General features: G+C 41.0%; 3 protein-coding genes across 28 annotated transcripts in view; 2 read left to right on the top strand and 1 right to left on the bottom strand.

Annotated features, from left to right (window-relative positions):
- The window catches only part of Mylip (myosin regulatory light chain interacting protein), an 18754-nt gene extending 7413 nt beyond the window's left edge, over positions 1-11341 (top strand). The window contains exons 3-7 of one of the 2 annotated variants that reach the window (XM_020182805.2): positions 4794-4979; positions 6191-6388; positions 6844-7008; positions 8009-8429; positions 9805-11341. In XM_020182805.2, coding sequence (XP_020038394.1) covers positions 4794-4979; positions 6191-6388; positions 6844-7008; positions 8009-8429; positions 9805-9894 — 1060 coding nt within the window. In that variant the 3' untranslated portion in view covers positions 9895-11341. The remainder of the gene's footprint in view (positions 1-4793; positions 4980-6190; positions 6389-6843; positions 7009-8008; positions 8430-9804) is intronic. The other variant, XM_074082844.1, reaches the window with a different exon arrangement.
- A 115749-nt stretch (positions 11342-127090) lies between these two features.
- Positions 127091-171795, top strand: Gmpr (guanosine monophosphate reductase). 3 transcript variants are annotated; one of them, XM_074082872.1, is made up of 10 exons: positions 127095-127351; positions 132849-134022; positions 134506-134625; positions 137166-137249; positions 140997-141170; positions 151520-151601; positions 154009-154115; positions 160087-160129; positions 162824-162983; positions 165729-170796. In XM_074082872.1, the coding sequence occupies exons 3-10, from the start codon at positions 134581-134583 to the stop codon at positions 165907-165909; spliced, it is 876 nt and encodes a 291-aa protein (XP_073938973.1). In that variant the 5' UTR covers positions 127095-127351; positions 132849-134022; positions 134506-134580; the 3' UTR covers positions 165910-170796. The 3 variants fall into 3 exon arrangements, with proteins under 3 accessions (XP_073938972.1, XP_073938973.1, XP_020038396.1); XM_074082871.1 differs by lacking the exons at positions 132849-134022; positions 165729-170796 and adding an exon at positions 171347-171795 and having other exon boundaries at positions 127091-127351; XM_020182807.2 differs by lacking the exon at positions 132849-134022.
- A 2074-nt stretch (positions 171796-173869) lies between these two features.
- Positions 173870-557245, bottom strand: Atxn1 (ataxin 1). 23 transcript variants are annotated; one of them, XM_074082860.1, is made up of 10 exons: positions 556145-556373; positions 548959-549008; positions 548158-548272; positions 526893-535266; positions 462032-462152; positions 408677-408803; positions 351800-351863; positions 315650-315774; positions 188440-190450; positions 173870-176570 (listed from the first exon to the last, which is right to left on the bottom strand). In XM_074082860.1, the coding sequence occupies exons 9-10, from the start codon at positions 190288-190290 to the stop codon at positions 176040-176042; spliced, it is 2382 nt and encodes a 793-aa protein (XP_073938961.1). In that variant the 5' UTR covers positions 190291-190450; positions 315650-315774; positions 351800-351863; positions 408677-408803; positions 462032-462152; positions 526893-535266; positions 548158-548272; positions 548959-549008; positions 556145-556373; the 3' UTR covers positions 173870-176039. The 23 variants fall into 23 exon arrangements, with proteins under 23 accessions (XP_073938961.1, XP_073938955.1, XP_073938948.1 ...); XM_074082854.1 differs by lacking the exon at positions 526893-535266; XM_074082847.1 differs by lacking the exon at positions 548959-549008.
- Between the last annotated feature and the right edge of the window lie 19471 nt (positions 557246-576716).

Raw genomic sequence — 576716 nt, 5'->3', positions numbered from 1 at the left:
TTGGGGGGGAAAGAGGTTGAACCCAGGGCTTTGCACATGCTAGGTAAGCTCTTTACCTGTGAGCTACATCTCCAGCCCAGTTTGTTCCTTTTTATTGCTGGATAGTATTCCATTGTGTGAATGTACTACAGTTTGGTGATCCATAGACCTATTGATGAGCACCTGTTTTCCGTGAATAAATCTGCTCTGAGTGTTCTAGTACAAGTTTTTTTTGTAGACACATGTGCTTTCATTTTTCTTGGGTAACTACCCAAGAATAGAATAGCTGGGTCTTAGAGTAGGCAATTGTTTAATTTCATAGGTAACTGCCAGACCTTTTCCTAAGGCAATTGTGCTGTTCTATACTGCCACAAAGAATGTAGGAGAGTTCATTTCCTCCACATCTCTGCCAGCTTTCTGGTGGTATGTAGTGGTACAGTGTTGTGGTTTTAATTTACATTTCTCTGTGATTAATAATGTTAGTACTTTTTCATGTGCTTTTTGGCCTTCCATATATATTCTTTTGTGGGATATCTATTCAAGTTATTTACTCATCTTGCCTGTTTTTTGAGCTATACAAATTCATTTTGTATCCTAGTTACCAGTCTTTGTGAGATCTAAGTTTTATAAATGTACGTCCTCCTGTGCTTCCTTACTTTCCTGATGCCTTTTGGTGTGTAGGAGTTTTTATTTTGGTGAAGTCTAATTTATCCACTTTTTTCTTTGTGGTTTTTGCTATGTCCTGAGGAACCTTTGCTAATTCCCTCATCATGAAGATGGTCTTACATTTAGTTTTTAGTTTTAGCTCTAACATGTAGGCTTATGATCCATCTTGAACTGATTTTCTGTCTTTCTAGAATGTTAAGATCTAAAACAAAAAAACTCTCATAGCAATTCTGTTTTGATTTGATAGTTTTCAAATAAAACTTGGCAGTCAGAGTTTAGATTAAAATAAACCAACGTGGTTAAGTGACTCCTTGGGCAGGGGCAAGTGAGGCGTGATTACAGTGGGGTTTGACTGAGGTAAGGGACAGGCTGGACATTACTTGCCACGGCCAGGTGTAGGCATGCCTTTCCCAGAGAAATACCCTTCAATTCTTGGTAATGGAGGGTTTTTGAAAATAGCTTCTTAGGCATTTTAAAGATGTTTAGGTTACTTAGGTTTTGAGCAATAATGGTGAATCTGGATGTGATTTTAAAGTTGCCATGAAAAGCTCTTCAAAATGGTAGAACTCTTAATATAAAGAGGGAGGTAATGAACGGCAAGGAATGTCCCAGAAGAGCAGATCAACAACTCCTGACAGGTTTGTAGAAAGCCCTGGGTGGGCTCCAGATGATTGTTCAGAGGACAGTTCTCTGATTACAAGGGGTAAAGGTAAATGATTAACATCATTCCTTAGTACTATAAAAAGGCATTCATTTTAAAAAGAGGAAATTTGAAGTACTTCAAAACAAAAATATATTAAAAATATGTGATTCTTTTTTAAATTAAAAATCACCCTCCGTATATTCAGCTCATGTTTTTAATCTTCCATAATGCTAAATAAGGAATTCATTTATACCCATGATGCCAAGACATGAGTTAGCCAGAATGTTTCCCATTGTACTGCAAAATGGGGTCCATATTTTGAAGGTACCCATTTCCTTTGTAACCAGATAAAATTAAATAAGGAATTTTAAAGTGTAACCCAAAGAAGAGCTAGAAAATGCAGCTTGAGCTATTGTTCATAGGATATATTCAGACATTTGCTTAAAACAAAGAAAATGGCGTTTTCAAAGCCTTTCTGTTTGTGTCCATATTGAGCTAGATATGCCATCCATTTTTGATCTAGTACAAAATAAAGATTCACTGCAAGCACCACTTCTTTGACGACATCTGCTTGTTTTGATATTATTGGTAACCTTTCACCCATTTCATGAAAAAAAAAAGGAGAAGGAGAAGAAGGAGGGGGCAGGAGCCAGCCAGACAGTGACAGGCCAGTAAGTTAGAGGGGGAAATTATAGAAGCCTATTTCAAATGCGCTCATAAATATGTAGACCTCATTGGACTCCTTGTTGAAATGTGGCTCTGAGCTCTGCTGTCCCCCTCTTGGAAAGTGCACAATCAGGGTCTACTAATAGGTCCTCATAGCTGGTGACCTTGGCTGCCACTGCTCCCTTGTGCTGCTGGCTCTCCTGGAGAGCAAACACTTGTCACCCAAGTGACTGGAGGTGTTTTGATAGGATATGTTCCTTGAAATGTTGACTTAAAATGAAAAGGTGACTTTATAGCCTTGAAACTGCAAAAGACAAGAAGGGCCTGTCAGAAAGTTCATGTAAACAGTAAGGAGGAAGATTTTCACACTTACCAGGTAATGTTTGTAGTCTAGCCTACACTGTATGTAGAAAAGACCAGTTGCCCCCTGTTACTCTCAGACTACTGTTAACGTTTGGTTACTGCTTCTTTGATTTTGGCAGTTGTTTCTCCAGAATAAGGACAGAGAGTTTGGAAGAAGGAAATGAATCAGTTTTGAAACTTTTTTTTGGCAGGCTATACTTACTATTTAATAAAGCAGGAAGCAGTTTCTAACTTTATACTAGGAAAATAAGTCAAAAGAGACCTTTACATTAGCAGCAATTAAAGTGGCACATAATTTCTTGAATGTAAGCATAGACTCAGAGTTCAGTTTCCAGAAAACATAACCCTGATTAAATAGCCAGAGGCAGGGTAACAAAATGTTTACTGAATGACCAAAGCCCTCTGGTGGCTAAAGCCATGGGCTTTTAAACAATGTTATATCTGTGTTTAGCTGGTTTAGAACTAGTTATTTTTTGTGGTGATTTCTTTGCCCTAGCAGGGCCCCCTTCTTAGGTTAGTACTATATCAGAAGTACATACTGCTAACCAGCAGATGCTGTGTTTATAAAAACCATGTCTATCCTCTTTCAGTGCTATTATGCATTCTTACTGTGACTTCTTATGGGGACTTTGAATAAGGAAAAAACTGCAGTATTGGGGAGATGAATCATTTCATTATGAGTTTAAATATTTTTCATTACCAAAGGCACAAAAGATTAAATTTGAATCTTCTTGGTTAATGAAGATGAATGGCTCTTGACAATCTGATATTTTAAGACTCTTGAGGTAGCCCCTCCTTGTATCTGTAACTTCGCTTTCTAATGCATCTTTCTCTTACCTGTCTTATGTTATTCTCTACCTGGAATGTCAGACCCAGGTATAGTATATGAGCAACTTATATACTGAGGACTTGAATAAGTACACCATACTTGGTCAAAGTGGGGAACTGAGCTGAGGTGTAGTGTTCAGAGCATTACCAATGGCCATACATATTTATGTATGTATGCATGTATTTATTTTTTTTAACTTTTTTCAATACTAGGGATTGAACTCAAGGTCATGCACTTCTCCTGAGGCAAGCACTCTACCATTTGAGCCACACATCCAGCCTGCATAACTCATCTATTAATGAAAAATAATATTGCCATTTAAGTCCAAGTAATAGGCTACCAGAAGTCATCAAAGGAAGGTTAAAAACTCCACATTTTCCAGAGACAAATTTTATAACCTAGGACAATCCTTCTGTGGAGGTTTAGATGCCCCCTCAGAACTTCAGGTAATATATTGCTTCTCAGCCTTTTGGCTAAGATGAAGTGTAGATTGGAGGCAATATGAACAATATATGAATTTTTCCCAGGAGTTTCTAAGTGTGACATACTTTTTAGTAGATATAGAATATGGTATTATATGCAATTAGGGCAGGCTTAAACAGGATGAAACTAAAGTTTGAATATAAAATAAATCAACTCATATACAACTAACTGATAGAATGAGCAGTTGTACAAAATAAATGCTATACTTCAGGAGTAGATAGTTTATTTGCAATGCAGGCTCAAGGGTATCCGAGTTAGAGACAAGAGGGGGATGGTCATCAAAACATGGTGAGCAGCAAGACCAGATTTCCCAAGGAGAGGAATCCTCCCTTTCCTGGAGCATATGGCTGGATGGCATGTAGGAGATATGACTGGAAAGCTGGAGCCAGATGGTGGAAAAGCCAGGGTCTCATGCTACCATTGTGCTTCCTCAGCAGGCAGTGGGAATTCCTTAAAGGACTTTGAGCAGAGAATGAGTGCTTGCACTAAAGCAAGCAACTTGGAAGGTGGGCTGACAGAGTCTGGAGGAAAGAGGCGCCCTGAGGATGTGTAAACTCTTTGACAGCAGGCCTGAGGAGGCACCAGTCTGAGGAAGGGAACAAATAAGGAAGTAGTTGGAAATAGGACAGAGAGTCAAAGCGTCTGTGGTTTCCATTGGGAAAGAAAGCAGGTTTGGGGAAGAAGTCAATGAGGTTGGTTTTGAATAAGCTGAAATTGAAGTGCTAAAAAACATTGGAGTGGTGGGGTCTATAGCCAAGTAGACATTTGAATATGATTCTTAGAAATTTGGGTGTCATTTGAATAAAGATGAGGTTTAAACATTTCAACATTATAATGAGGGAACTTATAATTACTTTACATTTTGTAACCTGATTGCTACTCAACTTGTCTTTATTGGATGTATTTTGTATGGGTTGCAGTTTCTATTACAGAGAAACTTAGTCTTAGACTTACTTTGTATTATTGCTCATGATTGAAAAAGGGTTCTATAATGGCAACCTTACTGATTGTGACTTTTAAGTGGTCTGTTTTCTTTACTGGAATACAGGGCCCTCTTGCATATGCTAAGCAAGTGCTCCACCAGTGAGCCCCACCCCAGCCCAGTAGGTTCACTTTGATACCCAATTACCCTAAGCCTAACCTCATTCTCACCTTGCTTTGCAGGCATATCTTTTTCTTGCACATCAGGGAGTCCCTTTTGGCAGGCCACCTCCAGTGCTCCCCAGAGCAGGCAGTGGAGCTCAGTGCCCTTCTGGCCCAGACCAAGTTTGGGGACTACAATCAGAACACTGCCAAGTACAACTATGAGGAGCTGTGTGCAAAGGAACTCTCCAGCACCACCTTGAACAGGTGAGGCTGCTGAAGGTTCGTGTGTATGTCCACAACTTGATAAGACTCTCCAGAGGAAGGTGAGCTTCTGTGCATACAGATAATTCAGGAGGCCATTGACCAAGTTAGCCAGCTATTTTCAAGGGATTCAGTTGCCTTGTATTTGAGAAACCTATAAACACAAAACATAGTCCACACAAATAATTGCCTTTATATGAAATGCTATATATAATGTGAATTTCTTAAATCTCTTACCTTTAAAACTACAAATCTCCTACAATGAAAGTTTATCATTTGTTTGTATTTTCTTCATCCCCACAAGAATTAGATCAAGAGGCCTAACATAGGTGTCTTAGTTATCTATTCTAGTATAACAAGTTACCTCAATATTTAGCAATATGTGGGCTGGGAATCTGCCATGACGCTTCACTGAGTCTGCTAGCTCGAGACCTCTCAGGAGGCTGCAGTCAAGCTGCTGGAGTTCAGTCTCATCTGGAAGCATAGTTGAGGGAGGGCTCCACTTCCAGGGTGACTTCTGTGGTTGGCTGGCCCCCTTCCCTTGCCAGCTTCAGTGCTGTTTCATGTGGCAGCTTACTTCCCCTAGCATGAGTGATCCAACTCAGAGCAAGAGATAACAGCCAAGAAGGAAATCAAACCCTTTGGTAACTTAATCTCAAAAGCAAGTCACATTCCATGAGTTGGCCATATTCAATTCATCAGAAGCAAGTCGCTAATCCAGCCCACACTTGAGGGAAGAATGTGCACAAGGAGTGGCTTTTAGTACGTAGGATCATCAAGGACCCCCAAGAGGCTCTCCACCACAGTAGAAAAAGTCATTCCTGCATTTTCCTTGCTTGTAAATGATCTAATCAATCCTTTATAATGCTAGACTATAATGAAGCTTATAAAGTATATGCAAATAAATGCATGAGGAATTCCAACATAAATTTCCTGAATGTATTTTTAGAAATTTCTCATAATTCTTTCATCACCAAGCATCCAGCATTCCCAGAAGTGTTCTCTACTGAATATTTGATAGGCAAGATCTTGAACAGTATCTAAGAAGTATTTTAAAGTAAGTTGCTAAATAAATGAAGCAACATAGTATAGCTTTATGTTGTTATGATCCATAAGTGACCATATCACAGTAATCTACTAGTGATGAGTACATAGATTAATTTTTAAGGATGGTATCTCTCTGTATAACTTTCCACCTTTTTGTTGTCCCACAGCATCATTGCAAAGCATAAGGAGTTGGAGGGGACCAGCCAGGCTTCAGCTGAGTACCAAGTTCTGCAGCTCGTGTCAGCAATGGAAAACTATGGCATAGAATGGCATGCTGTGAGGGACAGTGAAGGGCAGAGACTCCTCATTGGGGTTGGACCTGAAGGAATCTCAATTTGTAAAGATGACTTTACCCCACTCAATAGGTAACTCAAGCTTCAGATATTCTTAAACCTAAGCGTATGTATACATCTGTAGCTGTCATCATGAAAATAGACGATGAACAGGAATTTACTAGGAATAAAGTGTTTCATTGTGGTATTCACATTAATCTTATTCCGGCCTTAATAACCATTTAGTTATTTTTTAAATGCTAACTTAAAGTGTAGTAATATGACAGAATTAGTATTTTTCAAGTAAGTGTTCACTGCATAACAATCTCATTTTTCCCTTCTGTACACTCACATGCACACACAGAATGTGCTCCAACACTTTTCTCTACAGAGGCCCAACCGTTCTTTGGTGTGCGTGTGTAACTTGGAAGATAAGAGTGTCTGGTTTTACTGCCAGGTCCTGGACAAATGGGGAGCCTGCAAAGGCATGTGCATGTTTGATAAATTGCTCCTCTGTGCTTGCTCACTTTTCTCTTCCCGTCTTTCAGGATAGCTTATCCTGTGGTGCAGATGGCCACCCAGTCAGGAAAGAATGTGTACTTGACCATCACCAAGGAGTCTGGGAACAGCATTGTGCTCCTGTTTAAAATGATTAGCACCAGAGCAGCCAGTGGGCTCTATCGAGCAATCACCGAAACGCACGCTTTCTACAGGCATGTACCTCTATGTACCTGATAGATAAGCTCAGTGCCACAACTCTAAGATTGTTAGGTGACAAGCAGACTTCTATAGCTTGTTCTATCATTGTGTCAGTGAATCTTGTAAGAATTTAAGAAATTGGCTGCTTTGGATCATTTGTTTCTGTGGTAGCAGCGGAGTCCTTACCATCCTGTTTCCCCACAGAAAGTGCCCATGCATGAGCCACACCTACATTCTGCTTATCTCTCTCCTTATTTCCCTATACCACCCCTCTGCCAGGATAGCCCCCATGGTTGACCTGTGCTGCTACAGGTTTGCCCTTTCCCAGCAGAAGGATGACACAAGTCATCTTTCCCTTCTGGATGAGATCCCATCCTGTGTCCTTAAGGATTTCTTAAAATATCCATCTCATTCCAGAGGGTATCTTCAAACTGAGCTATGATTAGACTCAAATATTTAGAAAATTAAAGCTAAGAAATATAATTGGTAGGCTATCTTAAAAATTCATTGTGGAGCAGAATGGAAAATTTGCAGACATTTTTAACATAAAAGTCAGGACTTCAAAGAACAATGTCGTTTTTCTTCCACAATTGCTTTGTACTGCTGCTCATAGCCTAGAGGAGGAGCTAGATGTTCTCTGTCTCCTTATTTGCAACTGCTTCCTCACATGTATTTTGGAGACTCTTGTGAAACACAGAGATGGAGTAATTGATCTATCTAGCACATATAAAATGGGAAGAACTTACTCTCAGGCCTGCACACAAGATATTAAATGTCTAGATATTAAAAGCTGGATGTGGTAGCAAATACTAGTAATCCCAGTACTCAGGAGGCTGAAGTAGGAGGATCGCAAGTTCCAGGCCAGCCTGGGCTACATAGTGAGACCCTGTCTCAAAAAAAAAAAAAAAAAAACCCACTGAGAATAGTCTTATTAATAGCTATGTCTAAAGGTCTGAATTTCACAGTTCCCTGGGCTCTTCTATATTATATCAGATGTTTAATCTTTCCTTGCAGGTGTGACACAGTGACCAGTGCTGTCATGATGCAGTATAGTCGTGACTTAAAGGGTCACTTGGCATCTCTGTTTCTGAATGAAAACATTAACCTTGGCAAGAAGTATGTCTTTGATATTAAAAGAACATCAAAGGAGGTGTATGACCATGCTAGGAGAGCGCTCTACAATGCTGGTGTTGTGGACCTCGTTTCAAGAAGTGACCAGAGCCCTCCCAACTCTCCTCTGAAGTCCTCAGAAAGCAGCATGAACTGCAGCAGCTGTGAGGGCCTCAGCTGCCAGCAGACCAGGGCACTGCAGGAGAAGCTACGTAAGCTGAAGGAAGCCATGCTGTGTATGGTGTGCTGCGAGGAGGAGATCAACTCCACCTTCTGCCCTTGTGGCCACACTGTGTGCTGTGAGAGCTGCGCTGCCCAGCTGCAGGTGAGGAGTGTCACCGGCTTAAACCAGGCAGGATTACTGGCCTGTAGTCAGGTAGTTAATGAATGCCTGCTAGGTGTCAGGTATTGGCTGGCTAAGACACAAAGAATGCCCATCTCTACCTGGAAAGGTCTCTGTGTCTGGTAACTTAAAGGGTATTGCTTTTTGGAAACATTTCAGATTTAGCATACTGTTTTCACCAGCAGTTACTCCAAATCATAGAATTTTTGTTCAGGTTCTGGAAATAAGGTTTGGATTTATAAAGTAACACATCTAGTGGATAAACCAAGGGCTGGCATCCAGGCCTGCCTCTTCCATTTCAAGTTGACTCTTGTTTTCTGGCACATAAGAGAAAGGTCTTTATTACTTGCCTAAGATACTTGGGAAAGACTACTTAGATTTTGGAGTTATGGTAAACTCTGTTTCCTATGGGTGAGGTCTTTACTCTGTTTATTTGTGTTTAATCTCCTTTTATTATAGATATCTCCAGGGGCTTCTTGGACTGGCTCTTATTTTCCATCAAGTCAAACTAATTTTAATATTAGTACAAAAAACAAAAGTAACTCATACACAGCATTTCTTTCCTTTCTTATACCTTACACTTCCTCTTACAGTAATTTTTTAATTGACTTCATTTCTCAGAAGTATCTGCTAAATGTCACTATGGGTTTATGTAGAAGTAACTGTGTAAGTGTCACCCAGTCCTTCAAAAGCTGCTGATTTCAGAGCTGCTTTGCAGGCTGGATAATGAGTGCACAGGACACCATGAGTAGGCTCATCATATCATGCTGCTATGATGAGTTGTTTTCCCCCAGAAGCTATTGTGGACTTGCCCATAAATTCTGACCCTTGTGCCTAAGTCTTCCCTTATGGCTGACAAAGGGCATATGTTTGCTGAGAGGCCACCAGGAATGTCAGGATGTTGTCTGGGAGTAGAGGCAGAGCTGAACACCTTGGCCACATGGCCTCTGTCCAGTAACTAACATTAGCCTGAGTCAGTCAGCTGAGCCAAGGCCACAGTCTCTGGAAGGGTCTCCAGCATGACAGCCTCAGGTGTCATGATCTACTGTTGTAGGGGCCACGGCCTGCAGAGAACAAGTGTTTGGTAATGTTCCACTCATTGTTTTTTGTTTAGACTTTAATGGGAAACCTAATTTCCTTCAGTGTATGTCTTTTCATAATATTTGTCTTGAAGCCTTTGAAAAGTATAAACATTCAAACCTGTTACAGAGCAAAGATCTCTACCAACTGAAAGCTTAGAAACCATTGTGGCCACAACTTATCTGGAAAAATGAGTGCCATAGGTACCATTGGTGAAAACCAAGACCCAGGGCCTGCCAAAGTGTTCTAACTAGAGCTGTTGACTTCTCTTTTTCAGTTGTGTCCAGTCTGCCGATCTCGTGTTGAACACGTCCAGCACGTCTATCTGCCAACCCACACCAGTCTTCTCAATCTAACTGTAATCTAATCTGTCCTGCATTTATTGGACATGCCATGTTTCCACGAACTGCACTATTGTAAACTATAAGAATAATAATTTTGTGGAGAATATCTCACTCCCAACATCCATCTGCCATGCAACATTAAAAAAAAAAAACAAAGAAGAACAAGAACACAGCTAATCCTCACTGCAAAAACACATCCATGCATAGAACCAACAACCCCTGGGGACCAGGAAAAGCTCTGGGATATGGACACATTCCTTGGACTTTGGTTTTTTTTTAATGATCAAGTAAAGGAATAGGTAAAATCTTTGTCAGTTAAGTGGCAACGCAGCCAGAAAGTGGGTACTTTTAGGAAATGATGTCGTTTTAGTTCCCTTAATATATCTGAAGTACATTTTCTACCTGCAGCAGATCCTGTAGGAATTTACTTGGTTCTTTTGGGATGGTCATGGAGTGCAAACATCTTTAATAGGAAAATTTTTCTTAAATATTCATTGTTAAACTCTCATTTCTGTTTCTCTGACTTGTTCAAGAATAATTGGAAAGCATGCAGATTTAAAAATCAATTCTGTGACTTTTAAAAGGTTAACAGCACTGTTAGATTTAAACCAGCTGGCGAGGAGAAAGCAGGTAACTCAGCGGGGGTGGGTTTTCCCTTCCTCTTCCCCTGGTCCTGGGCTCCATACCTTTGGATTATAAAATGCTACCAGTTTGGTTAAAAGATTTCTGTGGAGTAGTCAAGCACTCCTTGGTCTTTTGAGCTGGTGGGTGTTTTAGATTATAAGGGGAGAGCATTTTCATGGGAAGGGAAAGCCCAGCTTGTTGAGATATGGAGCCGCCTGGTGCACACAGGACAATCCACTTCTCCCACACACTGACTCCAGCTTCACTCTTGGGTGTTACTTTGCTTGAATGATCAAATCTTTTACAGCCTTATCACAGGTTTCTAGATATTATCTCCTTTTTGTGTGTTTTTTGTTTTGTTTTTTAAGTAAATGCTTAAATATTTTTTTGGTTGCCCCCTCTGTGTCTGTCAGAGGGGCTTTGGTTCTGTTTGTCTCTATATTCTTAAACATGTTTTCCACTCCCACTTGGGCATTTTGGAAACTGGTCAGCTAGTGGGTTTTCTAGGATGTCGGGAAACCTAGATGACCTTCTCGGGTGCAATACTAGCTAAGCTAAAGCTAGGAACCTACACTGTCACTTTACTGAGATTTCTGATGTACTTTTCATATTGCCTTAATGCAGCAGTATGTGTTTATGCATTTGTTTCTTTGCACAGACGTTTTGTCAAATATTAAAAAACTCTACTTTTTTATGGCACATATTAGCATATAAGCCTTTATTCCAAGAGGTATTTATTTTTTCACTTGTAAAAAAATAATGTTTCCACATAAAAAAAAAAAACTCTGCTATATCCTAGAGGACTTCTGTCTTTTATATTCAGGATAATAAAGACTTTAAAGCAAACATGGGTGTTTGTATTGTCAGTTATTGTCGCTTAAGCCAGTTTTATTCAATTAAATGAGCAGTAACATCAAGGTTGATATCTAATTTGGTTCTCCATGAAAAATTTTAACATGTTTAGGGTATTTGCTATAATCATGCACTTCATCCAGTTATTCTCTCATGTATGTTTTTGGGCTGTAGGATTGGAACATAGGTGAAAATAGTGTGATGTATACAAGCAGATGAAAAGTAAAAATTGAGAGAATGATTACAAAGTAAAGTTGCAAGGGAATGGTGAAATTGAAACATAACAATTTAAAAGCCTAACTGCTGCCATGGGGGCGGTGCCTGGTCAGGACAGGTGAGTGTGAGTCTCAGTCCTAGCAGGAGCTATCTCAGGCTACAGTGTCCAGGACTGCCTTCCTGTAGGACTGCTAGTCTACTATACCAGGCCCTAACTTCCCTACAGGTATCAGTGTGCTCATCTGTTTCAGGAGATGCTTTGTGGAAGAGAAAATTTCTACATAACTGATAACTTGCTTTTTTGTTGGTTTTTTGGTGGTACTCAGCACCTTGTACTTTGCAGGCAGGCACTGTAGCAGTTAAGCCACATTCCCACACTCCCAGTCCTTTTTTCTTTAGGTATTTTTTGAATAAGGTCTCACTTTCTGCCTAGTGGTCTGGGCTGAGATCTTCTTATTTACACTTCCCTCATAACTGGATTGACAAGCACACATCACCACACCCAGATTTTTATTGGCCGAGATGGGATCTCATTGGCTTTTTGCCTGTGCTGGCCTCAAATCATGATCCTTCTGATCTTTGCCTCCTGAGTACCTAGTAGCTAGGATTACAGCCACCACACCCAGCTGTAACTGATAACTTTTAAATAAAAGTTTTTAAAAATTGGGAGGTGAACCTATATCTCAGTCAATAGTCTTTCAGTTTCTAGGAATCAACTTATTTATCCATTTGACGTATTTATTAGGCACCAACTAGATTATTATTGAGCCTTGGAATTTTTTTAAATCAGAAAAAAGAACTTTATAATTTTATTATACATAAGGCATGGAAGTATTAGACTCTAGCCCTGGAAATTTAACAGTCAAGACATGAATGATTCAGGATGCCTATATTAGGTACTTAACCTGCAACATATACCATTGTCTCTGTAGAAATTAAATAATATTCTAACTCCTAGAATATTATTCTAGCACTCTAGGGGATCTTAAACATAATAGTCTCAAAATGCTAGGCAGGTTTATGGAAAGATAAATGGATGGATAGGTAGGCAGTTGGGTAGCTGGATGGGTGACAGGTCAACAAATAGATGACATTGTTCAGACCCTGCCAGACCATAGGTTAACATGAGAACCACTGTATTACTTGATGGCATAATAGAACTACAGAGAACATACTGTAGAGCATAGGAGGTAGTGATTATCTCCAAGAGTAAAGGTGCTTCAAAAGAACCTTTGAGCAAAGCTTTGACTTCCTAGTTGGAAAAAGGGAGTGCATGATGCATGCTGAGGCTAGAATGCAGTTTGCTTAGGCCAGGCCAATGCAGTAGTAAGAAATTAGGCTCTGAAGGAGCATATGTCATAGGGTCACAGTGATGGAGAACCTTGAATTCCAGATTTGAACTTGGTACTCCACTGCCTTCAGAACAAGGAACTTTTGGGATAGGAATTCTTTTACAAAGACTTTCTAACACAGAAGAGCAGGAAGAAAACAGACAAAGAGAACTCCATTTTGATTATCTGTTGACATGAAAAGAATGAAATAGAGTCAAAAGATTTCAACATATGTTTCCAGGGCCAGTGAAGTGCCTCAAGCTGTAGAGCACCTTCCAAGCAAGTGTGAGGCCCTGAGTTCAAAACCCCAGTGCCATAAAAAAAAAAGTTTAAAAAATTACAAATTGGTGAAACCACCGTAAGAAGTGGTCTAAGGTAAAAAGGAGAAAAATAGAGGGGATGAACCAATTTGGGTTATAATAATTGGGGACTGTCACAATGAAACACTCTGTATAGCTATCTTAAACAAAAATGTCTTTTTTCAAAAATAGAGAACAGGAAGGCAAAAAGGTCCTGCAGGTGGGGAGGGTATAAGGAAAGGGTATAAGAGGGTGAATGATGTGGAAATATGTACTTATTTATGTATGTAAATGGAAAAATGAGACCTGTTGAAACTTCCAGGAATGGGGGGAAGGGGGCAAAGGAGAACGATGGAGGGGGTGAATTCAACTATGATATAAGAACTTTTGTAAATGTCACTATGTACTTCCAGTACAACAATATTGTAAAAAAAATTGTTTCCAGCTTGAAGTACAGTCTAACAAGTATGAGAACAAGCCATGGGAATAGCAGGTTTGCTTGTTACTAAGCATCTCAAATGCTTAGTTGAAAATCTTGGCAGGAACTTCCAGAGGGTGGGGAAAATGGACAGGTGCATTTGGTGCCCATTGCATTTAATTTATATATGAAGATATGATGATATTAGAAGTCATGTATAGAAGGAGAATTAAAGGGGAAAAGGGGAAAGCTGAAGGTGGATTCCTGAAGTGATTGACATCCAAAGTAGACATGAGACTATGAGGCATTTGAGAAAGAAGACAACAAATAGAATTCAAGAGGTAGAAAAGTGAACCATAAGACAACTTCAGGGGGGTAGATTAGCTACATCAAAGATTGAAGGAATTGAAGAACTGAGAAAGCCACCAAATGTGCACCATTGGGAAGCCCCTGGTCCTGAGAAAGAGTGGGTACATTTTCAGAAGTGAGGGTTACCACAAAGTTGGTACGGAGCTGAGTATGAACATGAGGCAAGAATATGGAAGTGAGAAATGAACAAGATGGAACCATGGAGGAAGCAGGGCCCTGAGGAGTGCTTGGGCTTGTATCTTAAATGAGAGGGCATGAGTTGGCATAGGAGAGGGTGAATAAGAGAGGACTAAATGGAGACCCTGAATTCTTAACTGGAGAGACTAAGTCTCAAGAGGGTGGTCTGCCAATGACACAGTTAACAAGACATGAACAAAAACCTTTCATCTTTTAAGGGTTACAGAGTGAGTAGTGAACCTCATTTTTCTGTGCCTGCTCTGTTTATCCCGTCACACAAAGGGGGCTCAAAGACAGTGCTGGTGAATTCTGGGAGTTGTTGCCTTCACTGCCATTGAACCCTGGGGATCAGATGCCTTCTGGGAGAGCAAACATAGATAAGACATGAATGTTTCCAAGAAAAACTTGAGCTCTGTACAACAGCAGTTTGGGGCAATTTCCAAACACAGGCATTGGGGAAAGTGCGTGGACATGAGACACCTGTGGGAGGTAGACTACAGAATAAACTAGGAAGGCTGCAGGGTGTTTTCCCAATACATTTTTGTTAGCATATATTAATTGTACAAAAGAAAGGATTGCATTGTGACATTTTCATATATTCAAATAATGTGCTTCAATCATCCATGTATACCCTTCCTGGTCCCCTCCTCCCAATCCCCTTCTTCCCAGATAGTTTTCCTTCTACTTCTTCTTTCGTGACTTTTTTTAAAATCTAGATTCCACATATGAGATAAACCATGCAGTATCTTTCTTTCTGATTCTGACTTGTTTCACGTCACATGATCTCCAGTCTTAATACAGTTTTGCCAAGCAATGAGAAGAGATCATAACTGGAATTCAAGCACGATCAAAACTTAAGACAAAATGCAGCCATTGCTGTCTTTCTTATTGCTTGTACATTTAATGCCTTCTCACAGAAAAAAAAAAACATTTGCAAACTACTTTCATTCATATTTGTATGAATGAGTTTATTTTTTCAAAAAACTGCAAGATTTTAAAGCGTTAACCCCATGCCTCTTAAAAACAAAACTACGTCAGGACCATGCAAATTACAGATTTAACACACCTCCCAGCTTGCCAGTTCCTGAAAGAAAACATGAACTTCAAGCAAAAGCTAAACATCTGTTGCCCATAAAGCTTGCAATAGTGCTGAGGGGAAGAAAAAACTTCAAGGGGGAAGCCCTTCTACCAGGGAGCTATTACAGTTGAGAAGAAAGTACCTATGTATGTGTGTGAAACCAAAATACCACTAAGACCAAAAGTAATATACATGTACAGATACTCTTGTAGGAATGAATGCAAGTGATAAATTCTTTAACAGATAAATTCTTTGTCTTAATGCAAGCACCAAATTTGGATGATAGCACATAGGTCAAGAGCAAGAAGTACAAGACAAAGATAGGAAGAAAGCAGAGCCAGTTCATAAAGAGACTTGACTGCTGGGATAGAGTTCAGGTTTGATTTGATGAGTGTATAAAAGCTGTAATAAGGTGCTGTGTTCCTCTTCCCCACCCCCACTGCAATTTTGGTTGGGTTTATTTATTTACAGTAGGTATTTATTCACTTGATTCATTCAGCCTTTCATTCTTACATAGCATTGATGTGTTAATTCAACAAACATTCACTAAACACCTAGAATCTATCAGGATTCTATCTGTTAGGAGGGCAGTGGTTCACAACCAAGGCTATTCCCCTCCCACCCTGCCAAATCATTGAGCAAGTTCTGGAGACATGGGACTGAGGTTTGAACTCAGGGCTTTGTGCTTGCAAGGCAGGTTCTTCACCACTTGAGCCACACCTCATATTCAATTTTGCTCTGGTTATTTTTGGAGATGGGGTCTTGCAAACTATTTGCCCTGGCTGGCCTTGAACCATGATCCTCCCAACCTTAGCGTCCCAAGTAGCTAGGATGACAGTTATGAATCATTGCCACCTGGCTGGAGACACTTTTTTAATTGTCACACTGGAAGTATGGTTGCTACTGGCACTTGGTAAATAGAGGCCAGGGATTTTGCTAAACATCTACAATGCACAAGATAACCCACAACAACAAAGAATTCTCTGGCCTCAAGTGTCATTATTTCTGCCATTCAGAAACCCTGGGCTGGTACTGTTGGAGTGACTGAAGTGGTAGAGCACCTGCCTAACAATTGTGAGGCCGAGTTCAACCTCCTAGTACCACAAAAAACAAAAACAAAAACAAAAAAACCACAACAATAAAAGAAGTCCTCATCTGGAATATGAGATGAAGTCCTTGCTCTCTCTGAAACACCAACTAGAGTTGAGACTGTACACTAATCATTCCAGTGTTAGTTCCACAAATTGAAGAAGGTCCTGAGTGCTATGGAAAGCAGGTGGGCACATGCTATGCTTTGGATAAATTCCCAAAGGCCCATGTGTTAAACACTTAGTTTCCTATTTGAGGTACCATTGGAGCTGATGGGACACTTCTTGGTTGAAGGAAGCTAGGCCACTGGGGGCATGGCCACTGGGGGCATGCCCTTGAAGAGGATATTGGGATCTGGGCCCCTTCATCTCTTTCTTTGCTTCCTGCTTGCCATGAGCTAAGAGGTTTCCTCTACCACAGGTTCCCACCATGATGTTCTGCCTCACCACAGGCCCAAAGCAACAAGGCGAAGTGACCATGACTAAAACCTCAGAAATATGAGCCCAAATAAACCTTTTCCTTTTTAAGTTGATTTACCTCTTGTATTTGTTAGAGCAATAGAAAAAGGATTCCCTTGGGAATAATTTGCCCTAGCGAGGGAAACTGTCCTGTAATTTGCCAGAATTTAAAAGCTCGTCTCCATATTGCTTCACACTAAGAAAACGGTAACAACTTGCCCATTTTTTGCCCTAAATGGCTAGAGCATCTGCCTTTTGAGTTCTTTACATCAGCGCTTCCACTTATTAAAGCTGTCTATTTTTTCAGTTCTAAATCCTAGGAGGATTTTCCACATGAATTTAACATGACTGGGGAAACTTGCTCCAGGGTAAAACTTGGTCGCAAATTATCTGAGATAGGCTTCTTAATAAAAAAAAAGACCCCAAATGAATCACAGCCTTTCAGTAGTGTCAAGTGTGGAGTTACCATTCTTCTTCACCCCAGTGTCATGATTATTCATCATGGAAATGGGCCAGCTTTATAAAACGATTACATGCAACAAATGTCTTTTGTGTTCAAGACTGCTGCTGCTGCAGGCCAGGACAGCATGAGAGAGAGAGAGAGAGAGGGAAAGGAGGGAGAGAGAGAAGCATTGCATCCATTTCTAGGCTTCTTTGTTTTTTGGCAGTACTTGGGTTTGAACTCAGGGCCCTGTGTTTGCTAGACAGGTGCTCTACCTCCTGAGTCACTCTCCCAGCCCTTTTGCTTACTTTTGAGATAGGGTTTTGTGTTTATAACCAAGTTGGCCCAGACCTTGATCCTCCAATTTATGCTTCTCACATAGCTGGGATGACCGGATGCACTACCACACCCAGTTTTTGTTGATTGAGATGGGAGTCGTGTGAAATTTTTGCCAGGGCTGGCTTTAAACCTTGATCCTCCAATCTCTACTTCCTGAGTAGTTAAGATTACAGGCATGAGCCACAGTGCCCGACCATTTCGAAGCTTTTTAAAAGGCCATGCCTATCTGAGGATGATGCTCACAGAAGGTGGGTGAAATAGACACCCCTAGAGTCAGGCAATAGCTTTTGAAACACCACCTGGATTACCTATTAAAGCCAATTCCTTACAAATGTACAACATGTTCTTCTGGACCTTTAGTTATTGAGTTCTACCAAACGCAAGTGGAGCTTGCACAAAGGGGCCCATTATTCCAGAAAAGGAAAGTATTCAAGCAGCATTATAAATCTTTCCTGATATTCTTTCATCTGCTCTGTCTCTCTCTGCAGGAGGACGTGTGAGGCATACCCCTACACTCCTGTCTGTGGAATCATAAGCCTCACTCTTATTCAGAAATTCATCTCTTGGTAGCTGTGGGCAGTTGGTTCCAGGACACTTATATAAAACGTTCTGGTCCCTTCTATAAAATGATGAAATATTTGCAAATAACCTACACATAATCCTCCCATATAATTTACCTCATCTCTATACTATGTAAGTAGTTACTATACTGCATTGCTTTGGGACTAATGACAAGCAAAAAAGGGTCTCTAAAGGGTCAGTTGAGATGCAATTTTTTTTCCAGAAAATTTTCAGTCTATAGTTGGTTGAATTCCAGTTGATTGACTCCATGGATGTGGAACCCCAGGACACTGCACTGGATTCTAAAAGGCTTTTCCCTCTTAATAGCTCTTCAATGCCTCAAAGTTTATTTTCCTTTTAAGAAACCACCCCTCTTCCATCTAGTATTTAACCTCAACTTTCACATAGTCCTTAAAAATCTGTGGCAGGTTCTTCAGCACATAGTTTGCCAGTAATGGGTTCTTTTGGTCCTCAAAACATGCATACGAAGTGGAGAATCCTCTTGACCTCATTCTAGCTGAAAACCCAAGTGAGGCACAGAAGACTGAAGGGAGTTGCTCAAGGTCATGTGGTGGTAAATCTTGATGTTGACTTGGTTGGATTGAAAGGCTCCTAGAAGTTTAGTAAAGCATATGTCTTGGTGTGTCTATGAGGTGTCTATTAGGGTGTTTCCAGAGGCAATTAACTGAGAGGGGGAATACCAGCTTTGAAGGTGAGCAACACTATCCCCTAGGCTGGGAGGTGGCTGGAATAAGAGGAGGAAGACAGAAAGCCTGCTAGTGCAGATATTCTCGCTTTTTCCTGGCAGCTATGAAGTGAGCTGCTCTATTATGCCCTCTCCCATGATACTCTGCCTCACCTCCAATCCAAAGCAAGGAAGCAGCTGACCATGGCTGGTTTCATCTAAAACTGAGTCAGAAATCTTTCCCCCTTTTGAGCTGTTACTCTCAGATGATTGTCACAGGGACAAAACGCTAACACAGTCACAGCACTAGGTGACAGGAGAGCTGAGAATGAGATGGAGGCTGGGGTAACTCCTTCCCCAACCAAGGCTGCTTCTAAAATGACAGCTTACTCATGGCTTAGGATGGTGAAATGAACCATCCTGAAAGAGTAGAATGGTTTTATTTAATTTCTTTAAGGAGTTTGATTAATAGGCCAAGTTCTCTCCACCAGTGCCCTGAAGTTTGAGGGTTGCAACCTCTGAGTGCAGAAATCCTCATTATTTATAAGATTCTTCAGTCTCCCCTTTGAGGCAGTCCAATTCTATCCCAGGAAACAATTTTACAAATTTTTTAAACTATCACGTGTTTTTAGGAAATAAACCTTCAACAGACAGTGAGACGGCCTATAGATAGAGGCAAACGGTATTACATTTCTGGAATTTCCAGCACTGTTTTTGACCGAGAGAACTGTAGGAAATGCTGAAAGATTTCAGTCTTCCCAGGCCTTTGTGCTTTCAAAGTATCACCATTAATTCTCATTGCTTTGTTGACCCTTCTCACCTGGCTTGGAACGTCCATCACGAAGCCCTGAGGACAGACCAAGGATGGTGGGCTGGGGAAGTCTTAGAGCTGGAAGCAGAGAATCAATGTGCACCCTTGTTCTGTGGCAGCTGTGGCATGGATGCTGCTGTGACCAGGACAGCGGACCCCCAAGGGCAGCCCTTGTTCTAGCTGCACACCCACTGGGCTACGGGCCAAAATACGAGCACCAACTCCACAAAGCACTTCTTAAGAGTGGATATTTCACTCAAGACTTTGAGGAATGACAGAGAAAATACTGTGTTCTACAGATGAAGGGACAAAAATATCTAAGGACCCTTATTTGAGGGGTTATCCTGCAGGGATTCATCTCTGTTCATCCCTTTCAGATACCATAAATACCAACAGAAGGACAGGAGAATGAACCTAATGACTGTAGGGAAGGAAAATGTGGTAGAAGAGGAAGAAGAATGGAAAACAGTTTTCTGTGGGTGCAGGTGAAGTAAATCACTAAATTAGCGAAAAGGAAATGAGCAGGAAGTCAATAGTAAAATAAACTCGTGAAATGAAGGCTTTTGCTTCTCCTCTCTTTTGGTTCTATGTTATTCATAAACCACGAGGGTCAACTGCAACACTGAGAGAGTGAAGGTGGTGGAATTTACTCCTTTCCAAAACTTCTCTGATCATCTACCATGCAATCTGTCAAAAGAAAACATGGCTGTGTTTCTCAATGCAAGCCTCAGTGTCACATAGTATAAAAAAGTTAGTCATTGCTATAGTCTTAGGCTGTTTTCTGTTGTTATAACAAAATACTTGAGACCAAGCAATGTAGAGAGAAAAAATTTGACTCCCAGTTCTCCAAGAGCACAGTGCTGACATCTGCTTAGAATCTGGTTAGGGCTTCAGGTGTTGCATTAGACATGGCGAGGGCATCACGTGGTGAGACAGAGCAAGCTGCAAGCTCAGGTCTCTATTGTCCTACAATGTCCTTAATGCTATCATGGAAACTCCACCCTTCTGACCTCATCTGATCCTAATTACTTCCCAAGGGCCCCATCTCCAAACACTATTCACATAGGAATTCAGAGAGTAAGTTTACAACACATGAAGTTTGGGGGACAATTCAACCCCTACAGATCTAGCTGTGGCTCTCAAGTTGCTTAACTACAGCTGTAAAAGGAAGGAGCTGTGAATCTGCCAGAGCCTCAGTTTACCTTCCTTGAATACCAGTGACTTAGGAATGAAGGAATGATCCCGCAGGAATGCAAATGGCTAGGGAAAACAGATGCCGCTTGTTATCCTGAGTGAGCTGAACAGTTAGACAATGTCATCTGCTCCTTAACAAAATCCAAAGACTCTTGTTGCCTCAGAGCCACTAGGTGCCAGCCACAGAGCCAGCACCACCCTGACGTCTCTCTGCACCTCTAGCAGGCATCCAACTCCCAGTATTGCCATCTGCAAATGCACCTGCTCTGCTTTGGGCACAATAAAACACTCTTGCCTTCTTGTTTGCTTCTCTTACAAGGAGGATTCTTAATCTTACTGACTCTCTTCCTAATTAGAGTTAGCAATTAGGGTTGCCCATCAACCTAGTGTTTTCCTGTAAGAGGCCATCCTCCATTATGTCTGCCTGGCATGCAGTGCCACAACTATAATTCACACTTAAAAAAGTAACTCCCCACAGCACAGAGTTTAACCCTTACTCCTCAGTCAAGCCTTCCACCATTACAACAGTATTTAGCAGATGGTAAGTATTCAAACAATGTTTGTTGAATGAATACATGAATGACTCATGGGAGTCTAAAGACCCCAGACTGTCTTTCTATCGTCCCATTACTCTGGAGTGGCTGGCACTCCAGCCACCTTTGCCAAGCACCTTTGCTTGGCAAATTCTCTCTAAATCCATCCGGATTGAAGAGCCAGCTTTAGGGCTGTCTCCATCTCCTCTGCTTTTAATAGATGTGAGTTTAACTGCCAATTACACAGCTGTGGTGCTGTAAACTAGACAGCCATGGTGGAGGATGAGACCCTTACAGGAAAACACTAGGTTATCCCTAATTGCTAAATCTAATTAAGAAGGAAATCAGTTGAATTAGGAATTCTTCATGGAAGAGAACCAGACAAGAAATTACTGAGCACAATTTTTCCTTTCTCGTTCATAGTCGGTTTCCTCGAAGAAGGCATTGAGATGGCAGAACTTCAGCAGGAGCTTTTTGCTGGGCCAAAATCTCTGCTCCCACAGCTACAGAAACCCCAAAGAAAGAAACTGTGGGCTTTGGCCAAGAGGTCTCTTTTTTGGCATATGCTTGGGAGGAAACGGCCACGACACCTCCCCAAGATCCTGAGGATTATCGCAGAGAAAGCTCAGTCTTTGGGCTTGGGTCTTTGCCAGCAGGCTTCCTTTTTACAGGGCTGATCTCCTAATTGAGCAAAAGCACCCGTGCCCCACCGAAGCAAGCGATACAGGGGCGCCCTGCAACTCACCTCTATGGCTGAAGCAGGTGCGGTATTCCATCATTTGGTCTGAACAATAGTCCTTTTCTTACTATTTGCCACTTTTAATGTGTTCATGTATCCCTGAGTGTCTCCTGTTTTTCCTGAGAAGCCCAGCAAATAAGAATTAAAACAGATACATTAATATGACTAGTCATTATGACAGAACTGGCGTATATATCAATAATGCATATCACATATTTAGGAGGAAGAAGGGTGACTTGATAGCTATCAGGCTTCGAGGTAGCAATGTCACTAAACATATGAACGAGAGCAGATGACTTAGGCTCTCCAGACTTTGACTTCCTTGTTTCAAGAAAGGACTAAAGATAGTACTAGTTCACGATTATTTTGTAAAGATTAAGCAAATTAATGATCAGAAAGCACTCAGCAATATGCCTCAAATATAGCAAATACACTATAAGTGCAGAATGAATAAATCAGTAAACTTCCAGGCATGCTCCAAAACCTAGACCCAGACCTGCTACATATCTGAACCAATAGGACTATTCTTATCCCCAAAACAATGGGGTCCTGAGGCTACTGTTCCAGCCGTGCTGGTTGTGCACTGTATAATCCTAAGAGACGCCATCCAAGGTTTGTCTCAAGGAGCTGCATATTGGCTATGACAGTTTTCTGACATGTTACAACAATATTCCAATCAAGGGGAGTCTTTTTCCACATTGCACAAAGGCACTCTACGGGCAAATACTGGCCCTGGACACTAGAGACAGGCTTTGGCGCCAGCTCCCTGGAAGAAAGCAAGCCGGCTTAGATAACTGCTGTTCAGCCACAGTTGGGCTCATTCATGGGACTCTAAACACTGTAGTATTGTTGGATGGGCTGAAAGCAACTCTCTCTGGACAGCCTTTTGGTTTGTAAATGTTAGCTACTGAGTTTGATACTGAGTCCTTCTTATAATCATTGTTCTATTTTATCACATCCTTTGTTGTATTCAAATATGGAGGCCAGGCCTGTCTTCTGAAACAGTTCAACCACCTCATCTACCTGCCACAAGAAAAATCAAAGGCCATCCTGAAGCCTCTGGCCCTCCACACACTCAGCCTCTCTCTCTGGAATAGACATATGTCCTGTATCTGCACAGAGGACCTGTGAGGAGCTGACAGGTGTATTGAATAAGCTGCATGTTTGAGTTTGGCACAGCCCCAAACTGCAGAAGGGAGCAAGTATAGTTATGCCCAGTAAAATTGCATGTTTGATTGGGACAGACTCAGCTGCAGAAGTGGGCAAGATGCAGTACAGCTGTTTTTCCTTTAAGGGATACTGCCTGGCGGATTGTAAGGAGTGAGTCCCACATCCTAGCTCAAATACCGAGGAGGTTTTATGTGAGGGAGTAGGCCCCAAACAATCTTTAATCAAAGACCACAATGTAAAAATGGGCATGCATTCCAGCCCTTCAGCTGCATAGCGTACTCTTGGCCCATCTCCTACCTTGTTCCATGTTTCTAAATTTGCAGTACCTTCTTCAGGAAACCACAGGCAGGTACCCTGTACAAAATCTAAAAACTGCTTGAGTTGCAGCTACTTGACTGCCTCCTCTAATCTTTAGCATAGCTTTTAAAGCCTGTATATAGAGCTCTGGGTACTTAGACTTACCCTGTCCCATGGTTCTGTACTCAACTCACTCTCCACCCCCACCTTACTTGTTTCTCTCATACCTGTGCTTCTTGGAGATTGCCTCAGGCTTCAAGTTCCCCTGTAGTTAGTTTCCTGCCCAGGTGTCACCTCGCACTCAGGTCCCTGTTCGGTGTGCCACCTCTTGGGTCCCTCACGAGCTTGTCCTAGAAACCTAACTGAGGGCTACAGGAGATGTAGAAAAGACAACAGAAAAAACATGCATGAAGCTGGGGCCAGGTAGGCTTGTGTGCTAGGGTAGAGACACACCAGCAGCCCCCACCTCCAGTGCATTTATTATATACAGTGGCAACATGAGGCAGAGAGGCATTCTTGGGGGAGGGGCATGACACTGTGATCCTTGGGAACAGGAGGAACCTGTGACAGCTTCTCTCCAAATGTAAACATTAAAGGAGAAAACAGCTGTACTGCATCTCGCCCACTTCTGCAGCTGAGGCTGTGCCAATCAAACATGCAATTTTACTGGGCATAACTATGCTTGTTCCCTTCTGCAGTTTGGGGCTGTGCCAAACTCAAACATTTAGCTTATTCAATACACCTGTCTGCTCCCCACAAGGACCAGAATGCCCCAGCCTGGCTAGTGAGGGATAGTAGGAAACATGGACAGAATCAAGCAAGGGTGGGAAACCCTGGGGAACCCAACAAACCTTTAGGTTAACCATAGTTCACTGACCACAGGTACGAATTTGACTGACAACTTGAGCAAGGTGTCCTGGGAACCATATATATACTAATAAGGACACTGCAGTCTTGGCTCCAGAGTGGGAGTCTCTCCCCTCTTCTGTTGGTACTGTCTATGCCTACCTATGTCAGACTTGTAGATTGCCTCCTACAAGATTGCATCGGAGGCAAGATTGCATAGAGGTCAGCCTCCTCTGTGTGGGCAAAGGGTAAAAGAACCACCTCTCTCCCCTCGCCATTTGTATCACAATAGTAAATTCATGGTGACTGGTCACAGGCCTATCCACCACTTTCACAATATGTCTTTCCCTATCTTGATTGTAGTGATGTCTACACAGCTCTGAGCATTTGTCAAAGCCCACAGAACTGTATCCCACAAAGAGTGAATATTATTGCGCAGATTTCTTTCTTTCTTTCTTTTTTTAACCATGGTACTGGGGATCAAAGCTAGGGCCTCCAGCTTGCTAGGCAAGTGGTCTACCACTTGAGCTACCTCCCCTGTCCTTATTGTGTATAAACTAGGAGCCAGATGAAGGCAGGGCTGATGGTGTGGCACAGTGGGAGAGCACCTGCCTAGCATTCACAAAGCCTTGAACTCAATCCTCTACACCACGAGGAAAAAAAAGAAAGGAGGGAGGGAAGGAAGGAAGGAAGGAAGGAAGGAAGGAAGGAAGGAAGGAAGGAAGGAAGGAAACAGATACTATTGGTTGCCTGTTCAATATCCACTCCCCCCTTTCTGCTTCTCTCTGCTTCCTTACCAAGAAAACCCTGGTTTTATTCAGGCATCCATTCTATTTGGAGATGGATGTGAATGGATCTCCCAGACTTATGGAAGAGCCATCTTGATTAATCTCAACCTGATTCTTCACATTGCTGATTTATAAAATGGCATTTGATAGCGTTCTTATCAATCTGAAATGTAAGAGTCTGAAAGTCTCCACTCAGGTTCAGTTTTCTCTTTTAAAGGTGGCTTCAGGAAGGAAGGTCCCTCTGCTTTCCTGGCTGTGGGTATTGTGAGGATGTGAAACCTGGGGCAGAGACAACAACCTTGCAAGATGAGGGGAGCTAGTGCAGAATAGACGGGAGGAAAGATCTAGATCATCCTGACAGCAGGGAGTTACTCATCCCATGAAGCCGCCCAACCCGCTGCTACCACCTCCTGATTTACTGCCAGGGAGGTAATATGAATTTTTCCTATTTTTTGCCGTAGCTTCATTTGATTTTCCTATTACCTCCACCCAAAGCATCATAATTAGTACACTGGTCCCATGCTGTTGGAAATGTCAGTCCCCCTCCTGCAGGGTTGTATCCAACAACTAATGCACGGCAGGTGTCTGTTATACCATCGGCTAGATACAGTGTTTGTTTTGTTGTAAAAATTGGTGATTACCAGTAGTTTTTGCTACCTATGGAGCTTTTTGAACTTAATTCAACCAATAAAAAATACTAGACTCTTAAGCCAATGATGCCTTTGATGTAGTGAAAATACTGTGCTCGTTTCTATTTAGACAACTTGTTGAGATGCTATGATAAATTCCCCCTTTTCTCCTCTTTCTAGGGTCTTTCCTGCTGGATGTTGAACATTCAATTTTCAGCTCCTCATGTGTGTAGTTTCTTGCTGAGCCTGGTCTCAGTGGGACTTTCTGGTGATCTAAAGGTTCATCTTTCTTCAGTATTTATCTCCATCTGGAAACTATATTCTTCCTTTCCTTCTTTTCTTGGTCTTATATAAAATAGAGGTTGTCCGGTGAAAGTTAGAATTATTGTTAACAGAACGATCTTCAAGTCTTTTGTTACTTTAAAAATTATTCTGTTCTTTCCTTTGTTGTGTTATTTTCATTTTTTGTGCTTTCCTCTTGATTGCAAGTCTAAGATGTTCCATGTCACTGGGAGTCTCTTTATCCCTACCGAACTCTCTTTCAGATTTGACATTTTTGCCCTCTATTAACTAGGGTTTATGTATCTTCTTATTAATCTATTAGAAAGAGCTCTTCCTGTCCCCCATCCTCCAGTCCTACAATTGTAAGATAAATTCTTGGCCACTGGCTTCTGGCAGGCAATGTGCCAAGTAGGCCAGGCATCACGTAGCCAACATTGACCGGAACTCAGCTCTTCACATTTATCTCCCCCTGAAATGCCTAGCAGAATAATTTGTTAAGTGGATGCTCAATAACTTAAATTGTTTTGAATTAAGTCAAATTGAACTTTTATAGTTACTACCAGGAGAAGAACAAGAAACATGCATGCATTTTGGCTCTTGAGGAGCACATGGAAAAGGACATCAGTTCTATCCCCATCTTGAGATCCCCGAGGCTAGATCTGGCCAACCAAGGACAATCAAAGCTGAATATTTATGATGTGGATTAATTAGTTCTAGACTATAACTTCACCTCTGCTTGCTGGCACTTCTGGTACATTTCATTCTATACTGAAAATATCATTATAAGATATCTGGTACTTATAAACTAATTAGGACTAATTAGTTAATGGATTCTTAACCCTCTTCAACGGGGCAAAATACTGAAGTTGTATAAAGATTCTCAAACTGTTTCTACTTTCTATTATAGTAAACATTTTCTAGAATATTTTCTATTGTAGTAAAATAACATAGAGTTTTCTCAGACCTTATTTTTGTTTCTTTTACTATTAGTCCTAAGTTGTCGCCTATATTGGCAGCCGGATTCCATTTTCTTTGCTCATTCAACAGTCACTTGTTGTCACCTGGGGACCATGCACTGTCCTGAGAGCTCAGGATGTATCAATGAAGAAAACATTGAGAACGCCCATACTCCTGGATGGGGTCCTTCCATTCTTATGTGGAAGACATTGGATGGTGATAGATCCATAAACTCAGGAAGAACATGGTTCTTTTCAGATTAAACAAGGCTGCATAGGACATTGAGGAATCGTTTTAAACTGAAGCCTTATTTTGAACGATGTGCTTTTTATTCTTGGATGTTCTTCGTCCATTTATTTCCCTTCTCTATAATACAAGTATCTTGCAGCAAGAAATAGAAGGACTGTTGTCTAGGGATATGATACTGGGGAAGTCTTTGTATTTCTCTGAGCCTCACTTTCCATCATAGTGAAGTAAGGAGGTTAGAGAATCAATGAGGTGCTTTGAAATTCTGAAATAATACCACTTTGTGTTTCTACAAAATACATGTAAGAAACCCCTCTAGCTACTATTTGACTTTTCCAACAGTTAACATCTTTGTTTTAATATCGAAAATCTGTGGTTGATCCTGTTTTTGATGAGTAGGTCTATTGGAATATGATGTTTTGCAAACTTCTTAAAGAAAAGTTGCTGAAATTGAAATATTCTTATGAAATAGGTGAAAGAATTCAGACTTTCTTATAAAGGACTTATAACCTGGAGACACATCTATTGGGTTGAGATTGTCAACAAATGAAACTGAGGAGGTCTCCAAGGGGTTTCTAATCAAGTCTATTAGATCTTGTGCTTAGGAAAGGCAAGAGAGAAGTACAGATATCAACACTGAAATCTCTGGAGGCAGCTGATCAGGAAAAACAGCCACTAAAATGTTTGTCTATACAAAGGAAAAAGAGGAAACTCTCCTAATAATTACAGACCTTTGCAGCTCATTTTAACTTGTTAGTAGTGTTGTGCACATAAAGATGTCCACCTTACAACACTCAGGGCTGCCTGGTTAAGGGTTGGATCTCATTATCTCCTCGTTAATGATTCACACTTTAAAATGAAATACTCAAATGTAATCCCATCTGCAGGCTTGATGAGAAGTAAAATACTATTTTTATCTAATCTATAAGTAAAAGCAAAAAAATCCTCTTTGGAGAATGGAAGCTTTTCAGGTCTCTATTGTACTTCCTGTCTGTAAATGTGCAAAAGAAACTTTCAGGGGAAAATGTTCCCCAAAGTAGCCTTTTAAATGTTAAACCACTGCACTTTGGAAGCTAAGATAAAGAGCTTTGTATCCCCAGCTATGTCTCTGTTCCTTTTTCCTGAGCTAAATCTCCTGTGTAATGATTTCTTTGTTCTGCAGAGATGTTTCCAGTCACTGCTGCTTGGTCTCAGAATCAAAGCACACTGAGTCAAATTTGGCCTTTGGAAAACAAGCCCGATAATGACTGCCTGTAATTTCACAAATGTTTAGATAATAACTAGTTTTTAATTGAATTGAGTGGAAGCAAAATGTAGCACAACCGTACCCAATCAATGCCTCTCCTAAGTGATGTGTGCCTCCTTTCCTGTAACCTCAGAACCCATCAGCATCAGGTACACAATAGAGGCTTCAAAAAATATTTAGTAGATGAATGAATGAATAAATGAGTGACTGACTGAGTGAATGCCTAAAAAATGTGCTTGATCTGATCCTGAAACAATTTTTTTTGTCTTTAGTAATTCAGCCTTCATCACTATTTTTTGAAGTATATTTCAAAGGCATATTAATATTGAAGAGTAATTAACACAGAGAGCAATCAATACTACGCTTCTTCTAATACTGCTCCTGCTTCCCAAATAAATCCATGGCACATGGCTCTCCAGAGATGGATGGAACAAAGCCAGCAAAGATGAAAGTATCTGATGGTTTTTTGTTTGGTTTGGTTTTCCTAAACTGTCTTAAATTCAGAGAAAGGCTGTATTTTAATGGCTTCAGGGCCACCCTCCAGTCTCAAGGCAAAATCTTTCCCTGCTGACTCCATGCTTGTTTTGGCAAGGCCTGGAACCACAGTTCTACATGCCAGCCCAAAGGGTAAATTACTCTCCTCTCTACCCCACAACTGCCAACCTTATCCCAAAGGCTTCATGCAAATTCTGTCTGTCAAAAATGTGTTAACTATTTGTTTTGCATTTCCTCCACAAACACACTCTTTTGCACAGTCCACCTCTGAGATGCTCTCTGGAGTTAGCCAAACAAATGGGAATTGTTTAAGTAAGCTATCCAAAACCTTCAGCCAACGAAGTGTTGGAATTTGACCCCAAAGAAAGGGGAATGCTGAGGGTGCTGTTTGTAGGTCCAGAGCCCAAGCTGCTGAGCAGCCCAGGGGAGGGGATGCCTTTGCACATACTGAGAGAATTAAAGGAAAGACGTGGGAGGAGGCATCTCTGCCTCCTGCTGATATAAAATTTCCACCTGTAAATCTGTCAGTAACCTCTGTGCCCAGCCACCAGCAGCTCCTACACAGGGTGAATGTGACCTCTCTGTCCTCCCTCACATTTATAAATAAATAAGTAAATAACTAGCTAAATAAATTAGTACATAAGACAGTTTTTATATGATGAAACAATTTTAACCTACAGAAGGCACAGAAAATAATAAGTAGAGCCTGTACACCTGCCACCAGGAGTAAACAGACTTACTCAATTTAGGTCTTCTTTTTCTTTCCTTTTTTTAAGAAATAAAATTTAATGTAGCTAAAGCCCTCCCTCAATTCTGAAATTCTCCTTGTGAGTTCCTTTACAAATTGTTTTGATTTTAATTATGAGCAATTCAAAAGCACACAAAAACTAATAATATAATAAATATCTCTACACTCCTACTAAGATGATACATAGTGCTACCTTAGCTGATTTGTTAAATCTTATACTAAATTACTACATTTTATTGATTGCTAAATTATTGTGGAAACTTTCAGACATGTACAAACAACAGGAAAAATAGTGTAATCAACTCTATGTATCTATTATCCAACTTCAACAATTATCAACTCATGGCAAATCTTGTTTTATCTATAATATAAATAATATCATATTATTTATCTATGCATATTTCACTAGGTATCACTTAAATGTAAGAATTTTAAAAAGCATAACTACAATGTCATTATCATATTTAAATGATGATAATATAATATTAGCCAGTGTCTGGTCAGTGTTCAAATTTCCAAATGTCTTATAGAGGCAGTCTAAAATTAGGGAATGTTGAGGACTTTTTAAGACCATAGGGCCTGGTTCACAGCACCCTCTTCCCCTCCCTGATCCATCTCCTCTGAACCCCAATAGCCCCATTTCAATTGCAAATCCTTTGTTAAACTAGAGTGGAAATTTCCTTTTTTCATGGGTTTGGAGCACCTGAGAATTAACATAGGTGTATGCAAGAGCCTGCCCAGCTCTTGCTGGCCCAAAGGCCATTGGAAATAGGAGGAACACAGATTTTCTCCCCACCTCCAAGCTAAAGACAATATTAGAAGGACCTAAAATAAAATCCTTCCCTTTTCTCATGCATGTGGCACCTCCATTCCACCTGGCAGAGATCTTACTTGTAATCCCTTTCCTACAATAAAGCTCTGTTATTTCCCACACTACACCCACATGTTCTGATCAGATTCTTCCACGCCAGAGTGCAAGGACCAAGATCTTCTGGTTAAAGGCATCATTGCCATCAACATTATTAGAAAAAGAATTTCTTATAGTTTTTGAATTTGAATCAAGATTGAAGTGAGGTCTCTACATTGCTATTGATTACATATGCCTACAGACAAAGATAGTTTTACTTTTTCATTTTCAATAGTCACCCTTCTAATTACTTTTTCTTGACTAATTGTATTGGCTATTACCTCCAGCCCAGTACTAAATAGCAGTGAAGATAATAGGTATCCTTGTGTTCCTCATTTTAATGGAAAGTCTCTAGTGTTATCATGTTAATCAAGATGCTGGCTTTTGAGCTAAAATGTGTGTATATACATATACAAACACGTACACACACACAAACATGTACTACGTAACAACCTTTCAGTCAAGAATGGATCGCATATAAGATGATGGCTATGCCTTATAACCTAAGTATACAGCAGGCTATACCATTGTGTAAGTACACTCTATGATGTTTGCACAATGAAAATATCAACTAAAAACTCATTTCTCAGAATATACCCTTATTGTCAAATGACACATGACTGTATATACAATCTCATATATATGATAATAATAAATCATATAGAGTCAGCCCTCCATATCCATTGGTTCTACATCCATGCATTGAACGAATTACCGATAAAAAACTTCAAGAAAAAATGTCAGTACTGAACATACACAGATTTTTATTCTTGTCATTATTCCCTAAACAATACGGCATAACAACTATTTACAGATCATTTACATTGTATTAGGTATCATAAGTCATTAGAGAGAATTTAAAGCATGCAGGAGGATGCACACAGGTCCTATGCAAATACCACACCATGTTACATAAGGAACTAAGCCATCCTGGAACCAACCCCCTGGGATCAAACAGGGATCCTCCTGATCTGCATATCCCAAGTAGCTAGATTACAGGCATGGGTCACCGTACCCAGCTATACATGTTTTAATATTTTACTTAAGATTTTATTATTTTTATTTTACTATTTTTAGCAATTCTAATCCTTAGCAATACTGCTCTAAAGTTCTCTGTTTGATGCAATCTAGTGACCTTTTTAGTATAGTCCAAATCTCAGCTGAGCTGAAGGATATGAAAATGACCCTGGGAAAAGTGTTAAAGATGAAACTGATTCTTCTAGCAACTAAAATGGAAAATGGAAAAGGGCACAAATGATCTCAGACAAAACAAACCTAGAGCCTCTGTTTGACAAGGAAAGAGAATTTATATACTATTCATGTTTGTGACTAAAATAATCCATTACTAGTGAGTAACGTTTAAATCTCCCTGTTCAGCAACTATAATTAGAGGTGAGCTTTATACACACCTTCCCTTCAGCACCTATTGCCAGTTTTTCCCCAATTTCTAAAAATGTTTCTGCTCTTTAGTGAGGTAAACAGCAAAAGGTACTTGAAGACAAATGCTAAGTGCACAAGACACAGGTCCAGAGCCACTGGGCTTTGAAACAGACAGACAGCCATCTTAGAAGCTAAAATGAGACTTAAAAGGCTTCTTCCCCTAAGCTCAGGACCCCAGTCCAATCATGAGGAAAACATCCACTGAATCTTCATTGACAGATCTTCTACCAAATTCCTGACTGGTACTCCTCAAAACTCTTAAGGTCAACAAAAATGAGCAAAAACTTGAGAAACTGTCACAGTCAAGAGGACACAAAGGAGAGATGACAGCTAATGTAATGTGGGCTCCTGGATGCGTTACTGGAACAGAACAAAGACACTGGGTAAAAACTGAGACAGTGTGATTTCCGTTATAGGCTTTAGTTAATCGTAACGATATTGGCTCATTAATATGACAAGTGTGGCACACAACTGTAAGGTGTTAATAATAAAGGGGGAGGGGTGCAGTGGATGGGGGTTCTGTAGTAACCTTGCAATTTTTCTGTGACTCTAAAACTACTGTAAAAATTAAAGGTTTGTTTTTATGCAAATTTATTATTCAGTCATTATTTATTACTTATTTATTTTGGGGTGCTGGGGATCGAACCCAGGGCCTCACACATTAGGCAAGTGCTCTACCACTAAGCTACATGCCTGGCCCCATAAAAGTTTAGTTTTAAAAAGTTGAGCAATCCTAAAAACAAAAATCACACAGGTACACATTTTGTCCGTAACTTTATTCTTGAATTCCCCAGTCCGTGTTTTTAAAACGTGTCAGTTTGAGAATAGTTTTCTTTTTCATTTAGAAGTATGTTTAGGGCCGGGAGCTCGTGGCTTATGCTTGTAATCCTAGCTACTCAGGAAGTAGATATCAGGAGGATCGAAGTTCGAATCCAGCCCAGGCAAATAGTTCTCTAGACCCTATCTCAAAAAAAAACCCATCACAAAGAAGGGCTTGTGGAGTGTCTCAAGGTGTAGGCCCCGAGTTCAAGTCCCAGAACCGGAAAAAAAAATTTATATTTAGGCTTGTTAGTCTGAAGAAAAGTGGTTAGGTAGAGTGAATGGGAAGTGGTTTGGGAAAAACCAACATGCATAATCAGAGCCTCAGGTGGAATGTACCTCTGAAACGTAAGACAGAAACAAGTTAGGTGTGGTGGTGCATACCTGTAACCCCAGCACTTAGCAGACAAGGCAGGATTGTGAGTTCAAGACCTGCTTGGGGTATGTAGAGAGACGTGTCAAAGAAAGAAACAATACAGTCAAGCTTTGTTACCTACAGGTCATGTGCCTAGGGCAGTGTGGTGACTCCAGGCTGTGACACACTTCTCAGTACCTGTTTATCATTAGCCCTGTTTTCCACCATCTGTACTAAAATCACCTCAGTGCAACATTCCGTTCTGGTCTTTGAGCCCAGTATCTCCCAAGAGACTGGGTTTTTCTGAGTTTTTACTGCCCTGCTATTCTACTTGCCCAGCGTGAAGCTAAATCCCTCTTGGGCCTGTGTAAGCAGCCTGGAGTCATCACTCAGAGAGGTCACTAAGTCTTCTGCAGGATGTCACTCTGGAAAGAGAGAGGTTTCAGAGACACCAAGGGTACATTAGGTGTGCTGAGTCACCTGTGTAGGCAGTGCTTCCTCAGAAAACTTGCAACAAAATCCACCACAGACAAATGATTTCTCCAGGAAGCAAAACTAGCCTGATTTTTGCAACGTACCAAGATACCCAAGGGTTGAAAGACTGGGACCTGACCTAGATGTGGTAAATGGTGGCTATTGAGACAGCTGCTGCGGCCTAGGCATGGCAGGCTGCCGGGTGCTGGCTGAGCATAAGATTCACTTGACATTTTTACCTTGGCTACAGAGTGGCCTTACCATGGTTTAGTTCCCTTTCATTGGCACTCAGATTTCCTTCACTTTCATATTTTCTGTGTGTTGCTTGAAAAAAAAAAAAAAAAGAAGAAGAGAGAGAAAGAAAAAAAAAAAGGGCTGTTTGTGGTTTGATTCTGGCCCAACTCATTAGGTTTGTTGGAAAAAAACACAAAAGGGGGAGTTCTCATTCTGTTTGGGGGATATTTGCCCAATGCTGGCAGGCTACAGGGTAGCACTAGTGTTCAAGAGAATACAACATGATCTAGTTTTCATGATCTAATTTTTTGTTATAGAAGAGTTCAGACTCATAAAAAAGTAGAGAGATTAGTACAATGGAACCCAGCCTCCATAATTACCTCCACATGGCCAATCTCACTGGACACATGCTTCCCTGACCACCCTTCCTCCTGGGTTATTTGGAAGCAAATATATTATATAATTTCCTCCAGAACTATTTTATAGGCATCTTTAAAAGATTAGGTCTCATTAAAAATATAAGTATTTGGTTAACACATCAACCTAGTCAATAGTAATTTCTTAATATGTTTAAATGTCCAGGAAGTGTTCTGCTCCAAAAATATTTTTCTTTGCATTACTTACTTGTTTGTTTTTATTTAAATCTAGGTTCAAATATGGTCCATACATTGCAATTGGTTGATGTGTCTCTTTATAAAGTTTTCTTTTTCTCCCCAATATATGCAGATTCTCTCTCTCTCTCTCTCTCTCTCTCTCTCTCCCCTCCCCACCTTCATGGAATCTTTGGTTTGTTTTATTCTTAATATGAATGTGGTAAAATAAAGACTCCAAAACAGAATTCAAGGACAACAAAGCAGTTGACCATTCTTCCTGGCATTTGAAAAGGTGACTCCCTTCCTCGGACACTGGGAGCTGTTCTACTTTTTTCCCACATAGGTACTGCCAGTACAGCAGGTCACTCCCTGATTTGTTTGGAGGGCAGAAACCACAGCAGCAAATTCCAGAACCCAAGCAAAACTGCCTATTTGTTTTCCAGAGTATGAAATATAAACAGCCAGGCCTTGAGTTTCAAGCAATCAGCATTTGTCTATACAAAGTGTACTCCTGTTTATAGCAGCATCTGGTTCTTCTTAATAACCTATTTTAGCTCACTTACCCTACCCCACCCCCACTTGCCAGCAGGCTAGCCACAAGAAACAAAAAAAAGAGAAGTTGAAATGTTTAATTCATTGCCACATGATTGCATTTAGGTTCCAGCATCTGAACACAAACAACTTGCCACACTGAAATGTTAAAGAATCAACATTGGCACTACAGAACTCACAGCTGTATCCCACCCCCTTTTTTCTCACTTCCTGTCCCAATTTTCCCTGCGTTAGTCAGCTTCATGTTACTATAATGAAATACCTGAGGCAATTAATTTATAAAGAGAAAACATTTTAATTCCCTGTTCTGGAGGTTCCAGTCCAAGACCCATTAGTTTTGGACCTCTGGTTAGGGTAGCACATGTGGCAGGAGTGTGAGCCAAGGAACAGAAAGAGAAGAAGAGGAAGAGATTGTGGTCCCAGGATCTCCTTCAAGGGCATGCTCTTGAAGGCAACATCTAAGGCTCCTCCCACCGGGCCCCATCTCCTAAAGAGTCTACCACCTCTTAATATGTCCCCAAGATCCAAACTATAGCACCCCCAGCCCCAAAATGGGTTCATTAAAAAGCAAAAGGCAGCATTGCTGAGGAGGAAATGCTGAGCTGGCTCCTGCGCTGGGATTTGGTTGAGATTCATGTCCACACTCTGTGACATTGACTTCGTAGAATCTTTTTTGTTGTTTTTTTGAGACAGGCTGGCCTCCAACTTATGATCATCTTGCCTCCACCACTGAAGTATTGGGACTACAGGTATGTACCACTCTACTCAGCCAGAGCATCAGTTTCGATTTGACCCTATTACTTACCAATTATATCCAGCTATTCTGCTAGTCCTGTCAACATTTCTTTAAAATGTCTCAAGTGTTGGGGAACCTGTGCCATCATGCCTGGCTAAAACATCACCTTGCAGAATTAGGGCAGTGGTCCCTAACCCATTGTTGACTTGTTGTTATCAATTTAGCTCTCTAAAATTCATGAGTTTTTTGTTGTTGTTATTGTTGTTGCCTTGTTTGTTTTTTTTTTTTTCTTCCTTCTTAAGTCAGGTCTGGCCACTGAGAGCCCCAGGTGGCAGCAGGGAGGGGAGTGTCACTGAAAACACTTAGGTGAATGGAAATCCTGCCCACTTAGTACAGTCATGGATGGTGTACATATTCTGAAATCTTAAAAAAATTCTACATCTGCCATTTGTAACTTTTTGTTATTGATTGCTTTATTCTGTTTTCAAGACAGCGTCTTGTTATGTAGCCAGGCTGGCCTCAAACTCATGATCCTCCCACCTCATCACAAGATCACAGGTGTACACCTCCACACCCAACTTATGACTTCCTTATTTGGGCAACTTTTTAAAAATATATATTTATTTTAGCTGGTGGAATGGCTCAAGTTTAGAGTGCCTCCTAGCAAGCATGAGGCCCTGAGTTCAAACCCCAGTACCATCAAAGAAAAATAATAAAAAACATAAAGTAAAATATATTTGTTTTAAAATCATATCATATGCCATGATTATGTGGGCAACTTTACCTCTCAAAGCCTCAGGCTTCTCATCCATAATAAGGAAATTTAAAGATGTATTCAAATGATTGTTGTCAGGCTAAAGTGAGAGAACACACCCAGCCTACCGGATATTGACATAATGTTAAATCCCAACCTTCCCTCCCTTCCCCATCCCCAACTGAAAACAGAAGAAATTCTTTAGGAGTCAGTAGGATTATTCTGCCATACTGTTTCTAAGTATGGCAGAGCTGAAATGAAATAATAGGTTTTTATCAGGGGAAAAGGCAGGGGATATAGACCTACAGGTTAGGGTTTATAGGGATTTTTTTTTTCCTTTTTGGCAGTACTGGGGTTTGAACTCAGGGCTTTGCGCTCTACTGCTTGAGCCACTCCTCTAGTCTTTTTGCACTGGTTATTGTAGCCCAAGCCAGCCTGGTCCGTGATGCTCCTATGTTAGGCTTCTCACCACAGCCGGGATAACAGATGTCTGCCAGCACACCCCACTTTCTTTCTCCTTTGAGATGGGAGTCTCACAACCCCCACCTATCTGGAACCCTCCCAAGTAGCTAGAATTATAGGTATGAGCCACCAGCACCCAGTTTAGGGATTTTAAAAATAGAGGATTTGGGGAATTGATGGATGACAAGAAAACACTGGAAATATAAGAACAAAGAGAAAGGTAAACAATGTGAGACATTATGCCTCAAATGACCCCCTGCTCATTTTTGAAATTTTATTTTAAATTGGCAAATAGTGATTGTATATGTTTATGCACTATTCTGACGTATGTATATATTGTGAAATGAGTACATCAAGCTAGTAAGTCTATCACTTCCCGTTACTTATCATGTTTGGTGGTGAGAACATTTAAAATCTATTCTTCTAGCAATTTTGAAATATACAATATACTATTATTTCTTTTCCTTTCTTTTTTTCTTTTTGGTAATGGGTATGGAACTCAGGACCCTGTGCTTTCTAGACAATCCACTCATTATCTACAGTCACCACGCTGTGTGGCAGATCCAGAAATCATACTTCTCCTGTCTAATCTTTAAACTCTTTGGTCAACTTCCCTCTCCCCCACATCCTCCTCTCATAACCCATGTTAGGGGGCTGAGTTCATACTTCATGTCTACCTTTTTGGAGATCTTCAAAACTACAGATGAGTGAAAAAAGGGGAAATAGTCTGGTATTGAATATCATTGCTATTTATCTATCTATCTATCATCTATCTATTTCTGCAGTACCGAGGATTGAACCCAGGGACTCACACTTGTTAGCAGGAGCTCTGCCCCTTTAGCTGTACCCTCAGCTTTTATGACCATGTTTAAGACAATTTTAGACAGAGGTTTTAAAAGCTTTCAGCTAATTTTCCTAGGCCAAGGAATCTTTTATAAGGAAATGGCAATATCAAAATCTTATAGGTTGAGTTAAAATTTCTACATCTGTTTTTCTCTAGGGAAAACATACGTTTATTCATCTGTTCCAAAGAGTACAGCCAACCATCTTTGGGAGAAAGTCTTTCTTTCCTGAGGATATGTGAAGTTGCACCTCTCAAGCAACTTTAGGAAAACAGAATTAACCTAAATTTATTTCCATATAAGTAGAAATATGTTGGATAAAGTTTTACTGAAATGGTTGAAATACACCATTTATGTCATCTCATTAAAGCTGTAGCTGGGTTTTATGAAACCTACATATTAAGCCTGTATCATATTTTCCACAAGAGCAAAATTGAGTACCTCCTAAACATTGAAGAATGTCATTTCCAGGATCCTTCAAACAAACCTGAAATTGAGTCATTGTAAGAAACCAATTTTTTAGCCAAGGAGTCTTGCTTAAAAGAAAGACCATAAGTAACTTGTCCAAGGTCAATAGGTTAGTATGTTATGATTTGGATCTTAAATATTCCCCAAAGGCGCATATGTTGAAGGCTTGCTCCCCAGACCGTGATACTACTGGGAGGTGGTGGAACCTTTAAGAGGTGGGGCCTGGCAGTAGGAAGTTAGATCACTGGGAGCCCCCCCTTAAAGGGGATGTTGGGACCCTGCCCCCTTCCTCTCTGTTTGCTTCCTAGCCACCATGAGGTGAACAGGCCTCCTCTGACACACATTCCCACCACAATATACTGTGCTGCCACGGGCCCAGTGTGGCAGGATCTTAACTCTAGTCTGACAATTCCAAAGTCTGTGACCTTTTTATGGAAGTTATCTGCATGGCTGTAACAACAAACGAAGCAACATACAAGAAAGTGCTCATCCAGGCCTGGTGATGCAGACCTAGAGTCCTAGCATTTGGGAGGTAAAGGCAGGAAGACTGCAAGTTTAAGGCCAGCTGGGCTCATAGCGAGAACCTGTCTTTAAAAAAAGACAGGTCCTTTTTTCCTTTAAAGGAAAAAAAAAATCGCTTAATATATACCAAGTCCCTATGTCTTCCACTTTCCTCTTTAAAACTTATAATGCAGCTCAGCATCTTAGCAACTGGCCCCACCGTAACGTAAGGGCCAGTTGCTCTTAGAGCGTCCTCTAAGAGCAATGACTTCATCAACCTGGCCATTCTATTAGCAATTGTAACTTGCAATGCACACAATTAATTTGGTTACAACTTTTTTTTTTAAGGATAAAGTCGTTGGCCAAGCATGGTGGCTTACACCTGTAATCCCAGTCTACTTGGGAGGTTGAGATCTGGAGGATAGTGGTAGTGGTTTGAGGAAAGCCAAGGCAAGAAGTTAGCAAGACCCCATCGCAACCAAAGTGGGTGTGGTGGCGTGGGCCTGTCATTCTAACTATGCAGGAGGCATAAGAAATAGATCATGGTTCAGGGAGACCCGATCCAAAAAACAACTAAAGCAAAAAGGGCTGAGGGCACAGCTCAAGTGGTAGAGTGCCTGCCTAAAGCACTGCCCTGAATTCACAGCCCAGTATGTGAGAGAGAGAGAGAGAGAGAGAGAGAGAGATGTTGTATAAAATGAATATATAGCATTGTGGTCTGGTTAAATGAACAAATAAGAATGACAGGCAAGGCCTGGTTGTCAAAGTGTAGGGTGTTCAGTGGCTAGGCCCTCTGTCACAAATAGCTAAAAGTTATGACAAATGCTGTTCAGGATTTAGTGATTGAACTATCAAAGTGCGAGGTGACCATGACAAATAATCTGCAGGTCTTCATGTTGTATGTGGGGCTCACGTCTGGGAACTGGTGACCAGGAAGAGGCAGACCTCCTAAAGAACAAGGTTTATTCTGTCTCTTCCTTTCCAGATTCAGGTTCAGGACAAATTGAAACACAAGTGGTTTTGAAATATTTTTGTCACCTAGTTTTTGCAAAACTTGCATTTTGAGCCCAAGGAGTTCTTCCCAAGGGTGTTTTTCCTCTAAAATTTGTTTTCTTTTTAAAGTGTGTTCTATAGAACAATCCATTTGCTTGATCCTTTCACTCATCAAAATTGATGCCTGCTGTTGTGAATAGTGCTGCAATGAACATGGGTGTGCAGGTGCCTTTGGAATAACCTGACTCGCATTCCTTCAGGTTTATCCCTAGGAGTGGGATTGCTGGATCATATGATCATATGGCAGATCTATGTTTAGTTTGTTAAGAAACCTCCATATTGTTTTCCAAAGTGGTTGTCTATACAAGCTATGGAAACAGCCAAGATGTCCCACTACCAACAAATGGATTTTAAAAATGTGATATCTATACACAATGGAATTTTATCCAGCCACAAAGAGGAATGCAATTTTGTCATTTGCAAATAATGGATGGAACTGGAGAACATCATCTTAAGTGAAGTTAGCCAGATTCAGAAAGCCAAAAATCACATGTTCTCCCTCATTTGCGGATTATAGACCTGAAACAAAGGCAGTAATATTACTGGACGTGGGTCACACACTAAGGGGAGAACACACATGGGAGGAATAGGGAGAGGGAAGGAAACTTAAAACTTGAATGTGGTTGATGTGCTCACTGTAGAGGAGTGAATCTTAAACTGGCAGAGGCCACTATGGGAAAGGGACCAGGAAATAGTGAAGACATGTGGTAGAGATGAACCAATGTGATTTGCAATATACAAGTGCATGGAAGCAACGCTAGGAATCTCTCTGTATAGCTATCCCTATCTCAAACTAGCAAAAATGCTATGTCTTTCTTATTATCTCTTATGTCTTCTCTTCAACAAAATCAGAGAACAAGGGGGCGGAACAGGTTCTGCCCGGAAGTGGGGGTGGGTAGGGGGGTGGCCCAAATAATGTATACACATGTAAGTAAATGTAAAAATGATAAAATAAAATCGAGAAAAGAATGCAATCAAAGAAAAACAAATCAAAGAAAAATTGATGCCTGCTTAATGGGACTTACTGACCAAGTGCCTTTCCATTAAAAACAGGATTTTTTTTTCATGTAAATAAATTAAAGCTCAAAGAGGATTGAAATTGGTTTTAAATGTGTTGCCCAAAGCTCAAGTGAGCTCAAAATTAAAATAAGCATCTCTTAGGCTGGAGTGGTAGAATACTTGCCTAGCAAGTACCTCAAAAATAGAATTAAAATAAAATGAGCATTTCCTAAGCCTTATTTCCAATATCGTGTTGGGCTTCAGAGCTCCTTCTTAGGTACAACCCTCCTGTTACTGAGAATCGCAGCGTGGGGGTGGATAGTAATGGCATAAGAAGATAAGTCAACTTCAATTGTTAAGTCAATTAACTATTTAAGATCCTGAAGAGCAATTTGTGAACTAGCTGCTCATGGGTCAAAAAACTACTTGGAACCTTTACCACCACCTAGAGGTCATTAAAGTGTACTATAAAAACAAGAAAAAAAAAAAGTGTGGCTGTCGATTTGCAGGCATTTTATGGGTTTTCCATTACACACCAAACTGACATAATAGTGGATCCTCGGGGAACATAAAACTTAGAAAAGAGGTACTTTCCAACAACCATAATAGGTCAACGAATGGGGAAGACCAGCTGGGAAAACAGGTTGTTCCAAGAATAACCCTAACTTGAGCTAAAACTGTCACTTCTTGTACCAGCAGCTACATTTGGAATATCTAAGCTCCAGAGAGGCAGCTGTCAGTCCCACCATATTGCAGGAGGCAAATAGAAAGGGGTATGTTGGGATCCAAGCTTTTGATGGTTGTAGAACAGTAGGGTTTTTTTTTTTTTAATTGTTGGGCTGGGAGTACCTTGTGGCATTTACAGAAGTTTTACAATATATCAAATATATCATACTTGAATTCCCCCCACCCACACACATCATTCTAGAATAGTAGTTGTGTCATATGTCTGTAGCTGTGACAAAAGACTTGAGAAAGTCAATTTAAAAGGAGAGAATCTTTATTTGGGCTCATGGTTTCCCAGTTTTTGCCCCTGATTGCTTGGCCCTGCTGCTTTGGGGCCTTTGGCAAGGCAGAAAATGAAGGCAGAAGTGTGTGGCAGAGGAGGCTGCCTACCTCATGATAGGCTGGGAAGCAAAGAGAGAGAAAGGAGCTGGGGTCCCAATATCCCCTTCAGGGCACCCCCTATAACCTAACTTCCCATTACTAAGCCCTACCTCTGAAAGGTTCCATTATCTCTGAGTAGCACCACAGGCGGGTGACCAAGCCTTCATCTCATGATCTTTGGGGGACATGAGTGCATCATTTTTTTATATTCTAGATGCTAAACATGTCACTTCTTTAATGTAATTAGGCAAGACCAGATGTGAAACAGAAAGATACAAATTTAATATCTCCCATGCTCTTATCCCCCTAGGAGAATCTTTTTTTTAATGATTACAAAATAAAGTTTAAAAATCTCCCATCTAAGACATTAAAGACAGAAAAAGAATAACGAAGTATCTCTTTTTCTTCAATGTCATTTATAATTAAGACTTGCCTTTCACTCAATATTTCAGTCTCCTTTGTATCTACAAAGCTGCTGATCTTGACTAGGTTACTTGTTGCCCTGAAACTATGTTGGGTCCGCACTGGGTTTGGGTGGCATTCTGCTTCGTGGAACTCAGTTCATTCCTGAGCCAACAGATACCAAGCCGCCCCCACACACAACCAGATCTACTGTCTGGTGAAGGTTTTGAGATTGACCCCTTCCTGTTTTGGGTTTTAGAGCCTGTGGCCAATGGAGAGGGTTGCTGTCTAGTCTGTATGAAATTTCACCAATGCAAAGCTATGTGATAACTGAGTATCAGAGGCCAAATCATAGTGTCACCTCATGGTCTGACCTTGACCAGAAACAACCTGGTGTGAGCAGAGATGTGTGCTCATGGGCTAGTGCCCAGAGTGAGGAAGGGAAAGGCATGCAAAACTGCTTGCCGTGTCTGGTACTGTGCGTGATACAAAAATTGACTACTTGGCATTCAGTGTCATTTGACATTAGTGAGTAAAATTTATTAGTCTGAAAGAAACAGTTTTCCAAGTTTAACAATTTTTTTTTTTGGTCAGGCTGGCATTTGAACTCAGGGCTTCGTGCTTGCAAAGTAGGTGCTCTATCACTTAAGCCACAACTCCAGCCCATTTTCTCTGGTTATTTTGGAGATGGGGGGGGGTCTCATGAACTGTTTGCCTGGGCTGGCTTTGAACCTTGATCTTCCTGATCTCAGCCTCCCAAGTAGCGAGGTTATAGGCATTGCCACCAGTGCTGAGCCAAGTCGAACAATTTCAAAGTGAACTCTGCAGATGGTTTTTATTGTATGTAACAGGTGGGTGGGTGGGGGGGACAAGGAAATGCACTTTTGCCAGAATTGCTCACTTCTTGTCTGGGACTGTGGTGACATCCAAGTCTTCTGTGGTTAGAAGCTCTCTCCTTTTATAGCAATGCCGGAGGCATCGTGGGCTCCAGGGATCTCAGAGTATTTCATTCTCCATGCAAGAAAACTGCCTTATATCCAATGTACTTCTTTGCAACTCAAGGACAACAAAGTTCCATGACACTCTGTTAGTGATGAACTGCCTTGGGGCCCAGGGCACTCCTTCTTTCATTTACAGGGAAATCAGTCACACCTCCTTAGATGAAAGCCACCACAGTCACCCTGGAAAGAATTAGTGTGGTTTAGAAACAAGAGCCAAAAGCAACAGGCAAGTAAGTCTGTGGCATCTCTTTGAAATTAATTAAAACTGCAGTGGGAGAAGTTTGGACATGTTATGTGGTGTGACAAACTCTCTTTCAGTAACATCCAGGATAACAGAAAAAGGGTGGTGTCAAATGGAGAGTGCCACAGGGATTTGCATTGGATGAGAATCGCATTTGGTTGAGTTGGAGTCATGCTAAGGTGAGTGATCTTGAGTCACACTTGGTGGTTCTAAGCCTAGATCAGGATGATAATAGAAAGATCAGTGTTGTGAAAAGATTGATGGAAGACCCATCTCAACTGTGGATAAGCTAAGATGAATCCCAAAAGTCATGACTTAGGCCAAGGGTGGGTGGGAAAAAGGAAAATGTGGGAGCTAGGGATGTAGTTCAGTGGTAGAGCATTTGCTTAGCATTCGTAAGGTTCTGTCTTTAATCTCCAGCACTGAAAAAACAAAACAAACCAAAAACAACAAAGGAAAACCTTGTAGCCTATGGGGGAAGCTAGAAGAGGGAGGAGAGGAGAGAGTTGGGCTCAGAAAACTCACCCTGCTGCCAATTTCAAGACGCCTGCTCTCACTAGAATAACCCCTTTCATCCTTAAAGGCCTGTCCACATGATATGTTTTTCACTTAAAAAAACCTACAACTTAGAATCCACTTAAATTACAATGTGAAAGTGAGGCCCCAGGATTAAAACTTTCAGTGGCTTAGGTTTAGTAAAATGGCTCCATCAGAAACTCCTGAGAAACTGGACTCTTTCTTTTTTTTTTTTTTCCCCCTTTCATTCTTTTTCTTTTCTTGGAGGTTTAGGAATAGGAAGAAGCAGAAATAACTCTTTAAAAGTATATGGGACTTTATGATATGAAGACCTAATATTTCTTTAGAGTTTCAAATGGAGTGCCTGGTCTTCTATGATGATGGTGATTGTTGGTCGTGATGATTACAGCTGATTGTAACCATTTGTTGAGATTGATAGAAATAATATAAAGCCTGGGATTCGTGGGTTCTGTGGTGTAGCAATCTGTAAGGAATTTTTTTTTTATCTGTACTCTTATAGGACTTTAAACTGCACAGATCCTCAGCTATCCCTTTAAAACATGCATTCGGAAGCACTATTGATGTGTGCAGAAACAAAGACATGCATTGTTCAGGGAGGGATCCAGGGGCATCCAGTGTGTCAGTTGACAAGGATGCTGTGTCCTGACTCTTCTCTTGTTATAATCACCACTGAATAAAGTTCTCACCCCATCCTGCCCCTTCCTGTGGTCATCTGTTAGTGAGACCAGGAATTTTAATGATACTAGCTTGGGTCTGGCTAACCTCACATTAGTGAAATGGCCTGGTCACTATATTGCAGCAGTCATGTCCTGGGCAGGGGCCAGTATTGCCTGTGTCTACATGCTTCTCTATCTCCAAAAAGACTGGATCCCTTAGGTTTTTTGTTTTGTTTTGTTTTGTTTTTTGCCATCTTTGCATTTAACTGCTTCCCCTTTTACTTCCCCATCACAGAATCTGAAAAGTTACAAATTCTTTCCATTGGAAGAACTGAGAAAGAACAAGTCCTTGGTTTAGAATTAAATGTTCTCAGCCAGGGGAGACTGGTCCATCTGCCCTGAAGCCTGAGCTCCATCTGCTCTGCTAGTGACTATGACCTGGCAGTCACTGCTGTGGTAGAGCCTTCAAAGGGAAGGATGGTCATTCTGTCCAGCTTGCCATGTTTTTACTGATCTACCAAAATTAAAAACTGAATTGAGTTGGGTTAAAATGCATTGTGTTAAAGTGTTTCTAATGACAGCTGATTTATGCTTGGGTGACAGTTATTCATATGCTCATGTAGCAAAATTCTGTCATCATGAAGCTCATAGTCAAACAAATGTCCTTCAGAAAAGATTTCCAAAGGTACACTGAAGATGGAGAAAGCATCAGGAAACCCAAAGAACATAGAGCCAACCCAAATAGTATGACAAGGTCAGCCTTCACAGTATATCACTGGAATATCACAGTATATTCTAGGACCCCCAATGGATGCCTGAAACCATGAAGAGTACCAAACTCTATATGAACTGCATTTTTTTCCTATATATATGTACCTATGATAAAGGTTAATTTATAAATTAGGACTAATAAGAGATTAATTATATCTATTTAATGATAACTATTAATGATAACTAATAAAATATTCTATTTTATTATTTAAAATAGAAGAATTGTAACAATATACTATAATAATTACTTAAGTTGTTTATTTCCAGAATTTTCCACCTAATATTTTTGAACTGAAGTTGACCACAGATAACTGGAACTTTGAAGAAAGGAAACTGAGGAGACAGGGTTACTACTGTCCATCTAAAATATAACAACTGGAAATTTTTTTTGATTTTGTTTACATAGGCTGATATTTCTGTGCAACCTAAAGGGTTTCAAAATAGGACCCCATCAAAGGAATGGTGGGGAATGTTTAACAATAAGAATGCTTTTGAAAGCAAAGCACATCTTGCAGAGCAGGCTGCTCCTTTTGGTTTGAGGTGGGATCATTTCCAGAGCACAGAGCATCTGAATTCGTAACACAAAACCTCAGGCCCAGCAGTATGTGGACTGTGAGCAGATTTCACTACTCAGACCGGAACATAAACTTGGAAGGAAACAAACAAAGCTCTAGGCCCAACTTCAAGCTTTCCAAGGATGGGCCATTGGTGCCCAAAAGTCTAGGAGGGAAATCGGGGCACACAGTCACAAGCATCTTGCACCATCTCCCTGCAGAGGAATAAGCTGTTCCAGGGGCGTCCACCCACCAGCTCGATTTGGGATCTTTGGCAACATTTACTGAAACCTGGCACCATCCAAAAGCCCAAAGGAACAACTGTTCATTCAGTGAAGATGGCAAAAAGAAAGATGAAACAGGAGACCTGCTTTGACACTGATTTTCTCCAGCAGCTTTTTCCTTGACAGTTGAGACCAGATGCCCTCCTTTTGCTTGGTGAGGTGATGCCCATTTCTGTAGAGCTATTTGCACAGTGTGGAGAAGGTGGAAGGGTATCTGTTAGCATCTTAGGTTAGGATATCTGGAAATTCAAGACCAGAGACAAACGAAGCCCAAAAGATCTTGGGCCTTTAGCTTTTTGGATGGTGGCTCTCTGTCTAGTGTGTAAATAGTTAATATAGCACCTTCCATATAGACTAAAAACGTTCAGATGCAGTGAATAAACAACAAATAGCAGATGAATGCATGAATGTGTTATCAGCCCTCAGGTGGTGTGTCAGGGAAGGTTTTTGTCCATTCTCCTCTTTAAGTTCTGTGGTAACAAATCTAAGTTAAATTTACTTTATCAAAGGCAGAACAGGACCTGCCTGGAACTGAGGGGAGAGGGTGGGGGAGAGGGGCAGCGGGGAGAAATGACCCAAACAATGTATGCACATGTGAATAAATGAATAAAAAAATGTACTTTATCACAAGGCACAAGTGAAATGAGCCCCAAATAGGAGCACAAGTCTAGATCAATCTCAGAGGGAGAAAAGAACCCATTCACTGTTAGATGTAGGTCATAGTTTGGCAACCCAGTTGCCAAGAAATAGAAACCATTTCCTCACCAGACTCCTGTGGTTGAGAACCAAGAGAAAGAAACTGTGTCCCACTGTGCTCAAACAGATCTACACTGCTTTCTCTACAAACAATGTGCCTCTTTTATCCTGATTCCTCCAAACACTTGGAATGTCCTCACATAAAGCCTCTGTCTGTTAAAACCATACTCATCTTCACTGCCCAGCTGAATCAGCCCCACCTCCATGAGGGTTTTCTAGCCTGAAACACTCCTTCATCTGAGCCTTTATGGTGCTTTTATAGCTCAAGGTGCTTAGACAGGTCTTTGCATTGATATTAGTAGTAGGCCTATCTGATCCACCCTACCGATGGACTGTCAGCTCTTGGAGGAAGTACCAGTGTTAATAATACTAAGACACAGGTGCGTGCACACACACATCTGTCTATCTATCTATCTATAGCATATATAAACAATGTATAAATGTATGTGTGTGCATGTTAGCATTAGTAAGACATGGTCACAGTGCAGATACTCCTTGATTTATAATAGGGTTATATCCCAATAAACCTGTAGGTTAAAAATATCAAAATCAAAATCGCATTGAATAGCTGGGTACAGTGGCTCACATCTGTAATTGCAGTTACTCAGGAAGCAGAGATTGGGAGGATTGTAGATTGAGATCAGCCCAGGCAAAAAGTTAAAGAGACCCCTATCTCAAGAAACAAGCTATGTATGGCAATACGCACATGTAATCCCAGCTACATAGGAGGCTGGCCCAGGCAAAACACAAGACACTATCTGAAAAATAACTAATACACAAAAGATCTGGAACCATGGCTCAATTTAGAGTAAAGCAAAAAGTGGTAAGTTGGGGTATGTATATATATATATGCATATACACACACGTACACCTATGTAACTTAGTGTGTACATTAGTTATTATTATTAATTATTGCTACGTGAATCCCCCTTGCCTACTACAGTCTTGGAAACACAATGGATGTCATTAGATATTAGTTCGACATGCTAATCACATGGAAAGACCTTCTATGGAAGAGTCCATTCAACTTTCCTCTGGGAATTTAATTTCTTGGTACTTATATATGTAATCCAGATGTCAGCAGGGTTTCCCTATCCTCACATTTCAGCTACACTTGGCCTAACTCTTGTTCTCAGGCCTGGAATAAGCCAACGTCCTCTCCACAATTCCTACAGACTCTTGCACACACCTGGCTTCCTCTTGCCTCGCTCAGGCTCAGTGCTCCCAGCTGCCTCTGTTTTGCATCACCTTAAACTGCATGCCAAGGTGTTTCCACTCTTTCAACACCAAATTCAACCACAGATAGGTGAGCATCTCTTGACTGATTTGTAGACTTATTTCACCCATCAGCAAAGAGAGCTCTGGCAGGTTCAGGTTCCTCTTCTACTTCCTCCTCCTCTTCCCTCATCATTCTACAATTATAAATAAATCCCCACTCCTTTGCCTTCTACAGGCAACCATTCCCATACCAGCTCACCTGGGGTTCTCATCCACTACTTCAAATGGCTTATTAACTCATTCTTCAGACCCACACAGTGCTTGTGCAAGAATTCTAGAACATGTTTTCTCCATTGATTGCCTGACAATCTGCCATTGTATTGAACTGTGGCATGAGGCATCTGTTGGGGTCTCTGGTGTTCTATATTCCTGGAGCCAGACTTCAATTAGTATTGTTCATTTTAACTTCCCACTTCAGTCCTCCTGGTTTCTAGTTCTTATCTCCTCAACCTAATCTCATTCATATAAGCTTTAATCTGAAGTACATTTATTGAGGACTTACTATGTGTTGTGTACTTGTTTTATAAATACAAATCAGACAGACTTCCTGTATTCAGAGAGCTGGCTGAAACTGAGCCTGACTTGCTTGTTTTCTCAGCTGGTCCAAGGGAACTAGTTGTAGGTGTTGCCTCTTAGGCTTGAGGCAGCTAGCTGTCCTTTGCAATAACCTGAGGTTCAGAAACCAGTGTCCAAATGCCTATGCATTTAGTAAAAAGTTGGTCAAATTGTGACTACAGTTCCCTGGCTTAACAGAAGGAATTAGTGATAAAATTAAGCTTTAGTCTGAGTATGAGACCTAAGGAAGTAGTTGAACTCCAAAATAACTAATAAAAGATAGAGTTAATTTATTCAATCCTTTTTGGAACAGATGAGGATTACTCTGAAAATAGCTTTCCTTTTGTAACTTTTGGAAATACTCTATTAAGAGACCAAAATTTTCTCTTCCTTGAATATAAATACTTTTCTTTAAGTACTCCTGAAGTGTTTGAGGAACACCTAGGGCTAAAACACTATGTACCTTCATTAATTTTCAAAAAAGTAGCCAAATATTGTGAAATGTTTACAATACTTTCAAAACAACATATCCAGATCAAACTTCTGCTCTTACTGATTGAATTGTAGAAAGAAGAAAGCAAGCTGTATTCAAAATAGAGCAGTTTGTTCTGCCATTGTAAAGGAAAGAATGGAAAGGAATTAATAATTATTTGCTGCTGAGTGCTGTGCTAGGCATTTTATATGCTGTCTCATTAATCCTGGGGCAAATCACCTCTAGAATAAATACTGTTGTTCCCAGTTTAGATGAGGGGACTGAGGCAGAGTCAGTTAGACTTCAGAGTCCATAGCTCATTCTCTTTAACAGTGTTGATTTTAAACAGAGGATTTATCTTCCTATAGAGTTGACCTCTGATACTATGAACAGCACCCTCCCTAGCACTCAACTGCAGAATACCAAAGCTGCTTTGTCTACAAATTATTAACCTTTAATCCATAATTTCATAGGCTGTTTTGTTTGTTTGAGGATTATAGTTAAGACACATTCACTTGGAGTTGGAAAATATGTAAGAGGCACTAACTGAAATGGCAAAGAACTATGGACATGGTCGTTTATGGCCTTATTTGGTCTACTCTTATCACATTTTGTGTTAAATAATACTAACAGAACAGCTCATAAAATTTGCCATTTTAAAAGCAAAGAGCTTTTGGAAGTCAAGACCAGTGTTTCTCAAATATTTGTCTGTACATTGCCTCCATCAGAATCACTTGATTCGTGTTAAAATACAGGATCTTCAGACAAGTGTGGTGGCTTATACCTGTAATCCTAGCTACTCAGGAGGCAAAGATCAGGAGGATTGTAGTTTGAAGCCAGTCCTGGGCAAATAGCTTATGAGACCCTATCTCGAAAAAAAAAAAATCATAAAAAAGGGCTGACAGAAGGGCTCAAGTGATAGAGGGCCTGCCTAGCAAGCCTGAGGTCCTGAGTTCAAACTCTAGTACTGCCAAAATAAATAAATAAAAATTTAAAAATATAGGACCCTTCCCTAGGCCTTCTTTAGCAAATGCTTCAAGGCAAGGTGCTGGAAATCTGCATTTTAAAGTCACTACATTGATTCTCAATCAGTGCCTGGTCCTTATGCAAGTCCATCTCCAAATCCGTGGAGAGATTCCCACCAACACATTCCTGATGTCCCAACAGAGGGTCTCCTCTAAGACACAGTGGGAGTAGAGAATTTTAAGCACAGACAAAGCTTGTTTCGTTATGGAATAACACTATTAGCTTGAAAGTCCTTTCTTTTTTTTTTTTTTTTTTGGCAGTACTGAGGTTTGAACTCAGAGTCTCAGGTTTGCTAGGCAGGCACTTTACCACTTGAGCCACTCCACCAGCCCTTGATGTCCTTTCTTAATTTAACTTAAAATGAAACTTGCATTCATTGGCCCCAGCTCTGCTCACAACAGATACATAGAATGCATGGAATGCCTTAGAACAATGACCTTCAAATATTCAAAGACTGTTAATATGTTTCCCCTTAGTTCTTTTCTTCTCTTCCCTTAAAATCATTTCTTTAATCTTTCTGATAGGTAATGAATTCAATTACCTTTCCTTTATCAAAAAGATAGTTCCTAGATGATCAAATTCAAGTGGCCAACAAATATAAAAACTAATAATAAAGAATGAAAATTAAAATGGTGATGTACTATTATCTCACACTCATCAGAATGGCAAAAATTTTAAAAAGCAATAGTATTTCTTTCTGGTAGGAAGAAGAATATATGCCTGGTAAAAATGTACAATTATGCAAACTTTTTGGAAAATGATCTTGCCACATCTGATTAAGTTAAATATATATACACACTTCTCAGCAATTCCACTCCTGAGATTTTATTCCTAAAAGTAAAAAAAACTTGTGTACAAGAAAAATTCCAAGTTTTGCAAGAGTGTGGAATGATCAAAAGTAACATGTAATGCTGTTGGAAGAGGACATTAGTACAATCACATTGAAAATCTGTCTGCTGGTATTTTCTAAATCTGATGATGCAGCAATACCACTCTTGAAATATCCCAGTGGAGATGTGTACAGACGTTCACCAGGAGAAATGTAGGATGTTGACAGTGGTTCCATTCATAGAAGCCTAAAACTGAAAACTATCTGTTATGATTTGAATGTTTGTCCCTTGCAAAACTCACAGAAAAATGTAATTGCCATTGTGACAGTATTCAGAGGTAGGACCTTTAAGAGGTGATTAGGCCATGAAGACTCCACCCTCACGGGTGGGCTTGGTGCTGGTGTAAAAGGGCAAGTTAGGGCCTCTCTCCCTCTCCCTTGGCCTCTCAGCCCTTCTGTCATGTGATGAACAGCATTCCATTCCTCCATGGAATGTCTCCATTTTGGAAATGGAGAACTGGCCCTTAGGAGACACCAACCTACAGCCACCTTCATCTTGGACTTCCATCCTCCTGACCCGTGAGAAATAAATTTCTGTCCTTTCTAAATTGCCCACTGTTAGGTATTCTGTTAGAGCAGCACAAACTGGATCTAGACACTACCCAAACATTCATAAAGAGAAGACGGAATTGTCATGGTCAATTAATAGCATATAGTACAGGACTAAGAAGGAGCACATTATAACTCTAAGCATCAATATGAATGAATTCCACAAAAGAAGTCAGGCACAACAGAGTACAAATGCATAGTTCAATTTACTTACAGCCCCCAAGCACAAAAAACTTATAGAAATCAGTCAGGTAACTGTTAACAGCTGGAAAGGGGTAAGATGAAGGCTTCTGGGTAGCTGTTAGTGTTCTATTTCTTGATCTGAGGGCTAATTATATAGGTATGTTCATTTAAAAAATTCATTGAGCTTTCTTTATACCCCCAATTTGTATTCCAAATCATGTCCCCCAAAGTAGCTACATAAATTGGATCATTAATGCATTATTCTTATAGAAAAACTGTAAGTAAAGCAAGTGCTAGTCAGTAGGAAAATGGCAAATTTATTATTGCAAATAATTATGTGGCCACTAAAATGAATGATTTGTTACTCTACCAAATTTATAGAGACTATTCTATTTGGGGGAAGTGAATAATCAAAACAAGAACAGCTAAGCTTCATAGCAACCTTCTGATGTTGGTGAGGTTATTATTCCCATTTACAGATGAAGTTACAGAGATAAGAAAGATTAATTAATTAAATGGTTTACTGAGCCAGGTGTGGTGGGGCACACCTGTAATCCAGCTACACAGAAGGCAGAGACAGGAATATCTTGAATTCTAGACTAGCCAAGAAAAAGTTAGTGATATTCTACCTTAAAACCAAAATACAAACCAAAAAGGCTAGGAGTAAAATTCAAGTGGTGGAATGCCTGCCTAGCATGCCAGAAGGCCTTGAGTTCAGTCTCTAGTAATGAAAAAAAAAAGATTCACTTGAAGTCACAAAGTTGGTATATGGTAGAATTTAGCATTTCTGGGAGGTATAAATTCTTTTGATTTTAATAGAGAGGCACATAGAGAACTCCTTTTATCAATATCAAGCCATTTATCAGAACTCTTTGGAAATGGTTGCCATATAAGGTGCAAAGTCAGCCCATAATATTACCATGCACTTAGGGTTAAACATCTTTTCACAACACCTTAATAATAGCTAATTATTGGGATACTTGGAAATAATAGCTTATGGTAGAGTGTTTACCATAAGTGAGACAGAGGTCTAAGCCCTCAGCTTACCTTTTCATTAAATTGTCTACACATAGACAATTCTGTTGACCACAACCTTGTTGTAGATAATACCAAATTTCAGACCTCATCTTCTCAGCCAATCCCATTCCAACTTAATGGGAATTGCCTGAGCTCTGCAGTGGGTTGCTCTAGATCTGTTGGTCTAGCCTCTTATCAGCTGTGGGAGCTTGAGCAAATCATTTAACTTCTTTCAGCTTCCATGTCAAATTCTATAACAAGACTTTAATGGAGTTGTGAGGAATAAGTGAGATAAGAATACAGAATTGCAGGTCCTCTGTAAATGTCAATGTCCTTTTGAACAAGGTGTACCCTTCCAGGGTCATATTCCAGTCTCACGAGAGTCCATCATGGTAAGGAAAATATTTGATTTTTTAAACTTGTACAAACAGCTCTGTGGCATGAAGGTGACCATGTTCTGTGATTTAACATTAACAGTATTACCATTTATTGAGTACTATCATGTCCTAGACACTGTGCTATTTCTTGATAGACATTTCCTCCCTCATCCTCCTGGCTTTAAATGGCAGTTGGTATTGCCACTGGCACTCCGAATTCATTCCAACCTCCTTCCAGTGTGATTTTCTCTGTGTTAGAGACTGGAAAACTAAAGCCACATTTCCCAGACTGCCTTGTGTCTGGGCTTCAGTTCTGTCTTGGTTTTCCCAGCCAGATAAAATATGGGAGGTAGGAATGAGATGGAGGCCTTGCTTCTGCTGTCTCCACTGGCCAGTAGCGATAGTGGGGATATTTCTGATCACTGGAATCATCCATAGATGATTCTCCAGTCTCCAGTCCTAAGTGCATAGCATGAAGAGGCAGGGCATGGGCGTCATCCCTTTTACTCATTCTAACTGTGGCAAGCATGGGAGAGAGTAGCAACTTCCTACCATGGTGGTTTCCTGACTGTAGGGTGCCTGAGGCACAAAGGTGATGCTGGTAGGGAGCTATTAAGCTTTCTAACCCTGGAAAAGACAGTTGTTACTGACTTAGAAATAGGTTGGGGCATGACTCAACTGGTAGAGCACCTACCTAGGAAACAATAGGCCCTGAGTTCAAACCCCACCATCACCAAAAAGGTGTCTGCGGAGGGACTTTATCATGTGGCAATGAGTTCATTGGCAAATAATTCTGCTTATATTTTTCATCCCTAGCTCAGATTTCAGATATATAAGATAAATGCGGTTGCTCTCCAACTTGTGATGAGGCTCTGAACTAATAACCCAATCCTAAAATGAAAATAATGCAAGTTGAAAATGCATGTACAACACTTACCCAGTATTACAGCTTAGCCTAGCCTAACTTCAACATGGTCAGAACATGCCGAGCCTACATCTCAGCAGTCATCTAAAACAAATCTGTTTTATATAGTAAGTCAAGCTTAAATCCTATCTTCTGTCTCATTTGTTTATTCAGTCATTCAGTGAGCATTAGCTGAAGATACAATATGCCAGAGTTCTTCAGATAATAAAAAGATGAATAAGGGACTGGGGTGTAGTTCACTGGCAGAATGCTTTGCTTAGCATGTTTGAGGCCCTGGGTTTGATCTACACCACTGAGAAAAAAAAGATGATGACTAAGTTACGTTACTCTTTAGAGACAGTCATATAAACAAACATACTAAATGTAGTGTTCTATAATATGGTTACTCCTAAGTGATAGGGAGGAAAAACAACCAATTCTGCCTGGAAGAATCAGAGAGGAAGTACTTCCAACCTAAACAGGAATCCACTCAGCCACCAAGGAAACTGCATATGTGAAATGCAAGAATGATGTACAAGTATGGTGCTTTCTGCAATATAAGTGTCATTGGAGAGGCCAGGGAGGTATCTGATGGCAAAGAAAACCTGCAGGCTTTCTAGGCTTGAACTTTATCCCATGGATAGGAAGGATATGGAGGAAGTCTCTGCTTAGAAGAATGGCATGATCAGATTTGCCATTTAGAAAGCCAGACATAATAATAAATTAGAGATGAAGAGAAAACAGAAGGGAGAGAGACCAGTTAGGAGGCAAAAAAATGATGTTGCCCCATGGTGGCAGTGGAGGGGGAAGGGGATAGGGAAAAGAAATAAGTTGGAAAAAACTTTAGGAAAGCAGATTCAGATAGTTTGGGAGACTAAGTGGGTAGAGATGGCACTAAAATGAGATAGAAAATTTTAGACAAAAAGAACACATTGGGGTTGAGGGAGGAGGAAAGAAAATGTACTGGGTCTCAGGATTGTTGAATTTAAGTGTCTGGAGATTCTCCTGGGAGGACTGTACCGTGGACAGTTTATAACAGGGCACCTCAACAGGAGAGAATCAAGGCTCATACAACAGTATAAGTTTTTTGATGTTTATCTCACATAGTTAAGTCCAGGCTTAAATAATCCATTCTCTATAGATGGATATTTAATTTGACTTTTGTGTGCCTTTAATGTCATTATCTTTTCCATCTCATCGGTATGTACTCTACCATTGAGCTGTGCACATTCTCAGCCTGGCCTGGGCTTTTGAACTTACTTACAATTCATTAATTTTTTTAAATTTTATTTCAAAATAATTTGAAATGTACAGAAAAATGGAAAGAGCTGTATAAAGAATTCTTCTATTCCCTTTCATTTTGCTATATTTGAGCTCTTGTACACGCAGGCTCTCTCTCTCTCAAAAACTAACACACACATTAATTTTTCCTGAATCATTTAACAATTCTTTGAAGACATTATGCTCTTTACTCTCCAGTGTGTATTTACTGAGTGTGTGTTTTCTAAGTCAGTTACCAAATTCAGAAAATTTAATACTGACAGAATACTTTAATTTACAATCTTACACCAGTTTCATCAATTGTTTTAATAATAGTCTTTAAAGCAATTTTTGGTACATTATTCAGCCCAACAATACAGTGATGTGCTTTAGTGGTTATAGGGGTAAAATGCACTAATTTGAAAATTTTAATTGTCAATATATTAACTTATATTTAATGTAGACTTTAAAGAAAGTTTGTTCAAGTCTCAACCTACCTGTTCATTTCTTTTGAAAGGATTGGTCTAGCCTTGAGAGGACCAGATTTGTGAAGACAAATTTCCTTTCTATTGACTGAAGCATGGAGATGCTATTTCTAGAACACTCACAAACCATAAAGGGAAATATTTGAAATTGTGCCTATTTGTTATACGCTAGTATAAGATGTAAAAAAAGAAGGAAAGCTTATTTCCCATTTCTCTATCAAAATCCTGGATATAGACCCTCTTGTTTCTCAATTAATTGTTGAATTTTGACTGCTGAATGGGTGTTGTTTAACCTGGGCTGACCATTTGGAATTTAAAATTAGCAAAGTAATTATATTTACTGGGCCACTGATTGAAAGGAGACTGCACTCAGCTGATGAAGTCACATGTCGTGAAATGGGTCATGGCAGCAGATGGCCTTCCAAGAAGCAAAAAATAACTTTAGAGTTGGTTGTGCTTTCTCATTGACTTCCTTAATTGAATCCTACCACATGCTAGTGTGAATGCTCAAATCAGGTCAAGGAAATTTTGGATGTCTGGATGAATAATTAAGAATTGTGAATAATATTTTGAATTTAAATCATCATATAGTAAAAACTGAATATAAAACCAATGGTAGGGTCAAATCTTCACCATCATAATTGCCATTTATTAAGTGCTCAGATCATAGGCACTATTCTGGATGTTTTACAGGTATTGACATGTGTAATCATAACTGATAAACCCAACAGTGAGGATTACTATCGACTGTGTTTTACAAATTAGAAAACTGAGACTCAGAGAGCAAACTGACCAAATTCAAAGTAAATGTTTTCACATTTTTTTGTCATATGAAGTATTTAATTGAAGCTTGAGAATTTTTTACCTATATTATGCTCAAAAATATCATATTTAGATTGTGGTTTCTTTAGGTGTGTGTTTTTTTGTTTTATTTTTTGGTGCTAGTGGTGGAACCCAAGACTTCTCACCTATTAAGCACACACTCTGCCCTTGAGCTATACCTCTGCCCCTGGATTGTGGTTTCTAAATTCCAGTCTCCATTAAAAAAAAAGAAAAAAACAGGCCACCTTGGGGAAATGGATAATTCCAGAGCTGGGGCTGGAAATGTACAAGATGAGCCTAGAACATCTTGTCATTAAAACAGTTAGAAATTTATCAAAACTATAGGAATCATGTCAAAAGTCTTTGGGAGCTCTTATTGAGGAAAGAGAAATGAATTTAAGCATTAGTAAGGATGATTTAAAAAATAGATATAAGCTCATGGAATATTTTTATTGAAACACATACAAAATGTTTAAATACATAGGTCATAAGAGTATTCAAACAGCAACACACAGATATTCTTTAGCGTCTAGGGAACCAGTGCACTATTGTGAAAACAGCTAGTAGAAAAACGGAATCAAGCATTTTTCTCTTACTGTTATAGTTTGGTGTGTTCCCTGAAATTCATATGTGAAAACCTAATCACCAAAGTCATATATTAATTGTATTTGATGGTGGGGATCTTGGGAGATGGTTTAGATTACATGAGGTCATGAGGGTGGGGCCCCCAGGATGGCATTAGTGGCTTTATAAGAAGAGAGTGTCCTGAGCTGGCACACTTGCTCTGTGTCACCATGTGATGCCCTCTGCCGTGTTAGGATGCAGTCAAGGCCTTCATCAGATACCAAGCAGATTCTAGGCCCATGCCCTCGGGCTCATCATTCTCTACAAGTAGGAGCCAATCTTCTAGTCTTTATAAAGGATTCAGCTATAGCAACAGAAAGTAGACTAAGATACTTTTTTCTGAGCGAACTATGGTATTCATGACCCATTATGATTAAATATTTAACAAGGGGAAGTTTCTTTCTTTTTTTCTTTCTCCTTTTATTTTATCATTTTAACATTTACTTACATGTGTATACATTGTTTGTGCCACCTCCCTCCTCCCATCCCCAACCCCTCCAACCCCTGGGAAGTTTCTTTTTATAGAAAAAGTAATATTAGAAATATTGTTATTTGAAATATCGCATGAATTAATGTCTCTTGTCAGTGATCAACAATGGCTAATAACATCCAAAAGTGACAGTGTATGGTCTTTTCAGTGGAAATATTCCATATTGCCTATATAATAGTCCTGACCCCCCTCCCCAAAATATCTGTTCAAGTCCCTGTCTCCAACAGGAAATGCAGAAGACAGACCAGCATGATAAGAGATCTTGTGAGGATGCAATCAGAAAAGCTTAGAGCAGAAGAATGTAGGACAAAGGGTACAGTATCTCAAAACAACAATAATGAAAGCAAATATATGAGGAAAAATTTTACATTAAAAGAGATTTAGGGACTTAATATTAAGTAATATGTAAACATTTTTTGATCCCATTTCAAACAAACTTTAAAACGAAACACATTAAAACAAGAATATTTATAACTAATCCAGGAAATAGGAACACTGATGATATGAAGATGTTGAAATTGGAATTTGGGGGCTATGATGATAATATTGCTATTATGATTAAAATGGTCTTTAGAGATACATATTGAAATATTTTCAGAAGAAATTATGTGAGGTCTGACGTTTCTTCAAAATAGGAGTCATTGGGGAAATGGGTGAAGATAGAATAAAGAAGATAATGACCATCATCATCCATCGTTGGTCATAAATAAATTGAGTTCATTACAGTTCTCTACTTTGTCATATATTTGAGCCATAGTGTGTGTTTCTAAGGTGTCATACATCTAAAAAAAGGCAAAATGTAGTAATGACTATATTATAAAATGAAATGTTCTTAAGTACACTCTTTGGGACATTAGTTCTCACGATGGTAACAGAGTCCTTCACATATAGGTTTTGAGATTAAGTTAGAAAATGCTGGATTTAACAGGCTTCCTCCCTACTCCTTGGGTTATAGATGCTAATCTGATTCCTGAGAGGACATAATATGCAAGGCTTCCAGATTTACTGGTTCCCTAGAATCCTTTTTTACATATTTTCTCTCCAAGAATGTATTTTGGTAAATGCTGGTATGATGGGCTGAGCACAATTGAGGAGACCTTAAGATTAGACCCTTGTTCTGGTTTGGTTAACTTTCAGTTGAGTTATCTTAATGCTATATTCCTTGCTACCTTTGCAAGTTAGGAAAAAAGAAATTGAATAGGTCAATAGTTTCTCAACAACTTTAGCTACTGTAATATTGTTCAAACAATTTTTTCCCTGGAGCTCAATATGTAAAATCCAGGCAGGCTGGAAGGTAATTGAAGGAGGAATAAAATACTAGAGCCTTACCCTCTTGGCCTTTGCCATTCTCCCAGCAAAAGGCTCCAAAAGAGTCTCCATAGAGAACAGTTTGAAAAGTCTGAATGGGTTGATGTCTAATATCTCCTGAAGGTTGGGGGAAATTTAGAGAGGGCCAAGCATAGTTGTGCCCAACTGTAATTCTAGCTATGTCAGAGCCAAAGATAGAAGGATACTGTCTGAGGACAGCCCCAAGCAAAAATGCAAACCTTGCTTGAAAAATAATTAAAGCAAAGCAAAACAAAATGGGTTTGGGGTGTGATTTAAGTGGTAGAGCCACTGAGCGTGAGGCCCTGAGTTCAGACTCCAGTACCACCAATAAAAGAAATTCAGTGAAGTTTGAGAAGTTGTTTCTCAGCAATACTTCCAAAAAGTCAAGGGCATCCTCTTGATGCCACAAGTAGATTTCAGAAGTTGAATAATAGAAATGGACTGACCACTGAAGTTCTGGAACAAACACTCAAGCTGGGTCAGGGTTACAATCAGAATGGGAATGCAATGCCCCTGGTTATGTACTGGCAATTATAGGCACAGTCCCACTTCAGGCTATGTAAGGATCTGAAATCCTGGCAGTGCACAAGATTGAAGACAACTTGCTATATAATATGCAAGTTTCTCTACCTTTGAAGGAAAAAGAGGCAAAACTCCACGTGGTGTTTCGGGACTAGAGAGCTGACTGTCTAGGGGTTAACTTTCTAGCAGAGGTGTGAGTTTCATGCTAAATGTGACTTTTCCCTCTCACAAAAAATTCCTCACTGTCAGCCCTTTAAAAATGACAAAAAACAGGTTCTCTGCTTGTTTAATAAACCTTATAAAATGTCACTTAATTATACTTAGAATTAATTCCACCTTTCATTGGTACTTCTGCAGTTCTGTGGGCATGCAATGCATCCACCTCCACATCTCCAGTGTTTGGAAGTTTCTTCTGTGCCTGCGGGAGGGGCAGTAGACATTTCCATCAACATCACAGCCCCCAGTCTGCTTCTCCTCCACAGCAGTGAGATGAAGAATTGACTCAAGTCCAGACTTCTAAGCTGACCCTTGTAATTACAACTCCTACGTCCATTTCAGGTCTAAGATAGTCACCGAGTCTAGAGATGTGCAAAGGACCCAAGTTGCTGTATCAGGAGAAAGGGAAAGTCCCTAATGACAAGAGTCCTTCCCCCATCCCCAATGGCTGTGAATTATGAAGCTCTTGCCCCAAACACTGCTGACACCTCTCCTCCTACGAAAAGAGACCCAGCTGGCCCTGGAACGGTATGGAAGAGAGTAGAAATAACTGAGGCCCTTGTTCATGTGATGGAAGCACTGATATCATCAGGGCTAAACTCACTCAACCACCTGTTGAAACCATTGGGAACACACTTTCTGTCAGTCACAGCCAAAAGCATCCTCTAGAGCTGAATTTGCAAACTATAGTTGGCAAATTGTTCTTGCTACAAAATACTCTTAGTAAGTAGGCAGAGAAACAATGTCCCTGCGTTACGTAGAAGAATGAGGATTTTACATTTTTTGTTCATCTACTATCCTAATTTACATTTCTCTGATTACTTAAGAGGCTGAGTTCTGCCATATGAACCAGCAATACCACTCCTAGGGATATACCTGAAGGAATGTAAGTCAGGTGACAGTAAAGGCACCTGCACACTCATGTTTATTTTATTCACAATAGCTAAGATGCCCCATTACTGATGAATGGATTAAGAAAATGTGGTATTTTATTACATGATGAAATTTTATTTAATGATAAGGAAGAATGAAATTTTGTCATTTGCAGGTAAATGGATGGAACTGGAGAACATCATCTTAAGTGCAGTTAGCCAGGTTCAGAAAGCCAAAAGCTGCATGTTTTCTTTCATATGTGGAATATAGACCCAATACAAATACAAGCAATATTATGAAAAACAGGTCATATAATAGATCATATACAAGAGTGGGAGGGCAAAGGAAGGAAGTTAAGAAGGTGAATATGGTTGAAGAATATAGAATTTTTAAACCTGTTGAAATCACCATAAGAAGGGGATCAAGGCAGAAAGGAGAAAAATAGATATGCGCCAATGGGCTATAATACATTCATACATGGAAATGTCACAACGAAACTCCCTGTATAGCTATCTTAAACAAACAAAAATGTCATTTTTTTCTTTTACAAAATCGGAGAATAGGAGGGTAGAAAAGGTCCTGCCTGGGGGAGGGCTTGGTACCAGTGGGAGGGGAGTGGAGGTGGGTAAAGGGTGTGGGAGGGTGAATATGGTGCAAATACTGTGTGCTCATGTATGTAAATGGAAAAATGGGACCTGTAGAAACTACTCCAGGGATGGAGAGGGGGGATAAAGGAGGATGATGGAGCAGGTGAATTCAAATATGATATATTTGATATATTGTAAGAACTTTTGTAAATGCCACAATGTGCCCCCACCCAGCACAATAAAAAATAAGTATTTCAAAAAAAATAAATAAAGGGGGTGAATTCAACCCCCAATACAACCAAAAAAAAGAGGGCTGAAAATATTTTTTGCTTATTAGTCAGTTGGATTTCCCCTTGGGTGAATTGCTTATATCTTTTATCCAGTTTTTCTGTTGGATAGTTTGTCTTTTTCATATTCTCTTAGTCCATTTTGGGCTCCTAAAAGAAAATCCTTACCCTGAGCGTCTTATAAACAACATGTATTTCTCACAGACCTGTCGGCTGGGAGCCCAAGATCAATGCACCAACACACTCAGTTTCTGATGAAGCTCCACTTCTGCATAGACAGCTGTCTCCTCGCTGTGTTCCCACAGTGGAAGAGGGAAGGGAGCTCTCATCTGCCCCCTTCGTAAGGGCAGCCACAGTCATGAACTGACCACCTTCCAAAAGCCCATCTCCCAATACCATCGTCTTGGGGACTAGGATTTCAATCTAAGAAATTTAGGGAGACAAAACATCCATTTTATAATAGTTATTGGTTTCTCAAAGTTTTGTAATTAGCCTATATTAGTTGTATGGGGTGGGGGTGTTCATTGTGACATGTGTATATGCGCTTCCCACGTGTCTTAATTAGATTCACCCTCTATCATTCTCCCTTATCCCCTCTCACCCCCTCTTAGAACAATTTCAGCAGGTTTTATTATTCAGTTTTTATACACATACACAAATTACACTATTGCTTCTTATTATTGCTTGCATTCATTGAAAAATCTCTTATTTCAAGTATGTTTTGACTTTTACTTTTAGCATTTTGCTATAGAGAAAACTAAATTTTAATGTAGTTGAAGTTGGTCTTTTCATCTATAGTTTACATTTGTTGATGTTAATAACATGTTACATACTTAGAGCATAAAAAGATGTTCTTGTTTTTAATTTTTAAAAATTTTTATTGTCATACTAGGGGTACACTGTGACATTTACAAAAGTGCTTACAATGTATCATAGTTGAATTCATTCCCTTCATCGTTCTCATTTTTAAAATAAAAACAAAGCTTTGCATGTTGACATTTAGGTCTTTATTGCACCTGGAATTCATTTTATGCTTTTTGTTTGTTTGTTTTGGGACTGGGGTTAGAACTCAGGGCTTCATGCTTGCAAAGCAGGCACTCTTTCACTCACACACCTCCAGTCCGTTTTGTTCTGGTTATTTTGGAAAAAGAGTCTCAAGAACCATTTGCCCAGACTGGCCTCCAACCTCAATCCTCCTGATCTCAGCCTCCTAAGTACCTAGGACTATAGACGTGAGCTACCAGTGCTCATTATATTTTATGTTCAATGCTGGGTGAGGCTCAAAGTATTTTCCCATCAATGGCTCTCCTTTCCCCACTGATTTATAATTTCAGTTCTGACAAATACCAATCTCCTACATACAATTGTCTTTGTCTCTAGATATCTATTGTGCTTCATTGAGCTATTTATATATTATCATGTCATTATTACATAGTCCTAATAAAAATAGCCTTATACTGGGGATCCTTACTTAACTTATAAAAATCCTTTGCTCTTCTATATGAGTTGTACTGTCAGTTTGTCTAAACTTCCCCACTGGGATTCTGTCTGATACAGAGATTATTTTTTGGAGAATAACTTTAAGAGAGTCTTCTGATCCATGAGTATGGTATACTTATTTACCTGTTACTTGGGTATTGTTTTATGTTCTTTTATGAAGAAATAAAAAACTAATAGCATTTTATCATCTGTTCTAAAAGATAGCTAAATCAAATTTTATAAGCACATTTAATATCTTACTCTCTTGAAGAGATTACCAATATCAGCACGTCCTTTGTTAGTAGAACAAATATTCTCACTCTCTTTAAAACATATTTTTAAATTTTCTTTTTGCCTTCCACCATAAAAACATTTTCAGGAAAAAAGTCGCTTTTCAAATGTAGTAGATGTTAACCTTTGCTTCAAACCTAATTTCTTCCTTTGCGAAGATTTTTGGTAAAAGACAAAGCCATATTTAAAATTTTTGAATTTATGGGGAATCCATCCAACACAGGTTCTTCAAAAATGTTTTGTAATTTTTCCCCAAAAGTATATTTCTCATCTTTTATCATATGTTTCTTGATTTCTGTTACTATTACAAAAGCTTTTGTTTCTATTATGTTTTTAACTAGATATTGCTAGAGTAGACTAACATAATTCAAATTTGTGTGTCAATTTTGTGTTAAAAAATTCAGATATGTTTATATACACGTTTTCTTGCCCCCCACCCAAAATGGCAAACCTGCCAAGATCACTCATCGGAAAATGGTGTGGCCACTTTGGAAAACTGTCTTAGGTTTCTCAATATATTAAACATAAAGTTACCATTTGACCCAGGATGTGTACTCCTGAATATCCACACAAGAGCTTACTCAAGAATGTTCATGAGAGCATTATTCAAAATAGCCAAAAGAGTGGAAAAGCCCAAATGTTCATCAACTGGTGATGGCTGAATGAATAAAAAGTGCTATCCCAATGCAATGGGGTCTTACTCATAAGTAAAAAGGAGTGAAGTACTATGAGGCCCACTACATGAATTGACCTTTAAAGCACTATACAAAATGGAAAAAAGTCAATTACACACAATGACATATTATATGATTCTGTTTGTGTGAACTTTCTAGGGAAAGAAAATACCTATAGAAACATAAAGGGATGGGGCGACAGCATGATGTTTTCTAGGGAATGATAACATGCTATCACATTGATAGCATTGATTACTGTGATGGATAAATGATTCTGAATATCCCAGAAGTTACTGAATTGTACATTTTCAGTGGGTGAATTGTATGACATGTGAATGACATGTTAATAAAGTCATTTTTATAAGTTTAACTGAAACTTATAGTGATAACTTCTAGTTACAGGAATGACACCAGAAAGTAAACAGGCAAATCTAGACTATAAAATATCCTGCAGGACAACTGACAGGAAAGAAAAGAAAAGGAGATGGCATCTTAAGAAGCATAATAACAAAAATCTGATGTGTGGACTGGCTTGAAGCCTGATTAGAACAAACAAACAGTAAAAAGAATTTTAAAATTTTTATTGGGAAGTTATGCTTATGAAAGAGATTTTTGGGGGAGTGATAATGACATTGGATTTTATTTTTACAAAAACAAACTGTCCTTATTAAAGCATGAAGGTGTATTAAAGAATGCAGGTGTTAGTATGGTGAGATTTGTTTGGAAAATATTATAGCAAATAAAATAAGGGAGTGGGAGGAAATAGATGAAACAAAAGAGAAAAATAAACTTAATTATTGTTGAATCTGTGGTATGAATAGTCTATTCTCTCTTCTTTGTATATGTTTGAAAATTTGGCCCAAAAAATAAAAAGAAAAAAAGTGAATATGAGAAATTAGCTACATATATTTAGTATTTTATCTATTGGGTACATTTTTAAAAACTTCAGTTCTACAATATTTTTACATTCAATTTGATGTATTTATTTCATAAGAGTTATTTAAAGATTTAAAGTGGTTTTAGGGGCTAACCTATGATAGAAATGTGTTTTTCTTTCTCTTAACTGCTTGAGCATGAGCAATCCATGGCTGCTGTGGTGACTTCATGCTGTCAGAAACCATGTTCTACCTGGCTGTTCTACCAGCCTCAATTAACTGCTTCTATCCCATGCTTTCAGAGGGTTTATCCAAGTCTGGGAATCCAGCTTGACATGACTACTGCTATATTGGTCATAACCACCATTTTGCCCACCAGGCAACACTGGCACACATTCCACACACCACGGGACAAAGTTAAGATAGTCACTGGAGGTGTTCTGCGGATCATTCATGCTTGGACTGTTGCCCCTCCCCCCACGACTATTTCTTAACTGACATTGGACATGCTGCTAGTTTTTGAGAAAAGCTAGGTACATTCTGGTTTGTCAAGGGCCACCTTTGTTCAGCTTAGCATACAGATCGTTCATCCTCCTGGAAGTGCAGGGATCCTCCTGTCTTGCTGTTACCCAAGACACACTTCTATCCATAAATTCCCAGTAAATTGCACTTTGTACAATCCCAGATCTGACTGCTTTTTTCTTCAAGCCCATGGCACCTTCCACCTTTGCTAGTCAGTTCTCATGTGCTAGGATCAGAGTTTTCCTAAAGCAAGTATCACCACCATGCCCATATTCCACCCAGAAAAATAAAGGGGGCAGTAGGAAGATGTGCCTTTTATTTTAAGGTTGCTAGGGTTTGTTCCCTCTAAGTCTCATGTTGAAATTTAAACCCTATTATGAAATATAAAGGGGTGAGACCTTTAAGAAGTGATTTGGGTTCTGCTTTAGTGAGTGGATTAATCCATTCATGTAATTAATGAATTAATAGGTTAATGGGTTATCTTGGGAATGGGTGTGCTGTAAAAGTCAGTTTGGTTAGGTCTTTTTCACGTTCCTTGTGGACATATCATGCTTTGTGCCCCTTTCTTGGACTTCTACTAGATAGACATCACCTATTGTGGTCTTTTGACATTGGACCAGAACCATAGGCCAAAATGAAGTCCTTTTCTTTTAATTTACCCAGTCTGTGCTATTGTGTTATTAGCAGTAAGATCATGACCTAGTGGTAGAAAACGTCACCTCTCCTCATATCGTTATCTTGTTATTTCCTTTCTTATACTGGCTTTAGGTGTACCTATTGTTTTTGTAGCCTGTTATGTTCAGTCTTGGTTACTTATTTTCACTTTTTCTTGGTTTTTAATTAAAACATGCCTATTACTTAAATTGCATCCTCAATTGAGAACTCAATTTTCTTTTTTTAAAAACATTTACATTTTATTAGGTATTGTAAGCAATCCAGACAGGATTTAAAGTATATTATGTGTACATAGAATGCAAATACTATGACTTTTTTTTTGAGAGATCATTTGGAGGTTCTAGCAGGGAAGCACCGCTACTCATATAACTTTGATGGAAGAATGGTCCTCCTCTGTTGGGGATGGTCATCCTCCTGGACCAAGTGTGCAGCTCCAGGAGGGATGCATATGGAGCAGTGAGGGAGGAAAGACACACCTGCCTAGCCAGCCAGATCAGCCCAATCAACCCTGGCAATTAATGGAGGGACAGATGTCACAGCCAGATCGCCCTCACATCCCTAAGACCTTTTATTGGCCATAATTGGGATCAAACTCAGGCCCTTGCTTCTGCTAGGCAAGTGCTCCATCACTTGTGAAAACTCAATTTCTTAATATGCAGAATTTTTTTTTTTTTTTTTTTTTTTGTGGTACTGGGGATTGAACTAGGGGCCTTGTGCTTGCTAGGCAGGCACTCTAGAACTTGAGCCACTCTGCCAGCCCTTTTTGCTTTGATTATTTTTGAGGTAGGGCCTCACTTTTATGCCTGGGCTGGCCTGGACTGGGAACTTCATATTTGTGCTTTTGAATGTAGCTGGGATGGCAGGCACACCATTGTGCCCAGCCATTGGTTGGAAGGGGATCTCTCCAACATTTTCCCTGAACTGGCCTGGAACCATGGTCTTTTTGATCTAGGCCTCCTGAGTAGCTAGGATTACTGACTTGAGCTACTGCCCCCAGCCTTAATATGCAGAAATTTTATTTCTTCAAAATTTGCATTATTTTTCAATTTTCCATGAATAATTTTTATTTAAATTAAATTAGTATTTTTCATTTCTATTTTTCTTTTTTATGTCTTCCCACTTTATTTATATTTGCTTGATTTTTTAAAAATACATTTTTCTTATTCTACAGCCTGGATATAACTTTTTATCTGAGTTTGGCAAGCATAGTTGCTTTAGGAATTACTTCAGGGTGTCCAGAATTAATGTATTTTCCGATTGTTAGTTTTGGACCCTAAGTTCTTTTTGTTTGTCATTGTTTTAGTCCTTGGTATGTTGTGGAACATTGGTTTTTAGACTAGTCTTGGGTGGGACATGTTTTTTCCATACCCTTCTCTCTGTGCCCCTCCCTTCACTCCAAAGTCTGAATGGGCCACTCCTACCCTCTGACAAAAGTAGTGATGTCTGGATTTAGGGAGCAGCTCGCCTCAATCTGACTAAGAAGTTGCATCTATGTCCATCCACTTCCATAAATGTGTAGTATTTAATACACTATTCCAGCAAGGTAGCATTTTTTAATATATTTTCTTTCTTGAGTCAGAGAGCCCTAGCTTGATTTCCAGCAGTGAGCCTGTCACCCTCTCAATTTATGTGAGGCACTTTAAGCTCCATTTACCCTCCAGGAGCTGAATCTTCTGTCACCCTTTATGCTTGCATTCCTGCAGTTCTGTGGCCAATGACTTTACTTCCTGATTATTATCTTGGGGGTTGTCATGCTTTTGGTCGGGTCACCAGAGATGTGCATCTCCTATGGATATTTTGATTAAAAAAAATGTCTGACTCTGTGTGTTTGTCCTTACAAAAATCTGTTTCCCCTATTTTTAGGACACAAAACTAGACTACATTTCTAACCTTCTTCGCAATTACATGCAGACATGTGACTGAGTTATGACCAAGGAATTTGTGAACAGAAAGGACACATCCCCCCAAGTTTCCCATATTACGTTGCATGCTTCTTTTTCTCCTGGCCAATGGTTAGAAGTGAAGTACACTGTGATTGTAGGGTATGAGGAACCCCAAAGTGGAAAGAGTCTGGGCCCTTGAATGCCCTGCATGGAGGGCAACCCTTTGGACATCTGGTTAATGTTTACTGAGTGAGAAATAAACTTATTGTATTATTCCACTGAATTTCACAGTTTGTTGCAGCAGTCTGCATTACCTTAACAAATGCACAATGTCTTTCTAGCTTTGGTTTTATTAAGCATATTTCTGAATTTTTGTATACTTACTTTGTATATTGCTGCTATGTGTTTGGAGGAGAAACATTTGATCATACATCTTGAATAATCCCTACGTAACATTGTCTGTCCCTTTTTAGGGAGTATCAGTTACATAAAAATGTGAAATGCTGTTGTCATAGAAAACCTTGCAGTCGCATGTATGTGAACTTCACTCTACCACTACGGCAGCACACCATCCTTGGAGAAAGGCATAACTGTCAGGAGTACTTGATTTATTTGCTTGATGCTTCGGGAAGCATCAAGTAAAAGACTCCTCCACACAAATCTATTGGATTCAAACTGCCTAAGGACATGTTTGTCAAACTCCTTTAATGTATGTTATTGCCTGGTAAGTGGCTAGTTCTATGGTAGCCCCCCCACCACACCACCAGCACACCATGGTACAGTTTGTCTAAATACAGCAGACACTCCCAATGAATATTTAATCAACTCATATTTAACCAAGCCATTCCATAGCAGGAGAGAGCTGCCCTTGTTTTATTAGGAATTTAAAGAGGCCTGAGTCATATTGACCACTCACAGGGTAGTTTCTCTCTTGTGGCTTGAACATATGCCCACTCTTTTTACACACAGTGGCATCTCAAGAGCATACTAAATATGTCAGCCAAGATTTCTGTCGAGAGATGACAGCAGAAGCAAATTCTCCTGCCTGTCAAGTCAGATTTGATCACAGAGAAGCTCCTGCTGGGGTCTTTTGAATTCAGACTCTCTTCCCAGACATCCACTCACATTTGTTCAGAAATGTTGGCAGTACTGCCTTCTTCCAACAGCAGTTTGTGACCATCTCACTCTGAGGTCCTCCCTTCCTTGGGTGCTGCTAAGATTCTAACAGGATAAACTCCTACATATTGCCATCACGGGAGGTTTTACAATCTTCTCTGTATTTTTCTCAATAAATTGCATTTGTTTTTACTTTTTGTCGCCCACAAACTTCCTTTCTTAAATTTTTTTGCAACCCTTTATTGGCTTCAAGGAACTCTAACCAGTTTAGGATGTCTTTAGAGAATCCCTGCTTTTGTGTTTCTATGGATTTTTCTTTTCTTTTCTTTGAGGGGCTGGGGTAATGGTGCTGAGGGTCAAACCCAGGGCCTCCATCATGCCAAACATGCATTCTACCACTGAGCTACACCCCCAACCCCTCACAGGGACTTTTCTGTGAAGGTCCACACATTTTATTTGAGTCTCAAAATTAAATGGGAGCAAAGAAGCTTAAAAAATATTACTATGGTCAAACTAGGTGTCTTTCTTGTTGTTGCTTGTTTGTTTGTTGTTTCCTGCAGCATCCTGGAGATATGGATTTGGAGAAAGCTCTTAGGACCATCATTCTGGTTTAGACCTAGCCTTGACTTTGGCAGCCTTCTGTGAACCGCACTACTAACAATGCTGAATATTTTAACCAAAAGCCTTGAACTTTATAGAAAGGGAGAAAAAAAATCAAAAGCAAGGTTGAAATCTTGAGACTGAGATATAACACCTATTCTGTCTCCATTGCGATGAAAACTCCTCAATTTTGAGTTAAGTGCTCAGGTTAGAGGGAAAGGAGGCAGATGAACTATTTTTAGAAAACAGTTTGAATGATTTAAAAATCCTCATTTCAAGTTCAAAGTATAATCACAATCATTTTGCTATATGCATTGTATAATTAAAATATAAATGGTCACTAATAAAGCAAAGTGAGAGAAGTTAATGAAGAGAGTACACTTCTAAGTAATGTAATTATTCAGGCCTAAGACTTCAGTATAGTGGTACAAAAGAGTTAGCTCTTCCTGTGGAATTTTTATTAAAGGAACTTTTTATTAAGTTGCAGGACACTCCAGCCACTAATTTTATGAGAGCTCAGCCCACTTCCTCTCCCCCCTCCCCCCCAATGCTTAGTTCAATTTTTTCCACAGAATTTTCCATTTCTATGACTCCTTGAAGTCTGGTCTCACCAAATGTTCTCACAACTCTGAATTTTTGCTTCTTCCCTCTGGACATTTGTTACTGACCTGGTTCAAATCATCACTTAAAGTGTTTGATGTAATCCCAGCTACTTGGAAGGTGGAGATGGGAAGGATTGTGATTTTTGGGTCAGCAAAAGTTAGTGAGACCTCCTTCTCAATTAATAGCTGGGCATGATGGCATGAGCCTGTCATCCCAGCTATGTGGTATGAACCCAGGACTGAATTCCAAAGATAATTAAAGCAAAAAGGGATGGGGGAAGGTCTCAAGTGATAGAACACCTGCCTAGCAAGTGCAAGGCCTTGAGTTCAATGTCTGGTACCACCAAAAAGGAAGAAAAAAGGAGGAGGAGGAAGAGGAAGAGGAGGAAGAGGAGGAGAAGGAGGGGCAGGAGGATGGGGAGGGGGAGGAGGAGGAGAAGAAGAGAAAAGAACGTGTTTGATCATTTTTGGTGGCCTAGGAGCTGGATGAAGCTTGCATTCTACAACACAAAGCAGCTGTGGCCTCACCCACTCAGAGCCCAGATGTTTCTGAGGGTTCATTTTCTTGCTTGACTCTGCAACCCACATGCTCACTCTGAGTGCAGCTGGCTCCTCAGTCTTCATGCACGCTTCATGAGCATTACCTTGTAGAGAGCCTTCCTCTGTAAAGCCACTAGGGAGTCCCCATCCTATAGGGACCCAAGTCATCCTGTTTAGAGAACAGAGAAGGAAACCCTTCCTGCAAGTCACAGATTCTATTTTATCCAAGCAGTTTGCTTCCTTTTCCTTGACCAGTTTATGGGAATTATCAGCCTGCAGCAAGGTTATTTTGATTCTCTTCTCATTCCTGCTTGCTACCATTTGGTATCAGCTGAGATTAATATCACTAAAGTCAGGAAACCCTTAAAAAGGAAGGGAGGCCCAGGGCCAGTGAGTCTATGACCTGGATAATCAGCCCTGAATAATGAGGGTCAGATTTGCAGTAAACAACCCCGCCCGCACCCTCTCACTGGGAGCCAGTGGTAAGGCCCGGCCAAAACTCTCTTCCCCGCGGGAGATCCCAGAGTTCCTTCTGCATGCAACTCTCCCTCCCCAACCCTAGCCTGCATGCAAGACTACAAGCAAGCAGTTCCTCTTCAGCTCAGGCATTTCTGTCCTCATGCTGAGCAAATTTTCTCAACTTGAATGGGAACACAACTGATTGGCTCAGGGTTTGCATAAGCTCGCTCCATGTCTCTCCAAGTTTGCTCCAGTTAACAGATTTTTACATCTGCTGGCAAAGGCAGGCAGGGGTGCTTAGAGACAAGGGCATTTGAAATCACATTTTTTGGCTCATTAAAGCCATTTACCCATGTTGCTCCCCGTGTCATTCAACCTATTTTCAAGCCGCTTTCTCAATGGTGCACTTCAGGGAGGTTGGGCATGGATTTTGCTAGGAGCTGGATTGTGTCCACAAGCCTCATCAAGGCTGGTCTATTCTTGGGATCTGGCAACCTTTGAATGGCTCTTCCACCTTTGCAGGCTCCCATACAAAGCCCATTCTGCACAGTTTGCCCATGAACCAAGAGGTTTATTTCGTCTTGTCTCTGAAGTTGTGGGTGCTCCCGTGATATTGCTTCCAGTGTGGGAGTGGGGTCTGTTTCCACCTCACAGCAAACAGCCACCATAAGTATGTGTAAACTCAAAGATCACATTGGATGTCTTCCTAAGCATGGTCTCTTGGAGACAGTCTAGAGACACAGAGTGCTCGAAAGCACCAGAAAATGTGCCTGACTTGGAGTTTTCCTCATTAACTAGAGTACCTTATAGATCTTGTTCTCACCAATCTGAAAAGGAAACAGCTTACTGAATTGGTAGACTGAGAAAGCAGTGATTCTTTCCCCCTTTCCATTTCACCCTGCAGTGAGTGGTGTGGAGAGTAGAAGGTGTTAGGAGGTTGTCCATGACATGACTGCAGTTGTGTGTGTAATGTCCAATGTGTTCCTCTGTGACCTCCTCTGGACCCCTCTCTGGCAGAAAAGATTTCAGGTTCAAAGCTGTTCCCTGTCTCTTTCATTTACCAGTGATTTTTTTTTTCAGTGGGGGTTCTTATATTTTTTGTTTCTTTGTTTGGTTGATTGGTTTAGTTTTGGAGTTGTGTTGTGGTGGTGGTTGCTAATGTTTTGTTTGTGGTGCTGGAGATCAAACCCAGGGCCTTTTGCATGCTGGCTACACACTCTACTACTGAGCTATGCCCTCATCCCCTTACCTGGGAGCACCGTATTAACAGTGTATTAAGCAGGTCCCAGTGCCTAAGAGTGGATTGCTCCATTGAAACAAACCTTGGAAGTGTATTTCCTTTGATTTGTGAATAGTAAGTATTAACTGCCTGTTTAAAAGTGTAAGAGCACCTAGTTCAGTGAGGGCTGATAATAAAATTCAGTTCCTTAAGCAGCTGAGATACAAACTCAGGCCTTATCCAGAATTAAGTCAGAACAAACCAGATTAGAAAAGAAGATAAACTATCTCTATTTTCAGATGATATACTCCTGGACATAAAAAAAAATTCTAAAGAATTCACTCAAAAACTTTTAATACTAATAAATATTTAGCAAGGTTTCAGGATGAAAGATCAATATACAAAACCAATGTTTTTCTATTCAGTAGCAATAAATAAACCAAAAATCAAATTAAGAAAAAATCCATTTATAATAGCACTAAAGAGAAGAACAGATTTAAGAAGAAATTTAACAAAAAGGTGTAAAACCTATATTCTGAAAACCATAAAACATTGCTGGAAGAAATGAAGACCCAAAAGAGTAGAAAGATACCCCATGATCATAACTGAAGACTTAATATTGTTAAAATGACAATGTTCTTTAATTTGACCAGTAGATTCAATTCAATTCCTATCAAAATCCCAAATGACTTCTCTTTAGCAATTGAGAAAATACTCCTAAAATTCCTATCAAAATTCCAGGGGCCAAAAATAACCAAAATAATCCTGAAAAAAATGACAAAATTGGGAGAGTCACACTTCCCAACTTCAACAACTACTACCAAGCTATAGTAATTAAGACAGTGTGGTATTGGCATAAGGATAGATATAAAAAACCAATGACATAAAATTACAAGTCCAGAAATAAATCTTACATTTACAGTCAAATGACTTTCAACAAGACATTCAATGGAGAAAGAATATGTTTTCAACAAATGATGCTGATACAGACACACGCACACACACACATACACATAGACAGCTGGATCCAACCTCACACCATGTGCAAATTAGATGAAGGATCTAAACATAAGAGCTAACACTATAAAACTCTTGGAAGAAAACATAGGTATGAATTTTCATGATGTTGGATTAGGTAATAGTTTCCTATGTATGACAAAAGCATGAACAATTAAAGAAAAAATAAACTAAGCTAATTAAATCTACAAATTTTTTGTCTTTCTAAAACACTATCAAGAAAATGAAAAAATAAGCTGATAAAAGATTTTTTAAAAATAATGTACCTGAAAAGGGCATAAGCCTGGAATATATGAAGAACCATTACAACTCAACACTAAAAATACAAATAACTCAAAAATGAGCAAAAAATGTGAGTAGACATTTTTCCAAGGAAGATATGTGAATGGCAAGAAGCACATGAAAAGATGCTCAAAAATCACTGGTCACCAGGGAATCAAATCAAAACCACAATTAGATACCATTTCACACCCGCTAGGATTTTTTATGTCCACACATAAACTTGTATACCAGTGTTCACAGTGACTGTGTTCATTATAGCCAAAAGATAGGTACAACCCAAATGTCCATCAGGGCACACATGGATCAACACATTATGATATTGCCATACAATGGAATATTTCTTGCAAATAAAAAGAAATGAAATAGTGCTACATACTACAATACAGATGAACTTTGAAAACATTATGCTAAATGAAGGGAGAGCATCATTAAAGATTACATGCTGTGTGATTCCATTTACATGAAATGTCCTGAAGAGGCAAATTTACAGGCACACAAAGTAGATCATTGGTTTCCTAGGCCTGGAAGGCATAGGGCAGGGAGGTGTGGGGCAATGGAGGAGGAGTAGAGAGGGTTCTTTTTGGGGGATTATGAAAATGTTTTAAAATTGATTGTTATGATGATGGGTGCACAATTTTGTGAGTATACTAGAATCCATTGAATTGTACTTTTTTCTTTTGAGAAAGGGTCTTGTTATTTTGCCCAGACTGGCCTCAAATTCCTGGGTTCAAGTAATTCTGATGATCAGCCTCCCATGTAGCTGGGACTACAGGAGTGCACCAGTACATCCAGTTTATATATTTTAAATGGGTATATACTTTTTTATGATATGTGAGTTATTGCTCAATAAAACTATTTTTAGAGCTAAGGATTTAGCTCAATGGTAGAGCATGACTATTCAATGCTTCTGTGCCAGTTCCTTTGTCTTCTAGTTCCAGAAAAGGCATCCAGAAACCTAAGGGACTGGCCAGGGTAGCTGCAGAGAAACTAAAATGGACTCAGAAGTCCAAAGAACTGGGCTGGGACAGTGGCTCATACCTCTACTCTGATACTTGAGAGATGTACTCAGAAGGATTCTGGTTCATAGCTTGCCCAGGCAAAAAGTTTGTGAGACACCATTTCAATCAATAACTGGGTGTGTCATCCCTGCTACATGGGAGTTATAAATAGGAGGACCATGGGCTGAAGTCAGCCAGGGCAAAAAATGGGAGACCCTATCAGAAAAATAACTAAAGCTTAAGTGGTAGAGTATTTGCCTAGCAAACACAAAGTCCTGAGTTCAACTCCTAGTACCAACCAAAAAAAAAAAAAAGAAATAAAAGAAATAAATCTGAAGAGCTGGATTCCTTGGTTGTCAGGAGGGAAAAGGACAAGAACCACTATGGATGGCAGTGATTGTTAACCCCAGATGCCTCCCATGAGAAACGAATGAGTTCGTGTCTTAAAGTGGAATTGAAATGTCCAATGGAAAAGCACCACATCGCAGCTTCTAAATCAGCCAGCTCTTCCAGACTCTTTGAGGACAGGTTCACTTGGCTAATTCTGACCTGCAAGTGTTAGGTTGAACCATAGGAAGATGCCATTTTTGTAGGTCAAAAATGGTCAAATAAACCAGGCATCAGCTTGCTTGCGTCTGTAACCCTAGTTACTTTTGGAGGCAGAGATAGGGAGGACCACAGTTCAAGGACAGCCTGGGTAAGTAGTTAGCAGGATCATCTTAACCAGTGGCTGGGCGTGGTGGCGTGCATCTGTCATTCCAGCTATGTGAGTGGCTGAGATTGGAGAGATCATGGTCACACACACACATACACACACACACACACACACACACACACATGTTCACAGACCCCATCTCAACAGAAAAAAAACTGGGCGAGGTGGTGTGTTCCTATCATCACAGCTACAGCAGGAAGCATAAAATAGGAGGGTGATGGTCCAGGCTGGCCTGAGCAAAAAGGGAGACACTGTCTCAAAAACAATGGTGCAAAAAGGGTTGGAGTCATGGTTCAAGTGGCAGAGCAACTACCCAGCAAGAGTGAAGCCCTGAGCTCAAACCCCAGTACCTCAAAAAAAAAAAAAAAAAGTCAATTATTGGCAATTTCACATGGTTCAATGAAATACATGCTGCTCACCAACGCCAAGGTTACCTGGATCTCACACAATGGCCTCCCTGTATGGGGGCCTCTCGTGTGATGTACATAGCTCAGACTTTTTGGTTTGTGGAAGATTCTGGTACCTCATTTGCATGTCCAAAAGCCTGGCTACTGGTAAACACATCTTCATGTTTATTCCTTGTTCCTAGCCAGAATATCTGCAGCGTTGACAACACAAGCATCGGTCATAGCTTGACCTCTAAAGGATTAGCTCAGCCTGAGAATGTATCCAGTTAGGATTCTTCTGCCAAGGTCCCCTGAGGGGTGATGGGATTTTTAAAGCCAAAAAGGAAATCATACATTATTCACCTTGAGCCTAGTGTCATCAAGGAGACAGCTAAGGACTGTACAGGTAGAGGCAGGGATATATGAGAACTTTTTAGGTCTCACACATCATATATCAAACATATTAAAATGTCCTTTCTTATAAAACCTTGTCTGTTTGTACCAAAGAAAAAAGAAAATGTCAGTTTTATTTATTTACTTACTTACTTTGGCAGTACTGGGATTTGAACTCAAGGCTTTGTGCTTACTAGACAGGTGCTCTACCACTTGAGCAACTCCCTCCACCCAAGGTTGTCTTTTCTTTAAATTTACTTTTTGCGCCAAGAAATTGACAGGATTTTTATCTTTTTGCTTCAAAAATTACTTGGCCATGACTAACACATAGTTTACAATAAACAGTAACTCAGCAATTATCAGGCCTACTTGGGAATCCTTGTAAAGGGAGAAAATTTAACTCAAAAAATTCTTCTTATATTATAGATTTTTAAATATATTTAATAATTAATTCGAATTTTTTTTAAAGACAGATGGTTTTTAATTTTAGTTTACAAGTTTTCACTTTGGCTGGGCACTGGTGCCTCATTCCTGTAATCCTAACTACTTGGGAGGCTGAGATCAGGAGGATCACTGTTTGAGGCCAGCCCAGGCAAATAGTTCTCAAGACGCCATCTCCAAAATAACCAGAGCAGAATGGGCTGGAGGTGTGGCTCAAGTGGTAGAGTGCCTGATTTGCAAGTGTGAAGTCCTGAGTTCAAATTCCAATCCCACCAAAAACAAAAAAAGTTTTCTGTTTTGAATTTAGGGATTGGGGATACAATAAGTTTTTCCAGTCCTGAAAAACTTTTTAGACTCTTCTACAACTTGTGGGCCCAGAGATGCACATAATTTCTCTTGTGTGATACAGAAAGCGCCTGGGTTAGAAGGCCTTGACCTGATGCCACAGTCGGAAGGGGCATAAGACGGGGCTTGCAAAGCATCCCAAGAACTTCTTGCTGCTTCTCTGGGCTGTGTGCACACTGTGTTTTTACCAGGTTCCATGGCAAATACCTCTTACTTGAATATTCTTATTTATCTGTGCCTTGAAAAATCTCCTGGTTTGTAGAAAGAATAATCCTGGCTGAAGTTGACATTTTGGTATTGTTTTGTTTTGTTCTCATGGCACAGACTCACGCGCATTCACATATTAGACAACGAATGCTTGCTAGACCTTACTTCCTGTCTGGTGACCCGGCTCCCCGGAGACCTGCATCTCAAATAAATGTTTCTGTCAGGAGGCTGAGCTCCCAGCTGTGCAAATTGGTCACAGATGTAATTGCATTTGCCCTCTGCCCTGGAAGAAAACATGCCTATGGTGGGGGGTTGAGATGTCTCCAAATGAAAGACATTACTCCTGACTCTGAGTAATAGCCGTGACGCCCAAAATAAACTGCCACAGGGGCACACCACAGTGCTGCCAGATGTACAGGACTGTTGCTACCCAGAATTCAGGCCTGGACGGCCAGTAACCAAAAAGGGACCATTTCATTGGCTGGTCAGGCCTAGTCATAAACCAAGCTTTTCCATTGGCTTTTCCAACTTCCAAACCTGACTGCAGCCACCCTGTAACCCTTCCCCAGTGCCACTCTGCTATAAGCTCCATTGCCAAGAGCCTTGAACAGCAAGCGAGGGCAGCTCCAGGACTATCACAGTGCCTGTACTGCAGCTGCTGGAATCTATTAAAATAAACACAGTAATTTGCTGCTGAGCCCTGCCCAGTACCTCAGGGACTGAACACAGGATTGATTTAATCCAAACAACATTTCAGCAGTGTCTGGCTCAGAAATTCCATCCCAGAGACCTTAGATGAGTCTCTTTGGGCATTTGAAGAGTTGGACAGAGCAAAGCCGTCCAGGGCAGAGAGTTGGGACCAGTCTGAATTTTGCTGGGATAGAATGGAGGAGAAATATTGAATGGCAATCCTTGAAAACACAGCAAAAGAATCTTACAAACAACAATTTCTCCAAGACATCTTTGTAGAGGCCAAAGACAGGACAACTGGACCCTTCATTTAGGAGCTACTGGGTAGCAGACCCCCATGAAAGCAAAGATTGGCTAAATGAAATTTTGAACACAGATCATGGATCTTTCCTAGGTGGGGAGGTTTTGCTCTCATTTGAGAATTACCTGAATAGGGGCTCCAGGCACTGAGATAGACTGAACTTTCTTGTGTCACCTACTGTGAGGGGTCCTGGCTAAGAGAAGAGAATCTGAGGTCAGAGTACCTGATTTGGAAGGCTGTCCTTCCACCTGTTAGCTTTGTGACTTTGAGACTTAACCTCTTGGGGTCTTCAATCTCTTCCATTGCAAATAGGGAAATAAAAGTCCATATGTCATCATGTTACTGGAAAACTACAGAAGATAATCCATAAGAAGGGCTCTGAAGAGAAGCTGGGATAGAGGACAGAGGGAGGGAGAGAAGGGAAGGGAAGGAGGGTGGGGGGAAGGAAAGGGAGGGAAAGGAGGGGAAGACGGGAGGGGGAGAACAAGAATACTTTTGTTGAGTGTTTATGCTTTGTATTAGTGTTCTGCAGAGAAACAGAACAAACAAGACACACACACACACACACACACACACACACACACACAGAGAGAGAGAGAGACTGAGAGAATTTACCATTAGAACTGGTTCAAGTGATTAAGCAGGCAGAGTAGTGCCATGATCTGCCATCTGCAAGCTGGACAACTCAGGAAAGCCAGTAGCATCATCCAGTCTGAGTTCAAAGGCCTGAGAATCAGGAACTCTGACATCAGAGAGCAGAAAATAGATGTTCCAGCTCAAGAAGATTACCCATCCTCTGCCTTTCTGTTTATCTGGGCCCACAATGGATAGGATGACGGCACCCAGCTCAGTGAGGGAGAGCTATACTCAGTCCACCGAATTTTTTAAATGCTAACTAATCTCTTCCAGACATACCCAGAACTAACATTTCACCAGCCATCTGGCATCTCTTAGCCAGTGGAGTTGACATGTGGAAATAACCATTGAGTGCTTACAGTGTCCCAGACACTTTGTAATTGTTACCTGCGTATTTTTATTTAATTCTCACAACACTGCTCGGTGGTAGACATGTTTATGATTCCTATGGTGTATTGGAAGACAAAACAAATTTACAGTATTATATTACTTGGGACACTGTCGCACTGGCAGTGTCAGATTAAACTTCTATCTCTTGGAGTCTGAAACCTCAACTCTAGCATATACTTTCTATCCTTTCTGTCTTAAAATTTGGGGACCCCTTCTCTCAAGGGAAGAGGAACATAGGCCCTAATTACTTAAGGGCATCTATTTGCAGGTCCTCTATCTCTGAGAACATGCCTGAGTCTGAGACTGAGACCATATCTCAGGGGTGGGGGGGCACATCTCATTAACTGATGAATTTCTAGTAAGATTTTACTTTTTTATGTAGTTATCATTTTCAAAGTATATGAAAATATGCAGATTGTTATAATCAATTTTATCATGATAAATTAATAACTAGTTCAACCCAACCCAGATTTATTTTTACCATTCTAATGTGTACATATAGGATCTTTAAGAAAACAAATTAAACTTTTGGGAGACGATCAGTAAAAGTCTCTGAAGTGTAAAATATGTCATTATACTAGGATATAATTCTATGGGAAAGTGGAATTGAAACACATTTTAAAAATATTGGCAATATTTGGGTTTGAACCCAGGACCTCACATTTGCTGTTCTACCACTTGAGCTATACCCCCAGACTTTTAAGGAGAAAAAAGGAAAAAAATCTAAAATATATTCTCATTTTTAAAAGAACTTGGACTTTTAAAATGGTGATGATTAAATATGTAATGTTTCCATTTTATTCTTAAATTTCATTACTCCTTTTTCTAAGACTAGTGAAGAACTGAATCTTTTTTTTATCTGCTTCTGTTTCAAAAGCCAACATTCCTCTGCTTCATAGGTGTTCTGCATTTGAGGTGTAGTGAAATCTTTGCTGTTCACCAGCTGTAATGTTTTAGTTCCTTACAAACAGGGTTTGGGGGAGGGCGTGCAAAAACTAACACTGAAATTTTGAAACAGCAGCAGAGTGAGTAGATTTTATATTTTGTTCATTGTTGGTGGTTTTTAAAAAAAATCCCCCCATGTAATTATTGTGAACACCTTGCTTTGTGGTCAGTATAAACATTTGGGGGTGGGGGGGGCAGGAGGAAAGTAACAATGTTCACATGTCCCTGGCATTTGTTCAGAGCAGTGTGCACCATGTAATGCTCTTTTGTAAGAAATGTTTTATGATTTTTAAGATAAATTTAGTGAACCTAAAAATAAAAAATTTCACTGCTTCTAATACACCAGATATTTGATCTTTTGCAACAACTTAAAAACTATATGGAACTTTTAGATGTCAAGCACACCCAAAGGGATAGAAAGCATGTAGAATTATTATGATGCGTGAGGAAAGGTGTTTGAAAATGACGGTCTCTATATTTCCCACATGCAAGTGCACAGGTGTGTGAGCATGAGTGTGTGGCTGTAAATGTTCCATTGAGATAACAGCTTGCCCTCCCTAATTTTATGGAAAGATAGAGGAAGTAGGGTCTTATTTTCTGGATCTCTTTTTTTCCCAATGGCATGGACTTTTCCTGGTAAGGGACCTTTTAATGAACATCTGAAAAGAAATATTGATAATATAAGCTGCTAACATTTCAGACATGACAGATTTATTAGAGTTCAAAATCAAGATTATCTGACAGCTGGTGATCAGACTTCCAGCAAATGCCCAATGAGTCCTGCATTATAAGGTTTCAGAAGGCACAGATACTCATGGAGCAGTGCAGGTGGGATCATCTGGGACAGTTTATGGGGGGACATGGGGTGGGCATGAATAATGAAGGAGCTCTAGGGATGGCATTTGGAATGAGAAGACAGGATAAGCAAGACTCAGCAAGGTGGTCATGACTGTACCCATGATAGTGAACGGACTGGCTGCCCTGGGTCAAAGGTTACCTGCTGAGAAATGAAGGACTGCACCTGGCCTTGCATGTCACCATTGCAGTGCTGGGGATTAAATGCCAGGCTTCTCCTGTATTTCTATTTCTATATCCTTTAGGACATCAGAAATGGGTGAGCCTACCCCAAATGCTACCTTCCAACCCATTTTACCAACTTCTTCAGTCCCTTCATGGACTTCACACAAGCTTGTGAGTATTCTAAAAAGCACCGACTTGTTCACCTGACAATGGAAAATGATGTTATGATCTGTGAATTATATCTTAACTAAAAGAATTATACTATATTGAAAAACATCCCCATGTAAAACAGAATTAGCCAACAGATTAAAGAACAGAATAATGATTCTGTTTAGATTAAATTTTAATCTTAATGGAGTTTTATTTTATTTGGTAAATAAGTTAATGAAGGCAGTGGGAATACAGAGGCACTCAAAGGAGTGAGATGCTTCTGCAAGAACATGTGCAGTGAAGAAGACAGGTGTCACCATTGGAGGAAGGCAGACTGACAAGGCCTGGGGGAGCAGGCTGGGGAAGGGGGCCTATCTGGGAGCATAATAAATACTGTCTGAATGAGTAAAGTTTCACATTTTTGTATTAGGATAAACAAGAAATTAAAAGCAATTGCTTGCATTAACATTTGAACAAATTTTTACGCTGCTGTGCATGTCAGTGTGGCCAAGTTTAAAGACTAAAATATCTTGTTTGGGATATGAACTTGAAATGAAATGACAAAGAATTCCAGAAACATATGCTGATGTCAGTGTTTCCTGGCACGATTTGAATAAGCGTTTTAAGATGTCTTTAGATTGGAGAAAGCTTTTGTTTCTTTGGGGAATATGTTTTACCCCAGATCAGTAGTCCTCAAACATCTTTACACTCCAGTAATTTGACAGTTCCTATACTTTGTTCTCCTGAAGAAATCACCACCTCACCTCACAACGGGTAAAAACACCTTGGCCTTTTTATGGAAGGGGAGAAATGACTTCATATCAAGAGCTTTCTTGCCCTGTTTCTCCGAGCCCAGCTAAGAGCATGTGGGGTGGGTAGGTACATTGTGAAGATGAACTGGAAATCATGTTTATGGAGCAGTGATCATGATCCCAGCTAAAAGAAAAACGAGACAAAATAAATTTAACAGAGTTTCTTTGAGCAAAAATGACTCACGAGTTGGGCAGCACTCAAAACTAGAAGGGATTCAGAGAGTCCCCACTCTAATTGCATGATCAATTACCTTTATGGGCTGAACATGGAAGCCAAGTTAAATGACTCCAGGGGCTACAGCTAGGCTTTTGCCTTATTTGGGTATTGTTGATGGGTGGTTCCTAGTTATGGAACCAATCAGCTAGTTGATTGTGGCTGAGATTTGGGATTTAGGGAGAGGAAGTCTTTGGTTTCTTTTGTCTTTTGTGTTTGAGATGGGGTCTCACTGTGCTACCCAGGCTGGTCTCTCAACTTCTGGACTCAAGTGATCCTCCCCTTCAGCCCCCAAGTACATGGGACTACAGACCTTGCTACCACACCCAGCTGGTTTGTTTTTTAAAGCCAGTTACAAGAACCTCCAAGCAAAGGTTCTGCTTTGCTTGTATAGCATTTCCAAGTATAGAGAAAACCTCAGGCTAATAGCCTCCTTATTTGCTTTAATATCTGCTAGAAAACCGAAAAAAAAAAAAAAAGCCAAGCAGGAATTTTATACATCGTATAACAGAATTTTCGGAGCTGAAAAGTTCTGAGAGAGGATTAACTTTTCACTTAAAATATAGGAAAGATGGAATTCTTCTGGAAAGTACATTACATTACATTGTCAAAGGACAAAATTACAACAATTTAGTTTAATTATCTTATTTGGCTTTATTTTCCATTCTAAAATTGAGAAAAGCTTCATTCCATAAAATAGAACAACATTCCCATAGGCTGAGGGGAGCAGGCTGGATTTATAGACTGAAAAGCATTTGAAAAAAGCGAGAAACAAAAATCAAATCGGACTGGTCATGTGAAAGTTACTTTAAGGCCACACAGGGAGGGAACACAGGAAAGCACCTGATTGGATGGCATCAGGTTACTTCAGGTCACCTGGTTTGCATGAGGTGTAGGGCCAGGGAACTTCATTGGGTGCCATTTGGATCTGGCCTCGCTGGGACATCCGATTTTTATTTCTAATCCTGGTTTCTTGAAAGATCAGATAAGCAGCTAGTTTCAGATTGGTAACTTTAGCATGGGAATGGGTTTTGGTTTTTAGCGTGGTCTGTGCAGAGCTTAGCTCAACACCATGACCTCCTGTAATTTTGATCCAGAAATATGTAAGATATTAATTTTTACAAAAAGACTCTGATGAGGGACCTTGGGACAAGGAACAACAGGATGGTGAGTTCTTGGGTTTTCTTTTAACCTCATATATCCCAGACTTGGAGCTAAAGAAACACAGCTAGGAAACTTGAACAGGCGGAAAACATTTAGACAACGCTGTACCCAGGCCCTCCCGCCCCTTTTCCTGTGGGGGTGGAGTCAAAGAAGAGCCAATAAGGAGGCAGGAGTTTTGCGTAATAATGAGCCCCGCCCCCTGTGGTGTCCATGGAGACCACACCACGTGGAGAACGCTGACTTCTGCCCCACTCTGCAGTAATACTAGCGACCTGCTTCCAGTTCTCCACTCCCAAGAGGCTGAGAGTCAGAACTTCCACTCCCTCCCGGAAATAAAGAGGCCACCCCACTCCCAACCCTACTGTGGGCAGAGGCCACACGGGGAGTACTAATAAGGCCTTCCAGCCCTTCCCAGCCAGGGTGTATCAACAGGGGTTTCATGGAGAAGCTCAGTGGGACACCCTATGAAGAGGATGAAAAGACAAGCTAGAGATGAGAAAACATCTCAAAGATAGAAAGACATCTCAATTTCCATGTTAAAAAGATTAGAAAAAAAGACAAAAGACATGCACAGACTAAAGAGGTACAGATGGTAAGTAAACACATGAAAATTTGTTCTACGTTATTAGCTATTAGGGAAATGCAAATTAAAACCGCTGCACGCCCAGCAGAATAAGTAAAATAAAAAAGAGACAACAGGAAGCGGTGCCCAGGATGTGGACAAAGTGGATCACTCGTGCATTGCTGTTGAACATGGAAAATGGTGCACTCTGGAAATGGTTCCACTCTGGAAAAATCTGGCGATTTGCTTAAAAACTAAACATGCAGCTATTGTGACCCAGCATTTGTACTCCTGGATATTTATCCCAGAGAAAAGAAAATGTATGTCCACGCAAAACTGTTGATAGTTTTATTTTCAACATCTCACAAAAGCAATTAAGTGTGATAGGATCCTAACAGTCAATGAGCAGTCATTCAATATTAACTCTTTAATAGAACGATGGCAAGATGACCCATGAGTTTACTTAAAAAAAAAAAATCTTCCAGGCTTAAGGAAGAACACAAAAGGTAAGTGTCTCTGGTATGCAAAAGTGTCACCTAAGAGGCCAAGAAAGAAAAGTCTGGTCACCAGATGATCACCCCACTGAAGTGGTCTATGGAATGGATGACACAGATCAGGATGAACTGAGAGGAGATGACCTGAAAATTAGCCATGATGCCCAGAATCACAAATGAGGCATGCCAGAGGCCAAGACTGACGTTTATGTTCTGGAAATGAGAAGAGATGGGAGAAGAGATTGTGACAGGCTGCTAGGATGGGAGATGGGGTGTTTCAAGGTCACTGGGCCACCATGTGACCTTTTCTACAGAGCTCAAAGGTGGTGGCTTATGGTGTGTGAGAGTGTGTGTGTGTGTGTGTAGATCTTGTTCAAGTTTCTAATTAATTATAGCTCCCCTCGTCCCCCCGATGCTTTTTCCAACAGTAGTCATTTCTGCCTGAAGGAAGAAAGCATAACCTATGTTTGCTTCTCTGATGCTTGCTTGATCCTAGCTCAGGTGTTTTCCATGGAGTGGTATCCAGAGAATTGGGAGAGGGCAGGGAGAATGGTTGCTAACATTAAATCCTTTAAAATGTGAGGCTGGAGGCATGGCTCAAGTGGTAGAGCACCTGCCTAGCAAGTACTTAACCCCAGTACTGCCAAAAAAATTCTTTAAAATTTATCATCCTTCTTTTCTTCTCTGCAGTGTTCAGTGGTCACTTTCACCCAGGTTCTTCTATTCCTAGGGATAGATAGATAGACATAGGAATAGATGTAAATATAGATGAGATAGATGATATAGATGTATATATATAAGATATAGATAAGGACATATAGATATACACATAGGTAAACATGGACATAGATATTTTGAACCCAGTGTTTGTCTGCTTTCTCTTCTTACTAGAATCTGAATTTACCTAATAAGGGCCAATCATACACCTGTGATTGAGTTTATCTTATATGTCTGGTTAAATCATATTATTCTGCGTGCTTCCCTTGTAAGTCAGACAATGAAAACAGGGTACTTTGTGATTCTTTAGACATCTGTACACCACTGGCTCAGAACACCTTCATCAATTTCCTCTTAATTGACTGGAATTCATTGAAACCATCCCCATCATCAATATTTGTTAAGGATTGAAGGGAGAGCATTTCAGTAGCGTCATGACAAAATTTTACTAATGTGTGAGCATAACCAAATATGACTCCAACTCAAGTCTGAAGAGCTATAGATTCAAAACCAAGTGTCCAAGTGCCCTCTAGTGGTAGACATGGCACACTACTCCCAGACATCCTTTTTCTAGAACTAAGGGGACCTAAATTGCCAAGATACTGGCCCTTAAGGAAGCCCGGTTATTTGAATTCCATTTTCAGTTTCATCCAGAAATACTGAGGTTCAGACAGGATGCGATGATTTAAGTTAATTAAAAGAGGCTTCTGGCATCCAAGATGGGGAAGAAGCAATGAATACCGAGAGGCTGAGTAAAATGAAATAGCTTCCATTGGATGCTAGGGATAGAATAATCCTCAGCATTTCTTGCTAGTCTGCCCAGAAAAAAATGAGTTCTGGTAGTAGTTTTTCAGCCAGGAGTGACACAACTTGATTGGTTAATGATTTATTGCTTTGTTACACAGTGACCTAGAGCGAGCATCTCTGCTAAGCCACTTCTTCAATTTGGTGACAAGTAACCAGTTATCTCTAGGATAGTTGAAGAAATATTTTTCTCTGAATTCTTTGAAATGTGAGGTTTCATTTTGGATATTCAAGTTAATCTGGGTCAGGTAGCAAGGGGTTGGTACCAGTGGGAGGGGGGAGGTGTCAGAGAAAGGGAGTAGGAGGGTGAATACAAAAAATGTGTACACATGTATGTAAATGCAAAAATGATACCTGTTGAAACCATTCCAGGATTGGGAGGAAGGGGGATGAAGGAGAGTGGTGGAGGGGGTGAATTGATATATTGTAAGAACTTTTATAAATGCCACAATGTAAACCACCCAGCACACACATACACATACACACACAAAGACAATTTTCATTTCTATCCTAAAAACCTGTGTAAGGTATCATTGATCTGGGACTTTTAATATAATAATTAAGTCCTTATATAAGAGGCTGCACAGTATTTTGAAAATACCGCTGCCTGGAAAATGTGGAAATGGGGACTATGTCACTGCCTATGCTACTAACTGGGTGACTTTGGGCAAGTCTTCAAATATCTCTGGAGCCCAGTTTCCCCTTCAATCAATGAAATGATTGGCCTAATAACTAATTAAGCTTTTTCAGCCCTAAAATTCTCTCATTTATAAAACTCACTTTGCAGAGTTACATTTTGAAGTAATATGTGTTTTACTGGCATTGGTTTTGTTTTTGTTTCCTGAGACAAAAACATTCTTAGATTTTTCCCTGGCCTTCCCAAGCCAGGGAACAGGCAGCTGATTGATTTGTGAGCCAAAGCCTGTATACAAAGTGGGATTTATCAGAGAGAGAGGAAAGGCTACAGCTAGAGCAGTGCAGCAGAGCCTGGAAACCAGTGGCTCCCTGCTCAGGTGATGGCTGGGGCTTTTATGGACGTTCTAACTCTGGGTTAAGTGGGTTTTTCTCATTGACTATGGTTTCACGGGATTTCTCAGGTGAACTGGTTTGCACCTTATTTGAGGGGGAAACAATCTTGAGAGCATTTTGCTCATCAGCTCTGTGGCAGATCTATGAGACCCTGTATCTCCTCTTCAGGGTGCAGGAATGCAGGTTTACACCTCCTTCTCAGGATGCAGGAATCACAGTGCTCTCCATGAGGGGATTGGATACTCACCCATCCACCCTTTAGGTCTCCAGACCCAACAAGTATACGAGAGATACCTGCACACCCATGTTTATTGCAGCTCTGTTCACAATAGCTAAACTGTGGAATCCATTAAGGTGCCCAGGAATCCATTAATGGATAAAGAAAATCGCACACACACACACCATGGACTATGACCCATAAAGAAAGATGGAATTCTGTCATTTGCTGGAAATGGATGGAACTGGAGATCATCATGTTGAGTGAGATAAACCAAGTTCAAAAGGCCAAATATCACAAGTTCTCAATCATTTGTGGAACCTAGCCTAAATGCTGCTGCTGCTGCTGATGGGACATGAATGTGAAAGGGGGAATGATCTGAGGGAGGATCAACCAGAGAGGGGGAAAAGGAAAGGCTACTGAGGGGGGAAGAGGACCAAAATACACTACATGTATATGTTTGAAGACAACATAATGAAACCCACCAAACACTGTAGAAGAAAAGGGTGATGGGAAAGGGGGAATGAGAATATAATGGAGTGGTGAACTTGTTCAATGTACCCTGTACCCATGTATGGAATTACCACAATGAAATCCCTCATATTATTAATGTATGCTAATTCAAAATGTTAAAAAGAAAGCTCAAGTTGGTCCTAAAGTTAGGTTTCACTGTGTGAAAATTTTACTATATAAAGTATGTAACTTTCTGTCACTTTGACATATCTGACATAAAGGACTTAAGGGGAACAGATTTTTTAACTCATGGTTTCAGAGGCTTCAGTCCATTGTGGTGGGGAGGGGGTGAGAGAGCAGGGAAGCTCACAGGGCAGCCATGAAGCAGAGAAAAGGGCTACAGGAAGGGGCCAGGGCAGGATATAGCCTCAAGGACACCCAGGAACAAACAACAAAAAAGCAAACAAAAGCCAGGTGACTTCATTGCTAAAGAGAAAGTAAATAAATAGGCATATTTGTAAGTGTTCAAGTTTTTCAAGGAAGGCTGCTTAAAAGACATAATTGTCATTTGATGTGGCTTTTTTTGTTTGTTTTGTTTTGAGAAGTTGAAAGAAGGCAGAGAAATCAACAGAACCTGACTGGAGAACAAAGAGGCAGGAAGAAATGCTACGAATTTTTTTAAAAGAAGAAAGAAAAAGGAAGAAAGGAAGGGAGGGAGGAAAGGAGCTAAGGAGGAAAGCTATGGATAAGGATGCAGCATTTAACTCCTGTGACAAAAGAAGTGAGAAGAAGCAGAGGTAGAGACCAGACCATCAACTGAATGAGAACTAGGAAAAGTGTAACTTAAGGCTTTAAAACTTTTCTGCTTAATGCACCAAACTGCCCTCTCCCGATTCTGGATACTCCAGTCTCCTGCCCGCTCACAGAGCTCTCCTGCCTGCAATCTCGTCTGCCACAAAATTTCAACTCAGGAAAGTTCAGAGACACCCTAAACACCCTTACTTCTCACACAGGCTTCTGCAGATCACAGGAGGACAAAACGCTCAGGCCAGAGCGTTCACCAAGGATGGCAAAGGCTTCTCCCCAGGGAGACAGGAGAGTGGAATTTATGTGAAAGTTCATGTTTCATCCTCAACTAGTATTCGTATTTTTCACAGTACTTGTTTATGCATCTGAGCTTGTTTTCACAAGGTATTTTGTGGCCACCATTTATTAAATGCTATGTGCTAGGAACAGTGATAAAGACTTTCTATTTGATGTTTTTGAAGTAGGCTAGAACATGGCAAAACAGGCCATGGAACTCCTCAGACCTCACGTGGCTCATTCTCAGCACACTTCAGGCTAAACTCCTCACCTTAGCCCTGTGCTATACTTTGCTGTTGTAAATTGTGGGACAAAGCCTTGGGGTGATCCGTCCTCCATCACACCTCAATAGAAACATGAGTATTGATCACACCCTAGCCCAAGTCCCAAATTCCTCCCCACTCTCTGATTACTGGTGTTTAAGAACCAGGTTTTTCCCCCTCCCATAGGGTTTTAAAACACCTGGAAACAGAAAGAGCTCTCTCTCTCTCTCTCTCTCTCTCTCTCTCTCTCTCTCTCTCTCTCTCTCTCTGCTTCTGCCTCACACCTGGTCCACCATGGCCTATTGTAATTTTTCCCCTAATCATAATAAACTTTCATTATCACCCTCACAATGCCTACATATCCTGTCTGGATGCATTCACGTGGGATATAAAGAATTTGGATTTTCTGTTTATCACTGACTACAACATTTCCAGTAGACCTGCATTTTTATGAAGTAAACAAACTCCAAATGGACCTGGAACTTGCCTAAAAACTATATGGGAAGGTATTACAGACTAAATGTGTCCCCCCCAAATTCATGTGTTGAAATCTCAGCTCTGAGAGTGATCATATTTAGAAGGAGTAATTACAATTAATTGAGATCATCAGGATGGGGCCCTGATCCAATACAATTAGTGTCCTTATAATAAGAAACACAAGAGAGCTCATTCCTCTTTCTCTTCACCATGTGGAGCCATCTACAAGCCAAGAAGAGAGCCCTCACCAGGAACCAAATCAGCTGAAGCCTTGATCTCAGACTTACCTGGCCTCCATAACTGTAAGGAACAAACTTATGAAATTTGTGCTCTCATGGATTCAAGTAGTACATTTTACTATAACCGGCTAGACTCTGGGGTACGTGAACTGCTGGGTTATACAAAGACATTCTGAGACAGGCATGGATGGTTTGAAAAGGAATCCATTTCCATCAAAATATTCAACATACATCCAGTCTCTTCTCTGAAACTGACTTGCCTGAGGACATGGGTGATGGAAGGTCAAGTTCCCTTTTTACCCTGACCCTTTCACAAGGTCACAAGTGACCCCACTTCCCAACAGAAGGGCACCTCTCCTGCCTCTCAGTGCTCTTTGAATGATGTATGTACATGGGTGTTAAGACAGGATGATTCTTACCATTAGGTACAAATCTCTTAACAACTTTGGTTTCTAAAGTTTTGCTTTCAAGAAAAATGAAGGGAGCCATACATGGCAGTGCACACTTGTAATCTCAGCACTTGGAAGGCAGAGGCAGGAAGATCATGATTTCAAGGCTATCCTTGGCTATAGAGTGAGTTCAAGGCCAGCATGAACTACATAGTTAGACCCTGTCTAAAAAAAAGAAGAAAAGAAAAATGAACATGGTATGAATATGTAGATTCCTGTTAAGTTAATGACAGTGACTGATCACTTGCTAAATAACTTTTTTTTATATTTATGTGAAGCCATCAGTTTGGACTGAGCTCCAGCACCAAGCCTAACAGACCAAACCAACATGGAGTTACTCATGCTGAAGTTCCACGCCACCAAGCCAAAATGAAGTTGTATATCTGACCTTGTGAGAAATCATAAGAGAGATGATAAACTCGCTGGTTTTGATGCAGGATAAGGAAGTCCCCTCTGTTCTAACCTTAGAAGAAAATAACTTTAGGCTCGTCGAGTGGCTCAAGGGTTAAAACGCCTGCCTAGCATGTGCAAGGCTATGAGGTTAAACCTGAGTGCCACCAAAAAAAGACAAAACAACAACAAAGAAGCCTAAGTTTGAAATGACCTTTGACATATGCCGTCTGTTCCTTATTTCTGCTCTTCTCAGTTCATTGGAAGATTCATTCTGTTTTGTAGAATGAGGTGCTATCCAATTCCAAAATCAAAAGTAAAAGCCAATTAAGATACTCAAACTGAATTTGTTGATCTTTAAATCTAGTGTAAGATTTTTTTCTCCTACTAATTTCATCTTTTGACAGCCTGTTAGAATATGACTCAAAAGTTCAAAGAATTGAATGACATTCTCATCTATTCACGTGACCAAAGTTTCTCATAACTTCTATCTATAAAGACAAACACAGCAATCATAATGAACCACTGCTGAACTCAGTATCATTCTAGCAATAAATAATACTTACTTGCAGATACATGAATTAACAGGAGAATAGGAGAGAAGCCCCATTTGTCTATGTAAAGCTAAACTTGGGCTCCTTCCAGCAATAAAGAAAATGTAGTCAAGATACAGATGATAACGGGAGTGAGAGAGACGCTCCATTTGCAGGGAGGGCTTCTCTTGAATCCCAGTTCTTTCATTTTGGCCGTGTGGACGTTCATACTTTCCCAAATTCCCTCTAAGATGTCACCATTTGGCTTGAAATGAGGTGGAAGTGGAGGAGACATGCATCATTTCAGGCAGAGATCTTAGAGCCAGGGAGCCACTTGACACGCCCCTTTTCATGCCTCAGTGATCATGGGAGGACATGCTGAGAGGAAGCCTCCAAAAACCTGGTCTCAGAGGAGCTGTAGTGAGCTTGTTAAACAGAACAGTAGAAAAAGTGAGAAATACATTAGTGCTGCACCGATCACCTGGGTGTAATCCAGCCCTTGAATACCTGTACTGTCTCAATAAAAGCTGCATCTCAAAGAAATTTTGCTTTGGATGTTTAATAATTATTTATATGCATGATTTACTTAAGTTGTTTTGATTGGTTATGTCTACTAAAAACTATAACTCTAATTCAACCCCAAAGAAAATGTTAACAATTAGATTATTATGGCCATGGGAAATAATAAAACATTAATTTCCACGGACATGACTTTGTGGCACAGAAGCATGATGGAAGATTAGGGAAAGCCTTCTGTTCAGTGCAATCCATTTCATAAAGCCTGAAACAGATCACTTGAGGATAGATTCCTAAGTGGGTATGGAATGGAGAGAGGAGCTCAAGGACAGGAAAGAACAATGCAAAATTCTATCTCTAAAAGTAGAGGATTTTTCACATTTTTAAGTAAGTGATAATAAGTACCAAGGAGGCATGATATTAATTTCCATATGACATGTTCTTTAAATGTTTTAAAAATGTTTTTGCTTGAAATAAGCTAGAATTGGCATCTTTTGCAATTAAACTGATGATTAAAATTTTAGATGTCAATGAAAAACATTCAGGGGAAAACTAGTTGCATAAAATTTTGGAGGGCTATTTGAGTTAAAAAAATTGAAGGTGACAATTCTTATGTTTGTAATGATAAGAAGAGGGCAGGGCTATAGTGCGCCTAGCATGTGTTTAGCAGTCTGAGGCCCTGGGTTCAAATTCTAGTGCACAGAAAAGAGAAAGAAGGAAGGAAGGGAAGGAGGAAGAGAAGGAAGGGAGGGAGGAAGAGAAGGAAGGAGGGAGGGAGGTGAAAGGGAGGGAGGGAGGTGAAAGGGAGGGAAAGAAGGGAGGTGGGGGGAGGGAAGGAAGGAAGAGAGGTGCAAGGGAGGGAAGGAAAGAGGGAAGGGAGGTGAGAAGGAAAGGAGGGAGGGAAGGAAGATGAGGGAGGGAGGGAAGAAGGGAGGAAGGAAGGAAGGGAAGGAAGGAAGGGAGGAAGAGGGAAGGAGGGAGAAAAAGAAAAAGGGCATAAGTTCACCTCGGCACCACGAGTGTTTAGGGTTATAACTCCTTCTGTAGGGGACTGTCGTATCTAGAGGCTTCCAAATGTCCCCTAGAGAAGCCAAACTGTTCCACCCGAGAGCCACTTAAGGTGATAAAGCTACACTGAATATGTTTTTCTTGTCTTCTAGCCACCACTCTTTCCAAAGTCATGAGTTGTCCAGAAAACACCGGCAGAGACTCTGAAATGCTCTCAAGCCTGCTGTATACTAACCTCCAAGCTTCAGAGAAGTGGTCAGAAAATGACGACTTACACCAGGACACACTGACTTCCTTTTCCCTGCTGGGCCCTGGTATGCATGTGAGCTCGTACCTCTGGCATGAACTGAATTCATTTCTGCTGAAGATTGAGAAATGAGGAGTGCTACCAGGGCTTGTCACATGGCTGTCACATGGCTGATGACGTCATGTCAAGCTACACAAACACACACATGTGCAACCAACCACATTCTTCTCAAGAGGAAAAGAAGTGTAGATTTCTTGGAAATCATTCCTTACTGATTCTTAGTGACGTATTTTTAGTTCTTGAAGTGCAATAGGTAGGGGCGAAAAGAGTTTACCAATGGAGGCAAAGAGGCAGATATTAAGGAACTGAGCTAAGGATTGGTGAGCCTAGGAGAAAAGCAGTGGAAGATAGTTGCTTATTTCACACATTTTCATGTAAACCTGCTCCAGCTGAGCAGTGAAGTTTTCATTCAATTATATGGGAACACTGTAGGCTCATTAAATCAGCAGCCGGGCACAGTGACTCACACACCTGTAATCCCAGCTACTTGGGAGGTGGAGATTGGGAGGATTCAAAGCCAGCTTGGGTAAAAAGTTAGTGAGACCCTATCTCAACAAGTGAGCCAGGTATGCTAATTCATACCTCTGATCCCAGCTACCTAAGAGACATGGATACAGAGATCAAGGTCCAAGCCACCCCTGTGCAAAAAAGCACCAGACCTTATCCAGAATAGAACGGAAGGAAAATAGTGTCAGGGGGAGTGGCTCAAGTGGTAGAGCATCTGTGTAACAAGCACAAGGCTCTGAGTTCAAAGCCCAGTACCACTAAATAAATACATAAAATAAATAAAGTCTGCAGAAGCCAGACACTTTGTAGATATTGAGCTGGTTTTTGTCTGACTCAAAGGCTGTTTTTCTGCAGCCTTATGGAACAATTTCAGCCCTGTAAGGAGAAGACAGAAGAACCAAGCTCTTAGCTTTGAAAGTCTGGAGAAACTTATTATTCAGGTGCCCATAAATTATGCAAAAAGCCATATTTGATCCCTCTAATACTGAAAAAATATACTGCCTGGGAGCTCAGGATAATTCTGTGTTTGGTTTCTATTATGCTCTGCTTCCAAAAGAGGCTCCCTCCTCCTTAAAAATTACATTTCAAAAGCTTGCTTTCCCTCTAGTTTCTAGACCAAATGTTGGGAATCTCAAAGGAATAAAAAATAATTCAGTTACCAAGGCCACAGTAGCTGTATGAACAGCTTACCTTTCCCTGATGGTCCCCCAGGTCATCTGGTCAGGGAAGGCAAGAAGCCAGTCCCAGTACCCAGCTGATTGCAGTCGTTAGAACTGAGCAGAAATCAAAGGGCACTGCCACAGGTTCAACGTGACCTTGTGTTGGAAACTTGGTCCCCCAATGCAGCAGCCCTGAGATGTAACTTTGGGTGATGACAGGGTCATGAGGGCTCAAGTCTTGGATTAATTATAATGGGTTACCAGGGAGTGGGTTAGTTGTCACGTGAGTGAGTGTTATAGAAGTCACTTTGGCTCCTGGGAGCCCCCTTGACATGTGATTCTCCACAATATCTTGGGACTCTACAGAAAGTCACCACCACCAGGAATGCTCTCACAGATGTCCATGCTGTGTCCTAGGAATCCCCTGCCTCCAGAACTGTGAGCTAAATAAACCTCTCCCCTTGCTCAGCTCCCTGGCCTGTCTTATTCAGTGATAGCAACAAAAACCAGGTGACTCCAGGTCTCTACAGAGGCCTCTTCTTTATGTCTAACGTGATCAGGGACACGAAAGATCGCTTCAGAATGGGGAGAAACAGGTTCAACCTTAGAGCCCAGCACAGAAGACTGACCTAATGGAATAAACCAGTCCCCTTGCAACTCAGGCAAAAGTTACTACCAAGAGACTTGAAGCACCTTTTGTTGGAAAAGATCTTCAACTATTTCACACAGTTCACCAAACATATGCCAGAAGCTTTGTCATTCTGTTTGCTGTCTTTCCAAGACAGACTTCTCCTTAAAATAGCTCTCTGGTGCTCCTGACAAATCCCAGAGATTCATTCCAGAAGTAGAAACCAAAACAGATTGCTTTTTGTTTGAAGTTTCTTAGAAGTATTGGAGAATGGTGCTATACAAATGAAATGAATCAATGAATAGGAATGAGGTTTTCATCATCGTAAATGCATGGCTAATGAGGATAGAGGCCTGGGGGGGAGGAGGGAACAATTTTTGATTTAGACTCAACTTGTTATAGGAAGTCAAAAAAAAAAAAAAACCACTTGTCACTGGGAAGTTCTCAGGGAGTCTAGCACTTAAAAATCCCAAACAGATACTGTGTATAAAGGTGATTTGATCTACTTTTGATACCTTGTTGCTGTTTTGTTGTTTGGGTTGTATTTTTATATAGCCCGTGTTATTGAACATGCTTCCAGCCCTTTTTGCTCTAATTATTTTGGAGATGAGGTCTCACTTCTTGCCTAGGTGGGCCTGCACTACAATCCTGTGTTAGACTTCTCACCATCATTGGAATGTCAGGTGTGTGCCACTACATCCAGCTTTTCTCCATTGAGATGAGGTCCTGCAAACTTTGTGTCCAGGCTGGCCTCAAACTGTGATCCTTCTGATCTCAGCCTCCCAAGTAACTGGGATTATAGGCACAACTATCTTTGTAACTAGAGGATCCTTTCTACCCAATTCAACAAAAAGTTCTGCTTTTCTTTGGGAGTCTACAGGGACTCTGAAGTCAGGCTAACCTGGCTTGGATAGCTGTTTCCTTTTCACTTCTTCATCTGTCAGGTGGAAATAGAAATAGCCTCTACATCATGGGTTTGTATTGATAATTAAGAGAGACCTTCCCACAGGTGCAGTACAGAAAATCACTCAAGAAAGGGAAAGCATCAGTAGCCATTTTTAGCTAAATGTGACTTTTCTTCAAAATTGTACCTGACAATGACTCAGCTGACCCAGTCACCCACTGATCCATACACTCTATTAAGTGGCCACTGTCAAGCTGTAGTGCCCAGTTAATAATAAGTTGGTCCCTCAGATCCACCTTCCCTTGGAAAAGCAGTAAGAAACACTGAATTTGAAACACCAAGAATGATGTTAAGGTTGTTTGTCATTGTAGACCTGCAAAGACAGTGGGAAACACATACTCCACTTTTTGGCCGACAGTTGGTACACACAGGCCCGGGCTTAATGACAGATTTAGGATTTTTCAGCTTTATGGTGGAAAAGGAGGAAAAAGGTTTCGGAGGTGTCAGTCCATGATCACTTGGCTCCATTGCTCCTGGGCCTGGTATAGCAAACCATTGTTCGCAGCAGGGAGAATGTAGGCAGCAGAGCTGCTCACCTCATGGTGGACAAGAGGCAGAGCGGTGGGGTGAGGGGAGGATAAGGTGGAAAACAAGATGTACCCTTCAAAGGTCACCCCCAGTGACCTACTTCCTCTAAATGGCCACATGTTCCATAGACTCCACGCCTCTCCAAAGGCCATTCATTTATGAATCTGCCAATGGATTAACATTAATTGATTAATTGATAAGATGAGAGCCTTTGTGATCCAATCAGTTCTCAATAGTCTCACCTCTGAACTCTGCTTTGAAGACCAAGGCCTGAATACATGAGATTTCAGGGGACATTTCATATCCAAATCACAATGCATCGATTATATCTGTATAAAAAAATTACAAACTTTTTTGGCAGTGCTGAGATTTGAACTCAGGTCCTCACACTTGCTAGCTAGGCACTCTATTGCTTGAGTCATACCTCCAACCCTAAAAGTTACTTTAAAAAAAAACCCTATCATTCTTTTTTTTTTTTTTTTCTTGTTGGGGGAATGTCCATGAAATTTTATTTTATTTTATTTTTATTTATTTTTTTCTTATTTTTTTCTTTTTTTTCCCTTTTTCTTTTATTATTCATAAGTGCATACAAGGCTTGGGTCATTTCTCCCCCCTGCCCCCACCCCCTCCCTTACCACCCACTCCGCCCCCTCCCTCTCCCCCCACCAATACCCAGCAGAAACTATTTTGCCCTTATTTCTAATTTTGTTGTAGAGAGAGTATAAGCAATAACAGGAAGGGACAAGGGTTTTTGCTGGTTGAGATAAGGATAGCTATACAGGGCATTGACTCACATTGATTTCCTATGCGTGGGTGTTACCTTCTAGGTTAATTCTTTTTGATCTAACCTTTTCTCTAGTTCCTGTTCCCCTTTTCCTATTGGCCTCAGTTGCTTTTAAGGTATCTGCTTTAGTTTCTCTGCGTTAAGGGCAACAAATGCTAGCTAGTTTTTTAGGTGTCTTGCCTATCCTCACCCCTCCCTTGTGTGCTCTCGCTTTTATCATGTGCTCATAGTCTAATCCCATTGTGTGTTTGCCCTTGATCTAATGTGCACATATGAGGGAGAACATACGATTTTTGGTCTTTTGGGCCAGGCTAACCTCACTCGGAATGATGTTCTCCAATGCCATCCATTTACCAGCGAATGATAACATTTCGTTCTTCTTCATGGCTGCATAAAATTCCATTGTGTATAGATACCACATTTTCTTGATCCATTCGTCAGTGGTGGGGCATCTTGGCTGTTTCCATAACTTGGCTATTGTGAATAGTGCCGCAATAAACATGGGTGTGCAGGTGCCTCTGGAGTAACCTGTGTCACAGTCTTTTGGGTATATCCCCAAGAGTGGTATTGCTGGATCAAATGGTAGATCGATGTCTAACTTTTTAAGTAGCCTCCAAATTTTTTTCCAGAGTGGTTGTACTAGTCTACATTCCCACCAACAGTGTAAGAGGGTTCCTTTTTCCCCGCATCCTCACCAACACCTGTTGTTGATGGTGTTGCTGATGATGGCTATTCTAACAGGGGTGAGATGGAATCTTAGTGTGGTTTGAATTTGCATTTCCTTTATTGCTAGAGATGGTGAGCATTTTTTCATGTGTTTTTTGGCCATTTGAATTTCTTCTTTTGAGAAAGTTCTGTTTAGTTCACTTGCCCATTTCTTTATTGGTTCATTAGTTTTGGGAGAATTTAGTTTTTTAAGTTCCCTATATATTCTGGTTATCAGTCCTTTGTCTGATGTATAGTTGGCAAATATTTTCTCCCACTCTGTGGGTGTTCTCTTCAGTTTAGAGACCATTTCTTTTGATGAACAGAAGCTTTTAGCTTTATGAGGTGCCATTTATCTATGCTATCTCTTAGTTGCTGTGCTGCTGGGGTTTCATTGAGAAAGTTCCTACCTATACCTACTAACTCCAGAGTATTTCCTACTCTTTCCTGTATCAACTTAAGAGTTTGGGGTCTGATATTAAGATCCTTGATCCATTTTGAGTTAATCTTGGTAGAGGGTGAAATACATGGATCTAGTTTCAGTTTTTTGCAGACTGCTAACCAGTTTTCCCAGCAGTTTTTGTTGAAGAGGCTGCTATTTCTCCATCGTATATTTTTAGCTCCTTTGTCAAAGACAAGTTGGTTATAGTTGTGTGGCTTCATATCTGGGTCCTCTATTCTGTTCCACTGGTCTTCATGCCTGTTTTTGTGCCAGTACCATGCTGTTTTTATTGTTATTGCTTTGTAATATAGTTTGAAGTCAGGTATTGTGATACCTCCTGCATTGTTCTTTTGACTGAGTATTGCCTTGGCTATTCGTGGCCTCTTGTGTTTCCATATAAATTTCACAGTAGATTTTTCAATCTCTTTAATGAATGTCATTGGAATTTTGATGGGAATTGCATTAAACATGTAGATTACTTTTGGGAGTATCGACATTTTTACTATGTTGATTCTACCAATCCATGAGCATGGGAGATCTCTCCACTTTCTATAGTCTTCCTCAATCTCCCCTACCATTCTTTAAGTTTTCAAATTTGAATTCCTAATTACATTGTTCTATTTTATATATATTATAAATGGTAAATTTTTAACAAAAAATTATATGCTTATTTTAAATGTTAAAACCTTTTTTCCATGCACTCTTCAGGGTACCTTTGTGTGCAGAAAAAAAATGTTCAAATGATATGCCAGTTAGCTTTGTACTACTGTAACAAAATCCCTGAGATAATCAAAAACAAGAAAGGTTTATTTTGGGTCACAGTTTTGGAGGTCAGTCCATGGTTGCTTTGCCCTGTTGATTTGGGGCCTGTGGTGAGGCAGTGCATCTCGGCAAGAAGCAGGGAGTAGAGCCAGCAGCTTACCTCATGGCAGCCAGGAAGCAAAAATGGAAAGGGGGGCAGGTTCCATGATCCCCTTCAGGGTAACTCCCAATGACCAAGAGACCTCCCACAAGGCCCCGCCTCTTACAGTTTCTACCACCTCCCAATGGTGCCATGCTGGGAACTAAGCCTTTAACACGTGGCACTTTAGGAAATCTTTCAGATCCAAACTTTGGCAAACAATTCAATTACTTAAACAATTAAAGACAATTTGTTACAGTTACAAAACAATGTAGAACCTAGCTTTTATTTAAGCTTTCAAATTTAGATTCCTAATTGTAGTTTTCTACTTACAAGTTTAGTGAATTTCAACGTGAAGAAACCTCAAAAGTGTTTAATCTGATTTGTAAATTAAATTCCTCTTAACACATTACACTGTGCTTTTATATTTAATGTGTTAAATACTCAATTTCCTTTTAGTACTTCAATTATCTGGCTAAAATAAAATATTTCCATGTATTTAGATAACTCATAGATCTAATAAATTAGAATTATAAATATGTTGAACCTTACGTTCTCATGAGTGTTCTAATACTGCATGTAAACTTGGTAAGAGTTTAACTCAAAATAACAAATCTAGTTCAATTTTTCTATTCCATCATTTAGAGTTCCCAGGCCAACCTATGGTTCTACCAGGACAAATTCTCTTACACATAACAAATACTTAAAGTACCCAAAATGTACAAATGCCTTAAAATAAAAGTAATATTATGAATTTGATACTCTTGGATATTCCTCTATTTAATTGTAAATACTTCCAGGGCAGAGAAATGCTTCTTGAATAAGGAAATTCTTGCCATCCCATAATTTATCTGGAACACATGCATAGGTAAGTAGCACTTGCCTTTGCAGCTTAATAAAGTTCTTTAAGAACCAGTAGTTAGCTGGGCACCAGTGACTCACACCTGAAATCTTTCTATTGGGAGGCTGAGATCAGGAGGCAAATAGTTTGTGAGACCCCCATCTCCAAAATAATCAGAGCAAAACAGACTAGAGGTGTGGCTCAAGTGGGAGAGCACATGCTTTGCAAGTAGGAAGCCCTTCAAACCCCAGTTCCACTGAAACAAACAAACAGAAAACACAAGAAAAGCAAGGTAGTGGTCAGAACACACATGAATCCTTTTTGCCACACTGAGGGAAGCAATCTTACAGAACTTAATCCTATGTCTAGCTGCTGGGCAGGACTTTTAACTTCAAGTGAAGATCAGAAGTTGTTAGTCAGTTTTCTATCATTGTAAATTCCCTGAGATAATTAACTGACAATGAGAAAACGTTTATTTTGGCTCTCAGTCCATGATCATTTGACCCCATTGCCTTGACCTGTGGCACCTCATGGCTGGGAATGAAAGAGGGAGACAGAAGTGTCTAGGGTTCCACTCACCTCCTCCAGGGCATGGCTTAAAGACCTTCCACTAGGCTTCACCTCTTGAAGTTTCCACCACCTCCCCATGGTGACAAGCTAGGGGACATGTCTTTAACACATGAGTCTTTAGAGCCAAACCACAGCAGAAGACCAGGTTTCTAGCTATGAGGACAATATAGAGATGGCTAGTAGAATAGAATGCTTCTAGGGACAAAATAGATAGGCATCCACAAAGAAAATTACTTACATCCAAAAAGATACTAAGACAGGAGGCAGGAGAGAATGTCAGAGTCAGAGAGAGAGCTCAAGAATGAAAATCACTGTCCAGTTATTGGTTTTCATACTCAGACCCCCCGCCTCCACAATGAAAGGTTTGTCCTCAGGAGAAAGGACCTGGCCACACCAAGGCAAGTGTACAAAGCAGTGAAGTCCTGATCTTCATTCAAAGGAACCTTCAGCCATATACATGGGGAACAGTACTCTGGGAGAGTGGAAAGACCCAATCTTTCTAGGTCTGTTGGGAAGAGGGTCTGATTTGAGACAGAGACAAAGCCCCATCACAGCCCCTGTTGGAGGAGGGGCGAATGGGTTATAGCACACGTTGTGTCCAGGGGTCCTTGGACCATTTCCCCAGTTCCTGGAGGCATTTAATTCAGATAGTGTACAAGTCAACCTGGGCAAGCATTAGAGAAACTAGCATGGGGATAAATACAAAATGAAGGCAAAGTGAGACTCGCATGTGTTAAGGAAAGATTGAACTAAAAGTCTAAAACAGTGATGTGGATTTTAACGGGCTGTTGAGTGGATAGTGTTGTTGGGTCAAATGCACTCCATTTGGGAGAAGGGTAGATAGTGAGTTCAGCAAACAAAATACATGTATATATATATATATATTTTTTTTTTTTTTTTTTTTTTTTTTTTTTTTTGCAGTAGTGGGCTTGACCTCAAGGCCTACACCTTGAGCCACTCCACCAGCCCTGTTTGGTAATGGGTTTTTTTGAGATAGGGTCTCACGAACTATTTGCTGGGGCTTCAAACCTCGATCTTCCTGATCTCTGCCTCCTGAGTAGCTAGGATTACAGGCGTGAGCCACCGGTGCCCTGCTGAAACAATTATGTTTATGTATGCATGCAAAAAATTTAAATAATAAAAACATCTTAATCTTAAATATATACATTTATATAATAGATTGGTTTTTTTTTTTTGAGATAGGATCTCAATGTTAAGCCCAAGCTGGCCTTGAATTTGTAATCCTCCTGCTTCAGTCTCCTGAGTGCTGGGATCACAGGTGTGTACCACCACAACTGGCTCTTAATTATGTAATTTTTAAGAACTAATATTTTTCTGGTCCCAAACTTAAAATTATATAAAAATCCCCACTCCTTTCTTCCAGTTTCTATCCATCCCACCTACACTGGCTTTTATGTGCCCATTTTTATTAGTTTCGTGTTTAGCTTGGTTTCATTTTACTGTGACTGAACTATCATTTGTATGTTAGTAAGACACAATCTATTTAGAGCCATTGTTGTTACTAATCCATATTGGTATTTTTTGAAGGGTTGTTACTGGGGTTTGAATTCAGAGCCTCACATTTACTAGACAGGTGCTCTACCACTTGAGCCACCCTGTGAGATAGGGTCTGGAAAACTATTTGCCTGGGGCTAACCTCAAACTGGAATCTTCCTGATCTCCCAAGTAGGTAGGATTATAGGCATGAGCCCTGAGTTCAAACCCCAGTCCCACCAAAAAAAAAAAAAGGAAAAAGAATCACAGGGGAGAGAGGAGAATGGGAATAAATGATACATAAAAAGATTCAACGTGTGAATAGGGTTTGCAACCAAAGCTTGATGTTCTGAGTCAAGTTACTCTACATTCTGGGAAGAAATGACACTAAATGAAAAGTGTCTCCCATTGTCCAGATCTTTTACATTTTTATCGCTGAGATGGTGATGACTGTCCATGGAGATTTTTAATTATAGTTTAAGAGGCGTGGGTAATGCAGGCATGAAGGGGATTTGTGTGTCTAACAGTATATTTGATGATGACAGACATTAGTTCCGATTTCATCTTAATAAAAACAATTTTATGGTGAGTGCAGTGGCTCATGCCTGTACTCCTAGCTTCTTTGGAGGCTGAGAAAGGGAGGACTGTGGTTCAAAGCCAGCTCAGCAAATAGCTGGAGAGACCCCATCTCCAAAATAACCAGAGCAAAATGAACTGGAGATAGGCTCAAGCGGTAGAACGCCTGGTTTGCAAGTGTGAAGCCTGAGTGAAAACCCCTGTCCCACCAAAAAAAGATTATCTTTTTGAAAAGTTAAAAACTCTGAATTAATGGTGTGACTCTTCCTTCCTTCTTTCCTTCCTTCCTTTCTCTCTCTCTCCTTCCCTCCCTCCCTCCTTCCCTTCCTTTCTTTCATCTTTCTTCTCTCTCTCTCTCTCTCTCTCTCTCTCTCTCTCTCTCTCTCTCTCTCTCGCTCTCTCTCTCTCGCGCGCGCGCGCGCACGGGCGCCTTCTCTTTTTGAGATAGGGTCCTCTAGCCTCCTTCTGAAGCTGGGATTATGGACATACCTATCATGCCCAGCACCCCTTTTCTTTTCAAAGAGACACCTGAACATCTTTTATTTTACTTTGTTCTTAATTTTAATTCTTTAATTGCCTTTCAAATTTACCCTCTAAGTCTGTCAACTTGTGCGTACAATGGCCTCCCTTGACACTTATGTGTGGGAACAGGAGAGGAGGTACTGTGCTAAGTGAAGCCATTCATGGAAATTTTAATAATTGACTTTGTCAGCCAGCTTTCAGTGGTGGATGTTCTCCACATTTCTTGCTGCATAGAGATATTTTTAGTAAACCACCAAAGCCACATTAAAAATATACTCACACATATAATCCCACTTATATGGCATTCTCTTGCCAGGTAGGCCAGGCTGGCCTTGAACTAGCAATCTCCCTGCCTCAGTCTCCATTTCCATGGCATTCCTAAGATGGGTGTGACTGTAGAGAGATAGCAGAGAGTCTTTGTGGGGGTGGAGCAGTTCTGTATCTTGACTGTGATGGTAGCTACATCAATCTATTTATGTAATAAAGTGACAGATTTATACACACAATGTTAATCTCTGGGTTTTGATAATACTCCAGTTATAATAACTGTAACCATTGGGAAGATTTGAGTAAAGCATACACTGGATCCCTCTGTACAATTTTCGCATGATCATGTGAGTCTAAAATTATTACAAAAATTAAGCATGCATATAAATAAAACACACAATAAATGAAGACACTTATGTGACTGATAACGAGAAGACCTGGACATGCTTCCTTGCGTGGTATCATTAAAAGCAAGATGCCGGTGGCTCACGCCTGTAATCCTAGCTACTCAGGAGGCAGAGATCAGGAGGCCTGAGGTTCAAAGCCAGCCCTGGCAAATAGTTTGCAAGACCTTATTTTGAAAAAAACCCATCACAAAAAAAGGGCTGGTGGAGTGGCTCAAGGTGTAGGCCCTGAATTCAAACCCTAGTAATGCAAAAACAAACAAACAAAAAAGAGGTGTAAGACTAAGAAGTGTGGTCAGGGGATAAAGGAGAACGATGGACAAGGCGAATCTAACTAAAATACATTGGAAGCACTTTTGTGAATGTCACCTGTACCCCCAGTACAACAATAATATGCTAATAAAAAAGAGATTAGTAGAGATTAAAGATACATAACCACAACACATAAGCCTTGATTGGGCTCTGAAACAAAAACAGAAAAAACAAAAAACTTAAAAGATACTTGGAGACAATTTGAACCAGAAAATACATTACAGTAGTATTAAATTAATGTTCACTTTCTCAAGTGTGATAAGACTATTTTGGTTAGGCATGGCAATGTGCTTACGTTGGGACGTGTAAGCTGATACAATCAGGAATGAACTATGGTAACGGCTATCATCTATTTTTTAAAGGGTATAATGTGCGTTATGCGTGCGTTCATGTGTGCATGTGTCTGTATGTGTGTTTTCTAGGGATACCATAACAAACTACCACGGGCCTGGACCCTAGTGTTCTAGGATCTGTTCCCCTGAGGCCTCTCTGCATGGCTTGCAGATGGCCGTCTTCTCGCAACCTTGCATGGGCCCACTTTGTGTCTGTGTCCTGATACCCTCTTATAAGGACACCAGTCAGACTGAATTAGACCCTATCTCCAAATGCATTCATATTCTGAGGTACTGGGGAGTTAGGACATCAGCATATGCATTTTGGGGAATGTAAATCAACCCATAATAATATATATTAAAGACAAATAGGACCGGGGCCCTGGATCAAGTAATAGAGAGCCTGTCTAGTATACACAAAGCCCTGAGTTCAAAAGAGATAAATAAAATAAATTGCTAATTGCCAACAGGTAGAAATAGATATAAAGTGTTCTCTGTACAATTGCTTAACTGTTCTATAGCCTTACATTTTTTCAAAATAAAGTAAATAAAGAGGAAGCATGGGCTGGGGGCGTAGTTGAGTGATAAAACCCTTGTGCAAGGCCCTGGGGTTGATCCCCAGCACAAGAAAAAGGAGAAGGGGAAGGGGGAGAAGGAGGAGGAAGAGGAAGAGGTGAAGAAGAAACTTTTTGAAAGGAACTAAGCTTGTCATAAACATTATGACTCAAAAGTATTCTTGGGTGGGGCATGGTGGTTCACTCCTGCAATCCCAGCTATGTGGAATGCAAAGGTAGGAGTATCTCAGCCCTAGCCTGGCTCCAGGCAAAAAACTCAAGAAGCTGAAAAACAAACTAAAGCAAAAAGGGCTGGGGGCATGGCTCTAGCAGTAGAACTCTCAAGTACTAGGCCCTGAGTTCAAATCCCAGTACCTGGCAGGGAGGGGGATAGGAATTCCTCAACTTGCCACAACAATGAGGCAAAATGCTAAGATTTGTTCAAGTAAATAAACCCATGTTTCCTCATAGATCATATGAAATTGCCACTTCCATAGGTCAGGATGGTCAGATAACAGCAATTTCAGTCAGTTTATTAATATTTTACTACTTCTATTAAGTGTGAAATATTCACAATAAAAAGAAAAAGTCAATGGTAAGATATCAAGCAAACTTGAGCAATGGATAATTAAACACACCGTCAGTACAAGGAGAGTGTTCACATCTTTTAACTCCACAAAGCTTTGGCATCACAGAGACTGGGGTGTAGGTTGGGGGCTGGGATGTGTGGAGGGTGTGATTCCCGTTCTCAAGCCTGGAGCAGAAGGGTGGTGAAATTCCAAGTTCTTCAGTGGCCTAGAGTACTTCCTGACTTCCTCTTGCAGATGGAAATCTTAGCAAATCAGGTGATTTGGGAGAGAAAGAAATGCCAAGCAGCCAAAATCATACCTGCTGGGTTCTGGCTTACAGAGTCAGGGTTTAGAGTGTGCAGATGGATTCCCAGCCAATGAGTAGGAACCTGCAATTTGGTAGTAATCCTCCAATCTGGTCATCTTCATTACATGTGGCTTCTGTTTTTGAAAATCTGCCTATTTGTCCACATTTATTTGTAACCCCTCCAAACAAAAATACTGGCTGTAATTTCCCCATGCTTTGTGGACAGGCGAGGAGCAGGGTAAAATTTGAGTTGACTGGGGTGCACATTTCTGGTTGAAAATTGGCTGCCTTGCTCTTATGTTTCAGCTCTCATTCTGTAAGCAAGTGCCCTTTTTATAGTCTATTTAGTGACATTTCTTTTTTCATTTTTGTGCTTTTTTGTTGGTAATGTCTCTGATCAAATGGTCCCAGGCATAGGGCTGAAGTGGGAGCAGTATTCCAAATAAGAACGCTGTGTTATCCCTCAGGAAGGACATACCCTTGCTAGACAAGCTTGGCTCAGACAGGACTTCCTGTGCTGTTGATGAAGTCAATGAAAGGGAACCAACACTATATAAAAATTCATCTGCTTTAGACACAGATGTCTGATTGGTTGATAAAAATGTGGTGAGCAGAGACTTGTAGGAACTTGACCCTGTGTCTCCCACGGGGATGGGTGTGCCATATTTGCTAATTCACATTCACAGTCACTTAATAGAGCTTCCTCCAATGAGAATCAGCTGTAATTGCAAGGAACTGCTTTGACTGACAGACCAGATGCCAACCCTGCATTTTAGTGGCCAACCCCTCCTCACTGGGAAGAGATGCTGGCTGGTGTCCATGCTACTCCTGAGTGGGAGTCATGACAGATGATGCAAGGCAGAGCACAATGATATACTTGTTCCCTGCCACCCAGAACCTAAATTTGGTTTGGTAGGAGGGGTGAAGACTGTGGAGTCAGCAACAGGCCTTCACAGATGCTATTCCTAGCCAGTACTTACGAGTAGAGATGACCCCAGAATAAACCTGGCTCAAAATAGCATTCCAGTTGATCTCTCCATCCCTTAAATTCATAGCTTATAAGGAAAGGAAAAAGAACTACTAGAATAGTAACTTAAAGAAATATTTGGGACTTAGGAGTGTGGCTCAGTGGAAAAGCGCATGCTTAGCATATGCAAAGCCTTGGGTTCAATGCCAAGTGCTGCCCTCCCCCCCAAAAAAAGAAAAGAAATACATAGTAAAATGTGACCTCTGTCTGCTATCTTTTGGTTATCAGATACCTTACAGCAAGTTCCTTTTTGTGAGCTAGTAATTTGTAATTGTTCCCTCCGTATTTTAATTCTTCCATTGCATGTATGTAACAGAGTTCTTAACATTTCATGCCTAGGGAATCTTTGCAGAGTTGAAAGCAAAAGTCCTTCATCTTCTGCTTTGAGTGAGACTGCACAGTTGGGAGAGGTTATGTTGGGTGTTCTAGAGAGGTATGGGTGAGAGGCAGCACTTTACAGAGAAGCCAGGTGAGGTGACAAGGGGAACTGTTCTGGACTCTGAAAAAAAGTGGTTTTGGCAAACCTGTCCACACTCTCCTGCCTCTGCTCTCCCCTATATAGCAATTGCAAAATTGAGCACAGAGACTGTAGGCATAGGGGTCCCGGTCTCAGCAAAGGTTCCTTTGCTCACAGATGGCGAAGATACATCTGAGCCACTGGACTAGAAGGGACCTGTGGCAGAAGACAGTGGGGACACAATGTAGCACATGATTGACATGGACTCAGCTCCCTGTCCTCTGTCACTGCAGGAGCTAGGTACACCTGGTTTGGGGGAAGTCCAACCATGGCTGAAAACAGATCTCTACCCGCCCCCCCATCGTAGGGGCTTAAATGGAACAAAAATTACGTGCAAGAAAGCAAGGAAGGGTGAGTTTCTTGCCATGAAGGCCACACAGAGAGACTTGCTAGATAGAAGGAAAGGAAGGAAGGAGAGAGGGAGGGCAGGGTGGGAGGGAGAGAGAGAGACAGAGAGGGAGATTATGACCTGTTGTATATGGCAATAGTTACTAGCAGATATAATTATTTTAGCCTAAGCATTATTAAATATTTCAAAGTGTTTGACTTTTCTCAAAAGTGCATTTCAGGAGGCTGTGCACAGTGGTGCACACCTGTAAACCGAGCTACACAGGAGGCAAAAGTAGGAGGACTGAGGTCCAAGGCCAGTCCTTGCCAAAATGTGAGACCCTACCTGAAAAATAACTGTAGCATAAAAGGACTGGGGTATAGCTCAAGTGGTTAGAGCGCTTACCTAGCAAGCACAAGGCCCTGAGTTCAAAGTCCAGTATTGCAAAAAAAAAAAAAAAGTGATCTTTAAAGGGGAGAATTGTGGAAAAATCAAGAAAATGCAAGGGTAGCCAGGTACCGCTGGCTCAAGGCTGTAATCCTAGCTACTCAGGAGGCAGTGGTCAGGTTCAAAGCCAGCCCAGGCAAATAGTTTGTGAGACCCTATCTTGAAAAAACCCACAAACAAAAGGGCTTGTGGAGTGGCTCAAGGTGTAGGCCCTGAGTTCAAACCCCAACACTGCTAAATAAATAAATAAATAAATAAATAAATAAATAAATAAATAAAATAGAAGGTAAAGTAATCTGTGAGATAAAATCCATTGTCTATGCTGGAAACAAAATTTAGTTTAGAAGCAGAGGCCGCATTTGCAATACCCAACACCAGATTAAAGGAAAACACTACATGACATATTAATTTATGGGTTCTTTTCTTACCTTCTGCCTTACTTGTGACACAGGAGGCTTTAATAAAAAAAGTTAGATCACCATGTTAGATAATTACACCAGACTGATTTGACTCACTATAAGAATAACAACCTTACTAAGAATACTATTACCTATTTTAGTATTTAGTGTATTTTAAAGGTAGAATCCTTTCCTGAAGGCAGACCTTCTCATCATGGTGTTTAGTCATTGAAATTCAAGCATAATGACATTGAGTTATCTAATTAGATAAATTAAACAAACATAAACACACAAGTTTTCCTGTCCCCAAGACAAACAAATTAAATCAGTACCTACCTTCTCCACACAAATTGGGCAGGGGAAAGTGTTCTTTCCATGTGCTGTTCCTCAGCTTTGTGCATCAGAGGCCAGCTGGCTGTCCCGTCTAAGGACCGACCCTGATTGTAGCTAGGAGACGGCATGCCCCTTGAGGGTGATGGCTAGGCAGGCCAGGCCTCCCAATTCCTAAAAGTGAGCTGGCCTTTCAGATTTTCAATGTGAAAATGTTCTATTTTAAAATATTGGCACCTAGCTCAAAAATGTTAAAAGCATTCTGCCAGTAAACTGAATACATCTGTGGGTTGTCAGGTTGTGGCCTCTGCCATGGCACATACAAGTTGAGTGTCTCTTACCTGAAATGCTTGGGACCAGAAATATTTCAAATTTTGATTTTTTTTTTCAGACTTTGGAACACTTGCATAGACATAATGAGATGTCTTGGGATGGAACACGGCTAAACATGGAATTCACTTATGTTTCTCACATACCTTACACACAGACTGATTAGTATTCGATACAATATTTTTAGTGTGTCTGCATTTTCTGCTACAACCCATCACGTGAGGTCAGGTGTTTTCCACTTCTTAGCATCATGCTGATTGATACTCCCCACCCCCAAACTTCAGATTTTGGAAGATTTCAAATATTTGGATGAAGGATGCTCAACCTGTAACATTACTGACAATCTGGAATATCTGGATGTGCTATGTTTGAGAAGCTTGTATACACATGTGTGATTGTGTCAAAGGGAGGGCTTATAAAAGTAAAGAAATGGAGGAAGGCAGGCAATCAGACACAAATGGCTCTGCTCTTATTATGCCCTACACTCCAGAATATATATTCATCACAGCCCTATTTCTTTTCTTTTTTAAAAAAATGAAGAACAATTTATTAACTTTTTTGGGTGGGGTACTGGGGATTGAACCCAGGGCCTTGAGCTTGCTAGGCAGGCACTCTACCACTTGAGCCACTTCACCAGTCCTTTTTGCTTTAGTCATTTTTTAAATAGGGTCTTACATTTTTGCCCAAGGGCCAGTCTGGACTGCCATCTGCCTTTCTATGTTTCCAAATAGCTAGAATTGCAGAAGTGAACCACCATGCCTAGCTTGTTTGTTGAGATGGAGAACTAACTTTTTGCCTGGACTTGTCTTGACTCCTGATCCTAATCTTTGCCTCCCAAGTTGCTGGAAGTACAGGGGTGAGCCATCATGCCTGGCCCTTTGTATTTTGTTTTTGAGATAGAGTCTCACTTACTTTAACTGGGCTGGCCTAAAACTCGTGATCTTCCTGTCACTGCCGCCTGAGTAGCTGAGATTACAAGAATGTACTGCCACACCTGGCCCCTATTTTTGTTGTTTTATTGTACAAGATAATGGGTGTCATTATGACATTTTCATACATGTGTATAATAGACTTTGATCATATTCACCACCATTACCCTATCTTGTCCCCCCATCCCTGTCCCTTTCCTTTTCCCAAATAGTTCTCCTTCTACTTTCATGTCTTTTTTTTTAAGTCCAGATTATATATTTGAGAGAAAATGTGGTATTTGTCTTTCTGAGTCTAGCTTATTTTGCTAAGCATGATGATGTCCAGCTCCACCTGTTTTCCTTCTTCAAGACTGAATAAAACTCCATTTCTTTATCCATTCATCTGTTGATGGCTACCTAGGCTGATTCCATATCTGAGCTACTGTGAATAGGGCTGCAATAAACATGGATGCATAGAAGTCTCTATTGTATGCTGACTTACTTTCCTTCAGGTATATACCCAAGAGCAGTATGGTGGGATGATATGTTTTTGTTTCATTTTTAGTTTTTTGAGGAACCAGCATACTGATTTCCATAGTGACTGCACTATGTATAAAGGTTCTCCCTCAGCCATTCTGACTGGGGAAGATGGAGTCTCTGTGGCTTTTTGACTTGCATTGGATAAAGAGCTTGGACATTTTTTCATTTGTACTTCTTCTTTTGAGAACTGTGTGTTCAATTCTTTTGCACATTTATTCATTGGATTATTTGTTCTTTTGGTGTTTAAATTTTTTTGAGTTCTTTCTCTATTCTGCATATTAATCCTCTTAGAGGAATAGCTGGTGAAGATTTTCTCTTTCTGTAGGCTTATCTTCACTGTGATAGTTATTTCCTTTGCTTTACTGATGCTCTATTTCTGCTTGGCCATAAACAAAAGCCCCCTGAAAAAACAAATACATAAAATTTACTTGGAATGTTGGGTTGGATGTAACCTGATGCCCGGACCCTGTGGACATGAATCGGTGATCTCCTTTTTCTATCTTCTGCTTCTTCTCCCACCCCAGTGACCTGTCAGTTCTGACACCAATTTCCAAAGCTCTTTGGAAAAAGCCACACCTTCCCAGAGCCATAGGTCAGGAGACTGCACAGGGAGGTTGTCATAGAGGTATGTTACTCTCTACCCAGAATTCTTTCTCATTGAGCAATTACAAAAGCCTTCCGTCAGTACTTACTAAACTAAGTTACCGGCTGGAAAGCAAGAAGACTAACAGTATTGTTGTTCAGCCACCAGAAGGAACGAGGTGCTGATCCATTCACAACACAGATGAGCCTGGAAACATCATGGTAAGTGAAAGAAGCTCATTGCAAAGACAGCAGGTTGTACTATTCCATTTATATGAAATGTCCAGGGCAGGTAAACCATAGAGACAGAAAGTAGATTGGTGGTTGTCTAGGACTGTGGGGTTGGAAAGAAGGGACACAAGTGGAAGAATGGCTTCTAAAGGGGACAAGATTCATGGGAGTGATGACAAGTTCTCAAATTGTGGTGACTGTCACACAACTCTGTGAATAGACTAAAAAAATCACTGAATTGTACACTTTTGACTAGAGAATTGGATAGTACTGAAACCAGAGTTTTGGACCCCAGGCCCAAACTCCTGGGTTTCCACTTGTCAGGTCCAGTCACTGGCCCTTATATGCCAAACAAAGAGACATGGTGAAGGGCAGAGAAAGGAGATTTATTAACAGTTCAGGACACAGCTGTAGGACAAGGCAAAGTAAGCCCATCTTCAGCCACCTTTGGAGTACAGACATGAGCTTTAGTTTTAAATAGACAAAGATTCAGGGAAGAGAGGACAAAAGGTATGTGCATAGTTAAACAATCCTAGTCACAGGTGTGTTCCAGTGGTCCAGTGGGGTCTGGTTGACCATTATCTCAGTCCTTGTTCTTTGAGGGTTTTGGAGAAGTTATTGCTAACATCACTTGAGAAGGGCAATCTGGTTCCCATGACATGATTACTCCTGGTCCAGGGTGCAGCCTCATCATTATAGGTAATTGTCTTCATTTGGGGTGGTCTGTCCTGTAGACACTGTCCTGCTGTTCCTTAGGGGTAATTTTAGTCCCTTGTCATGAAGATGTTATTGATCATTCCTGTCCTTCCTTGATTCTGAGGGATGGCTCAGAGCAAAGGACAACAGGTACAAAATGGAGACAGAGATGTCAAGTTTTCCCATTTTTAGTTAATTCATGGGCTCAAGTAAGGAGTCAGTGCTTTTCAGTAGAGCATCTTAGGCATCTCTTATAATCTGTGAATTATATTTCAATGGAGTTCTTACTACGATAAGTAATACAGACATACATCAACTACAGTCATTTAAGGATTTGAAAAAAAAAATTGTTTAGATACAGGGTCTTGCTACGTAGCCTAGGCTGGTCTCAAACTCTGTATCCTCCTGCCTCAGTCTCCTGAGTGCTGGGATTATATGCATATACTGCCATCCACATTGTGAAAAGAACATTTAAGGAGGTATTATTCTCAGAGGTGAACCCTGCACTTGACTAATTCTAAGAGCGAGGTCTCCTTAGTGCCTGGCTGGCCTCACTTTAGTATGGGTAGAGAGTACTTATTTTAATCCTCCACTCAGATTCAAGTTGAATCAGTCAATGTTAAGCAAGCATCTGCCACAGAATCACCATTAGATTCTGTTTTTTTTTTCCTTTTCCTCCTTTCACTGTTTCCTTCTACAAAGAAAGGAGTGTCCACTTCAATCCAGACCTTAGCTCCAGGAATGAAATAAAACCCTTGATTACAGGAAACTTAGAATCTGATACAGATGGGGGTAAGGAGTAGGTGGATCTCAGGCTTTTTGTGTCATGGACATCCTTGGACCATAGTTCAGATTCTTTTTTAAATTATACATAATAAATACAGTGACAATATAACATTTAAAAAATAAACAGAAAACTTCCTAAAAACTTGGCTGGAACAATAACCTGAGAATGCATAAAATAGAGGCAGAGACTGCAAAGGAAACTCATCATGTTGAAACAGAGGTATCAGAATAATTTATGTGCCTGTTTATGAATGTACTGAATAACAACATCTCACAGCACCTTTAAGAAGTACTATGCTTTTGAATGAGATGAGGGATCACCACAATTGCGGTGAGGTATAAAAATATCTGTGATTTCTATGACGACAAAGTCACAGGTAGTGTTAATCCAACCATGGTCTGTTGTTCACTTTCAGTGTTAAATTTCAATGAGAAGTTAGCAAAAACTTCTCATTCAGGTAACTCTGAAGGTCTGTGAACTGAAAGTTAAAGTCTCCTGGAAGTGTGGATACCATACTACAAGCTGTGACAATGTCCTGGGAGCAGTGCAGCAGGGGGTGACATCAGCCCCTGGTTAGAGAGCTGACCTGCCTCAGTTAAGTCCATGATCTGGGCAAGTTTTCTGAGCTTCAGTTTTTCCTCACCTGTACAGATGAAAACATGATAATGACCTTGTCATAGGGTCACTAGGAGGATGAGCTAAGAAAATGTACAAAACACTTAGCAGTGTACCTGGCACGGAAGAGTTGATGTTCCACAGGGGAGCTGTTTTGGTTCCAGAAATAGCCATCTAAGCATACTGAGGGTTTTTAAGAATTACTACTCAAGCCAGCACTGGTGGCTTAAGTCTATAATCCTAGCTACTCGGGAGGCAGAGATCAGGAGGACTGAGTTTCAAGGCCAGCCTGGCAAAATGAAATCGAGACCTTAGCTCAGAAATACCCAGCATAAAAAAGGATTAGCAGAGGTGGCTCAAGTGCTACAGTGCCTGGCTAGCAAAGTTGAGGCCCTGAGTTCAAAACTTTAATGTAAAAAAAAAAATACTACTCAATTTTAGCAAATTTTAAATTGTTTCTTTGTTTAGGTTATACAGTGTACTTAAAATGTTATTTAGTACGTGAAACAACCACCTTGGAAAGGCTTCTGAAAAACACATGGTGTCATTATCAAACTTAGATACTTTTAAATATTTTAAACTGAATGTATAGATACAATGAAACAGATTTCTTTCTTTCTTTAAAAATATACTGATGGTGTAACTCCTTGCTACTCAATGTGGGTCCTCAGGACCAACTCTTCTGGGCACTTGTCAGAAATGCAAAAGCTTGGGCTCCACCAGACTACTAAAGCAGAATTTGCATTTTCATCAGATTCCTATGGTTCATTATGCATAGTAAAACTGTAAACTCACTGGTAAGGGAACTTTCCGAAGTAATTTATTAACTTTCATAATTACTGCTGGGGCAACTTACATTCTCTTAAGTGTTCTGCATAGACTTCTTTCACCTTATTCTCATATGTTTAAATCACTAGAAGACTGTTCTTAATCCAAAGGGACAAATTTTCTCAAACTTTACAAGTCTATGAAATACCAAGTATGCACAAATTCTTAACTCCATAATATTAAATATTACAATTTTGGGTTATTTCAAATCTTTAATTACCACTCAGTTTTCATTATTTCTGGGTTTTGAGAGATATTTATCTACTAAAAACATTATTTCCTCATAGTGTTAGCCCAGTGTTTAATTCTATCAAATATTCGAAGAACTAATTCCTGTTTAAGCTCTTGCAGAAAACAGCACAAGGAACATTTCCCAACTTATTTTCTGAGATCACTATGACCCTCATGAACACATCAAAAGAAAACTACAGAATCTTGTCCCTCATGAGCTCAGGTAGAAATCTCCTCAACAAAATATTAGTAAACCTGAGGTGGGCGTGGTGGTACATGCCTGTAATCCCAGCTACTTGGCAGAGGCAGAAGGATCACGAGTTTAAGGACAGCCCAGACAAACTTATTTCGTTTTTATTGAAAAACAAATAAAAACAAAAGAGTTGGGGTGTGGCACAAGTGGAAGAGCTCATTTTGCCTAGCAAGCTTGAGGCCCTGGGTTCAATTTCCAGTATTAGAGAAAAGAAGAGAAAGAAAGAGAGAGGGAAGGAGGAAAGGAGGGGAGAAAGAGAGAGAGAGAGAGAGACAGAGAAATTAGCAAGCTGTACCTATCAGTACATAAAAGTATTGTTTACTGTGGCCAAGTGGGGTTTACCCCATGTAATTTTTAGGTTCACCCTACCCTTACATAATAAAACACTAGCAGGTTGGATTATGGAGGTCTCATGGCTTTGTCTGACTAGTTGGTCAAAACCTGGCATGGTGGTACATGTGGTGCAATCCCAGCATTTAGGAGGCAGAGACAGGAAGAGTGCAAATTCATGGCCAGCTTGGACTACATAACAAGACTAAAAAACCAAGGCCTGGGATATAGCTCGGTAGTAGAATGCTTGCCTAGCATACATAAGATTCTGAGTTTAATCCCCAATACTGCAATAAACTAAACAAACAAACAGACAGAAAAAACTTCTGGGGAAAATCATTGTACTGAGAGGAAGTGATTAGTGAAATAAGGAGCAGAAATATGTACGAGGGTCAAAGGAGTCTGTGCTCATCAGCTTCCTATTATTGCAACAAAATACTTGAGGTAATCAGCTTACAATGAGGAAAGGTTTGTTCAGAGTTGAGCTTTCAGTCCGGGGTCAGTTGACCCTCTTGCTTTTGGGCCTCCAGGGAGGCAGTGCACCATGGCGGCAAGCATGGTCGAGGAAGACTCTTGTATCATGATGGCTAGGAAGCAAAGAGGAAAGAGAGGAGGGACTGGGGTCCCAACATGCTCTTTGAGGGCAGGCCCTTAATGACCTACCTCTTCCCACTAGGATCTACCCTCTAATGGTTCTACCGGTTCTGTTGGTGCTATAGATGACACAGCCTTCAACACAGAGGCCTTTGGGGAACACTAGAGATCCAAACTAGAGCAGAGTCTGAGGTATTGTGGGAGAGTCAGGACTCACATTGACTCTGTAAGGACTACGATTTTGCGTCTCAGGAGGTACTTACTGAGGCTAGCTTTAGGAGCCAGATATCTGCTAGGCAGATTAGGGTGGGTCCTTGATGGAGGCGCTGACAGTTGAGATAAGCAAGACATGGGAGACCCTGAGACCTGGGAACTGAGATCAACAGGACATGAGACCACCTTGAGACCTGGAGTTGAGATCAACAGGACATGAGACCACCTTGAGACCTGGAGTTGAGATCAACAGGAGATGGAAAAAGAAAGAAGGGCATATACACGGTGACTTTGTGATGCCCGTCAGCTGATGCAGGCAGGCTTATCAAGAAGGAAAGCAGATGGATCAATGGTGCAGGGACACAGCAGACTTTACTTAAACCCGGAACTAACGATCTTATAAGACCCCTAGACAAAGAGCCTGGTGCTCAGTCTTTCTGAAACTCCTCTTGTATGAGTATTTCTCCTTGCCTTTCCTCTCTGCTGAATAAAACCCTGCTCTTTCAGCTCTCCTGGTTGTTCATGACTTTAATTGTTTGATCGCACAAGACAAAGTTCCCCGCAACCACTACAGCACACCTAAGATCACCGCATCATTTTAGGAGCTCATCTGGGATATGAGGAGGGTGAGTATGTCTGTGACAATGATCTTTCACATTCTGTGTTTTGGGATCATGTGTACCCATGTATTAAGCTCTGTCTAAACTTACCAGGCACCTGATAGCCAGGGCTACGGGTGTTATAGTGCAGGTGTCAGGCTTGCTGGGGTGAGTCTTTCCAATTCCCCTTTATTTCTGATGCAGGGAATGTTGGTCTGACCCGGCCTTAGTCTCCCTTTCCCAAATCTACCTGCTCTTGACAGGGAGCGGGCCTCACCAAGACTACTTCTGGAACTGCAGCTCAGTGTACACTGATGAAGCTGAGCCTGTCTCATATAGCCTATGTATTATAGACATGGAGAGTCATCTTTCTTTTTTTTATGGCACTGGGGTTTGAACTGAGCCTTACACTTGCTCAGCAGGTGCTCTACTACTTAACCACTTCACCAGCCCTTTTTTGTGATGGGTTTTTTCAAGATAGGGTCTTGTGAACTATTTGCCCAGAGCTCACTTTGAACTGTGATCCTCTTGATCTCTGCCTCCTGAGTAGCTAGGATTATAGGTGTGAGCCACCAGCACCTGGCACAGAGACTCATCTTTACTCTTGCTGAGACTTCAGTTTGACCCAAAGCCCTTGGGGGAAAGGCGACCCATTAATCCTTAGAGCAAGAGTCAGACAGTCCTCTTGCCTCTCCTTCAGTCATGAATTCTGTTCCCTTTTGGTTTCACACTCTAGTAGCAGCAGGCCTCTCTCTCTGCCCAACAGAACCTACTTTCTTTCCATTTCTGGCTTCTCAAATACCAAGAACTTCTCTGCAATGATTCACATCCTTAACAGAGTTTTGACCCATAGGCCCCGGGATCATTGTCTTTGCTGTTCCTCCAGGGAAACCCAGACCCTGGGACCTTGAGGGAGGACTCAGAGCCTGGGTCCCCAACTGTTATGACCACAACTTTATCCTCCATTGGGAGACAGGGAAATCAATCTAGAAAATAGCCTTACCTCCCTCTTGAGGCATTTGCTTTTCTGTATTCCCCCGGCCTCAGAAGGATAATTGGAAATAGTCAGGTACCACATTTTCTAACTCTGCCAGGGAGCTCGCTTTTTGGTCCTCTTCCGATGGGGGCACATCCTACCTTTTATCTGCTGGCCTCCTAGTTCCAAGAGTAAGGGAGTATCATGGAACCTGAATGTGACTTTGATGGCAAAAAAGGGACATAGAAAAAGGCTCATGAGGATCATCAGAAAGTCCACCTGGACTGTTGGCTCTTCTTGTCCCACCTTAATCCTTGTCATAATGAGACAAATCTTAGCCCATATAAATAAGACAAGCTCAACATCCCTTATAGAAGTTTTAAGACTGGTGGTGGGCCAAATAGAGGAAGGCCTGACCCACCACAGGAAGTCAGGCAATTTTCCAAGGGAGACCAATCACGGACACTGGCAACTTAGATAAGTGCAGATAAATCTGATATGCCAGCACCCTTTTGTGATTGCACACAAAAGGAAGCATTAAGATGCTGGAGGATGCTCTCCTGGGCTGTGGTTGGAGAAAATAAAAATGGGGATCCCGAAACGTTTTCTCCTTTATCATTTCAGATGGGAAACACCCCTTCCACAATATTGTACTCCCTTGGAATGTATCTTAAATATTGGGCAAATTTTTTTGGCCCTCTTCCTTGGAAGAGCTCCCCAATCACTGAAAAAGAAGAGCCTGATATTTTATTGTACACAAACCTGGCCTGAATATCAACTGGGAGATGGAGAGAAATGGCCTCCAGAGGGAAGTATCAATTACAATCCATACTCCAATCAGGCCTGTTTTGCAGATGCGAGGGCAAATGAGTAGAGGTTCCCTTCATCCAGACATTTTTTGCCTTGCAGGGAAAGCACTAACCCTTGCAAGAGGTGCCAAATTGATCCTGCTTTTATGGCAATGATAAAAGAGTATGGTCCTATGTTTCCTCAAAAGGACTACAATCAGACAAAACCTCTAAAACAGGAAGGTCCATCTGCCACTCCCTCCTATCCCATACCCCTCCCTCATGCCCCTGAGGGAAAGGGACCTGGGAATAGATGGAAGACCCACAGGGTCTTTCATTCCTTCTCTATTCAGGGTCTCAGGGATACAAAGACAGACCTTATATAGTTTCAGAGTACTCTGACAAATACATTGAGGACCTACTGGAAGTAAGTCAGGCCTTTGATCTTACCTGAAAGGATGTCATGCTTCTTTTAAATAGGAGTCTCAGCTCCTCTGAAAGGGATGCAGCATTGCAGGAGGTCACTGCCTTTGTGGATGAAACGTACAACCAGAACGAAAAGAGGGCAAAAGAAGTAGAATGAGTAACAAAATGTACCCACAGGCAGTCAGGCTATCCTTCTAAGCTGACTCAATTTGGAATCCTAATGACCCTACAGGGGCCTGGAGACACAAACATTCTTTGCATTCTGGAGGGCCTGAGATGAACTCAAAGCAAACCCCTAAATTATGCCCAATTTACCTCGATAAAACAAGAACTGGAAGAAACCCCTTCAACATTTCTGAATAGACTTAGAGAAGCCCTTGCCAGATATACTACTACAAGCCCTGACTCCTGGAAGACCAATTAATTTGCAGAGACAAATTCTTATCTCGATCAGTCCCAGACATCTGCAAAAAACTCCAAAAAAATCCTACTGGGTCCTGATAATACCCTCAACAATTTGGTAAAGACCTAAGCCTTCTATAACAGGGATAAGGAACAAGCTTCTGAGAAAGAACACATCAAAAGAAAAAGATGGCAGTCCTAGTGGCCACTCTGAGAGAGGCTAATATAAATGGGCACCTCCTTAGTAGGGAGACCTCTTTCCCTATCCAGTCAAGCCTGCTTTAAATGCATTCAGGAAGGACATATCCAATGAGATACCCAAAGAAAAGAACCCCTAAAGCCCTGTCCATTTGCAGAGACCACTGGAGGTCCAACTGACCCTAGTAACAAAGGTCTCCAGGGTCAAACCCCTCCAGAATGGCTCACCAACAGGATGGAGGGGGCCAGAGGTGTCCTTAATTAGCTCCCATTCTTTGGACTGATATCTCCAAACTGGACTGATATCTCCACATTCTCTCCATTTTTAATGTGGAGGAAATGCCTGTAAATTTCCTCCTTAACACAGGAGCTAGTTATTGGGTCCTTTTCTCAAACTCCCAACAAAGGGGACCTCACAGGAAGTAACTCAAACTTTAATTTTCTAACAAAAAAGGGAAAGAAGGTCTCTAAGGCCAAAGCACATCTCTGTCAAGACTCTGTTAAATACTTAGGATTAATAATAAGTAAAGGGACCCAAAAATTGGGGGGAGGAAAGAATAAAACCCATAACCTCCTTCCTGACTCTTAGAACTCTCAAACAGTTAAGAGGATTTTTAGGAATATAGGGATTTTGTAGGTTGTGGATTCCAGGAAATGAAGAAATGGCTCATCCCTTGTATCAAACAATTAAGGACACTCAAAAATCAGGTACCCATCTCTTAGAATGGGGACTGGAACAACAACTGGCTTTTGACCAACTGAAATGGGCCCTCCTTTAAGCATCTGTCTTAAGCCTTCCCACTGGATGAACTTTTAATCTATATGTCCATGAGAGAAAGGGAGTGGTTTTGGGAGTTGTGACCCAAACTTAAGGGCCTATTCAACAACCTACAGGATACCTGAGTAAAGAATTAGATGTAGTGGCAAAAGGATGGCCAGCTTGCCTTTGGGCCTTCAAGGCAACTGCCCTCCTGATTCCTGAGGCAATCAAACTAACTTTTGGAAAAGACTGATAGTATACACTCCCATAACATGGCAGGACCACTTGCCTCCAAGGAGACTCTCTGGCTCTTGGACAGCTGACTCAGATAGAAGACCTTATCACTCAAAGAACTAGTTATCCAATTACGAACTTGCTCTCCACTAAATCCTGCTACTTTTCTCCCTGAAGAGGGAGGAGATTTAGAACATGATTGTGAACAGGTGGTGCAACAATTTATGCAGCTAGAGAAGATTTAAAGGAAACTCCTCTAGAGAATCCAGACTTAGTCCTCTTCACAGATGGGAGCTCCTTTATGGAGCAGGGAGTCCAAAAAGCAGGCTGTGCAATAGTTACCATTGAGAGGTAACTTCCCCCTGGCAAAAGTGTGAGGCTGACTAACTTATAGCCCTCACTTGGGCACTAGAACTCAACAAAGGAGAGAGGGTCAGTATGTACACTGAAGTCCAAATATGCTTTTCTGGTGCTCCATACACATGCTGTCACCTGAAAGGAAAGACATTTTCTGACATTCACCAGATCCCCCATCAAATATCACAAGGAAATAGGCCAACTCTTATCCTCAGTCTACCTCCTCTCTGAGGTAGCCATCATACATTGTAGGGGTCATCAAAAGGAGACTGATGAGGTGTCTGAGGGAAGTAGATTAGCCAATCTAGAGGCTAAGGCTGCATCCAAAAAGTACCTAACATCCAAGGCAACAGAGGTATCTTTGGTCTGGGATAGTTCTTTGAAGGAAACCAAGCCCCAATACACTCCTGCAGAGAAGGAATGGCTTTCTTTTGAGGATATACCCCCACCCCCATCCTTCTGGATGGCTACTCACTAGAGAAGAAAAATTACTTCTAACACAGGTAAATCAATGGAAAATTATTAAGGCTCTCCACCAAGCTTTTCATTGGGGTGTAGATAAAACATGTCATATGGACCAAAGGTTATTCACAGGCAAAAATCTCTTAGAAATAGTCCAACAAGTGATTAGACATATGAAATATGTCAGAAAAATAATCCCCTTACCAGAAAAAATAGCTCCCCCTGGCATACACTGTAAAGGTGATTACCCTGGGGAGGACTGGCAAATGGACTTTACTCATATTCCCAAATTCCCAAATCTAGGTGCATCCAATATCTTTTGGTCTAGGTAGATACCTTCCTTCACTAACTGGGTTGAAGACTTTCCTTGCAGAACTGAAAAGGCATCAGAAGTAGTAAATGCTTGGTCTCTGAAATAATCCCTAGGATTGAACTTCCAAGGAGCCTGCAAAGGGACAATGGCTCCTCTTTCAAAGCAGCTGTTACCCACAGACTTTCTAAGGCACTGGAATTCAGTACCATTTACACCGTGCCTGGAGATCCCAGTCTCTAGGGAAGGTGGAAAAGGTTAATGACCTTGGGGCCTATCCTGCTCCCAATGCCTTTACTGAGAATTAGAAACACTCCCCAGATATGAAATGTTATAGGGACACCCATTCCTCACAAATGATCTTCTACTTGATCAACAGGATGTGAGATCACCTTGAGACCTGGGAGTTGAGATCAACAGGACATGGAAAAAGAAAGGCATGCACAGTGACTTTGTGATGCCCATCAACTGATGTGGGCATGCCTATCAAGAGATTTCAGAGCAAATAAAATACAACGGCCCAAGCTAAATTCCAACAAACTTTGCAGCTAATATCTGGAGCACGCTCCAGAGAGACAGGTCATCAGCTGTTTAACCTAGGAGACTTAGTACTGGTCAAGTCTTTGCCATCTCTTACTCCTTCTCTAGATCCTACTTGGGATAGACCCAACACTGTGATTCTGCCCTCTCCAACGACTGTAAAGGTGAAGGTGACATGGATAGACCCCTGGATCTGCAACTCTCGAGTTAAGCTGTGGAATGGGGAAGAGGAGAACTCTAAGCACTGAGACACACAGGAAAGGGAGGATCTTGACTCTTACTCTTGTGGACCATTAGAAGACTCAAGCTTCTATTCAGAAGAAACTCCCACTCATTCCCACATCAAGATAAGTAATGGTTGTGGGTTTGTAGTGGTTGTGATTTATATTGGGCCTAGTTTTTGGAATAGAATTATACTGTCCCCTTCTGAGTGGACTGCCACAGAGAAACTGCTTCTCTGCTGCACCTTTTCCTTCACTGTGCTTATACACTGGGGCCTTCTGATTTAAGCCCATTCCACTCTTTTCTCCAAGTAGTGTCAGCCACTTTGATATTTCCAAATCAGCCTATTATAGATGATATTCCCCAACTCCTCGAGTTTATTTCTGATCTTCGGTACCAGGGGCATTTAGTAGGTTCACCCCACCTCAACTCCACCTATACACTGCATCTTGATTATTTTCCGATTGACCAAACACTTCAGTCATGAGACTCTCCCTGTTGATCTTAGTTTTACATCTCATTTCTACCCAGGGAGAGAGGGAAAATTGGTCCTCTAACTCCCTTCTCTACTTCACACAGGCCCTTACTGGGAACCCATCAACTAAGGACTGTTGGATATGCTACCAAAATCCTGAGGCAGGAGATGAAATCCATTGGTTCACTATACAACCTGTTAATTCATCTGTGGCCCGGACCATCCCTCTAAGAGGAAAGTCCTTAAATGCTACAAATCCAATAATCCCTTTAAAAAGATTGCCATGGATTTCCCCACCTCATTTTAAAACTGCCATGTCACAATACCTATGGGCAACCAATATTGACCCTGAATTTAACATTCCCCGGATCCCAAGCTGCACTTTCACGTGGCCGTTATCTTGCCCAAATGTAAGCCAATTTAAAAAATGGTTCCAAAGCAGACCTGCCCCTCATAATCAACTTGTAGGATGGATCCCCTCCAAGACCTCCATTATAGGGGGAAACCTGACAAATCCAGATATCTACCCCTCCAATTTCTCTGAGCCCAGGCTTCTTTGTCTCCCTGAGGGATACCTGTTTGCTGGGATGGAGTACAACTCCTCTGACGGATGGGGGTTGCAATGCCTGCACCCTTTCCGATGTGGGGGAGACTGGACTATCATTCAGCTTATCCCCAAAAATGATACTGTATTCTTCCTTAACAACACAGCCATCCAGCGGCAATACAGTCAACATAAACCATCTCGTTTTGAGCTCATCAGACACCGGAGGGAGCCGATCACCTTAATTGCACTGGGCATCACTACATTGGTGGCCACTTTGGCAGGATTAACATATGGGGTAGTGGTTAATCATATGACTACTGCAAACCTAACTAAGGTAATGGGGAACATAGCAGTGGAGACAGGGTTAAACTTCAAGGATCTGGAAAGATCCCTCAACTCTCTTGCTGAGATGGTCTTGGATCACCGCTTGGCTTTAGATTATATGCTAGCCCAGCAGGGAGGCGTCTGTGCCATAGCCAACACATCCTGCTGTGTATATATCAATAACTCTGGCCAAATAGAACTAAGAACTCAAAACATCTTACTACAAGCTAAATGGCTCCAAACTCGGTCTTCAGAATTTCCGTCAGTGCCCCAAGTATGGGAACAAATCAAACAATGGCTGCCATCGATTAACTGGTTTGTTCCCTTCTTGGGCCCAATATTGGTGGTCATTTTATTTCTTGTATTTGGACCATGTATCCTCAGATTAATCGTAAAATTTGTCTCTTCTCACCTAGAAGCAGTCAAGTTACAAATGGTGAAGGAAATGCAGCCTCTGATGAATAGCTCTGTCCCTCCATGAACATCTATCAAGGACCCCTAGACAGGCCCTCTTCTGAAGGGTTTCCCTGACTGCCACATCCGACGCCCCCAACCAGCAGGAAGCAGATAGGTCGGTCGTCTCCCCTCTCCCTAATGGCAGTTAAGGTTACCTCTTCAGAGGGGGGGTTGAGGCTAGCGTTAGGAGCCAGATGTCTGCTAGGCAGATTAGGGTGGGGTCCTTGATGGAGGCGCTGACAGTTGAGATAAACAAGACATGGGAGACCCTGAGACCTGGGAACTGAGATCAACAGGACATGAGACCACCTTGAGACCTGGGAACTGAGATCAACAGGAGATGGAAAAAGAAAGAAGGGCATATACACAGTGACTTTGTGATGCCCGTCAGCTGATGCAGGCAGGCTTATCAAGAAGGAAAGCAGATGGATCAATGGTGCAGGGACACAGCAGACTTTACTTAAACCCGGAACTAATGATCTTATAAAACCTCTAGACAAAGAGACCCTGGTGCTCAGTCTTTCTGAGATCCCTCCCATATGGGTGTTTCTCCTTGCCTTTCTTCTGTGCTGAATAAAACTGTGCTCTTTCGTTCACCCCATGTTGTCCGTGACTTTCACTCTTCTGTCACACAAGATAAAATTCATGGCAACCACTACAGCTCATCTGAGATCACTAGCATGGAACCTAGGAGAATGAGAAGGAATGGAATGTGTAAATTTTGGACTCTTCCAATAGAAAAGGGATGGGTAAGAAACCAAGAACAGATTCTATTCCAGAGTATGAGAGCAAGGACAACCAAGGAAGCTTTTCCTTTAAGGAAATGTACATGACAATGAATGTGGAGCTCTCACTTCCTTTGTACTTTGAGCAGATGCTTAACAAGGTTAGTTTCTCTTCCCTTCAGGGAGAATAATTTTTAAATAACCATATCATATAGTAATTACATTATACTTTTATTTTGCCTTTAATTGGGAACTCAAGATCACCACCTTGCAGGTAAGTGGAACATCTGGCCAACTTTCAAAGATTTGAAAAAGGATCACAAACATTAGATTGGCAGGACGAATTGTGGTTACTTACTTCTCTGATAACTTTCATTTCCTTCCATGACACTGTGTGAACTTCCTGTAGGGTAAAGATAATAGAACAAGTGAGATGCATTCAGGCCTTCATCATTTGCAGACATTTGTGTTAAAAGGAATATTGAGCTATGTCTTCATGGTCAGTCAATATACAAGTGCATAGAAAAGAGATGGAGGCTGCAGAGAACTGGAAGAAAATGAAAGTGATTCCTGCTTTTGAGTAGTTAGCCATCTTGTCTGAGACTCCAAACAGCTACCATTTCTTGAGCAATTAATATGGAACATACATTGTACACACACACACACACACACATACACACAATGTAATTCTCACAAAAGCCGAGGAGAGGATAGCCTATGCTTTTCCTTCTAATCTATGAGAAAACTGAGTCAGAGAAATCAAGTGACTCCCCCAAGGTCATCCAGCTAGAAAGCTGCCAAACCAGGTTTTCAACCTAGGAAGTGAGAGAGGCCAGGACAAAAAGCAGCTTAATGAAAAGCTGTAGTGAGTTTAAAGGACTGAAAGATTTATATTTAATCTTTCTGTAGCCTTGAGTAAAGTATGTATTTTTGTGTTTATTTCTGTCATGCTGCGGATGGAACCCAGGGCTGGGCCTCAAGCAAATTAGACAAGCACTCTATCAAGTAGATACATCCCCAGCCTGTTATTTCATTTACATAAACCTCATTTTCCTTATCTGCAAAATGGCCCCTTTTTAACTGGGCTGGTCTGAGCGAATGAAACGTGGAGGCCAAGTCTTTAAACGCATGCCCAGTGTTTAGCAGAGTTTCAGTAAGGTCCAAATAAATTACAAAAAACCTCCCGGCACGGGTCATCCTCAGAAAGGTCTGGGGTCCCTAAAATCCCAGGATCTGTGTTGACTATAGACCTTGTCTCTTTTTATAAAAAACAAGCAAACAAAATTCTGAGATCGAAGGGGCATCCAAAAAAATAACCTGAACAATTCCACTAGTGTTAAATAGCTACCAACAACCTATTTTTTTTTAGGGGGGGAATGGAACCCAGGGCCTCCCACCTGCGTGCTGCGAATGAGTTGCAGCCCCAGCCCCAGGGAAACTTCGCCCCAGGTCTGTCCCTGATTGCCAGGCTGACCCCTCACCTCTCTGCTCCTGCCCAGGGTGCTCTCTGGACAGCCGCCAGGAGCCACATCCAGTGCCCAATCCAGGGCCGGGGGCGGGACGTGGCCAGGCCGGGCTGGGGCGGGGCACCCGGCGCGACTGCAGGCAGAGCGCAGCCGGGGGCGCGGGGCGCGCGGGCATAAGAGTGGGGCGTGCGCGCGGAGAAGCACCGGTCCCGGCACAGCAGCCCCGGCACCACGTCACGCACGCGTACCGGCCATCCGTGTAGCTCACAGACATCTCGCACCGCCACCAGCTCCGCAGCAGAAAGGATCCGGCGAGCTTGCCACCCGCACCATGCCCCGCATAGATGCGGACCTCAAGCTCGACTTCAAGGATGTCCTGCTCCGACCTAAGCGGAGCAGCCTCAAGAGCCGAGCTGAGGTGGGGGTTCGGAGGGGGAATGCCTTCCCGATGACGCGGGGGGGGGGGGGGTGGAGGGATGGCACCGGGTCAGTCTGTCTGCTTTTCTGTGTCTGAAGCTGGGGTGCTGCACTCTTCTCCCCTCTCCACCACCTGAGAACCGGGAAGGCAGCGGGTTCCCTGCCAGGATCTGGGCGCAGTGACAAAGGGCCCAGCTCGGGCCTGAAATTCTAAATACGTCCGTCTGGTTGGGTGGGCAAGGGGAAGTTATACTGAACTAGATCACTGGGGAGCAAAGATCAAGTGTCCAGTAGGTTCAGGAAGCATGGGGTAAGGGAGGCACTCGGGAGAAAAAGGAAACAGTGGAGCCAGGTGGAAGCAAGACAAAAACAATTACAGATCCTTGTTGGAGCCGTGTTCCTGCTGAGAGCTGCATTAGCAGTAGAATTTCTTAGCAGCTCTTGACACTACCCCTTCCCACCCCACTTTAAGTTCAGGGGTTACTTTTCGAGTTTAGGTGGCCTGCTTGGAGCGGAGCTTGGGGACCCTTTCCTGGTGGCACTCCTTGGTACCCGCAGTTCCAAGCCTAGCCCTAGAGCTGCTGAAAGTGCTGGGTGCAGATGTTAGGGTGAATTGGGAGCCTGGGGCGCTTTGCTGGTTCTGCATTAATAAAATCAAAGCCTCAGAACAGGTGGAGACAACGGAACTGGAAATAGCCTGGAGTGGGGGAAGGGAGGTCAGACTCTGAAGGAGAAAATAGTTTCCCGGGAGGCAGAGCCCCCTGGAGTAGTTGTGTTCCGGGGACCTTGGCTTTGCCTGGACTGTTAAGTGCAGAGGAGGAAGGGGCTGCCGAAGAAGTAAACAGGAGGAGGCTGAGCCAGCGTTCCCAGCAACTTGTCACCTGCTTCACAAACAAGACCATAAATAAACCCCCTCAGCAAAGAACTCCAGGCCGGTGCCCAGACCTGCCTGCAGTGCCTGGTGCTGCCAGCTGAGGGCTTGTTTGGATCAGGACAGCTTCTTGCAGTTAGCCAATGAGTACAACCAAGTCTTTCTCCAAGCAGCAGCATTGTCTGGCTGGAGCCAGAATAGGACAGGACAGGAAGAGGTGGGGATGGAATGATGGACCCTTGTCACTCTAGATTAGATGTCCCTGCGCTTGTCTTTCATCATGTCCTTTTAGATGCTACAGAGCTGGGCATACTCTTGGAACAAAAAGTTTGAAAGGCAGCCATGAGCTAGAAGTATTAACTGTAGCTAGTGCCTATGGCCAGAATGAATTGTGAGTATTCTCAGTAGACTAACAGTTTGGTGGCCTCAGTATTCCTTAACTCTTTGTTCAAAATTTATTTAGGAGAAACCCGTGTTTTGAAAAAGATGTATGTAATTTCCAAGCCAGAAAACCTCTTGAGAAGGTAAAATAGTGAACAGTTCTGTAAGAGAATGAATTATTCCTTCCCAGGGAACATACAATGTCACCCAACACTTGGTTTTGTAATTTGTGCTGATGTCATTATTAATGTAGTCCTAGCCCATGGTGGTAGCAAGGAGAATCGGTACCCTTGAGGACTTTTTCATATTTTTCAACTTTGAGGAAATTCGCCAGTTAGTGGCTGGATACCAGAGTTAATGGCACTTCTGTTCCAGTCCTTTCTCCCAGTGGTTTCACTTCCTGGGCTGGGAGGCTGCTGCCTGGCTAGTGACCTCACATGATTTGCCTACTTGCCTCAGTGGTGTTGAGGGATTTGGTTTAGCCTCTAATCCCTTCTCAGTGTTTCTTCTGTTTGCTTGTTGATGCCTGGTAGTTCCTGTAGGCAGATACAAACTTTTCATGGCACCGTCAGAAGCTTGGAATGTGTACACCCTGGTACAAGTAATACCTGGATATAAATTCGAAACTAAATAGTTGATGATCACCATTGAACTTAACAGTGGGTGCAGAGAAGCCAGCAGAGCGTACACCAGGAAGCAGAAGCTGGCTGGGAAAGCAGAGGGCTTTTCGCTAGCTTGTTTTTGGCTTTTGGTACACTGAGGTTTGAACTCCAGGTTTTGCCTTTGTTAAACAGGTGTTCTACCCCAGAGCCTGTTTTGGTCTTATTATTTTGGAGATAGGTGCTTCCTTCTCCCCACCCTCAGGCAGGCCTGGACTGGACTGTGATCATTCTGTTTTATGCTTCCTGCTGTAGCTGGGATGACAAGTAGGTAGGATTACAGGTATGAGCCACCAGTGACCAGCTGTAAAGTGGAGTTTTGTGTGTTGACAGCAAGCCTTATCAGTGCAATGGTTTTGCTATGACCCTGGTCCAGTGATGGGTCATCCAGTGGTGAGATGTGATCCCCTGCTCAGAAGTTTAGTACTCCTGCAGAGAATCTTCACAAACATCAATTAAAATAATTGAGGTCAGCTCCCGAGACATAGAGTACAGATAGAGGTGACACTGTGGCCTTAGCATAGGTGCTCCAGGCAGGCAGTCATTTCTTAAGTGTCCAGTATGTGAGATTGAAGTTGCCCAAGGTTATGTGGGGACATTCCGATAATCTTTTCAGAGGAGGTGACATTTGTTGATGGAGGCAAGACCTTTGTCATCTGGTACACAGGGGACCTTGAGTCATTCCTTGACTCCCTGAGCGTTTTCTTCCTTTGGACCCATTCCTGGGCTCTAATGTCGTAAGATTTTTCTTTTTTTTTAAAATGTGTTCATGCAACCCTAACTTTGAGAGTCAGGCATTGAAGAAAATTTACAGGCGAAAATCACCCACTTGTCCAGGATAGGGAAGGCAAAAGCATCATTCATTCTGTGTACAGGTCTGCAGTAATTGTTTCTCCAGTGAGAAGAAGTATTAATCTAGCACCACCATGGGAGAAGGTTGGCCCAGGGGAATGACAGCAGGGCAGGGAGGAAAGACTAGCTGCTGGGAGAAAGGAGACCTGGGTTTTAGTCTAAGCTCTGTCCCTAATTACTTGTATTACCTTTTATTGCCTTTGTTGCTTGGGAATGCTGTAACAGGGTGCCACAAACCAGGTGGCTTAAGCAACAAAATTGTATTGTTTCCTACTCTCTCCTTGTTCTGGTGGCTACCAGTCCCAGTTCAAGATGCCTGTGGGGTTGGTTTTCTTTTCCTTTCCTTTCCTTATGTGTGTGTGTGTGTGTGTGTGTGTGTGTGTGTGCTCGTGAGTGCGCACTTCACACTTGCAAAGCTTGAGTCACACCTTCAGATCATTTTGTTCTGGTGTTTTGAAGATGAAGTCTAGAGAACTATTTACCTGGGCTGACCTTGAACTGCAGTCTTCCCAATCTTAGTCTTCTGAGTAGCAAGGTTATAGGTGTGAGCCATTGGTGCCCAGCTCTCTCCCTTTTTTTTGGTGGTACTTGGATTTGAACTTGGGGCCTTGTGCTTGCTGCTTTACCACTTGAACCAAACCTCCAGCTCTTTTTGCTTTAGTTTGTTTTTCAGATAGGGTCTTGTGCTTTTTGCCCTGACTTGCCTGGGACTGTGATCCTACTACCACCATGACCTCACACACAGGACTTGGAAAGAGATCGTGTTTCAGGCCTCTCCTAGCATCTGTCAGGGTGCTGGCAACCTTTGGTGTTCCTTGGCTTGGAGATGCATCCCCCTATCTCTGACTTCATCCCTACAAGGTGCTCTCCCTCTGTGTCCAAATTTTTTCTATTTTTATAAGAATATCAGTCATATGGGACTAGGGCCCACCCTCAATGACCGCTTCTTCACTAAGTCATCTGTGAGGACCCTAGTTCCAAATAAGGTCACATTCACAGGAACTGGAGGATACAATGTGAGCATTGTTTTGGGGGAGACCTGATTTCAGCCTGTAAGGCCTCTGTAAATGTTGCTCTGTGAAATTACAGGGTCTGACTAGATTTGTCCGTAACCACAAGTCCATCAGAATCACCTAGGGAGACACTCCAAAATACACCTCTTGTCTCCAACACAAAGGTTTTGATTTATGAAGCTTGGAGTGGCCTGAGCATGTTTTCAGAAGTCAGCCTGAAAGGATTCTGCTGTACTCAGAATTAGCCTGGACTGGCTTCTGCTGCCTGTTCCTTCTGGGGAACCTGTGGCTCTCTGGTGATGCATGAGCATTTCAGAGGCTGAGAACCCACAGAGCAACCTCTCCTCATCCAAGGGGCTGGGCTGGGGCCCACTGAGCATTGCTGTGCAAAAGGCTGGGAACCAAAACACAGGATCACTCTGCCTCTGTAGAGAGATGCTAGCTTGTTCCATACTTGTTGAGTCACTAGGACTGCCAAGAGGGAAGGTGTTGTCTCTATCAGACAGGTCAGACAGGCCATGGACAACCTAGGTAAAAAAGAACTGCTCAACTCAGTGCCATCCATAGATGTAGGGAAAGGGACCTGTGTCCTGAGCCCCACTTCTTCCAGATTGCACCCTTACTCCCTGCTGTGGGCTATGCCGTTCCTTATAGGCATGTGCTCCAGGTACTCAGAATGCTGGGCATTCCTTCCCAGATGATTACAACCGATTCCAATTCCTACATGGGCCACTTCTCCAGGTATTTCCTGAGGGCTAGCTGTGCTGCTGGGGTCCATTCCTCTCACCCCAGAATGTGGAAAAGTGGGAGCCGTTTGTGCATGTGGGTGTGCATGGAGCAGCCTGGGGTGTCAGAAGTGTACACGGGGTGGGGAGGGGCTGTCCTGGCTTTCCATGCCACCATGTTCTGGGGCCCTCCTGTTTGTGGATGTCTTTGTTTTTGCTAGGGGAGGAGGAGGAGGAGAGAACACGTTTTTTCTAGCAGGTCGTTAGTTAGCTTGACCCACACATTGAATTGTTTGGAAGTCAGGCAAGTGTGTATTTTTGAGGTCCAAAAATGTTGGGTGATTGGATTGACTTGAAGATGGTGTGTTTGGAGAGCAGCAGAAAGTGCTTTTGAAGCGGGTTTGTTACTATCTGTTCCCTTTCTGATGGGGCTTAGCAGAGTGGGAATTGAGGTGCTGTTGTTGGTGCATTGACCAGCAGTTTAAATGCCAAATTTTGTTCCTGCGAGGCTGAAATATTTAAAGTGTGTATCTCCCAGTGGTCAAGTGGTCTGTTTTGGGGGGGGGGATGTATCTGGGTAGATAATTTCATTTGCCATTTTTAGCGTTAAGTATTGTGAAGAATCTGCTGTACGTCATGGGGTGGGGGGGATACTGGGAATTGAACTCAGGGTCTCATGTGCGCTAAGCATGTATTCCACCTCTGAGCTACACCCTCAGCCCCAAGTATCTGCCTTAAAGAATTAACTGAAGCCTGCCCTTTTCCCTGAGTGCTGGGTTTTGTGTACTGCTGATAGCATTTGGAGTGCCAAGAAAAAGCCATTGTGGTCTCAGCTGGGTGCAGAGTAGGGCAGCTCTCTCTCCAGGCATCTTGGTGGAGTAGAAGAGTAATTTGAGGCCAAGGAATTCTGATGGTTTTAGGCCTATGAGTTCAGAATGAGCAAGCCATTAGCAGCACAGAAGGTTGCAGCTAATAGACTCCTTCCATTATCTTGCAGGATGTCAATAGGACTTGCTTCACTGAGGTAGAACCGAGAATCATCATGAAGGAAATGGAGAAAGGGCTGAGACGCTGCTGCATATGTTCATGTAATTACAGCATCTCATTTCCCCTCGTTGGCTGCTGTTTAAGCCAGCACAGTCATATTTATGACATCATTGAGCCAGGAAGCCTTCTGGACATGGAGCCCTGTGTGCAGAAGCAAGAGAAATGAAAAGGCGAAAGGGTCTGAAGAGGCACTGCAGTGTTCTCTGACTAGATGCAAATTGTAAAGTGCAAGTTGAATTAAACAAAAAAGACTAAAAGGATCCAGATAAATGCTGGGAGAAAGTGATTATTCGGACACTCAGGAAGCCAGGATTCATTAGGTCTAAATGACTTCAGAAGTGTAAGATTCACACCTGTGTTTCTCCTGCTGGTTCACCTCAGACAAGCACTCACCACCTCCATTATCTGTCAGGATCCAACCCAGGAAATGAACAGTGAAATTTGGGAAGCAGGGAGTTGAACGCAGGGCATCCTAGCATGGCTGAGCAGCTAAAGGGGATGTTGAGGCGCGTCAGAGATGGACACCAGCAAGAAGCCACTCCCACCCTAGGGCCATAGTTAGTGGGAGGGGTTGGACTCACACTGGGAAAGCTGGAACCAGTACCATGTAGGTCTGAAGGGAACACGGCTGCTCTGGAGAAACTGCCCAGGCAGAAGGGGCCTGGGTCTGACTTCTCTCATGCTCTGCCCTCCATAGGCTGACCTCAGTCAGAAATAAACTTGAGAAATGGAGCCTATGGCGGGTGGCATCTCTAAGAAGATCAAGCCCAGGACCTGACCTGGGTCATAAAACTCATTCTAATTTTGTGAGTTCTTTGAGAGCACCTAACACAGTGTTTCTGCCGAGCCCACCGTCCTGGCTGAGCTGTTCTGGATTCCTGACAGGTGGCCATCACAAATGCTCTGGAATTGGAGTTATAGTAGAATTGGAGGGCCCTCTCTCCAGCTGCTTGCAAGTCAAAGGAACAAGTGTTTTTATGCGTGAACATATGGTCGCAGTGTACTCCCCCGGCCCTTTGAAAGCTGCTCGTAATTACAAAACAGCTGTGGAGGTTGAACGATGGAGTGATTCATGATCTCCAGCCCACTACAGGGTAAATTTGGAGCGCAGCTCTAGGTGAAAGGTGAGATTGCAAGGATTCTGACAGCACGAGGGTCACTGTTGGCGTGGAAGAGTGGAGCGAACCTTTCCAAAGGGGAATTTCCCCTATTGCTTGGAAGTGAGAACGGGTAACATGGATGTGTGCTCAGGGCCAGCACGAACTAGGCCAGCAATAGAAGTTAGCAGAAGGATTGGAGAAGCTAATGGAAGGGGGGGAGAGAAGGGTTCCAGTTTGGGGTTCTGGCTTTATGGCAGAATATCCAGTGGCTTGCACAGCGTTTGAGAATAATGAGGTACGCTTTGAGCTTTTGAACTTGAACATGACCTGTTACTTGGTTTCCTTAGGAACGGTCCTGTCTTTGCACCTGACCTGAGTCCTCAGACTCCAGGGAGCAAGGGTCAGACCCTTGTCCTTGTGTTCTTCCCACTTGCTGTGCATGCTGGAAATTCTGCACGCCTCACTGAAAAGAACAAGTGCTTATTTTTCTCCCTTTGTGGGCAACAGGTGGATCTGGAGCGCACCTTTACATTTCGCAACTCGAAGCAGACCTACTCAGGGATTCCCATCATTGTTGCCAACATGGACACCGTGGGGACATTTGAGATGGCCGTTGTGATGTCACAGGTGAGACGTGGGCTTTTTATCTCTTTCATCACCTTTGCTGCTCACAGTATGGCCAGGTCATCAGACATGTTGAGTCATTCTTTGCTGTGTGTCTGATTGATGTGAGAGACAGGCCTTTTCTTCCTCCTCCTCAATGAGAGGATGGTGGTGTCTGCACTTGGTGGTTGAGAGCTGCTTGGAGTTCTGTGAAAATGCCTGCGATGGTTTGGGCAGCTAGAGTTTCAGAAAGAAAGATGACCTAATGAATGCCATGTTACAGAAGCGAGACATTGCCTTTAAAATGGAGACAGCAGCTTTATACACATTTGCCACATGGTGACATAGAGAGCATTTGTTCAGCACTGTTGGATGTAATGTGGTTCCTGATTGCTGTCGATCACCATCAGGTAGGCTCCTTTTACAGATGCAGAAACTGAGGCAGAGAGAGGCAGGATAACTTGTTCCAGACAGGAAGGACCCAAACCCAAACAGACCCCAGAATCTAAGGGATTTTCCTCTCAAATGCATAGGTCATAGTACAAGTTTAAGGTTTTTTTTTAGCCAACTACCAACCTAATCACCTATAAGGAAATAGCTAGTATTTCAGCCTTGGGAAAAATAAAAAACATAAGGGTGTGTGTGCGAATGTGACCAAAGGACTTCATATGTGTGTGCAAATGGAATGATGAAACCTGTTAAAATCATTTTAAGAGGGGAGGGGCGGCCAAAAAGAGTAGTAGAGGGGGTGAATTTGATCAAAGTCTATAATCTGCATATATGGAAATATCATAATGAAAACTTCTTGTACAGTTAATAAAAAGAGGAAAAAAAAGGGCACGCTACTTGCAGACAGGACCTTCGTCTTACAGCTGTGTCTGAGGTGCAGCACCTCACATACATCCTGGATATGGATGCCCATGAGGGTTGTGTCTCTGCTTCTGTCACTGACGCCTGCCAAGTGCAAAGATAAATCCAATTAGTTGAAAGAGCTTCTCACTGCTGACAGCAAGTCTCACCGCAGGAGTGCTGGGATTCATTATTAAGCAGTGATTAGAAGGAAAAGATTCTCAAATTATGAGCTCAGAAAATGGAGTTCGGGGGTGATCGTAGTCTCAGCTCTAAGCCCCCACTGAACTTCGGGAGGTTAAAAAATTCCTAAAGGAACATGGTACTTTTCCTTGTTCTGCTGTCATTAGCTTCCACACTAATGAATTATACACTAGCTGCATTGTGGTTTGGGTAAGTGTCCCCAAAGGTCCATGCATTAAAGGCTTGCCCTAGGGGGTTGCTTTTGGGAGGTAGTAGAGCCTTTCAGAGGTGGGGCCTGGTAAGAGGTCTTGGGTTCATGGGAGGCATGCCTTTAAAGGGAATTGTGGGATTCTGGTGTCTTCCTTGCTCTCTTTTGTTCCCTGGCTTGTGATGAGGCGAGTGGTTTTGCTCTGCTACACACTCCTGCCAGTCTGTGCTGCCTAACCTTAGGCTCAAAACAACAGGGGCAATTGATGATGGACTTTAATCTCCAATACTGTGAACCAAAGCAAACCTTTCTTCTTTATAAGTGAATTGTCTCTGGTATTTTGTTATAGTGACAAAAAGCTGACTAACAGTGTAAAAGTGGGGGGGAATCAGGTAGCAATAAATAACTTGGTTAATTCACAGATTAGTCCACAAAAAACCTAGAACTTTTTGCCCTCCCCATTTTCATGGGAGAGTTTCCCCAGCAAAGAGATAGCACACATGGACATAACCCACCATGTGGAGGTCTGTATTCTAGGATCCACAGAGTCAGTGCAAGTTAATAAAGCCATAGAATTTTAGGATGAGACACTGTGGATGGAAATAGGCCCAGACATTTGGGGAAAGGCCTTGTTATAGGGGAAGGAGCCGAGCTCTCTGGTAACAGCTGATTTTGATTCTGGCTTTTGCCTCTTGCTAGACCAGCAATTGCTAAATTTCTTAAGCTCCATTCCTGCCAATGGGCTTCACAATGCCAGTCACAGTTGTTCTGAGAACCAAATGAAATAATGCTCACATAGCACTGATGCAATGGCAGTAAAGACTGGGCCAGGTGTGTACTTAGGGTCCTAAATTATATCATTACCTCTTAGAAAAGAACCACCTGCCTGACAGGCAGAGCTTTTAGCAAGAAGTCTTTAGGTTGTAAATGCAAGAAGAAGCTTCCAGGTGTAAGGCAAGGCCCCTTGGGGTTAGTTAAGTGGAAGTTTGTCTTGGGATGGCCCTCTGGGCAGGGAACCTGCTGCATGGCTTTCCTTTGCATCTTCTGATTCAGGTGTGGGTGGAGTGGCTCTGAAAACCCTCCCAGCCTTCCCTTGCCTCCTGGTCCTGGATGCAGCCTTGTATGGTGGATTAGAATGGAAACACAGTTTGACAACTTCACTGGTTACACCTTTGTCTGTCTTGGGCTCCTGGAAACATATTTAAAGCAAATTAAGCATGAGCGGCAGGAGTTGCACTTGCTTGTGTCTTGTTGGCTTACCACCTGCAGGTGGAGGAGGGCGGGGCTCCCTTGGCCTCTAATGACTGGCTGTTTTGTTTCTCAGCACTCCATGTTCACAGCAGTTCACAAGCATTATACCCTGGACGACTGGAAACGCTTCGCCACAAATCACCCTGAATGCCTGCAGGTATGACTACCGCTGGGTTTGCTAAAGCAAGGGGTACGCGGAGAAAGAAAGCCGAGCTTTCCATGAGTGAATGTTTGCCATGGTGGCATAGGCCTGTAATCCAGCACTCAAGAGGCAGAGGCAGGGGATCACAGTTCTAGGCCAGCCTGGGCTATAGGGCAAGACTCATCTGAAAAAAACAAACGAAATCTAATCATAATAAGTCGTGTTTTAGTTAAATAAATAATACACCTGCTTGGGTGGCTCTCGTCATAAAGACAGGTAGGAAGTGGTGAAATCAGATGTGTAAAATGCGTAAAATAGTACAGTTGCTTTGGAAACCAATCCTGCAGTTCCCTAAAAGGGAAAATTTAAGTTACCATATGCCTAGCAATTCCATTTCTAGCTGTAGATCCACACACACAAAAAAAACAGTTCATGAATGTTCTTAGCAGCATTGTTAAAAAATATAGTTAAAAAATAGAAATGGCAAAATGTCTATCGCTGATGAATAGATAAACAAAGTATGATGCAGCTATGTGATGGAATAGTATGCAGCCATAAAAAGTAATAAAGTACTGACTCATGCTACTACATGGATGAACCTTGAGAATATTTTGCTAAGTAAAAAGGCTAGACATAAAAGGTCAAATATGATTTTGTTGATACAAATTGTCCATAATAGGCAAATCCATAGAGACAGAAGGTGCATTAGTGATTGCCTAGGACAGAGGGGAAGGAGAGAGAGTATCTGATGGTGGTGGCAAAGACGTGTGGGAGTTTCTTTTTGGGAGTCATGAAAATGTTCTTGAGTTGTAATGATTACTCAGCTCTGTGAATGTGCTAAAAACCATTCATGGTGCATTGGGTGAATTACATGGTATGCCAGTAAGGCTGTTCCAAATAAAATAAAGTAGTTGTTTTAAAATGATAACGAAAATTCCTACTGTAGCATGTCTAAATTTCCTTCTTACATATTCAGGAGCCTCTGAGCCACAGCCAGCAGGGAGTTTCTTGGTTGGGGCAGTCCCTTTATGTTAGATCATTTGTGGTTAGAGAATGGCTCAGATCTTAACTGCTTCCACAGCCACACTGGCCATGGTTGCTGAACTAAGCTTTATTTTTAAATTTTTTTCTTTTTTTTTCTTTTATTCATATGTGCATACTATGTTTGGGTCATTTCTCTCCCTTTCCCCGCCCTTCCTTTCCCCTGCCCCCTCCCTCTCCCCCTCACCCCCTCACTACCAGGCAGAAACTATTTTGCCCTTATCTCTAATTTTGTTGAAGAGAGAGTATAAGCAATAACAGGAAGGAACAAGGGTTTTTGCTGGTTGAGATAAGGATAGCTATATAGGGAGTTGACTCACATTAATTTCCTGTGCATGTGTGTTACCTTCTAAGTTAATTCTCGAACTAACCTTTTCTCTATGAACTAAGCTTTAATTAGGTGTGGATCATCACTAGTGAGAAGGCGGTTTTGGAGATGGCTCTGGCTCAATAGGGACTCTTTCATTTTTGCCATATTGCATTCACAGGGATAATACAGCTGTCCCTCAGTATCTTTGGGGACTGGTTCCAGGGATCCTTGGATGCTTAGGACACTTACACATGTGTGCATTCAACCTGTGCACAACCTCCTGTACCCAACCACCTCCTGTACACAATGCATGTTACCAGTACAATGTAAATTATTGTTACACTGTATTGCCTGGGCACTAATGACAAGAAAAATCAGCACAGACGCAGTTTATTACTGAACATTTCTAATCAGTTGGGTCTGTGGATTCGGAGGACTAGCTTTACTTTCTTCCCTTTTCCCTATAAGAAGTTTGGAAACAATCATTTTCTCCTTTTATTGGGGGGTGTTTACCTCCCCCTGATTTTAAGTATGGTTTTGTTGTGGGCTGTGAATAGGAACCTTGGCCTCTATTACTAAGTATGACCATTTGACTTATTCCCCACTCCCCAAAAATAGGCTAATTAGAAAAGGAAAATGTTATAGACTTAGTTGTACTGAGAGAAAGAATCAATCTCTAGTTCCATGTTCCAAACTTTAAGACAAATGGATGGGGAAATTAAAAAGCCAGCAAAACTCTCATGGGGGCTGGGGAGAAGGGGTGCATGGTGCGGGGTCACGAGCAGAACCCTGGCTGAATGCACAGAGGACACTGGAGTAAAAAAATGTATCATGTGGACCGTCTACTCTCGTTGTCGTGCCTGAGCTGTGGCTTCATTGTTGATTTGAGGGAAGAGCAGGATACTAAGAAATGTCCCTCCTCTGTGGCTTAGAGTTTAGGGACAAGAGTTAAAATATAAATATTCTCATGATGGATGAGCTATTGACTGGGCAGGAGGCCATGCCTCAGTTCACTAAGGCACACACTTTCCTAAAGGGCTGACGGCCAGAGAAGGCGCAGGTGCAGGACTCCAGGGCACAGGTGCTGGCGAGGTCAGCAGGAGAGGGCATTAAGGAAGATGTGATGACTTCAGATCTGCACATGTGCTGGTGGTGTTGTGGAAGGTCATGTCAGGGTCATTTGCTCTCACGCACAGGGAGATGTCGCCCCTTCAGCGGGAAAGCAGATGGCAGTTCTTTGTGCTTGTTCATAGTCACGTGTTGTGCTATGAGCAAGGCACACTGCCTGACATGCATAGAAGCCAAAACAATGGCACCCAAAAGTTCTATTGTCTCACCAACCGTCAAGGAGTCCAGGAGCTAGAGCTCAAGTCAGCCTCCTGCATCTGTAGGTAGGGGGAGAATTTTAGGAAGTGATCAAAGAAAAGCTTCTTGTGGATGGGGTGACAGGAAGGGGGTGCATTTCGCTTCAGGGGACTTGCATTACATTCTGCCAGGGTGACTTTGTGCGATGTCATTGATGGGATGACTTGGACTGTTTCTGCTCACATCTGTTCTTGAAAAGCTGGTTCCAAACCCTAAGACTAATTAGGCTTTTCATGGGCAGATGAGGAATTTATGTGTGGTGTCTAGGCCATAGCTTATTTGCAGACCCTCAGTGAGTACCTGCAACAGGGTAGAGCCAAATCCCATAGATGCTGTTTTGTTCCTCTGCATTCATACCTATTATAGAGGTTCATGTATAAATGAGGCATAGTAAGAGATTAACAAGAATAATAAAATAGAACATTCACAATATACTATAATAAAAGTTATTTTAAACTTACCAGTTATTTATTTCTGGAATTTTCCACTGAAGGTTTTCAGGCTGTGGTTGGCCATATCTGAAACAGAATTTTGTACTGGGATTAAGAATAAGAATTTATCAGAAGAGTTTTTAGGTTATGTTCCCTCCTTGTTCCTGCTCCTTAAGTGAGGTGCTGGGGGTGAGGTCACAGCTTTAGCACGAGTTGACTGGGATCTCCTCATTCTTTCTGGAAACTTCCCTATTTTTCCTCCCTGGAGTTTCTGAGCTATGACATACTTGCACAAGCAGCTCTGAGATTCAGAGGTCCACACAGAAAGCTTGGGAAGACAAGTAGAAGCCAAGGGTAAGGATTTGTGAATATCTGAGAATCTTATTGAGGTCCAGAGTTTAGGAGATAGGTGATTGAAGGGCAGAAAAGGTAACAGAATCAAAGTTTGTCATTTAAGGAACGAATGAATCTTTTCCCTCTGCTGTTGGGTGTTTTCTGAGCGGGTCTCCTCAGAGTGTCGCCATTGTATCCCCAGAGTAGGTGCTGGATGGAGGCTGGTCTGTCCCTGAATGCTGCTACTGTTCACGCATGTCCTTCTCGCTCATTTTGGTGCAGCATATGGCCGTGAGTTCGGGCAGCGGGCAGAATGATCTGGAAAAGATGAGCAATGTCCTAGAAGCCGTCCCACAGGTGAAGTTCATTTGCCTCGATGTGGCCAACGGATACTCAGAACATTTTGTGGAATTTGTGAAACTGGTCCGGGCCAGATTTCCTGAGCACACCATCATGGTAGGTATGGTGGAACATTCTCGAGATGGGTCGGTGGGTTGGTTCTTTTCATGGCTTCTGCTGCCTCCTTATTAAAAGACTACTTGAGAAGTGCTAAGAAAAGGACAGGTGGCTGCGATGAAAGATTGGAAAACTAGCTTTCCTAAATAAAAAGTAAAATCCTGATCAACATTATGGGATGTTGGCTCCTTATTTTGCCTAAATATCATCCAATAGTTTTTACTAGGTGAGACCTGGAAAAAAGTCTTTGTCATCCTTTAACCAAGAGTGTAACTTAAACTTGCAAACATGGGACAGTATTTCAGTTAACATATTTATGTCCTCTACTTGCCAGTGGAAAATTCTGCTGTGGAGGTTGAAATCCACAGCGTGAACTTTCCATAAAAGTCACCTGTCGATGGTAGAGTGGTTGGTGTGGTGTTGTACCTAGGACCTTTGTTTCCTGACTTTTCCTTCTTTTTGTTTTCCCAGTTCTTAGCACTCTCACCAGTTAGAATGCGTGTTTGTGAGTTCTGGGAAGGGTAGAGTCACATAAACAGTTGGGCTTTTGGGAAATTGCTGTCATCGTTATGCCTGTCTTTGTTGCTCTTAATCACCACCGTGCTTACTGACTGACCTGGCTGTCTTTGAGGTTTGAACTTTGTTTCTCCTCACATTTCATTACTGTAAGGAAGTTGGAAGGCAGGAATCACAGTCTTGTGCTAAGGCACTTCTGAGGGGTTTTAAGGGTATTTTTATGTTTTTCCAGTACACAGAAAGAAAGGAGTAAGAATTAAGCTGAGCCAGCCAGCTGTGTCAGGGTTAGAAATGGGTAGAAAATGATGAAATTAATTTTACCCCCCAGTGCAGTCTGCCAGCTTCATTAAAAAATAGCAAAAAGCTTTGTTGAATGCTGTGAAATAATAAGGCGTTGTCAGTCACTTTTCCTGGCTGTGACAGTGTACCTGAGAAAAACATCTTGAGGAGGAAACTTTAACACTTCAAAGCTAGTCTGTGGTGTCTGGCTCTGTTGCCATGGGCCTGAGGTGAGGCAGAGCATTGTGGCAAAAGGACATGAAGAAAGGACATTGCTCACCTCGTGGCAGTCAGGGAGGGTCTTAGGGGCGAACCAGGGACAAGACAGACTCTTCAAAGACTTAGTGACCTACCCCATCCAGCAGGGCCCCATCGCCTAGTAACCCATTCAGCTGTCACTCATCAGCCGGTTAACACATTGATGAGGGTAGCACTCCCGTGCTCCAGTCACCTCTAGCTAGCTCCACCAGCTGGGGACCAAGCCTTCAATGCATGAATCCTTTGGACACTTCATATCCAAACCGCAATATGAGGTATCTGTACCCACTTCCTGAGGCAGAGCTCCTAAAACTTCTGTAGATATGGTGCTAGAAAAATCTTTTGTTGTAATAGGTCATCTTTAACTTGGGTTCCTGACACACAGCTCCTAGGACTTCCCCTTTGTTTCTCTTTGTCTGACTCTTCCTCTGGAATAAACCTGCCATGTTTCAGCAGGCTTATGTTATATTCCTTTCTTCTTTACAGTATCTCTCTAAGGACTGGGAACAATTACCCTGCATTTACTACAGATCAGGAATCTTAAACTCTGATTGGCTCTTAGGTTTTAGAGTATGGTGAAGTCAAGTCACATCAACATTGAGCGGCAAAGCTGTGTGTGAAACCAGCTCAAAGCTGGGTGTGGAGACTTGGTACCATGCACCGTCCTTGTTCATCTCCACTGGGCACATGTGGTGACCAGTTCCCTGCCCCCCGATCTTGAAGTGGGGAGGCTGGCCTTTGGGCTTGTGCAGGAGCATAATGGAGTGACTCCTTACCGTGACCCACCTTTGCTCATTCACCTAGCCATGAGGTCCCACCTGGCTCCTCTGCCCCCAGCCCTCTGTGGCACCTTCATCTTGGGGTATGTAAAAGAGGGAACAAAAAGCTGGACTTCCCGAAGAGCAGAAGCCCAGTCCCCGGCTGGGACCTGGTGGTCATAAGCAGCACTTGGTATTAAACAGTGTCTCTGGCTCCGTGCCTGGGATACAGGAAGCACAACAAGTATCTGATGACTAGGAGGTGTCCTTCATTTTTCCTTGCTGAGAGTAGGAGATGAAGGCAGGCTGCTGTTGACCAGTCTGATGTGAAGTAATGGGATCTATGAGGGATTCTGCTCACTCTCCTGTGTGAATTGCTCTGGAGACACAAGGGATTAACAGGCGCGGAGCTGCTCTTTGCATTTTCTGATGTCATGGTATGCAGGTTAGTTATGAAGGCCTCATAATCAGAAAGCACATGGGTTTAGGCCAGCATGGTGGCTCACACCTATAATTCCAGCTACTGGGGAGGCAGAGATCGGGAGGATTGAGGTTTGTGGCTGGTATGGACAAAAGTTGGTAAGACTCCATCTCAACCCTTAAAGCTGGGAGTGGTGGCATACACCAGCAGTCCCAGCTACATGGGAGGCCATAAGTAGGAGGATCCCAGACTGAGGCCTGCCCTGGACAAAAAAATGTGAGACCCTACTGGAAAAAATAAGTGAATCTAAAAGGCTGGTGGCATGACTCAAGTAGTAGAGTGTTTGCCTTGCAAGCCTGAGGTCCTGAGTTCAAACTCAAGTACTGCCAGAAAAACCCAAAACCAATCAACCAAAAAAACACGGTTTAATGAGGTGGCTTAGTAATTCCACTTCATGCCATTAGTAACTTTATAAATTATAAAATATGACAGGCATTCAGAAGAGTGCATGAAATATAGAAGTATAATCCCCAAATTAGCACCCCTTCATACCTATACCCAGGGCTCCCTACTCCCCACTTCAGACAAAGGTTCCTCCTAGCTGGTAATCTTGTCCTTCTTTGTAGGTCTGTGGTTTTGCTGTTTTTATCCTTTGTAAGTGACACTGATCAGCTTTGCCTTTTATAAGTGATCATCCTGTGTATGTTCTGAGCCTGCTTTCGCTTAGTGTTGTGTGTGAGACTTATTGGGCTGTCTGTGGTACAGCATCGGGTGCTTACACCGACCTTCACTCCTGTTTCCCAGGTGCCTGGTTTGCTCTCTCCCCTCTCCAGTTCACAACTAGTTACAGCACTGCTAAAATCACTAACTTAGTGCCCTCGTCTCAGTCCCTTCAGGCTGCTATCAAAATACTGTAAATTGGTATTTATTGCTCACAATTCTTGAGGCTGGAAGTCCGAGGTTAAGGTATAGGCAGATTCTGTGTCTGGTGACATCATTCCTTATAGGTGACTCCTCTCCACTGTGTACATGCTCCCTCAGGTCTCTTTTGTGAAACACAGCACTAATCCTATCCACAGGGCTCCCCCGCTGTGACCTGGTCACCTCACAAAGCTCTTAATAGTGTTGCATGGGGGGAACTGGGTTTCAGGGCATGAAGATTGGGATGCCCCAGCATTCAGACCACAGCACGCCTGAGGTCAGTGGGCTCATGAACTGAGGCACACTGGGGAGTTGATGCTTTCTAACTCCGGCTTTCCTCACCTGTGAAAAAGAGCTTGCTCATACCATGGGCTGTACTGTTATCGTGGGGTTCACATGGGCAAGTTCCCAACACTTGCTTGTCAGTAGTAAGTTCCACCAAGTGCATATACTGGAATCTGAGCCAGAGATGGAGGAGAAAGATTGGGGGCGGGGTAGACTGGGAGGTTGTTTTAAGAAGTGGGAGAAAACACACATCGCTTCTTAAAATGGTGGCTCCCCTGAGGGGGGCTCAGCCCATAGCTACCCCTGTGGAGAACTGAGGCAAGCTGCCTGATATGTAGCCCATAGTGACTGTGAGCCACCCTTGGGGACAAAGACCAGGGGACACTGGGCAGTGTAGGAAGGAGAGAGGCTGGACAGGACAGGAAAAAGATGGCATCAGTGTGGATCTGGGGTCGCTGAGAGGGTGAACAGAGTTCCCCTGCCGCCTGGGCAGCCTCTCCAGCAGCTGCTGGCCGGCCCAGCCAGGGAGGTGTTTCACTGCTCTTGTTGGTTTCCCTGGCAATAAATTGGGATGTTTATTGCTGAGCCATTCTTGACCTGCACTGACCCCTGAAATCCGTGATTCATTCAGAAACCTCCAGTATGCTTATGCCCTGAATTCTCTGTGTTTTTGAAAAGTAATTTCTCTCGTGGGTTTTGGAGGCATGGGGAAGACAAGTTAGCATTTCTCCAGTGTTCTGGAGCTGAAGGATGCAGTGTGAATGCTGAGTGGCCATTACGGTCATTACAAAACCCTGATGGCGCTCTGAACGTTCCTGGCAGAAGCTGGTAATGATTCCGGGCTTGTGCGTCCGGAGCAAGGGCTCAGCTGATCATCTGGTTTTCTTCTTGTCACTCACCTAAGGCAAGCTTTGCCATGGGGGGTGGGGAGCAGGGATTTTTCAAGAACAACTTTGGCAGAAAAGAATCCCTGTACAGGCTGATTGACAAGTGTTACAAGTCCTAATGCCTTTGCCTGGTGGCGTTCAGAGAGGAAAAAATATTGTTCAGGGTACTTTCTAGGTGCTGTGGGAAAAGGCACTGACGTGGACATCTTCTTTCCTTGGTTTTGTTTTTGGTGCTGGGGATGGAACCCAGGGTGTTACACATGCTAAGCACCTGCTCCACCACAGAGCCACACTCCCACATCCCAGAAATGCTTTTTTAATGCCAAATCTTGGCGTAGAGATAATGGCACTCACTTCTTCTGATGTGAACTTTTGTTCATTTTGTTGTTTTTTGAGACAGGGTCTTGCTGTGTAGCACAGGCTGGCCTTGAACTCGTGATCTTCTGTCTTAGTCTTCCAAGTCCAGGCATGCACCATCACACTTGACTTGATATAAAACCTAATCCTAGAAGATTGAGGACTTTCTGAGGCATGTACACCCAGTGACAGGCGGGCCTCGGCATTGGAGCCAGGTGACTTGTTGAGATACGTGATCTTGTCATTATACCAGGCCACAGCCAGCCACATGCCACCAGCTCAAGCTCATTGGGACATGGAGGTCCCTCTTTTAGGTCTGAGTAGAGCTTTTTTTGCTGGCATCTCTGAGCTGGTGCTGATGAGGTAGTTTCGTGAGTCCTGATCTGTTTAGATGGTGCTGCGGGCCCCACCCTGCTCCCCTGTAGCCATGGGCACGGCCTCAGCATTTCCATGTGTGACCTGTGCCCCTTCATCTGCATTCTTTCCCTAGCAGCCATCAGACAAGGTTCAGAGCCACTCATCTGCATCTCTGCCCAGAGCAGTGGACACTTTCATGAGCTATTCTTGCAAGGTCTGTGGGCAGCTTCGCCAATCCAGTGGGCCTCCCTGAAGTTCAAGGGATGTGCTATGGCTTACAGCACTCTTGGACTGAGTTCCTTTTATTTTCTGCTTTCATTCTCTTTCTGGCATTGTAGCTGAAAGCTACCAAGGGCCTCAGAGGCTCAGGTGCTGCTTGCCTCTGAGAGCTGCGTGATAAATTCAGTGTAGTGTGCTATGAAGGGCAGGGGATTGTTGTGATGCTATCTATGGCTGCATAGGCTGAAGGGTGACATTGTCCCTGGGCTCGGGAGAAGGTGCTCGGATTGTTACTGAGTCTCCCTGCATCAGGGGTTGGCAGCCTGTGAGCTGCTTGCTGACCCCTGCCTTTTCCCATTCAATGAAAGGTTTTTTTCTTGGCAGAGGCCTCAGTGAGAGCCAGTAACAAGGCAGTGAATGAATTAACAGTTTGGGGTAATGGTGACTCCCAGAGATGAGTGATGTGACGGCTATACAACCATTACCAGTGTGTTGAACTGTACACTTAAAAATAGTCAAAATGAAATTTTCTGCTTTGTGAATTTAACCACAAATACAAAGAAAATCTTCAAAAGGGGAAAGAAGTCACTGTTAAGTGCAGTTATTAACACTTACAGAATACCATCAAGAGCTGGACACTGTCTAAAGCTTTGATAGAGCTTTCTCTGTAACCCATATAATGACCACAAGAGGATACACCTCGCCCATTTTATAGCAGGATAAACTGAGACTCAGTGTTGAGTGACTTGCTCAAAACCACCCAGAAAAAGGGAACTCCACGTTTGACCCCAGGTTGTTGTGAACTTTATTTGATGGAGATATGGGGAGTCTAAAGGGAAGCTAGAATAATTGGGACAAAATAGCTTTGGGATTTGTTTTTGTTCAGAGATCTTTTGTCTTAATCTGTTGGGTTACTATAACAAGATTGGTTGCTTATAAATATAAGAAGCTTATTTCTTACAGTTCTAGGGGCTGGGAAGTCCAAGATCAAGGCCAGATTCATAGTTGCCTATCCTTCTCTGTGTCCTCACATGGTAGAAGGGGTAGGGCTCTCCGGCCTGTTTTTTTTTTTTTTTTCTTTCAGGAAACTAACTCCATTCATGAAGGCTCTGCCCCGGAACCTAATCACCTCCCGAAGGCCTCACATTATAGTACCATCACCTTGGATGTGAGGATTTGCACACAGGACTTGTGCAGGGCCACAAACACTCAACCATAGTCACCTTGCCACTTTCTGTTTTCCTCAGCTCACAGCCTCTCCTTGACATGGAATAGTTCTGGTTGCCACCTAGAGTGAAGGAGCCTGGACTGGGTCTGGCCTGGCTGGGTGTATTAGCTTTCTGTCACTGTGATGAAATACCTAAGAAAAGCAACCTAAAGAAGGAAAAATTTGTTCTGGTCAAATCTTAGAGGTTTCAGTCCATGATCACTTGACTCCATTGTTCCTGGGCCTGTGCTGAGTGAGGCAGGACATCATGGCAGGGACAGATAGCGAAGAAAAACTGCTTACCTCCAGGTAGCAGAGAGCTAGAGAGGAAGTGGCTGGGGACAAAATACTTCAAGGGTACACCCCCAGTGACCCTCCAACTGGGCACTGCCTTCTAAAGTTTCCATCACCTCTCAGTAGCACACCAATGAATCCATCCATTGATGAGGTTGGAGTCCTCATGGTCTGATGACAACCCTATGGCCCCACCTGTAAACGCTGTACCAAGCCTCCAACACATGAGTTTTCTGGGGACATTTCATATCCAATCCACACTAGGGAAGGTAGAGGCACCTACCTCCACCCGCCTCTTTTAGTGCCTCAGATGAGGGCTCACAGCTTCCATTTTGTCCTGGCTGCCCAGAGAAGAACATGCACGAAAAACCCGATTGTCGTGTTCTCACGGGCCTGTAACCACCCCTGCACCAGATGCTTCATGGAAGATAAAGCAGCCTCCTCTCCTAATCACTCTGCCAGCTTCAACCTGCCCCACCACTTCACCCCTGTGCCCAGAGGCCACCTGGGGTGGGCTGGGGACTTCATGAGAGCCTGACTGTACTCTGTCATTGTCCTTGTTTCTGACTTGGTTTTGTCCTCTGTTCCTTGAACTTGGTCTTGATTTCAAACTTAAGGAGACAACTTTTGGTTCCTGCCAATGCCCCCTCTCCCCAACCCCACACCGGCCCAGTCCTCTGCCTTCTTATGTTGTGGGTCATGCTTGAGACATTTCAGAATTCTACTGGGTTTTTCCACTTGGCATCAGTGACCACATGCTGACCATGGATGCAGGAGCCATGCATGTTGCTGAAGGGGAGGGGAAGATACCCTGGAAGTTCTGGTGCCAGCCTCTCCACGCTTGTGAGAGAGTCATTCTGTCCTTACCCACATAGACCTGGTATGTCCACTGAGAGCTGACTTGAGTTATTTTGTCCAAAAAAGGGCCTTGAAAGTAAAATGGTTTGTAGGCAATACCGGGTTGGAGAAAAAAGAATCCATGGTGAAACTGAAGTGGAGGGTTTATTGTTGCTTCTTCTTAAATTTTGTTGTTGTTGTTTTCAAACAAGTCAACCAGTGAGGAAGAATGTGAACTTTGATCTTGTTTCTCAAGTTCCTGTTAAGTTCTTTCTCAGGTACAGAATTCAGGTGTTTCTTGCACTTCAAAAAACAAACCCAAAGCTGGGCCTTGTGACTTATGCTAGTAATCCCAGCAACTAGGGAGGCCAGCAGGGGAAAAGTTATCAAGATGCTATCTCAGAAACAAAATACAGTAGGTAAGGGAGGGGGCGGGGGAAAGGGGGCAGAAATGACCCAAACATTGTATGCACATACGAATGAAAGGAAAAAAAAAGAAACAAAATAAAGGGGCTGGGGCGTGAGTTATGAGGTTCTAACCTCCTAGCTGCAAAAAAAAAAAAAACCAAAAAATAAATCCAAGCCAAAGACTTCCATGTTTAATTATAGAAGTATGCACTTTGTACTGTAAAATCCAGAAAAGTTTTATTATTATTTTGTCAGTACTGGGGATTGAACTCAAGGCTTTATGGTTGGAAAACAGGTGTTCTACTGCTTGAGCTACACCTTCAGTCCCAGAAAAGTTTTAAAGTTTAAAAAAAAAGTTTAAAAGGAGAAAATTCATTGAAGCCAGATAATCCCTTCAAACAGATAGAACTGGTTAACATTTGGTATATTTATAGCATATTGCAAATAAAATTGAAATCTTGCTATTTTTCCCAACACTACACTGAAAGGAGTCAAAGCATTTCCTGTGTCGTTGAACCACTCTTAAAAACATCACGTGGGGCATGGGAGCAAATCTCAGTGCTAGAGCACGTGTCTAGTACACCTGAGGCTCTAGGTTCCATCCCCAGCAACCTCCCCCCAAAAAAAGTCCCCCAAAACATCACATGGATGGGCCATTGGTTGAACCATTCCTGTTTTGGGGACTGTATTTGCAGTTTTGCACTGTGACAAATGGTACATCTTTGTAGTTAAATCTTTATCCTTATTTGTGAATTCATTGTGAGGGAATTTTAGAATTAATGACTCGAAGGATATGTATATTTTTGCACTTGTATGTGGACAAATTACCTCTAGGAAAACTTGCACTAAAATAGTCATTCCACCAGTGGAGAGCATTTATCTGACATTTTGTTTTTTAGTATTTTGTGTTTACAAGTACAAGTTTATTAAGTGAAAAATAGTCCCACCATTATTATGTATATTGATGTATTAGGAAGCTTGGGCACATACCCTGTTTATATTAGTTACTTTACTTTCTTTTATTGTGTCCTTTGGAAATGATTCTGGGAGGTATTAACATTTTCCTTGTAGATTTATAAGCATTCTTGTTATGTTAAGGTTTGTAACCCTTTGTCATAATTGCACATATTTTTCTCTGCTTGGTTGTTGAGTATATGAGTGTGTGTGTGTTTATGTGTATAATTATTTCATCTTTGTGTAGACAGCTCTGTGTTTTGTTTGCTTTTATGTTATTGTAAGTATTCATGGTTTTCCTCGGAATTTGAGGGGCATAATTTAAACCAACATCTAGTTCTTTTTCTGGGTTATCTATGATTTTCCATTATCAGCTGGTATTTGTATTAAAGTAGCTTTGGACCTACCTCATTACTTTTCCAACAACCTTTTATATTATGTTCAAGTTCAAGTTGCTTTCTCTATATTTTTTGAGAAAAAAAAAAGTCCCTCAGGGAATCAATTCAGTGAAAAGACACTTGAGTTTCAGTGAGAGTAGAATGAGTGGGGATGCATGTTGCAAAATCTGACTTTGCACAGTTGTGAAAACTCAGTCAGGGCATCTTGCCAAGTATGCTGGGTACCAGCTGAAGAATCCACAGGGCGGTGAGTTATAATAAAAAGGGCTATTTTTTGTGCTCCTAGACTCCTGTAGAGAAAGAGCTTGTACTGTTTTCCAACCCAGATGCATCCTTGTGGTTGATTGGTCCTGCCATATCCTGGCTTGTGGGTCTATTCTTAGGACCAAAGCTTTGTGTCGTGAAGCCTGTGGCCCATAAGGCACCACCTGTCCTTGCATACTTAGACGGGAACCCCAGCCCTAGGGCTGGATGTGTGGGTATTTTCTCAACTGTGACATGATCAGAGTTTCCTAATCCTGATTTCTGGAGTTCCCTAGAGATTCTTCAGGACTTTGTAAACTTGGAGGCATCTTATACCCAGCAATAGGGATTTAAATCAGCTGACTGTATTGTGTTGCTTGTTGTCCATATTTGGGGTCCCTAGGAGATGTTGTTTTGGCTATTGCTGAGATGCTAAAAAAACCTATCATATTTCTGTGGTTCTAAAATTATACAGTTCCAGACCTCATGGTATCTGTTCACCCAGACAGCTTTTCCTAAAGTGGTTTCCTGATGTCACATTCCACATTCCTGTTCAGTAGGGAAGGAAGCCAGGGAGAAATGTGGCCCCCAATCCTCAAGCTTAAATTGCCTCAGGAATTTGGCTCCATGTTTTCTTTTGTGCTCTGGTGGCTTCAGGACATGCACATCTTTGTGTTCAGGTGTGAAGTTCCTCCTTCACCTTTGTACCCCAAAAGTTCATGATTATGACCTGTATTTTTTCTGTCTCAGGCAGGAAATGTGGTGACGGGAGAGATGGTTGAAGAACTCATTCTTTCCGGAGCAGATATCATCAAAGTGGGAGTTGGGCCAGGTGAGACTGGCTGGGAGCACAGCAGGGGAGTCTGTGGGAAGACATGGGACCTGAGGCTTATACTTACTGGAGATAGCCAGAAGAGAACACATGAATAACTCAACTATGAGATAGATCTAAACACATTTCTTCTAGAAGCATCCCTGAACCTTCAGACAAAGCTCTTGAGGTGTCATTGAGCTGCTTTCTGATGTCCTCAGGCAGTGTCCAAATGAACTTGGATTTGGTTGGAATATCCTGTTTCAGAATCTTAATGGGGAAGAGGAGAATGCAAATTTTATTAATAATCCACACACCTTGAGGAGGAAGGTGAAGGGTGAAGAATCCACGAATACAGTTAATGGATAAGAATGACTCAAATTCATGTGAATCTTTGAAGGATCCTCAAACATTGCAAATAGGCTTGTGGTTATGAGGCCACATTTGAACTTGACCTGTGGCCTAGGCAGTTATCACCGTTGATCCCTCACCTGATACATACCAGCCCACATCCTCCTCAGGCATTAGGTCCACTAATCATCAGTATCTTGAATGGAGGAATGAGGTGGAGACTTTGTATCCTTAAACCAAGTGCCATTTTTTATTGGGGCTATTTGGTGTTGGCCTTCCCCTTTTACCATGCTGGAAGATCAATTCACTGCCATGGTTTTAAGTTTTGTCCTGTATATTCATTAGTAGCAGACACTAAAACTGGAGACAAAGAAGATGTACCAAAAAGTGTATCTAAAAAGCAACAAAGATTTAAAAAAAAAAAAACAAAAAAACCTTCTCAAACACACTATCAAAAAAAGGAAGTGGACCATTAACCAATGTGAGGAATCTGGGAGAGTGCTGCTGTGCTGCTGGAGGCAGGGGACTCCACTGGGTTGTGACTTAGCCCTGTTACCAGCCTCAGGGGGAATAGGAGGTAAATAAAAAGAACAGTGAAGAACATCCCTGTAGTCTCCTACAATACCCAAGCTTTTAACATACAGGGACGTTTTTAACTCCACTTTTTGAAAGTGATTTTTCAGATTGCCATTCACTTAAGGCAGATAATAACATACTCTGAGCAAGAGGAACAATAACTCTGATCTGCCTTTACACTGCTCCTAGAATACCCTGTAACGGAGACCACACAATGTCCAGAAGGAGCTGAGTGAATGGCAGAGCAGCGGTGACAGGGATGAGGTGACTCATTTGTTCTCCAGTCCATGCGTTCTTTCAGCACTATTTAAAATGCCTTGATCGTGTCCAAGGCATTTTCTCAGCACTGGATAGACAACAAGTGTGAATATCCATGGAGTTACCATCTAGCAGAGCAGAGCAAACACATCCTCAGCATTGCACAAATAATTATTTAAATGCGACTCTTGTGACAAACTCTGTGATGAATAGCTGCCCTGGAGCAGTGCCATTTAAGAAGACTGAAAGTGAGAAAGGGTTGCTGGATGAAGGTAGTTGGTTCAAAGGGGAGTGTTCTGAGAGAGAATATTGTGTACAGGGAATCCCAAGGTGGGAAGAAATGTGCTGTGTGTGTGTGTAGGGGGACTGAAAAGTCACTGATAGGCAGTAGAAAGAGATGAGCAGGTGAGAGAGGAGGGTTGCAGTTGAGCTTCATCTAGCTGATTGAGGTGAATCATGGTGTGTGCTCCCTTGCTGGGGGTTGGGGTAAGATTTGAATGGTGGTGGAGGACACATTATAAGGATGCCTGTGTTCCCCTGGACCTAACTGGGAAAAGATTGCTGCCAAGGCAGGATGGTGTCCAGGTGCTACTGTGAGGACTGAAACACAGGCTGATCTCAGGGTCTCAGCTCTGTGGGGACTTAGTAGGCAGAGTAGGTACAGAGTGGACAGTGAGATCATGAAGGACAAGTGACTGGGTCACATGGGAACAGAGTTGAGTAAGAGTGAGGTATAGAAATCTGGTTGTGCCGGCTCCCTCTTCTCAAGAGCTTACTGTAGGCCAAGCCCTTCTCTCCAGTACCCATTTCATCCTGGCCACAACCCTATGAGGGATTTTGATTTCTGTCTCAGGTGAGGCAGTGAGGCTGGGGGAGGTTAGTAGCTTCATTGAAATCCAAGATGAAACTACAGCGAGTGAGGGAGGCTGGGGAGGATTTGGAGCTGGGCCCTAGAAGTGGAGTGGGGATGCATGAAAGTGAGGGAAGGAGGAAGGAAAGGGAGTTGGAATGAGGGAAGGTTGTTGCTCTAAGGCCATTAGAGGAAGCTGATGCCACAGGGGGAGGCAGTGGGTGAGGGCATGAGGACTGGAAGGCATACATGGCCAGGTATATGGCGCTGTTCTCTGCTCTGGACAGGTTACCCTTTCATTACACAGGGCTATGTGAAGGTGATGGTCCTCATTTTATGTTACATTCTGCTGATACATAACCCTCTTCGGTTTCCACCTCTTCCTTTGCACAGGTTCGGTGTGTACCACCCGCACCAAGACAGGAGTGGGCTACCCCCAGCTGAGCGCTGTGATTGAGTGTGCCGACTCTGCTCATGGTCTCAAGGGCCACATCATCTCTGTGAGTCTCAGCAGGATTAGGGGGAAACCATAGAAAAGTCTGGTGCCCTCACCCTGAGGGGCCTTGCTTCCCACTGCTCTTTCATCCCCTGGGCATCCTGTGGGTTGGAAGGGAGCAAGGCACTGTGATCACAGCAGTGACGTTCAGCAGAGACAGAGGCCCTGCTGCTTCAGAGTCTACAATGAGGGAGGCAGGCACGGGAATCAGTGACAATACTGTAGTAGGTAGAAAGATGGGGACATGCAGCCAGCACTGGGGCACAAGGAGTCCCTTGCTAGGATGTTGTAACAAAGTACCCAGACTGAACACAGATTTAGTGTCTCTCAGTTCTAGAGACTAGAAACCCCAGAACAGGGTGGGCAGGTCCCCACTCCTTCTGAGGGCACAGGAAGGAGCTGGGCTTGGTGCTCTCCCTTCTCCTGCTAGGCCCCTGGCTTATGGCAGCCCAAGTCCCTGTACACATGGTGTTCTCCCTATGCACGTGTGTCTGTGTCCAAAGTCCCCCTTGTTTTTAGGACACTGGTCCTGTCTACTCCAGTATGACCTCATCATAACTAACTATATCAGTAACAACCCTGTTTCCCAAAAAGGTCACATTCTAAGGTACAAGGGGTTAGGATATCAAAGAGAGCTTTATTGTTTGTGTGTGTGTGAGGGCTATAATTCAACCTGCAATAGGCCACATAGCTCAGATTTGGAGTCAGGGGGAGGTTTCTGTGTGTGTGTGTGTGTGTGTGTGTGTGAGAGAGAGAGAGAGAGGGTGGGGGGAGAGAGAGAGAGAGAGAATTTTCCAGTTGAAGGGGAAGAAGGAATTGAAAAGCATGGTGGAAGCAAGAGAGAATGTCGTATTGGAACAACCTGCTATCACTGTGTCACAGGAGTGAGGGACCAGGAGATGAGCTCCAGGGCTTGTGCGGACAAGAACTGAGGGGCCACATAAAGAACTGGGCTTCCTCCTGAATGCACCAGGTTGCTATAGGAGAGATCTAAGGAGGAGACTGCCTAGTGGATGCACTTGTCTTTTTAAGACATTAAACTGGCTGCTTTAGGTTGGATGAGGAAGGCAAACTAAGAAGGGAGCCAGCTTGGAAGGTGTGAGTCAGGCAAGAGGTGACCCTGCCCTCCACCAAGTAGTATGGGCAGCAGGGCTTCAGAGCCACCTACAGACCTGACAGGTGTTTGGGGAAGAATTAATTAAACAAGCCCCTTAGCAATCAAGTAGGTGTCTGGGGCTAGCCCCAGACAAAAAATGCAAGACCTGTCCTCAGAATAACTAAAGTGAAAATAGCTGGGGTATGGCTCAAGTGGTAGAGCACCTGAGTTCAAACCCCAGTACTGCAAAAACAAAACAAAAAACCTAGTGCAAGAAGTTAAGTAATCTTCCCCATGGAATGATTCGTTGACTTTGGTTCAACATGGTAGCTTGTTGAGGCTGATTTCTTGGCCTGCTCTTCAGATTTTATTTTACTCTTTCAAAACCCTCTATGTGCACAGTCTCTCACTGGAGCCTTAGTACAGCATTTGAGCCCTGCAGTCTTTGTTCGGATCATGTGACTCTTAGATAAGGACTGGGATCCAGGTGTTGACTTGCAGGGCAGAGCAGGTTGCTGTGTTCTTCTGTTTCTTCATCCAGTGTTTTCATCTGCCCACATTTTCATTCAAGTATTTATTGAGTGTCTACTATATGCTAGAAGCTAGAATAAATGGTCAACATTGTATTGTTTAATGACAGCATTCTAAGACTCTCCACTTAATACTCTTTTGTTTTGACTTTTGCCCCAGTGAAGAGATAACACTCGCTTACTGAACAACTAGTATGTAAAAGGCTGACATAGAACTGTCTGTGTACATTTGTTAAGTGAGGGTACACCTCTTACAGAAGCCACCAAGCAGTTCCGTGCTTCATTCTGCCAGTGGCTCTCAGAGGCCAGCTGCAGCCCTGACATATGGCTGCATGAGAACCTGCAGAGAAACCTGTATTTATGCACAGATATTCCTGGACTAGTGAGTTAAGAGTCTTTCACAGTTTGGGCCCCAGAATCCTGATGGCATCCATTACCTAGTGCTATTCACCAGCAGAAGTCTGAAATCCAGACCTGTATCATATATATCACCTGGGTGGCCACCATTTCCATCTTTGTGTGTTTTTTAGAAATTTAAAACTTGGGTTGTTTGTAGGGCTACTTGACCAAAGACTGGGGAAGGGTTGGGTAGAGGCTCTGCGTACTCCCTAGGCAACTCTGGTTGAAAGTCCTCTTAGGATGTGCACACAGCATCACCTAATGAGTGACTTAACTCAGCTGCTCCTTCTCTAAGCAGCAGTGGTGGTAGCTAAGAACTTGTTAGAACTTCTTGGGCCTCACCCTAGTTCTGACCTAGGAACTCTGAAGGCAAGGGCTGGGAATCTGTTGTCATAAGCCCTCTGGGTATTTCCCATGTGTCCTCAAGATTGACAAGTATGAATTTATATAGCATAGGCTCGGCCTCACTGGCCAGGTGTTACCTGCCTGTGTCAGTTGGGACAGTGATAGCCCAGCCCTTTGGTGTCCATGCTATAGGAATGTTGCACTTATGAGCCTCCCATTCACTCCAAGGTTCTTATTTTTCCACCAGTGGTGGGAGATTTCTTAGACTGGATGAGGAATTAAATTTGTAGCTAGAACAAGTGAAGTTTCCACACACTCTGGATTTGGACCCTGTACTTCAGCTCCTTTTTTCCCTCCTATTTGTGCAGCTTCAGGTTCAGAGCAGCCATTTCCCATGGGTCACCTTGGCTAATGGAGTTCCTCAAGCAGGTTTCTTCTACCTCTTGCCAATAGATGGAACCTGCAGGAAACCCATCAGATGTTTGGTATCCCACCACTCAGTCCAATTTCCCTCCAGCTGTCTCATTTCACACTGTCGTTACAGAATTAGCACATCTGTGCTGTTGAAGTTCAGAAGGAAGCCCCACAGAATAGGAGGTGTTCAGCAGGTGTTCAAAACTAACGGGCCTGGTTCCACTCATGCTTCTACTTATTCTGGCCCACATGGACTTTGGAGAGAAAGAAGGAGGAAAAATTCAGGGCACTCCCAGTATAGGCAAAGATTGAGGTGTGATCCATCAATTCTGTCTTGTCACAGCATTGTTTAGGAAGACCTAACCAAATTTCATTAAATAATCTTTTTTTGAGGCTTGAAAAATTCCCCCAACAAGATATGCTTGGCCTAGGAAAAGCCAGAAATGCAAATAATGCTTATATTAGTTGAGGACCGTGACAGCCCAGGCTCTCAGAGGCCATGCTATAGGAAGAGGGCACTTAGCCTCCCTGTGTGCTCCAGGTTCTTATTTTTCCTTCAGAGGTGTCAGATTTTTCACTAAGTATTATCAGAATCACTGTCTTAAGATAACCAGTGATTCTCATTTTTCCATTACTGTAGCTGTGCAGTCTTAGGAAAGTCACTCAACCTTTCTGAGTCTCATTTATTTTTCCACACTAACAAAATACCAACTTCAGATTCTTGTGGTGTTTGAATGGAAAAATGGGAGATAAATTCTTAAGTTTCTGGCTCTTAGGAGGCACTTAATTTGGATTCCTTTCTCTGCTTACTCTGTTTGTTTTACCATCCCCTATTTTAGGCATAGACAAGGTTTTATTATTTTTTTAATATTCTTTCCAGTGCTGAGGGTCAAACCCAGGGCCTCCCACATGCTGGGCAAGTGCTCTGCCACTGAGACACATACCCAACCATGTAAGCAAATATTGTTAAGAAGAGGCATGCTGAAAATTCACAGATCAAATTGGTGCTCATGCCATGTTAAGCCTTCTGTATTTAACTATAATGTTAACTGTCTTGAAAAACAACACAAGTATCTATTGCAAGATACTAGCCAAATTACATTTTAAAAACACCCTTCCAGCAGCTGTGACTATTTCTGTGTGAAGGTCAGTGCGAGTCTCAGGCAACAGGAGGGTGTCCTCCTGCTCTGCCTCCCGAGAACAGGACAGGAAGTAAGTATAGTTTCCTCTCCGTGACACATCATGCAGTCACATTAACTGTGGACTTCCTGGCTCATCCTGGGAAGAGCAGGGCTTGTTTTCTTTCAGTCCTAAAACCACAGGGCTTCTGAGTGAGGCCTCATCACTGACCATAGTCATGTGGAAGTTTCGAGAGCCCACTCAAGATACCCTAGCCTAACCACAAGCTACGCACAAGTGAGCAAAAGCGTTTTGAAGTCAGAATGCTAGGGGCCTATTTTAATGGGAGCCGAGTTGAGGTTATGTTTTGAAAAAGAGCTGAAGCACTGGAAAACGAATTGACTAGGCAAGTAAAGGGCACATGGAAGTTGTAGCTTTGAAAGAGAAAATAAGCATGTTGGAGCTTGAAGCAGTAACCAGGTATGTAGGGCCACAAGCCTGTTACTGTCCTCACATGAAGGGTTTGCCTTTGCCCAGATACATTATTTAGAGAGGCTGCCTCTGAAACAGCCAGGCCTCAGTGCCCTGTGGCCCTCTGGAGGTCAGGGGAGCCACATAGGAATAACATACGTGATTGAGCAAATAATTGCAATTAGAAAATGTTGACAAAGAAAAAGAGCATGTCTTTGATGCCTCCTTTTTGATCAGAACTGCAAAGAATTAAGAATCAGGGTTTGAGTTCTGGCTCCTGGAGTGACAGTCCTAATAAGCTGATAGAAAAAGAGCATTGAGTCACAGAGACCTGTGTTCTAGGGCAGGTGCTCTTTGCAAAATGATTTGTCCCAGAGCCGGGGATGGTGGTACAGGCCTATAATCCTAGCATTTGGGAGGCAGAGGCAGGAGGATCATGAGTTTGAGGCCAGCATGGGCTACATAGGAAGTAAAAAAATATGTAAAAATTAAAAAAAAAAATTCATCCCAGTTCTATGTTAGATGCCTCCAACTCCAGAGGTCTAGGCACCTTCCTGCAAATTGTCACCCAACATAACCCAGGTGACCTGTGTTCTCTGTTCCTTTCCAAAATGTGCCTGGTCCCTCCACAGTCAGGTCCTACTTTCTGGGGACAGGTCCTGCCCTCAGAGGCCTTGCTTTTCTCCTGGACTCGTAGTGAGCTTTGGGCTGTGTCACCATACCCTCGTCCTGCCTTTTCCTGTCTTTCCTTGCCCCTTTGCATCCTTGGGGCTATCCCTGGGTGTCTGGGTGCTTCTCCAAAATACTGTTACTCTTCTTTTCCTCCTTGAACTTCAGCATGGCCACACTAGGACTAGCAGGTAGCAGCCTGGGCATCTTGGGTCTCTTGTGTTTGTGAGGAAACATGAACTCTGCATCCTAGAGATCTCAAGTTGTATGACTGGTGTGTAAACATGGCCCCAGAGCAGAGCCGCACTGCTACCCAGGGGTTCAGCTTGTCCTCCGTGCCTTAAACCAGCCCCTGACCAGTGCTGTATGTGGGCAGAGTGGGTGTTGGGTATGGATGTTAGCTTTTTTAAGTAACAAGGTACTGCACACAAAGATAGACACACGGGGTGGCTGCAAAAATAAAGGCACTAACTCCGTATCTTTCTCTCAGCTCTTAGCACCATTCAGCCTTTGTACTAAATAAATCTCGCCTCACCCCAGGCAGGGAACGAAAGGTGACTGGTGAGAATGAGTGGGGATGTGGAATGGCCTGGTGTGTTATGTAAAGGGCTGGCAGAGGATGGGGGCCCAGCCCCTCTGCAGCGCAGCTGCTACTAGCTGCTTCCACCCAGCTCCCCAGGAAAGGGTATCTGAGTTGGAGTGGGGGATGGGCATTAAAGGGTAGGGGGTACCACCCTCTGACCCACAGAGGAAATGGAAGGTCTCCGGGGAGCAAATGAGGTCAGCAAACAAGGGGTTGTTGGCCCAGGTGCTTGGCTGGGAGCAGGACGGTACCAGCAGTTCCCAGTCACTGTATCCCCCTCCAGGGGATGGATAGCATGGTCCAGCCCTGTTTGGTGCTGATATCCTGTTCTTGCTTTTCCTCTTGAAAGGACGGAGGCTGCACGTGTCCAGGAGATGTCGCCAAAGCCTTTGGTAAGGACAAGGTGGGCCCTGGCAGATGGAGGTGGGGAAGGAAAGAGCTCCCTGCAGTTCCTGCTAAACGGAATGAGGAGGGGGACCTGTGGGCAAATGTTTGGCCTGCCAGGAGTTTCTTTTTGGGTTTCATTCCCTATTGGCCGAAGTCCTGGCCTCAGTTCAGTTCTGTTCTGTGTCAGAGCATGCCACATGCCTAGGAGATGAATCTCTGGTGACATCACAGCCTTTTCATTGGTGAAGACAAGGCTCAGAGTGCCTGTGGAAGAAGACAGTGCCAGGTCTGGGTGTAAGTGCCATAGGTGGCTCTTTTAGCTCAACCTGGAGAAATCCCACACAGGAGTTCACTCTGGTTTCTTCTTGGAGGCTGAGGAACTTCCTTCCCTCCAGGGGGCAGCAGTATCCATTGTAATCAGCTAGGTTCACCCCAGCCAGTCCTGGGTTTTTCTTGGGAAAGCCCTAGAAATCCATCATGTCAGCATAGTGGGCAGTAAAACGGAGCTGGCTGCCTGGCTGGAGGTTCCAAACTGTTGTGTGGGGGATGTAGGCACTGGCAGGAGGTAGAAACAAAGGGTCCCATCCATACTTTTCTAATGCCAGCAAAAAAATAGTACGTGTGGCAGAAAACTTTCTTAGGAACTAAAAAAACAAAAAGACAGCAACCCAATAGTGACAGAGGAGAACATGGGGAACATTGGTTCCCCTAGTCTAATCATAGACCTGAGCATAGAAGGGACTCTCTAGATCCTTTCCAGTCCAGTTTGCCTGTTTTATGGTTGAGAATCCTGAGGCCCTGGAGGCGGATGACAAGGTCCCAGGTCTACAGTTATGGGCAGGAGTTCTGCTCTTGTGCTCTGTAATGCTCACCAGCCAAGCATATTTGTATTACTTGTTTTTTTTTTTATTTGAGTGGAATCTACTTAATAGAGATGCAGTTTCCATCTTGAGCTCCTGACACCTTTAGTACACACTCTGCACAGAGTGGGAGCTGAGCTAAAGTGACTGGTCATTAAGAAGGTGCCTTGTAGAGAGCAGTGTCCCCTCAGCTCAGTTTGTCTTGGGCATTTTTCCCTCCTCCATCCGTGCCTTCATATAGCCTTAGTGGAGGGAGAGGGGCCTCGTCAGGGAAAAGGCTGGCCAGGAAAGGATGTAAGTTTTCACAAATGAAAGGCTTTGGAAACCACCTATCTGAAGCGGGTCTGTGTTCTTGAGTTTCTGTTGTAGACACATGGAGTTGTGGTCATCAGGAGGTTTGTTACGATCTATTCCTTTAAAACCATGGCAGGAGGACCAAGGAGTCGGTATTGTCATTAGGAACCCTAGAGGGAAAGTCCATGGAGTTAGGAGTTCATATCTGTGCCTTGGTCCACCTGAGTGCTGGTTGAGGGGCCAGACCTGCAGAGTGTGCCTTTCTGTAAACTGACAGGAAGTACATCCCAGGGTCCTCTTCTGGATAGTTACATGAGTGATGGAAGATATCAAGGCCACCTTTCAGGCTTCCTGTTTTCTCCTACTGAGTTTTGTTCTCTCTTCCTCCTCCATCCTAGTCACTTAGTATGTCTGCACCTTGCTGTTGTCTTGTTCTCTTCTACATGTGAACCCTCAATAGGCCTCAGGAGAAGAGGTTGGAGCAGTTTCTTCCGTAGTCTATTTTCTGTTGCTGTCATAAAATACCCGAGACTAGTAGGGAAGTTTATTTGGGCTATGGTTCAGGAGGCTTGGAAGTTCAGGGACACAGTGCTGGCACCTGCTTAGTTTCTGCATTGCAATATTGTGGAGGGTAGCATATGGTGAGATAGTGAAGTGTGCCCTAGCTTGAGTGTCTTTCTCTGCTATAAAGCCACCAAATGCCATCATGGGAGTGGGGGGGGGGTCCTACCTATGCTGGTGATCTCATCTAATGCAAATGACCTTCTCAAAGCACCATTGCCAAATACCGTCAGCATGTGAAACTGGGGGTTAAGTGTCCAACACATGAACTTTGGAGGGGCACATTTGAACTGCATTGCTTAATATTTAATGAAGAGCTCCTCCTCTGCAGCTTCCCAGGAACAGGTTGAGCAATGGTGACTCTATTTCTTCCATGGCTTCCTGTTACTTTCTTGACAGCTGGTTAGTGAGCATCTGTATTGTGCCATGGCTGTGTAAACAGAGCCTAAGAAGGCAGTTTCAACACCCGCATCTCTGCTGTAGCTCTGGAAATTTCATGTCACTTGGTGACTAGGATGGCACATTGTATGCTCTGGAAACATGATGCTCCTCACAGTGGCTGTGCAGGTAGAGTTTGACGTGTCTTGCATAGGGGTCTTTCTCTTCCTGCCCAGCCTTAGTGTAGAAGTGCAGTGTCTACTGAGGCCTGGTGTGAGGTCTGTGCACAGAGCTGAAGGAAGACCTATAAGGTCAGACCATGTGCTTTCTACATGCATTACATCATGCATTTCTTAATTTTATCTGAATCTAAAGGAGTTAGGCATACATGTTTGGGTGATGTCATAGTTAGTGACTAATTAACCATTAAGCAGTTTCCAGTGTGGTGACCTTCAGTAGGCGCCACTTTTGTTTTTTTCCTGGTGTTTTCAAGAGAAGCTGAGCCTTTCTTGGGCCTAGAGCACAGGGAGGGAGGGAGTATTGGGGAAGGCTTGGGTTTTTCCAGAGTCTATCTTCCCTGAGCTGTGTTCCTGCTCTGTCATGTAGGAGCTGGAGCAGACTTTGTCATGCTGGGAGGAATGTTCTCAGGCCACACAGAATGTGCAGGGGAGGTGATTGAGAGGAATGGACAGAAGCTTAAGCTCTTCTATGGGATGAGCTCCGACACAGCCATGAAGAAACACGCAGGAGGAGTTGCTGAGTACAGGTGAGGCTGCTACATGCTTCTGCCACATTGTACAGGTCTAACTATCACTTCTGTGTGTGTTAAGGTACTCTGGGAAGAGGCTAGAACATGGAACTGGGCCTTGCCTTTTCTCCAGCTAGCCTTTGCTGTGCTTGGGGCCTCTGAAAGCAAGTGCAGAGCAGAAGCGTCTGGAGCCAGGTTGGAAGTGTGACTGTCCTGGAGGGGACACCCTTGTACTTCCAGGGCTGGGTAGGAATATTGCCTTATCCCAGTAGAGCCCTGGCGGAGCTATCCCTGTAACCTCCTATCTGGTCTGAGTTCAGTAAGTACTAGGCTGAAGAATGCGTCACCTGCTGCACAGGAAACAGGTGGTCTACACCTTGACACAGTGGCCAGGCACTTCCTGAAGAATTCTATACTACACCTACAGCTGCTCACCTTGGCCTCTCATTGGCCTGCAGGCTCTGACAATTGACACAAGCAGAATTTTCAGCTGTTTAACTGTGTCACCCACTGTAGATACATTTTTAGAATATAAAATCCCCTGGCCCTTTTCATTTCAACCATCTGCTTCAAGAACCCCATGGTAGAGCAGACTTACTACCTCACCCTGCTTCCTGCCCTTACTTCTTCTTAGAGCCAGCACTGAGGACACGCTCCATGAAGCAGACAGGGTAGACCATCTTCTGTCCTCCAGAGGAAAGGGGCTGTGAAGGAGTTGCCTTTCTCCTGAAAGAACTGACCTCTCATTCTTGTTTTCATGCTTTGTCTCCATGTGGAAACCCCAGCCCTTCCGTGCCAGCACCCTGTATTTTCTTCCTGCCAATCATTCCATAACCAAAGGCTGATTTTGAGGGCACAGCACATAGATACATAATACTAAATTCAGAACCAGCTAGAGGTTCTACTGAAAGTTACAGGTGGGACGGGATGAGGGTGGGGATAGGGTACCTAACTTCTATTCTTCAGTAAACATATTCTAGTAAGGAGGACAAGGTGGCAAGAGGGATGGGGACTGCATCATCAGTCAGAAACGAGAGGAATCTCCCAAGTGACCTCAAAGGGTCCTTTCTCCTCCTGAGTAACCAATAGAGGAGGCTGCACAGTGGGGCAAGGGATTACTGCCTCAGTGGGAACCTGGACTCCCAGCTAAGATGCTTACTGCTTCACCAGCTGCTCTTGCCACTGTCTGAGGACCCACACGTTGGAGGTTCTGTGCCCAATCGAAGTGGAGCCCTGTGGTTGAGCCTCAAGTATGTTTTTTGCCCTCTAACTGTTGCAGCTGTATTGGGTCCCCAGAAAAGCCAGACCAGGTTACAGCTCACACAGATGCCAGGGAGCCAAAAGAAAAACCATCTCGTGGGATTTCAGCAGAGTGAGACATCACAGGAAAGCCATGGTCTAGGAGCATCAAGACTCAGTTCTGGAAGCAGATCTCAATCTTAGACAAGGAGGGAAAGCGCTCTTAGTCCCCAGGTAGCTTGATCCCTGCAGGCTGTATCTGTCCTGTCTCTTTTGGCAGTCTGCAACCCCAGACCATGATCTCATCATGAGAATGATTCCCTACTTTGGCATTTTGTTTAATTGTGGCATCGTTATCATTAACTATTTTGTTCTCATGCTGTCCCTGGGGGATGGATCAGTCTCTTCATTTTACAAACAAGCAGACTTTAGCAATGGATGGCTTGCTAAAGGTGACATCACCAGTTAGCAAAGTGGTAGTGATAAGAATCTGATCATTTTCAACAAACCCTGGGAAGACCACTAAGTATCTGAAGAGAAGAAATGGCAGTAATTGCAGGCACACATGCATGTGTCTGTCTATGGTCACAGAGAGCCGAGGCTGAACCATCCTGTCTATGGCTGTGACTGTGACTGGGCTCCTGAGCTTGTGTTCTATGCCAGCCACTAGGCAGGCCTCCTTCTAATTCATGGCTTAGTAGCTAGAGTTCACCCAAGGGGAGCCTAGCATGTTCAATGAACAAAGTTAATAACACTCTTTTGAAATAGTCTCAGAAATTTTCATTCAGGAATGGTGAGAGGGTGCTTGGTATTCATGCCATAACCACAGCTGAATTTCTAAATACTCTTCTAAAAAGTGAGAGGTGTTGACTGAAGGCTCAATACTAGCAGTTCTTGGTTCTTTTCTGGCTCAATCTTGTTGTCTCCTGCCCCATGCTCTGGGTGATAGGTGTGGTGACTTGTGAGAGCATGGGCAGGAAAGTTGGCAAGTGAGGGTACCCAAGAGAGGCCACCCTGGGTAGACAGGCTGTTGAGTTCAGCCACTGCATCTTATGGTTGTAGCTTCCCATGTTCCCTAGGAGGGCCTGACTTGTCCATTTTGTATCCTTGTCCTGGTTGTTCTGTTTGAAGACACTCAGGAGAGCAAAGCTCTGGGTTTCCTGTTGGTGGAGGTGGCCATGGCAGGAGGTAACCTGCCAGGTCTGTTTTCCCTCAGGGGACTGGTGCAGAGAGAGGTGGGACTGAGTGGAGGCACATACCTGAGAGGTCCCATGTGGAACTACAATTCCAAGTATTACTGACCAAGGCTTCTTTCCATGGTGAGCAGTCAGTAATGAGGCTGGCAGGCATGTGCCCACTTGCAGTGCTGCAGCATAGGATGGGGGAGGAGAGGGGAGGGTGCCTTCTTGTTATCTGTGTGTGGGGAGAGGGCTTCAAAAAAAGAGCTACAGCTGGGAATGATTCTAGCTGGGTTCTTAATGAAAAGCAAACTAGATAAAAAGAGAACTTTCCATTTTCTTCCAGAGCCTCTGAAGGCAAGACTGTGGAAGTGCCTTACAAAGGGGATGTAGAAAACACGATTCTGGATATTCTTGGGGGACTGAGGTCAACCTGCACTTATGTGGGGGCCGCCAAACTCAAAGAGCTCAGCAGGAGGGCAACGTTCATCCGGGTCACCCAACAGCACAACACAGTGTTCAGTTAACTTCAGGGATCCAGTGATGTCCAGCTGGGTGGAAACCCCCTCACACACTGCTTTTCTCATCTCCCTTCTGGCCTGTTCACCAGCCATTGGACTGCTTCCCTGTGGAATGCTGCATCCTTTCTCTGCCACCTGGATGCATTGGGACCCTCCCCAGTGCCTTCTTGAGGCCCAGAAGTGAGGGCTGTGCTGGGGCCAGTGGTTAGAACCAGCTATCCAGAACTCATAGCCTCAATCCTCAAACCAACCCTTTGGTTCTTTCTAAAGCAAAATGGTTTCACTTTAATATAATGCTGTTGTCTTGAGATTTTGTTAGAGTTTGCATTTGCAGGAGCCACGGTGCATAGGGTCACTGGAGTATTTTCTGCCACCTTCTCAGCCGGGTGAGTGGTGCATTTGGCTGTTAGCACACAAGGCACCTGGGGCTGGAAGGGGCTAGAGCCAGTGTAATGCATCTGCTGCTTTTAGCTTTTGTTGCTGGAAAGGAAAAGCAAACGATAAGCGTGTGCAAATAATTGGGTCCCTGGCCAATACCTAAAGGCGACTTATGGTCTGAGACCTGCAGGACATGTGCCTATCTAGGTGTACATTTTGTTTTCCTCTATCCTTGTTCCTTTCCAGTCCCAGACTCGCCCCTCTCAAAGAGGTCATAAATTATTTTGAAGTTGCACAAGGTGTTTTTCTTTTTGGTGTATTGGGGTTTGAATTCAGAGCCTTGTGCTTGCTAGGCAGGTGCTCTACCACTTGAGTCACACCCCCAGCCCTTTTTGCTTTAGTTATTTTCCTAATAGGGTCTCATGTTTATGCCCAAGCTGCCCACCACAATTCTTCCCCTTACGTATAGCTGGGATGATAGCTGTGAGCTACCACACCCTGAATTTTTTGCCTGAGCTGGCCTCTAACCTCAATCTTCCCACTCTCCACCTCCCAAGTAGCTAGGATTACAGGCACACAACACCACTGCACCTGGCCTCCACAGGTGTTTCATTGAAAGGTTATCTGCAAAGAAATTAGCAGGTAGAGTCCTGCTGAAAACTAGCAAATGCTTTGCCGTTCGGCATCTTAAAAGGTACTGGTTTAAAATGAGTTACAGCCATTTGTGGTAATTAACACTTTCCAGAAGGACCACATTGTTCTTCGTAGTAGTCTCTTGCTTGGCTGGTAACAATAATCTGTTTTGGAGAAACATGGTCTTTGCTCCTGTCCTGCAGCAGTTCACCAGGACTGGCCACCCATGTTGAATGACTGCTTCAGTCCTAAACCTGGAAAGTTCAAGATGTTTTATTTCAGGTTAGCACAGCACTTCCAGAAGCATGTTTTCTTTGAAAAGACAGGTGTCACTCTGGAGTGGAGCAGGGCCATGCAGTGCTGAATAAGGAGGAATTCATCCTCTTGAGTGTCCACAGCGATGCCACACGAACTCACCACCAGTCACACTGGGAAAGTGCAGGCATATTTCTAGTCTCCTAAGAATACATTTAAAGATCCCATGGTTTTTACTCCAGTTCAGTACTTTATCTTCTAAATCTATGGAGAATCACTCCTACCTGTAGAAATACAAACAGCTGCACTCTGGAAATCTGTTTAAGGGTCAAGAGGCTGTTCAGCATACAGCAGGATGTGTGGCTTAGCACTAGGTGCCTGTCTCTGCTGAATGTCAGCTTTTGCCACTGTCCCTGTGGATGTGTTTTGCAGTCGAGTCCTGAAGTTTTAGGTCTTGAGACTCTTGCAAAATAAGGGAGAGAAATGATGGAAACTTCTTTCAGGACCGTGTCCACCTGGGGCCAGGTGTCACAAGTGTCTCCTTTCCCAGATCTGGCTCCTGTGCTGCATGCACTGCTTGGTCAAGGAGGGTGACACCCGTCTGCTCACCGTGGTATCCTCGGGGGCATGTCCCTGAAGTGACACATGCTACTTTATCCATCTTGTATACGGGTTCTGTAGACTAGCTCTTTGATTGCACAACCAAAGGCTGGCCTCTTATAAAATCCAGTTTTTCTGGGAATGTGAAGACTTAGTTGGAAAGCCAAAAACCCATCAAGATAACTTTGTAGCAGAGGTCTAATGTTCCAGGCCCCTTGCCTCACCAAGTTCATCTCTGCCCCAATAGGAACGCCCCTGTTGGAACATCCCTTAGCCCAAGCATCAAACAATGCCAGAAATCAGGCTATGCCTTGCTGTCCACCTGCTGGGCTTCCTGTGACCGGATGGGAGGACACAAAGCTGGGTGATGCTTTGCTTTGAGGGTTTCAAGGCCTGTCCCATTGCAGCACACGGAGCTGTGGATTTTGCCCAATCATTTTAGCCAAGCCATTAGACTCCAAGCTTGACAATCCATTAAGTCTAATGAAGGCAAACAAGGCAGGCAGATTCAGCAGGCTTCCCCACCACATGCCAGCACACTCACCTCATTCCCTGAGACCAGTCACTGGCGGTTTAATGCCCATTCTTTAATGCACTAACAAAATATGTCAGGGCCTCAGTGCTCCTCTCATGAGAGGACTTCTAAGTAGCTGCTAGGCCACATCTATCCAGTCGAGCCCATTGCAGACCTGCATGCAGTACTCGAGACAAACCTGGGGGCTATTCCTCGTGCCAGAAGACCCCTGGTCATTGAGTTTCTAACAAGCCTGTGAAACTACAGGAAACCTGAATCATCTTCCCACTTTGAAGCCACTAACCAGGTTACAGCAGAACTATACAGAGCATATTGACTAACATTGCAAGCCCATGAAGTTGCCAAATGTTTAAAAAGAGAATCCTTTTGCCTATTCAGTAGACAGGAGACACAAACATGAACAAATCAAGACAGCAGCGGTGGACATGTGCCTTTTATCTTAGAACCTCATCTCAGGCATACACTGCCCCCCTCGCCAAAAAAAAGAATGAATAGGGAAGCCACTGCTTCATGTCAGTCCCCACTACCAATCTCTGCAGGCTGATTGTGCAACCCAGTGGCAGCAAGGAGGAGCTGGGACCATGGGCCTACCAACAGAAGGCGAGGACACATTTGCAATTGGCACTGTTATTTTATTAGTACGAGTATACTGAAACAATAAACTTGTACTGGTATACAGACAATTTGTTTAAAACAATTTTGTTCAAATTTTGAATCAAACATTGTTTTATTATAATAATGAAATAATTTCTACCTAGAAAACCTGCAAGCACCATCAAAGAAAGGGACCATAAAATTCAATAAACAGACTCGAGTGTATCCTACAAATAGACACACCACGGTTAGAAAATAGAATAGGAATTCTTCCATTTCTTAATATTTGTTTTAAAAAAGCTAGTGCAAGTACAATATTTTACACTGGAATTACAGAGAGTATGCACGCATATGGAAAAAAAGTTCTCCCGTCACAATAAAAGCTCTTAACTATGTATGCACTTAAAATTTTCTTTTCAATAAGGTGCAAAACATCATTTCTTCCCTAGTTTTCCTCCATACATACTGGTAAGTGCCCTCAGCCCAAGTTTTGGTGTCTGTTTTCCCTTGGCCTGTGGGAGGCATATGATCAGAAATTTGGTAAGTAACTGATGTTAAAATATCCAATGTTAGAAATCTCAGATACTCTAGGGCCAGGAGACCCCCACCACCACCACTGACTAGAATTGAGGACTCTTGTCTTGTCCAAAGGCCACCACAAATACTGACAGGATTCATTTGAAACCTTTCAGTTAACACTACCTGGGTTGACACTTAAGCAGTGTAGGCTGGGGAGGAAGAAACCCGGCCAAGAGGGCAGTATTCACAGAACTGGATGCACAGGGATCAAGAGTCACTGACAAAGAATTTACCCCACTCCTGGACCAGAGACTAACTTAAAGAGTAGGTGGTTCGTATAAGAACCAGAGCAAACCTCTGCACTGACCTTCTTGGTAACCGATCTTTAAAGACAACAGCTGTAAGCCAGTGTCACCTCGACTCGGTATTCCGGAGGACAGTATGTTTGTCATCTTGGTAAAGATTACTGTAAACAGCGGCCTTCAGATTGGCCACGGAAAAGGAGACAGGCTCATTGGCCATCCAGACAGCAAACAAACAAAAAACTAAAGGAGGGGAAAAGAGTGGGTGGGTGAAGTCTCCAATTGATCTGCAGTGGAAGACTTGAGTCCTTTCAGATAAGGAAAGTCATGGAAATTCTTAGACTGCTATTGTATAGCTACTACCTGTTGGCCAAATGCACTTCACTTTAATACAGTTGAACCATTTGTATGCAAGTCACAGGGATGGGAAAAACATGAAGCCACCGTTCCCTCCCACCCTGATACAGGTGAATGTTAGCTACCAGGACAATTGCATTGAACAAGAAGGGAGGGGATGCGATTCTGAATTTAAGAATTGTTTAATGTCTCCACAGCTATGTGCATTATCCGGCTTGATTTTTGGACAGGAATATGACTCTTCTGGGAAATTGCTCATTTATTTTGGCCTTGATTAAAAGAAAAAACAAGTCAAATGAGTCATTTTGAAAATTCATGTCCCCACCCATTTAAATGAGGTGTGTTGGGGGGTGGGGGAGGAAGGCTAAACTTTTTTTTTGTCCCCACATTGAGTCCTGTTTTATTGGTAGCTAGGGTCCCTTTTAGAAACACTTCATGTTCAGGATTATATTCTTTGGGTTCATAGGAACAGGAAGTGCTGAAAATATTAAACATTGTCTCTGAAGGAAAATAAGTTGCAATGGCTTGAGAGTTTAAACTAAAAAGGGAGCTTATAGAAGTATTTTCAGCCTAGCAAAGAACATATTCTCAAATAGCAGAATACAGAGTTCCCCTCCCTTGGATGAGGGCTGTGTGTAACAAAAAAACATAACAGTAAGCATAGGTATAGTTTAGAGCCTTTTACGTAATAATTCTTCCAGGCCATAACCATACAGATCTGATCACCTAGACGTGACAAATTTCTATATACAGAAAGGAAAAGGAAAAAGGAAAAAAAAAAAAAACAACCCATGTAACTTTCAACCCTTCTGTCTTTGTTTTTACAAAATATGAAACTCATTGTTTCAACAGATCCGTCTCTTTCAAACACTGAATGAATCATTTCGACATTCATTTTTCTTTTGTGCAACTTTTAAAAAATATTACCTGTACTCCTCAAAGTGAGTGCTTCAAAAAATGTTTTTCTTCAGCTTCTCAAATTAGGTGTACATTAAAGAAAAAAAAATTCCCATAAGGTATAGTGCTACAAGGAAAGATTTCATCAGTAAGGTAACACACTTGAAGCGAGGTCATCTATGTAAAAGAAATCTCAGCTCCGGAGTAGAGGTGTGCAAGTAGTTTGGAGTTTTCCTATTAACAGAAACACAACACTGTCCGCGGAAAAGAGAGAAACCAAACCCAACACAATATAGCATATGCATGTGCTTTATAAAAAAGTATATTCTCTGTATATTTATTACTTGATGTGTTCTTAAATTCTCTATTTCAGAAATTCTGGGTTAAAAAACACAAATGTGGAAGTAAAGGCCTCCACTCCACTTTAAAAACAACAACAAAAAAGTAGAATTCTCTTGCCTCTCATTTCACCACTGAAGAACATCCCTATTTTCACCTGGAATCATCAAGGGTGACTAGGAAACTGGAAGTGCAAAGGGTTTCGGGAGAGAACAGACTATTTTGTTGAGCTGCTTGTGGCTCGGGAAACAGTTGCCATGACAACCAACACAGCTCAAAAAGCCTGGCTTTCTGTCCCAAGAGCTCTGCTTCCTCACCCATGTCTGAAATAGCCTGGTGTTAGTGTCTTCAAAAGCATCTATGAAGTAGATTTCCTTAGTAGTCACAGATGTTAAAGGGTATTATCAATTGTTTCCTTAAAAAAAAAAATCCAAAGCTACAACAGAAATAAGTTTTGGCAATATATTTCAATAAAGAGCAAACTATGTGCAAAGAGTGGATTTTATGATTACTAGGAGCTACTGTTTGTCTGGAACATGCAGCATTATATTGCAATCTAAGCAGTAGCTAAAGAGAAATCCACGCGATGCAGGAATTCCAAACATTCCTTGAAGTTGTACAACCCTACTCCAGAGCAGCAAAGTGCTACAACTGGACACCTCAGTGTTCCACACACACCAGCCCGTCCCTGAGTAAGAGGTGTGAAGGTTTCCGCAGAGTTCCTTGCGGGGGAGAAGGAGTGATGCTGCCACTTCCTGGTGGGGAGGGAAACCCAACACACTCACCTAACAGAAAACATACAGGGTTACAAGTCAGAGTTCAATGGAATCCACCAACCACCACTAAATCTAATCATCCCAAACCAAACTGGGTGAGTTGGTGAAAAACCAAAATTGGACCAACATAGAAAATTATCCTGAAAGTCCAAATGAAAATGCAATTTGGATTTCCACTTTGAAAAGGTTTGAGGTAAGTGGTATCCATCTCTGTGTCCCTCCCTCCCCCCTCTGCCCCCAAGAGTGGCCCAGACAGACTGAAATAAGATAAAACATTCTAAGGAACAGTCATTTGATATATCTAGAAATCCCTAGAAAGAGAGGTTCTTGTTTGTTGATTTCTTATTATTATTATGTTTTCTTTTCGCCCTGACTGATTTCTTGGTGATTGTGTTCCGTTGTAAACGCAAAAGGCCTGCTGTTATTAGTTTAAAAATGGAAAACAGGAAAGAGAGAGGAACGAAAGACGGCTGTCGATAAATATTGCAAAGAGGACTTAGTACAGAGGCACGTGGCTGATCCTTGAACGCTGAAACGGCACTGAAGAATTTCTACCCCTGTCATCATTAGGCTTGCTACACACAGAAGCGGTGACAACGGCTGCTTCAGGAGTCTTGGGGCTCACCAATGTCTGCAAACAAGAGGAGGCTCTTGCCCTCTGCATGATCTTCCTATTTGAAGAGAACGCTGCCATGCAGGAGTGGTGACAGTGGTTGACAGGTAGTCCCCTCCACAGCCACTGGCTGGCATGCTCAGAACACACGCACACCTGCAATAGGGCACACTTGCTGCCCACACTTAGAGGCAGGGCTCAAAGTCTCAAGGACCCCGACCTGTGGAGGAGCCCTGCCCCCTCGCAGAAAACACCGTGGAAAATGGGTCGATTGTAGCCTACAATGCTCCAGACGGTGTCTTAGAAATCCATCTGCCTCCTTCCTCGCCCCACTCCACATTTGCTATTTCGTGGGTGGGTGGGTGGGTTGGGGGCAGGGATCTGCGGCTCTTCCCCAGGTCTCTCTCCTTTGCAGACCCTTCCTGCAACATGGTGACAGATGTACAGGCTCCTGCAGGCTCCCACCCCAGCACTCAGCATCCACAGCAGGGGAAATGTGGGAGGGAGGACTGGCCCCTCCTGGCAAGATCAATCGACCAAACAGAGAAAGCCGAAAGGGAATGAACTTTAACTATATATCACACTGGTTAAACTCCATTGGCACAGAGAGTATTGCACATGCTAAAAAAAAGCAAGAGAATGAAATAGGACAAATGTTTGAAAAGAACCAATGATTTTATAATTCCTATACCTGAAATAGAACCACAAAAATTGTGATGTTCCTATTGCTCTGAACCATGTGTGTTTTCCCATTTTAGTGTTGGTTTAGCGGACAGTCAGTTCAATACTTGAAGTAAGCCAGAATGTGGTATGTTTTTCTGAGCCCACCTGAGCTGTTATAAATGGTACGAATGAAAACAAAAGTCTTTGTGGCAGCCCCATATTCCTCTTACCATTAAAGGTTAAAAGAACAGAAAGAAAAACAAAACCTAATAATTGCAAGTGCCCTGAGCAGAATATATGAAAGATTAAGCAAGTTCTCCGAACAGAAACATTAATAAAAAAAAATATAGCACTAAATAAGGAGTATGACAAGAGTGGGGCCCATTCAGCTCTGTGCTAGCACACTGAGAGGGTCAGGGAAGTAGAGGAAGGACTCTAGCTATTCTGAACCTAGTCACATGTTTTTGGTACACCCCAGAAAATGTTTTGTAAAAATCATTAGACCTGGTGAGAATTAAGTGTAAATGAAACCTAGGTAGCCAACATGTGTGTTGACATTTGGATTTTTTTTTTTTTTTTGTGAAATGGAAGAAGTACTATTTTCAATGGTAAAAGAAAAATAAGTATTTATTTAGGATAGTTGCAGTCATCCAAATAAGAATATTAAAAGCTTCTCCCTACTTATAAAACTTTTTTAAAAGCACTTTAAGATACGCTCAAAACCCACAAATGATATTTCAGATCTCTGGGAATAAAAGGTTTGAACTTTATGAAATACCCTTTCTGGGTTTGTACCAAACATTCAATCTTGATTTCTTTTCAAATAGAAAAAAAAGTCGTTCTGAAAATAACATTGGTAACAATAATAAAGTAATTTTTTCAAAAGAAAAAAAAAGAGAAAAACTTGCTCACATATAAGTCTTTATGGAAAACTCTCTCAATGAATCTGGAGAAAATTCTCAGAGTTGTCCTGCTAATACCTGGCTTTCCAAGACAGATGTAGTAGAAAAATCAAAATGAATTTTGAAAGGAACATAACCTTACAAAATGGCCTAGAGTTTAGGCAGGTTAGAAAGTAATTTTGCTACATGTATTTATGCTCCTTCAGTCCCCCAAACCTTTCCCACAATGTTATTGGATAAAAACTGCAGGAATCTCACACAAATTATAAACTCAAGATGTGCAAATTGCAAGGTTCTTAAAAAGTTCATCTTAAAAACACTGGACAAAAATGAGTATCATTCTTCCATGCCTTTTTCTCTCAGTTCTCTGCCAACTCTGCAAATGCCTTTAACTCCTTCTCCAACATCAAAGTGACAAGTGCCTCCTGTCAGGTAGTTACTTGGTGGTCATTTATTGTCACATACTAGTTCCTAATTCACATTCATCCCTTTAAACCACATTGAAACTTTCAATAGCTTGCTCAGTGAGCAACTCTGCAGAACCAAAATGTAGTTACAGTGTTGAGAAAAAAAAAAAAAAGAAAGAAAGAAAGCAACTTTTTTCTTCCCAAAGAGTTTTAAAGTGAGATACAGTACTCATTGAATGACAGACCAAGATGCTTGGTAAAAAGTGTGAACAACATTTTAAGTGCTTAGAGATAGTAATATATACCATCTTCAAAATCGAATTCCTCATGTCACACTGGAATCTGAAGAAAGTGGCACCCGAGTTGTCCAGAGTCATGAACTAGAAACAGTACTAGAGTTAAAAGACAAAAAGATTTTGCAAACTTAACTCAGAGAGTTTCCTCAGCTCTCAATGAAGGGCAGTTTGCATCTACCTCTTGGGAACAAAGTCAATACAATAACCTGACTGGTTTTTCTAACACTGCACAGAAACCAGAATGGGTGTTTCTCTCTGTTCCCCAGTCCCAGTCCCACCCACTCCAACTTGAAGCAACCTGAGCAGGGGCTTCCCTGCCCACCACGACACTCTGATGACATCACTGGACTAGTAAAGCAGAAATGAAATCCCATGTGTGGCAGTTGCTCTTAAAAAAAAAAATCAGTGCAGTCAGTCCCCATAGGGGGAAATATATACTTATATGATTAAAAGTTGCTTTTATTGTAAAATATGTTGGAGAGAAAAATGTTCTTTGAAATGGGTAGTTTCCCATCTGCTATCTGACACCTCCTTTGTGCCCTGAAGTTGGATCCCTGGCATTGATTTTTGTTTGTGGGAACCCAGGAGGACACTGGTCTGGACCCCTATCCTATGCTGAGAGCAAGAGAGTGAGGCAGAGGGAGGCAGAGAAGAAGAGACCCTCACTCACCACCATGGCACCTGTGCATCCCCATAGGGACACACCTCAAGTCCCTGCAGTTGTCTTCCCACTGAACTTGCTCTTAAAACTAGTGGGAGTCAATGCCTATTGGATGCCTCTGTCCTGCTGGAGAAGGCAGGCGCTGGTAAAACCACATTCATGCCTCCCTGGAGCCTGTTTGCCACTGCTGTGCCCACCACCCTCCCACCTGCCTGCTCCCCCAAAAATATCGCGGATCAAGCATCTGTACCAATCTCCTGCGCCACACCTGATGTAACTCTAATGACAAGGTTAGAACAGAAACCTAAAGGAAGAGGGTAACATGTAAATACTGTGTTATTTAGCCTACAGTACAGTAATCTGGATACAAATGGTAAGGGAAGCCATGCCTCCTTTGCCTGCATGGCCTCTACTTGCCCACGTTAGACCGGCCTTCGATGCTGATCTTAACCTCCTGAGGAATTAGGGAAGGCTTGGGAAGAGTCAAAGGTGGTTCGTCTTCTGACTTCTCCAGTTTGCGGGTCTCCGGCGCTGACCACCTCCTCTTCCTCGTGGCCGTGGGCTTGCTGGGGTCTATTTTGGTGAGGAAGGGTGCTGCAGGCAATCCTGTTTTTTCTGGAAACTTCAGTTCGCCATTCTCAGAGAGCACCTGGGCACTTCCCTGATTAATTCCATTTTCCTGCTCAGCATACCTGTGTCTACTGCCTGTCAGGCTGTCAGTCTTTGCGTGCTTCAGCAGGACGCTGGCAGGATCCACGGGCTGGCCCTTTTTAACAGAGCCGTTCTTCAGGTTCTTGAGGGTAAGCGAGATGCAGACGTCCCCAACGGAGAGTTTGGAACATGGCAAATCAAAGAGCTGGCTGGTTCTCTCTGGACAGCAGGATGACCAGCCCTGTCCAAACACAAAGAAAGGATACTCCACCAAAACTTCAACACTGACCTATTGTGGGAGGAGGGAAGGGAGAGGAGAGGGGAGAGGAGAGAGAGAGAGGAGAAGAGAGAAGAGAGAGAGAGAAGGGAGAGAGAGAGAAGAAAATACATGAAAACGATCTATTCCTTTTGTTTTGACACATACACACAGGCTGAATGGAAAAAAAGATAAGACTTAGCTTACAAACCTCCCCCTTTTCCCCCAACACACCAGAAACGAGACTCTGAGGTCTCTGTTGTAACTTTACTTACCCTATAGAGATGCCGGCCAGAAGCCAGTGAGAAAATTGTCTGGTCTAGAAGTTCACTGAACATTTAAGCTATCATACCAAGGGTTAGTTCTACAGCAAGTATCTGTTCACCCATTGATTTCCAACAATGACCCCTAGCCCATGAGCTAGGCACAGCAGGCCACCCAGAGATCCAGCTGTGACCTTGCATTTCACTAGCTCAGGGTACAGCAGTTATTGTCACATATGACCGGACTAAATACAGGTCAGAGTGAGCCTGGATGTAAGGACAGCTCCATGAGAAGGCACCTAGGTGCTTACGGCAGCAAAATCCCGAGCTCTTAACAGTGACTTGGCATGTTTTTACTCTAACAAATATTTATTGGGTAAATTGATGTTTGCTCTAGAAACTTTAGGGGAGCATCATCAATGAGAGCTGGAGTAACCAGGGAAGACTAGCCCAGGACCCTGAAGGATGGGCAGGACTTGGAGAGGTGGTGCTGGTGTAGAGACTACTGGGACACAGACAATGTGAGTGCATGCTCAATTACAAAGTCAAGCCCCACTACTCAAGCTAGTCTATGTTGTTTGAAAAACAAACAGCAAAAGCAAGTGGAGTCCAAACTTCTCTCAATATCTGCCTATTCTCTATGCTGCTGTGTGTTGGGTTCTGTTCTAAGGACATCAGGGAAAGATAATCCTGGCTCCAAAACAGTTCATAATCAAGTGGATAAGAGAGGCACATGAGCAAGAACTGCCAATCATCGTGGCAGGTGGGGTTATGGGTCTCTGCATAGTATAAAATAGTCGAGCACCTGCCTAGCAAGCACAAGGCCCTGAGTTCAAACTCCAGTACCATGAAGCAAACAAAAGCAAGTAAGCTATTGGAAGGCAGAGGAAAGAACACACCAGTTTGGAAGAAAAGGCAAGTAAGAAATCTTCTTAGATTAGGATAAGCTGTGCTAGGTGTTCAAAAACAAAGAGGGTAAAGCAGAGTTGTGTTGCAAAGAAAAGAGATTTCCAGAAACAGACGTGAAAAAAGGCAAGGAGAGGGTGGTGTGCATAGGTTCTGCAAATAGGCCAGCCAAGTCACGCTGAAATGCACTTGATCTTTTTAACAGTTTAATTCTTGTGAATATCTAATTTTTTAAACTTTATTACTATTTTTGGTGATACTGGGGATTGAACTCGGGATCTCATGCTTCCTAAGCAGGATACTCTAGCACTGGAGCTCAGCCCTTTTTGCTTTATTTTTCAGATAGGTTCTCAAACTTTTTGGCCAGACATGAATCATGATCCTTCTTCTTCCACCTTCTAAGCAGTTGGGACTACAGATATAAGCCACTGAACCTGGCATCTTCAACTTTATTTTAAAAAAAGAGAACAAGAGAGAAGCTTTAAAAGTCCATTTTCAATGATCCTTCTAGATGTAGACCACTAGGAAATTTGGACCAACTCTCCTGTTGATGACAACTAGAAACTCCGAACAAAAATTATATAAGCAAACTCTGGAAAAATTATAATTTTTTTAATAGCACTGGACAGAAACAGATTTAAAAAAAAAAAAAGGTACTGAGTCAGATAAAGAAAGGGTGATGGTCCAGAACCTCATGTTCGGGGCCTATTTTGAACATTCCAAAGTACAGCAGCTGTGAAACCAAGTGGGCTTCCTCCCCCCTTTCACCCCCCGCCGCAGTGCTGGGTTTGAACTCAGGGGCTCACACTGACTAGGTAGACACTTGATCACGTGAGTCACTCCACTAGCCCTTTTATATATGGGGGATTTTTGAGATAAGTTCTCACTTTTTCCCTTGGGGCTGACCTTGAACTGAGATCCTCCTGATGTCTGTCTCCTGAGTAGCTAGACTTACAGGTGTGAGCTACTGGTGCCTGGCTTCTAGTAGACTTTTATAAATTTTACAAATAATTTCAGATAGATTAAATCATCTCCCTAATATCACGCCTATTTGCTGATGGAACTGGGATTTGATCCAAGTTTTTGGCCCCCAAATGCATTTTCTTTTTCCTATGCCTCCTAATCTTTACCTCTGAACAAAGACATTACAAGCACTCACATAACTGCTAAGAACGGTGTGTCTGACTTGAAATATCTTGTTTCGTGGTACAGAAAATTGTGACGTAGGATCCTCCTTATATCTGCAATTCTAGCCACCCTTAGTAAGTGTGTGACAAGGCTGATGTTTAGTTACAAAAGTATATTTATAACACAGACAGAAATGCTTGGGACTAGAACTAGTTCAGATTCCAGAGTTTTCTGGATTTTAGAATATGTGCCTAGACTATATAGACTGAGTATCCCTAAAAATCTGAAATGATCCAAAATCTGAAACTTTTTTGAGAGTCTTAGGTGGTGTTCAAGAAGTTTTAGATTAGGGATTCCCAACCTATATTTGCATATATACATGTGAGATATACAGAGTAGCTACAGTATCCAATGAGGATGCCCACCAGAGTAGTACGTGGGAGGACCCATCTGGAACAGACTCCATAGATCCTCTCCCAAACCTCTTAAAGCCCTTAGTAACATAAGAAGGAACAAATCCTCTTCAAGTGGGGGTTGTTTAGTTGCATTTCCAAGTCACAAAAACAGTGTTCTCAAGTGTAAATATCTCATAAGAACTACCAGGCTCACTGTTTGTTTCTTCTTGCCTAATACCTATCAGAGATAATGTGACATTCATACTACTAAGAGTTCAATGTGCAAACACACTGGCCTCTCCTTCAGCTCTGTATACTCCTGGATGATTGATTCCCTGCTCGTGGGCAATCTGCCTCTTTGCTGGCAGACAGCCTGACACCTACTGATGGACAGGCCTTGGTGTGTGAGCTGTATCATATATACTCCTCAGAGAAGCCAGTATTTCATTTTCTGAAAATAACATCTATCACAGATGTGTAGATAAATCTACCTGAGGTTTTTATATGCTAGCAAACTATTTGTAGGTCCACAAAGAAGAAATGTCTTCAAGGTCTTCATTACAGGTATTGATTACTATAAAAGCTATAATGTTGACGGACATGCTTACCATTAAAGATGCCACAATATTTTTGGTCAGTTTAGAAGTTCAGTGTTCCCTCTGCTCAAAACCCTAAAGACAGATCTTAAAATTTAAACACCGTCATGTGGCCTACAGCTAGAACAGCCTACCAAAAATTCATCAAAAGAAAGTAATGAAAGAGAAATATCTGAGATGTACACTAAAAGAACCTGATGTTAATGGGACTTTTATTATGGGATGTGTTTTGACCTGGGGAATTCTTCTCCATTATTTCAATGGCTTGTCTTTGGTCCTGTCTGCCTCAGTTTTGGGTTTGCCTTCTAGAGGAGCAGCACAGCTGGTTCTGTGCAAGCCAAGTTAGAAGTGAAAGATTATTTCAATAACCTGACCACTGCAGGCAGTGGATCAGATCGTCCAGGCTGGGCCAAATGCTGTTTTTCTCCCCACTAATTATCTGGCCTGAATGAGCTGCAGATTGTTGTTGTTTTCCTTTGAATGTTTGTGAAATAAAAAATGTTTTTCTCTTCATTGGGAAAATTTTTCAAAATCTGTGGCACATATCTCATACTGTAGTATTCATAACAAAGCTATTTTTATAATTAGGATTGTTATAAGCACGTAAACATTCTTAAAGATAAGCTGATCATTAACAGTTAATGAAGAACTCCCAATGAGGAATTTCTTTTGGTACTGGGGTTTGAACTCAGGGCTTCGTGCTTGAGTCATGCCTCCAACTCCCTCCACCCCAACGAGGGCTTTTTCAATGAGAATAAATATGGGTAAGTCTGTTAGTTTGAAATTCCCTTGGAGAAGAGATTTACAAATGGGGACTATTTTGGAAATTAAATAGTCAGTGTGATTTCTGTGTCATGATATAGTGAACAATTTGCCTGTCAATGCCTTGCACTGATGACCCATGTAGGTCTTTCCCTATGGTGCTGAGAGCCACAAATCATTATTGATCAGCATTCATTAGGACACATTCCAGATTTTGCATCTTTAACAAACTTTAGTAAGTGTACTCTGAGTACCTACTAGGTGTTAGGGACCCTAGAAGAGGACTCACTGTTGAAGACATAGGTTCTTGCTGTCCATGAGGAGACATAAGAACCAAGCAACTTCCTAAAAGCTTGAAGTTTGAATATTGGCTACCTGTTATCTGATCATGTCCACTTAGATGTCTAATCAGCAACTTAAATTTGATGTAACAGAAATAGACCTGTGACATGCCCCTGATGGTGCCTCCCCTGCTCTTCTCTGTCTGCAATGGTGGTACCCCCTTTCTTCAAGTAGTTCAGGTGAAGCACCTGGGAACCCCAATATCTTTTACAAAGAATCTTTCATACCACATAATCCAAATCACAGGCAAATTCTACCAGCACCTCTTCTATGTATGTCTAGACATTTCTCACTACATCCACCACCCACGCCCTGGCCATACCAGCACCTCACTTGGAGAAAAAATTTCCACAAACAGCCCTGTGTGGTTTGCATCGACATCCTCCCTGCACTGTAGCAACTCTGATCTCCTTGCTGTTCTTTAACTCTAAAGACACTTGCACCCTCTCCCAGTCTGTGCACCTGCTACTTCTCCATTAGGAATCCCTTCTTCTCTTTGCAGTATTGTCTACTCTTCTTCTTCTTACAGACAGTTTCCCTGACCATTCTACTTACTACTTAACATAACTTTCCACTCCTACTTCCTTATCTTCTTTATGCTGTGTTGTTTTCCCCCCATAGCCTTATCATCTCCGGATGCATTACTCTGGTGCTTACTTGTGTATTGTCAGTATATCTCTTCCCTTATACTATCTATCCCCAGAGTCTAGGATAGTTCCTGGCATAATGCGTGCTCAGTAAAAATATGAAAGAGTAAATAGTTCACCATTGCCTTCCACACGGAAAACACTGCAATGGCACAACTGGCCAGCAGAGGTCACTGTTTAGACAATGGCGAGACTTGGCTTGGTCTTTATTTAACCAGCCAACACCAATGACCTCCCCAGGGAAAGGGCTGATCACCCCTACCCCCCCTCACACACACACTCTTCCTCTCAGACAGCTTTCTGGCTGTGCCACAGCCACCTCACTTCATGTTTCTCTGCCAGATGCTGGGCTCACATCATGATTTTATCGAATCATACTTCAGTTCCTTTCTTTCCACTATTACTCCTTCAGCTAATGATCATTAATTCATTGTATGATCTTGCAAAGGCTCCAAACATTTTCTAGTATGGTCTCTGATTAAATCCCAATAATACCTGGGCATCACCTACAATCCCAGCTACCTAGGGGGCAGAGGCAAGAGGATCATGAGTTTAAAGTCAGCAAAGTTTAGTAAGAACCTATCTCAAAATCACAATTAAAAAAAAAAAAAGGTGTAGGGATATAGCTCAAGTGATATAGGGCTTACCTAGTATGTGTGAGGCCCTGGGTTCAATGTCAAGTACCATAAAACTAACCAACCAACCAACCTACCCCAAAACAACCCTCCTCCTGCCAAAGGAAACAAACAGTAACAGAAACCCCTGTGACCACAAATTTACAGGTGAAGAACCACACACAATCGAAGCATGTTTCAGAACGCCTGGCAGCTTGCCATAGCTCATCTTTTCATGCCATAAATACATTCTTTACAAATACTTTCTGTAGTCTGTAGGGTGAGAAGTGAGCTGGAAGACTTTGTGCCTCTGTCAGCTTGAAAGCCCTCCATCTTTCATCTCTGGATGTCATGTCATGGATACCTTTCCCTTTTAGGAGCTGCTCACTTCCAACTCCTTCCATCCCTTTCTGCCCCCCTCCCCCTCCGCCCCATGGCTATGAGCTTGCTCATTGCTCACCACCACTCTTATGAGGAAACTGTCTACTCCCTGTCTCTCCAGCCTCCTAAACTGCCTCCTCTAAAACTACCACCTCACATTTCATTTGGATGGAGGAAGCCAGACAGGGAAGCAACACAAATTATTGTGTGCACAACACTGCCTTCCTAGTCTGGCTAGTGACTTGCTTTTAAGATCACTTTAAGCTTTTCTATGTGAAAATTCAATAAAATTCTTTTAACCATTTAGTCAATAACCACTGTATCTAGACACTATGTGTATACATGTTTATGCAGTTTGATTGTATATTTCAATATTACATTGGTATGATGTCTATATACACATATGTACATTTCACCAAAAACAGGATAGAAGGAAAATAAAATGTTTGTTGTTTAAATATGTCTCCTCTTCCTTCACAAAAGTCCTCGTTTTCACAAATGAAAAGGGCATCTTTACAAAACATTTTCTTGTGTGATACCATCCCACACATAAAAATTCTGCCTGCAGCCAGGCACAATGAAATCTCTCAGAAGCTGTGTGTTAGTGAAGATGTCTTTTTTTTGGTGAAGTTACTAAACTGGGAATTCCTAACTTTGCCTACAAGTAAAATTCTTGATTCTATTTTACCTGTAGAGAAAAGCTAATCTACTTTTTTACCTTGAAGAATCGTTTGCATGACTATATTCTCAAGGTGAAGAAAACCAGAGAACCCTGTAGCAGTGATTAAAGGGATAAGTGAGACATTGATTTACTTCAGTGTTTAAAAATCATTAATAAAAATAGTCAAAACTCTTCAGTTTGGTGTAAGAATATCTGTGAGTATTCTATTTAAAACATTTGATCATGGTAATGCTATGCCTGACTCAGCCTTTGGCGAAGCATTTTAGGCTTGTTCAGGAAACCCACATCCTAGCATAGTGACACCTCCAAACACAAATCCCAAATGGCTCACAGAACTTTCTGGGGGAAAGCCCCATTGGGAGGCTCAGAGCTGGCTGGGAGGGACATTGCCAACAATTGACCACTGTAGCCAACATTGCAGCATTATGCATTGGAGGGACTGCACACATGCCCTCCTCTCTTGGGGATCTTAAGATACAGCTTTAAAGAACAATGCATTAAAGAATAGTCAGCATTAGGAAGAAATGTGCTGCTGGAGACAGAAAAAGACAGAGAAATCTGAAATGCATATTGCTAAGTGAAAGAGCCAGTCTAAAACGCCTACATCCTGTATGACTCCAACAATGTGATATTCTAGAAAAAGGCCAAACTACAGAGACTTAAAAAAGATTGGTGCTAGCCAGGGGTTTAAGGTCTGGGGTTGTATGTCTGTGGCAAGGGGAGAAAGATGGGACTCAGGTGAAAGCATAAGAGATTTTGAGGGTGGGAAACTATTTTCCATGCTACTATAATGCTGGTTAGAGGGTACCATACATTTATCTGAACTCAGAGAAGGCACAATACAGAGTAAACCCCACTGGAAACCATGGGCTTTAGTTAATAGCAATGTATAACACTGGCTAATCAACTAGGACAAATGCATTCCACCAATGCAAGATTTTAATAACAGAGGAAAGTGTACGTGGGAACTCTCTCTACTTTCTGTTCAGTGTTTTATAAAATTAAAATGGTATTAATCAAATAAAGTCAATGTTTTAAAAAGCTATATATGAAAATGGTGTGAGGCCATCTGCTTCAATAATACATATATGATCACCCAGCTGGGGACACTTGCATCCTACAAAGGTTTTTCTCCTTTTTTGTGTTTTTGGATAGGGTCTTGTTATGCTGCCCAGGTTGCTGGTCTCAAACTCTTAGGCTCAAGCAATCCTCCTTCCTCAGCCTTTCAAGTAGGTGAGATTACAGGTATACACCATGTCTGCTATTTTTTGTTTGTTTTTTCAGGGATACACAGCTACATGAACAAAAGCATGTATTGATCCAGTTTCTGGCATTAGAACTGATAGGAAGTTTGTTACTCTGGGTACAGGCCCAGAGTTCAAATTGTGTTCAGGACACTGACTAACTCTCTCTTTTTTGATACGTTAGCCTTCACTTAAGCCCTGCATGGTAACTGCTGGCAAAGAGGTTTGCCTTGGCTTCTGCGGGACTGACTATATGGCTTATTTGCTGCTTGCATGAGTGCCTTGGCTATTTTTAGGCCCCGGCTAATCCATTCAATGCATAAGGCTGCCACCGATGAGTCACAGTCCACAGCAGTCCAACTAGAAATAAGTGGAATGAAAGAAAAGCCACGAGTAGACATGCAGTAAGTACATCATTATGACACATCATGGGAGCATGCACACACCCCCACACCAGGATAGTTGGGAAGGGAAAATAGCACTGAATATTAAGCAGCTGAAGGGAAGCAGTCACCCTGGGAGGATCTGGGAAGCGACAGACAGTCCTAACAACACATGGAGCTCAGCGTTTCGGAAAGTGGCAGGGAAGCGTCAGCTCAGGGTGCTCTGCAGATACATTCCACTTCAGCTCTACTGAGCAAATGTCGGAAGTCTACAGAAAAGCTGAGCCTCAGAAGCAGGAGAGAGACTGGAGGCTGCTCAGAAGATTGGACAATGTTGGCCAGATGCGAGTCAAAGTCTCCCCAGCGGGGGCTGCCCTGGGTGGGGGCTCACCCAGGAAGCATGTTGCTAATAATACCCCTGTAGATGGGGAGCCATGAGCCCTCATCAGGGTACGGGTGCTTTTGTTGACCCGGAGGGGTGGACCACCTATCCATCTTTGATGTCCAGCTCATGCCAGAAAGCCACACTGCATATGCTCCCATAGGCTAGCTTGTGGCCACTTAGGCTGACTACTAGAAACGGGAATGATGGTGCTCCCTGGGCCAGGCATGGGAGCAGATCATAAAGATGCAGGGAGGGTAAAAGTGGTTTCTTGTGCACACTGGAAAAAGTTAGCTGTTAGGCTCTGGAGTTTCATCTCTAAATTATTTATCTGTTTTAGAAATGAAACTGCAACTCAAAGAGGTGAAACAACTTGTCTCACACAAGTCCAAAGCCTGGTCCCTGCCTCTGTCCCCACTATACCACAGTGCTCTCCCTGGAAATGGCTGTGGGAAGTTTTCTGAGACCAGGCATCCTTGCAACTGTCTGTTCATGCAGGATTTATGCCTGGGGTTACAAAGCTATTTCTGTCATGGAGAAAACCATCCCTTCTCCAACTTCCCCAATCAAATTTGTGATTTGGTTACAAAAGTTCAACAATTTGCATGTTTCTACACTTCCCCGTGGGTCCAAGTGTTAGCCACACTTCACTAGGTGAGAGGGGAGAAAACCCTTGGGGAGACACCAATGATGGAGAGCAGCTTGTAGTCCTTGGAACCTTATTAAGTCCAGTGTCAATTCTTTCTCCCCTCCCATCTCTCTACCACCCCTTATCCGCACCCCCTCCAACTCTGAACTTGTCACTTAGTAGTGGAACATTTACTTCGGTGATGTCAGCCAGTTTCTGACAGCCTTCTGAATAAACTGACAAATCACTCCTGTGCCCCGGCCTTGCACTTTTTTTTTTTTCTGTGACTTGAAAGCTGAGTCACCTGTGTGCACGTGGCACACAGGGACTGCCTGACAGACTGACTGGGTCCTAACAAATATTCTACCTGCTCGTTTGTACCTTTGCTGTCAGCAAAGAGACTTAGTGATTAGACTGTGGCAAAGAAATAGAAGCAGGGTCTGACTTCATAGAAGCCATTTTTTTTAACCATTTAAAGTGCTCATTTTGCAAAGTTCTAAGTAAGAACAAACACCTCTAGATTGTTCTTCCAGCCTGGAAAAGGCTATGGGGTCCTCAGAGGCTTTGCCCTGCTAAGGCTGCACATGCTTGGTAGGTGGGTGCAGCCCCTGGCTATTGTGGTTGAATTTATTCTCAAGCTGAGAATAAATGCTACTCAGGAGCCAGTAGCATTTCAAAATAAAAGTTCTTTGCATGCCAGCGTCTAGTCACAATCCTGTTAGAAGGATTAAAACTGCCATTTACTTTTCATTCTGCTTTATTTCCATGCTTCACCAGGGGTCAGTTCAGAGTCTATTTCTCTAAACGTCAATCATTTCTTTCTTTTAGTACCCTCCCGCATTTCACATAGGAAGCAAGCAGCAAATACAGATGGGTAGTGAGTTCTAAATATTTATGACATCAAATCTTTTTTTTTTTTTATTTCGGCCTTTGTTCTGAATCAGAACTTTTGAAAAATTTTTCTTAGGCCTTATCAGAGACTGTAAGCCTAGTGACATCTCACCACAAGAAAGTATTCCAGCCTAAAAGCTCTTGGTGACACAGGACCCCAAACACTGCAAGATCCCATATCTGCTCATTCACAAGCAGTTTTGGAAAATGCTTTTGGAAACTGGTCTTTCCCCACTTCCTATGATCTTTTAAAAGTGCTCAAAGCAACTCAAACTTTTAATTATTTGCTTGCTTTATTTTGAGTGTCCCAAATATCAGTTATTCCATAACTATCTTCAGCTCACACTTGAAGCAGGCTCTGTCAAATTTGAGTGTTCCTAAGTTCTTGAAAAACATGTCCAGACAGAGTAGGTCCCATAGCCAGAAAAGTGCCCAGCTGGGGACAGGCCAGCTGACTCCTGGCAACTTGGGCAATTGCTGCTTCATTTAAGCAGGCTGTGGAATAAATGAATGCAAATGACCTAAGACTCTAGCATGTGGACTGAAACAGCCTTTGGAAGTTAAGAGAGTTAACCACACTTGCATGAGTCAGTTTGACTGCATCTGACTTTGCCACAAGCCCCAGAGGTCACCAGGGGTGATCCTAACTTCTCAGATTGTATTGTATGCTTTTTATTTTCTAATAGTTTGACATTGAGAGGGAGGGACTGCCTCTCCTCAGTCTAGCTAACTCCTACAGAAAGCATGCCTGTTATATGCCAACCAACCAAGAAACACCTCCCATATTGGTATTTCAGACTCAAGGCCCTTATCTACCTTCCCTGATCACCATAGGGCCAGCTGTCAGACAACCAGAGACAGCCCCCGTGCCCCAGAGCCACCCAAATTATTCACACTAGTTAATTCTAACATGCTTAAAATTGAATGGAAGATTGCCTCTTCCATTCCCTCCTTGGAGACCTATGTTTTCCCTTTGCTCTCTCTGTCTGGGGATCCTGGTTCCCCCACTCTCCCCCATTGGGATGGTGTGCTTTCTCTTCTCACCATTGGAGACTATATAACACACTGTCTTTGATCTATTGGCTTTGCCAAACCTAAATAATAATAAAATCAATCAATCAACCTATCTATCTACCTTTCTGTTTTCTTGGGTGGGGGTGAGCAGTAGTAGGGTTTGAACTTGGGGCTTTGTACTTGCTAGGCAGGCACTCTACCACTTGAACCATGCCCCAAACCCTTTAAAATCTATATTTTAAAACATGGATTTGGAATATAATGTGGTGGCACCTGTATCTAAAAGTTCTCACCTTGAACAGCAGCCTCTGTTCTCCTCCTGAGAAGATGATCATTAGAAGGGCCTGAAGACCCTTAGCTTTTCCCAACTACGAGGGGTTCCTCATTCCAACTACAGAACACAAAAAATAACTAGACTGGTAATCTCAATTACCAAGGACACTACATAAGTAGAGCCATCCTAGATGCCTAGGGTTAATTCATTACACACAATGGATGCCATAGAGAATTAGGGCTTAGTCTTCTTCCAGAATGTGGTTGTGGTCTATGCACAAATGGGAACACTCAGTCCTGCCTCACGGGAACAATCCATCTAGCGAGAAGACGGTCGCTCCCCCTACCTTTGCAACCTGGGTGAAGGTTACCTGTGCTCGGTGCTCACCAACGGCGAACTGAATCACAGCTACCCCTGGGCTGTGGCTGTCTTCGATCCTCTCCACCGTGCTAGAGTCTATCTTCAGGTCGTTGCTTATCTCCGCACTCTGGATGAAGTCTTCTGTCTTTAAATCCTCCACCTTCTTCAGCTCCCCATTGGCCAGCTGGATGATGGAGCCTTTCATGAAGTAGGGCGGCAGTGTGGGCGGCGCCGCTGCGGGGGAGGCCACCGACTGCACCACTGGCAGGTGAATCTGGGCCTGCACCATGGCTGGGTAGGCGGCCTGGGTGACCAGAGCCTCGGGGTTGAAGTTCTCACTCTTGGGCAGGGCGGTAGTGACAAACGTGTGAGGCACTGCAGCAAACTGGGGTGAGGACGTGACGATGGCAGAGGCTGCCCCCGGGGTGTCCATGTCAGGGCTGCCCACTGGGATGAGCAGGGGCTGGGTGCCAGGGATCACCAGGTGCTGGGGCAGGCTGCCTGCGTAAGTGATTGCTTGCTGCTGGCCGCTCAGGTAGCCGATGACAGGGGGTTGAGCCCCCGCATAGAAGGCCGTGGCTGGCAGTCCAACTGGGAGAGGCTCTGAAGCACTGTGTGTAGTCTGAATGACCGTGTGGGGGGACAGCGCATAGGACCGGTGGCCGGGCTTCCCTAAATGCAGCCCGCTCTTGTCGTTGAGGGTGGAGGGGGACGCCTCCCGATGAGTGGCCTGCTGAACCTCCAGGTCGGATGCAGGCGTGCTGCTGTTGGGCAGGACCATCACAGAGGCCCGGACCCCCGAGGGATCTCGGCTGCTGTAGTCCGCAGGACTCGGGTGGACCACCACGTGCCTGGACTCATAAGGGTGAGGGACCGATTTGCTGCCTGGCTTGCCCAGGCCCAAGTCCGTGGAGGATGGAGCCCCGTACCTCCTACTCTTCTCCATCTCACCATTCAGGACCTCCTTGGCCTGCATGGCCTGTTGCAACCTGCTGCTCTCGACTTTCTTGGTGGACTCCCGAGGGACGAAGTGGCTACCGGAATCGGAGTACTGCACGACCACCTGGGAGGAGGGTCCCAGGGTGAGCGTGTGTGGGATCATTGTCTGATGGGGGTGGAGGTGCACGGGGATGGCCGGAGGAGAGGCCGCGCGCCCGCTGCTCTGTGGAGAACTGGAAATGTGGACATACTGGTTCTGCTGCGTGGGTGGGGGGGACCCCGGGGTGACAAGTCCGGGAGCCCTGCCGAGGTGCTGCTGTTGCTGCTGAGACTCAACTTTGTGTCCCGGTGCCTGGCTCAGACTGCCCATGTTGGCCAGCAGAGTGGAATAGGCCTCCAGCTGGGAACGCTGGGATGGAGTGGTAGCCCCCGCAGCAGAGGCCACTGCACTGGTGACAGGGTTGGCCGATGGGGAGATCAGCTGTGAAGGGATGAAGCCAGCGTAGGGCCCGCTGTACTGGGAGGACCCAATGAACTGGAAGGTGTGCGGCAGGTGAGCGTACTGCACCGGAGACACCGGGGTCCCTGACTGTGGGGGAGGGTACGCTGTGGGCAGCGTGGTGGCCGCCGCAGGAACTGACCTAGGAGCGCTGGGCGGGGAGTAGTCCAGCCCCGTGGACAATGCTTTGTGTAAACCTATTCCCTGTTGCAAACCAAGCTCTGCCGAAGTCCCCACCGGCCCGTGCCGCCCACCCCCATGGCCCCGGCCACCAGGATTGCTGGGGAGCCATGCCACGCCCTCTGCGCGGTGGTTGTCACTGGGTAGGGTGGTGGCCTTCTCCTCCGAGGGCCGGCTGGTGGCGGGGATCTCGCGCTTCTTGGGAGGCAGGCATTCGTTGCTCCGCTCTTGGTTGGATTTCATTTTTCGCCGTCCCCCCTCCACGGTGGCTGTTTCACTGTCTGGCTGGCTCTGATTTTAGTCTGATAAATGGAGAGTCACATTTGATTTCTGTAGGGGATCCAGGCTCTTCATGAGGAATCATCTCCCCCTGGGTACACTGGGCCAACAGCAGCTCTGGATTCTGAGAAAGGGAAGAGGCCAGGGATGGGGAAGAAAGGAAAGAGAGGAGAAAGGGAAGGAAATCAAAATATCAGCACTGGGGGGGAAAACATCTTGGCAAGATTAAGACTAAGCCCCTGGATTCAATGCAAGTTCAAAAAACTTGATTATGGCCCTCATATTAAAGCAGATAAAACACTCTTGGTGATGGTTAGAACATTGTGGAAGAGGATTTAAGACACCCAGCAAGTCACAACTTTAAAGCATGGGGTTTTTTATGGAGTTAACAACTCCCCTAAGAAATTCCCCCCACTCCTTTTCCTGCTTAGAGGGTAGAAGATACATTTCTCAAGTTTCCTTTTCAGAAATGTTGGTTCCCTTCCTCATCTCTTTTCACCTGATACCAGTGAAGGGGAGAGTGGGGGGGACTCTGGCCTCAGAGCCAGACTTTGGGAAGAAACAGGTTAGGAATGGAAGTACAGAACAGGCCTTGTAGGGTTCTGAATCCTCACCTGCCACAACCAATCCTCCAAGATGCCACCTGGCTCTGGGGCCATACTGGATCTATAGTGATCCCCCTGGCTAACACCCCAACCCACATGCACACATATACCCTAACTCAGTAAAGACAGCCAAAACTAATTCTGCTCTCCACAATTTCAAAAGAATTCCCAGCACAGTCACTGTAAGGTAACAGAAATCCAATAGAAATTTGTGAGACAGTTAAAAATACATTTGGTATGGTTAAGAAAAATACAGTAATGGGGCTGATGCACTGAAAGTTTCCTTAATTTGAGATATGCACTTGTCTCATCTCTCTCTTCCTTCTGTCTTTGAATTTTCTCTTCACACCACCCCTCCCTTCTCTCTGGAAAGGGCCAACTCATCATTAACCGTAGAGATAAAACTTCTTTCAGACAAACCAGACCTATGTATTCACACCTGGCTTTACAAACAGTGACACTGGAGTCAGTTCTTATGGGCCCATATTTCAGATTCCTAGTGACTAGTGGATTCCACCACTACTGTGTGATCAGTGCCTAGCTGGTGTGAGGAAGGACATCAACAGGACCAATATGAGCCATGCTAACCGCCAGTAGATGTGAGTGCTCCCCAAGGGTCGCAGATGCAGAGGTGAGCAGTGTCTTGTGCTGTGAGCTACAGGATTGGACTTTGGGAATTGCAGACACTCAGGTGTAGGGATTTCTCTTCCCTAGACTCTCTTTTCTGTCATCTCATTAAAACAAACACAATAAGGCAGCCACTTTCAGCATTCAATCCTCCTCATCCACACTGAAGAAAAAATGAGATCCTTACTGCAACACAACCCCTTTCTCTCTTCTCCTCCTGTCTCTGCATCTCTTAATCCCAAATCTCTCCTATCCAGCTTCCATTACAATAATTTGTAACTTGGGCGGGGGTGGGGGGGAGTGATTTAATAGCCTTGTTGGTTTTGCTTCAGCATCAGCAAACAGACAACATGTTAAAAGACAACAACAGAAAGTTATCCTTTCTTAATGATTTTGATCAGTTAATAGGAAAGTCAAGGTTTAGAAATGTGGTGTCTGAACATCAAAAGATATTTCAGCAACAGTATTTCTCACATGACAAGAGAGGCACTTAAAGACTGGGATAGAAACAAAAAGTAAAAAGACTTCAAATATCATTGCTGAAACAAATGAAGAACTGTGTCTAAGGACTTTTATAAGTTCTTTTATAAGTCCTAGAACTTATAAACCCAGGACTTTTATAAGTACTAAATAACTTTGTTCCATACAGCCCTCATATATATATCTAGATCTAGATATGTAATACGCATATGTGTGTGCAGCACGACACATAATTTGCATCCGATACAAATTAATTACAAGGACAGAGTAGAATTAAATAATGAAAACATAAAAACACTGTCATTTTGAATATCTGAAAAGTACTGATAATGATCTTTTCTCTTTAGATTCCAAGAATCACTCTCCAGAAAGGGGACGACGGGATAACCTCCCATATTTTCATCCCAACTAGCGAGGAACATTCATTTCTGAACTCTACTCAGACAACTGTTCCATGCCGCCCTCTGCTGGTTCCACAGTAGCCTTGATCCAGTAAAACCCCATAGGATTTCATTAAGGGTGTTCATGCAACAGTGTATGTCAGAATCTGCAATGAGAATATTTGCATATAGTAGGCCCAGCCAGTAAGGGAATAGGTTAATTAGCTCAAGGCAGCTCTAGGGAAGAAAAAGCAACAGCATAAAAGTCCTTTCAAAGCCAAGTAAAATGTCAAACCCATTCAGGAAGAGGCTCATTAGCAATGTAAATGTAAAATTGCCTGTACAAGTGAATGCACAACACACAGAACTAGAAAAGCCCTCTGAAGGTACTTTAAGAACCCAGCTTTTGTGAATTTGGAGAATACTGACTTGGTTCTCAGAAGTGTAGGAATTTATTTATACTATTTATTTGAGAGACACTGGCTTCAGGTCGGCCTTGAACGATAATGGGGCTGGGATTCTGCTAATGGACCACAAAGGAGACAAATCAGCTCTGACAAACACATTCAAATCTATTCTTCTGAAATCCATTGGTAAGTAGCACCTTTTCTAGAGCTTGCCAATGATAAATCAAAGATACAAGATACAATGATTAACACAGGAGCTGGGTCAAACTGATATAAATCTTAACACATCCTACTCCAAAACTAATTAAAAAACTTTTATATATATATATATATATATATATGAATATATGTATGAATATGTGTATATATATATATATATATATATATATATGAATATATGTATGAATATGTGTGTGTGTTTTGAGAAAGGGTCTCACTACTATGTAGCCCAGGTGAATTTGTGATCCTCCTGCCTCAGCACCCCTAGTTTTGGAGTTTTGGCTTACATTTTTAAATCCTTTTACACATGGGGAGGTTTGCTATATTGCCAAGGGTGGTCCTAGCCTCCTGGGCTCAAATGAGCCTCTTGCCTCAGTCTCCTGAGTAGCTGTCTTGCACAGGTGAGTACAGGTGTGTACCACCAGACATGGCATTCCCTTAAGTGTAGAAGTGTTTACCAGTGCAGCATGGAGGAGACACTCTGGATGAAGTGTCCCATCTCTGCTCACTAGCTCTCCATACTGTCTGTCTTCTTTTGAGGAGGAAATCTAAGACTAGGGATTGGATTTTTTTCTGGGGGGGGGTCAGTACTGGGGTTTGAATTCAGGACCTCATGCTTGTTAGGCAGGCACTCTCCCAATTGAGCCACTCCACCAGTGTTGGGTTTTTTGTTTTGTGTTGGGTTTTTTTAAAGATAGGGTCTCATAAACGACCTGCCCAGGCTAGCCTGGAACCATGAACCCTCCTGACCTCTGTCTCCTGAGTAGCTAGGATTACAGGCATGAGCCACTGGCACCTGGCTATAGGCGATTGGATTTTGTTTTGTTTTCAGTTAACCACCAGGGGGAGGCATAGTATGGCACAGAACCCCTGGTACATCAGGTGATTGATTATTTGTGGGATGCCATTTAGGAATCTGGAAGGGAAGGGAAAGAGAAAGGCAAAAGAGGTGGAAAAAATGGGGTTTGTGCTTTTAGGGTTTCTTTCTAGTTGCAGAGAATTACCCTTTGGGGGTTCTGGTGTTCAGCTCTGAAACACATGCCCAAAAGATTTCTTTAAACATGAAACTACAAACAATAATATAAATGCTACATTACCAGAGAGCCATGTGTGCACATCGCACTAGCTAACATTTCTGGAAGAGGGGAAAGATACGGAAGCAGAAGGGAGTTAATAGATGAATCAAGACAATTGATTAGGGTTTACTACCTATGGTGTGCCTGGTAACCACCATCCTGAATGTATCATAGGCATTTATAGATTTAAAGGCAGCATCTACATTCATACTTCCCTCTCCAGTGGTATTTTCAAATTTAGCTCAGGGGCACAAGGCTTTGTAGTTGAAGTTTTGTCCTTAGGTTCTTTGCTTGCTGCAAATGCAGAATCTCAGGCCCCACCTAGACCTCTTGGCTCAGAAGATCCCCAGATAACTCACACACATAATTTTACATTTTTAAGAATTTCAGGTATAAGATGAAATTTTCTACTTCTAAACTCTTAAGCAAATTAAACATCTCTAGCCCCTTCCTAGTAAAGAGTAGGCAATGGGTCTGTGCAGGTTTTTTATTTTTTCTTCTTTTGGCGGCACTGGGGTTTGAACTCAGGGCCTCATGCTTGCTAGGCAGGTGCTCTAGCCTACTCCACCAGCAGGAGTAGGCAATGGGAAACCAAACTAGGCACTGTATATACATGGGACTGATGGGATTTTGCAAACAAATGGCTAATATTTAGGTGAAGCTTTGGTGTTTACTTTGGGGTCAGTAAATAACAAATATCCAATTTTCCTGGTTCTTTAAAAAACTATACACATTTTTTATAAAGGCTATTATAAATTTTATACATAATTCAATCATCTCCAGGAACAACAAAATCTAACAAAAGAAACTCCATACTTAAGTCATTGCTATAATGTAATTTTTTTTTTTTACTATTCTCATGGATCCAGACTGAGAAGTGGTGAGAAAAGATATTTCTGTGCTAATGTGAGGACATACCGCCACTGAGTCCACATGTGGTAAACACCAACCAAGTGCTTGGAATAGAAGATTCCTAAAAATGCATTTCAAGGCCACAGAATAAGCTGAGTTGTGCTGTCTACACACCTGATCCAGTTTGAGTGAACCTGTGGCTCCTGGGTGTGTCTATCGGATGTGAACAGGAGCATAGACACAGCTTCAAAGGGGAGGAAATGTAGATTGATGAGCTGTGTCAGACAGGCTGGGCATCCCTAATCTCTTCAATCAAAATGCAAAATACTTCAAAATCTGAAATTTTCTAAGTGCTGACATGTCTGCACAAATGGGAGATTCCACACCCGACCTCAGGTGACAGACTGCAGTCAGAACTCAGGTGCACTAAAAATAGCGTATAAATGACCTTCAGGCTATGTGTTTTAGGTATTTATGAAGCATAAATTAATTCTGTTTTAGACTTGGGTCTCATTACACACGTGTGAATGATCAAACAAACATCCAGAATCTGGAATGCTTCAGTCCTAAGCAGTTTGGATAAGGGATGCTCAACCTGTACTGGAAAAACCGTATGACCCTTTAGGAGGCAGAGGTCTCTAGGCCACAGGGAGAATTCTTGAAGTCCTGACTTACCTATATCCTTCCAGTTTTATTATAAATATCATTAGAGAGAAAGAACCATATAGTGCACTGGCAGAAGGCACATCATTTTGGTTAATTGTGAAAAATAAGCCCAAATCTCACATCCTTGGAGTATCCAGGATGGAGAAAGTTGTGTTGAATGACAGCCATAATTAGATACCTCCATGGTTGACTGACTGAGCATGCCTCAAAGGGAATGATCACATATTCATTCATCGAACACTCACTTCATTTCTTGAATGTACAGTGGACTTTTAATTATTCAATGTCAGCATGGAACAAATGGCAGGTCACTCTGTTTTTAGTTCTGTTCAACATTTTCTTACTGCTTTGGTTATCATATTTAGAGGTAAGAGAAGGCTGGAAGGAATACTTAATATGTTGTGGTTAATATTCAAATTTATCCTCAGAGGCTAGAAGTGATAGCATAGAACCAAGAAAATTAAGATTAATGAGAGTAAAAGTAAATGTCTGCCCTTGGTTTCAATAGCTCAATTAGGCTTGTACTGGGGCTGGAAGAGAGCTGGCTTAAGAATGGTTTAAATCAAAAAGCCCAGGAATTTTTTGACTATATACTCAACATGAACCAACAGTTTGGTAGAATTCCTAAATGGTTGGGGCGATTATAAGCTTCACTTAAAAATCCAGCCTCAGTTTATGAGCTGCTGGGGAGGGACCGTGGCAAATGGGTCATGTCCAGAGCGAAGCGATTAGGTGACACAAGGCAGGTAGCAAGCAGAGCCACGGAGGACTGTGATCTGTAGAGACAGTGGAAAGAGATCAGAACTACAAGGAACTGGCTGGGCTGCTGTCTCCTGCAAGGCCTCCTGTGCCACACCGAGGGTCCATGCAGATGGAGAAAAGTAGGGACCCTGCCTGGCTGGGCATTTGAGTTACTCTATACTTTTCTCTCATTACGAATCCTTTGAGACTGTGAGTCCACCTGTGTCAAGGGCTTGCTTGTGGACCTGGCCTGCTTTCAGATTTCCTCTGGCTGTGTCTTCCATGGAAACTGGTTATTGGCTTTCTCTTAAGGGTCTAGCCCTAAGCCTCACAGGGAAGAGTTCTGGGTCCAAATTAGGAGGTTCTGGAAGGGACTAGAAGGCCAGACACAGCCTGAAAACTGGACTGGACTTGATACCAATTGGCAGAGCAGGCAGGCTGTGAGCCTCCAGCAAGCTGGATTACCTGGCTCAACTCTGACTCTGGCTGTTTTTTTTTTTTTTTTCTTTTCTATTTTTTTTTTTTTTTTTTTGGCAGTACTGGGGTTTAAACTCAGGGTCTCATGCTTGCTAGGCAGGCATTCTACCCCTTGAGCCACACCCCCAGCCATTTTTCACTTTAGTTATTTTTCAGGTAGGGTCCTGTGCTTTTTGCCTAGACCATAATCCTCCTACCTATGCCTCCCACGTGGTTGGGACAATAGGCATGCACGACCATGCCTGGTCTCTACTTGTTGAGATGGTGTCTTGCTAACATTTTCCCTGGGTTGACCTCAAACCACTATTTTCCCAATCTCTGCCTCCTGAGTAGCTAGTATAACAGATGTGAGCCACGGTGCCCAGCCTCATCTTGACTCTGTGCTCCTGTGGCATGGGATTTTGCTCTTCCTAGAAGTATGGTGAAAAAAAAAAAAGAGATAAAGCAAGGAATGCCAGGCAACTTTCACCTAGGCTAGAAAGAGTCCACACAAGTGCCCAAGGACATAAAGAAATAATACTGTAGAGATCTTAATTTATTATTAGTAAAACAGAGTAGTGAGTCAAATGATAGACCCCAAAGTCATGTCCACCCAGACCTATAAATGTGACTGTATTTGGAAAAGGGGGCCTGGCAGATACAATTAAGGATCATCCTGGATTATCCAGGGGCCCCTAAATTCAGCAAGTGTCCTTAGAAGATAGAGGCAGAGAAAGATTAAGACACACAGGAGAGAAAGCCATATGAAAATAGAAGCAGAGACTGAAATAGAACAGTCACAACCCAAATCAGAGCCACCAAAAGCCAAATGAGGCAAGAAAGAGCCTGTGGAAGGAGCACGGCCTTGTCAACACCTTGATCTCCAACTTCTAACTCCTGGAAGTATGTGAGAGTATATTTCTGTGGTCTTAAGCCACTAGGTATGTGGTTGTTTATTATGGCAGGCCAAGGACACCGATACAAATAACCTTCACTAATTGATCTATTACATGTCATTAACTTAAACATCTCGTTAACTCCTCCCAGCAGACTCAGACGTTTGTATCATCACCTCTGTTTTTCAGATGGGGTCACTGAGGCTTTTCTAAGACCAGAGCCACAGTGAGAAGTAGCCTTGGCAGTCACTTTCTTGTTCTGCCGACAATGATGCTGGATACATGGATGCACTGGGAAGCACCATCATTTGGGCAGTTTGATGGAAAAAAGCTTTGAAAGGGACAGAACAACCTCAGAGAACTGAAGTTAGGAAGCTGGCCCAGAGCCAAGCTAGTGACACCCACCAAATCCTGATCCAGGCCCCAGCAGGATGAGGCTGCAGAGAAAGCTGTCAGTAGAGGCAGGACACAGAGAATATGGGTGCTAACACACCTTCTAAACAAGCCCTCTTACTCTAGGGTGACAAAACCTAAGTTCAAGTCTGCACCCTCAACAGGGGTGGTGCACACCTCTCAGGCCTTGCTCTGGGCAGACAGCCATGCTAGGGCGGTGTTACTGCCTGCAGCTGTCTTTTCAGGGAGTCAAGGGAACGAAGGAGGAGAGACCTTACTATTGACACTAATTATCAGCACTATAAATAGTGTTGGCCCTGTATATTTGTAGTTTTTGGTTTTTTTTTTTTTTTTGGTCAAGAACATGACTAAATTTAATGCAATGATTAAAAATTTTAACTCCTCCCAAAATAACACAGCCCCCCACTTGGGTTTACACTGGCTCAGGAAGCTCTGCCTAGAGCAGAGTCCTCTCTGATTAAAGGCTTTCAAGGACAGCCCTGGAGGGTTCAGCAGGAGCACAGCTGTGCCAGCTGCCTTGTCTGCTGGACGCCCCCTGTTGGCAGGTGCCAAAACTGCCGCCTCCCTTGTTCTCCAGTGGGGCCACTTATTTGCTGCTGCTTTCAGCTTAAGGGAGAGATAGACTTTACCAAGCTTTGGGAGAACTTTTCCTTATAATGCTGGCTTCTGTCAGTACCATCCTGGTTTTCCTGGTGACAGTGGGTACTGGAGATGTTTTGGATGGCGTTTTCCAACCTCCAAAACATCAGAACGGCTGCCCTGTGGGCAGGTCCCCCTGCCCGGGTTCATGTCACCATGTGTGAGCACAGGAGGACGGGCTGTGGGATCTTAGAAGCTGCTGGCAGGGAGAATGTGGCTGCAGCGTCTATGCCGCAGTGTCCTCTGGCCACCTGCCCAAGATGGAATTCCTGGAAAGGCTCAAGACGGGAAAAATCACTGTCTGGGTCCAAACAGGTCCCAAGCGAATTGTCCAGCACAGGTTGAGCTGGGGTTTTTAAGAAAAGCTGGAAATGCCTTTCTGTCAAGACTTTTCCTGGTTCAATGTATAAGCAAATACCTTTCTACTTTCAAGTGTTCCAGGCCAGAATGGCTTCCCACAGGCACCCGGGTGGCTGTTTATTGCCACTTTGCTGAAAGCTGGGAACACTGATGTGGATCGGGGGAGAGGGGAAGGGGAAAGTTGGTTCACAACTCCTGGACTTGGAGGGCCTTCCCTCCCCACTCCCCGCCCCCACTGTCTAGTGTAAATTATTTCAGGGAGAAGGGGAGGTGGCTTTCTTCATGACCTCAGCCCCAAGACTGATGTGATATGATGAGTACAGTTAGAATAAGCGTTAGGAGGATGAGAACCTGGCACTTCTGACTCTTGATTGAATGTCCTTATCCCCACAGTGACAATGCTCACGGCAGAATGCCGGAAGCATTCATTCATAGCCACTGACACATACAGAACAGCAACACAAAGCATTAATACTCTTGTTACTGATAATGACAGGAAAGTAATATGTCAATATCATTGCTTCTACTGATAATAAGGACACACAGAGTTGTCTAAAGGGTAGGCTATGGCTTAAGGTAGAGGACAGGTTCAAATCCTGGATTTATACCTACTTGCCTGTGTAATCTTTTTATTTTCCTCTTAATGTAATTTTTATTTGACTCAAAATTCTACATGTGCCCCAGTGTAAGGAGGCAAGTGTTTCAACAATGTATAATCTTGTAACTACCATCTCTGACTATAAAACGGTATGAAATGGGTGTGCACAATGCCCAGCATAATATACACAATAAATGATAAATGATAGCCATCATAAGTGCAATTCCACAATGTCCCCTCAGAATTTCCCAGCAATCACCCACATTTATCTATTGCGCATTTCTCCTGGCCTCATATGAAATCAATATACCACCTTCAAACTATCAATCCTTTCAAACATCTGTTTCTTTCCTTCTCATGTCTGTGATTGACATAAAAGAGAATGTTGTAGATATTTGAGAATTTATTCTCTTTCTTTGCCTGACTTTCTTAGATGGGACTATATTTATGATGGCTCCCCACACAGACCTCCATTCACACCAAAAATCACGAAAGTGATTCCACATACAAAGAACACACAGAAAGGTCAGATGTTAGACTGAAACTTGACATTTCTTGGCCAGGCTTAAGTGCAATCATTCCTAGTTCCACTCTGCCTGCTTTTCTACAATATTTTTCAGATGAGTAACTCCCTAAAGGCATTGTGGGGAAATTCAGACTCTTCTGTCCCCATCTCACAGGGAAGGCTGCCAGCTTACTGCTCACACACACTCTCAAAGCTTTGCTACACACCATAAAGCAAAGGGGTGACAGCTCAAGGACATTGCATGAAATCCTTCTGGCCACCAGGGGGCTAGGTTTCCTGGAGATGAGATGAACTGAGTTTACCAATAGAGGACAGGAAAATTCTCCATCAAATTACAAGTATGCACTTTGGTAACTGAGGCATTCTGGGAAGGTTTTTGAGTATTTATTGTCCTTGATGTGGCCAGATGAAAGGAAAGCTGATGTTTCCAGATAATTCATAAACAGATCAACAATTTCTCCAGGACAGTCACACACTGGCTCCCCTTCTATGGTTGTTTCACAGTTTCTGGGGTGCTATGGTTTGAGTGAGTGTCCCCAAAGTTCATATGTTACAAACTTTTTCTTTTATTCATATGTGCATACAATGTCATATGTTACAAACTTAATCCCTAATGCAACAGTGTTGTGAGGTGGGTGATTAATGCCATTATTGCAAGAATGGACTAGCTGTGGAAAGTGGGGGCTCCTGATAAAAAGATGAGTGCCATCCAATTCCTTTCTTTTGCACATGATGCTCTCTGGCCCTTCTGCCTTCCACCATGGGATGACACAACAAGAAAGCTCTCAGCAAATGCAGCCCCTCGATCTTCCTAGCCTGCAGAACTGTGAGCCAAATAAATCCAGTCTTACACTTTGTTATAGCAGCAGAAAATAGACAGCTTTGCCATCTTCTTGACTGCAAAGGTCCTGAGGCTTGCTGTGACCTGCCTCCTCCAGGCACAGTGGACATGAGAACTCCTCAAAGGTTACTTTGTGCAGGCTACAGTGATGCCTTACACACAATCAGGGTATAACCATCCTATCTCAAAAGACAAGAATACTTATTTAAAATTACAGGTTAAATAAATGGCAGAAACACTCTGAAAATCTTGGCTCGTCTGAATCAAAACCTGGATTTCCCGTGCTTGGATTGTAGAATGGATTTCAAGTACACAGTGAAGAATTCACTCTCACCCAAGCAGAGGTCTGACCCTTTGCTACTTGGGGGTGATTTGTAGGCCTTTGGAATGTCTTGGTTCCTAAGGGTATTTGTTTACTTAGGGGTGTTGGTCCCTGGCTGGCTGTCTAACTTAGTGATTTACGCTGGAGGCCTTGGGCCACACAGTCTCAGTTCCAACCTCTGAGGAACTAGGGACTAAAGGGATTTATGTGACCTCAAACAGGGACTGAGGACTAAAGGTCACCCACAAGGGCAGAGCATGATAGGACTACAATAAAAACTCGAGACACTGAGGCTCAGGTGAGCCTTCCTGACTGGTGATATTCTGTGTACACTGTCACTTACTGCAGTTGGGAGGAGCTAACTCTATCTGTATCTCCACCAGGGGAGGAGGATGTACTTCCTGGATCTAGCGCTTTCTGATCCTCTGCCATACACACTTCCTGTCCTAGCAGGTTGTTCTGTATGTCCTTTCCCTGGAATAAGCTATCATTATGAGTATAATGACTTTCAACAAGTTCTTTGAGTTCTTTTGGTAAAATATCAAAACTGAGGGTGGTTTGGGGGAACTCCCAGAACTTGCAATTTTGTCAGAAGTGAGAGCACTCATGTGAAAACTGTTCCCTAACTTTGTATTCGGCCAATAAGCTTTTTTTTAATAGCTGATTGTTGATACTGAAACAGACCACATCATAAACACATTAAATGAGGTCTGAGGTTCCGGGATGGAAATGCATCATGAATCAAGGACTGCATTACCCCAAATCTGTACACCCCAAAACAGTGGCTTGTAACCAGTGGGACAGAAAAGGCCAGGGTTATTGATTACCCTAGGTAATGTGGCCTGGGCCAAGGTCCCATAAAAGAACTGCCCTGTGGATTTTCAATGGCATATATGTGTGAGAAGCATTGGGCCAGTCAATTTTCCAGGTATAGCATTAGGTCAGTAGAACTGATCTAATGAGAAATCAGTCCCAGCCACTGGACACTGACCATCCTGATGGCCCAAATGAAGGAGGTGTTTGTAACCTGTGGCTCTCCAAATCTGTGAGGACATACTTCCCCCAGGACACGTACATGGCACTTTTCTGGTTTCACTGTGCTCATGGTCTTGCTGAACAATGGATATATCCATGGCATAGTTCTAAGCTGAAAAATAAGCAGCCTTGGAGCCCTAGTGGTAGGGCCATGCTCTCCTCACTTGCAGAGTAAGAGATCAGTGCTGGCTGCACATCACACTCACCTGGGGAACTTTTACACAAAAAAACCAACATCCTGATCCACCTTAGGCAGCTGAATGAGGATTCCTGGAGGTGGGGACCACCATTGCTTTAGAAAAAAACGCACCAGGGGATTCGAGTGTGCAGCTGAATGTGAGAATCCCTGGTACAGATGATCTTTAAGTTCCTTTGTAATCCCATCACACCCTAGTGGTATGGCCCAATGATTTTAAATCCAGCCTCCCATTCTTTCCCTCACCCCTGCCAACACAAAAATAGTGTTCTTACCTCCTTTACCTGCCCCTTAAAAATGAATTACAAATCCACAGTGAGACCCCACTCTACACTTGTTAGGATGGGATGCATATATCGAAAGCAGTTTGGCAATGGGTATAAAAGTTACACACAGAATTACCATGTAACCCAGCAACTCAGTTCTAGGGAAAACCCAAAGAATTGCAAGAGGGGGACAGGTACTGTGTCCCAATGTTCATAGCAGCATTATCCGTAACAGCCAAAAGGTCTAACTAACCATCAGTAGAGGAATGGATGGAGAAAATGCTGTGTAGATATGAGTATTTGTTCAACTACCTTTCCTTACAAAGGACTGAAATTCTGATACAAGCTGCCACATATATGAACCCTGAACCATTATGCTAAGTGTAAGAAGTCACACACAAAAGAATACCATTATCTGATTCCACTTAGAGGAGGCAGCTGGAATAGTAAAATTAATAGAGTCACACAGCAGAGTAGATGTTCCCAGAGGCTGAAAGGGGCAAGGGAAGTGAAAAGGTACAGAACCTCAGTCTGGCATGAGTTAGTTCTGGAGATGGATGGTGGTGATGGTTGCACAAAAATGACAATCCTTAATGCCACCGAATTGGACACTCAAAATCATAAATTCTGTGTTATGTACATTCTAACATAAAAATTAAAAAATCACATCATGATTGAAAAGTGTGCAAACAATTGGCAATTTTGTTCTTAAACCACATGCTCCCCCCATCTCAGTTCTGCTTGGGGCTTTATAGGTCCCTGGAAGACCAGCCAGAGTCCGTCTGCATCTCATGACTGGACTTCAGGACATCTTTAAGCCCTTAAAACTGCATGCCCTTTCTTACAGTCACAAAGGGGACCTTGAGTTACAAAAAGTTAAGAAACATAAATTAGGGCTGCCTTCTGCCCCCACCCCCTGTCATGTCCTCGTTCACTCCAGAACCAAAGCTGATCGATAGCCCCACTTCTCTTTCCTCTCCCCTCCCCCCATTTTTTCTCCAGATTGTCAGATCCACCCTCCACATCAGGGGACAGCAACCTCAGGTAAAAGTAGTATTTTTGGTTTTGTGACAGCTTTGTCACACTACTTAACTCTGCCACTGTAGTGGACAGGAAGTATGTAACTGAATGGATGTGTCTGTATCCTGCTCTGGCCCTCGCCTGTGCTTGTTCAAGGCCTCTGGAGATGTGTATTCCCTCTGTTCTATCAGAACACCTTCCACTCAAATGACACACCTTGTCACCTGTCTTCTCATTCAGTAGCTCTTACACTGGGCATGATCAGAATCACCTGAAGTTTCCAGCTGCTGCTGACAACCACCATTCTATTCTACCTTTCAGCTCCCACCTCAACCCCATCCCTCATGCCTCATCTTTGTGCACCCTTAGCATCTCTGCACACACAGTTTTCAGTAATTGCGAACTCAACTGCACTCAGTCCTCAACCGAGCAAGCACTGTCTGCCACGCCATGCCTTTGCTCCCAGCAGGTCAGAGGATTGCTACTTCCTTCTGTAATCATTTCTGAAATCTCAGCAGAGCCATTTACACCACTGCCATCCTTGTTTTCATATGTCTTGTTCATTACTTTGTAAACTCCCTGACTGTGGGTGCAGACCAAAGGTTGTAAGCCTTTGAGATCCTAGGATTGCTGTTCTTTCTCTGTTGGCACAGTTCTCATCCCGTGGCTATTTCAATTTGTCTTCCTTAGAAGTGGATCCTAAAAGGCAAAGCATTTTCAGATTGGCTTCCAGATTTTCAATGGGATGTTGCAATGTTGGATCAAAAATTGAGCTCACAATGGGAGGGCATAAAATATCATGCATTTGCAGAGTCTGCACCCAGAGATTCCATTTCTAGCACCTGTTCTCCCACGAGATTATCAATCCCCGAGGCTTCCTGTGTCAGGAAGTAAATGTCCACTGTGTGAGGTGTTGGAAAGATGTGTGCTATGCAAGAAGGCCCCTAAAAATTCACATCTTCTATCCCTACATTGTCCTAGGATTCATTTCAAGGAAAATGCTTCAGTCGTCTTTGGAGTTACTGAAAGAATTTGTATTTACAAAGACAAGTTTGATTGAAACCAGCCTAAATCAAGTGTAGAAAGGAAAAGGAGACCAGCTGGAAAAAAATCAGTGGAGATAAAAATTCTCTCTGACACAAATGTTTTAAAATTAGGGGTAGGATCACAACTCTGTGAACGGGTGACTGAGTTCTGAGCCTCAGAAGATGAACGGCTCATTTTGATAAGCCCAGCAAGTTGGAAACCTACTTTCTACCTTCATTTACTCCAGAGCGAGGCTGCACCGTGGAACTCAGGATGCCCCCGAGTTGTTCCCAGTCACCAGCAATATGGACAATGGGTTGATTCGCTACCTGCACATGTTTTCAATCAAAAAGCTTAGTAATTACAGTGGCCTCTCCTGTGGCTCATGGGCTTCCCAGCAGGAAGCCAGTGGAACATTAAGAACATTCCATGAATGACCAGAAACCTGCAGCAATTCTCTGGCACATTGCTCCTCTTGGCCTTGGCTCAGCATCATTAACTTAATCAGGTATTCATTCAACAACAACCACAAAATTGATACCCTCCCTGGAGGAATGGGCACTGCCCTCTGACCCAGGCACTCTGTCACGTGGACTACAGCCAGCAGGAGGTGTTAGGACACTTTTATATTCTGTAATTTACTTTTAAATGTAGGGCCTGGGAAGCAGGGACTACTCCACTATGAAATCCTTCTTGGATGTGCAGTGAAAGGGAGGTTATAATGATAAGCTGGTCAACAACTAAAGAGAAGAAATACTTTGCTTAATTTCTGCACTGAAGACACACACTCCACTGGGGAACAAGTACATGGTTGGTTTTGGTGTCACATGAGTTTTGGTTCTGACATTGGGTAACTGGGAAAGTTATTCAGCTTTGTAAGCTTTGGGTTCCTCTTTAAGAAAATGAAGACAAGGAAATGCAAATAAAAAATGACACTGAGATTTCATCTCACCCCAGTCAGAATGGCAGTCATCATGACAACAAATGACACATGCCTGTGAGGATGAGGAGGGGACACCCTTATACACTGTTGGTGGGAATGTAAATTAGTGCAGCCGCTAGGGAAATCAGTATGGAGGCTCCCCGAGAAACTAAAACTAGACCTACCTTATGACCCCACTATTCTGCTCTTGGCATATATCCAAAGCAGTGCAAGTCAGCACACAATAGAGACACCTGTACACCCATGTTTATTTATATTCACAATGGCCAAAATATGAAAGCAACCTAGGTGCCCAACAACCAATGACTAGAAAAAGAAAATGTGGTACATATACACAACGGAGTATTATTTAGCTGCGAAGAAGAATGGAATGAGGTTGTTTGTAGGAAAATGGATGGTTTCATTGTGGTATTTACATGTATGCATATAAATGTATGTATGTACTTTTATCAATTTCATGTAACTATCACAATAAAACCCTCTTTGTACAATTAATTTATTCTAATACATTTTTTAGAAAAGAAAATGGAACTCATAAGCCCTAGTTCACGAAGTTGTCATGGAGCAAAGCCATGCCCAGCATATAGGCAGTAGTGTGCCATAAAAATGTTACTTTTAGTGTTGAACTGATTTTGAGCATCAAACTGAATTGTCACTCTGGTGGAGGGAAGAGGCTTAGGATTGAGATGGCCTGAACTGGAATCCTGGTGTCTTTACCCCACCTGATATAAGTTAATTTCTCTGTGCCTCAGTTTCCTCATCTCTAAAGTGGAAATAGTACCGGCATTTACCCTGTAGGCTTGTAAGTTCACACGAGAAGGACTCATTAATCAGGGTTGATCCTGCAAACCTACAAATATCACTGCTGCTGTTATGACTGTCTCGAGAAGGGCCCTCCTGCTGACCTCCTTATGTAAGCCCTATTTTTATCAGCATGAAAAGGCCCCCAAACCCTCCCCAGGTAGCTTCATTTCATATGTACCAGTTGTCTCCAGAAAACATGCTGGATGGAACAATCTCTAATTAGAAGGCTCCCTGCCTCACTTGCCCTAATGAGGTATCATCTAAAGTCTTATCAGTTCAGAACACTTGGTAAGTCTCTAAAATTGTCTTCTTCTGGAAAATACTCCATGTAAGTACAGTGATATATTACCCCCTGAAGCTCTGTCTACAGAACAAATGGTTAATTATACCTATATTTAAAACTAAAATTCAAATGTGCTCATATTTTAAACTTAAGTTTGTCTATCATTTGTTGCTTATTCCTGTGATTTACATAGAAGCCTTCTGAGTTCTTTGAACACAGAGCACACAGTACACTGTTTAGACATAATTACTGGTTATAAATTAAATCAATCATTTTCCTCTTTATTGTTTACGACCCAAGAAGAATCTCTACTACATCATAAAAGCACAAAAAATGGCCAGCTACTTTATTTAAGGCTCTAATAGTAGCAAATGAAAGATAATAATGCTGCTGTAAGTACTGATATCTGCAATCTACATAGGCAGTGAAATGTCTCATGACAGAAAGAAGTGCAAAAATGTAAGTTAGTGGCTTGGTGATAAGACTCATTTTGTTTATTAGCACCGTGGCCATGGATGACGTATGTATTAGTTAATTTTATTTTCCTGAAATGAATGCCTGAGGCAGACTACCTTTTAAGAAAGGAAGTTCATTTAGCTCACAGTTTTGGAGGCTGGAACTCCAAGATTAGGCAGCCCCATTGGTTCAGTCTCTGGTGAGGGTCTCCGGACTGTCACCAACATGGGAACATGGGTAAGGAGGAAGAGATTGCATCTCAGACCAGGAAGCCAGAGAGTGATGCCGGTCAGTTTTGGCCTTTATGAGAACTCAGTCCAGGAGATCAGTTCTCCCTTCCCAGGCAGGGCGCTCAGTGACATCAGAACCTCCTACTAAGTCACACCTCTTAAAGGGCCACACCACATCCCAATACCAGAAGCCTCAGACACATGAATTCCTGGGGTGCAAAACCCATCCAAAGCAGTGACGTAGCTAACCTCTCAGTTTCCTCACCTGTGACACGTGAATGACAATAAAGTGTGTTTGAGAGATTGTTGAGAGATGAAGTAAGATGACAGATGAGAGTATAATGTCTATCACAAACCATACATTCTCCTTCCTGAACCTCAGTCTCATAGCTTGGTTGCCTGCCGGGATATTCCAACATCCCCTTATCATCCCCCTCAACCCAGCATCCACTTGAGTACCACATTTAGGCCAAGAGTTTTGTATTATTTCTTCATGTCGATGGCCAAAGCATCATTTTTTATGTTTGTTTGTTTCTTTCCTTTTTTTTTTGAGATAAGGTCTCACTATGTAGGCCAGGCTGGCCTCAAACTTACAATCCTCCTTCCTTAGCCTCCTTCAATGCTGGAATTACAGATATGTACCACCATGCCCAGCCAGAGCCTTTTTAAAATTTTTTTTGGCAGTACTAGAGATTGAACTCAGGGTCTTGTGCTTGCTAGGCAAGTGCTTTACCACGTGAGCCATGCCCCTTTTGTTCAGTTTGTTTTTCAGATAAGGTCTTGCCTGGGCTAGCTTTAGAGAGCCTCCTACCTCTGCCTCTCAAGTAGCTGGGACCCTAGACATGCAATGCCATGCCCAGCTTGTTTCTGAGACAGGATCTCACTAACTTTTTGCTCATGTTGGCATAGAACTGTGATCTTCCTGTCTCCACCTCCCAAGTAGCTGGGATTACAGCTGGGAACCACTATGCTCCAGATGAATTTTAAGTAGTTAAATGAATCCTTTCAACATTGAGATATTTTACCTTGTCTGATACACTCCGATTTTTTTCAAGAAAGATGTTTTAAAAACTAGGTCCTTCTTCTCTTTGATAATTTGCCTTCCATTTGACTCTGGTTAGCCTATGGGATGATGGCACACACTCATAAGGCAGGGATTGAATCTATCTACATTTGAATCTACATTTCCAATGCAGATAAGACGAGCCCATAACAAACATATTCATTCAAATTCACAAAATTGGCTTCTGAGCACTTCACAGAAGCGCTCACCTGGAGATCCAGAAGGGACCAGCCTGGGAGGCTTCTGCAAGCCAGAAGGTCCAGGTATGAGTCATGCTTTACGCTAGTGGGTTTTGTCTTCTGGTTCCCAGCTGATCTGAAACTTGCCTCAAGGACAAGTGTGGAAGATAATTTTTAATTAAGTGCATGGATTTATAAGCTCCCTTGGACTAAATGTCAGAACCACACTGACACAGAATCCCACAGAGCCAATAAGTCTCAGGCTGGGTGGAGGACTTCAAAGCATTTAAAGAAAATGACCATGACCAGGCATATAGAAGGGCTTGCTCTTTGGCCCAATGGAACAGTGATGGCAGAGTACAGTCCGATGTCAGGACAGACAAGGATGTTGGCAGGTCTTGTGTGGGGTTTGAGGAAAATACTTCATACTAAAGGGTTATCTCAACAGAGAATAAGTTCTACAACAGAAATGTGGCAGGAAAGTAGAAAGGAAAAGCACTCAGAATGGAGGTCACTGGTGGCTTTAAACAGCTGTGACATTCTCATTAAAAACAATTACAGGTTGAGTATCCCTTGGGACTCAAGCATTTAGATTTTGGATTGTTTTGGGGGGATATTTGTGTATATATGAGGTATCTTGGGGGTAGATCCAAGTCTAAACATGAAATTCGTTTATGTTTCATATGTACCTTACACACACAGCCTGAAGATCATTTCATCCAATATTTTTAGTGTGCCTGTCTTTTGACTGCCACTCACCATAAAAGACTAATGTGGAGGATTGTACCCAGGCATTGTGTCAATGCTCAAAAAATTTTGGACTTTGTAGTATTTCAGATATAAGATTTTCAGATTAGGGATGTTTAACTTGTACAAACATTGGTTCATTAAACGCCAAACAGTAAAAATACCATTATCAATAAGAATAAAGAAATTAAAACTGTGATCACTGCCAAGCTTCAAGAGCACAACTGTACAGCAGGTGACAGTGAAGATCTCTAGCCAATATCAGAAACACTTGTGATGCTATAAAAACCCACATTCTCATAGTTTCCCAAAATTCTGTAGGCCTGCTCTGGGACTGAAGAATCTAAGTTTTTAAAGACTCTGTGATTGTGATTGGCAGCTACCCTGGGAGCTCCCACACCAGACCTGTGTGCCTTAACATTGGCGGTGTGACAGAATCACCTGGAAGATGTTTATAGATCTGCTGGTTAGGACACATCCCAGACAAACACACTCAGTATCTCAGAGTGCCAGTGTGGTGTGGATCACCACAGCAGAGCCCAGGTTCCTACTTTCCCCACTGAAGGAACCTGTTCAGGTATAGCTGCCTTCCTCCCAGTACCCAGGCCAGGGCCTGCCAGAGAGTAAGCCTCCACAACAAAATTAAGTCAGGTGCCCTTTGTTTTTAAAGTCAAAGTGATCCAACATAGAAAAGAAATATAGTCATCTCCCCTTATCCAGAGGGGGTATGTTCCAAGATGTTCCATGGATGCCTGAAACAATGGATAGAACCACATGCTATATATCCTGTACATATATGCCTATGATAGAGTTTAATTTTTAAATTAGCACAGAGATTAACTGGTAACAAAACAGAGAAAGTGTAACAAAATACTGTGAAGTTACTTCAAGCTTATGAATTGCATATTTATGGAACTTTCTGATGTACATATGCATGTCATACATATAAAAATGTATTTAATCCAAGGTTGAGGAGGACTATTGTATTGCACAGCATTTCAGGCACACTAAGCTCTGATATAGTTGTTGGCCCACGTGGAATTTGCATTTATGAAATCACGCTTCCCAGAGAGAAAATCTGGTTTGTGTGTAGGAGACGTTTCAAGGATTTAGAGGACAGTTTCATTTCCTCAGATTTTTAGGGGACACAGCTCTGTAATGAGCCCCAAGTGACTGTGGAGTTTCATGTAGATCAAAAAGAAAGACCAGCTAGTACTCAGTTGCCTGTGGGCTGTTTCCCCAATTTGTGACAAAAAATACATGCTACTCATAACTATCAGAGCCTGGGTTCTCTGCTAAGCAAGAAACTCCCCAGTGCAAAGCAGCCTCATTACTCAATTGACAGCCAACAGTCAGGAGCACAGACGACTTAGCCCCTTGTCACACAGCTGGGGACTTGGGCCCAGCCCAACCAGTCCCACACCACTTTGTCCTGACACTTGACTTTAGAGGATCCTGTTTCCAAATCACACTGTGCACACATTTTTCTTTTCCTGCCCCCTCTTAGTGGAGAGAGATTTCTTTTAATGGTGAAATCTCTATCATGCATAGTGAACAATTTAACTCAAAGACACTGTGAGACCTGGAATTCAGCTGCATAAAACAGAAGGAAGGCCCCAGCCATTTCCCTTGTACTGACCCAGGCAGAACCCAGCTAACGTGCTTGCCACACAAGTGAGCGCCTAAAATCAGGGGTGTTAAGCAATGGTAATTCAATCGTATGGAAATGCAGGTAATTCACTGTCACCTTCCACCTTCCTCAGTGCTAAGAACACCTACTCTTAGTGACAGGTGACTCATCTGCCACTTTTCTAGCAGGCTCCTCTAAGTTAAGGCATAAAAAAGAACAGTGTTGCCCCTACTGGATGAGCTTGGTAGGGGAGGAGAAGCCTCACAGGTGGGAAAAGGATGGCCATTTCCTCCCTGCATCTTCTTTCCCAGATCTTCAGGAATACTCTCCCCCTCTTAGGACTGGCAAGGTGAGTTGCCCTCTCTTGTTTCCTCCTGTACCCACAAAAACCCCTTGCTCCAACCACCATTGCCTTAAAATAGCAGAGGAGAGATGGAGGATGGTGGCTCATGCCTGTAAACCCCATTACTTGTGAGGTGGGGGAGATCAGGAGGATCTTGGTTCAAGGCCAGCCTGGGAAAATAGTAAGACCCTATCTCAACCAAGAGCTGGGCATGGTGGTGCATGCCTGACATCCTAATTACCTGTGAGGCAGACATTGGGAAGATTATAGTTAAAGGCCGGCCCCAGGCAAAAAGTATGAGCGCCCATCTGAAAAATAACTAAAGCCAAAAAGGGCCAGGGGTAGGGAGTGGGGGTGTGGCTCAAGTGGTAGGTGTCTGCTTAGAATTCCAGCACCACCAAATAAAAAGCAGAGGAAGACTGTGGACATGCACTCAATAGGGTCCATTCTACCCATGACCACTCCAATTCTTCTGAGTGCTTTGAATTTATCAAAACACAGAAACAAGTAATTTAGACTCATTGCCTCTAATGCTCCTCTTGTTCACAGCATCTGTGCAACTTAGCGAATCAACAAAATATCTCTGAACACATGAGGAAACATTCAAGGAGTGATTTCTCCTCTCTCTCCTGTTTCCTGCCCACAGTGTGCAAAATGCATCCAGCACTTTTCAGACAAAAGCTTAGTGACTGAATAATTGCATGGGTCATGGATTTTCTACCTCTTCCCAGCTCAGGTATGACTTAGAAGGTTCAAAGTGAAAGTTTTTCTGACCTAATTTGGCTTGAAGTGAGAAAAATGTCTATTGAAGAAATGACAAAAAAGCAAAAGAGAAATGAGACAGGGCTGTGCTTAATTCTGGGCATAATCTCTTTGTTGTTGGCAATGTTCCTGGAATAGTAATGTATTTTGCCCTTCCATCAATACATTTTTTTTCAGAATCTATAATCAGGGACTAAATAATTGTTAGTATTTTTCTCCACAGTGTTTTTCAACTTTCCTTGGAAGAGAAGAGGACAGTACCTCAGTTTCCCATGTTGTCAGATGCCAAGAAAAACACGAACTGTCCTGAGATGAAAGAATAACAAGGACAAATGGGATGATACCAGGAAAGCAGCTTGACATTCTTGTGCAGACCACCCTGGAGTATCTGATGTTTTAAAATCCCAGGCTACCAACTGCTTACAAATATCTTTTGGACAAGGCTTCTCTCCTAATAGTAGCTTAAAGACAGCAAAATAATTCTCAAATTAGGCATTTGTCAAACATTTCTGGCAAGATAATTCTTGAACAGACCAAGTTTTGATTGTAATAAAATAAAACACCAAAAATTTCTGATGAGTAGATGAAACAGGGGTCACAGAACTGACAGAGAAGGATGTAGGTGATAGCAACATGGAATGTTAATATGAACAATACAAGGAAGTCTACATCCCTTGTTATCCTTTTTATCAGCTTATTTATTTACTTATTTATTGATGGTGCTGAGGACTGAACTCAGGGCCTCATGCTTACTAAGCTAGTGCTCTTCCACTTGAGTCATACCTCCAATCCTCACCAGTGGAGGCTCAGCCTAATGCACAGAACCACAAATCTACATGGAAGTTGTGTGAATCCCACATAGGATCACCTTTACTTACAGTTAGTCCATTCATAAAATGAAACTTACTTTGTATAAGTGGTGAAACTGAGGCCCAGAGAGATGATGCATACCACAAAGGTCCCATGGAGCTTTTAAGGATCTTAATTACATGCACACCAGGTCTACAATCTCTCCTTCTAATTCCAAATTCACCATGCTTTTGACTTTGTACCTTGGCTCCCTGTGCAGAGGAAGATAGCTGTCAAATCAGCTTAGGTTCTAGAGTCTAGATTCAGGCAGGGATGGTGAGTATGGAAGAGTGATACAAAGAGAGGCAAGGCTCGGATGGACAGAAGTAAGCTGGGTTAAGCCAAAGGTATCTGGCACACATGAGGGGAATCAGACAGGTACAGCTCTGATAGAGAAATGAAATGATGCTATGAGGATGAGAGGAAAAGTATGAAGTTCCAGACTCATTCAGTTTTATGTGGCTCTAAGACACACATACAGCACTCTTCTCTGGGAGGATGGAAAAGGGGGGGCGCTGGGAATCTGGATACAGAAGCAGTGCTCACCCAAGAAAGGCAGTTAAGAGGGTTATGTACACACACCTGACATAACTTTAGTTAGAAGAGGAAAAAGTATTCAAGAACTGGGAAGAAAACAAAGGTATCAGCTATTCAACTGTGGCTGAGAAACCAAGGAAGACATGGCCAAGCAAGGCTGCCAGACTACACCAGTGCTTCTCAATCTTCAGTGTCCATCTGAAGCACTGCCAAGATTCTAAAAGATTCTAACCCAGATGCTGGGCAGATGGTCTCCTGTGTGACCACAGGTGGCTTCATAGAGAGCAGCTCCATAGTCCTTTAATAGAGGAGAAGCAATATTACATCATGTAACATCTTAAATGCGTTTTCCAGCCCCTAGATTCAATGCGTACAATTGCACTATTGACGTTTTCTGTCGCGTTTACAGATATCCATGGGAAATAATGTGTTTGCACATATTTGGCATTTGCAAGTCTCCTGCCTAGGATTACACTGGCTGAGCCTCCTGCACCATCAAGCTAATGCTTGAATAAACATAGGGGCTTTGCTCAAGTTCCCTGAGAGTCACAGAACAAGACTGTGTTACAGTTTAAGAGAATTAAACCTCTTGGAAAACACTGTTCATCTTGTTTGCTCGCCTCTTCAACTGGTTTTTAAGCCTAGGGCTCATTTTGAGAAAATCATTAGCCAATCTCAGCTTCTCTGGTGGGAACATACTCGGTGAGAGACGAAACGCTATAAAGTAATGCAAATCGTTATCAGTACAGTCAGCCTATAGCCATGGTTCTGAATACTCAGACTTGACCACCAACCAAAAGTATTTTTAAGCTGGGTGCCGTGGGCTCACATCTATAATCCCAGCTATGGGGGAGGCTGTAGGTAGGAGGATCAAGTCTGAGGCCAGCTCCTTGCAAAAACACAAAACCCTAGCTGAAAAATAACCAAAGCAAAAAAGGGCTGGGAGGTGTGGCACAAGTGGTAGAGTGCTTGCCTAGCAAGCCTGAGTTCAAATCCCAGAACTGCCAAAACATGAAATAAATTTAATTGCACGTATATTGAATATACACAGAACTTTTTCTTGTCACTATTCTCTAAATACAGTGTAACAACTATTTCTAAAACATTTAAATTGTATTAGACATTATTAGTCATCAATACATGATATTGGGAAGGGTGTGTATAGAGTATATACAAATACCACACCATTTTATATAAGGGACTTGGTACCCTCAGTGGGCCCTGGAACCAACTCCCCGCAGATACAAAGGGTTGAATGTAGTGTGATCCAGGAGTTTCACACCTGAAGAGATTCAGTGGAGCAGGTGAGCATGCACACACATTCGCACACACACTCAGACATACAAAAACACACACAATCACACAGACACACAGTCACACACTCAAACACAGACACAGATGCCCACACTCACACACGCTCCACTTTCAGCCCTATGTGTCTCCATTAACCCAATGCATTAACAAGGTTCTCCTCTAAATGTGAGAATTATTCTAGAAGAGCTTCATCTGTTGGTGAAGGAACAACACAGGGAGGCAAGAAGTTCAAATCTGGAAAATGAAAAGTCTTTACCTACTTGATAGAAGTTATTCCTAGGGATGATGTAGTGTGTAGCTAGCAGCTTTTTCAATGCTATTGTACATTTATGTTAGCTAATAAAAATGCCCAAGAGTTAATATTTCTGAGACCCTGTGAAAAGCGCATAGTGTTCTCAAAGATGTGAAGCATTTGAAAGGCAAGAAGAATCAGTGTTAGCTGAATGGTTTTATACAAGGATATTATATTCATACCAGTGATTATTATAAAATCAGGAGTAACAAAAGGGGGAGAGAGAAGAATGGTAGAACTTAATGTTTCATTCACATTCTGTTTTTGAAACAGGATTCAGCAAGGATACCGTTCCATTTGGTATTCATTATTCTGGTTCATGCACATGGCTGATTAGTTCTACCGCATTTCAGATCTTTTTAAAACAAACATGTTTTGCACTTGCATACCCACCTTTAAAAATATGCCTTTTATCCCCCTTTCCAAAGACTGGAGGAAATAGTTGATGGATTGTTTTAGGGGCAAGCACTCTGGAAGTATAGATTATAGGCTAAAAATGTAACTTGCCCCTAAAACTTGTAAAAACAAATCAAAGCAAAGGACATTTCAGCATTTGGAACAGAAACAAAATGTCTTTCAACTTATAACTTGCATATTTTTTCTAATATTCAGCAATAAATCTTAGTCCTATAAAATTATACTGTCATCTCTCTTTCCAGACTTCTCTTCCCGCTCTGGTATCCCAGTTGTCTTACTGTCATACCCACAATTCAGCTCTCTGGTTTGAACGCATTGTACCAATAATTATATTTGATTTTTCTGTAAGGCCAAGCTGAAGCAAGTGTCTTCTGATACTGAAGAGTGGACATCCCTAGTTTCAGGAATTGCAGACTCTAAGTGGTTCACCTTTGTGAAGCTGTGTGTGTGTGCAGCAACGAGATGACACAACTGTGGAATGATCTGACACATTTGGGTGGGTCTTCATACAGTGATCTAGAAGATTCCACGGGTCCCTTCACCAGAATTGCCTGGTCTGGTGTGCAGTTGGTTTTAGTTTTCTTGGTAAGTCAGCCAAGACAGTCCAGTGGTGTCCTGTCACACCTGCAGACCTTCTATGGCTGGAGATCACCTCACTGCAGTAGCTTGCTTCACATCAAGACAGGAATTTGTGACAGGGAGACCTTTTCTGCCTCCCCCTCATGTTAGTCTGCATGAAGGCTGAAGGCTGAAGGGGAAGGCGCAGGGCAGCTGAACCCCTCCTGAGTGGGTGACTATGGACGCTCATCTCCAAGGAACTGCTTATGAACAGTGAGAGCTTTGTGTTCCTAAAACCAGAATCTCACTCTAGCTTTGGGACTTCAGAAAAAGGAGGCACATTATCCGATTCAGAGCAGGGGATTCTAGGGAAGTCACCTGGGTGGTGGCTTGTTAGCACTGCCTTCAGATACTCACATTCCCTACCACTAAGACTGCCCCCACCACAAGCATCACTGCACTCCCTCCGGGTCCCTGTCCTTTTAACCACCTGCCTTCTCCAGAGTCATATGGCTCTTCCTGCAGGCAACACCATGGCGGTACTGCTGCCAGATTTGTAAACAGAAGGTCAAGTTAGGTGGAGAAACACTTTTGAAGCCTGTGAGGTTAAGAAAGTTTGCAGATAATTTTTGTCAGAACATAATGTGAAACATCTTGCACTTCTTTTACCATAGAATGTTCTCAGCTCGTACAGTTATGAGATCCAGTTTACATATATGCTTAAGTTGCACTGAATGTAATTTACCCACGTACTGTGATCTACCATCCAAACCTACTTTCCAAACCTTTACTGACTGCCTACTATGCATCGACGGCAATAGCAGGAACAGCTAACAGCTAACATCTACAAAGTACTTATCACATGTTACAGCTTTATGCAAACATTTCACTTCTGTTAGCTTTGTGCTACCATAACAAAATGTCTGAGATAATCAACCTAAAAAGAAGGAGGAAAGGTTTATTTTGGCTTACAACTTTGGAGGTTTCAGTCCATGGTTGGTTGACCCTGTTGCTGCTAGGTCTGTGGAAAAACAGTACATCATGGCAAGCGCATGTGGCAGAGGAAGCCCACGCAACTTGTAACAGAATGCAAAAAAAGAGAAAGGGGTTGGGGTTCTCAATATTCCCTTCCAGGTCATGCCCTCATTGACCTAAAGACCTCCCACTAGGCTCCTCCTCCTAAAGGTTTCACAACCTCCCAACAGCACCAAGATGGAGACCAAGCTTTTAATTCATGGACTTTGGGGGACGCTTAGTATCATTTAAGTAAGCAATCTTCTACTTACTATTATATGAGCTGATCATTATTACTGTTACATTATCTGGTTAAATGAGACATCCACAGATACAAATATATAGCTCTATAATATATACATACAAAGCTCCTTTGTACCATCTCTTTGTTTCTGTTCCTTCCCTTGCCTACCTCCCTAATCTCCATGTTCTTTCACTACCAACAGAGTTTTTGGAGAAATTGTTGCTTACTAGATGTTGGCTGGCTGTTCACAGTTTCATAAGTACCAGCAGAGAGATGCAGAACACTGAAAACGTCAACTCTGGACTATCCACTCTGGTTTCTTTTCTTCTCAGCCCTAAGGTCTTGACACAGGGCCTCATACATACATGACAGATGCATACTAATTATTTGTTATGCAGATTAGTTCTATGATGTGCTAATGTCATACTTTGTAATAATCACTGAGTCTAACATTTGATTACTGGATTTTTCTAGTGCCTGATCTACTGAAGGACACAAAACAAAATTAGAGATCAATTCAAGGTTCTGTTAAGAGTAGATAAAGTGTGATGTGGGATGCAAGGCATGGTATAAATAAGCCAAAGTTGATGGTCTTTGACATGAATTGATCTCTAGTCACAGAGGAAGGCAGAATTTTTCTCTAAAATTGAATGAGTTCCCTGTGCAGTTTAGAAAGTAGACCAGTACTGAAGGATGTGGCTCCCACCGTTGCCGTTTAAAACTAGCTGCATTTTAGTAATTTCTCCAGCTTCACCCATTTTCCTCCTTTCTATGAGCCTTTCTGTTCTGGGTTTGTTTGTGAAAATGACTTGGGGTGGTGGGCGACATTAGGAGGGAGTTTATTGGCATGTCGTCTCACCTGGGGTTGAAGGGTGACATGCTTTCACCAGTTGATCTGCTGAAATGACTTCCTGACTCAGAGCAACTTGATAAACATGGGGGCCATGCTATTGAGTGCAATCTTTTCATTAAGTGACCCAAAACACAGCCCTGGCCCGAAACTGATGACTCAGCAGACTGCGACAAGGCACACTGGCAGTAAGAGCTGGATTTTATCTTCCAAGCTCAGAACCTAAAGCATCTAGCCACATAAATTCACGTGCTAGCATCAACAAAAAGGGTGGGCTCTGAATGATGCTTGAATATCATCATTGCATTTATTTCTATTTACTTTTTTATTTATTTGCAGTGCTGTGGATCCAACCCAGGGTTTCAACAATGCTAAAAAAGTGCTGTACCACTGAGCTACATCCCCAGCACACCCTCCCATTGCATTTTAGTTACACAAAACCTTGGTGCTTTGGCAACTCATAAAACTGAAGTCAGAACTCCCATCCTGAATAACTTCATTTATACAAATAAATTATTCCCCAAGCTGAGTTGCCTAAATGTGATTAAATTGTGTGTGTGTATGTGTGGGGGGCACTATTTTTGAAATGTTTTCATGCCACAGTTCTAGGGATTTTCACATTGTAAGAATTAAAGTATAGCTTTCCCTTACTGCTCAAGGATATTTATCCCTCCAACATCCTGGGACGCAGGTTTTTATTGCAACAGAAAAATGTAGGCATAGCACAAATGCCATACTATTCACTAATTAAAGTGATGTAAGGAAATCAAACCTCATTTTTTAAAGTAAAAAATGACCTATTCTTTCAGATTATTCAGCAAATGTTTCATCTGCCTTGTCTCCTTCAAGGAGCTTGCAGGCCACCTGTTGACAGGAAAAGACTAGCTAGAATGTGGTAGCCCCGTCTTCCCAGTGTGATGGTGTAAAGCAAGAAGTCTGTACAGGCAGCACGAAAAACAGAAGTGGGTTACCTGAAACAGCCCTGACTTTTAAAAAATAGCATAGCAAGGAGGAACACAATAGGAACAACTGATCTTCAAAAGGTTTCTTCTTCTTTCAGCTTTATACTATAGAAATGTATAAGCGATGTTTGGGTGCTCTATGCCCCTAGGCCTCCATCAGATATGCTAGTGGAAGAAAATTACAGCATCACCAAATAGAAACATTTGTTTTTGAGACAGGGTCTTTGCTGGGTTGCTCAAGCTGGCCTTGAACTCCTGGGCCCCAGTGAGCCTCCTGCTTCAGCCTCCTGAGCAGCTAGGATTATGGGTGCATGTCATAGCCTCCTGGCTCTCATCTATTTTTCAATTTGAGTCAATTCATTGCACAGACACTAGTCAAAGAGTGAATTCAGTCTTGCAAACTATTTACAGTGAACTGTTTCACACAAACTGTTTACTAGCAGTGCTTAAGTATGACAATGGGAATCAACCTGGGCCTCAACAACACGTAATGATGTCATGTTCAGCAATGACCTTTTCCTTCCCTTCCCTTCCCACCTATAGGAAATTCCAACTGCTCCTCCACATTTGTAGAGTATTACCTCTCTCTATATCTATACATTAATCATGTCTACTTATAACTGCTTGTGATTGGTCTATTCAGAGACTCCCACCTATAGGATCCCCACATATACAAATATGAACAGTATTTTTTTCCTGTTTACTTCTTTGTTGTTCTGTTTCAACTCATTCTGACCTCTTCTCAGCTCAGGGATTATGCTTATTTTTGTGGCTCAGTGCTGGTCACACTAATGGCAAGATTTAGAGAAACAATCTCAGATGTCTACCTTTTATATCTAGGAGGCCTTGCTGATATATGGAAAGGGGATTTCTACAGAAAATTCTCAGGACATGCCTGCCTGTTAAAAGCAACAACAATAATAATGGTTCTAATACCATCTCAACCTCCCTGACCACTTGTCCTCCAGGAGGTGAACTGGATACAGCCGTTTCCTAGGCGACGGTATCATATCACACCGAACATTACATTAATTCAGAATGACCTCCTAGCTCAGTCTTAGTTCTGCTACCCCCTTGTTACAATGAAGAGCAGAGATGAATTTAAAATATAACAAAGGGACTCTTGGATTTTGTTGGTTATCAAGAATCTCAGAGACACTTAAAATATATAGGCATGAAATAAAACATTCTGAAACCTCCAGTCAACCCACCTGTAATATATTCGCATCCACAGAGGTTCTGGCCCATTTTAGAGAAGTCCTGGATTTAATTAGTTACTAAGTGAAGTCTTAAAAAATTAGGGACGTGTGATTCTTTTATTTTCCTCTTTGTGATTCAAGTCCAAACTGGAGATTTGTGACCATTAGTGACTTTCTTAATTATCCTGAGGACATCTTCCTCCTCTGCCCCACACCTGTCATATCAGAGTCTTGTAGCATAGCACATCATGCTGCCCTTAGTAGCCTCTGTGACCCTAAGTGACCTTAACAGGCGCATCTAACATGGATGGAAAATAAGATTGTCCCAGCTGCTACTCATCGTATGGTGTACTGATAACGAGGAGGAACACTGTGGGTGTGATACTATGGGGAGGTTGGGGAGCGACAGGACAGTTATGAATTGCTGTGTTAACTGTGTTTATATTCCCCACACCTTGCAGCCAAGATTCTGTTTCTGACATACACACACACAAAATCAACCTAGGGATTGTAATCTAGGCCTGACAATACAATCACAGATCTAAACAAAAAATAGAGTGTAGGCTCCTAATTTGAGTTGCCTGAATTGTAGATAGAGGTCACATTTTCCCAGAAATATGGGATCAGGGCTTTCTGATCTCAAAATCTGGATAACCTGCACTTACCCTAATATTCATTGTCCTTTTCTTTAGGACAAACCTGGGTTTTGATCTAGACCTGTTGCTGCCCATCTGCAAAGTTTGCTATCCATCTTCTCTTGTAGCTAGGTGTGCTGAGACCAAATACTGGCTGGTAATGTTGCCTCTCATAAGTATCTTTGAAAGGGGGCTAGGTCCTTCTGCCTTTCTCCTTTCTGGAAAGTTAAAGTAAAGGCTGCAGTCTAAGCAGCCATATTGTACGTGAATACAAATGTACATTTGTACTAAAGATGGCGGAACAGAAAGATAGGAGACCAGGTCCCTCAGCCTGTGCAGCAGCCATTTCTGTCAGGATCTGCCTGCCTTTCAACCTCTTATGTGAGGGAAAAATAAATGTCTATTTTAGTCCTTCCTTCTTTCCTCCTTTCCTTACTCCCTCCTTCCTTTCCCTTTCCTTCCTTCCTTTCCCCCTCCCTCCCCTCCTTCTATCCTCCCTCTCTTCCTTCTTTCTGTGATACAGAATGGAACCTAATCTTGTTACTAATAGACCTTAGAGGTCACAATAGACTGCATTTTACAGATAAGGACACCAATGATTAAAAATCAACTTTGATAAATGTCTCAATCAGGAAAGCACTGTTGGCAAATTAATTACGCTTCTTTTTAATCTTCTTCTTTTCATGATAAAGGTTCTATTTTCTATGCCTATCAGTATGTGCTAAATGAATATGGTTCTGTATTTCACATGTCTGTGAATTTCTGAATCACTGAGGTCTTCTAATTGGCAATCTAATCCCAAGTCACACAGATGCAAGGAATGAGCTATTAGATAATAAACCATGCTACAAACAGGCCTGAGAAAAGTTTCCTTCTTGCTATGTTCAGGTCTTTATCTGTATCTTAGCACAGAAATCTATAAAACTATATTAATTTGCAGTGATGTTTTACAAAGTGATAAGTGGAGATTTTCAAATTTGGGCAATGAGTTATATCTAAAATGTTAAAAGGTGTATATACTTCAATATGTGTGCAAGACAAGCAATCTACTATGGCCATAAAACATAGTCCTGGATGCTCTTACAGAGAACAGAAGCACCTTCTGAAACCAATAGACACTATAAAACTGACAAAACTCACTTATTAAATCTAATCAATGAGGACAAATAAATTAACTGTCTCTTCCTGGGGCTCCACTGTGACCCCTTCCCACAACCTTTACGCCCATAAATCACTCCACAGCCATTAAATAGCAGGGAAATTTCCTGCTTTTTTTGCTACATTGCTATGGTCTGAATCTTAAATGTCTCCCCAAACCTCAAGTGTTAAAGGCTTTGACCCTAGCTGATTGTACTATTGGGAGGTGGTAGAAACTTTAGGGGGTGGGGCCTAGTGGAAGGAAGTTAGGTCATTGGGACCCTGTACCCCTACCTCTCTGCTTCCTGGCTGCCATGAGGTGAGCAGCTTTGCTTCACCATGATGTGCTGCCTCACCACTGACCCAAAGCACCAGGACCAAGAGACCATGGACTGAAACCATGAGCCAAAATAACCTTTCCCCCTTTTCAGTTTAGTTTTTCAGGTATTTTGTTTCAGAGACAGACAACTGACTAACACACATGGTAACCTGAAGTCATCTAACTTGTCTTCTGAAATTCCACTGCATTGCTTTTCAAAATGAAAATGGTAATGGAAGGACGTGCAGACATGGTCTCCCCTATTCCAATCCACCTCCCATAATCTCCTTTCATCATCATCGACAAACCCAATATCCAACATGGGTTCTTTTCCCTCCCTCCAGTTATGACCTGAAAGTTTGAAAGGACAACATGCACCTTTTCAAACACGGAGCAGCAGAACTTGAGTCTTACACTGTGTGGTCAACTTCGACTTATTGGTAAATGTCCACAGAAGGCATTAACCTGTAGAATTTGCACTTACTTAGAGATACTTAAAGACATCCAAAGGGTCCAGGTTTTCAATACTCTCTGCCCATCTCTGACAATATCCAACATCTATTTAAATGCTAGATACCATAATGTTATTCTCCCTTCTCTGATCTATCCCATCCAGGAGGACTGAAGCTCTAACTTGAAGCTTTCTGCCCTGAAAAATGAGTTTCCTCATCTTTCACAAAGGATGGCTGGTAACTGTAATGGCTTTGGAAATGCTGAAGGTAGTTAGGCAATTGCGTCTTGTGAACTATATAGCTATTCATTTATGAAGACTGGTATGATAGCTACCTTCTAACTCTTCATGCTGGAAGGACATGCAGCAAGACCTGGAGGTGCCTGTCTCCCAAGATAAAGAGACCATCTGCATCTTCTCTGCTTTTTAGACTAGAAGTAATGCTAATGCTACACGGTCATGGGAATGACCACAGAGTGATGGGTTTTCAGTGCAGGCTTATGCACATTCCACTGTGATTTGCCCCTCTCAGAAATCCTGCTAGAAGCAGTGATATTATGAATATTCCCACATCCAGAAGAGGGGACTGATACAGAAAGTTCAGTGATATGTTCCAAGGGACCCAGGCAGGGCTGTGGCCCTTGGCCCCCAATAGAGCACAGGTGTTCTTTCCATAGGAACCCCGGACACATTTCAGAAATGTTTTTCACTGGAGTCTTCCCTTTTCTTGACTAGTAACCATCAAAGATCTGAAAGGTAAAAATCCTTTAAAGAATGGAAGACATAAAATTGTTTCCTCATCGGTTTTAGAAAGTTTCAAGTGTGAACAGAAAAAAAACTGAGTCATGTAGTGGAAGGAACTGAGGAATATGATCTTAAGGAAAGTTGAGATAAGTACAAAAGAATTTCTAGTATTTTCTGATATAAAAATAAAATGTGCTCATAGTTGGGAATATAAGAAGCTTCTAATAATCCCATAAAACATAGACTTTGACTTCATATTTCTATTTGTATTTTTTATTTATTTCCCACCAATCTTATATATCTACTACATATTTTGATTATTTTATGATTCATATATAATACATCATATATAAATCTGATATATAAAGTATTTTTCCTTTTGAAGATTACACATATAGTTTTAATATAAGAATAATTTTAATAATTTTGAATTCTCCTTTAACATTGTATTGTAATTAGATTATAGGACCAAATCAACTATTTTTTAAACTATTTCAAAGAAGGATAAAATAAAATGAAAAGAAAAAAACCTGCAAACTTCAGTTTGTAACTGTCAAAATGCAGAAGCCTTTGGCAAGTGGTAAATAATTTTGGCAATAAGTTAACAGAGCTAAATCTTAACCAGTTGGCAAATGCTTTCTAAAATCACTGTAAAAGCCAGGATCTGGGATGTGGGGGTGGGCAACAGAGTTCCTGGGGCTGGGAGGGTAAATTCTAGAGCCTCAGAAATGAGGGGGATGCCATAAATTCCAGCAGAGCTGGGCTCAATTTACTCACACCGACTAGAAAGAATTATTTTTGTAAAGCAAATGAATGGCATATACCATACTCTAAGAATAGAATTTAATTTACTTACAGGAAGGAACATCCTAATTGCTTTAAAGATACCCAACTGCACACAAATATTTTGTTAATTAAAAGTGAATATCTGTTCAAATCCCTACACGCACTAGATGAGAGCTAATACATGAGAGAAAAATGGTGGTGTTACTTTTCTTCAATCAGCATGGACTTTTTCCAGCATGTAAAGGAGTGAGGATTTATTATACCACACAAAAACTTATGATCTCCACAGGTGTTAGTACTTCTAATTAATACTAGTTCTATTTCAGCTGGCAGGTAAGAAGACCTGGCAAAAGATTTTTAATACGCTAATTTACTCTTAAAAAATAGAACCAGCCGGGTGTGGTGGTGCACGGTGGTATTCCCAACTTTTCAGAAGGAAGAGGCAGGAGGATTCAGAGTTTGAGGCCAGCTGGGGCCCTATCTCAAAAACAAATTAAAAGCAAAAGGACTGGGTTGTGACTCAAGTGGTAAAGTGTGTATGCCTGAGGCCCTGGGTTCAATTTCAAGTCCTACAAAACAAAACAGTATTTGAACTGACTATTAGTGTTTTAATTTAGTTTAATCCCAAGTGTCTAAAGAGACAGAAATTTATGTATTTCTTTGGCTTCTTTCTCTATTGGGCCATGTAATATTATGGAATTTCTTTAACATAATGACTATTTGATTAAATCCAGGGCAGATAAGAAGCAATTAGCCAGTTAGTTATCTCTATATAATATTGGTGATACAAACCTACTGTTTTATAAAACCAGAAGCAATACTTGAAAAATAGGAAGTTGAGTATCTAAATGAATTCCAAGAAGACTGCCTTGGAAGAAAGGTTGGTATGGAGCCTGTCTCCACCCATGGTTCTATCCTCACCACAGCCAGACCAATGAGAAAGGGAAAAGGCTAATTAAGGGAAGTGACACAGAGAGAAAGAAAATGAAAATGTTAGGAGAATACAGGAGGAAGGCTGATGGGTGTAATGGATGTCATGCTAGGAAGAAATTGCAAACTGAGTTAAGGCCTCCAAAGAAGAAATGCACTGTGACCCCATTCAGTCCCATAGAGCGGATGCCATTTGAAAATAGCTGGCAAAGACTGTCATTTCTACAATGCTTAGGGCCCATGTATGTAATCAATTGGCTTCATTATGGTTGTGTGGATAACTTGGACAACTTTAAAATGTGACCATGGTAAAGAGGAGAGAGGGCTTTTGTGGCAGAAAGGGATGATGAGAGATGAAGGCGAACAAAGGGCCCAGGTGGAAAGGCACATAGGGACACATGGGTCCTCAAGCAGTTCCCACTTCAAGGAGGTTCAGAACTTGCCCTGGTTCCTGCAACACCTCTCTCTTTAAGGTTCATTCTATTACTGATCATCTATAATTATCAAGTGTACTGTTTATATCCACTAAGGCTTGATGATGCAGTTTTTACTTGTAAGTGCTCTGGCTGTCCCTTACAAATGATCTACAATTTTTGATTTGTATCTCAGTTTCTCCACTATATAGTTTTTACTTACTGCATTTTCTGTCTGCTTTACAGGCATGTCAGTGTGTACCATCAACAGGCAATAGTACTTACCAAATGAAAGATGAATAGCAAGTGAACCTTCTGATCTGTACCATCCCAATTTTTTAGGTGAAGGAATTTAGGCCATTCCATGGGCAGCCTGGCAGCCATATTTTTATCATGTAATAGCATCACACCTAGATTATACCTGTTTATACTCTCTGCTTTCATATGAACTTTGTAGCATTTTCCCTATTACTAGTAACAGCCTGGCTACAGCTCAACCTATCAATCTTTTGCTGAAAATAGACACAAAGTACATGAGGCACTATGGCACAAACCATGTGATGATACATCGTAATGACATTCTAAAAATGTAACAACCATGCAATAAACAAATTCCTTAGCATCTGCTATATACTTAAGAGTTGTATGGAAGCTTTTAGTATAGGAACTGAAAAAAATGATATTGCCCCTGCTATGAAGGAGCTTACAATCCAGTTGGAAAAAACTAAGGCTCATACATTAAAAAAATTGGGAAACAAGACTATATTCAGTTAAGTGTAAAATTGTACAGTATGCTCAATTAGCAAGCTAGATGGTTTATTAGAAATAAAAGTAGCTTAACAACTTTTATTACTATAAAACCATAGTTCAAGCCTGCTTAAACATCAAGTCTGGTTTCCCACAACTGATTAACCTGAAAATGGTTTAGAATAACACTAATCCTTTAATTTAACAATCTATAAATGCCTTATATAACAAGGTCCACAGAGCCCTTCCTTGGACCCATAATGATGAGCCACACCTCCCACACGATCCAATGTTCGTTTTAATGAGCACCTCTGGACTTTAATGAAATATCTTAGGTCCAAGTGAGCATCAATTAAAGAGGAAATGTCTCTAAAGATGTAAGCGGTGATGGATCATCGCTGGCATGCTACTCCAGGTCCACAGTGCTGAGAGCACACCTGGGAGGATTGCCAGCTCCGCAGGGTAAGTGCACCCCCAGGATCAGTTGCTCCACCCCGTCTGACAGGGAGCTAAGCTGAGGCCTGGGATAAAAGGAAGAAATGCCAGCACATAAATATTATGGGAATACTATTGAAAGAGAAATGCTGAAAGGAGAGGGATTCTTCAGAGTAACATGTAATACCTACTGTGTAACCTGTATGCCTTCTGATCTTTATCCAAGGACAAGCGGAGGACCTGGTGTCAACCTGAGACCCTGACAATGTCTAATTTTGCAGCGGTGCAAAAGAGAATTGGCCTGACCTGCTTAACTACAGCAGCGGAACCTACTAACTTGCCTTCAGAGGAACTCAGCTCAGGCTGGCAGAGAAAGGCACCTACTCACATGCACAGCCTGCGACTCTGGAAGAGAATGAGAAAGACAGCGGCAGGATAAAGCCAACACCTCCCGCCTCTCTTCCAGAAAACACAGCCTAGCTGTGCGGAGGCCCAACAGCACAGTAAATGATCAACCTCAAGGAGAAAGAGAAACCAAGGCTGGGGGATTACCAGGGAAGCACGGGATCTGGAAGGAATGCACTATTGCCCAGGCATGACTGACTTCATTCATGTTCAAGACACCGTTTCAAAAACATGTAACTCCTGTCTTTTCTCCACCCCCTCCAACACAAATAGTTATACTCTAAGAACTGTAGCTGTTACTTAGTGTGCAAAGCAAGTCTCTTCAGGAAGAGGGTCTCCGAGGACACAGCTGTCAACAACTCTGCCATTTCTTGATCTCAAACAAGTGCGAATCTCCTGAGTCTACACAATGCCTAGTTAGAAAAATTAGAAAATTTGAAAAATTCTTCATTCCTTTTTTCTCACCCTCATGATCTTGCTAATTTCTGGGGCTTTGGATAGAACCTGAGACTACACTTTGAACAGGAGGAAGTGTGGGTATTACCCACTTGTTGTCATTTTAAAAATGAGAATTTAAGTTAGTTCTATCTGATAATAATGCTTCTATCTCTGTTTTTCCTATCGCCCTCCTATGAAACTAATATACAGGTTCTCTTTGATCCCAATTTAGTTGTCTGTGCTCAACAAAATTGCTTTGAGAATCAAAATAGTCTAAGCTATTTGTTTTGGAAGATATATTCCATATGAAAGGCCCAGGGACATTCTATCGCCTTTTGCCACCAGAAAAGAAAGAAAGCTGAACAGGCAAAGGAGGAGAAGCCTGGTGGTAATTGAGTATGTGTTCAATTAGTGATAGATTTTTTTCCCACTAGGTGTCCTTCAGAAACTTGTGCCCTTTTGTGCTATCTACAACCCTCCAGCATTGGTGTACCTACCCCTGTGCCATGGCTGCCTGCAGGATGGCACACAGCTCACTAACAGCACACTTATTATTAGACTTTCTGCATGGTTACATAAGCCTAAGAAAGGGGAAAATGTAAATGATTCAAGAAGATATTCTTCATGGGGTTCTCATAAAATCTTTAATATCTCAAGATTTAGGAAGAACCCTCCTGGCAAGATTCAATCAATTTTCATGCTTCATTAGGGGGAAAAAAAAATCCCTCTCAGTAATGTTAAGGAAATGGCTCTAGGCCAAAGAGGAAAAAAATTACACTCTGCACCAAATCAAGCCCCAAGGCACTTTGGACTAAATCCTTTCTTCATGCCCATGGCATATCTGAAATAAGAAGAAATGTTCCCTTGGGTTCTGCAGGGAAAGTATTGGGATCAGTCTGTGTACCCACAGAATTACATCTAATCCAATAAATCTCATTATCAATCAGTTTCATTTTTAATGAATTTGGATGGACTGTAGCATAAGCCAACTACCACCCTCCAAACATTGTAAGGATCTGAAGGAAAACGGTTGACATGGCTGAGTAGAGGGAGCAAAGTGGGAGAATAGAAGATTCCAGACAGGCCACATACACATGGCCTTCCTTCAAAATTAAAAGCATATCATGACAGTCTCATAGTTCCTTTTAATTTAAAAGCTATAGTTTTTAAAGACTCACTTTCCCTTTGTAAGAACCAGGAATGCAAAAATAAATGTCTTAAACACACTATTTGTGTTGTTTTGGACAAGTGAATAATTGATAAGCTGAATTCTCTTAAAGAATATTGATACCCACTTACACTTTGTGGTCTCAACCTGTCTTTGGGATTGTTAAATTTAAAATCATTGTCATACTGTAGGTACATTTGATAAAACAAGTTCCTATGGACAGAGAAGCCTATTGACATTACTGAAATGTAAGGAGTGAGCATGTGATAAATAACCACACAGACCAAGCAATCTAGTTTCAAAATTGTTTCATTCACTCATTTGTTTATCATATACCCACTTGTCTATCCATTCATCCATCCATCTGAGTACTTCCATTAATTTCCAGTAGCCTTAATTATACCACAAAAATCCCTACAGATTTAAAAGAACAAAACATCAAAAGAAATCACATTTATAATTTCTACTAATTAAGGGTATCATTACTTCTGCCTGCTATGTTCTGAAGGCCCCTCCAAATTCTTATAATGGGAATCCTGACTCCCAGGTGATGGTATAAGAAGGTGGGATCTTTTGGGAGGTGATTAGGTCATGGAGGTAAAGCCCCCATCTCCATGGAATTAGTACTCATTCAAAAGAGGCCCTGTAGAGTTTCATTACCCCTTCTACCATCTGAGGACATAGAGAGAAGGTGCCACCTACGAACCAGGAAGTGGGCCGTCATTACTTGATCTTGGACTCAGTGAGATATGTATTTCTGTGGTTTATAACTACCCAGTTCATAATATTTTGTTATAGCAGCACAAATGGACCAAGATACTGTTGAAAGCCAAAGCTATGTCTAAACAAAAGTAAGTATAGTTTGAAACCATTCCACTGGACTGAATCAGGCCCACTCTCAAAAAGGGCTGAAGTGGAAGACTGCTGGAAAGCCACATGACCCTCACTTCTCATCACTCCAGTGCAGCTCCTGACAGTAACACAGAATGCTGATCTTTCCATTGACAGAGATAGGCCAGCCTTTCTGTGTCAGGAACACAGAGAGTTTGAAAAGAGTTTCCTTTGTCTACCCTCTGTCCCTCTGGGATTACTGAGTACCCACTTAGGTCAGGTTATGTACAGGTCATTCGAGGCTCTACAGGACCAGAGTTGAGCAGGTTGGATCTGAGATTTTCCAGAGGAGACAGACACCAAATAAACCATCACAGCACAATGAAAGAAATGCACTAGTGGGGGTGACAGAACAGAGATCCAAGAGTAGAGAGGAAAAAAACCTACCTGCATATACCTCTGTGTGGCTGCTGTTGAGAATACTACAACACGGAGAAGTTCAGATCTGAGCTGAGTCTTAAAAGGCAAGCAGACACCAGAGACGGAAGGACAGTGTTCTGATAAACAGTGAGGAGTGTGTGCAAAGCAACAACAGCGTAAGAGCGTGCGGTGCATTCAGAGAATGGCAAGGGGCTTCCTGTGGCTTGATCTATTTCTGCAGTGTTAGAACAAAAGTGTCATTGGACATAACAGCATGTATATAGAACACGATGAACAATTTAGCTCCATTTGGGGAGTTTTTTAAGCTTTAAGCACCTTCTGCCTTTTCCATGATGGATACAGTAATCACAGGCCCCTCTAGCACCTTATAACAGCCATGGGGCTCACTCTGTCTCCCTCTCACACAGGCTCCTTGCCCTTGCACACTGGGAACAGCTACTAAGACCACTCTCTAATTCTGCCCACCCAAGACAGTCTCATTCTTCAAAGCTTGGGCCAAGTTCTAAATCACGTATATGCCTTACTTGACCATGCTTACCTGGAAATGCAGAAGATTTACACCTGTCCACGCTGCTGGCCTGTCTGTCCTCTTTTGGATACTGCCTTGTGCTATAACAATGACATGCCTTAGCTTTACATATCTCTGTCAGTCACAAAGCACTTCATACCCATCAATCTATTTCTTTATGTCCTCCGTGGCATTTTAGAATAGTCCCATGCAAGTGCTGAACAGGGGCTCATTCATTCACTTGTTCAGTCAACAATCATGTATCAAACATTGAATAAGTACTAGCTAGGCACTGTACTAGGGGTTAGGAAAACAGAAATGAGTAAAACTCAGGTGAGACTCCATGTCATGCCAGGAGACAGGCATGTGTAGAGGTCCTGGCAATGCAGAGTACTGAATGACTCTAAAAAGATATCAACAGAATGCTAGAAAGAAGGCAGGAGACTTAGCCGCCTGTAAGTGGACAGGAAACCCCCAGATGGGTCACCCTTGGTCATGTCCTTGAGGGGGTCTTGAGGGAACAAACTCAACCAATGGCTTAGGAAGTGACAAAAGACAGAAGGGAAAATGAGAAAGAAGGAAGTCTGTATAGGAAACTTAGGTGGGCCTGTGTGGATGGTACCCACCTGTGTGGCAGAGTAGGAAATGTCTATCTCCCATAGCACACACTGGTTGGGTGTATAATTTTTTTCAAAGGTGGATGTCAACATGCTGGGGTGGTACTTCCCTGACCATTCACGATGCAATCCAGGTGCCATCACTGTCTCGTGACCACCTGTGACTTGCCCAGATACTTACCAGATGGTTAAGGCACCAGAAACAGGCGCCTTACTCTTTTTAGAACAGAGGTCAGGAGAAGAGGCTAAATGCAGAGACCTTTAAGAGTCACGTACAGAGAACAGCCTCCATCTGTCATCAGTTCACAGCTTTTGAGCGAGTATCTACGATGTGCCATGTAGAGTAATAGTACAAAAAGAGAGCTTAACAATCCTTAAAAATCATGATGCTGCATGCATTTTGTCCCAGTTCCAGGCCTCTTCAGAGGCTTGGTGATTTATTACCTAATATCTTTGTGGGTCCCTATGTCTGAATTTCTGTGTTTAAGCTCATTTAGAGAGATAGTAAGGAAATGGCACCCACATGATGTTTTTGAAAGGTTTCTCTACCTGAAAATGCCAGACACATTTCAGATGTCAAATCTGTCGTGGGGTGACTGATCCATGTGAGTGCTCTGAAGTGGGCGTAGAAGCCTGTCTGGCTCATTGTCTTTCCTGCACACGCACATTCAAATGTTCACAGGCTTGTAGGCCACAAATAGCTCTGAGGGGAGTATGAGATTACATCACATCTTCAAGAGGGCCCAGTTTCCTGAAATCAGTGCACGCTTGACGCTCCTCTCTCCATGAGGGCACGCTGTCCCCAAAATGGTCACTTTTGGGGCATTATGATGGGTTTAATTGTGTTCCTCCAAATTTACATGTTGACACCCTAGCCACTAGTACTGACAAATATGACCTTATTTGGAAATAGAGTGATTGCAGATATAATTAGTTAAAATGTGGTCATCCTGGAACAGGGTGAGCCCCTAATCCAACATGGCTGATATCCTTGTGAATAGGAGAACACCGTGTGAATGATGCTGACAAGGGAACAGTCAGAAGACAGGACTGGGACACACCCTTTCCTAGCATTTTCAGAGGAAGCTTGGCCCTGTTGACACATTGACCTCTGACTTCCAGCCTTTGGAGTGATGAGACACTAAGTTCCTATTGTTTAAGCCACTCAGGTTGAGGTATTTGACATCACAGCCCTGGTAAATAATTATAGGCATACAATGCCATTTGTGTGTGAAGGTATGATTTCATAATTTAATGACTGAATACAGTTATGATGTAATGAGATCAACAACATTCAACTTCTCTCAGCATCTATTGTGCCTGCTTGTCCAAATTACAGAGTTTCCGCTACAAGGTAAAGATGGGTGCATCTAACAGCGTCCTAGCTCTCCCTCTTCCAGAATGGACAACTTTATCAAGCTATCCACACTGAGCACGACTACACACTCCAGTATTTCTCCTGCTTATCTGAGAAGTCTGGTTCAGTCTAAGAGCCACTGCTATTTCTATACTCATATGTCTACACTTGCAGATACAAAACATGGAGTTATATAGAATGGACACGTATTCAAAATATACCAAAACATCCTGAATTCAACCTCCACCAATTGATAGTTAGCTACTAATAATTCTACCCAATGAGGAAGTAAGAATTCCTTTAGAAAATATTTTGCCATTTAGGGAATAGAATTAGCTAAAAAAAAAAAAAATGTGAAGAGGTTAGCTTAGGGTAGGGTGAAAAGACAGAGGCATTGAACTATTTAAAAAATTCAAGACTTTCGCAACAGTTTTCCTGTTTCCATTCCTCCAGGACAGAAAAAGGGCTGACTTTCAGAGTGTTTTTTTTTTTTTTGCTGTAACCTATGTCCAGTCTCCCCTGATTCAGGTCCCATGCGAACATAATCTGACACCAGGAAGAGGTGAAAGCTTGTAGGTCTTAGTGACAGGTTTCTGAGGAGGCATGGGAAGGAGGTGAGTGGAACAGTTCCATTGCACTGTGTCAAAAGACTTCCTACCCAGCGTTTTTATACCTCTTTCTCCCATTTCCACTTCTCGTAGCAATTGCTCCCTCATCTTGGCTCCCACCTCACCCTACTCTGACAGGCCCCACATTGGCTATTCTTATATCCTCCCCCCCATCACTGCATTTTCTCTTGAAGGCAATTTGCCCTAGTCTTGGTTTAATCATTTACCATTCTGACCTCCCAAAACAGCAGGCTAGAAGAGCCTAGAACTAGTCCTGGGTGTGTGGGGGTGGGGGAAGGCGGGGTGGAGGGATACAAGTGCTTACAGTTTGCTATTTTTTCTTTTATTCATGGTGCATCCCATGTCAATATAAACAACTGGGAGGACGGACTTCTTGGGAATACTTTGTCACATTAGCCTTGTTCTACTTCAGCCCTTATGCTATTAAATGCACTTCTAATTACATTTCCTTTTTTTTCTTTTCAAACTCTAATACTTAGTCTTTCACTTAATAGAAGAGCATGGAGCATGCAATGGAACATGGTACTCTTAGTAAATGCTCAATAATTGCATCCATTATTGATGATAATAATGGATTTATATTCAAATAATTTACCACTTATTAAAACATAATTCTTACAATATAAGTTACCCCCCCCACACACTTTCCTGTTTATGGTCATTAGATCATTGTGCTAATAGCTTTGCCTGGGTTATTTATTTAACATCAGAATGCCAGGCACAGAGCTAGTAACTTGGAGACAAAGATGAGTAAGAAGCTGTCTCTCTTGCCTCAAATGGATGATGGATAGAGATGCGGGAAATTAGTTTGGCATGGGGCTCTCTTTTGGCCAATGAAATAAGGGCCAGTGTGCTTGCACATAAAGAAATGATTAACTTGTCATTGTAAAGGTTACAAATGTACTTTAATATCATGAACTTTGGTCAATAAACAAACTATGCATTTAAAGATAAAATTTGGGGCAACCTTGCTAGCCTGTGAATAGAAAACTAGCAAATATCAGTTCATACCACCAATGTCCGAATGGTCATGCCCATGTCACGTGGGGTATGTGTGACTGTGTTATCTCTACGCTCTGACTTAAATTTCATTTTGCACATCCAGGTAAGTCAAAGGTGTCAGGCATCTGATTGAATTTGTACAATGATATTTTAGTACTACAGTTTGGTAAAACTCAAACCCTTTTGCTTTCAGAAAGATTCATATATGCTTGTTTCAATACAATTGCCTCTTCGGGCTTTCTCCATGTATCTATGACAATCAAGGCATTCAAAAATATTCTTTCTTTGATTGTTCAGGACATGAACCAATGAAAAAAGAAGGGTAATTATTACTAAAAAAAAAACACTCAAGAGTTTTTCCTAAAAATAATATCTGGCCTTCCTGGGAGTGGCATGGCTCTGAGATCTGGCCTTTAAATGACAGAGAAGACAAGGGTGATTTCTCTTCATACCCATTCCCGCTTGTGTTCTTAGCTCTTCATCCACTCACTGAGTAAGTTCCCACAGCTGCCTGCTCTGCACCAGAGACATGAAATAGGAGATCTAAAAGGCCTAGTTCTTGTTCCAAAAGAGTTCAATTTCAAGACAACAGAGTATAAATCCTACAAGTTTCATGGGCAGGAAGCACAGCCTGGCTCAGTGAGATGTGGAGGAAAAGGTCAAGGTTGGGTCCTTAGAGGTGATAACAATGTTGAATTTTAAAAAATACTCATGAATTGCCTTGTGAAACTGGGGAGAAAAACGGCTCTAGACGGAGGTGGGAGTTTTGCAAGGTCATGTGCAGTCATGGAAGGGAACACCCCACGTTCAGGGACTTGAAAGTACAATACACCAGGAAGGGAAGAAGGAGGTAAGTAGCACCCCTCTTCATCCAAGATGTCTCTTGAAGGCCTTGGAGAGTCTCTGAAGGGTTAAGCAGGGATATTTTTCATATTACAAAGTCATTCTGGTGGGGAGTGGTGGTACATGCTGTAATCCCAGCTACTCAGGAGGTGTGGGGATCCAGAGTTCAAGGCCAGCAAGGGCAAGGTTAGCAAAACCCTATCTCAAACACAAGATTAAAACAAAAGGGCTGGGGAGTAGCTCAAGTGGCAGAGCACTTGCCTAAGAAGCAAGAAGCTCTGGGTTCAATCCCCAATATCAGGAAAAAAAAAAAAAGTCACTCTAGTCACAGTGTGGAGGAAGGATGGGAAGGGACCAAAGTTCTCCAGGCAGGGACAACTGTTGGGAGGCCTTGCTACAAAGCATTCAGCTGTCATGAGGGTTGGCCCAGTCAAGGGACAGTAAGGATGGTGAGGAGGAAGGGGACAAGAGGTTTTCACGTAGACAGAGGTAGCACTGCGGTTGAATGCAGGCACACAGAGGAGTGGGTATGGAGCCTTGGCTCGGCCATTCACACAAAGGATGCTAAAATACCGGGACAGCTTCTTTCTAACTCAGCACTTTTACTTCCCACTGTGCCACTAGGATAAAGTTAAAAAGCTCTAACTTGGCATTGGAGGCTCTCTCCAGCCCCCTCCACCCAGTAGGCACTGGCTACATTCTAGTTGATGTGGCAGCTTCAACAAAAATAACTTCCCCATCTGACAACATATCAACATTTCCTGATTACAGGTTTGGCTCACTACCCTGCCTCTGTAAAAGAAGAGAAATAGCTTGTAACTTATTCAAAGAAGATAAGTGCAAACATTTTTCTGATAACGTACTAATCTCAAACACATTTTCCCTCCTGATACAGGCTACAAGGCATTGGTCTGATTATCACCAGCGATCATTCCTCTTCTTTCTGGGTTGGAGTCTCTGTCCTCTTCTTTAACCTTAAGGCTATTAATCTCCAACAAGATAATAGGTACAGTCCAATGATGCCGGGGATTGTAGAGGTATAAGTGGAAACGCTCACACTCAGCCACCTATTCCAGGCACTGGAGCAACAGTTTATAGTACTGGGTGATTTTGTTTTTGTAAAGAAGCCACAAGTCAGAAATCCATGCAAAACTAATTAAGGAAGGTGGCTCCATCAGGTTCCATCAATCACTCCTTCTTGCCACTCTGCCCTTTTTGAGATGACAACGTGTCAGTTGCTTCAAGCACTATCTACACTGAGTTCTCCACACTACACTTGCTGGATAGTGGTGACAGCCTGTTAACCATGAAAAATGGGAGCTCAGGGCTGGAGGGGAATGAGAACATCTGAACATCCATGTAAAGGCACAAGCTTGTTAGCATAGGTATGTTGAGAACTTGTACCTGCCCTTTCAGATCAAACTGAGCCATCAACATAAAACTTTTACGTAAGAGACATAAGGAGACCTCTATGACAAAACAACACATATAAAGAGACGACATGTTGCAGAAACTGAAGACAGTAAAGGTGAGACCACCCAGAGCCATTTGGACCTGCTGCACCAAGCCACCAGAGCTGGGCTGACAGAGTTAACACTTACTGTTGAAGAAGAAATGCTCTTTGTAAAGAATACAATGGAAATTGGGTGTGGTGGTGCTGTAATCTCAGCACTGGGGAGGTTGAGGCAGGAAGATTGTGAGTTCAAGGCCAGTTTTAGCTACATAGCAAGACCCTGTCTAAAAACAAAACAAAACAAAATATAATGGAAGCAAAAATAAATGAAGAAATGTACTTTAAGACTAAAACAAGTACAGACACAACAACTAGCCTAACTCCTTAGGTTCACAGTCGGAATGCTTCTAAATGTAAACAGAAAGCCACTCTTATACCACTTTTACAGGTATCTGTTTCACCCCAGGGCTATTATTTCTTTGAAAACAAGGACCATGTAATAGTACCTGACACACAGCAAATACTGAATAAACGTTAACTTGTTCAATAAGTGCATCTGGAATGAGAGATCGAGAGAATCTTGAAATCAAAGATTAGCACGGTCAGGAGATCAATGGTTCAGTGGTGGTTTGAGTCAGCTTTCTCTACTAAGCAGGAGAGCTTGTTCAGAGCACGTGCACAAAGGTGAAGCACAAGCAAGGTTACGCTGATGTCCCTTCCCCCTCACTGAACTGTCACTGTTCTCTGTAGGGTCGTCTGTTGGAAAGCCTGGCTACAGCCCCTCAGGAGGCATCACGTATATCTGAACACCAGATGAAATAAAGATGATAGGGGGACAAGAACTGTCCCTTGTAAGCTCAGGTGGCACGTGCTACTTGAATTCAGAAGTCAAGCTCAGACTTGACTAGCCAGGAGGCGTTACCTTCCTAGGGACATTGGAAGTGGTGCAAAGCCATTCTGGATGTTAGAATACCTGGGAGACATCACTGGAATGGCTGAGCAGGAACAGGCCAGGCTGTGACTTGTGTTCTAAACAGCAAGAGAATTGTGCATAGCTGACGGTGTCCTGTCTTCATTATGAAGAATTTCAAGTTTAATGAGGTACTGTCTGGAACAGATAGCACTGTCCTAAGTCTTTCTGCATTTAATTCTTTCCTCCATATAAACTATCTAATCAAGTTATCAGACATTCTCTATGTTCTTGATTTTTTTGACAGTATGAGGGATTGGTCTCAGGGCCTCCTGCTTGCTGGGCAAGTGTTCTTGAGCTATGCCCCTGGTCCTTTTGCTTTTAGTTTATTTTTCAGCTAAGGTCTTGCACTTTTGCCTGGCATGACCTTGGATTGTAATCCTACCTCTACCTCCTGAGTAGCTGCGATTATAGGAATGTACCACCACACTGGACCCTGTCAAAGATCTTCCATCTGAGGATGTCTGTGATAATATTCACAGCTAAAATTTACCAAGCACTTACTTCAAACCCATGTAGTACATACACAACATACAATTAAATGTTAACCACAATAAGAACTACAGTAGGCACTGTTTTAAAACTCTGATGAGTAAAGTTAGTCAAAGAGGAAAAAGTAACTTAACCCAAGCGACCTACCAGTTAAGTGGAAGAGCTGAGATATTAAACAGGATCCTCTGACCCCAAGTCCATAGACAGGATCACTTAACAATAATCTTGGTTTTCATGGTGGGTAATGCCCAGCACAGTGGAGGGGGAAGAACCCAAGGAGCTGGGGCAGAACCTTAGTCACTCAGTGTCCTGAGGAAAGAACCCATAGGTAAGGTGGAAGGGCTGCAGGTCCTCTGCAATGCTGCAGGCACAGTGCATAGCCTACACAGTGTATTTGGCTATCTGCTTGCCAGGATCTCTGCTATCAAAATAGAGAACTTTCCCAATAGCAATCTGTCATATACAAACACATGAAATTCCTACAGGTGACTGAGGAGTAAGCTAATGTCTGCTTTCACAGACAAATGAATCCTCCCAAGAGCCAAGAAGACTTGGGAGGTGTGCTTTTTCAAGTAAGGACCTGGGGGAGATATGCTTCTTCCCATGATGTATTAGATTAGGTCTAGTATAGATAGCTTTTAAAGGAACTAGGCTGTTGTCACTGTTGGGAATTGCACACTTGGTTTTAGTCAGTACTTCACAGACCATACCAAAGAGGTGGCAGGACTCAATGGGACTCAGAAAGGCTGAGACCTCAGGAGGTCATGAGTTGGAACCACAGCCTATCTTGGGGAATGCTACATGACCTTTGGTAACTTGTTTCAACATTCTATGAGTTTGCCTATTAGAAGAATGGGTCACTAAACTTTTCTAATTCAAAATGATCTGTATCCTAGAGCCTCCTAGGGTTGGTTGTAAAGACAAATGAAATATTGCCATATATTCACGTAAGCTCTAGATACATGATTTTAAGGGACATATTGTCATAATTGTATTTTTTAAAAGAATACAATTTCTCTCTCCTCCTTTGCTTATCCTGACCAATGGAGAACTATGTGTCTAGATTTAAATAAACAAAAACCAAAAAACAACAGTAGCCTTCCTTGGAACAAATCTATAGAAAATTCCCACAAAGTTGCAGTTCTAGAAGCAACTGAAGGAAGAACTCTAAATGGTAGGTGGCATGAGCTGCATTTGTAGTAGACTGGCTTCCCAATTTGCTTGACTTCTTTCTGCTTTGGGAGCCCTTAATTTTCTTGTCTCCATTAGGCTACAAAACTGAATGAATGAAGGGGAGGCAGTAGTAGTCTTGCTTTTGGTACTTATCGGCAACCCTTCACTACAAGAAGTACACAGTAGCTAATATGCTAGCATGTGACATACCTTCTGTTCATTTTCCATCTGGAGAAATAGAAAACAAAGGAGCCAAGAGAAGAGGGTCAGTGGGAAGTATTAACTGAACATTCACGAGTCCTAGGACTAACTTGGGTATTGCATTTGCTCCATTTCAAAAGAGCGAGACCAGCCCACGGGGCCCATTGTTGGTGGTGTGCTCATTGTGCTGCAACCAACTGCTCAATCTGCTCCTTCTCAAAGCAGGTGTCGCTTGCAATAATGTGACTAACCCAGGCTCAGTGCTAAAGAGACCTGCGTACGCCACCTTTCATAAACCTCTCATCAGCTCACTGCACTGAGCCCCATTCCTGCTATTCATTTGCCAGAAATAGATTTCTTTACTGCAAGGCATGCATGCAAATGAATAATTTGCCTACTTCTTACGTTACAGATGAGGACAGTGAGGCTTGTTCAAGGTGACATAAAGCCTGTGTGTAGTACCTGCCAGGGCTTCCTGGGCTTTCAATTAGCAGCTGGTCCCAAGTGCAGGCTGCGACCCACTCTCACCTAGTCCTTGTATTATGTGCATCCTGCCCCATAGCCCTGGCCTCATGCCACTTCCCTAGAATGCCTGGCAGTGAAGAACCTTCTCTCTGAACTCTGCAGTTCTCACTGCTATCTCTTCAGTACCTGCCACTCTATCTCCTTCCTGACCAATCTCTATGACTCTTCACGCTGTGGGTCTCGGAATCCACCCACTGGGATCCCCACTCACAAATGTATGCAAATAACTTCTCCTAATAACTTCTCACGATTTCATACCACACCCCTAACTGCCCACCTCTGAAACGCATGTACTCAGGCCTTCTGCCTCATTTAGAATTTGGACTGTTAGACCTCTGGGGTCCACCTTAGCTGTGTTTTCAGTCTGCTTTCTCTGTCTCCATTTTTTAACTCATTATCCATAGTAGCGGTAGCCATCCATTCATGAAAAACAAGACAGAAGACTCAAGGAATCAAACACACACACACCCACATCCACAGAAAGATGGAGTATTGCAAACTCCACTGGACAAGAAGCTGGAAGGTGCTGTAGTTTGGATCTTGAATATCCCTCAGAGATCCATGTATTAAAGGCTGGGTCCCTAGCCTGTGGTGCTATTGGAAGGTGGCGGAACCTTTAGGAGGTGGGGCCTAGTGAAAGGAAGTTAGATCACTGGGGAGTGTGCTCTTGAAGGCGACTGGGGCCCCAGCTCCTTTCTGTCTCTCCGTTTGCTCCCTGACTGTCTTGAGACATATATGCCTGTTCCACTAAACATTCATGACATGATGTACTGGCCTGCCTCAGGCCCACAGCAACAGGGTCAAATAACCACAGACTGAAACTTCTGAAATCATGAGCCAACATAAACTTTTCCTCCTTTTAAGTTAATTGCCTCAGGTGTTTTGTCGTTGTAATGGAAGGCTAACTAGTACAGAAGGCTAATTCTGACTCCGCTCCATGGCTGCATCTCAGATATAAAATAGTGCCTGTGATACATGTTTTGTTATCGACCTCTCAGCAAAACTGTGAGGAAAATAAGATAATTGTTATGAATGTCTTTAGGAAACAAGAGAACGCTATTCAGATTATAACTATTATGGTTATCAATTACAAAAAAAACCCAGGGGATTGTGATCAATGATATCTAGGAACTGCTTTTCAAAAACAAGTTTGCCTGTGATAAAAGAAATTTAAGGATAACTATGATTTGTGAATTTGTCATCTGTTCCTTCCTGCAGAGGATACCAGTTTCAGTGTAAGTTTTTAAACTCTAACTCTGGAGTCTAACAACTTCACTGGCAAGAAAAAGAGTTCTCAGGAAGCACGCTGGCTTTGGAAGGCACTAGAAACTGGCTCTGGAAGGTTTTGGAAAAGGAACGTGTCCTGTGAACCAGTCTGAACTGTAGGCATGGCAGGAGGAGGGGTGTGCTCCACCTGACGAAGGGCTTCACTGTGGCCTCCAGGCCTGTCACCCTTTTCAGGCTCTTTGCTTCTCTGCCCCAAGGTCCAGCAGCCACAAAGAAGTCAGCAAACTTCACTGCTGGAGCCTACCTAGTGTCTCCTCTACCCAGCCATCCATGGATCCCTGGACATTCAGCTATTGTCAGGCTATTCAATTTTGGGGAAATTCCAATGTGACCAGCAAAGACATGGCAAGTAGGGAGGGTTGCTCAGAGCAAAGACAGACCTGGTCTACCCACAGATACAGAATCAGGTTGGTCCTAATAACTCTCTAGATAGTCCCAAGCTTAGCAGCACTTACAAATCAGATAATGGCCAGTCATAAATGAATTCTAATCTGGCCTTTCTCCCTTTCCTCTAGAATCTTGACTGCCTCATGTGACACAGATGGCCATTTTGTGCTTACTGGTTGGCTGGGGACTTTTCTAATCTACTCTTTACCTCGATAATCACAAGTCAGTGTTCTCAAAGTGTGGCCCTAGGACCAGCAGCATCCGCTTACCTGGAAACTGGTTATGAATGCAGTTTTTCAGGCCTCGCTCCAGACCTGAGACACGCAGACATGGGGTCAAGCAATTGTTGGAGTCAGTCTCCAGGTGAGGTTCATGCACTGTGCTAAGATGTCACATGGCTCTCACTATCTCTCTCTCTCTCTCTCTCATACATACACACACACACACACACACACACACACACACACACACAATATTCTCTCAAGAACTTTCAAAATCTTTGAAACATGTTATCTGACTGAATAAGCAAAACACAGTGGCACATTAATTCTTTGCCTGATGGCTGCCATTTTCTTAGGACTACAAAAATATCACCAGTTTTCCCAATACAAAACAATATATGAGTTACAAATGATCAGATCATAGTGGGTCCTTTCATTTTTAAATATGCAACTCTATCATATTATTTGCCTATGTATATCTCTACCAAATTCACAAATATGATCAGAATATCATGGGGTTAATGCACTATTTGGCTTGCATATGTGCCTGATTTTTAAAAGAGGATTTTTTTTAAAAGCCAGTCTCAAACAAAGGGTTATATATTGTGGGATTCTTACATGGTACCATCCTTTTCTATAGTTCATGCCGTCTCTCCACTTTTAACATATGCTTGATCCAAATATCATAGTTCTATGAGTTTTGGTGGTCTTCTCAAATACTTCTTTGAGATAAGCCTGAAGCACATCTAGGAGTGAGTTAGCAACTCTGAAATACTGGTTTCTTTGGGTTTTAGACCTTTAGATGGTTTTGATTATAAAGGATGTCTTCAACTTTTTTTTTTGTCTGTGTTCCTAAATAGGGTTCTGGAATTCTCTACAGTTGCAATGTGGCTAATTAGACATCAGACATTTATCAGATGCCCTTGTGCTTATGGAAGGCAGCACAGGGGATCTGTAAGTCCTGTACCCAGCCATCAGCATCATGAATGGGATAAAATGTCAACCCTTTGTTCCAAATAGCCATGTTCTCCTGGATCTTCCTGGATAACTTAAAAAAAAAATCAAAACAAAACAAAAACAAACTCTTTTCTTCTTGGAAATATTTTTTAGGGTCTTCTCATGACCAACAAAGAGAATAAAAGATTCTGTGAAATTTAGCTCTAATTAAAGTCCCCACTATGTTAAAAACTGAAATTATTTCAAATACTAACCTCAATAATTAGATTCAAAAGTCAATGGGAAATACAGCGGAGAATGTGAAACCAAGAGTATAAGGCTCATCCAAAATCCACAGAAATAAAAATTCGTTCAGGACTGTGTTTCCCATGCTGGTTTTCCAGGTGGTCCTGAACTTGTTGAGTCATGGGAGGATCTTGTAGCTAAAGTGAAACAGTGGCACATTGGAGCCAGCTTGTGCCAGTCTGTGAGAATTGACTATTAAATATGCAAGCCAAAGGGCAAACACAGCCATTAAAAATTAAGTTATATGAATTTCCAATTAAGTAAGCTTGGTTAAAAACCCATCACTTCCTAATTATTTTACTCCATTTTGTTATTATTTATATGGTATAGGTAATGAGGTCTATTTGTACAGTAGAAACACTATATAATGATGTGCTGCTTACATGTCTTTCCAACCTCATGGATGGGTGATACCACATTGTAGTTGGTCACAGTGAGAGTATGTATACCACAGAAATTGGTAAATACTACAAATTAGAACCCCTGTTGTCCCTAATCCAGCTGCTAAGCATTTATCAGCACACTGTTGGCATCTCTTCTAGATTTTCTTAAGGAGACTAGAGCTAGAGATGAACAGTAGGGCTTGTAACTTGCTTCTGTAGCACCAGCACCTATGTACCACCAAACCACAGAGAACCGAGTCATTACCGCCCAGCGTTTCCAAGTTATCTGTTACTGATCTGGAGTTTGTGTTATCTGCTACTGAAATCAGTCTGACTCAGAAATATAGTTGTGTGTGTTGGCAAGAACTCTGACAAAAATAATATCTTCTAAGAAAAAAATACCACTTGGCACATGAATAGTCCTTCACCACGTTCACAGAATGTGACGGATTATCTCATTGAGTCCTCACAACTGCTACTGCTACTATGTGGAGTTTCATTATTCCCATTCAACAGATGAGAACTGTAATAGAAGTTACCAGTCCAAAGCTACACTTCCTGGTTGCATAGCCAGGACTCAAATCCAAAGCTCAAGAAGTATAAGTCCAGTGTCAGACTCTACCAGAGATTGCTTTTATGCAATCTGTTTGGAAAGTGGGGATTTTTTTTTTTCAAAAGACCAACATCTGGGTTCACTTTTCTCCTTCCTTTGGTTATCAGCACAGCCAACGCTGACGTACCCATCCATGTCTATGTTGGAGAAGAACCTGCTCACCACTGCTCCCTTCCTGTCCACATGTAGAAATTACATCTATACTGCTGTATGTCTTGGATAACTCAGATCCTAACTCACTTTCATTTGAGTTCCTAAAGATGCATGTGAGCATATTCAGAAAACATTTTATACTTTTTATCTGAGTTATTCCTACTTGAGGTAAGGGCCTAAGGTATCCAATTTAAGTCAATATAGAAGTCATAGTATGCTGGGCACCAGTGGCTCACACCTGTAATACTAGCTACTCAGGAGGCAGAGATCAGGAGGATTACCATTCAAAGCCAGCCTAGGCAAATAGTTGGCGAGACCCTATCTTGAAAAAAACCCATCACAAAAAAGGGCTGGTGGAACGGCTCAAGGTGTAGACCCTGTGTTCAAGCCCCAATGCCACACAAAAATAAAAGTTATAGTGAATACAGGAACCAAGTTCTTGAACTTAGTAGTGAAAACCAGGTACACACTTGACCCTTTACATCTATGGGGTCCACGTCCACAGATTCGGTATCTGAAGATTCAGTCAACTACAGCTTCCTCAGGATTGAAAAATAAAAATTATACCTGTACTGAGCATGTACAGACTTTTCTTCTTGTCATCATCCTGTAAACAATACGGTGTAACAGCTATTGCCATATCATTTCCACTGTGTTAGGGATCTGAAGTCATCTAAGGATGACTTAACGTACATGGAAAGATGTGTAAGGCTACATGCAAATTACTATACCATTTTATATAGGGGACTTGGGAATGAGAGGGTTTTGGTATCCATGGGGGGTGGGTCCTAAACCAATATCCCTTCCCCCTGCAAATACTGAGGGACAACTGTATGTATTTGTGTATATATACATATATATGTATACACAGATATATACATGGGTGAGGAAACAAGTTATGTACATACATATACACAGATATATACGTATACACATATGAGGGCATATATATATATACACATATATATATATGCATAGGCATGCGTGTTTTCTGTGTGTGTGTGTCTAGTTTGTTTTTCCCCTCCTCAAGGAGTTATACAGCAAGCAAGAAAAAAAAATCGTTGCCCTTTATCGGATATGTACACATTTAATCCTTGCAATATGTCTACAACGATTTTCTGACTAAATCCTGGGAAAAATGTGAAGAATGCTTGGCTAGATACACGCTTTTCCAGTAAAAACACAACACTGCTTATGAACTGTAGCACTTGGAAACATCTTTTCAGCATGATGTACATTTTTGTTTTAGCTCGAGACGAAATCCTGTTTGGATGTAAGTTTTCTTTGGCTCAAAGTGCAAGTTTAACTGGTTTGTGATACGGGCCTTCATGCCCTGAGTGGGTGGGGGTTCATGGGGGTTCATAGGGAGAAGACAAATTAGGTGCTATTCTATGAAACAGGTCACAGTCCCAGGATGCCAGCCAGGGTGAAAACCTTGAGGTGCTTTCTCAACATATTAAACAAAAACAATTGTTACAACTCACCAAAAGTCAACCCATCTGTCTGCTTGTCAGGATTTTTGAGGCTGTCAGGTGACTGACCCTATAGCTGGAAGGCTGTGCAGAGGCCATGGGAGTGAACGTGGCAGTGAATGGATGCGAAGGAATTCTTGGAGTCACTCGTGAATTTCTAATATTGCCATCCTGAGATTAGAGGATGGAGTTTCCATTTTATCTCCGAAGTCTGCTCTACTGGGCATGTAGGGATGACTTAAAATGATGTTAGGTTACTTTGCCAAGATTTTCTTGGAAAGAACCCTCCCTGATGTTCTATAAAAACCATGCATAAATGGGGCCAGACACTGGTCTGTGTGAAGACACCTTAATCAAGCTGTCAAATGAAAAGCAAGCCCATTCTTGGGATTTTTAAAGACAGAAGCAGTGGAAAGGGGGTGCATTCCAAGCACATTGGAGTTAGGTCACTTCTGCTTCATGGTTCTAGAAGACGGGGGGGGGGGGGAATGGTGGAAGGTCACTTCACTCTCCTTTTAACTCCTTCCTCTCCACTGCTGTTCACTGCAGCAAATAACTGTCCCCAAATGTCAACAGTGCTGTTGTCGAGATGTCCTGCTTTGAAGGGAGGCAGAAACAGTCAGCTGTAGCAGCAGAAGCTTCCAGTGACATTGTGCTTGGATCTCAATCTTCCTCGAGAATGTCCTTACAACACCCTTCTTTTTCATAACCTGCACCTGCCTCATCCTGGTCCACACCCCACAGCAACCCATCGCCTGGAAACTGGCAAGCAATGTAGAACTATAGGTCCTGCCCAGACCAGCTACACCAGAAGATGCATCTGCCAAGTCCACCAGGGGAGCCCCAGACACTGTCAAGTTTCAGAAGCAAGGGAAATCTACCTCCCATTCACCTGTCCTCTGGTGGGATCTGTTTATCTTCCTCCTCATTCAGCGCTCCCTCTTTCCACTCTGCCCTCGCTATGCAGATGCAGGACAAAGCAGCTCTCCTCTCCCTTCAAACTGTTCTCACAACATTGTCTCCAGCCCAGGCTCTAATATGCTGTCTGCAGAAAGCACCATCTATCTCCAGCAATGTCAGGTGGAGGTGGCTCCTCCCTGAACTCCTGTGCAGGGCTCCACTGCTACTTCCTCTAGCCACATTCACAAATCCCTTCTCCCCTGACCATTTGGCCCTGCCCAGACCACATGGCCATTTGCTTCTATTTATTGGTTCAAGGTGTCATTTTCTGTCTTCACAGATGTCTGGGCACCTGGCTTAAGCCCTCACCTCAACTGAGGGATTCTCTCTGCTCTCACCTCAACTGTGGGATTCTTCAATGACCATGTGGATGGATACCTCCCAGAAGATTCTGGGCTTCTTAACCTTTTTTTTATAATGGCAACAACCACCTTTACCCCCACTGAGAGAACACTCGCTCATTCATCAAACACTTACAGTATATCCCTTTCATACCTGACCCCATGGTAAAGATATTAGAGAGAATATATGATCCCTTCTCTCAAAGAGTTTAGTGAGCTAAAGAAGGCAGGGAAGAAGTCTTTATTTTGGCACTAGAAGGAGGTTCAAGAATTACAAGCAAGAGAAAGGCTCAAAGAAGGTCACGGTCTATTTTTTGGCCATGATTGTTGGCTAACACTCTAACCCAGTAGTTCCCACATGCTGGTCTGAGAACTTGGGTCAATCCATGGAAACAAAGAAGAATAAAGACAACGTAATAAGTCTATCATAACATTTAATGTGTATAATTTATTCCAAGATTATATTATTCTCACTTTGGTGATGCTAAAATGTCCTTTTCTTTATCAAAAGATTAGAAAAGTTATTTTGAAGTATCTTTATATTAAAATAAAAGTTGACATGTATATGTCAGTTCCCCATTAGTTTTTGTTTTCTTTTGCAATACTTGGATTTGAACTCAGGGTTTTGTGCTTGCTAGGCAGGTGCTCTACCACTTGAGCCACACCTCTAGTCCTTTTACTCTGGTTATTTTTGAGATAAGGTCTCACTTTTTGCCCAGGTTGACCTGGACCAAGATTCTCCTATTTTAAGCTTCCTGATGTAGCTGGGATGACAGGTATGCGATATTTCACCCAGTTTTTTTTTTTTTTCTGTTGAGATGGGGATCTCACAAACTTTTTGCCTGGGCTGGCCTTGAAGTGTGATCCTCCAGGTCTCAGCTTCCCAAGTAGCTAGGATTACAGGGGTGCCACAATTGCCCAGCTCCCACGAGCTTGTAAAAAACTCATTCTTGAAATCTAGTGTAGCTCTCCACATCTACATGCAGGGCTTGCCTGGGCCAGGGACAATCTGGTTCAAGTGAGGGTTAGCCTTCCTTTGAAGCCACATTTGCACATGCTGAAGACACATACACGGGGCTCTTTAAATAAGAGGGAGAAATCAGTAACTATTCTTACTAAAAATGGAGAGTTCAAGTGCTTAAATGCCAGCCCTTGGTTCTGATCACTGATGAAATAAAAGGAGAACAACTGTGGACGTCTATATGGAGGTTCATACGGTGGTCCTCGCCGTCTTTCCTGGAAGAGGTAAGGCTCAGGACCTAGAGACAGTGTCAGAAGTCTCAATGTTAAAAGTCCTTGAGGAAGAAAAAGCCCTTAAAGTCATGTGGCTTTTTGTTTGCTTTCGGAGGAGTGCATTTTTCCTTTGGAATGAATGTCTGTTGCCCTATGTGCATGCAAATTTGGGGGCTACTGTGGCGAGGGCACCTATCATCTGAGGAGGCCCATGGGTGGTCAGTTTGGGCACATCCTGCTCTTGACCTCAGAGAAAGCTTCCCCTGGTGCATGGTATTCTGTGAGTTTATTGTCCCACCTCTTCTCCCAGTCAGTAGCTCCATGTTGAAAGCAATGGCAGGAGGATGGGCAATGGTAGAGGAGGCCTGGTGTCCTTGCTCTTTGACAAGATGCTACTGAATCTTCTTGCTCACTAGGCCACTGTCTCTGCATCTCCCTTGCTGTTTCCTCCTCTGTCGATGTCCTTGTCTAAGTAATTTCTTTCTCTGTGCCTTCTCTTGGTGACCCCTTGCACACAGCACTTAGCTACTAAAATCCCCCATGCCATTGACCTCCAGAGATATACTCTCCACTTCTATCTCATCTACTTCTCTGTCTCTAAATCCCTGAAACATCATCTTCTTCTCCAAGTCAGTGTTGTCTCCTTTACATCTTGTATCTTTGTTATATTTTTAGTTATCAAGGAGCATGCCATTTGTAGAAGTAGTACAGAAAATAAAATAACTACTTATTTAAAAAGAAGTCACAAAAGTGAAAAAGTAATTTAAAAAATGTTTTCCAAAGTCAAGGTGCTCTACTGGGAGTTGTACGTGCCTGTAATCCAAGCACTCAGGAGGCTGAGGCAGGAGGATCGAAAGTTTTATGCCAGCTTGGGCTACACAGTGAGTTCCAGGACAGTCTGGGGTATATATTTATCTCTGTGTATACATATTTGTCTATATGTATGTATATACACACACACATATATATGTTCTTGCTTTTTCTGGATGAACAATTTCATTCTAGAAATCTGATCCTCTAACTGAAGTTTAATTTTAAAAGATAGCCCAAAAATTCTCTCATCCATAGGTGTCAAGTTCAATTTGATACAGAAAGAAAATTCTTGGAAGTCCTAAGGTCAACATGGACTTCTAAGCTCTCTCCCTCTGCTATCTTTGCCAAGTTCTCATAAAAGCATAAAACTTCAGGGTAAAGAGGACCTGAAAATAACTTCTAAGTTATTAGGACAATACATTGGTTAGGTAAATGAGAAGTTTGCTTCTGCTACAGTGTATGTTTGTGAACAGGGAGTGATTTAGTTTTTTTAATTTTATTTTCTTTTGTAATATTGGGGGTTGAACTCAGGGTCTCGAGCTTGCTAGGCAGGCACACTACCACTTGAACCACTCTGCCAGCCCTGATTGTTCTCTTTTACTATGTCTGTTAAACACTCTTGCCATTCTTTGGACAGTTACTCTCTCCCTAAGCCAAGCAGGGTGCTTAAAACACCCTGCCAAGAATTTAACAATTTATGTACAGCACTAACAACTTACCACCAGCAAGATTGTTTCTAGGGCTTATCATTGGCAATGTCCCAAAACTCTTAAAAGGGGAAACAGAGAGAGCTGTGGCTGAGACTTTTATTTCAGGTGGGGTAGATGAGAGTCTGAAGGTAAGAACATCAACAAAAATTCCCTCAGCAAGTACATAATGTGGGGAGATATCAAGATGAAACCCTTACTACATACAGTGTAATTGTAACAGATGTGATTAAAACAAGTATTTTCTGTCAGTAGTTGGTTAAATTTGTGGATAAGGGACCCACAGACACAGAACCCAAGGATACGGAGGGCCAACTGTATACATACATCTACAGGTGTGGATATATGTGTTTTTATCTAAGCATAGAAGTATCACACTTATATAAATATATGTACATGTATACACCCACACACATTGCAAAGACTGAGCTCTAGCATGAGGAACTCTGCCAAATCCCAAACCTCGCACAGAAAGTTCAACTTTCTTTTGGTGGTATTTGGTTTTAAATTTAGGATCTCATATTTGCTAGGTAGGTATTCTACCACTTGAACCATGGCCCTTGCTCTCTTTTGCTTTAGTTATTTTTCAGATAGGGTCTTGTGCTTTTGTCCAGGTTGGCCTCAGACCACAATCCTCCTACTTGCCTCCCATGTCGTTGGGACCACAGGTACACACCACCACACTTGGCTTGTTGGTTGAGATAGAGTCTTGCAAACTTTTTAACTTGGCTGGTCTTGAACAGCAATCTTCTTGATCTCTGCCTCCCATATAGTTAGGATTATAGGCATAAGCCATAGCGCTGAACTTTTTTTTTTCCCTAAGGGAGTAAGGCTCATAGTTTCACTGGTTTTGTTCCGTGGTGGCTGGTAGACTCTTGTTTCTCTGCTGCTGTGGTGGTGAGAGAGAATATCATGGTAGGGATTATGTGGTTGGCAGAGCTGCTCACTTCAAGGCAGCCAGGAAGCAGAGAGAGACAGAAAGGGGGCCTGGGATAGGATATAGTCCCTTAGTGACCTACTTTGTCTGAACAGGCTCCATCCCTCCCAATGGTGCCATTAAATTATGAGGCCACCAGTGGATTAATCCATCGAGTAGGTCAGAGTCCTCATAATAAAAATAGCCTCTCAGTGATTGGATGCCCCAGCTGGGGACTAAGCCTTCAACACACCAACTTTTGGGAGGACACAACAAGCTCAACTTTGGAAATACACCATTGCCTTCACAGCAGAATCATAAACCCAGAAGGTTTTCAGTGCTGCCTTGTAGTGACAGCAGGCAACAGGCAGGAAACCCAGGTTCTTAGCTACCCAGCTACAACAACAGCCAGTAGAGCTGTGAGTCAACTGCATACCACCTTCATTTCACTGTCCCCTACTCAGTGCCATCTGCTCAGCACTTCTTCTCCTTCCATCCCCAAACTCTTCTTGTCCTAAAAGACGCACGGACAACAGGAATGGCTGATCTCTAGGGCCACTGTAGGGCCATTCGTGACATTTCTGGGCCTCATGTGTACTCGTGAAGTAAAAAGAAAACACTCTCCCTGCTGTAGTTAACGGACTTCTTGTACTCATTTTTTTTTAAAGCTTAAAATAAAAATGACAATATAAAGACACTGGAGGGAGCTCTAAACATCACGCAATAAAGAAAATGCTGGAATTACATTCTTCAAATCTGAATCAAGAAGTTACTGTTTGGGGGGATAACGGAGTGAGGTGAGGCTTTACTGGTCAATGGACTCATCTTTAATACAGATCCAGGGCAGCAGACAGCTAATGATATCAGTGTAAGTGTGAGCATGCAGGGTGGGGGATGGGAGCAAATAAAGCTATCCTTAACTTAGGACTCCTTAGCCAAAATGGGAGGCCTGTTATTCTTGGCTCCCACATGACCTCTCCAAAGTATACCCCAGAAATCTTTTCTTAGAGAGCTCTTTTTAAGCAGAAAGATTTCAGAGAGCATACAATAACAAAAGAAGGATCAGACCAAAGTGAACCCTGTTCAAACTGGGCACTCTGCTTTTCCATTCTTCCTCCTTTGGGATGAATCTGCCCTCATGTTCCATCTTTCTTCTCCCAAAGTCCCTGTGACAAGAGGGAGCCCAGTCACATTCGTCATTGGTCCAGATCCTAGCCAGGCACAGCCAGTTGTGTCCTGGAAGGGGCTTGTGAAAGGCTGTGTTAGGAGATGTTGTGACATTCTTTGGGACTGTCATGCTTGGCCTCCTGCTTTAAAGGACAAGGTCACTGGAGCAGGGCAGAGCCCATCAAGCCCACTCTTCCTTCATGTTAATGCCTGCATCATGTATTCAAGCTGTGATCCAGCCTGTGCTCACACGTGTGCGCACACACGCACGCACGCACACACACACACACACACACACACACACACACACACACACACGCTCTCCAAGCAGGCAGGTTTCTGTACCATCTCTTGAGACCTGTAGCTGTTCCCTCTGTCTTAGCTCACTTCCCGTTCTAGTGAGCTGACTGCAAGTGAGAGTCTGCCGGTGCCATCTGGGAAGAGCATTCCACTTAAAACCTCTTGCCAGATTGCATTAATAATAATTGAATCTCAGGCTGGGTGAGATAGTCTGCGCCTGTAATCCCAGCCACTCAGGAGGTAGAGATTGGGAGGATCCTGGTTCTGGGCCAGCTTGTACAAAAAGTTAGCGAGACCCCCATCTCAGCAAAAACAGCTTGGTGTGGTGGTGCACTGCCCACCGTCCCAGCTACTGAGGGATGCACAAATAGAAGGATGGCAGTCCAAGCCAGCCCTGTTTCAAAAATGACCAGATATGTGACTCAAGCAGTAGAGCACCTGTCTAGCAAGTGTAATGCACTGAGTCCAAACCCCAGTACTGCCCTCCCTCCCCCAAAAAAGTTAGCAACACCCTATCTCAAAAAAAATAAGCTGGATATGTTGGTACCTGTAAGCCCAGCTACACAGGAGGTGGAGGTAGGAAGATCACAGTCTGAAGCCAGCCCTGGGTAAAGTGAGATTTATCTGAAAAATAAACTAAAGCAAGAAGGGTTATGGGTATGGTTCAAGTGGTAGAGTGTGAGGTCCAGAGTTCTACCTCTTTTACTGCAAAAAAAAAAAAAATCACATCTCTGGTTAGCTATTTCTAGCCTAAGAAATATCTTCATTCAGCAACATTTATCTAGCACCTAAAACATCAATGCCACCAAGTGAGGTTTGGAAGATGGCCTGGTATTTGGCTAATTTCTTCAAGGCAAGACTTTTTCATTTGGGTCCCTCAGGATATCACATGAGAGCTGTCAACAAGTGCCTACATTTTAGCCTCCTGCCTTGCCCTGAAAATAGGGCTAGATACAAATGCTCAGGTCATTTGCCTCAGTGCTTCATGATCGAATATACAAACGTACTCTGGTTAATAAGTCTAAAAGGCACGTAAAACATTATAGGCAACTCTTGGCTAAAGACACAGTCTCTACCTTCTGGAGTAGTCTATAGCACATCAGTAAAAGCTAGCTGCATGCTATAAACAGCCATATGGTGAGAGTTAGGAATGATTCCAGAGCGTGTATGTTATGCTGGGACACCTTTAATTTCCAGCCTATTTCCTCTCAGTTTCCCTCAATAGTTTCCCCCAAGTCCACTATGATGTCATGCATCTTGGTGATGGCAAGGGTCTGTGCTGTAATTCAAATGCTCTCAGGGACTGGAGCACAGAAAAAAACAGACTGTTGATGCAGCAAGCAATCTGTCTGACAAGTATAGGTGTCACCCACGTTGGCACTGGAATGGAAGAGATCTTGAGAGTGAACTAGTCGAGCTTTCTTTGGCAGATGAAGTTGCCATGGTTGATTGGATGAGTCTTCAATCACAAATCCTGCCTTGTACGTTTTTTTGGGGGTGGGGGCGCGGTTCTGGGGTTTGAACTCAGAGGTTTGCACTAGCTAGGCAGGTGCTCTACCACTTGAGCTACATCTCCACCCCTTTTTGCTCTGGTTATCTTGGAGATAGTGTCTTACTTTTTGCCCAGGGTGGCCTGGCTTGTGCTATGATCCTATTTTACTCTTCCTGCTGTTGCTTGGATGACAGGTGCACGACCCTCCAGGACTCAGGTGCCCACACAGCTAGGATTACAGGCATGAACACCAGCACCCAGACTCTAGTCTTCTACCTTTATTGTGGACAGCCTGTGCAACCCTGACTCTTGGTCTTGGCTAGGATTCATTGCTCCACGTGCTATGCCCCTTACTGAGCACTCATGAAACCCAGTGCCTGGATGAAGATGTTAAATGTAACAAAACGTGAAAGAAAAGTCAGAAAGTGGGAAGCAGTGCTGGAACTGGGGGCCAGCAAGGCAGCTGTGCTGCATGCTTGGGATGAGGTCCTCTCTGCTCCCACATTGCTTCATGGGACAACAGCATTAGCTGTCATGGTGTGTGAAGTGGCTTTTGCACATGATGTTTATTTTTGGAAGGGAAAGACTACAAACGTGTTTGGAACAAGTGTTCTTTTACTTTCTAGGCAGATCCACTGATTGCTCTCACATCCCTTGTCTGCTTTCTCTTTCTTTTCTCTCCCTACAACTTTCACTAAACTAAAACAAACACAGACTTAAAAGGAGGACTATTTGAAGGAACGAGGAGGAAAGTAGAGTTTTCTGGATTCCTTTTCTCTCTAAATTTGTCCTACCAAAAACCAAGTTAAATATTTTTCCAAAAGTCTAAAGGAAACTTAATATCCCCATTTGCTTTACCCAATCAATATTGAGTCATATTTTTAAGGTAGCATGAAGATCAATTAACTCAAACCTAACAACTATTCCACAATCACAGCTTTTGAGGGCATTACTGAGTGTTCTACTTTCAAAATATTTGCAGCATGGAATCAGATTTACAAAAAGTTCCTAAGTTAAGGAGGCAAGAGGTCATTTGTGAGGAAGTTGTGGCTCAGAGAGATAAAGTAATGTATCCGAGGTCACAGAGCAAGCAGTAAGAAGAACTATTAACTTGGCGTAATTTTAATTGATCATGTTGTAGGTTGCCATCCATATCCCAAAGTCTTAACTTCAGGTTAATGAAACAAGTACATTATTAAAATGTTTTTGGGTTCCAGCTATCACATAGGCAAAACACGGGAGACCCCACCTGAAAAATAAACTAAAGCAAAGAAGGCTGGGGGGATGGCAAAAGGGGTAAAGTGCTTGCCTAACAAGCACGAAGCGTCAGGCCCCGAGTTCAAACCCCAGTACTGCAAAAAACTTTTCTTAAAGCTAGGCATAGTGGCGCATGTAATCCCAGCACTTGGGAGGCTGAGGAAGGAGGATCACAGCTGTCGGCAGCCTGGACTCTGCAGAGCGTTTTGTTTTTAAAGAAAATGTTCTCCTCTAAGGCTCTGTCTTCACAATGAAAGGTGGAATGTTTGAAATGGATGGAGGGGACGCTGTTGTGAAACCAGTGCCAGGTGACATTCAGATGGCAGTGGTTTTTTTCCCAGCGCTACGCTGACCCCTGCGTGATGGCCTTCTCCTGGCATGTCTGTCCTGACAAGCACCTGGCACTCACTGCTCAGAAAAACTTTGGATGCTGAAGATGGTTTCAGTTATCACCTCGTATCATTTCAGTGGCACCATGGTTTGGATTGCAACTGTCCCTCAAAAACCACATGTTAAAGATTTAGTCTCCAGGTCAGTGCCACTGGAAGGTGATAAGACTTTTCAATAGATGGGATCTAGTGGGAAGTCTTAGGTCACTGGGGGTGGGGGTGTACCCTGGAAGGGACCCAGTCCCTTCTCCTCACTCTATCTTTGCTTTTTGCTCCACCATGAGGTGAGACTTTTTGCTCCACCATGTTCCCCTACCATAGTGTTCTGCCTTGCCACAGGCCTAAAGTCTAGTGGTCATGGATGCTGAAACCATGAGGCAAAATAAACTTTTTTCTGTTTCAGTTGATTCATAGGTATTTTGTCACAGTAACAGAAACAAATACAATTAGATACTGAAAGACACTAATTATAATCCATACTTTAATTGAAGAAATTGAAACACAGAGTGACAGCTAAAAACCCCAAGGGGACAACACAGTGAGTTAATCTAGAAATTTACACAGGAACGCATCACTTAACAACAGGGACGCATGAGAGATGTGTTGTTAGGTGGTTTTGTCGCTGTGTGAACACCAAAGAGTGTAGCTACACAAACTATGACAGCTACAACACCCACTAGGCTACTAAGCTCCTGGAGCCACCATCACACATGGAGACCATGTGTGACATGTGGCACATGGCTGCACTCTGAAATCCCAAGTTGGTGGCTTTTCACCATTAGATTTTGCACAGTTGGAAGCACACTGCAGGGCTGAGCTACACGTATGGTGAATCCAGCACATCAGGTCTCACCTGGCCAAAAGTGGGTGGCCTGTGAATACATGGTGTTTGGTCCGTATGGGGGCCTGTGTGATGAACCTCATGGGAAAAGAAAACAGCTGTTGACAGGAAGCCTCCCAGACCTGAGGCTGCTGCACAGTCTCTGAGGTTTATTCATTCTTCAACCTTCTCAGCAGATTGATAAGCCTGAGTGGAGGGGAAACTACCAGGAATGCTGGATGGGAGGCCACGAGGTAGCAATACAAAGGATGTGGTACTGGGGGTGTCTACCAACCCCACTCCTTGGGGCAGGCCTAGGAGGGAATGGGGTCCTAAAGAACACCAGCCTACGGTGTGAGAAGAGAATTTTACCACTCAGGAGTGCAGGACATAATTTTTCCTACTGTGCTTGGCAACAGAGGAAAAAGATCCAACAACAAACCTCGTGATGACACAGGGCACAAACAGGAGCAGATGTGACACTCCAGAAGGTGGTCTGGGGGCTTGTAGACTCTGAGTGACTTGAGTCTATTTTGAACTCAGGGTCTCATGCTTGCTAGGCAGGTGCTCTATCAGTTAAGCCATATCTCCAGCCCTTTTTGCTTTATTTTTCTAATAGGGTCTTGTGTTTTTGCCTGGGCCAGATTGGATCATAATCCTCTTATTTACGCCTTCCTCCTAACTGCCATCACAGATGTATGCTGCCATGCTCATCTTACTGGTTGAGATGGGAGTCTCACTCACTTTTTGCCAGGGTTGGCCTTAGACCACAATCCTCTGGATCTCTGCTTCCTGAGTAACTGGGATTCCAGGCGTGAGTCACTGTGCCCAGCTACATACCTATAGCAATTTTAAACAATGGTTTCACCAAAGCCTGCATTCATAGTCTATCTCTCCCACTTCAAAGTGTAATTCATTATTAAACATGTTAAATAAACTATAGTCTTGAACATTCTCCATCAGATGGGACCCTTGGAAGAGGATGAGATTGAGGGATACGATGATGATGGTAACAAATTAACAACTTATGCCTTATTATTCAATAAACACTAAAGTCATGGCATGTATTTTGTCATTAAATCTTTGTAATAACCCATATGATTCCAATGATAAGGAAAGTAAGGGTGATGTGGTGAAATAATTTGTACAAATTTTCAGTAGGAAGCTGAAGTAGAACTTGAACCCACCTGTGTTTAATTCTAAAATTCACTCTCTACCTTGGCACCCAGTAGTGTCTGACAGATAGAAGGTGCTTAATAAATATTGGCAACCAAATAAACAAACTAGCAAAAAAAAAAAAAAAGGTTTTAAAGTTTAGTCAGTCAAATGGCACACACAATGAGCTTCATAATTCACCTAAATTGATTAAACAGACTCTAGTCATTTACGTAACAGAAGCAGTCATTATGATCAAACAGTGTCACAGGATCAGTGTTTGCAAAGTGACTCTGACTCACTTTGACATTTTTTTCCAAAACTAACTTAGCTCTGCTCTGGCATTTACAAAGCAGCACGACATGGTTACCCACAGAAGTCACTCTGTTCCACAGAACTCCTTTTGCCTTGGGCCTCTTTAGCAAAGCATAGCAAAAATAAAAGGAAAAAATTCAAAGCATGGTCATTATAGAGTTGAGCACCTACTTTTTCAGTCTAGTTAAGAATTTGATGTGTAGCTTATGTGATTTAAATAGCTGGTTTATAGAGGTCTAATGCTGTCTTAAGGAAAAATTTAAAGTTTAAAAATTCCTAGATATGCAAGATACAGGCTCTTCTTTGCTCCTCCACTATATCTATCTATCTATCTATCTATCTATCTATCTATCTATCTATCTATCTATACACACACACACACACACACACATACACTCTCTCTCTCTCTATATATATATACACACACACATAATATATATTATAATATATATATATATATATTAGATTTTAAACACCTGGGTATTAGTTTTTCAGAAGTTTCACGAAATTGTATGCCCTCTGCTGGCCGTTGGTGAAGCTGTCTGGGCTGACACTGGGAGGCTGGAAAGTTAAACAAGGAACACGTTTAAGTGGCTGTATAGCAGCACACTTTTGGTATTTGAAAATTAACCCCTCAAGACCAGGCCTGGGCCCAGTAATGTTTTTTTGGCAGCTAAGGATAGGCACCAAATCACCAAAGCTGCATGAAGAGCTGGTAGTGAATAGTGGCATGGTTGGCGTAAGGGGACCTGGGCATTACCATTGTCTCTGTCTCTTACCTTCTGTGAACCTGGGCAAGTTGCAACCTCTGCTGGACTCCTGTGCCCCTTACTAGTCCCTCTGGTTCTGAAGTACTGTGATTCTGCTATGAATTTAATGGATGTCTCTTCCCTGAAGGCATTTATAATCTCAGTGATATAAGACACACTATCACAAGCCAATTAGAACCAAACAAGTGCCGAGAAGTCCTGTACAGAGCCTGAAATGACCTCTGATTTCCAAAAGTGGGGGCATGCTCTCCAGTGCTTGCACTGGGATTTCTGACTAATATTCCCCTGGTTGGTTATGTCCGGCTTTTTCTGATGTTGCAATATTTTGGAGACTATGATTGAATCAGAAAACCATCTAAACCTATCACTCCTCACTTTATGGGAAATTAATGTGCAAAAAATCCCAATATGTGAAACTATGCAACTACTTTGCTAACTAAATTCTTCTGTTTTTTTTCTTTTTTGGAGGGATGGGACTGGAGTTTGAACTCAGGGCTTCAGTCTTACAAAGTAGGTGCTTCACTGTTTGAGCCACACCTCCACTTCACTTTGCTCTGGTTATTTTGGAGATGGGGGTCTCATAAACAATTTGCCCAGGCTGACTTCAAATGCAATCCTATCTCAGCCTCCCAAGTAGTTAGGATTATAGGCATGAGCCACTGGTACCTGGAAGATTCTTTATTTTCTAGTTTCATCATGCATTTCTTATAAATTGTGAACCTCCCGTGAAATATAAGTATATTAGGATTGCATGTAGTCAGGTCATAATTTGAATGACGTCTTCTGTCAGTGTAGCAGTACTCCTTTTTGATGAGAATGTCCAATGCTAAAGAACAGAACAGCTAAAAGGATGCTTGGTGAAATTAGCTATTAGTCTGTGTGCTTGCAGAAAATGAGTGATATGCATAATTAATAATGAATAACTAATTTCCATGTCTTATTGACTCTAGGGTATGACTATTGTTACAAATGTTCCCACCAGCACATGCTACTTCAATATTGATATTCAGTTAAATTCAATGATAGATCTGTAATAAATTAGTAAGTACTGTAGGAAACAGTGGGACACTCAAGGCCTTACTTATATTGAAAGCCATTGATGAGGTGACTTGCCACTAAGAGAAAGTTTACCTACATTTGTGGAAACACTGACTTGGTAATTTCCAGATTCTTCTAGTTAACTTCTTAAAGATAAAAATTAAAAATCCATCCCGTAGGCTATAAGAAAATTCAAGATATTGAGGAAGGGGCAAGGATTGGAGGGAATAAGAACAGATATGTAGATCATTGATGGAGCTCAAGATTAATAAAACTCTTGCCTATGACTGGTGGGTGAGAAATGCATGTCATTGAAGTGCCATGGTGCTGGCTCAGTGTGCAAGGAGGAAACCCAAGTCTCCAGTCATCCAAAGTCCTGTTTAGCTAGATATCATGTCTTCTAAGATTGCCTTGGGAAGAAGCCATTTCTCCACTCACCAAAGTCCGAAATCCCTATATTCATGACATGACACTATCATTTTTAACCTGTGTTTAAGCTGTCTACATACAGGTCTGATCATCCTATTGCTTCTTGAGGTAATTCAAATGTTCTAATTCATTCCCTAATCTCTAGATATCTTGCTCAGGGGAGGCACTCCAGAAATATTAGCTGACTATCGGACTAAATGCACAAAATCATGTTTTGTTAATATCACAGCAGTAAAAATGCTGTTGGAAATTGTTGGCAAATTCTGAGATTGCATAAAATTAAATCTATAATCGGATTAAAAGAAGCACTTATTCCTTAAATTGTGAACCATAAAATACGAATCCTGCCAACAGCAGAAAACTTTCTCGAAGCCTCCCTTTTTCTATGCATGCTCCCGTGTACCCAGAACATAGCTTGCCACCCAAAGTTCAAAAGAAATTTAGTTTGAAATTAACCAGTTCTATTTTTTTTCAGTGGTGATGGTATGGGGTTTGAACTCAGGACCTCCCATTTCCTAGGCAAGCACTCTACCACTTAAGCAATGCCACCAGCTCTTTCTTCCGCTTTAGTTATTTTTTGGATAGGGTCTCACATTTTTGTTTAGGGCTGGCCTCAGACTGCAATCCTCCTACATAGCTGAGATTATGAATGTGTATCATCACTCCTAGCTTATTGGTTGAAATGTGGTCTCACTAAAGTTTTTGCCCTCACTGGCCTCAAACTGCCATTCTCCTGATCCCTGCCTCCTGAGTAGCTGGAATTACAAGTGTGAACTGTCACACCTGGCCCATAAATCAGGTCTTAACAGTGACAGACAATTAAGATTAGTACACTGCTTTAGGCTGCCTCTTGTACATCCTTATCTTCCAAGGGGTTACTATTTACTCTCTTATCCCAGAAGTGCATAAAAGCACAGAACTAGGTGGCACATACTCCTCTGTGCTCTGATTCATCCTAAAATTTTCCTTTCCCTCCCCCCGCCAAAAAAAACCCATCAAAATTCCACCAAGGAGCTAATTTGAATATCAACACAATTCTGTCCATAACGACAGTCTCAGTAGTTCAGTAATTTTATTCCTGGGGTCCTCCACCTTGGTGCACAATAGAATAAAATGGGCCTCAATGTCACAAACTTCAGCACCTCTTAAGGAATTAAGGATGTCTTCCTGGGCTCCCTCATGCACATCCTTGGAGATGTGAAGGCTATGTAAACTCCAAACTCAATTCAATACCATCAGAATAAAAGCCTTTGAAGTAGAAAGCTAATCTTGAATTTCATTTTCTCTCCACGCCCCCCCGCCCCAACACAGCATAGTAAATTTCCAAATTCCCCAAAGGTCATGACTTTGGCAATGGAATAATGGCATCCCCAGAGTGACAGCCTTCGGGACATATGCTTTTGTCCCTCTCTTGGCCACACAGTGGGGCTGTTGTCTCTCTTGCGAGCTGTGGGCATCAGCCAAGTGGATGAAGGCTGGACCCTAATGAGTTGGTGGAGCACCTGGTACCTGCAGCCAGGTGTAGCGAAGCACCAAACCAGACACTGGCATGGATGGAGGAAGGGTGTTACCAGCGAGGGAAAGTTGGTGGGTCTCCTGCATGAGGGTAATTTGGTTTTTGTCTGTTTGCTTGACCCCTCGCCAAGCCATCTTAGACAAAGGAAGAGGAAGGAAAAAAAAAAAAAAACAACGCTCCTAGAACGCTCTGCTTAAATGTGGCAGTCATTATGCTGTGTCTTCTATCTAATCCTTATACTACCCCACAAAGGAGAAATGATTACTTCATTTAAAGGCAAAGTAAAGCTCAAAAAAACCCTCCTTGAAATGCGACAGCCAGTGCATTATAAGTTCAAGATTCAAACCCAGACCCATCTAGTTCTTAAGCCCATGTTCTTAGTATGTGTCATGTTGCCTCTTAAAGGGGAAAACTGGTTTCTTAGGCACAAATACAGTCCGCCTATTTTGTAGAAGATTAGGCTTCAGGTCTGTACCTTCTGTTAGAGACTTGGTCTATAACATGCATGTCACTCTTAGTTTCCTCCTCTGCTACTGTGAGCCCGTGCTGTACCACATTTCCAGAAGCCTACATTGCAGTGATGCACAATAAATGCTTAATGAATGGATGGATGATGAATGTGAGTCAGAGGGTGAGGGAATAAATGAATGAATGAAAGTGAAGACTGGCTAGTCCACAAGGGGACTCCATCAGCAATGTTGGCCTTTTCCTTCCACTACTATGAAATACTTGAGGTCATTAACTTATAAATAAGATAAATTTCTTTTGGTTCATTGTTCTGGAGCTTCCAGTTCAAGATCAAGTGGACCCAACAATTTGGGCCTCAGTTGAGGGTAAAACAAAGTTGAAGCACATTGTGGAACAAACTATTTATATCACAAGCCAGGAAACAAAGATGAAGAAGAGACCAGACGGGGTCCCCTTCAAGGGTACACCTACAAGGTCTCAAGGTCCTTCCACTAGGCCCCATCTCTCAGAGGCTCTGTCATCTTCTAAGGCTTTCATACATGGACGTTTGGAGGACATTCATCCCAACCACAGCACCCCTAATGGGACTGAATCAGCTAAGTTGGCCTTAGGAAAGCAGTGCCCAGTAATTGCTGTGTACTGAGCCATGTGACATGGTGTCTTGGGGTTTGGAGAACTAGCCTTTTTGTGTGGTGGTGGTCTGTTGTTTTCACTGACAGTGGCCCACCTAACATAAGGCTGATTTCTACCAGCCACTGAACTCAGCCTGAAGCCAAAATTCCCTTTGGAAAGTTCCAGCTTAGGGGAACAGATATGAAAGAGGTGGTTACTTGGGCAAACAAGAGTTACTTTACATTCTTACAACACATTTCTAAAAATGAACACATTCTCAAAGTCAGAAAGTAAGGAAAAAAATCAAGCAGTGCTCCACTTGGAGTTTTGAAAATGAAACTTGATTGTAGAATTTGGGAGATAAAGAGCAAAGTTCTTTTTGTAGACTAAAGGAGCTAATTAAAAAGTGGGGAGACAGTGATTATGTACTTAGGTACCCCATAGGCCCTCCCTCTTCCCTGGCACAGATAATCTCACGCCCTGCTCTCACTTACGTAAGGTGTTAGACACTTGGTACCGAAATGGAATTCTGCCCTTCCCCATCTCTCACTGTTCAGAGACCCTGGCCATTCTTCAGTGTACTGCACAGCTTCTGAGGTGATGAGACAGCATGTGATCATTTGAACCCCAATGAGAGAGAGGCCATGGTGCCTATAGATCACCACTAAAACCCATCCAGACCCTTTTTTTTTTTTTTTGCTACAATCTTGGTACCTATGAAGGCCTGGCCTTCACTCTCTCCCCACTCAGAATCCACTTCAAGCTGTTATAAGGAAGCTAAAGATAAAACAGCATCTGCATAATGAAACACTAATCCCCAGAGTGTGCCACCCACGCCACAAATGAATGCTAGACAGAAGATAACCAAATGTCTAGACTTACTCAAACCCGTTTTGTGTAGTTCCAACTTGTACTCATTGCTTCCTCAGCCTATGAAGCATAAACGGCTTAAAAATGCACACACACGCACACACACACCCCTACCTGCACAACAGCAACAAAAAGTTAAGCTTGCTAGAACCTCTTCACTCAGGCCTCTTTGAATTTATCTATCCAAACACAGTAATGCCTACATAAGCCGACATCAGTTTACTAAAAATACACAGTTTGAACGAAGCATCTGAAAGAGAAGATGGCCTTTGTCTTTCCTTCTACTCAAGACATTATTGGACTGGAATATTTCCAAGTAAGTTCATTTTTTCCAGCTTTTTAAAGTAGTTAGTAAGAGTCTACAATTTAAGGATCTATGGGTTTAGCTTACTGGGCTGAAAGTATAGCTCTGTGATTCTAGAACAAATGTTATTAGCTGAGTGTACACATTAGGCCATCTTGTCTCCACAGGTTCTGCATATGAATTCTATATCTATGGGTTTAATCAACTGCAGATCAAAAATAGTCTTGAAAAAAATTCTAGAATGTTCCAAAAGGCAAAACTTGAATTTGCTGCCAAATCCACAAGAATGAAGTGCTGCATTGACATTGTAGTAGGTATTGTAAGTAATCTAGAGATTGAAAGTACATGTGAAGATGTGTGTAGGCTATATGTAAATAGTACATCATCTTATTTAAGGTACTTGAGCATCCTAAAATTTTGGTATCTATGGGTGGTTCTGGAATCAATCCCCTGAGGATACCAAGGAACGACTATTCGGCACCTCAGGCTTCGTACCAGGGACCTGGAACATTTCTGTAACAATTCTCTGAGGGATTAATTTTCCCACCTATGATACCATCTATGCCCTCTGGCAAATTACCTTATACCTTGGTTTCTATAGCATATATAATTATTTTAAAACATAAGAGGTTAAATAAAATTAAAAGATGGCTGATAAATTAAGCAGTGAAATAAAAATGTCATTATCAGCATCTAAATTGTAGTTTATTCTAGGCAGGTGAGAAACAGATGTTGGAAGAATGGAAGAACAGAAGCGGCAGAGACAAGGATTGATGAGTGAGTCTTGCTTGGATCTTGGATCCCACAACACTCAGCTTGGCAAAGAGCTGTGACACCACATTTGACAATGTTAATGTACCTTCTACCTGCTTGCTGAAGACAAAGTACATTTAGTACCCTTTAATTACTGGGGAAACTCCTTAGTTACAGAAAAAGCAAATGCTCAAACCCCATTTGCCCTGTTACCTGGATACCTTCTGTTCCACAGATGGAACAGGATGGGGTTCTGAGAGCTCCCTCTCCATACTTCTACTGAAAGCAAAAATGACCTGAAGGCAGGAAAATATTTTTCCCCCGTCTCTTCAAATTGAGTGGGGAGAATTATACAAGGGAAAGGGAAATGAGGCCAGTCTATAAATCAATAATGTAAACAAGATAAAATATTTAATGTATCACACAAAAAAATCACCTTTTTTCATCATCCACCTTGTCTGCACAGTGCTGGTAACAAATGGTGCTCATCTATTTCATTTCTGTAAAGTACTGTTTATGAACTAAAAAACACTCAGTCAATAACTTATGTGGCTGTGAGGACTTGAGTAATATAACTTATTTTCTTCCTGTTAAAGTCTACATAGAAAGGTTACTCTAGCTCAAAAATTAATACCATATCACACATCTACCTTCCTTTGTACCCTCTATCCCTGTGGCCTTAATAAACCAAGCTTTTGCTGTAACCATGGAGCATGTCATTGGGAAATCTACAAATCAGAAGAACAATATGTACTTTGTAGGATTGTTGTGGGGATCTGAAGAGAAAATGCTCAAAAAGCACTCATAGTGCCTGGCTTATGTTGAATATTCATAAATGTCAACTATACTTATTAGTCCTCTTAGTACATAAACTTTTATTTAATAGGGAGATGCGTTCTAAAGAAACCTCCAACTTATCTTGCTTGTACAACCTAAACTTTAAATAATTTCAATACATAGTTTGACCTCTCTGAATCCCATCCCATTTCACTGGGCTTTACTCAGCATGCCTGTTTCTTTCTCCTGGTAGTACACTTTGTGTACACACATTTGAATTTCTCTGATAGACCTTTACTTTAGGGAAAGCAGAAACCTGATTTATTTTCTATTGTATATCCAGTAGAATGAGGCTGACATTTCTTATGTAATGCAGGCTTTTAATGAGTATTTATTGAACAAATAAAGTGAAGAAATAAATACATGACGGAATAAATCATGGGATCCAACAGTGCCTATCACACCAAGGTTTCAAGCTTCTTTTTCCAGTGTTGGGGTCCAGAGCCTTATGCACACTGGGCAGCCACTCTACTGCTGAGCTACGCTCTCAGCCCCCAGAATGTTTTAAGCTTTTGACTACTTTGCCTAAAATGAACACTTTATTTGGGGCTTGTGAAAGAAATACAAGTCCTCCATTATATATATATCATATATATATATAAAGCAATATAGTCTGACTCGTGCAGAGCTCACCCCTCAACCTTGAACCAGCCCTCCTCCCAGGGGAGGGCACTGGGAGGATGTGGTGGTGAGGAGGCAGACAAGGAACTGCTCACCTTATTATCTATGGAGATTTTAAAAGCAGGTCCTCATTCTTTGGCTTCATTGGCCATGATCCAAGGGCATTTCTGGTACAGAGATCTAGGACCAAGGATGGCGTGGGGACAGTAATCTCATCCAGCACATGTATACACATACAACACCTTGGTGCCTTGGAGGGTACAGCCCTCAGATATTTTGCTGCAAAATAAATGCACTATGGATGATAGAAAGTCACACGGTAATACAGATTATGTCCATTCTTCACTCAGTGACTTGAGTGTTCTCCCTGCTGCCTTTTACTCCCATGGTATATGAAGCCAGAGAGATAGGGCTTTGATTCTCATTGTTGCCAGGGACCTATGAGAAGCAACCAGTCCTGGGATGACAATTTCCTGGATAAATATTAAAATGCACTTACTATCTGATCACCTAAGAGGTGTTAGATGGAGAGGGGACATGACACCCAGCCTTCACATGATTTTATTTAACAACAGCTTAGCTACCATACAATACAGAAGAGTAGGAAGATTGTCTTAGAGGTTCTGCTGGAGTTCTGAGTATGTCTACACAGCCTGTGTGGAGACAAACACCCAAAAGTGATCATGTTACTCTACCTAAAATAGGTAAAAGTCAGAACCAAATAATCCACATTTAGTAGTCCCCAGAAGCTGACTCTAATTTGTATTCATTGTGACAAGGCTTTACTCTCAGTTCTGAGGAATTATTAGAAAGTGAGAAAACAGACATTACTTTTGGGAAGCTGGGAGATGGCTTTATCTTCTAAGTTGTCAGTATATAGAATGACCCATAAAAATAACTTGGAGAGCTATCACCTTATAATCAGACTATAAAGCCTGTTATAGTCTTTGTCACTCTCTCCTCCCCCTTTCTCTTTCTCTCTCCGTCCCTCTCCCTCCCCCATTATATTTTAATTAAAGATTTAAACTGCTTAGAGACAAAAACTGAGAACAGGTACATAGGCCGTCTAATTCTGCATAATTCCTCTGCATCTGCATGGTGGATTTTCACCCTGCCTGATCCTGGCCTACCTGGGATGTGTGTATATTCACTGGTACATGCTCCACTGGGGCTCAGCACTCTTTTTGATTTGCACATGAAACCACAAGGTTCTCAGCTGGAGTTTAGTAGAAGCACATTCGGACAGATGGACAGCTTTGTATTTACTTATTATGTTCATCCAATTCAAGTGGTATGGGTAGCATGAGCTTTTTAAAAATAGTTGCTTCTGGGCTCCCTGACCTAAGCTTTTATCTATTACAGTATGAGGAGATGGAAGTTCACATGCATCTAAGGGTGAGACTACTCAAACTGAAACTAACCCACATATCAATCAGTGGCGTCACCTTAATAGTAATAAAGATGAAAGGAAAAAAAGAAGGCAACTTACTCACTGTGCTGTTACGTTTGTCCCCTGCCACTTTGGATAAGCAATGACTAAAATATGTAATTTATAGGTAATAGAATGTATTTGCTCTGAGATTAAGAGCTGCAAAGCCATGTACAAGTTCTCCACGTTTTCAGGTTTGAGTTTTTTCCTGTTCCTTTGAACGGGCATTTTTCTAAAATATTTTGAATGTAAAAGTTGTAGAGTTAAACACTGAGCTGCTTCCCATTCCCCAAGGTTACAACAAGCATAAAGGTGGACTCAAAAACAAGCAGACATAGAACTTCATGTGTGTGGGGGAGGGACGTGAGTGTGCACACATCCACACTGCTGGGAGATAAGTGTGCACGCACACACGTGTGCATGTGCAGGTTGAGTGTGCCGCTATATGCACATGTGGGGGTCAAGTGTGCACACATACACATACCTGCAGGGACCATGACTATGCATGCGTATGCACACTGTAAGAGCAAGTGTGCACAGGCACACATGGGGGGGTGAATGTGAAACATGGAAACACAGGCAGAGGTGTGGGTGAGTGTGCACACATATGCAAACATGGGAAGGAATATAAAGCATACTCACATGTGCTGGGGATGAGTGTGCACATATAACACGTGCAAGGGGTGGTACGCATTCATACACACATGGAGGGGGGATGGCACACACACAGAGGGAACGGTGTTCACACATCACATATTTGGGGGAGAAGGCAGCATGCATGTGGGCAGGGGAAAGAGTACCCACACACGTGGGTGAGGGGCCATGTTCTCCAGCACGTGCACCAAGGCGCGTGCAGGGGAGGCTGAGCATGCAAACGCACACATCCCTGCATAATAAGTGAGTAGTAATCAGGACAACCTCAACTCTGACAAATTAAAATCAACCACAGCTAAGTCCCAAACTGATGATTTTCTATGGAAATAAACACAGAAAACAATGCAGTTTAGTTAAGATTGGCCTTCAAGCCCATTTCATGGTTATTGCACACATTTTTTTTTTACTATGCTAATTCCAGCACCTGATATGCTAATCCACTGGCAAAGACAGCTTTTAAATAGGATATTAACCTGCTGAAATATATGTGGGTTTTTTTTTTTTTGCATTTGTATGCTAAAAAGAATGGCTAAACCATACTTCTTTCCATTTGAAGTTAGGGCAGGACAGCTTTGGCTTGCTGCCAAAGGTTGTTCTTCAAGAAGGCCACACATTTTGAGATTTGGAAGACAGCTAAGTAAACTGCACTGAGAGATAGCAGACTCTCAAGTACTTTGGCAACATGGTGTATATATGTTTTCTGCCAACAGAGGGGCTTTGGAGGGCTTGTGGCAGGGTCACGTGGCTGTGTATAGTAAGTGTGACACATGACACTGTTATCACTGAAATACAGGTCACATTTTCTCCTCCCCACCTACCATAGTGTCTTGCTCTCAATCCGCTTCTTTGACCTCCAGAACCTTTGCCTTAAGTGCATGGATGCTCCCGAGGACCTTTGCCTTAAGTGAACGGACGCTCCTGAGGAGCTCTAGCTGTTTACTTATCCTCCTGTTCTTTTGCTTGGTAACTTTGCCTCTTCTTGGAGAGAGACTTAGACATCGAAGCACTGGCAATTCGGACCAGTGACTCCTATTCCAACTGTGCAATGAGATCTCCCTGATGAGCAGAATCATGAAGGAGTCCTGCCTACCAGTCACCTAGAAGCTTATCTACAGAAGTGGATCCATCTAGCAAGGCATACTTCACCTTTGACCCTATGAAGAACACTGGTGAATCTAGGGGCACACCACAGACCCAGAGCAACTGGGTGCTCCATTCTTCACAGATCCATGATACGTCTGTTGCCTCCATTTTCCTACCTGGGCTGGTGGGACCTAATTTTAGTTCTTTCCCATTTTCACTAGAGGGAAAACAGGAATATTAAAGACTGACTACCAAAAAGTATTTTCAGTAAGAAGTGCTTTAAAAAATAGTATTGTTGTAAGATGTTTAATCTGAGTCAGATAAAGAATTCTAAGATTCATTTTGAATAAAGGGGACAATTAGTGGAATTGGTCTGGGAGAAGTCCTTATAACCACACCCCAGGCTCTGAAAATTCTAATTTCCTTGTTAGCCATTCTTAAAGTCAGAGAGCTGCTTCTGGTCTGTGATTTTCCAAGTTTGAGCTCAACAGTCTTAAAATTCTTGTCATTTTTCCATCAAGCTGTTTTTCACAACTTCAGTTTGCCTCTCCTCACCATCTTTTTCTATAAGCAAGATCTCATTACCTATCACTCAGAGCTCTCATTCTGCAGATGCGAATGATATGAATGAAGGTGTATCCTCTTTTTCCTTCAGTTACACCTCTCTGCCAAAATCTCCCTAATAACCTAGATACTCCTAGAGATTCAATTACAAGAAGTGGTAGCTCCTAACACCCCTGATACCACTGTCCCAAAGACTCTAATATACGTTTTGAGATTAGCATTGTTTTCCTTTATTTGTCTGAGATTTGAGGTTCAGCATACTGCATTGCTGCTGCAACACTGCTCACCTGTGAGGTGAAGCCCTAGATAAAAGGGAGGGTAATTTAGGGTGAACAGGGCCCAACATGGTCTGCAAGCTCTCAAGAGTTAACCTGGGAGGACAGGGCAGCAGAGGAAACAAGGTGATGTTTAATTAGTTTCCAAACTAGAACACTGCCCCTCAAGTAGCAAGCTGGCTACTGGTGTCATGCATCCTTATGCAAGTCTATTCAGGGATACCTGATTGCTATGATAATAATGGTGTTTTTATGAGTCATTTTCCTTAATATAGTGTGTTTGTGAGCTGCTCCAAACATGGAACTTAACAACTGGATGAACCTATAAGCATGCTAGTTCCTGGGCCATGGGCTGTGTGGATAGAGCTTTGTCAGAATTCATTATTTAAAGTCTTGAAAACTCCCCCAAACACTTTTACACCCATGGCACCACATGATACTGCAGGCAACCCAGGGTGAACAGGTGATAATGCAGGCCAAATTAAGACCCAGAGAGGTTAAGTGGTTTGTCTAAGGTCAATAGAAGGCAGGTGGCTGATTACAGCCTGGAACTCAGTCTTTTGACCTTCCGTGTTTTTGTCATGGTTACTGCAGGTCACTGCATGATAAATGGAAGCAGAGCTATAGGTTCAAATGAGGAGTGGGGAAAGTACTCAAGCCGTAGGTGTGTACATGTGTGGAGTGCAACCCAGACACGCAAGAGTGCAGCATGCACACACAAGTCCCAGTCAGTTGGGACTATCTTCACAGCTCATTTGGCAAATCGTGGAAAAGGCAGCTTTTCTTATGGGAAACACCACTGGGATCCTGACTTTAACCTCTATATTTGTCCTGGACTGTGTCAGCAAGACTTTGGGATGTAATATTAATATTCACTCAACTTACTTCCAAGTTATGCCCACTGTGTGCCCTGCCAGGCACACACATGCCCAGACCGCTCTTGTCTCACAACACAGTGGCCATATTGCAGGAATTAAGAATAGAATTCTCCATCTTGGCCTTGTTTAGGAAGAATACTTCTGGAAGCTTCTGGAAGATCTCAGAGGCCATTGCTTTGAAGAAGAGGATCACTTGGGTCCGCTGGATAGAGTAGGAGTCAGGGCGAAGAAGAGAAAAGTGTTTCAGGAACAAAGGGGACATAGGTCTTGCATGACTGAAGTAATCCCCGGGCTGGACCACTCAGCACCTTCAGGAGGAACAGAGAACAGCTCTGGCCTCTGTGGAAGCAGCCTCACTGTTAGAACTGCATTTCCTGAGGACCTTCCAGAACCAGCTGATGGCAATGTATCTAAGTTGGTGACTCTGCTACATCCTGCACCCAGGGCCTGGGCTGGCTGGTAGTCTCTAGCATCCTTGCAGACTATTCTATAAGGTGCACATTGCACGTAAGCTCAGCCACCCCAAAGCAGAGCAGTTTATAGCCTTTATTCTCTACAATGCTACCAGGAAGGAGGTCTTCCAGATGCTTGAAGAACAAAAACAAATATCAACAAATGGTTTCTGTCTCAAGACCCTTCTATACCCACCAATTTCATGTTCAGGGAAAAGGGGGCTGTGTTCATCTTACTGTGCCAGACTGTTCACCAAAAGTGGTCCATCAGCATTTGTATTCCTCGCCCAAGTATACTGGTTTAAAATGCCTTGTTGTAAAGTGTAATTTGAACAGTGTTTTCACCTTAACTGTCCACTCATGCTCCAAATATCTAATCATAGGTCCATGTTGCCCCAGGAACAAACCACAGAAGGGCATCATCCACACTCCTGAGATTCTGCAGGTTCTCCATACCTTCTTTTTTTAGTCTCACTATATATCCCAGGCTGGACTCAAACTCAAGATCCTCTCCACCTCAGCCTTCCCAGTGCTGCAATTACAGGTGTGCACCACCATGCCTGACTTTTCCATACTTTTTGAATCACCTCTCCAGATTTTTTCCCCCTCAAAACAGATTTCAGATGTGTTTACAAAACATTTCAATTACAATTTGGGTCCCTGAAGGTTCAGCATAGATATCTAGCTTATAAATATGAAAGAGTTTACTAGATTTGCTTTTTAGTGACTCATATGCTATCCCTCCTGCTTTATTATGTTACTCCTTGTTCATAATTTCAGAATAAGAGATCATTTGGAAGGAAGGGGGCAGGACAGAGCCACCCTACAGAACTGCTCAGCGAGTGGTCGCACAGGTCCCTCAGTTGATCACAAACGCTGCTGAAACATAAGAGTCACTGTCCCACCACCCGTAACGGACATCTCTCTTTTCTACCACAAACAATGCAAGCATTACATCGGCATGATGACAGTAGAATTAGACTTTGAAGCAAGCCCAACATTAACCCCTGTTTGCCGTGGGCATATGGTGTAAGACAGGCTGGAGGAGATCACAAGGAAGGACTCCATGGCATATTTGCCCACAATCCTGCTGCAGACAGAGCCCAGGCAAGGCATTCATGTGCAACCTCGCTCTGGAAGGGGGAATCACTTGGGAGGAAAGAAATCTGCAAAGCCTTTGAGGACAGAAGGCAATATTGCTCTAAAGTTATGAGTAATGAACCATTTGCAGAGAAGGAAGTTGATTCTGTCATTCACTTTGACAGGGCTTCTTAGCAGAAAAGGAGGAGATGGCTGGGGTAGGGGACTTGAGGGAAGGTGCCAAGAGAGGACAGAAGGGTGAAGCCAGCCAGGCACATGGGAATGAGAATGAGAAATCACAATTACAGACCTTATGGAAGAGCTGCTGGTAAGCTACCCTGGGCCAAAGGCAAATGTTGATTGGACCAGTTTTTGGAGGGAAACAGACAGCTCTTCTGCAAGCAGATGGATGACAAGTCTCTAGGAGGAGGCTGTGTTGTTCATGTGTGAAACGGTCTTAGCCAAAGAGTAAAAGCGCCAAGCCATGTATGTAAGCAGGAGCCACCTGGCCTGCGTGTGGTGGTGGGGCGGGGTATATGTGTCCATGACAGAGAGAGAGAGAGAGGGAGAAAAGAGGGAGGGAGAGACAGAGATGGAGAAAAGAGGGAGGGAGACAGAGACGGGAGAAACTGGAGAGAGAAGGATAGATAGCCACTGTCAGCAAAACCGTGCACTGAAAAATCCAGGACCATTAAACCAAGTGGGTCTCCATTTCTACTTCTCTGTCTTAGTCTTTTCCTCTTTTTCTTGCTCTTTCTCCCTCCACCAAACACCTCCATATTGCTTTAACTTTTCCCTGCCTCCTAGATGTGCCTTGTCTCAAAGAACTATAAAATTAAAAAAGTGGGAAAAATATGAGGAGGAATTAAGATTAAAGTGATAAAAAGTAATCTGCCTGCAGTCCTCTGTGCCTCCCCAAGCCCCTTTCTCTGGGAAGTCTTCTCATGGGCTAGATTTAAAAGGGAAGAGCAGGGGCTGGATCAGAGGTAGAATACCACATGGCCCTGGCCCTCTGAGGCCCAGGTGTGACAACTGGGTCACTCCTAACCAGACATTCTCCTTGCTCCACTTAGAAACCAGAGCTTCTCAAACTCAGTACTACTGAAATTGTGTGCCTGGTAGCTCTTCATGGTGGGGGCTGTCCTTTGACATTGTAGGATACCATACCAGCATCCTTGGCCCCTACTCACTAGACACTGGTGGCACCTCCCGTCATGACAAGCAAAAATGTCCACAGACCTCACCAATGTCCACTGGGGGCAAATCAGAGCCAGTGATGAAAAAAAATCAGCTAAACTTTAAATAGAGGTAGCTGGTTACAATTGAAAAATGACATTGCTTCTTACATGAAGAGCAAACAGATGCACATACACACAAGTTCTGTCTGCCTCTCACTCACTCTCATACATTATTACAAAAACCTCTAAGAAATGGTAGTCCTTCCTGAAACTTTGAAACTTCTAGATAAAACATGGGGGAAACACTTCAAGATACAGGTGTGTGGGCTGGGATGTAGTTCAGTGATAGAGTGCTTACCTAGCATGCATGAGCTCCTGGGTTCCATCCACAGCACCAAAATAGAAAAGACAAAAAAAAAAAAAAGATACAAGCAAGGCAATGACTTTCTGAATAGGACTCTAATAGCTCAAGAAATAAGAGCAAGAATTGATAAATGAGATTGCATCAAATTAAAAAGCTTCTGCATAGCAAAGGAAACAATAAAGTGAAGAGAGCCTACAAAATGGGAAAAAATTTGTCAGTTATTCATCTTACAGGAGACTCATATCTAGAATATATAAAGAACTCAGAAATTAAACACCAAAAGAACGAATAATTCAATAAGTGGTCAAATGAACTGAACAGACAGTTCTCAAAAGAAGTACAAACGGCCAAAACACACATGAAGAAACGTTCAGCATCCTTAGTCATCAGGAAAAAGCAAATCAAAACTACACTGAGATTCCACCTCATCCTAGTCAGAAGGCTATAATCAAGAAAACAAAACCAAGCACTAGCAAGCATGGATGGGGGAGGAGCCTTTATATACTGTTAGTGAGAATGCAAATTACTGCAGCCACTATGGAAGTTATTCAAAACAGGAAAAACAGAACTTCCATAGGATCCTGCTACACCACTGTTGGACATGTATCCCAAAGAATGTAAGTCAGCACACAGGAGAGATACCTGCACATTCATATTCACAGCAACACTGTTCATAATAGCCAAGCTATGGAATCAGCCTAGCTGCCCATCAACAGATGAATGAATGAAGACAATATGGTATTTACACACAATGGAGTTTTATTCAGCCAGAAAGAATAAAATGATGTCATTTGCAGGAAAATGGATGGAACTGGAGATCATCACATCTTGCCAGACTTAGACAAATATTGTGTTCTCATATGCAGAATTTATATATTTTTTAAAGACATGAAAAGTAGAGGGAAACTATTTGGGAAGAGGAAGGGGACCTGTGGGAGGTGGGGAGGCGGGACACGGGAAGATAACAGTAGAAGTGAATATGGTCGAAGTATATGATCTGCACATACGAAAATGTCACAATGAAACCAAGTATTTTGTACAATTAATATACACTATATTCCTCCTACTTTCATTCACCTGATTTGCTGCAAATGCTTCTGAAGTTTGAGCAGACAATCAAGGGCTCCATTTCACAGTGATCTTCTGTGATGAGGGCCTTGAGTCCTGGAAGCCAGAATGGAAATATTGACGCCAGAGAGACAACTCCCATTCTTTCACTTAGCTTCCATGAGACAATACTGCGTGCCTTATAATCAGGCTCTGCTAACTGTTTGCACCCCAAAGAGAAAGCAGACACAGAACAGAGTGGAGTGCACTCATAGGACTCTGGGGTTGTTTGGAAATCCTTTGGTTCTGAAAAATGAGGAAAATTCCTCACAGATTTTCAGTGACTGGACGGCTGGAGCTGTGGGAGGGGCTCTTTGCATATGCTGAATTATTTATCTGACTCAAGTAAGCAGATTTTTATACTGACAAATATACCTGCTATATGATATGATGGACTGGGTCTTTCTATATGAAAAATACAGTTGCAAGGTGCAAAAAAGCATAAACAACATGTGGCTTCTTTTCTCTGGTACACAAACACTACCAATAGCTAATATTTCTCAAGTGCTTCTATTATTGTAAGAGCTTGACACTCATTTTATCCTCACAACAATGTATGAGGTCACTTTTTAGTATTTTTTATAATAGGGTTTGGTGTTTCTATGGGTGTTAACATCATTTGCTCCATATAAGAACCATGAGACAGTATCACTACCTTCCCCCTCTGGACAAATGGAAACTCAGAGACATTTAGTGGCCTCAGTTCCCTGAGATCACTTAGTGAAAGTGTAGAAACTTGGGGTCCAAGCCCAGGTCTGTGAATTTCTAGCTGTTGGCTAATTACAGCATATCACAGTTATAAGTCCACATGCCTGCAAAGTTTGCTGTGCAAGCAAAATCACAATGAGCATCAGAATAAGTAGGCAACTAAATTTGCCTGGAGTGGCAATATTTTTTTGTGTTATGGGTGTTAAGTCTGAGGACAAAATTAAACATTAGAAAGGATTAAAAAAAACCTTCTGATGCTTTTTGAGAAATCACAGGGACCCCATATCTCTGCTCTCCTCATATAAGCACTGGACAGAAATAGTTGGATCAGAGGTGAAGAGAGCACCTGTCCACGAGGACATTTCAAGACACAAGTCACTGAATCTCCCATATTTCTGCTGTGGTCTTCCAGATCACTGCATCTACTGGAACAAAACCAACAAGAAGCAAAAAGAAGGACGGATAGAGAAAAAGGAAAGAGAAACACCACTCTACCAGGACTACTAGTTATCAACAGGACAGCCCGTGTGTACAAGACGACAGCTGCTATGCATAACCAGCACAAGGCAAGGTTCTGTATACACACTATCTCCAGACATGTTTTTGAAACAAGGGCTTCGCCTTTCACCACCAATAATTTGTCTTTTTGTATGTTGTTACTTGCACAGATGTTCTATAATTTTTTGCATATGGCTCAGCCCAAGAAAACATTTTCCCCTTCCATTTTTGGGAATGATGAACTGCTTTGTAAAAGAGGGGAATGTCTGGTCTCTCCATTGTGTGTGTGTGTGTAGTAACAACATTCTCTACCCAGTCTTGTGAGTCACATTTTATCTAATTCTTTCTGAGTCATTTCTATGGGATTTGGGAGTCATGAGGACATCCAAGGTTCATAGCATTTCAGGGATAACATTATCAAGAACTCGCTCTAAAAAGGGTTTGAATATTTACAGAAGAAAAAAGAGGTGGGAGAAGTGTGAATGCATTTGAGAATTTTCTTTCTTTCTTTTTTGGCAGCTTTTCCCTGCGCAGTCCACTATGCACTTATACGGTATGGGAGAACCTCTCTTCTCCAAGTTTCTTGGGAAGGACTCTCTGTTTCTGTGGATGTGGGTTTGAAGAGAAGTTGGGGTGGAGGTAGGGGTACAGCTATCAGAGGGATGGGGAGATGAACTCCAAGAACACTGGACTTTCAAAACAGAGAAATACAACTGGCTAAAGGGATGGAGGAGGATGGGCCAAGTGAAAAATATACATCCCTTTTATTGCGATTTCACCAGTTGAGAGAACATTCTGCTGGGGGGGATGTCTGCCAAGGACTTCTAATTCAGTTTGTTCCACCCATTTTATTTTTAAATCCTGGTACAGATTTTATTCCTGGAATGTTATAGGGTTGGTGTGGGCAGAAATGGTAAATTTACTTCAGAATGCTTTATGACACCTGGAAACGACCTTCTCAAATGTTCCAAGAACATCTCAGGGGCAAATTTCATTTCCTTTTCCTTTTGAGGAATTCTACCTTGATTTTATAAAGGAAAACTTGATTGTAATTTTGAAAGCATTGTAAAAAGATGTCTTCTATTGAGTATTTACTATAAGCCAGGCTGTATGATAATTTGCATACTCTGGTTTAATCCTCATACCTATCATCCTTATTTGTGAGTGAGAAACTAAGGTAGGGAATATTGTCAGAGTAGAGTTCAAATGCATTGTCAGAGCTGAGTTCAAATTCAGGTCTTGACATCAAATCCTTCTTAGCCAGTATGTAATTATGCTTTCATGTTTTAATTCCCAGCACACCACCAACTATCAATATAAACAATTAATTAAACAAACACATTACTTGGCCATTATTTTAACAGGCTGGAGCAAAAAGCCTGCATTTCTTAGGAGAAACCCTGGGACAGTCAAAGGCAGTTTGCAAAAGACCAGCCTATGGGCAGGAGTTTTAGTGGTGGGCATTAGGGCACGGAGAGAGTGGTGGCACTGGCGAATGGGTATTTTATTATGACTGTTTTGATTATTGTTTTGGTGCTGGGGCTGGAACCCTGTGTCTTGTGCATGCTAGGCAAGCACTTTTCTGAACTACAACTCCAGCTCTATATATTTATTTGGAAGTACCAGATGGCACTAACATCAAAACCTGCTCCACCTACTTTGGCAGCATTAAATATTGGCAGGGCGTACTTCCCCTGCCCCCTCCTCCAAAAGTATTTACCTCAAAAATCGATTTCCTCCATCACTATTTATTGCCACGTTTTGCTCAGTGGTTCTGAGAAACCGCATGGAAAATCACAATGCTACACTTGTTAAATTGACGCAGCAGGGCTCTGCCACTAGTACATGCATCATCCCAAGAGGTAAAAAGGCAAGTCTGCCAGGCTCATGCTGAGAATATCATCATGCAACCAACAAGGATATGCAAATCTGTCTGTTCCATAGCTCATTTGCATAGTGTTTCATTGGTTTTGTAGAACCTCTATACTAAATGTCAAATTCTTTTTCTTTCCTAACGCTTATTACCTTCATGTGATGTTTACAGCTTGAAGACCAAACAGACTTAATAGTTAAAACATTTGAACTATATAATTAAAAAGCATGTGAGGGAGAGGAAAAAAGAGGCTTCGATGTAGATCAAACATGTAGACACACTTGTGCTGTTAAAATGTGCTTTCCAAGTTTGCAAGATGCAGAGGCCTCGTGCATGTCTGAGCACAGAGAAGCACCACCACAGAATTTGCTTAACCTATTTCTGTTTTCTTTCTCTCTGTATTTCTTTTCTCAACGATTCAGGAAAAAAAAAAAAAAAGGCAGAGATTTGCTTATAAACTATGAAGGGCTTGAACCTAGCCACTGAGTGCACATTTTCCTCCCAGGGAAATCTGAATGGAAGTATGCCAATGCCTGGGCTGACATTCAAACATTCTGTGATTCTATGTATTTCAATCTCTTAAAACCAGTGTTTTTAAACTCTTTACATATTTTTGAGGCACTATACAGATGAATCCTCACCTCTCGGTTCAGAGTGAATACACAGCAACAGTAGTAGTTCCCTTTGTCTATAGCATTGGTACAGGGAAGATGATGCTTTTGCACCCAGTTATTTCCCTTTGTGCATCAGATTTAGGAACTGGGTAAGAAGAGCAGATTTGAAGAAATCTTTCTGAATTCACTAGACATTTAAATACTTAATCACTTAAGGAGCAGATAATATGTTAGAGACATGCTTTATGGAATAAAGAGTAGGAAGCTTTCCACCTCACATAGTAGATAAGCACAGTACCTATTGTTACTGGGCCTGAATTCAGCAGCTCTTACAGTGGCTATCAGTGACCCACATCTTCTGAATACTTCTTTTTCTTTTCTTTTATTATTCATATGTGCATACAAGGCTTGCTTCATTTCTCCCCCCTGCCCCCACCACCTCCCTTACCTACTCCGCCCCCTCTCTCTCCCCCTCACCCCCTCAATACCCAGCAGAAACTATTTTGCCCTTATTTCTAATTTTGTTGTAGAGAGAGTATAAGCAATAATAGGAAGGAACAAGGGTTTTTGCTGGTTGAGATAAGGATAGCTATACAGGGAGTTGACTCACATTGATTTCCTGTGCGTGTGTGTTACCTTCTAGGTTAATTCTTTTTGATCTCACCTTTTCTCTAGTTCCTGGTCCCCTTCTCCTATTGGCCTCAGTTGCTTTTAAGGTGTCTGCTTTAGTTTCTCTGCGTTGAGGGCAACAAATGCAAGCTAATTTCTTAGGTGTCTTACCTATCCTCACCCCTTCCTTGTGTGCTCTCGCTTTTTTCATGTGCTCATAGTCCAATCCCATTGTTGTGTTTGCCCTTGATCTAATGTCCACATATGAGGGAGAACATACGATGAATACTTCTTTACTGGCAACTTCAGCATAATTAATGGGTACCCCAAATTTCACCTAGCCGTCAGGAGAAACAGCTGTTCAATGTTAGGTTAAATTTTACAGTTGTTGGCTCTAAGGAAAAAAGCAAAAGTGAATGCTCTTAGATTTTAGAAGTAGAGCTGTCCTGCAGGTTAAACATCTTGTCATGTACTGAACAGGTGAAGCCATGATAAAAGCGCATTTGAAAGTTTTAATACCATTGGGGCTATAGACGCATTGGCATTTTGATGGAATTCAGTTGTACAGCCCCTGACTGTCCAATACAATTTATTCTGCTTTAAATTCCCTCCTCTATCTGACTGTGAAGGGCAGTGGGATGAAACAGAACAAAAGTAAGAAAAGTGCTCCAAGTGAAGGCAGACACGATAGTGGCACAGCACATCTGCAGACCTCTATCTCCACCCTGGCCGGAGCCAGAGCCTAGGCAAGCACCTCTTCAGCTCTGGGCCTCTCTTCTTCCTCTGTGAAGCAAAGGTCATAACATAATCTTGACCCTCAGAGAATTTTTATGAAACTGAGATGCTTACAAAAAAAAAATGCCCAGCCAACACAGATGCCAAATGATTATCTCATAATTCAACATGCCCACATCGGACTGAGACAAGTGAAACCTCAAATTAATTCGATACCATATGCTATGGGTTACATTTTCCAAAAGTCTTCAAATGTTGGCATTTATAGTATTTTTGGGTTCATCCTTCTCTGCGTACAGAAACATGTGCACACATCAAAACAGACCCGGTTAAGTCTTAATTATTCAATGGAAGATTATCCAAGATTCTCACTGTTTCCCCTTGCCTGTTGCCCATTTTTTAGCCTCTCTGGCAATTCCTCCACGATTTAGAAAGGGAAATTGCATGGAAAAATCATTCAATCCCCTTTCTTATTCACTGTTGATCTGATGAGCGACAGAGCTATATTTGTCCCTCAGAGCTATATTTGTCCCTCAGGTGGATGTAAATTTGTGTCTGTATTATTGGGAAATGATGTGCTCACAGAAACTAATTTCATCTCTTTCACCTTCTAAAACTTTACTGAATTTTTTTCTCATGGTAATGAGTTTTGAACTTGGCCTTGAGCTTGCTAGGCAGCACGCTACCACTTGAGCCATACCCACACTCCTTTTTTTTTTTTTCTTCAGTTACTGGATAGGGTCTCATGTTTTTGCCTGGGTCCAGCCTCAGACCATGATTCTCCTAACTATAGCTCCCATGTAGCAAGGAGTTTGGGTAAGCACACCACACTCAGCTTCTTTGTGGATATGAAGTCTCACTAACTTTTTTTGCCAGGGCTGGCCTCAAACCTCAATCCTTCCAATCTTTGCTTCCTGAGTAGCTGGGATTACAAACACCCAGTCTGCTTACCGAAATTCTCTTAAGATTTATTTTTTTAAAGCTCTACCTTTATGTGCCTTCCTTTTAAAATAGAGAATAAATTTTAAGTTTTCTTTGATGTTTTAGTGAGTATAACCAATGACCATCTATTCATTGTGGCGCTTTATCACGCATCACAGTTTTCTTTGTGCTTCTGAGTTTTCTATTATTTTCCCTTGATCTCAGTCTGTCATCTGATACATCTCACTTATTATTTTTCATTCAACAAATCAAATACTTGAGGAGTACCTACTTTATGCTAGGCACGAGGTTGCTAGGAGCTAAGAATTGAGGAAAATAAGCTGTTCTCTGCTGTCACAGAGTTTATATTGTAGTTGGAAAAAACTTGTGGCACAATTTTCCCCCTTTCCATGAGGGATATGTTCCAAGAGCCCTGAAACTGTGGATGGCACCAAATCCTATACATCCTATGTTTTTTTCCTATATACATGTAGCTATGATAAAGGTTCATGTATAAATTATACACAGTCACAGACTAACAGTAACTACTAATAAAGTTGAATTATTGCAACACAATGTAACAAAAGCAATGTGAATGTGGTCTCTCTTTTGAAAGAGTCCAGACAAATATGACTATTTCAAGATGCAGTTGACACTACCATGCATGGGGGCAGGGGCACTGCTTTTCCTGCTGCTCCAGGCCATTTCTTCCTCCATGCATATGTTGACTGCATGGAGTAGAATTTTGCCATAAACAAGGAAGCCAAGCTAACCAAATAGCAGAAGAGAAGCTTCCTATATTTTGAAATGGATTTCCCATATGACATGACCTGAGGTACCACATAACTCTGGCCATCGTACTAAGGGCACTCAAGGTGTGTCCCTATGCTAGAGGAACTGGTGGCACCTCTGGCCAAGGCCTCCTTAGAGGACCAGAAATCTATCATCTCAAGAGCAAAGAAAGAAAATGATGATTTGGTAGCAAATTCAAGCAGAAGTTAAAATTTCTTATTTATTTATTCTCCCTTTAATTTTTCTACTGAAAACATTATGGGTGTGACACACTACATAGCACAAATGGTGTCTGTGCTGGGTCAGGTTTCATGGCTGCAAAGAGGAAGGTGAAGTGACTCTCCATTTATCTCCCTTGGAGACAGTCAACTTTAGTTACAAATGAGAGGTCCTCTGACACGCCTTTACAACTCCACTGAAAGAGAACGAGATGGCTTCTCATCTGCACACCGGTCTTCTGACCAGTGCACGTCCAGCTCTTATTGTGTATTTTATCCAAGAGTGATTTCCACTTCAAAGTCCAGCAAGGAGGATCTCAGAAAAATACTTAAGAAACACTATGAAACTTAATGCTGGAGCTTCCTAGGTAGGTGAATTCTCAAGACATTTGTGAAATAATAGAGTGAAACAAAAAGAGCTTGGTGGTTCCGTACAGTAGCCCTTCAGCCTTGCCTGGGAGAACCTCAGTGAAGCTGAATGAAGGGAAGACTTGGTGAGTGGAAGGAAAAAGCAATTTAAGTTGCTCTTCTGGAAGACGGGATCAAGTCATTATTACAACTTAATAAGGAAAGCTTCCAAAAGAGGAAACTCCAAAGTTCCCCTTTCATGACTGAACTTCTCAGATTCTCAGCAGGTCTAAATTTAAATGCAACTGGAAACAGGACCCTTTGCCAAAGGGCTCAAAAGGTAACATAAATAACTACACAAGGTGTGTCTGCTGCTCCTGTCTTCTATGGTATGAAGGGCCTCAAAGAATTTGAAAAGGACAAACAGAAAAAGCATAGAGTTCCTTTTATGTCTTGATAGCTAGCTATGAAAAATAAGGAAGTAAAAGGTGATTGCCATTGGAAAATTTGACAATACACTTAAAAAATTATGACAAGGTCAATTCTCCAAGCTAGAGACTGCCTAGAAGGTGGTGGTGGCGGGGGGGGGGGGGGGGGGGGCGGAAGGGGGGGGCGCAGGGGCGCAGAGCACTGACCAACAGGCCAGTGGAATGTACACCAGAATGACCAGGGGCTTCTCAACCTTAGGGCTACCATTTATTTAGAGTCTACATCCTAAACTTGATCAACATTGCATCTTTTGATGAATTTGCAGCTGTAGATTCAAACTGTGAATTTCATTTCTTTTCCTTGGGGTTCTGGGGATTGAACTCAGGGCCTTGAACTTGCTAGGCAAGCACTTTGACAATTGAGCCACACCTTCAGTCCTTTGGATTTTAGTTTGTTGTCTAAATAGGGTATCACACTTTTACTGGGCCAGCCTTGGACTGTGATCTTCCTACCTCCGCCTCTCCAGTAGCTGGAACCACATGTGTGTGTATCACCACACCCAATGAAAATGATTTCATTTCTTACATACTGACTTTAGACAAGTAGCAAATGTAGCTTTTATGTTGCCCAGGGTGACCTTGAACTCCTGAGCTCAAGCAACCCTCTTCCCTCAGCCTCCCCAGTGCTGGGACTACAGGCACAGACCACCACATCCAGCTGCAAGTGTTTAAATGAAGAAGTAATGACTAGTGGTAGTAAGTGTTTTGTTTTTCAAAGCACATTGTACTTTTCCTATTTTGTTTTCCTTAATAAAATATTTACTAAAAATATATGATTGAAACCAAACTTTCCACATTTGGAAGTATTTTAGTTTGGACCCAGAAAGATGGTATTTGGCAAAAACATCTTTGTAAGCCCTATTAAAAAAATTAAAGTGGGGACTCAGAAGATGCTGGTGCCATGTTGTATAGTTGACCTTCCAGATAACGATGATGTCAGCAACAGCAAGAACACAGAAACTAGGATCACACAACCGAAAACCCATGGGAAACACCAACACAAAATTAGGATACCACGCACTCTGAGTCTGACAATAGAAATGGGTGAGGCCAAACCATCAGTAGCTGCAGAGCCAGGTGGAAGCAACATGGGTGTGGGAAAAGTTGGAAAAGACAGTGGGCACTGAAAGCTTGGGGCCAAGAAGCCACCAAATATCCCAAAGGCCTTGCTGGATGCTGAACTGCTCAATGAGCTATTTTAAGCATGGCAGTGGTGAACTGGAATCCACCTCATAGAGGGAGGGCAGGGAGCACAGGGAGGCTCTTGCAGCTGCCTTAGTCCATTGTGTGCTACCCAAGTCTGGGTGGTTTATAAAGGGCAGAGATAATGAGTTCTTACAGTTTGGGAGGCTGGAAAGTCTTAGGTCGTGGGGTCCCCAGAGGGACCCTCTTTCAGAGAGGAAAGAAAAGGAGAGGACAGAAGAGGGAAGGAAGGATGTAACCAAGGAAAGGAGAGAGAAAAGGGACAAATTTATCCTTTTACCATGAACCCACTCCCATTATAACTAATCCACTCCTGCAATAACAACATTAATCCATTCACTAGGGCAGATCTCTCATAGTCTAATCGCTTTTGGTTTTGTTGTTGCTCAGTTTCCAGTTTGTTTTGGTTTTTTGAGACAGGGCCTTGCCATGTAGCCCAGGCTGGTTTTGAACTTGTGATCCTCCTGCCTCAGCCTCCAAGTCTGGGATTATAGACGTGCACTACCATGCCCAGCTCCTAATCACTTCTTAGAGGTCCCATCTCTCAACACTGTTGTGTTTGGGATTAAATTTCAGATACATGAACTTTGGGGCACACATTCAAACCATAGCAAGCAGTATGGAGCCAATAATCTCAAAGCCAATAAAGCTAAGCTGCCTTCCACAATAAAACCACTTGCAGGAGAGACATCTGAGAGGAGAACCCAGATTGCATATGACAGTAACAATATTGATCAAAGGGAAGGGAGGAGGGGATAAAATTGAAGGGAAACAGAAAAGTCAGAGCTATGAAAACAGGAGCCTTATTTTATCATTTCATGGAAGCAACAGAGGAGGGAGGCCTAGAGCCCAGTAGCTGGAAATGATTTTCTGGCTTGTCCTTTGCCCCTAAAAATACAGGAAAACTCATTTCATTTAAGAATGAACAACAAAATAGGATTGTGGTGAAATCCAGTGCACAGTAATGAGAAAAGAAACCAGCCTCACATTCTTACCACAGAGACATGCCCACAAAACAGATGGAAACTTTAAATGAGTACTTCAAAAGAGCTAAGGGACACTGAGAAAATGAAGAAAGAGATAAAGAAGCACACATCAGAACAGGAAAACTTAGAATGAAATGACTACAGAAAAGCAGCATTCAGATTGAGAAAGGCAGAAGTTAGAACAGAATTTTAACTAAAAGAAAAAGACATTTTTAGAAGTGAAGTCTGAACAGGAAAGAACACAAGAGGGAACACACATGACACAGTGGCTGAGGAGCATTAGAAAGGGGAAAGAAGTTGTAAACATCAGAAAGAAATGAAGAGACAGAAATCTCAGAAAGAAGGTAGGCAAAAAAAAAAAAAAAAAAGAGAGAAAGACCATTAAAACAAGACCTTTGAAAAAGAGACAAAGCAATGAAACAGATCAAATACTTAACATCATAACTCAAGCACATTTTCCAGAAATAGAAGAAATATCTGAAACTATGTATTGAAAGGACACACATCATGGACCTAGATAAACTGATCTTAAAGACCGAACACACACACACACACACACACACACACACACACACACACACTCATAAATACCTTTGGTTATCTAGGCAAAAATGACTAAATCATTTACAAGAGCCAAAAAATTGGAGTTATTAGACTTTTCCAGAGCCAGGTTTTCACTGAGAAGTCAATAGAATGACACTCACAACTAAACCTAGGCTCACACATTCAGCCAAAATGATCCTCACTTCCACAACAATCCTTTGTGGACACACAAGGACCCAGGGAAGACTGCTTTCATTAATACTTCCTTAGTAACCTACCAGGAAGAAGGTTCAGTGGCCACTAGGGCTACAGAGGCCCAGCTCTAAAGGCTGGGGCTAGCATTAAACACAGATGCACAGGGCGATCTGTTACTTGCAGGTCAGTGTAAGGTAGACAGTGTTGTAGGTACTGGCATCATGCACTGACCACATGGACGGCACAATGATAGAAAACCACAGGGGCTGAATACAAAAGCAGAGTAAGTTCCCTGACATAGATGTTAAGTGGGAGTAAAATGGTATTACTGTAAATCAAGTGAGGGAGAGAAGAGGGAAGAGGAAGGAGTCAGTTTCCATATTGTTGGGCCCATAAACAACACCTAAAGAAAGAGTGGGAGGTACTCTGGGTATATTAAGGAGTTAACATAAATGTATCTAACAGAGTCCAAAATGTAACAGCCTAAATAATATAACTGTTTACTGAAAAAGGACATGCCTAATATGGTTATGCACTGAAAGTGAAGGAGACAGAAAAGAATATTCAGTGACTTTTTCTTGCTTTGTGGTTTCAATTTTAGGAAAATATAAATATTTTTATATAATTATTAAATAAGAATCATTTTCCAAAAGCCTCTTAGAAAGTCTCAAATAAAATAAATCAACTTAAATGTATATGCAGGGCTGGGGATTAGCTCAGTAGTAGAGTGCACATTTAGCAGGCAAGATACCTTGAGTTTGATCTCTAGCACCAAAATCAAACCAAAACAAAAAACATTGAAAAAAGAACTTTAAAAAAGTACATAAGGCTGGGTATTGAGCTCAAGTGGTAGAGCACCTGCCTAGCAAGCCAAAGGCTCTGAGTTCAAACTCCAGTACTGCCAAAAAATGTATGTACATATAGATCTTTATAAAGATATACATAAATATCTTTAGTTAAAGATATAAACACAGACAGAAGAACTATTCTAAATGACTCTAACACACTGTACTATATCTGAATACCTCTGGGTCAGTGAACTATAAAACTAAACAACTCTTCATTCAATAAGCAAATTATTGGGGTGTCCCTGGCATTTTTATTTAGAAATGACTGAGTATAGTGAGGATTAAAATAAATGAGTAAGTTATCTTGGTGTGACTAAGAAGTACTATTTTTTGTTTCAGAGAAATGAAATACTGATGTGCAATGAGTGAGGTTAGGTAAAAGATTTGTGGTATGTGTATAATGTATTTTATCTCCAACTACATACATATACACAATAGATCTATATTTGTATCTGGAGGCAGAGACCTATTTCCTAGCTTTAGCTGTGTGCTCTAAAAACGCTGAAAAACAATGACCAACCTAGTTGTAAGAGTCCCTTCCAGGCCATCCTGTGGTCTTCAAATACCACTTCTCGCTGAAAGGAACCAGGTCTCCTCAGAAAAAAGTGGATCATAATTCTGAGGCAGGAAATGAACAAGACAAACCTGGGACAGACTGTGAGACTAGAAAGCAAGGACACTATCAGAGACAACAGAATTGCCCTAAAGGGACTCAGCTACACACTGAATAACTTCCAATGGTCAGTTATGAGGCCATTTGAACATCAGAAAGGGGAATCACTGTCGGGCATTGAAAGACATGAGTTATATTCACAGGAATACTTTTAAAACAGGATGACTCAGGAGGACACTATGAACCAGAAAGCTGGTAACCAGAGGGGAAATCAAGCATTTACCTTGCTTTTTGCACAAAACCTGAACTAACTAAATTATAGATGCAGGAAGTTTCTCTTAATGAACAATGGTTCCTGCTAAGATATAAAGAAAGAATAATAGAATTAGACGATGACCATTTTGCAATGCTTAATAAACTTACAACTTTATACAACGATCTCACTGCAAAAGAAGACACGACTATCCATTACCTCCTGGAGGATATACACAACCTAACACCAACTATGAGGTAGTCACACAAAGCCAGGCAAACAAAACAGGGCCTCTAGAAATTTCTAGCAAATCCCAGGAAATGCAGGAGCCTTAGGAACATATTTACCACCACCACATGGATGTGATCCTCAAAATCCAGACAGTGGGAAACTCACCCAGACAAATGGTCTGGTTTCTCAACAGAAAAAAAAAAAATTGCAGCATAAAAAATATGGAGGTGGTACCAGTAGTGTTAAAGAGGCTTAGGAGACAGACTGTCATTTGGATATGGTTGGAAAAAACTATTTAAAAATTCTACAGCCTAGAAAAAGTTGTAAATCAGTTTAAAAACATACACACATTGACTAGATAGTTGATGTGAAGAAGTTATTGTTAATTACTGTTTTAGGGGCACAAGAAAAGAATCCAAGTCATTTATATAAATATTAAAATACTTATAGATGGTGTGCTCTTTGGAATTCACTTCAAAATAATGTGGGTGCAGGGAGGTGAATGGGGCAGGGGAGTTCAGCTCACCATCTCTCAACTTGTGAACATGTTTGATATTTTCTGTAACATAGAGTTTAAGGTCCTTCGGGAAATCAGCATTGTTTCTCAAATGTAGTTTCCCACAGCAGTCATTTGAGGTATTTATTAAAATTCACACTCCCTAGGTCAGTCTACTTGGCTTATTTGTTAAAAGAAAGGTCTAATTCTGGTTTCTGGATCAAAATTCCGGAGAATGAAGCCTAGAAGACTGCATTTTAAATACACACCATACGAGGAGCTTCTGAACATATTCTTTTGCTTTATTTACATGAAATAAAGTATTTCCATTTTTCAAAGGGTTTTAAACAATTTAACTCCAAATTTGTGTTTCCTATCACAAGAACTCCGAAATAACTGAGCATATCCTTCACACACTATTGTTTTATTTCAGTCAGATCCATTTTCTCAGTCATGAAAATGAGCAAGTGGCCTTAAAATTTTCTTATGGGGTCAGAGGATCAGACCATACTTTATAAAGTTTTCTAGGCTCCTGTGGTTCATAAACTAGAGGGAAGAGCATAATGTTATTTGGATGAAGCTACAGAAACGAACTTCTTGTATGGAATCTGAGCTTGGCGACAGGGAAGAAAAGTAAAATCTTAAGCAAAGAAAATGTGCCCCTGAACCCTTCTGTAATGTGAGTTCAATAACTATTCCTAGAACCACAAGCACTATTTTCCAAAAGGATACCTTATCCTTCACACGAAGGACATATTTCCTTCTGATAATGACATGGATCGTTAGAAGCAAGTGGTCTGAGGAATGACTCAGTCTCTCTGGTAAACAAATATAATTTACCCGGATGATGAACCATCATAAATAGACATCAATAGCAAAGATATTGATGAAGAACAGGGGAGCAAAAAGGAACAGAAGGAGCCCTTAGTAATAAGCTTTAGTAAGGTGCTAGTTATAGACTTAGAAGCTTTATATAGGATTTCTAATTTAATCTTTATTGAAGCATGTAGCTTTTACACTTGTTTAAAGTCCCCAGAAGATTTGGAACATCTACATTTTATTTTTAAATTGGGTTTCTCACTATTAACTATAATTTGTAAAAAGCCCTTCCTGTTCATGTGGTAAAAAACCGCACTTAATGCAGGAGTTAGGGTCTAATGTTTCTATCAGATGCAGGGAGTGGGGTCAGGATTATCCTTGAGATTTTAAAGTATAAGTCAGATCCAATACACCTCAACACCTTCAGCAATTCTTACCATGGTTATGGTAAAAACCATAGTCCTGGTCCTTGGTAAGGCTGAGAAGGCTTACCAAAAATTCTAACACTCCACCTCTTACTTTCTGCTCATCTGCTTCCTATCCAGCATGCTGACCTCCATGCTTTTTCCTATTCAGGCACAATTGTACTGCTGTCTAGGATGTTACTCCAGAACATCCCCCAACAGGTTTCTGCTCAAATCTGTCTCTCCCAGATCACAGGGTCTCAAGAAGCAGCCCTCCCTCTTCCCTTGCAACTCAGATTCATCTTTGCTCATGTCAGATCATCTTCAGAGCCCCCATCACAGCTGACATTACAACACCTTTCCTTGTTTAGTTGCCTTCTACATTAGAATGAAGCTTTTCAAAGGTTGAGGTTAGTTTGGTTCACCGCTCCAATTCCAGCACTGGCAGGAGCCTTGCACAGAGAAAGCACTGAGAGAATGTTTGTCAAATGAATAAAAGTCCTATCATTGCCCATAAAGGACAGTAGACAAGGTTTCTGTTTGTCATGTGTCCTGTGTGAAAATTATCACGCACACTGAAATTTGAAAACCACCAAGCTAAATTAAGACACAAGAGAAAAGCTGGTACCAGCCTCGGATATGGGCATCCAAATCACTCACAGGAAGGATTTTCTTAATTTCATTTTGATAGCAGGTCTCTTTATCCTTAATATTCATTAATTTCTCTGCTTGTTGTTGTCATGAGGGTTAAAGAGTAAAGGCCTTCAAAAGTCAGATTCTTAGTAACTTGGCAATTAAATGTTAACTTCCATTCTGATATGATAGTGACTACAGACGGGCCACATGGCCAAGTTTGCAGATCTCAAAATACATTTTCCAAATCATCGCAATTGCATCTACTTGATACCCTTTATTCAGAAAGGCTGTAGCTCTAACCTCACTTTGTTTTTTCTTTTTATTACATAAACTTAAGTCTTCTATATATTCATCTGCATGTCAGACAAAGCTGCCTAAGTTTTTGCCATCAGTGGATCTGGGTATGCAAGAATAACTCAGTGGTTGGCATGAAATGACATGACAAAATTGAATTGTTGGCCCTGAACTGTCAAAGCTACCTTGCTTATGATAGCCAAATGTCAGTGAAGAAATCTTAAGTTCAGGATTAGACTCATCATGTTAAAAACATAAATTTGTGCCTTCTAAAACTGAAACAGATAGATGGGTCTTTGAGTTAAGAGTTCCTTCCTTTCTTTCCTTCCCTTCTTCTCTTCCTGTCAGTTATCAACGAGCATCTCAATAATACTGTAATTTGGAAAGTGTTTTCTGCCTCTAATGGTAGACTTAGAGAAAGTTATCATTAGTTCCCCAAATTGCAGACTTATAAATTAAAAAGTGTAAATTCTTGGCCACTCACAGTGGTTCACATCTATAATCCCAGCTACTTAGGAGGTAACTGAGATAAGGAGGACGGCTATTTAAGGCCAGCCAGGGCAAAAAGTTAGATCCTGTCTGAATCAATAAGCCAAACCTGGTGGTGTACACCTGTGATCCCAGGTGCTTAAGGGGCATAGGTAGGAGATCATTAAGATCGGCCCCAGGCAAAAACATGAGACTATACCCCAAAACAACGAAGGCAAAAAAGGCTGGGAGTGTGGCTCAAGTGGTAGAATACCTGCCTTATAAGTGTAAGGCCATGAGTTCAAACCCCACTATTGCCAAAATAAAGTGCAAATCCTTGCACAGTGTTAATAATTTTAACTTTGAAACAAGTGTTCCCACTCTTCCTTTTGTTTTTAGTGAATTAAGATTTAAGTGGAAAAAATATCCTGAGACTATAAGGTAACCATTTTTTTAAAAATAAAATATCTTGTTATGATTTGCAATTGCTTATTTCAGGGAACCCTAACTTTCTCAATATTGTGCAACCCCAAAACAACAACAAAGGAAATAAATTGGAGATTGCAGTTAGAAAAGACTGCCACTGTCACCCATAACACTGACTTCAAATTTCTGCTTATCACAAAGCCTCATTGTTCTGAAGTTACAAATATTACAAGCCAGCACTATACCCTGACATACATATATATGTATATGTACAGATATATTCTAACATACATTATGCTAACAAAATTTTCTTCTATCAGTTTTATATGTTGAGGTTTCATATAAGCTTGTATTTGAAAAAGGTGCTGATACTAAAAACATTTGTAAGCCACCAAGCAAAGGCAATGGAAGATATTTGTACCTAAGGGTGATAACTGTTATAGCTATATGATGCCCAGATATAAGAAATAAAAGAAAAAGAAAAATATCAGTCTTGTGGTACTTTCCCCCCACGTGACAGCAAACATTTGGAGATAGGTAGTGTACTGAGGACTCATTTAACCTCCTCCACCTCCCATCCCCCTCCCCCACATGTTTGGGGTCAAGTAGGCAAGGGTTGAACCCAACATGTGTTTACATATGGGGACAGGTTCTCAAGGGGTGGAAGATTGGGAGTAGAAACCATTTCATCTGCCAGGTGGCTCCTTCCATCACCAAGCCACTTAGCATTCTGACCCAAGGGAAAGAAGGGTCTGTGGGAAAGGGCTGGATTTATTGCTCACAGTCAACCCATTTATTCCTAACAGGGAACTCTGAACCATCTCACCCCCATACCAGCAAGCTTTCCTTATGTGCAATATGGAGATGCTAAGAGTTTGTTGTGATATCTTAATATTTCATTTAAACAACCCCTCCAATATATAGAACTCATTTAGCACCATGGTAAGCATTCCATAAATACCACCTTCTCATCTTTGGACCTTGCAGAAATGTTGGCCAGGTTGCTTCAGCAACATGGACCAGAGTCCAATCTTGGGAGTTATTTTTCCAGGTGAGGGAATCAGCCAACCCTCAACCTTAGCATCATGGACAGGCCCAGGTATTCCCAACCTAACTCCTGTAGTGTTCATGTGTGAAGTCCTCTTTTACCAAGATTAAAAGATCACAGAGAACAGGGTGAAAGAAAGGCAGACTCCACCAAGGGTCAACCCCCTGGAGTGCAAAATGGAGCTCTGTGGTGATTACAAGTCATGAATCATCAGGCTCTCGGGAGTTTTCCTTCTGTTTAAATCAAATTCAATCTTTTCTAGGCATTAAATGGGGACACCTTCTCTTCTCATTGAAAAGCAAGCATTTGCCACTTCAGCTGTACAAATTATATAGGATTGAAAATAGTACAGTTGAAAGAGGCATGAAGTTTGTAATTAGAGTTCTCTCTCCCTGTTTCTCTTCTATCCCCCCTCTCAAGGCAACAGGAACATGCTGAACTGAAACATGGTTGTTAAAAAGGTTAAAAGGTTTTCATTCCCCTGTGTTCTATCTTTAGTCTTGCTCTCTGTCTTTTTAAGACGCTAAAGCTTCAAGATATGCTTCCTCTATGTATAAGGAAGACTCTGGCATTGCGGGGGTAGTTCACTCAGGAGACCCAGTATCAAGTCACTTCGATTCTCTTTTCTTTTTTCTATAACTTATGAGGTTATAATATGGCCAATGAGCAAGATGGATGTTTCCTAAAGCAAGGATAATTCTGCAAACAACAATTACAGCCACAGAGAGAAGTTTTGGAATTCCATGAAAAAGAAACAAGATTTTTGGCACACTAAGCACCAGAGTGAAGGTTGTGAGCCTCTCAAAGGCAGATTATATTTTCTCCTCCTGGTGCAGAGAGTATAAATGCAGGGATGAGCCTGTGATGCCCAGATTACAAATACAGCTCAGAATCCATAGCTACTAATGGGTTGCATCTTATGAGAAAGTCAACCTTTCTGGACTTTGTGAATAGTAGATGATTTCATTCAGCTGGCAAAATGGGGAGATTTAAGGGTATCCATCTCATGTCCCTACAACTATATGCCAGTTTTCAGAGGGGAAAAAAAATCAAAATAAAGAGGGAGCCTGGGTGGAGTATCTCAGTGGCAGAGTACTAGCCTAGCATGAAGGGGCTCTGGGTTCCAATCCCCAGCACTGAAAAATCAAACAACAATCACACAGGCTGGTAGTTGCTGAAAGCTCATTTGTGAGTCAAAACCAGAGCAGAACAAGCAACTGCTAAGTGAAATGAAAAGGTAAGAAAAGGAGGGCAATGGCTGACATTTTCCCTCTTGCTCATGTGAGCTTTTGAAGACATTCCTTTCTGTCAAAGGCTGGTGTCAAATGTGTTTAAAGAATCTCTATGAACCTGCCTCTGCACACTCCTCTTGTTCTCATGGTATATCATTGATTTTTATCTTACTGAACCACACCCATAATAGTGGGTAGACTTATACTTCTATGATCTTATCTTTTGATGCTATAGACAATTAATTCACATTAAAGCTCCATTACTGTTCAGAAGTTCCAGATTTAGAATTTAAAGATTCTAATTAGGATTTAGCTACTTATACACTGGATACACAGACACACACACACACACATACATGTACACATATATGTGTGTATATATTTATTTATTTTGGTGGTAATAAAGTTTGAACTCAGGGCCTCATGCTTGCTAGGCAGGTTTTCTACCAATTGAGCCACTCCGCTAGCCCTTTGCTGGCTATATTTTTTTAAAAAAAGGTTTTGGAATGTTTACTTCATTTAAATATCCTTAAGTTTATATCATCATCATCACTTGTATCCAAAGAATATACTATTTGAAGCATTGTAGTCTTTAAAACAAATCTTGATGAAACTTAATCATGGAGTCAGATTTGAGATTTGAAGTCAGAAATCAGACTATCTGGGTCCAAGTCCTGGTTATGGTATACACCACTTACATAATCTTGCACAGGCATTTAACTGTCTTCAGCCTCAGTTTCCTCATTTACAAAGAGAGGGCAAAAGATATAGCTACCCAAGAATTGCTCTGAGCATTGCATCAGTATACAGCAATGAATTTTATAATTCACTTTTATCACTATCATCTGTACTTAGAAATGATTCAAATGAGAAAGAACAAGAAGCACATTTGTCCCTTACTCTGTCCCAACTATGCCTGACTGTGTATACATATGACTTTTAGGTCACCGCAGCCCTCTTGCCTGAGTATAATTCACAGATGCTGTACAGAAATAAGCTGTATTCCAAATTCTGGAAGCCGAGGCACAGAGAGGGTTAAGTAACATGCTCAAATTTATGTATGTTTCATGAATTAAGTCAATACTTTTTGAACACCTGTTGTGAGCCAAGGACTGTATAAGGTATAAAGAAAGAACAAAGAGCTAAATAGACAAAAGCCCCCCGTCACTGGAGAGTTGACCACAAGCTGGATTCTTGAAATTCTGTCATTTTCTCTTTCTATATTATGCCCGTGCATTCTCTGGAAAAATAGTACCTGGAGGTTAGGTGTAGTGGTATATGTGTGTAACCCCAGCTACTTAGAGGTGGAGGGCAGCAGGATTAAGAATTGAAGCCAGATTGGGCAAAACAGTTAGTGAGACTCCATCCCAACAAATAAGCTTGGAGTGGTGGTGCACTGCTGTCATCACAGTTAGGTGAAAGGTGGTGGTAGGACAATCACAGTCTGAGGCAGGACCCAGGAAAAAAATGTGAGACTCTGTCTGAAAAATAAACTAAAGTAAAAAAGGCTGAGGGCATGTCTCAAGTGGTAAAGCATCTGTCTACCAAGTGCAAGGCCCTGGGTTCAAACCCCAGTACTACAAGAAGATGAAAGCATACCTGGGCAGCATGATTTTAGCATGAATGGTGAAGTCCCTGCAGGGGATCTGTAGCTTCAGGGGGTTACAGCTGTTGGAAGGCTGAGGCCATAAATACCTTGACATATCTGTAATATACTGGCGTAGGAAGCACTGCATTATCTATAGTGTAGCCAATGAGTCAGAAATTTCTCCACACATTGACTGTCTCCCATGTTAATCGCTATTACATACACAGTGCACTCAGTTCCTAGTATGGTAACAAAATCACAAATGCTTTCCATCTCTCTTATTTTCACACACTTTTAGCAGGTCAGCAAGATGACGTTAAAATACATTTGTAGTCAGTAGGTAAAACTAAACAGGAATTAGAAACAACATTTAAACATATGCTATCAAATTATTATAGCACACAAGAAAATATAGAAACCAATACAAAAGAACCAAGGGATGTCTTAATTTTTTAGTAGCTTCTCCTCACTCATAGCTTCTATTTCTCAGGCACAGTCAACCATGATCTAAAAATATTAAGTGGAAAATTCCAGAAATAAACAATTCCTAAGTTTTAAGTAACTTTTATTATAGAACATTGTTACAATTATTCTACTAATTGTTTTTCTCTTACTATACCTAGTTTAGAAGTTCATCGTGGGTACATATGTATAGGAAAAAGCATAGTGACATGTGCTATTACACATAGACTATCTAGGGCTTGGTGCTGTCATGGTTTCAGGCTTCTGTGGGGTCTTGGAACATGTCTCCTATGGAGGACGAGGGTGAGTGTATCTCCAGTACAGATGCAGAACGGGATCCGAGAGCTGCGATTACATCATACCATAACAAGTCTTCTACGTGCTGGACTCTTATTCTTGCCCGGGAGCCTGAGTGGATACATTAAAGAGCAGCAAAGTGACACTCAGGAGGATTCAGAAGGGACTACCACTTCAATGCACAGAAAGAGGCAATGAGAGGAAGTGGGACAGGATATGTGAACTTGAGCTCAGGGAGGCACAGGATGAGCTGGTGGAAAAAGAGACATCAATATCAGACCTCTGGTAAAGCTGCACTCTAGGAAACAATCCGACTGAAAAATGAACAGAAGACCTCTCCAAAGATGATCCGACAGATGCTAAATAAGGATATGGAAGAGAAGCTCTGAATCCTGAGTCATTAGGGAACTGCAAATTAAAACATCAATGAGATACCACTACATTGCTGTTAATGGCACAAATCCAGAACACTGACACCCCAAATCCTGGCATGAACGTGGAGCAACAGGAACTCTCATTCACTGCTAGTGGGAGCACAAAATGGTACAGTGGTAAAGTTTGGCCATTTCCAACAAAATGAAATAATACTTTCACCATTTGATCTAGCAATCGTACTCTTTGGTGAAAACTTTGTCCTCAAAAAATTATGTACTCAAATATTTGTGAAAGCTTTATCCATCATTGCCAAAACATGGCAAATGGGTAAATAAATTATGGTACAGCACTAAAAAAGAAATGAGCTATCAAGCTATGAAAAGACACAGAAGAATCTTAAATGCACATTGCTAATGAAAGATACAGTCTGAAAAATACACACATATGATTCTAATGGTGACATTCTGGAAAGGGCAAATCTATAGATAGGATTCATGAGGAAAGGAGAGACAGAGCAGAGGACTATTAGGGTACTGAAATATCCTGCATGACATACACATGACAGATACACATCACTACACATTTATCACAACTCACAGAATATACAAAGAATGGACTCTATCGTCAAGTGTGGACTTCAGTTGGAAATAACGTGTCAATGTCAGTTCCTCAACTGTAATACGTGTACTCTGAAAAGATTACAAAGAGTAGAGGATACTGTTTGTTAGGGAAGAGGGGAGGCCAGGAATGTGAGAACTTTCTGTACTTTCCAGTGAATTTTTCTGTAAACCTGAATCAGCTCTAAAAAAAAAAACCCATTAATTCAAAATACAGAACAACAAAATCTGCAGTCAGCTGTTTAGAGTTCCCCCTCCCAGTCAGATGTCCTTCTAGATATTGGTTAGAGCCAAGTGGAATTAACCAGGGACGATGCCATAAAGATGACTCCTAGCAGGGTTTGAAGGACTATAGGGGAGTGGCCTGCTGGCCGAGCACTGGGAAGACATGGTGATTCTGACAGAGATGAGGGCATGAGCAGGGTTTGGGGCAGAGCACACTGGGAAGTGTGAGCAGCAGAGCTTGACTGACGACAAAGGGCACAAAGTTGGTAAATAACTGGAGGTAAAGCCAGGTGTGTCACAGAGAGGTTGTGGTTAGAAGTTTAAGATGGACTCTTCAGAGTAAGGGCATCCCAGGTAACCAGAAGGCTATGAAGGAATTCAAATGACATACAAGAAAGTGTCCACACAAGGCTAATGAGAGGTAGGGAGGCCCACTAACAGGTGAGGTTCTGGGCCATCAGCTTTGAGGGAAGGTGAACAGAAGGTCCTTGGGCTCTATAGGAAGCAAAATTCCAGCAAAAGACCTGGTGAACTATGTCAGGAAAAGGCAAAATAGATAATTGTAATTTTTCAAAAGTCCTGAATATGAGGAGAGAGCCCAAGAGGATTACTTCCTATCAAAGGGGTTCCTGGATTTCTTATCTAATCTTCTCCTTTGGTCATGTTTAAGAGAGAGCAAGAGGTCAGTATGATAGACACCAACAGAATAGAGAAAAAAGGTAGGGAGGGGAGAGGACCCATACCATGGTGAAGCCAAAAAAGTTTCACTCTTACCCCCAGGCACTGGAAATCCCAGCATAAAAATATCTTTAAAGTCTCTATTTACCAACATGCAAAGATGCTGACAACATAATTCAATGTGAGAAAAGAAGATTCAGAAAAGTACAAATAGGATTCCATATTTTGTAAAGCTCCATGGACTTATTTGTATACATTTTCATAGAAAATATTCTGGAAGAAAACAGACTCAGATGCTAACAGTGGTGCATGTTGATGGACAAAGACAACCTGAAGGATTCTTAAGAGTCTTGGTTTATATTTCCTTAATTTCTCTTCAAGCTATTATACAGACTCCATGGAAAAGACTTATTTGTTCAGTGACAGAATTAATTCTCTTTCCATCTCATAATTCAAGTTTCCAGTAACATTCTCCTTGTTAAGGACAGAATAGCCCCTGCCTTCCACAAAAGCCAGAGATTGCTTTAGATCCGTGTGGTGCAGCCTCTCATTACAGAAATGCCTTCAATAGCCACATCCTGATGCAAAAGGGGGAAAAAAAGGAATGGAAATTCCAAAGAGCTAAAGTCACCAAGGGTAGTGGCAGGAGCAGCAAAGGAAAGCCCTTTGGGTAGAGAAACCTACACCCCCCACCTCAACACTGCTAGCACTTGCATCCTTGACTCTGAGGAGGTTTCTTGGTTAGTCTAGTCTAAAAATTGTTATTAAAAAACATTCTAGCTAACAATGTCATCAAAATGCAGAAACACCCTATGATGCAAATTATTTATGAAAACAATGTAGCAGTAGGACCAGGAATTAGCATTAATCATAGTCACTCTACAACTGAGGAGTCTTTCCCATTAACTAAGCAAAGGGATGATGTTCCAACACCAATGTCAAGTTTTTTATTGTCCCTGTTCCTTTATTTTGCTTTCTTTGTGGTGCTGGGGTGAACGCAGGCCCTTGTGCTTACTAGGCAAGTACGAGCCACGCCCCCAGCCCAAATGTCAGGTTTTAATGTTTAGTCTTCTTTAACCAAACTGTTGCTTTACATCCAGAGGAGGGAGGGAGGTGGTGGTCCTTGGGGTGGGGAGGGTAAATAAAGAACAGGAACCCAAGAGCCCCGTGTGTTAATGATAAGCTCAACTAACAGTTTCACCTTGCAATCTATTTAAGTACCTTTAATCAAAAGCCACCTGTTTCAGCGGCTTCCTTTTTATTGGCATAAATTCACTATAGCTATTTACTGTAATTTCTTATTTAGGCATATTGCCATTATAAATAACAATATTACCTTGGGGTAGGAATATGAGAAAATCAGAAAAGAAAAATTTAAAACAGTTAATTCGAAGTTTTATTACCTGTTAACAACCCTGTCTAACCATTTGCTAGGGGGAAGAAGCTGAGTTATTGCCCAAAAAAAAAAAAGATAAGATTGAGCATTCATCTATTCCTGTTTTTCCTGCTCTATATGAAACATGGATGTGTTCTTGGTAAAAACATTCAATATCTGTTTCCATCAAGTGACCACTGAACACTCTGCTACTTTTTTTACCTTTGAAATTGGGAACTGTAGCAATAATCACAGGAATGCCAATGCCGGTAACAATAAAAAACAGAATGATAATTTGTCTCCAACTCACCTTACTAGTAACATCATTGGGACTACAGCTTAAAGTAATAATTTATAAAGTTCAGAACTGGATATTACCTTATAAAGGGGAGTGCCATCAAATTGTTATCAGAGTAACTGCTGCATCCAAGGGAGCCACTGTGGGACGAACAGTCTCCAATCCAAGCAGACACCTGCTGTCCCTGGGCTGTGAGTCACTGTCTTCACGGAGGCACACAGTTACTAACACAAGGCATGCACTCCTCTAAGTGGATTCCTATTTCCAAGTGCTAAGTGAATGCCTGCATTGAGGAAATGTCCCTGCCTGACAATGGAGACACTGAGGTTTAGAGCAACTGTGGAGACTTTTCAGTGCTGCTGAGGAATGTTCACTGATTTGTCATCTTCCCCTGGGGACAGAAGAGCATAAACTGATTTAGCGTGATGTTCCTTCTGAATTGAAGCAGAAGGAAACTGGGTAGACTGAGGTAGAAAAATGAGTGAGGTGTGGATCCTCACATCTGGATCGAGCCTCTGCATCTAAAAAAATAGGAAGTTAATCTGAAGGCAAATCAGCTGAAGTCATGCAAGAGGAAAGAGTTGGCTCTTTGCCACCCAAACCTTCCAGAAAGGCAGAATTTTAAGATTCATCCTGAGTAGGCGCCTCATAAATGTCTCATAACTGAATAACCGCTTTATTTAGAGTTGTCTGTGTGTGGCATTTTATTAGGGCCTAAAACACCAACATAAAAGACAGAGTTTTGCCCGTAAGAAGCTTCTATTCTGTCAGGAGAAGCAAAATATAAATAAGTTCTATTCAGTGTGATATTTGGAATAACAACAAGCCAGGAACAATTCTAACTTTGAGCAAGCAGTGCAGAGTTGGGGAGGGGGAAGAAAAAGGTCTAAGATAGGATCTGATTAAACCAATTCATACCAAGGCATTAATATTTTATCTGTGATTTCTGTCCCAGGGTCATTTGCATCTTAACAGAAGTTAAAGACCTTGCTTGATATTTGAGAACTAAATGCTGTAGTAGCATTTCAAACACCAGGCAAGAGGCAGGCAAAGAGGATACTTCAAATAACAGAAAGTCTATCTATTATTCTATCACTAAAAATGTGTCAAAGAAAAGGTGCAAGTCTCCTTCCAGCACTTGTATCTAATAAAGACATAAAAGTTGATCAAGGAACCCAGAGAGACATTTACACACCACCTTCATAGAAGCATTGTTCACAGTAACTGAAAGATAGACGCAACCTAAATTGCCCATTCATGAATGAGTGGATAAACAAAATGTGGTATATCTATACAATGGAATATTATCTAGCCCTAAAAAGGAAGGGAATTCTGAAATGTGCTACAACATGTATGAACCCTGAAAGCATTATATGATGTGAAAGAGGCCAGCCAAAAATAGATAAAACATATGTTATTCCACTTCCAGGAGGTATACAGAGAAGTCAAAATTGTAGTTGCAGGAAGCAGAAAGGTGGTGGAAGGGGCTCCGGGAGGGAGAATGAGGAGTTCTTTTTTATGGGTCTAGATTTAGTTTTACAAGAAGAAAAAGTCTGGAGATGGGTGGTAACACAACAATATGAGCGAACTTAATGACACTGTACAGTGGGATACCTAAAATGGTACAGATAGTAAATTTTGTTACTTGTATTTTACCACAATAAAAACGAGAAAAAGAGAAAGCAGGTGAAAACTTATATCAAAGTTATTTGGTAACTATTACATTAGTTTTAATAATTTGGAAATTATTAGATGGAAATCAGAATAGATAACATGTACTGATAAGGTACAGAATTGCTTGCTTCCTAATGGATTCAAAGAAATGACACCCAAAAGGTCCTTCCCAGGACTGGCTGGAATTGTACTACTAAAAAATTCAATTTTTCCATTCCCCCAGTCCTTGAAAAATGTGACTATCCTGGTCAAGGTCACCGTCAGATTAATGTTAGTGCCTTTATAAGACTGTTTTCTCCTCCACAGGCCAACTAAGGCATTTGGGAGGGGGGCAGATTTGACCAGACAGAGAGGAGGGGTGACCAGCCACTGAAAAGACAGGCTGGAATCACTGAAATCCCCCCACACCACAGATGACCTTTTGATACAAGTCTTACACTGCCCTCTTTCCAATATTCTTCCTTCTAGCTGAAAGCCTCCTAGCAAGAAAAAAAAAAAATCACAACTCAAAACTTGGGAAGATTTTATCAGAAGATGAACACATTTTCTGCTAAATAATTTCCAACCATGGCGACATAATTTAATCACAGAAACTAATTTTGAATTTTCAGTTTCATAAACTGAGAGATGTGAGTAATTTAAGCCTGAGATGGAATAAATAAACTCAGCATGTCTGAGTTTGCTTTGGTGAGTAGTGAGGTTTAAAGAAATCTAGACACACCAACGATGCCACACATAAGAGAGCAACAGACTGGAGCAGAGGGGTTTTAATGTTAACATTAATGAGAGTTATAGCCCATAGCCATACCCTATGCATGGACAGAGAGTAAGAGTAGAGAGGCAGTTGAATGCAAGGCTGTCTTGCCTAAGGGAACTCTCCTACCTCTTGGTAGCAATGGCCTTCAGTAGAACGTCAGGGGTGTGTGTGTATATGTGTTTGCATGTATACATGAGCATGCATGAGGGAGGGAGGGAGAAAGAGGGAGGGAGAGGGAAGGAGGGGGACTGTTGTCCTATCCAGAGAGAATTTGCAGAAAATTAGGGTGAGAGCAACATCAATCTGAATTGGAGTCGATCTTCCCTTATTCTCAGAATCCATAACCATTATCACGCCATCAATCTCCATACCCTCTTCCAGACCTTAGTTTATAATGATTGCCCCATATACCAATCAAGGAAGCAATTAAGTGTATCTTTGAAAAGTCTCACTCTGTCACACTTCAATGTATCAAAATTTCTAAAAAGGCACATAAGAGGCAGTTCTAATCACAGTGTGACTGTCATTGTGCACCCCATATCCTTTGTAGCTTAGCACGGTTATAGTGCCTAAGGTAACAGAAAGCACAGGTGAGGAAGAAAACAAGCAAGCAAAATTCAGGGAAATAACATGCAGGTGGCAGAATGCACACACCTGGGCCCCCACCCAACTTCCCCAAATTAGATTCAGTTTTCCTCCTCTGTAGTCCATAACACTCCAAAACAGATTGACCAAGTATTTACAAAGAGTAGTGTATAGTTTGCATTAATATTCTATGCAAAGTGCCACCTAAGGTCAGGTATTTGCACAGGGAAGACAACATGGAGCTGGGGACTTCTCCTGTTATCTATAACACTGTGTGCCTTCCTTCTCTGGCACTCGTTCCATACTGCTCTGGAAGCCAGAGCTGACTGAGCATGCAAACCATATCTTCCTTTCAGTGTAGAAGGCAATGAGTCAGTGTTTATGCAACGATCTGCTATTAAAACAAATAAGCAAAATCAGGAATTCCAAAACATGCTGTGTTTTCACTTCATCTCACATGAGCACAAAGCTCACCAACTTTGGGCCCTTGAAATTACGAGGTCCCCTACTGCACATTACTTTATCAGTCCTTCACATAATTGTGTAAGTAAAACTAATACAAATGTCTAAAATGCTTGCTATGTTTCTCAGCAGCAAAGAACTGCCTGATGCTCTGACCACATGCTGGGGGTTGTTTCAAACCCTCTTGTCTTTGAAGATGCATCCCATTCAGTAAGCAATGCCTGGTAGTAAGACGTGGGGTGGGAGGGACTGAGATACCAGCTACTGGGCAGAGCAGTACCCCTGTGTGAGTTTAACAGAACTGGCAGAACGTTCCCATCCATGGCCATTGGATGAAGAACTAATATGGTTAGGTACCCATCTCAACAAGGAGGTGATTTTTACAAAAGGCTGTTCAAACTAAGTGAAGAAAATGTGGAGATTTGAGCTACAAAAGTGGCATTCCCACCCCTATAAGATTATGTCCGGGTTCTTAGCTCTCCTTCTTATCTTCCCCATACCCTCTTGATTCTCATTTATCCTCAAAATTTGGTTAGGGAAAGCATCCCTCAAGGTAGAAAGAACAGGAACCAGAAGCCTGTACTACCCTATGTAGACTCTTCTATATTTTCTCTTCATGAAAAAAAAATCAGAAAGAAAACATGACAAATTATCGCTTACTTAATGTACATTTGGATACCCCTCCTGTTTTTCTCCATAAAAGATAACACTTTTAACATTTGAGTTACAATTCCCAGGGCTGAAAAGTACCCTGCTATTCACACCCAATGTCATACAGTTTCAGTGGTGACAATCTGGCCCCCTTAGTACCGATGAAAACCACAAGTTCTCACTCTCAGTCCCTTGAATTTAGTGAAATGAAACAGTCATTTCTATTTCAGTATTTTTACAAATTACACTTAAAACTATACTTAAGAGGTCAGATATGAAATCAATGGGCAAGCACTGGACCAATCTGAGGTTGGAGGGCACTTCAGAGCTCCCTCCAAAGGCCCTTGGAGAGCCTGTTTTGAGGTCTTGGGCAAAAAACATGCTACAAAGTATCATCCTTGGCTGGGAGGACACTGCAGTATCACTGAAGGAGAGGACACTTTCAGAACTGTCTTTGAATGAGTCCCTCGGTAGGTATTATTTAGAATTCAAGGAGTCTGGCAGCCCGTGCTCTGTGTTCTCCCACCAGAGTCCAGTCAGAGAGTGCACAGGACCTGAGCCTTTAGCATTCTGCTTTATCTTTGAGGGCCTTAATCTCTTTTCTGGTCATATTTGTTTTGAAAGTGCTCATTAACTCAGGACCACCTCTCAGGAGTAGTATTTCTGTCTTCTCCCGGCTGTACCTGGAAATATCTCTAAATTGCTCACACTCAAAGTGCTTTGGCTTTTGCCATCTCACCATGCTTCTCTGTATCTTGTTGACTAAGTCAACATCCTGCTCAAAATCTCTCAATGATTTTCCTCTCTCTTTAGGATGAACTCCAAATTCCTCAGCAGAACTTACCGAAAACACATTTCCTAATCTGCCCCTCCTCTTGACATTCCTCTCATGCTTTTACTGAGCCACCCTGAGCAGTTTTCCAATATGTCCTGTCTTCTCTTCCCTTTGAGCTTTGCATATGTTGTCTTCCATGTGGCCAGAGCAAGAAAATGCCCTACCCACTGAATTGAACTTATTTGATGGTTTGCTATGGACAAAGAGTAGTTAGCAAGCATCTTGGAATCAGAGGCTGAAAAGCACTTGTGCTCTGGGCTTAGCCTTTTCTTACTGTCATGGGACCTGAGACTGCAGCATGAAGGACCTTGAGAGAGGCTGAGGAGGATGATGAGGGACTGCATTGAGCAGAGACAGGCTGTCCCAACTGAAGCTTCCCTACACCTTGGGTCAGCTGGCCTTCTGACAATGTAAGTGAGGCCATTCTTGATTAATCAGCCCCAGCCAAGGTGGTCCAGACTGTAACCATAATTGCCTAAGAGAGCCACAGAGTCATAACAGATAATACATACATACATATATATATATATATATATATATATATATATACACACACACACACACATATATATATACACACATACACATATATATAACAAATTCATATATATAATATATACATATATAACAAATATACATATACATAAAATAAATGCATATATACAACAAATACATATATGTATAGTATTTTAAGCCACTAAATGTTGTGATAGCTTGTTACACAGTGCATGCTAACTGATACACCCACTTAGCTTTCTGGTGAACACCAACTCATCCTTCGGTCTGAAGATAAAGGCTTTCCTGACCCTAGAAAATGCCACATTGGTTTGCATCCATGGCATCCTGTGGGTACCATTGGAAGAGCACTGGCCACATGTATAGGAGTTGTTTCTCTTCTCATCTCCCTACCCAGTGACAGAAGGCTCCTTCAGCTGACATGGCTGCCTAGCTTTGGCACATATGTGGTACAAATTTACTAATAGAAGATAGAAGAATGCAGATATTGTCACATTTTCTTCTATCTTCAATTGCAAGGAATTATACTAGCCATTTTTTATCTATTACTACCTAGACATAGTTACTACATTAAAACACGTTGTGATGGTTTTTCTTTTTCAGAGTTGTACTCATATCAATAGCTTTCGGGGATCTCCCTACTCTTTTTATAGACAAGACCATCACATCTTCCAAACTCACTATGCCTTTCAGTTTGACTAATACTAAAAAAAATCACCTAAAATTCCAAGAGTCTGTGGCAGATGCACATGGATAATTCTGACAAATTTTCTCACTTTCACTGTCATAATTACTGTGTCAAGAAAGCAGGTCTTAATATACATAGCTGAATTCACTGTCAATGTAGTGGCAATGACAGTTAGTGATAATTCCTGTTACAGAGAAAATATCTCCACAACAAAGATGAGCAAGGTGTGACTGTGGACCTGTTCATTTGTTTTGAGAAATTTATAATTATAAGAGCATCACAGCTTCCAGAGTTATTCGGGAGTAATCGCTGGGCTAAACACACACTTTATCCCACTTAATTGTCTCAACAGCACTTCAGGGTAGGTATGGTCACTCCCGTTTACGGATGAGGTAAATAAGGCTCAGAGGAGGCAGGTCTGAAAATTGAATACAGGTATAATCCCAGAAATCGCTTATTTGGACTAATACCTTTAAACCTGTGCTGTAAAGTGGCAGTGATAACTCTCTTTGTTTGGAAGACGAGGGAATAGAAGCACTGAGAAAGGAAGTAGTTTGTTTATGGTTTCAAATGGACAGGAATGAGAAGAGAATCTAGGCGTGCACTCTTACCCTAATTTTCCTGCCGGAAGTATCCCCATCTTCTCCTTACTTACACATACGCACATTGGTTATTTTTGAGATAGTGTCTCACTTTATGTCCTGGCCAGCCTGGACCATGATCCTCCAATTCATGCTTCCCTGCATAGCTGGATGACAGGCATATGCCACCATGCCCAGACGTTAGTTGAGATGGGGGTCTCACAAACTTTTTGCTTATTTCTGTGATGTACAATAACAAATTGAGAAGGAAGAGGTGTGTTTCCAATTACTGTGTATGTAGCTAGGTTGCAAAAAGAATGAAACATGAAGTCCATGAGACCTAACTAGGCTATCATCTACTTTATAGAAATCTTTTTTAAAAAAGCAATTACTTAACCTAAAGAAGAATTTTAACCTTCTAACTAAAATGCCATTCATGTTAGTTGTATTTCTTATTCATATCAGCATGAAAGAACTCTGTTACTTGTGAACCATTAATGATGAATATGTATCACAAAGTACTGAATTAAGAATTACATAATAACCTTCTACGAAACAAGCCTCTACTTCTCCACAATATCAACATGCATCTGATAAGTATTTATTGTTCCAGGCACACACATAGTATCTTCTATCATTTTAATCATTTCAACAATTTAAGTAATCACCAAGTGGTGGCATAGCACATACTGTTGAACTAAATTGACTGACTTTATCTCTTAAGAAATATCCTTAAAACAAACTCTGAGAGGTGCCAACAACTATCCTTGGAGTTTCCTCCCCCTCCCAGCCCAAGTCACTTCTTTTAATTCCAGTCTCATATTTTCCTTATGGATCTCTATTCTAGCTATGGAAGAGGGGAATGAGTACTAATGTTAAGTAAATAAAGGGTGCTGGAAGCACTCAGATCCTTACTGGCTTCCCATAGTGAACACAGTTACAGGCATTTGTCTCAGCTTAAATATGATCAGTCAGTGGAGCAATTAATACTGAGGCTACAGAAATTCTTCTCATTGATAAAGGGAAATGTAATAGTATACACTCTGTCAGTTGTGGCTCTCAAATGTTTTGAGCACCCTGTCTTCAGGTTTCCTTGCTCTCCATCTCCTTACAAAAACCCACCTTTAGTCTCTTTCTTGTAAAAAAAAAAAAAAAGAAAGAAAGAAAGAAAGAAAAGGTCTTGCCATCTCTAGGCCAACAGTCACAGCATTCCCAGGGGAAAATGTCAGCCAAATCCAATGCCTAGGGGCTCCCCCAATGAATTGGCTATGGGATAAAGTTCTCAAGGTATTCAATGTCACCTGATTTCACTGCCCAATTTTAGACTTAAAGAAGGTAAGGTCAAACGAGGTTACGGCCTTTAAGATAAATTCCTCAGGATTTCTACACACTTTTGGATCCAAATCAGAAAACAGCAGAAGACATTTGGTGCCAATTGAACATGGCACAAAGGGAGAAGGAGAGTATTTAAAAAGCAGGGTACAAGGTGAGCAGTGTTCCACTTCAGTGCTGTGTACATGGATCAATTATCAGACCCCAGTGAGAGAGCTCTCTTCACAATGGATGCTTTCAGGCCAGAGTCATCAACAGGAAAAGGAGACAAGATCAGCTGTCACAGTGTCTCCCTTCATCTTCCCTCTCTTGACCTGATTCCCCCACAAATATCTACTCGCGTCCCCAACTCTGCATGCCAGTGCTGATAATCCAGAACATTAAACCCAATTCACAAAAAATACTGATACCATCAAATGTACTGAGATCACCTAACTCCCAGCCCCATGCTTCCACCTTCCGCCTGGATCACCCGCTAATTAGTTTGCTATTCTCTACAGGATGGTATCTATGCCACAAAGACCATGTGGTCCATGATCCTCAGTAAGGGACACTCCCATGACACACTTAGTAAATGACATCCTCTTCCCTGAGGCCTGCCCAGATGAGGGAAATGGAAAATCCTCTTTGAGTAAGGTGACTTGCCAACTCCCTCTGATCCTCTGGAGTGCCACCCACTTCCTCTGCCACTCCCTCACTTGCCTTCTGTGACGTGCCAGCCAGCAGGTTGCTAGGATAACTGGCACCATGGCTGAGGCACAGAATTGGGAACCTGAATTGCAAACTCCAATGACAACAATGAGATACCCAGTGGCTGCCCACCTGCCCTGTGAAGGGAGAGACAGGGTAATGTTACCTAGTGGGTGGCTCTTGCTCTGATATGTTACCCTAGAGCTTGATATGGTGGTGACAGACTGGACAAGGGACTAGCTTGAGACAGAGGCTGGATGTGTCAGTAGATAAGCAATAATCAATTGACATTTATATATTTATTAGTCTTTTGAGAGTCGGGGATGGGGGGGGCAGGTCATTCATAAACTGAAATGTGACAGCCACAAACAGGTAGAGCATTTGAGGTGACCAAAGAGAAGGAAAAAACTGTTTGCTTAGGTAATAGCCGTCTCCTTTTTGAACAGCAGTATTCTTCACCCCCATTTCTTGGAGAGGAAAGAGCTGAGGAGACTGAAGACCTATGGCTTGCCACAGGTAGAAGAAAACAACCTTTGTGCCCAGTTCTCTTTGTTCTGCCAGGCGAGTTTTACAATGCTTATAACTTTTGGAGCCCCAGGCATTAAGATGGCTTATCAAAGACTTGGATTTTAGCCCTGGAGAAATTATTTTTCAATTCTATGCAAGCTACAAAGGCTTAAGAAAGCAAGCAAAATGAAACTTTAGAAAACTATTTTCATGAGACCATTTTTATTTCTAAATACATGAAATAAGGTGTCCTAATACCAGACATCCAGCAGCCTGGTACCTGTGCTTGGGTCCAGCAGCAAATTCTGTCAATACCCCCCAAAAATTATTCCCCAGTGCCTGGCACTCTAGGAAGGCTGGGAGAGATAGCCACCAAAACCTTGTACGTGAATGTATTAAGAAAGAGGTGATATTTAGAACGTGAAGATGTTTAAGGGACCAAAGAGCATAAATACAAGAACGTACCCAAATTTCCAAAATAAAAGATTCTGGAAAAGAATCACCATTTGTATCCCGTTTTTATTTCCATTTGGGCAACTCTACTGCAGTAAATCGGTTCAGGAACATAAGCGCAAACAGAAAAAAATGACTTGAAAACTAACTTTCCCCAATCTAGGTTTCAAACAGCTAATTTGCTATCTCGCCTAAAAAGTGCTTTATACTTTTGAACATTGTTTTTTCTGGATCATGTGATACCCTCATTCAGCTATCTAATGATATCTCTGAGGTGAACATAATCCTCAGGACTGATAGAAGATACATTAATTCTTTCAATCTAAGATTCTACTTAGTAATAATTTATTACATACTTATCACTGAAAATTTAATGGGAATATATATTGGGGGAGTGGGTAAGTGATTTTCTGGTATAAAACAATGTTTTTAAAAATGAAAAACCTGAACAGTTAAAACATGAAATTATCTGTCTCTTTACAGTAATCCTAAGAACAATTTCTTTCTTGGTAACAACCAGTAGATTCTGTTTTGTCTCTATGACTAAATAATATCATTTAGTTCCTATTTGCATTTCACCTGTCCTTTAAAGAAAGCAAAGGAGAAACTACATTCTAGAGAACTAATGAGACGAACTGAAGTGCTATGGTACCACATACTTTGTGGGAAATGGTGTAGCTTCGTAATATTACATCATGAGTGACAGATTAACTTGTAAGGTGTAAAAGTGCAAAAATTACTTGATTTCTCTCTTAAAGAATTTTCAGTGGCTCAATAAAACCCACCAGGGGAATACTAACACCCACTCATCCTTGCTATTCCTTCTTGCATATGTATGAATGCTTGAACACTGAGCACTTCAAAGACACACCTCTTGAGAAGCACATTTTCAGCTTTGGGTTAGCTTCTTCCTAAAGTTCAGGGGGAACTGCTACACTTACTAATGTTGACAGGCATTTTCTTCAAGTGGCCCCAGTTCTTACTTCGACTTTTACATAAAAAGATAGAAAATAATACTAAAGAAAATGGGATCCATGTCTTAAAAATCCCATCTTTGTCAGTGGTCAACCACATAATTTCTGATTGAAAGAAATTTCTGGCTCTGACATGTCATGTGCCCAGACAAAAGCAGCTCACTAAGACTGTTCTTCACTATCCCTCAGCAGTTCTGGCCTTCTTAAAGAACACAAACATATTAGGTTGGAATCCTACCACTGTTTGTAGACCTAATTCAGAGACTCAGCAGTGCTTGAAGTCTCCCCTGAAAACTTGGCCTTAGGAATCTTACCCATCACCCCTTTCAGCACACCTGATCCCTACCACTGAGTGCATTTCCCATGATGCTCTCCTAGAGTAGCTTCCAGAGGACAGAAACATGGATGACTCAGTACTGCATCCCTGGCGGACTGCAGCACACTCTAGCACACAGCAATCTTTCAGTAAGTATTATTTGCATAGCAATTTCTGTAGTTCAACAGGATTCACAGGCTTTTAACAGGGTTTTCAGCACTGTTAGAAAGCAGACTGACCAGGCTGCTGATTTCTTTCCCTCTCTAGAATATGAATATGTTAGAAGATTCATGAACTATTCTTCTCACAGCTTTGGGGTGTTCTGTGTACTTTTCTTTTCCTCTCTGGGATGCTAGGGGAGGAGTACGAACACTTGGGGAAGATGGCGAGGAGGGGAAAGGGTAGGTGTAGGATGGCTACACTTGGCCAACCAACTCCGAAAGCAGAAGTAGTGGTTCACATGAAGGCCCTGACAAAGGCTCTGGCCCCAAGTAACCCACAGGGGCAATGGCCAGGAATTATTGAGACTATCAGTAAGGAGTGATTAGAGGAGGGGAGACAAACAGGCAACACAGAAAACCCCGGTAGACTTGAGATTTGGGGCAAGGATGCCCCAAGTACTTGCATGGGAAGTGCTCGAAGCCTTTATAATACACAGGCCAATTTGCAGTGCCTGCAAACAAGGAGGTTGTTTCCCTCATTTATTTAACAATAAAATCTCCCCCTATCCTCTAACCTTCTTGCCTGCTTTCAGACTTTTTTATGACATTAGAGAATTTGAAATCACCAATAGCAAATCTAACAGATACAAATTGACAGACACATAGGGAAATTCCCAAATTGCTCTTTCTTAAAGTGTGTATGTGCAGTTCCTTTATTCTGGAGACTAGAAATTCAGATCCCATTTCCCAAGACTTATAAATACAGCATAATTCTACTTAGATGGGCAGAGCAGTATTTGTTTTCATCTCTCCATTTCTTCAGAGGTCAAGAAACCCAAAAATTCAGACATCTTTATTCTCACCATCTTCAAATGCAACATAAGATAAGGTGTTCCTAAACAGGCTTTTGTCAATTTCCTCTTGCACATCATAGAGACAGAAGTGGGGCCTAATTTGTAATGGTGCACTACTTCTTCCTTCCAAGCCGAGCACTGGAATGGAGTGCTATTCAGTCACTTTGTAGGTAGCCAACTTCTGGGTAGGTGCAGAACTTCTGGCCCAGCCCCACTTTGGAATAAACACGAGCACAAACAGTAATGAAATGATGTAAGTATAGCAGACAAATGTACCACCGTCCACGGAATGCCAGGGCAGGCTGCTCACAGCCACAAACCACTGAGATGGAAGAAAGGAGGAAATATACAAAGCACAACATTTTAAAAAAATTATGGGAAAATATCCACACTCTATTGATTGTCCTATAATACCTTTAAAAATGGTTCTTTCCATCACATTTACTTACACATATACTTTATACTTTTACTTACACTCCACTACTGAGGAAATCAAAATAGGCAGGACTGGCTGTGCCATCCATTACCCCCTCAAGCTGCTAACAGATTCAGGCAATTCTCATCAAAATGGAGTTTATGTTTCTTTTCCTCATGGTTTATGGCCACACAGGCGAAGTCTAGGAACCCACTTACTCTAGCCTAAACAATTACTCAACAATTATTTACTGGGGCCCACTATGGGTCAAGCAGTATTTCAGGTGCTATGGACTCACCAGGGAGCAGTAACAGTAAAAACCATCCCTACCTTTGTGGAGCTTGCAGTCTAGTTTAGGACACTGATGACTAACAAATACATAATACATAAAATGCTAACAAGGAAAACCAAGTAGGCCAGAGGATGGAGAGGGATAGGGTGAATGTCCCTTTCTGAGGTCAGGGAGAGCACCTTTGACAAGGTAACTTGAGAAGTCCTGCCTAGGGAAGGAGAGAAGCTGAGGCCAGAATTACAGATAATAGTTGGCTGCCTTGCTCATACACTGAACAGTGCTGGATTCAGAGGTTCTTATAGAAAAATCAAGTTCAAAAATGACTCTTGGGCTAGAGACATAGCTCAGTGTAGAGCACTTGCCTAGTGAGTTCCATCCTCAGAGCTGCGAAAGAAAGAAAGGAAGGAAAGAAAGGAAGGAAAGAAAGGAAGGAAAGAAAGGAAGGAAAGAAAGGAAGGAAAGAAAGAAAGGAAAGAAAGAAAGGAAAGAAAAAAAGGAAAGAAAGGAAAGAAAGGAAGAAATACATAAATTGAAGATTTCCTGTTTAATTTTCAAAATGACCAGTGACTATGTAGACACTAAATTTTAGAAGGCTAAAACTAAATTCTTAGGAGTTCTCAAATAGATATTTTTGAACTGATATATGATGCCTGCGAGTACCTTGTAGAAAGAGTCTCGTGATAGTGACAGATTCAATAACTTTTTTTTTTTTTTTTTTTTTTACCATAAAGCTGTGCTCAGTAGATTAAAAGCAGTTGTGAATAAGGTTGTGCCAAATCACTGGCTTTTAGGAGGTTCCAGTCTGCCTCTCTGGAGACTGACATTTGCTGTAATATTGGACACTGAGACCAGAAGAGCCAACAGAGGTCTCTGACCTCAATTTTCTCATGTTGCTCATCATAAAATGGGTCCCCAGGATACAGAGGGCTCAAGGATACAGCCAACTGCAGCCTCATGTGGAGAACCCAGGTCCCTTGCCTCTTCATTCAGGTTTTACTGCCACTCCTTTTTTGTATAAGCTACTGCCTAAGACACCTTAGAGACAAAGGCCATTTGTTAGGAAGACAGTGACAGATGTGAGAGACGAATAGTGAGACATGAAAGGAGCAAGTGCAGTGAGTAATGAGTTTGAGGTTCAATCTGCAAGGCCTTCTGAAGTGTGAACTCTCATGTCACACCCATGATTATCACTCACATGTTCAGATGTCCACACCCATGCCCCATCATATATGAGAACACATGTTCCTTGAACGTCCCCTTCCTTTCTGGGGTAATACTGCTCTATGGCACAGACCTCCAGACACCCAGGACACCAAAACCAGGAGAAAAGAGAAACTCTTGATGTAAGAATATACCAAGATCAGGAGAGGTTACTGATTTCAAAATTTTTTAAGAAAATTGGAACCTCCCTCCTCCTCAAGCAGTGCAGCTGTGAAAAGAATGTCTTTAGCATGCTTAAGGAATCCACTAGAATTCAGTATTTTTGTCTGCTCTCTCAACTGCACTCCATTTGCAGAAGTATTTTAAAGTCACTTTAGGACTGAAATGTGGCATTTTAAAGTTTACACTTCAGAACTGCTTTCAAAACCTCACTTAATGCCTGAGGTCTGACATGAGCACTTCAAAGCAACAATTAAAAAAAAAAATAAAACACTAGCTTTGAGACAAAAACTGTTTTGATTATAGAAGTAGAGACCCAAAGCACTTTTCCTGTAAGACGTTTGCTCCCTAGGATAAAAAAAAAAAAAAACTTTAAAATATCACTGTTCTAAAAATTACCAGATTGGAAAAAGAATTTCACCCGAAATCCAACCAAGGTCCCAAATTATTCCTTAGTAGTGATAGAAGCTTTTACAATAAGATAGTTTTGTTAGCTCTTAAAGTGCCCACATAATTCTGAGGGTTCCAATCCAAACAGGTGACTGTTCAACGAACAGATGGTATGCAGCAACCTACAGAGTTACAAAATACTACTTTTGGAGAGTTAGTGACTTGCCCAAGGTTGTGAATACATTTGACCTTAGTGGTAGAACCAAGAATAGGGTTCATTATCATTGGTTCCAGGAGCTGTGCAATCACCATTAGGACCAGTGTGATCATATGTATAACAGAAACACATAAACCAGCAGCTCTGATTGTTTACTCTGAGACAATGGGAAATTCTGTCATTGAGTTCACTTTATTACTGCAATTTAGCCCCGAAGTAAAATGAATATATATGCATATTTTAATGAAAATGTTTAGATACCTATAAAATGAGAAAAATTCAGTGGAGAGTTTTCTTTTTGACATTCGTACTTTTTTCTCCCCGATACATGCTGCATCAAGTCCTTTAGTCATAATCTTTTAGGCAACTGGAAAAAGTAGGTGATAAACTGAAAAGGTATTCTGATTGAATTAAGTCAAAACATACATACATAACATACGAAAGGATTCACATATATTACAAAAATATGCATAGACACAGAAAAACCGAGTTGAAATAGGCCCTTCATCTTCTAAAATTTGAAGATAATCTTCCTTATCTCTTGTGACTATATTCTGCCTCAGTCAACACTCTTCCAAAATTTTTTGCCATAGTCTAGCAATAAGGTAAAATGTCCAAAAAGTAGAACTGGGCAAACCCTTTTCAAGTTTAATAGCAGATGAGCTCCTTAAGTTTAGCAATGTGGGTCATCTCATCACTTACTTGATACTGAAACACCAAGATTCTCTAACACACAGCACTACCTGCTTTACTAATTTCAAAATCACAAAACAGTAACCTGATCAAAAGCCAGTAGAAACAGCTAATTTTGAATTAGAGAAGCACCCAAAATAACTGCTAATATTTACATACCTCAAGATTTTAAAGCTAGAAAAAAATGTTATTCCAGTCAAAAACTTCACATAATTAAGAATACTGTTTGGTTGGAAATCCGGGATGCTAATCCTCAGCCTATTCATCGACCTAAAAGAACAGCAATAGCCCCTCTCAAGAAGCAATTGACACCACTAACTGCACCAACAGAAAGGGCATTCCTACAATGAAAGAAGTTACTGTATCCCAGTCTTTGATTCCAGAAGTAGATAATGAATATCATTCCACAGAGGATGACAAAAGGGCAAGGTCATGGCAAACACAAACAGAACCTTTTCTAACAAACAAACAAACAAAAAAAGAATTGGATGATCACCTAGAGCTCTTGCTAATACCCCTTCATCACCCTGGCTCAGTTACATCCAGTGACTCACAAATCCTTATGAGACAAGCCACTGCAGATGTTGCTCTCAGTTTGTTAACTTACAACATTCACTGTGCACTGTTCCCAAGTAGGCTCAGCCTATACTTCACCATGGAAACTTCCCACAGAAGTTGGGGCTCCTGGCTCTGGTGTGCTCTTCCTTCTTTTCAGAGAGAAGTGAGAAATTCCTAGCAAAGAACAGAAGGAAAAGAACCAGGTAAATGCATCATCCAATCATACTTTATTTCAACTAATGAAGTCAACTGATCAATTAACTAATTGATAATTTACCAAAGACCATTTTCTAGTACCCTTTCCTTAAAAAAAAAATTCTGGATACTTTAGACACAATCCTGGCTGAGATATATATATATATATATATATATATATATATATATATATATATATATATATATATATATAATCAGTCTCAAAAGAAATCACTTAGGGCTTGGGTGTAGCTCAGTGGTCCAACACTTGGCTAGCCTGTGTGAGGTCCTGGGTTCCATCCTCAGCACTGCAAAAACAACTCCCCCAAAACAGCACTTGATTTTATTTTCTGCAAAAGGAAGCAAGAACACTTGCCATTTTCATACCTCACTGGGTTGCTGGGAAGATCAATAAGATCACTCTTACAAAACACTCACATTCCCCAGAAGACAGGCTCTGTGTAAGTGCAAAGTGTGATTAGTGGTCACAAGCCTGGTACTGAGCTCAAAGCCATACTACAAAAGCCAGCTTTGGCTGAGCCCCAACATCAACTCTTCCCAGGGCACCCAAACATCCAAATGCCTGCATGACCCAGGGTGCTAGGGCATAGGGGAGAAGGAGATCAGAATCAGAGACTTCGGGAGGAAGAAAGGGAAGGCATGGAGCTAAGGGGAAGAGAAAGGATGAGGCAGGAAGAGAAAGGATGAGGCAGGAAGAGAAAGGATGAGGCAGGAACATGGTTATTTGGTACATGTCACATGATTCCTCAGTTGTACTTCTGAAGTGTTTTGTGTGCTAAACATTTGTGGGGCAGTGAAAATTTCTACTTGGCCATGTGCCATTTCCACCCACCCAAAGGTAACACTCACATACACAGAGGTGCCACATGAGGCCCCTTTAGAAAGGACTAGATAAGTTTTATTTGTTGATTTTAATGAAAAAAGATTGACTTATAACCTAATCATGAATATTCTCCACACCTGGATTTTTTATTTTTTTTCTCCCACTTTAAAGCAGACCTAAGAACTGCTTCCGGCCGGTATTATCATGCTATTTTGAATTGTGTACAATTGAGGAACAAGAACTTACATTAGTGGCTCTGGGGAATGATAAAAACCACACATTTTAACTGCTGTGCTAGAATCCTGTTTGCTTCCTTGTATAAGTCATCCATGAGCGACAGTCAGGTTTTTTCTTTCAAAGTCATGAGTACTCATTGAACACAGGTGGGTGTTGCAGTATTAACATTGTGGGTAAAATAAGTAATAATTTCCAAGAGGAAAAAAAAAGTGGTTCTTTTGCCTTAAATAAAGGTAAGAGTGAAAACAGCAAATTTTAAGATTTGGAATTGGTAAAACACTGACAAGCATACCTCAAAATAAAATTTTAAAAAGGGAGAGACAAAATTAGGACAGAAGGAAGTGCCTGCTTCTCATATAATTCTCACTTTTATAGTGAATCCACTTATCGAGTGCTTTCATATTAATTAAATCATCCATTGGACAGAGTTTTACACTAATTAGTGCTACTATAGCCACCAGCACCTATGTTCAACAAAAGGGCACCACAGTGAACAAAATAGACAAGGACCCTGCCCTGCAGGTGTTCTTTAAAGAGGGTCAAACATTAAAGAATTCTAGCATATCATTCTTAGCATATGTATGATAATATTTCAAAACTAGCTAGGCAGAGAGAAGGGAAAATAAGCACTGTGTTTTACAATCATGACAGGATCTCACTTTAGAAGGAGGGGTTCAGGAAGGCGCACCTTACAAAAGTAACAAGCAGGTGCTGGGTTTCCAGGAAGGGGAAACAGCCCATGTATTATGTGGTCTGATCTGGAGATGTATATCTGGTTTATGCTATTCCATTTTGGGGGACTCATTTCAACTGAGTCTCCTTAATGAAGAAATAAACAGAACTGTTTTCAGTACCTTGAAATATGAGATGAGTCTTCCTTCGGATTGCTGGGCAGCAAGCCCCAGTAATTTCTGCCAAGGGATACCATCAGAATGACTGTAACTGGAAGGGAAGACCCTGCTCCCTAATGCACCCCAAATGACTCCATCATCACAGTGAAGTGAAAGGACACTGTCTTCACACATGCAGGTTTCTGCTGGAGTTCAGAAAACCCACTCAAAAAATGGGCTAAAAACATCAGATAATATATAAACTGCAGGGAAAAAAAAGTGCCTTGGTTTAGCTTTCAAATTTCTGGCTTCCCTTGGCCATGAGGATGTTTTGATTATTTCTCTCGTGCACTTAAACAGCACTCATGTCTACCACCTTTGTCTCTTAATTTGGTGAGCTGTTTGCCTACCCAGGTGAACAGCATGTTGCAAAGACTTTTTAAAAAGGAATAGAAAAGTTGTGTTTTCTTCTTCCCTATCATCCCAGATTTGGCTCAACTTAATCCTTCCACTAAGGAAAATCAGTAATTTGCATTCTTCATACTACAAAACAAAGGCATCCTCAGGCAGGCTCATTCATGTTCTTCCTATGATGTTTGAAAGTCTATCTGAAATGGATATGCCAACTTCCCTTTGAATCTCTTTTCATTTAAGATGCCCATGACAAAATATAATTTCTCCTACTAGTTTCTCAAGCAAATCAAAATAATATTCCATGTGCAAAGCCCCAGAATACAAACACACACTTTGACCTGGCAGTTTCAATAAGCTGTAGTAAATCCAGAAAGAAAGAAGAATGCAAGAGAAAGGAGTTATTGCAGCCAAATTGTCCAATACCTTGCCATCAGTCCTGGGGAAATATGCCAGGCTGACAGCTTCACCCTCTGTCCAAAGGAGAAAATGACACAATGCCAACTTCTCCTTCCCTTGACTGCCCACAGCACTTAAGAGTCTCTACTACACATTTGACCCAAGGTCCTTTTCAATTCAGCACTCTGTTATGCCACCTTTTTAATACTCCACTGGATTTATGAAAGTCTGAAGGCTCAAAAAGTTTCTAAGCTCCTTGATGAAAGAAACCTTGCGATGCCCTTCTTTTGCAAGCTCCAAATGTCTAATGGAAGAGTTCCTACTGTCTAGTAGAAAAGCCCGAATTTAAATTAGATGATCCGTATCCAAACCTCTTCTAGGACTTAACCCTAGTGCAAAGGAATGATTCCTCCACAGCTATCATTTAAGGCCTTCTCACCTTTCTCTGTCCTCTAAGATCTTGGAGCTATGACGTCACTGGCCCAAATAAAACCCCTCCACAAGCTTGAAAACAATTACAGCTTGGCCTTCTCTTTTCTGTTCTACCATATACTACTTCCAGTCACTCGTGGCTTCTGAGGAGTTACCATTGCCTTTCAAGATTTATACAGTCCCTCTAGCTCCTCATCAGCACGAGTCTTGATTCTCACAGCTTTTCCAAAGCTGCTGTTTGCCTCGTCCTACACGGAGGAGAGATGGGGGCCTCTGAGGCAATGGTTCTCCAACTTGAACCAGCATCAGCTGGAGGCCTTTTAAACCATACATTGCTGGGATCCATCCCCAGAACTGTTGTTTCGGAAAGTCTGAGGAGGGGCCAGAAAATCCGCATTCTGAATGAGCTCCCAGGTGATGTGATCCAGGGACCACACTTTAAGAACCATCACTCTAAGAGTCTTTCTGTCAATTACATAGCCAGATGGAGGTGGAGGATACTTTGAATATAGTTAAATCACTATAAGATGGTTACATTGGAAGGAATGATAGCTGCTTATTCCAAAAGCGTGACAAATAACCAAAATAAACACATGATAACCCCCCACACACTATAAATATGTATGTAAAATCGGGGGAAAACTTTGTGTAACCCCCTCCACTTGAACTCTGAATTCTTCTATGGTCTTCCTCAGGTCAATTCTGTTCTCTATCTCCCCTACTATCTTTTTCCTTTCAACTAGAAACTTCTCAGTCTACCAGCACACAGTCACTGCTCTTCCAGAAAGCACTGAGCCATGCCCCCAGTAAGTTCCCAAATGGCTGTCACCTTGCTTCCATTAAATTCTATGTTGGTATTTCTACACCTACATCTTAAAAACCTTGGCATTTGATATCTACCACTATTTTTTTTTTTAAGCTAACTACCTTACCTTCTTGTTCTAAAGTCAGGATCACTTTCTGTCTTCTACATGCAGCTACCTTTTCTGGGTCCTAAGAAGGTTCTTTTATCATACTCAATACTGTTTACCAGTAGTTACTCATTTCCACTGTTTAGTAGACTAGCATTTCTGCCTGCAGACTACCTTTCTGGATTGACCTCTCTTCCATTTTTTTGTTATTTGAGCTATGAGGACCTCATTCCTTGGCTTCAAAGATGTAAGGAAATATAGGCCCCAAAAGTGACCACGTGGAGAGGAGTGATGTGGCCAAGAGATTCTTTATTGCCTGGTGGGAGAGGGAGAGAACAGAGAGAGCCAAGAGAGAGAGGGAAAGAGGGGCAAGGGCTTAAATACCCCTCAGTGAGACTCAGCATGATCTGATTGGTTAGGATCTTATGGTTCATGCTGATTGGAGGTTGGGGCAGAAGGAGGATTCAAGCTAGACTTGAGGCTGGACTGTGACCCTGGGAGGCAGGACCATGACCCTTGGAAACGGAAGCTTAGGGGTGCAGTAAGAACTGAAACCCATTGGCGCCATTATTGCCAACAAAAGATGTGCAGAGAACCCAGGTCTGGCCAATCAGAATACAGTGTCCCTCAAGCTAGAGGGACTAGTTTGGGGGACAGGCATATTGAAGGCTAGGCAATCAAAGGCCTCTCTCAGCCATCTGAATCTAAGACGAATGAGGTGCTTTGCCAGTGAGACAGGTAAGCAGGATGCTGTTTTCACCACCTCATGAAGAAAGCCCACCAGACAAGGAGCTCCACAGCAGAGGGCAAAGCTCAAAGACAGAAAGACAGACAGAATCTTGGTGATATGAGATCCCCTGGATCCAGTCATGCCAAATGTTAGGTTGTGCTTGGAGCTTTTAGTGATGGTGTGACAGAAAAAATTCTGTCACAAGCCTATCCTGTCCCTTGCTGGACACACATCTCCTTTGTTATTCAATGAAGCACAATCTAGGTGCTGATGCTATGAAGGTATTTTGGAGATATAACTAAGGTCCCAAGGCAACAAATAACTTTGCGAGGTTGAAAAGAACCATGAGCTCCAGATGAAAATGCAGATCAGCCTCTTTGCTTTCCGTACGGCTTGTGTCTGGACTTAGGGTGAGTGCCTCCTATTTTCTCCTCCTGCATAGCTGGGAATCAAAGGTCAGCACCACCACACCTGACTTACTGATTGCCATGGGCTATTTGTCTGGGCTCCTTGAAGCCTAATCCTTCTGATCTCTACCTTCTGAGTAGCTGGGATTACAGATATGAGCCACCACACCTGACCTTGCATATAGTTCCTAAATCTGTATCCTGGGCCCTGGCATCTCTCCCCAACCCCCAGCTGCTAGATATATGCAATGTAAATAAATTATGTGTGTTTCAGAACTTCCCATATATTCTCTTTCATTTCCCATTCATGCTAATGGCATTACTGTCTCCTCTTTTTCCCAGTTGGTCAGTTGTCAAATCCTATTAATTCTGCACCAGCTCTATTTCCACTACCACCACGCTAGCTCTGATTTGATTCCTCTCCCCACAGCCTGCAAGTTTATCTTCTTGACTTCAATACTCTCTGCAAACGATATGAGTTACCTTTATTGTTTTCAAGTTTCCTAAAGTAGACATTAGATAATGCAATTTCTCCATGTCATACCTTCACTGGTTCCTACAGTTTCCTGGAAATCTTTCAAACTCTCTATCTGATGTCTAAGACCTTCACAATCTCACTCCATCTCCCAGTTCTCCTCTCGTGTACTCAAAACCAGCCACACTGAGTTCTCACTTCCTGAGAACTCACATTTCCAATCCACCTGTCAAAACTCAAGCCACACCCCCCAAGCCCGGCTCCAATTCCACTTTCCCCATGATCCTTTCCTTCTCTTCCTATGCCACAAGCTTCTCTATCAGAAGTGCTTGTTGTGCACATGAACTCCCATAGATTTTACTTCTTCTCCACACAGTACTAGTCATCTTCTTCCTTACCCTAAAACAGACATCATCTTCCTAGGCAGACTGCAGTAAACTCTGTGAAGGAAGTGTCTATGTTCTATTTGTGAGCCTCACAGCGTCTTTGCAATGGTAACCCCTTGATAACTCCTGTTGAGAAACTGGTCAAAAATGTGGTATTGTACTTTTGTTTTGACATGTTCTCCAGTCTCCTTTCTCTGTGGTTATCAAATGCGAGTACTCCCTCTGGGTGACTTGGAGAAAAATCATTACATAAGCCAATAAGGCAGCTGCTCAGTCAATCAATGAATCGTTCTGTAAGAGCCTCTTTCTCCAACTCAGGACTAAAGCTGACTCTGTATTTTCTTTCTGAGGAAGAAAGAGAAGCAGCCAGGGCTGCTGGCAATTGCCTTGTTAGGAAGTGCTTCCTCCGGTGAGCACACTTAGCCCAGCAGGGCTGCTTCCATCTCTAGGGCTCCCCAAGGATCCTCAATGGCAGGCACTATGGGCCAAACCTTTCCTTTCCCCAGGAAAGCCATTTGTACTGCGGTCCAGTTAGATCTCAAGGAGAACTGAGAGGAAGGCATGGGTGGGATGAAGGCCAACACTCACAGAATTCTGAAACATCAGACTTATTCACCAGATCATAGATGATTTGTATAAGTTAAACATTGTAAAACTTCTTCCCAACTGGCAATGCCTGGATATCAAGGATGCACTTGGGACATTTTCTATGGATATTAACTGGTTTGTTATCAGGAAATCAGAACTCAAATTATTATCTACCCAAAGAACACATAATCAGAGAAATAAATATGCTGAAAAAATTCCTATGATCAAAGATTAAAAAAAAAATCCAAGTTGATCTATACCACTGTCTTTTAGTTATTAACATGGCTTATTACATAAAGGTAAGGCTTTAGCCACATTCCACAGGTATGTGTATTTGTGTCTCCTTATTGGTATAGTGCAAAGTTTGCAATGAAGTATAATTACACATCCAGAGAAAAGCATGTCTGCATGTCAGGAATAAAATGACAATAGAATATAACTTGAACGGACAAATACAGAATACCTGATCCAAATAGCTGTAGACTGTTGTCTCTGGAAAATTATTTTTAAAACATGATAGTATGTGCTTATTCCTGACATTTTATTCCTGGCCTTATTTGCTTAACTCCCTGGTCTCGCAGGGGTTGCTGAAGCCCAACAGAAGACACTGTGGCCCAGGAGACAGAGAAATCTTGATTAACAAAAAGGCCTGAGACCATACTGTGGCTACATTGCCTGGGTTACACATCCCCTTTCTGGCTGCCGTGAGTCATCACACACCTTCTCCCTGGAGAACAGTTTTATTCATGCCTGCTTGAAAAGGTCAGTGTTTAGTTTGACTGTAGCAGAAGTGCTCGGTAAAAATGAGGAAGGCAGGACAAGCCTGTGCTTCATGCTTTAATAATTTCTAAAGCCTTTCAGTCACATGTGGCAAGGCTGTGGGAAGCTATGTGGAATCCACTCTTCTGACTTTAAGTTTCTTTCTGCCCTACTTGTTCTTCTTCTTTTTTTAATGACAAAACCCAGCAAAAATCCTAAGAAAATAATTGTAAAATGTTTGCCTCACATTCTCTTTTTGCCTTAGTATTAGGAGTTGTAAGATAATTTTCTCAACTGTTTTATTTGGCAAGATAGAATCCACATATGCCCTTCCTAACAGATAACAGTAACACCTTCCCAAAGGCATTCAAAACACCACTAGGGAAAAGCATCCTGTAGGAGCCACAACTTCCTTTTCTTTCTGTAAAGTGTCACTATGTAAAAGATGGCTATCACCAAGATCTCAAATCATAACCTTTAAAGTTAGACTATTGTCCCATGACTAAAGGTCAACAAATTTTCCAAAACTCAAAATCAATGAGTTTTAACTACCCAAGATTGCATAATGTTTGGATCAACAGGACTTTCCCATTAAATACTGCAAACTCACTTTTCATTTGCCTGTTTTATTAAATTAAAAGCCCACAAATAAAATAATTCCCTAAGTTACTCTCTTTTCTAATTCTACTCCAGGTAGCTGCCTCCTTGCTTAAATATTACAACTTCCTAATACAATCAGAACAAAAGTATTGTAAGACAAAGGCGCTATTCACAACTTCTCTCCTTTTGGAGGAGGCTTAAGAAAACGATTCCAACTTAAAAGTGAGATTTCAATAGTCTCAACTGTGAACACCACATAACAGCAACAGGAATGACACCTGGCTCTCAACCTAGGATTACCTGATGAAACACCAAAGGCAGGTAAACTTTGATGTGGGTTCCTTGGGGTAAGTACTAAGAAATGCAATTATCCTCTCTTTCTATGAATGTGGCCTGGAAATTTTGATACCTTATTTGGAACAAATATCCACTGTGTGGTGGGCTGGGGAGAGCCCCTGGGTGTGGGCCTGTGCTCACGTGCCAGTTTTACAAGTCACATTGTAGAGTGAAACACCTGTATTCCACTAGCTACAACATTTAAGCTCAAATAAAGAGAAATAGCAACTCGCATTTTCCAACTAAAGGACCCCAGCAAGATGCAGCTGTAATTGGTCTTCAGAGTTCAGAAACTCAATTAAAACACCTGATGATCATGTGTTATTAAAAACCCCGCGGGATTTCTTCACACAATAACCATGCTACAGGTTTATGACATCCCTTTAGAGACAAATACTTGAAACGCTTTAGAATGAGTGACATCTGTTTGTCATCCTGCTGGCCCCAGAACACGCCTTCTCCAGTACAGTTCTACCCCTACGTATTAAGGGAAAGAACAATGGGGTTCTCCCCTCCTCCACCTTCCAAATTTAGGGGTTTGTTCTAACAACATGGCTTTGGCGTTTCTCACACTTACAACTCCTCACATATCACAAAAGGAGAAAAAAAAATCTCTGCTCCTTAATTGTTTAGTCGAATAAGCTCTCAAAAGTTCATTTTTGTTACCTTTTTCAGACAAAATAAGAAGCCTTTTACAAAAATTCTATTGCTAAAACAATGGAAATCTCCCGGGAATGACTTCGTTATGGAAATTAAGTGACAGCTTCTTTTATCCAGCCAGGCAGAAAGTGTGCATTTATAAAAGGCGTTCAGAACACTCAAGTGTTGCGTGTGGGAGGACAGAAAATGCTATTTTTAATTCAGATTGCAGCTTTCTTCTCCTGCAGGTCTTTCGGTACAATCATAATCAGAATTAGAATGATGTAAAAAGGAAAAAAAAAAATTACCATTTCTGCTGACCCCAGCAGAAAAAAAGAGAGAAAGGAAAAAGAAAATGGAAATGAAGGAGTGATGAATACAGCTTCTTTCTGTTTTGGGACCCTCTGGGCATGGAGATCCACCTTGAAGGAGATCAGAGCTGACTATCCATTACCCAGAGTTAAAAGCACTTCAACTCTGTTAGTAAAGGTCTTACATCTTCACACGGCAATGTGCATTTTTTGTTCCTGTGATTTTTTTTTTTACTCTACTGAGTTTGCAGGAATCACATGTGCCTGCTAGGAGGTGACACACACGTCTCCACCTTAGTCTAAGACCTAACATTCTTGGATGATGGTGTGATGGGTGAGTCCAGCCAAGTGGAAGCACCACACTGGATAACTGACTTGTGATTTCAGTAACTGAAAAGCAAGAGCCACCTGAGCTAGTGTTTGGGCAAATCAGAGCTTTCCAGGCTGACATGGAAACTGGAATGAAAAATGGACCTGCTAATAAAGAAATAAAGACCATGTCGGTGACTTTGCAAAAGTTTGACAAGGGAGGGAAAACAGTAGAGGAGGAAATGGCATTATAAAGTCTAACTGCCAAAACAAGACCGTCTAACATGGCTTAAAGATGGAGTCAGAGAGGTATGTTATTTATTTATTTATTTATTTATTTTTTTTTTATTATTCATATGTGCATACAAGGCTTGGGTTATTTCTCCCCCCTGCCCCCACCCCCTCCCTTACCACCCACTCCGCCCCCTCCCTCTCCCCCCTACCCCCTCAATACCCAGCAGAAACTATTTTGCCCTTATTTCTAATTTTGTTGTAGAGAGAGTATAAGCAATAATAGGAAGGAACAAGGGTTTTTGCTGGTTGAGATAAGGATAGCTGTACAGGGCATTGACTCACATTGATTTCCTGTGCGTGGGTGTTACCTTCTAGGTTAATTCTTTTTGATCTCACCTTTTCTCTAGTTCCTGGTCCCCTTTTCCTATTGGCCTCAGTTGCTTTTAAGGTATCTGCTTTAGTTTCTCTGCGTTGAGGGCAACAAATGCTAGCTAATTTTTTAGGTGTCTTACCTATCCTCACCCCTCCCTTGTGTGCTAAACTTTTAATGGAGGTAAAATTCATGTAAAATAAAGTTCACCATTTTAACCTTTTTAAAGTGTATAATTCAATGCTTTTTTGGGGTAGTGGGGGTACTGGGGTTTGAACTCAAGGCCTTGTACTTGATAGCCAGGTGCCCTCCCACTTAAGTCATACCTACAGCCCCCCAATTCAGAGCTTTTTACAGTGCTGTGCAGCCATTAGTGTTATCTAGTTCCAAGACATCCATCATGCCCCAAAGAAACCCCACACCCATCAAACAGTCCCTCTCTGTTCTCCTCTCAGACCCTGGCAATAACTAATTTGCCATTTGCTTCCACAGATTTGCTTCTTCTGGATGTTACATAGGTGGGATCAGGCATTATATGCCCTTTGTGACTGACTTCTCTTGGTATAAATGTTTTTGAGACTTCTCCATTTTGTAGCAGGTAACAACATTTCATTGCTTTTTTGGTTCAATGATTCTCCATTCTATGAATATGCCACATTTTGTTATCCATTCATCAGTTGATGGACATTTGGGTTGGTTCCACTTTGGGGCAATTATGAATAATACTGCTAAGAACATTCACATACACGTTTTTGTTTGTAACCTGTTTTCAGTTCTTTTGGGTATATACTTAGGAGCTGAATTACTGGATCATAGGGTAATTCTATTTAAACTATTTGAAGAACTGCCAAATTGTTTTCCACAGTGGCTACCTGATATTACATTCTCCCTATCGTGGTATGAAGATTCTAATTACTTCATATCCCTGCCAATCCTTTTTATCTTCTTTGCTTATGGACATCGTAATGAGTATGAAGTAGTAGCTTATTGTGGTTTTGATTTGCATTTCCCTATAGAATAATAACGTGAGCATGTCTTCATGCACTTCTTGGTCATTTATATATCTTCTTTAGACAAATGTCCTTTGGAGTAAAGTCTTTTGTCCATTTTTAAATGAGGTTATGTTTTTGGTTTTGAGTTGTAAGAGTTCTTTATATATTCTGGAAAATAGGCCCTTATCAGATTCATGATTTATAGGTGTTTTGTCTCATTCTATGAGTTATCTTTTACATTCTTGATAGTGTCTGTTGATTTACAACTTTTTAAAAAATTGATGAAGTCCAATTTATCTAGTTTTAGTTTTGTTGTTTGTGCTTTTGGTAACATATTTAAGAATCCACTGCCAAATGCAAGGTCATAAATGTTTGCTCCTATGAGTTCTTCTAAGAGTTTTTAAAAATATATATATATATAGTTTTAGCTCTTACATTTAGGTTACTGATTCATTTCAACTTTTTGTACATGATGTAAAGTAAGAGTCTTACTCCCCTTTTGCACACGGACCTTGTGTCTTTTCCACTTGTTTCAACACCATTTGTGGAGAGGCGGGGAGAGATTTTAAGTAGGGATGTGGCTAACTAGCATTTGGGCTAGAGTGACTGCATTTGGCAAACGGTGAACACTTACAGGCTTTTTTCCCTCCTCCCCCATTTGAAGATGAAGCAAGTTTCCAGAAACCAGGACCTACCAGAGTCATAATGCTTAAGCTTTCAGAAAAGCCAACCAGCACTTGCTTGGTGCTTTTGCAAGAACTAATTTCTGAAAGCAACACTAGCTTGAAATCACTGGGTTTTCTCTTCTTCAAGTTCCCTTTCCTTCTATTTTTGCTCCCCACAGTGAACTGCCCCTGTCCTCAGATAGCTAGAAACCTCTGCCCTCTTTCCCAGCATAACAGTCACCCACTAATGAACACTGGCTCTTGGGAGAGAATTTAATAAGCTAATCCATCTAAAGCATGTATGACCAATAGAAGTAACATGCTTCTAGCATGATGCCCAACTCTCTTCAAGCAAAAAGAATACAGGATAAGCTAGTTAACCACATCCTGCTTAAAATCTCTCTCGCCTCTTCTGGGTTTCATCCTCTCAGCCAGTGTAAGAACTGGAGACTTTCAAGACCCCAGAAGCAATAGAATTCAATCTTGGCTGCATATCACCATCCCCCAGGGAGTTTTAGAAAATACTGGTGCCTGGCTCCACCCACAGAGATCCTCACTTAATAGGTCTGGGGTGCAGCTCAGGCAGAGATTTTGAAAGCTTCCCAGGGGAGCTAGTGTGCAGCCTAAGTGGGAATTGCTGTCCTAAAGTCAGTCATCTGTCAGTCATCTGAGGTTACTATTTTTCTCTTCCTCTCAAAGGTTACCCACTTCTTATCACCTAACACCACTTGCAGGCAGTTAGGTATTTCTTTGAATTCTTAAAAATCCAGATTAAAACTAACAAAACCTGAATTTCCTCTGTCAGTTCTCCCTTAACTTGCTGAACAGCCCTGTGAAAGTAGGTTTATTATTCCCGGATGACAGATGAGGTAATGAAACTCAAGACACTGATTAAACCAAGAGCCCCAAATCACAAAACTTGAAAGTTGTGGAGAATGGACTGGAAGACAATTTTTCCAGCCCCAAAGTCTGTATATTCATGCTGCTTCTGTCTGTAATCCCCACAGAGCCAACCCTTATCAGTGTGGTCATACAATTTGAGGCCAAGACCCACAAAGAGAACAGCAACTTCACGTCCTGTACCCAGCACCTATCTTGTAGAAGGCCATTAGGAGATGTACAGATGCTTCTTGGATTACAATGGAGTTATGTCCTGATAAACACAGGGTAACTAAAAAATACCATTAAGTTGAAAACACAGCTAATTCACCTAACCAATGGAACATCCTTGCTTAGCAACACATACTCTGTTGAGAGTTGGTTGCTTCCCCTGGTGATCCCAGAGGCTGAAGGGGACATGTGGTTGCTGCCTCTGCCCAGCATTGAGGGAGCTAGGACTGAATGTCCCTAGCCTAGGAAAAGCTCAAAATTCCAAATTCCAAGTATGTTTTCTATGGGATCTGTATTGCTTTTGCACTCATTGTAAAGTCAAAAATTTTAAGTTGAACCATCATAATTTGCAGACTACCTGTATAGTCATTAAAAAGAATGGTGGATACCACCCCTATCATTTACTTTTCTTTCTCTCTGCTGTGTGTGTGTGTGTGTGTGTGTGTGTGTGTGTACCTCCACCTAAAGGAAGTAGGCTTCAAGGTAATACCTGAATTCAGAAAAACATGGCCTGACTCCCAGAATGCATCCAGATAGGGTGTTTGGAGATGATGAGGGAAAATTATTTGGTAAGACTGTCCAGTATGTGATAAGACTGGCAATGGGTGGTCATGAATACCTTCATTGTGGCATAAAAATAATACGTGCTGAGGAAACTATCACTTCATTTATTTGTGGATAGTAAATATGATGCAGAGACAGTATTACAAAGCTCAATCAATGGGAAATAGTAAGACCAAAGGAAATGGTGCAAAAATCCCAATACTTAAATTCTCAGGTTACTGTAGTAGAGAATGGACAACTTCCACTTAATATTGTCTTATCTACCAAGACCTGGGACAAGCCTTTATATAATAGTAGAATAAAATTAGAATTGACCAAAATATTGATTATGGTGGCTGATGTTGGGAAGTGGGTTTCAAGTCACTTTCTCCTCTTATTTCAAATTGGTGAACTCAAACAAATGTGTAGGTTTGCACACACATGCATGCCCACACATACATATACACTAGGCTTGAGGGAACAATACATTTCAGTCCTGCCCTTTTCTATAGGTCTTAAAGCAAGAAGAGCGATTTGCAATGTTATTGCTGTCTATGTATTACTACATAAGGAAACTGGAAGAATTTCTATCCAGTAGACCTAGCAGCTGGCAAACAGAAAAGATCTGTAGGTTTTCTTAGGCCAGTAACAGAAGTTGGTTAGAGAAGAAAAGTTTCACAAGTGGGAGTTGTACCTGCTTATCTTCTAATTGTAGTGAATCTGTCAACTTTTTTTCTAGTATATCAAGACTTTATTCTTCAGAATCATTCTCAGTGTACTCTGAATTGCTATACTTTTAAGTTAACTACGTCTCAAAGTGCTGCTTAAAAACTGACATCTTCAACCACATTTCAGTCTCAGAATATATCTCAATTTGCAAAGTCTCATTGGTTCTTATGAAAGTGCTACTTTAAAAAAATAACTTGACAACCAACCTCTTGAAAATGATTTGTACAGAAATTGTGCTCAAATTACTTTATATCAAGACACTTAAGAGAAAATGTGGTTTTCTTTGTAATAGGCTAAAAATAATGATATCCTTTATCTTCAACTGAACATGTACATATGTTGTCTAAGCTGTTGCACTTAAACAAATTGAAAAACAGTAGGATTCTGGCTATCGTCCACACAGAAACAAAACTTGCCCAGAATATCATTTTGAACATTAAAAAAAGTACAATTAACTGTTATTTCCCAAAGTTTCAATCATATAGATAGAATTGGAGTTGTCAATTAGGTCTAAGATGTCACATTTTAAAACCTAATATCTCAAAAACAGATAGGATACTCAGAAAACAGTAATGATTTCAGTCCAATTTTAAGTAAGGAATAAGAGATTAAGAGGAAAGTTACATGGTTTATATTTCCACAAATTCTTTTTGAGTTACTGAGCAATATGCTATACAAATTGATCTTTATGACAGTATTTTGCCTAAACTGTCTCTAAATCATACTCTTAAAATAATTCCAATTGAATATTTCATTGAACGTTTATTGTGTGCAAAGTACCTTAAGGTGAGGTTCAGAGATGGATAAACATGTTCATCCATCGTCTTGAATGCAGAATATTGATTTTTAAAACACACACATAATTGTCACCAACTCTAATAATTTTGGATGATTCCTCATCCCCAAGAACAGTGATTTTCAAATGTGTGGTTTTCTAAACCAGAACCCTGACTTTAAACCAAATATTATATAGAAACTGACAACATACAACAAGTAAAACTGAGGCTATTAGTGCTGTCTAATGTTTAGTCCCTCCTCATCATCCATCACCACTGAGTACTTCTGAACGCAGCTCCCCAGGGGTGGGGGGCATTGAGGAATCTTTAGACCACAGGGCAATGTGGTCTGACTTCCACTCATGTGGAGTCTACATTCCTTAACATGGTGTATAGGACCCTCCATGATTTGCTACTTTAATTCACAAGACTTCAAGCTCACCACACAGACTCATGACACATCAGCAGTAATGAAGGAATGATTGTTCACTGCACACACTTGCACCATGCTGTTTGTCCCCTGTGCTTTGTCCATGTTGCTCCTTTCTACTTGGTAAGTGTCAAGATATCCCACAACTCTGCAAAGTTGGCTACTGACTTAATTCCATATGTTCATTCACACTGGCCCACCATGCTGGGTAGTAATTATTGTTCATATGAATTTCATCTAAACTAATCTGTGAAAAATCCAAGGACAGAGAGTATATATTATATTTATAGCTGTATTCTAGCTTTCAGCACATACAATACTATCTGTAGCACACAACAGGGGCTTCATAAATGTTTGTTGAAAAAAATGAATGAATGAAGATGGATGGATGGATGGATGGATGGATGATATGACTTGATACATTTTCATCAAACCAGTGGAAAACCTTTATATAAATGCACATATATATTACTTTTAAAAAAATTATGGTAAAATACACATAACATAAAATTTACTACCCTGGCCATTTTTAAGTAAGCATTTTAGTGGTCTTAAATATGTCCGCATTTTTGTGCATCCATGACTACTACCCATCTCCAGAAGTCTTAATTTTGCAAAACCAAAACTCTTTGACCACACATATTAAAAAGTATTCTTAATTAGCTCAATGATCTAGAGTGTGGATCACTTCCCTCTTCCCCCCACCTGCTGTGCAATCTCATGTCTTTCATTTATACCTATGAAGTTCTACAATGAGAGATATGGTTAAATGTGGTTGAGCTATGTGGAAAATGAAATTCCTGCCTACCAGTTTAGCTACTAGCTAGCAGTTTGGATCACTTGAAATGAATTTCCTGCATTATTTTCCTACTCTCTCAATGAATCCTATTCCCAGGGATTGTCAGGGGTCAGCTTCACTTCTGGGACTGCTTGGACTTCCTGGAAAGCATGTCTTTTGAAGAGCAGAGCACATGCATAAAATAGTCTAAATATTATACATGAACAACATACTATAGATGAGCAAGACACACATTTTAGAACAGGTTGAAATTTTTCTTCTCCCACCAAAACTAGTCATTAAATCTATGGTGTATCTTATCATCAGTGACCCCGGAGAAATCCAAGAAAGCTGGTACACAGTTCATGTATGTATAGAGTAGCTTTTAACTTTAATTGTTTTCACATAATGATGGCATTTCCAATCTTACAGATAGACAAATATAATACAAAGAAGGAAAAGGACCTGAAAAAGATGGCAAATTATTCCAGTGCAGGGAAGGAGGCAGGTGACTCAGATCCCAGGCCTGAATCTAATACAAACTGCTCCCCAAATATCTTTCCATACTCTAGGCCTCAGGTTCCCATGGGTAAAATTACATGGAATAAATGAAAATTAAGCCAGAGTGAAGCTATTCCTACCATCTCTCCTGTACCAACATTCAACAGCTCTCTGACCTTCTGAAGCCCAGAGTCCTCAGGACAAAAGAGCTGATACATCTGCTATTCTACCTTGTGAGGTGGTTTTGGCTATGGTGACTGGAAGAGCCCCACTTCCTCTGGTGTTCAGCTATTCCACTTCCATTTTGTAGCCTCAGCATAACTTCTTCTTTATAACTGGAATCACTGCTACTGCTTTCTCTTTCACAGTACTCATTACATAGCTGAGAAACCTGAGCAAGGGGCCCCATGCAGCCAGTCACAGTCTCAAGTTCTGCCTCTCAGCTGGGGCCAGCCAGATATCTGAGGCATATGAGGAAGCCACAAGGTCCTTCCCTGAAAGATGCAACATGTCAGTAGCCCAAATGTCAACTTCTTGACTAATTAGTACTCCCCTCACATGTCAGATTTCACCAGCCAATCCCCTGCCACCAGACTTTCTTCTACCAAGAAATTAGTAAACAGCATTGAAAGGTCTCTAGCAGCTGGGCAGAGGGTCTTGGCATCAATACTATCTTTGCATATTCCTTCACTAGGTCAGGTTGACATCTCAAGCCTTAAAGAGTTAATCAGGAAAAGAAAGCAAATAGGCTTTATTTGGGATGTTAAGTGCACAGCAATCTACTGAAATAGAAAGTTAAATACAGCAATGAGATTTCCCCTTGCAATAGAAAAAGAGGGGGATTTAATATGAATGCAAGCCAGACTTGCTGAAAAAGCAGTCTTTGTCCCTTACAAAGCTGCATTTGACTATTTAGAGTACTTAAATTTCCTGAAACAGTGTATGAGAACTGAGACGTGGACATCGTTAGAGGCATCCTATTTCAAAAGCAAGCTTGAGAGAACCAAGTTAAAGAAAACAGATTAGGATCTCAGAGATAAGGTGATTAAGAACATAAACCATGATGCTTCTATGTTATTATTAATTATTATTATTATTATTATTTGTGATGCTATGGATCAAACCCAGGGTCATATGCACTTACCTCTGGTAAGTGAGCTACCTACACCCCAGCTCCTTCTAGCTTTTAAACATGCAAGTGATTTTTGTGTTGCTTCACATACTAGACTTTATATGTCTCCTCCTTCAGCAGAGCTGGAATTACAGCTCTGCTGACAGCCATACAACATAACATCCAGGTTATTTGTTGAGATGGGTGGGTGGGTGGGGTCTCACTACTTTTTATGCCTGGGCTGGCCTCCAACTATGATCCTCTCAATCTTCACCTACCAAGTAGCTGGGATTTCAGGTGTGTGCCACTGTGCCTGACTTGGCATTAGAGTTTACTATATTCTGATTTACACAGGAATGGACAAATGAGAAGTATTTCTAGGAGGGCACAAGAGTTAGGTCTGTTAAGCTGGAGATTTGTTTCTGTTCATCCATATGCTGTGACTCATTATGAGGGTGGCACAGAGCAGGCAGCACTGTTTCCTATTCATCATCTTATTAAGCACTAAACCAAATAAAGTGTTTTAAAGAAAATGGCCACATGGCGGTTCTAATGTTTTTTCTCTAGTAAGATTTTATTTCATACTTTTGCACAAGGCTTTACCCTCCCACTTTTAAAAGTTCCCAGAAAAGAAGACATCCTTCTGTAGACCAAGTCATCAAATAGTGCTTTAAGAAAAGGTAATTTTTCTTTAATTCTTTTCCTCACTCCACATTGAATAGTTGCCAAGACATTTAAATTCTTTGGAAAACATAGAATTCATTTATATAATGAGGTCAAAAGTATTAATGTCTTGTTCAGAAGTGTTAGTCAGCATGAGTTTATATTGGTAAACCACTTTGGAATTCCTAAGTCAAAGATATGAAATGAAAATTAACATTATTTGTTTTAGTGAAGGCTCATGAAGGACTGTGGCCTAGTGGGCCCAGTTAGGAATCAAAAGCACATGTCTCTGTGGTAAAAGAAGAAAAATGTGCAGTACTTTCTTTTATGTAATTCTCTTCCATGGTAAGAGTAAAGAGCATGTCCAAAAAAGATGGACAACACCATCCAACACCATGCAATAAGAGGATATGGGTGAAATTCAACCAAAGGACTAGATGGATGCATGGAAGGATGCATGAATGGATGGATGGAGACATGGCCACCCAGAGAGCAAAGACATATGCTCTTCCATACTGTCTATTAAAGCTGCTTTTATAGAACCCTGCCCTTATCCAAATCATCACTGCAGAAACAGGTTATCATACTTTGAGTCTTTGAATAGAATGTATTTTAAATATTGAATCAAATCTATGAGACATAGATAGGTATTTGCCACATGAATTTGTCTAATTTTTTTAAGTAACTACCTTTGGTAGTGCAGAGAATTTCTAAATGTGTAACAGAATATATTTATTTTTATCAGTTTGGATAACAAGAGTAAAAGTAGACATAGATATTAAATGTGCTTGAAATCAATTAATAAATAAATGGATGAATGGATGGAGAAGTATTGCTGAATCATAGCATGAATGGTTCCTTATGTCCAGGAAAGACTAAACTTCAGACACACCAAGTAAGCATTATTCTTAATGTTTAAGGGCTTTCACTGTATCAAAGCTCTTCCTATACTGTATGCCAAGTTTAGTACCAATGTGTGCCTGAATAAAAGGTAAAATAATCAAAAGGTATTTTTTCCTAAATGCAACCACCAGAAAAGCCTGAGTTTTCTTAGTATTTTGAGTCTTTATAATGTTTATCATATTAGTTGTTGCTCCCTTAAGTATTTATTTTGACCAACAAAGTACTCTTTATGAAAAGTATATTATCTTGAAACTATCTTGGTCAAGGTTGTATATGTTTATAAAAGTCAGCTAACAGTACTGTTTTTTTTAAAGAAGGAAAACACATTTACCTAGTAATTATTCTTGGGAGTATGACTTTCACAGTTGCAAGCATTGGATGTTACTATAAATAAAGAGGTATTTTAAAGATTACTTTCAAATGCAACATAGTCAGTGGTTAAGTTCCATAGAGCATGAAAATATACTCACTGGAGAAGTGGAGAAAAATCTCTTAATAATATGGTTTAGGATATTGTTACAGTAATGGCCCCTTGTATAACATACCTCCCTGCATCCATGCTCACATTAACAGTGGGCTTGGCAGTGATATGTTTTGCATGAGCTATTAATAAATATTACTGATAGCAATAGGAATGGGTACTTGTCACTTTGGATTAAAGTTCTGGTAATAGGGGCCAGGTGTGGTGGTGCATGCCTGTAACACCAGCTACATAAGAGGTGGAAATGGAAGGACCAGGGTTTGAAGCCAGCCTAGGCAAGAAAGTTAGTGAGATCTGATCTCAAAAAACAAGTTGAGTGGTGCATATCTGTAATTCCAGCTGCATGGGAGGCAGAAGTAAGAGATTCACAGGTAGGAGGATCATGGTCTGAGACTACCATAGGCAAAAACACAAGACCGTATCTGAAAAATAACTCAAAGTAAAAAGGGATGGGGTGTAGCTCAGTTGGCAGAGCACTTGTCTAGCAAATAAGAGGCCCTGAATTCAAACTCAGTACTGCTGAAAATAAAAAGTTCTGGTTATAGAATCAAAGGTAAATTCAAAACACATTGTACCTCAAACAATTTACCTGGGTATCAAGAAGATGTGCTCAAATCATCAAAATTATTTGGATGACCCCAAAAGATAGTTCAAATGATGAGGAAGATATTGGTATTGTAGATTAAGGTTGTAAATAAAATTGCTTCATATAATATAAAAGTGGAAAGAAGGAATATTTCTAAATTCATTTATATTAATTGGCAAATAAAACTCAAAATTCTCATCAAAAGAAAAGATGGGCTGAATCTGCATTTGTATATTATGTATAAGACCCATGCCTCTTGATCTGTACATTTAGAGATACGATACCTACCTGAAATGTCCTCACCACCTCACACCCACTAAGATGGCTACTATCACAAAACAGAAAACAACAAGTGTTGGTAAGGATATGGAGAAACTGGAACGCTTGAGTACTGTTAGTTGAAATGTAAAATGGTGCAGCCACTGTGGAAAACAATATGTACTCACTCAAAAAAATTAAAAACAGAATTACCATATTATCCAGCTGGAGCAAGATTTTTCTCACTCCCTTGTTACTACTGAACCTAACTGGCCTAGTTGGGGGTGATGGAAGATGCAGAAAGGACAAACGATAGACAAACATGCATAAAGCTGGGGCCAGGTATGCTGGGCTTTTGGATGGCGACGCACAACAGCCTCATTGCTTCTTTTATTTCTCTTCTCTTTGTTCTGCTTCTTTTCTCTTATTCTATAAAGGCCTTGCTTCTAAAGTTTTTCTTTAAAACCTTGCTTAACTATTCTTTAAAACCTGGCTTCTATAGTATTCTTTTCTGTTCTGTAATGTCTCTTTCCTTAGTCTTGCTCTGTCCCATGTTTTCTCCTCACTTTCCTTTAGCATAATCTCTCTTAAAGTCTTTACACTCAGGCTTTCACTGTCCCACCAGGCTTGCACTGTCCCATGTTCTCTCTTTAGCTTTCTTAAAGTCTCAGTGCTCAGACTTGCAGACAAACAACAGCAGCAGTGTCTAAAAAACACATTAGCATAACTCTTAAAGTCTTGGCCCTCAGACTTGCACTGCCCCATGTTCTCTTTAGCTTTTATTTAGCTTAGCTTTTCTAAAACCTATGTATAAAGTTCTTGGTGCAGACTTGCACTGTCCCATGTTCTCTTTAATCTCTATCATAACTCAGCAGCCCACCAGCAGCATCATTCTCGCAAGCAGCCCACTAATCAATCCATCCTCCACCAAAAAAGCTTGTGTCCTTCTTAAGTGAGCCTTTTATATCCAGTGGTAAACAAGGAGGTGGAGCAACAGTTCTTGGGGGAGGGGCATGACTTGGTAACAAGAGAAACCTGAGTTCCTGCTTCTCGGAATGTAAACAACTTAGGAAAAGCAGTTCTGCTGCATCTGAAGTTGAGGCTGTGCCAAACTCAGCCTGCCAATTAGTGGGCACACTATGCTTATGTCAGATTCTCATAGGCTTCTCATAATCCACTCCCCACACCCAGCAACTCCACTTCTGTGTATATACCCCAAAGAACTGAATACAAGATCTTGAAGAGATATTAATACACCATGTTCACTCACAATAACCAAAAGGTCGAAGCAACCCAAGTGTCCATGGACAGAGGACTGGAGAAATAAAATGTGATGTACACATATGACAGAATCAACCAGACTTAAAGGGAAAATAATCCTGCATTTGCTACCACATGGATGAAACTTTGGGACACTATGCCAAATGAAAAATCTCAAAAATACCAAGTGCTATGTGATTCCACTTCCATGAGTATTTAAAATAGTCAAATTCATAGACATGAATTATGGAATGGAGTTTGCCAGGGGCCAGGGGAAGGAAGAATGGTCCAGTTATTGTTTGATGTGTGCTGAGTTTTAGCTTTACAAGATGAAAACAGTTGAGATTGGGTACACAACAATGTCAATGTACTTCACACCACTAAACTGTATACCTAAGAATGGTTAAGATTGCAAATTTGATAAGTCTATTTTACCACAATTTTAAAAAGTCTCATGCACACATTAAACTATGCATCTCGAAAACTCTGCAACAGTCCTGTCCCTACTCTGTGTATAGTAGATTCACCTATAAAATTGCTCAAGCCAGAAACTTGAAGTGATTCATTTTTGGGGGGCATTACTGGAATTTGAACTCAGGTCCTCATGCTTTCTAGATGGGCACTCTACCACTTGAGCCACTCCACCAGCCCTCAAGCCAAAAACTTGGAAATGTCCCTCTTTTTTATCTTTAACAAAACTACAAGTTTTATATATCTGACATTGAGAATAATACTGTATCTTGAATCCATCTACTTCCCTCCAATGTTACTGCCACCATTCAAGTCCAAACTACTGGTCAATGGCATTTCCTACCTGATTTTCTTGCCATCCTCCAAACTACCCTGTGTATGTTACAGCCTTAGATGACTGCCCAGGCACTTAGTATAAAATCGAATCTTCTGTATTCCCTGTGGCCAGGAGATTTTCTAAATTCATCTCCTGCTCTTTTCCTAACTGCAGTCACATGACTTCACATTTTTGGAATGTACCAAGCATGTCTGTCCACAAGTGTATACATACATTATTCCCTTTGCCTGTGCCATTTCTTCACCTACTGTGCCCTTCTCTCAGTTCAATGCCATCTGCTAAGAAAGGCTCTCTCTACTGCCCTCTCTAAAGTAGACCCATCCTCTTATTCTTTCTTACGTTCCTTTCCTTTCATCCTCATTATATTTATCTCTCTTCTGTCTCTTCCACTATACTTTGAAAGCTCCATGAAGGTGAAGGCTTCAATGCTACACACAGATAAATTTAAAAATTATAATCAGATAATAAAAAGTGTTAAATAGTAAAGCAGGGTAGGCAGTTGGCATGCTATTATAGGCATGAAGGCCTTTTTTGTCCATCCTATCTGAAGTAGGAAAATGACCAGGATGAATATGTAAATGTCATTGATCTTCCTATTCAAAATGTTCAGATAGCTCATTCTAACTTTCCAGCACACAGCTAGTTGTCCAGGCTCAAAACCCTGATTGCCCTTGGGTGATTTCTGTCCATTCTCTCTGCCTGTCATTTCATTCACTATCTTCCCCATTGCTAGAATAAGTCACTTTATCTGTCTTACTACTTCTTCTCTTAAAATAGGAAGTCACTCCCCACTCCAGTCCTTCCTGTATACACATGCCAGATTAAACTTCCTAAACGGTAGTTTCAATCTATCTATTCTTTTCTTTCAAAAGCTCTTGCTACTGAGCCTCTTTGCTTCCTAAGTCCAGAGTTTCTATTCTAGACTGCTTTCCCTTTCCTCCCCAGTTGTGCCTTCTTTTCCCATCACAGGCAAACAGGCAGCTGCTTGTTCCTCAAACATACTCTTTCCTTTCCAGAATCTGTGCCTTTTGTGTCATTGGTCCTCACTGCATCTCCCCATCCTAAGAGATGAAAACAAAAGATCAATTCCAAAATCACTTTCTCTATGGAAATTTTTCTGGTCAATAGTGACCACTTCTATCTTTAATCCTATAGCATGTTTTTACTATTATAATACATCATATCACCTACTGTCTTAGGCCGTAACTACTTGTATACTTTTTCCATCAGATAATCTGACTCTTGAGGTCACAGAACATGGCTTCTGTTCTCTGTATCACCAACACCTTGTTACTCCAAGAGTGGTCTGTGGGTCAATCACATTTCAGTCCCTCTTGTAGACTTATAGGATTAGAACCAGTATTTTAACAAAATTCCCTGGTGATTTCTATGTACTTGACCAAGTTCATGGTAGACATTCATTAATTCTTGACTAGCTGAACTGACCAGGAAAACAAAGTATCACAATCAAAACATTATTTACGTGATTCATGCAAAGATCATAGCAAGTAGATAATTTTTTAGCTGTAAAATTGTAATAAAGCTACATAGATAGCAGAAGGTTCATTTCATCAACCTTATGTATGAGGAGGACAAATGTTATCTTGGCCAGACAAATATCTGACAGGATTTATCTTTTATGAAAGCTGTCAACCTATAGGTGGATGTCAGTAGAAGACCTGTCCCCTACTGTCAATAATACAATTCTCCCATTTCGGTGAATGAGTTGGCTGTGTAAATATTTACATCAAAGTTTTAAAAAGTTTTCTGTCCTTTTCCAATAGACCTATAAAATATGTGCTAGAAACAGATTTATTCTCATCTGACATCATTATAGCATGACTTTCTCCATACTGTAATAAAGCTTTTGATTTTTTTCTATGTGGTAGATAAATCTTAATAAGGAAATACAGACTTGCTATGACACATACTCACCTACTGGAAAGTATGCTTAATTAAGTTAGGCATGGAAAGTGGAAGTCAGGTACAGTTTTTTTCAGAGGGCTCCACACTGTATACTACAGGGTATTAACTTGTGAATAAAATAATCCTGACTTCCATAATTCAAACAGAAGACATGACACATGGGAATGAACTGGACCTCCATCTCCCACTTCCCTCACACATGGGCAGAGAGCTAACAACCTCAAAGGTATGGAATTTCATACAAACTCAATCATATTTTAACACAACAGATATTTTAAGGAATAGACTGGAAACACGGTAGACACAGGACAGGGCTTGACATGCAACATTTCCTTCAGGGTGCTCCACTTCCATTATTCAGATCTCTGTAGCTTTCTACTATCCTTCCTTCCTCAGAACCAAGCTAGTAACAACAAAAGTCTGAAACCTTCTCCAGACTGTTTGCTAATGTTCTCATACGCTCAAGTTGATAATACATCTGGCACACAAAGGGTATTTCCTTCAGGAAGCAGGATAAACAGAAGCCAGGATGGGGGGGAGGGGCTAAGGAAAACAGTATTCAGTTCTGAGGAGAACTGGTGTGAAATGATTGATGCTCAGTTTCAGGCTACTTCACTCCCTTAGTAGTTGCCTTGGCAACCAGGTGACTTGCCAGGTAACTTGGTTTTCTTCTGTACCTAAGCTGTGAGGCTTGACCCCACCCACCCCACCACCATCTTTCCCTTTATCCAGTCCCCTAATCTTTGTAGACACTCCAGGGTTAATTACCAGGCAGGATGCCCTGAAGCGAAGGTCCTGGGTTTGATCCCCAGCACCACAAAAAAAAAAAAAAAAAAAAAAAAAAATTCAATCACTTCAACTTAGATTCTTTCTCTTCAGAAGTATGTCTTGCTTTTTAAAACAAAATTTGGTGGGCCTTGCTGTCTCCAGCCAATCAAGGACCTGTTAATAACTGTGTTAGAACATACCAAAGACAAGTTGAGATAGCAATCTCTTCTATTGCATTCATTCAACTGCCTTTATGGAAAACAATCTAGCAAACATTATCAAGACCAGGTGTCTGGCAGCAGAACACAGGAGGGCCTCCCTCTCCTTCATCCTCACTGTGAGGAGGATATCATTACCTGAGAAACCAGATCTTTAGAAGATATGCCACTGTGGCTGATGTGAAAGGTTTTACCACAAAGTTTGCACAGCACTCCTTCATCAGAAAGCACCATTTGTTTGCGAGTCCATATATAACTCTAGAAAAAGATATAATTTGCAACCATGGGTTTTTTTTTGTGTGTGTGGTACTGGGGTTTGAACTCGGCCAACACCTTCAGTCATTCTACCAGCCCTTTTTTGTGAAGAGTTTTTTCGAGATAGGGTCTCACAAACTATTTGCCAGTACTGGCTTCGAACGGCAATCCTCCTGATCTCTGCCTCCTGAGTAGCTAGGATTACAGGCATGCGCTCCCATGTTTCGAAGCTATGAAATTTATTATAATTGCAGAACCTGGAAACAGCTAAATGTGAAAACAGGCCTATCTCAGATTAACTCTCAACTCAAAAGAAAGTAATGCATTTTAAATTAAAAGTAGCCATCTTCCCTAATTAGGAACCTATACTCCAAGGACAATGTTACCATATCAGTTTCTCAAATACTAAATGAAAAAAAAAAAAAGGTGTGAAATTTCCAAGTTCTAAAACTTTTAAAAGTTCTAAACAGCCTCTCTTTTTAGATACACACATTTTTAGAATGCAAGCCTTTTTCTTCTTCTAATATGTCAAAAAGTGAAAAGAAATAGAATGGGCTGATCACTGACCCTGTGATCAGAGAGAGCTCTGCCTACAGATTTGCAGATACCAACAGCAATAAACAGTCATTCTTTCCCTCTTGCAAGTCAGGGTGAGAGCCAAAGCCAGAACCAAGAGCAATAGCAGAATACACATTACAAGAAAGATGAGAAGAATGACTTTGAACCTACTCTGTCTGCCACACCTGATACCTAACCAAAGATGAACAACACTTTCTAAGAATTTGTGAGTAGCTGTGATCATGTGACCTTCTTGCACTCTGGTTTCTTTTGACCAAATATTACATAGTGAGATGTGACGAGAGGCCTGAAACAAAAGGCTCTGTAAGTACTATATCCATTTATTTTAGTGCAAGCTCCTCTCAAAAGTTCAGCCAATGGCTAGGGAGATGTTTGGGGCAGGCAGAGTCCCATTTATACCAACGAGTTTAATCTCACATGTGAATTTTCCAACTCCTGAGTTGAGAAGAAACGCTAAATACCAGCAACATGTTTACCTTCAATAAACAGCCAATGTCTTCTCAAACAAAATCTGACAGGATAGAGATCACTGTTCACGCTAATGGAAAGTGATCAAAAGCTCCAAGATTCTTTAGTTAGCTTATTCTGAAGCCTGTTCCTGCTTTAGTTTCTATACAAAGTACATCAAAAGGATATTGGTATCACTGGAGAATTCAAAATGCTTGGTCTCTAGTGCTAGTGAGAAACTATGCTTGAAACTATAGGAAAGGAAGAAGAGAATAATAAAGCCTACTTCCACCTTTCCCTGCAACACAATACATAATGATCTATAAATAGTTTAGTCTGTCTGTTCAAATATACACCTCCTGGAAAAAGACAAAGGCCTCTGAGCAACTTGCTATTTCAAAGCAATTTTATGCACAAATCAATCTAATGGACCATGGTGGTTTTATGGGTATATGAGAGGGAACTGAAATGACCAAAAATGCCACGTGCCTTCCATGTCAAAAAGGGCACTCGCGTCATGGAGAGCAGCACCTCAGGTGTCAAAGAGGGTCAGCAGGACTGTCTACCCAACAAGGGCAGCCAAGGGCACTAGAGGGAAGGAGAGGGTGACTTCAAAGCACTCTTGGTTTTCTTCCTGCCCTATGCCCAGAGGCACCTCTTCACAGACCCATGGAGAAAGCAGAGAAGAAAGGCAGCACATCCTTAAGAGCTCTCCTCTCCCCAACAGTGTCTCTCCAACTTTGTCCTTTATACACAGTAAGGACATTGAAGGCTCATGCACCCCTGAACTGAGGGAGCCCAGGCACTCACTCTGATTCCTTCGAGCTATAGACTTACATTATGTGTGAGCTACATACAACTTCAACTTCTCTAATTAGACTTCTTCTGCCACAGAGAGTGGTACCTATGAAAAGTGGCATGACAAACAGTCCCCAGAAAGTAAAATGGAAATGTAATCCCAACCCTTCTCTTTTTCCTTTCTCTCAAATCAAAACTGGCTCTCTCTTGTCAAATCAAAAAGATTGTGGTGTGCAGTGGTCTTGTGGTGCTTTAAAAAAAGTGTCAGCTTGCAAGAGTTTTACCAACTAGCAAGACATTATCACTCATTTCGCAGAGCCATGGGGAGGTGGAGGCTGATAGTGAGGCGCTTTCCTGGCAGGGCAGGAGAGAGATGGTTCTGAGGAGCCTCTTTTATCAGCAGTTACTCAGCAACCACACTTTTCATTTCACTTCTTGCCCACATTTAAACCTCTTTATCTCCACTAGAGGGCCACGATGGAGATGAAATTTCAGCCTGACAGTTCTGCTGCTGATTTTAAGATGTGATCCTAAACCTCAGGGAGGGAAGGCTAAGTAAAAAAGCTGGAGTCAAGGTAACTGTTACTCAGAGGGGGCTTGCCTCAGAAGCCTCAACTCTGAATGTCACTGTTATTAAAAATATCTCAAACATAGGACACCTTCAACTGTCACTCAGGCTCAAAATTCAGTTATCTCCCATTCCTTCCCTCCCCTTGTTTCTTATATCAAAATAATCACCCCATTTTGGTCACATCATGCTTTGCAGTGTCCCCCACTTCTGTGCCTCCATTCTGCTACCACCTTATCTCCTCAGGCAGGCCCCAGTCTCTGGTTTCTTCACTATCTCATGAGTTATGAACCCAGCTGTAAAACTAACCGCATCAAAACAGCAACTGCCCACCTCCAACTCAGGGCCCTCCCTATAGTACTGCCCTGTCTACTCCAAACTGCACCAGCAAAGCAATCACTCCATCCTCTCCATTACCACTGCTCCAGACCAGAAATGAAGTCTGAAGACATGGGGTTTTAGCAAGAACTGAGCATCCAACTAAACTGGATTTAATTTGCCCATGTCCTTAAGACTTTCCATTCACCATTGCTAAATAACGTTAGCTATATTGTTAATTTTATTGATGCTCTTCTAATTTTACTAAATATCTTTGGGCTAGACTTCATTTTCCCAAGGCCAGGATTCCAGACTGCCCTGAGTATGTGCTATGATACTCTCAGAAGTGAGTGATTAATAATTCCTATGATCGCTCATTCTTTCATCCTACACGTATTCCCTGAGCACCCACTATGTGCTGGGTAACAGGACTGGGATGCCAGAGCTGTATAAAAAGATAAATGCTATGCTTAGAAAACAGCAAGTGACAAGTGTCCCTTGCAACCCAAAACTCTGAAGCACTTAATAACAGCCATTAATGTTACCGCAATTCTTTAGTCTTCCTCTCTTCCCCTGTGATCCTGAAGGAGGCCTCTAGATGGTCAAATAAAAGACCAAAGCCACCTGCATTGTGGTGCTATGCATAGCAGACACCATAGGAGTGAGAGATGAACTTATTTTGGAAGCTACTGAGAGTTTGGGTTGATTGTTTCCACTATAAAAACTTATCCTATCCTAACACAATAACTTTCAATTTCTCTATTATCACTGTTTGGCAATGAATTCATGTACAATAATGCCTTCTGATACTTCTCACATTTTCTGTCCTTTTTTTCTTTATGTTTCCTTAATGTTGCCTATAATCACGCCTTGCCTCGTCAACTAGGCTTGAGTGTACTGAAGACAGTAACTTTGGCTTTTGACTTTCAGGGCTCTCCTCCTCATCCTTCCACTCACTCCCTTCTGTCCCTCAATTTCTCTCCAAATTTAGGAGTGAGCTTTACTCAAGTGAATTACTGCTTAACTCATAATTGATGAGTCAATTCCTTGTGGGAAATCATTCCCAACATATAATGACAACTATTTATCTTTAAGAACCAACACCACTATGCAGGCATGGTTATTACAAGGAAGTAAATGCAATCAATGGTTATAGTATTTCATCTGTGACCTCAGGCTTCTGTGTCACTCAGGGCTAATCAGAGGCTGGCTTGGTAATTATTTCTTACTTATTTGTGTTAATCTCAAGGCTTTGGGGCCTATTTAATGATTTAGGTCTGGGCTTCTAGGATTCTCATTCATTCATTTTTTCATTCACACAGTCAGGCTCAGAGAGGCAGCAGAGAATAAAAGCTATGGAATTAGACCAGCTGTGAGACCATGGGCCACTTTATCTCCTATCTCTCCAGTTTCCTTGTCTGTAAAATGAGAATTAACAGTGTATCTTGGATAGCTGTTGTGAGAACTACATGAGTTATTATATGTAGGACATTTAGAAAGTTATTGTAGGTATTTAGAGCAGCTCTTAGAAAGTTTTGAATGACTGGAATGCTGGTATTGTTTACCAGCATCTACTACCTGGCAGATATCAGAGAAACAAGGCTGAATGACAAGTTGCCTCGTTGCCAAGGAGTTTACAATCCAGTAAGGGAGATAGATATGTAAACAAATGAGTGATTTGGAATATTAAGCAGGTATGCAGGCATACATGCATGCACTGTGCACATAGATACACACACATACATGCACACTTATGAGGGCATACTCACACACTCATGCAACTACGGGCAACTGGGGAGTGACAGACCAGGAAAGGGCCTCTTGCACTTGGTAGGGAAGCTGACACAGCAACCTAGAGACCATGAGGGTGAATCTGAGTCTTACAATATGAATAGGTGTTTGCCAGGCAAATCAGGGCACAGTGGATGTCTGGGCAATTAAGGGTGTGAGCAGAGGCACCAAATGACATTTATCCATTTAGTCATTCAACAGATATGTGTCAAATGCCTCCACTGTGCTTGGCGCAGTTTTAAATACTGGCATACAGCAGTAAATGAGGCTAATCGGGTTTCTGCTTTCACTGGCCTAAGGTTCTAGTTAAAGAAGCAAACACTAAGCCATCAATGAACACATATGCCCAAGAACTAGAAAGAAAATGGGGGAAGATGGCCAGAGTGAGCTGGGGGGGATTGTCTGCCTGATGTGGACAGAGCAAGAAAGGAGCACCACTCCCACCCCTGTTTTCTCTGGGGAAGGTTTTCCTAAATCCTGTGGCTTCTTGCCCTTCCCTTTCCTACCCCAAGGGTGTGGAGTGAATTACTTGGCTAGGAGGCTAGAGCCAATGTGGCCCATGCCTCCCCTTAGAAAGGGTTAACTTCCCTAGGCAGAGTTAATCTATCAACTCTTTTTCCCTCTTTCTTCCCATAAACAGGGCTCTCAGACTCAAAGAAGGAAGAAAGACACTCAGGTTCTAAATGTTGAAGGGCTTCCCCTCTACTTTCTCTCTCTTTTCCCTCTATTGCTCAGGGCCCCAAAGCAATATATACAAAAAGAGGCAAAACAGGACAAATACAAAAACTTTCCTAAGTACTAGGACTAAACTGGGGAATCAGGGACTACAGAGGTAGTGAATCCCTTTGGCTCTCAACCTAACTACAACCTTTTAGTTAGCTGTTATCAGTCACACAGTGCATTTTGGGTTCTACCTGTCTTATTACTTTTTTGTTATTTTTCAGTTGGTTCAGAAGTTGGGAAGGGAACAGAACTCTTTTAAAATAAAAGTTTTTATCAAACCTTTCCTCCCCCAACAGACCTCAAAACTAAATTGGGAATCACTACCCTAATCTATCAAACCTGTCACCTTAATGAAAACTCCTTCACATCTCTGACTTAATGGCTCCAAAGACATTGCTAGACAGAGAAGTCTGGCTCTGAAGACAAATGCAGTGACAGGGATTACTGGGGGGTGGGGAGGGAAAAAGATATCTCAGTGCCAGCGTGAGAGCGGGTACATAGTTCATGGTGAGTAGCCACAAAGAGGTAGATGAGGAAATGAGAAGTCTTTAGATATTCTTACCTTGTAACTTTATATATCTACATTCAAAAAATGCTAGAAAAAAAATTTCTTGAATTTATCTTTGAAAAAACTTAAAAATACTTTCAATTATTTACACACTTGAGTCACAACATCCTTGGGAGATAGTTGAGAATATAATATTGTCATAAACAAATATCATGGTCTGGTTACTATCCACAGGGCTCAGTTCTGAGCATTAGAGAAATTTTTTAAAAAGATGAAAAAGAAATATGTGGTTCTGAATGTTGAAGAGCTTCTTCTCTACCTAGAAAGACTGCTCAGGCCCCCAAAGTAATACAGTTATCACAAGTGGAAATACAGGGCAAGTGTCAAATGAATGGCAAAGATTTTCAAAAACGCTTCCAGAGCTCAGAGGGAAAAAGCATTGGCTGAAACAAGAGAGCTTACAGTGGTTTCATGACAGATTTGATAGATGGGAAGTAAAAGGGCATGTTAAAGCTCCAAGTGCAGAGTGGTGGAGAAACTGCAATAAGAAACTCTACCCTGGTAGAAGCTCCTGGTGGGAAGGAAATGGGCACCGTATGTCTTTGTACAGCCTACTGCACCTGGCACCACGTACTGTAACCTATGAAATGGACACTCTGCCTCCCTGGGTCTCACACTGCTCCTTGTCACTGCCCATCTTCCCGATAGGAGCAGCTGACCACTAGAAAAGGGTCTCCCCACTGTGCAGATGTGACACAGCCACCCTGCTACAGGGAGGGGAGGAACAGCACAAACTCTCCACCTATTCCTGATTGCTGAGGCAGAGGTGCTCAGCTCAGCTGGCACATCTGAAGCCTGCAGAATGGTGCTACCCATGTCATCTGCTCCCTCATCAACTTCCAAGCTGGATGGGGCCAGAGGCAAGTGTTAATAGCAGGGGTAGATAGCAGCGATGACAAACACATTCCCCACACTATCGCAGGCCCCAGGAGAGAAGGCAGGGGAGGAAAAGCAGAGTAATGAAAGGGGGTAACAAGGCTGTGCTCGCCCTGCCCAGGACACACTGGCTGCCACGGGCATTATATTTTTCTGGCTGCATAGACATGTTGCTATGGAACCCATACATGCTATTCCACTTGGCCTCTAGCAAATAAAACACAGTGCTCGTAAGAGTGTTTCACTGGTTTCCCTTAAAGGAACACCATGGATGGTGAGTGCTATTTGAGCTCAGAAACAAGAGCGGCATTGTTGCCAGGACCCAGCCTGCTGTGTACTGTGGAACCCAGTGACTCATGTTTTATGGGGTATACATGCATGAGCTGCTTTTGGCTATTTCTTTTTTTTTTCTTTGAGTGCTGGGAATCAAACCCAGGGCCTCATGCATGCTATTCAGGTGCTCTACCACTTGAGCTGTGCCCCCAGCCTCTGAGCTTCAATTTGGAGAAAATAAATCTCATGGCTTCAGTATGTGTTTGGTTTCCCCTGATTTGGTGAAAAGCAAATGGCTTATAATATTTTGCATAAAAATTTGATGTCTTGAGAATCAACATCAAACTACCCATGACCACATCTGGGAACCAAAGGTTCCCCAAGTGTTCTACATGAGTTTAGGTGGTCCTTCTGGGTCCTTCTTTCACCCTTTACCATTTCTTGCCTCACCCCTCTCTACCACTTCATTCTTTACCCAAAGAATAGTACAATATCCGTATAGAGTTTGGCATGTCTCCCCTTTCCTAAGGCTTTTTAATTGTCCCATAGTTTTAGTCTAACTAATTTTTAAATTTTTTCATTTATTTTTGGCAGTATTGGGCATTGAACCCAAGGCCTCATGCATCCTCGGCAAGTATTCTATCACTCAAGCCATGACCACAGGCTATTTGTTTTCATTTTGTTTTTGAGAAAGGTTCTCACTACCTCTTTGCCCAGGTTGGCTTCAAACTTAAAATGTCCTGCTTCTGCCTCCCAAGTAACTGGGCTACTTAATCTCTCAATTCCATAGAAACCTTTGGATTCCCCAGAGAGCATCATTCTCCAAGTTCCACATGATATTGTAGCACACTCTAGGGATACATCTTTTGGGCTTTTCTTGGATAAGATGAAGAAATGAAAACCCTAAGTCCAGACTTTGCTATAGTTTGGGTTTCAAATGTACCCACAGGCTCATAGGTTAAAGGGTTGGTCCCCAGTCCTTGGTGTTATTGGAAGCAGAGGTGGAGTCTACTAGAAGGAAGTTAGGTAATATGGTGGTGTGCCTTTGAAGGAGATATTGGGATTCAAACTCCTTCCTGTGTCACTGTGATGTGACAGCTTAATTTACTATGTATTCCCCTTTGTGATGTTCTGCCTGGCTACAGGCCCAAGCAATGGGGCCAACCAACCATGAACTGAAACCTCCAAAACTGTCAGTCAAAACAAACCTTTCCTCTTTGTAAGTTGGTTATCTCAGGTATTTTGTCACAGTGATGGAAAGCAAACTAATACATACTTTGAATGCATACACATTGCTATGAACCTGGCAAAGGTAGACAGGTGAGATCAATATCAGAGTGATAAACAGAGGATCCCTCAGTAAGTCACTGTGTTCTAAATTCCCCTCAGCACATTGGTGGATACCAGACTACCAGACTACCTCTGTTTTGTTTGTTTGTTTGTTTGTCTGTTTTTTTGGTGGGACTGGGGTTTGAATTCAGGGCTTTATGCTTGCAAAGCAGGCACTTTATCGCTTGAGCCTCACCTCTAGTCCATTTTGCAATCCCAGGCTATCTTTGTATGAGGATGAGACACTTATCAAGTTCCATAACAATGATTCCAGTTAGCACAGAAAAGTAGCTCATGTTTGTTAAGAAAAAGCAATTTAGTTGACAAACATGATAAAATAATGGACACAGGCTCTTAATGTTTAGACCAATCCTTAGATGAAAGAAATATTTTACAAATAAGTATCCCTAGCTCACCAACCTAAATGAACAGGACCAGAGCACAGAATTCCTTGAAAGAACCATGGGCAAGTCCACCTTCCCAAATGTCAATGGAGGATCCTGTTCTTACACTGGTCTCCATCTCACTGCATGACTGCATTCTTTCTATAGAGAAGAGATGTTTCTCGGAAAGTCTCAATGATAGCAGCTCAAGTATACACTGCCGTACAAGAATCCTGTTGGCCATTACTATGAAAGTGCAGGCAGCCCTTGGGTGGGGAGGAGCTGGGAATGGTCTGCGGCTGGCCAGCGCACACCTGCAGGTGTGCTGTGATCTCTAGCTGCAAAACAGATGCGCCACCCAATCTCAGCACGTGATGATGGGGCCCTGCAAAGGCGGTGGTTTGGAAAGAACACAAGGGAAAATACGCCCTCTGATACAAGGTCCATCACAGAGGCACTGTGGGTGCACCCACTGTGCCAACCCCTCCTAGAAGTTGCAAAGTCTGATTACTAGGAAGTCAAACAGTCAAACAGCACCACTCCTGACATTTGCTTCAGGGGAAAAGACGGTTACCGTTAGTTTATTTGTACTACATTAAAGTTGAATCACCTATATAAATCCATGCCCTTGGAGAAAAGCTATGGATACAAAAATCAGCTTTGTGTAGAATGAAAACCGTGCAGCTGGGCATCAAATGCCTCTCACATTCCTGGCCCTGCCACTCTCCATGAACAAGTGACTTGAAGCCCCCTGAGCCTCAGCTGCCTCATCTGTACATGGGCCTTTGCCAGACAGGCTTAAAAATCCCATCTACTTTTCATGTCCTATCATTCTTTGTCATGGTATTCATCAGTTAGCACAGCCACGTGAACAAAACAGATGGTTTCTCTTTGCTTATGGCCAGATCTCTGTACGCCCATCACTGAAGGAAAGAAACTTCCTCTTTCATCCTCTCTGTGAGCTGAAAAAGGTAACATAAACAATAATGACAACCCATGAGAGGCAAAACTGGGAACTGCAGAAAGAAATAGCAGAAAAAGCTGGATATGGTAGTGCATGCCTATAATCCCAGTACTAGGAAGGAGGATCATGAGTTTGAGACTAGCCTAGAATACATAGTGAGACACTACCCCCAAAACCCCAAACAAAGCAACAGCAGACAAAAAGAGAAATGGCAGAACAATCTATAAAGAAAACCATCCTTTCTAAGGGGCCCAGTGATAAGAAGAGTTGAAGAATAGGAGAAAATCCATCTTGCTTCCCAGTGGAAAAATACTTCTTGAGAACACATGTTACCAGACACTTTTTCTTGGAGCCTCACAGCATTAGATAAACTTTTGATAAGGGTAAAAATATATGGTGGATTTAAAGGAACACTCACCCTCTGCAAACAGCACGTTGGTTTCTTTTCACCGAGAAAATTTTGGTCTAACTTCTTTGGAAAACTAGAAGAGAAGAAAAGATTTAAGAAAACAATATGAGGTTCATTTGTTATGTCAGCACAGTGAGGCCCAGGGAGAAGAAGGAACTCCACCCCCTAGCTCTGTGGCACCTAGTAGGCACACAGTAAACATCTGAAGAACGGTGGATGTTTGCTCATTTGGCTGACTACAGGAATTTAAAAACAGAGCTCTAAACAATCAGTGTGCAGAACCAATCACATGCATGATTCATTTGCCATGAGATGCATGGTACATCTGGTAAATAATTTTTAGGCATCCCTTTTAATGTCTTGTCTGGCATGCCTACCATAGGACCAACTAAAGATGTCCGAATAAATATTCAGAGGCTATCCCACTTACTGAACTTTATTCTTTCCCAAATGGTAGACCCATAAGTCTGTAATTAGGATCATATGGGAACGTGGACTTGACAGAGTGGTTGGAGACCACCTATCAAGCCGGCTGAGTAGTCCCGTGAGAAGGCTATGGTGTCTGAGATACTGACTGGCAGCTCAAGTGTGGGAAAGAACCAAGATGAAGTGAGTGTGGGGCAGAGGAAGGCTGAATGGTAGAGGCAGATAAGAGAGAGATACCAGAAGACTGTTTTAGGAGCTCAGCTCAAGATTCCACTGTTGAAAACTTCACAGACTGTTTTAGAGATGCCTTTGTAGGTCTAGGAGGGGATGTGAGACAAAGCTCTTCCAGCTCCCAGAGTCCCACTGGCAAGTTTCACATGATACCAGAGCCTCTGGGGTTCATTCTACCAAGTGGAAGATGTCCACTGCTTTTCAGCCCTTTTCCGAAAGGAAGGAGATGGCATGGCCACTGGGGCCATGTGTAGACTCTCTTCTTAGAATGTCCCACCAGCCTCAGTTTCTCAGTATCTGAAAGGCATGTCTTAAAGTCCCATGTGTTCAAGGGATACCCACTGTTCTCTCAGATTGTCCTAGGACAGGTGAGGCCTCTTAAGACAATGTCATTCTGGCTATCAAGAATGCCATGGCTTAATTGAAAAGACAGCTGGAAACGATGCAGGCAGTGAAAGATGGTACATGTTGGCAACACCTGTGATACCATCTTCTTTTTAAAGCCACACTTCATAATCCACTCACACACATGGACCTTTTCCTCCTAATGACAGACAAGATGTCTACAGGATGAATAATAAAGACCACAAAAGCAGAGTTCAGCGTCAGAACCAAGTCTGTGTCTCAGCTCTGTCGCTTCCTACCTGTGCTGTTCTAGTGATGGAAACACTCAGCTCTTTCCCTATTTACATAATGGCAATAATAATGCCTGTTTCATACATTGTTTCCAGTTCTTACTGTAGCACTTGGCACTTAGAAGAGACTTAATAAAAAGAAAAGCCTTTATAACTATTTGGCCCAAGACATTTACATATCTGTAACAATAGGAGAGGCTCAGAAGATATTTTCATAATTTTATAATTTCTCTTAATGTGAGTACCTGCACTACATTCTCTTTTTCCCTGTGCCATCCCCAAATTAGGTGAGACAAATAAGAATAAAATACAATTGCTTACTATAGAACAATTAGATAAAAAAGATGGGGAAAAAACCTGAATAACAGAGATAAACAAAAGGAACCTTATAAACATTTTAATAAATAAGGCTCTTGACTCTCTTGCCTACCCAAGGACAGAAAGTATACTGTACACACTTACAGAAATGAATTTGTACATATGTACACAATTTGTTTACAACATACTGAGTATTCATATTATTTTGCTGCCTGATAATATTTTATCAGCTATATTGGAAACCTCTTTTAACATCAATGAATCTATCTACATCATAATTTTTAAGGACGGCAAGAGTATTGCTTGGGAAGAATGAACCAATAAATATTTATTTGTTGAATTTACAGAATCTACCAAAGTATCCATATTTATGAGCAATGACTACACACTGTGGTAGCATGTGTGTTCTTTCTCATCTACATTTTCTTCAAGATCCAGAGAGGCAGATTGCATAAATATAATAAGCCTTAACAGCAAAAAATTGTTTTGGTTTGAGTGGGTGTATCTTAGAAGAATACAAACTAACATATATACCACAGAGAATAAATCACAAATCACAATATTCAGTGGGCATCCCATGTATTGAAAAGGGACACAATTTTAAAGACTAAAGTTAATAGTAGATAGGGTTGCCTATTTCAGCTACAAAATTGTAAGTCTGAAGTTACGAGTGTCCCTGTTCTGCCCAATCATCATGGAATTACTTAACAATACAGATAGTGGCAAACTGAACATCGTAGAGTCTTGAATAGCCCTAGAAATTCAGTCATTGACAAGTTCAAAACCTACGAAAAGAAAATCAGGACTTACAGCATATTTAGAAGGTATCAAAAGTGGGAATGTTTCTACAATGTCATTATTTCTAGTCTAATTTTCTTCTCAGAGAGAAGTCAATTATGTAAAGCCTATGTGATATGGTTTGTGAATTATATAACATGTCCCTGTCCTCCAATAAGAAAACTGTGCCACACCTCTAACAGTAACCTGCAACACTTCAGGAAAATACCACTTTTGAGGGAGGCTGGGGGAATGCGTCTATCCCCACAATCGCAGAGGGTGTGGAAGCAATTCCTCCTCTAGCTACAAATGCAGCTAATGTTTTCTGAGTACTCCCAACATGGTTCCCATCAGCAGGATGGAGGTAGAGGGGGGCCTAGCAGGGAGCAGCAAAGGAAGACAGGACACACTGAGGCAGCAGAGAAATACCCAATCAGGTACCTACTGAAAAATCACAGAGACAAAAGTGGAAAAGACAAAGTAGAGAAACGAAGTTTGATTTGTGAATCCTGAGTCCACAGGAAATGACATGAAATCACTGAGCTCTTGGCACACTCCCTTCCACACATGTTCCATAATTGTTTCATCCCTAGTTTAGCTTATGCAACTTTTAGGAAGAGTGACAATTTTTGGTGGGGGTCATGCTGTTAAAACAATGTTCTACTGTTCTATTTTGACTGTGTGGAAAAGAATCAACATTGGGAGATAAGAACCCAGATCTTAAGTTTCAGCACTGGACAAGATCAGAGAGAGCCTCTTGACAGCTTGTGCCAGGGAGCTGCTATATCATGGAATATGAACTGAGCTACTTTTCACAAATCTTTTTTGGATGGTACAATTCAGATGCTGGTGAGATGCTGCTTGATCTAGCAATGAACTTCTTATAGGGACAGAGGTTTTGCTTTTCCCAACTCAGTTGGCAACTGCTTTCTCCATGAAGTGAGGAGCAGTGTGTTGTATATTGTCCATTTTATGCATTCAAAGATAAATTTACCTTCAAAGGGTCCTCTGCATCCTTTGAAGGTATTCATGGGATGGGTCATAACACATCTTCTACAGCAAACCTAGCCAAGAAAAGCTGTGGTTTAGATTCTAACATCCATATCCAGTTATGTGTCTCTGGTAAATATGACCAAGCCAGGAAAACTGTGCTGGCACTAAAAGTCTCACAGTTGTAGTATGCTTTGAGTCTACTGATTTTTGAGACTTTCATCTTACCTTTTGCTATAATTTGCATCTAAAGGACCATGTGTTGGAAACTTGGTCCCAGAGTGGTGCTGTTGGAGTGGTGGAACCTTTAAGAGGTAAGGCCTAGTGAGAGGTTCTCAGATCACTGAGGATGTTCCCTTGAAGAGATTGTGGGGCCTCAGTCCCTTCTTCTTCCCTTTTGTGCTCCCTGTTCACGAGGTGATTAGTTCTGCTCTGTCATTCACTGCTTGGCCATAGGCCCAAAGGAATGGGACTAATTGATCATGGAAAGGGGATGGAACCTTCCAAACTGTGAGCCGAAAGAAACATTTTCTCTTTAGAAGTTCATTATCGCAGGTGTTTGTTACAGTGGCAGAATTCTAAAACACCAATGTATCATCCTGAGAAAGCATCAGATTCCTTACCAGTAGTTACTCCCATTTACTGAGTGGCTGATTTCTGCTGACACATTTTTATCTATTATCTGCAATCCTAGTAAGATCTCTGTCAAATGGGTTCTATGAGCCCCATTACACAGATAAAGAAAACAAGACTCAACCAAAGTAACCTATCCAGATCACATAACTAGGATGTTGCTTTTAGCCAAAGAGAAGAGATAAGTTTCCTAGCAATACAAACATAGGTTTTTACATTTAAGACTCCATACTTAGGAATTCTGTCAAACACAAAAAAGTAAGAGCTTGCTTTCACTAAGTAGGCAGTCATTTCTTTTTCAGGTAATTTTTGGGAGTAGCAAGCAACAATGCTAGGACAAAAGTTACCCATGGCATTTAGTGGAGAGGCGTGCACTAGCAGCCCAATGGGTGCGAGGCAAGTGCTCTCCAGGCAGAACAGCAGGACTAAAGTGCTGACAGTTGCAACGACACAAAATGTAGCCTTGGCAAGTCAGTCTAACAATTACTTTGCATCATTCTGATTATGAGCCACAAGCATGCAATCAACAGCAGAGACAATCTTAAATGATCTCCATCAGCATTTTACTTTAGTTATCAAAGCGTGGCAGATTGAATGCTCTCCTCTGACCTAAACGCAATGTTAATAACCCAAACACAAAGAATGTGCAAGAATGAGAATGGCACAAAAGCACTGGCCTCGTTGGAGGCCATGGGTTATAATGGATGAATTTTATTTCATTTGACTCCTTCATTTATTATCTCAGAGCAACTAAATGTTATTTATGTGTTTCTCCTCTGATAAATTTATGCACAATCTAACTCAATTGAAATTGAGTTAAGACTTAAGTAAGTTCACAGACTTCCTATATACAGCTCTATAGGGAGCACTCTTCAGATTCCATGGTAAATTTTGTAGGTCCTCACTGACTTCCAAATTTTGATCCAGCCAAGACAACATAAGCTTTATATCACTTATCTCCACATGTCCAATTCCTAGCCCAGTCCTGGCATCTATGGTTGATATTCAGAATACACAGAAATGTGTGAATTTTCATCAGATCACAAAGAAAGGAGCATGCTTACTGAGTCTAGAATGACCTCAAGTTGGAGAAGTCACTAGCATTTATTAAGGCAATATCTGAATTCCAAAACTTGTTGAAAACTGAAAGATGATTGTAAATATACACTGTGAAATTCAGCAGCAATCTGTTCTCAGAGAATGCAAAAATGCAAATATAAAACAATGAAGAAATTTCTGCTTTAATGTTGACTGAAGAAAATAATTTTTAAATGATTCTCACCAGAGGCCTATTTTTAATATTAAAGTGTAAAACTTAAGGTAGAGATAATATTTGGGGAGTGGTTTTTTAAGGAAGGTAATTAAAATCACTATAGGTTGTAGAATCAGATCTGCAAGGGAAATATTGATTGTTATATGACAGGGGAAAAAAAAAGAGGGGTTCAACTTTCCTTCTCAAAAAGTCAAAGGCAAGGGGCTACAAAGTTTCCAACACAGAGGCCCTTTTGGGACTAAGGCCTACTGTTTTACCAACACATTCAATTCTATACAAGGGGGTAAGAACACTTTACTTTTAGCTAAATAGTATACCTGCTGCTACAGGTATCAGGTTCTTTCACTACTGGGATCCTACTTTGGATTGAACAAAATGACTACCTTACCATTTTATGTAGGAAATATCTCAGGTACATGTCAATCTGAGTTTATGATTCTCTCTCTCTCTCCTTCCCTCCTTCCATTCCTTTTTCTAGGATTTCCAGTGATCTCAAAGTCTATTAGATATAATTTAGAAAGTCAATCTTAGTACTATTTAATTGCTAAAACATGACAAATATACTTTCCAAAGATATTGTCCATGTACTAACAGTTCTAGCAGCTAGCCTAAATTTAAACAGAAGATGTAACAAAATTGACAAACAGTATCTCAAAATTCCAAAATTGGTGTCACTGGTTTAGCAAAGCTATACCTCTGTCCCTGAGGGGGCTGGGAAGAAAAGCAGGATGTATTTTTAGGGCAAAAGGCAGTAAGCCATCTATGCTGTACAGTATAGGCATGTCCCTCTGTTGTAACTCCTCTCCCTTCAGGTAACAATCACAGCTACTTCACCAACATTTGGTATAAACATAAATGTGAATTTGACACAAGAAGGAGGAGTAGGAGGAAGAGGAGAAAGGACTCCTGTGATCATTCTATCCTATAAGACAGACTTTAGGGGAAAGGATGGAGTTAGATTCTGTAACTTTAAAAAGTACCAGCTGTGTTAGGAAGCCTTCAGTCCCATCTGGCTGAAGCACTGACGATGCTAAGGACACCAAAGCTGTTTTCCTAATCAAATAACAAAGGTTTAAGGAACACAGATCTAGATACAAAGTTGGAGTTCAGTGAATACATTAAAATAGTGTATCTCACAAAGTGATCAAGTTATCAGTGAACAGTCAGCAGTCAACATCACTACGTATTATATGGAGTTTTAAAAATGGTACCTCTTAAATGTCTAGAACATCCAGAACTTGCCAAACTATTTCTGTAATGAGCCAGATATCAAGACTATGTGAGCCAGACAACTTCTGTGACAACTACTCAAGCTGCCATTATAGTGCAAAAGCAGCTGCAGACAAAACCTATGCAAATGGACAGGTCAGTGTGTCAATAAAACTTTATTTACAAAAACATGCAGGGGTGGGATTCAGCCCAGTGTCTAGAGTCTGTCAACTCCTGGTCTAGAATATTATTATCCTGGGAAATTATAAAACAGACTCTCAGCTTCTTCCTTCAATCCCAGGAGGCATTATAGTTTTTTGTTTTGTTTTGTTTAACTTAGTAAAAAGTTAGACGACTGGTTGGGAATGCAGCTCACTGGTAGAGTGCTTGCCTAGCATGCACAGGGCCTGGGTTTGATCCCTACCACTGACCAAAAAAAAAAAAAAATGATAATGTCATACAGTATCCAAATGTTTCATTATATGCGGCACCCACCAGTGAACTTCTTCCATAACAAGTAGTCAAGGGCAAATTTTAAGATGTATGTGGAAGTTTCCAGAGTGGCAACTGCTGTGCACCTATATGTGCACAGGGCATTGTGCACATGCATCTGTACATTACATATGCACAAAGGGGATAGGCTGCTCTGCTGAACCACAGGTAAATGTTCAATAACCTCTTGAAGCAGTGAACTATCTAGGCAAGCATGAAGACTCATGTGCAACAATAAAAAAATCCAATTAAAAATAGGCAAATGATTTGAATCCTCATTTCTCCAAAGGAGATTGTATGCATTGCCAATAAGCCATGAAAAGACACTCAGCATCATTAATGAGTAGGATAGTGCAAATCCAGGAGACATAATTTCACACCTGTTATGATAGCTTTCATAACAAACAACCAAATGACCTCCCCCAATAAAAGCCTAGAAATTACAGGCATCATTGGTGAGGATGTGGAGAAATTGGGACTTGTATATACATTGTTAGTAGAAATGAAAAATGGTGGAACTGCTATGGAAAATATGAGTCACTCAAAAAATTTAAAAAGTTACTAAGTGGCTTAGCAATTCCTCTTCCGAGTTTGTACTCAAACAAACTGAAAGCAGGAACTTGGGATATTTGTACACCACATTCATAAGCTACATCACTGACAATAACCAAATGGTGGAAGAAACCCATTTCCATCCACAGATGAATGGATAAATGAAATGGGATTGCAAACACATTGGGATAACAATCAGCCTTAAAGAGGAAGGAAATTCTGGGATAATAATATTCTAGACCAGGATGTTAAATGGCATGGATATACCTTGAGGACATTCTGCTAAGAGAAATACGCCAATCACAAAATGGAAAAAAACTGTATGATTTTATGAAGTACTTAGAGGAGTCAAATTCATAGAAATACATAGAATGGTGGTTGCCAGGGAGAGGGGGTATAGCGAGTTGTTGTATAATAGGTATAGAGTTTCAGTTTGGGAAGACAAAAGAGGCTTGGGGGTGGATGATGGCAATGGTTTTACTAGGATGTGAATATACTTAATGCCACTGAACTGTACATGTACAGATGGTGAACACAGTGGATTTTGTGTTATGTGTATCCCACCACAAAAAGGAAGAGAATCTCTTTGATCACTTTGTCCTGTAATGTTGAGTTCAAGTGATTTGTTTGGATGACGCTATCATAGAAAGTTCAAGTAAGTCATTCCTGAGAGTGTTGGTTTATGGGAGACAGCTGAGGCATTACAACCATGTTCAAAAATTCCAGGAAAACAGCTGAAATTTGAGGGACTCCACATTAAGAAATCATTTGGACAAAAAAGAATGTGAGGGCTCCTATAATTCAAAGTGAATTCTGCATGTAAGAATGCCCTTGACGTTCTTTTCTGAGTCTTAACAGCCTCAGAGTCAATTTGACAATGGAGTGGAGTAAGGTCAGTGATAGTAATAAAAGTTAGGAAATTTTCCCATACATGATGAGGGCCACAGGAAAGAATGAATAAAGGTAAAATAACGCCCTGTATTAAAGCAGAGCAAATCTATCTTTCAGGAATACACTGAAAACTCACAATGTCCAGTTAAGGATAAGAGAAGTCTCCTCTTTCTGTATCTCTTCTCCTTGGTCAGCCATGTATATAATTGGTTTTGGTTGACGCATTTGAAATGTAAGCTTTTCTGACTAATTCTACCTCACACTTAATACCATGCACCATGTACCAGAGGTGACCTCATTGTCCCTATTTGTGTAGCACTATCCCAGGGATTACTCAGGTATCACTCTTGCAAAGATCTCATGATACAGGACTGCATTACCTACTACAAGCAGAAGAATGCTGACTCACAGTTTCCCAGCCAGAGAAGGAATTCTTGGTATGAGCAGACAGGTATCTTCAAGCCAGCCCAACCATAAAGGAGAAAAATCCTAAGGCCATATACATATGATTCTTACAACTATCCTCAGGAGACAGCAGGTTTTCTCCCCACTACCAAAACAAGGTAGAAGATTCAGTGATCATTTGATAAATTTAGATCATCAATTCCCAACTCAGTTGTCCAGAATAGCCATTGGGGGTACCAAACAAACCAATTAATTTAAAAAAAAAGTTCTGCCTATCAGATTTTTAATGAATATGCTGTAGAAGGTAGTATTCATTCAGGGGCACACATGTCTACTGTAATAATTTTTGATAGTTTTTGTCAGAGAATTCAAAGCATGGAAGAAAAATGTCTAAAAAAGACTTCTGGGAGAAAAAAAATAGGGGAATGGTATGTACCAGATTTTTAGATAGCTGAAGCCAGTTGCTATTGTTTGAATCTCAAAGGCCCATGTGTTAAAGGCTTGTTCCCCAGGGTGGTGCTATTGGGTGACAGTAGAATCTTTAAGAGGTAAGGCCTAGTGGGAGGTCTTTAGGTCACAGGTCATGCCTCAAGGAGGACTGGGGACCTGGGCCTCCTCCTGGCTCTCTTTGCTTCTTGGCAATGAGATGAGTGTCTTTTTTCCACACTGTACTCCCACCATGATGTGCTGCCTCACTCCAGGCCCAAACAATGGGGCCAATGAATGATGGAATGGAACCTCCAAAACTGTGAGCCAAAATAAAACGTTTCTCTTTATAATTTGATAATCTCAGGTGTTTTGTTACAGTAAAGGAAAGCTGAGTAGCACAGCAGTGGTATACAGGGAAATGTTTAGTAACAGCTGGAGGGTAGAAAGAACCCTGATTTGCAGTATGAATAGATTTCTATAGTGTAAACATTCCCACCATGGCCAATTTCAAGCAAGCCACATGATGCCAATCTACTCCCAAAATTCCTCAAAATCTAACAACTGGCTTATGACAGTGAGTGCAAGTTGGCTTCACCATGACACCAGATGAAGTTCATTGTCTTCATCCCCTGAAGATCAGTAAAGCCTACTTCATATCTAAAATAAACCTGGAAAATGAAAGCCACTTATTATTCAGGTCTCTTCCTATCTACATATAACATAAAGATCCATCCGTATCTTTCCTTCTAGACACCTCCTCTAGAATATACTTTGTGGAGGCCAGTCATATATAAAAAGCCTTCTATGAATGCTCTTCTTAGGTGACACTAGATTTTCCACAGTCTGAATTCCTATATCACTTACATATTAATATCCTCTCATTTGATTCCAGAGGGCAGGGCTGGCTCCCTGTGGGCACCAAGTCTGAATGAAAGCCATGACTAACTGGCAGGTCTGACTTCTGTCCAATCTGCTACTTGAACTGAGCTCAGTTGTTAGGATCAGCTGAGCAACTGAGTAGAACCTACAGCTGGAGGATACTGCCAGGCTCAGCCCACATCAAGCTTCCACAAAGGAAGGGACAGAGCTGAGGTCTCCTGAGCATAAAATTTCTGCAAGCCCCAGTAACCAGATCATAGTTTCAAACACCTTTCCCCAAAAAAAGGAACCAGAGGCCTTTAGAGAACTGGCTGATTCTAGGTCTGAGGCAAGCATATCCAAAATAATTATCTTGTAGTGCCAGAAAATAAGGCCAAATAAGTAAATGTCCCACAGTGATGGGGACTATATGAAAGGGATACAGGAGGCAATAGTCCTAATATTCCTGAAAAAACTGCCAATGGCCTAAACTAGAAGAACTGAAGCAAATGAATAACAGCATTGGAACAGAACCTGAAATATAAAATAAACGCCCCTGAGCTTGCACTGATATAAATATAAATGATTGATTATAAATTTTAAAATGGAAGAATTCCGAATAATTCATGCAGAGGCTCTGACTTCCAGGTGAGTCTAACTCCCCACTCCTTACCTGTGGGCTGTACACAGTGGTTTCCTTCCAAACAATAGCACAAGTGTGAGAAAGGAGCATGTGAGGGGGACTATGTGTGATAAGAGGAACTTGAAATCTGACAAAGCTGACAAGCACTACCCAAGCCAAGGAATCAGCTGGGCAGCAAGCAATAATTCACACTGATAGCACTGATCCTGACACGTCATATGATGTGATAAAAATGGCCACTGACTGATTTGAGGAGGATGGAGAGAGAAGTCATTTTGTGGAAGGTCCCTAAAGTTGTGTTTTTCTTACTATAAGAAAAACATTGCAGAAACCCAAATTGTCCTACATTCCACAAAACTGATCTGTACTGCTCAACATTGTCAAGGCCACCAAAAACAAGTGTGAGAAATTGTGAGATCTAAAGTGACGGATGACTAAATGTACTGTGGTATCCTGGATGAGATCCTGGAACAGAAAAAGTACAAGTAAAAACTAAGAAAATCTGAGCAAAGTATGGGCTTTTGTTAATAGGAGTTAAAAAAAAATCTGCCTGTTACTCTGGGAAGTGACTCATGTATATTATTTTATTTAATTTACATAATGCTATTAAATGATTTCATTCCCATTTCATAGACAAATATAAAGAGGACAAGAAAATATGTAATTACTTTGGTCCAAGATCATGAAGTTGGCAACTAGTAGAATTCAAGTTGAAATTTGCATTGAATTGTTCTAAGAGCTTTGGCAGTTTTCACTCATCCATCCTCTGAACCACCCTGCAAAGAGAAGCTATTATTATCCCTCTTACAGAGGAGGAAACTGAAGCACAGAGAACTAAATGAGTTGCCCAAAGGGTACACAGCTGGTTGGTGGCAGGGCCAGGGTTTGAACCCCTGGGACCTGGCTGCAAAAGTCACACATATCCCCTAAATTGTATTGTCCCTCAAACTAATCAGGAGGGCTTAATATTTTTCTGTTCTCTTCCCCAACTTAAATAATTTTAACACCCTTTGGGCTGTATCAAAAATCTCTCAGCACAGTGGCCTCTGGGGATTGAGATAGGTAGGGGTAGGCACTGACTTGGAAGGCACAGGAGGGAACTTTGTGGGACAATGAGAATCTGTCATGATAGGGGTTTGGGCCACCAAAATCTACATAGTTTACCGTATATAAATTTTACCTAAGAAGAAGAACTAAAAACAAATACAGTCGAGTATCCCTTATCCAAGGTGCATAGAACCACAAGTATTTCAGATTTCAGATATTTTTGGAGTTTAGAATATATATGTATACATAGTGAGATATCTTGGGGATGGAAATGAGGTCTAAATACTAAATTCTTTTGTTTCATAAATACCTTATATGCCTGAAGGTCATTTAATACAATATTTTAGTGTGACTGTGTTTTGACTGAGAATTCTCATATGGGGTCAGGTATGGAATTTTCCACTTGAGTCATCATGTTGGTGCTCAAAAAGTTTTGGATTTCAGGCTGGGCTTGGTGGCTGGTGCCTATAATCTCAAGTACTCTAGCAGTGGAAATCTGGAGGGTCACAGTTCAAAACTACCTGAGGAAAAAAGTTATCAAGACCCCATTTCAACAAATAAGTCAGGCATGGTGGCATATGCCTGTTATCCCAGTTTACATGGAGGCAAAGGTAGCAGGCAAAAATGAATGCTCTTATCTGAAACATAGTTAAAAGTAGAAAGGCTGGGAGCATGACACAGGTGGTAGTCACCTGACAAGAAAATTGTGTATTTTGGGGCATTTTGAATTTTCAGATTAGGGACACTCAGCTGGATTGATTAATGACACATATTAACTTGCCTCAAAATGTAACCTCTACAGTAAGGTGGGCTGAAGGATGAACATGCTGCTACATATCAAATAATAAAGATATTTTAACATACCAACTGTGAAATTTAGGTGGTGAGTCTCTGGGTGTTCGCTATACAACTTTCTCAACTTCTTTGTATCTTTGAAATTTTTCATAATAACATGTTGGGGAAAATATCTCATGAATATGTCTGCAGGATCAACACAGAACAATTTCTTAGGAATTATTTATTTGACCCAAATATATGTATGTCTAAATTTTTTTCATTTCATTTAGTAAAAAAATTAGGTTTCTGATTACTTCTTTTAATCTCTTTTACAACCCGCCCCCAGCAGTGAAAAAAAAGTGACTTTTTTTGCCAGTGTGTTGCAATTATACTATTAAGTAATGGACAAGAGGCCAATGTTTATTAATTAGCAGAAAGCCATATAGCATGTGAGCTCTTGACTCTGGGGACCTTTATATTCCACGTGGACTTTCCAATCATTTTTGTGGCTTGGATGGATTTCAATGCTTGTACTTACCACAATCAAAAACACATCATTACTGCTTCAATCAATAAATATCTTCATTATAGCACATTCATAATACATCTATTTCTTGTATAATTTCCCTGAACTCGGTTATTTATTCTACCTTCGTCTTGGCTAAAGCCAAGTAAAATAGGATATTAATTAGTTAGGATACTTATTTATTTATTTATTATTTAGAGAGAGGTTCCTCCTGCCTCTGCTTGCTGAGTGCTGGGATTACAGAGGCATGCCACCATACCTGGCATAGATCTTTTGCTTTTTGATATGAAGTTTCTTCTTTGAGATAGGAACTGATTAATTGATTTAGGAAAAATATGCCTCTTGTGATTCGAATATCCAATTGCTATTATCCAGAGCTTTTTAAGTATGAGTCGTTCTGGATTTAGATGCTTGACAAATTTATCAGCACCAGCAAATGCTAAACCTGTCTCCAGTTGTTTCCCTTCTGTTCTACCCAGAAAATCAATGGCTGTGCCAACCGCTGTGGGATAAAAGTGTTTGAGTTCTGCCCACATGATGCCATCAAGGATGAGAGCCAACTCTGCATACCCTCAGAAAAGGGATCCAGTGACCTAGGAGCTGTGTATCACAAATGATTTTCTAATTAGACTATAACCAAGACTCAGGCCCAAAACAGACTTTCTGGGGAGACAGAGAAAATCTTATATCTCAGGAATGATGTGTGGCTTACACACTACAGTCTCTCAGCTTGAGAAGTCACCCTCTCAGCTGGAAGGTAACTTATCAGGTTAGTTCATTTGGTGAAACCCTATGAAATAATTACATTCCTTCTACAGACTCACTGAGGACAGGCATTTCCTTTGACTTCAAGACCTTGACTCCCCACAACAGTGAGAATTCTCACTTACCAATGCTGTCATTGGTAAGGACACCAACTCTGGAGCCAATGCCTGGCTTCCAGTGACCTTGGACAAACTGCTTAACCTCATTGATCTGAGATACAAGGATTCAAGGGTTAATACAGCAAAAAACTGCTTGGGGCAAACAGTATTGGCACGTGGTACATATGACATCAGCATTTGAGAAACATCAAAACAGTTGATCACGCAGTGGGGCTAGTGTCTCATGCTTGTAATCCTAGCTACTCAGGAGGCAGAGATCAGGAGGATTGCAGTTCAAAGCCAGGCTGGGCAAACAGAGTGCGAGGCCCTATGTCAAAAACACCCAACACAGAAAGGGGCTGGTAGAGTGGCTCAAGCACGAGAGCGCCTGCCTAGCAAGCATGAGGCCCTGAGTTTCAGCCCCAAGACTGCAAAAAAACATAAACAAAAACAGTTGATCACTACCTAGAGATTCACCTGTCCTCTTCCTCTACCTTCCCACACTATCCTTCACCAGCCACCCACTCAAATCTGCACCACTTTGGACTTCAATCACACCACCTCAAATCTACTCACTTAGGACTTCCACCACCTCCAGGTTAGCCCAGCACCAGCAGGAATTTTGGCAGAATGGCTTAGAAACTTACTCTCAAATCTGATTAAATGAAGATTAAATGTATAGCCAACTATACATCCCACTTCTCCTTTTTAACGAGGGGTTTTCTCATGCAGATTTAATCACCATGCTTACTTCCTGTATTTTTTCAGATTAAAAATCTTTTCATCTTTAGTTCTGTCCCACCTCACTGTTGAATTAAAAAAACAGTGAGAAATCAGCCTACTATCTCTGAGGCCCAAGTATTTTGCTCCGAACTTCACACTGACAACATTATACACGGTCATGGCTGTTTCGGAGAGAACTGGAATCTAATGAGAAAAGATAACAGAGGAGCACATATCAAGGAACGCTTGAAAAATCAGCCCCAACAGTGTCACCAAGACCCGGGGGGCCTCTGAGCTTTCTTAATCCAGACTGCCTCCCATCCAGGGACATGTGATTCTCATTAAGTTCTTTCTTTAAAACCATCAGTCAAGCTCACACGATTTCCCTTTAAGCAAGGACATTCTGTAAATAGGGATCCACCTGTATGGCTTTGTCATCTGATGGGCTCAAGGTCAGGACTTGGGTAACCTGATGAGAATTACCTTGTTCACCCACTATAGGTGGTTTTAGCACAGATCCATACAGGAGCCTCTGCACAACGTCAACAAAGACTCCCCAGGGAGCAACCTACACACATCAGAAACAAATTATGCCCTTAAAGGCAGATGACATATAAGACAGAAGGATCCTTGCTGCAAAGCAAAGCTTTTGTTCAGTCTGAGAAATGCCAATCCAACCTCAAAAAGTGTATGTGACGGGGGGAGAAGTTGGAACAGAGAATCCATGCAACAGAAACAGCTGCTTCTTTCACATTTCTTGACATGAAGCTTCCCTCATTCTCCACCCAAACTCAGGATGCATATTCTGGGAACTCTCAACACAGAAGGGAAGACAATTACAAGGGACTGCCATACTGAGGACCTATTTAAGAAGCAGACCTATAGCACCTGTCTTGCCATGCACTGGGGAAATAATCAGGAAGAATAATGCTCATTACAGAGTGCTTACTGTGCCAGTCACTGTCAATTACTTAACAAATATGACCTGATTCAGTATTCACAACACCCCAGTGAGACAGTTCCATTTTATGCCCATTGTACAGAGGGGAACACTGAGGTACAGAGGTTATAAAAGGTGCCGGAGGTCACATGGATAGGTTGTTGGAGTTGAGATGCAAATCTAAGAACTAGGTTTGATATTAAGCTGTCCAATTAACAACAGAAGCAACACTGTTCTCCTTGTGTTCTGCCTTGCAGTTATAAGTTCATGCTTCATCTCTCTGCTTGGAATAACTCTTCCACATATTTACTTGGGAATCTCCCAACACAGCCTTCCACGGACAGGACAGGTGTTTGATACATGTATGTAGAATGAAAGTCTGCACAGCTGGCTTTAATTTACCCTTAAATCACTCTGAGACAAGCAGAACAGAGGACTGACCTGTTTTCAGATGAGAAATCTTCCTTTTTCTAGGGTCATGTTGCTTTGACTATGAGTTCCTGACTACGTCTCAGCAGTGGTTTAAAGCCCACAGAATCTTTCTTTGAGAATCAAAGAAATCTTTTCTATAACCTCAAAATATAACAGAGCTACAGGAGAAGCTGCTCTGATGGAGAGAGACTGAGAGGCTCATAGCCTTGGGGCTTATGGGGAGCCTTCCCAGCTCTGCAGAGTGTCCTTGGGGACCCACAACAGCACCACAGGGCACAGCCAACACACAACCCACAGCAACAAGCAGGACCAAGGGGGAATCACAGCCAAAGCCCTCTGAAGCTTGAAGAGAGGGTGGCCTGCCACTGCCTTCAAGCAACTCTGCCCTGGGAGGAGGTAGAGGACAGCAGTCCTCCTTCCCACAATCACAGCACCTGTTCCTGGACGCCCTGCTCCTGCAGCTCTTGTGTTTCTTCCTGTGGAGCAACTTTTTGCTCCTTCTTCAGCCCTGAGGTTTACACTGGAAATGAGGCAACCTTTTGTAACTTTTCTAATTCCCAGACAGGGGCAGATGAAGTAAAAATGCGCTCAGGGGTTTTGCACACTGTTCCCAGGACTGGACACTTATGATTGGATCTGGGGTTCTTCCAAGGGGGTGGACTTCATTCTGCAGCAAAGCTGGTCAGGAGGAGGGAGCACTTTTGTGAGTAAGGCACCGTCCTGTAGATGGACCTGTACCTGATGGTGCTGAATCCTCACTTAAACATTTCCTTGTTTACACACACTTTCCTGGGTATCCCACTCATGCCAAGTGACTTGGCCAAAGCTACCCAGTGGCATGGGTGAAACTGAAGATTTCTTATATCTTGCCCTTGAGCATCCAAAATGTTAAGGAGAAAAACAAGGATGTGAACCACAGAAGGAACCAAAGAACATTCTAGGGATGTCAGATGATGCCAGACAGTAAAGTGCTCAGGTTGTGACTGGATTCTTGTGTGCATCTATGTAAAATTGTCTCTTAAGGCCCTCTGGGGGGAAATCCATCACCTGGAATTACTTGAAGGCTTGTCAAGTGCTTCAAGGCTCTGTGAGAGAGGCACAACATCGACAGACATGAATAAAACGATAACCTTTCCCTGCTGCCTAAGCTGCTCTCAAATGTCTAGCAGGTGAAGGGGTGGAAGGGAGAGGGGAGGACAGGAGAGCTCTGCTTCTGCGGAAACATGAGGCACTGCACACATGGTCATTAGCACACACGATCTGCAATCCCTCCAGATGAGATGTCATCGCAGCAGCCTATTTATTCATCCCCTAACATAAATCTAAATTGCTCTCTTCAAATAGCTGAAAGCACTAAGCTTTAGTAAGGGGAAGGAGAAATGATGGCACCAAGAGACGTGCTGCATTTACCCCTCTTGTCTCTCCCTCTCTGTCACTCGCTCTTGACAGCCTAGCTCATCCCAGAACTCAGGATCCTAACACTGTCAGTTTTTCACATCAGGGTCAGGTTTCTCTGTAGAGGGCACACAAGGGAGCACTCAATACTCCTACTACAGTGGGACCCTTCCTAGGTCAGCCCATGTGTACCCAGAGCAGCCAACTACAAGTCCCAGGGAGAAAAAAAGACACTAAAAACGACGCAGCAATGCATCCGACTCTTCTGAGCTATGAACCCAGACACATTCATTGGGAATGGAGGGGATTCTTTATAGAAACTGAGGCCTTACAACACAGCACATCCACAAATGATCTTTGAGAACGACGGGATGTGGAGTTTGGAAAATAAGGCACAGCCAAGTACATGAAGTGGAGCTCTGTTCACTGTGTCCCACGCTTCAGGGTCACCACCTCATGCTGTGAGAGAAGCAGCATATGGCCCAGCGTACCACTTTTCCTGATGAAAAGTAATTTATAGAGCCTCTTCCCATAAATGAAAAATTGATACTATCTCCTAAATGTTTCTATCCAAACACACTATTTCAAATTCTTTTCATTTGGGGATAAGACAAGTTTCCCCCTCATCTGTGTGTAGGTTTAAAATAGTAAACATTTTAAATGAGATTCCTTTATCAGACTGCACATGTGCTAAAGAAAGGTCCCATGAGGCTCTTCAGAGCCAAGCATGTTAGGAGAAAAGGAATGGTCAATGATCTATAAAGTGATATAACTGTGCCTTGAACCAGGGCCTGTGTGACAAATTTCATCTAGCAATTCTGTTTTCATATATTCTAATCACCACCATTTCAGCTATTTTCTTAAAAAAATTAAAAGTGCAAGCATGGTCAGAGCTCAGAGGAATGCAAACGCTTCCATGCATGACTATCTGATGCTTTTAGACTTCATGGTTGAGTTAAAGATGGGCACTTTCAAATTCACTTTAACCTCTGGGTTTGGGGTTAGAAGTCAGGGACTTCTGTTAGGGTCACTAAAGATGCTATTTGCTGGTTGGATGTGTCCTGGAGTGCCAAAAGCAACAAGAAGGTGTCACCCTTGAACCTAAGGACTCAATTATGGAATGTGATGTCAGAATGAAATGTAATGACTTCCCTAAAAATCCCTTGCCATTACCAAGTCAGAAACACTCAAGATGATTAGGTACACATTAAGGTATCAGACCATGAGTTTACAAAGTCCAGTCCTGGGGGTGCTATACTGAGCAAGTCACAGACCTTCTCTGGGCCTCAGGTTCTAAATGCGTGAAACAAGAAGTTCTGAAACCCACCTCAGTCTCCAAGCCTCTGATTCCATGTTCCTCATCCTCAACTCACCCTTTGCAGCAGGGCTGAGTGTGCAAGAAGGCCATGCTTTGACCCCTGAGGAATTTGACAACAACCTTCCTTGCATTGTTCCCACACTAACCAGAGCACAGGATCACCTCCACTTAGAGGCTCTGCTTAGAAGCAACCCCCTTCTTTCAGCCTTTGTCTGCAGGCCCCCACACTCTTGGCCACACAAGAACAAGTCTATGCTTCTTCCTAAATAACTTTTGGGGGCTTAAAATCTAAAGTGTAGCCACAATCGTTTGAGATAGAAGATCCAGGTATGTCTTCAATTATCTGAATCTATGAACCTAGCTCTGGAGTCTGTGAGGTCCGTGTAACCAATAGGTTTTCCCAGACTTGTCAGCATGTTGTGACACTACCAAAAGGATAACAGGACTCAAGAGAAGGTGAAAATCTCAGAGGAGGGTGGGAGTGAGCCAAGACGTGCAAACAGGCATCTTTGAGCAGCAGGGACAATGAAGGTTTTCCTTTCTGCCTGTAGCTCTCGCCTGCCTCTGCTATCCTAATAAGGGAGGCGCACTGGAGAGCCTTACCATTATTTTTAGCTTTTCTAAAGCAGGGAGGAGTTTCTGAAAGGACAAAATGGAAAGGAATGCAGGGCAAGGGTGTGTGTGGTTGGGAGTGGGGGTGGCGGAAGGAGCAGAGAAGATTTGGAAAACTAAGGACAGATAAGCTGCTTCTCTCCCTTTTCTTGATAGATGGCCACAGCTGGGCTTCCTGACTCATAAAACAATGCCAAGGTCTTCAGGTCCAGATATCAAGAGACAAAGGAGTCACTGGAAGGAAATAATTTTTTCTAAGAGCATGGCAAATGGCACTTCATATTGTGGAGTTTTTCAATTTCTATTGTAGCAGATGAGACAGCAGCCTTCCAGAAAAAGTTCAACAATTTATGTTTGATTTGAATGCAGCTTTAGCTTTCATGGTCCTAAAAGAAACACTCTTCTGGGTTTACAGAGATTAGGAACATTCCAGATTAACAGAAGATGAATGAATTCCTCCTTAAGTGACCTTTCTATGTTAGTGTTGGAATGTGGATGTTTGAGTCCAACAGGAGACCATCCCATTGCTCAGAAATAACGTGAAGGAGAATTACCCTTCTTTCATTCTTTTTTGGCAATAGATAGTAAAAAGGCTTAATGAGCTGACGAAGCCAAGACATGCATTCTTTAATTCAGGGGCCTAGTAATTGTTGGAACCACAAGTTGAAATGCCATCTAGTGCATAAGGACCCTTATAAAATACAAACCACTTCATAACAAACCTGTTTGCCTGCTAGGATTTTTTAAAGCAAGATTGCAAATGGCCTTGTGGTGTGGTTGACATAGGCCCAGAGCTAATGAGGGAACACTAGAATTAGTTTCCCAATTCCAAAATAGGACCTACAGGAGTTCGTGCTATAGGAGAAGAGTTGCTGTGTTTTGTTTAATGGAACTAAATTTGTGCCCATTTAAATAGTGAGCAGGTGGCACTGGGTAGCAAAGAAAGCCCTGAAAATATTCACATTTAGTGAATGCAGTTGTATGTATAATTAGCCGAGATTTATTTTAAAGTACTCTAATCTTTTGTACTCTTTTCTGCAATTCAAAATGGTGAGGAATAGAGAACAGCTTTTGAATTTATTATGAAAGCACAGCCATGGTATTATCTGTTGAGAAATAAAAAACGGGGAAGGGATCAGGAAGTCTAATAGCATATATATTAAGATCAGACCAAAAGAAAGGGCTCGCTTTCTTTCAGAGGAATGAGTTTGTTGGTGGTGGTGGGAGACAAGTGAACTTAACAATAGTGTCTAGAAGAGGAGATAAGAATCAAAGGTATATATTTTAAAAGCATAAATTTTTTTCATGGAAAATTTCAAACAGACCTTGCAAGACTCGCAGCAGAACACCAAATATTCATTACTGAGCAGTGGTAATTACCAACTCATGACTGATGGCATGTCTTCAAGCAAATCCCCGGAATGCCATTGAGTCCCTAAATATATCAGCACGGAGCACAGAATTTTCAGTTCCCTTGTCATCCAGAGGTCCGAGAAGTCAAAGGACCCCACCTATGCTAACAGACAGGGCTGGGCTGGAGTTCAGGTCTTCTCACTTAAGGTGGGCAGCAAGCCCCATCTCTTCCCTGCTTACCACCCGCTCTGTATGTTTAGAACTTACCACTGGTCTTCATATTTAGCTTTGAAAACAAGCATTTCACTGATTGGAAATCAAGAATCCTAAATTTTAATCTCAGATTTGCCATTGTTTTCCCCGGGGCCTTAATTGTCCTAACTATTAAGTAGGGATATGAAATTGCCACTCCAAGACACAATTACTTACAACATAGTTACAAAAATAGTTGAATTTCAACTGCTAACAGTCCTTTCAAATATATTTTCATGGAGTCTGGGGACAGTTGTTTGAAGCCATAAAGCTTAGAAAATCAGATGCTTTCTGTGGGGTGGGGTCTCCTCTGTTAATAAGTTGGGGGTACCTACATGATTATTATGTAACCGTACCCTGAGATCATTTCCCTGACACATTTATTTATTTTTCTCAAATAAATTACAACCAACTATTTCAACAAGTTGAAATGGAAGTTTCTATTAAAAAACAAATGTTTTGCATAATATAAATCAACATTTCTCAATGAGAAGGGAGGTAAGCCATCCCCCTGGGAATGTTCTAGCATCTTCCAGAGAAAGAATAGGCAAGCCCAAGGAAAGTGAAAAGTTAAAGAAAACACTCCCTCTCTTGTCTCAGGCTTGCCAAACCCCTAACTGACTTACAAGACAGTACCAAATAGCCTCAAGAAAGTGTCCAAGCCTGGAAAAATAATAAGCGAACAAAGGGTTTTGTGTAAGTGATAAAAAAAAAAAAACCTGCTCAGTTGTACTCCTTTTTCTCTTCAAACATGTGAAGGTACAGTGTTAGGGGAGAGGATGGGAGGTAATTATAACATTTAAGAAGTCCACTGTAAATCAACCAACAAACCTTGAGATTAGGCTTTAAAGTGGTTGCTTTCAAAAGTCAAACAGGAAATCTTGTCATTTTTAATATATGTTGCCAAGAAATGCATGCCATGTGCAACCCATGAAGCCCAAATGTGGGCCAAGGGTCAGGGTCACAGTTGGGTAAGGGGAATGACCTCCCCATCTGAGCTAGTTCCCTGGTGCTGCTATAAGGAAATTTAACAGACTGGGTGGCTTGAATTACAGAAATTTATTGTCTCACTGTTCTGGGGGCCGGGAGTCCATGATGAGGTGGTAGCAAGGCTGGTTCCTCTGAGGACTTGGAGGGAGAATCTGTTCTGTGCCTCTCTCAGCTTCTGGAGGTGTTCTGGCAATCTCTAGCATTCCTTGACTTGTGGCAGCCTGACTCCGTCTTCACACAGTGTTTTCCCTGAATCTCTTCTCTGTGACCAAATTCTGCCTTTTTAGATGTTCACTGATGGCAATGGACTAGAGCTCACTCCAGTGACCTCTTTTTAACTTGATCATATGCAAAACCTCTATTTCTAAACAAGGCACGATGCACAGGCGCCGGGAATTAGGACTCAATGTCTTTTTTGGGGGGGAGGGGAGGGGGCACAATTCACTACATGACACCACCTCTTCCTCACTTAATTCAGGAGTGGTGAGTGAGGAATGCCAAACCAGCTCCCATGGAGGTGTCTGCTATCTAACAGCCTACACCACCAGTGCCCTAAGTGCCCTTCAGTGCTCAGAGGGAGCACTCAGGAAGAGGCATGTCACACTTATGGACACATTCTAGCAAACTGTCACTTGGTTTTATCATGATATCAAGGCCCATTTACACTGCTTCCCACCTGCCCCTCTCCTCAGCTTTGGCCATCTCCATGTCAACATGGCTCTTTCTAACCACAGGCTTCTGCTAATTGTATCTCCTCTTCTACCTATTTGGCCCATCTCTGTTCCTCTCCTTTATCCCTTGTACATTTAGGGTAGGCCAAAAGATATCTTAAAAGGGGGAATCAAAATACATTTGACCCATTTCTATGGCTGTCATAATTACTGAATTATAAGAGAAGCCATAATGGTTATTATTAAATAGTTCATTCCTAGTTTTAAAAGTTCTTCTCAAGCATCACAATTGAAAAATATCATTATTCAACAACAATAAAACATAGAAAGAACATCATTATTCCCAACTTATTGAAGACGAAACTAAAGCTGAAAAATATTAAATAAACCAGCCATAGACATACAGCTAACAATTCAGAGCCAAAATATGGACCATCTCTTCAGATGTCAATGTTTGTATTTTTTACAACATACAATATTGACATAATCTATATTAGGTCATCAAAAGGGTTTAACTATTTTTTACTAGAAGCAATAAAGTAGTAATAATAAAACTTTATGTTTATAGTTTACATTTAAAAATTTTTTTTTCAAAATGTCTTGAGTCTAGGTTTTATTTGTTCTTACAAACACTGAGTTATTCTAGCCCCATTTTACAGATGACAAATTAAGGTGAAAGTTAAGTAACTTGCCTAAATAAACTAATGAGATGACAGTGGAGTTAGAGTAAAAATCACTGCATACTAATTCAGAAATTGGCATGGCTTTTCAGACAGGATAATTCATCACAATGTCCTTGGAGACACATACAACTAGAAAGAAATATAAATGAAGGATTAAAAAGAAGAACATTGGACAAGTTCCTGCACATTTTATGCAGAATAAAACAATATACATATCTGTCATAGTTGCTGTAGAATAGAGCCCTGCTCTGTGAGGAGGCCCATCCAGATGGCCTCGAATGTCCCTTCAAACACATAAAAGGCTATTCTGGGCAAGGCCCACAGACTTGGGACTGGTGAAGTCAGATAACATATTTTCTAGTTCACTACAGGGCCCAACCTGAATTCAGAAGGCTTCCGGAAGGAAGTGGAATCTACAGGAATAATAAACATATGTGTCCCAAAATGGTCAGGATATCATTAGGATTAGAAGTCCATGTGTGAATAGGTGGCTGTGAGAGATGAAGTGGCAAAGGAAAGTGGGGGTCACATTATGGAGGGTGTCAACAAGGCCTGAGTTGATTCTATAAAACCTGAGGTGCTTCTGAAGGTTTGATCATGGGAAAGACCTTATCAGATGTGTACTGTGTCCAGTGACTGTGAAATCTACAAATTCAGCCTTGACCTCTCTTTCTAAGGTCCATCTATGTTTTGCATATGCCTGCTGGGCATCTCTGCAGGATCATCCTACTGTAGCACTTCCAGTGGAGCATTAGCTCTCTACAGTCCGTCCAGATTTATTTGTCTGTGATTCCAGCAAAAGTTATGGCTCTAAAAAATTGACATTTCTCTTTAAGAGAAAAATAAAGAATGAAAATAAATGAGAAACAGGGAAATTATATTCAAGAGGTAGAGCAAAGTGAGCAATACCTTCATATTAAAAAAAAGATCCATGTCAGTTATTTCTCTCTGGTTTTGCCCAGAATCTTAAACTATACAGTACACATCTGTGTGTGTGTAAGTTGTACCTGTGCACATATGGGTGTACATGGTGGGAGTTCTGAGAAGTATTGCTGAAGTATTCTCCAAGGACATGTGCTCTCAGTGACAAGCCAGAGTGGCTTTCTTGCCACTCAAAGCTGTTACCTCACACCTGGAGAGGCTTGCTCTTGAAAAAAATCAAAATACAGAATAAGAATCCTCAATTGCTAAATTTTTTAAGCATTCCATGCTCCTGGGTTCAAAACAACTCACGCTCATCTCTCTAACCAACACACTCTGTGTCTAGCAAGCATACCCCACTTAACTCCCATGAGGCTATGTAGTGGAAAGCTTCTTGGCCCCTAAAGGTAAGTGAACAACTTTCAAGATACCCCTTTAACTGGAATAAATGTGTTTTTCTATTAAACTTTTCATCTGTGCCTTCAAAAGGAATACTATTGTGTTCCTCTAACTTTGAAACAGAGTGGAGATAAAGTAGTGTCCTCATTCATAAAGGGAATACAGTGTGTCTTCAATAAGGTGTAGAGAAATTTCTCTTTTTTTCTGGGCATTGCTTCCACTATGGTTTGGATGTGGTTTGTCCTCTAAGGGATCATGTGTTGGAAGGCATGGCATGGTTATGGTGTGACAATGTAAAAGGTGGTGAAACCTTTAAAAGGTGGGGCCTAGTGAGATGCCAAAGACTGGCCCCTCCCACTCTGACTTCCTGGCTTGTGATGGGATCTCTCTCTATCTCTCTTCTGTTGTGATGTCATCTGCAATAGGTGACACATCCAAAGGGGCTCTCACTAGAGCCAGCACTATGTTGTTTGGACTTTCAGCTCCCAAACTGGGAGCCAAACAACCTTCTTCTCTTTGTAAGTATCCAACTCTAGGTATTTCATTACAATAATGAAAAATGGACTAATACAGGTGGACTAGCACAGGGAGTTGCCACTCTACTCACTGAATCTATAAAAGATACACTTTTCACAAGCCAGCCTCCATCTGCCCACATCCAACATCTGCCTTGGCTGGAACAGAAACAGTTGCTGTCCACTATACAGCTGTGACAGGAGGAGCTCCTCATAAGGCAGTCATAAGGGAGTGGTGTTACCTTTAAGTCTCTGATTATCTGTCAATCTATGCCAATGCTATTCAACTGCACTCTAGGCTTCCACATCTGTTCAATTTCTGCTCAAGCTTATACTGGAACTCTAATTGAGAGCAGCTTATTCTGGGCTCTTCTCTCTAACAACATGGCTGTTCTGTGTATTCCAGATAACAGAATATTAAGTGGCTTGGAATCCAGAGCGCTGCCTATGGATAACTACATGGCATCATATCTTTGATATCTTTTCAGAGACACTATTCAGATCTCTTTTCTTTATGTCACTGTCCTCTAAGATGTGTACTTCTAGCCATTGGCAGCATAAAGACACATAGTAAAGAAAACAATGGTTTGGGACTTACAAGATTGTTGACAGTCAAGTATATACCTCAAATGGTGAATGACTCAAGGGCTACTTTAATGACTTATAAAAAATTTATAATCCTTCATTTTTCCTTCTAGATTAAAAACTATCTCCTGTTCTTATTCAGGAAACTTTGGATCCTGCCATGTGAGGCTCATGTGTCCCTCTGGATGCTTTTACCCCATTCTGTACTTTCCTCCCATACCACCTATATCAGTGCATTGTAATTGACTAGTTATGTTCTATCTATTATACTGTAGTAACTAAGATGTAGTACCATGTGGATGGGAACCATTTTCATCTTGTCCACCTTAGGGTGGACAAGTATCTTTAATACTTAGCACTTTGCTTGGCGCATAGTGGTCTCTTAAAAATATTAGTTGACTGAGTGATTGAAAAACATGCATGATTCTGAATAACTGTTATTCATTCATCTGGTCCATGATAGGTACAACTGTCTCTTACCCGGCTTGATATTCACTTATATCGAGAAACTCTATTAATAGCCCATGGCCACAGCTACTGCCTCTGGCCAGCCTACCTAGGAATGCATCACAGACCCTAAATGAGACAGTAAGCTTTCTCTTCTTTTGATGATAGTCGAAAGCTAAAGGCTACTACAGTTTTTTCTTTCCAGAGAATCAGGAGGTTGAAAAGAATCTTTAATAGGGAAACCTTTGAAAGGGAACAGAGGCAAAGCCTCAAGCATTTGGGGCTGAGAGAGTTATGTCTCTGTACAGAAGCCATCTTTGGGGGACAGGGCAGAATTACGAGATTCTATCTGCATCACATGTGAAATGAATCTTTTAAATAAGAAGGTCCCAGGCCATAGTGTAGTGGCTCACATCTGTAATCCCCATATGCAGAAGGCTGAAGCAAAAGATCAAGGCCAGCATGGTCTACATAGTGAAACCCTGTCAAAAGAGAAAGGGAGACAGGAGAGAGGAAAGAGGAGAGAGGAAAGAGCGGAGCAGTGAGGAGAGGAAGGGAGTAAGGTAAAAGAAAGAAAGAACAAAAGAAGAAGGAGGAAGGCATGTTTATGGCACCACACATGATAATTGAACAGAATTTAATCGAGGGTCAAAAATAATTTGGAGCTGGACACCAGTGGCTCACACCTGTAACACTAGCTGCTTGGGAGGCTGAGATTGAGAGGAAGTTGTCTGAGGCCAGCCCGGGCAGAACTTTATGAGACTCCCATCTCAACCAATAGTTGGGCACGGTGGTGTGCACTGTCATCCCGGCGATGTGGGAGGCTAAGATCAGAAGAACTCTGGTTCCAGGCTGGCCTGTGCAAAAAGTGAGATCCTGTCTCTGAAATAACTAGAGCAAAAAGACCTGGAGGCATGGCTCAAGAGATACAACCTCTGCATAGCCAGTACAAGTCCTGAATTCAAACTCCAGTACTACCCTCCCCCCAAAATCAACAATTTGGGAGGAAATGATCAACTCTATATGAGAAGACTCTATTCATGGTAAAACATGAAAGAGATGACTCTGGCAAAGCAATAGCTTTTGTTCAAGTCCATCAAGAGGTATTTTACAGGAAATGTGTTACACACTCAGCACTGTGCTATAATTTGTGGGGAATGTAAAGGAAATCATTCTCCTGGCTCAGAGCTCACACCCTCCCATGAGTCTCTAGAGTCATCCTATTGACACTACTGCCATATTTTCAAAATGCCAAAGCAGTCACGCCCCTCATTTTTACAGATGTTACTGGCTCTCTACCATCATATCCATAGTCTAAATAGGTATGCAAGGCCCTGCTAAATCCCATGCTGGCCAACCACTCCTGCCTCAAAGACTGAAATTCCCCACTTTATAGCCTGGGGTTTACTTCCAATTTATTACTCACAGTTGCCAGAATTTGAAAGATGCCTTCAAACCCACACCTTTGAAAATGCTGCCTTTCTCTGCTTAGAAGCGCCTCCCCAGGACATTTTTCCTGCTGCTTCTTCATAACCCACCTCAAGCATCATCTCTCCGAGGGCTTTCCTATGACCACTCCTTCATCCTTGGTCCTGATGTTATGTTCTTTTCATCTCTGCATCATTGGGGCAAGGAGTTTCTCATCCCTTACCCTGCCCTTGCTTTCTCTGGCCCATCTAGGAAAGTTTACTTGCTCTCTACGAGGCCTATGTTAGGGGTTTTGCTTACATCTCTAATAAACGCATACAACAATCCCAAATTACAGTTATTATTTACAGATGAGCACCTAAGCTCAGAAAAGGTCAATCATTTGGTCAAGTTCACATAACCAGCAAGTGACAGAGCCAAAGACTTCTGATCCACTGTCCTCACTCATTCCTCCTAACATACTTCCTAGCACGGTTGCCATATGTTAAACTCAATGCTAAGGAAGATTCACCAAGAAGCCCACCCAGAGCCCAGTGATTCCTATAATCTGAAAATAACATTTAAGGAGGTTCTCAGATGAGACCACCTGGTGAGAGTGGAGGTATGGCTGTCCCAAACCAACTGGATGGCTACACTTATGCATTTGCTTTCTAAAACCTTCTTTTCATTCTATCAGTTTCTTTAATTTATAGAGTTAGCTAAACTCCTTTGGTTTGTAACTACAACAGACCAACTCTGTATGTTAGATGTTTCAAACCAACAAGCATCAAAGCTTCCATCATTGCTGTCTTTTTTTTTCTAATTCTGTTACTGCAAGAGACAGCCTGTCCTAGTGTTTATTACTACAGCAATGTCAGGTTCAGGTCAACACGGGAAAATACCTCTCCAGTTTAGCTTTCTTTGTAAGAGCTCAAAACATTTTTCTTAAATGGTGGCATCAAAAACAGCCAACATGTAAACATGTTTCAATAGGCATTCTTTTCCCCTCCAGTGATTTCTTGATATTTGGAACTATTTATTAGTCTCTTTTTGCTTCCAAATACTAAAATATTTGCACTATTTTCTTCTTAGCCTTCTCTGAGACTATTGTACTTACTGACAATTAGTGTTTTGTGCTATTCTTTTTGCTGCTAATATTCTGGAGAGAAAAAACTATAAATATTTTGGTTTATCACATGATTTTGGGGGACAGTGAGAAAAGTGGTGTATGTTTTCATCTCTTTTTCCTCATCTCATTTTCTCTCCTTTCTTCCCTTAGCAAATGCCTTTACTTAATCCTATGGAATTGCATATTCCTATAGTCTTTTCAGTTGATTGGCAAAAGAAAAATAGAATGAGATTAAAATACAACTGCCTTATTCCTTTATCGCACAGGCTTTCCACTCCTAAACTCTTTTCAGTGGTGGTAAGGAAAATCAGACCATAGTGTTACCATGGCAGGAAAACTGACAGCATGGTTTACCTCTCTGCAAATGATTCTGTCAACTCCAGCATCTCCAAAATGCTCTCTACTCATTATAAAGCCCTATAAAAGCCATATGGACATTAAACATGCTCAACTCCAAAGGCAGCCTCATTGTTAATGGTGGAGAAGAAAAGATTCCATTAAAGTCAGGAACAACACAAGATTGTCCACCACTAACACTGTCATTTAATACCTCTCTGGTCGAGTTAGCCAATTTAATTACATAAGCAAAAAAAAAATAGGGAAGTAAAACTGGGAAAGAGGCAGAAATTATCATTATTTGCAAATGCTATGGCTAGAATCTGAGCAAACAGTTGAATGCCATTATTTGAGAATTCCAGAAGGTAACTGAACAAAAGTAATATATGACAATCATCAACCTCCCTAAATAATAACCAGCAAGAATATACCTCAATTACAATGGCATCAAAATATAAATTGCCTACAGACAAACTTAGGGAGAAATAAGCAAGATGTATACAAAGAAAAACTTTAAATATACTGATGGACAGACAAGAAGATACTGCAAAGGTCTGTCTTGTCCTGGAATAGGAACACTATAATGAAAGCACAATTCTTCCTAAATTAATCTGTAAAGAGCACAATTCAAAAAATACCATTAGAAAGCTAATTTGGGAGATCGTGTGAAAAATAAATAGGAAGGAACAAAAATAAAGATGGCATTAAAAGAAATAAAGAACAGTTTACTAGATATTTATTTTGGCTGGGCATGATAGGCAGAACTATATCCAAGCTACTCTGGAAGTTGAGATCAAGAGGCCAGCTCGACCAAAAAGTCATCCAGACCCCATTTCAACCAATAAGCTGGGTTTAGTGGTTGTAAGTACCTGTCTTCTCAGCTAGGATGGAGGTATAAATAAGAGGATCCTGGTCCAGGCTGGCCTGGGCAAAAACTTGAGACCCTACCCAAAAAATAACTGAGGAAGAAAGGGCTGGGAGTGTGGCTCAAGCATTTGTATGACTGCCTACCAAGCACAAGGCCCTGACTTCAAACCCCAGTACTGCTTTCCCAAAATAAATAGCAATTAACATAGTGTAAAGCTAGCTGAGCACAGTAGCTCATGTGTGTAATCCCAGCTACTTGGGAGGTGGAGATCAGGAGCATAGGGTTTGAGGCCAGTGTAGGCAAAAATTTAGCAAGCACCCATCTCAATCAATAAGCCAGGGTGGTGGCATACACCTGTCATCCCAGCCATGCTGGAGGCCTCAGGTTGAAGGATGATAGTTAAAGACTGGCCTGGACAAACAGTGAAGTGTGGACCTCAATACCATTGTGGATATATATATATTAAAGCTCCAGAAAGTATAAGAGAATGGATGGGCACAGTAGTTAGCGAAATCAACAGAAATGAAGGCTATCTAAATTTGGATTGGAATTTAATATATGATAAAGTTGGCATTGCATTTCAGTGGGAGAAAGGGACTTTCAGTATAACAGGAGAGCCATCTGGAAAAATTTGTTAGGGCCTTAGTTCATCTCCTACTCTAAACCAAGCTCAAGAGCCGACAAAAATTTCAATGTAAAAAAATGACAACATAAATATGTGCAAAAGAACCTTAAAAGCCTTATGCCGAGTGGAAGAAGCCAGTTAAGTAAGGCCACATACCACATTCCCACTTAAATGAGGTGTCTAGAACGGCCGCATCCATAGAGACGAATAGCATATAAGTGACTGTGAAGGGCCTGGAGGGGAAGAATTGGCGGTGACGGCCTAATGGGTACGGGATTTCTTTTGGGGATGATGAAAATGTTTTGAAATTAGATTGTGGTGATGGTTGAACAACTAAGAATATAAAACCCACTAAGTCATATGTATTAAAAGGGTGAATTTTATGCTTTGTGAATTATATCTCAACAAAGCTATTATTTAGATAGTATGAATAAAAATATGAGACGACTTAAAAATATAATTATTGAGGGGAGAGGGCCTGAATATGTCAAAATTTTTAAAGCCAAAAAATCTGACAACATAATTTTTTCAGAAATCCTACATGAAAGAAACATAAAAAGTCAAATGGAAACAGTGAAAAAAAAAAACCTCAAGACAAAAGTACTAATTTTCTTAAGCTACTAAGTGCTCTAAAAACCAATTGGCAGGAGAAACCAAAAACCCAGCAGAAAAAAATAGGAATTGAACATGAATATGAATTTCTCAGAAAAGAAAATCAGAGCAGCTCTCAAATAACATTCTATAATCAAAGAAACCCCTGTCCAAAGCACAAGAAGATAGTAGTTTTCACCTCTCAAATTGGTCAAGATCACAAGGTTTAAAAACATCATCTATGGAGAACAGGCACACACAAACAGAGCTAGCAGGAGCACAGGAGAGAAGAAGTACCAAATTTGAGGGCAATTTGGCAAGGTTTACCAAAATTAAAACTGCACATCCCTTTGATCCAATAATTCCTCTTTAGAAATTTTTCCTCCAGAGGTTCTTGTTGATACACAAAATGTTATTTATAGGAAGTTATTCACTGAAGCATTATTCATGGTAACAAACGATCAAAACAATAAAAAACTCTATTAACATGGGATTTAATACATTATGGCAAAACCATACATTGGAATATTATTTAGTAACTAAGAAGAATAGCACTGCCCTGTATGTTATGATGAAAAAGAGTTTTCCAAAATAAATTGTTAGGTCAAAAGGAGAAGACAGAATTATTATATGTAATAATATAATAGTTTTATAATTATTTATGTAATTATAAAATATTCCTAATGTATCCACAAGAAAATGATAATGGTGCTTGCCTCTAGATGAGAATTTGGGTGACTTAGGAACAGCAATAGAGCCATTTATTTTTTCTTATATATTTCTTGCATTTTTGTACTTTTAGTGATTCAAAACAATATGATTTTTAAAAGAAAGCAAAAAATATATCCAAGACACTGACATGACCAAAGTATGTGGTCTAATTTTGAATAGTTGTATTGTTTTTATTAAGTATATGTAAGAAAAAATTAGTAATTTTTCTTAAGCCCTCAAAATTGGCCAGACTTTGCTAATGCATTCAGTTGAGATTTTGGTGCACAGTAAGAAAACCCTTCTTCTGTACACACACACACACACACACACACATACACACAACACATAGAGAGACTGCTTCCAAGACCAAGTGGATAATTCAAGCTTCATAATTCATTCAAATGGACTCTGTGCTGCAGTTGAAGACATGCCAACCAGTTAGGTCCACTCGGAATTTGCTCCAAGACAAAAAAGACCGAGTTTGTCTGTTTCTTCTTACCTGAATTGTTGGGTCTGCCATTGACCATGAGATTTAGAACAAAATATAGCTATAAAGATGTCCTGGCAAACATTATAGTGAATTCATCAGACACCCCCTTAACACTCTTGCTCTAAAGAGAGGAAAGTGGAACCACTTGTGCCCAGCACAACTCCTCTTGGACTCTCTTTTTGGAGGCAGGCAGCACATAGTCAAGGGGCTAAGTGGGCAGAACTAAAGTACCTCAGACTCTGCCAAAAGTTTCTGTTTCAACTCTTCCTTCCACAGAAATTCTTGCAGGAAACCTCCATGTGCCTCACCTCTTCTGTCAAGCAGAACCCTCTGGATTCCCTGAAGATACATTTATCATCACGAAAATGGTAGCATAGCTTTCTTCCCCGTTTCATGACCTCCAACCATGATGGTTGATTTTCCACGGTCTTCCTGACAAAGTGGAGGATGGGCTGCTGAAATTCACAGGCAATGCCCAACTTTATGTCAGTCAAAAATTCAACTTTTCCTCTTATAGATGACACAAAATGGCTCTTTCATGTCCCTTTCTCCTAAGTTCACAGGACAGAAAGAGAGTGAGCAGTTATACTTTTGTACAACTTACAGAAACCACTGAAAATAATTAAGTCAAAGAATTATAGGGGACCAGGCATAGTGCAGTGACTCACACCTGAAACCCCAACTACTCAAGAAGCACAGATCAGGAGGATTATGGTTTGAGGCTCACCTGAGCAAAAATGTGACTGTGGCTAAAGTGGTAGAGCACCTGTCTAACAAGTGCAAGGCCCTGAGTTCAAACCCCAGTCCCACACACACAAAAAAAATTTTTGAGAAACATTCTACAAAATTCAGACTACCTATCCAGCTGTACTTCAAAAAGTTTTTGTGAACTCCTGATGCCTTGGGCATATCTGACACAAGAGCTCAGAGAATCCACGAGTCAATTCTGGATTGTGTGTTCTCGTAGTACTTGTCCCTATTTTTGGAGCTTGAGAATTTCCTTAACACTGACTCACTGCAAGAGGGTGCACTAAGAAATGATGATATTTTCACAATTGTGGGAGCTAATTATTTTGGTTCAGACCATGTCACAAAAACTATTTCCCTAGTTTTGCTCTTCTGTCTTGCTAAGCAAAAATAGAGCACTACAACAAATTCACTTCTTTTGAATTCAGCCATACTTTTCACTCCTTTCATTTACTACATTCAATGATGTAGGTTTAATTCTAAGCATACTGTCTCATGCATATACAGTATAGAAGAAATAATGTTTCAACAAATAACTGGAAAACTAAAAGTAAGGAAGGTCTCATTAAAAATGGTGGAAAAAACAAAAATTTCTTGTTGAGGTGCTAAATAGTTTGGCTCTTAAATGTCCCTCAAAGGCCCATGGGTTGGTCCCCAGCTTGGCACTATTGAGAGATGGTGAAACCTTTAACAAGTGGGGCCTAGTGGGAATTCTTCTGGTCATTGGGAGTATACCCTTAAAAGAGATAGTGGATCCTAGCCCTTTTCTCTTTCTTTTTTCCTTGGTACTAGGACTTGAACTCAGGGATTCTCACTTACTAGGCAGGTGCTATAACACTTGAGCCACACCTCTAACCCTTTTGCTCTGGTTATTTTGGAGATAGAATATCACTTTTTGCCCTGGCCAGCATGGATGGTGATTTTAGGATTTTAGGATTCCCATAGTAGCTGGGATGAAAGGCATGCACTACTATGCCCAGATTTTTTCCACTGAGATAGGGGATCTCACAAGCTCCTTTTTTTTTGCCCAGGGGTAGCATCGAACCTTGATTCTCTTGGTCGCTGCCTCTCAAGTAGCTAGGATTACAGGCATGAACCACTGGCCCCTGGCTCTTCCTTTCTGTTTGTATCCTGGCCATGACAGAGCAGCTTTGTTCCACCACTCACTCCTACCATGATGCGGTGCCTTGCCACAGGCCATAAAGCAAAAGAGCCAAATGAACAAAGTCAGAAACCGCCCAAACTGTGAGCCTAAATGAACCCTTTCTCTTTACAAGTTGATGATCCCAGGTGTCTATTACAGTAATGGAAAGTTGGCTGGACACACGGGGTCAATTAGAGACTGTTTGAGGTGGGGAATGTGGAATTTGATGTGGTCCTAGACAAGTCTATACACATCAGAAATACAGGAGGAGGATTGTCCAAGGTGAAACCGATAGAACAACAGAAATGGAAAGCCAGAAGAGCTTGACTTATGAACAGAAAATGTATAAAATTATGTCTTTCTGGAATCTGAGTAACAGGATTAGGGAGGTAGGCTGTAACCAAGTCAAAATACTTCCTTAGCACTTAGAAACTTAAGACAAGTGAGCACACACACTTAGGCACAACAGTAGGAAAAGGCATAAAAGAAGACACAGAGAAGGAATAGTTTGAGAGGTAGAGGGAGAGAGAGTGAAGACAAGTGAAGAGTGTTGTAAGAAAGGGATTGTTGGCAGCAGCACAGCACAGAAAGCAGCCAGGAGGACTAGGAGTGAGCACTGATTCACAAGTTACTGCTTTGCCCAGCTTCAGCCCAAAGAAGATATTACAGAGAAGATATTCCTGAACTCAGGTAACATAGAAGGTTTGGTGGTCCAGACTTCAGTAATAGTAACAACTATGTTTTCAAAACATAATCAGGATAAAGAAAGAATAGAGAAATGAACATTGCTTGGTGGGTAACAAGGTCAAAGGAAGGTATCCATTGTTTTGTGAAAGAGAGGCAACTGAGCACATTTACTGATTGAAGAGAAAGTCAAGAAGAGAGAAAGATTACCAAGGCAAAGGAGCTGCAGAGAAGGTGGGTAGAGAAGGGTCAAGAATATGCCTTAGTCCCTCAGAAGAGAGCCATTCTTTTTCTCTAAGATCAATGAACACAGCATGCAACAAATACGTAGACCTAATCTGGGGACAGCAGAGCAATGGATGGAATTAACAAAACAGAGGTGAAGGATTCCTATCTGTGTTCATCAAGATTTTCAAAAAGCAAGAGGAAATGTTTGGAATAGAAATATTCCATGAAATATGTGCCCATGAGTCTACTAGAGAAAAATAAAGAGGAGCACTGGGAAGCAACAGGACCCATCTCAAACTGAATAATAGGAATTTACGCCAAGACCTCTGAGTAGCTATGCAGATGATCGGGCCCACCTTGGTGGCTGGAAGGGACTGCAGGACACTGAACCCTGGGAAAGACCAGTGATTCTTAACACCCATGAGATCTGAGGTTGGAGGGAGACTAAGCCTGCGGGGGCTGACAGACTGACCAAGGAGCAGGCAACAAAAGGGAGCTCATGGGGAGGGTGAAAACTAGGTTCCAGAGAAGGGGGGAGGAGTCTATTTTATAGTTTATTAATAATTAGAAGAGAAATCTAAATGCTCTGAACACAAGGTCATGATAAGAGGATGGAAACTTTAATTACCCTGGTTTGATCAGCACAGTTTATATATATGTATTGATATATCACACTGTACCCCATAAATATGTACAATTATTATGGGTTAATCACATATTGAAAATGTTTCAGGCCAGGCATGGTGGCTTACATCTGTAAGCCTAGCTACTCAGGTAGCTACTCAGGTGCTGGTGGTATGAGGGTAGCAGTTCAAGGTTGGCCCTGGGCAAAAGCCCAAGACCCTACCTGACAAATAAACTAAAATAAAATGGGTTGGGGGCATGGCTCAAGCAGAAAAGCACCAACCTAGTGAGCATGAAGCGCTGAGTTCAATCCCCAGTACCACCAAAAACCAAAAATTGTTTCAGGAGATGGGAATGTTAACTACTCTGATTTGATAATCACACAGTATATGCATGTATCAACTGATCACATTATACCTCGCACATTGGTACAATTGAAATAATAATGGAAGTAACCAAAGACAAGTAATTGCAGATTCTAAGATTGTAAGATTGTGAAAGGTCCAAGGGATGTTGATTCTAGTTGACACACAGGCACTGGGTGTGGCAGTATCTATGGTTGGCTCAGGTGAAAGGAAGATGAAGGTCAGGTGAGGACACTGAGCATTGACAGGGCAGAGGGAAGAGTCAGATTCAACTAGACACCAGCTAGCACCACGTTGCAATGATGCCACCTCACCTCAAACACAGGGAAATATTTTACGATCAGTTTGTCAAGGGGGAGAAGGAGCACAAATGCCTGCTTGATGCTCAAGGGCAGATGATGAAGAGTCTCTGAATCAAGGCCCTTACTTTTTATGACCAAATCAAGGGGACCTCATGAATAGAAAGCGACTTCGCTGAGATAAACAGGCCCACTGCTGGGATAATACATGTATTTTTGGTGGTACTAGCATTTAAACTTGGGCCTCATGCTTGCTAGGCAAGCAGCCTGCCATTTGAACCACACCCTCAGCCCTTTTTGCTTTAGGTATTTTTTCAGGTAGGTAGGGTCTTGTGCTTTTTGCTGGGGCCAACCTCAGACTAAGATCCTATACCTGGCTTACAAGCACACACCACTACACCTGGCCTGGAAAAATATTAGGGCACAGCACAGAACTTGGACCTTGTTGAATAAAATGGATGTGGGTCCAAACTGCACCTCCCCACCTTCTCAGCTGAGTGATCTCAGGTTTACACAGCCACTTTAAACCTCGGCCATGGCATGTGTAGAGTGAGGGCTATCTGAGAAGCTTGATGTTTAGAAGGTGTCTGATGCTTACTGAAAGTTAGTTGATATCACTTTTCTACAGCTGCATTCTCAACAAAAACTATTTTGGGGAGTGTGAGAAAGGTAAGAAGAAAAAGGAAAGAGTTGTGGAACAAAGAAATGTATAAAATGAAAAAAATCATAAAACATTTATCTTCTTAATTTACAACTGCTTCAAAGTAGGCTAGCCAGAGAAATGAAAACAGGACTGCACACAAACTTCTCCAGGAATGTTCCTAACATCAAAGTCAAAAAGCAGAGATAACCCAAATGTCTATCAGCTGAAGAACGGGTAGACAAAATGGGGCATATCCACACAGTGGAGTACTATTTGAACATAACAAAGAATGAAGTTATGATGAATGCTGCAATGTGATTTAAACCTAGGCTAACCCACATTAAACATTAGGCGAAGTGGAAAGAAGTCAGTCCCAAAAGTCCACCTATTACATGATTCCCTTTATACAAAATGCCTGGAATAAGCAAATGCATTGAGCTGAAAGCAGAGAATCAGGAGAAAATGAGAAGGGATTGCTAACAGGTACAGAATTTCCTTAAGGAGTAAGGATAAGTTTCTAAAACATGTGATCATTGCATAACTGTGACGATGCTAAAAAGCACCAGTGTACATTCCTTCTCAATGCTTCCACCTCCCGTCTCCCAGGAAGACCCAGAACGTGGGTGGGAGGTCCTGGCAAATGGAGTGAATGAAATGCAGAATCTCAGCTGTTCCTTCACTCCAGAGCATCAGCCCATGTGATATCGTCTCCCTTCCTCTGGAGTCTTCTCAGACAGGTGCCAGGGAAGCTTATTTCTCTTCTCTCCACGTGCTTCTTTCATCTTGCCAAATATATTTTGTCTCCCCACATGAGCCCAGCAGTTAAAAATCAATCTGTACTTTATCTTCACAGCCCAAAGCTCTGATGTGGATGGGTCTTTCCTGCTTGGGGTGATGTCTGAAACACAATGAGGGATCAGCTCTAGAGCCCTGGAGTTTTGTCTCACCACACCACAAGGACAGGGTTCCTGAAAGCAGAGCTCGAATTCCATCTGACAGGCAATATCATGGTCTTTAGGGACCAAACTGCAAAGTGAAAGTATTGAAAACTCATTCCCCATGTGCCAGTGCAGGTGTGATTTATCTGATAAGTGTGCCAACAACTGTTTCAAAAGTTATCTCTAACATCCTATTATCAGTTCCAGGAAATGAACCTCCTTCATAAAAACCAGCAGTATTTTTAAGGGAACGTTGATGTTAAAAAAAATACCAAAAAAACTAGGATACAAATTCAATAATTTGCAAAAAAAAATCATAATCACAACAATAATAAACACTGTAATACTAATATCCACAGGAGCCAAAAGTCTGTGGGTAATGTTAGCATTCTCCCCAAGAAATAAAACAACAAAACACCTGCCTTTTCTATTTAAACATTCCAGGAATGAAATTCAAAAACATTTCTTCAGGAATTTCCAGGTAAAACATTTTAATACATAGGGTTAATAAAGACTCTTTAAATGTTAAAGTCTCTTCATAAAAAGTTCCGCACCAATGTGGGAAACAAATGATAAAGCGTCATGTTTTATAGCAGGTTACTCTGGTCAATGGAGTGTCAGCTATAAAACAGAAATTTCAATGGAGGCAAAGCACGTTCAGGGACCGTAAAGTAACCCACTGGGCCCAATTTCCACAAAGAGGTGTCAACTCCATTTGACGCATGTAATCTACAAATGAATCCAACTCAGTTGTCTAGAATACAACTGAGAACTGCACGATTCTAGACAGTTTGGTGGGGGGACAACTCTAAAACAGGAGAAAGCGGAGTTTTCATGACACTGGAAATGAAGAGCAGATCATATAAGATTTAAGTTGAACAACAAGAATAAAGATTTCACATCTCTACATGAAAACATAGCCTAGAAATCTGTGAACTTCTTGGGTATAAAATGCAAATCTATTAAACTTAAGGACTTAAATTCTATTCCAACATTTCATTTTTGCATGCAGATGTAAGGAATAGAGTACCCTATTCTTTTTGTGCTTGGAAAGGGTTAACAATTCATAGTCTTAAAGGGGTCACTTCAGAGTTAATGATTTTTATTGGCATTTTACAATTCTGGATTTCCCCAAATGTCAGAGTAACTTGTAGCTACTTCTGTAACATTAAAAGCAGTGTAGTTATGGGGAAACGCGTTTTCTTTTAAATGTTTTAGCATTCAATGCCCAGTAATAACCTAAAAGTATTTAATTATAATACCTCTCTTTTCAACAATACTCATAAAGTGCCTTATTTTCTCAATCTTATAGGTTTCTTTATATTAAACCACAGTTTTGCGGTTCAGTTTCTGCAAAACCCTTCCAAAGGCATTTGCTAATTAATGAGCACTAAGGTGATCTTGAGTCTGGGAAAAATGATGGCTGACTAAGCATGGGAGAAAGATCAAGACACTGAAATTCTTCTCCTAGTTCTGACAGTAAAGAAAAACCATCAAAAGATATTAACAAAATACATAAAATAAGAAAGAACTATTTCTTGCTGGGCTGCAGTACTGTTTTAAACAGAAGGGAAAGACCATTAAATATGAGCGCTATTCACTAGATTTTTAACTTGCACAGGCGTCAAAGTCTGCATCTGCAACCTCAAGCCAGAATAACAGCTGAAATAAATGTTTCTTACCATCGCGCGGTGTGTGTGTGTGAGGGGGGAACAACGGATTCTCTTTAATATGGAAACGCATCCCTCTGACAAGGCACGCTCTGATAAGCTTGCAATAATCCTTGCATTCCGTTTTTACGTCCTAGCAGAACAGCATCAGCAACATTTGTGATCACGTTCTGTCAGCTGCTCTGCTAACAACGGGGAATTTTTACTTGGACATGGAAAGAGTTTCCTAAGAGGGAATATCTCCTGGACCAGAATTCCACCTTTTCCTTTAGGATATCATGGGGGGCACATATCGCACATGCAGGCAGATTGGAATAAACAAGGTTTGTGATCTGCAAATTGGAGCCAACTGATTCATCAGTTATGCATGTGTAAAAGCAAGCAGAAAATCCACAAATTATGTCTTTGTGTTGACAAACTAAAATATGCTGAGCTTTTATGTTAACAAGCTATTTTGCTTCAATGTGTTGGATTCTTCCCCTTTCTATGTGTGGAACACACAACATGCACACAAAGGAGAATTATACACTTCAGAGTTCTTTAACCTGTACAAACCAACAAAATCATTACACTGCAGGAAAGCTGACAACAGTACTAGAGAGGATTCATGTCTTCTCCAGCTCTCTTTTCGATAGTTCTTGGTTTTTCTACAATTTTTCTTTTGCCTATGCAAAAGAGATTCATAACCATGAATACTACTCACGATAAATTGAGAGATAAAATAAAATCACTATTCTGATTCACAAGCATATTTGAAGCACTTCCAAAGGGAATGTTTTTCTAAACAGAAAGCGAGTATTAAGTTTTAAGAGTGAGGCTGTCATCAAAACAAGGACAGAGAAAAGTACACATAAGTCAACCTGACGAGCCCATATTGATAGTGCGTAGATAAATGTTATCTCTGGGTTACATGCCCTGACAGGCCTAGCCTTGATTTATGAATGACCCCTGTACTGAAAGTTCATTTGTAAATCAGTTACTTGGAACTCCAAACTCATTTTCTCAGAGATACTATGTTATAAATAGTGCTTAGTTTTGCAAGAAAGCAAACAAGAGCTATTGAGCCCACAAAGTACACAAACTCTTGTGCCAGTAGCTCTTCAGTAGGTTGCTCCTTTGTTGAGCAGGAAGCCACAGGTAATGAAACCAGGAGCAGGGCCAGGCATGGTGGTCATACCTGTAATCCTAGCTAGGCAGGAGGCAGAAGTAAGGGGATCAAAGTCCCAAGTCAGCCCCAGGCAAAAGTATAAGACCCTATCTGAAAAAATAAACTAAAGCAAAACAGGTTAAAGGCATGGCAAGTGGTAGATTGCCTGCCTAACTCAGCTTAAAGCTCTGAGTTCAAACTTCAGTACCAAAGAACTCCAGTACTTCCAAAGTTTTTTTTCTTTATCTGACATCTGTCTGTCTCCCCTTTTATGCTTCTCCTGCTGTCTAAATGCTTTGCCTCAGCCACATGAAAATAATTCTATAAAGTTAGTCCTGGGCCTCTCTCCTCAAACTCCACTTCCTGCACTCAGTCATCTGACAATCAAAGGGCAGTAAAAAGCCACTTCAATAAAGACTTGTTTTAGCATTTTGATGGCAGATACTCAGTGGGGGAGAGCAGCATGGGGATATACCAAACTCAGAGGGTAGAACGCTTATGATGAGACATCACCAATGAGGACTGGGATGAGGTCAGGAACTCCTTTGGAATTTAGGAATGGTGAACAGGAATGGGACCCCAATCCTGGGAAGTGCAGCCGGAAGCTACAGGAGCAGGTTCCTGACCAACAAGCATAGCTAAAAGGCAGGGTCTCCCTCCAAGCCCAGGAGGTGGTGGGAGGCGTGAGTGTTACAAGGGCTCCTTGCCTCTTCACGTGGAACCACCAGGATGGCTCACTCTTCTTCCCCTAAAGTTAACAGTGGGGAAGATGGCCTGAAGGATGAAGAATCATAATCCATCAATTTAGGGTCTCCTGATGTTCCAAGGACACAGCTGTGATGCCCTGCAAATAATGGGGCCCTCAAGACCCCATTAAGGGGTAAAGGACAGCCTTTACCCCTTGTGGCAGAGGCTGATGAGTTGTTCTACAAACCAGTTTCCCTGTCCTCCTCAACAAGCAGGTTGACGGTCCCAGCTTTACCTAGATTTAGCTATGCCCATGTGACCACGTTCTGCCAATTGCATTAACAAACCTCCATTGGGACCATTCCCTCTCCCTTCCCCCAGGGAAGGACAGATGCAGCAGATCCTTGAGGTCCCACAACACCCTAGGGAATGGCTGAGCCATGAGATGGAGGGACTCTGGAATTGGAAATTAGCAGCATACGGACACACCCCACCTGGCTGTAGAACACCCTCAGTTAACTCTAATATGATCAAAAGAGAAACTCCTATAGGTGTTGCACACTGAGACCTGGGTGGTTTGTCACTGCACCGTTGCTGCCCTCCTCCATCACTCTTTATGCCAGCTCAGGAAATTTTCCTTTATGTTCAGCCACCCTGGATAATCCACTAGGTTTGTTTGTCTTCGGATTAATGGTTTTACAATACAGACAGTTTATAATGCCTCTACTTTTTACAGGTTTACTCCTTCCTTCACTGTGGTTGGTATAGTTAACAGTATGTCCTGTTATTCCTTTTAATCTAATTGGAGAATTAAACTTGCTAAACATTAACCTTACTGTGAGTGTCCTGAGCCAAGAGGGCTCTGGGTTTCTTGGGGTAGTATCTGTGGAGTAAAATACAGGATTTTTTTGGGGGGGGAGGTTCTGGATTTGAACTCAGGGCCTCACGCTTGCTGGTATTACTTGAGTCACTCCACCAGCCCTTTTTTGTGTAGGGTATTTTTGAGATAAGATCTAATGAACTATTTGCCTGGGCTGGCCTTGAATTGTGATCTTCCTGATTTCTACCTCCCGAGTAGCTAGGATAACAGGCATGAGTCACTGGTGCCTGGCTCAGGATTTTTTTTTTTATTGGCCATTTTTCTCCTTCCTGAGAAGGCTTTTTCCTGTTATTTGCATATTTAATAAGTAGATGAGACTCAGATAAATATGCGTTCTGGAGAAGAAAACTAGGACCATAACATTTTGTTGAAGGTAGATTGCATGCATGTATGAAAATAGAAATAGACCCATTAAATTGTGAAAAAAAAAAGGGAGGGGAAGAGAAAGAGTAATAGAAGGGGTGAACATAATCAAAGTATATGCAGATATGGAAATACCACAATGAAACCCCTTTGTACAGAAATATATGCTAATACATTTTGTTTTTGCTTTAGGTATTTTTCAGACTGGGTTTAATGATTTTTCCCAGGGTCAGTCTCAGACCCCAATCCTCTTAAGTATAGCCTCCTGCAGCATAGCTGGGATGACAGGTGTGCCCCACTATACTCAGCTTATTAATTGAGATGGGACCTCACTAACTTTTTTGTCCAGGCTGCCATCAAACTGTGATCCTCCTGATCTTCACCTCTTGAGTAACTGGGATTATAGACATGAGTCACTACACCTGGCAAAAAGTCTTTTAAAAGAAAAAAATAAAGTAGTTTGCTTGTTTCATTTATTCACTATTCATTCTAACAGTAGAGAAGCGAGAGACTACAGAGGATAAAAGGAACATAAAGAAGAGAAAGAAGTAACTTTTGCCTAGACCTTGCCCTGTAAACATACCCTATTTCATCACTGAGTTGTTACAGGTACAATGAAATTCTGAATTCGGATAAAATTTGAGATGGATTTGGTCTGATTATAAAGCTTTCAGTCCTGGGTCCTTCCCCCGACTCTCATCTCATCATTACAGCTCTAGGAAAGCCCACTAGGTTAAATGATTCTGTGCTTGCATGTGGCATACTGGCAGAAAAGAGAAGCACCATGTACCACCTCTGTGACAAAGAACTGCCTGAGGGGGCCCAGTCCTTGTGCTGCTCAGTGGAGATTATATAGCTAGGATTCTGTCTGCCTCTACCTTGCAATGTTTATGAGAATAAATTCAAAATGATTCTCTGAGTTCAGAATTTGACTTTCACCTCTGCCACCCCTCAAATAATCCCCCAAACAAAACAAGATATCCACTGTAATGAAAGCATTCTATTCATCAGGCACTCTGAAACCAGAGGGAAACTGGCAGCATATATGGGACTGTGGAAAGAACCCACAGACAAAGTATTTTTATATAGAACATTTATACAGAACCATTACTGCCATTACAATTTTGAAATATGTTCCCTACAAATAAATACTGAAGTCAATACATTTAGCTTAAAAGGACATAAAAGATTCTTTATCCTGCCAGTTTCTACATATGTGCTTCCACAGGAAGCCTAGAGGCCACTTCATAGGGCTCTCTGTCATCACTAATGTCCACTCCACAAAAGATGATTCCTTTTACATTCTACACAAAACATCAATTCATATTGTATTGCACAAAGCCATTTAAACCATGTTTTAAATACACTATAGCCAATTCATACTTCATGGAAACTTCTCATCATTAAAAAAGATATTTGAAGTTTAAATTTACATGTTGCAAAGGTTATGTTCCATGCTCAATTCCAGGATAGAATCACAACTTTGTACAATTTCATATTTTTAAGACTATCGAGCAACATGCACTGATAGTTAACTGTGAAAGGCTAACTTCCTCTTCAGTTGCCTATTGTCAATAAAATGTTTATTGAACTTAATGGCTGACTGAAACCAAAAAAGGTATAAGAACTCTGTGTCAAGAAACAACCTATAATGTTGAGACAGGAATAGAGATCCTTGAAGACCTCCAAAGACCTTCAAAATTTAAATCCAATGACTGTCACCTCTTTTTTTTTGTAGCTACCTTGGCTACAAAGCCATTTGTCCCCAAGACTAACTCCAGTTGCATGCCGTAACAAGTAATAATTGCTCAGGGGTAAGTGTTGAGCTTGTCTCAGAGATAAAAAAAAAATATTGTTATCCTTACCCTATAGGTGGAAATTTGTAAACTAACTGACAGAAGCCAGGGAATAAAGACTATGGAAACTTCCAGATAACATGGAGTGAGGGGCAATTCCAAGAGGGTAGGACAAGAACATAACCAAACGTACCCAGCAGAGCACAGACTAAGGGTTTGTTCAATGGGAAATACTATATAACACAAGTTGAAAAGACACGGTGCTTAAGAATCTTGGGTTTGAGATGCTAGCACACCACACTTACACTTCTTCTATTTCCAAAGTTCTGTTTATGAAATTTTAACGTTCATGTTTGGTATCCCTGGGACCGACATCTTGGCAGGGGTAAGGCAGTATGTGTACAACGGTGCTTTTGTAGAGTTTTTGTTTTTGTTTTACATGTGTCAGTAAAGCCCAAGGGTAGGCTTGAAATCTTTCAAAGGGAAGAAGCATCAACTTGAAAGGTATTCTACCACTGATCCTGGTTGCTGCTAGAATTTACGTGGAACAATGCCTTCCTTTCTTTTTATTTGGAAGCAGGACTCCACCCCAAGTGGGCCTCACATGCCCATCCAGTTCAGCTCCAGCCAGGGGCTTTCTGATTCATGTTTTAGTGGGTTTTTTTTTTTTTTTTTGATAGGTCTCATGGTTTTTTGCCCAGGCAGGCCCCAGATCCCAATCCTTCTGCCTCTGCCTCCTGTGTAGCTGGGATTGCATACAGTGTGGACAACATGGAGACTGTATGCCTTTTCTCAGTACTTCATATAAGGAGACACATCACATCACTATGCATCTCTTGTGATAGTAACCTCACCTGGACCACTCGGTGAAGGCATGTCTGACTAGATTCTCGTATGTAAGTCTTTCTCTCTTTGTAGTTACTACTTGTTTAAGGGAGAGATGATTTGAAACTGTAAACATCCTGTTTCTGATTCAGCCTCTGCCCTCTGATTCTCATCCATTGGATCCACTACGTCCTTTAATTCATTATTCTCTAGAACTTCACTGAGGTGATTTTTTCTACAGATGAAACAATGCTTTTCTAGCTCCCTCATTGCATGTTTAGTAATTGGAATTCTTCTGTAAGGAAGAGTTCTATCCTTCTCCCATTGGTTAACACATTTAAAAAATTTTAAAGAAGTGTGGGTTTATGGATAACTATCTTATTCTCTGTGTTATAATCTACTATTATTTCATTCCTCACGCTGTTCTAACTAGGTTTTATGCCACTTTTGAGCAGACATGGCCATGTCTTAGTTTTCTTATACATTGTCCCTTGTGTCTATGACAATAATGGGCACACAGTAGGTGTTGGGTTCATTCATTCATTTATTCATTCAACAAATTATGTTTAGGGCCTTGTCTTAAGTGCTAGAGATATAACAACAAATAAAATAATTCCTTCTCTTGAGTGGCTTAGAGCCTAGTTAGACACACATGTATGTCTAGGAGTTTTGCTAAAAATATTTGAAGAGTACAAGAGTTCCCAAGTGGGAACACAGTAAGCTGCATCTGGAGAAAGGGGAGGGGAGTTGGTATGCACTGAAGACTTTATTGAGACCAAACAGTATTCTAGTCCTCTCCCTATTCTATAAAATAAGTGCACATATAAAACACCTAGACATAATTGATTAATCAAAACCATAAAATAAAGAAAGCATTTAGAGACAAATGCTATCCTGGTACACTCAGCCTTTGCATCTTGTAAACTAATTACTAGCATCAAACTTCAAGGGCATGCTTTTTAGGAAAATTTCATGGAGTATAAACATAGACTCATATAGCAACTATGTGCTTCACTAAAAAAAAAGTGGAAATAGCTAAGGTAAAAAAATCGAGAAGTCATTTGTCTTAATCCAGTTTTCAAATCAAATTTCATAGTTTTTATTCCCTCACAGGGAATAATGAAGAGCAAGTAAGAAGCATCATCAATCAAAGATGGACTCTCAGTTTCTTTATTTGACTCAATTTTCTTGCACTATTCCTACTGTATTTTCCAAACAAAGATGTTCTTTTCTGCAAGTGATAGTTCAGCCCTGCAAACAATCCCCAGGAATAATAAACAAACAATTGGGGCACATTTTCTGCCACAAATTATACTCCCTGACATTCTTCATCCAGAGCATTCTGAATTCCAAGCAAGCAGAGACACATCTAAAACCCACTGCTTGGTTGCAGAACTGCACACAATAGAGGATTTGTATCCAGACTCTTCTTGACACTTAAACTTGTTAATATTTAACTCCTACTATTGTTCCAAATGATGAATAAGCAAACTCTCTCCTGCACAACAACTTTACATTACATGCTTTAATTATCATAGTAAATGCCAGAGGAATTTCACTCTCACTGTTTCCTATCACCCTTTCTAATTAATGTCAATGTGTCTTTTTCATGTTAGAGAGTACACAACACATGCACATATGTGTTGTGTCTGTGGGCACCCACAAAAATGCACACATATTCATGAATGCACTCACAAATACGTTCATCTGCATACAGACTCATCTCCATGTCAGGATCCATTTATAAATATAGTTTGTTCCACCCCCTGGCACACTTGCCGATACACACAAACAGCATATAATCCAGCTGATTTTGTTTCGTTAACTTTTCTAGGAGATTAAGATAAAAACCTAAAAAAAGACAAGTAGACATTCCATGGAGTCTGTGATTAAGAGACAGAAGCTAATGAGACAGATGGGCTGATGTATAATGGGAATTCAGTGTGCCAGCCCACACTTGGTAAAGAAGGATTCACCACACTTCACCTTCCCTGTTTCTTTATCTTTCAGCATCCTACTTATGTTACTCTCGTTCCTAGGCCCCAACACCCCTCCTCTGCCCAAACCTCCCAAAATGAGTGTTGCCACATGAAACAAGACAACATTCTTTTTCTCTAATCTGTTATTGAAGGTTTACTCATAGACAATATTTACTATAAAATCATGTCGTTTATAGCTCAACAGAGAGTGGACAATTCTGTTATAGAGCTTGCCAGTTTTTCAGGAGAAGTCTATAAACAGAAGAATTTCTGGGATAGAAAAATGAGCAGAAAAAATAACTCAAGCATATTTAAAATTTTTTGCACAATAGCTTTTTCCTTTACATGAAGGGTTTTCTAAGCTATTCCCACATGTGATTTCTGACCCTCAGAGCTTAAGATTTACAGAGAGAGCTTAGACACAGGCCTCTGCAATTCACAAACCTGCCCATTACCTAAAGATGTGCTTCTAAATGGAACTAACTTTTTAATCCTTAAATTTCTTACTAAAATTCCCTTTTCTGGTTTTGCTTTATCACCTGTTGAGGACTTATTTTCTGATGAGCTCATCGTGTTGTGCCATGTTTGCAAATCTTCCCTTGAGTTATTTGTTATTCTCATGGCTGGTGCAGTTGTGGTACAGTACTTTCCAGTTTTACCCAATGTGACTTCCATACTCTTATTCTAGTACTTGGCACAATGGTTTCCCCCGTTACAGAAAACTGAAAGTTCTCATTTTTGCTTAACTGCAGTTACAAGGCATTTTTTTTTCAATGCTAGCGATTGAATCCAGGGCTCCACACATGCTAGGCAAGCCGTCTATCACTGAATTGCACCTCAACCCCAAGGTGCCTTCCTTCTTTCCTTTTTCCTTTCTTTTCCTGTGGTGCTGAGGTTTGAACTCAGCACTTCACATTTGCAAGGCAGGTGTTCTACAACTTGAATCATACCTCTAGTTATTTTACAGATAGACGCTAGCTTTTTTTTTTGCCCAAGCCAGTCTAGACCATGCCTGTTTTATGCTTCCAGAAATCACTGGAGGTGACAGGAACGCACCACCATGCCCAGCTTTTTCCACTGAGATGGGGTCTCACAAACTTTTTTGCCCTGGCTGGCCTTGAACCACAATCCTCCCAATCTTAGCTTCCAAGTCACATGATGTATGCCATGATGCCCAGCTATTGGTTGAGATGGGGTCTCACAAACTTTTTGCCTGGGCTAGCCTTGAACTGTGATTTTCCTGATCTCAGCCTCCCAAGTAGCTAGGATTATAGAATTGAGTCGCCAGTAACCAGCAAGGTACATTTCTTGAATCTTCTTTCCCTATCTTTGTTGTCACCAAGATCCTTGAATTACACAGCAGGGTTTTCCTCCCTGGTCTGTCTTTTGTCCTTATAGAGCCAGTCCAAATGTGTTTTGCCATGACTACCTTCAGCTTAATGCATTCTGATGTCATGAATACTTAAGTATGATATTATCCTGCACAGAGGCAAAAGGAGGAGGTAGTGATCTACTTATACATCAAAACAGCATGATAATTAGACCATGGGGCAAAAACAAAGAGAAAAAAATTCATGAGATGACAACTCAATGGGACATCAGACAAGTCCCCTGTTTGGTGTGTGTCCAGAGCCTCCGGACAGCGTCACTATTTTCACACAGTGACACAGGTTGGAGCTTGTGGGGTTCCAGTCCACACCATCTAAACAGAGGAGAGTCAGACTCCAGGGCAGATAGTCTTCCCTTCATGTTGCCCAACTCCACTTTCCCTGCTATTTTAATTGGATTATTTTGAAATCTGCTATTTCTGTCTCACTCCTTTTCCCCAAACTGTCATATCAGTACCGCAGTTTGGCTATCACACAGCTGCCAAACTCCACTCCAGAGATGGCTGTGTCTCAGAGCCAAGTGAAGCGATGGTCCCTCTGTGTTTCCCAAAGACTAGTTTAAGGGGCTAAGCATCTGGAAGGGGGTTGCCTTTGTGTCTGAGAGAAGTGCTTTGTCTTAGGTTGTTTTATCTTCATCACTGGAGGAGCGGGTTATTAGCTCCGCCTAAGCATGAAGGAGGACATCAACCAAAAAAACGACTTGGTGCAGAGGCATGGAAATGCACGGGGAGAGTAAAAACAGACATTGTGGGTTTTCATAGATTTTTTTCTTCTGGGACTTCAAAGTCTTAAAATATCAGGAATGGAAGATGACAATTTTTAAGAGTGAAAGAAGCCCCAGAAAGCAACCCACTCATGTTCCAGATGGGGAACTTGGAGGCACAACATCACTGAGTACCTGTTTAAAGCCCTCCTGATTCTCAAGTCCAAGGGTGTTCCACTTAAACTTGGCTTCATTTGCAGACACAGTCAGAAGATCACATCTCTGCCAGTGAGGACAAAGACAACCCCAGTTTCTACAGCCCATGAAACCAGCACTGAATTTCTTGTTTCATTTGGTTGTAATTATATTTATTTTAGGTACTCAAGAAAATCTCCACCAGAGAAAAACAGAGTTGAGAAGTAGTAACAGCCAGTGTTTATGGAGCATTAACTATCTGCTAGACAATGTTCTAAGGTTTTCTAAGTAAATAGATCCCACTAGTGACCTGCTGCCCCTACTGTAAAGAAAAGAAGAAAGAGGGATAGACAGGAAAGAATATTTCTGAAGAAAAAACAGGAGGTATAGAATGTAGCTGTCAAGGAATAGAAGCTGTCTTCCCAAATTTCTCTAAAACATTTAATGAAAACGTAAATAAATATCAGTGGTATACTTCTCATTTAATATCAAGAGATGACTCTCTTGTGTGTATTTTTTTTTTCTGGCGGCACTGGGGTTTGAACTCAAGGCTTCTCTTGATATTATTGCATGGCATATAGTTGTTTCTTGGTAGCTTAAAAACATACATTACTCCCAAGATGTTTTGTACGTTATTTTCAAATCTTGTAAATGGTGGCTTCGATAATCCATCATTCAAATAATGATTAATTATTTGAACACTGACTAAGTAAGAGGCACTAATGACAATGGGATACAGGTCCTGACCTAGGGAGGAAAGGGACAAACTATGATCTTCATGTTCCTTTCCGCCTTAAATACCGTAAAATCAAAAGCTAAAATGCTTGGGTCAGGCATGGTCTGTACCTATAATCCCTGCTAGTGAGGAGACAGAGGAAAGGCCATAAAAACCCTATCTGAAAAACAAACTAAAAGCAAAAAAGGAGTGGGGGATGTGGCTCAAGTGATAGAACGCCTGCCTAGCAAGCATGAGGCCCTGAGTTTAAACCCCTGTATAACAACAAAAGCTAGACTATTTCACTTTTCAAAACATAGCAAATATATTTAAGTGTTTCTTTTTATTTGATGAATAATAAGAGAAAAAAGACAGTAATTTGAAAAATGCCACAGAATACTGTCATTTTGATAAAGCTGTACTGGAGTTATATTTCTACCTCTAGTCATTGCTCACACTTTGAACAGTACTGTTTGTCTACACCAAGAGTAGTGTTAGATTACTGGGAAGAGGATATCTATAGTATTAGTATTTTGCATTAGGGGCCCAACATGGAAAGACAAAATGGCAGGCTTTGGTAGCAAACATGGCTTTCTTTATAAAACTTTTACAGAATAAGATGCTTCATACAGAAGGCTGTAGATGATTTCAGAAACTCTAATGTGTACTGAAATAGCTTAGAAAAGCTATGCCTACATATAAGACACTACGTACTCTCAAGTCTTTGACCAAACATTTCCCCTTTTGCCATAAAAATATCAAGTGTCTCAAAATAATGCCTTCCTCCAAACTGGCTATGAATTATGGATGCTACCTTCAGATCGAAAGAAGTGCAGTAGAAAAGGGAAGAACATATTATGCTGAAAGATAAATTTGGGGAAGATCTGTATTTTAAATATTTAATGAACATCGAGATGGTTTTTTTAACCGTGGAAATGTACATTATAAATCCCCGAATGGGAAAAGCCCCTAGAATGTCGTGTGTGTGTGTGTGTGTGTGTGTGTGTGTATGGTATGCCTGCAGGTGGGTAGGGGAGTGGGATAGATAACTAAGCTGGGCTTGTCAAGGAAAGGAAAACTGTCTGGCTTTTCTGTCATAGGTCTTTGAGCCCCAGCTGACAAGAAGGAATAAGATGGAGAAAAAAGGCCCATAGATGATAGTAAACCCCAAACCAAAAATGTGCCATTTACCAAACCCCATGTCAAAGGTCCAAGGAAACAGAAGTACTCTCTGATGAATCTTATTATTTATCAGTATGGAGGTTCATAAAACACTAAAAACAGACCTATCTTATGACCCTGCATATTTCCAAAGGAGTGTAAATCAACACATAAGACAGAAATACCTGCACACCCACGTTTACAGCAGCATTAGTCACAATAGCTAATCTATGCAATCACCCTAGTTGGCCAGAGAATATTATTCATCGATAAGTAAGAATGGAATTATGTCATTTGCAGGAAAATGGATGGAACTGGAGATCATCATGTTGAGCAAGAAAACCCAAGCTCAGGAAGCCAAACATCACATATTTTCACTCCTATGTGAAATCCAGACCTAAAATAATGATGATGGTAGGGCTTGAGTGTAGAGGGAGCATATCAGGGGGATCAGAGGAAGGGGGACAGGGAATGGAGAGGATACTGGGAAGATATCTATCTCTCTATAGATAGATAGATAGATAGATAGATAGATAGATAGATAGATAGATAGAGATAACATAAAACCTGCCAAACACTGTTCACAAAGGGGGGAGGGTTAAGGGACTACAATAGAGGGGGTGACCTTGTGCAAAGTACACTGTACCCATCTGTGGAATTATAACAATGAAACCCCCTTGTGCTATTAATATATGCTAATAAAAATATAGTTTAAAGAAAGACCACTACAGCACCCTGGAATGCGGGAACAGAGGTAAGACAAACCCTAATCCCACAAACAGTGCTAAGAAGAAGGGTACCAATTACTAAAGTGACCAGGATGTGACAACTAGAGAGACTACTTTGATCTGGAATCTAAAGACTCTTTAAAGTTAACTAAAGCTAACTTTAGTTGTGCATAAGTGGTAGGATTAATTATATAATTAATCTCACTCTAAGTTAATTACAGTGGATAAGGTGAGAAAAGTCAAAGAAGAAGGTAAAGGTATTCTGATAAAGCAATCACTTCAATTCTTCCTTTGGGTGGAGCTTAAAGAAAGAAAGAAAGCAGCCTCCTGGCCCCCTTACCTGCAGGTATTCCATGGTTTCAGCTACCCATGGTTAGCTGCAGTCTGCAAATACTAAATGGAAAATTCTAGGAATAAACATTTCATAGGTTTTAAATTTGTAACTCTTAAATGTTTAAATAATTCATAAGTTTAAAAAAATTCCATAAATACACAGTTCATAAGTTCTAACTAGCATGATGAAATTCCACTCTTCTCCTGAGACATGGATCAACTCATCTACTCTGTATATGCTACCCACCAGTTACTCATTGTAGCCATCTTGGTTATGGGATCCATTGTGTGGGACTGAAGTGCTCTGATCAAGTAACTCTTATTTTTCTTAATAATAGTCCCAAAGTACAAACTTTTATTACAATGTACTATAATTATTTTTATTATTCTTGTTAACTTTTACTGGGCCTAACGTATTAATTTTATTATATATGTGTATTAATAGGAAAAATCCCAGTATACATAAGATTCAGAAGAATTCACATTTTCAGGTATTCACCTTGGAACATTTTCCCTGAGGATAAAAGAGGATAGTGTGTTACCACATACCATGACAGGGACAGGGTGACATCCAGTTTTATAACCTGTTTATATGGCCATAGAAAGTGAAAAATGTTCATTTCCTAATTTTGTCATGACATGCATTGTCACTAACATATTATTTAGATGGCCTAAACTGAGAGATCAACAGCTGAATGACATTTACTGGCCCTGGTGGTTGGGCACTCAAGTCACGTGCTATGGTGGGCTTCGTCATTTCCCAGAACAACTTCATCACTAGCCCCTGTCTATTCTCTGGTTCGTTCTGCCTCCTGCCAGCACATCAACACGTCTTTCTCCACGAGTGCTTGCAGTTTCTCATTTCAAGAGCATTCTATGTCTTCTTTCAGAAGGAACCAATCCAGTTGTCCTGTTTACCCAAGGCAATAATGTGGGCTTTGATGGTATCCCCCTTAGGACTGTAACTCCATCAGGGCACAGCTCAAGATCTAGCACTGTACTAGAAAAAGTACCCGTAAAGCAACATTAGCCCAATGAACACAAGAGTGATGAATGATTGAATGAGACTAAAATGTAAAGACGTCATCTCCTTTTCTCACAGTGCTAAAGATGTCTTTTAATTCTCTGCTGGCAACATTCTAGGGCATCCTAAAGTCCCTAGGGAACCCTGGGAATTAAGTTTTCAGCAATGCTTTGGCCTGGTCGTTCAGGCCAGGCTGTAAACATGCTTCAGACAACCGTACTTAAAAGAATAGAGACAACCGAAAACTGCTGGACCACAGATCCAAGGCCATCGCACTGTTGGAAACACTTCAATTGTGTTGCCTGCTTTCCTGCCTGCCTAGAGAACATCACCATGTCTGCATCTCTGCGCCCCAGCCAGCGATCCACAGCTAAAGACTCGTTTCTTCCTCTCTGTTTGAGTCTCTACTGATTCTGTAGTTGAGGAGGAAGCTAAGTGCTATCCAAATACCAAATGTTCCATATGGTAGTGTTATCACCATTCTCACTGCGGCTACATACAGACTTTCTACCTACACTTGCAAGGAGCCTCATTTGAGTCTGGCAGAACATTACGAACTCTTCCTGACCTATATTTGCCAATGCATCAGTTGTCCTCTCTCTCCTATGAACTTAGTAATTTTGTTGAATTAATAGACATATGTATATAAATACAAGTTTCATTTTTCTATTCATCCTCCTAATCACTTATAGAGTAACTTATGACCCATTAAAGAGCCACTCTTACGCTAAAATGTCTTAATTAGAAATTCAGATGTTACTCTGTTACTGAGAAATACAGAGCTATTTAAATTAGACTGGAAATTAGGGCCAGAATGAATGCACACACACACAAGCCAACTGCAGGAGAACCGGTGAAAGGCAAGGCTGAAGTCATCCAAATCTCCCTGTATTTGCTTCCTTAATGCCAAATAACTGTTTGACCCTTTTCCTTCTACTTTTCAACTTTAACATGTAGCCAAAGGGACAAGGGGCTCAGAACTCCATTTTTTCCATTTTGTGTTTATGTAAGACAAAGTACATGTTGCCTAAAAGCTGGGGGGGGGGTCTCTTACTCTATCTTCTCATTCATTAATTTAGTGAAATGAAGCTTACTGAGTAACAGGGAAAAGAAAGGAGCCAAGTAGGGCAGCTCACATATGTTGTCTGACAGTGAGGGACTCTCGTTGTGTGGATCACAGAGGACCACAGCTTGCCTAGCCCCAAAACACTTGTTGTACCACCTGGGAGTGTGGCAGCCAGGATGCAGGGTGGGAATGGGGCTCTGCTCTCCTACAGGGCTGACCCCTGGGTGCCCCTGACCAAGTGACAGAGCAATGAGTTCAAAGCCCTTAAATCAGGCAGTCTTTCCAGGAGAGGGATTTGTCTATGAATGCAAACCCAAGTCATTGAGAAGTACATTGAACTCTTTTAGCCACCCAGAGCAGAGTGAAAAGAAGGAAGAAGAAGGGAAGAATAATTTTTACCTGACTGGGATTATACTATGGTTTATGTTAGACTTTGTATGTATTTACCTCCATCATGATCATTTTCTTGTCTCATTAAACAGTCTCTTGACATAAGGCTTTTAATGATTTTAAACATGTCATATATATTTATTTGAAGCAGCACCTATTTTTATCCGCATTTTACAAATGTGGACTTATCCAATGTCATGCTTAAGAAAACAGTGGAGATGGAGGCTGAACACAGGCAATCTGGACCTGCAGTCTTATCTAGGGAGATCTGAAGCCTATGCATCTTATATGGTTGCCAGAGTTACAATTACTAATGTCCCCAACTCTGGATACACAGTCAGTCCATACATATATACACGCACATGCTCACAGAGTCTTTAAACTAATGAGAAGTGTAACTTCAGACACATGCTCACGAAGTTTTTTTACTATCTTCTAGTTCTTTTTAAGAAATGAAAAGCTTTGTTTTCTACTGGAAAATTATTGTTATCCAGTGATTTCACAATTATCTAAAAATACTTGGCCAAGAAAGAAGAAGTTAAAATTCCCTAGGGCTCTTCCACTCCTTGATTTAATATTACTTCTCAAATGTCAAAATCTGGTAATTTTCAAGTATGCTACTATCTTACAAAAGGAGGGTTCAAAATACTATGATTTACAAATAAAAAACCTACACACACACACACACACACTCACACACTTCTCATAATTGGCATTAAAAGATTTCTCATAATCTCAAAAGGCAAAGATTTTTGTTTTCAGCATTCTCAGCATTGGAAAATTGTGTGGACATTGATACCCTTATACATTTCCTCTGGAAATAGAAACTGGTATAACTTTATTGACAGTAATTTGGCAACAAGTATCAAACATCTTAAAACCTGAAAACTCTTCAATTCAGCAGTTGACTTATAGGCAATTATCCTAAGGAAGCCATTAATAATGGGAACTCATAAAGAGCTACAAGAGTATTTTTGGCAGCATAAAAAGAAAAAAATTATAAATGACTCAAGGTCTAGTTAAAGGGATCAATTGAATGAATTTTCGGATATCTGTTCAATTTAATCATCAAAACTTATGTTGTAAGGCCAGCATGGTGGCTCAAGCCTGTAATATTCACTACTTGCGAGACAGAGATCAGAAGGATCATGGTTTGAGGCTAGTCTGCACAAAAAGAGTTCAGGAGACCCCATCTCAACCAATGGCTAGAAGCAGTGGTATGGGCCTGTCATTCCAGCTATGAGGGAAGCACAAACAGGGGGATCAGTGCAGCCCACTTGGGCATTAAGTGAGACCCCATCTCAAAAATAACCTGCACAAAAAGGGCTGGGGGATGGCTCACGTGGTAGAGTGCCTGCCTAGCAAGTGTGAAGTCCTGAGTTCAAACCTGAGATCCCCTGCCTTCCCCCAAAAATACTGTGTTGTAGACAAAAACTTTAAGGTAGGAGGACAGCATGTGTCACTCTGTTCCCTACTACCGTCTGATGGCTGTCTCTCTCTAGCCAAATTTAAGAACATCACCTTCAGAATTACCCTTTACTTATGAATGCCTTGTTACTATCCTAATCAGTGATCTTAAAATGAGTAGAAATTATTTTCTTTCCCACTAAAAAAGCAGCAGTTAATTTTATAAAAGAGACAGGAAGAATAAATACAAGAATAATGTGCAAGTATGTAGACATATGTTTACGCTGTGTATGTGCACATGTGCATGTGTGAAGAGCTGCTGATAACACCCACTGTTAGACACAGCTCAATGAAAATTCTTTTTGGTTAAAGGTTTTGGAGACATTTACCTGTACCATGTGCTTTCATCACAATGAAGAACCATAAGCAGTCAGTTCCTTTGCAGCGGATCTTTTCACAAAGATTTTGCTTGAGTAGGAAGGGTGGTAGTAGAAACTCAATGTAAGATGCCTAACCCTGTAATTATAAAAACAAGATTCCCACTGAGTTAGGCAGCTTCTGTGGCCTCAATTAACATTAGCTGAAGTCTCAGAATAGAGAAACATCCTGCTGTATGATCTCTCTCTCTCTCTCTCTCTCTCTCCCTCTCTCTCTCTCTGTCTCTCTCTCTCTCTCTCTCTCACACACACACACACACACACGCACACACACACGAGTTCTTAAATCAGAATGTCAAAAACTCAGCAAGCAGAGACACAGCAATTTCCTTCCCCTAGGATGAGATTCTGACAGGATGGCTTATGTCCCCTGACCTTAGGTATGTCACCATCAAGATGATTTCCCCCCTTCCCTGTCTCATGACTCTAAGATTTCAGAGAAATAACAAGTCATTAGTTCTTCTCCAGCAAATGTCAGGAACATGCCGAATTTAAGGCTCTCTAGGATTCCTTGTAGCCACAAAGTTACCCCAATTCGGTATGCATATTTACCATTACGGCCTGACTTTCATTTTTGAAACTGTAAGTGCCTCGGTGTTGATGGTTCAGGTAAAGGTGAGATCAGAGATATCCAAAGTCATCACCAACACTGAACATGTACTGTGCTCCTGGCACTGCGCTAAGAGCTTGATGCACGTCACCTCTCTCCACTGCATGCTGTGACAAGAAAATCAAGAGCAGACAGCTAGGAGCTGTGAAAGCAAGATTTAGGCCAATGTGATTCACAGAGCCTGCGCCTGTGATGCCAGCCTACACCATCCACAAGACTGACCCTGCCATTAACATTCCCTGCTTATTATGAAAAGTTCAGTATCCAATCAATGTCATTTCATTTTTCCCCAGAGTTGAAAGGTCACCTAAGTCCTGACATTAGTAATGTTTTGGATCTGACTGTTCTTTGATTTTAATTCCCTAGTTCAACTGAACTCAATATGTTCATATTAGAATTGAGAGTAAATTGACAGTCATTTCAGTAAATTAAAAACTGCAGGTAATCCCAAATCTAGATGCAAAACCACTAAAAGCCTAAAACCCAAGTGCTACCTAAGTGGCTGAATTTCATTAAAAGGAAGGCAGACAAAATTAAAAGCCATCTGTGAATTCGTAAATAAATGTATATAGAAATATGGAGGAGTTTTCATATGCAATAGGTCTATGACTTTAAAATACTTCAACATGTTTACCTATTTACAAATTCTACATACTGTATAGTTCTTAGAATCACAGAAACATGAAACAGATCTGAGCATATTTTTGGGCCCTGCTATGGTTTGGACATAGTTTGTCTGCCAGGGTCTCATGTGTTAGAAGCTTGGTCCCAGTGTGCTGATATGAAGTTAGAGGTGGTGGGACCTTTAACAGGCAGGACCTAGAAGGAAATAGGTCACTGCCCCCAGAAGGGATTAAGATGGTTCTCCTGGGACATTGAGAAGGTTCTTGTCAGAGATTTGTTATTAAAAAAACCAAAAACAAAAAACAAGACTGGTCCCTGTCTTTCTCTGGCATCCTGTCTCACCATGGGATCTCTTCCTCTCCCAAATACTCCCACTGCGACCCCATCCACCACTGATGTGCCACAGCCAGGGGCCCTTATGAGGATGGTCCCATGCTATTTGGACTTTCAGTCTCCAAAAGTGTGAGCTAATAAACCTACTTCCAGTCTCAAGTGTTTCATTATAGTAACAAACAATGGACTAATACAGGTCCATGATCATTTCCCTTTTGTTTATGTGTTTATATAGGTATTTATTCACTCTGTTCTGGTTATGCCTCTGTACTTTTGCACATAGTCCTCCCTTGGATTAACATGTCTGTCCCCTCCTTGCCAGGTAGAAATCTATACTTTCTTCCAGACCAACCTGCAGCTGTGATTCCTTTATAACACCTTCCCCTGCTCTCCCCCAATGCTTTCTGGAAGTCCACAGATATAGATGTGCCCTCTTTCGTGTTCCCTAGCTCAGCAACAGCACCACCATCATCCCCTCTACCAAACTGTGTTCCATATTCAACCAGCAAGTTGATATTTGCCACTGGCACAGCCCTCAACCTTTCTTCTACTGGCACCTTCGTGACTTACTGGACTCTTACACTGGCCTCCTGACTGGGCTCCCTGCCACCCTCCAGCCCACCCTCAGCTCCTGTTAAAAGCATAGCAATGGCTTTCCACTGAGCTTTGATTCTTAACATGATCCCCAAGGCCAGGTATGGTCCAGCCCCTGCCTTCTCTTCTGGTCTGCACTCTGGCTTTTCTGCCTTCTTTCAGTTCCTTAAAAGCACTTTACTTTCCTAGGCCACAGGGCCTTTGCATATGATTTCCTTCCTGCTCCCTTCCCCCGAAATCACCCACTCTTTTCATCAAGCTACCTTCTGAGCCAGGTCTCTATCACCTGCTACATGCTTTTAGAGAATTCCTTTCCCTTGTTATAATAGTCACCTTTGTAATTTCACACTTTGTTCATTTCCACCATGAAGCTCCAGGCAGGCAGAAAGGTGGACACTCTTGCCCTCCCACCTTAGATCTTCAGTGTTTAACATGACGTGTTGCATGCTACAGGCACTCAGTATAAAGCTTCTGTGTGAACAAGTAAGGGAGGAAGGGAGGAAGGAAGGGAAGAAGCAAGAGGGAAGGAAGGGAAGGAGGGGGAGGGAAGAAGGAAGGAAGGGAAGGAGGGAGAAGGTAAGGGAGGAAGAGAGGAAGGGAGGGAGGGAAAGGAGGAATAAAGGGAGGAATGGAAGGAGGAAGGGAGAAGGGAGAAAGGAAGGGAAAGAAGGAAGAAAGAGAAAAGGAGGGAGGGAGGAAGAAAAAGGACATCCCATATCAACAGAAAAAGCTGGGCATGGTGGCATGTACCTGTCATCTTGGCTATGGCAGGAAGCATAAAATAGGAGAATCACCATCCAGGCAGGCCCCAGAAAAAAAGCAAGACCATATCTCAAAGTGTAACCAGAGCAAAAATGGTTGCAGGCATGGCTCAAACAATAGAGCATCTGTTAGTAGCAAGTGTGAGGCCCTGAGTTCAACACTAGTACCAGCAGAGAGAGAGAGAGAGAGAGACAGAGACAGAGACAGAGAGAAGGAAGGAAGGACAGATGGAGGGACAGAGGGAGGAAGGGAGAGGGAGGAAAGGAAGGAAGGAGGGAGAAAAGGACACAGGGAGGGAGGGAAAGAAGGAACAAAGGGAGGAATGGAGGGAGGGAAGAAGTGATCAAGGAAGGGAAGGAGGGAAAAGGGTAGGGAGGAAGGAAGGAAGGAAGCAAGGAAGGAAGGAAGGAAAGAAAAGAAGAAAGAAAAAGAAAAGGATGGAAGGAGGGAGGAAGAAAGAGGACATCCCTTATTGGTGACCATTTCATCAGTGTTCCTTGGTTAATTTGTGGGTGGTTTTTCAACTTGAAGCCTGACATCTGCCTGCCTTTGAACAGCATGCAAGGCTCTTATGATCAGCTCTAGCCAGCTGGGTCTCTTCTCCAGCAACACTTGACAATCTGATGCGCTTCTGAGTCCCTATAGCTCCTTGACTGACCCTCTCCACACTCCCTGTCTCTTCTATTTATACTTAGACTTTTCAAACTCACTCATTTTTCAAGACTCTGGGCTAGGACTGTCTTTCTGGGAAGACAGAACTTCTGATACGTTCTAGAAGCTGAAGTCCTCTTCTATGTTTCTACAGCTCCTCATATCTATCACTACTAACACAATTTCCATATTTTCTTGTGCTTGGTTGTTAAGCAAGTCCATCTCTCCCACTACACCACAAGTCCCTTAAGGGCAGAAGAGAGCTAACCCCTCAGAGTTGAGGCTGGCCGTCTGGCACATAAATTGTCAATAAATCAGCATCTGTTGAATGAACCAAAATGTGTATATATAGTCAGGCATCACTTAACAACAGGGAGATGTTCTGAAAAGTCGTTATCAGATGATTGAATCACGTTAATATCATGGAGCACCTACATAAACCTAGATGGCCTAGCCTACCACATGCCTAGGCTCCACAGGGTAACCTATGGCTCTAGGCCCCAAACTTGGCAGCATATTACTGTACTGAATACTGGAGGCACTTCTAAGATAATGGTAAGCAGTTGTTTATCTAAACATGGCTAGACATAGAAAAGGTACAATAAAAATACTAGGCAATGGGACGTTTTCAACTCCATTATAATCTTACAGGACCACTGTATATGTGGTCCGTCACTGACCTACGTCATGTGGTACACACACACACGCACACACACTTCATACGTGAAAAGCTCCAGGTTTAAGCATTTCTACTAAACTAATATAGCATATTATTAAAGGTTGTGAAACTTAGTGGTTGTACATTTGTCTGTCAATGGCGTATCACAGAGAAGATAAAATGTTTAGGACAGAGCCAGCATACCAAGAGCACTTTCTAAACATTTTATAATTACTGTCTTTGTTGTTATTATAGTTAGGGAAACTAAGTTTTTAAATTTATAAATTTATGCTTCAAATATGTCAGTTTTATTTGCTAACATATTGTCCTTTTAAAACATTAATTAGCATGAGCAGATATCTCTGTAAGACCATAAAAATGGCCAGAAAGGCACTGAAAAAACTAAGGCTAAAGGACAGTCTTATTCACTAGAGCTGCAGGACAATTTATTGTTTCGGTAATCTGCAGTCTACGTGTATAGGGACAAAAGCATCAACAGAAGAATTTCTGTCAAAAAATTTTAAAATTGAAATGAAAGAAATAATAAATACTGCCATTCAAGTGCTGAAAACATTTAGCTGAAATGATCAAAAGAATTTACTGCACATTTATTTCTTTTGCTAAAAATACAACAGAGAAATACATATTCATTCATTTCTTTCAATTACTGGACATGGTAACATGATTTTATAAATAAATATTGAGGATCTATCTAATGAATATGCCATAAAATGCTCAAATTAATAGCAAACACATTTCATAGGTAGTCTATTAGATTCTATTCTGATTTAGAATTGCTATAATTTAATGATACAGACTATGTAAAGAGGATAAAGAGGCAAGGATATTTTACAACAATATTTTAGAAAAAAATGTTGGTGATTTACAAATCCTACCAATATATCCAGCAGTTGAGCAGAATGGACCAGTAGGAAATTATCCTACAAAGCAAACTTATAATTCTGTACTATATTGTTCTTTCCCTTGTATATGCCCAAACATAAATGATGTATTAAAATGTCTTATATACTATATGCTATTGAAATACAAGTTATTATCATTTCTGCATTCTGAGATTCCTATTCTCAATTCACCTTTAACTCTGTGATAAGTTGTGAAATTTGAAGCAAGCCTGGTTTCTGTCTGGGCTCAAGTCTTTTCTCAGAGGTGCTACAGTCATAAGGGGAAATGTTATAAGCAATGCTAAATTCCTAACTTCTACTTGAACATCACCAGAATATGAAACTACTTTTAAACTGCATTACAATTCTATTCACTGCCTACAACTATGGAGTGGTTTAAAATAGTTTCAGTATATTATTCTTTATAACACAATTAAAGTAAGAAAGGTAGAACAGACAAAGTTAGCCTAAGAAGTCCTTAATTAGACAATTCTTATCTGAATTCACTATTAATTTCATTATCATGATGATTTCTGGTGAAATTTTGTCATTTAAGGCAAAACCCATCTTCATTTATGCTGGTCCCTCAGTTGAGAATGTCATTCTCACTCATTCCTGTTATTCTTCCTTTAAGATTCAGCTCAGGTATCACTTCTTTGGTGACATGTTCCCATATATATTGTATGTATCCTGCTGTGCAATCTCTCTCTTCCTCTGTAGTATGTGAGCTTATTCTTCCTTTAAGATTCAGTTCAGGTATCACTTCCTTGGTGACATGTTCCCCTATGTATTGTATTTCTCTCTCTCTCTCTCTCTCCCTCCCTCTCTCTCTCTCTCTCTCGCATGTGAGCTTCTTTGGGGCTTTGACCAGGTCTCTGCAATTTTCATAACAACCTACACAGGTCTTTGCACATCATATATCTCAGTAAACACACATTCAATCTGTCAGTGAGCACATACTCTTTGATACTCTGAAGACTGTGGAGAAAAGGCTACTAATTGTGATTTCAAGTGAAAGGTTAAAGTATAATTTTTTCCATTTTTTAGCAAAATGAAACTTTTAGCATTTTCACTTCCAGATGCATCAGCATTACATAAAAGATGTTGAAACTATTTTAAAAAGCAGACATACTGCACATTTTCCTGTCTGAGAATTCATCTGAAAATACCAACCTACACAGGGGCCTCTAAGTGTTCTCAAGACGAGCATTGGTTAAGTGGTGGTTCTATACCCTCACTGGGTGGAAATGTAGAGAAAGACTCAGCCTCCTTAGCACCAGCATGCCCCATGCTGTTCTCTTCAGCTGCCTAAAATGAGCTGCAGATTCCCTGGGGACATTTGCCCTCCCTCCTGATGCTGGCCAGCAACACAGTAGTGAGAAGTGACAGCATCTCGAACCATCAGCACTCACAGCAGCAGAACACCAGTCCTGTTTCCATTTTCCACTGCTCCTGCAATTCTTATTCCAACATGGACCAAGTTCTCACACAGCCGCCTTGAATTTTTCAAGACAATCTTTGAGCCTATGACAATTTGCCTGACTGCGTACATATGACATCATCACACACATGCCAACTCCTACCTCACTCCAAAGGCCACACGTTGGCTCAGAACAGAACAGTGGGCAGCAAAAGAACAAGTTTCTCATAATAATCAACTCAGGCTGGTCCACATTCAGAAGCATTAGTCACTGTTTAGACAATAAATATGGATTTTCTAAGAGGTCACTACACCTTATTTTATGGATTTTAGTTGTTCAGTGCTCCAAGAGTTCCTAGGCTTTGGGTAAGACAAGCCATACAGACACCATTCCTATCCTGATCTGATTTCACTTGGCTGCTGACATCAGCCTTGCTCTATGACCTCTGCCATCCAAAATGAGTCCTGGGATTTTACTGTCAGAATTATACTTCCTCATCATCCCTGTGTGATTTCAAGATTTTGTGGAATATGAAAAGTGACTATGATATATATAAGAGAGAGAAAATAGTAGCAAGAAGAAAAAATTCTATGCTATTACTGTAAGAACAGCTATGATATAAACAAAATTCTAGACCTACAAAATAGTGCAACTATCATCTATGAAGACTAACAGTATAGAATGCAGATAAGCCTACTACCCTGTTTAAGAACTATGTATTAACTGATTGATGCATGCATTTATTTGCTACTTTCCTAAAATATCTTTCTGCTTCCTTTCTTGGACTATCCTGAATTTTGTATTTATCATTCCCTAAAATATATCTTTTAGTTTCACTTGATTTTAAGATTGATAAGTACTCCATCATACTATATATAGTCCTTTAAACTGTTCTTTTTTTTCACACAATATTGTTTCTAAGATATAACAATGTTAGCTCAGGTAGCTGTAGTTTGCTCTTTCCACTAATATATAATAGTCCATTGTGTTACTGAATGGAAATAATTTTGACTTTAACCTTATACTTGAGCGGTAAAGTCTGACCCAAGGCAGCTTGTATACACAGTGAACAGCACCCTAATTTGATGTGTAGACAAATTATAAAGTAATCTAAGAGTATACTCTTGTTACCAAGCAACTGAGTCTTAGCCAATCACAATAGTTGAGCGTCAGCCAATCACAGCCTGTCAACTGATTGGACAATGTCCATATAAGGCCAATGCTGACGGCAGCCAATCATGTTTCTGTATGTCACTTTTTTTTCTCTGACTATAAATATAACCTGTATGTGTGGTGGGGTGGAGCATTCCAAACCAGCTTTGTTCTGAAATGTTGCCCAGTTCTAGAACCTTTTTTCTTGCTCAAGTAAACTCTGTTAAATTTAACTCATGTCAGCTTTTCTTTTAACAGTTTCACAGTGTGAATGCATATATTTCCCTCTATTGATGGACTTCAAAATTTTTTTAAGCTTTCAGATTTTTATTTTTCTGTTAGAAACATGCTGTGTCTATTAGAAACAATACACATAGCCCAAGTTTCCCTGGGGACTGCTGCGGAATGGGTATACCAATATCCGCTACCCAGCAGTGCCAAATTGTTTTTCCAAATGACTACATCAATCTACTCTCCTACCAGCAGGCACCCCATAAGTTCTTAAACTGATCAATCATTTTAGAATTAAACAGGCCTATTTGATCTAAAGCTGGTGCTTAGATTTTGTAGGCTCAAGTTATTTATACACATAAAGAAATAAATACTCAATGTCTTTCTCATACATTGGTGGGTTTATATTTATCACTAAACATAACAAATGAGTTATTTCCTAAGATAGGCTTATTTAGTGCACCACCTCTAAAAAGTGGCATTATGTAATGCCTTGGATTGGACTGAGAGTAAATAATTTGAAGGTTCCATGTGGCTTTATTTCCTTGTCATTCAGTTCTTAAGATGGCTACCACAGGTGTCAAAGAATGCCCTAAGATAACATGAGTCCCAGGGCCCCATGGGACTTGTTCCCTCTTGGAACAAGAAGTCACATGCAAATTTAAAGTATTCAAAACCGTAGAAAATCGACATACTTCTTTATTTTCAGCAATATTAGAGAGAATACATAAATAGAGAGCTGGAATAGATGAGGAAAAGCCTTAGCTTCTATTTTTAAAATAACAAAATTAAAAACCTATAAAGGTTTTTATTATAAAATTAGATTTTGTCAGGCATAGGCATGGTGGGAAAAGATTATTCCCTGTCCATAAGACCAAATGTCTCTCAAATGTTTGTTTGGTCCTGGCTTAGTGTGGGCTCCAAATCAGCCCATTCTCCATCACTTTTCAGGTTGGGCCTGAGTATAGAGTCAGTTAGCAAATACAGGGCATGAGGAGAGGCAAAGAAAACACACATCCATTGTTAGAGTGGCGAGAACTGGCTACACTCTACCACAGCTGACAGTGAAGCTTCTCTGGGAGAACCATTCAACTGCCGTGCTGAGACCAGGGCAATGGGAGATACACTAGACGCCAGCCAACGTTGCTTACAGTCATTTCATTTTCTTCCTCGCAGCCATATGTTCCTGGAGTAACCACTTTCTGGATGTTAAATGATCTTGGCTGTGCTTTTGTGTTCCTTCTCCATTCTGGCCTCTTTCTTTCTGGTTCACTCCACTAGGAAGAGAAGTGGCTAAAAAGGCAGGCAGTGAAGGAATAAGGGGACATAAGAAGCTTTTGCGGGCACAGTGGATGTCTCTGGAAAGCTGAATGTTGATAGAAAGTAAAACAAGCAAGTTATGCCGTTAGTGCCCGTGACGCTGTCTATTTGGGATATTTTAGTGACTATCAGTGAAGTTGCCTCTGATTAGATTTTCACACTGTTTTAATTAAGTCATGTCTATTTTAATCACACTTTTTAGGCTGATAAGCTCAAACCTAGCTAGACAGTGTAGAGTGAGACTTTTCTTCTTGGTCAGGGAAGCCTTAAGATCCTTGTTTATTTTCTATTTAAAAGGTGACTTCTGCCAGGCATAGTGGCTCACACCTACAATCCCAACTACTCAGGAGGCAGAGACTGGAAGAATCATGGTTCAAAGGCCAGCCTGGGCAAAACAGATAAGGAAACCTTATCTCAACAAATACTTTGATTGTGGTGGTACACCCCTGTCATCCCAGCTATGTGGGAGGCCATAGGAAGGAGGATCAGAGTCTGAGGCTGGCCCAGAAACCCTATCCAAAAAAATGTGAAACCCTATCCAAAAAATAACTAAAGCAGAAAGGGCTATGGGTATCACTTAAATAGGGCTGTCACTCAAGTTATAGAGTACCTGGCTGGCAAGCGTGAGACACTGAGTTCAAATCCCAGCACTGCCAAAAAATAATAAAAAGAAATCTGGTTTAAAAAGCCACACAAGACAAGCTGGGAGTGGTGGTGTAAATCTCACTCGGGAGGCTGACCCAAGAGGATCTTGAGTTTGAGGTCAGCCTGTGCTACATATAGAGACCCTGCCTCAAAATAAAAAGCTACCCTATTTGGAGATCTCGTATCTACTATTGGGTGCCTACAAATTTGGTGGGGAAATGTAGTCTGTTTCAACCTCAGGTGAAACTCTAGATCATAACACAGCTTTCAAGTTCAGCAATGATACTAAAAATCATCCTACTGCAAAGGAACCCTTCGTAATGCTGACAAGTAAAGATTCTATTAAAATTCAGTCATTTTCCACAACAAAAATCTACTTAAAAATGACTTTGTATTCCAATGTTATGTTAAAAATGTGTCTGGCTTTTTATTCAGCAACTAGACTACCTTTTCAGGAGAATTATGATATTTCACTGTAAGTGCTTAATGAGGAACTAATTAGTCCTCCTCCCTCCTCCTTTAAACTCCTATGGAAAATGAGGTCAGAACCCACTTCCTACCCAAGTGTCTTGTGGAGATTGCCTCAAATCCTACAGTAGCATTTGTCAAAGGGGAGCCCTTTGCAAAGGCAAGACACGTAGAAGAACAAATACTCATCAAGGTCTCTGCCTTCAACAAAAAAGCTAACTACATATTATAAGATCTTGCAAAAGAGCTGTTGGAATGAGCTGGACCACCCACCCACACATTCATCTCAGTAACTCCTTTCCTCTCCTCAATGCCAAGAGGCCAGCTTGCCTGCTCCCTGATTCGTTGTCTGGCAGCTACCTCACTCACCTGCAGGTGCTGGGCAGACAGGACAGCTCCTGCTCTCCAAAGCAGCCTATCTGCATCACATGCAGGCACAGTATCCCAGTCACTCTGGGAAAATGGTCCGCTAATGGCTTACTTCTTTCTACTAGAGGTCTGGTGAACAAATGAAAGGTTGTAAACACCTCCAGTGGAGGAAAGAAAATTCCTTCGGGCTTTGTAAGGGAACGTCATCAGCAGTGTCTCCGAGGTGTAAGATGTACTTACACGCTCACCCTTGCAACTTAGACCTGCCCAGTAAGTGTACACCACATCTCTTTCTGGTCACAATCATGGCCACAATGTTCATCCAGCAAAAAGTTACCTTGTATGTTCAAAGAATGCTCTCATGTTTGAGAATTCAAACATTGTCCCCAACAAGCTGCATACAGCCATTTTCAATGTAAGGAGAAGCATATTCTTAAATGCTAAATGAAGCAATGCTGAATCCGTGGTGAAAGAGAGGGCTGGAAGGAAACTATTTGAGCTCCCAGCATAGGTTTAAGTTTTACTAGACGCATATATCTCTGGCTAGGGACAGCAAAGAGAAGCTGCTGAGTTCTGAGCCATGCTGGCCATAGAAGTGAGAGTCTAGAATTAAAAGAAGTGAGTTTACCATGAGGAAGGATGCTTTGATGCATGCCATGTCACCTATCACATACACATTGCAGGAACTGGTGACCAATGTGGCTTGGTTTTAAGATCACAGCCTTCCAATGACTCACTGCTACCTGAAACTCCGTAATTAGATGCTGTCATTTTGTTTAAAGATATTCTCTCTCTCTCTCTCTCCCTCCCTCCCTTCCTCTTTCTCTCTGTCCCTCCCTCCTCCCTCCCCTCTCTCTCTCAGCAATATGCTACCTTGGAAATGAGAATCTAGATCTCCAAAATAAATACATTTTTGTACGGGAAGGAATTATTTACAGGCTTGACCCTCAAGTTCATCAGCTGTGCAATGAAACATGGATACCTGTCTAGGGAGTTTATTACAAAACTGAAGTTCAACACCTATATAAAAGTACGTGGTCCAGACCACACCCACATTAGCCACTCAGACACTGGTCCCCCTCCCTTTCCACAGAGCAGCAGGTCATAACAGAGCAGCTGATGAGGACGACATGAGCCTGCTGGCCTTGTGACGTGGAAGTAACCAGAAGGCCAGCAGAAACAGAGGTGAAGCAGCAGGAACAAAAGGAACCTGGCCAGGTGAGAACACCTGTTTCACAAATGTGGTGTGGTCTGCTGCAGTCATGGTGTGTGGGGGCGGGTTGTGCCCTGATATTTATTTGTGGTGTTGACTGGCAACACAAGAACCATACCTCCTTTGCTCAGTGTTCAGTGGAGGATGGGTGGTGAAGGAGGTAGAGGGTTGCAGAGAAGGTGTCGAGATACATCTGCATAGAAGCATCTATTAGGGAGGGGTCAGGTGCAGGTCTGCCAGGCTGGGTGACAGGTATGCAAGCCAGCAGAACTAATGCAGCTTCCAACCTGCTGGTGCAAAGACTGAGCCCACTGAGTCAGACTCTCCTGTCAACTTACGAGGGCTGGCCACACACCCAAGAGTAGAGCCAAAGGTCTGCTTTATTTCTGGACACATTACTACAGCCACACTGCTCTCTCTGCGAGCAGTCAGCCATTACTATCTCGAAAGGCCTGAGCCAAGAAGTCTCACCAATCACTCAGGCAGATGGGCCACAGAGAGGACTAAAAATGGAAGTAGGGGAGAGGACCTACAGCAGGCTGATCCAGAAATATATATTTACACTAAGAATACTTTAATCTCCTGAATTTCCTTCTACCCTTGCTGCTCATTAAAATAAGCTGAATGAATAGGAAGAAGAGGGCTATTTTAAAATAATAAACAATGACAGCTATCACAACTAAAGGTGATATTATTTAGAAACATATTTATGTCTAGATACCGGTCCTTCTCTGCCCCCCAGAAAACCATTGGGGAGCACCTATGATGCACAGACACATTTTTAGGCTCATAAACTCACCGGGCTCACTGCTGTAGTGTGACTAGAGTAGAACTTAGACAGACTTGCTTTTAGGAAACTTCAAAATGCAAAAATGGGAAACAATATATGTCATATGCGGAAATCTTAATGTGATTTGAGTGTCTTTTTTCTTTTGCAGCTGCAATGAACTGTTGCTAATATTTTACATTTTGAATAACTAAGATTAATAGTCTTGAGATCACTCATGTTGTGTATTTTCTGTAAGAAATAAAAAAAAAACAAAAAACAGCTGCCCTATGCCTCACCCCTCATATACTTTTGGGTCATTCCCACGTTGCTTCCTACGATGGGCTGTGTGCCCAAAGAATGCAATATAACTTTAATACTATCTAAGCCAAAGCATAGCTAAATAAAAGCATCATATAATGCACCACATAGCCAAAGGAAAAGATTTTAGAGTATATGCATCACTGATTATACTCCATTAATACAGATAATTAAAAATTGACTGTATAATAATATTAAACAGCAGGCACAACTTTTTGAAAATTTTTCTCTGGTATTAGCTATGCAAAAACACCAACTGAACATTCAATGCTAATCAAATTCATCTCTTCTTAAGAGCAGTGTGTAATAAATGGGTAGCCTAAAAGGAATGCTTTGAACAGAATGCCTCACTATTGTCTGATTATTCTAAATTTAAAACTCCAACAAAGGAAAGGATTATTCTTCTTGAGGTTCAAGATTCATGAGGATTTGGTAATGAAATTCCTTTAGGAGAGCAAATAAAAAAATTGCTATCTACAAGCTGCCAGTGTTTTATGCCTGTATAGTGTTTTTAAAGCAAAGTCACCATTCATTCAACAACAAATGTTTGTTTGGAATAAATGAATGAAAGCAATGGCCTCAAAATACTTTCAAGTTTAATCACTTATAAGTTATGAATCAGGCAGCAACTTCAATCACTTTTTAAGTGTACAGGCTGAAGCAAGTCAAATGTCAGCTCTCACAAAGTGGGCCAAAGCCAGACCTGGAAATTAAAGTCATGGCCTTTGAGTCTTAGAAAATGACCCCCCTGTTAGAGCCTGTTTCTGGTTGCAGTTGCCTTTCTGCACACTCTCAATACAAGTTGAAAAGTACATAATCTAGACCAGGTGAGGTAAGATTAAGAAAGCACAACAAAGCCAGGCTTGTTCCTGAAATTATACAGTAGTCCAAAAAAGAATAAGTAGAATCCCCTCCCTGCTGAAATACAAAAGCTGAAGGTGGAATTCTTACTATTTAAGTATGTGCTTCACCCTCTGAGGCACATGGAGCAAGTTACTACTGCTAGAATTGTTATTACACCAATATGAAGAAAAAACGTGCCAGCAGGACAATGGGTAAGAGGTGGGGCTCAGAGCTCCCCAGAGGGCTTGGAGTTTATTCTTCCAACAGCACTGCTAACACCCATCTTTTTTCCATTCTGACTTAGAACAGGATATAGTCTGAGAGCCAGCCAGACACTTAAAATCTATTTGTTTCAACAAGGAAGAGAAATATGAGTAGAAGATTTTTTCCAAGTGGAATCTATTTGGCAAGTAGAAAATTCTCATGCATTTCAGGGTGAGGGTTCTCAAATCATAAATCTTAACAGTTTTCAAAACTCATGCCAAGGGAGTTAAGACACTTCATAGTTTCCCCCATACTGAGCTGTCCTTTGTGTGCTAGGCATAAGAAGCAGCAGCCCCCAAAATCTATTTTTGTGGTTCCAGTGGCAAGGTCAACCGAGCAGTCTTGGACAGGCTCAAGAGTACGTGGTTTGTCTGTAAGATGCTTTCCTTTTGCACCCCCAAGGTGCTTTCCCCCTAAGCCTCAAGGCTTTGTGCTCCCTAACCCTTTCCCACCCCTCCCCTGCCAGGGGAGGGATGTTTCATCACTTGTGAAACATCGCATTGTTAAACCTTGTAATTTTTGAAGAAAAGCATCAAAAGCTTTACTTTCCTTTAGATTCCAGCAGCAGTTAGCAGTCAGCAGCCAACATTCTGAATGGGAAACAGATAACGTAATGCTGACTACTTTTAAAAGCATGTTTTGCTTCATGTTAAGGCCTGCCAAAAAGACAGAAATGCTTTGAAATCAGACCAGGTTCATATCCACTATGACCATGGGCAGACTATGAAACTGCGACTGAGTTACTTGTTCAAAAAGCAGAAATGGTCATAATGTATCAAAATGTAATATACTAATTATGAGTGGCCAGCACACTGCCATCTTAAAGATCACTCTCAGAACACAGAGGTTTCCAAGTGTAGCAGATGGAGCAGCCCATGGGAGCTGCTAAGGGTCTGTCACTCAGAATCAAATCTCTGGGAAGGTGAAGAGTCTGGTCCACCGCAGATTTTGAAAACTTAGGTCCTGAGTTCTGGAGCCAAGCGCCCCCTACAGGCAGACCTAAGGTTAGCCCTTTCCCCACTTAACCATTCTCCTTTTCCCAGGCTCTTGACCTGACAGATTATACTACTTCTCACTCCCAACTTGGTCTTCTTCCCCTCCTCCTGCCCTAGGACTCCCCAGTACTGGGAATAAAGCACCGTTCCCCTTCCCAGTTCCCACCATTGATTCTGTTACCAAATGAACAGCCCCATAGTTCAGTTTACCCAGCCTTGGCCTCTGGCAGGCAGAACCTGGTAGAAAATTAATTTCTATAAGGAAAGGCAGTGTCTGAGATAAGGAGGTGATCAAGAAGGGGAAGAGGTCACACTGCTCTCCCTCATCCATAAATGGGGTGAACTTGCCAAAAGCTGCTTCATTTGGAGATCTGATTTGAATTTTAAAAATCAAATAAACATCTCAGCCAAAATTTACAGAGGCAGGAGAGACGTTTAGGGATGCAGGTGAGAACACTGTCAGGAGAACAGAGCCAGGAGGCTTCCCATAATAAGCAGGAGGGAGATGAGGCATGGTGGGTGGAGCAGGGCAACCAGGGCTGGCATTGGAGCTGAGTGAAGGGAAAGAGGTAACCACAGGTGGGAGAAGAAGTGGGGGGGCAGGAAGAGGCAGGGTTCACTTAAGGCAGTGCTCTATGCTCAGGAGGTCTCAGTCACAAAGGGAGGTGGCAGGAGAGACAGAGCATGGAGTCCCATTGGTCCCTGCAGTGGGAGACATAATCTCCCCTAGAGAAGTGGTGACCTGGTGGGGACAGGCCATGGAAACTGAATCCATTGACCAGCGGTCTCCTGTCTGGTCCTCCCATGGGATAGGGAGTTTGGTAAACATCTAAACCTAGGGAGGAGACAATGGGAAGCAGATGGAAGCAGTTTCCAAGAACCCTGAAGGTGGCTGGGGTGGGGGTGTAGCTTAATGGTAGAGTGCTTGCCTAGCATGTGCGAGGCCCTGGGTTCAATCCCCAGAGCTGCAAACAAAACAAAAAACCCACCCTAAGTAAAGTTATAAAAGACAGGGAAATAAAGCAAACACTTTGCACCTGGGTTTTGAAAAGAGGGAACAGGAAAGTTCAACTCTGAGCAGTAGGACCTGGGACACTTGTATGAAACATATATGAATTTTGTTATATGTACATGTATGCAGTATTTTATTTATCAGGAGAAGGTATGAGAAAACCAACTATAGACCTCAGAAAACAAACCAAGGAGCAAAAACCCAATAAGAAGTGTTTATCTGTGTAAAAGTGATACAAGTTATAGTCATACATGTGATCTGCTTCCACTAATGCCCAGTTACCAGGCACACAATATTAATTGTCATGATCTCTGTGTCCAGCTAACTACTTACTATGTAAACTATTTATCACAACACTAATTTCTGTTTTCTATGTTCATTCAGGCTTCCTATTTTGTGATACATATGATCCTGTTCTGGGAGTGAGAATGGACCTTAGGGAGATTCCTCACTCTACCTGTAACAGGTATAGAAATGGAGAAAAGATGACTTTCCCATGGCCCCAGGAGAGCTAAGCATGGCTGGGCATATAGCAGGGCTGTCCCGATCCCCATGGATCCTCCTGGGCTATTCTAGAGATGATGTGCACTTACACATCCTTTCTCTTCATTTTGCAAGACCATTTGCTCAGAATTGGGAATTACTCAGAGAATGGGAAACAGGTGAGATCCAGGGGGAGGGTGAGCTCAATGACTGGGATGCTGGAGCTCTTGGATATCATCAAGAAGTGATATGGTATTCAGAAGAACTAGGGGGACTTTCTCAGTAAGAAAACTGGTAGGAGAATCAGTTTGGTGCAGTAAAAAAGATGTAGGCGATCCAGTCAGAGACCTCAGGATGATCTTCAAAGATAACTGGGCAGGTGGCCTGGGACAAGTTATAGAAATTTTCCAAGACTGTGTTTCTTTAGCCATGAAGTGGTCATGATAATGGCACTTATTCATGACATTGTGGAGCTAGATCATGTCATAAATCAAAAACAACTACCACAGCACATAGACTAAATCAATATTTAATACTCAACCAATACTGTATTTCGTTACTATAGTTTCCTGCGAAGAAAGCCCCACCTTTGAGCATGTGATGAAAGGTATTCCCAAGGTATAAGTTATTTCATGTGTAACCTTGGAAAGTCCTACCAGTGGTCAGTGTTACAGTCACCTATAATTTCAAAAGAGAATGTCAGTGCCTAAGGGTACCAAGTGTTGGGAGAGCCAAGCCTGTTTCTATCATGTCAAAACATACAAAAATGTTTCCATCTGCCTCAGGCAACTGTGGTCAATTGCTAGAAACCATCTCCTGCTTCACACTGAAATGCATTAGTAGAAAATGTAGATCCCTTAGGTCATGTGTATTCCCAAGCCACTCCTTCTTGATCCCTAATGATGGCTCTTTGCTCATTCTTCACACTCAAAATTGCAGATGCTAATATTTATTGGTCAACCCTCAGGTTTATAGCTTACAACACGTCTTTCTGAACATTGGTGTGAAATGGGAAAGGCCTCAGAAGAGAAAGAAGCTGCCCAGTCTGTAGGCAAAGGCTCCTCAACCCATGCTGAGTCAACAGGATTCTACAAGCGTCTTCTTGTCACATCCCCTCTTCCTATACAATGTTGTCAGTAAGTGAGAGGTTGAAGTCTCGTGGGGAAAAAGCCAGGCGTTTCTATATCTTGTTATAAACAGGTCTCCATGAAACCACCATGTGCAGAGTGACATTTGAGTAGGAGTCACTGACTTTACCTGGAAGCCTCAGCACCAGTTCAGGCCTGTGTTCTAGAACCATCTGTGATCTAGCTATTCCAGATAGAAAGCAAACCAGCTCTACTGCTAATTCTCTCTCTCTCTGTCTTACACACACACACACACACACACACACACACACACACACACACACATACACACAGAGACACACACACAGACACACACACACTCTCTCTCTCTCTCTCCAAGGCCTCTCTTTTTCTGAGTCACCTTTGTTCCTTTGTTGACAACAACTGCAGCTGGACTGGTGAGAAAGGAGAAAATATAAAACAATAAATAAAGTTCTTCTGGGTTCATTAAACCTATGACCCACCCTCTGCCTGTGTACACTTGACTTCTAGTTTGTTGTTTCTGACTACATTGTGTTTGGATGAGGAGAGAACTGTTTTTTCACTCTTGTTCAAAGACATGTGATACTATTGTTCTTTGTTTCTTAAAATATGTTGGCATTCTTGCTTTGCCTAGTCAAAGAGGGCCTGCAAGGACTGCTGAAACTTTGGGGATGAAGCAATTATCTGCTGAACAGCCAGAACCCAGCCGCAAAGGCCACCAGGAAAAGTGCAAAGGGTGAATGGAGCATCACTGTGAATCATAAACATTATTGCAGGCGAAATGACTAGCTGCTAGCCAGGCGTTCTTCTGTACCTAATTGGACTATGCAGCACAACACTCCTGGGGATCATTACAGGAGTAGAGGTGAAGCTTGCACTATACAAAAAGCTATATGCCTGGCAATCTAAGTGTAAGCCTAACTTTTATAAATTACTTTATGTGCTAAATGTCCTGAGAGAGTTCATTATTTAGACAGCACAATCAATGTTTTTATAAAACTCACAGTCCTGTCCTTCTTGCTCATGGTTTATGAATCTGTACATTGGTAGCAAAAGAATATAAAAACAGGGGAAAGTCACATCAGGGAAGGGACCAGGCATTTTACCATGAACATCTTGCTAGACAGACTGTAGATAGCATTACATAAAAGGCTGAACCAGGAATGTGACTTGTGATTCTGCTTCTTGAAAAAAGTGGTACCACATTGTAAGGAGAAACAAGAAATGATTCTGACATAAACATAATGGAGGAGGGGGCAGGGAAGGAGCCAGGGGGAGGAGGGGGCGGGGAAGGAGCAAGGGGGAGGAGGAGGAGGAGGACGAGGGGGAGGAGGAGGAGGAGGACGAGGAGGAGGAGGAGGACCAGGAGGAGGGGGAGGAGGAGAAAGTCTAGACCCAGCATGAATTACAAATGAATAAAAACAAAAAGAAACTGAAACTGACTAAAACAAATGTTAGACATTTTTGTGATGATCAATTATTAAAGTATAATTTACCGACCTCTAGATCTAAAAAATAATAATATGGTATGATTGTAAAAGGGGGACTGTTTTGGGGGGGGGACCAGAGGGTAGGGGAAGGGGGAAAGGAGAGGGTGGTAGAATATGATTGAAGTACATTACATTTATACGTATGAAAAGAGGTCAATGCAGTCCACCAAAAACTGTAAAAAAGAAGCAGGGAAGGAGATTAAGAAAGAGTAATACAGATAGGTGAATTTGATCAAAGCACATTATGTGCATGTTGTAAATATCACAACAAAACCCCTTTGTAAAATTAATTTATGCTAATAAAAATTTTAAAGTATAATTTAAAACTACATTGGAGCCAATGAAAAGGAAAGTGAGCACTCCAGAAAGTCAAATCAGCAAAGTGAAGAAAAAATTGAAAAGCAATATCAAAATGCAGATGAAAAGGATTAAATAATAAGCTAGATTATAATGGATATGAATGACAACACAGAGATATTTGTAGGTTATGAGGTAATTGGAACATAAATCAAAGAAGCATTATTAAAGACATAATGTAAGAAAATTTTCTGAAGAAATACTTGATTCCCATAGCAAACAAAGAACAAGCTTGAGCTGGGTGGATGGGCTCATGCTTATAATCTTAGTTACTTAGGAGGCAGAGATTAGGAGGATCACAGTTTAAGGCCAGCCTGAGCAAAAATTTAGTGAGACCCCATCACAAGAAATGATCTGGGCATAGTGGCATGCACCTGTGATACCATGTACTAGACAGGCGGAAGGTAGAAGGATTGCAGTCTGAAGCCAGCCCCAAGCAAAAACGTGAAACCCTACCTGAAAAATAACTACAGCAAAAAGGGCTGGCTCAATTGGTAGAGCCCCTACCTAGGAAGCACGAGGTCCTAAATTCAAATTCCAGCACTGCCAAAAAAAAAAAAGAAAGAAAGAAAGAAAAAGTCCAAGCTATGTAAGAAAAAAATTAATGGAAACTGCCGTTCAGGGTTAGGTGCATTCCTCACACGTGCAAGAGCCTCGGTTGATCCCTAGTGCCAGAAAAAAATAAAGAATATGAAACGTCTTCCACAGGCTCATCATGTATGGAGTGCTTGGTCCTTAGCTGCTGGTGCTATTTGGGGAGGTGGTGGTGGCCACTGGGCTTTCCTTTGAAGGTTTTTCTTGTGTCTCTTCTTCCTGTATGCCGTGAGGGGACAGCCTCCGCCTCCAGGTGCCCCTGCACCATGATGTTCTGCCTCACTGTAGGCCTAGATCAATGGAGTCCAGTGACCATGGACTGCACCCTCTGAGACCATGAGCTAAAATGGTAATGCCTCCCCTTTACAATGTTCCCTCAGGTATTTTGGTTGCAGTTATGGGAAATTAGTTAACACATGCACATAGATAAGCAAATTAATGAAAGCTGTTATCTGTTTACCTCCCTGGGGAAATTTTTAAAGTTTGAGCTCAAGAAAGAAAATCATAAGCATTTAGTGAGGAAGGGAAAAAACTGCAGGTAACCAGGTGACTAAGAAGGAAAACAAGTTGAGAAGGAAAACAAGTTAGACTCCCATCTGACAACAGGAGAGATTAAACAACTGCACCTCTGATGGCAAAGGTTTTGGTGTAAGACTTCTAAAGTAATCAAGTTTGCTATTGAGGTATGAGAATTAAAAAACACATTCTTGGATCTAAAGAGGAGATAAGAAAATATACTTCATAAAAACATTATTTGAAGAAGTTCTCTAAATCAACCAATAATTAATTTTAAAAATAAGGAAATAGTAGTTGTACTGGAAAGTATTTGCAATACATAGTCAAATATTGTAAGTCAGAAACAACTGAATATAGCTATAAAAAGAACTCAGGTTGTCTAGACAATTCTTTTAAAAAGTGTAATGTTTAAAAAGAATCATTAACAGGATCAGAATATCTGTATGTCTGCATTTAGCTTTATAGAAAGGAGAATTCCAGAGGAGGATGAAGATGTGGTAGTCTCATTTTATACAGGAGGGAGGTACAGTCAGTAAGCTTCTGCTGTCACTCATACAGAAATAGAGGCTATATTTAGGCAAATTAATGGAGACAACCAGAAGACTACATATAATATATAATATGAATATGACTAAAGCATAATCAAATCAGAAAAAATGGGAAATGTTGGAAATATCAAAGAATTATACAAGTAAAAGGAATAAAAAGATGACAAAAATTAGAACAAGTATATCAACATTGAAGATAAGTACTAATTCTCTTTTAAGAAGTAAAAGAATTGCAGATGCAGTCACAAATTATGAATGACCTTATGCTATCTGTAAGAAACCCATAAAAGTTAAAGTTAAAAAAGACTTGAGGAAAAGGAATACCTGAAAACTGCACATTTAAAAGTGACCATTATAGTACTAAAAAAAAAAAAACTAGAATTAAAGATATAAAGAATTCAAGAGGGGTGAACTGTTTAATGGCAAGTGGCACATTCCAAAGAAAAGTTAACATCTGATGAACCAAGATAGCACAGCATGGAAACATGTCAAGGAAAATTAGCAGAAATTCCAAATCATGAAGTAGTTTTGTTACTCTACTGCTTGCAGTCCTTGGCAAAGTAATCAAATGAAACTGTAATATGGATCTAGAGTAGTAAGATAATATAATAAATATGGCTGATCTAACAACTTGAGAACCTGATCCTCAGACCATGCATCTTCTATTCAGGGGATTATGGAACAATGACAAAAATTAATCATATATTGTGACAGGAAGAAAATGTTACTACATCTCAATATCCTATGACCACAAGGCAATAAAACTCTTTCATAAGCAGAAGTCTAATCAACTTGCATATTTAAAAATATCCTAAATAATATAAAGTCTAAGAGATAATAAGCTATGCCACTGCAGATGGAGACAGTAAATATAACTGAGAACATTATGTATAAAAATGCAGGTAACATAGCCAGGCATGGTGGCTCATGTCTATAACCCCAGTTACTCAGGAACGAGAGATCTGAAGGATCATGGTTCCAGGCCAGACCCTGCAAAAATGTTAGCAGGACACCAGATCAAGTAATAAAAAGCTGGGTATGGTGGCACTTGCCTGTCATCCCAGCTTCTTTGTAGGAATTAAAAGCAGGCTCATGGTCTAGGCTAGCTCAGGGCAAAAACAGGAGACCTTATTAAGGTGTGGTTCACATAGTAGAGTGCTCGCCTAGCAAGCACGAGGCTGTGAGTTCAAACTCCAGAAAAAAATTTGCAGGTAACTTATAGTCAGAATAGTCAGTCAAAAATGACAGAAACAAATATAAAAATTTAAATTAAAAAGATTTAAAAATTAGTTCTCAAATTATACAAACTAAAATAGATTTATTGCTAGCTAGTCTAATGTATGAAATAATAAACCAAATCAAAAATGAGAATTTGGACAAAACCACAAATGTTAAAGCTATTTTAAAGAATATAAAATGTCTGACTCTATATTAATAAAATTTAAAATACAGACATGGCAAATTTTCTAGAAAAAATACAAATGTTTTTATATTAATTTAAAAAGTACTCAGCATGGCAAAATGTTTAAATTAAAATCAGGAACAAAGCCAAGTATACCTACTCTACTATTATTTGACATAACACTGGGATGCTGTGGAAGAAATAAAAATAAAAAATATTAAAATGTAGAAGAAAATATTATCATTATTGGAAATGCTATGATTGCCTACCGAGACTACCTAAGGAATAGGTTAAGTACTTTAGAATTTAGTGAGATTAATAAAATGGCTAGTTATTAGAAGATATGCATATACACACACACACATAAACACACACATATTCATAGTTTTCCTAAAACCCAGCAATAAAAAACTGAAAATATAAGGGAAATCAAGATTAAGTTCACAATTACAACCAATACTGTACAATCTCTAAGGAAAAATTTAGCAAGCACTGTCAAGTTCTCTAAAAATAAACAATGCTTTCCCAAGGCATCATGACAGAGTAAGAGTGTGCATGGACCAAAAGTTGTAAGAGTCAGGGCTTGGCTCAGGGGTAGAGAACCTGCCCTAGCAAGTGCGAGGCCCTGAGTTCAATTCCAGAACCACCAAAAGAAACCTTGTAAGAGTGTAAGTAACAGTACGTAATCGATTACAACAAAATTTTATTTTGAAGAGATGCACTAAATGTGAGCAAATTACTCTTCTATCACGTACATGAAAGAATAAGTGAATAGGCTAAAAATAGCTAAGAAATTTTGAAAAAAGAAAACTATGAGAGAATTCGCTACAAATGATTAAAACCGTAGAATTAAAACTAAAGTGGAAAAACACAAAGATCAAGAAAACTGAGTAAAAAGATACAAAGATCAGATATCTACCCAAGATTATAAGAACATTGAGGACATATAAAGTGGTGTCTCCTGTTGGTGAGGAAAAAGAGATTAGAAAGAACGATGTGAGAATAACTAATACAACTTTTGGCCACTGGATCCTTGTGTCTGAGATCAGACAGTAAGCTCTAAGTATCAACTATGAGAAAATAAAGGAGTGACAGGTATTACAGGTGAAGTTGTCTGATCCAAGTGAGCAGAGGGATCTTTTAGCAATAAAAATGAAAATGATTATTGATGTCTTTAACTATACAAACATTTTGAATAACTGTACATCAAAATCATGATGAATAAAATTCAAAGTAAAATATCAATGTAGAAAAATATTCCTAACACCATTGACAGTTATTATCCTTAATGCAAAATAAATAAATGTAATTATGAGTAAGATATACCTCTTAACACAAAACAAGCAAAGAATAAGAACAGCTAATTTTTAAAACAAATATTAAAAAAAAAACCCAGAGAAACATAAGGAAAATATCCAACCTCACTCAAAACCACACTAAAAAGCAAGTTAAAACAAGATGTAATTTTTAACTTATCAAATTGGCAAGGTTTTTATTTGTTTCTGTTTTATAATTACAGTACTTAGTATGGTCCAGAGCACAGACACGTGAACTTTCTTCTTCATAGTTGGTGAGTACTCAAGTAGACTAATTTAATAACATGTATCAAAAACCTTAATAAAGGCTCATACTATTTGAGCTAACAGTTCCCATTCTAGAATCTTATCCAAAAAAAATAACCAGAGATGTTCAGAAAAGATACAGGCCAGCACAGTGGTACTCACTGTAGGGAATTAAATGGTAAGCACATAGATCACTTGTATAAATTATGTAAATTATAAGATCTTTCCTTATGAAAAACAGAAGTATGAATATCTATAAAAGATGGAAAACTTTATGGGTCACAAGAGCATGCTGCATGGGCTTGGAAATGGCCTGGCAACATGTTCACAGCATGTGGACCAGTGATAACACAGCTCAGAACTGTACAACCACCATGATCCCAATTTCAAAATGCATATGACTAGAGAAACAAGAAATATTCAAGCTTATCTTGCATGTGATCTGTCCTTCGTCCTTTTTTTTATTCACAGTTTTTCTAAATGAATATTTAGAAATCACTTTTGTGACCAAGAAATAAACAATAGATGGAATAGGCTCCAAGGCAGACTGTTCACATTCAAATCATAGCTCTGTTGCTCCAAGCCCTACAATGTGGGGCAAATGTCTTATGCCTCACCTTTCTCATCTGCCAAATGGGACCAAAAATAGTAAGTATGTTGTTGAGTGGTGTGGTGGTTGTGTATACTTGGTGCAGTGTCTGTACCATAGTAAGAGCTCATTAAACTCTAGTATGATTTTTTGATCTGATTCTAAGGACTATTCTGTTCCTGGCTCTTCCTTGGGGGACCTGGGAAAGTCCCTAAGGATTTTTAGTCTCCATGTGGTTAGTTTCAGAGCATACAGGACAACAGAAGGTCCCACTCTGTGGGGAAATCAAGCCAGCACTTAAGAAAGAGGAAAGAGGAAAGCAATCAAGATGGCCCAAGGGTCCATAGTAGGAAGATGTGGTCCTTCCTCCTTTTCACTGATGAATTGAATCAATAAATTGGATTGATGATTTTGACTTTGATTTTAAAACAGTAACTTCCTTCCACTAAGGTTTTACAGTAAAGAAACTCGAGGCTTATTTTTTTCCTAGAGGAAAAGTGTAAGTCTTCAAAGGCTGTGGATCCAAAATGTAAAACATGTCTCTTACACACACACACACTCACTTTCTCTCTTTCTCTCTCTCTGTCTCTCTCTCTCTCACACCCTCACACACATGCACACCCTCACACACCTGCCAAGATGAAAATCCTCGCGTCCTAGGATCCTGAGAATTTGGGCAACAGTCAATATGCAGCCTCAACAGAGATCCTTTGAGCTCTGACAACAGTCAACCCAGGTCCTAAAGAGATGGCATTTGATAAAGATGCTGAGTGATCTATGAGGACAGGAGCTGCTGATAATCAATTGAGCAACACGTGGCCCAAGAAAAGGCTTCAACCCCCTGGAGTATAGATGGCTTTACTTCTGAGTGACCAGTGAGCTGAGGAAGACACAGCTGGGCAAAGGGGGTCAGGACAGCCTGGTCCTAGGACCCTACCAGCCACTGACCAGTCATGCATGCCCTTCTGCAGGACTCTCCTCAGGGGCCCATCCAGACCTCAGGTTCTATTGAAAAGGGTGAAGATTTCTGCATCTCACATTAGTTGTTTTATTTTTAACTCCAAAGCCAGCCCTTGCATCCCAAAACAAAAAAAGAATGACAAGAATAAATGCTTTCTGCATTTATAAATGCTTTCCAGGCATACAGGAGAGGCATTTTGCTTTTCCCATCCAAGTTATTTCAGTGTACCTAGCAGTGTAGAAAGTGACAAATGAGCGCAGGTTACCAGGCAGCACCTGTTCAGAACCCAAGGTCATTAGATGCCATTAGACCCGGCATGACGCCACATGCATCGAGGAGATAACACACACGGTGGGTTATCAGTGCATTCTTCCTACTTAAAGTCTTGTCTGCTGCTCACACAGACCAGACATGGCCCAGAGCCTAGACAATACCACTACACAGGGCAGGGTATGAGCTGCAGAAGGCTGAAATTAACTGAATCTGAAATGTGGTGAAGTCTTTGCATATGCAAAGTAGAAATAGTCCTAACAGGGGACATAATTATTTGTTAAAAGGTGCATTCAAGAATTAAGCAAATGATGATTTGATCATCTGAAAAGAAGGAAAGATGTTCTATGAAAAAAAAAAAGTCACATCAAAACCAGCAGCAGATGACAGCCATCAAAATGGAGCAGTTAAGACAATTGCCTTTGGTGTCAGGCACACTGGCTTTGAATTCTAGCCCCCATCACTTACAAGCTGAGTGAATATGGGGAAGTAATTTAACATACTGAGCCTCCATTTCTTTTAATCTGTAGGATAATAATAGCAATACCTAGCTGAAAGAGTTATTGGGCAATTCAGTCATGCATTCACTTGATGCATAATCATTGTAGTTCTAGATGTACCAGGCCCAATTCCAAACACTGGCGAAGTACCAGTGAGAGAAGTGGGCACAGCTTCACTTTATATGGACTGGAAGCTTCTTTCAAGCTAGTGGGAGGAGAAAGACAAACAAGTATTTGCAAGTATTTCTCTCATTTGCAAGGGCAATGAGGGAAAATAAAAGCAGTGAAGGGGATGGAAACTGATGGAGGTGTTATTTTAGATTAATGCAAAGACCCTGAGGCAGGTTACATGTTTCCATTAAATGGAACACTTATAAAAGTCTCAGGTTTCATGAAGCACGTGCGGCAGGCAATGCTGGTGCCACATGGTGGTGGTGGTGGTGCCGATGGTGGTGTCCTAACGATAGATAACCCAACAAGTACAAGAGATGTGAGAATAGGTAAAGCTCACGTTAACTAAGGCTACAAAGTGACAAAATTAGTACTGAACACAGGAAGTACAGATTAGGATCTTGACTAATTTTCATTTATTAAAATTGCAGCTCTATTTTTAGTTAGAGCCTTCAATCTACCATCATTCAAGAAAAGCTTCTCTCCAAAAATTCTATTTCAGGAATGTAAATTAAAAAAAAATGTTCAGCATGCATTTCTTTTTTATCCAGCCATCTTTCTGTTGCATTTTAGCCTGCCAGTAGTGTGTACGTGATATTTTAAAGACTTACTATGCGGGTTACACAGAAATTTCATCTGAGCATTGGAATGGCAGAAAGGGCTGGTAGCTTTCATTTCCACATACATTCTCAGAACGGAGGCATAAGAGTTGTCATCAATGTCTTTCTAGGCCTCCAGCCTTTTCTTAACTGACTCAGGGTGAAATTCTACTTTGCTTGTTTAGTTATGTATATTTTGAAATTTTTTAAACAGAATAATTTGTATCATATGAAATTTTCTGCAATCTTCTTTTTGGGGATTAATATCAGTTTGTTTAGATTTATCTTTATTCCTCTAGGTTGTTCACTTTCACTATTGTATAAGATTCTATTATCTGATTATATTTAGGTGGCTTGGGATTACTTTTTTAAAGTTATTGCTTTTGTAAACAAGGCTGTGATGGACAGCCTACGTATCTCATACTAGACATGCACACAAGTTTTTCTAGGGAAATTCTACAAGGAGAACTGCCTAGGTATAGAGCACACACCTTCTTCTAGGTTGAACAATGCCTGTCTTTTTAAGTGTCTATACCAATGAACCCTCCCACCAGCTATTAGCATATAAAACAGAGTGCCACTTTTCTAACTTACAACTACATATTCTCTTTGCCACCAGAAATTCCAGATCTCAAATAACTCAAGTGCCAGTCCTGTCCGTTGCTCAGTCAATTCAAAACAAATTCAGTACACAATGCTATCACAAGAATAACTATAAATAATCACACATTGCTGACTCCAGGAAGAAAAATGAAAGCTGCATCAATTAAAGAAAACATGCTAACAAAAATATTCTGGTGGCCGTTTGCAGTAGCTCATACCTGTAATCCTCACTACTCTGGAGGCAGAATTCAAGAGGATCATGGTTCAAGGCCAGTTCAGGCAAAAAGTTCACAGGACCCCTTCTCAACTAATAGCTGGGTAGGCATGGTGGTGCACGTCTGTCATCTCAGCTACATGGGAAAGCACAAATAGGAGGCTTGTGGCCCAGGCTGGTCAGAGCACGGAGCAAAACCCTAGCTTAGAAATAATCAAAGCAAAAAAGGACTGGTGGCATGGCCTAAGGGGTATCACTCCTGCTTATCCAGTGTGAAGCCCTGAATTCAGCCCCCCAGTACCACCAAAAATATGGTTTTTGGCTATCTGCACTAAACTGAGTTACACTAAGCATATCTAGAAATTTCTCCCTAATTGTCCATTCCCATTTATTTTGTGACATTTTTATAACTGACTTGCTAGAAAGGAAGTATGTGTGCACTTTATAGCGGGTAATGAGGGTTTGAGCTCAGGACACCATGCGTTTAAGCAAGTGCTCTCCCACTCAAGCCACAAGCCCAGTCCTTTTGCTTTTAGAGTCTTGTGCTTTTGGCCAGGCCAGCCTTGGATAGCAATCCTCCTACCTACACCTCCCAAGTAGCTATGATTACAAACGTGAACCACCACTCCTGACCTCTGTCCATTTTTGAAAGTATAAAAATACTGAACTTGGTCTCCCTTCAAAAGTATATCAGTTGCAAATATAACAAAAAACCATTCAATAGATGTGTATCGATTCTATCCCAATAAAGCTATTATTAAAAATACAGCAGCTAGGTAAAATAAGCCACTCACAAAATGACAAATACCACTTGATTCACATTTTATGAGTAATTAATGTCATAGAGACTGAAAGTAGCATGGTGGTTGCCAGGGACTAGGGGGAGGGGAGAATGAAGAGTTGTTATTTCATGGGTAGAGTTTCAATTTTGCAAAGCAAAAAGAGTTCTGGAGCTGGATGGTGGTGACGGTTGCACAACAATGTGAATATGTTTAATGCCATTGAACTGTTTAGAAATGGTTAAGCTGGTAAAGTTTACGGTACTTCTATTTTACCCCAAAGTAGAAGCAGCTGTATTTTTTATCAGTGGAAAGTCAAGTTCATGCAGAGTTCTTTCTCCCAGTCACACAGATCTGGACTACAGATTGAGCACTAAACAACATTTTTTTAAATAAGCAATACCAAACTTTAATGCACAAATGCTGTAACAGCCTTTACTGTGGATGAGAATATAAAAAGTCATGCAAGTCTAAAGTTACAGCTCACATTGCAACCTTGACACAATGACTTTGCCAAAACAAGGGCTTAAATTTAACAGAATATGCCACGATTAAGAAAATGGGACTACCATATGCCCAAGGGGACTGAGTCACATTTGCCATTTAACTTTAACTCCTGAATTTTTTGACTTCTGTATGTTTAAATTCTCATCACACCACAGCTTCCACCTCTGTTTCTGCCACTGATCATAATGCATCTCTTATCACTTGACATAATCTCTACATGAAATACTTGTTTTTGAACAGCCTGAGGTTCCGAGGACACTTTTAAAAATGTTAAACAATAAAAACTGTCAACGATTACTGGAAATGGAAAAACAGCCAAGCCCCTTTGATGCCATCTTTATGCCTAGAACAACCTTCCTACACCCACTCCCACATCGATCAAGTGAGCTGTATCTCTCTCCTCTTTCGATGTTCACCTTAATTCACTTCTCAGTGATTCTGTAATGAAGGCAGCTGGGCTGCAGCTCAAATGAAGCCGAGGGTACTACCATCCTGGGAGCAAAGGATGAGTGCTCATTTGTGTCCAGAGACCCAAAGCAGGCCAATGGAGTGAGTTACACTTTGTAATGCAGTCTACGCATTAACCTATACGTGCTTTTTTTCCATTCTCCCTCTATGAATCTTCAATGGTGCCTGATGCAGGGGTGACTGGCCCCTCTGGAGGAGCAGGAATTTGACTTAGGGCTGACACACTTATCTGCACTACAAGGCACTGAGCCAGTCAGACCATGTGTGATTCACGGTCTGTCTAAAAGCTCTCTCTGGATCAGCAAGGGGTTTATCATGTGCAGAGAGCTAGTCATAGGCGACAATTTTTTTCAATCAGAGCGTATAATTCAGCAAATATATACTGAGGACCTACTAAATGCCAGGCACGATGCCAGACATTAGGGACAAAAATATGACTAAGATATGGTCCCAGGGGAAAAACAGTTGGGGCTCTGTATTGTAAGCACGTAAGTGAGGACTCATCAGAACACTACCAGATGATAAAAATAGCAATTTTCCCCCTCTCAAAAAAAAAAAAAATGCAGAGTACACATAACTCATCCAGTTACTGAGCCTGAGTGAGCATTCTAGCAATGGAAGGCCATATTTGGAATGAGTGTAGTGTTATCTTCTGATTCTCTTTAAAACTCCAGATAGCAAGCATTTCAGATACAAAAATGCTCCAATATCCATTGAGAGGCTAAAACCAGCTGACATTAAAGCACATATGCCTCCACAGAACATTTAAATACAAACCTGGTAACTTCACCAAGATGGCCTCTGTAATTTCTCTCTGAAAATAGCTCTCACAAATTCCCTTTCAATGCCCACCTTTCCTGACAGACTCCAACCCAAGAAGGCCTGAACTGAGTCTCTCTTCTCCAGCACCTAGCACAATGCCTGGCACATAGTAAGTTACTAAAAACATTTGTAGCATTAGAATTGTGACTTTGTCACCTGCCAATTAGAGAAAAATTAACAGCTGAAAAGCCCATTAAAATAAATAGTTATTTGAGGACTGGGTAATTTAATCCATAACCAATCAATTAATGAATCAAATCAATTTATAGATACTTATATGAGATGAATGGTGCCTCACCCTAAAATTCACATAGGGAAGCCCTAATTCCCAGTCACATAAAATGTTACTATACAGTCATCCCTTGCCAGTTCAGCCCCCTGACCCATGAATACAAAAATCTGCAGATATTCAAATCCTTTCTATAAAGTAGTACAGGATTTGCATATAACCTCACAATCCTCCCATATACTTTAAATCATCTCTAGGCTGCTTATAATACCTAATGCAACGTAAATGTCATGTAAAAAGCTATTATGCTGTATTGTTTAGGTAACAATGACAAGGAAAAAAAAGCCTATACATATTCAGCATTTTCTGAATATTTTTGATACTGGGTTGGTTGATTCTCTGCAGACCAGAAGGTATGGAAGGCCTACTCTATTTGGAGATGGGACCTTTCAAGAGGTACTTAAGGTAAAGTGAGGTCATATATGGGTGATCCCTACTCCATATGACTGGTATCCTTGTATGAAGAGGAGATCAGGACATAGAATCAAGGGTAGACCATGAGAGGACAGATGGAAAAGATAGCTCTCAAGACAAAGTAAAAGACTTCAGAAGAAACCAATTCTGCTGATCCTTGATTTTATACTTCTCACTTCTAGAATCAGGAAAACAAATCTCTCCTGTCTAAGCTACCCAGCTCTCTTTGGCACCTTGTTATGGCACCCTAAAAAAAAAAAAAAAAACTCAGAAACTAGAATCTTGCTAAAGACTGAGATATGGTCCAGATCACTTTAGAAGAACAATGTGGAATAACAGAAAGGTTGATAGAATAGGAAGGCAGAGCAGGTATGTCCACTTTGGGTTCCAGCCTGACCTCTTGGTCAAGCCATGTTTACTTCTCTTCATCTGTTTCTTTTTTTAAATATAGAAGTTTTGATCATAAGAGTTCTTGATGACCTCGAACCTCATAATTCTGCGAGGCTGCCTTGAAGATGACAACATGGCAGTGGGATGGTCTTCTTTTCCTTGACTACACTGAGCCATTATGGCAGGCCCCCAAGAGTTTCTATTTGCTTCCTGAACCATTTCAAGAACATCCCCAGCACATACCAAGGACAGGATCCTCTACGGGTAGGTGTCCTACCACACAAAGCATATCCACTCCATTTTAGTTCTGCTGGACCATCACAGCACTAAGGGAGGTCAACTTGTGGGCAGCAAGGTGAAGAATGAATGAGAGTAAGATGAAGAATAGTTCCACAAATGCCATGAGTTTAGTGTCTTCCAACCAGAAAGGGCTGCTAATTCTAAGCAAAGATATTAATGAGACGTACAAATAGAAATTACCACAATAGAACAACAGCCATCTTAATTATTTTTTTCTCCAGCAGTATTATTAGCACTAGCGATTACAAAATCTTCAACAGCAGCAAAAGTAAAGATAAAGGAACAATCCTTCGTACAACCTCTACTAGGATACATAATGGGCTGAATTCAATAATCGTTTGTTTAGAAATTGCCTATGTACACAGGTAGAAGCAAGCCTGACCAACCATGCAGTATGAGTTGGTATAGTTTAGATCTAGAATGTCCCCCAAAAGCCAATGTGTTGGTTGGTCCCCAGAATAGCACACTGGGCGGGGTTCTAAAACCTTTAAGAAGTAGGGCCTAGGTGGGCGGACCTCTGATCACTTGGGTTGTGCCCCTAAAAGGGACTGTGAGACTCCAGTCCCTTCCTCTTTCTATTTTTCACTTCCCAGCCATAAGATGAGCAGTTCTGCTCTGCCACATGGTCCCACCATAATGTGCTGCCTCACCACGGGCCCAAAAACAACAGGGCCAATTGATCAACTGAAACCTTCAAGACTGTGAGCCCAAATCAATCATTTCTTTTTATAAGTTGATTATCTCAGGCATTTGTTATCGTGACAGAACTTTGAAGAAAACATGACCCAAGCCCCAGGTATACTGTGGAAATCTTGACTTTGCTTTTTGGCTTGTTTGTGCTTGCTTATTTATTTTCCATAACTTGAGGCTCATCTGCTACCTGCCCTAAAACCCATCTTTGTGCCCATAATGGACTCCTTACTGGTAATTTTTTTTCAAAAAGTACTGAATGACTAATAAAATGATTTTTCAAAGCAGAAATACAGTAAGATTTTCTTTAAAATAAAAACCTAGGTTTTTAAATTTTAATGTCTTATCTTGCTTGCTATTCTTTTTAAAATTTGTCCATGTTGCCTGCTTAGAATCTGTGTGACCTCCTCATGGAAACGGCAATTTTTAAAGATATCCTGAGAGTTTATTAGCTTTTACCAGTTAAGATGAGAAGGCTTCCTGAGAAAGTATCTGCAATGTTCTTTCTGTCCTGGAAGTCTAGAATGAGTCTTAGAACTCTCCTCCCAGGGAAATCTCCTTCCACCCATGGGCATTTCCTCAGGTGTTCTCTCATACTCATTAATTCATTCAACAAGCTTTTGGGTATCTCTGTAGTTAGTGATTCTTGCTAGATGTTGGAGGTAAGGAATTAAAAACTGTACCTGAACTCAAGGGGAGTTCAGAGAAGAATACAAGCCATATCATTGTTATGCTGAAGTTGTGACATCTATTACAGAACCAGCCTTATTACTTAACACTGCATCTCATATCCCCATAAAGAAATTCAAGGGCCTAAGTGAAGGAATGACTGTGTGGTCTAAATATATGTACAGACATGTTGAAGTACATGGTGGGTTGGCCAACAGGGAATTAGCTGTGGAAAAGCATGAAGAAGCATCCCCTTGTGCAAATAATGAGAGCAAAGCACGCCAGGTTACAGAGTCCGGCTCTGCCAAGTCTATGCTGATCAGAGAACTGTCTGCTCACCTGTGAATCTGCACCTGAGAAAATAAGCACCAGCCTTTCCTCCAAAAACTCCAGTGTTAAAGTGAAGTATTATTGAAAACTGAAGTTGTGATGTAGTAAGTGAACATGTTAAGATCTCATAAAATCATAAACACTTAAATACGAAGAGATAATGATACTTGTCAGAAGATATTAAGAAGACAGGGCAATAAAAGGAATCTGTTCATAGAAAGGATGATTCTAAATACAAAATGGTCAGATTGATACTTACAAGGGTTGCTATTAATAGAAATAATCTTAGAGAGGTTTCATTATGTAAATGGCTCATATGTCTGCCAGAAATGTACCCAGTAATAATTTGCATTTTTGCTGCAGCAGAAATTTCAACGATTTCTCTTGTTGGATTATGAGGGTCTCTTTCATGGGTAGATCATAGCTTTTATAATCCTAATAAAAAGGAACTATGCTCTTAGCTGATAATTATAATAGCTAATCTGGTATTTGTGCCAGGCATGGTGCTGCTGGTTTCAGTGCAGTGTCCTTTGAAGCAGGATTACCACCAACATTTTATTGGTGATAGAACAGGGTCTCACAACTGGTAATAAAGGCTGGACTTGAATTCATGTCTCTCTGACTCTAAGCCCATTTTCCTTCCCCCTTCAGCATAAGTAATATAGTGGCCCAAGTTCTGTGATATGCTGTGTATAATGCTTCTGAGGGCATACAGTGATCTTACAGGTAGAAATGGGTCTAGAAAGATGGATACCTTGAGTCACCCCTGCTCACAAATATGGGTGCTTCCATTCAGTGATGCCTTTATTTACCCCAAGACACACTGTAGTCAGCTCATGATATGCTATGAAGCCCTGAAATCACACAGATATCACAAGCCTAAATCCTATAATCCATCAAAGCTAAATCACCCTAGTGCCCATCAGTCCCCACTCTACTTGCAAGTCTCACTGGATGTTCCATCCATCTCTAAAGTTAACTAGAAACCCCTTCACCACTCCTCACTCAGGTCTTCGTTTCATGACCCACGTTTCTGTAGGATCTTCCCTTTAATTCTCATCAATTAACATCAATGTTCTGAAATCCCATGGTGATTGCCTAATTCTCACCTTGCCAATGCTCAGTCCTAGAGTGGTTAATGGGTTATCATTCTGTTTCAGGTTCCCCACTTTAAATCTCCCACAGATCCTTTGAGAAATTTTTCAGTTTACCAAGAAATAACTAAAAATCAAGCATCGAAGGAAAAAGGAAGAGAAGGATAGCTCAGAAATAACCCATGCTAGCTTCAGAATGAGCATAAATTTCATGTCACTGCACACTGGTTAGCACCATATTCCACTTCATGGTGTCTATGAATCATATTCACAGCTGTCTTATATCACCTGTAAAACAAAAGCAATGATGTTCTCATAGGACTGTGAGGAAGTTTAAATAAGGGGTGGTAATGAATGATCCTGATGGGATGCCTTCCTTCCCACTGTTTTTGGTCAATGAGGAGTGGATTATGTACACTACTCCTATTCCCCATCCACTGTTCTGCCCCACAAAACCCCCAGTCCCTGGCACTGGGTCCCATGTACTGGAGGCAGCCTTTCTGAAGAAGTGGGGAAGGCAGTGAGTCAATCTGGTTGCCCTAGGGGTGACATTGCACAGATGTTCATTGGTGGATAGCACTACACAGAGCTGGTAGGAGAACTACAGGTGGCAATATGTACAAGAGCTTGATAAGTTAAGACAGGAGGCATCTGCTCTCGGTAACACTATTATTTCCATGAGATTGGTAGGCAAAAGGAAAAGACTAAATCTTTGCTCTCCAATGTTTTGATTTGAATTTATACAGGTTAGATTCTTGCCAATAAACTAGACCATTTAAGCTTCCAGGGATCCGTGTAACCAAGGGCAGTGGGACCAGATTATGGGGATCCACTGGGAAGGGAGAGGTATAAAGGTTGCACAGAGGAGGCCCTCACCAGAGCTGACTGTACAGTGTGCTCCAAAGGCAACAAGAAGGCAAACAACCAAAACCAAGTCATCACACAACCAACCTCTACAGAAACTTCTAGAAAATGAGAAATTGCTCAACAATGTAAAGTTTAAAGGAAAAGCACTTTTTAAAAGTGAAAAATACATGATAAAGACATTTGCCATTTAATTCTAGAATTACTTGTCAGTGAGCAATCATTTGTTATTTAAAAAAGTATTTAAAAAGAGACACATAAACTTGTTTACTTGGTAAGATCTGTGGTTTGATTGATTTATAGATTTAAGACACTGTTGTAAACTTTTTCAAAGAACGAGGATTACAAACAAAATTATTTGTTAATTAATTAGGCAAACCAGTCATTAACAAGCCTGGAGAAATTTCTGGGTTTTTTGTTTTCTTTTCCAGTTTGGAAAGAAAAGCCCTTGAAACAATCACATCATAATCCCCATATGGTTCTTTATTTTAGTATTTTTCACCCAGCACCCAGAAATCCAGGTCTCCCCACTTGATTTCTAGTTCTTGCTCAAGTTTCAACTGCTTACCGACACCGACCATCTGCAGCCTGGGAGGGGGTGGCTGTGGTACATGTGTGTTTGCCCACAGACACTGCTACCTCTCCTCCCCGAAGCACCTGCCTTGCAAGAGTGTGTAATGTGGTGCCAGGGCAAGACAGACACGAAGGAAAAGGCAACTCTCCCAAGCTGACAGGGGTTGAAGCAAAACGTCCTAAACAGCTTCAAGTGACTACAGACCCAAGATTCAGAGCTAATTAATAGGAACTGAAGCAAAGATGGTGACTGTTCAAAGCCAGGGTGTGAAACTCATGTCACTTGGTAAAAGCAACCCAAGAAGAAATCACCTAAGGGCCGGACATCTGTGCTTGCACCTTATTTGCTTTGCAGACTAACACATTTCTCTTAGCACTATGTCTTTACATGCTGGTGAGATTTTCTGCAGTGTTGACCTGCTATTAATTACAGCAATGGCTGTGCTGAAGCTTACAGATAATTTGTCACTCATTTTCTCCTGATCACCTGGCTGCCATCAGATGGGGAAAGGTTCCCCCATTCCATCTGAACAAACCTATTAGCTGTTGGGTTTCTTTAAGTTTAATCCTCACATGCAATTAGCTTCTGCTCCAAATGCCCTTTCTCCCTCTTCACACAATTATGACTTTCTTACAAAACAGTTTAAACTACTTTTCCCCTAACTAACTTACCCCATGGAGTTCTGGCATCCACACAATCAACAGACTTAGCACTTAATCAACACTAATTGTAAAGTGTAAAAGTTAATCCTGAACGTGCTTCCTATGCAAACTTGAGGGAATGATTTCTTGCTGGCCTCAGTTTTCTCATCTGTACAAGGGGGGTAGTAACAGTCTCTAACTTCTAGTGGGTTGTGAGAATGAAATGTTTAGTGTGTGTGTGTGTGTGTGTGTGTGTGTGTGTCTGTGTGTGTGTGTGAGAGAGAGAGAGAGAGATGCATTTAGTGCATATAAAGTGCTCAGTGCTCAGCACAGCACTTGGGTACACAGAAAGCTCTCAGAAAATATCTACTGCTTTCATTATCATTATGTTAATACTATCATTTTGTGCTTACATTTGCATTAGTCTCTACCATTTGATTATTAAGTCCTTGAGAGATGGGTCTATTCTTCCACACTGCCCAGAAACTGAGGATTTGACAGTTCAGTGAGAGCAACCTGGCAAGGGCTCTGAGAGTTCAAAGTAAACCTAGCAGCTGATTGCAAAAGCCAACTCAGATGTGTAGGCTCAAGCAAAAACAAATATAATATATCTGATTCTTTAGGCAGGACAGGGACAAGACAAATGAGTATGTCTAAATCTGCAGACAAATCATTTCAACAGGGGTGCAGAGTGAGAAAGATAATCTACTGTGCCCACAGGCCTCCAGAAACATCCAGTGACATGAGCACAGAGAAGGGTGAGCACACATGGGCCTGGGGACAGGAAAGCCAGCAAAGCACTAAGCACAAACATGAAGCCAAGTCTCTTGTGCTGAGAGACAACCAGGAACCTAGTCTATTGCAGGGGCCACATGGTGTTCTCAAGGTACAAGCGAGTAAACCCATAGATCAACCTCAACCTTTCCCATGAAAGTCCATTGGCCATAGAGAGAGTCAGACACCTGAATATACCCTGGGGCCTTTCCAGCTCATGTTCTCGACCACCATCTATGCTGCGGCTGAATTTCCACCCTTCCTCTTCTCAGCTCCCATGTTGGTCTAATGTCCCTTTCCTCCTTAGACACACAGAATGCCACCACTGGCAGGGAGCCTCCAAGGATTATCTAGGCTATGGCTCTTCTTCTTACAAGGGAGGAAACTGAGATTCCAGAGTCATTAGTAACTTTCCCAAGGTCATAAAATTAGTGGCACAGCAGGAACTGAAATCTAGATTGTGGACCAGCATCTTCCTCCCAAAGCAATTCAGTTTCCAATTCTGTGTCATCGTGCCTGCTTGCTTTGCTCCCTTCCCTGCCCTGCACAAGGCTGCTAACTCATTAGCATGAGTTCTGCTCTCAAGCAGGCCACTTTCAGAACAGGCCTTCCTGGTAGCACAAAACATGTGGCCACTCTCCACTTTGAAGTCATCCTGCTCAACATGAATCGTAGGGACTGCTGCCCACACAAACTGTCACCCTCCTCAGAGTCATAACACATGCCTCCCTAAGATTATTGGCTGACATGAAATTTAAATGGCTAATGAATGGTATCATAGATTAATTGAAAGGTGTTTTATTTAGACAAATACTTGCTTCTTTAAAAAAAAATTGGTTGTATTTTCCTGGGGTCTTTTCTTCCTTGGTACTGTTTCCACAGAAAATGTCATGGCTTGAATACCAGGTGCATTTAAAAAAAAAAATAACCTCAACTAAATTAGCTTTTACGCCAAACAACAGACTAGGAACAATAAAGGAACTCTTTGAAAAAGGAAGAAAGCAATTCGGCACACTAGAAATCAACAGCTGTTCCTCAAATCAGTCGCCTGTAACAAGAAGATTCTTAGCAGGGAAAATTACCTTAAAATAACCATATTGAGCTAGGAAAAAAAATGTCGCACAAAATAGCCACTAATAGCCATTAAATTTTCTGGAGTTGGTGTTGGACAAGACAAGAAACTTCATAGCTCAGTTTGACTAAACTCCCCAGCAAGTCTGATATACTGTACACTACTCCAGGCAAATGGAGTCAGATGCAGGGGGGGAATTCCTAGGAATATGTGAATCATAACTGTGAGTCATCAGCTTGGAAAAAATCATTGTAAGTTAGCATATTATTATTTGCTAAACATCCAAGACATACATTTCCTTGTGAACAACTGGTGGAGGTAGACTCCTTTTCATTTTCCTGCTTTGCACTCTGGCAGATTTTTGAAGTTTCACATACTAGTATGAAAGAGAGAAGAATATATTTAATTAACATATGCATAGGCACAGCTTATACATATTCATCATCAGGAGGGGATTCAGTCTATGGAGCCTGGAACTTATAAAGATAGGCAACGGGTACAGAGGATTATGGAGGGAAGGGTTTTTTTGTTTTTTGTTTTTTTAAAAAAAAGGGTTTGCAAAGCTAGATGTCATGGCACATGCTGTAGTCTTAGCTAACCAGGAGGATCTCTAGCTTGAGGCCAGCCCTGGCAAAGTTAGGGAGCCCCTATCTCAAAAACAAAATAAAAACAAGAGGATTGGGGACATGGCTCAAGTGATAGAGAGCTTGCCTAGCATGTAGGAGGTCCTGGGTTCAATCCCCAGTACTACAAAAAAAAAAAAAGGCTTATAAACTTATCACATAAAATTAGGCAGAGGGCCTTAGTAAGGGCCTGTGTAAATAAGAGGCTTTAAAGCCGAGCACCACTAGCTTCAAAACATGCCATACATCTGGGATCTGCACACATCTCAGCGTGGGGACCCCTGGCAATGGTGAGAGCTCTTCTGTTCTCTTCACCAGTCTACATCATCATACTTCAGTATAGTCTTGTTGAGTTCAAGTGGCCAAACAGAAATGTTTATACATTCTGTTTCAGATGAGCTGTTAATGAATTCCAGAATGTGGCTTTATTACCTCGTCAGGAGAACCTGCACCCACTGTCATGTCTTATACAGCCGGTATATTTGTGGAGACCCACCTGCAAATTCCTAAGAGAGTCCTCAGATTAGCACCACACTGTAATGAAAGGCAGGTCACAATAAGGATGTGGACCCCCTAAAATCTGTCAGAATACAGGAAAGATTCTTTGCAACACTCAATGCTCTGTGTCCACACCCCAGTGCAATCCAGGGGGGAGCACCCCAGTACATCTTATTAGAAAAGAGAAGAAAGACAACCTCTGAGCACTCCAACTTCAAATCAATCCGGACTATCCTTTTACCAGAAGAAAAATGATGTATGTTAAAGAAGGTTTGAGAATCAAGGGCTTCTGGGATTTGAAACTAGTCTGTACCTTAGTACTGCAGAAAGTCATTACTGCCCCATTAACTTTCAGGAAGTAGATTGGACCCTTCTGGGTTTTTTTCTCTTAGGGCTTTTGGAGCTCCTGAGTGCCAGGCAGATGAAGCTTAAACCACCAGCAGCAACTGTGATCATAGAAATCTGAAAATAACACATTCACTCTGACATGCCAACTCACTACTTTTAATTGTGGCTCATTAAAGATGTAAGTAGAAAAAGAATTCTGTTCACCTCTACTACAGATTTATGGCTGCAGTGAAATTACAATGCATCTGCTTCTATGCAGAGAGGAATACTTCTGCTTTGAGTAATATCACAAGTACAGGGCTATGATTCACCAATTTTCCAACCTAGTGTCACATGTTACTGCCTGTTGTTGGACAGAGGAAGGTAGACAGAATTATTAATTTAAAAAAGAATAAAGAATAAATGTACATAGTTCAAAAGATAGTATCTAAAGAGTTCCCAACTCTTCCTAGCAGGCATGATGGAAATGCAAGCCTGCCTTCAGAATTCTGCAGGGAATTCAGGCCACATAGAGGTGACAATCAAAGTGAGGTGAAATCAACACCAAAGAGGAATATGAAGAAACATGAAACTATGCAGCAGGAGTTTGATCTTTGGTTTGACAACTGTTATTTTCTTCAGTTATTAACAAGAAAAATGCCTCTGTTTTCTCTTTACCTAAATTCTAATAGAGTCCAGTCTCTTAAATTAGAATGAGAACAATAACTTACTGATAATTATTAATACAATAGAGTATTGATAACAAATGCTTCATACAAGAAAAGTATATTTGAAATACTGTATTAAAAATTAAGTTAAAAACTGGTCATATTGGTACACGACTGTAATCCCAGCACTTGAGAGGTATAAGCAGGAGGATCTTGAGTTCCGGGTCGGCCTGGACTATAGAGTGAGACGCTGTTTCAAAAAGTAAATTAAGAGTCAGCCACAAAAGGACAAATACTGCATGATTCCAGTGGTATCTAAAATAGCCAAATTCATAGAGACTGAAAGTAGAGTTGAGGCCAGCGGGGCTGGAGGAGGAGAGAGTAGGGACTTAATGTTCAATGCAGAGTTTCTGTTTGGGATGATGGTAAGTTCTAGAAATGAATAGAGGGTGATGGTTGCAAACTCTGGGAATGTACATAACGTGACTGAATTGTACACTTAAAATAGTTTAAATGGTAAATACTAGGGCATACACCTGTGCATGTGTGTGTGTGTGTGTGTGTGTGTGTTGTGTACACATAAACAGTTGGCCCTCCATAGTCACGGGTTTGGCATCTTCAGATTCAACCAATAGCAAATAGAACATATCTGGGGAAAATTTGCCCCATGTACTAGAGATGTACAGATTGTTTTCTTGTCAGAATTCCCTAAACAATGCAGGATAACAACTATGTACACAGCATTGTCCTAGGCATTATAAGTAATCTAAAGATGATTCAACACATACAGAAGGATGTGCACAGGCTGTATGCAAATATTACACCATTTTATATATGGGGCTGAGCATTCTTATATTATGGTATTCTTGGAGGGGCTTTGGAACCAATGCCTCTTAGATTCCAAGAGATGACAGTATATATACACGTACCCCAATTAATATATATTATATACATTATTGAATGTAATATATACTCAAATTAAGGACATTTTCAAAATGAGGTATCTGTCTAACATCTGGGTCCCCAAGACAGAGTGCTGTTGGCAACTGACTCCCCTAAGAGGGTGAAGGCCATACCAGGCAAAGCCAGGGATGAGGCTAATGAGCCTGCACACCAGGAAAGTGGAGGTCACTGTGTCCATTCTTGCAAAGTGGGCACCGCTGCAGGTGAGCTAAAACTCTGAAAATCAGCAACAGCCTGGGTGCCAAATTCACAACTCTGGATTTAGATGCACTAAGAGGATCTGATATCTTAGAGAATCTTAGACTAGATCAATGGCACAAAGCAGATAACTACTCTAAAATTTGTCTAGTTAATAAATACAGCTTTAGGTTGAGTTTACATAAATATATGCTTGTGACTTCACTGGCCGTGTCCTTTGATAGCTGGAGTTGAACTTCCACTTTCATGAAATGCCATTGAAAATTCCAGGCAGCCTTTGGAAGCAAGCAGTGCTCTGCTTGTTGCTATGTGTCTTTTAGTGCTATAATAAATTTGGATTCAATCAGACAGAAGAAGCAAAGTGCTTGCCTTAAATATCTAGGGTTTCTGATAGGTACTCACTCCTAAATTCTATTTACTGTGAAGGGCAAGTTCACTTTGCAGGTTCACTCACCACAGGACACTGGGAGCATATAAGTGGCTAATTTGATGGGTTCCAACCAATGGCCACCTGCCAGCAGCATCATTTAGAAGAATGTTGGTCCTGAGGACAGTTGAAAATAATTTCTCTCCTATCAACCTCTGCAAAGTAGATTAGGTCCTTGAAGAACTTTCATTTCTTTGAAAGCTAGAGAGTACTTGCTTAGAAAGTAGATTTCTGGCAGTGGAAGAAGCAATCCTGTGGAGATTAGGAAATAGCAGTGGTCTATTGGGGGTCGGGGATGATGGCAGAACAGAGCCAGGGGCTCAGGATTTAAATACTAGCATTAGCCACTAGAAAGCTAGGTCACATTCTTCAGTCCATCATAATAACATATAATTGAAGTGTAAAACTTATGCTTTCTATCTGTAAGATGTCTTGTGAAAATAAAGGGAGATAATGCATGTATAAGCAAAAAAGAGTCACTTATATTAATTCATTTATTTCCCCTTTAAAGGGAAAATGTGCAAAGAGTATTTCCAAAGTTTGTTGAGGATGCTTTGAAATGGACTTTACAAGTATTTATGAGTATCCACCATGCTCATAGGCCAGAGGTACTTTCTTTGGAGAACTCAAGGTGTTATAGGATGTGTGTCTCACTCCAGAGAGCCCAGAGACTAACAGAGCAGATAAATAATTCACTGGTAAATTGGATCATGACCCTCTCCCATTTAAAACCTTCAAAGACTTTCCACCACCTAAAAAAATAAGTTCCAATCATTCTCCTCTGTGAAATGGAGATGGCTATTATCGTAGAAAGTTGGGATCAGAACTAATTTATATAAAGTACCAACCACAGAATCTGTTCCCCCAATTCTCCATTGTTCTACCTCACACATCTTACTCAGGCCCCAAACTGGCCCACAGCTTTCTCCAAACAGGCTCTGCCTCTCTCTTCTTCATGCATTTGGGCACATGCCCTCCTAATTGGAAAGTCTCACCAGGTGGATTTCCAGTCATTCTTTAGGGTCTCCTCAGTGCTTCCCATAAGCCTTCCCCATCCCTCAACCACACCAAAGATCTCATGCCCTCATATGCCCACAGCACATCTTCCCTAATAGAGCCCACCTGCATGTTTCTCTGTCCCTAACTGAGTAAGAATTCATAAACTGAATTTTAAGGAAGGCATTCAGAATAAACTATGTAACTAACTGAACACAGTGAAAATAATATGATAATAACAGCTGACATTTTTGGAAAGTCTTACATACATTAAATCACGTAGTCTTGACAATACTGATAGATGCTGCACTATTTTTCCTGTTTCCAGAGTGGATAAACTGAGACCCAAAGGGTTAAGTAACTTGCTCAACATTAGGCAGACAGTCTGGTCAATTTGTATTCAAACTCAGGAAATGCCTCAAGACCCTGTGCTCTTAAACACATTACACTGCGCCCAGCAGCCTTGTAGCCATTTACCATGCACGCTTGAAAAATTCTATGGGGGGCTGTAATCAGTTTTCTCAAGGCTGGACTTTAAAATTTTGAGGTCTGTGGATTGAGTATATAGCAAGGCAACTATAGTTAATAATACTATAATGCATACTTGAAATTTACTAAGAGATGGCTCTTAAATGTTCTCACCACCAAAAGGAAAAGACGGGGATTTTCCTGGCAAGACTGAGGTCCAATGCCAGCTCAGCAAAAAGCAGGACTCTATCTGAAAAATAACCTATAGCAAAAAGGGCTGGAGGTATGGCTCAAGTGGTAGCATGCCTGCCTAGCAAGTATAAGACCCTGAGTTCAGACCCCAGTCCTGCCACAAAAATTAAAAAAGACAAAGAAGAAATACAGAAAGCAGACAAGCTAACTACTAACTATGTGAGATGATGAATGTGTTAACTAGTTTGATTATGGTAAACACTTCACAAGATCTATGTATATAAAAGTATCACACTGAATACTTTAAATATATACAATTTTATTCCTCAATAAAGCTGGAAAATAAAATAAAATTAAACAAAATTCTGGGATCCATCAAAGTACTCTGTTCTGAAAATAGATTCTTAAAATTTCAAGAAACATTCACTTCTCTTTCAGACTCTTCCTAATTGAATCTACTATTGCTTACACTGTGTGTGTGTGTGTGTGTGTGTGTGTGTGTGTGTGTGTGTGCTGGGGCTGAAATTCAGAGCCTCGTGCATGCTCTACACTAAGCTACATGCTCAGTTCCCATCCATAGATACGTCTGCCTATGACATTGTCTGCCTCTGATATCCTTAGGTATGTGGTGACATCACTGCATGGACCTGCAGAGACAGTCTGCTGGAGGAAGTTCAAGATAAGCACAGGAAGCTGTAACAAAAACTGCAGTAGCTTGTGCCACCCTTAGTCACTGTCACTAGGTATTAGGATGCTTCTGAGCACTGGCTTTCACAAGGAAGCAATGCGAGAGTCATTTCTGCTCCTAATCGATCAGCAACTTAAGTGCAGAAGCTGGATCCCTCTGACAGTTACTCCAGAGAACAAATGAAGGTAGATGGGGAGCCTGCGCTCCTTCCACTCAGCCTTGCTCATTCCTGATGGCCTAAACAGCTGCAGAACCGGGGTTTTAACTGAACACAAAGCTCAGGACAGAAAAGTAAGAAACGCAGTTATGCTTCTTCACTGTGCAGAACAGACAAGGATCAACCTACGTAAAAATGCCAACAATGATGCAGTATTTAACACTTCCAAGTCAGCCATCAATCAATAAATGCTGACTAATTTCTTAATTAATTCAATGATAGTTCAACTTCTGTCATGGTTTTATAGGCAAGAAAACTGAAGGTTGGGTTAAGGATGTCATGCAAAAACAGATAACAGATCTCAAAGTGAAATTCTCATTTCAGCTTTAATGCAAACTAAAACATCAATAGGAGAAAACTTTTATATATATATTAATATATATAACAAAATATTTATATACATATAGTATTACACAACCTTCCCCCAATATAAAATATAAATTTAAAAAGATGTGTAATATGCTTTCACATAACCCATTCTGAATTCCTTGTTCACAAGGGTAAATGATGTTTTTGCAGCAGCATTCTGGACAAGACATTAAAAAAACATCCGACTCTCCCTTTTGAAAAGGAACTTGTGGAGAATCAAAATTAATTTTGGAGATGACTTTTCATTTATTTAAGCCAAGATTTTTTTCTCTTTTGGTATTTTAGCCAAATAGAATTCTTAGAAATGAAAAAAAAAATAGTAACAAGCATATTCCTAGAGCAGAATAGCCTTTTGGAACTGAAAATGTTACATCAATCCTTTAATGTTATCCAGCCTTGACTTTTTAAATTCCCTTAAGAAAAAAAATACCACACATTCACATAATGGTGCCAGCACGACATGTGTCATTAATTTGGATTTCTGATTTGGCCGATATAATTACGTATGCCATAAAATAGCTAAAAAGCAATTTTTAGAAATATCACAAAGATGGTCTACAGAAAAGCTGAAGTAATTTTATCTACTGTTAAATTTTTCTAATGCCAAAAGTTTACTTGGGTAGTTTACTTTAAATGGTATGTTGCTAAATCTATTTCCCTCAAAATTGTTTATCCAGAAACATCTACCTTTTATAATTTTGATGAAACAATAATTTGTACTAAGAATATCTGAAACGTTTTAATACCTTACTTTGAAGGATTATTTGTATATTTCTTCTTATTTTCTGTAAATACTCATTAAACTATGCTATATGCAGGGATGGGCTTTACACTTGGACTACAGGTTTAAAATAAACCAGTCTCTGTTCTCATAAACCATCCACAGAGATTAGCTACATTAACAAAGAATTGTACTACAATAATATAACACAGGAAGAGGGGACATTCAATAAGCCCTGAAAGAGTAAGTAAGGAGCTCACCAGCTATTGAAATAGAATTACACAAGAAGAGTAAGTGTGACATACGAAATATGTTTAGAAAGGAAAGAAGTGTGTGGAGAGATGAGAGGGACAGGAGTCCAGAGATGAGATTGAAATGGTAAATTGATAATGGATTCCTATAGAAGGAAATCCACATTTTCTCTTGTAGGAAAAGGAAAACTAATGAAATCTTTTTAAATTTTCCTTTTGCTTCCCAATATTCATTAATCACTAGGAAAAAACACTGAAAGAGTATTATTTTTTTAAGTTCAAACCACCTTAATACTAAAAATGCCTTCATTTTTGTTTTATTTACTTCTAATTTTTATTGACAGGCATACATTTTTGTCATTGCTCTGCAATCAGTGTATACACACCATTTTGAAGTACGAGTTTTATGCTTACCATCAAATTACAAATGTTTTCCAAAATCTCTACATGCTACCAAAAGTTTTAAGTAGAAGTTAAATCAGACCCTTTTTTAAAAGAAGATAATTCTCAAAATAGTAGAATGAATGAAGCACAGGAAGAAAAAAATCTTAAAGCATGAACACTCTTCTGGAAGCCTAACCACTGCAGCAGGCCAGGAAGTGAAACAACACAGGGGAAGAGACTAGAGAACAGTGGGTAGACTGCAAAATATTCAAGAGCCAAAACTACAGCACGATCAAGGGATAAGGTGGAGTAGGAAGTGTGTCCAGTATCAATGAATGGCATGATTCTCTAAACAAAGAACCCATAAAGGGAGACAGGACAGCCTGAAATTTAGGTTAAGACTCAGTTGAAGGTATCTATATGATTTCCAATTGGCGCCATCAGGGAGGAATTAGAAGCAAGTGAGTGTGGTCTCTGAGGAGACCGAAATACTAGTCAAGAGCACAGAGTCCATCCTCACCTGCGTGTTGAAGCCGCATGCAGGGACAGCATGTGCAGTAATGAGCTCAGGAAAGCCTTTCCCTTCTCATTCCAACAGTGTGCAAAGCAGTTTAATATAATTCCTTCTGATGCCCAGCACACGCCTCCCTTCAAAGATCTCAGTTCGTCACTAAGGAAGGGGACCTACCAAGTAAATCAACACCTGTTTCGATGATGCCTGCTGTAAGAAAATCCACTACATTTCCTGAACTTTTGTGGTTTTACTAACAGCTAGACCAAACTGCACAGCTTCTCTGAAGGACTCCTGCAGTTATTAGCCTGTGATAGTATTGGCTAGAAGAGCGAGTTCTAACACATTTAACCGAAGGCATGTGGGGTGCTGCTTTATAGAACACTGGCTTAGGTACATAAGGAACCAACCTCCTGCAAGCCAGGGCACCTTGAGAGCTTTCTATGATGGTTTTTACAAAGGGAGTGAGTGGACTCACTTTTTTCCTATTCATATCCACCTTCTCAAAGCAGGATTTAGGGGGCAGTTCGGAAATCCTATAAACTTCAAGGATACCTCATGGTAAACAGTGCAAATGACATAGTTTCTAACAGGACAAATGGTCTTTTAGGACCAATTTTTCTCTTTTCCTACTTTTAAGGAAATATGGCTTCTAGTAAGAAAATACTCCATATACTGCAAAAGACCTCCCAATCAGAAATGCCAACATCTGGTACTTGACTAAGTACCTGCACTTTAAAATATCTTTAATTTTGCCTCAGTTATTCCTCCACCTGACAGCCTTTAACAACGGCTCAAAAACACTTATGCCAACAACTGTACATTTCTCTTTTGTAGCTGACAAAGGGTGCACTTCTCTCCTGAATTACAAAACAGCCCTCGCTCCCACCCACCTGTGTAAAAGAAGTGAGGCAGAGGAAAGTCTAGTGAAGACTCCAAGAAGCACGTGATAAAAAGCCTCATTTGCCCTCAGCATTGCTTTGAGAATACAGGATTTTTTTCTTTCCCCTTCACTGAGTTGAAGATATGAGAATCCATTCTGTTTTACCTTGCTGCTTTCTAAATGCCTGAAGTCAAAATTGAATGGAAGGCCTGGGGGTATAGCTCAGTAGTAGAGTAAAACCCTGGGTTCAATCCCCAGGAACAAAAATTAAAATGTAATGAAGAATCTTTTCCAGCTCTGTGTTTTTGAAACTATCCTTTCACACAAACTGCATTCAGGATCAGCACAACTTCTCCAACTAAAACTGTGACTAAGTAATAGTCAAAGAACACAAAAGTTGCAAAAAAACTTTTTGTTGTTTTTTTGAGACAAGATCTTGTTCTGTAGCCCACACTGGCCTTGAAGACAGAGATATCTTCTTGCCTCCACCTTCCAATTGCTGGATTATAGGTGTCTGCCACCACACCTGGTATAAGAAAATTTGGTAGCTGTGAAATTGTGAAGTAAATATTTAGTCTTCGTTCCCCTTTCCTGGCACACAACTCCTAAAATCCTTGGAACCTTCAAAGTTATAGGTGTTTTTTTGTATATGAATGAGTTGAGTGATGGCTATCTGTCCCCATAGCTTCAGAATAGAAGATGGTCCTTGGAATTACCAAGGAAGGATTTGAAGGTTAGGGCTTTTAGCTTACCCCCTTCCAACATCCAGAGAGGGGGAGACTGAAGGTAGAGTCACTTAACCATGGCCAATGATTTAATCAATCGTGCCTACATAATGAAGACTCTATAAAACCCCAAAAGGCAGGGCATGTGGCTCATTCCTGTGATGTTAGCTACTTAGTAGGCAGCTCTTGGGAGGACTGAGGTTCAAGGTCAGCCTGGGCAAAAACTAAGAGCCCAACTTAACAAATACACTGAGTGTGGTGGTGCACACCTGTCATTCCAGCTACACCAGAAGTATAAATAGGAGGATCTTGGTCCAGACTAGGCCAGGCAAAAATGCAAGACCTCATTCAATAACTATCTGAAGCAAAAAGATCAGGGGTGTGGTTCAAGTGTTAGAGCCCCTGCCTAGAAAGTGCAAGGCCTTGAGTTCAACCCCTGGTACCAAAAAACCAAACCAAAAGAACAGAGTATGGAGAGCGTCTGGATAGCTGAACACACGGCTGTCCCTGAAAGTGGCATGTTCACGAGACATGGAGGCTCTGCATCCCCCTCCTGTGCCTCACCGATGCAGCTCTTCATCCTGCTGGTCACCTGTATCCTTTGTAATATCCTTTATAATACATCATTATTACATACAACAATACAGCAGCAGTACAGCAGCAAAGTGCTTTCTTGGTGTCGGTAAGCCACTAGCCAATTCATGTAACCCCAGGGATGAGGTTCTAGGAACACCAGTTTATACCTGGTCAGTGAGAAACATGAGGCAGACAACCCAGGACTTGTGACTGGCATGGGAAGTGGAGAGGTTAGTGCTACGGGACTAAGCCATCAACCTGTGGGATCTGACACTACCTCCAGATAGATCATGCCAGATTGACTTGAGCTAGCGGACTCCCCAGTGCAGAACAGTTAATACTGATTGGTGTGCGTGTGTGGTAGAGAAATCCTCACACGTGTGCTCATGAAATTGTTTGCTTTCTTAGATCCTATATCTACAGTGGTTATCTTAACAGGTGACACATATCCTGATGACCCCATTTGTTCCTTTACAGGCTGGCTAGGCTACTGTTTGTTCTTCTGTTTGGTTTCCAACTGGAACTGTCAGATCCACCCATCAGCTGGATCCACCAGCAAGGGGCAAGGACATCCAGGAGCTACTCCAGAAGCAGCCAAGCCCGCCTTGCAAATCTGGATCATCCAAGGACAGGCAGTCTTTGCTGGAGCAAGAAGAGGGGAAGGCGGGATCAGGTGTCACTACTGCAGTCTATTAACATCAGATTCAAATCCTGCATCTGCCACTACCACAGTAGGTTCTTTGATGTGCATCCATTGTGGCTCAACTTTATCCCTCTCAGCACCAGGACTGCTTTTCCACCACCACAACTCACCACACGCGAGTCCTAACAACTGAAAGAAATTCCACCCAGTAAATTGCCAAGGGCAGCAAGGGTGGCCCTGGGAGCCATGGCTGAATCTTCTAGTTCACTACAGCACTGTTCCCCTCCTTAGATCTTTCTCCCATCCTGTGGCACTAGTCTGCTCCTCATACCTGATGTCCCCTCTCCCAGAACTAGTTACACACTACTGTCATTACAAGGGACCAAATCAGTGGTTGAGAAGAAAGAGACATACAAAGGTTTCCCAAACAGCCTTTGACCTAGGAGGTGGGACACTTTTATGTGTTTGGACAAAACCAGGTTTCTAAAAGTTCAAAGGCTATGCTGACTTCACATCCTGAGAAGGCCAGGCATTCGAAGAGTAAACGCAACCATCCTGGTTTGATGCTGCCTTAGATCAACACGCAAATAGTTCCTGGACACCTCCCATGTACTTAGTCCTGCACCCTTTGCTGTGGGTGAAGAGGCAAAAAGGAAGAGGCAGAACTGGTCTCAGAAAGTTGGTCTCAAACCTCAGTGTGCAAAAGAGTTACCTGCGCTCTCCACTCCCAGGAATTCTGATTCATCAAGCCTGGTCTCACTGAATCTGCAACTTTAATAACCACATCTAGGTGACTCAGACACAGGTGATCCTGATAGTAGACCACCCTGGAGAAACACTGGTCCTTGACCCGCTCCTGCCCTAAAGCAGTTTGCAACAAAGATGGGGTGATGGCAAACACCCACAAGGTGACACAGAGCAGTATTTGATGTATACTATGGTTTCTAAATGTCATAGACATTCATTAAGAATGAGCGAGGACTTGGGTTGCTTTGTGAATGATAGCCTGGCTTGGTGGTAAGCAGGACTTGGACATAGGCAGCCCCAAGCAATCATCTTCAACAAATCTCCTGACTCATTGTGACAAGGTCCCCTTAGCAAACAGCATAAATGCAGATAAAGACCTGTGCTAGAAGAATACCCTCAAGCAGCTAAAGAGGTTTCATGTGTTGCTCACAGGAAAGACCCTCTCACCAGGAGAACCATAAGACTGGCATTTCCAGATAACTCTGCATTTGCATTTTCACTCTGCCGCATTCATGTGGTTTCCTGCGCTTCATTATTTAACATTTGTAAGAGAGAAAAAAATGCTGTTATGAAACCCAAATAATGCACCACTCTGAGGCAGACAGCCAGCTGCTAACAAGAGTGACATCTGAGCATCAATTCAAGTGTTGTTTGCAGCTCTGCTTCAGAAAGGAGATGTTTGGTTAGAAAGAAAAATAATAAATTCTGTTCAATGGAAAACAAAGTTTGGGGTTCCATGGGGGAAAAGGGATGGCAGATCCTCAGTTACACAGGGACAGTCAACACAGAGAAGGAAAAAGTTAGGTCCTCTACAGAAAAGAAAGGACAATAATTCAAAAGAAACCTAATGTATTTAATAAAATATACTGTTCATACAATACTGTGCTGCATTTTCTCAATGTTACAAGGGAATAAATTATTGACCACAAATTCTGAAGGTCCAGCTTCACTGAATGTCTCTCTACATGGGTGCCAATGAAGATAAGGGACCCTTAGGGGCTTGCCCCTTTCCTCCATGCTGGTTGGTACAGTGAGCCCCTCTGCTAAAGATGGCTTGTCATCCACACAGTAAATTCCATTGGGCAAGAACTCAAGGGTATAATTATTTAACTAATTTCACTAGAGGCACTGAATTTTCAATCTGCAAGAGACCTTGGAGATCACTCAGACACATACACAGATTGTGACAGGTGAGTTCATTCTAAGAAGTAAGTGCTCCAAGGTCACCAGTTGGATAGGGATGAACTGGGCTTCTGTTTAAGGACTTAGTTTCCAGGAAATACCATGGATAAGGATGACAAAACATCCTTGGGAGTCCATATTATTTTAGTGTAGCATTTGGAATTTATAGTTTGGAGTGTTTGAATTGCAACCCCTAGACCAAGACTGTCATTAAGGGAAACAAATTTAATTAAAAATTCCTTAATAAACAGATGGCAACAATAAGTTGTAGAGTTTCATAGCACAGTAGGGCATCCACAGTTTACAATTTACTATATATTTTACAAGGATTCAAAGAGAGGAGTTAGATCTCCAACACCAAGAAATAATAAATGTTTAAGGAGATGGAAAAGTTAATTACCACTGTATACAATGTATCATATTACCACAGAGTACCCCATTAAAAATTATTCTATCAATATTTGTTGAACAGGACCTGGTAATGACTCACCTTGCCCACCCTAATATTGACTCAGTATACAAACTATCATCAGATGGATTTACTTCCTCTATGTGACTGATTAATCCTTATACTTTCACCTAAAGTGAAATATATGGAAAATATAGCTTATTTGTTGTTTCTGTGGTTGGTTGATTTGGTGGTAGGGTTTTTTTGTTGTTGTTTTGGGGGGGTTGTTTTGGTGGTACTAGAGTTGGAACTCAGGGTCTTGAGTTTACTAGGCAGGCAGTCCACCACTTGGGCAACACCTCTAGCCCTAATTGCTTTAGTTATTTTTTGAATAGGGTCTCACTTTATGCCCAAGCCAGTCTGGACCACCATCCTCCTATTTATGCCTCCCCATAGCTGGGATGACAGGTGCATGCCATCACACCCAGCTCTTATTGGTTGAGATAGGATCTCTGGAACTTTTTGACTAGGGTTGGTCTTGAACCACAATCCTCCATCTCCACTTCCTAAGTAGTTAGGATTATAGGTGTGAACCATGAGCCACCACACTCAGCCTTTTTTTCTCTAACTACAAATGCCTTCTCTTTAGATTCTGCTACACTTCAAATGTCAGAAATGAACACACCAGATTAATTTGGTTGCTTTCTTGGTACTCTGGCACTAGAACATTTCTCAAACGTCCTATCGCTTGGGTTATAAGAAATATCTATGCATCTTATTGAATAAGATGTCCTGAAATACCAAATCAACACTGCTAGGTGAAATTTAAAGCTAATAATCATCAAGTCTTTTGGATGACTTACCAATGTCACTGGTGACTCAAGATCATCTGTGCAGGCTGAAGTCCACACCGTCTTGCTCATGGTCTGAAGCAGTATGACTTTTGAGGCTTCAAAACAGACTCTTTCATTATGCTCCAGTCTGCTGCAGTCAAACACAACAAAACACCAAGTCAGAATGAAAATGCCACTTCAAGCAGTTAGTGGATATTCAGGGGAAATCCCTGCCCTTTCTCAAATGTCTATCTCACAACCTTGAGCTTGTGTGCCGATTACCAGAATGGAGCTATCGTGCACCTTATCTACACATGGTGTCCTAAAATACTGGAGGTGCGGGTGCAGAGAGAGAAAGAAAACAAAGCCCATGCCGCGGTAGATCGTGTAAGTTGAAAACCAGGATCTACACCAATGGCAATGTGCTTGCAAAATTTCAAGTTTACCAACTGAATGAAGGAAACAAAGGATTTGTAATGTCTAAATGATTAACCTGAGCTGTCATGGGCAGAAAGTGAAGAAAGTTTTGTCTCAAGCAAAAATTCATCTGTCCCTCCAAAACTCGGACTTATGGAACAAATATTAATTTTTAAAGAAAGGGCAATTAGGGTTGAACAAACAGAGTGCATATGAGAGAGAAAATTCCCATTTTGTACTAGAAATAGGCAATTGATGGTTTTCTCCTTCCTCCTCCTGCCCAATTTGATAAATACCTTCTCCTCCCAAGATGGAGGGCAGTAGTTACTTTACACATTGAGCATGAAATGAATGGTTAAGATATGCATGCTTCTTTACCCCCACTCGGCGCAGCTGACAAAGCCTACACATTCAACAAGGCCACTCACTTCTTGGCATCTTTCAAGGCTCACTTGTAACAGGCTGAGGTTCCAGTTTCTTCTGATGCTTGGTCAAATAAATCCACCCCACTGTTTGTTTTTTGACAATGGCTATTTGAAAGCCTGGAAACAGTCTTTCAAAGACATCTGCATCCTTTTTTAGCCTTTTATGAGCTCTCACCCATCTATTTTGAAAGCCCACTGGAAGACTGTTACCCATTGCTGAGTACGGTGGCCCCATCATCTTTGTAACTCTAATCGCTATAAAAATCTCTGAACATCCTGGGGTTCTCAACAAGTGATCCACTTGTAGGAGTAAGGCAGTCCTTACATGCTTCACTAGGCTGCTGTGCAGATAACTAAGTCTTTGAAAGTGTTTTGAAGCTATGTATGGAATAATCAGCGTTATTATTATTTTTTTGTTGGTGGTATTGAGGTTTGAACTCAGGGTTTTATACTTGCTAGGAAAACACTTTACCACTTGAGCCATGCCTTACAGCTCTTTTATACTTTAGCTATTTTTTTCAGATAGGATCTCACACTTTTTGCCAAACTTTACTGTGATTCTTTTACCTCTCCCTTTGTGCAGCTAGGATTACAGGTGTGCTCCACCACACCCATCTCAATGGTCAGCTTTTTCTGAAAGGATGTTGGGGAGTTGTGTGTATCAGGGGTTAAATTCACTCAGACACTTAAAATGTCTGAGGAGAAAGCCTCTGTCTCTTGGTTAATGTTTAAACAAGTGAGCAGAGCTCACTGCCATTAAATGTTCAGTCTGGTTGAAAGAGCAACTGCCTGCAAATGGCAAAGTCTTTTTTATTTTCTCGATGTTATCAATACTCACGGAAAGTAGGGTTGTAAGGATTTTATTAGTTTTCTGAGCAGTTTTCATGAAATGAAACTCAGCTCCCACTCAAATGTGTAACAGTAACATATTGATACGAATCAACATAAGCCAGGAAGTTCAAAGTATGACAAACTGTCTTTAGCTTACCGGCTTGGTAAAAACAGGATTTGGAGAGGAGGAGGATTTTAGCAGGCTCACTACCAGTTATTGGCTGGTATCAATCTTTCTTTATCTTTTTAACTAAAAATAGCTTGCTGTATTTCTCTTACTTATAATCAACTTTCTGTCTTGGTATTTTAGAATTGGAAAGGGTCTTTGCCATACAATTCAACTTCTGTAAATGAATCTGCTGGTACCTTTTAAAGGCACAAGCAATTTAATAGGTACTTTGACTAGACTAGACTCTGAGCTGAAGCACTCGTGTTCATGCGTTTTTTTTTTTTTTTGAGATATGATCTTGCTTTGTGTGCCAGATTGGCTTCAAACTCATGATCCTCATGCTTCAACTTGCCAAATGATGGGATTGCAGGTGTGCACCACCATGTCTGACTCTCATTAACTCTTTTTTTGGTACTTAGATTGAACTCAGGACCTCAAGCCCTCTAGAAAAGCTCTCTACCACTTGAGTCACACCTTCAACCCTCTCATTTACTCTTAAATGACATAAAATCATTGAATGTAATAAAATGTGGTTATAAATAAAAAAAACTCACCAAAGCCTAACACTTTTTTATAGTACTCTTTTTCAAGAAAGAAATTCATTTCTACATTACATTCTTGTCACCTGTCTTGGAGCAAAATCTATCTCGGAAAGGGCAGAATGGCTCCACGGGCTGCCAAAGTCAAGTGTCTGGAAAAGCTGGGCTTATCCAGAGAAGAAAAGAAAATAAGGACTCATCCCAGTGACAATAAATTCCATTCTTATCTCTGTAGATGTGGAGTTAGAAGTGATTCATTATGTGATTTATATCTGACCCTAAATTACACACACTGCAAGAAGAATGAGATGATTTTTATCAAAAGAAAACCAATGAAAAGTCTCCACACCTCCTTTTAAACAAGAATTTCCATATGCCAGGGTTGCAGGTATAGCTCAGTGGTAGAGCACAAGCTCAAGGAGCTGGCTTTGATCCCAAGCACTGCACTATCCAAGGAAAAGAATTGTTTTGATAGTGCTGGAGATCGAACCCATGACCTCAAGCATGCTAGGCAAGTACTCTGCCACTAAGCTACACCCCCTAGCTCTAAGAAAAAAACAATTTAAATATGCTTCCTTTCTTTGGCAAACTTTTCACCAATGCTGCTAATAAACCACAAAATAAACTGGCTTGAGTTTAATCTCACTGCCTACTCAATCTTGTTTGCCAGCTGAAGTTATCATAAATACAGGGCCAGAAGTCTGGAAAAAGAAGAAAGCTGGGGACTTGGAGCATCTACATGTATAAATAAATGAATGGTGGCCATATGAACAAGGGTTTCAACTGGGTCCCCTGACAGTGTTTTCAGATTTGACAGACATTTTGGTGATAATATTCTGGTGAAGTATGGTTTGACAACAGAAGTCAAGAACAGTAGCCTTGGCACAACATTTGTTTTGTAGCTAGTCAGTTTTTGCAACTTAAGACACATAGTCTCCTAAGCAGAATTACTTCCTAAATTATCAAGTAAACAGACTTAAATATTCTCTACAATTAATTTCCAATTCAAATTTAAGTTGTTTTTACATGTATTTGAATATTCCAAATCAAACCAAATCTCCCCAAACACAATTGTATCTTATATGACCTATTTTGTCTATTGGATACATCTTTCTTTCCCTCTTTTGGACTCCTTTTTATTGTTGTTCTGGGGGTACACTGTGGCATTTACAAAAGATCTTACAATGTATCACACTTGAATTCATCCCCTCCATCATTCTGCTTTATCCTCCTTCCCCCTATTCCTGGAATAGTTTCAACAGGTCTCACTTTTGCATTTACACACATGTGTATACAGTATTTGCACCATATTTACCCTCCTACACCCTTTCCCAATTACATACATCTTTATTCTAAAATTTAACAATTACACATAGATTACATACGAATTAATTAATAGGTTCATGGGAGAATATCCTCAATGGGGAAAGGGCAGTCTATTCAATAAATGCTGCTGGGAAATCTGGCTCTTCATTTGGAAAGAGATACCTATCCTGCATCATATAGAAATTAGTATCTAAATCAATAAACAAACACGACTATGTGTTTTCACAGAATACATATATGGTAGTATGATACATATATATTACACAATAGGACACAGAGAAATAATTTTATAAGCATAAAAGGCCCCATAGACTATTGTAATGATGTTGATTTTTGCTTTGAAACAGAAAGAATCTAGACAATAGTGAATGGAATGGTAGGACCTGCCTTATATTTTAAGGATCACTCAGTCTATTGACACAAGAGACTATGAGGGGAAGAGTGAAAACATAGAGCCAGATAGGCTAATCCCAAAATCCAGGTGAGAGACCCAGTTGATGGGCAAAGGTGGTGACACTGGGAGTCAAGGTGATGAGAACTGGTAAGATTCTACATGTATTTGGAAGGTCAAGTTGACACATTGTCTAAGAGGAAGAAGAGTCAAAGATCCCTCCAAATTTTTGACCTGATCTTTGAGAGAGAACCTGCTAGTCAACAAGATGGAAAAGACTGAGGGAAAAGCATCTGTCAGGGAGACAGGTGGATATATACATTTGAAATTCACAGACACAGGTGGCCAAATGATATAATTTACAGCACAAGTTATTGTCTCAGGCAGCCTCCAAGAGAGTCCCCAGTGATCCCACCTCTTGGCATTCATGCCCTTGAGAGGCCATCTTCCCTAAGTGTGGACTGGAATCAGTGACGCCCTTCTAGAAAACAGCGTGTAGCACAAGTAAGGGGGTGTCATTTCCAAGACAGGGGAGTAAGAAGACTGTGGCTTCCATTATGGTTGTTTCTTGCATTCTCTTCTAGACTGCTCACCCTGAGGGAAGCTGAAAGCCAGACTGCAAAGTTGTCCTGTGATGGATCATATGGTGTGTAACTGAGGCCTGCTAGCATCTGTGTGAGTGGGCCTGGAAATAGATCCCCTGCCTACCATTCCCATCCATCAGGCTAGCAGCTTTGACCTGGAGCCAGGACAACCAGCTAAGATGTGTGGACCCTTCCCACTACAAAAACTAAACCTGTTCTTAAAAATCAGTAAGTGCTGGATTAATCTGATGGACAAGGCACTCTTCAACTTTTACATATGCTTTTTCACAGTTGGAGAAACTGAATCATAAGCAAGTTAAATCATTTGAACAGCAGTACAAAAATATGGTGGAGGGTGGAGATCAAACTCAGACCATCTGACTCCAGAGCCTTGGCTCTTAATCACTCCTCCCCCACGATAATCTTGTCTCCTGCCTAGGATGTGCATGCCTGATGTCTGACTTTCCATCACAGAAAGTGCTGATGGGACATCATTCACACAAGAAATGGACCATCTTCATCAACCTTCCACTTATCTCCACAGTTCTTCTGTCTTGGACATCCCAAGTAGTCTACAATTTATACTCAACTGTCAACAAGACAGAAAAGTAGCCTCTCACCATCAGATGTAACCTTAGTCTTCAGTCTCAGTCTTGGTAATATGGCTGATTTAACAATTAAAGAATTTACAGGATAGTTTGCACACACTCTAATATACATTCTTATAGACTAAATGCCCTTCTAAAAATGTAAATTTCCCCTTTAAACCACAGTAATACCCTCTTATCCACAGGGAATACAGTCCAAGGCCTCCCAAGCATTCATATAGTGAATGCCTGAAACCATACATATTTATAATACAAATATATACATATTATATATATATTCTTTTCTTTTTTATGGATTCCTCAAACTTTTTAATTACTATATAACAGTTGTATGGAGAGATACATTGTAACATTCACATATATGCTTAAAATATATCTTAATTAGATTCACTCCCTCCATCAATATTTTTATACACATATACCTATGATAAAGTTTAATTTATGAATTAGGCACAATAGGAGATTAACAATAACAAATAATAAAATAGAATAATTATAACAATACACTGTAGTAAAAGTTATTGAAAACCTATGAATTGTTTATTTCTGGAATTTTTCCATTTAATATTGTTGATTATGGATAACTATAGAAGGCGAAATCATGGCTAGGTGGCACGGCACTGTCCCCAGTGGTGAGAAAAAGAACAAGATACAGAATGAGATGATCAGAGTGATTTGTTTGGATTTTTCAAAATATTGAGAGAAAATCAATTTTCAGTTTACAATAGAAAGACGTTAAGGATTCAGACATTATTATTTGTTTCAGTAGGAAATGGTAAGTTCAAAAGAAAAAACAGACTTTGAATTATGTAAAATGCAATGACTATTGTCCCTGTAAATATTATAAGAAATTAGGATGTTTCTATTGTTTCCCTAATACAGACATATGAAATACAGAAAGTGAAAGAAATTATCTTCACACTTTTGCCTCAATACAATTTATAATATCATTCTTCAGAAATGGCTCGTTAATATGACTATCATTCTGGTTTCTGAGTAGGGTGATGTCTATCACATAGCAGCTGGAAATGTGGTTTTGGTCCATAATGGTTCTCCACACATGGGTTCAACCAACTGAGAATCAAAAACAATTTGGGGGCAGGGGTGCCTGGATTGACCATGTATGGACTTTTTTCTTGTCATTATTCCCTAAACAATAGAGCATAACAATTTATATGGCACTCTCATCCTATTAGATATCATAAGCAAACTAGAGTTGGTTTAAGATATACTGGAATATGTGAATAGATTATATGCAAATATTACACAATTTTAGAGTAAGAGCTTGATCATACAGACTTTGGTATCTGTGGGGTCCTGGAGCCCATCCCCCCAAATACCTAGAAGCAAATGTACTTTTCTCACATTTTAACTGAGAAAACAGTTCCACAATGAGTGGAAACTAGAGAACTGGAAAAAAAGAATCATGAAAAGAAACACAACAAACCCACTGCCATTTATAAATCTTTCTGTTACCAAAAGTGACTGTGTTTCATAAAAGTATGTGATACATCACTAAAGGTATTTTTTTGCCATTTAAAAATATTAAACAGTAGTAATCGCTGTACAGCAAGGCTGCTCCCACTTAACCTGCAATTTGGACAATTTGTGTGAGGATGAAATTACTTTATCTTATGACATAAGGAGCAGATGCTACTAATTAACACACAAAAATGTCTAAAACAGAGTCTTAAAAACATATGCGTTTGGAAACATAAGTAGAAACAGCTTCTTAGAAAATAAGCCAAACAGTATAATATGATGAAGTATGGGTGTTTGGGTTATTATTTTTTAAAAAATAAAGCCAATCAAATTAGCTGGTAAATTTTCATATGTCTTCCTGTAAATAAAGTATGGATTTAAAAGAAGGGACCTGCTAAATCTTGCTTTTTATTTTTTTAAAATAGGGACAGGGAAGATATAGCATATACTAGCCAGTGTGTTCATAAGATGTTATATTCCACTGTGGAACATTATGTTATGCTAAAAATAAAAGGAGGATTAGAAAATTGGAATGAACTTTGAGAACACTCTTCAGGGATTCTGACATATATATTCCTATGCATTGTAAATCTCTGAAAGGGAAGAAAGCTTGTATCTTGGCCCAAAATATATTTGACCACAGGATGATTTTCCAGAAGACAAGGAAGCAGTGGATAGCTATTGGCCAGAGAATACTTTCAGTAAAGCAATACTCTAGGCCAGTGGTCTTCAAACTCTTTGGTCTCAAGTTCACTTTTTACTCCTAAAATTTATTGAGGACCGCAAAGAACTTTTAATTAGATAGATAATATTTAGCAATATTTATTACATTAGAAATGAAAACTGAGAATTTTAAAACATTTATTCTTATTGTTTTGGTTTAATTGGCGGGGAGGGTTACTGGAAACTGCCTCTAGAATCTCCTACATACTAAGCCATGCTTTACCACTTAGCTACTGAGCTATATCCTCGTACACTATTGGTTCATTTAATACAAATACTAACGTACCCATTACATGCTATATAAAATGACCTATGTCTATGAAAAATAAATCAATTTTACAGAACAAAGAAGTTGGTGAGAAGAGTGACAGTGACGTAGCTTGAATTTTTTACAAGTCTCTGCAATACCTGGTTTAAGAGAAAATGGTCAGACTTAGGACTGGTGATATAGCTCAGTGGTAGTACACCTGCCTAGATATGAGTGAAGCCCTGGGATCAATTCACAGGACCACAAACAAACAAACAAAAAAGGTTAAATTCTCACCTGTCCCTCTAAATTAAATTTGCTGTCTTATGTTGTCTGGCTGAAGTATGTGAAAAAAATAAGGCCTCCATTTTCAACTAACTGTGGATAATCTTCTTGTATATTAAACCCAAACTTCACAAGCGGAAGCTTCTTCAAAGATAGCAGAAATGTACAGTCTGAAACATACCCAGAAATTCTTAGAACAACCTTATATGAAAATTCATTGGTTTGTCTTGTACATAGGTTGGCTCTTTGACCAGGCATGGTTTTCTAACGTAGTGCACTGGTCATTTGGAAAATATTGGTTCACTGAGTTATACAGATTTTCCAGAAGTTGATAGATTTCATTATTCAGTATCATCACACATCATTTAACCTCTGAAAGATTCCACTATATACTTGTGAGAGAATAGAAACAAAGGAGGTAAGTAATGTCCCACTATTTTTATAAAAAGCTATTTTCGACCTTGCAGGATTACACCTGTGGGGGTTCTCAAAGTGAGAACCATGGAACAGGCACACAGAAACACTACAGACTCCTAGCAGTAAAAGCATAGAGCCTGAGTTTGCTTCTAGTTGTGAGCTTCTGAAAGGTAACTGTTAGTCCCTTAGGAACCATAGGGTCTAACTTAATAAGGTCAGACCCACAGTCACCATGACCACAATGTAAACCATAAGGGGACAGGAGGAAAGGTTTTGCTTTTAAGAAAACTTTGCTGACTTGGATTCTCCCAGGTCATAGTGTGCATTTTAGATTTTTCTTTAGTTAAAACCTTTCTTCCAACCAGTACAGATCTGTTGTAACAGAAAAGAACAAACTTTTTATGTACCCCGAAAGAGATTCAGACCTTTTTTAAGAAATTGATCAGAGTTGGGTGTACTGACTCACACCTGGAATCCCAGGTACTCTGGAGGCAAAATGATTGTAGTTCAAGGCTAGCTGGGGCAAAAAGTTAGCAAGACCCCATCTCAACCAACAAGATGGGCACAGTGGTGCGCCCTTGGGAGCTCAGGTATTTGAGAAATATAAATAGGAGGACTACAGTCCAGGATGGCCCAAACAAAAATGCAAGATCCTATCTCAAAAATAACTAAAGCAAAAAAAGGTTGAGGGTGTAATTTAAGCCTGCCTAGCAAGCAAGAGATCCTGAGTTCAAACCCCAGTATGGCAAAAAACAAAACAAAACAAAAAGCCTAAAAAATCAATTCATGAAGTCTCTATGTAATTATAAATCATTGCCTCCTTATTACGAAGGTACCCAAAGAACTACAAAACAACTGTTTATCTTCCCTGGGTATTAATGAACACATAAAATTATAGCAATAGTTCATATTTGAGTGTCATGCCATCAAAGGACATTATGACCTTTAAGCCTCACAACCATTCTAGATGGAGGACACTTTACTGAGCTCTTTAACAAATGAAGACAAGGAGGCACTAAAGAACGAACTCCCAGGCTGGATACGTAAGTGGCACACAATTCCAAACTCTATATTTCTGACACCAAAGATTCTCAACTACTCACTATGCAGCCTCCACTCCAGTGAACAGTTACTAAACTCATTCCTCTGCATTCTCCTTCCGGCAGTTACTCCGGACTCAGGAAATATCCTCTTCATTTTCTTGCTTCAAAGTGAGGAGCTGCCTGAAGAACTGGCTCAGAGCCCACCTTAATGTATGAAGATAACAGTAAATTCTTTTGCCTCCCCAAAGCAGACTGGTTATCACGTGGGAAGAGCTGCCTCAAAAGCTGTAACTGCTAGATGCTGTGAAGTTCAACCTTTTGATTCTTAAAAGGTCATGAGGATAGAACACTGATAATGATGTTCTGTAAACAGAATTCAAGGTGCCCTCAGCCCACACCCCAGTCTCTTCCTCTGAAAGTGTATTTATGAAACAAGGTCAACAAAACTGTTTGCTCACTGTTGTTCTCTTTCCACTTCTGTCCATTTGCCTATCATTTCTCTCACCTCAGACGGCGTTTCTTCTGTTAGCCCAGAGCCATTAAAAGCATATTACATAACTTCTAGATTATTCTTAATCATTATTCAGTGCCCAGCTTAAGATGTTTGTCCCTCCAGAACTACTCCATCCCTCCCTTTCCTCCAAGTGGCTATGGCAGGGACCCCCATCTAGGTGGGCTCACCTGTGCACCATCTTCTTCAGTTATGCAGGTCTCATCTCCCACAACTATTCGTAGATGGTAAGTTTCTGGAGAATCTCTCATAGCACCTTGCACAGTGCCACACACAAAATAATCAAGCTTGCTCCCATTTCTCTCTAATTAGTGGAGGACGAAGGAACAGGCATGGGGGATGGGGTCCAGGTAGGGAGTAGTGTGTGCTTAGCATATGTGAGGCCCTCAGTTCAATGCAGGAAAGAAGAAGAGAAGGAGGAGAAAAAAGATATAGGCATGATTTTATGTCAATTTTATTTTTAAACATCTTTCTCTTCAATCCTAAGATTTCTTCAATCCTAAGATTAAACAAGATTAGCAGTATAATTCATCCAGCAGCTGTAGGTATTACTAAAGAGAATAGCAGTCTACATGGTACATCCACTAGGGTTCACTGAGAAGGGCCATGCCAGTTGATCTGTGACGTTCTCAGGGAGGAGGAGTGCTTCTGCTCTAACGTGAACTAATGTTAGAAGAAAATAGCACGGCATACTAACACCCCAAAGCACATGGATGTGAGGAATACCCCACAATATATTGATTATGTCTTGCCCTTTTAAAATGCTTAACCCTCCTTAATGGTACCCACCCACTACCTTGCAGTTCCATGTTCTCTTCAAGCTTTCTGTGTATCTCTGTTTCCAAAACGAATGCTTGGAGCTTCTGAATGAATACTATTGTTTGGACCACAGATTATAGGGTACAGGAGCCAGAATCCATCTCATTTTCTTGGCATCATAATTAGTCTGAAAAATCACGCTACACATTTTGTATAAAAAGGTACGATGTAAATCAAGTGATAACAATCCTTCCAGAGTATGTCAAATTCAAGTGGCATTTCATTCCCTTCCAAAAAATTCTCCTTTGTCTGTGACAATCCAAGTAAATGGAAGGCTGAGTACTTATACATGAAGGAAATACGGCTTACAGAAGACTGTGTGTTGACCACATAGAATTTCCATGTAGAAACTAAGAAAGGAGAGTCACTCTAATTGCTCACCTCTAATTCCTATGATAAATGTTCTGACTTGAATGGTGAACTCCCATTTGGAAGCTCCATCACTGTATTTAGGATCAGGGAAAACTATTGCCTTCCTCTGAAACTTGACATCCTTATCTTGCCCTTTTTTGCATACATCATTCTTGGTGGAAATTTTCAGCCACCACAAAGGTGGGAAAAGGGCGTGGTGTAAGTTGACTTCTTAGTCATATTTCCTGAGGTTGCCATTTTAGTATATTTAAAATATTTACTTATAGCAACAGTTAAGTAATTATAGTTTATGAAACACTGTTCTCTTTTTCCATCTCAGTAGACCCCCTCAGTGTGCTCTACCACAAAAATATGGTATTCTGAGTCCTTGTCACTAATCATTAAAGGGCTGTGTGCTTATCTTCTCATTTGTCTTGAAAGCCAAAGTGAGCAATCTAAGGTCAGAAAAATGTATTTAAGTGCCATTGACATTATACACGATTACCAACACTGTCCCTTTTGCTGACCATGCTCACATAAGTGGTATCTTCACCCTCTCTGATCACTCCCGAACACCTGACACCCCAGAGCACCCTAGCCACCCTGAGGGTGTCACTGGCTATGACCTCCCACAAAGAAGAGGTAGGCCAAAGGACCAAAAAAAAAAAAAATAGCAAAACAGTGGCAGCTAGTGAAAGAAAATCCTGGGTGCTGTTGTTTCCATGGGTCCACCAAGCCTATTCCTTGTACCCCAACACCACTAAGTTGCCTAACCTAGAAACATCAGAACCATGCCCTCTGCCTTCTGCTATCCCACAAGTGTGCTGCTACTAAATCCTATCAATTCTACTTCCTGTACTTTTCAAATCTTTTCACCTTCTACCTTCCAGCACTATTGGCTCCACTTTCCCCAATCCCAGGCTCCTCTCACCTAGAAGTCTGACCTCCCACATGGTCCTCAATCAACTGTCTAGGATGCCAACAATCTGTGTCCAAAAACACAGACCTGATTGCTTGACAGTAGTACCTTCCTTATCTCTGGTTTTGCTTTCCGTGGTCTTAGTTACCCAAGGTCAATCACAATCTGAAAATATTAAATGGAAAATTTGAGAAGTAAACAATTTCTAACTTTTAAATTGCATGCTGTTCTGAGTAATATGATGAAATCTTGTGCTGTCCCACTCCATCCAAAGTACAAGAGTAGTGATGTTGAGAATTCAGAAATACCAAAGAGAAATAGTAAAGTAGTGAGAAGATAAAAGTTCTCAACTTAGTAAGAAAAGAAATAATCATACACTGAGTTTGCTAAGATCTACTGTACAGTAAGATATTTGAGACAGAGAAAGACAGCCAAACTTTTATTACTGTATATTATTATAATTGTTCTATGTTATTAGTAGTTATTGCTGTTAATATCTTACTATGCCTAATTTACAAATGAAACTTTATCATAAGTACATATGTATATGAAAAAACACAGGATATCTAGGATTTGGTATTGTCTGTGTTTCAGGCATCCTCTGGGGGTCTTGGGATGCTATTTAACCTATTGCTAATGAGGAGGAGGTAATGTGAAAAATGCATTAGTCAGTTACAGTTTGTAACCCCACCTCTCTTCCCCTTTTGTTGCCAAGGGACAAGAAAGAAGAGCTAAAGAGAAAGCACAAAGTGGGTAACCAACATTTCACTTTGATTTTTTTTCTGGGTTTACCTGGCTCATCTATGCTTTGGGCCAGCTTTAAAAAGCTCATTTTGACTTTTAATCATTAAAAATGATCCTAGAAGCATGTCCTGTTAGGAAATGCCAAGTTACATTGATGAATTTCATTACTGCTTGAAGGGCCAGTATATGAAATACTACTAAAGTCAAGCTAAAGAAAGTAAAATTATTTGGGATATTTTTTAGACAGTTAAGAAAACAGAAGCAAATGTTATTTTAAATCTCTGGCTCACTACAAACTGACAAGATATGAATATGAATTTTACAGAGTAATGTATATAATAACTGTTTCTGCTCACCATAATGACATACCAACAACTCAGTTTTATATTTCATGTTGATGTAACATGTGGAACATATAATCTAGATTATAAAATATCCCCATTAAAGTAAATTTACTCTGGCTAATTTTTGATAGCATGACATCATTATAATAAAAAGAGGCTTGGTAATTAATTACTTTCAAATTTGCTTTTATTGAAGGTATTGCGAAGTTTTCCATTTTTAAATAAGTGAAAAATATTATCTGAAAATTTGTAAGATGATGTCATAATTGTGAGAATGTTAGTCAGTTCCCCAATACACTTAGAGAATACACACTTTGGAAAGAAATTCTGCCAGGCACTTTTCACCTGTAAAAAAGATGCAGTACGGATTATGCCCTCAAAAAGTTGACACTTCATCTGGGAAGACAGTGTGCACACAAATGATATAATTCATTTGCAGTAAGGAGGGTAAAAGAAGCACAGAAAAGCCATGGGGCCTCAGAAGAGAAAACGATGCTATGTGGGAGTATATCAGACATTCTGTCAAGAAAGCAGCCTGTATGGACTAGTGGGACAGGAATTGTGAACTCTAAATTTCTATTCCCAAAATAAAACTAATCAATTTGTTTCTAGAATTAACGTTTACTGAGCAACTACTCTGTGTTACGAAATTCACAAATGTTACCTCTAGGCTTTCAAACAAACCTGGAATGATAGTCTGGTTATAACTGATTAGAAAGGGACCCAGAGTATCTATTAACATTCCCAAGGGTCATTAGCTCATTCCTGAACATTAGAAAGCCAAAATCCTATTTGTATCAACAAGAGTTAATCACACAGATTATACTCAATAAAAACCAAAGAAAATCAACGGTCAAAATAGCCAAATATTTTGAATATAAATGTGGTTGAGTATGGCAACGGTTTTCATATATCAAGATAAAAATTATAATGCCCAACACAGAACTAAAAAGACAGACATGTCAAGAACTTAAGCATATGTTTATTCAGACTGCTAACACCAGTACCATGCAACAATTTCATTTGAACATTAAGTTATTAAAATGTAGCTTTTTTTAAAAACAAGTGCTCACATTTGTACAGAAACATTTGTCAAAGCGCGATTCATCTCAAAAGAGTGGTCATTGAAAACACAACTCAAGGGGTAAGGGGTGGGATGTAGCTCAGTGGTACAGCATGTGCTTAGCTTGTGCAACAGAAAAACACCAACTTAATTAGGTAGGGCCCAGGAATCTGAATTTTCACCGAGTCATATCCTCAACCCCAAGTAAGGACAAAAGTGTATATGCAAGTTTTAGAGCACTTTGACTGGCATTTCCTCCACACCTGTTTCCCACCTGCCTTCTCTCTTATTGGAATGTGTCTTTGCCAATTTAAACAATTACTTTTCAACATCCTCCAAACGTTTTCTCTTTCACACTACATTAACTAAAAAAATCATTGCTACTAAAACACTGAAATGATACTACTGCAAAGAGGCTTTTTGCAAATCACTACTTCTCTTTTTTGACTTCTAGTTCAAGTCAACACAATTCCCTGGGATCTGTGGTAGGCAGGACCTGACTCCCTCAAAAGACGTCCATATGTGAACCCCCAGAACCTGTGAATACTTTCCTTGGCACAGAGGATTTCACAGGTATAATTGCATTAAGGATGATGACACAGAGAGGTTATCCTGGAGAATGCAGGTAGCCTAAAGTAATTGCAAAGGTACTTAAAGGTGGAAAAGGGGGACAGAAGAACTGTGGGGGGTGGATTTTGCTGTGAAAGATAGGTGCAGGGAAATGCAGCATTGTTGGCTTCAAAGACGGAGGGAAGGGGCACAAGCCACCATGATGCAAATGGTCTCTAGGAACTGGAAAGGACACAGGTTCTCCTCTAGGGCCCTCACAAGGAATACAGTCCTGCTGATTTCAGCCTGGTGAGATCTGTTGTAAGCTTTCTGACCTACAATATGACAATAAATGGTGTCATTTTAAGCCAACAAGTTGGTGATAAACAGTTACATCAGTAATAGAAAACTAATACAGGTGCTTTGAAGAAAATACACACCCAGGTCAGTTCTAACACAAACGCCATGACCCAGCAGCCCAGACTTTTTTGTCTTATCAAATACCTAAAGGCAGAACTAAGTAGAACTCTTAGTTTGGTCCACATGGGATATGGCCTACAAAGTTCATTTTTAAGCAATACTGCCATCTCTTTTCCATCTCTTTCCTTATCCTGTTCTACCCACTCCCACCTTTCATCAAGGTGACTGAAGAAAGGAGAGGGTCAATGTCAGAGTTTCTCAACTTCACAACATTGACCTTTGGGGTCAGATAAATTTTGGTTGGAAATGACTCACCTGTCCCTTATAAAATACTTAGCAGCATTCTTGACCTCTACTCACTAGGTACCAGTATCACCATCTCATCTCCCAGTTGTGACAATCAAAACTGTTTCCAGGCATTGCCATATGTCCCCTGGGGAGCAAAATGGCCCCGATGAGATCCACTGGTCTAAGACATATGCCAATTCACCTGGTAGTCTCACCTGAGTTCCATTTCATGGAAGGAAAAGTTCTACCAGGTGTTTGTTTATAGGTTGAGTCTCCCTATCTGAAATGCTTAGGACCACAAGTGTTTCAGGTTGTGGAGTTTGGGGGATTTTTTTTTCACATAGCCAGAAGGTCATTTTCTTCAGTATTTTAAATAATTTTCTTTAAAAAACAATTTCATGTTGTTCATTTTTCTACTTCTGGTAGCATGTTGGTGCTCACAAAGTTTCAAATTTGGAAGCATTTCAGATATATTATATATATATATATATATACAGAGAGAGAGATATGTATATATATATATAAATATATACATACACACACACACATATATATGTACATATATATACATATATATATATGAGACCAGTTACAGCTGGTCTCCTTCAAATGAGTTTCCCAAGAATTTAGTCCGTTTGGCATTTTGAAACAGCTCTAAGTCAAAATTCAACCACAGGCTTTTGTACTGGACTCACTACACTTATTCCCAGCCACAAACAACGGAAACATGGCTGTACTGTTCCACAGTGACCCTCAGTCCAACCCTGTGAGCGAGCTCATAGTCCACACAGCTGCCATGAGGGCCACAGAGGCCAACACTCCTATGTGACTGTTACAAAGAATGCTTACAGCATGGTGCAACTTTATTTCCTAGACGTCATTCATAAAAATCCTTCAATCAGAAGGTTCAGCGCAGTTAGAGCAAACAGGCAGAGGACTGACTGAAAGCTTGGCTCTGGGGACAGAACAGATGTTTTGGAATCAGACCCTGAGAAATGGCCACTGTCCTGGAGTCGGAAATCAGTGCTACTAAAGAAACATAATTTCCTCAACGAGTTCTCTCCAAGAAAATGACTTAAAGATGTTAAAAGATCCTGTTTGAGCAGCTCTGAATTCTTCTCAGGCTTTCAATTTCAATTTCAAAATGACAAACCAGGAAAGCAGTCAAATGGAAACATTATCTCCTGTTTGCACGAAGTCTTAAGCAAAGCTACAGTTTCCAAGATTAGATGTTAAGTTCATAGGCGCACAATGTCTATGGAGTGCTACACCCAGCGTTGCTTTGATCAGGCTTGTGAATTACAGAGACTGGTGATTTTGCAGAATGTTCTTCCAGGAATTTTAGCACACATCCCTGGCAACTCCAAGTAACCAATGGCTGTGTTTTATTTATTTTTGCCTCAACTTTACAGATTAACTCTCACTTAACTCTAGCCATATTAATTAATGCTGACTATAATTGTACATTTCTCTCAGAGGCCTTCATCCCATCACACAGCACTCTCATAAAGTTTGAAAATAATGTCACATGACTCTGAAGAATGAGGGGCCAAGATCTCAAACCAAACTCACTCCTTAGGGATTCTCCTCCCTTTCCTTCACTCAGATATTTTGTAATTCAAATGAAAAAAGAGGGAGTTTTTATGTGATACTACTGCTTTTATGGCAGCCAACTTATACATACATGAGGGGAAACGGGGAGAGGTTTTCAGGGATAGGTAGAAAAGAGTCTTGTATGTACCTAAAATTGGGATGCAAGGGACTGCTGGGGAGAAGATGCAGGGGTGAGTGTGGAACAAAGAATCATCATATCATGACACGTGTCTCCATGTGCAAAAATACTGAATTCTGAAATTTTGTCATTTGCAGGTAAATGGATAGAACTGGACAACATTATCTTAAATGAAGTTAGCCAGGTTCAGAAAGCCAAAGGCCACATGTTTTCTCTCATATATGGAATATAGACCCAATACAAATACAAGCAGTATTACGAAAAACAGGTCACACTCAGGGGAGGTTACTAACAGGAGAGGGAGGGTAAAAGAAGGAAGTTAAGAAGGTGAATATGGTTGCTGTACTTCCTATACAAGAATGAATATAGAATTTTTAAATCTGTTGAAATCACCAGAAGGGAACTACGGTAGAAAGGACAAAAATAGAGAAGATGAACCAATTCTGGTTATAATACATACATACTTGGAAATGTCACAATGAAACTCCCTTTGTAACTATCATAAACAAACAAAATTGTCCTTTTTTGAAAACAGAGACCAGAAAGGTGAAACAGGTTCTGTCTGGAGGTTGGCATCAGAGGGAGAGGGACGGTAGACAGGGGTGAATTCAAGTACGATATATTGTAAAAACTTTGGTAAATGTCACAATGTAACCCCAGGACAACAATAATAAAAAAAATGGTTCTTTAAAAATGCTCCATAGTTGCCTCACTGAAAAAAAAAAAACAAACAAAATTCTCAGTGCTATACAGTGAAGTCCAACATCAAAACATGTGACACCATGGAGTCAGTGTCTCCAACCCGGCTTCTTTCGTCAATCTACTTGTATACACCACAGGAGTATTACATTAATTCCATAGGTAAGTGTGGATGAGTTTGCAATTTGGCAAAAATACATAAAAGTTATGTATTTTTTTATAAAATGTTTTCTAACCTCCACTTGCCTCTTCTAAATGGTTGGTTGAAAAGAGCAGAGAAGTGCCTTTACATGGATTGAGCTACAGGTTTTAAGATACAGGATTGAAGATCCTACAACTTTTTACTTGAGAAGTGACACAGGTATACAAACATACTTGTATAAAAATGATGGACAAAGTAGTGTCTTATTTCAAAATCCACAATTGCCAGATAGGAAAACCAATTCTCACTGCCTGCTTTTGACACCAGTGTTTGATGTCCTTTTAGCTGTTAGAGAAATTGAAACCTTCTTATTTCTTCATATTCTTCACCATTTGCTGAGTGCCTACTTTGTACTAGGTCCAGAAGATGCCTATGAATAAAATATGTTCATTCTATCTAGTAGTGAGGATATAAGTACATAGGGACATGCCAGGTCTATGAAAGAAGAAAATCATACAAGTGACAGAATGGATGCTTTTTTCTATAAAAAGAATATAAAGTTAGGTTTCCTCCTGATTCCCAACTCACAAACTAAATTTATGGTGTGGTGACTGAAGAATTTCAGTATGATAGTTTCTGATTTGAAACATCTCCCTTCAAAATCTAACTGCAAAATTGGCCTCTATTCTGGAATGTGCAGCTAGCAAAGGGAAGTTCTGCACTAGGATCAATAATTGATTTTCTCCTCTCCCATCACAAATTTTGGAATATCAATGTGTGCATTTTCCCCCATGCTCACCACAGCCTATATAATATTTTGTAACATTTTAGATCTGACCATTTATCTCATTTTGCTATTTCATTTTCACTTACTAGTTAACACTTAAAAAAAATTAATGAATAATGTCTGAGTGGCCACAGCAAGCAAAGTACCATGGTTGTCCTTGTCCTCAAAGGAGCTGCTGACCTTAGGAAGCGCGACAAACCTAAACAAACAAAGCACCATGAATCAAGGGGAATGTAAGTAGGGCTGGAGGACAAGCAATGAACTCCAACTCAGGCAGAGAGAGCTCCCAGCTGGCACACAGGCATTAATTATGTGTGCTCTGGAGGAGGGGAGCTTTCTAATTCTACATTTTCCTCCCCAGAATGAGTGCTATCGAAAATCCCACCTGGATAAGAGGGCAGGGAGGCACACACAGTTTACTCATGTTGTTCTTTAAAGTCAAATATACTTCCATGTTTGCTTTTTAACACGTTGATGAAGTTCTTTTCAGTCATTGGTGTAATTCCTCTCTGTGTGTCCATCCTGAGGTCTAGCTCGGATTCTAATAGTTGTTCCTCCTGTATTCAGGGATACAAAAACTGTATACTAGGACTTTTTCTCCCACCCAAATCCTGTTTGTATTACTCATTTTGCTTGTATCTTGCTTCATTCGCAGCAGTGAAGGTTGACCCATTTGCACAGTATTCTGTTGAAGGTTACTATTCATGCAAATTTAATATGAACACTTAGCCTTTCAAGCATTTCTTTTTGAAGCAGCTAAATGTTCACCGACATTTGCGTTTCATGAGATGACTGACTGTGAATATGACAACTGATGAGATTCAGATAGAACTGCCCACAACTTTCTATTACTGCACTGAATTCACTTGCTTTTGTCAATCACCACACCTTGTTCTCTGTATTTCCAGTGCACTTTAAATTGGCTGGGCTATTTTTTTTTTAATTAAGTGGTTGTCTGGGAAATGTTTGGCGCACTTAAATGAGATTTTTTTTTCTTGCAACTTTTATTAGTGACTGTTTGTCTAAGAAGACCTGCTGTTCCAGCCAAAATGCTCTTTCCCTTAAATTCAAGCAACAATTTCAAGTGACTCCTTATTTTCCCCCACTGTATTTTAAGATCAGGAAAAGAAAATTTACTTTCTTAATTGAATCATTTTAATTTTCTAGTCAGAAATGGTAGAAATAGGGCTCGACGTGTGGCTCAAGAGATAGAGGGCCTGCCTAGCAAGCACGAAGCCCTAAGGCTAAACACCCAAAATGCCAAAAAAAAAAAAAAAAGAAGAAGAAGAAATGGTAGAACTAAAGGAACTGAATGATTAATGTCATGGGGTAAAAATGCAGGTTAAATTACTCTGCTGTAGAAAAATATAAATAAAATAGGTATGATATCAATGTTTAAATGACTTTTAGGATTTCCACCAACATTTTTCCTTGTTCATCATATGAGATCTTAGGTATCTAGTTTAATTTCTTTGACTTTGAGAAAATATATGTGTTTCTATTAATATTAAAGTTTTAACCAATCACTGAACATCTTTGATAATTTAGGTAAATCTTTTTTGCGAATTCTTTCTGGCAATGTCATACATTCTACTATGCCAGTCACTGTCATTTTCTTTCTATCTTATATTGGTTTTTAAGCCAAAATGCTACTTTCTTCTTTACAGATGGTTTGATATGCTATGCTCACAGAGAACCTGGCTGTCTTTTGGCTGGTGTACTTTCCCAGCTAAAAATGGGAAGCCAGAGACAGAAAATTGAGTAGAAGCCTAGGATGAGGAATTCAGATATATTTTTAAAGAATACATCTATTAATTATTTTTACTAAGGGATCTGTATATCCAGCATACTAGTAATTTTCTTGTTTGAATATAAGTAGATAGCACTATTTTAATATCATAAAAATATCTGAGGAAGTTAATCTACCATAAGGAGGAGAAGGAAAGGAAAGATGGCTAGACAGATGGATGAATGGATGGATGGAAGAAAGGATAGAAAGCAAAGAAAGAAAAAGAGGAAGAGAGAGGGAGAAAAGGACAGAGAGAGAGAAGGAAATATTGTGTAGTCCATTTTTGTGAGGTTAAGAACAAAAGTTTTGAAAAAGTCAAATACTGTTCAAATTAACTGAAAAAAATCTTTCTCATAAAATACTGTAAACATGATTTGGTACATATAATTCTTTACAGCAATTTTCATGCACACTGAAGTCTGTGAAGTTAGATTACTGGAAAGAACTCAGTGGAAGTTCACATGTAAATGTCTATAATGAAGTGTTAGAATCTCAGTGTTCAATGGGAGGCTTAGATGAAGAACAATAAATTGTCCTTTGCTCCAGCAAGGCTTCCTTCATTCTGTGCTAACATTAAGCTTTCCCCAGTCTCCCATGCACAGGAGTCAAGGACTCCACCTCTGACCTATGCCCCCAAGGCAACATTAAGCTTCTTTAACTATATTGCATGCTAATAAATTTATCATTGTTATAATCAAAAGAATGGTAGATCCCAGTGTGACTTCTTAGTGATGTAGTAATTAATAGTAATTTAAAAATAATTACTTTTAAAAAGAAATATTTAATCTAATTGCTATAGTATCTGCCTATTTAAAAAGTTAAAACTCATAGTTAAACAAGTACCAAAATTTTTTAAGGCCAAATCTATCTTTTTTTTCTTTGCTTTTCTTGGTTACTCACTGTTGTGGAATATTTTGCCACTGGTGTCCCACATCCAATATAGATAGCAAATCTCTTTCAGAATGTGTAAAAATTTAAGTAAGAATTGGAGGCTACCTTGCTCCTTGCTCTGTACCCTGGGAAGTGGCCCGGGCAGAGGGTCAGGGGCTGATTGATTACCTCAAAATCTACTGCTTCCAGGTACCTCCAGAAAGGTTCCCTGGTCCCTAGACATCTCCTTCTGCTCTGTCCTGCTGTTTTCCTTAATCCATGACATTCTGGGTTCCAAAATAAGTTCCTATCCCTGTACTTTCAGCTGCTAAAGCATACATGCCTCTTGGAAAACTAACACACTTAGATAAAAACATCACCCTCTGTTTTCCAGTCACCAGATCCTTCCAGGGAAGAAGTACCATGGGTAGCTTAGACACAGAGCTAAGAAAGAGGTGTCACCCAAGAGAAGGAGTGGGGACAGATTCCAGAAAGCATGGGAAGCTGGTGACTGTCCTGCCCTCCAGCAACTTACAACTTACGTTGAAATCACAAGATATGTTAGTCACTTGAATTTGTAAAGGCAGCCTGTCAGGCACTTAATTCTTAAACAGCCAGAAAGGAACCTGAGTACTACCACGAATATGGGACATGAAATGTGCCAAATGACTCCTTTTCCCCCTTACAACTGAATTGGTGTGTGCCTAAAGAAACAATCCATTCCATTACTTTAGAAAGCACAACATTCCAACATCCATCATTGTTTTAGGAATGGCTGGAATGATTACAATGAATGAGAGGCAAGCTGTTAAGAGACTGAATGGTTTCATCAAAAAAATTCAATTAGTGGTCTAGCTAAGAGATGGGAACTGGGCAAGGGAAAAGGTTGAGTGGGAAGGATGCAGACCTCAGGGCTATGAACAAATTCCAGAGAGAACGAGGCATGGCAATGATGACTGCTATTTCTCCTCCTCACTGAACAGAGCTCTGAAGACACATCAGGATCCTTTTCATCCCTATTGTTAGAGTCTACCCCTGTGCCTCTCAGTTGGACATTCTGGAAGGAAAGGTGCTTCTGAGGACAAGAGAACAAGAATCTGTGTCAATCAACAATGCCCTTAGGTACACCAGGCAGTTCTGCTGCACAGTCTCCACTGTAATTCTATCCTAAGAAACCAGGACACAGGACCAGAGCTCCAATTAAGCAGTTCAGTGTAGGGTGACGCCACAGGCATCACATGACAGGCCACTTCTCCAAAACTGTCACAGTCAGTAGTATTTAGAGGAAAGGGGAAAAAAACGTTGTAACAAGTGTAACATGAACATTAAGGAATACTGAGCAAGAGCCAATTAGGATGACAATTTGGCATTCCTGCCTTATGAATATGAAAAAGGATCTGCCATCAATGAGCAATAATGCACGGGATTTGTGGGAACACTAACTTGAATACCTCAAAGACGCTGCTATACACCTCCGTCTTTTTTATTCCATTAGCTCACCCTTGTCTCGGTGAAAAGAGCTCCGTGAATCAACTGCTTCTGCTGAACTGTTTGTATATTTTTAAGTCCTGATTAGACGATTAGTCACCAAGCATATTGCTCAGTAAACTAGAGTAATTGTGATTATGCAACTTCCCAAGAACATACAGAGAGCATTTACAGCGAGGCCACTGTGCAGCAAAATGTGCAATGGAGATTATTTGTCAGCGATTTTTTTCAGAGCCATGCACTTAAGCGCCAAGTGAAATAGATGCGTAGTGGAGACAGAAGTAGGGGGTGCAAAGATGCATTATCAAAGTACCACAGTCTACTCTTCTGAACAGTGCCCTGAAAATGAAAGTTACCCTGTGCAACAAATAACTCCCCATATACCAGCTGTCAAAGTCACCTTTTCCCCATTGCTGTAATTTCTGTAAAAGCCTTGATCTAAGGCAGCGATCAAAGGTAAAGAACCAGAACTAAATCTTGAACACAGTCTCGGTGAGCAGCTGTTCTCTTCCAGAACGACCCCTATGCCTACCAACATCTGCATCTGAACATAGTCGGTGTTGGGTCTGACAGGAGAAATATCCCTGCTCCTTTCTGTTACTCTCGTTATTCACCCACAAGATCAGAAAAATCATACACTATATACTTGAGGATTTCCCATCCAAGGTAAAAGAAGGAACATGTGAACATGCTTTTTTATTTCTTTCATAGGGATCCTGAGCCACATTCACACACAATGCCTCTGACAAACCAATGACAAATATGAGTGTAGTTTTGTTTTTTCCAAGAAAATTTGTAAGGATTTGTTTTCTTGAAGCCTCCCAGCAGGGAAATGAGAAATGATGGACCATGAGGAAGGGATCAAAGTCTCCACATTTACTGTACAAGTAATAACACAAGTAAGAAACTCCTTATGAGCATTCTATAGTATTTTTAATGGCAAGGCTGTCACTTGTCGGTCTGTTAATCCACACTTTCCTACTTCTCTTCATATACTTAATATGTATTTATTTGTTGGGTTATATATTTTAGCTGAACTTGAAATGACAGTTATTTTTAAGAAACTGCCAACACGGGTCAGGAGGAACCTCAGAAACCTGGCTCACAATTGCTCTGGTACAAGGATCCTTGACAGCCAAAACCAACCAGAAAGCTGATGAGATCCAGGTTTCCAAAACATTCAAGAAAAGGCATCCTTTGCTTTCTTCCATCTGGCCATTTCAAAAAAAATTTCTTACTAAAGAGGACTCCTTTTGTAACACAACCAACCACTTCCTTGTATGTTTAGTGTGAAAATCTAGCTGTCCCTATGCCAACTTGGCTTAAGGCAAGATGTGGCTTCTTTCATCTCAACTGGGGCAGGGTATGGTAGGGAGAGTGAGAGGGAAGGAAAGAGGGGAAAAAGTGGGGGGGGGGGAGGGAGGGAGGGAGGGAGGAAAGAGAGAGAGAGAGAGAGAGAGAGAGAGAGAGAAATGGGTTAGCACACAGACTCATCCAACACAGCTGCTTTCTAAATGAACAGCCCAGAGCTTCTCCTGTGACAGCCTTCCAGAACTAATTGTGGCTGGTAGGATAAAGAGGGCAGTTTCTCAGCTTCGGTGCCTTTAAGGTTATTTCAACTTTCCACCTCCAACTGCCCTACAGGAACTTTTGACATAGCACCCTCCTTAATGTGCATAAGGCAGAGATGCTCAGAAGAAAAATGTCTCACTCCTCATTAGAGAGCTGAAGACATGAATCCTTCATCTTACATATTTTGGAGATTATACTCAAGGGGTTTAGGGCACCTGAGAGTGTATCTGACAGACACACACTTAGATTTAAACTTGGGACAAACGAACCTTTCACATGAGTCCTTAAAAACAGACAGTGTTCTGTCTGAATTTTTGAACCCTGTTCTAGTACAAACATGCTTGGTAAGTCGTGCCAGAAGGCTAACCAGAGCTCTCTTCTTGGCATACAGCTCTGCCCCACCATGCATATTACCATTTCAAGATCTCCACAACCTTCTTTTCTTCCTCTGCTGCCTTCTCCTTTCCTCTTGAGATGTTATCTGTGCCCAAGCTGCGGGGGCCAGGGCTGTGTGCCCCAGTGCCAGGGAGCTGTCAGCACCTCTGGCAGTGGCATGGTTCATGGTTCATGCCTCTGGCCCCGCCTTCAGCCTGGCATGATGAGAGCAAATGGCCACTTTTTTCATCATTTGTTTGTGTTTGGAGGCAGGCCACAGGGCTTGGCATATCTAGCCAAGGATCATAGTTTGACAGGATATCTAGAAGTCATCCCCTGAACTTTGGGAATTCTCGTCATTGGTATCTCCTCTGCTTCTTCAAGTGGGGGGATGGTGGAGAAAAGTAACATGTTGCAACTCTCATCTCTGAATAAGCAGTAGTCCTTGGTAATAAAGTCTGCCAATTTCCCTCCCATTTTAAAGCTCCCTTACTGAATTTCTTATAGCATACCCATTTCTTTTTTTAAATTTATTTTTAAAACATTTTTATTAGCACACATTAGTTGTGACATTTCCATATATGCTTACAAAATACCTTTCTTAGATTCATTCACCCTCATCATTCTCCCTTATGCTCCCTTCCCCCCTTCTTAAAACAATTTAAACAAGTTTTATTGTGCAATTTTCACATAAGTATATAAAGCACATTAGCCATATTCATCTTTCTTCATCCCCTCTTTTCACCCTCACCCCTCCCTTAATTACCCACCCAGTTTTACATTCTTGCCATTAATTTTTAAGCATATATTCATTGTTCAAAGGCAGTTCACCAAGCTATTTCACACAGATTAACCCCCTCCATTGCTCTCTCTTTCTTTATCTCTTCTATCCCCTATTATTCAACAGCTTTCAGTGCATTTCGTTACGCTATCTTCATACACAGATGCAATGTGTTTCCTTATTGTGTTACTTCCTACTGACCAAGGACTATTTTTTTCTAGGGATTTATTAAAACTTAAGAGTCAGCAGTGATCTTTAAGACTGTCTGATTCAGCAGTCCTGTGAATGAAATTGCCTAAGAACTATCATAACACAGGCTGAGTATCCTTTATGCCAAATGCTTGAGAGCAGAAGTGCATTGGATTTTGGACTTTTTCAGATTTTGGAATATTTGTATAGATGTAATGAGATGTCTCAGGGATGGGACCCATGTCTAAACATGAAATTGATTTGTTTCATAGCACCTTATACACATAGCCTGAAGGTCATTTTGTACTGTACTTTTAGTGCATCTGTATTCTGGCTGAGATCAGTCACACTCATGTGTGGAATTTTCTACTTGAGCTTAAAAAGTTTCAGATTTTGTAGATTTTCAGAATTTTTGATTTTTGGATTTAAGAGATGTTCAGCCTGTATAGATTTCTAGGTCTCAACCCCACCCCCATAACCACTCAAGTTAGCCCTTATCTAAGTCAGTGTAGGCCTGTTCAGAGACTTGAAGCTCTCCAGAAGTTTCTGAAGCCACATTTGAAAGCTACTGGTATAACTCAAGTTCCTCATTTTCCTGGGGCCCAGAGAACTTAGGTTATTTGCCAAAAGCCACCTAATAGTTAGTGACAGGCCTGTGACTTCAACACAACTCTCAAGGTGCCAGACCAGTGGCATAACTATTAGCATGTGGTAAAAACTCGAATAATTTTGTCTCTGCTGACAGAAATGAGGCATTCTTAGTGAATATAGAAATCAAATTCCTTGAATTTATTAAATAACCTATAAATTTTTAGGATCTTATTAGCAAGGTAAATGTCTCCTTTCCTAAATTAGGAGTGTTTGTTTTTTCTTTTTAAAGAATTAAGAATTCTTCATTAACTCACCTTCATAGTCAAAAGTGATAAAGATATAATAGAACACAAATCAGAAGGATTGAATGACATTTTCTTTAGAGAAACCAAGGAAAGTGTTAAATCAACTAACATATTTCTAAACTTCAACAACAACAACAACACACACACACAGAGACATACAAGTACCTTTCAACTTCTGACTCCAGGAATTAATCATTACTTATTATGTGGGAAATAAACTGATTGCTTTACTGTTATGCCAAGTATATCTATGTGTGCTATAATTTTTCTCCATGAATAGTACCATGTCTTAGTCACTAATGCCACTTTTGTAATAGCTTGTAAAGTACACAGATAATAAGAAAACTGCACTTTGCTAAACATCTAATTTGAAGGCCTTTGCCAAATGACATTGTTATCCCTCCCCAACCATCCCCCACCTTCAGTATTCAGAGTAAGTGGAGTGTGAGGCCATGGGTTTTCCCTTCCTGTACAGACAGGGGTATGAGTAATTGGTGAGGGCACCTTAGGTGGTTCCCCCACCCACAGACCATCAGGCATCTTACACATTTTGAAAGGAACACACAATATTGCTGCTGCAACACACACACACACTCACGCACACGTACACAGTGACACACACACACACACGACTTTTAAAGCCTACTTCTTTTATAAAATCTCTCTGTTAGAATATGAAGAAAATACTATTTACTTTTTTCTTTTTTAATGGTAAGGCATATCAGAGAACAGCTATACTTTGTTAAATTTAATTTATATAGCTAACACAAAATAGTTACAGGTAATAGAAAAGAAGTCAGAAGCAAATCATGGAACAGAGGAATCAGTCATTACTCAATATTTCTACTAAAAGCTGAAATATTCTCTAAGCATTATCAAGCTCTTAAAATATGTCACAAAGTAAAAATATTTTATTTTTCAATAAATTCTTTTAAAAGCAGGAAGCATGTAGTTCTACCAGAATGTTTTTTAAATCTCTGTTGCATATACAAACTTTTAAAATGAGAATATTTCCAGGAACAAAAATTCTAATATGATTAATGTGATTTTTATAGATTTTTAAATATTTCTGATAATTAAGACAATGTCTTTAGAATTTCTTTAAAGTTTTGTATTTTAAAGAATCTTCCAAACATGCATGTAAATTAACAAAAAATGCAAATTCAAAAATAATTACTTAATTGATACTGACTTTTGACTTCTTGATTCTGTATCTTACAGTGCACAATGTCACAGGCAATAATATTTCCAGTAATACATTGTTACACAGATTATAATACTCATCCTAGAACATATAAGACAGTCTAAAATTTAGAAGCCATATCAGCATATGAAATATATAATGTAGCCCTCTGAGCTTCCAAACCCACTAGAGAAAATACAACCTTTGAAGTAGGATCTGCAGAAGCATCAAAAACAGAGGCCATTTCACATCTGGCAATATACCATGAATTAGTGAATTATCATGGCAGTAGTTTTCCTAATTAAGACCAATAAGAAAGGCATCCATCCAATATTCTAACATACAGCCAAAGTTTCTGGTTGTGCAATTATTCACCTCACAGAGGTCCACCTCCAAGGCATGTGGCACACAGACGTTATGAGATGCACAAAGGATTATGATGAAAAGAGGTATGTGAAAGAGAGTGAGAGAGCTACTTAGGACATGTGAGCTTCCCTGAAATAAAGATCAGTGGCCTCCAGAGCCACTCAGTATTATACTCTAGGCTAGAAACAAAAAAAAGATTAAATAATACATTTATTCAGGGAGCCAGTTTTTCCATAAATAATAGACAGGAAACCTTAAGCATTTCAAGGCAAGGTTGTGTTTTTAAAGTCCTACAAATAGTTAAGGGCAACCTCTCCAGACTGTTTTTAACACAGTTTATTTAAAGACAAAGGAAGTCAATCAAATAAATAAGAAATATTTGCAGAGAACCTTCTGTGTGGCCAGGATTGGGTTTCCAAGTCCCATAAACTTTCACCTTATTTACACAACTATTTAACTTTATAAAGAATTTCAATAAATAATGTAGTCTTCCAAAATGTACATGGGTTTGTAATTCCATCTAGTTTCTATGATGACACTATAAACCTTGAGTGGAATTACAATCTTAGTGTGAACAATCAGCATGTGCTACTTCACATGCTGGGAGAATGCAAGATGAACTCAACTTCTAAAATAATAAGAACCAAGCCACTGGCATGTAATTACAACCAAGATGTCTTCTGGCTACCATACAAGACTTGTTCAACTGAAAATACCATTTTAGGACCTGGGGCTCAAATGGCAGAGCACCTGCCTAGCAAGAGTGAAGCCCTGAGTTCAAACCCAGTACCAGAGAGGGAGAGGGAGAGGGAGTAGAAGAGGGAGAAAGAGCAAGGAAGGGAGGGATAAAGGAGGAAGGGAGGGAGAGAGAGAATGAGATGAGAGACAGAGTAGTACCATCTTCATCTACAATAGCAAAACATATTTAATATACCTGAAAAGGCTCCTTGCCTCCAATTTAACTTTCTACTTTATTTTTTATTTATTTTTAATTTTTTAATTATTGTTGTGTTGGGGGTACATTGTGACATTTATAAGAGTTCTTATAACATATCATAGTTGAACTCACCCTCTCCATCATTCTCCTTTATCCCTCCTCTCCCTTGAGAAAATTTGCACAAGGATCTACTTCATAGATGTGGTGACAAGATTGTCTGGATGCTACCAATAAAGCCTTAGAATCTTCTAATGCCACCTATGTGCATCTAAAACTTAACTCTGAAAAACATAATATATTAAGAAACAGGAAAAAAAATCATGTTCAAGTGCCCTGTGAAATTGCTGGCATTTCTTATAATTCTTTAGGGCTAGTCTGACATTTATTAGAATGAAACAAGGCGAGGTGCCTTGTGTCTGTAAGAGGACAATATAAAGATTTATCTAGAGAGATTAGATTCAAGGTTGTTATAGAAAAATTAACTTAGGAACAGACTGAGAATTTCCCTGGGAAAACAAAATACAATGACATTATGAATCAGCACTTTGCTACAAGCAGCCTCAAAGAAAAGGAGCAAATACACACATACACACACACACACACACAGAGGACACAGCACCACAAGAAATGAAGACAAAAATACATGCAAATTGAGTCTATATGTCTGTATTTAGAACATGCATGGTTTTTCCATGCCTTGATCAGACCTAAGTTTATTTGTTACTTATAGAGGTACCTCAAAGCTCTGTAACAGCATCACCGTTGTCATGGTAACCAAGATTAAACACGCTCACATACTTCACTGCCAGAAATCCTCACCAAATAAAATATAAGGCAGATAGAGAAATTGAACTTTTATATGACCACTTTGAACAACAGCATGTTTCGGTTCCATGCAATGATATGTGACACAAGGAAAACCAAGTTCATGGAGGGACCTCTTGTGGATTATGTGTCACTGAGCTCTTGTATGACTTGAAAGTTGAGAACTTCCTACTAACATTAGCTCTTTAGTTTATTTTCAAGCCGCAGGGATTTGTAGTTACTATTTTGTAGTGGTTACCTGTAGTAAAACAGCAAGCGAGTAGGCTATAGCAGGTGAAGAGAATACTGAAGAATTTCCATGGTGTGCTGTCTAGTCCAGGAGCTTTCCTTAAAACCATTCAGGTTAAATAAACAGAAAAGGACTAATGCAATTTCTGCCTTGGGGTCGTTTCTTCCCATAACTTGAGAAAACGCACTTGCATAAGGAAATAAAGAAATATTTTTTCTCAAATATCTCTGAGAAATAGCCCAGAAATGAAAAATGGAGAGAGGGTGTTATGGCCAACTGCAGAGTTCAAGGCTCTCGAGACCAGAGTCTCTATGCCAGTGGCACACAAAACTCCTAACCTGGGACTTCTCCATGAAGCACCAGAATATATCAGAATTGTATAACAGTGCAGGTGGGGTAACTTTTTTGTAAGTTTTAACATCCTGTTGTGGAATGTAGTCAGCCTGTGTCAACATAACACTGCACACCAAAAGCATGAGGGTAATAGAGAACAGAGGGAATTCTCCATAAAAGAATTCCACAAAGTGTGCTGGGTGACCTTGACTCAGCTGTCTTCCTGCTCACTTTTTTAGTAGGGCTACCTAAAAAGCAACACCATTCTAACATTACCAGCAAACTACTTCACAAAATCAAGTTTAATAGCTCAAGATTCCTACGTATGATATCCCTGACAATCACCAAAAGATAGTTAGACATCACTCTCCTTTTTCTAGGAGATTTCACTGAAGGAAGAACAGAAGTAGATAGCCTTGCTGATGTCTGTTTGTGCATATGTGTGTGTACCTGCATATTCTGCATTTGTGCATATGTGTAATATGTGTGGTAGGGGTGTGTGTGTGTGTGTTTGTGTGTATGTACTGTATGTATCAGGCTTTTTATTTTTCTTTCAGCATGGTTTAGGATCTTCAGTACTTAATTCTACCAGCAATTTGACTTTCTCTGGTCTATGTGGCTCAATGTTACTCTTCCTCCACTTTGACACTAGATCCACGTGAGATATGTATTCACATTACCAAAGGAATTAGCTTTAAAGTCTTCCTGAAGGTCTTACAGCTTCCCTTCGACAGTTCTTCATCCTTCACCTCTTGGTGGGCTTAGAACAACAACAGTGTTAAAAGCCCATTGATGATAAGTTATAAACCAAGGGAAGGATAACTGGAAAATATATTTCCAGGTTCATGGGCAAATATATTTCCATTTATTGAAAAAAGTACACTCAAGTTTTCAGGAGCATATGAATCATAGAGGTGTAACACTGGTGGAGACCTTAAAATACCATGCCATTTCAACTACTACTAATAACAAGAAAATGGAGGTAGAAAGAGAGCAACTTGCCAAGTCATAGTTACTCAACCAGCACAAATTTCGTGGGTGCTGCCCAAAGTGAGACCTGATGATCACCCACGGGACTGTGCACTCTGTTCCCCTCTTCTCAGCTCCCTTCAGAAATCGTGTTGGTACACTTTGAACACTCCCTGTGCCTATAGCCTTTAGATCACCTGATTACATTCTAGAAAAAGATTAGGAAACAATGATTGCCTTCTGAAAATGAAGAACGAGACAGAGGAAAAGGGGATGATGAGAAGGAAGACAAGAGAGTCAAACAATGGCTTGCGGTGTTTATCACTACATATGCCTTTCACTTACTAATTTATTTGCTTTTACTTACTTATTTTGTGGTACTAGGGATCAAATCGAGGATCCCACATATACTAAGCAAGCATTCTACCACTGAGCTCACCCCCAGTCCACTTTCTTTATACTTAAATGTGTGATAAAATAGCAAGATAGAGACTTCATGTATTCTGTACTGACCAGGATGGTTTCTCACTGGAATTTCCTTGTAGGTGTGTCACAGAAACATCCCTTTAGAACCAGGTCCCAAATCATTATACACCCCTTTTGTCACATGACAGTGGCAAAGTTCCCTGAGCATAAGAACATTCTGTATTATAATCTCTGAATATGGAGACTACATGATATAAACTAAGTAAACTTTACTGAAAGAATCAATAAAAATTCCTATAAGGAATGAAGAAATATACACGGTCAGTATTGTAATTTTCTATAAGGCATAAATGAACAAAGACCTATCTAAAATTAAAAAGAATTTGAAAAGACTGGGTTTTTGGTATTTATTAACAGGTAAAGTATGTTAAAATACAAAGCAGTTACTATCAGTTTAATCTCCTAAGTAGGTACTATACTTTAAGCCAATAGAGTTCCTGAGTTACAAAGAGTTTATAGCCTAAAGAACAAAATCACAAAAATATTAATTGGTAGTAAATAACTAATCACTGAACAAATAAATAAAAAACAAATAAATGTAGTTGGAACAGGGCCCACATGGAAGTTCTGGGCACTATGTGACTGGGTACACTATGGTTTGAATGTTGTGTCCCTCCAAAATTCTGATGTTCAATCCCAACTCACAAAGAAATGGTATGGTGGGGGTGGCAAGGAACTTTTGGAGGCTGATTAGATCATGAGGGTAGAGCCCTCATGTATGGGACCAGTGCCCTTATAAAAGAGGCCCAGAATGCTGCTTTGCCATTCCACCATTGAGGACACAGTGAGAATGCACCATCTATGAGCCAAATCTGCCATACCTCAATCTTGCATTTCCAGCCTTTAGAACTAGGAGAGAGAAATTTCTGCTTAGAAGCTACCCAGTCTATGGCATTTTGTTACCAAAGTCTGAATGGGCTAAGACAGTATATCCTCTAATAAGCTCCATGCAGTTCATACTTGTAGCTTATGTCCGACCTGTTTATAAGTACAGAAATCAACATGTGCGTTTTTAAATTCAAACTTCTATCTCAGGGTGGGGGGAGCGGGAGGGGGTGGAGTGGGTGGTAAGGGAGGGGGTGGGGGCAGGGGGGAGAAATGAACCAAGCCTTGTATGCACATATGAATAATAAAAGAAAAATGAAAAAAAAAAAAAAAAAAACTTCTATCTCAGCAGCTATATCATAGTCCCAAATTAACTGTATGGCCAAAAATCTGGATGATTACTCAGGTTCTCGGATAACTTGCTAGCTGCCTAATGAAATAAAACTGTAATAGGTAGGTATAATAATATCAACAAATGTCATTATAAGATTTACCTTTTTTAGAGCTTCAAGAAAGATAACTATGCAGCTGGGTGCTGGTGGCTCACACCTGGAATCCTAGCTACTCAGGAGGCAGAGATCAGAATTGCAGTTTGAAGCCAGCTCAGGCAAATAGTTCAAGACCTTGCCTCGAAAAACCCATCACAAAAAAGGGTTGGTGGAGTGGCTCAAGGTGTAGACCCTGAGTTCAAGCCCCAGTACCACAAAAAAAGACAGATAATTACATCTAATTAATACATACATGTTCATACAATGGGTATAAATATCTAATTGTTGAAAAAACTTTTAACAGAGCTTTGGCTATTATGAATGTATAAGAAAAAGAAGAAGGAGGAGGTGGAGAAGGAGGAGGAGGAAGAGGAGGAGGAGGATGACCAGTAATTATAGCAACCAGTTTAAAAGCTAAAGGTTATGGACTAGCAGCATGTTACATACTTTGCAAGTGTCTCATCTTGTTCTCATAAGTACATTAAATATTATGTATTTTTATCACAGAGATGAGCACACCGGGGCAGCGGGGGTAAGTAATAGATCTTTGTTCTCAAATTGGCAGATTTAGGTTGAAAACCTCAGTCAGTGTTCACCGACCTTGCATAAGGCAGAGATCTTTATAGACAGGAAGCTATCTACAGACACATCTTTCTCGACCTACTTAATGTCAGTGTATTTGTATTCCAAGCAACCCTGTGGCATCAGGGTGAAGCACACAGGCTTTGAGCCCTGAGTTCCCGGGTTCAGATTTCAGCTCTGCTGCTCACTAGTGCACACCTTAATCTCTCTGTACCTCTGTCTCCTTGACCCTAAAGATGGGACCATAACAGTACCAAAAGAACCCACTCAGAGGGCAGCAGTGAGATAAGTGAGTCCATCAGTATACAGTACAGAGAACAAGGTATATGGGAATAAACATTTGGTATCCTTCAGAATATTTAAAAGAACAGAGTCTGGAGTCCCCAGACTCTGCCATTCATATACTGTGTGACCTTAGGCAAGTGACCTGAACTCCCTGAGCTCCATTTCCTCACCTGTGAAAATGGGATACCTACCTCCTCCTTCCCAGGACTGTCATAAGAAACAAATAATGGAAGACAAGGTATCTGAAAGAGCTTTCAAAACTAAAAAGTGCCATGTACTATAGCTCACTGAATTGCCATCAACATTCAGCCTCTCCAATCCAAAGAAATTATCTTTGTTCCATTCTCTCCTGCAAGAGAATTTAACATTGAGCATCCATCCCAAAGCCTTGACACTGAACTCCCTATAATAATAGAACAAATGTCCAGTCACCCAGGACTCCATCAAACAGATCTCTATTAACCCCCTCCTTCTGCACACCCACCGTAAGAAGGTAATTGATGTTCACGGTGACCCTAAAGCACTCCAAGGCTCTGAAGTACCTTCAGGGAAAGCTTAAATTATGTTCAGCCTAGTTTATATTTAATTATATCAAAATTCTTTGAAAATGCGTGACCTAGGAAAAGCAGAGTAAGTCCCAGGTTGTCTGAGACTGGAAGCCACTCCAAGATGTCCCATCCCCAATCACCTTTGTCTGACTTTTCTGAAAGCTATGGCCCACCCTAAGGCAGCAGATCTGGGAATCCAACATGCTAATCATACAAGTCAAAGAGCTCTGCCCTGTGGAATCCTTAAGGGCCACTAATGTATAGAAACAGTAAAGTCAAACTCAGAATAATGAAAAAGTTCAACTATGTCAGATGCCAAACAAAGCCAGACTCAGAAGGAAAAGTATGGCATGTTGTGTTTTGTGCTATGCTTTTTCAATTCTTCTCTCTCTCAAATATCCTTGCTATAGAGACATGATGGTTCCAACCGTAAGATAAGAGTTTTAAGGAAGTTCTGGCAAGGCTGCTTCACTCCTGTAAAATAACACACCCATGCTGCACAGCCCCAACACCACCATATTAACGTGGAAACACCTCACTGGAGCAGGTAACGGTATGACAGTAGTGGGACCAGAACACCTACTGGTGTACATGTCAAGAGGATTTCAGTAACAGCACACAACTTAGTTAATTTTGCTTTAGATTATAAATCAGGAAAATGCCTTAGCATATTATTAGAATATTCTCCTTCTATTAGCATATTTTCAAGTATTAAGGACCAAAAAATTCTAAGTGCAATAAAGTTTGAGTCACCAACCTGTTATAATCTCCACTTCTTTAAATATCTGTTCACTTCTTCCCTTGGACTTGTGTACAATCCTTTTGAGGCTTTCTCTTCTCTTCAAGTCCTACTTATGGAAATGCTATTTAGAAAGCAGTGATCAAGTCATCTCCTTAGCAGTACTTTGTTTTGTACTAAAAAGAGCTTTTCTTAGTTTCTACTCAATTTTTGTTTTCTGGTGTTCTTTAAAGAGCTATGCCTATTTTTTCCCCTCAAAATTCTGGTTTTTTTCTAACTTTTTACAGATTATTTACTCCCTCTTCCTCAAATCTCCTATAAAATGGATGACACTCTCGTTGGGTTTAATTCTCAACTATTTTTAATTTAGTAATTTGGTGCTATTTTCTCTAGTCAAATGGCCAATCTGACTTTCTGAAAGGACCATGCATTTTTCTTCTTTCCAAATAGTTTAAACACTTTTAACAAAGTCAAACATAGATTAAACATTAAATAAGCCTCTTTGTAATGTCTAAATACAAATACATAATTAAGTCCTAATAACTGATGGGAAATGGACACTGTTTTCACCAATCAATAGACACACCAACCTTCTGCTCCATTCTAGGGAGAGACCCACCCAGGCAAAGGAAGTTTTGTCCCAAGGAGCCCAATGCGGTCCCCTCCTGAAACTGAAATCCCATTCTGTCACCATCTCATCCATGATGTTTTCTTATTGCTAGAAGTACCAGGAGCCCATATGTGCTCATTCCACTGAGCCTTCCAAGGCACAGCAAGAGATCATGGTTTAGAGGAAACAAGGCGGCAGGGGCTGGAGGGGGGGGGGTGCGGGAAGAGTAGCAACCAGTTCTACTACTCAGGGTGAACTTCTCACCTGCATTGCAAATTAACCATCTCCTTATTGATTTGAGCAGTGTCTAAATACCCTTCAAGTCTAAACACATCACTCCATCATTAGTGACTGTTGCTGAAGGACTTCCCTGACATCTGTCTGTGTTAACATGGGAGGAGGCTGACAAGAATTTTCTTTGAGCTGCCCCTACTACCAGCCACTCCCAATCTTTCCACTCTTACTCCCAACACCTGTCTCATGATGCTTCATTGTTCTCCCTTAAATCAATAGGGCATTGGGCTTTTCTTCAACAAATAAACCTTTTTGTAAAGTAGATTGAAGCACCTAGTAGCTATGGCACACTTACAATCATTGAAGATTGCTCAGCATGGATAGATAGACACTTTGTACATGATATGTAATAATATTTAGTTTAGGAAGTTTTTTGTTCTTCTTGAAGCATGAGAACAGTTAAATTGAAATACTAAAAATTTTAAGGAAAACTAATTTTTTAAATAATCCGAGTTTTTTTTAAGAAATCCCAATTGAAACTAAAAATCTATGTGTAATCAACGAAAGTATTAAATTAAGAGACAGAAGAACTGATTTTCAGCCTAAGCAGTCAAACAAATAAGCTGTGTTTTGTGGATTGGTCATTTAACTTCACTACGCCTCAGATTTCTTATTTGTAAAATTAGAAAATCTGGACAGAGCAAAGCCCTGTCAGCTATAAAATTCCAATTTTTAGAATCCAGTTTTTGTTGTCTTTCTAAGTAATAAAATAAGCTGCAATATTGTCAGTTTTTTCTTCTAGCTAATACTTTAAAAAAACAGAAAATCTCAAATGTCAGGAATATATTGATGGTATGGGGTTCAAACTCAGGGCTTCCTGTTTGCAAGGCAGACAGTCCACCACTTGGGCCATGCCTCCTGTCCATTTTGCTCTGGTTATTTTAGAGATAGGGTCCCTTGAAGTATTTGTCTGGCTGGCCTCAAACCCCAATCCTCCCTACCTCAGCCTTGTAAGTAATTAGGATTACACACAGCCATAGACGCTCAGCTAAAAATATCTTATATTCAGTTTGTGCAACACAAAGTTTATCCAGAAATTAACCCCTCTCTTTACTTCTAGAAAAAGTCCTATTTTTAATTTCTGTGATTCAACGTTCAGTTTACCACCATACAAGAAATATTATGTCTATAAATACATAGACATATATATGTACTGATCTGTTGTGTTCGAGTTCAACAGTACCACAACAGAAAGAAACATGTCTTTTACTCACTATTAAGCTGTGCTTTAAAAACCAACAAAAAACAGCTCAGAAACAAGCAAGCAAAATCTTGCTGTCATCCAGCCAAACAGTTACAAATTTCAAGCTAATCTCAGAATCTGTGACCACACCACCTGATGCTTTACCAATTGAGTAACTATTTCCCCATCATTTACTACTGAAATGGTCAAAATAAAAACAGAAGAGGACCAGGACACTAATGTTAGGAGTAGGCAGGGAGGGAGAGGAGGAGAAGCAAACACATGCAACCTGATTTCAGAGGCAGATTCCAAGTGGGTTTCAGGGCCTCTGGAGTCAGAAAAGTGGAGCCCTTGTTCCTCATTTGTTTATTCATGGGTTTACCTTTGACTCAGCAGAGAAGAGTCTGAAAACTGTTTGTGGGTCATAGTAAGAGAGTTCTAAGGTACAATGTGACTTCCAGGGAGAGCTAAGCCAGACTATACTGCATGAGCCAGCAGAGCAGATCCCAAAGGTGATAAGAAGAGGCCTTGTTTGTAGACAAGACCTCACCAACTTCCGTAGACTTCCCCAAATGAAATGTCAGACAGGGCATGATTTTGAATGAGATTCACTTTGTCCTTTAGAAGAAAAGCATTCAAAATTCAGTATAGTGATCGTTTGTTCTTCTGAACCAAAGAGGTTTTACCCACCAACATTTAAGAGAGAGAGAAAAAAAAACAGAGAGAGCAAATTTCTTAGCAGGAAGCAACATAGTATATAATTTAAAAAATAAAATTCTTAATCTGCTCAGGATGAAACACATTACTTAAAATAAATGGAATGACACCTAGAATGAGCTGCTGAATGAAAAGAAAAGCTATTCCGAGTCACAAAATAAACTATTATTAAGCCACAGAAGCTTCCTCTGTACCCTCGCTTTTCTTTTCAATGACATTTTATGAAACACATGTGGTAACAACTAAAAAGCAGGGGGAAAAAACCTCAAATAATTCTTCCCTGGCACCAGACAAATTCTGGGGTCTTTCAGGATTTGCCCTTTTTTAGTTCCTTCCTGCTAATCACGCTGGCAGTTTGGGGGCTTTGAGACCATGGTGCTCAACCATGGAAGAGTGATAATGGCAAGGATGTGAAGAAGTTTCTGTGGGTCTGAGGTGCAGGCAAAACAAGAAAACACAGAGCCCTGTGCCTCTGTTGCTATTGTCCTGCTGGGGACCCCCACCCACATCCCTACTGGATGCTGCGAGTGTGATCAAAGTGTGGAGGCAGGGGATGACAGCTAAGTTTAATAGCCTTACCAGGAGATCACATTGTCTAGGCCCAAGCGAAGTCCTGAGACAAGGCTGAATCCCGGCCATGTACAGCGTAGCCCAAACGGTTCTGCTCCTTTCACTGCTGCGGTTGCCATGGCCGACCCAAACAATATCCCCCAGCCTCCAGCAGCCCTGGCTGCCTAGCCACCACCCAGGGGCCTCCCAGCACAACCCAGAAGGCAGGAGTGAGGGCTGTGCACTGTGCTCTGATGGGAGCTTAGGAGCTGGACAGAGGGTGAGGACAGGACAGGATGAGAAGGGAGCTAAGATGCAGTTCAGCCCCAGGGGTGCCAAGCAGTAAGCAGACTTGCTGTTTTTAGCAGCCAGACTTTGCTTCCAGGAGTTTTTACCTCATTTCTAAGTGGAAAAAAAGATTACAAGAAGGAAAAGAAACTGGCTACAACCTCACCTTGGGAAAAAGACTATCACCTTTAAACTGAGGTTTTCCTACAATCCGTCAAGAAAATGGGAAGAAAAAAAAAAAAAGCAACATCCTGGACTTGGAAGGAATGTTCACACTGGGGTTATGAGTAATAAGCTCCAGGTGGCATAAATGTTGTGATTTTCTTGTTTCAAATAAATTCCTGTTTGAAGACGCCATTTAAAAAATTCCAGACATAGAAACCACACAAAGAAAAGGGGGAGGGGAGGGAGAGAGAGAGAAGAGAGAAAGGAAAGATAACCCTAAAAATAAGCCACCAATGAATTTTTTATGACACATTTTGAAACTAATGCACCTGGAGCTCAGGGGATAGAGCACCCAGAGTCTGGGCCCAGTTGGGCCACAGTCCAGCAAAGCAAGCCATTGTCCCTTTTGACCATGGTTCCTTCATGGAAAAGGAGAGGAGGGTGAGGATGGAGTGAGCCATTTTTAAATTCTCTTACAACTCCAAAATTCTCTTTATAACTCTGAACAGCAGTGCAACTTGGTTTGAATATAATCATACAAACAGAGGAAAAATTCAGAGACTAACATCTTAGTTGTAATGGTGGCTCAGCTGGGATGTGGACTCAAAAGGTGATGTTTCTTTTCTTTATTTGTTCAATTTTAGAAACTGTACCTGTGAGAAATCCTTCTGTAGGGTGCTACTGATGCTTGAACAACATTGTGAAAATACTTAATGTCATGGAAATGGTGAAAATGGTAACCTTCATGTTACGTATTTTTTTTTTACTAACATATGAAAACTCAAATCTATATCAGAGAGGGGGAGCCCCACCATGGAGGTGAGCACTGAGTTAAAAATAAAAATACAGAATTTAGTTTTCACTTCTTATCTCTAATTTGGTCTCCAGGGTCCGCTGGAGAGGATATCCACGTCTGCTGGGTTGTGAGAGAAATGGCTGCTCTGCTATTTTATAGAGCTTCTGTCTCTCCCATCCCCACACAAGCTGGCTGTTACTCTACAGAACCAGTCAAGTGCTACAAATCACTACTAAGAGCTGCTGTGTGGCACTCCCTCTAAGAATCTGTGCAGATCAAAATCTCAAGTGTTTACCTGACTGGGGACTGCCATAATTTGAGGTGTTGCTTCTTTTTCAAGAATAAAAAACAGATGCTCTAACTGATGAAAGTAAATGTCCTTTCAACACATCTCTTCTCTAGCACTTGAAACTCTTACTCGCAAGAAGTACTTCCCACACTGTTTGGTAATTTCTGTGCTTTTTACTTTTTCTTTGAAGTCACAATGCAGTGTGATTCTACTCCTGGGGTAAAATGATTCCTTACAGCAAGGCTTGGGAGGGTGCCCCAGCAAAGGCACTGCCTGAATCCAAGGGTGACACTCAAGAATACTACTGTCTCCTTGCATCAGCACTAAGGTAATCACATTCTTCTTACCAACCTTTAAAGCAGTCTCGAAGTTACATACACAGGCTTAGTCATTTCCAAACTTCTTCACAAATACATACCTAAGAACTTTCCTGCCCTGCTATCTAAGCTCTTCAGTGACTTGAGTGAGGGGGAGGGAGGTGTGATGCAAAGGAGTCTAGTGAACCAAGAGATCTCATCTCATGAGAGCCCTCCCAGGACATTACAAGTCATTCCACCTCCCCAGCCCTCACTTCTGTGTCAGCTGTAAATGTGCACATTGGACCTGATGATCCTAAATTCCCTACCTACTGGAACATTCTGGGTGTCCTTGTGATAGGAATATGGTACAACTGCTTACAGTAAGTCATACTGCAAGCCAAAATAGAGGTAGTGAGCTCATGCAGGGACTGGGGAGCAGGAAGGCAGATACCAGCAGGTAAGTTCTGAAGTCCATAGTACTAGGTCACAGACCTACCTACAACAATTAATAATGAGTTTCTTGTTCTCTCCAGCCTCACACTAGGTGCCAGTGAGGGATGTGTAAGGAAGCTTGGTCCTCAGTGAGACAACTCAATACGCAGAGAACAAAACTGAATCATAGAACACATCAAACCAAATTTTTTGAGCATCTGAACTGATCCTTTCACTGGACAAGTAAGCTGCAGAAGCCCTTCCTGAGATCTAGATCTGGTTATGTAGGTACACAGCAGGCATCTGTCTCTGGAGGCCCACTCAGTTCTCACCTGGGCTCTCAGTCATAGTAAGAGATGTCATTTGTCTACCCACCTTCCCAGACCAGAAATTTCCCCCTCACTTACCTCCAATGTCTAACTAGTTATCAAGTCTTTTAGATCCTTCCACATTCACAGCTCTCCAATTTTCCCATTCTTTCTGTTCGGTTACTCCCATTGCCACTACAAGCTTCATAAAAACAAGGGGCCTGCCCACCCCGGACCATGGCAGATCCCGAGTACACAGACCTGTGATTAACACGGAGCAGGTGCTCCAACGATGTTGAATAAACATTCCTCATTCACCTGAATTTCTACAACTGCTTCCTCTCTGTCTCCCTGTCCACCACCTGGTCCCTTATCGTGCCAAATGCACAGCACTAGCAAAAACAGATTTCTGAAACGTACACCTGACTTTTCACATCCTTCTTTAAATTCCTTCCGCGGGCCTGCACTACGTGCTAGATACAATCCAAATGCCTTAGTTTGTTACACAAGGGCGCTTGTTATCCACCTCACTCAGTTCCGCCCAACTGCCCATTGCCCCTTCAGTCCATTCATGTACCATTTTGTGCCTATTTATTCTTTGGTCTTTCTTTGCACACACTGTGTAAATTACTTTTCACACACTTGTCTCAGCTACTCCCCAATCTGAAAAGCTCAGTTTGCAGGGATTGTGTTCTGAAAGCCTTCTCTAACTGCTGCCTGGGTCCCCAAATCTGACTTAAATGCCTGCTTTCTGCGGGTCTGTAACACAGCTCTATTATAACGGACAGCAATGGTTGAATGTGTTGCCTATTCTCTGTACTGGAGGTGGCCATATCCAACTAGTGCTGGATCCTCAATCAGAGAGCAGAATTTGGCCATACAATAAACACTCAAGAAATGCTGGATGGATTAATGAAGAATGGAGAGCGTGAGATCTCAGAAGATAAAGTCCCGACAGGGTTACATGCTTTACTCAAGGATAAATATAATAGCATCAGAGAACCTGGTGTGGTGGTACACACCTATAATCTTAGCTTCTTGGAGTCAGAGGTAGGATCATTATGGTACAAGGCAGACCTGGAAAAAAGCTAGAGACCTCATCTGGGAAACAAACTAAAAGCAAAAGGACTGGGCACATGGCTCAAGTGGTAGAGCACATAAGGTCCTGTGTCCTATGTTTAGCCTCCAGTACTGCCAAAAAAAAAAAAAAAAACCCAGAAGAACTGGGACAAGAGTTCAGATCTCCTGACTCTCTCAGGTGGACCTTCTGCCTTCAAATCCATCTCATAAATGTTACTTAAAGTTATCTTCTTCCTACTTAGAGCTCTCTGAGTCTCACAACAACTCTCTCTCTTTCTATAGACTCATTTACTCATATATCCAATTATCTGTTACTGAAACAGATAAGGGAATTTGGCAACTCAAATTCAAAATAACAAGCAGAGAAATGATCACATTTCTAACTCCTTACTACCCACATATACAAGTTCTTTCTTCTAGGTCACCTGTAACCTCCATGCCCCCGCCCAGTCATACCATCAGGCACCTGAGAGAGAAATGCAGAAGTTAACATCCAATTTTTTAAAAATTACTATTTTATGTATGCATACAGTGTGGTTTACACATTTTATTTAGCCCACCCTGAAAGGAAACCATTTAACTAGCATTTAAGAGAGAACAGATTAGGGTAAAATAATAAAGGAATTCTTCTATACACTTAAACTTAGCACCATAAACTTCTCTTTCTCTCAGTCTCCTTAAATACAAGCACCAAGACTGACCAATGGTTCTACTAGCCTTTCTACTCTGACAAACACTATTCTAACTTGGACCTTCCTGAAGTGTCCTGGATCGTGGCAATCAATCCTAGATGGTCTCTCTGTCCCCAGTGTCACCCTAATTGAGCCTATCCTCCACTCTGCCCCACGAATGAACTTTCTAAAGATACAACTCACATTGATGCATCTCAGATATGCCCATTAACTAATGTCGTATCCTGGGAAACTCCTGGAAGGAGGAAGGTGGTTAAGTCTCTGCAGGAGTGAAACAATAGTAGACCAAGGCAGGAAAGATACAATAGCTTGCAGGAGTGCATATGATCTGGTGAGCAAAAATTTATTGATAAGTCTTAAACACAGAAGAAATTATGAGAAGATTAAGGCAAATACCATAAGAAAAAAGTAAAATGTGTTATTTTAAGACCAGCAAAAAAAAAAAAAATCTATCTATCTAAAGAAGGAGGGAAAGAAGGGGAAAAAAGAAACAAAGAAAAAGAAATGGCAAGTAGAAAATATTAATTAAGGCTAAGAAGTTTTAACAAAAATAATTGTAAGCACCATGGGTATAAAATCACTTCTGAAGTAGTAGAGACTAGCTATTAACTTAACACTACACACGATATGTAAAAGGAAAATCAATGGCCCACTTAAATGACAGTTATAGTGAATGTGAAAGCAGGAGATACAAAAGAAAATTTAAACAAAAGTAAAACTAAAACCAGCATAGCACTGTAAATATTAGAAAACATGCAATGTAAAGTAAAAAGTATTAATAAATGAGCTTGAAGGACATAATACATTGGCAAAAGGAACAATCAATAAAGAAAAATTTATGATCAGAAATATATACACATCTAACAAAATGGCCTAAAAACATTTACAGCAACTATTACAGGAAAATAAATTAGAAGTATAATTAGCAATCAAAAAAGGGAAGCTTAAACAATTCTCCATATGTCTGGGAATTAAAACACTTACTACTAAACAAATCCTGAATGAAATAAAACTGGAATTATAAAATACTGAGCTAAGTAACAATAAAAGTATTATATATCAACATTTGTGGTGTATAACTAAAACATGATGGTTCCCTGCATCATGTTCCTTGGCTGAAGTCTGAATAGTGGACAGCTGTTCTGATTCAGAGCATATAAATATCAATGGACATATGTCTTAGAGAATTACCAGAATTAAAGGACCATTTCATAATAATTAAAGGATGTACTATTAGAAAGATAAAACAATCTTAAGAGTGTATGTAAAGTTTTCAAATCAATGATCTAGAAGAAGGAGAGCAAATTAAATCAAAAGAAATAGAAGGAAATAATTAAGATGAGTATAAATCAATGAAACAGAAAACAAAAAAGGTAGTTTATTGAAAAGCTAATAAAATTAACACTTAGACCAATCACAAAAACAAGGAAATGAAACTACAAATATTAGAAATGGAAAGGAGATATCTATAGACACTCAACAGGTAATAAAGAAACAACTAAGTTGTTAATTTGACAACTCAAATGAAATGTGAGATTCTTGAAAAATGGAAAACGTAACTTACCAAAACAATAAAAAATAGTCAGAAAAATCTAACTAGTATTTTACCTATTAGGAAATTGAGGGCTGGGGCTGGGTTTCAAGTAGAACAGCACCTGCCTAGTAAATGCAAGGCCCCAAGTTCAAACCTCCGTACTGCCTCACCCCGTTCTCCGAAAAAAAGAAAGAAAAGAAACTGAATTCATTGTCTAAACTGCTAGCACACTGGTGATAAAACTGTTAAACCTACTGATTGTGCTAGTATTTATGCAGTTTTACATATGTGTTAAGACTCAAAACTGTATACCAAAAGGAAATATTACTATATGGTAATGTTTAAAACATTAAATTTGAACTACTCTAAGAATCTTCACACAAAGAAATCTCTGGGCCTAAATGGTTTTACTATTGAATTTTATTATTATTATCATTATTTGCAGCACTGGGATCAAACTCAGGGTCTCAAGCATGCTAGACATACATCCTTATATTTAGCTACTTTCTGGCCCTATTTTTAAAAGGAAGAAGACTGTGATGGTGCAGATTTGCCATCCAAGGTACATGGGAGGTGAAGATGGACAGGAGGACCATGGTTCAAGGACAGCCCAGGCAAAAGTTAGCAAGATCTTGTCTCAAAAATAACTAAAGCAAAAAGAGCTGGAGGTTTGGCTCAAGAGGTAGAAAACCTGCCTAGCAAGCAGTGCTACCCCAGTACTACCAAAAAAGAAAAGAAAAGAAATAAAAACAATCTTACACAAATTCTTTCACGAACACTCCACTAATACATTTTATAAGACCAGCTAACACCAATACAAAAACTTAGATACTATACAAGGAAAGGAAAATTTAGCCAAATATTCTTAGTAAGCATAGTTGCAAAATTACTTAATAAAGTATTAGTAAAATAATTCAGCATTATCTGAAAAGTAAAATATATAATGATAACTTGTTCTTTTTTAACTCGTTGTTTTTGTTATGGTAAAGTACACATAACAAAATTTACCATCTAAATAATTTTTAGTGTACAGATCAGGAGTACTGACATATATTCATGATGTTGTCCAACCATCACCACCATCCATCTCTAGAACTCTAAACTCTCCATTCCCCACTCATCCCAGCCTGGGGCAACTACCCTTCTGTCTATGATTCTAACTACTCCAATTGCCTCACAGAGTGTAATCATAAAGCATTTGTCTTTTTATGACTGACTTATTTGACTTGGCATAATCTTCTCAAGGTTCATTGGCATTGCAGTATATGTCAGAATGCCCTTCCTTTTTAGCACTGAGTAATTAATATTCAATTTTACGTATGTATCACATTCTGCTTATCTCCTTGTCTGTGGATGGGCACTTCTGGGTTGTCTCTACATTTAGCTATTGGGAATAATGCAGCTTCAGAATAGGTAAGTAAATATTTCTTTAAGGGCTTGCTTTCCATTTTTGTGGGTGTAGACTCAGAAGTGAAACTGACATATCATACAGTAATATTGTTTTTATATAATCAATTTTTTTTGTAGAAGCCACCTTAATGGGTATTAATTCATCCCAGGAACTCCAGGTTGGTTTAATGCTTAAAATCAATATAATTCATCACATAAAGAAGAAAACCTATGATATATCATAGAGGCAGAAAAAGGAAATGCACAAAGTTCAACACCCATTTCTAATAAAAGCAAACAAAAAAGTCTCAGAAAATTAGTAAAAGAAGGAAGCTTACTCAATCCGTTAAAAGGTAATTATGAAAACCCTGCTAACATAATGCTTAATGGTGAAATAGTGAGTGCTTGTCCCTGATGATAAGGAACCAGACATGCTTACCCATCCTTTCCAATTCTATTCAACATTCTACTGAAGGTCCTAACTAGTGTAGTAAGGAAAGAAGACAAAATTAAAAAAACAACAACATAAAGACTAGCAAGGACTAAGTAAAATTGTTGCAAACAACCTGGTTGTTTATATAGGAAACCATAAGGAATCAATAAAAAATACCAGAGCTAATAAGTGAATTTATTAACCCAAAAGGCTCAAAGGCAATGCATAAAAATCAATTGTATTTTCTTATGCAAACATTAAACAATTTAAAAATGAGATTTAAAATTTTTACAGTATCCAAAAATTAAAGACAGTATAAAAATTATTACAGGATCAAAAATATTAAAGACAGGTAAGTTTTACAGAGACCCCAAAGGCTCTTCATTGAAAACAGTGAAACATTGCCAAGAGAAACTAATAAATACAGAGAGACTCACTATATTTTTAGATTGGAAATTTCAATAACATTAATATGTTGTTTTTCTTAAAATTGATCACTCATAATTCAATGCGATCCCAACAAACTTCCAACAGACTTTTAAAAATTATAAATTAGTTCTAAAATTTATATGGAACTCTGAAGGAGCTAAAACACAAAACATTTTTGAAGAAAAGCACAAATAACTCATCCTACCTGATATCAAGATGTACTATAAGCCAAATGAATCAAGGCAGTGTGGTATTGACGTTGGTGCAGACATAAAGATTAGGGGAACAGAGCAGAAAGTGTTGAAACACAACAATACATACATAGTCAAATGCTTTTTTGACAAAGGCACTAGGCAATTTAATTGAAGAAAGAAAATCTTTTCAGTAAGTTGTTTTGTACATTTCAATAAATGTCTGAGAATGACCTTGTTCCCTATCTCACATTACACATTAAAGTTAATTTGAGATGAATGATAGACTCACATGTTAAGACAAAACTAGAAAGCTTCTGTAAGAAAACAGAAAAATAGCATAGCAATGAGAGGCAAAAGTTTTGAGAAGATTTTTTAAAAAGCATTTATCCTAAAAGAAAAGGTGCATTAGATTTCATTAAAAACTACCCTAAAACACAGTTTAATAAATAAAAAGGGAAATCAAATACTAGGGGAAATGTAATATATTTATGTGACAAGAGACTTATATAAAAAATGGCCAAACAATGTATGCACACGTGAATAAATGAATAAAAATTTTTAAAAAAAAGAATGCCTATCCACTAAAAAAGGGCCTCCAATCCAATTTTTAAAGATGATCAAAGGACTTAAACAACCCTACACAAAAGAAGATATACAAATGGCCAAAAAGCAAATAAAAAAGATGCTTACGTCATTAGTCATCAGGAAATTCACTCAAAACCATACGCTACTACTTCACAACCACTAGAATGGCGAAAACTGAAAAGACTGGCAACATCAAATGTTGGGAGGAAGTGGAGTGACTGGGACTTTCATACATTTATGGAGGGTGACGCTATAATCACCTCAGACAACTGGCAATTTCTTATAAAGTTACCCACACTATGTCCCAGCAATTCTCCTCTGAGAGAAGTGGAAACAAAATATGTCCACCAAAAGACCTATACAAGAGTACTATCTTCACAATAGTCAAAATATGGAAACAACCCAAGTCCATGAACAAGTGAACAGATTAGCTGTCGTATAAACAAACCTTGGGATACTGGCCAGCTTCTTTTTTCAAGTAATGAATTATTGGTACATGCAACAAGTGGAGTGAATCTCAAAAATATGTTGAATCAAAGAAAGATACTAAAAGGTATATACTGAATGATTCCATTTGTATGAAGTTCAACAAAAGAAAAACTCATCTGTGGTGAAAGAAATCAGAGCAGTAGTTTACTATAAGTAGGTGGAATCAGAAGGAGGTACGTTATCTTTGGAATAATGGGATAATCTTGATTAGGGTGCCACCTATGTAGATATATATGCATTTATCAAAATTCATTGAACTGTATCCTCAAGATATATACATTTACTGCCTATAAATTCTCCCTGGAGAAAAATGAACTTACTAGTTAAAAGAAAGATATACTTCCACCTGTAGGGTCTGCCTGGGGATAACCCCTGTTCTGTGTAAAGGAACAGTGAACATGCTTGAGTGAAAAAAGTTGTGCAAAGGAGACAGCAAGTGAGAAAAGCTCAAGGTGGAGGAAGAACGGTTGCCTGGAACAGTGAGAAGAGAAACAGAGAACACTGAGTCAGAAGAGGAAGGTACAAGCCAAACAGGAAGACACGAGTGAACTGAGCATTAAGACGTAGAAAACAAGAGACCTAAAATTATGTTTCCAAATAATCTTGCTACCATGTCACACCCCCCCCAAAAGAATTTGTCCTCTTCCTCCCTTAACACACCTGTTGATCAAATTGGAAGCTAGGCGAAGGGACTTCAGTGAAGATATGAGCCTGAACAGATCCCTTGGTTTTTGTGTTTTTTAATCAACTACCTTCAATACAGTACCCTCCTAGGGCTAAAGTTGTGTCTGAGGCTCTGATCACTGGCAAATGTCAGGAAGTAATTGCAATTTGCCATTTATATATTTATATATACACACTACGATAATGAGATTCACCATCTATTCATTCCCTTCATAAGTGAATGAAACTCTCTGATCGCAAGTCCCTAAGAGAGTGCATCCTAGTTAACTGAAACCCCAATCTGGCTTCAGGAACCAGAGATAACACTTCTCCTCTTTCCAGCTGAATTACTAAGACAAGTGGGAGATGAGTCACACACACAGCTGATGAAGCAATTAATGCCAATTCTCCCTCTCTTAATCGTCCCCTCCAGTGAAAGAATCATGCAGAAGTATTAACCCTAGCTGAAAAAAATTAGATACCATGTAAGCAAAATTAAACTTTACCAAACAATGGAGTGACAAGGGAGGGGTAGGAAGATCCTTGTCCAGACTCTCTGAATCTGTACCAACCACTCTATGAGTAAGTTTCAGGAAGACTGCACTCATCAGCACTGCTTCCTCTATTTTCATTTACAAACTCTGGGTTTACAGGAATAGCTTTCTGAGGCATTCCTATAAAATTAGCTTACTCACTGAATTTTTTAAAAGGAGAACAAAGCCAAAAAACACCATTGGCCTCTGGTACATGGATGGGTGTGAATCAGCTGATACTGTGTAATAACAGCTTGTCAATATCATTGGGCTGCAGGAGTCATGGCTTGTTTCTATTGGCCAAGGTGCGAAGACAGAACAACACATTCAGGAGAAGCAAAGAATGTGGTTTGAGAGAGAGTGTGTGTACATTAAAATTCAACTGCATGATTTGGGTTATAATACATATATATGTGGAAATGTCACAATGAAGCTGTCTGTATAGCTATCTTAAATAAACAAAAATGTCATTTCTCAAAAACAGAGAACAGGAAGGCAAAAACAGGTCCTGTCTGGGGGTTGGCACCAGTGTGTGTATGTGGGGGGGGTGGATATAAGGAAAAGTGTAGGAGGTAAATATGGTGGAAATGTTATGTAGTCACGTATGAAAATGGAAAAATGAGACATGTTGAAACTATTCCAGGAATGGGGGCAGGAGGGATAAGGGAGAATGATGGAGGGGTGAATTCAACTATGATATAAGAACTTTGGTAACTGTCACAGTGTACCCCCAGTACAACAATAATATAAAATTAAATAAAATTTAAAACAAAACAAAAATAAATAAATGAAAAATAAAATTCAACTGCTTGCTTCTTTATCCTCCCTACAATTCTTCCACCAGCCTACTACCCTCTTTTAAATGGGGTCTCTGATCAGCAGCATCAGAATCATGGAGGAATCTTCTAGAAATGCATAATTCTCAGCCCCCACCCCAGACCTATTAAGTCAGAAGCACTTTGTTTTAGTAAGCCCTCCAGGTGAGCCTACACACACTCAAGTTTGAGAACCCATAACCAAGGGTATGTTTCTCTCACCTACAGTTTCTAATCATCACATCTATCAGATGCATGAGATGCACAACGAGTGAAGACTCCACTGCCTCTGCTCTCCAATCCTGGACCAGGAAGCATGTGACACTTTCTCATAACCACCAAGTGGACGAGTGGTGGAGCCAGCACTAAAAACAAGTCTTCTATGCATAGCCTAGCATTTCATAATCCCTTCCAAATGGATTTGCAAAGGAACCCTGTGAGGCAGTCACTGCTATGATTATCCCTAATTCACAGAAGAAGAACCTGAAGTCAGGGAGGTTAGTGATTAAGTCAACGACAAAACTTAGTAACAGACCTGAGACCAGCCCGCCAGTTCCACCTCTGCTGCAGTGTTCTTGCTGTCTCCAGGTGAGAGCCAATGCCTCTGTAGTGTGTGCTCGAGCACACACCCACGCAGGGTGAGAATTTGCAGATGGAGAAGTGATGATATATAATAGGAATCAAATGTTACAGTCTTAGCCCAGACTCTAATATAACATTTAAAAATTCAGTGAAATGTAATAGATCCTGACTGGCCCCATCAGCAAGTAGGTAGGACTGCTACTCTTCTCACTCCCACCCACCTTTGTGAGCTGGCCGCCATCTCAGCAAATTTAGAAGGGCGCCAGCTGACTGAAATGCAGCACACTGAATAGAGCACCCACCTCCACCAGCATTTCTACAACAGCTCCCAGAAATACAAAGAGGGAAAATCCCCTTCAGCTTTTCCAATTTCTTTCTATGGTTTTCCTTAGTGTTAAATTAAAAAAAACAACAACAACAAAAAACACAAAGGGGTTGAGGAGGTGGCTCAGGTAGAGCATTTACCTAGTGGATTTGATCCCCAGCACAAATTTTTTTTAAATATACATACATTCATTTTGAAAAATATGGAAATAACAAAGGAAATTAAACTATCCCATCTGACAATATATGTCTTTTCCTAAACATAGATAAATGAATATTTAAGAATATTCACATATTACATATTTTTTAAAATTTTGAGATATGTTACATATAATCTGGTATATATTTCTTTGAAAACTATATTATGGATTCAGAGTAAAGCCATTCTATATCACAATGAAAGAATTATTATCATAAGTATGCTGTAATTCTCATTTTCATATGCCTCAAAGAGGGGTTATTAATTAACTTAATTTAAAGTACCACAGATGCATTCTTTTCTAGATTAATTGGAGAAATTTTGAGCCATAGAATTTGCCAGATAATTCAGGTATTCTGTGCCAGAAAGTCACAGAACCAGATTTCACTAAACTCTATTCACTGCCTTTTCTACAGCTTACAGTATGAACAAAATGTGGATTTTTTTCATTTTCCAGATCATCACCTAAAGTGGACACCCACCCCCCTCTCTCTCTGTGCTAATCCAGACCTCCTTATCCCTCACTTCAAAAACAACAGGTTGTACAAATCTCCTTTCTGAACTCATCTTCTTCTCAGGGTCAGCTCTAAGATAGTTCTTGAAAGCCACTCCCACTAAAAATAGCAAAAATAGCTTACTTAGCATCTCCCAGATACCTGGCCCATGCTATATGCTTTTCATAAATTATCGTATCTTTATATAATCTGAAGAAGAAAATACAATTATTTTACTGTGAGAAACAAAGACCCTTGTACTTAGTGATATTAAGTAACTTGCTCAAATTCTAGTAAAATTTGGAGCAGCTTGACTCCCAAAACTATATAATTGTGATCTCAAAAGAGAAAATGGCATGACTGCATTCAACACCAATAGTTCCTAACCTTTATATTTAAAATAAAGATTGTTATAGACTTTAGGCAATAAATATTTTACCCTTTATATCTGTTGATTAGGAGGTTATACTATGATCAGAAAGATACTATTCATTTAGTAACACTTCAAGTAGATTTTTGGTTGATGAGTCACAATACCAGCCAGCTATATATATTTGAGAGAAACTCCTATTTCTGTGTTAGTGACACTGATTACTAAACCCACAGTCAATACTTAATGTGCATATGGATATCTGTCCTCTTTTGTAAGGAATGTCTTCTACAGGTTAGAACCCCCAGAATGGAAGCTGAAGTCCATATTCCTTGACAGGAAATGTCATGAGTTTCACAATTTGGCTCCAACTCAGTTTTCCAACTATATTTTCTGTTATCCCCTCACCACATACCCTTTGCCCTTCCTCTAATTGTGATTGACAAGTATTCCCAAGTTATTGGACACCATGCACAGTCACACCTAGAGGATCCCAGGCACTTCTGCCATAATTCTCTGCCTGAACATCTATCTCTATTTTTCTGAGACACAGCTCAACATCTCCAACTCTGTTGAGCCATTCCTGGCCACTCCCCCACCACCTCAAGGTTGAATGAACACATCCTTTCTTCCTACCATCACAGCATTTTGTACTCAGCCCTACACATTTATATTTATATAACATTTAACCCAATGCAAAGAAAAGGATGTGTAGATATTTCAGAGCTCCTCTTGTCCAAATTTCCCGAGGGCAAGGGCAAGGCTTGTTCATCCATGTCCCTATTCCTTATCCCCATTCCTGGGATGAGGTAGGTGTTGTGATGTCAATGTAGCTACTGATCTGACCTGGGGAAGTCAGTTTGGAAACTAGTTCCTTACATTAACAGAAACTTTATTTCAGTAAGGTGTCATGGCTGATCATCTGTAAACCAGAAAACTCACAATGTCACTCTTCCAAAAGTAGATGAGAAATACACTGTGTATTGGAAGATCTGGGTTTGGGTTCTGGCTTTCCCACTAACCAGCTCTGTGACTTTCACAAGTCACATTCCTTCTCTGATCCTCCATTACTGACTTGGGGCAGTGGATGGGGGACTTCTAGTTCTTCCTCGCTGCAATTCTATGATTTGCAGAGGTATAGATCAGAGTTGGCAAGCATTTGCTGACAAAGACCAGATAATAAATATCCTAGGCTTTGTTGGCCCAAGGCCTATTGTTACAACTGCAAAAGTTCAAATAAATTCTGCCATTGTAGTGCAAAATAACTACAGACATTAGGTGAATGGATGTGGCTGTGTTCCAATAAAACTTTATCTACAAAAATAGGCAGCATGCTGGATTTGGCCCATGGAGTTTTCCTGCTCTTGGTCTGTATGAATGGCTCCTCACTGAGCTTGCTAGGAAGGCATAATAATGTCTTAAAGCCCCTAGGGAACCTATAAAGATACAATGATGCTTACCACTAACCCTCCAACAATAGAAACTCAGAAACAGGGAAAGAATAAAATTTAGCAGATTAGAATATGAACATACAAAGTCAACTGATGAAAGAAAATTATCATCACTATTACCCCGTCCAAGCCAGCATCTGATAAAATATATTCATATATTTGAGTAAAGACTGTGTTGTCAAAAGGAGGTGTAGACTGGCTTAGCCAGAGATGCATAACAGAATCACTAAAATCAATGTAGCTGTTAGAAGAAAGAGGGAGGGCTTCTTGGCAAGGCCGTCCCAATGAGATGACTGTAGCAGGTTGCAGCCAATGACTGACATTTTCCTGATCCTGCTAGAAAAGCCATCCTTCTCCTGACATGATCAGAGCAGCAGGTTAACTGAGCATAGTGGTACTCAACAGTCAGTTCATCCCACTGACTCCTTGCTCACCAAGTAACCATGTGACTCCATATAGACATTTCTTATGGAATATGTGCACTGTGACTATTATTGATACCTGCAGCCAAAGAGCAGCCATTTCTCAAAGCAAATCAATAAAGTAGCTTCCAACTATGATTTATATTCCCACGTAGCTTGGCACAGAGAGAGAATGCATTGACCATCTGGGCCTGGGAATATGGTCGCCATGTTTTCCACTATGAATTAACACACTAGCAGAATGGTGTCAACTCAGGCTTCTCTGTTGTGTAGCTATCTGAGTCATCATGGCAAGTCCTTCACACACACCTGAAGTCATCTCTAAAGCAGGGGCTGAGGGTGGTGGCTGTGTGTGATTCAGCCAGCCCTCTCTGACATCGTGGTTTACACATACCACTTCTAGCTCTATTCCTTTTCAACTGATTTCTGTGGTGCCTCTGAGGACGATGAACCCAAAGAACTTGATGTTTCAGGACAATGTTTATGTTTGCCTCCCTTTGCATGTATAGGAGAGAAACTGGCACTCAATTTCATTAAGTAATCCAAAAACCAGAGCAAAGTAAATAAGAACAACAGCCAAATATTCACAGTACCAATTAGTGACTGGCAGAGTTGCCACAACAAAGTGCAATAAACAGTTTAGGTATTTTTTTAAAAGAATGAAATTAACGTGAAGAGTCAATGTTGTCAACCCCCCCCCAAAAAAAACACTAGTTGTTTTGCCCTATTAAACTGAAACACAAAGGCTCAGCACAGAAGTCAGAAAACTTTCAGTCACACACACACACACACACACACACACAAAATGACAATGAATGGTGCCTATTATTAACATGCTGAGGTTAAAATAAAAGAGTGCACCAGAAGGTCAGTGCCTGCTTCCCCAAATCAGGCCAGGATATGCAAGACTAAATACCCAGACCAAGGAAGGAAAACAAAAGTAACCACAAAGAAGCAGGAATACGAAGGACCGCCTTTCCCGTTAATGGTGACATGAGCTGTTTTTCTCCTTCTGTTCCAGAACTTTTAACCTGAGGGTCACTGGTGGAGTGAATGAACTGCTGGCTCCCGAGGAGAAAGCTTACTTTTACATTGTGATGTGCCTCACTGGGAATATTGCACAATCCAGCTAGGAATTAAATATTATATGCTCCTTGGTAAATTATCAAAATGTAAACCAACAACTACAATGGAGACCATCTGAACTGCCAGGAATGTTAACACTGTGATTTTAGTGAGAAAGAATATCTCTCCCTGCTGTTCAGCCATCAGTTAGGTTCATCCTTGACTACAATACGCTCACAGAGGAATGCAAAGATGATAGTGCACTCTCGTTCATGGTTTCTTACTTGCAATTTCCACATCAGAATATCATTAAATGCAAATATTTAGCAAGATATAATTGTCATTTTGTAAGTTTTTCTCCATAACTTAGTTTTGGGGGTGGCTTTGTTTCTCTGGCTGGTAGACTTCTTAGAAACACTACATTTATTTCCCATAACATTAGGACAACACCATGCACACAATGAAGACTAATAAATATTTGAGCTCCATGATATTAATTCCAATTTTAAAAATCTGGTCTTTCACATGGGTTTATAATATAAACAAAAATCCTACATAAGACAAAAATTTTAATAGCCTGCAATCCCTTATCTTTTTCTATTCTTCCACTAAATTATAAAAGCCTGACTGGTAGAAGCATCAAGAGGTATTAGTTTAAGGTTTTTCTCTGTCGTGAGTCAGCATTGCTAATATTATCGTGAGGATATCTGAGGTACAACCTCCCCTCAGCTGTCTTCTGTTAAAATTTAGTTGATCAAAATGTGACTTTTCTGCTTTTATTATTTGGGTGAAGTAAATCATGTAAGGAAAAAACATAAATCCTTTACCCATCAGCCATGTGATCTTAGTTAGGTAAATAATTGCCCCCCTTTTAGTTTATGGGAAAGAATGATAAAATTTGCTGTCTAGCTTATGCAGGACTGCCACAAGAACCAACTGAGGTAACTTATCCAACAAAATAGTTCTCCAGCTATTGCTAAGGTCAGGTATTGTGCCAGCACAGTGACACTACTGGAACTTAGACATATGTCCTTATCAAGCCTGTTTTTCAAACTCTCCAAGCTGTGCAGATGAAAAAGGAATCTGACCTTTATGCTTCATACTCCAGAAGATAACCACCCCCTGCTTCCATCCTAATATATTCCTGCTCTGCGTTCCTCCTAATACAACTCTGTCGCAAGATGGGTCTCTCAGGAAAGCCATTAGTCTTAACTCCATCATTCGTGTACCTTCTCAAATGTCCATTCCTTGTCTCATGACGAGCAGCTCCTAATATAGATAAAAATCAGAAGCTACCACCAACAAGGTTTGGCAGATGTTGCCTACAAGTTCCCAAACATTCTTTTTTTTCCCCCATTTTTTTCAAAATAAACAAACTATGTTTTAAATATGGGCCAGGTATGTTTGCAATGGTTCAGTGGCCATGTCATGGTCATTTTTAATTGATTTAAAAAGGTGCCCTGTTTTCTGTAACTTAACCTTCATTAGTATCCTTTCATTAGTTTTTCTCAGAAGATGTTCATATCTCTCAATTATAAACTAATGGTTCTTACAGACTATTTGAGAGACACAGAATTTGTTGTGGGTCTGATGAAAGCTACAATGTTCTCCCCAGAAAAACATCTGTACATAGAATGCCATACTGTAAAATAGTGCCTGGGGAGCCTGGGAACATTCTGGAAAAGTTCAGTGACCAGAAATGAAGAATTCTCAACCACCTTCTAAGAATGTCTGCAAAAGGGCCCACTTGGTACCGCCTTGTCACCTGAGCACCTGCACATACTCCTCCTGCCAGCCAGCCTACACTGAGGCGCCAGTCAGCTCTGTCGTCTCTCCAACTATGCAGGGCTGACTGAAGGTGAGGAAACAGAGAATGACAAGAAGGCTCCAAGCACACCTCATGCGAGTCCTCCCTCCAAAAGCTCCTGCCACACAGGGTGGTGGTAAACCAGCAACAGAAGATGCACTCATTAGCCACAGCCTCCCAGTGCTGAGAGACAGCCCAAAGGTCAAGCAAACGGGAATGATTACAAATTTTATAAGAAAATGAAATGTTGAGTTTTATGTTTTACCAAAATGCTCTGCTCCACTTTAAATTCAAAATGCATTTGTATGCTTAGCATGTGTGACATTAAGAAGAAGAAATTTATTTAAATGGATGAAAGCCAATGGAAGGGCTTACTGACAATAGTCTAATTATAAATGAGAGTGATGCTCCCCCCATTTTTGTTCAATAAAACTGATTCTACACATGAAGCATCTAACAGTGCTTTTTGTTGGTTATGTGTACATTACTGCTATACTCATAGCAAATAATGAAACAAATCTAAAATGACAGGAAAACCAAGTATACAAGGAAAATCCATTAAATTATAAAGCCTCTGAGTCAATGATAGTAACCAAACGATTCTATATCAGCTTTACCAAACACTTCGTATCTCCTATGATAAAAATTAAGGTTTTGTTACTTGGACTCTTGAGTAAGTTAATGCATTGAACTTGCTCAAACATACATTTTTGTTTTCCTTACTGTGGATGTGCACTGCAAGTGACAAGTTCCCACTCTAGTCCAAAAGAGCTGTAATGGTTAAGAGTCTCTCTCTCCTTTTTTTTTACTTCCTTCCTTTCTTTCTCTCTCTTTTTCTCTCCCTCCTCTCCCTCACCCCTCCTCTCTTTCCCAAATTTTCTCCCAAAAAAGGTAACAGGCATTTTTACCTAATAGCTTTGAATGTCTGCGATCATTCATAAAATTGTCTTTACTCTTGGTATGCTACACTTAAAATACTTTAGTTATGTTCTCATAAACATTTGTACAGATTTCTTAGAAATAAAGGAGACGTCTACTAAAGATTAAAAGGTCTAGCCATGACTTATAAATTATTTCAACTAAAATTCTAAACTTTGATTGTCTTCAAGTTATCTTTCTTGAGGTCATTCTTTCCAGAGACAAAGTGGCATACTGATTACCTTTGTTCCTACTTTAAGAATCCAGGTTCACTATCTCTAGGAACATTTACATCTTACGAAAAATAACTTTTGTGATCTTTTAAAAAGCCACCTATCCTTATACAGTTGAAATGAGTCTAATTATGCACAATTAGCTTACACATAACTTAATACTATAACTCAACTACAAAAAGCAAGCTATAATTATTAATCCTAAAAAGAGGGTGAAGAGATAAAACTCAAATACGATTCTCATAGACAGAAGACGCTGTGCTATGCATCACCCCTTTAGTTAAACCTTTTATTTATAGATCTAGCAAATCTCTCTGCGTAGGCTAAATTTCCTTAAGCTTTTCTGGACAAATTCCCTGCATTCAACAGAGTAACTTCCAATGTTTAGTCACAAAAGAGGCTCTGGAACATTAAGATAATTACACAATTTTAACTTCTAAGTGTATATATATATATATATATATATATTTAAAATTAATAACACAGTGTACTCCCTTGCTTAGAAGGAAATTTAAATTACAAAGAATCTGACTTTTCAAAATTCCTGAACCCAAAAGCCATTAAAAAAAATTGCCCATGAGCCAAGGAGCTTCACTAAATATTTATCACAGTATAACATTTCTACAATCTAAAAGTTTCTGGCTATCGTGCAATTTCAAATTCATGTCAACTATACTTCACTGTGTTTTTTTAGCATAAACCTAAAGCATGTTGATTCTAGTACAAAGCATAAAAGACACTTTGAGGAAAGTTCAAAGTAACCTCAACATGATGACTTCATGTTCAAAAGATTTTTCTCATGTTAATAACATTTAAGTCTTCGCCTGGGTCTGACTCACAAGCCTCAGACCAAAGACTTGCTCCATCAGCTCTTTCAGTCAGGTGCGGGAAGTAATCCATTGTCTTAGGCACTGAGGGAATGGGGGCATCTCCTTCAATTGGGTATTTTGTCTAAATGTGGACAAACTTCATGAGAAACTGAAAAAGGACAGGAGGGAAAAAATTACTAGCCTAATTCCTCAGTATGAATCCAGAGAGAATTTATGAAATCAGAAGAGTTCTTAAGAAGCCTTTTTGATTAGAATTCCATTTCAGATTTGGTTGCATTAAAGTTTCCTTCCAAGCATGCATAGTAACAAAGGAGCTGCGATTTCTTGCCTGACAATGGCCTGTAATCAAATCCAAGGTTCATCCCTGGGAGATGGCCTATACTAGTTATTCCAGTTACAGACAATGAAATACACAATCTGAGCAAACAACCCCTGAATAGGGTGAAAAACAAGCATCTGAGTAGTTTATACACAACCTCATTATGATCTGAAACTTTCAACAGGATAACCATTCAGACCTGGGTTGTTTGTGGACTCCTGTGAACCATTCAGATGTGGACTGTGGTGGCCTGCTGGAGTCAGGCAGCACCTAGCTGTAGGACTGTGGGGATCCCACCACACCTTGGGCTCAATTACTATTCCCAGAGAAAGACAGAAAGTAAAGAAGCCCACACCAACATAAGTTCCCCAAAAAAATACTGTACCTCCTTTTAATGTCAAACCTGTTAATGAAATCATGCTCCATCTGAGGGCAGGCAGATCAGAAGACTAAAAATAACTATTTAATTCAGTTTTGAAGAATGAAAGTGGGTATATGGTTCTATGACAGGATCCCTTGGAAAATGATGCTGAAAAAACATGTTTTGTTTTGTTTTTTCTTTTCAGTCTTGCTTGGATGTGTTGGACATTGGACTCTTCTAGAGCCTTATTAAGTCTGAGAGTTGAATTTTCTGTTTATTCAGGCTTCCAGAAATGCTATTTATTACTCCACTACTGCGTGTTTTCATTCCACAGGAGTGTGATTGTTAATTTGTTATTGCGAGTTTCTTAAGGAGTCAAAACATCCAGAGAAAAGCTTGAACTACACACAGCAATAAAGGCTAGAAAATGTCTCAACAACATGGAAATGACTCATTGCTACGGAGATGGAGGCTGAAGAAACAGTCTCCCTTTCAAGTCAGAGTAAATTTGTTCAGATGAAACAAGAAACAGCTCGATCCAGTTTTCACATCAGAAACCATATTTAGAAAATCATCTTGGTTGAAATATCCTGTGGAAATAGTTTTAAGTTTTCTCTCCCTTTCTCAGATCAGTAAGGTCAACCATCACTTGCCCTCATGTATGTATTTGGCCAGTGTCTACTTCCCCATTCTGTCCTCCAACAATATTTATGCCCAGATAAGGGAGAGAATGATCATCATACAAGTTGACTACATTTATTCTAATGTTTTCCTGCATCATTTTAAAAGAAGAGAGAGAAGGGAACAAGGATGTAAGGAGAGCCTAAGCATTTCTTAGAGAAAAGACTCATTAAATACAGATCTTTTCAATCTGGTCAGATCCAAGGGCACAATAAACAAATGCAAACCTGGAAGGATTGGCAAATATTTGCTGAAATGAAGCAACTGGTATTTCTCTGATCTTCCCTTCTTCCCCAAGCTCTCAAGTTCCCCTTCCCATAACACACACATACATTTTCCTTCTGGCTATAATATGGAGTACAATCACTGCGTTAATATGAAGCTCTATGAGGGAGCTTCCTATGCTCTGAACATCCAGAGACAAACTTGAACTACACATAGCAATAAAGGCTATGTTGGTGGTTGGGGACCCCCCCATTCCCAGTTGAGTCCATTCCTATTTAGAGATTTTAAGATGTATCTTAGTGATACAAAGGTACAATTCCTCTTTGAGGATGATGCCAATTACCAGTTTAAAATGCGAATTACTGAGCTCTCTTGAACCCAGTTTGTATGACACAGAAGAGATTCTTAACAGGGTCCTCCTTCTGGTGACTTTCCCAAGATTTCAATCCATGTGGAGCCTCATTAGACACTGAATGTTCTCCTTTCTTGGTCAGAACCAGAATGACAAATACTATAAAAGCTGTTATTGATGAGAAAGTAGTAATTGTTAGAAAACATAGTGACTTATGACTAAAAATCTTCCTCAATTGTAAAGTCACTGCCCTGAATTTGTAGAAGGTACAAAGATGTTATAAACTAGTGGCCAGGTTTGTTCTGTAACTTCCTAGCAAATTAAATAAAGATCAGTACGTTTAAAATCTTTCATAATTACTTAAATTTTCATTGAAGAACAATTAATTTGTGATTCAGTGATTGTTATTAAGGAAGAGGAATAAATAAGTTATTTGTATATTACAAATAATAATTTCAAAGTGGAATTTGATGCTGAAAATTTCAACCACTATCTCTTTCAATTCTCCCAACATCCAAAAAATAATAATGTACACTCAGAAAATGGGACTCAAACAAGACACCTAATATGAATTTTAAAAACTCTGAATTACAAAGTTTTAGGAACAAACTTTGAAGTCTTATAGAAAAATTTCAAAACAATCAATAAATGACTTAATGAATAAACCAGAAGAACTTATACAATTATATTAGAGTTCTATATTACACAATATAGTGCACACAGAGACTTCTAAAGTACTTAAAAACACACAATTTTTTATGTACTCAACATTTTTTATTCTGTGCCATAGTTTATATTACCTTTTAACACAGAAAATCATTTCTTCATAGATGAATTACTAGTGCAAATATTGACTCAATGTGAAAAAGAATTCAGAGTATGGAAGGGCCAAAATTAACAAATTTTCTGTCCATTGAAAGTGAAAAATTCATCACTAAGACCATTCCTACATTCACCAAACAGAGATGCTACTGGACACAAATATGATTTAAGCTCTAACTGAGCAACTTGAGACTACATTCATCATTCAACACGTTTATCCATTTGCCACTCTACAACTCTAAATGATGAAGCTATAGGGACAAATTCAGGGCTACTTATTCTGGACCCTCCTTTTGTACGAGAAGTTTCTGAGGCTTGCAAAGATCACATGCTTGCAGCGTGCTATTTATCAGCTAGAGAAGAGTGTAGGATGAGAGAGCAGGTTCGTGCCCTCCCTGCCCCTGGCTCTTTCTCTACCACACTACTCTGGAGACCTTGAGTTGCAGTAAGTCCGCCTAGGACACATGACATCTAAGTGACCAGAGGAAGCAACAAATGATTTGATAAGATGAGCTGTGAACTGGAAAATGGAGGGCAGTGAGGAGGGAGGCTCCTCAAGCTGAAAAACTTTTGTGTTCTAGAGAACTGAAGGCTTGTGTTGGGGCATAGACAGTGGGGCAGAATGTCGGTAGGTGATGAGAAGAGCTTGGCAGAAAGATGAGCAGAGTCTACAGGTCAGAAATAAACACAGTATGTCCAGGAAAAGTCTTGAGAGCTAGAGTACAGTCCAGGCACTGGCTACACTCTACAACTCTAAATCTTCCTCTCACACCCACCCCACAACTACTATCATCCACATGCCTGGTATCTTGCCCTAAATGGTAAGAAATTAGGAAACAGCAAAGGAGAACGATAACACAGCAACAGTAAGTAAAGTATTAGCATCACGTGCTAAGGTGCCCAGTGCCCTTCTGGCAGTTTTACATATATTGGCTTATTTAGTCCTTATTTTAAAGATCAACCTACTCTTTGGATAAGGACACTGACACAAAGAGGTTCATGACTTAGCCAAGATGGTAAGTGATGGAGCCACAAACAATACCATAATCCTGGTGCAGCCAACTATAACTGAACACAACACTCCAACAAGTGTGGGCAACAGCTTCAAAACAGCTTGGCACCCCCTTCCTATCACCCAGCTTTCATTCTTTTCAGTTCTTCTGAAAATATATTTTTAAAGCCAGGCACAATGGCTCATGTCTGTAATCTAGCTACTCTACAGGCAGAAAGCAGGAGCATCTTGGCATGAAGCCAACTTAGGCAAAAAGTTAGAAAGGCCCCATCTCAACAAACAAACCAGGCAGGGTGGCTACATGGAAGGTATAGGTAGGAGTATTGTGGTTCAAGGCCAGACCCAAGCAAAAACAAGAAACACTACCTGGTGTATAAGAGCAAAAAGGGCTTGGGAGCATGACTTAAGTGTTAAGAGCACCTGCCCAGCAAGCACAAAGCCCTGAATTCAAACCCCAGTCCCACCAAAATAATAATAATAATAATAATAATAAATATATTTTTATTTTAATTGACACACAGTAAGTACATATTGATGGGGAAAAGTGTGACATTTCTATACACAGAGCTGCTAAGGATTCTTAAGGTGCTACCACATCTACAGGGCTCCTTTCCAAAGCCAGTTAGAACTGAGGCATGAGGAAGATTCTGAGGAACCTCACTAATCCAAACACTGACGACGTGTGAGATACCCTAAGACCAGCCCTTCTACAGAATGCTAACCCTCTCTGGCAGCTGCACAGATTTTAAAAACATCCTCCCTTGCTGTGTAAAGTATCTGCTCGCATAGTTTGTTATCAGCAGCACCAGGATTAAAAACTGTGACCTCTATCTTTTCTCTCTCTCACCCTTATTCTCCCAAGGTGTATATTTATGTCTTGTAGAGCAGCCAAAGAGAACTTCAAAAGGAACCTTGCTGTGGGGTTAGCAGTGAATGAAGAACGGCTGGTCTGAGGGAGCAAAGAGAAAGTGAGTCATGGATGTCGTGTTAAATATATAAGCTTTCTCTGGCTTTCTTTGAAATGTTTTCTCATCTAAACTTGGAGCTGTTGGCTTTGTATTTACTGCAGCTGGGACTCTGGAGCCAAGCTTTGTATTCTTTTGCTCAAGCCTGTATTCTTTTGCTCAAGTTTGAGGCATTGCAACTTGGTACCTATGTCCTTTTTACAACAATGTAACTTAAAAGAGGGAGTAACTGAAAGGACTTAACCAGGGAGATGTGGGTTAGCAGGGTGTTGCAATTTAGATAACCCTCAAGGAAGTCTCCACATTGAGGGGACCAACCAGCTATCTGTGTATGGAGATATCGAAACCCAGCACCATGAGGTGGAACTGTGGCTGCCTCAAACTTTTAACTATCTGTAGCAATGGGTATATTTCAGTTTCTCCTATGGATTCTGGCCCTTCCAACTGAGACCTGACATACTAAGGAAAGAAAAAGCCTCTTTAAACATAAATCACCCAAGATATATGCTTAGCAATGTATTTTGGGCACAGTGGGTTCTTTTAAAAAATGACTTTCCTTCCTTTCTCCCCAAATGAAAGAAAAACATGCCCTGAGATTATCTGAGAGGCAGCAACAGAATAAAAAGAAACTTTTTAAAGGACTAACTGGAATTACCATTGCAAATGAGATTAATTTTTTTGCATATTAAATAAAATTTGACACTGCTTAATAGCAACTTAAATTGTAACATTATAAGTAAAAATCCCTTTACAGGGCTGGGTGTGGTGGCTCCTATCTGTAATCCCAGCTACTCAAGAGGATCACAGTCCCAGGCCAGTCCCAGGCAAAAAAAGTGAAACACTATCTGAAAAATAACTAAAGTTCAGGCATGGCTCAAGTGGTAGAGTGTAAGCTCAGCAAGTACAAAGCTCCAGGTTCAAATCCTAGTACTGCAAAAAAAAAAATACCTTTACAGGTAAAATTTGTAAAAAAGATGTATAAACACAAAATATACAATAAATATAATATAGAATGATATTTATACATATATAATTATACTTTCATTCTATAAAACATAGAAAGATTATCACAAGAACCCCTACCTTCCTTAGGATCCACAGCTACAGTGATTTTTCATGAATAGACTTTTCCCTTCATGAGGATTGCACTCATGCCCACAGCTCTGTTCTGGTAAAACTCCCCTTCCGCTTCTGTTGTGAACTTCAGTTATTGCCTTTCCATTGGCTATACACAACCACACATATCTTTCACACGCTAATTGAAGCATGGAGAAGTTAAACATAATTTATTCAAGGTCAAATCTCAAGTCAGTGGAAAAGCCATAAATATAGCCTTTTCCTTTGCTCAGTGTTCTGGGTATTGCGCCAACCTGCAAGGAGAAGTTTTGGCTATCGATTGTTGTTTTCAAAATTCCCTTGGGTATTTCAAGGCAGTTCATGTTGACAAGATAAAAGGAAGACACTTTTAACAAATTTCATTAGTGTTGCATAATTTCACATTCCTGAACCTTTCACACATGCATCTAAAATTCCCTTAAAAACACTATATAGTTGACTGAAATAACCATGAATGAAAAAATGAGGTTCAGTAGCCCAAACTGTACCCAGAGTTTTCCTATTAAGTTCAGTTGAATTGCAATGCATGGTAAGCAGTTTATGCAAAAAGAAATGCTCTGCAATTCAGAGCTGCCCTGGACCCCTTTCTAAGATAAGACCCACACGAACAGAGCCAGGGAACAGTGAAGAGAAGACTGGAGAGGAAGATGCATTCGGGGAAAAACATCAGAAGTGCTGAGCTGCACGGGGAAATGAGGGCGCCAGACCTGCCACACACACATAAAGTTCACAAGTATGTGCAGATTACACAGGTAACAGGCAGGACTTTTTTTCTTTTTCAAAAAGGGTGGTTATTCCTCTTACTTTCAGGACCTTGAAAAATAAACCAGAATAGCTAAGAGCTGCAGCTTTGATGGCCTGGCAAAGACAGCCTTTAGCCAGGAAACCTAATCGCAGGGAGTTAGTTTGTACTTTCCTTTCTGCCACCACACTCGAACACGACTCGATCAAACCAATGACCAGTTATTTTTCTGGTCTTTCCTTATCATGGAAAAACTCATTTGCCATTTAATTTTTATCTAATTGTGTTGGCTGTTTTTTCTCTGCTTCTTTCTCCTATCTACCCCCACCCCACCTACACTAGCATTCTCTGTGGTCAAAGAATCGGTTTCAGTATTAGTGTTCAATACAGCAAATGTCAAGTAAACACTCGACACATTTCCTGTGCTATTTAAAGCATCCTAAGCAATTATTTGCTCTAAAGTATTAAACTGTAAGTTTTCTTAGCTGGTGCCAAATCCTATAGTAATAGCTGTCACACAGCAGAACTTAGAAGACTCAAATGCAGCTATTAAATCGGTTACACTCTTATGCTACATTTGCCAAGATGTTTTCCAGTTTCCACATCCTTATGGCATCTTTTAAAGACAATGGACAAATGGTCACAGAGTGTCATATGTAGCTCTCTATTTTCATATTTGAAATTTAATAAGGACATTGTTTCAACATAAGTTTTTCTCTAAGCAAAAAGACAGGAGATGGAGGATACAAATAGACACACATACTTCAACCTCTTATTATACCATTTATTATTACAGGCTCAAATCATGACCGTTGAAAATACCACTTCATTTGATAAAGCTCCAAATCATATAGTTGGTTCATAAATTTGTCTATAAAGGACACATGCTATATTCACACATACAAATGTATGCCACCCTAGGAAAATATTAAGCAAATCATACATATGTAAATGTATACATGCAAATGACTATGTACAGATATATTTTTATAAGACCTTATAAACATTTTTATGGTTAGAGGTGATTCTTCTTCATCTTTTTAAATTCATTACATGTTTTTGTAACTATATGGAAGTCATGTAAAAGTAACATTTTACATTTACAGGAAAATGGATGGAACTGGAAATCATCATGTTAAACAAAATAAGCCAGCCTCAGAAAGACAAGCATTGCATATTCAGAATCTGGATTTTTTTTTAAAGACATGAAATTAGAAGGGGGATGTTTCAGAGGAAGGGGGAACCAGTGGGAAGGGGAAAAGGGTAAGAGAGTATGACTGAAGTGAGTTTAACTGAAGAATATTGTATACATATATAATAATGTCAAAATGAAACCCACTATTTTGTACAACTAATATACACTAATAAAAACATTATTTAAAAATTTTAGTGAATTATTCAAATATATTTTACAACTAATGAAAGAATTCTATTATGCCTGCCAGGCAAGGACCCAGTTTGATTTTTACACACACTCTCAGGTATTTCTACTTGCTGAAAGATTTCATTAAATCATTAAGGCACAACAAGGTTATATGATCTGAACATGTTTCCATTCAATGGTTTTTGATTGTGTTACAAAGTACCCTTGCATTAGTTATGAAAAATGCCTCACTATTTTTAGTCATACAATTAAAGAACTCACCATGTCTGTAGAGATAACTGGTGAATTATAACCTAACAAGTTTGTGAGGGATCTGTTGGCACAGTCATATTAAATAACACTGTTTTGTTGGTCCATTTGTTACAACCTCTACATAGTACATGTTACTTGAAAGAGGATGTGATGTGAGTGAGTGAAGCAAAAAACCTGTCACCTCACTAAGAATCCCCAGCACTAGTCATGGCACTCAGGTCTGAGTGTCACAGAAAGAATCTTCTTGACCTTTTAAAGCAAGTCTGTCTCAGTTCTTTGTGTCCCATAGTGGTGAGCATAAAGAGGGAATAAGTCAGAGGGAAGACAGAGCAGGGAGAGGACAGAAGGAAAAAAAAAGATCTGTCAAAGGTGCACTTTTGTTAAAAGTGTTTTAAACACTTTCCTACAGTGGTTACTTTTTCAAAATTTTTATTAGCATAAACTAATTGTGCAAAGGAATTTTACTGTGACATTTACAACATGCATATGTTCTTTGATCAAATTCAGCCCATCTATATTACTCTTAACCACCCTCCCTTCTCCCCTCACTTTTTAAATTCTTTTGGTGTGACTGGGGTTTGAAATCAGGGTTTCAGGCTTGCAAAGCAAGTGCTCTACTATGTGAACCACACCTTCAGTCCTCCTCCCTCCTTTTTAAGAGTTTTTGGTGGGCTTCATTATGCTATTTTCATACATATATAATGTGCTTGTATAATATCCAGCCCCTCCCCCACTTTCTGTGCTGCTGGCGATTGGACTCAAGGCTTTGTGCGCACTTTACCACTAAACTGCATCCCCAGCCCTTTATAGTGATTACTTCTAACATGAGTGAGAAGAAAGTTGACAAGAGCCGGGACGGCCACAACACGGGACGTCAAGTTTGTGGTGACTTAAAAATCTGGGTGGACAGTTAAATGAATGTTTACAGACTCTTTAGAACTTACATTTTGTGAATATGCTTTTGTATATACTCAACATCTAGTAAACACTTTTGAAAACAACTTTGCAAGTCCCACAAATGGCAACCGGTGGTGAGCAATGAAATATTGTTTGTTAAGAGCCTAGGTGCTAAGGTTAAGGTGGCATGAGCTAAATCCCTGTCCCACCACTTACTAGCTCTGTGACCTTGAGCAAACTACTAACCCAGTTACTTTATCTGTAAAGTGGAGATAATAGCGACCTGTCTAGGTTTACTGTGAGGATTAAACGATTAGCACAGTGCCTTACACATCCTAAATCCTCAGCATGCCAGCCAGCCATCAATATTACAGAATAGGTTCCCTGCCCTGGGACCTTTTTTGAGTGTGTGTACTGTTCTATGTTTTTCTATCACAAATCTAGTAAGTAAATATTTATTAACAATGATCTTTCAAGAATGATTTTCTTGAATAAAAATATTAGTAATCAAATTGTTTTTTAAGGGGAATTCTGCATATCCATATCTAGAAGATGCAAAAATGAATGGAAGAGACAAATCTAATAGGTCCACAATATAAGTGTGAAGAACAAGTATACCCAGATACACTTTTAGCAGTCTCATTCATGTTAGTAATGGTAGCTATTTTATATAAGAGAAAACCAGAATTCTGTCTTGGGATAGACAAGAGCATCTACCATTTACCTTAGAGTTCACAAAATACATGAATTCCTAATGTATTACACATTGACAAGGAATAACAATTACAAATTCACATATCTCTTATTAAAAGTTCCTTAAATAACACAGAAAGAAATCAAAGATGAATTTGTTTGAAGCCGTGAGCCACAACTTTTTCAACTTTATTCTCTCCTAGTACAGTGCTTTCCATGAAACAGGCGTACAAGAAATGAAAAGCATTAAATCGCATGTAAATGAGGAAGTTGGATAGAAAAATGTTTAAGGTCTCTTTTAAATTTCCTGAATGACAAACTGCCCAGATAACCCAGCTAGCATCCATAGCTACACTCAAGAATTCACTGCCACATTAACAATGAAAATGATCAAAGCCATTCCTCCTTCCTCAATTTCCTTAATTAATGTGAGCATGTCCAATCCACAGCTCTTCATTTCAGCATTTAATTCCATTATTATTACATTAAGAATATGCCTACCCTCTACGTTTCTAGAAATACAAAGAAACTGACAACTCTGAGAAGTGTACATATTTTTAGAGCCAGATAAATGAAAGTAAAACATTTTCTTTTAATAAGTCCTCATCTCCATTTAATGTGTTTATTGAGCATTAGTTGTTAATTTAATACAACATTTCTCCTGGAAGAAAGAATCAACCTTAAAATAAGAGTTTTCCAAGGGATTCCAAGAGATTGCTGCAACAGAAAAATTTGAGAGGGAAATAATTTTTATATCAAAAAGAAATTTAAGGCTTATAAACAAAAATATATTTTAAGATAATACCATAGCTGTAGAACTGGCCAAAATTGAATATATTTTGTGAGATACTGACCATTGATAAGAAAAAAAGCAAGTCCAAGTTGAAGGATTAAATTCTTCTCCAAACCAGTCACTTATATATCTGTACTTATGCCCCAAAGTGTTTAGAGTCTAATATTTAAATAAATCTCCTTTCCAGAGAGCAGAAACTCCTAATCTGACATACTCCAAATGGAAACAGATTCATGAGAATTTCATGTCTATATTAATAGCTCCTAAAGCCATTAGCAAAGGTAACTTGTACACAGAGATTCAAAAGACATAAGAATTTCAAAGTCAAATTATGTTCTTTCATTTTATGAGGTACATTCTATAAGGAAAACTTTCAATTAAAGAGAAAAATAAGAGCTGGGCATGGTGCTACACACCTGTAATCCCAGCTAGTTAGGAGGCCAAGATGGAGGACTGTAGTCTGAGGCCAGCCCCAGGGGAAAAAGCATGAGAGCCTACCTGAAAAATATCTAAGTCATAAAGTTGTATAGCTCAAGTGGTAGAGTGCTTGCCTGGCAAGTTTGAGGTCCTAAATTCAAACATAGTACTGCCAAAAAAAAATGAAGAGAAAAGCAAGAGTGAGACCATTACCCCTTGACAAAAACTGGCAAATAAAGAACACATGCACAAAACACCTGAATTTGCTTTCCTGTTTACCCTTCCAGTGGTGTCTTTTTTAATATATAAGATTAGCTAACTTTCAAACAATTAACCTCAGATCAATGGATTACACACAGACACTCTCTCACACAAAAGAGAGCAAAGCTGCAGCTATTTGAATATCATGAAATATTTTCCTAACCATGCACAGATGGAAGTATGGACTTTTCTGCCAACTGCCTAGTTCAGAAACTTTACTCTATTTTTAATTATTTGGTTCAGAGGACCCGTTTGTGATTAACTTCTGTGTTGGATGGCAAGGCAAGTAAAGTTCCTGACCCACAGCAAAGAACACAGAGAGAAGCTTAATTATTTTTAAACAGTGAGTGTAATATTGTAAGCCATGTGTAGGAACAACTAATTTGTCAAGACCTGTTCAAAGTCACTGCTGTTTGAAACTGTAAAGTGTATCAGGAGAACAGGAAAATCCAAGAGATCTTTAGTAAATGACACCAAAATGAAGTTCTTGATGACAAGTAGCTTTTTGTCTCTGGGAAATAGCAAGGAAGGAAGAAATTAATAGGGTTGCAAAGACTGGTCTTATTAGCAGGAGCAGTTTCAGTTTTGACTAGGAGCACTGAATGGAATGGCGACAGCTTTAAGCACAGGAAATGGACTCAGATACAAGGAGAAGTTGGTCAGGAAACTCAAACCATAGTACTCAGAATCACACAGGAATTGCTGAGCAAGATGAAATCTCAGAAGAGAAGTGGAAAGAGAAGCAATGGTCTAGCAATGACACAGAACCCATGGTTAAAGTATGGAGAATGAACAGGTTGGGGCTGATTTCTATTTTAATGGGCTGTGATTATTTTTTTAAATTGTTCCCAAGTAAGAAAATAATAAACATAAGTAGGAAATTAGCATGAACACAGAAAGGAAATCCAGCAGAAGGCATGCATGTCAGGACCTGGGAGGTAGAATAGAGCTAAAACCTAAGAGAACTTCCCCAAGAAAAGCTTTTTATTGATGATTAACCCTAATATGTTGAGACATTCTGTATTTCAGTCCTTAAGACACCTGGGAAAATTTGGAGTCTCCTGAACATAGGCCAGAGAGCTAAAGTATTTCAGTAGTAGTTAATTGCTAACAATTATACTTGCACTGAGTCCAGGATCAGTGCCAGGGTGGCCTGAGGATTTAAAACACAACACAAAACAACCAGCACCTACTATCTTCTACCATGTCAATGGAGAATCAAATCAGAGCCCTTTGCAGGGGGCTCAGAATTCTGAAGTTTAGCTCCTTCAAACACCAGTACTGGCTTCTAGTTTGGGGCTGGGTCAGTTGACATGGCAAGACCCTTACAGGGACACATTCCTATTTGTGGGTAATTGTGAAATTTCAATAATTGGTAGCAACTCTGGAAGCCATTATGTGAAGAAAACAAAGATCATCTGTTGCAGAGAGACCCTATGATTTTATATATATATATAAAATCCCATATATATATATATATATATATATATATGTAATTTTTTTATTCTCCCTTCTCTATTATGCAAGTAGGTAAAGTAAGTTTATGGGTATATGTATTGGCAAGAGAGTAGAACTTAATAGAACTTTTTAAAAAAAAATTTAAGCACATCTACAACTGAATTATTTATAATTGTAAATGGCTTCATATTACCAACCTAGTATTATTAGTCAGGCCATGGTTTAGAAATGTTTGTATTTCATTTAGAAATGTCTCTATTTGCTTTCACACTAGACACTGTGATGGGATTTGACCTGTATCTTTGTCCATAAAACAATTCTATAAGATATGTAAACAGGAATTCAATTTTCTTTAAGTCAAAGAAAGCAAAAATATGGTCGTCAGGACAAGAACTGCTTTCTGTGGGATACTCTGGTTAAATGAAAGCTATTCAATTTGAATCAGTTGCAGTCTCCATTCTCTAATACACAGCAGATTTTAGATTTCAGAAGGTTTTTGACAGAGAACAAAATGTTACTGAAATATCTCTTCCATTCCTTTTGTCCTACATAACATTCCATGGGCTGAACTCCCAACAAGGAGCATAGATTTGTCAGCTTCTGTTTGCACTTGTTCTATTCTAGTTTGTCTCTGCAGCAAATTTTCCATTTTGACCCTTTCCTGACACAACAGTAATATATACCTTTTGGCTGCATTACAACTTGTAATAAAGAAAAACAAAAGTTAACATTTTGATTTTGTACCACCTTAAAGCACCCATAACTTAAAAATAAGGCCTGCTATTTAATTCAGTGATAGAACATTTTTAAAATATCTGCTTATGTAAACACTAGAAATCCAGGGAGAGAATTCTTCCAATCCAACAATCCACACATTCCTACACAAAACCAATCACTGGCGTATGTAAAAGCTGGATCTGTGGCGAGAGACAGGCTAGAACGAGCATGAGCAAGTCTGTGCAAGATGAATTTATCCTCTACTGCCGCTACTCCAGGTCATCCCAGGATATGCCCATGGGCAAATGCCAAGATGGAAAGAATGGACTGGTGCTTTGTTTCTAGCATATTGGTGCAAAGGCTCCCCAAGCGCTCAAGAGGGAAGTGTTGCTCTGTGAGTGATGAAAGGTGAGTGTCTGTAAGCTGATCAAGCAGAAAGTTCAACAGCATCCTGGCCATAATGACTAAGCCTGCACCAGCTCAAAACCAGTTGGAAACAGACTCCGGATAATAGCTAAAATATAGGCTTTCTGGGATGGCATCCAAGAGGAGGTCTCTGAAGGTGGGTGTCATCCTTTAGGGTGGCCCAGAATAAAATGGTGACATATTATATCTCCTGGCGAGTTCATTAAAGACTTTGAACAGCAAAGACACCAAGTCCCGAGGACTTCCAACGAAGATCTTGGGGCAAGAAGAGATGTCCACCAGCACTTTCTTTTTCTGTGACCTGTTAGAAAGAAACATTCTTAGCTCCATCACCAAGCAAAACTCCCCGCCAGGCTGAATCTCCTGGATTCCCGGGGAAAAAGCTGTGAAGAGATTGATGGGGGATGCCTAAGAGAAATGGCCTTTGTTTCATTTGTGGTATCACTAATGAGGCTTCTGGGTACGAAATCTGGCGTTCAAGTCTGAAAATGAAGCTGATTCAAAGTATTTCTATAACTAACAGCATGGTCACCAGCCACCAGATTACTTTTACAAAGAAAAGCATTCATCACAGTTATTACATAGGATCTGGCATCAAGAGATGAACAATGTTTTCACTAAAAGATTAACCACTAAATGCTGTAGGACAATAGTTGCTGAATTATCATAAAAGTAACTCATATCCTTACAAATACAAATGTCTGGCACTGACTGGCTCCCTTTGGCTGGCAGGCATGGGGGGGATTCACATATGGCTGGTTGAGCTTCCCCTAACCTCTTCTGTTACATCCAGGAGAAAGACAGCAAAGACCTACAGATAGTGAATTGATATGACTGTGCCTTCCTATCTACATAGGAAAGAACTTTTCAGAGAAGAAGGCATCAGATTTCAAGGCTCCATATATAAGATCAGTTTGGTTTCCTGATGTATTTAGACTGCTGACATGAGTACATTAAAGTAAATGAAGCTCTAAGAAGTTCAACCCTAAAGGTATAGTGGCTGCAAAAGGAGAACCATTCTCCGCTGATTCATCAAGGTGAGGCTTAGATGCTCCACACACACCTACCAGGTAAATGTATAATGGAACATTTTGAGGGGTAACTAAGGATTGCTTACAGTGAAGGGACCGGACTTTATCTTTCATCTCAAAATTGCTCTCTTTGGGTCAACTCAGTAAAGCAAAGACATGTCCTTTGGTTTTATGAATTCAGAGACACAACGGCACAATGTTCAGGGAATCTTGACCATACAGAGAACAGAAAAGGGAGACGAACTACAAGTCAGAAAACCAGGTTACAACACTGACAATCTACCCATTGAATTTTAGTAAATGAGTTTCAGATTTCTTACGTTCTGTTAGCTGTTTTGGAAAGTGAGGAGGATACTCTCTACTCAGGAGTCATTTTGACTATTCACTGAAATAATTTACCCAAGTACTGGGAATCTGTGATGTGCTATTACCAGTTGAGGTAGACCCATGACATACCAGCACTGCTCGTGCTCTTTATGACTGTGGTTTTTAAGGCCATAGTTATTAAATCAGAGGCTCAGACTGCAAAATACCGTCAAGAGACAAGGATAGTTTTGACTAGTCCTACACGAGAAACAGGAAACATAGGACTTTCATCCCAGTGAGGTCTTTGAAGACCCTGGACATTAAAAAAGGGCAAGTTTTTAAAAAAAGGAAATCACTTCCTGAGATTTCAGGACAAAGAGTTAAATTAAGTATACCACTTAGAGACAGAAACTTTGAGATTAGTCAAGTCACCAAATGTTCCCTGCACAGCAGGACAGCAAACAGCTAGTATTTGCTGATTTCCATAGATTAATAGTCTTCCCTCCTGGGCTTACAGACAATATGAACTGTGAATTCTACAGTTTTACCTGGAGAAGGCTCATATACTACTGGTAAGACCCATGTGTCAAGGTCACACTCAGAAACATATTTGCCTTCATTTTAATGCTGCTTACTGCTCATACTTGCCTATGCTACTCTCTAGGATGATTGAAATAGATGTACAGTTTGCTGGGAGGACTAAAAAAGAAAAATGTCTTCCTCCTTTTACATCTGTTTATTCAGATTATTAAAATAGTACTGTTCATCTGGATGATGCTGAGATGGAAAAAATATATATAACCTGTCCCTTCTGAAGAGTAGAGAAGGGAACAAGAGGTTACAGAGGTTTAAGTAGAACAGAGAAGCCAAAATAAAACATCACAATTTGGATTCAGGTGCCATCACCATCTTTCCTTTAAATTCAACAGAAATCAAGATTTTAGGAAAGGAGATATTTAAATAAATAATCAGATCCCTTTTTCTTCTGTCAATACAATAATGGATAAACTTGTCTTACAGGCCTATGGCCACTTATAAAAAACAAAAATAAACCAAACCAAACTGCTATTTCTGAAAAGCATCAGGTCAGACACCAGAGGAGCGGCATCCAGGGAAAAACATTCTTTCCCAGGTCCTTACATAAAGAATATCTCCCCCAAAGAGTCATACACACATAGGATCATACTTCTCCATGGTCTGGGTTGCAGTGACCCAGGGGACCCAGAGGTAGACTGGAGCTAGACTCTGGAAAAGGAGAAAAGGAGCCAAAACCAAATTCATCCAGAGTTCTTTCTGCCTCCAACTGGAACTTGCTAAAGCAGAGCAAGATAGTGGGCCAATCCCTGGGGCACTGCAGAGGACCAGGGGGCCATGGCCTCAGTTTCCAATGTTAGGCTCCCATATCTATACCTGTCAGAACCTCTAACAGGTCCAGCATATGGTCTCTCACACCAACCACCACAAATGGACACCCTTTACTTGTCATAGGTGTCCTCACCTACCACCAGTTAGGCAACTTCTAGACAAACCCATATGGAAGACAGGGAAGGTGGTAGGCCACCTGGCACTCCAACCCAAAGAGGTTCAGATATTATCTTCAGATTGCCCTCTGACCCCATCAATCTTATTCCTCATGGGCAGGGTTATGGAAAGGAAGGTTTCAGAGTTCCCTGTCCCCTTCACACGATTCTCTTTTCCATAATGGCACTTTACCCAAACCTGAGCAACCTGACTCAGAAATCCAGATCTACTCTCTTCTAGATAAAATTATGTCCTTGAGATAATTCTCTCTCCAACTTTCACCTGAGTTGACAAGTGGGGTCCCAAGAGTGCTTAAGGGAGACTGATCAAGGCCAGAGAACAGATGTTAGAAACAGGAAGCTTGATTTCATTCACTCATCCAACATAATAGCTGTGCTTCTAAGAATCATCATGCAACTGAAATTCAATAGGAATTTTTTTCGGTACAAAGAGAGACAGATTTAGACATTCAAAAACAATGCCATTTTTCCTGTATTGAACTTCAGTAATAATAGTGTTTGCATCATTAAATGTGTAGTACTCTAAAACTTAAAACTGAGCAAATCTAGTGCTCTATTGCATAAGAGCTTTCACCCCAGGAAAGTCATCATTGGGCCTTTCTTTCTCCTTAGCACAGCCTTCTGATACATTTTTTTTTTAAATCATCTTTATCATATATTGTCATGATGCCCAAAGTCACTCAAACAGATGTCATTTCTTATTCGTCCATAGTGGTCCACTAGAGTCTGTAGTAGATCCAGATCAGAATTATCCAAGTCATGGTCCATATTCACAAAAGGAATCACATCCGATCTGTAACAAAAATTCATGTAGCAGGAAAAATGCCTAAATTTACTGCAGCTTACATAAGCCAAACGCTGAGAATGGGGCAGTCGGCAGGGAAGAGACCATTCTATCACCGGGCTGGGAAAAGGATTTATGAAGTGTTACAAAAGGGAACGAAGAAAGGGACCCTAGAGTAACCTAGTCCAAGGGCTCCCTGGGAAGGGACTCTAAGCTGAGATTTTAAGAACAAGGGAAAGTCAGCCAGGCAGAGGAGAGGAGAGCTGGGTCTTAAGGAAAGGGCCACAGCATGTCTAAGACTCAGACACAAGGGAGAATGCTGCACTCTCACGGAGGAAATCTTTGATGACTGAGATAAAGCAAATACTGGAAAACACGAGTGACACACACGGCTAGAGAGATAAGCAAAGGTTCCCCAAACCAAAGGAATCAGGTTAAGGATTCTGGACTTCATTCTGAGGGCCACAAAAAAAACCAGGGGACAGGTCATGGAGAAGAGAAATGAAAGAGATCTCTAGTATTCAGAAATGTTTGGGCTTCTGAGAGGAGAATGAATTGCACCAGACCAAGGGTACCTGACAGAGAGTCCACTTGGTACATGCCAAACCATCCCAACCTGGCTGAGCCACTAGCCCAAGGTCAGACCTTGAAGCTAGAGTTCCCCCCAAATTCCATGTGTAGGAAAGTATTCCAAGCGTCCTGCCCAAGAACCACCTCCAGGGGAGAGCTATACTAGGTAGGGAAGTGACATGGCATCATGCCTACACTTCGACATGAATGAAGGTCAAAGTCAAGTTTTCCATCCCTCAGCAGGGAAGCCAGGTGGGGAGCTCCACTAGATGACAGAAGTAAAGACCTCTACCAAGGACCCTTAGACAAGGCTCAGACTTGAGACTTTGAAATTCCTGCCTGATTGCTACAGACCCAAGCAAAGGAGGCTGCCAAACAGGCCTCTACCCATATTTCCAGGACAGGGCTCATGGAGAAGCATGAAAATCAGCCATGGAAGGCAGGAAACACCAATGCTGGACAGAGGAGATGTGACAGCCCAGCAGCTGGGACAGGGTGGCTAAGAGTGAAGAGGGAAGAACAGGTAGGAGGATAAGGAAAAGGGACACTTGGAAACACACAGTTCTAGAGTTTCAACAGGAAACCATTCCCAAGTGAAACAGTAAGCAGAAGAAAATGAGAACTCTTCTTGGCAAAACCAGGCTGCTGGCTGGCCTAATGCAGAACTCAAGCTGCAGTCATCTTCCTTCTTCCTTCCAGGTTGGCTTAGAGTATAAGCAGAACCAGAGACCGATCACATAAAAACATGAGCTTTTGCACAGCAAAAAAAAGTATTTCCACTAAAATAAGAGAAAATTGGAGTTAGGTGTGGTGGTTCAAGCCTGTATTCTTCACTACTCAGAAGGCAGAGATTGTGTGGATCACCGTTTGAGGCCAGCCCAGGCAAAAAGTTAGGGAGACCTCATCTCAACCAATGGCTATACATGGTAGTGCACATCAGTCATCAAACTCTGGGCCTGTCTGGACAAGACTCTATCTCAAAAATAAGCAAAGCAAAAAGGGCTGTCAGAGTGGTTCCAGTAGTAGAGCTCCTACCTAGTAAGTGTGACATCCTGAGTTCAACCCCTGATACCACCTCCCCCCCAATTAAAGAAAATTGGGCTGGGGAAATACCTACCGCAAATACAACTTTACAAAAAGATTAACATCTAGAACACATAAAGAGCTCATATGCAGAGATCATCAGAAAGCATCAACACCCCCATTTGCTAATCATGAAAAGGACAATTAGTAAATACACAGAGATAGAGGTGTTCTAGCTCAAGAGAGATCAAAGGAATGCAAATCTTAAAACCAAGGAGTCTATTAAGTTAGCCAAAAGAGAGGAATGATGAATCCCGCCATTAATCAGCTTGAGGAAAGATGCATTTCTATATCATTAATAGCAGTGCAAATTGGTAGAAGCCTTTTCGAAAGCAAGTCAGAGCAAATCCCCTAACAGTAATCAGACGTCTGATGTGAGTGCATCTTAAGTCAAAAATATTTCAGTATGCAAAGATTGCAGCTTTATAATAGTAAATAATCAGAAGCAAACCAACTGTCCAAAAAATGATATGTAACTTGAATTAAGACAGAACAATTGGACAGGATGTTATAAACCCTTGACATGATAATTTTATAGTTTAGGTTGCAAGTGAGAATATTTATGCTAAATAGGAAAGAGCAAAACTTAAAAGAAAGAGAGAGAGATCCTAAGTTGTTAAGAATCAGAAGATAGGGGTTAGGAGTGTGGCTTAGTGGTGAAGCACTTGCCTAGTATATGCAAAGCCCTGGGTTCAATCCCCAATGCCAACAGAAAACCAACAAACAAAATAAAATACTAAAAGACAACACATTAAAGCAAACATGATTTAAGAACTGGAATGGTAGAATCAAAGGGAACTTTTGCTTTTATTGGCTTCTTTTTATTATTGTAAGGTTTGAGCAAAAAATATTTAAAATACAGTATTCCTATCAATCACAGGGAGGTGAACTCATGCTTAGAGAAGATCAACTTGCCAGAGACCTTCATATCCAGATAAGGGGAGTGAGTATGGACTTCCTGAGCTTCAAAACTCCAGATAGGATTCTAACCCTGTTCACAAATACTGGCAGCTTTAAGGATTCCTGCTACCAACTGCCCCCCAAACTCAGCTCTTCCCTTTATCCTTAAGTTTTTTCCCCAGTTCTGAGATATTATTTCTTCCTCTTTTATGTGAGTGTTCATTTTTATAAAAATTTTTTTGGCAGCACTGGGGTTTGAACTCAGGGCCTCACACTTATTAGGCAGGTGCTCTTACTGCTTGAGCCACTCCTCCAGTCCTTGTTTTTACAATTATAGAGATGCCACCATATGCACTATATACAGTGAGTATGCATTCAATCATTCAACAGTCCTAGGTGCTATCGTGCCTATTTAACAGAGGAGAAAACAGGATCACAGACTTAAGAAATGTGAGCTGGGCCATAATCTCCCTAATTTCAAAGCCCTCTCTTTTTTTCGCCAGTAAGTACTGCCTCCTCCCTTTCTCTCCCTATGAAATAAACAAAACAAGACAAAACCCCTCAAGTGTCACCTCTTCTATTTGCACTAGCTGCCTGAAGAAACTATTAATAATTGCAATGAATCAAGAGGCATCAGTAGGAGCTGCTTATAAATTAACCAAAGAGACAATGTCATGCTGTACACACTAATTGGAAAAGTTGATGCCAAAGAGAAAAGGTATTACCTGGAGATGACCACCTGCACCTGCAGGTGAGACCAAATGACATCAGAAGAATTTCTACTTGCAAATTAAAAGCAGAATACAGCCCTTCACTGTATCACTGCTTACAAGAGCTGAGCTTCTGTACTTCTCTTGCAAAACAATAATTCCACAATTAGCTGGAAGATTCTTTCCAGTTCTAGTGCATTCTACCTCCAGAAATAGCTGTTGTTTGGGGCACGGTAGCAAGAACGGTAAAAATGAACATTAAGGAAGTATTAAGGTATGAAACTAATATAGATAATGTGATAAATGATTTTAGGCACCATTTATGACTTATTCTCTAAATAATGACACAATAATAGCTAGAATATAAATTCTAATTAAATACAAAACCTAACAAAGTCAAACAACAGCAAATGATATTTGACAGAAGCAAAGGTCTTGGGGGGGAGCTGAGAGAAAGAATTACAATAAAATCTATTCCTGGAACTGTACAATGTCAGAGACAGAAAGAGCCTGAAAGATCGTTTTTTTAACCTCTTTATTTTTGATGATGGAGAAACTAAGGCCCAGCAAGGCAAGAGTGAACAACCCAGTCAACTGGGAGCAGGGATGAACACAGAAATCCAGTCTCCAAACTACCAGCCTAACCGCTTTCTTCTTACAAACCACACTTACCCTGCAGCATATTTGAAAAGCTACTCCACTTTAAATCATATTTTTAAAACAGCATTAAACATTCTATAAATATTAAATTCCTTTTTAATAATTTTCTAATGCACAGGGGCATATTTTCAAAAAGAGGCCTGGTTTTGATTTATTTTGGAAAACTGCACACTGCTTGGTGTTTAACCTAGTATTGAGTGAAATATTAACAAGCCATATAATGGTTTCAGTGTTTCTTCAAGAAAGCTAAACAGAAGTGAAAACGCATATCCCTCCAGTGGCTTTTTTTTTTGGAGGACACAGTAAAATCCAACCTCTGCTCAACAAGCCCATCCCTGTTAAGTCCTCATCAGAAAATAGAGGGAATTACCAAAGCGGAATTGCCAAGTAATTAGTTCTCTGAAGCAGATGACATACAACTGTTGTAGGAGGAGCTTCCTGGGTAGTCATATGTCAGAGTCAGAGCCTCCTAATCTGTAAATAAAAAATTCATCATATATGATTACAGCTGTGCTGTAGGCTGGAGCTGCCAGCGAATGCATGAGTAGTAAATCTTGAGGCCTTGTCTCTTTGTGTGTATATAAAGGGAGAGGTACTGCCACTGAAGACCAAAAAGAAAAAAAATTCTCAGTAAATTTCATCCAGCCTAAAAAAGACAATCAGGCCTCCCCTAGGCAGGCTAAGAGAAAGTGATCTTCCTTCTCCATCATCTTGACACAAATTGGATAAGACTCATTGACAGGTTCGGGGAAGGAGAGAACCTGAGAAGCCTGAAGAGGCAGAGACATGAGGGGCTGGGACTTCTGGGCTTCCCGATGGCTACCTGACTACAGCTGACCTCCTCTGGCTGCACATTTTGTTCTTAAAGCTTATATTCTGCACCACCCCACCACCTATCACACTAGAGAGATAAATAGTTCATATCTGCCAAATAGCACAAGCTGAGCAATGACCCAGGGAAACTCTAAGAGTCAAAAGTTCATTGTCAACCTGGGACTCCATGCCTAGCAACATCTGGAGCCAACTTAAGCCAGTCTCTGAAACAGATAAGCATACTGCCACTGTCATCATTTTCTTCAATTAATAATTATTGAAAGTACGTAGGAAACTCAGAGGTCTGAGGAAGAGTAAACGGAAGAGGAAAAATGTTACAAAGACACCCTGTACAGGAAAGCCTGTGTGACACTCTGAACAGGCAGAAAGTATTGAAATGAGAGTCTTGTAGTACAAGAACCCTTCCCTGATCCTGACCTCTAAACGTACCTATACCTGTGCTATGGTCCTTTAAATATTACACCTGGGCACGCCTTGCCTTCTGTATTTTACTATAAGCTTCTTAAAGATAGGGCTCAGAGCTTGCAAGACAATCTGCATCCATGTTGAAGAGGACAAGGTGGGGTCCTTACCCTCTCTGTGCCACAGTTTCCTCATCTGTGAAATAGACCATAGCTCATAGTGCCTACCTAAAAGGGCTGCAATGAAGGTTAAATAGGTTCATATTCGGAGGTGTTGATCTGCTCCACATTCCTTTAGGAGTTCACGAGCATAATGCGTCTGATACAGTGGATGCTCAATAAATATTTGCAGACTAAACAGGCTGCCTCTGGAATTTACTTCTCCCTCCTTCTCACTCCTGTCCTAAAGTTCTTCTCTTTGATAGAGATTAGATATGTCACTGTCTTCCTTTTTAGCCACTTGGGGGCAATACCAATAGTCTATGTAAATAACTCAAGCTAAAAAAGAATCATAAATAATCCTAAGGTTTTCCCTAATTACATTAAAACAGATTGCTTGCTAACACCAATGGAAACAGGTAAGTCCCAGCCTTCCTCTTCACTATGACTCCATGAACTCTCAGGGTAACTTTCCCCAGAAATAAGGCTTGCCAATTCTGTATTTTCTCTATCTTCTATTAAGTATAAATAAGAAGCCAAATTATTCAAAGAGTTATGCCTAGTGGCTTGTATACATACATGTGTGCATGCATGCATGCATGCATGCGTGTGTGTGTGTGTGTGTGTGTGTGTGTAACATTTAAAAGCTCCAGGAAATCCTGTAAAGTAACAAAACACACCCATATTAACGTGATCTATCAAAGTAAATGAGTTGCCATGAACGAACAATTGCTAAGGAGTCAAGGAGATGGCCCGATGTGATTTGTGCATATCACATGTGATGAACACATCAACAATGGGAAAAATCGAAGGACCTGTTGTAGTCATTGCTAATATGAACAGGGCTCCCCTGAAAATCTTCTTAATACAACTGTTTAGAGGAAAGTAGAAGAAGAATTTGTTTAAATGAAAAGAGATACCACATGCTCTGAATTTCAAAAGCAGCATTCATTTTCATACACACACATATTAGATTTAGCTAAAATTAGCTCAAGCTCTTATTTTTTTAAAGGTCTTAAAGGAATAAAAGGTCCAACGGATTTCACTGAGCCACAGCTGAGCACTGAGTTTCCAAGGTGCCTGAGCTCTGGTGGAAAATCCTCCCACCCCCTTATCCATCCATGCATCATCCCAATTCATCCCTCACACCACTTTTTAAAGAGGAAGGAAACCAAGACTGTACCATACCAACATTCAAACTCCCCTCCACTGCCTCTTACCTGTGTCTATGCATTCTACATGAGCTCCCATCATCCCTGAAATTGAGTCACCTCCTGCCTGTTCAGCTCTTGGCCAAGCACAACACCCAAAGCCCAATTTCAAAGACTGCATTTATGCCAATGACTCCTCCAAACTTATCTCCAGACTGACCTCCCAGCAGATTTATTCCCACCGGTTTGCTCACGCCAGTCTGCCCAAATTTCAGATGCTCACAGCACCTGTGCTTCAGCCACAGTGGCCTGGTCGGTTACATATCATGCACTTGGTTGTTCCACTCTAGCGACTTAAATGGCTTTCCTCCAGCTCTATCCATCTCTTCCACAGAAATTCAAGCCAGCCCTCAGAGGTCAACCCAAATCTTCTCTCAAGGTCTTTTCTGGTCCCTCCTAGTCAGCATCACTCTTCTGAATTCTTTCCACGTTAGAATGTACTCCAGTAAGTACAACCCAGCCCATTTTGCTTTGTGTTAGCTATTTCACAGCCTTTCTTCTTTCCCCTGCCTGACTATGAAGAATATAACCTCCTTCCAGTAGTTCTTACTCACTTTCATTTCCACAGCACCATGAAATAGGTTTTTTTAAATACACAATGAATAAATGAATGAATCATTTTTTGCACAGACAGCAACTGTGAACAAGTTAGGTCATAACTTGCCATCGCTGTATCATATTTATAAAAGAACCAGAACGTGAAATAATTGCAATCCAGGGTTTCATTAAAAAACTTAATGAATATAATATACTACAATATGAATGATACAGTTTCCCTGCCCACATATAGCCATCAATTGTGAGAACTGTAAGGAGGCCATTATTTATGCAAATGTTTAGCTAATGCATATAAGCTTTATTTGAATGCAATCATAGAAAATGTCTGTTGCTTAAATTTCAAGGTGAATTTCCACTCTTGTCAGTATGACAATATGAGTATTCATAGGACACTAAGCCTTCCTTTTTAGACTAGAAATATCTGGGTCTCTTCTCAATAACCTACACATGTTTGACCAAGAGCTAGAATTTCTTGCTGCAAGTTTTTCCACAATAAAATTCTTGAGGCATTTTATTATGACAAATGACTCTCTTTAAACACTGCAGATTAAAATAATTACTGCATATACAATTGAACCATGTTCCTGAAAACTTCAACATGAGGATTTCTGTCTACCATACCCATGAAATGGGTAATACTACTGAGAGAGAGAGTGGTAGTAAGACATCCCACCCAGTCCATTAGCAGACACCTGTAGATCCTAAGAGGGTTATCCTTGCAGTAACTCTGAGTTATTCTATTTCCATTTATAGAGCACCTGTCTAGTCCACAGCCACTAAAAATAAAAGAACCCAGTTCCACAATTCACATGAATATAATGTGATATGAAAACTCCCACCCTCCTCCACCTTGTCTCCCCCAGAGGATTTTTCCATCTATCCTTTCTGAGACCTAGTACTTCAGTCACTCAAGTTTTTAAGTCAGACCGCAAACTACTCCATTTATGCAGGCAATTAAAACATATGCATTCTATCATGGCAAGAAAGTTGTGATAAGTTCAGAATTTAAAATTCAGAAAAATAAATAGAACGCTCATTGGTTTTGTTTTCAGCTGTTACTGTCTACATGGTTGGTCCAAAGACCAAGGTCTAGGTATATTTACTCATTCCTAGTCATGTATGGTCCAGGAGCAGCATCAAAAAAACAAGATCAATCACCTGTCCACAGATAAGCTCCATATTAACAATGATAATTTATTAACCATATGCCAGCCACCATTCTTCACACATTATTTTATTCCATTCTCACAGCAGCCAGATATGCTATCTCCATCTTACACATAAAGAAATTGAGGCATGGGAAGGATATGGGACTGGTTCAAGGTCAAGGTGGCACCACCAGATGTTTAACTCCAGATGGGCTAGTTCCAAAGATATCACAGAATTTATATGGGACTTAAAAACTGTATCTTAAGAGTAGAGAGGGAAAACTCTGGCAAATCGTTTTCACAATGAACAATCTGATAGAGGAAATATCCACTTGTTGACAAACACATTTTGAAAATCAAGATCTGGAGGTGTGAGGCTTGGTAAAAGTAGAAGTGGAGCATTTCCCCAACTATGGAGTATTAACACCTGGAAAAGCAATGATTCTAGAGGAACGGAAGGGAATATTTTGATTCAGGAGGTCTAGGGTGAAGCCCCAAATTGTCTTAGACACTTTCTGGGTGATTCTGCTGCCTGGCCAGGCTTGGGAACCTATGATCTAGCCTATCTCCAGAGCTTTGAGCAGGACTGCTTCCAACACAAACAAAAATTGATTCCCTATTTTCTATTTCACAATCGCCCTTGATTGCGTACAAGCCCTTGTTACCCCACGTTCTCACTACCTACCATTCTCTCCTGATTTCATTCAAGGCCGTAGCCCTTGTCTTTTCTTTAATAGAGAACCATGAGTCATCAACCCTTGCTTACGCCCTATGCTGCATGACTCTCCAGGCCAGAAAAATTCACTGTACGTGAGGAAATCAGGAAGTTGTAAAATCCAAACAGACACAAAGAAACTCAAGATTCAACAAATACTGGTTGCCACTAAGCGAACAAGCAGTTCTGTTTCCCTACACTTATGTTATACTACAACAAAACCAAATCTCGAAAACTAAGGCTTAAGATATCTGGAACTCATAACATTCTTAATTACCTTAAGGAAAAGTGACAATTAAAATGGTTAGACTCAAGCCTCAGATAGCAATAACTGATCATCACAAAGTCAAATGCAGATTTTTTTTCATGAACCAAATAAATTAAACCAAAAAGATAGATGCTTTAAGCCAAATTGAGAGGGGAAAAAAACTACTTGGGCAATTTCTCAATTTCCCAAACAATATAGTTTGCAAAGAAAATTATATTCAACAGTCAATAAAGTGCTAAAACATAGCTGGTAGGCAATTTTCCCATGTCAGACTTCTTGGGATGGAAAACAGAGAACATCACAAAACTCTCACCTGACAAGTGGCGTGCTTCCTTGTCATGGCAGTGGAGAAGGAGGCTGCTGTATGAGGATGACAGAAGAGTCTGCAGCTTGAATGGATCACCGTGATCACTTGTTGCACAATGCTCCTATGGTGGTCCAGGGAATGCAGGAGAAGAAATCCAAAATGAAAAAAAGAATAAATTGTTTGTAGAAACAAGTCTACTTTAGGAGACTGTGTACTGAAATATGAATTCTAAGAACAGCAAATATTGCATTTTGTTTTATGAGAATTGTGCAGATATCAGCCAGCTCAAAAGGGAGGTCTGGTTTTATTCAACAGAGCTCAAAGGGAAGCCAATACACAAAAAGGTCATCTCTTTAGTCAAATTAAAAGCTTGGTCTCCCCATTTGAGCCAGCCACTGTCAATCTTTTCTTCAGTGATTCTAGCCAAACACCTAATAAACACATGCTAGGCATCACAAGTAATATCAGGCGAAAATGGGCATGAATTGAATAGTAACTAAGCCAAAACCTAATTTTAATCAGCACATATTATCTATCTCCATGCAATTTGAAAGACAATCACGAAAGACCACAGCTATTAGCATACTGGTCCAATGGGATAGAAAAAAAAGTATCAAATGGAGAAAAAAATTAAAGTGTGTACATATTCACTAGACTTTCCACTAAACTTTAAATGATTTAATTATTGAATATATGTCTATTTCATTTTCATTTTGCTACAATGGTCAAGTAAAAACTACCTACTAAATGATGAATGCATGAATGCATGGATGGATGAAGGAAAGAATGAATGGATCTTCCATATACCTTTCCATCAGGGAGCGTGGAGCTTGTAGTAGCTTTTGTGAGGTAAAGACCTATGCATAGAAATGGAAGAAGTTGAGGACTTGCTCTACTAACATACTTTTTAGCCCTATAATTTTAGTACTAAAATTATACTTTAAGTACTGGTGATACCCAATTATCCATTAAACACAAAGAACCAATAGCACGGTTATTATAAAGTAATTCCTAAACTAGTAAATTTTGAACTGATTTTTCAGTCTTTGATTCCTGGAACTGATCTGAGTATTTGTTTAGGCTGATTTTAAATTTAGTTTGGGTTTCCTAAGCTCACGCCAGGTAACAGTAGGAAGAAGAAGGCCCAGAATTATATTGGGTGTCAGAAAGAAACTATTCTGGAGCACTGAATATGATCTCCAATGTGAGTAATCTGTAAACAGGTAGTGAGCCAATTATCCTTGGGTACACGGCAACACATCTCAGTAGTCATGATTATTTTCATCCATGCACACTCACTATTTTTAAGAGTACAGCCCAGCTGGAAAGGAAAATCACTTCCATTTCTTTCCAGCACTTTTCAAAGTAATGAATAGTAGCCAAAGTATTCTTCCTTCTAAGTAACCCATTCACCAAGCTTTTATTTAAGCATCTATTGCATTTCTGGGACTACTACGCAAAAGAAGTAGTTTTTGTAGACCCGTGTGTGTGTAGAGAAGGAAGATAAACTGATGTAAACTACAATGTCCTTTAAATCCTTAGACGACATTGTCCTTTTACCAAGAAGGCTGTTGAGTTACAAATGTTGACCAAGTTAAATAGAAGTTCACAAAATTCTATTTAACCTTACACAGTACTTCTTTTAAGGGTAGAAGAGGTCTTGATTTTATCTGGTAACAACACAATTGAAGTTTCAAAATACTTGATCACCATTTTCCAACAAGCTACAAGGTACCCTGGATTCTGCAGACAGCACTTTAATAACTCACAGTTGGAAGAGTGTTTGCTCAAATATCGATGTGTGTGCACACAATTCTATTTACATATCACCTGGCAGATAAGGTTTTATAGAGTCCAAATTACAGTCTCCTCCCATTCTGCTGAAGTGCACAGAACAGTCAAATATGATGCAAATACTGTAAAATATTAATTTACTCTCACATTGGTATGTCTATTTCAAAAGCACTTCTGTTGCTACCCAAGTTAGGATAATATGAGGAGTATTAACTTGCTGTATTCCATCAGAGAAGAAACATAAGAAAAATGCAAGGCAGCATGGATTTGGTGCAAAAGTATAAAAACAACATACATGAAATAACCTATAGATTGCTCTACACAATGAAATACACTAAAAATTGAATCCTTTAATATTTCAAAAGCACATCAAAGGACAATACTGCTAATAGTGGAAGATTACCAGGAAAGATGTCCTAATAAAGATGTGATTGTCTCTAAAGATAGGAGGCAATGTAGGAGACAGGGCTAGAGCTAAATATATAATAAAAGAAAATCTGCCATATGCAGTGATTAAAAAAATACATTTTATTTGTATGTTAGAAGCATCAGTGCTTATAGGTCAGCAGTTATGATAATTATCACTAAAACCTTCTACAAAATAACTCCCTTAAAACTTACCATGTTAAAGGGCACATTAGTGGAAAAAGAAAGTTTCTCTCAGCCCAAATCAAAATACCATCATCAGGGAACCAAGTTCTGATTATACTACAACGAATTTTTTGAAAAGTAGTGTTCAGGTAGTATACACTTTTTGCCAACATTATGGCATTTATCATTGCATTTTCATTACTCCACAAATGGGATGCATTAAAAGTTATAGCAAAATCAATGAGACATTTCTGCTAACATCAAAGATGCCAAACAAAACGTAATGCTTGGTAATTTTTTGTCTGTCATAGTTCTAAACATGTTTCAGTACATATGTTATATGTAGTAGAAATATTTATAACACATTAGTCTGAAAGTTTCAGATTTATGAGAGTTATAAAATATTTCACTACACTTATAGTTAAAATACATAAATATAACCATGAAATTAGAAAAAAATCAAAGCAATGTTTTCACAAAAATTACCCAATATAATATTATTTTATTCATCCTATAATTTTAAGTTCTATATATATATATATTTAAAACATCAATTCAATTACTGCTTTTTTAGCCAACATTTAAAAATTTTTGTAACATTAGCACCCTATATAACTCATCATCTTACTACTTCCTAAAGAAAACTTGAATGAGTAAATTTATTTTACTAAACGATATTAAATGAAACAAAAATACGAACAGTACAATTGATGACTCAAAAATTCCTATTTTAAACAAAAGCAAAAGAAGTGCTATATGTAAGCCCTAGACACGAAAATTATTACCTCTATTGGCATTTATACAATTTATTGGTTTCAATGCATTTAACAACAACAAAAAGGCAAGCCTGCTTCTAATAACCTTGGAAATATGACTGGAAGTAAATCTGTTCTTTGAAGCAATTAAACCGCTCAGATCTAAATCTTTCGTAGAAGCTATTCGAACTACTGCACTACTCTGAAAATGTAAAGGAATGTGAAGTTAATCTATCTTCCCCTAAAAATGAGAGTCTGTTTGCTTCACTCTGTCAAATTTGCCTATGTAAGTATTAAAGCTTTTCAGAGCCTAAACTGTGTGCTACCTTCAGATAAGTACAGTTAGAGAAATTAACATTCACGCCTGCATTCACCTATTTACATGAGTTTCAGGGATCAGTGAAACACGTTTATTGACTAACTTCTAATAGGAAACAATGAATTGCTACAGTCTGTTAGTCATCAGGAACTGTCATTCAAGGTATGAGCAGGAGCAAAATCCACTTGACATTTTGTGGCGGAAGATAAAATAAAGGCACAGCATTACACAAAAGGAATGTGAGTCCTTGAACTCTAGAATGAGTAGAGAAACAGGAGCTATAGAAATGTTTACTAACACTGTAATAATCTCTTATCGCTGGCCTTTCCCAGGACTTCCCGGCAACTGAATAAGGTATGTTGAAACTTTTGACCATCTTCAGGCATTTGACATAACCTGATGGCTCAAGAGTTTTTCTTTATTCTTTCTCTAGAAGGTAATTTAAAGGCCTGAAGCCTAGCTATAATATTTCTAACAAAGTACCACTGTTTACCAAGCCCTCTTAAAACGAAATCTAGAGAGAAAAATGCTGTCTTTTCCAGTCCCGAATCACTTACAGACATTTTTCATACTTATTTTAGCATAGATTTATTTGTACACTGAAAAATATGTACGCACATTTTAGTGCAAGTAAAGCAATTTTCTATATGTTGCAAAATGTAATCTAGGACCTCCAAGGCATTGTGTAAAATTTATAAACTTCTGTGTTTTATTTTATAACCTTGCTTCTTGTGAATTTACCTCCCAGAAATAATAGCTCATTTTAACCACAGCAACGCTTCACTTGACCAGACCAAGATGAATTTAGCAACCACACAAACTCACTAACCAGTAGAAACTCATAAGCCCCCTGTGAAAAGAACTGAGTAGCTCTCTCAATCATGGCCCTGGGGCACCAGGGTTTTACCCATTAAGCTGCTTGGCTATAAAACTGTAAACTGATTGGCAGGGTCACAACTAAATCATGACATTATGATTATCAATTATTTCTTTCAAATATCAAGGTTATTAAAATACTGTACTTCATTTGGACTGCCAGAGCAGCACACAGCTTTAGCAACTAAAGCTACTTTTCTGATTTCTTGGCTTTTACCATAATATTATTTCCCTGGGCTTTGCAGGCTTCGTAATGTGGTGCCCTAATGCAAACATTAGAATATTGTTCTCTAAATGCTCATCAAATTATATCCTAAAATAGAGTATGAGCTGTTTACTGTGCAAAGGCACCATGCGTTATCAGTCTACTAGCTACAGGCTTGTCTCATCTCTCACTTAATTGAGAAAAATAAACATTTAAAATTACTACTAAAGATCATTAAAGATCAGCACCAACAGATCCAAATTAAGAATGAAGACATTCAGAATGTCTGTGTACTACCAGTACCAGTTTTTAAAATAACAGTTGTATAGTTTTAAAATGTGATAATAAGGAGATACTTTTCAGGTAAGTTATTTCCTCTGAGTAAACCATTTAGAAAGCAAGCCATTGCTATCTTGCAAATGATGGGTATTCTGCACACTTGAAAGAGTTAAATGACTGCAAGGCCAAAGACACCAGACTGCAAAAGAAATGTTGCCTTAGTAAGCTCTGAAAGGTTTCTAGCAAGTACCAAATACTTGTTGATCTATTCACAATAAACACCAGCAGGATTGTCAGGCCCCTTTCACTGTCTGAGGAGATACATTTACATACTGTACCCAATAAGAACAGCTGTTGGTCTCCATTAGAAAAGTTGAGTAGCCAGAAGACTCATACAGTGTTTCCTGTCCAAATGACTGAAAGGAGATGCAATTGAAATAGTGAAGTCTCTCGTCTGGCTTGGGCAGCACAAACACTGCATAAAACACTTGGAGTAGTTCAGGCAAACCCACCTGAATGGACGAGGAACACTGTCTGTTGCCATGGCAGCCTGATCTAATTACATGAGTGATCAGGGCTGAAATAAGTGCAGGGAAAACCTACACCACTGACATGGTATCTGCATGATGAGAAAGACAGGCAGGCAGGAGATTCAGGGGAGCCCTTCAACCTCTACTTCATGTGGAAGGTGGCATTCAAGACCGTTTACTTGCAGAGCTGCTAAAATATTGACTGATGCATGCACCGTTAGAGGACAATCAGAGGAGATTAAATGCCATAGAATAAGCCATTATGGTGCAATCCCTTTCCAGGAGTTCATGGACAGGATTTTCTCTTCTCTCTAGTGGCTTCCGCAGGCATAAGCTTCATTCCCAAAAAGCTCAGTTATCAAGCTACCTTTCCACCTCATCCCCAATAAACCAGAGGTGGGCTTAACAGGGGCTTCTAGGATCTGAGAGGCTCTTTAGAAACGCAAACAGAGCAGACTTAGCCAGTACTATTGAAAAAGTAACTAGCTGTGCCTAAAAATAACTACCTACTGCTGTGTGCCATATATAAGGATGATGTTTAAATATTAAGAACGGCTTGCATTATAAAACACAAATGTCATTGAGATGTGACTACTAGATTGCCAAAGGAGAACTTATTTGCATACACACATTCCAGTGCATGCACGACAGGATGTGCACGGAGAATGCCACTCTAAGGCATTAGTTTTTATTCTGTGGGTGTAATAGGGTCTTCCAATTTTGCTAATTGTATCCTGTGGATTTCACAGGGAAGCTAAGAATCTCTTTGAGGACAGAATCAGTTTAGAGGAGTCCCTACTGCACAACATACGGTAAACAAAATAAAAATAGCTTGCCGTTCTTGTTAGCCACATCTCGCATTATATAACCAGCTTCCGACTGGCTTTTTTTTTTTTCCGCCCTTACTACTCTTCAGCAATTTCTCAATCTTCCCAAGTATTTATATTACCCTCTTATCTGTAGGATTATATACCAGGAAAGCAAAACAAAACAGAGCAGCCACGGGATCGAACAGAACCCCACCGTCTTAGAAACTGATTTTCTGTTTTGTTTTCTGGCAGAGTCTTGATCGCCACCCTACTTCCACCCCCCGCTAAGGTTCTTGCTCAATCTCCCTAGAAAACCTGAATTGTTTCATAGCTTCCAGTCAGCCCCCTACGTGGTCTGAAATAAAATGAAAGCACAAGCCAAGGAGTTTAAGAAGGCGGCCCCGAGGGCGGGGAGCTAAGGAGAGGTCGAGGCGCTGCAGAGTGGGCCAAGTGGCCACGAAGGGCCCCCTCCCCAACGAGATGGCCCTCGCCCCCTGCCTGGCGCGCGCACACGCACACACATACACACACACACGCACGCACGCACTCACTCACACTGTCACCGCGCTCCGACACGGCCTCACCTCTGCTCCGCCCGGCCGGCCCCCTTCCCTGCCCCCTGCGGGACCGGCCTGCGCGCCCTACTGGAACCACGAAGGAGGCGGCGGCGACCGCGGCCACGGGAGTGGCAGAGTCTCCGGCCGGCCCGGAGTGAGCGAGCAGCGGGGCTCCAGGGCGCATCCCAATCCCCGCAGCGCCTCCTCCTCCTCCTCCGCCGCCGCCGCCTCCTCCTCCTTCCCCTCCTCCTGGCTTCATTCACCCTCCCAGCCGCCGCGCAGCCGTTCACTCCCGGCACAGGGCAGCGCCTGCCGCGACTCCTCTGCTTCTGCCGGGTGCTGGCGGGGGCGTCGGCCCGGGCTGGGGCGCTCGCGGGCTCCCAGCTCCGGGCGGCGGCGGCGGCGGCGGCGGCTGCACATGATCAGGAAGCGGCCGCACCAACAGGGCGGCGGTGGCGGCGGCAGCCAGGGCCGCCACCGCCACTCCTACCGCGCTCCAGGCACCCGCACGCCCCTTCCCCCTGGGCGGCCACCCCTCGGCGGCCCCTGCCCAGCACCCGGCCACCGCACGCAAAGTCTCGGCCGATGGCCCGCGCGGTCCCCTCCCGGCCGGCAGCTGCACAACCGGCGAGGCCGGCCTTTGCCGGGAAGACCCCAGCCCCGGGGCGCCAAAGCCAGGCGACCACCCGCAGCGAAGTCCAGTCCTCCCTGAGCCCCAGTCACTCTCACCACCGCCTCCGGGGAGGGGGAATGGCAAGCGGGGAAGGGGGCAGCGCGACCCTCGGCCGCCGCCACCTCCCCCTGCGCCACCCGGAGGGAGGAGGACAGAACTCTCAGCGCTAGCGGCCGGACCAGCAGCCGCCGGAGCGGGGCGCCGCCGGCGCTCTCCCCGCCCGCGCCCCCCGCCCGGGCGCGCCCCCTCGCCGGGAGGGCGCCCACCCTGCCCCTGGCGGCCCCCCTGCCGGCAGCTCCTGTGTCCAGAGTAGGGTATGGGCCCGGGAGCTGAATCAGGGGACGATTGTATGTACACACACACACACACACACACACACACACACACACACACCACGACGCGGCGATTTCCTTCGCTCCTTCTTCCAGCTGTTTTCCTTGCAGCCGATTGGGATTGGGGGTTTGTTTGCTGGTTGTTGCTTTTACCCCTCTCGGGAGAGTGGGGTGGTGGTGTTGGGGGGGGTTGATTTTAATCTAAATAAGGGGAGAAGAGGATGGGGGAGGGGGAGAGAAAGAATCAGAGGAGGAAAAAAAATAGCCACTTACTGTAAAGTGTAAATGGATCTGGGGTTGCGTGGGGAAGGGGGGACAGAGAGAGAGAAACAATGTCTTGCGGCTGCTGTTGCTCTGGCTGATGCTCCACGGGGCTTGTTTTGGATCCCCCTGCAGTGAAACAGGTCCTGTACGGCTCCGCCACTGTAGTAGAAATGATGTCTGCGGTATACTCTGCTCTCTCCTCCTCCTCCTCCTCCCCCTCCTCCCGCTCCCCTCCCCTCCCTTCGCCCGCCCTCCCTCCCTCGTTCTCTCGCGCTCGCTCGCTCGCTCGCTCCAGTATGTAAATGTGTAATAGAAGCCAAATATGGAGCAGTTGGCTGCCGCCGCCGCAGCTCAAGGATCCGACTTCATGGGGGGGGGGGGCACCCTTTGGCAGGCGGCCCGGCGAGCCGCGCAGAGCACGGCGAGCGCACGGCCGGCCCGCGCCCTTAACCCTTGGTGCGCGCGGCCCCGGGGAGCGGCCCCCTGGGGAGGCCGGCGCCTCTCCGGGAGAAGTGGCTCGGGATCGCGGAGCGGGAGGGGAGACACGGGCCAGAGGGGACGGTTCCTTCCAGGTTTGAGAAAGGGGCGGGGAGTTGGGGCGATGAGGTAATTTGAGTGGTGACCATCGTTGCTTGCGCGCCTCTCCGGCTCGCTGCACCTAGATGGAGGGGACAGAGCGATAGCGGGGTACAAACTCAGGCAACCTGGGGGACTCCCTAAGGGTGCCGGGCTTCAGCTTGGAACCAGAGAAATACCCTAAGGGGAGGGGAAGCCGGGCTAATTCTAATCTCAACGTGTCCCTGGTTCCTGGCTCGTGGAGAAGCGTCAAAGAAGATTCACTCTCACTATCAAATGTACGTTAACCCTCAAACCCGTATAGCTTCAGCCACGTCCTGGGGCCGCGGGAATTGCCTTTTCGTGCAATTCGGCAAAGTTTTAAGGGTCCCCCTCCCCATATTACACATACATCCTCACCTTTCCTGCCTGTGAAAGCTGGCGACCTCCCGGCCCTCTTTTCTGTTTCTGCAGGTCCGGAAATCTACTGTGGCCATTGAACTACTCAGCTGTAGCCTTGACAGACGACCCGCGCACTCCTCACGAAGCTAATTCGGGATCATTAATCTAATCGGAAGTGAGGTAACCGGTGTAGGAGACAGAGAACGTAAACCGAGCATTAAACTGCAGTTCTCGGGAATCCACGCCGAAAGAACTTCCTCTGATGTCCATGGCTGGTCCTCCTCTGCTCAGCTCCCCGCCCGCTCCGCTCGTACCACCGCCAGGTGTGAGCGCCTTGCGAAGGAATCTTCTTTGGAAGGTTGCATCTTCCCAACAGGTGTGGCAGCTGGAAGAAGGGCCGGCACATCCCTTCTAGGGTCGCTCGATGCGGCGTTCTCTTTGCTGCGGGTAATTCTCAAACACCAGTCGGTGTCGGGGCAGTATTCAGGTGCTTAGAACTAAGTGTCTAGAAACCCGATCCCTCCGTTTTTCTCTGGAAGGCACCGCTATTGACCGTAAGCTGTATTTGAGAGACCTTTTGGCTCAGTTTACTTATGACCTAACGGTTAGTCACCAACGGAAGCAGGAATACAGAATCACCAAGAAATGTGTCAGCTTTTAACCAACTCTATTGTAGCGCCAGAAATAAAAATAAGCACACGAAGGAGGAAGGTGTAGAGGACCCGGAATATTTTTTTCTCACATTTTGAAATGCTGTGCACAGCTACATGGCTACTTAAATAGAATACTACTGCTCACTGTCACTTGTTTCTACAACTTTTCCCCCTTTTTCTTTTCATTTCAAAAATCTGTGATTGTTAGCTTTAAACCTCGGGTTGTGCTAAAGTGACATGTGGTCTCATTACAGCCTCTAGTGGACAGTTAATGTCAATTTCCTGTATAGAGGCTCTGCCTTGTGTTTTCCTTGCCGAGCTTTATGAAGGTGAAGGTTAATAGTTCAGAGCATCACCGGGTAATATCTTTACCCGTCACTTGGCAAAGCTGACTTCTAACAGAAGTGCAGGCTTGTTGGCTTGTGCATACAAAATATGAATATTTTGTGCAGCAGGTATTGCTACTGCTGGCCTGTGAATAAACAGAGAGCTTCTGCTATTCACTTCGGTTTCAGACAGCTTTCCCAAAAAAAAATAAATTCATCTAAAATATTTTTATAACAGAAAATATTGGTTGCCATGTTTTTGGCTTAACTGAGATGTTTTTATTCCAACTCATAATCTGCAAACTGTCCAATCCACCTCCACTCTATTTTTAGAGTTCTTACATTTTAGAGAATTTTCACGGGAAAAAAAGCTAATTTTGTAATTATTACTGTGGCACAAGCAGTTAATTTATGTTATTTTAACAGCCTTAAATATATTAAAACACATAATTCAGATTAGAGTTAGTCAGTTAATTTAAATATTCCCTGAAGGAACCTAAATATGCAGATTACCCACACAGTAAAAACAATAAGAAATGTGTCGTTTACTTTCTTAGCCATTAAGATTAAAGCCATAAACTGTCACTAAAATCTGCAACTATTTTTTTGCTGCAAGGCCGAGTATAAATACAATACTCATGACACAGTTTCATTACCTTTCGTACTGAAATATTTTGTTTTCAGATGACAAAATCCCAAGTAATAGGCGCTGGTCTTTTAAAAACAAGGCTTCCCGTGTAAATGAGAACTCAGTGGCAAAAGCTTCCTGGCTTCCGAGAAGCCAGGAGGCAATTTTGTAGCATGGCAGTCCTACTTGTAAACCTGATATTGCATTCATACAAGCATACACAAAGCTTTAAAATGAAAGGAAACTGAGGAATAAAGCCTGCTGAGCCTTCCTCCTAGCCTGTGATTTTGGATTGTTTAAACAACGTGGAAAAAATTGTAATCCCTTATAACTACTTTGCTGTTTAGAAGACTTAAAATGATCCAGCGAGTATGAATTAGATCATATGATCTAACTGTGGAATCCACAGAGTTGCAGTAGCCACAGCACCACCGCCCCCACCATCAGGGAGATTTTAGACTTTGTCAATCCGTGGTTCCACCTCAGACTTACGAAATCACAATCTACCTTTAAACTAGTTCCTGCTGTTTCCTTACTACACCACAGCTAAAGAACATTGGTCTATACTATAAGGCTTTGCCTGGATGCACTGGGCCACGAACTTAACTCTCCTATTAACTCCTTTTTTTATTCATCAATTCTTTTTATCATTTTAAACTCAGTGAAAAGATAACACATTACAGTTGGACCTCTGCATCCTAAGATGTAAGAGATTTTTAAAAAATTTATCTGTACTTAACATGTGCACACTTTTTTCCTTGTCTTTATTTCCTAAACAAGACAGTATAACAATTATTTATGTAAGAGTTACATCACATTAGGTATTATGAGTATTCTAGAAATGACTTAAAATGTACAGAAGGATGTGCATAGGTTACATGCAAATATGACATCATTTTGTATAAGATTATTGAGTATCCTAAGATTTTGGTTTCCAAGAGCCATCCTGAAACCAGTCCTCCTGCTAGGCAGATGACTGTATATGCTCTGAAGAAACAGTGCTGTCTTTCAGAAGAGCTCTGATTCATGCACAAATCTACATTGTTGTTGCCAAAAGAGAAACTCTGCTGAGGAGTGTAGTGGGGTCTTGAACATGAGTGTTTTCTTCAAGGCAGCAGAGGGAGCACAAGAGTGCTTGATGCAGCCCATGTACAGGGCCCTACAAATTGTGACAGATTTTAAAATTGTAGTATGTGTTTTCATTGGGAGTAGTGTGCTATGTAGTTCAAAAGAAAGCAAAGCAAAACAAAACAAACAAGCAAACACAAAGAGCTTACCAGGTTATAGCAGCTAAATAATTGAACAGATTGTAGGTTAAATAAAATATAACAATATACTTCTCTTGAGTTTCAGGCTTAAATTTTTAAAAGAAAGTGGACTTCAAAAGTTCAAAAGCTTGGAAAGATGTCTTAGCTTTTCTCTAGTTAAAAATAAAGATAACATTATATAGAGTAAGACAGTTCTATGACTAACTTCTGTTTACTAAAAAGGGAGTCAGTTCATCCAACATTAGGTAAATTAATTCCATTTGGAGTTAAACACTTTGATTAAAATATGTGTACTTTCATCTTACTTTTCTAATAATTTTAGGGATTTGTTCTTAATGCTTGCAGTGGTAAGGATTTACATCTCAATCATGTTTCTGTACCATTTCACACTTTTCACAGCTCTTCCGTATTTCAGCCTCAAAAAATGCCCTTTAGGTGGATAAGATACATGGTAAAAGCCAAGCCTCAAAAAAAAAAATTTATGGACCCAGCTAACACTGACTTATTTAATTATTCCAATAATCCTTTGAGGTGTTTGTAAATTGTGCAGGTTAAAGATTCAGTAGCATGTTTTGTTCCTTTTAGTCTTAAAAGGTTTTCAGTAATCACAGCTATTTGGGAGGCAGAGATAGGAGGATCAAGGTTGGAGGCCAGCCCTGGACAAAAGAGTGAGACTTCATCTGAAAACAAACTAAAGCAAAAAGGGCATGACTCAAGTAGTAGAGTGCTTGCCTACAAGGCCTTGAGTTCAAAGTCCAGTACTGCCAAAAAACAAACAAAAAAAGTTTTCAAAGTTACTATATAGTGGATGTTTCATAAGTGAGTATATAAATAAAGGATAGAAACTATGTCTTAATTCTCATGTTGCTTTTCATATGTTTATCCTTCATCAGCAGCTACTTATGTTACCTCTCTTATAAATAGACCCTGAGAATATAAAAATGATTAAGATATCTCAGTCTGCAAGGAGTTCAGAGCAAAATAAATCTTACCTTTTGGAAAAGGCTCATTTTTTACCATGGTGAAACAGACTCACATTTTATTGATGCAGCTCCTTTCAGAATCATATCAAGCAGAGTTCCAAACATGATAATCGAATGCTGGAATCATCAAAAATTTGGGAGGCAGGAGGGCAATTGTATAACCCTTGAGCAAGGTTTGACTTACAAGTTAATATTAGCATCTGGATTTGTGAAACAAACAAACTGTGAAGTTATAATGTGTATTTGAGCTGTCTTCCCTGTCTTCACATGGGTAAGTTGAAGTGGTAAACATTTATTTATTTTTATCTTTTTTAAATTGTTGAAAAAAATTTCCTCCCACACTAGGGAATGATTTGCCAAGTTTCTGCCTGGAGGAATTTGTTATGGCTAAGTAATAAATCCCGGAAAGTTTGAATTTTTAATGGAAATACTGACAGACTTTTAACCATGCTATTTGAAGGAGGGTGTAATCCTATGTCATTTAAAAATCTGATCAAACCATAGTGTTTGGAAAACAAATATACTTTCCTTAGATTGTACTCCGAAAGAAACCAGGGGAGACCAGAAGTATAAAATAATCTAAAAACAAAAGTGAAAACCACTCACACAATAGACTGAGGTCAGCTCACCACACCCTAGCTAAAGTCCCTTGGCTGTGTACATAGCCTGAGTCTCTTACAGACAAGCTTCTGAGTCATCTGTCTTGACCCTCTACCAAACTGTAGCAGGCACATGAAAATGACATCACCAGTAGTCAAGAGTGGAAGGAAAATCATTGTATTGAAACACCTGCCAACAGTTTCTGATTAACAGTACATGTGACTACTTCAAATGCTCCTCTGCAATTTAAAACAAAACAAGTACCCAATATAGTTCTGCACTATCCAGTAGAGCCTTGGAGCACCTGAAACATGGTTAGTCCAAACTGAGAGGCACGATGAGTGTGAAATAGACCTCAAATTTCAAAGACTTTGTTAAATACATGTAAATATATAAATATGTGTAACTCAGTAATTTTTATATTGATTAAATATTGAAATGAAAATATTCAGCATATATTGGGGTAAATAAAATAGATTGTTAAAAGTCATTTTTCTTGTTTCTTTGTACTTTTCTTAATATGACTACTATAAATTTAATATTATTACAACATGTGGAATGAATGAATATATATGCATATATGAATATATAAATTATTCTTTATATATTATAACTATATAATTATTAATTATTGTAATTATTATTTATGAATTTTTTATATATTTGTAGGGCTGGGGCTCAAGCCCAAGAACCTCAACATGCAAGTATTTTGCCATAGAGCTACACCCCCAGCTATACCCTGAATATGACATTTCTAAGGCCAGCAATGGTATAAAGCTGGGGAGACCCAGGATTTAGTTCTAAAAAGCCCACAATTAGATCTTAGAACCCAACCTTTGCATGGTTCTCTGTAGCAATGCAGTAGGAAACTTATTCTTCTATCTTCCTCTGGTTGCTCCCTTGCACAATGTAATGTGGTGGACTTTATCTCCAGTTTTAGTGATAACTGTCAGCAAATGCATAATCTCATGGTAGATCTGGTATAGGCCTTTCCAAGTTGTCAGGCTCATCTGTGACTGTGTTTGGGGAAGGGGGGCTCAAATACTTGGCCACCCTGGAGGGGCTGATGGAAAACCTCTGCTGTGTTGTAAAAAGCACAGGCATTCTAGAGTTATAGCAAGTTTTGCTGTTGTGGCTAAATGGTTTGGGAGTGATAGCTTCTAAAGACAGATGGCTTTGGACACTGATATTGAAAATTATATAATTTGCTACTTAACTAGAAAACACATCAAGGCCATCAAAAGGAAATCAGTTTTTTTTTTAAATGTGTAATATATTTAGTGCAATGGGATGCTAATGAGATGATTTTTAACCATTATTGTTTATTTTGCAAGCAAGATCTAGATAAATTTTCATCAATGCAACTCTGACCAAGATTGAATATAAGGCAATGGTCTGAAAAAATACATAATTTATGGCCTTAATTATCTAAAGAGTTTAGCTCTTTTTACATGAAAAGAAAACAGACCACATTTTAAGACTTAGAATGAGTGAGTTGAACTTTGCTTGGTATTGGCTGCGTGTATTTGGAAATCTATTTAAAGCACTTCATTAACAACTTGGCATTTTGTTTCCCAAGAAGAAATATTTTCTAAATTAAAATCAAAGCCAAAGCCACCATTGTTTGAACCTCAAGTAGTAGTGGTGCTTGATGGCTACACATGGGAAGTCTACATTGTTTCCATCAGATGGCCATAGATGACAACAGCTAAAGAAACAGACATCCAGTTTTTATGGAGAGAGTGAAGCAAAGTTCATGCTTGTAACTTCATGACAGGAAAATACATGGCTATAAGCTCTCTTAGCTACTTTATTTTTCTTGAGTAAATATTGGCCAGGACAAGCTGATCCCAAAATGAGGGTCAGAGTTTAAGAACATCATTTTATGAGGAATTTACTAAGTTTGCCCCAAAGAGGAAGAGTTAGAGAAAAATGCATTGGCAAACTTTGCTTTTTGATATAAATAACTGGAGTTCACCCAGGAAATTACCCAAGTCAGGATTTTAGGGAGGACTGTCAGGCAGTTTGATATTTGCAGAACCCCTTCCCATGAGGCCTCTATAAAGTTTAACTGCAAGCGGGATTTGGGAAGCTCTCAGAGCTGATGCTGATTTTGCTTTGTGTCTGCAGCACAGTCATGAAACGATAGCTACTGCCACAGATGCCTTCTGCCAGAGCAGAATAATAGCACTCAGACTTAAACTGTAAATTACAAACAATCCCTTTTTAAGTACAAAATGAACACTCAGAATGGAAGACCCTGTCAGCTAGAATGCTAGTAAATCAAGTAGAAGAAGACAAATTATTCACTCATACCACTCCAGCCAAATTTTTATTCTGCTAACTGTACTGTCATCAGAGAGCTTTTTTTCTTTGTTAGATATTTAGAGAAATTAATACATCAGAATTGTAATGAGTAAGGGAGGCATTCGATACCTCCACTCTGACAGGCAATCAAATCATGGTATGTTTCTCAAAACACCCCCCCCCCAACACACACCCTCCCCCTTTGGTTTAAAAGCTAGAGCTTGAATGTCAGTAGTAAGAACACGTGACCCCATCTCTCCCAGAGCTAGCTCTTCCTGCAGTCAATTTCCTAACTGTGTGACTCCACCCCCCAGCTCAGCACTTCCTTTCCCTGCACTCTCCTCTCTCCCCCACCCCAGCAATGAATCATCATGCCTTTAAAGAGACTGAAATGACCCCGTGTGAACTCTGCTGGCATCCTGTAGGTTCTTGTGCCAAAAAAGGGGAGTTGCTCTGTGACAGAAACCTGGCTAGACCCTGATGCAGGCTGAGAAGCAACAAGCTTAGGTGGCTCTCTGGAATATCGACGAGGAGTTAATTTTCCTAGATCATGGAGATGATTCAGAATTGAATATCTCAGTTCACGATCAGGTTTTTAAGAAGCCAGTTCAGCCCTTTGTGCAGAAAGGAATATATCAGAGAAAAAAATGTTGGCAGACCTCCCCATGCAATCAGGACAGAGGAATTTATACCACATTCGGCCCTTTGATTTCTCCAGATCTGGCTGAGGGTGGAGTTTCCATATTTGTGCTTTGGCAAATGTGTCCAATAATTAATTCCTCCCAATATATGCTGTCAGTGTTATCATGTGCTTATTTGTTCATTTATTAAAACCAGAAACATTTTTGCCCCTTCATTTTTTAAAAAATATAGCAGCTGAACAATGATGAAGTGGACAGTGTGGGGCTTGTTTTTACAGACTCACTACTCTCATTGAGGAGGTAAAGGGTGTACCATTGAAATAAACTTGTGCTTTTGCATATACCTTCTCTCTCTATGGAAAACCCTATCTTTCTTCTCTCCTCCACTCCTTTTTGCATGGGGATTTTAATCCTCATACTTTGAGATCCTGCTCAAGTATCAAAACTTCTGTGAAGTCTCCTTCTTGATGATCACAAGAGTCTGTAACTCTGCCCAATGTGTGAGTTAGAGAAGTGCTATTTTTTCTTATTCTTTTTATTTATACAATATTTTAAAAATCTCTAACAGAAAAAAAAAAAAAAACACCTCAGGGCCATAAGCACAGATGGAGAGAGAATCCTAAGTGAGAGCGCCTCTTATCTAAATACTTCCTGTTACTCCCCAACCCTTTTGACCTTGGCTTACAATTTCAGCATGGGTGCATTTTTCCTTTGTTCATTGCTCCAGTTTTGTGATTCTCCCACTGATCAGCACCTCATGTGATTTCCCATTGCCTTCTATTCAGGGCTGACTTGAGTTCCCCAAAAAATATATTGAAGTCCTAGCTGTGAGTGAGACCTATTTGGAAGTAGGATTTTTGCAGTTTAATTACCTAATCCTTCCTGGATTAGGGTAGATTCCAAATCCAATATAATTGCTGTCTTCATAAACAAAGACACCAAAACACATAGGAGGCACAGAGCAGATGGCCAGGTGAAGATGGAGGCAGATGTGGAGTCACACTGCCATGAGCCAAGATGCCACCAAACATTAGAAACTGGAAGAGGAAGAGAGGCTTCTTTGGAACCCTCAGGTAGAGCCTGACCCTGCCGACCTCTTGATTTTAGAATTCTGACCTCCCAAACTAGAAGAGAATAAATTTCTGTTGCTTCAAGACAACTTGTTTGTGGTAATTTGTTCAACAAACCTCGAAATACACCCTCCTGAAGAGATATATGACCTATGTTTCATTTTTCTTCTCTTTATTTATATATACAACCCTATCTTTTTCCTCTTTAGATACTCACTGGTAATCTGTTCTAAGTGTTTATTTGGCCTCACACCCATGATGATATAAATAAACAAAAGATCTAATGGAGTAGGAGAGTTATCTAGAAAGTTCTAGAATCACCTCTCCATCATTCCAGAAAGACCTCTGACTTTGGCCCCACAAACAGAAGTTACTGAAAAATGTCTGAGGGAGCACAGGCCTCAGGCCAGACCTCACCCAAGGCCTTCAGTAGGCCTCCGCAGCTCCCTCTTCTGGACACCAGGATGCACAGCAGCTGTCCTCTTTAAACAGTATCTCAGTGTGTGAAAGCAAAACAAAAACTTGTTTGGTGTTGAGAAATGCAACCAAGAGATTGGCACCCTTCTTTTTTTTAACCTGTTCATTTCATCAGATCTCATGCAATCAGGGTAGAGGAATTTATACCACATCCAACCGTTTTGACTTCTCTACATCTGGGTGGGGCTTCTGTATTTATGCTTTTGAAAATCTCAGTCTTTCTGATTCTCATTTTTCAAAGGACAACTACAAGCTAACTCTTTCAAGAAGTTTCTCCCAACAGGAAGAAGGAGATCTTACTCAATCTCAGAATCCCAAGGTATCTACTCTTTTGGCGTTTCCATAGAGATTTAAACACAGCTGTTACATACATGGCTAGACCAAGAGCAAGTCCATCCTTCCAACCTTTCCAGCCAAAAGTCTTTGGACTCATCTAGATTCCTCTCTTCTATACCCCACATCCAAACTGTTCAACAGATCCAGTTGGCTCAACCTTCAAACTATATCCAGAGTCTGACCATTTCTCACCAATGGGACTGACACCATCAGAGCTAATCCATCACCTTCATCAGGAGTTTAACCACAGTCTCTTAAATTTCTCTGCTGTCACCACTGCCAGTCCATACCATAATCTATTGTATATGACAGGTGATGCCACAACTTCTCAGAAACCTTCCCTGGGCTCCCTCATATACGACCTTCTCCTTTATTCTATAAATGTACTACCTTATAATACGCTAGGTAATTAACGTTTTTACTATTTGTTTGTTATCAGGCAGGGATTTTTGTCAGTGTTATTCATCTAAAACAGTTCTTGGCCTATAATAGATGCCCACTAAATATTCATTAACTGTTAAATGAATTAATCAGTAATATTTTCCAGGACCAACTATGTGCAAAGGCTTACCAGCCCCACGCAATGCTCATCTCATTAGAAGCTAAGCCAAAACAAATCCACCTTGTCCAAGTTATGGTACATATTCTATTTACTTGCTCTTTGACTTAATTATATTGGATATGACCATTAAATCTGAGTCATAATAAGCTAAGTCTTGCATTCAGGCTCAAATTTATAAAGACTTTCCAAAAACAAAATTGAAAACTGAAATTCAAAATAGCAAGTTTTGAGAAAAATAGAAAGCATAACTTTAGCTTTCAATAATTATACTTTTAAAAAGCTACTATTCATCAGGCCCTCATTCTGTGACAGATACCCTGACAATTGCTTTGAAAATGTCATTTAATTTAATCCTCCCTCCCCAACAATTCAATGAGGTAGCGATCATGGTCACCATTTACTAGGTGATAAAACTCATCCTTGGAGTTTAAAGGACCTGCTCAAGGCTCAAGGTCACTCAGCAATAGTTTCAAGGTGAAGTTATGTACCAACGCAGCATGAGGCATGAGAATCTTTTTTTTCTTTTTTGAGATAGGGTCTCACTATGTAGCTCAGGCTGGTCTCGAATGCATTCTATAACCCAGACTGGCCTTGAACTCTTGATCCTCTTATCTCAGCCTCCCAAGTGCCAGGATTAAAGATCTCAGCCTGAGAACTTTTAACACTCCATTGCCTAAATGAAATAGAACAGTAAGAGTCATAACACTGAGTTGGAATATTTTAATACCCTTCTCTATTGTTAGGTTTCCATTTTGAGTGACTAACACATGCATCTCAGAAATTAATGCTAGGGATTCTGAGAATTATTTCTCCAGACCAACATATATGGTTTCCCAATTAACAAAACTATATTCCAGGTGATTCTTACCTATGCTACTACATAGCTGGAAATGACTTGCCCTTGAAGTTCATGCTTCCATTCCTAGGACTTTTTACTAGTAGAAATCATGCCTTTTGTCTGGAGCATCCCACCGTGATAAAGGCTAAGTATTTTGAAAGACCGATGTGAAACCCCAAGCCTAACTTAAGGACTTAATTCCCTTTTAGTTAGCCTGGGCTCCACTTCTTTGTTCTTGTTCCACCTCCAAGCTTCCCAGACTCTTCTGGGACCAGGACCCAATGTAGGGTCTAAAAGTCACCTGGCCACACCAAAAGTGTAAAACACTGCAAGCTTTTCACAGATTCCCTTCACTTTATATTTAAGAGAAATTGTCTTAGAAGCTGCAATTGTTCCAGAGTTCAAGAAAAAAAAAAAAAAAAAGCAAGCCCTACATTCCCAGAGATGTGAAGAAAACCTAGCTCTCTGAAGTTGGAAGGAAGTGAGAAGACCCTATTTGTGGCTTCAGGAGAGGAAAAGAAAAGAGCCCCTCAAGGAAACTACCAACAGATGGTAAATACATTTTTAATTCTTCTGTCATACTGTGTGGACTTGTGCACATTTGTCCTGCTGTGTTAGGCTCCCAAAATAGCTAGCCATGGAATTACAGAACAGTTCAGCTGCAATTTGAGATTTAGGAAACCATGAGAGCTGACAAGACAGGAAGGGTTCATAGTAGGATGGAGTGGATTTGCTCCTAGTCTGTGGCTCCTCCATGTGGCATCTGCTGTCACTCTTGGTGCAGGGAACATTCTCATATACAAGGCTCACTAGTAATGTTTTGAAACATAGTATTTCAAATTGTCCTCCAAGCTCTGGTTACAATTATTAAATGTTGACATTATCCTATGATGACTCATCTAAAGGATAAAGGGAGTAAGATCCATTTACTCACAGGCCCTAAGTCTTTCAGGTAGCATCACAAACACCAGTGGCAGGCTAGAGCTGTTTACCTAGTCCTCCTCATCCTTTTAGTTTTGATACAGTGTTTCTATAGAATACTGCAGGAATTCCAACGTCAGAAAAAGCAGCAAGTCTGAATACAAATTGCTCACCAAGGAGCCTGAAAAGGTGGGATGCTAAGGCACATTCAGTGCAGTTTGCATATGAGAGGAGATGGGAGACTGCCTCCAGAAATGGGTTTAGCTTCAGATCATATCTCAGTGCATCAGCAAGAAGGAGAAAAGTATTGGTAAGCCCAACTGAATACACAATGAGGCAAGGGAGGCTTATTATCTAATCATAGTCTAAAAAATACAACTTGTAGTGCTGGATATGGTGGCATATACCTGTAACACTAGCTATTCAGGAGGCAGAGATATGAGGATCGCAGTTCCAGGCCAGCCCTACCAAAAGTTAGTGAGACCCTATCTGAAAACCAAACTAAAAAGCAAAAGGACTAGGGGTATGGCTTAAGTGGTAGAGCACTTGCTTAGCAAGTGAAAGGCCCTGAGTTCTATCCCTAGTCCCATCAAGAAAACAAACAAGCGAAAAGAAATCCAACTTATATGATATGTTATTAGAACCAGAAGCATCTATAGAAAATTCAGTTCAATTTTTCTTTTGATGTCATAGACAAGAATCCGGGCCAAAGAGATACAGGAAATTGGGAAGGATCAATTAATTAGTAGCAAATTCAATGCTGACACCCAGGACCTCTTACTCTTGGAATTGTGTGTGCTCTCCTCTCTTACTCAAAGGCTGACACTACTGTGATGCACAAAATCTGATTCTAGGTGACCTTGCATTTGGGTTCTTGTAAAGCAAAATGATGGAATCTTTTACTAGTCTGTGGCTGTTTGGGAAACTGGTTGGTATTCTTCACAGGTAAGGGTTTGAGCTAAAATATACTTGCTAGTTTCTGTCCTAAACCCCTGTGGATCGTGTCTGAACTATATAGACACTATAGTACCTGGCACAGATGGGATCCCCTTTTCATGAAATAGCAGGGAAGATTGGTAGATAAGAATTACAAGTATTGGCAGAAGAGAACCAGAGGCCAACACAATTACTTCCCACCTGGGGCCTTCCTGGTCTAAGAACTTCTCCTAGCCCCTTCAGGAAACAGGATAGTTGGGAGAAAAGGAGATTTTATCATCTTAGAGAAAGAAAGGGTAACAAAAACACTTTTTCCCTGCTCACTTTGATGAAGAATTGATTTCATGTAGTATAAACTTCTATAATACTAAATATATTCTCCTTCAAAATCACTTATACATTTATAGATCCTTTTTCTAATAGGTACCTTTATAGTTCATTCATAAAATTATTCTCAACCAGCTATTTAGAAACATGTTCTTTTTTCTGTTTTCTGTGATTTGGCATTATGATTTTGTCATTTTTGCACATGATGTCAACAATATTTTCACGTGGAAAAAAATTTGTGCTTGTGTTTATGCATGGCATTTTTTGTTTTGAGAATAAATTTAATCATTTTGAATACTCTTGGTAAATTTCCTGACTAGTGTCATGCTCCAGTGACAGATCTGAGGGTGAGGGAGAGAAAGGATAGTCTTAAGCAGGAGCTATTTTCAGTAGAGCAGTAATGAAGGCACACTTTAGATTATTTCATTCCTGCAATCCAAATTTGATTATCTAGCTAATATCACTGGGGACAATTGAAGCTTTAATCATTACAGCTCAAGATTATGACAGAAAAAGAAAAAAAATTACATTTACAACACATTCACACGCAGCTTTTCAAAGAGTTACCATCTAAGAACCCATCAGCCTTACTTTAAAAATGTAGATTGGTACCAAGATTCTATTTTGAGAGTTCAAGTTCAGTTGACACTGCTTAAAATGAAAACAAAAGCTAGATACATAAACAATTGTTTTTTGGAGAAGAGTTGAATGTTTCTTATTTAAAAGAGTGAAAAGTGTAAGCTGTTAATTTTACATTTCCTTTTGAGAACAGTCTTGGGATTTTTTCCCCTATAAAAACTTGAGGCCATCGTTCTTGCTCACAGTGCTAGACTCTATCATGTTGCCAACACAGCATTGAAACTGACCCTGCTTCTCGACCAACGGCTGTCCCTGTGGCCAGATGCCAGTTGTATCCTTGCACTTCTTCCTCAGAAACAAACTGGTTTCCCAGTGAAATCCTGTGATTCTGGGCTCTGTGGACTATCTGAGGATGTGATACTGTTTGGCATTTTAGGTCCCCAACAAGGGAAACATAATATCCATTATCACCAAGGAACAACCCAGTGGGGCTACCATTTTGAAGTCAGAGGGTAGCTTGGGGATATCACAGGCACGCACGCATTCTCAGGATAGCCTCTCCAACCCCAGCACACTGCATCCGTACAAGAACAAAGGCACAAATGACTGTACCATGCTCTGCTCCATGAGCAATACATCCCATGAGTGGTTAGAGCAGATCAGTTTCCTTTCTCTGTGGCAAGGAAAGAAACAAATGAATAAATTACTGTACACAACAGCACAGATGACTCTCACAATGTTGGAAAGTAGAAGAGGTAGACACAAGACAATGTCTGCTATACTGTTCCATTTCTATAAAGTTCAAAAACATACAAAATTATCATATCACAAATAAGTATAATAGCTTTCCTTCAATGAGGAGAAACAATTGTGATTAGAAGGCTTTTAGGGATAGAAAATTCTTTCTTTATCCCTGATGGTCACACAAGTGTGTCCACTGTGTGCTAACGTAAGCCTTACATGTGTGGTCTGAACACATGTTCTATAAGAATGATTTAGTTCAATTAAAAAGTTTAAATAGAATGTCCTCAATGGGCAAGATCATTTAAAAGATATTAGGATAATATTTTGCATAATTAAACAAATTGACATTTACCATAGAAAGTTTAAACAAGCCCAAGAAAAAAAAAGTCATGAGACTCTACTACAAGGCAATGGAAACTCAGACGTACCATACAGGGAAGCTGCCTTCCACTAACTATCTTGCTATTATCTACCAAAGTTAAAGACATGTATATCCAGTGCCTGAGAGTCCTACCCTTGGGTGTGTAGCCATGTGAGCACCAAACTAAAAATAAGCCAAAACATACATCAAACCCTAGAATAGATAAATATAGTGTCATATATATCCAACTTTGGAATATCATACAGCAGTGAAAATGGATAACCGTATATCCTCAACAGAACTGGTAAAACTTAAAAGTCCAACGCTAGAGATAGAAGCCAGAGTGATAAAAGCATATGCTCCCTTGTACTTAAGTTTTAAAAGGCATAAAAAAATTGAGCTTTTAGCAATACATGCTGAGGTGCAAGAACTATGCAAAAGAGAAAAAAAAAGATTAGGATTAAAACTAAGGGCAATTCGACCTCTTAAGGTGGGCTGTGATTGGAAGAGGTACATGGGGGGCTTCCAGGCCAGTCTCTAGCCTTCCTGTGGTTATGTGAATGTTCAATTTGTAAAAACGTATTGGTTGTACTTTCTTTATCACACAGTTTCCCACATGTATATTTCACAACAGAAAATTTTTTTAAATCACATTACTGATAGTTATCATTTTAATATATTAATGTATATGCTGTCAACTCTTTTAATGCAATAAATATAGTTTGCCACATTGCTTTGTAGTCTTTCTTTCTTTTTTTTTTTTTTAATGATCTGTCTTCCCAGAAAACTCCCTCTTTGGGTTGTTTTTGGCAGTTTCCATTTCATCCTAACTAAGAGTAAATACATACAAGCTTTCTGCCTCTCTGGAAGCCTAAAGCCGTGAAGTGGCGTTCAGGAAATTAGGTTGCTTTAACCTAAGCTACACTGATTCATAAACCAATCTACAGGATTTTGCGATAGCTCATGGGAGACTTTTCCTTCTCTGTTAATAATGCTACTGCTTTGTAAGAAAGAAAGAACAAAAAAAACCCTCTTTCCATCTCTCCAGAGAGCTGTATTTTCAAAAGGAAAGACCGGCCACCATAGCAGCTGTCAGGACTTGAAACAGGGGAGGAGATTAGCCTAAAACTGCAGACAATACATGCCACCTGAAGTTCTCACCAAGCCTGCCCTTGCCAAGATCATGGAGTCTATTTTCAAACTGATCTAGGGTTTTTTTTTTTTTTTAAACCCAATATAGTTAAACTGTTTTTGGTTGCCCCCAAGATGGTACCTACCTAGGTGATTCTCTCTGCCTGGAAACTGCCCCTCCCCCCCATTATATGAGCAGCATCCAAGCAAGCCTGGGAGGTGACCACACAAGAGCTCCAGGCTCCTAGCACTTAACCTACCACAGCAACCATCACCTTGTTCTGAAATTGCCTGTTTCCTCTCTACATAGAATGTGCTAATCTGTACATGCCACACAGGCAAGATCAGCATCTGTTTCCCTATGTCACTCCAACACATATCTTCCTTGGAAGGGCAGAAAACAGTAAGAGGTGAGATGAGACTTGGGGTGGGGGATGGATTTGATCTCTGATTTCCCAGCTCCCCTTACCTGAAAAGCACAAACAGCATCAGGTTGTCCCCAAGTGGGTTGGTACAACGCTCTAAAATGCATAACTTCTCTGTTTCAAATACTTGTGAATCACAGCAATTTGCATTTATAAAGTGGTTGATATTTCATTAAACCATTTTATATATTATCTGATACAATTCCAACAACCAATCCTCTGGAGGTACATTTTGAAGACATTCATCTGGCCATGCTGTGAGTTTAATGTGTCCTTCAAAGTTCATATGATGGAAATTTAATCCCCAAATTCACATGCTGGTGATATTTGGAAGAGGGGTCTTTGGAAACTAATTACAACTAAAGGAGGTTATCATGGTAGGGTCTCCATAAGAAGAGGAAGAAAAACCTGAGTTGGCACACTCCTTCCATGATGCCCTCCTCAACAATATCAGGAAGGTTTCATAAAGGTTTTCACCAGATGCAGGTCCCTTACCTTGACCTCCCAGTCTCCAGAACTGTAATAAATATATTGCTTTATAAATTATCTAGGTTCAGGTATTCTGTTGTAGACATACAAAATGGACAAAGACACACCATTTTATAGATTAGAAAACAGTCTTATATAAGTTAAATAACTTCCTTCCACATGATATGATTAATTTTAGTGTAAGCCAAGAGTTAGTACACCCTTATGCTCCTGGAAGGGAAAATGCACAGAGTATACTACATACAGATATACTTTAAGTACAGGAGACATTAAATAAATATTTGATACCATCCTGACTTAACTTCAATGGATAGTTCCTCCTCCTCCTCCTCCTCCTCCTTCTCCTTCTTTCTTCTTCTTTCTTCTTCTTCTTCTTCCTTCTCCTCCTTCTGCTCCCTCCTCCCTCCTTCTCCTCCTTCTCTTCTATCATCATTATCATTACCATCATCATCGTCGTCATCGTCGTCATCATCCTGTGCGGTTTAAACTCAAGGCTTCATGCCTGTGAGGCAGGTGTTCTATTCCTGGAGCCATACCTCCAGCCCCTTTTGCTCTGGTTATTTTGGGAGATAGGGTCTCCTCTTTTGCCCAAGCCAGCCAGGACTGCGATACTCCTATTTTAGGCTTCCCACTGTAGCTGGGATGACAGGTGCCTGCTACCATGCCCAGGTTTTTTCTGTTGAGATGGGGTCTTGTGAACTTTTTTGCCCAGGCTGTCCTGTGAACTTTTTGCTTGGGCTGGCGTCCAACTGTAATCCTCTCAATCTCGGTCTCCCAAATAGCCAGGATTACAGGCATGAGCCACCAGGGCCCTGCTCTCAATAGCTATTTCTTAACCGTTTGAGTGTACCAAGAAGGAAAGGTAAGAATGCACACGTTCTATAATTACATCCTTTACAAGACAGCCATTGAAACAAACAAATTACTCTGGACTAATTATATCTATCAAGCATAAAAATACTTTGTTGTGTATTGATGATATGGCTTAAATGTAAAATACATGTCTTAGAAACTTAGCTCTCAATGTCCCATATTAATGATATTTGGAGGTGGGATTTTTGGGAGGTAGTTAGGGTTAGATAAGATCATGAGGATAGGGTCTCTATGTTGGCATTAGTGGCTTTTCAAGAAGAGGAAGAGAGATCTGGTCTAGCATACTTTCTCTGTCTCTCTATGTAATACCTCCTGCCATGTTATGATATAAAATAAGAACTTCCCTACGTGCTGGTACCTTGTTTTTGACGTCTCAAACTCCAGAACTGTGAGTTAAATAAACCTCTATTCTTCATAAATGGCTCAGCTTCAGGTATTCTGTGGTGGCAATAGAAAACAGGGTAGGAAAGTTGACAGGAGAAAATGATTTTGTTTTGCTATCCTGCCCCTTTTATTGTCTGAACACAAGTTCGTTTTCTGGTTATGGTCCTGGCAAGAGAAATGAAGTAGAACAAAGGGGTTGGAGGAGCAGGAAAAGAAAAGATGGTCAGACGTGATGATGGAGGGCTGGGCATGGAGTGGGTGGAGAGTGATGGCATGGGGCCAAGGGAATGGCAGCAAGTGGTGGTTCTGTGACTTCTGTTATTCTAGAAACTACAGCATCTGCACACCAATGATCCCCTTAGAAGTTCAGAATCTTGGCCCCCAACTCAAACCCACCCAAGCAGAGTCTGCATGTTAACGAGATCACACATTATAGCAGAAGCTCTTAGGGGCCCCCAACCAGTCTGAGCTAGACCCGATCAGAGTCATCAGTCTTAGACCTATTAACAGAGGGAACTATTGTGGTTGCTGGGAGACCTGCACTCTGTTTGTTCAGATTGACTCCAAGTTTCAGAATTCTCTTTACTACTTTGGCCAAGCCTTGTGACTCCCAATCTGCCTTAGTTTCTCTGCTAAGCCTTTCAGTTCTCTGCAGGGGTAGGTTCCTTGCCCTGAACCCCAGCTCCCTTCACTTCTCTGTAAAATTCCTGAACTACCCCTACCTTTGGAAAGCAGTGTGGTTTCCTTCCCCTTTCACAGCTCTGATGAGAAGCTGTGACAGGATTGATCATCTGGAACCATGCCTGATTTTGAGGATTGCCACCTGGCCTTCTTCCAGAACTGTTTTCTGCTGGTGGACAGGACTCACTCAGATATCCTAGGAGCCTGGGCCAACCTGAACAAGTTATACTCTTTGCCTACTGCCCACTGGCCTGCCTGCCATTCCACTCCATTCCACTGCATGTTGGTTCCATTCCCTGCCCACTGGCTTGTGTTACTCTGGTCCCAACCTGCACTATATTCAAACATCTCCTACAAAAGAGGAAGGGCAGAAACTGATACAGGTAGGCCACAGACCCTTTTCTATCTTAATGTCAGTGGCCTCAGAACTACATGGGCCTGTTTCTGTATGGCCTTGAAATTCTAAAGATTGCCCCAGAAGCGCTTTAGGTAAAAGATATTTTAAAGGTCCCAGATGTTACAAACCAGCTTAACACTTTTGTATAATTGCTAATTTGGGTTCTTTCTCCAAGGAGGAAAAAAAATCTTTGTTATTTGACTGATTTTATAAAAACAGTCCAATCAATGTAGACTCTTAATGATTTTTCTGGGTATGCTAGAGCCATTTCACTTTGCTGATACACTACCTCCTTCCATGATCCATTTATGATAGTTCATAAATTATATGCAGTATAATGTATCTACTATTGTGTTTTTTTGTGTTACTGGGATTTGAACTCAGGGCCTTGCACTTGCTAGGCAGGTGTTCTACCACTTGAGCCATGCCTGCAACCCTTTTGCTTTAGTTATTTTTCACATACCCTCTTATACTTTTCTTCCAGGCCAACCTTGGACCATAACCCTCGTACCTACACCTCCCAAGTAACTGGGGTTAAAGGCAGGTGCCATCATACCCAGCTTTCTTTGAGATAGGATCTTGCTAACTTTTTTTTTTTGCCTAGACTGGCCTTAAATTTCAATTCTCCTATCTCTGCTTCCCAAGTACCTGGGATTATAGGTGTGATCCTCCATGCCCAGCCTGATA

This window comes from Castor canadensis, chromosome 8 (genome assembly GCF_047511655.1).
Source record: "Castor canadensis chromosome 8, mCasCan1.hap1v2, whole genome shotgun sequence".
Taxonomy (NCBI): domain Eukaryota; kingdom Metazoa; phylum Chordata; class Mammalia; order Rodentia; family Castoridae; genus Castor; species Castor canadensis.
Note: the sequence above shows the minus strand (reverse complement) of the source record. Positions and strands in the feature narration are given on the sequence as shown.

Coding starts and splice junctions, on each gene's coding strand:
- Gmpr (XM_020182807.2), top strand. CDS start 127,265: ATGCCCCGCATAGATGCGGACCTCAAGCTCGACTTCAAGGATGTCCTG. Junction 134,626..137,165: donor TGGCCGTTGTGATGTCACAG/GTGAGACGTGGG, acceptor TTTGTTTCTCAG/CACTCCATGTTCACAGCAGT. Junction 141,171..151,519: donor TTCCTGAGCACACCATCATG/GTAGGTATGGTG, acceptor TTTCTGTCTCAG/GCAGGAAATGTGGTGACGGG.
- Atxn1 (XM_074082859.1), bottom strand. CDS start 190,290: ATGAAATCCAACCAAGAGCGGAGCAACGAATGCCTGCCTCCCAAGAAG. Junction 176,571..188,439: donor TTGGTGAGCACCGAGCACAG/GTAACCTTCACC, acceptor CTCCCACAATAG/GTCAGTGTTGAAGTTTTGGT.